Source organism: Cetorhinus maximus, chromosome 1 (genome assembly GCF_964194155.1).
Source record: "Cetorhinus maximus chromosome 1, sCetMax3.hap1.1, whole genome shotgun sequence".
Taxonomy (NCBI): domain Eukaryota; kingdom Metazoa; phylum Chordata; class Chondrichthyes; order Lamniformes; family Cetorhinidae; genus Cetorhinus; species Cetorhinus maximus.
This window is the reverse complement of record NC_135879.1, coordinates 171,929,543-172,506,258: the sequence shown is the minus strand read 5'-3', so window position 1 is coordinate 172,506,258 and position 576,716 is coordinate 171,929,543. Positions and strand designations below refer to the sequence as shown.

The following is a 576,716-nucleotide window of genomic DNA, read 5'->3' as shown; positions in this document are numbered from 1 at the left end:
GAATTGCTGGAAAGCTGGATATTTCCTTGGTGCATGCAGAAGGCCACACCTTCCACATGTTATGCTCGGTTTGGGTGTTCTAGTGAGTGTGTTAACAACTGGGGCTTTACTTAGGAACTGTAATCTCTCAACCTGCATGGATCACTTCGTACTTATGCCCAACTGTGAGTAGCTCTTTGAGGCTATATGTTTTGGGTTTGTCTAGCAGATCTTTCTGGAAATCTTCCATGGGAGTGGATGTGATTACCAACTGAACAATTTTGTCTGCTACCTCTCTCACAGTACGTACCCTTTTCCCTGCATCTGCTGATGAAGCGGTCTATGGATTCTGTAGGCAACTATCGAAATGACATGAACTCTAGTAGATGAATATGGAAGTTTTACCTGATTCTGAACTGGTCTTCAAATTTAGTCCATATCTTACGGGGATCTTTTAGCTCTTCTGTTAATCTTGATGCATTGAGCCTGTGTTAGACCTTCATTCGCAATTGCTAGGTGAATTTTTCTGGCTTGTTTGTCCTGTTCAGACACACCTTAGTCAACATACCATAGCTCTGTACACTGTTTAAATATTTTGAATTCAGATAATAGGTCAGCTGCATGCCAATTCAAACTGGGGAACTTTATGGATATTTTGCCAATATCCATTTGACCTTCCTCCTTGTTTTATTCGATTTATTCTTCAGCAAACCCCATTATAATCACAGCTTACACTTGCCTAATTTTTATGATGGCTTTGGTTGTTTTCTTTTGTTTGACTCTCCCTTGTTCACTACTGATCCAGCCCACACCCTGATCACTCACTTTTCCTGACTGAGCTAACTTGGTGCTGGTCCCCTCGACACGCTGACCCGCTCACTGAACTGAAAGGTTATGCACTGCAACCACACCATGAGGGATCCATCTGCTTACCAGCTCTTTATTTGAGCAATATCTCACTGTGTCTTCCAAACTTTTCTGTGTAGGCAGCATGCTGCAGTATCAACACAATCAGGTGCTGTGAACTCATTGCAGTCTGACCAAAACTTCAAGGATCATCTTATGCCATGTAGCATGATTTAAGGCTGTTCACCATGTCAAACATATGTGAAAAGCAAGAGGGTAGCCAGGAAAAGGGTAGGCCCACTCAGGGACAGAGGTGGGAATCTGTGTGTGGAGCCAGAAGAAATGGGAGAGATACTAAATGAATACTTCTCATCAGTATTCACCAAAGAGAAGGACTTAGCGGTTGATTTGTCTAGGGAAGAGTGTGTAGATAGCCTGGATCATGTTGAGATCAAAAAAGAGGAGGTGTTAGGCGTCCTGAAGAATATTAAGGTGGATAAGTCCCTGGGGCCAGATGGGATCTACCCCAGAGTACTGAGGGAGGCAAGGGAGGAGATTGCTGGGGCCTTGACAGAAATCTTTGTATCCTCACTGGCTACGGGTGAGGTCCCAGAGGACTGGAGAATGGCCAATGTTGTTCCATTGTTTAAGAAGGGTAGCAGGGATAATCCAGGAAATTGCAGGCCGGCGGGCCTTACGTCAGTGGTAGGGAAATTATTGGAGAAGATTCTTCGTGACAGGATTTACTACCATTTGGAAGCAAATGGGCGTATTAGTGAGAGGCAGCATGGTTTTGTGAAGGGGAGGTCGTGTCTCACCAACTTGATCGAGTTTTTCGAGGAAGTGACAAAGATGATCGACGATGGAAGGGCAGTGGATGTTATATACATGGATTTCAGTAAGGCCTTTGACAAGGTCCCTCATGGCAGACTGGTACAGAAGGTAAAGTCGCACGGGATCAGAGGTGAGCTGGCAAGATGGATACAGAATTGGCTTGGTCATAGAAGACAGAGGGTAGCAGTGGAAGGGTGCTTTTCTGAATGGAGAGCTGTGACTAGTGGAATTCTGCAGGGATCAGTGCTGGGACCTTTGCTGTTTGTAGTATACATAAGTGATTTGGAGGAAAATGTAACTGGGCTAATTAGTAAGTTTGCAGACGACACTAGGGTTGGAGGAGTTGCAGATAGTGAAGAGGATTGTCAAAGAATACAACGGGATATAGATTGGTTGGAGACTTGGGCGGAGAAATGGCAGATGGAGTTTAATCTGGACAAATGCGAGGTAATGCATTTTGGAAGGTCTAATACAGGCAGGAATTATACAGTAAATGGCAGAACCCTTAAGTGCATTGACGGGCAGAGGGATCTGGGTGTACAGGTCCACAGGTCACTGAAAGTGGCAACGCAGGTGGATAAGGTAGTCAGGATGGCATATGGCATGCTTGCCTTCATTGGCAGGGGTATTGAGTATAAAAGCTGGGAAGTCATGCTGCAGCTGTATAGAACCTTGGTTAGGCCACAATTGGAATATTGCATGCAATTCTGGTCACCACATTACCAGAAGGATATGGAGGCATTGGAGAGGGTGCAGAGGAGGTTTACCAGGATGCTGCCTGGTCTGGAGGTTATTAGCTATGAGGAGAGGTTGGAGAAACTCAGATTGTTCTCACTAGAGCGACGGAGATTGAGGGGCGATTTGATAGAAGTTTATAAAATTATGAGTGGCATGGACAGAGTAGATAGTCAGAAGCTTTTTCCCAGGGTGGAAGAGTCAATTACTAGGGGACATAGATTTAAGATGAGAGGAGAAAATTATAAGGAGATGTGCGGGGCAAGTTTTTTACGCAGAGGGTAGTGAGTGTCTGGAATTCGCTGCCAGAGGAGGTGGTGGAAGCAGGTACGATAGTGGTGTTTAAGAGGCAGCTTGACAAATACATGAATAGGATGGGAATAGAGGGATACGGACCCTGGAAGTGCAAAATGTTTTAGTGGACGGGCAATATGATCAGCGCAGGTTTGGAGGGCCGAAGGGCCTGTTCCTGTGCTGTACTTTTCTTTGTTCTTTGTTTATTGTTCTTATACCAGTACTTAATCTTGCTACCAGACTGTTGACCAGCACTGAACACCATGTTGTGTTTTTATGATGATATAAAGGCAGTAATCACTCATAAGGGATTGTGTGTACATTCACTTTTTTAAAGTAGGCACAGAGAACATATATAGATGTATAGAAAGCTTGAAGACATTATCAGCAGAGCTGTGTGTGCTGTGTTCTTCTCACAGGCCAAAATGAAACTGAGACTGGATCACACAACACATTTCCTTTCTAGTGAAGGCAAGCTGCCATCCCTTAAAGGCATATTACACCAGTTCCCCTTACATTACACCCAGAATCAAACAGCAGCCAATCCTCCTAATGTGACCCATTTGCGACCCAGGAAAGCAGTCATACTTTCCTTCTGCAAACATAAGTACGCTGGAACATTTGGCAGCACATCTGGCAAGATTCTCAAAGAGCTTGAAGCCGGGATGGAGGTGTGCATTGTTCTTCCTGCCTCCTCACCATCAGGATTTGTCTTTGCTGCATTCATGGAGTGAAAACTCAGCAGAGACAATTCTGCCCCCAAAAAAATCAATGCCTCCACTGGCACAATGTCAGAATTCTGCTCTAAGGCACTAAAATATCTAACTTACTATTGCTGCTCCCACTTTCTGATTGGAGGTAGAACCTATTGCTTTGCTGAAGGGTTTTCACATGCTTGAAAATCTGCCTTATGTATTAGTTTTCGGATCAGTGAACAGCTTATATTCAGAAGACTGGTGCTTTATAGGTGTGCCCAAATATGGAAACAAAACTCTGCATTATATACAAACATAGATCTGGCACTGAAGGTTAACTATCCCTAAAGGTGTACATATCATTATCATGAACTTTCCTATTGAGCTTTCAGTTTACCATGTGCCCTTAGCAAGTATCAAGAAGCAAGATAATACCTCAGACTATAGAGCTGAAGGAGGTCACGGACATGATGAGCAAACCATTTGTGAGGGTCCAAGCAGAGCTGCTTCAGAAATAATATGAATGTGCATCAATGGTTCGCTAATGAGATGCTGGTAACTGTGTATGACACACAGTTGTGAAATGATGATCAAACATGGATCTTCTTCATCTGTGAGACATTACTTACAGCCTGGAGCTTTCTCAATATAAGTGCAGGTTGCAGGTTCAGTGTGATAGTATTAAATGACCCATCTGCAAATCATGCTCTCAACTATTGAGGCTTTGCATCAGTGTCTTGCAAAAGATTATCCTATACTGTTAGTTCATTCCATCTTCATATCAGTAATGCATATTAAAGAGAGATGTGTGACTAACATCCCTTAGCGTGGCCTTCTTCTGTAGCCTGAAGAAACAAACTGTCCTAGTACCACACTAATGTGCGATCTGCAACCTTAAATCCAGGTATATTAGGGGACTAAAGGTAGGGTAGCACTTCCATACTGCGGAAAACTATACAGGTCAGAGAGCAAGAAGATCTTAAACACACCCTAGGTTATTGATTCGCTGTTTCCCATATTTGATGTTGGAGTTCTCTGGGGTAAGTGCTGATAATTCTAACCTACCTCCAAAAGTCAACTTTGACAGAACTATGAGCATTGAAATATTCTGAAGCAAATGTCCAAGCTGCTCATTTAAAGCTCTGAAAGAGATTTTTTTAATTCTTTCATGGGATGCAGGTGTCGCTGGCAAGGCCAGCATTTATTGCCCTTCCCAGTTGCCCTTGAGAAGGTGGTGGTGAGCTGCCTTCTCGAACCGCTGCAGTCCACATGGTGTAGGCACACCCACAGTGCTCTTGGGAAGGGAGTTCCAGGATTTTGACCCAGTGACAGTAAAGGAACGGTGATATATTTCCAAGCCAGGATGATGTTTGGTTTGGAAGGGAAATTGCAGGTGATAATGTTCCCATGTGCAGCTGCCCTTGTCCTTCTAGGTAGAGATTGCGGTTTGAAAGGTGCTGTTGCAGGAGCCTGATGAGTTACTGCTCTGTACCTCTTGTAGATGGTACACACTGCTGTCACTGTGCGTCAGTGGTGGAGGGAGTGAAAGTTTAAGTTGGTGGATGGGGTACCGATTAAGTAGGTCACTTTGTCCTGGATGGTGTTGAGCTTCTAGAATGTTGTTGGAGCCGTACTCATCCAGGCCAGTGGAGACAATTCCATCACACTCCTGACTTCTGCCTTGTAGATGGTGGACATGCATTGGGGAGTCAGGAGGTGAGTTACTCGCCACAGGATTCCCAGTGGAGTACCATGGTACTGCAGTTTCTGCTCAAAAAGGAAAACCTAATAATAAGCAGACTCTGATTCCTATACATAATGGCAAAATAAGCAATGGCTTATCTAGAATGAGGACACTTACTGTGCAGTTAACAATAAAATGCCTTTAGATTTTTAAGTGTCAGAAAGCTAACTTTAACCAAAAATCTGTTCAATATGACAACGAATGGATGTATAACTATACATTAAACTAAAATGGACTTTTTGAGTTACCAGATTTAGCTAACGTAAGTGGACATTTTATGATATTTATTCAAAGGTCAGTAAAATGTTTCCTTTACAGACATACACAAGCATGCCAAATCCTTATAATCTGCTTCCTGCTCAAGCCACAATGTCATTGAACAGATGTACTTATCTAATGACAGCAGAGACTCAGCCAGCTCCATGTGAATATGCAGTTTTTAAAAAAGGATGTAATTTCTGGAAAATGCTACCTAAGCTGTAAGAGTGGTTACAATTATATCCACAGTGTCATTGATCGAAAACTGTGCGGATCATTTCACTTCGGAAGGAAGTCCACCTTCATCATCATCAAAACAAGTTGAGCAGAAAAACTGCTTGTCCAAATGATGTTTACAGTGATGCTGTGATGCCTCTATTGAGTGATGCCTCACAGAACAACCTGAATTCTGACTCATATATTAAAAAATAGCTGTAAGATTTTAATCAGTTAGTTCCCATCCTTTAGTGAAGGTATGGTTTACAAAAATAACATAATCTCTGCATTATATACTCGAAATGTAAAAATGTATAAGATTTTATGTTGCGTACTTAAGTTGCGTGGATGCTACTGTTTTGTGTGCCTTCACGCTGCGCTATTTTAACATGTAAATTATGTATTATTTGTGGTTTCTGCCTCACTGCGATGCTGAAGTTGTCATTATTTTGTCTCCATTGCGAGAGAGAAATGGCTTTATGTCTGGAAGAGATTGTCTCATTTGAATTATTATTTCCTATTTTAAAAAAACAAGTTAAAGAAGTAGATTTATGCACAGGAATCTTCTCCCAATTCAGTGCTTTCTTGTTTGGGAGAGGTGGGGGGACGCGGATGCAACCAGATGGTGGATGATTAAAATAGACCAGGCTCCGAGTGTGATTATGTTGGTTAAAGGGATATCATGAATAGAATTAGATTTTTACATTCCACTATTGAAGTCAATGTAACTTAAAATCAGGTGGGGTGTAAAATGGACATCCGATCCAAAGTCACTCCAGTTGAGTTAGGTCAAAATTACCCTGCCTGAGGCCAAATAATCCCAGCCCAGAACCAGAGATTAAGCCCGGCTGCCTATGATGTACCCATGAGCCAGCCGGGGATGATCTCGTCAAATACATTTTTCATGAAGTTAGTGGTATTTTAAAGGTTGATAACGGTATAAAACTTTTCCAGTGCAGACCAACCATTGTGTTCTTCCACCTGAGAACTGCCAGCACAAATTAACATGCTGAGTGTCCAATTTATTTTGTACATACAAAGCTATATGAGTACCACCATGTATGACACAAATAAAGTGAATCACCAACAGTAACAGGCTCATGGGTTATAGTGGTGGTCACAATAGAATATTCAAGTGTACTCTTACTAAGCTGAGTTAATTTTGTTTAGTTTTGTTTCATACACTGATAAAGATTAATATATAAGCATGGCTGACAGAGAATACACGATATACACAAACTAATTTACTTTGGAACATATCCTCTTTAGTTTTAAAATTGTGTACCTTTATTGTAATTAAAGAGATTACATTATAATATTCAGCCACACTGCACTCTATAAATAATTATAGTTTAGCATTTGTAATTGCAATATGGAAGTTTTGACTATAAAGCTATACAGTTCTTATTACATAATTAAAAGGCTGAACTATCACAGAAATCAGAATAGGAAAATGTCTTGTCTTAGTACAGGTAAGTGAAATCAAGTGAAATCAAGTCTTATTATTTAAATCAGTAGAATATATATATCATCCAACAGATACCAAAAATGTGGCACTCATGAAATAAATGTAAACATGTACAATAAAGGTCAGATCAATGAATAGTATCAATAGATACCAAGAGCAATCCGAGTCAATCTGCAAATAAAAGTAGAAAATTCTAGAAATGCTCAGCAGGCCTGGCAACATCTGTAGAGAGAACAACAGCATTAACAAAAACAAAAGCTGCTGGAAAAACTCAGCAGGTCTGACAGCATCTGTGGAGAAGAAGACAGAGTCCGTATGACTCTTCATCAGAACAGTGTTAACATTTCAGGTTGATGACTTTTCATCAGAACTGGAAAAAATTAGAAATGTAAAAGGTTTGAACAAGTACAGAGGCAGTGAAAGGGGGAAGGGAGGAACAAACCAAAAGGGAAGGTCTGTGATAGGGTGGAAGGTAGAGGAGACTGAATGAATAAAGGGATGATGATGCAAGACAAAGGGAGATGGTAATGGGATAAGTTAAGAAGCAAAAGATGGACCGAGAGAAGGTGTAAATTGGAAAACCAGCAAAACAGAAAGATCACCAACAACTGTCAATGAAAATCAGCAAAATACTAAACAAAAGGGGGCACAGGTTATGCTCAGAAGTTGTTGAACTCACTGCTGAGACCAGAAGGCTATAAACTGGCTAATTGAAAGTTGAACTGTTGTTCCTCAAGCTTACATTGAACTTCATTAGAACAATGTAGGAGGCCAGAGTGGGATTAAAATAACAAAAGACTGGAAGCCAATGTCAGGAATGCAGACTGAATGGAGGTATTCCTCAATACAATCATTCAATCTGCATTTGGTCTCTTTAGTAGGGGACATTGCATCACGAGCAGCAAGCGCAGTACACTAAATTGAAAGAAGAGTAAGTAAATTGATGTTTCACCTGAAAGGAATGTTTGGGACCTCGAACGATGAGAAGCAAGTAGAAAAAAGGCCAGTTGTTGCATCTCCTGCGCTTGCACAATAAGGTGTCGTGCAAATTAGAGAAGGTGGGAGGTTCCTTCTGGAACGGAAAGGGTGATGGTGGTGATTGAGGAGTTGATCAGGGTGTCACAGAGGAAACAGTCCCTTTGGGACGCTGAAAGGGGAGGGCAGGATAAGATGTCCTTGGTGGTGGCATCACATGGAGGTGGGGGAAATTGGGGCAGTGGAAGCTTGTTAATACAGAGGAGAACTGCGACAAAATTCAGGAAGAGATGAATAAACTAGAGGAATAGGTGTGAAATCAATTTCAATTTGCCTACGTGTGAGGAAGTACACTTTGGTAGAAAAAATAAGGAGATTTAATACTGCATGGAAAATACGGGGTAATTTAAAATCCAAAACGTGTCTGGGCTAGTTTAACAGGAGGTGGAACCTTCCCCCAAGTGATCATTGCCACCAGATCACTGACCCTACCCCTTTCACCCACCGTGATCACTGACTATCTCCTACAATCGCTGACCCCAACCCCTCACAATCACCAACTATCCCCTCGAGATTGCCAACCCTCCCCCATGATCACTGAATCCCCACCTTGGATCCCAATCCGTATCCAATCACCCACCCCACCCCTGCATTATGATGATCTCCGACTCTCCAAAACATGATGAACCACCACCAGTGCCCACACCCACCACACAATAGTACTCCAGCAGCAGGATATCGGCCTACTCCTGGGCTGTGGTCTCTTCTGGAGCACTCCCTGCCCAACTGGGAGCCAACCTTGTGAATCAGTCTGGCTCCAGGTCGGGGAGCCTGTTAAAAAAATATACACACATGGTTTTCAGGATTTGCTTCAACCTGAACTCTTCTCCCCTACTTGCATATCCATCCCCAGTAATTATTGAGGAGGGATGGATCTGGGGGTGTATACACTCAGATTCCTAAAAGTAGTAGTCTATAAGTCCATTTAAAAAAAACCAAATCACTGGGGTTCATTTAAAATTGATAAGCAGAGAAGTTATATTTAACTTTTACAGAACGCTGGTTAAAAGCTCTGGTCTCCATATTATAAAAAGATGTAGATGCACTGGAGAAGGTGAAAAAAAGATTTACTCGAATGATACCAGAGCTGAAAGGTTATATTGGGAAGGATATTTGGAAAGGTTGAACAGGCTGGGTCTCTTTTTGCCAAAAAAGAGACAACCTGATGATCCGATGGAGGTCTTCAAAATGATGAAAGAGTTTGATTGGATAGATTTAGAGAATATGGGTTGCATTTTACACTGGGAGTGGCCTGTCTCCACTTCCCTGGCTCATGGTAGTGATGGTCATTGCTGGGACTACAGTGCGTTCCAAAGGGAACCGTGCTGTAATGCAGGTGGACAGTGAGGTAAGTCTGGGGTCTCACTGGGGCCAGGCTGGCAGTGGGGGAAGCAGGGGGGATGTGATGGGAGGCATCTTTTGCACCTTAGGAGGGCCCTCTGTTGGGTTCATCAAGGAGATAACCCCCCCCAGCCAGGCACCAAAGCTCAGCAGGTTTTACTGGGTGTGGGCCTCTCCCATTGTGGATAAATTCCCAGCGGCAGTGGCATGAAACCCTTAAGCGCCCATTAATTGGCCATTTAAGGGCCTCAATTGGCCCATAGGTGAATGGCCCACCCAATGCCTCCCCCGCTGCAGGTAAAATTGCAGTGTGGCCAGGTGGGTAGGGACGAGTAATGCCACCATTGGCACCCCTTTACAGCCTCCCCCACCCACCCTCTCACCCCCACCATTCGCCTGCCACCCAGCTACTGGGGGGGCCATAAAATTCTGGTCCATGTTTCCACTTGCAAGGGAAGACCAGAACTGGAGCTATAAATATAACATAGGCATTAGTAAATCTTATAGGGAATTCAGGAGAAACATCTTTACCCAGACAATGTTTAGAGTGTTGATTTGCTACCACAAGTAGCTGGGGCAACTAGCATTGATGCATATAAGGGAGCAAAGAATAGAATTGTATGTTATTGGATTGGATGAAGAAGAGTGGGACGAGGTTCATGTCAAGCATAAGCACTGGCATGAGCCTTTTGGGCCAAATGGTCTGCTTCTGTGTAGTAAATACAATGTAACACTATCCATTTACAATGCTGCAATTGCACATCTTGCTAAAAGAAATAACTTGAACCGCCACCATCACCACCTTCCCAAGGGCAACACATGCTGAACTTGCCAATGACACTCACATCCCATGAAAGAATGAAAAAAATGAAAACACCGTTCCCAACCTCAGTACATCCCAATGAGTTTTCCAACCAATTAATTATTTTTTGAAAAGCAGCCAGCTGATTTGTGCAGCATTCCCTCAGAATTGTACTGAAGTGAAAGAATAGGGATGCTGTTTCCCCTAGCTGGGGGCCTAGAACAAGGGGTCACAATCTCAGGGTACGGGGTAGGCCATTTAAGACTGAGATGAGGAGAAACTTTTTCACTCAGGGGGTCGTGAACCTGTGGAATTCTCTACCACAGAAGGCTGAGGAGGCCAAGTCATTGAATAAATTTAAGAAGAAAATAGATAGATTTCTAGACTCTAAAGGCATCAAGGGATATGGGGAGAGAGCGGGACTATGACATTGAGATAAAGGATCAGTCCTGATCATATTGAAAGGTTGACTAGGCTCGAAGGGCTGCATGACCTACTCCTGCTTCTATTGTCAATGTTTCTATGTTTCTAATAGATTATTTGTTCAAATCTCTGGAATGAAACCTTTGAAGTTGAAATCTCTGACAGAAGTGAGGATGCTACCACAGAGTCAAGGCTGGCACTGTTGCACACATCTCATAATTTAATTGAGAACTGTCTCTCATTGGTTTCTCACCTATTTCCCCTATGCCCTATTCTATCTTGTCTTATCTCGCTGAAAGACATACTCTGACCTATCCAACTGTCACTAGAAAATCTCCAGGAATCACTTCCTTTCCCATTCTTATATTGTTGCTTTTGGAGTCCCCCAAGGCATTGTATTGTTATAATGATAAAAAGGCATCTATCATTCGTAAGGGATTGGGTAAACATGCTGTTGGTTCATATATTTAGATGGAGCACATGAGAACAGATATACATTGATAGAAAGCTTGAAAACATCTGCAGCAGAGCTGTGCTTGTGTGCTCTGCTCAAAAGCAAAAATAATCTAAGACTGGATCCTTTCTAGTGATGTCATGCCGCTATCCCATAAAGGCATATTACAACACAAGGATCTACCCTTGGCCTCCATCATCTTTCACTCCTTAATACTGTCCCTTCGTAATGTCATCCACAGACATGAGTTCCATCTTAATGGAGTTGAAAAACTCCAGTCAGAGGTTCAATGGCAAATCTTCTACCTGCCTTCACTAACAGTAAGGGTCAAGTTGGGGAAATTCCTGGCTCCTCTGAGAAATTTCACCTTTTATTCCATCAAAAAGCCACACTGGAACCCATGTCAGCTGATAGCTGACATAAGTCCATTTGAGGCTACCTTTATGTATTGTTTTATGTTAGCTGCTTACCAGTTTGATTCCAGTTGTGGTACTGATTCCAAACATGATAATTTGACTTACATCTATTGTGCACCTCATTATAGAAAGGCCATTAAAGCCATACTAAATGTAGTGCAGCTTCACCAGATGACACCAAGATGCAAGGCTATAGATATGAGAAATTTTGGGAAAATTTCCACTGGAGCAGCGGAGGTCAAGAGGAGATTTAGTAGAGGTTTTTTTTAAATTATAGCTACCCAAGATGTGTCACAGAGGCATAATAAAAAATAAAGGATACCAAAGCCAAGGAATGAGAGATTAGGAGGTGTAACCAAAAGCCTGTTGAAGGAGTTTGAAAGGAAGAAGGGATATATGGAGGGGTTTGGGGTGACATTCCAGTCGGATCTAGATGCTTGAAGGTACACCCAGCAATGTAGGGGCAACCTTGCACAATAGATCAGAGTCAGAGTGACACAGATTGAGGGGGTCAGGAGGTTACAGAAATAGTGAAGGAAAAGGCCATAAAGTGAATTAAACATAGATATATGAATTTTAACTTTGACGCACTGGGTGGTCAGGGGCCAATGTAGGTCAGTAAGCTTGTATGGAGAGTGTATTTGTTGTATGTTTGGATCTGGCAGGCCTTTGGATGAATTGAAGTTTCCAGAAGGTTGGTGATGGGAGGCCAGCCAGGAAAGTGTTGAAATAGTCAATTTTGGAGGTGGCAATAGCTTGGGTGAACATTTCAGCAGCAGATGAGCTGAGGTTGGGGCAGAGATGGGAGAAGTTAAAGAGACGGAAGTAAGGGAATTTTGTAATGGAAAGGGTATATGGAGTTGGCAGCTGTGACTGGGGTTGAAAAGGAAGCTGAGATTATATTTAGTCCGGATCAACCTGAGACAGTGACTAGGGGGGAGATGGAATTAGTGGTGAGTGTGTGAGGCTACAAACCAATGGTTTTTCATCGTACCAATGTTTAAAGGAAGGAAATTATGGGTCCTCTAAGGCTGAATGTCAGACAAGTTGGCTGATAGCAAAGGGGCAGTGGTGGGTTTGAGGTGGGTGGAAGGAAGGTGGAGATGGATGTCATGAACATATATGATTTATGAAAGCAATACACTTCTCAGATGATCGACTTGAAATGTTAACTCTGTTTCTCCACAGATGTTGCGTGGCTTGCTGGGTAGTTTCAGCATTTGCTGTTTTTATTTTTATTAAATGCCAATGATTTTGAAGCTGTTATTTAAACTTCTCCCCAAGTCTTTCATTTAGCAGGAGTAAGGTTCTGTGTTTGTATTGCCCCTATGCTCCTCAATGAAGGACCATTCTTCACAACTGAAACTTTATGCCATTTTTCCAGGGTTTCCCTGGAACTTCTGCTGCTGTGAAAGCAAATGATTGGAAAAAATCTACAGAAATTCAAATTCTGAGTGTCACTCAATCGCAGCTAGATTTTGTTCTCACCCAAAATAATATAGGCTCATTTTCCAAACAGATTATTAGTTGGCAGTTAGGATCTAGCATCTGCTATGTCATCTCTAGCTCACAGCACAAAGGCCAGTTCAGGATTTGAAATGCTCCCAGCTGAGGTCAGCAAACTCAAATCTTCCTAACTGTATAGCCTAGTGCCTCCACAAGGTGTATTTCCCCACATAGCCTTCAGAGGAGCACATTTTTGAAATTATTTAAAAAAAGAAACTTATTTAAAGACATGGACAGAAATAAAATGAATGCAAAAAATCTATAATAAAGGTAAAAGATTATTTAAAAATATAGCAGTGTCATGACAGCAGACCATAGCCTGAAGTACTTACGGCCATATTCAGCTTTTAATTAAGACATTTTTTTTAAAAAGGATATACAAACAAAAGCTGGCTGAGACTGTAAAGTAACCACTTGTGGATTACACCTGACCAATGAGACCAGAGAACGGAATGTCACACCTAAAAAGGTGTCAAGCCTACTTCAGATAGAGACACTTCAAAGGAAAAGATACAATGCAAAAACTGAACTGTAATCTCCTGTGGTTGCAGAGATAATGAAGGCTGATTACCATTTTAGCAGCAACCATCTCCTGTGAGATATATCACAGACTGTGGACATGATGTGAGTTGAAAAGAAAGCAGATCTGGGTGAAAGACATGTTTGTTTTTTTCCTCCCAGGAATACATGAGAAAAGGGGTTAAAAACCAACTGCAACCCTGGTCTCGGTGTGCTAGTTTTGGTGTTCTAGGCCTGATGTGTGAGTGTGTGCTGTGAAGGTCACAGCTGAAGAACATCAACTAGGCATCCCTGCGCTTGCAGGTAAAATGTCCTCTCTCTCTGATTGTTGGAGACAAGTCGCAAGTCAGCAAAGCCACATTCAAAAAGGAAACAGGACAACTCCTTTCAGCTACCCTGCAGAACCAAGAATCTCCAAACCAGCTGCTCAACTGCCAAAGTCAACTCTATTGGAGTCATCCAACTTGACGAGTGAAACATTTCACCATCTACCCCTCACAGACAAACCAAAGACTGATTCGTATATCTTTTCAACTTTTATATTAGGACTCAATTTCTCATTTCTAATCTGTGTGTGTGTGTGTGTGTGTGTGTGTGTGTTTCTTGCATTTTTATTACTTTTCTTGCATTTAGTAATAATAAAATTGGGGAGGCAATGATGTAGTGGTATTGTCACTGGAATAATAATCCAGAGGCCCAGGGTAATGCTTTGGGGACCTGGGTTCGAATCCACCATGGCAGATGGTGGAATTTGAATTCAATAAAAATCTGGAATTAAAAGTCTAATGATGACCATGAAACCATTGTCAATTGTTGTAAAAACCCATCTGGTTCACTAATGTCCTTTAGGGAAGGAAATCTGTCGTCCTTACCTGGTCTGGCCTATACGTGACTTCAGACCACAGCAATGTGGTTGACTCTTACATGCCCAATGAAATAGCCTAGCAAGCCACTCTGTGGCTATAAGAGCAGGTCAGAGGCTAGGAAATCTGTGACGGGTAACTTAACTCCTGACTCCCCAAAGCCTGTCCAGCATCTACAAGGCATAAGTCAGGAGTCAGGAGACTTGCCTGGATGAGTGCAGCTCCAACACTGAAGAAGTTTGATGTCATCCAGGGCAAAACATCCCGCTTGATTGGCACTCCATCCACAAACATTCACTCCCTCCACCACTGATGCAAAGTTGCAGCAGTGTGTACCATCTACAAGATGCACTGCAGAAACTCACCAAGGCTCCTTATACAGTACCTTCCAAACCCACGACCGCTACTATGTAGAAGGACAAGGGCAGCAGATATTTGGGAACACCACCACTTGGAACTTCAAGCCACTCAACATCCTGACTTGGAAATATATCGCCATTCCTTCACTGTCGCTGGGTCAAAATCCTGGAACTCATTCCCTAATAGCACTGTGGGTGTACCTACACTACATGGACTGCAGCAGTCCAAGAAGGCAGCTCTCCACCACTTTCTCGAGGGCAACTAGAGATGGGCAATAAATGCCAACCTAGCCAGCGACACTCACATCCCATGAACGAATAAAACACAAGGTAAAACATATTCCTGAAAGGCTTTTACAAGTTTTAAATCCATTAAATCTTTTACAAGGGGAAGCAAAGTAAATTTGATATGTTGTTCTATATTTCTGGAAGCTGCAAAGCATGCATCAAGTGGCATCAATACATATAACACTGAATCCCATTCCAAGGAAGCCTGGTTACACAGTAATGCACTCTTCACTCTTTTATCAGTGGAAAGATAGCTGATACTAAATACATATGACGACCCAGCAACAGACAAACTGAGTAGTTCATTAATTTGTTGTTGTGAATCCTATATTAATAAAACTCTTCACAAAAAAATCAAAGCAGGATTAGCGCAATCTGTGCACAGTGTGCAGCACTTATCAGAAGAGAGAAAAATAACCAGACTGCTGCTATGAGACCACAGGCTGACTAGGGAATGCCAGTCCATTGGCTGGGCTGATGAGTTGTTTAGATCGACTGTTGCAGCACTCTAGTCACTTAACGGCATCCTGAAAACAGCTGGTTGCTTGGTCTCAAATATTTGCTCAGTATATGGAAATCTGGTATTACGCCATACTATCTCTCTAGAAACAGCTTATATAAACAGTTTCAGCAGAGCCCCTACCAGATGGCAATACCTCTGGAGTGCTTCTATTACACTTTCTTAGGGAAAAAATAACACATCAAAGTGATTTATGGGGTCTTTTCACTTCCTTCAAAGTTGCTGATGGATGTGTCATAAACCCTGCACATTTTGGTACCCAGGATTGCTGGGCTATTGGTTTAACTGTTAACCGAGGACAAAATCTATACACAGCAATTATGTATGAGTGGGTAATAAGGGCTGTGCTGGTGTAGCACCGGTTTTCAATCTGAGGAGGAAGTCCAGTTTACAGGGAGTATGTACTTTGAATATGCCACATTTAACACACATTAGCCAGTGCAAACACTATGAAAAGGGAGTTTCAAAGACAAATATTAAGGTCTAAAACTCTTAGCAAACATTGTTTATAAAATAGCTGATGGTAGCAGCAGACATATATAGATCATATGTAGTCTATAGAATTTCATTTGGTTATTTGTAGATGATTACTATTTGCATTCTTTCCTCTCCCTCTTGTTTTGTCAAAACAAAACTGTACCTGTAAGTTGCACATCTTAGGATGAGGATTTTGAAATTTAGAGTGAGTGTTGGATGCAGTATTATAAAGACAAGGATAGATTAATGAATAGTGAGCAAAGATGCATAACCCAAGGGGAATGGTGTTCAAATGGTGTCGCAAATGTGAGAAAAGGACCCAGATTTGACAAATACAACATATTAAGATTTATGCTGTAGCACTAAGCAAAATCTGTGCCTTAAAACACTGTATAAATACAAAATAGACAAATAATAAATTTCAATTGCCATAATTTGTATTCTCAATCTAACTGAAAGGTACTGACTACTGTTTGAGCACCATACTGGAAACCCGATCCTGGCTTCCAGTTCCCAGGTTTGGTGAATATTAGGCTAGGTACATTCCTCCTTTATCTGCAACCCATGCTGCTGTTTTTTTTTTTCATTTTTGTGCTGTGTCCAGCCCTCTAAGAACATAAGAACTAGGAGCAAGAGTAGGCAATTCAGCCCCTCGAGCCTGCCCCGCCATTCAATACGATCATGGCTGATCTCATTTCGGCCTCAACTCTAATTTCCCGCCCTCTCCCCATAACTTTCAACCCGTTACTAATTAAAAATCTGTCTATCTCCTCCTTAAATTTATTCAGCATCCCGGCATCCACTAAACCCTGAGGTAGTGAATTCCACAGATTCACAACACTTTGAGAAAAGTTATTCTTCCTCATCTCTGATTTAAATCTACCACCCCTTAGCCTAAAATTATGGCCTCTCATTCTAGAATGCCCCACAAGGGGAAATATCCGCTCCACATCTACTTTGTCTATCCCCTTTAGCATCTTATATACCTCAATTAGATCTCCTTTCATCCTTCTAAACTCTAGCGAGTATAGGCCTAAACTGCTCAATCTCTCCTCCTAAGACAAGCCCCGCTCAATCTAGTGAACCTGCCCGGAACTGCCTCCAGTGCAACTACATCCTTCCTCAAGTGAGGGGACCAAAACTGTGCACGGTACTCCAGGTGCGGTCTCACCAATGCCTTGTACAGTTGCAACAACACTTTCCTATTTTTATACTCTATTCCTTTAGCAATAAATGCTAAAATTCCATTTGCCTTCCTTATTACCTGCTGTACCTGCATACTGGCTTTCAGCGATTCATGCACGAGGACACCCAGATCCCTCGGCACTGAAGCATTCTGAAGTTTCTCTCCATTTAAATAATAAGCCGTTTTTTTATTCTTCCGATTTATATGATTGGTCATAGCTATATCTATCACTTTGTGTGTTGGGAGTATGAACATGTGCTTTCTTCTCTTCTAATTACATCTCTTCCAGTTAGTTTGCAAAAAATAATTTTGTCAAATTAAAGCATCAATTAAACCAATGCAAAGAAGTCTTATGAGAAGCTAATTAGGTGGTATAGTTGGATGCATGCTATTGCTGGGATGATTTTCTCTCCTGTCTAATAGCTACCATAAACCTAGCTGAAATGAAACAAACACAGAAAATGCTGGAAAAACTCAGCAGGTCTGACAGCATCTGTGGAAAGAGAAACAGAGTTAATGTTTCGAGTCCGTATGACAGCTCTGAAGGGTCATACGGACCTGAAACCTTAACCCTGTTTCTCTCTCCACAGATGCTGTCAGACCTGCTGAGTTTTTCAAAAATTTTCTGTGTTTGTTTCAGGTTTCCAACATCCGCAGTATTTTGCTTTAATCCTAGCGGAGATGAGTTTGGCATTCTCGATCCACGTTCTAATGGACAGAGGATTACAGCATTAAACTGCCCCATAAAAGGAATTGGCAATTTTACTCAGGGCAGCACAGCATCGCTCGGCTGGGAATAGGATAATGTTACATTGGTACAATGCGGATGCTGTTCTCAGAATGCAGAAAAGCCACCCGACTAGGGTGGTAAAGACAGAGGATTAATCTGCATCCAGACTATGCTACACTAATTTTGGACTTCTTGATTCGCTAACTGCCCTGTAACACTGACATGAAAAAAGGTACAAGCCAATTATAATACTTCTGGGTCTGAATTTTGCACACATTGTGTGCACACGATCGGTGGGCCCAGAAAAAGCAGCCGTGATTGCCACTTTCGCCCGGGTACGTCAAAACAATGCAATTTCATGCTGGCTGGCCAATTAAATACCAGGTAGCGTGAAATGCATCCCCACATTGAGGAAGGGTTGCTGATAGGGGCGGGAGCGTGGAGGACACCAGGTCCAATGGGGACCCGGTGGGGAGATTTAAAATGACTGAGGCAGCACCCTGAAGGCTGTCAGGAGTTCCAGAGGAGTCACAGAGAGCAGTCCAAATCTAAGCTGAAGATATGGCATCAGCACCCGCTCGACACACCAGCCGGGAGAGCAATGCAGGTGGGCAGTCTGCCCGCCGCCCCACTCCTCCTGTTTCTCGGATAAGTGCCTGCGCACTCTCGTGGAGACAGTAAGTGCCAGGCGGGACATCCTGCTAAAGTGGGATGGCAAGAGATGGCCACCCCACCAAATGAAGAAAGCCTGGGCAGAGGTGGCGCCGCACTTAGATTCAGTGCCATAAAAGGTTTAATGATCTTCTGCATTTGGGAAGGGTGAGTACCAATTTGGCATGGTATTGTGTAGGGAAGTCTTGAAGGATGGCTGTTCTTTGTGGCGCTCAGGGGTGTAAGATTCAGAGTGACAGAAGGCATATATACCTGTGCCTGCTCAGGTTGGGAGATTAGACCGGTAGCCCTGGGTGCATATAATAGTCAGGTGTGCAAATACCACAGGCACTTCAATCTGCTTCCGGGCGGTGGGGAGTGAGGGTGTTGGCAAGCCTGTTATAGTGTTGCAGGTAGAGGGTGGACTAATGAATGGACCTTTGTTCGTACAGGAGAAGGGGAGCCATAATGCTGCTGAGCATACAAGAACGGATGGACGGGTGGCGGGTTGGCCAACCTGCTCATCCTGAGCAAATGTGAGATAGACGCCCTAGAGCTCCAGTGTGAGTGTGCAACAAGGTCATCAGGTTGTGTAGAGGAAAGTATCTTGAGGAAGGTAAGAGTTCAGTGGACAGATACGGGCCAGGCGGAGACTGCAAACAATGTAGGGTCCACTCATCTCAAAAGATAACTTCTAATTAAGAGTCCCAGTGATCCAGCAATGATGATGGCACTATAATGCTGCTTTCCATAGCCTCCTCAGGCCAGCTAGCCTAGCATGCACATTCAATATGTGATGATTGCTACCACTGACATATTGTCTTCCTCCCTCAGATGCGCCATCCTCCAGCTGCACCTGAGACCCCAAGGACTCTCAACTGACACTGGCGGAGGAACCACACGCAGGTCCACCCTCATTATACCCTCTCTCGCTGCCAGGCACCAGCTCAGATACAAGCACATTGGTGGGCGGTAGTTCGTTGACTCAGATGGTTGTGCACTGTGGGGAGCTCACAGCACACTTGCATAAGGTGGAAGCAGAGAGATCCCAGGGCACCAGCTGTCAGAGGACTACTGGACACCAGGACGATGCTGAATCCGAGGCAAATGACGAGCCGCTGGAGTCGTCCATCAGGCGGCAGATGCTGGATGTCCACAGGGATGCATGGAAAAATCTGGTGGAGGTCCATGAGGGTTTGCGTGCTGTGGCTCTGTCATGGAGGAGTCCTTGAGGAGCTTGAGCACTGCGCTAACCCTGAGCACCGAGTGCACTGCCTCCTCCATTGAGAGAGTGTCGACTCCCATGGACAGGCAGCTCCCGGAACAGAATCAGGGGTTCCTGGGGTCGCGATTGGACCTGCAAGCCCACACACCGGCAGTGACCCCAGGAGCTCATTGCCAGTGTGAAAGATGGATGAAGTCCCTCTGCTAGTTTCCCATCCATCAGTGGTGGGCAGGGAGGTCCAGCTGTGTCTCACGCTGGCAGGCGAGCTGCCTGTCACCTCTGTGGGTTCCTCTCATGGTTCTCTGGATGAGGTCAGCAGGTTCTCCACCCTTCTGCCAGTGACTGTGGCATCTTTAATGGTCATGATGACTAGCCATGCCACTGGTTGCACCCTCTCATGCGGAGCTTCTCAGGCCCTGCCAGCCAGAGGATGACTGCCAAGGTCATCAGGGCTGAGGTGACAGCGGAGTCAGCAACCTACCTCCAATGCTGCTGCCAGCAAGGATTGGGGGGAAGCAAGAAGCAGCACTCGCAAGTGTAAGTTTAAGGCATCGTGAACACAGGATGGGGTTATCACAGGTGATGTTCTTTCATTTCATCAGTGTTACGTATATTGTTTTTTGTGATGGTAAACACAAAATTATATTATGTTATTTTTTTCTCAACTCTAGAAAAGATACAAGCCTAGATTTTGTTTCAATGCCCAGAGAGCCCTTCATGTTTTCCAGAGGTGCAGGGCTCATCAGTGCCTTATGACAGATGGCAGGGGAGACAAACTACATGACAGAGGTTGTGAAGTGACATTGGGGTCATGGGGTTGCCTCCCCAGAAATGTGTATGAAGGGGGCAGCACAATTCTCATCCTCCAGTGGGTCCCCCCTTGCCAGTGCCAGATTGTGCAGAGCCCAGCAGACAACGATGAGAAGTGGCACGCGCCCTGGAGGATATTGCAGTGCACCCCCTGATCGGTCCATGCAGCAGAACCTCTTCTTCAGCAGCCCAATGGTCCTCTTAATCACCGCCCTTATGGAGGCATGACTCCGATTGTACCTCTCTTCCGCCTCTGTCCTTGGGTGCGAGAGTGGTGTCTGAGCCACCTTTTCAAGGGATATCCTTATCATCCAGGAGCCAACCATTCATCCGAGCTGGAGCCACAAATAGCCTTGACACCTGGAGTGGCACAAGATGTATGCTTCATGGGGGCTGCCCTGACTTGCAGAATCTGGGTCTTGTGGTTGCATACTATCTGCACTTTCATAGAGTGGTAACCCTTTCTAATCTCGAAGGCACTGGCACCTTGACGGCCACATGAGTGCAACCTATGGAACCCTGGATGTGGGGGACCCAGCAATAACTGCGAAGCCTCTTACTCGCTCAGCCTGGCTGGCTTGGTCTGTCTGGTAATGAATGAATGTAAGGACCTGACTGAACAGCGCATCAGTGACGAGCCTGACACAACTGTGGACAGCTGATTGGAAAACTCCACACAGATCCCCCACTGACCTCTGGAAAGGTCCAGAAGCAAAAAAAAATTGAGGGCTACTGTGACCTTCATTCGCATTGGGTGCTTATCCACAAAGTTGGAGGCGATCTCCGAACCAATCATCTGGCATATTAATGTTATGGTGCGAACATACGAATTAGGAGCAGGAGTAGACCCTCAGTCCTCCCAGCATGCTCCGCCATTCAGTAAGATCATGGCTGATCTGAATGTAACCTCAACCCCACATTTCTACCTATCCCCGATAACCTTTCACCCCCTTGTTAATCAAGAATCTATCTAGCTTTGCCTTAAAAATATCTGAAGACTCTGCTTCCACTGCCTTTTGAGGAAGAGAGTTCCAAAGACTCACGGCCTTGGAGAGACCAGTGCTGTACACAATACTCCAGATGTGGTCTCATTAATGCCCTGTACAACTGAATCTCCCTACTTTTGTAATCAATTCCCCTCATAATAAATTATAACATTCTATTGGTTTTCCTAATAACCTGCTGTACCTGCATAGTAGCCTTTTGTGATCCATGCACTAGGACATCCAGATTCCTCTGAATCTCAGAGCTCTGCAATCTCTCACCATTTAGACAATGAGCTTATTTTTTAGTCTTCCTACCAAAATGAACAATTGCACATTTGCCCACACTATACTCCATTTCCCAGATCTTTGTCCATTCACTTAACCGATCTGTGTCACTTTGTAGCCTCCTTTCATCCTCTTCATAATTTACTTTCCTACCTATCTTTGTGTCATCAGCAAATTTAGTCACCATTCCTTTGGGCCCTTCATCCAAGTCATTTATATAAATCGTAAAATGTTGAGGTCCCAGCACTGATCCCTGTGGCAGACCACTGGTCACACCCTGCCAACCAGAAAAAGATCCATTTATGCCAACTCTCTGCTTCCTGTTAGCTAGCCAATCTTCTATCCATGCCAATATGTTGCCCCCTACACCATGAGCTTTTATTTTCTGCAATAACCTTTGATGTGGTACTTTATCAAATGCCTTTTGGAAATCTAAATACAGTACATCCACCGGTTCCCCTTTATCTGCAGCACATGTAACTCTTTCAAAGAACTCCAATAAATTGGTTAAACATGATTTCAAAACCATGTTGACTCTGCCTGATTACCGTGAATTTTTCTAAGTGCCCTGCTATAACATCTTTAATAATAGCTACTAACATTTTCCCTATGACAGATTTTAGGCTAACTGGCCTATATGGCAGAATATTCCCCCCGTCGGGGGGGAAGTGAGGGAGCGGGTGCCGGTGGCCGGACTTCCTATCGGTGCCCCAGGTCGGGGGGCGCCGCCATTTTACATGGGTGGGCCAATTAGGGCCCGCCCAGTGTGACATCTGCCAGGAAGCGCTATGTGCTCCCTGTGCGGGCGGGGGAGATTTCCCTCAGCCGGGACTGCGCTCTTTCGCGAAAGATGCACAGACCTTCCTGAAGCAAAGTGCTGCCTCAGGAAGATCAGCTCCGATTCAAAAGTTGACAGAAAGGTAATAAAAAAATTTCCCTGACATGTCCCCTCATGTGACATTGTCACATGAGTTGGGACATGTCCTTAACTTTTATTAAAACTTTTGATAAACATTTAAAAGCCCTCATGAAATCTCATCCCGCCCGTGGATGAGGTTTCATGCTTTCTCCGAGGTTCGCTTGGGCTCCCAGCCTGCCCACCAACCCTAAGGTTGGACGGGAAGGTCCATCAATCAAGTTAATTCGTTTTTTAATGGCCTTAATAGGCTGTTGGCAGTTCGGCAGGCGCGCAGCCGAACTGAAAGTCTAAATGATGTGGGGTGAAGTCGGGACGCACGCCTGACGCATCCCCGCATCATTTAATGCGTCGGCGAGCGGGACCCACCCCCGCTTGCCGACAGGAAAAACCTGCCTATAGTTTCCTGCCTTCTGTCGCCCTCCCTTTTTGAGTAAAGGAGTTATATTTGCTATTTCCCAATCTAATGGAATCTTCCCTGAATCTAGGGAATTTTGGAAAATTAAAACCAGTGCATCAATTATCTCACTAGCCACTTCTTTCAAGGCCTTAGGGTGAAGTCCATCCGGACCTGGGGATTTGTCAGCCCAGAGCCCCAACAACTTGCTCAATACCACTTCCCTGGTGATTGTAATTTTCCCGAGTTCCTCCCTCCCTTCCATTTTCTGTGATGTTACTTGTGTCCTCCATAGTGAAGACCGAAGCAAAATACCTGTTTAATTCATCCGCCATCTCCCTACTTTTCATTATCAATGGCGGAGCCTCCTGCTGCACTGGACCTCAGACATGTTGAGGTAGTTGGATCGCTGCCTGTACACTCTGGCGGCAGGTTAGTGCCATCTTCTGTGGTCCCTTCTGCCTTGCTCTCCCTGCTAGCCCTGCACCCCCTGTGCTTGCACCTCTCCTCCTATACATCTCTCCCTGCGATGCTGCCTGCGGACACTTGGCCTCCTCTCCCTTCTGCCCCTCTTTTCCTCCTCAGAGGAGGTGCTCCCTGCGGAGTACACAAGCCCCATCTGCTGAGAAGCAGATGGTACGGGCCTGTGCACTGAAGGCTGCACTCAGCAGGATTACTCCAAGAGAGCTGACAAAACAGACGAGTCCTCAAAACAAAGCTAACAGAGCAAAAAACTTCCAAAGAGACCACAGGAAAAGCTCTGAAATCTCAGCAAAGAAGCAGCAGCAAACTCCCACCTGAACTCCTAACTTCTCACACAGCCAATGCTCCACTCCCTTTCACCCCGCCCTTGGGAAAGGTGAAAAAGATGACTTGGCCGCCTGCCCATGTTGCCTGTGCGATGAATGCAAAATCGCACAGGCAACATAAAATTGACTTCAATTGCACTTTGAATTGCCTTAGGTGGCTGATTAATTGTCGATGGGCACACTTCCAAAACCCACGTGTGCCCGTCAACCGAAATATCGCGCGAGTCGCGATGACATCTGAAAGCGCACCCGACGTCTTCCCACGAGATTCTTCCAGGCTGTGCGCGCACCCGCTACTAGCATGTAAAATTCTGGCCCTGGACTTCATTTTTCAGTGCAATCTTTTTTATATTTGCAATGTTCTGGCAATACTGGAAATATTAAGAATGCAAGAAAACAATATTGTAAAGCATTATAGATTTGTTATAGGCATAAGAATAGTATTTCCAAATACCAAGAGATACTTCAATCATAATTTCCAGAATAAGATACTGATTAACCCATTTACTGATGCAGAAATGCCAGGGAGCATACATAGACAAACTGTACCTGTATCCCACGGTGCAGATAAGAAGGTAATTAAAGAGCTATTGTAGATGGAGTTGTATGTAGTGTGTGAAAAGCATAGAAGTAATAGTGAAAGGAACCTACTTATAAGCTCTCCTGGTAGAGGTCAATTGGCAATTTGGAGGTCAGTCGAGCTAATATAACTGCATTAGAGCTGGAGAACCTGCTTTTATTTTCTCTTCGGTCTTTACTTGGATAGCTATTTCTCCCTCTCTCAAGCTCTGCTAGATAGTAAAAGTGTGTATACTTTTACCGGTGGCAATAGTCTCTAACTGATATTTTGTTTTATTTTAGTTGATTAACTCAAGTCCTGCTTAATGGTATGCATCAGCAGCTTGCTAAAGCCTTGTTATGCAGCAAATTTTCCTGCCCTTTGCTCCCAGAGATGTCCCTTTTTTCTGGACGTAAAGGTCAACAATATATAATAGTGCATCCAAAAATGCATACAGTGCCCTAGTGATGGCCGAACCAATATTTTACATAAGTTAATCATTATTTCTTCACTCTTGTTTTTGGCTTTGTTTTATAGATTTATCTATCTGCACTCGCATTTTATGTATTTGAATCCCTAGGTGTTTCTGTTCAGTCACACCCTTTGGTGTATTTCCATTAAGCGCACACTCCCATTCCTAGTAACTTCTTCTCAAACAAATGCCCTTACATCTATTAGCATTAAATTGCATCTGCCATTTCTCTATGGGCAGGATTTTGGGTGGGCACGGCAAGCGGGCTTCTGGGAAATGCCCTGCTGCCTGCGATTAGTCCCCGACTGCGATTTCACACTGGTGGGCCAATTAACGGCAGGGAGCTGCCTCAGGGAGCTGAACAATTTTAAAATCAAAAAGAAAGGTTGTTAAAATCTGAACTAAATGTCCTGACATGGGACACAATAACATAAATCGAATAAAACTTATGCCCAAAAATGTATATGTTTTTTTTATTTAATTGTGGAAACCTCATCCTGCCCGTGGATGAGGTTTCCAAAAAAATCAAAAGGCCGCCTGGCTGATTCGCCCCCGCTGCCAACTGTAATATTGGACGGGCAGCGAAAAATAGCTTTTAATTAATGGATTAATGGCCTTAATGGCCGCTTAATTGTCAGCCGGCATGCTGCCGACAATTGGGCGCACCTGCCAGCCAAAATATTGCGCGAGTGTGTGATGATGCAGGACATCTTTGCGCACTATTTTACGCCTGACCAGGTCGGGCGCGCCGGCCTGTGGGACATAAAATCCTGCCCTATGTCTTCCTGAAGGGCCAAAAGATTTGCTAAGCCTCATGCTTTTATATCATCAGCAAGGCTTGAAATTGGCCCCCCTATACCCCAAGTCCAAATTGTCGACACAAAGCATGAACTAAAATGGGCCTGTGATGGACCATTTTGAACCTCTCTCCTGGCTGCATAACACCTATTCACTGAAACAAATTATCTAATCATTAGATCTTTTAGTGCTTCATTGGCTGTAGAGTGTTTTGGGATGCCCTGTGGTCATGAAAAGCACTTTGTAAATGTACGTCATCTTCCTGTTGCATTTTCTTTTACACCATGGCCTGAATTTAACATCTGTCGTGCAGTCAACACATTGCGAAATGGGGCGCAATAATGTCGGGAGGGATTTCCAACGTCATCATGTCACATTGCGATAATTTGGTTGGCAGGTGCCCGTGGAGGCCGGCAGAGAGCTCACTGGCAATCAGAGAGCCGATTAAGGTCATTTAAAGAGCCATACACCGCAAGTTTGAGTGGCCCGTGCACTTTTACACTCAGCGCATGGGCCAATTGGCCAGACAGCCTTCACATGTTTTTAATCATTCTACATCCAGGGCGGTATAGAAGGCCCAGAAGATTTTGGAATGGTGAGGAGTTAGGAGTTTTGAAGTGAGTTGGGAGTACGTGGGTTATAGTTTATTTTTGGATTTCACATCCGTATTCGGTCCTGCCAATCACGCTCGCCCAACAAGCCTAAAATTCAGGCGCTTATGTAAGAATTTTTAAAGTGAGGCACTTTGTTGAATGTTTTGAGAACATCCATGTGCAGTTCATATAGTCAGTGCCCTTTACCTATCAATTGGTGCCCTTTTAAAAAACTTCATTAATTTTTCTGATCATGAACTTGATTTTTACAAATCCATGCTAACCCTTGACTCTTGTCACACTACGTTGCTCAGTTTACTGGGCTAGAGATTGGACCTTGTTATACCCACTCTACAGTTGTAATCTGGGTGCATTGAGGCCTAATTTCAAGGATCAATGTCCTGCACGCTCAGGATTCTTGAAAAATGCACAACCCAAAACAGGGGGGCATTTCAGGTATCCTTCAAAACAGACATTAAGGCTTTGAAATTGTGCTCCATAATATCACTGGTGCCAAAACTATGGAAGGCCAACACTCCAAAAATATTGGCCAGAATGTTTCTAGCCACATCCAGCGTCGCCTCCACAGCACACCCTCACACCATCCAGTAAGATAGGAGGTCCAAAATTTGAATGAGCAGAACAGAAAGCTTCCTCTGAAAGCACAGCAGGTGCCACGAGCTGACCAGCATTATTTATATAAGGCCTGAGATCCAATTTTCAGCCTGTCTATTGGGCCTCCAGCATTAGGTGTGTATTGTTGATGCACCACTGGTTTCTTGTCTAAAACTGGGGATGGGAAAATTTCCACCCCACTGCATCCTACCCTGATTCTTTGTCTTAATACACTGATACAGGTTTTCTTGTGCCATTCTACTCTAGTTTATGTGTATCATGACACTTATGGGAGGAAAATCAGGTGGCCAACTTTTCCATAGCTCTTCACTGCCCTAAGCCACTGCTGGGACTTACTACTAGAAGTGGCATGAGGGCAAAGAGTTTCCACTTTGGGTGCAATCGGTGACTCGGATATGAATAGCGCTGAAATTTGCTCTGGCTTATGGAAGTGCATTTTTTGCTGAAATTTCTGCTCTTACTAATGTGTATATCGCTGAAACAGTGCAATAGTGCAACATGTTAGAATGTAATTTTAAAACAAATATATTTTGCATTTAAAAATATTCCTTCATATAATTTGAGAATGGTAACCTGGCGCAGCTTTATTAATACAGCTGGAAAAGGGTTAATCACAAAAATAAGTATTTTTAATCAGGGTGTCTCATCCACCACCTGTGAGTAGCTTAATTTTAAATGACTGAAAATAAGTTTTTTTTTAAAACTATACACAACCATTTACCAGTTACATTAGTGTACAGTAGTCAGTTTCTTAGTAAATGTCTATTGGTGTCCTTGCATTTAGGAAAACAATTTAATTTTAAGAGTCTCTTCAAATACCTTCAAACATACGCAATTAGCAGAAATGTACAACAATGATTCATTTGATTTGGTGGCTTAGCTAGTCTTGTGGGTGGGGCCCACTTCTAGCATATTGCATTTTAAACTACCATAAAAGATAATGGATTTGCATTGAAGGTAAATAAATTCCTAAATCTTTCACACTGTTACGACCAGTGCCTGGACGAGGTTCCCCCAATTTGTTATGATCCCGGACAAGGTCCCTCAAATTGTTATGCCCCCGGGTGAGGGGGGATGAACTGGCTCCCCTTCTTTATTCAACCCTCTCGGTCAGTTGCAACAAGGTTAATTTAAAAAGGATCCCTTCCCTCGTGGCTGCTTTTTCCCATTCTAAATATATTTATGTTTTAAAAGGAGCCAACCTAACCAGGCTTTTTAAAAATTTGTTCATGGGATGAGGGCATTGCTGGCTAGGCCAACATTTATCGTCCATCCCTAATTGCTCTTGTTCAGAGGGCATTTATGAGTCAATCACATTGCTGTGGGTCTGGAGTCACATGTAGGCCAGACTAGGTAAGGATGGCAGATTTCCTTCCCTAAAGGACGTTAGTGAACCAGATGGGTAACCAGATCGGTTTTAGAGCTAAAGGAAGAGGGAGTTACTAAACACAAGAAAAAATAATAAAAATGCAACACACATATACACAGATTAGAAATGAGAAGTGAGTCCAGAAATAAAAGTTAAAAAGACATATGAAACAGTCCGTGAGGAGTAGATGGTGAAACGGCGGTTCCCCCCGACGTCATCCCGCGTCATTTTATGCGTCGCCGAGTGGGCCCTGCCCCCTGCTCGCCGATGGCAAAATTCTGCCCCAGGCCTAGGACACCAAAACTAGCACACAGAGACCAGGGTTGCAGTTGGCTTTTAACCCCTTTTCTCGTGTATTCCTGGAAGGGGAAAAAACAAGCATGTCTTTCACCCACATCTGCTTTCTTTTCAACTCACATCATGTCCAAAGTCTGGGATATATCTCACAGGAGTTGGTTTCTGCTGTGATGGTAAACAACCTTCATTACCTTCCAACCACAGGAGGTTACAGTTCAGTTTTTGGATTGCATCTTTTCCTTTGAAGTGCCTCTGTCTGAAGTAGGCCCTGAAACCTTTTAAGGTGTGACATTCTGTTCTCTGGACTAGTTGGTCAAGTGTAATCCACATAGGAATTTTCCAGCAAGTGCCAACCTTACAGTTTTAGCCATTTTTTGCTTGTACGTCCTTTTTTAAAAAACACATGCCCTACTTTAAAAAGTTCAATATTCCCATAAGTAATTTGGGGTTTTTACCCACTGTCATGACAAAACTGGTTTGGCAGATTTTGGGTGAATTGCGCTGGAAAAACCAGCACAACTTAGTAGAAACTCCTGCTCGGGGTATATAATACTTTCTGTCCAGATACTAGTTGGCATATTATAATCATATGGAAAAAAAACTGGATGATTTCATCCACCCAATTGCTTTTATTCCTCCATCATGACCAGCCCTCCATTCAGAGTAGGTAATAGGGGTGGCCAAAGTGGCTGGGAGATTTGGACCTTGAGGTTGCAGGAACCTTTTTACATGTTGTACAGGCGTTCTTCTTCAAGATCCTATTATAATTGTGTCCCCTTCTAAAATGGTCAAATAAAGTCAGCATATACTGCACACCAGTGCAAGGGTCAGTTAAGTATAAATTACTAACAGAGTGAAAGTGGCCTTATTACAATAAATCACTTGCAATGTTTCTGAGTGATGTTGAGTTTCTATGTTTCCTTTGAGCACACAAAACAAATGGTTAAAAAAAAAAGAAAGCAAGAAGCATAAATATGTGTTGCTTAAATAGACATGTTTCACATGAAGTGATTTCTGTTCAAAAAAGGAGGAAAATTGATGAGCTGCCTTTTGAAAGAATACAGATTGCTAAATGGAAAAGCAAGAATATATTGTTAAAGTGGATACGCAGGTCATACTCCCAGGTGGATATGTAATAAAAACACTATGGTCTGACTTATACATCAGGTTTTACAGTAATTCCAAATGAAAGGAAAAATGCTGATTAGCTCTTACAAAAGTGAAACATTTTATTGCAACCCCTGCCTGCCCGCCCTCCCCCCTCCACAATGAATGAGACACACTATTGGATACACCTGTCAAAGGAAGACAAATGCATCTTTAATGTTTTCCATGGCAACATGAGCACTAGCCCTTGAGTGACAGATATATTTCTGTTAACAAGTATTATGCACAACCCTTTTTGTTGCATTTTTAAAATTTAAATATTTTTACAAAAGGCTAAGATTTAAAACAATTTTTTTTGAATAACTTGCTCACTACTTTCAAAAAGATTATTTTCCATTATGACAAATGCAGTACTATAAATTGCATTGAATAATTTAAAATATTTAAAGTAATTTTGATATTGCTTCCAAATTAAATGGAGCTTATATCTCAGAAACTAAGACTGCACTGTACTATATTACCTGTTACTAAAAATGCTAAGATATAGGCAACATCCTGGTTAAAATTCATTGTAAAATCTGCTTAGAAGTCAGTGAAAGTACAATCTGTCATCATCCACAACACACTGCATCATTTACATAAAGCTGCAAGTTTCTCTTTTACACACAAATCTTCTTAGCAGACAGTTAAACCTGACAGGCCAACCATTTTCAATTCAGAATATTGTTTCATGCTGCTTAAACAGAGCCCAGCATGTGGCCGTACCTCCAGAAATCATTTCATCAGTTAAAAAATGTGCACATCAGCCAATGGGTCACAGATTTAAAAGGCTGCTCACCAATTTTCCTTCTTCTTGAACAGAAATCATTTCATGTGAAACACGATTATTTTAAACTATATTTATTAATGCTTCTTGCTTTCTTTTCCCCCTTTTATTCTATGTGCTCATAGAAGTGACATGCCGATTCAGGAGAAACACAATCGCGAAGATCGACCTCTCCTCAGAAACATTGCAAATGTTCTGTAATGGGGCCACTTTCAATTTCTCAGTAATTTTGACTTAAACCATAAACTGATGAAAATTCTAAAAGCTTCCTGAATAAGAATGCCAGCAATTTTATTTAACTTTTCAAGCAAACAATATATTGCAGCAATGAATTTGATGCATGCATTTTGATATACATTTTAATTTGAACATGTGACAAACACATCAATACAAATGACTGTTTTAAACTTTAGCCTACATTTACAAAAAAATGGATTGGCTAAGATTAGATTAGATTAAACTGTTGAGGATTTTAAAAATGTTAATGCTCCATTTATGCTTTAGTGTAATCGCCTTTTACTCTTTAGAGTCATCTCTTCTACTTTAGTCTGCTGAAGCCAGTAATATTTGTTATTAAATTTACTGGCTGAACTTCCTGATGTATGTAAAAGCCAAGCATCCTTAATAAATGAACCAAAATATCAGTTCACTTACTCATGTTTACAGCATTTCTAATTATTTTATATACTATGAGTAAAAACAAATTCAGATACTGACAATTGTAATTATTAAGAAATTTTATACATTCTGAGGTTTCGAAAAGTTGTATGAAGCTGGACTTAGATCAGAGGAACATCATATTCTTAGGATTGGAAAAATATTATTCTGCCCTGCCCTTTGATTTCATCTCTCCACAGATGCATCAAATTAATGTCTCTTGATCTATGTGTAATTTTTTTTCAAAAGCCTCGCTGATAAATTACTCCACAACTCTTTTTGTAAAGTATTTTGCATGACTTCCAATCACTTGTCCAGCTTCCTTATATTTAACCATATCCCATGTCCCCAAGTTTTCAACATAGTAGAGAAATTTCACTCCTGTCACCTGCAGTCACCTGGTTTGTTCACCTCTGTAGCATGTCAAGGGCAAAAATATATTAAGATAAAAGCAAAAAACCGCAGATGCTGGAAATCCAAAACAAAAACAAAAATACCTGGAAAAACTCAGCAGGTCTGGCAGCATCTGTGGAGAGGAGCACAGTTAACATTTCGAATCCGCATGACTCTTCAACAGAACTAAGGTAAAATAGAAAAGGGGTGAAATATATGCTGGTTTAAGTGGGGGGGGTGGGACAAGAAGAGCTGGATAGAGGGCCAGTGATAGGTGGAGATAACCAAAAGATGTCACAGACAAAAGGACAAAGAGGTGTTGAAGGTGGTGATATTATCTAAAGGAATGTGCTAATTAAGGGTAGAAAGCAGGACAAGCAAGGTACAGATAGCCCTAGTGGGGGTGGCGTGGGGTGAAGGAATCGAAAAAGGCTAAAAGGTAGAGATAAAACAATGGATGGAAATACATTTAAAAATAATGGAAATAGGTGGGATAAGAAAAATCTATATAAATTATTGGAAAAAATAAAAAGGAGGGGGGAAATTGGAAAGGGGGTGGTGATGGAGGAGACAGTTCATGATCTAAAATTGTTGAACTCAATATTCAGTCCGGAAGGCTGTACCTGTAATCCTGGGTGAGTTTGAAACATGAGGGATGGAACTTCAGTTGAAATCCACATGGGGTAAGTCGGAGACGGAGACAGTCACTGAGGAAGGAAATATGGCTGTGAAAGCGGGTATTAGTAAACACCTTGTCAAACACCAGGAGAGAAATGGAAAGCAATGAAGGTGAACAAGGCAAAAGAGAGATATGAAAATCCTGACGGAGAGAAGAGAAGAACTTCTTCAAGTTAGGCATTCCTTGAAGAGAAGTGGCAGTCAATTAAACACTAAGATAAAAGCAAAAAACTGTGGATGCTGGAAATCCAAAACAAAAACAAAAATACCTGGAAAAACTCAGCAGGTCTGGCAGCATCTGTGGAGAGGAACACAGTTAACGTTTTGAGTCCGCATGATTCTTCAACAGAACTAAGGAAAAATAGAAAAGGGGTGAAATATATGCTGGTTTAAGAGGGGTGGGTGGGACAAGAAGGGCTGGATAGGGAGCCAGTGATAGGTGGAGATAACCAAAAGATGTCACAGACAAAAGGACAAAGAGGTGTTGAAGGTGGTGATATTATCTAAAGGAATGCGCTAATTAAGGGTAGAAAGCAGGACGAGCAAGGTACAGATAGCTCTAGTGGGGGTGGAACTTCCTCAGTGACTGTCTCCGTCTCCGACTTACCCCACGTGGATTTCAACTGAAGTTCCATCCCTCATGTTTCGAACCCACCCAGGATTACAGGTACAGCCTTCCGGACTGAATATTGAGTTCAACAATTTTAGATCATGAACTCTCTCCTCCATCCCCACCCCCTTTCTGATTTTCCCCTTCCTTTTTGTTTTTTCCAATAATTTATATAGATTTTTCTTTCCACACCTAGTTCCATTATTTTTAAATGTATTTCCATCCATTGTTTTATCTCTACCTTTTAGCCTTTTTCAATTCCTTCACCCCACCCCACCCCCACTAGGGCTATCTGTACCTTACTCGTCCTGCTTTCTACCCTTAATTAGCACATTCCTTTAGATAATATCACCACCTTCAACACCTCTTTGTCCTTTTGTCTGTGACATCTTTTGGTTATCTCCACCTATCACTGGCCCTCTATCCGGCTCTTCTTGTCCCACCACCCCACTCCCCTTAAACCAACATATATTTCACCCCTTTTCTATTTTTCCTTAGTTCTGTTGAAGAGTCATGCGGACTCAAAATGTTAACTGTGCTCCTCTCCACAGATGCTGCCAGACCTGCTGAGTTTTTCCAGGTATTTTTGTTTTTGTTTTGCAAAAATATATTTACAGATTCATACCATGGGTATACCTTTCAAATTCATAACCACACATTTGGAGATTTCTATCCAAAATTTCAAGATAATTTTTCATTTTAACGCACAGTCACTATCATTGCTTGCTGCTTTAAGCAAAGAAGTTTCTTCAAACTACGAATAGTATTTCAGGTAATTTCATCATGTTCTCTTAATTGAGAAATTACAGGCAATAACAGAAATTTTAAAAATGTTATCATTCAACTAGAATTTATAGCTATTTTCAGGGGCTCTGGTTGCAATGCGGAAGAATGCTATACCTTAGTTTTCTCAATTGTCAAATATACGGGCTACAAAGGTTGGTTGCGTACTGCCTATATTTTTATTGCTATTTTAGGTCCAAAATGGCATATGTGCTGTGGGCGTAAGTTTCTGGTACTGGTTGCACATGATGCCAATATTTAAAACTTCTTTCATAGGATGTGGGCATCGCTGGCTGGGCCAGCATTTATTGCCCATCCTTAGTTGCCCTTGAGAAGATGGTAGTGAGCGGCCTTCATGAGCCGCTGCAGTCCATGTGGTGTAGGTACACCCACAGTGCTGTTAGGAAGGGAGTTCCAGGATTTTGACCCAGTGACAGTGGAGGAACGGGCAATACAGTTCCAAGTCAGGATGGTGTGTGTCTTGGAGGGGAACTTGCAAGTCGTGGTGTTCCCATACATCTGCTGCCCTTGTCCCTCTTAGTGGTAGAAGCCGCAGGTTGGAAGGTGCTGTCAACGGAGCCTTGGTTAGTTGCTGCAGTGCATCTTGTAGATGGTACACAATGCTGCTACTGTGTGTCGGTGATGGAGGGAATGTATGTTGAAGGTGGTGGATGGGGTGTCAATCAAGTGTCAACCAAGACTGCATTGTCCTGGATAGTGTTGAGATTCTTGAGTGTTGTTGGAGTTGCACTCACCCAGGCAAGTGAAAAGGGCATTGCATGGGCACAGGGATCGTACACCAGTAGTATGCAGAGCAGGTAGATTGTGACATCAGTTATCATGCAACACTGATATGAAGCCAGTGGTGCAGGTTTCAACCTGAACCCTCCTGCTAACATCCTCTCTTAATCACTCACAGCTGAATACACACTCAATAGCAAAATGGACTCCCCCAAAGCGTTTTATATCAACTATTCTCAGGTGAGTTTTTTTTGTCCATTCATGGAATGTGGGCATCACTGGCCACATCCCAAATTGCCCTTGAGAACATATGGTGATCTGCCTTCGTAAACTGCTATAGTCAGTGTGGCTGGTGTTGGATCTAATGCCCTGGTTTGTTGGGACTAAAGGATTTGGGTGACCGAGTTGGTACCAAGACATGGAATATCAGTAGACCATCCTTAGAAGAAACACATTCTGTTTATTTACAGAAGGAACTCAGCAGCTACACTTGTGTGCTTACAACTCAAAACTCTATCTTTATTCTTTAGACTCTAACTCAAGTCTACCCTACAGAGATAGCCCATGCTACTCTGCTATTGGGTATCAAAGTCATGTGATCTTATATTACAACATTTGTCTTAAAACTAAACTACACATCACATGGCTATACCTACGGAGCTGTTAGGGAGAGAATTCCAAGATTTTGACCCAGCAACAGTGAATGGCAATATAGTTCCAAGTCAGGATGGTGTGTGGCTTGGAGGGGAACTTGCAAGTAAGGGTATTCACATGCATTTGCTGCCATTGTTCCTCTAGGTAACAGAGAGTATGGATTTGGAAGGTGCTGTCAAAAGAGCCTTGGTGAGTTGCTGCAATGCATCTTGAAGATGGTACTCACTTCTGCCACTGCGCATCGGTGGTGGATGGAGTGAATGTTTAAGCTGGTGAACGGGGTGGCAATTAAGCCGAATGCTTTGTCCTGGATAATGTTGAGTTTCATGAGTGTTCTTGGAGCTGCACTCATCCAGACAAGTGCTGACTATTCCATAATATTCCGGACTTGAGCCTTTTTGCTAGTGGACAGACTTTGGGGAGTCAGGAGGTGAGTTACTCCCCATAAAATTCTCAGCCTCTGGCCTGCTCTTGTAGGCATAGTATTTATGTGGCTGGTTCCCTGAGGTTGTAGTGAACTGGAGGTGTACTTCCAAGTTGGCAGGTGTCTGAAGAGCTGGATGGATGGCTCCAACAACGTGCCGCTGCGTTTGGCATTAACAGGCCATGATCACCCACAGAAGCTCAGTGGATCACTGTACCCCTACCCCTCCAGCCCATCAAATCAGGTGAGATCGGCAGCGACCGTTTGTAAGTGGGATTTTACTTGGAAGACAGCCATGGCCTGGTGCGATGTGAGGCCTGAGTGTGGGGAAGCCACAGGAAATGGGGGGTTGGATTGGCCTAGTGAGCCACACTTTGGAATCGGTAATGATGGGGGCCCTTCCATCAAGCGCTCCAACCCTGGAAGCTGCTTTCCCAGTGCCTGGGGTCCAGCTGGGGCCACCCTGAGGCCTCATGTGGCTGGGGGAGGCCTTGCTGATTAACCAGAGCCCACGATTTCCTGGCCTGGTTTTTAGTGCTGAGTGTGGGGCTAATTGTGGGTATCTAGTTTCAAGGTGAGGCTTCAGTATTTTATGTTGAGGGGATTTTGCTATGGTGAGGAATATTTTTCGAGAGATTTACTGTTGTAATGAGGGTATTTCGGGAGACTATTTGCTCTGGTGAGGGGATTATTTGGTAGGTTTTAGTGCTGTGATGTGCTTCACTTGGTGGATTTGGTGCCGTGGTGTACTAAGGGTCTTTTTTGGAGGATTTAGAGCTTTGTTGTGAGGTTTAATTGAGAGATTATTGAGGGATGTAGTACTGTGGTGAGATAGGGGGGGATATAGTGGTATGGTGAGGGGCCTGTTGGGGGATAACGACTGCTGTGGAGGGGGCCTTTTGGGGGATTTTAGTGCTGTGATGGGCCTTACTGGAGTGGTTTAATATTGATGCCTGGGTTTTACTGAGGAGCTTAAATTGCTGAGGTGGTGGGCCAGTGAAAGGGTTTAATCTGAAGTGAAGTGAACTCCATCAAGGGGGATTAGTGGGTAAACTGGGTTTCGCTGGCGAACACCAGGGATGGAGTGCTGGCTGCCGTGTGAGGGTCCAGCAAATGGCACACCTGAAGGAGAAGATCACACCTAGCCCTGGCAATCTGATCCATGCCGGCCAGTGCCTTTCAACATTAACAACAATAACATCAAGAGTTAATGGCTGAGTGAGTAAGCCCGACACAAAATCCGAAGTGGAGTTCCATTAGGTGATTGCTACTTCCCTCAAATTAGCACCTTCTCCTGCAGTGGACTTGGTCCCAGATGTATGGGCTTTCATCTTTCTTCTGGATACCAACCTACAATTTCAAAGGGGTTGGAGGGGGTGGTGTTGGTCATAGATGTTAGACAAGTCTGCTCTTCCATCAAACAAACAAAGAAAGGTAACCTTTCAACTTGGAAGCTGGAATGTCGGGACGATGTGCCCTGGCATGAACAATGACCCAAATTCCACAGCAAGTGTTCTCAAGGTGGTCTTGATTGACCATAAGCTACATAAGCTTGGTGTGTACATTGCCACTCTACAAGAAACCAGGTTAGCTGGCACAGGCTATATTCGCGAGGTTAATTAAACCTTCTACTTGCATGGAAAGGGTGCTGAAGACTACTGTGAGCATGGTGTAGGCTTCGCAGTGAATGATCTACCGATACAGTCAATTGAGTCACCAGTAGCAACCTCAGAGCACCTGATCTCCTTGTGACTGTCATCTGACGGAGGTGCAGTCAACATCATATGCCAGCTCTGTATGCCAGCATCTCAGACAAAGCATTTCTACAACTACCAGGTAATGTTCTGAGGAACATTCTAAATGACGAGAGGCCAATCACCCTGGGTGAATGTACGTGTTGGGGCAGGAAGTGATTCATGGGATTGGTTGCCATGGGATGGGAAAGGTCAATCATGATGGGCAACACCTCCTTGAGCTTTGTGCCCTGAATGATCTCTGCATCACCAACACCTTCATTCAGGGCAGGCATTGCCACAAAGTATCATGGTGTCACCCAAGGTCTGGGCATGGGCGCTAAATAGACTTGGCCATCACAAGATGACGCAATCTGCCTAGCGTTCTCCACAGTGGCAATTACCACACCACAGATTGTGACACCGACCACTCTCTTGTCAGCAACAGAGTGAAGGTACAGCCTCTGAAAGTTTCACAGTTCCACACAATGGCCCACCACACATCAACGCCCCTTGCACCAGCAATGATTCCAAATACCAGCACCTCACACTGTCACTAGAATGATTGCTGCCCACCAAAGGTTTAGCAGGAAGCGTTAGTACTGGTATTGATGAAGTTTGGAAGTCACTAATCTCAATCATCTATGAAAGAGCAGAAGCATCAAAAAGGTGGAACCTGCAACAAGGACTGGTTTGAGACCAACTCAGCTGAGATGGCATCTGCCATGGATGCAAAAATAATAATGCCTACATGATGCAAAACATAAATCCAACAGCTAAAACACTGCATAACCTGAACGTAGCCAAGAGAGCTGTGCAAAAGACAAAAAGTTACTGTGCAAATGAACACTCAATCAACTTATGTCAAGAAATGCAAACTGCCTGGGACAATGGAAAACTACGAGCTACATATGAAGGGATCAAGATGGCACTTAGTCATCCCATCACCAAAGTTGCCCCCCTGAAGCGCGCAGGTGGTGAAGTACTCACCGACAGAAGTAAATGGATGTGCCGCTGGGCTGAACCCTACTGTGATCTGTACTCCTGTGAGACAGACATCTCCCAATCCGCCATGATGCTCTCCCACAGCTTCCTGTCATGGATGAGTTAGATGAAGAAGCCTCATCACTTGAGCTCAAAAAGGCCATGGATTGCTTACCAAATAGAAGGACATCTGGCAAGTATGGAACCCCAGTTGAGCTGCTCAAACACAGAAAGTAGGCTCCATTTCATAGGAGATGCAAAAATCATCACACTATACAAAACCAAAGGCAACAGAGGAGACTGCAACAAATGCTGGGTCACATCACTCCTTAGTGTCACAGGAAAAGCCTTTGCTAGGATCACACTTAAAAGACTCCATCTACTTGCAGACCAAGTGTACCCGGAAGTACAGGGTGGTTTCCATGCTAGAAAATCTACTGTGGACATGATCTTCTTTAGAAAGAAGCTACAAGAGAAGTCTAAGGAAGATGGTATACCTCTTTACCTTACTTCTGTAGATCTCACTAAGGCATTCAACAGCATCAGCAGGGTAGGACTGTACCAGATTTTGTGGAAGATTGACTGTCCACCAAAGCTCCTCAGCTGATGTCTCCAGTTCTGACAGTTTCAGATTGAAGAATGGAGTGAAATAAGGCTGTGTCCTAGCCCCCAGTCTGTGTGGCATCTTCCTCTTCATGCTCCTGACCTTTGCCTTCCTTGCAGAAGTTTACTTGCACACTAGGTCAGATGGGAAGCTGTACAATCTCTTAAGACTGAAAGCAAAGAAAGAAACAAATTGCATCCTGATTAGGGAATATCTCCATGCTGATGATGTTACACTAGTCGACACATGGAAGCTCAGCTACAAAGACTCATGGACTGTCTCTCCCATGCCTGTAACTTGTTCTCCCTGACTACAAGAATCATGTGACACAGTGTTGCTTCTTCGCCCCGATCATGCTAAGTAACACATTATTGGAAGTGGTAAGCAAATTCTGCTACCTTAGGTCCATGGTGACATACAATCTGTCCCTTGATGCAGAATTTCATATACACATTGGGAAAGCAATTGCCATTTTTGGCTGACTCACTAAATTGTGCACGAAGCTGACTGTTAGGATTAAGCCAATAGTTTATAAAGCCTGTATTCATAGCACCTTGCTGTATGTATGTGAAATGTGGAGGACATACAGCTACCAAGAAAACAAGTTCAACAATTTCCATCTTCGCTGTCTGTGGTGCATTATGGGTATATCCTGGCAGGCCAAAATCACAAATATGGAAATTTAGTCAAAGGTAGAGCTCGCACGTTTGTTAGCAGTCATCAGGCAGAAGCAACTTCAGTGGATCGGGCATACCTGCAGGATAAAAGATGGTCACATACCCAAGGACCTTTTGTATGCTGAGGTAACCAGAGCCAGACGGCCAGTGGGACACCCAAAGATCTGCTTCAAGCATGCATGCAAGCATGGCATGAAGGCCCTAGGCTTCAATATTGCACCTGGGAGTCACTAGTTAATGATAGAGGAAAATGGCAACACCTCCTGTGGGCGGGCATGCGCCGCCATGATGACCAGGAGCTACAGCAACTTGGCAACAGGCGCCAATGCCGAAAACAACAACCCACAACTCTCATGGATTGGCCTCTTCAGCCATCAGCAAAGGTGCATCAAAGGAAGACACCCCGTCTGCAATGGGCTTGTTTACTTCAAATTTTACTATAACTCCTTCATGCCACACTTGGGCATTTTTTTTATTCATTCACAGAGTGTGAGCCTTGCTGGCTGGGCCAGCATTTATTGCCCAACCCTAATTGCCTTTGAGAAGGTGGTAGTGAGCTGCCTTCTTGAACCGCTGTAGTCCATGTGGTGTAGGTACACCCACAGTGCTGTTAGGGAGAGAGTTCCAGGAATTTGACCCAGCAACAGTGAAGGAAATGGCGATATATTTCCAAGTCAGGATGTTGAGCGGCTTGGAGGGGAACTTCCAGGTGGTGGTGTGCCTTGATGTCAAAAGCAGTAACTCTCACCTCACGTCTTGAACTGAGCTCTTTTGTTGGGGGTGGTGTGGAGGAAGGCCCAGCTGTGCGTGGGAGAGGTAGGTGTACCGGGGGGTGAGATTGGAGAAGGGGAGGATGAAGGTGTGGGGGGGGTGAGGTTGGGAGGTGGGGAGGACAGAGCACGGGGGGGTGGAAGGTGTAACGGGGAAGAATGTGACAAGTGGGGAAGTAGATATAAGGGGAGGAAGGTGCAAGGGAGGGAGCTCGGAGTAGGGGAAGGAGTTTGGAGGGCGGAAGGAGTTCAGAGAGGGGGAAGGAGTCCAGTGGGGAGGAAAGAGTAAGGGTGGAGGAGGGAATAAGGGAGGAGGTGATGTCCAGGTGAATGTACAAGGGAGGGGTCTGTGGAGTCAATGACTGCCTCGTGGGAAGTGAGATGAGGGTGGGCATGGCAGTACGGAATGGTGAGTATGAGAGGGGATGGAGTGAGGCGGGAGGGTAAGGTTGCGATGGTAGCAGTAGAAGGGTTCACAAGGGTGGTTGGTGGGGACTCGGAGGCAGACACAGACCCTGGGGGTGGGAAGGAGGAGGTTGGGGAGGCCAATGTGGATGGGTTGGGATTCTCAGGAAGGTATGAAATGTGCACATTCACCTGGACATCATGGAAAGAAAGGGTTCAGATCGGTAGGCGATGGTGGGGATATGGAAGTTGATGTCAGGAGAGTCAACAGTGATGAGGGAAAGGACATGGGCGACTGGGGAGGGGAAAAGATGGGGGAGCTTATGAGAAACTTGACTATGGCCATGTTTTTCAAATCAAAAGTGAGCAGAGCCTCATGTTGAACAGGCACAGGTGCTGCATGGGAGTGTGATCAGTGGGTGGGCGGAGATGCAGGTCAGCTCAGATGGACAACTGAAAGAGAACCCCAGCAGGCAGCATTGAGATGAGTGCGATGAAGGAAGGCTCCATGTATGTGGGAGAGCTCTTGCATGAAGCTCCAAAAGGCCCTGCCACACACACTTCTTCCTCCAAAATCACTTTGGCTGTGTGCAGCTGAACTACTAGTGGGGGCAGGGGTCAGGGATGCAGGGTGAGGACTTACGAAGCCTGTAAATAAAGCTATAAGACAACATTACACATTATTCAGTGAACGTGAATATATTTTCAGATTATGAAGTGATAAAATGTGTTCACTCATGCAACCACTTGTGATCAGAATTTCTTAACTTTTCTAGGCCTACCACTTCTTCTAGGTGCTGCCCTGACATCCGCAGCAGGGGTGGAGACAGCCTGTGCAACAGTTTGCCTGTTTCCTTTGATGACTTTGGTGTGGGTCCTCTGGAGAGCTGAGGCCTTGAGGGCCCTGGCTTGCTTTGGCTGTCCTCCTGAGGGCCAGCTGCTCCCTCCGCGGTGACAGAGGACGAGGTTGAATGTCACAGGCAAAAGGGGCTCAGAGGGAGAGAACAGCCTCAGATTCTTGAGTGGATGACCCAGGGGTGTCCAGCTGCTGTTCTTCCTCCCTTTGGGTGACCGAGGGCCCCGGCCTGACTCTTTGAGGGGAAGGAGCACCTGGAGGGACGTCGAGGTGCCCCATTTCTCTCTCGCATTGCCACTGCAGGAACTCAGCCATGGCTCCCGCGATGGAGTGCAGGTCTGCACACACATCTGTGTTCTTTTGGACCAGGGTCTCCATTTACCATCTTTCACTTGCAGATCTCCATACACACACACCTGGGCATCACTTCATCAGAGAGCAGGCAGATGCACTCCTCTGACTCATGTGCCACTCTGTTGTGGGCTTCCAACAGCTCTGTGTGATGTTTCCCCATCTTCTGCTCACTCTCCAGGATGAGTTGAAAGGCCAAATCCAGAGGCTTGTCATCTGACTTGGACCTCACTGATGCCTCTTTCACAGCAGTCCTCTCAGTGCTGGGGAGCTCAGCTGAACCTGCCTCCTCCTGCTGCAGACATATGTCCATGCGGCGACCACCAGACCGTGAACCTGAACCTGCTCTAGAGCTAGGTCCCACCGAGGTGCGTCTCTCTGTTGATGGAGTGTATGGGTAAGTGCTGTGATGGGTCTTCTAGGCTGCTAATTTCCAGCTCTTCAATGGAGGAGGCATCCTCTTTGCTGGAGGTGAGGATTGGATTGATCTGAGGGACTGGCTTGCTGAGGGCGTTAGCAGAGCTCCCTGTGAACCAAAGTTGGGTGAATTACTGCATGGCCGCAGAGTCGAAAGCAGGAGAGAGAGCACTCACATATGTGTTGAGAGAGGGATGGTGTGGTGCAGGATCCACACATGGGTGTTCGCCACCGACCTCACTGTCGTTACAGGGACGGTCCACATCCTCAACAGTCAGCGCAATGGCACGCTCTTCAAAGTTAGTGAGAGGCCTAATGTGCGCCACTCCACCCTCAGTCTGGGACCTCTCCCTGCTGTTGTGAGCCAGCTTCTCCTGAATGGAAACAGATGGACAGAGTGTGGGCAGGACACATGGCACTGTGTGAAATGTATGTGTGGTGAGCGGAGACATGGATGAGATAAGGATGTGAGCTCCAGAGGATATGAACCTGATGTGAGGGTGTGTGTGAGAGTTAGTGGTGTTGTCCCTTGAGGTGTGAGATCCCTGTGGATGTGTGATGGCTTTGGGAGTGTGTGAGTTGAGAGTGATGAGGTGGTTACCCTGGTGGAACGGAATGAATGAATTATTAATGATAGGATGATTAATTAATATATGGGACGATACAGTGTGAAAAGCCACCATTGCGAACAGCGGGTAAAATGTCCTTTTTCCCGCCTGCTACCGCACTTTGTGCAAATCTGGGATGATTCGGCCCATAGTGAGAGCCTTGATTCTGCCTGTAAGGATAATCAAACAAATTAAGATAATTCCTTAGACACAGAATCCAATCATTTGTTTTTAGTTTTTCAGCCCAACAAAACAATCAAGGTAGGGAAATTGACATGTCACTTATCAGCTTTAGGAAACGCTCCATCGACACTCACAAAAACAGTTTATATCTAGATAAGCCATGCCACTGATCTGTGGGCAGAATTGGATCCATTATGCAGTTTCATTGAATTTGTATTGTCTGGCAAGCTGTGTCTGGACAGAACTAGATCCAATAATTGCTATTGAGACTGAGCTCATCTGATTGCTTTGTGTCTGGGCAAATCTGCAATGATTGGTCAATTTGGATAGCACAACATCAGTTGTCTAGTGTTAGCATTTCAGTTCATTTTTTACAGCTTTGTCACCTTTTGTTCCCACTTCTAAAGATTTTTTTATGTTGGCATCCTTAAGTCTGTCTGCTCCTCTACTCATATTGAATATTTACCATTTTAATGTGTATTTTCTCTCATCATCCTTCCTCCCAAAATGTATCAACTTACATTTCTCTGCATTAAATTTCATCTTTTTTTATTATATATATTCTTTTATGGAATGTAGTCATCCCTGGCACGGCCATCATTTTGTTCCTATTCCTAATTGTCCTTGAACTGAGTGAGATGCCGGACCATTTCAGAGAGCGGTTAAGAGTCGACCACATTGCTGTGGGTCTGGAGTCACATGTAGGCCAAACCGGGTAAGGATGGCAGATTTCCTTCCCTAAAGGACATAGTGAACCAGGTAGTTTTTTTTAACAAAATAAACTGACAATAGTTGTCATGGTCACCATTATTGAGATTAGCTTTATATTCCAGCTGTATTAGTTGAATTTAAATTGCCCCATGGTGGGATTTGAACCCATGTTACCCAAAGAGTTAGTTTAGGCCCCTGGATTACTAATTTAGGTGGTGGCGGAATAGTGGTATCGCCGCTGGATTAATAATCTAGATACCCAGGGTGATACCCTGGGGATCTAGGTTTAAATCTCACCATGGTAGATGGTGAAATTTGAATTCAATCAAAAATTATCTGGAATTAAAAGTTTAATGATGACCATGAAACCATTGTCGATTGTTGTAAAAACCCATCTGGTTCACTAATGTCCTTTAGGGAAGGAAATCTGCCATCCTTACCTGGTATTGCCAACATGTGACTCCAGACCCACATAATGTGGTTGACTCTTAAATGTCCTAGCAAGCCACTCAGCTCCTGAGGGAAATTAGGGATGGGCAATAAATGCTGGCCTAGCCAGTGATACCCACATCCCATGAATGAATAAAAAAAGCACCACCATCTGCTGACCCTTTTTGGTGCTTCCAAAGAAGAATGAAAGCTGGATTGCAGGTATGCATAGGCAAATATGGAGAATCAAGGATTAATGTGGCTTGAAGTTCATATGGAACCAGGTCTATGCTCCAAAGTGCATGATGAAATAGTAGACGATCTAAACATAGTTTTCTAGGAATTGTACCAAAAGACTGGGTGGCAGTAAATGTCATACCGTTATTCTCCTTGTGAAAATGGAAAAGGGATGTGCAAGCTAAGTAGACCCATTATGTAATTATGTTGATAAGTGTTTAAAATACTGACATGATATTCCTCTGTCCACTAAAACAGCATTTTAGTGAAACTGATTTAGCATACAATTAACTTGTTTATTTTAAATTACTGTCCTCTGTCCATTACTTTGGGGATAACCTTCTGTTAAAGTCATGGACAGAAGTCATTCGAAATATTAAGTGTTTTAATATTGCAAATGGTAATTTTTAGGCTCACATCTATTGATTGTTACGCTGCACATTGGTAATTCAAATTTAATTTTTAAGACAAATCCTGTTATTTAAAAGAATGTAGTGTAAGTTATAGCATAATCAGTAAAATTTGAGTGACATATTTCCCTTTCTCCTTTCTTCAATATTTGAATGACTAAAGCTGAAAAGATCCCATTTCCATTTTGGTACATCTGATATAATATCTAATAACTGAAGTAATATGAACAGAAACTATTAAAATAAGAAAAGTAGATTTTAATTATTATTTGAACATGTTTTTAATGTTATATTTTGGTATTTGGGTTAGTTACTTATCATAATTCAACCCAAGTGGCCCCAGGTCACCTGGAGTAACAGATACAAAGTCAGCCATTCAACTCTGCCAGGAATAAAATTCATGTTGCAAAAGAACAATTTGAGAAAGTATGAAAGAAGAGTTGAAGCAAACAGCAACATGGAACATAAGTCTGAAAAATCACAGTATAAACACCACATATTACAAGTGTGCTCATTTGTATTCATTGTATCACTGTATCCATTGATGAATCACCCCTGCCCAAAGGGGTTTGGATATAACGTTTTGATAGCTAAAATGCTTTCTCAACCCAATTTTTTATTCATATAATATCAGGTGAACAATCTCCTATGAGCTTCTGCAGCTTTACAGTTTAAAAGAGATTTGGAAATACATTGAGAGTTCACAGCCTATTCATTCCTTCACCATATGCTTCAGCCATGTTATTTTTATTTTGGTCTTTGGTCTGTAACCATGCCGGCAAAGCCAAACAGATTTTGCTTCTGATATGGCAGTGAACAGCAGGAACCTCTATGACCTTAAAGCAACCACACATACTTTGATGGATAGACAATTGAGAAAGCAGGTCTCACTGTCTGTTTTTAGTCCTCTTTATCCATATGGTGCTAAGTTGGGTAACACTTAGATGGTCGACTGAGTACAACAGATCTCCAGTGTATTATCCAGCTGTGGATCCTATGGCTATCACTGCAACCCCATCTGAAAGCATCAGTTATAGATCTGCAGAAAGGCTAACAGCTTGAGAACAGTGCTCCACAGTGCAAACACAATTCTGAAACGATGCACTTACAAATATTAGTTAGTAAACTTTAATAAAAGTAAAAGCATTTTTCTGTCTTGTTTAATCTATATACCTCCGCTGGCATATAATACATAAAAGATAAAGGAATATTTAATACAGCCAAGTGCAAAAAGTCAAGATCTGACAGAAAAACGGGGAAACGTTAATTACCTATATTTGCTTTTATTTTATATTGATGGTGCTGCATCCTAAATGAGGGTTGTCATGTTGGCGAAAATAGAGGCAAAAATCACCTTGAAAGGAAACACTGCTATGTCAGTCAAAAAGAAACACTTAGTATAGTACAATATACCATTCCTGCGGAAATACATTTGTTTCCAGAGGTAAAGTTAAAGGTAAATACATTCTCAATTATTATACCCTTATTTTAAAAATCTTCACCAATACTATCAAAATTGTGATCTAGTACATGCTAAACAAGACACAAAGAAGTTTTTATTTCAAAAGTTATGTTATGCTATGTTATTTTTGTACATTCTGTAAATGTGCTCAATAATTCTATTAAATTAGTGTTGAGATTTTTATAAATATTAAGTGGGATTCACGAATTCACCAACTGTCAATTCAATCTCACCAGAAATACACTGTAGTCTTTTTAATATAGTTTAGGTTTGTTCTTTTAGTGAGAAATCAATGCAAGCAATCAATTGTCAGAAAATTTAATTTCATGAAGGGGAGGCAATGGCGTAGTGGTATTGTTGCTGGACTAGTAATCCAGAGACCCAGGGTAATGTTCTGGGTACCTGGCTTCAAATGGTGGAATTTCAATTCAATAAAATGGTGAAATTTGAATTCAATAAAAAGCCTGGAATTAAAAGTCTAATGAGGACCATGAAACCATTGTTGATTGTTGTAAAAACCCATCTAATTCACTAATGTCCCTTAGGGAAGGAAATCTGTCATCCTTACCTGATCTGGCCTACATGTGGCTCCAGATCTACAGCAATGTGGTTGACTCTTAAATACCTTCTGAAATGCCCTAGCAATCCACTCAGTTGTATTAAACTGCTGCAAAGCCTCCAAAAAAGGAATGAAGCCGGACAAACCACCCAGCATTGACCTAGGCAACGGAAACGACAACGACAAACTGAACCCTGTCAAGCCTGCAATGTCCTCCTTATTAACATCTGGGACTAGTGCCAAAATTGGGAGAGCTGTCTCACAGGCTAGTCAAGCAACAGCCTGACATAGACATCCTCACGGAATCATATCTTACAGGTAATGTTGCAGACTCCACCATCACTATACCTGGGTATGTCCTGTCCCACTGGCAGGACAGCCCCAGCAGAGGTGGTGGCACAGTGGGGAGGGATTTGCCCTGGGAATCCTCAACATTGACTCTGGACCCCATGAAGTCTTATGGCATCAGGTCAAACATGGGCAAGGCAACTCCCTGCTGATTACCATGTACTGCCCTCCCTCAGCTGATGAATCAGTGCTCCTCCATGTTGAAAACCACTTGGAGGAAGCACTGAGGGCGGCAAGGGCGCAGAATGTACTCTGGGTGGGGGACTTCAATGTCCATCACCAAGAGTGGCTCAGTAGCACCACTACTGACCGAGCTGAGTCCCAAATGACATAGCTGCTAGATTGGGTGTGCGCCAGGTGGTGAGGGAACCAACAAGAGGGAAAACCCAACTTGACCTCATCCTCACCAACCTGCCTGTCACAGATGCGCCTGTCCATGACAGTATCAGTAGGAGTGACCACCACACAGTCGTTGTGGAGGCGAAGTCCCGTATCCACATTGAGGATACCCTCCACCACCGTGCTAAATGGGATAGGTTTCGAACAGATCTAGCAACTCAAGACTGGGCATCCATGAGGCGCTGTGGGCCATCAGCAGCAGCAGAATTGTACTCGAACACAATATGTAATCTCAAGGCCTGGCATATCCCCCACTCTACCATTACTATCAAGAAAGGGGATCAACCCTGGTTCAATGAAGAATGCAGGAGGGCATGCCAGGAGCAATGCTAGGCGTACCTAAGAGTAAAGAGTCAACCTGGTGAAGCTATTTCACAGGACTACTTGCATGCCAAACAGCATAAGCAGCAAGTGATACACAGAGCTAAGCGATCCCACAACCAATAGATCAGATCTAAGCTCTGTAGTCCTGCCAATTCCAGTCATGAATGGTGGTGGACAATTAAACAACTCATTGGCGGAGGAGGCTCCACAAATATCCCCATCTTCAATGATGGGGGAGCAAAGTACCTCAGTGCAATAGATAAGGCTGAAGTATTTGCTACAGTCTTCAGCCAGAAGTGCAGGCAGTGGGTGATCTATCTTAGCTTCCTCCGGAGTTCCCCAGCATCACAGATGCCAGTCTTCAGCCAATTTGATTCACTCCACGTGACATCAAGAAATGGCTGAAGGCACTGGATACTGCAAAGGCTATGGGCCCTGACAATATTCCGGCAATAGCACTGAAGACTTGTGCTCCAGAACTTGCCGCACCCCTAGCCAAGCAGTTCCAGTACAGCGACAACACTGGCATCTACCCAGCTATGTGGAAAATTGCCCAGGTATGTCCTGTACAGAAAAAGCAGGGCAAATCCAACCCAACCAATTACCGCCCCATCAGTCTACTCTCCATCATCAGTAAAGTAATGGGAGGGGTCATCAATAGTGCTATCAAGCGGCACTTGCTTAGCAATAACCTGCTCACTGATGCCCAGTTTGGGTTCCACCAGGGCCACTCAGCTCCTGACCTCATTACAGCCTTGGTTCAAACATGGACAAAAGAGTTGAACTCCTGAAGTGAGGGAAGAGTTACTGCCCTTGAGATCAAGACTGCATTTGACCGAGTGTGGCATCAAGGAGCCCTAGCAAAACTGGAATCAATGGGAATCAGGGGGAAAACTCTCTGCTGGTTGGAGTCATACCTAGCACAAAGGAAGATTGAGAGTCAGTCATCTCAGTTCCAGGACATCACTGCAGGAGTTCCTTCAGGTAGTGTCCTCAGCCCAACCATCTTCAGCTGCTTCGTCAATAACCTTCCTTCCATCATAAGGTCAGAAATGGGGATGTTCGCTGATGATTGCACAATGTTCAGCATGATTCACAACTCCTCAGATACTGAAGCAGTCCAAATGCAGCAAAACCTGGACAATATCCAGGCTTGGCTGACAAGTAAGAAATAACATTCCCACCACACAAGTATCAGGCAATGACCTTCTCCAAAAAGAGAGAATCTAACCATCACCCCTTGATGTTCAATTGCATTACCATTACTGAATCCCTCACTATCAATATCCTGGGGGTTACCATTGACCAGAAGCTGAATTGGACTAGCCATATAAATATTGTGGCTACACAAGCAGGTCAAAGGCTAGGAATCCTGCTACGAGTAAATCACCTCCTGGCTCCCTGAAGATTATCGACCATATACAAGGCACAAATCAGTATTGTGATGGAATACTCCCCCCTTGCCTGGGTGAGTGCAGCCCCAACAACACTCAAGAAGCTTGACACCATCCAGGACAAAGCAACCCACTTGATTGGCACCACATCCACAAACATTCACTCCCAGCACCACTGATGCATATTAGCAGCAGTGTGTACCATCTACAAGATGCACTGTAGGAATTCATCAAGGCTCCTTAGACACCACTTTCCAAACCCACGGCCACTACCACCTAGGACAATGGCAGATAGATGGGAACACCACCACCTGGAAGGTCCCCTCGAAGTCACACAACATCCTGACTTAGAAATGTACCATCGCTCCTTCACTGTCGTTGAGTCAAAATCTGGAAGTCCCTTCCTAACAGCACTGTGGGTGTACCTACACCACATGGGCTGCAGCGGTGCAAGAAAGCAGCTGACCACCATCCTCTCAAGGGTAACTAGGGATGGGCAATAAATGCTGGCCTAGCCAGTGATGCCCACAACCCCTGAATGAATTTTTAAAAGTTCAATAATGCCAGGCAGAGACTAATTTCACATTGCATCATGAATAACAGCTCAAAACTAAAGTAAAATACTGCAGAAACTGGAAATCTGAAATGTAAAGAGAAAATGCTGGCAATACTCAGCAGGTCAAGCAAGATCTGTGAAGAGAAAAACAGAGTTAATATTCTGTATTTTCCTATGGGCTTTGGAACCCTGCACTGGGACTAAATCCAGTTACGGAGTTCGCACTTAATGGCAGCAAGACTGGCTCAGCAATCTCCTGAGAGGCAGCTCTTTGTTTTCCATGCTCGAGCTCTTCGTCTCATTAATGGTGGTAGGTGGGCTCTCAATGCTGCCAGTGTAATCAGAGGGCTGGCAGCTCTGGAATCTCAGCAGGCCTACTGGGGAGGTGGATGCCACTGATATGGATTGGGAACCAAGAGGCTGCCTCATCATGGAGGCCCCCATGCTGGACTCCAAGGCAGTAAAAAGACAAATGAGACCTAGCACAGCAGATCTATTGGAATGGAGGAGCAGACCAGACTGGGCCAAAATTGCAGTTTTTTATGCTCAAGGCCCTGCTAATGGAGCATGGAGCCTTTGGCTCCGATGGCTCCCCATCCTGCCACTGGGAGCCTGCTTCATTGAGCTGGCAGTCTCCAAATGCAGTTGGGGGAGGGACCACTCGATCTGCTGCAGGAAAAATGCCATCAAGGCCAATATATCACTCCAAATTGGGGTCTTAGCCAGAGTAATTGCTGCCCAGCTCTGTGAATGGACAGCCAATTCTATTCCTAGCCTGTCCCTAGTGATGGGAATGTTTCAGGGAGCCATCCCTTCTATCTTCCCAGCTGCCCCAAATCCATGTGAGCTGTCATGAGGCTCGGAAAATTCGGCCCTTTTGTTTCAGGTCGATGATCCTTTCGTAGATCCTCAGCATCCCCCCTTACGCCACACATTAGGCTCATGCAGAGAAAATCAATACTGATTTGTATCATGCAGGTGATTACTCAGCATCACAAAACATAAGTGGGCATTCAGAAAAGCATACAGTGCTGCACTGAAATATCAGGAGGCAATTGGGTGGACCAAAATCTCTTGAGCAGAAGCACATCCCAACCTCTATGGATTAATTCAGTTTGTAGAAAAATAAATGAAGCGTGGAGTCAATGGGATTCATTTTAGCCTATCTATGGGACGAGCAACTGACAGCATCGGGACAAATGTATGTTTGACTCCCCTCTCCCTTAACCCCATCTGATTTTACTGTCCATTCAATTTAATAGAGGGTAAAATCAGGCTGGATACAAAAAAAAATCGGCCGGTTTGATCCACTAGATTCCATTTTCAGTTAAAATTGCCCCCGATAACTTCCATTCCTCCTTCCATAATGGCAAAATAAGTACCAATGCATTATCTTTCTGTATATTGAATTAGTACATTATGCCTGTTTCATAAATATATCTGCATATTTTTTCATATAATTTGATTTATTTCTAATTTTATTTGCTATTGTATTTATTATACTTTAAACTGTAATCTGTAAAAATGCACGTGCATGCAAATCATGCAGAATCGTGTGGCATAGAAGGAGCCCATTCAAGCCCTCATGCCTGCGCTGACACTTTGAAAGTGCTATCCAATTAACATTAAACCCCTATTTTTTAACGAGAGCCCTGAAATGTTTTTCCCTTTTAAGTTTATATCCAAATCCCTTTTGAAAGTTACCATTAAATCTGCTTCCGCCACCTTTTCATAAAATGCATTCCAGATCATAATAACTTGCTAGTTAAAAAAAAGTATTTCCATATCCCTCCCAATCCTTTTTGCAAATTATTTTAAATTTCTGTGCTTTGGCTACAAACCCTCCTGTCAATAGAACCACTATCTGCGCTTCCAGGCACACACCTTGGCAAAATTATTATATTCATTTTCAAAAATTATTCATATAATGCTGTTCCTGAATTGCCATTTGATAGTTGACCATTTGTCATAATTAATTAAGCATTGATTTCATATGTACTCAGAAACATATGAATGTGTTTTCAATTGTGTTATGTATATAAATAGCTGTTATGGCTTTAGTTTGTAATTTTACAGGACTGCAGTAGCGGAGTGCATTACTGGACGAGAAATCCAACGGCCTGGATGATTAATCCACAAACACAGGGCTGGATTTTGTGCAAGAGTCCCGCTGCCGGAGTTGAAAGTGGGAGGTGAACTGCTTTGGCTGGCGAAGGGACCCAGGGAGTCAAATTCCTGGTGGTTGCCAATTAAGTGGCAACCGCCAGGGCTACCATCCTAATTAAGGATGGTGGCCTGCCCTGAAGAGTGCCGGCCCAATCAGAGGGCTGGCTGCTCAGCAGCAACACCATTAGCAGTGACCATTTCAGGGAGGGAGATGGTGCCTGAATGGCTGGGCGCTCTCAAGGGTGAGTATGTAGGGTTGGGGGACTCCAGGGCTAGGCAGGTAGGCCCTGGAGATCAGGAGCACAGTCAACGCCATTGCCGTGCGAGCAACCATTGCCACATGGTGGGCCCTCCTTGGGCCATAGAGTGCCCACAATGGAGGACCCCTCCCTCCAGAGCCAAATGAGGGGCTACCAGGTTTCACTGGGCAGCCTTCCCGTGTGGCAGTGGGCTCCTAATCTAGACAAAATGCCCACAGTGGCCTGTAATTGATCACATAAGCGGCTCAATACTGCTTCCGGTGGGCAGCAGAACTGCCAACTTTTCTGCCGCTGGCAAAATGCCATTTGAAGACATTGAGCACGCACCACCCCAAGCACCCCAACCAAACATGGCTGTTTGAGCATTTGATTTCAGCTCAATAAGTCTGCAAATAAAAATCAGTATCAGTAAAAGTGACTTTGAAGCTGTCATAATATCATAAAAACCCAACTGATTCACTAATGTCCTTTAGGGAAGGAAGTCTTCTGACTTCACCCATATAGCCTATACATGATACTAGTCCCATATCAACATGGTTGACTCTTACCTTAACTGCTCCCTAAAGATACTCCGATGTATCGAACTTCTGCAGCAATTACCTCACCATATGACATCAGCCATTCAAGAAGAAGGCATCACCAGCTTCTCATGGCAGCCAGTGTTGGACAATAAACAGGAGGTGAATTAAAAAGATGACCAATGATAAATTTAAAATATGCACTACAACACAGATGAGATTGGAGATTTCTAGTCTTTTGCAAGGTGATTCTAACCATACTCAATGACATTATGAATCCCTGATTACAGTTTTAACTCTCACTTGAGCAAGGGTCTGGTTAAAGCTCTCCAGCCAGGTGAAGACAGTAGCAAGAGGATCCTGAACCAGGAAAAGCCATTGATGGCATTTTATTTCTTTTCCTTATTGGGCCACGAGGGGCAGGCATGCTCCTTCAGATTCCTCCAGAGTAAAAGTAGGTGCCACTAAACTGGGCTCTTCTTGTTCTCTCCCATAAGACTGCAAAGACCCCAAATTGGTAAAGTCAGGTGGCTTTTGTGCTAATCTCACTGCCCACCTCATACATGTCTCAATTCCACTCCAAATTTCAGTCAGGGCTCTTGTCTTAGTGGGATGCTTATGTTAATACTATGGACAAAAATAAAGGTTAATCTTTGGTTTTATTAACATAACTCAAGTTCCTGATGTTCAAATTTATCAAATAATGAGGCAATGATGCTAAAACAACTCTATCTAAACCTCCAGACCCATAAAATCCAAATAGTTTAATGAGTGGGTTTGAAATATAGCAGTAGATAGAATGGAATTGTCTGAACTTTGATGATCAGATGATTGTTTTTCAGGCATCCCTGATGTAGATGATATTGTGGAAGAAGGATTGATCAGATCCTAAATATGATTCATACAGCTTACCAAACAAGCCTGTAATGGGAACCTTCGTTTAAGAGATATTTTTTGTTCTTGTAATGATTTACAGTGGCACATGGTACACTCATAAAACTTGCATTATAAGCACAATGCTTAGCCAACATTGCGGGCGATTCATCAGTGGATTAGCAATGCAAGCACTTTAAACAAGAGCAGCAGTCGATGAGCCAGCAACTTGCAGCAAAAAACAAAATCCTTTACAATAGGCATTGAACAATATTTCATAAATATGTAAGGATAAATTGTATGAGCATGAAATGCTGTTGTGGAGCCTTGCTTGACGAAAGCATGGATTGGGGAATTCAGCATGGAAGACAAAATGCCTGGTTCATGTTCCTCTTGATTTTTCCAAGGTCGAATCTTAATTATTACAAAATCAGGAGTGCCATGAATTGGATATGTTAGACTCCGCCGTTTCTTTTTTTAAAATTGGTTTATGGGATGTGGGCTTCACTGACTGGGCCAGTATTTATTGCCCATCCCTAGTTGCCCTTGAGAAAGTGGTGGTGAGCTGCCTTCTTGAATCGCTGCAGTCCATGTGGTGTAGGTACACCCACAGTGCTGTTAAGGAGGGAGTTCCTGGATTTTGACCCAGCGACAGTGAAGGAACGGTGATATATTTCCAAGTCAGGATGGTGAGTGACTTAGAGGGGAAGCTTCAGGTGGTGGAGTTCCTATCTATCTATCTGCTGCCCTTGTGCTTCTACGCGGTAGTGGTTGTGGGTTTGGAAGTTGCTGTCGAAAGAGTCTTGGTGAATTCCTGAACTGCATCTTGTAGATGGTGCACACTGCTGCCACTGTGCATCGGTGGTGGAGCGAGTGAATGTTTGTGGATGTGGTGTCTATCAAGTGGGCTGCTTTGTCCTGGATGGTGTCAAGCTTCTTGAGTGCTGTGGGAGCTGCACTCATCCAGGCAAGTGGAGATTGTTCCATCACATTCCCGACTTATGCCTTGTAGATGGTGGACAGGATTTGGGGAGTCAGGAGGTGAGTTAATCGTCACAGGATTCATAGTCTCTGACTTGCTCTTGTAGCCACAGTATTTATAAGGCTAGTCCAGTTCAGTTTTTGGTCAATGGTAACCCCCAGGATATCAATAGTGGGAGATTCAGTGATGGTAATGCCATTGAATGTCATGGGGCGATGGTTAGATTCTCTCTTGTTGGAGATGATCCATAACATCCATAACATGGCAGCATTTACTGATAGATGTATCCTGGAGGAATGGAAATGTACAGCTGATGCTAGTAGTGTAGAGGCGTCTGTGCTGGATTCACTGTAGATTTACCCAATTCCACCCGCACAATGAGCATGTGTTGCTGCTCCATGGTTGTCAATGTGGGCTGGAACTTTGAAAAAAGCAAGTTTGATATGACTTGCCGTTACCAATAGAGATGTCATTTGTCAGGACTATTTATGCCCAACTGTGTTTGTCGCCACTGCAAATGCAGAGGCTACATTCACCACATATGTAGTCACAGTGCCGGTGATGCCACTGCCAGTGATGCCACAGGTAGCTGCCTGCATCAAAGAACAATGTTTTGGATGCCTGCTGATCGCTGCCCCCCTCCCAACCTTTGCCAACTCGGCAGCACCTTCCAAACCTGCGACATCTACCACCCAGAAGGACAAGGCAGCAGATGTATCGGAATGCCACCACCTGCAAGTTCCCCTCCAAGCCATACACCATGCAGAAGATCGTGAAAGCAGCACAGCAGCACCTTCTCAAGGGCATTTAGGGATGGACAATAAATGCTGGTCTAGCCAGTGATGCCGACATCCCATCCTAAATAAAAAAAATAAACCTCTGCCAAATCTCCTCTCAACCTTCTCTTCTTTAATGAGAACAGCCCCACTTCACCAATTTATCTACGTAATTCAAGTCTCTCATCCCTGGAACCATTCCTGTAATATTTTCTGTACCCACGCAGGGTCTTTACATCCTTGCTATAAAGTATGTTGCTCAGAATTGGACACAATCTCCCTGTTGAGATGAACCATTGCTTTATTACATAAACTCACACTAACTTCCTTGCTTTTGTACTCAATGCCTCTATTTTTAAAGCCCAGGATTCTGTGTGCCTCACCAACCACTTTGTCAACCTGCCCTTCCACTTTCAACGATTTGATAGCATATATCACCTGGTCCCTATTCTCCTGCACCCCCTTTATTTCATGTTGTCTTTTTTTGTTGTTCCTATCAAAATTTATCACTTCACACTTCTCTGCATTAGATTTCATCTGTCACGTGGCTGCCCAATCCACCAGCCTCTCTATGTCCTCTTGAAGTCTATCGCCACTCCCACAGTTCACAATGCTTCCAAGATCTGTGTCATCTGTAAATTTTTAAAATTGTGCCCTGGACTCTCAAGTCTAGATCATTAATATGTGTCAAGCAAAGCAGTGGTCCTAATACTGATCCCAATCTGAGGGTAAGAAAACATTCACCACTTACATACAAACATTCTGATCATGGACAGTAAAAGGATTGTGATGCAGAGATAAAGTCAGGGTGTGTTTGTGGAGCGTCAAGCCTCATCCTGGCCTGTGAAGGATTCACGCTTATTATACATTTGCTTGCCATGAATACTTTAGTGTAAAATTTTTATAAATGTATCCTATCTTCAAGATGAAGTCAGAGGTGCACGAGAATCCCATCGTTCACATTTGTTTGAAGGTGGCATTCACCATTTGGCTTTGTGCAGTCATGTGTAAGGCCAGTGGTTTTCCTTGCTGGCACAATAAATGGGAGCAGGAGATTGGCACATTGCATGGAGTCTCGGGACCAACACAGGTGAGTGAGAGGTGAAGGGGATGTGCCGACAGGTGGGGTTGAATCGGGCATATGGAGGAGTGGGAGAGGGATCCAGGGGAGGGCAGAGGGTAGGCTCGGGGGCACAGAGGAGTGAACTGAGAAGGGCCCAGCATCCCGGGTGTGTTGGGGTGAGGGATGGTGAGAACAGGTCAGTCATGTTAGAAATGAAGTGTCTAAAGGGTGGTGTAATTGCTGTCCACACGTGTGTTCATCTCAGGGTTTTGGCTGGCAGAGTCCTTACAGGGCTATGCGTTCTCTATTACTAATAGTGCAACATGGCCACCCTACAACACAATGTAATGTGAAATATTTACAAGTGAAATTTAGTTTTGAAAAATATCCATGCCACCTTTGTGCTCTCAAGTCTTATGTTAATGGCAATGAAGTTGGACAGGAATGTTTTGGCCATGATGCAGACCTTCCCTGTTTGAACAGGAAGCTCTTTTATAGCCCATCCATAGCTGCAGCACTGTCAGTTGACGATGGGTTTCACCAATAAAAAAACATCTCCTGCCACCGTAACTTTAAATGTTAATTGTAATCACATGGGAAATGGAAAAAAGCATGAGAGTGGAAGTGGTGCACATCTCCAGTTACCCCATTGTGAATGGCATGCTGTTGACAAAATCCTTACCTTGTTTTCACTTTTATTTTGTCTGCCAGTCTCTTCTCATACTTTGTCTTCCCATGCTTTCTCTTTGCACTTATTTCTATTTTCACTTCCCTTCTGAGCTTTTTCTATTCAGCCTAGTTTTCACTTGGATTATCAACCTGACATCTGGCATATGTACACTTTTTTTCTGCTTCCTCTTACTCTCTATCTCTATATCGGTACAGAACTTATAGTTGTCTGTGATTCAAAGGAGCAGAAGACTACTGGTGTACATTCACTTCTTAGGCCGGGGAAGGGCTTGTTTATTCCAAGATGGTACACCTGCTCTTAAATATGCTGCAGATACCTTACAGAGAGCCAACAGCCTTTCTAGCCAGGAAATGCTGGGGGCATTAATGATCCTAATAGACGAGAAAACAAAAACTCATAAATATTGAAAATTTATTCAATCCGTGAGTTCAGAAGCTTCAGAATTGGACTACAGATGGAAAATGTGTTTAGCAAACACTTCCATGAAGATGATGCCTACTTTAAAAAATGGAACATTATAGGTTTTTCTAAAGGAGTTTATTCTTAAGCCCCTGGGCATATGAATTTGCCACGTATGAGAACACATTGTGCATTCAAGCATAAGGCACTCACACTTGTTCACACATTAAATTTTATGGATAGAAAATCATGCATAGCCTGTGTCTGAATTTGCTAAAATCCTTCTGCTTCCACAAACTTTGATGCCCAGTTGCTTGCTCAAAGGGCTAAATTATGATGTAAAGTTACATAAACTAGCCCTGTATTTCCTTGAATATAGAAGATAATGGCAAACTAACTGAGGTGTTTCAGGTAATTCAGCGATTTGATTGCATAGGTATGAATTATTTCTTCTGGCAGGAGAGCCCAGATCAAGGGGGAATAACCCTAAAATTAGAGCTATGCCATTCAGGGATGATGTCGGAAAGCAGGTCTTCACACAAAGGGCATGGAAATCTGGAACTCTGTCCCAAAAAATATTTGAGGCTGGGTAAATTGAAATGTAAAAACTGGGATTGATAGATTTTGTCTGGCAAGATTATTAAGGGCTATAGAATGGAGGTGGGTAGTTGGAGCTAAGAAACAGATCAGCCATGATCTAATGGATGGCAGGAGAGGTTTGAGGGGATGAATGATCTACTCCTCTTCCTGTGTTCCTAAATCTACCTTTGAAAGTTTCTGTAAAGCTTACACTATAGTCTCACCTCTCAGCCCTAAATTGACCAAATCTATCAAACCTCTGACTTTTTATCTTATCTGAAAGAAAATAAGAAAACCAGATGACAGAGTTTAAAGAATCCAATTTCCACCTCTATTACCAACCAGCATGTTATTACCTATGTAACTACAGTGCTTTCTTCTTAACACTGGAGATGACTGTGAGCAATCTAAACTCCCCTTCATGGCAGCAACCATTATCTGTCTGGTCCGATTTCTGTCCCCCTACTGCACCAAAATGCTTTTAAAAAGATGCGGGCAGCAGCATTTATGGAGTTGCTCACACCAACCACAGCAACACATAAACAAGAAAATAAAGTACTCTTAATTTAAAAGATGATTAAGCTGAAAAAAAGTTGCGAGGCTGCAGAAGTAAACATTGCAATTTTCCAGCTTCTAACCCCAGTTTTTGTGTATTGATTGATTAATCATTCTGCCAATGAACTAACAAATATTGACTTTACACAGTTGAGCATCATTTATCTAAAAGTCAGTAATCCGCATTGATTACTTAATGGAACATCAGACCTCCACAAATCTGACAGTTTTATGTCGCTCAGCAAAGTCAAAGTGGAATAGATATGCTGATCTCATTCACAGTATGCTGCTAGGGGAAAAATATAGAGGTGAAACAATATGTTAAATATCAGTATTACTTACAGCTAGTATGCCAAATATCACTTTTTATTTTATATTGATAAATTTGTGTAATGATAACAAACCTAATGACAGTCCAACAAATACATCTTTGAAGTCAAAGTCAGTACATTAAATTACCTGAAAGCTGTTATTCACAATATTATCCTATTCTCTTGCATTTAACTGAGGCCTAGAAGTATCGTGCTCACTGGTGAACCTCTGTTATTGCTTAGTTTGCAACACACAGCACAGTGCCATCAATCATGTTGGAGTGAATCATTGTGTTGCTTGTTTGCGATCAATTAGAAAAATCCCCACAGGTAGATCAGTTGTTTTCTGAGGAAGGATAGATGAGTTTTCTGAAAAGCGTCAGGACCCCGACATCAGAGTGAAAAGCGGGTCCCGTCATTGGTGGGCCGTGTCTGCTGCCGATGCACGTTGGGAATCTAATTTCAATACTTTAGCATCTCATTATAAACCCAGCTCGCCGGTACCGTCCCTCCATGTCAAATTTTGTGGCTTCAGAACAGTGTGCTTCATGACTGCCTTTAAAAGACGTGCACCTGGTGACCTGGAATAGGTGCCGCACATTTGCAGGGGGCACAGGCAAGCCGCTTTTTCCCAGCTGACTTTTAGTGCGTTGCCAGGGCAAGGGCTCCAGTGCGGGGTGGGTCAGACTGGGGTGGGGCGGGGGTGGAGGGTGCAGGGTAGGGGGCAAGGTAGCACAGGCTGAAGGATGTACTCAAGCACATGCCGAGGGCATGGGGGGAGGGGTGGAGTGAGGGAAGCAGCCACACACTTGGAAAAGGTTGTCAAAAGCGAACATTCTTCTGCAGCTGAGGCCATTCAGATTTCAGGATTTCAGGGCATTTTGAAAATGAGGTTCCGGTGCCTCGACAGGTCTAGTGGAGTACTGCAATACAGTGCCCAGAGGGTATCATGCATCATCATTGCTTGTTGCACACTCCACAACTTGGTGCTGCAACGGGGGGAGGAGCTGGCTGGGGAGGGTATGGAAGAGCTACATGTCTCCTCCAATGAGAGGACATCGAAGCAGATGACGATGATGAAAATGCCGGCCACGAGGCCATCGCACTGGCCAGATGAGGCAGGCGCGCTTGGGAGGCCCTCATAGCGGCAAGATTCATGGAGGATGATGACAAGATGCAGTGAGAACAGGCCTGACATCCTCACCTTGCATCTGTGAATGTTTGACTGCTAAGTGGCTGTCGGCAGCGCACATACCCTCAGTGCTCAGGCTCATGTCATGGAGACACAGTGGAGGCCCTAATAATCTCTAGATTCCAGGATGATGATGATGACATGCAGTGAGGACACTCCATAGATCTTCAATTGCCTTTGTGAATGTCTGACTCCTGTCTGGCCGGGGGCAGCTTGCATGCACTCTGTGATCAGGGTCATATGGAGATGCAGCCGTGAAACTTTAAATATATCTGATCCTTTATCTGCCTTCAGCACCTGTCTCCTTCAGGAGCAGTGTCACCGGTCAAAGATGCTGAAGATATGGGGGGGCCAGCCCCACCTCAAAGGTGCTGAGAGCTTACAGAAGAATAACGGAACTGTATGATGCCTGCCTACAACATTCTGGCAGCCACCACCAGCACCATCGAGGTGCAGGCTTCACTAATGGGTCCAGTGAGTGGGAAGCCGGAACATCACTTTGGTCTGAAGGTTACACACTGCACAGAGAAGAGGTCCTGGACTGAGACACCTGCCTTTATCTTGTGCAGGAACCAGAGTTTCACATCTGAGTGACACTAACACTGTTCATCAGAACAAGGAGCCATAGGCAGGGAGACATTCTTGGGAGTTTATTTATAATTGTGAACATTATGTACAAGTGATCAACACCATGCCCAGGCTGTGCATCTACACCTTCTTAACATTCCCTAACCCTGCTGCTATATCTTGGTGCTCCCCCGACATCCACAGCGGAGGTGGAGGCAGTCTGCTGACTGTTATGCCCTGTCTGTGATGATCCTAGCGGGCGTCCTCTGAAGGGCTGAAATCTGGAGGCTCTGTGGCAGTGGCACCCACCTTGGCGGGTGGAGCTGGAGCTGCTGGGGTCACAGGAGGAGGGGATTTGGATGGGCCAGAAACTCCCTAAATCACCTGGGTGGATGCGCACCTGCTGATCCTCTTCCCTATGGGTGCCCGAGGGCCCCCAGCTAACTCCTTGAGGAGAAGGGGAGGCTGGAATGAAATTAAGCTGTCCCGCACCACTCTTGCGTTGACGTTGTTGGGGGCCAACTATGGCATCAGCAGTGGAGTTCAGCCAGCACAGCAGTGCAGGATCGATGTCCTAGAACAAGGTTTCCACGGCGGCTGCCATCCTGCCAGATTTGACCTTGGCATGCTGGCATTATCACCACAGGCTGAAGGTGGACAGACTCCTCCATTGTGCCTTGTAATCTGAGGAGTGCAGCGGACATCCTTTCCTGATGTTCCCAAGCTTGCCTTTGCAGCTCCAGCAACTGAGGTATGATCGAGTCCAGAAGCTCCACATCTGACTTGGACTCAGCAGATTTCTAGCCTGCAGCAGTCCTCCGAGTGCTGGAAACCTGGGACGTCACTGCCACCACCTGACGTGGATGAGACAGTGCGATGTGCTCACCAAATTATGATCCCAAGGCTACTCTAGATCTAGGTCTGACTGAGGTTTGTGTCTCTGCGCTGGTGCAGGGTGTGATGGGTCTACAATTAGGGTGGCATCAGGTTCTTCATCTGAGGTGTCTTCAGGGCTCGAGTCGAGGACCTGACTCATTGTCTCCCTCGGCTGCTCGCCTGATGTGCCTGCAAAAGCAAGGAGAGATAATTAGTGCATGGCAGGGGGCAGGGGAACTCACTCACAGCATGGTTGTCTCATAGATGTTGCACTGTTGGATCGTCACTTGGTTGCCCAACACCAACCTCACCATCAGCATAGGAATGGCCCAGATCATCGTCAGTCAGCTGGGTGACTCTATTTTCAAAGTTGGTGAGGACCATGATTTCATGATCCATGATTCTACCAGTCTGCGACCTCTCCCTCTTGTTGTGTGCCAGCTTGTCTTGCATGAATACAGATGGAGAGAGTGTAAGCAGGATGCCTGCCAGGCCAGATGTGAAGGGTGCCTGGCATGAGTGGTGCCATGGATGAGATGAGGACATGATCCACAGGGTAGATGGTGTGTGTGAGAGATTGAATGGTAATGTCCCTTGAACTGGCAGTGAGTGAGGGCCCTGTGGATGTGTGATGAGTTTGTTACCGTGTGATGTCATGACTTGCTGGGGATAGTGCATTGTAATATCAAGTCCCACTGTTCCCTGAGCCACAACAAATGTGAAATGTTTGACTACACCACCAGATTGCCCCAATTCTACTTAACTGTTTAATTTAGGTTAACAGAACATGAGCACCAGGTTTGTAAACTTAAAAGTAAATAACTGTTTATTGAACAAATTGTCTTTAGCTAGAGGCAAAAGAAAGAAATATGAACTGCTAACTTCTAGGTCTATAACTTAAACTCTACCCCTTCTTAAACTCCAATGCACAAATACATACACACACACACACAACATGGACTTTAAGGGTGGGATAAAACAGTTCAATAGCACCAATCCGGAGTACAGGATTCAATGGGTTTATTTTGATTGATGTATTCCAAATTCCTTGCAGTTTCTTGTTAATGACATGAGGTGGTCTCCCAGCACTTTCAGTCTGTGGTTCACTGGTTGAAAAATTTGCTTTTCAATGTCTCTACTGGTGATTTTTTCCCTTTTCCACTTGACAGGGGTTTTCAGAGAAAACAGGTTACAAAGATGTGAGGAATAGCCAGCTAGCTACTATGGTCAAATTACTGGAATCTTACAAACACAGGAGAGAGAAGTTTTAGGTCTTCCCTCTTTGCAGGCTAGGAGCTATACTGCCTGCAATGTTACCACACAAACCCCTGGTCACCTGGTCAGGAGTCAATTAAATGCTGTTGTCAGGCAGCTCCCCTTAATCCAGGACTCCTTTCTGGCACCATCCTGTTCTTTTATGGCACACTCTGTTCCAGGATAGCAACATTGTAGATATTCCTCATCCTATTCCAATGAACATGTCACTCAACTGCAGCCATGGTAGTTTTTAAAGCCACAGTCCAATTTTAAAGCCACAGTGCAAGAAAAATAAAAATAGATTCTTTACAGTGAATTGAGTGATGATAAGAGTGACTTAACCCTGGCAGAACAGAGATCATTCATCCTCTTTCGGTGCTGGGTGGCTGCAGTCATTTGCAGGGCACTGGGGCGCTGACCACTGCCTCCCGTGCTGGATTAGTGACCTTGTTTGCTGGTCCTCGCCCAGAGCAAGGGTCAATGGCTTTGCGGTGGGCCTCCACTGTGTCCAGTAGATGCCTGAGGGGGGGCATCGCTAAAGTTTGGGGTAGCATGTTTTCTCCCTTTGACAGCCATGACATCCTAGCCACTTTCGATCCCTTAGAGTGCTAACTCTGTGCAGCTACACCCTTTAAATTTGGCGCCCGGATTATTGAAGGCCTGAAGTGACAGTGGGGCAGGTGAATCAGAGGCCACCCCACCAGCTATCTGGCATGTTTCCTGGGAATGAGTTATTAATGACGCCAGAGCGGCTGGGGGTAAAACAACTTTTTGCATGCCCGCTACCTCACAGTGCAAATCTGGGAGCATTCCGCCCATTACTACTGCGCCACCATCTACCCTGGCTGATGTTTCTACCAAAACGTGTTCAACTGAACTGTCACCTGGTCAGTGAAATCCTGTCAAGAAAACTCTCAGTTTACCAAATATATAATCAATGTGCATATTATGCAGTGTAAAATTATTTATTTTTGAATTAAATTAGCTGATCTCTATGGTGTTGCTTATGGTAGTTTGGGGTCTGCGCAATGGTTTGATGCCTGGCCTCTAAGGTGGAACTGCAAGAGTGATTTCATGGGCAGAATTTAACAAGTGGTGGGGTTTCCTACCCAGCCAGCGATAAAGTCGGCAGGAAAATCACCTCCACACCTGAAGGCTGCCTCGGAGCCAGTTAAGGGACTGGGAAGAAGTCCTGGCTCTGACAACTGCCAGCTATCATGTCGACATCTCTCTGATCCCAGCAGCACTAGTGGGTGTGGTGGCGGCTGCTAGGTCTGAATCCAGTCTCACAAAATTAATTGGCAGGAGCCCGATACAAGGTGAGTACTGAGGGCTTCTTGGCAGGGCCAAAACAGGAGGCCCTGAAGGGATGAGGCGATGGGTGGTGGGGGGAGAGGGTGCAAAGGCCAGAGGGGCACCTTAGGCCTATGTATGTTAACGTGCCAAGCTTCCCTCATTCTTGACCTCCTCCTGCTGGCCGAAAAATTGCTGTTGAGATGGCAAGTGGCACTTAACTAGCCATTTATTGGCCCCTCAAGGGCGTCAGTTGGGGTGAGGACAGACAGGCCACCCTAGCCCTCACCTGCTTCTGCATAAAATTGCACGTGGGTAGCTGACAGGAAAGTCACCTGCAGAATTGCACAGGCTCACTCCTCCTTCATACCCACCTGTGGAGGAACCATCAAATTCTGTCCCATGAGCTGGTATAGATCTTTTATTGTATTTTTAAAATTCTTTCATGGGATGTGAGCATCGTTGGTTAGGCCAGCATCTGATGCTCATCCTTAATTGTCCTTGATAAGGTGGTGGTGAGCTGCCTTCTTACTCATGGTGAGTCCTAGGTAATGTTCACGGCAGATGGTGAAATTTGAATCCAATAAAAATCTGGAATTGAAGTCTGATGATGACCATTCCTAAGATGTGGGAATCCGAGGAAGAGTGAATATCTTCACTGAAAGATGTTTGTAAGAGTTCTGGTTCAAAAGCATTCAAGTGATTTTTGATTGGTTCCTGAAAATAAATAGGGGCTGAAAGCTCATTGACCATCCATCCCAGCCAAAAGTATGCAATGTGCTTATGGTGACTTCTGGCTTTACTTGCTGTCAGCAAGCCTACCATGGCCAAGGATATGTGCAGTTTGTACAATGACATTGAGCGTCCCTGCCCTTGCCCTTGCCCTCGCCCCTTCTGATGCTTCTGGACAATATATGAGATGGAAAATGGTTCTGCCCCATGGCCCATGGAAACTCTAGCATTCGACTTGGTTCTGTCAAATTGGATCCTGGCTAAATGTCTGGTCTTTCCAGATGAAGTTACAGCAGGAGTGCACCAGAAGGACCAGGGTTGCGGGTGGTTGGTTTCATGATGTTCATCTTGCTTAATACAGGAAAGTAATACATATATTTGTTGCCTTTGTATATCACAGTTTTACAAATAACAAAATAGTTACATATTCATTGAGAATCCAACTGCTAACCTGGAGTCAAAAGCTACTCTGTCCCATCTATTTATGAATCAGGCTTTTGTCATAAAACTTCAGAAAAGATTAATCCAACTTGCATATTTTTTTCTTTATTAAATATTTAAATATCTCTGTAATGATCTGTACAGAGGATGAATTTCCACTCATATTCTCCCAGTGGTTTGCCATAATTCTGGCGGAGGAACCTCAGAAACACTGGGCAAAACTTTATTATTAATTGAGTCAATTGCTCCTTGCATTGATTGATTATTGCCTTTATTGTTCTATTCAGAACTCTAATCTATGTGTTCATCACTCTTTTAGGGTAATTTTCTAATTTCTCGCCAGGTGGGCAAAGGGCACTATTGGAAACATGAAGAGACTCAAAAGAATTAACTTGCATTTCTTTAGCACCTTTCACAATCTTCAGATACTCCAAATTCCTTCACAGTCAATGAAGTGCTTCTCTGGGCTTTTTTAAAGGAATCCTTGGACCTCCCTTGCCTCAACCTCCTTACACTGGCAATGTTTTGTAACTCTTCCAAATGTTGACCTTATGCCCGTGACCATTTCCTTGAGCACCTGCCACATTCCGCAATTCCCTGCTTCCTCATGCCACCCTTGATGGCTTTTACATCAGTATATTGAAAGATGTGCCTATGTAAAGGGGAGATAGTGGTGGTGGTGTAGTGGTATTGCCACTGGACTGGTATGCCAGAGACTCATGGTAATCCTCTGGGGACCCAGGTTTGAATCCCACCACAGCAGGTGGTGAATTTTGAATCCAATAAAAATCTGGAATTGAAGTTTGATGGTGACCTATCTGGTTCACTAATGCCCTTTAGGGAAGGAAATTATCTGGCCTACATGTGACTCCAGACCCACAGGAATGTGGTTGGCTCTTAAATGCCCTCTGCATATGGGCCTAGCCAGTGATGTTCTCATACCATAAATGAATTAAAAAAAGATGAATAGGCAGAGTGATAAACAGACCAATAGGTAGGTGGGTGTGTAAGTAGGTAGAGGTAGTCAGAGTTAGAACCCCAATTTTTGACCCTGATCAGACAAAAAAATACACACTTATCTCCCTCCAATTCAGTCCAATCTTACAATGGAGGATCCTGCAGAACTCAGTCACTGCAAGAAACCTTGGAGGGAGCAGCAGAGTGAATCTACACCCACTTTCTATAGCACTAGTTGTTGCATTCTGATAAGTAAAGAGTTTAAATATCTCAAAGTTTCTTTGAAAACCTACATTAAGTGTGTAAGAGGCTAGGGTGGGTAAAGGGGTAATGTAGGTAAGGTGAGGGGGTAGGGTGATAGGCAAGTAGGGTGGTGAGATAGATTAGTGGGAAGTGAGAGGTTGTAGGGGCCGGTCAGGGGGCAAGTTGGGGATTCGAGAGGGAGTCGGGTGGGTTGGGGGGAAAATGGGTAGTGAGGTCAGGTCAGGACAGGCCAGGGATTCAGTGGGGGATTTGGGGGAGTCAAGGGAGGAGTTTGGGGCACTCAATGTGAATGATTGGGGTGTCAGTTGTATAGTTACCCAGGAGTTAGACTAGGGTTTTTCTGTCTAATACTTCCTGGGTAACTATCCAGGTTAGTAAGTCAGAATGTCCGAAGTCTCCGACTCTAAGTTAGAGTTGGAATTTTTTTGGAATGTCCCGAGGAGCCGGGGAATTCCCATAGGAAGTTCAAACTTCCTGGGCAATTCCTAATGAGTCATTGAATTTGGACTTCTGAGGGATACAAACAAAATGTTTCTCAGCAGGTACATCTGTTCTCCGGATAAGATGTGGGCCACTACCTCCAAAGAGTAGCCCTAAAAATCTAAAGTTGGGCGTGTCACTGCATAGGCATGAGATGTGTCCATCAGAATCCTCTGCCAATGACCCCAGTGGCGTTTCAAAGCTGCCTGCATGTATTTCAGATTTGGCCAACCTGTACCCCAGCTCTAGTGCTCCACACCCCTTCAGCCCCAAATTAAATCTTTTCCATCACCAACATTGAGAAAACTTTGGTCGAATGATGGGAGTTAGCATATCTAGGCAGGCTGTGGATTTTCAAAACCGCTGTATTTTTTCTGTGTCAGAATGGTTTTTTGAAAAAGGGGAAGAGTTAATCACATTTCTGTGGCTCCTACATTCTCGCCTTGATAGGACCAGGAATTTACTTCTGCTTTTTGTTTATATGCCCTTGCCTCAAAAAACATAGCCGATAATATCAAACAGATTATTGTTGTTATTGATCGCAGTTAGGGAAAAGAACTGTCAGTCATTTGATTGACCAAACCAATTTTGTTGTCTTAAGTCTTGCCAAGAGCCAAGACACCAGAAGTTCCCAATAACAGGATGGTAAGAATAGTTAACCAGCAGCAAATATTATTTTCTGCTGCCTAAGAATGAACAAGGGAGATCTTAGTGCATTTTTCTAAATGAATCACTGCTGCCTCCTCAAGATCAATCAAACTTAATCATTCAATAATAACACTGTACTCCTGCTGGGGTAATTGCAGTTCTATGCACAAACCTTTCCTTTCTCAAGATGTCAGCATTCGTGATCCCACCACTGACGCTCCACCAGTGGCCTGCTGATGTCTCTCAGAGACCCAGCCAGCCCAGACTGCTGCCACCCATGCTAAGATAGTACGGTCGAAAGTCCGGCCTTCTAGGTCCATGCCCTAGGCTCTAGGGCATCCTACCAAGCCATCAGTAGTCTCCCCCAGTGAAAGTCAACAGCCTTTCACCAGTCATCCGGAAGCCAATAGAATAGCAATCCCTAGGAACTCATGGCCAGGCAAAGGCACCTCAAGACAGACAGTAAAGGATGCATATGAGTGACTAGTTCAGAATTGTGTGTATTATTGGAAGTGTTGATGGGCAAAGTTGTTATTCAATGATTTTTCTGTGGTATCTTTTATTACAGGATTTTGGCCAAGAGGATGCAGTGATGGTCCATAGCAGATGGGCTGAAAGGTCAGGAATTATGGAACAGCGCTGATGTGCCAATATTTTCAGAGAAACAGGAGTCTGATGCACATTCATGTATAGCCCTCTTCCTCCTCCTCTCCAGGTGCTCGCGTGGGCAGATTTTGTAGAATGCACTAGACCAGCACACAAATTTAGAGCCACTGTTCAGTGAATATTGGAGCATCCCCCGCACCTCCCCCCGCCAAAGTGGCCCAGGCAGTGGAACATTGTTTGGGAACACCAATTGTTTGTTTCACAACATTCTTTGTCGAAGTATGGCTCTTGTTATAGGAGCACTGTACATGTGTAGTCAGGTGACAGAAGCAATAATGAACGATGTGTACAGCAGGTAGCCCTTGACGCCCAGCAACCATTCTTTGGTGGGATCGAAGATGGCGGAAACAATGATGGGCATAGGATAAAAGTATCATGACTGCTGCCAGGATAGTAGGCATTTGCCCACATGATGCTCTGTGTATGGTTGCACACCAACTGCATGTTAAGGGAGTGGAAATCTTTGCAGTTTTGATATATCTCCGATTGACAGGTGGCACTTACAGAATGGTTATGGCTCCATGCATCACTGGGAATCATGCTACTATGGTAAAGCCATGTGCCTGCTCTCTCTACTTCTCTCTGGTTAGAGAAAGGACAATGAAGTGATTTTCATGACCACTAGCAGTGGTGTCCTCACTCTGTTCTGTGGCTGCAGACCCAGATGGAGGAGGATGTACAGTTCAGTAACCAGCTCCTAGGTGAATTGGAGCTCCTGGTCACACTGCTCACAGCTGAGGTGGAGGTTGAAGAAGTTCTCCTTGAATACCTCTGGTGAGAGACCCCTTCTTCTGCAGACAGCTTCCCACCTCACCTGCCTGTGCTCCATCTCCCTGTCATGCTGAAGCCCAAAAGGGACTATAGCCCAATGCCTGAAACAAGCTTTCTATTCAGAGGCCTCCAAACTCCATTGAATTCATTGAAAAAGTCCAGCAGCCTGACTCCAACAACTTGTGGCAGCTCCCTAAACAACAGAGTATACATCGTTCTTTCTTTTCGTTCATGGGATGTGGCACTGCTGGCTAGGCCAGCATTTATTGCCCATCCATAATTGTCCTTAAGAAGGTGGGGGCTTCTTGAACTGCTGCAGTCCACAGGGAGTTACTGGAATTTGACCCACCGACAGTGAAAGAATGGCACTATAGTTCTGTTGAAGGATGATGTGTGACTTTTGGAGAGGAACTTGCAAGTGGTGGTGTTCCCATGCATCTGCTGTCCTTGTCCTTCTAGATGGTAATGGCCATGGGTTTGGAAGGACCCTTGGTGAATTCCAGCACTGCATCTTGTAGATGGTGCACACTGCTATTACTGTGCGTCAGTGGTGGAGGGGGTGAATGTTTGTGGATGGGGTGCCAATCAAGCAGGCTGCTTTGTCCTGAATGGTTTCAAGCTTCTTGAGTGATGTTAGAGCTGCACTCATCCAGGCAAGTGGAGAGTATTCCATCTCATTCCTGATTTATGTCTTGTAGATGGTGGACAGGCTTTGAGGAGTAAGGAGGTGGGTTACTCTTTGCAGAATTCCCAGCATCTGGCCTGTTCTTGCAGCCACAGTATTTATATGGCTGGTCCAGTTCATTTTCTAGTCAATGGTAACCCACAGGATGTTGTTAATGGAGGTTCAGTGATGGTAATGCCATTGAATGTCAAGAGGAGAAGGTTAGATTCTCTCTTGTTGGAGATGGTCAGTGCCTAGCATTTGTGTGTCATGAATGCTACTTCCAACTATTCAGCCTAAGCCTGAATACTGTCCATATACACATGGACTGCTTCAGTATCTGAGGAGTTGTGAATGGTGCTGAACATTGTGCAATCACCAGTAAACATCCCCAATTATGATCTTATGATGGAAGGAAGATCTTTGATGAAGTGGCTAAGGATCGTTGGGCTTAGAGCACTACCCTTAGGAACTCCTGCAGTGGGACTGAGGTGATTGACCTCCAACAAGCACAAACATCCTACTCTGCGCTATGTATGGCTCCAACCAGTGGAGAGTTGTCCCCTGATTCCCATTTACTTCAGTTTTGATAGGGCTCCTTGGTGCCTTGGTCAAATGCAGCCTTGATCTCAAGAACAGCCACTCTCACCTCACCTCAGGAGTGCAGCTCTTTTATCCACGTTATGAGATCAGGAACTGAGAGGCCCTGGCGGAACAAAAACTGGGCGTCAGTAAGCAGGTTATTGCTGAGTAAATGCTGCTTAATAGCACCGTGACAACACTTTCCATTACTTCGCTGATAACCAACAGTAGACTGATGGGGTGGTCATTGGCCGGGTTGGATTTATCCAGCATATTGTGAACAGGAGATACCTTGGTAATTTTCCAGGTTGCCAGTGTTGTAGCTGTACTGGAACATGTTGGCTAAGGGCACAGTTAGTTCTGGAGAACAATTCTTCAGTACTATTGCCAAAATGTTGTCAGGGCCCATAGCCTTTGCAGTATCCACTGCCATCAGCCATTTCTTGATATCATGTGGAGTGAATCAAATTGGCTGAAGACTGACATCTGTGATGCTGGGGTCTCTGGAGGAGTTGAGATGTATCATCCATTCGGCACTTCTGACTGAAGATGCCTGGAAATGCTTCAGTCTTGTCTTTTGCACTAACTCTGCAGCAGCAAAAGAAAGTCAAAAACACCTCAGCTGAAAGTCCTAAGCCAATGTCTGTGAGTAGCACAAGTTGGGATTTTGGGTGGATCCTCATGCAGCTGAAAGCCCTGTAAGATCCATAATGGGAGTTTGTGTACCAAATCAGCTGATTGATGACTCAATATGTGCACTTTGCATGCTTCTGACGCATGCGCAGCAAGCCTACGCTATCACCCTCCCAAATATGATGATCTGCGCAGGGCACGTCAGGAGTTGGAAGCTGAGCCCTTGCCATTTATACTCCCCCAGGTTTCCATAGCACCCAAACCAGCAGCACTACAAAGCCCAGCTTTGCAGCCAATATATATCCCAATTTGAGGCATGGTCATGAAATGTTTAAATATTTTTTTTCTATTTGTCCAGGAAAGGATTTTAGTTTCAAAAACAAAAAACAGAAAATGCTGGAAAAACTCAGCAGATCGAGCAGCATCTGTGCAGAGGGAAACTGAGTTAACATTTCGATTTCGTATGACCCTTCTTCAGAGGTGAAAGGAAGTAGAAATATGATTAAATTTATACTGTTTAAAGGGGGTGGAGCAAGTGAAGCAGGATAGAAGGCCAGTGATAGGTGGGGACAAAGGAGAGATTGACAAAAGATGTCATGAACTAAAGGACAAAGGGAGTGTTAATGGTAGTGGTAAGAGCTAAAAAAAGGTGCTGATAGTGGCAAAGGTAAGAAAGCAGAATGGGATAAAAGCAGAACAAGGGTAAGCACTCTGGAAAGAACAACATGAACAAGTAACAGATGGCTGTTGTGGAGGTGGGGTGGGGGGGGAAGAACAGAAAATGAGATAGAAAGGGGGATGAAAAAGGGAATAAAACCATGGATAAATTAATAAAAATAAAAATAAGTGGTTAAAAAATAAAAATTAATGTAGAAAAAATGGGATTAAAAAAGGGGTGAGCATAGAGGAAAGAGTTCATGGTCTGAAGTTGTTGAACTCAGTGTTAAATCCGGAAGGCTGTAAAGTGCCTAGTCGGAAGATGAGGTGCTGTTCCTCCAGTTTGCGTTGGGTTTCACTGGAACATTGCAGCAGGCCAAGGACGGACATGTGGGCATAAGGGCAGGAAGGTGTGTTAAAATGGCAAGCGACAGGAAGGTCTGGGTCATGTTTGCGGACAGGACAGAGGTGTTCGGCAAAGTGGTCACCCAGTTTGCGTTTGGTCCTTCCAATTTAAGGGAGGCCACATTGGGAGCAGCAAATGCAGTAAACCAAATTGGATGAAGTGCAAGTGAAGCGCTGCTTCACTTGAAAGGAGTGTTTGGGCCCTTGGACGGTAAGGAGCGAGAAGGTAAAGGGGCAGGTGTTGCACCTTCTGCGATTGCATGGGAAGATGCTGTGGGAAGGCAATGAGGTGCTGGGGGTGATGGGGGAGTGGACCAGGGAGTCCAGGAGGGAACGGTCCCTACGGAATGCTGACAAGAGGGGTGAAGGGAAGATGTGTTTGGTGGTGGCATCATGGTGAAGTTGGCGGAAATGGCGGAGGATGATCCTTTGAATGCAGAGGCTGGCGGGGTGATAAGTGAGGACAAGGGAGACCCTATCATGGTTCTGGGAGGGAGGAGAAGGTGTGAGGGCAGAGCGCAGGAGATAGATCAGACACGGTTGAGCACTCTGTCAACCACAATGGGGGGGCGGGGGGAACCTCGGTTAAGGATGAAGGAAAACATAAGAAGACATTTTAGTTTATTGTTTTAGAATTATGATGTTGAGTTCAGTTCACAAAAAGTCCAGGGTCGGAGGTCTTGGTGAGGAGGGTGAAGGGGTGAAGTTGTTTGGGGGCTGGGTTCAAAAGGCAAGGAGGAAGGTTAAAGCGAAAGGTGACCTGGGTTGGGAGGGGGGGGTGAGGTGGTGCCTCCAATGGGCTCACGGGACCTGCAAAGGAGGTGCCCCCTCTTGCCCAACGCCAGCCTGCGTAGCCAAAGCTGTCAGGCTTCCCGTATAGCGTGGGCCACCCTCTACCGTGAGTAAAATACCATCAGGGACAGAATGAGGCCCTTAATTGATCATTAATTATCCACTTAAGTGCCTTAATAAGTCCAAGGGCAGGTGGGCCACCCAATGCCTCCCCTGCCTCCTGTAAAATTTCAGACAGGTCTGGCAGATGGGTAGGTGGCGTGAAGGCCACCGGTGGATTTTACATGCTCCTCGCCTTCAAACCCCTGCCCGCCCACACCCCCCCCCCACCCCCACCCCCTACCTCTCCAACGAGGGAGTGTAAAGTGCAGCCCAGTGTGTTTCATCAAAGGAAGAGCAGTTTCATATTTGATTGGCAGCTTAATGAGCCATACTCTGCACTGAGTATGGGAGGAGTCAGCTTTCATTTTTCCATTTCTGGAAAGAGGCAGTCTTGTTCAGATTGGATTGTAAAACATTCAGAGTGAGGTTCGAAGTCCTGGTGCCAATCAGTTTGGAGATTGCTGACATATAAAATGAATTGGAAACATCGTAAAGAGCAAAGCTGCCCATTCTCATCATTCTGATGCTGAGAAGGCTGATAGGAAATTAACTGAGTCTCACTGAAAACTGTGCTCTGTTCATTGACATTACATGCACTTGGTTAGTTCACAATTGGTTTTACCTCACTAGACTAGTTTTGCTCTAGCTTGTGAAAGGCAAGAGAATGCATGCAGCAAACATGCAAAATCACAGTACACAGTATACATAGCAAGGGGTGGAATTGATAGGGCCATTTCAAGTGCTCTATGCTTCATCTAGACATTGGACAGCAAAGAGGCTCCCAAGTTCATAGGGAACGCAATGGGTGGAATCTTGTTGAGGCACCAGGGGTCTTGCCTGCCGGCTGGAGAGCTGAGGGAAGACCTGTGCTGCCTCCTTTCGGGAAGGCCTACTGAACCACACGCTAATCAGGCAGTGGTGACGTCAGCAGCAGGCCTTCCCCTGGAATCAAGACCCTAGGGGGGAAGTCTCGCCTACTGAGCGCTATTGGCCAATCAGAGGCCGGCAGCTCTTTTGCTCAGCAGCACCACTGGGGAGGCAGTGGCTGCTGCCAGGGTCCCAGGATAATGGAGCAACCCAGGCCTTAGGTAAATAATGTTGTGGCTGGCGGTGGGGGTTTCGCGGGGGGAGGAGTGCAAGTTGGTTGGCAGCGAGAGCAGTGGGTGTAGCTCACTGCGGGCCCCCTTTCCCAATGCCAAGTCCCTCAATCAGGCACTGATTGCCTTTGACCGAGGAGGTGACAAACTGGCCGTACAGTTTTACCTGCCAAGCACTCCAAATGGTGAGAGGTCCATCTGCAGCTGGTTTAACGCCAGCAGCAGTGGGATGAGGCCCTTAAGTTGTCACTAACAGGTCACTTAAGGGGCTCCAATTGGCAGGAGGGTGTGAAGGTCGACCATATAGCTTCCTACATAGAAACTAATTCTGGTGGAGGTAGGAAGGCGGTGGGGTTCCATCCTGCCTAAATTTCCTGTCTCCGAGCTCGCCACCAACGAGAGCAGAGGATTCCAGCCAATGTCTGCTAACAGGAGTGACTACCAGCACTAAACCAAGTGGATATCTAGAACAGACCTAATGGACTGGATTTTCACCAAGTCAGGTTGATTAGGGAGCCCTTTTAAAATGGCAGCGTGGGTCCTGATTCCAAGATTCCCAACTGCATTCCTAGGCTGCTTCCCGTCAGAAGCCCACATCCGGCACTCCTGATCTGGCTGGTTCTGTTGCAGAGATAGGATTCTCCTACTCCTCTGCAATTTTCATGGGCAGAGATTTTCGCTCGGTGGGCAGGCGCGTGCCCCAGCCATCTCGAGCGTGAAATGACGCGCGTTGACATCGGCCGAGCATGATAGATCGGTCAGCAGCGCGCCCGCCGATAATTAAAAGGCCTGTTAAGTCCATTAAATAATCAATTAAGGTAAATTTTTCGCTGCCCGTCCAATCTAACAGTTGGCAGGAAACCTCATCCAAGGGTGGGATGATTCTCCAAAAACAAATAAAATAAAATAAGAGTTTTGCAATTGAATTAATTACATGTTTCATTACATTTTCATTTTTATTTTTTAATATATCACTTCATCTCCCCGAGGCAGCTCTGTGCCTTAGGGAGATTCTGCAGCGCTTGCTTGTGCGCATGTGTGAAGTTTACGCTCGGCCCACTCGCCCTCCTCCACTGCCCCCCCAACACAGACAGCGCTCAGCGCTGCTGCTCGTGTTTCACGCTGGGTGGGCCTTAATTAGCCAACCAGCATGAAATCTCAGTGCGGTGCCAATCGCAGGCGGCAGTCAGCTTCCCGACCACCCCCACTGAGCCCGAATTCTGCCCATGGAGTTGGGCCAGGTTTTTAAAGAATCACGGTTCATGGGCCCTTAGAGGAATAATTAACTTTAATGTGCTTACCTTTTTAAAAGGTAAAGTTCAAAAGTTCTCCTGATGCCCCCTACGCCAATTTACAAACCCCTCACCCACACCCTCAGGCCCCTCATGACCCCTGTGCCAGGCTCTGCCCTTCTATCCAGGCCCCTCTGGCCCCTCATGCCAAGCTCTGGCAGTCCTTCATCTCCTCTCCTTTTATCCTGATCCTGCCGTTCCCCATCTCCCCTCCTGAGCGTTACCATCCTTGTTCCTTTCTCCCCATCATCCCCATCCCCGTTCCTCTGCAACCTCATACCCTCCACCTTCAGAGTTTCCCTGCTTCACCTGCTTCCTGCGCTCCCCTCCCCCCCAACCATCATTTAACCCATACTGAGTTGGTCATGAAGGGCATCCACTGCCAGTGACCATGAAAGTGACTGCGGCGCTCAATTTCTATACTAGTGGCCCCTTTCAGGGCTCCACAGGTGATCTCTATGGGATATCACAAGCCTCCACCCACAAATGCATCCATGAGGTCACAGATGCCATCTTCGCAATTGCACACAACTTTGTACATTTCACCCAGGACCAAGAGGGCCAGGATGTAAGAGCAATTAGATTTGCCCAAATCTCAGGTTTCCCACAGGTGCAGGGTGCCATCGACTGCACTCACATGGCGCTCCATCACAAGCGGTCAACTATGTCAACCACAAGGGCTTCCACTCGCTGAATGTGCATCTGGTATGTGACCACCACAAATGCATCCTGCAGGCCTGTAAACAGTTTCCAGGGAGTGTCCATGACTCTGACATTCTCAGTTAGTCACAGATCCCTGACGCCTTCCACTGCCCACAGACATTGCAGGGTTGGCTTCTCAGGGACAAGGGCTACCCGCAGGAGACGTGCTGATGACACCCGAACGTACGGTGGCCTCAGACTGCAGCAGAGCGAAACTATAACAAGGATCATGCAACAACTCGCAACTTGGTGGAGCAAACCATCGGGATGCTGAAAATGAGGTTTCGGTGCCTGGGCTGGTCTGGTGGAGCCCTGCAATACTGTCCACAGAGGGTGTCACGCATCGTCGTTGTCTGCTGCGCCTGTTACAAGCTGATGCTGCAAAGGGGAGAGGAGCTGGCTAAGGAGCAGATGGAGGAGCTGCATGTCTCCTCTGATGAGGAGGACATTGACAAGGATGAGGGAGAGGAGGTCCTCCAAGGTGACGATGATGGCAATGAGGCCCTTCCACTGGATAGACAAGGCAGGCGCGCTCAGGAGGCCCTCATAGCTGCCTGATTTGTGGAGGATGATGACAACATGCAGTGAGGAGACACCATAGATCCTCACATTGCATCTATGGTCATTTGACTCCAGACTGGCTGATGGCAGCGCACATACCCTCTGTGATAATGCCCCTGTCATGGAGATACAGTGGAGTCCCTAATAGTCACTCAATTGCAGGAGGATGATGATGACATGCAGTGAGGACAATCCATAAATCTTCAAATAGCCCCTAGAATGTCTGACTTCTGTCTGTCTCGCTTGTGCTCTGTGATCAGGGTCATATCGTGGAGACACAGCCATGAAGCTTTAAATGCATCTGATCCTTTGTCCACCTTCAGCACCTGACCCCTTCAGGAGCACAGCATCACTGGTCACAGATGCTGAAGATATGGAGGGCCAGCCCCACCTTAAAGGTGATGACAGCATACAGAGAGAATGACGGAACTCTGTGACGCCTGCCCATGACATTCTGGCAGCAATGACAAGCACCATCGAGGTGCAGGCATCAGTAATATGTCCAGGGAGTGTGAGGCCGAACTATCACTTTGGTCTGAAGGCTGCACAGAGCACAGGGAAGAGGCCCTGGACTAAGATAAAATCAAAAATTGCTGGAAAAACTCAGCAGGTCTGACAGCATCTGTGGAGAGAAAGACAGAGTTAACGTTTCGAGTCCGTGTGACTCTTCCTCCGAACTAAAGAGAAGTAGAAGTGTGGTGAAATATATACTGATTAAGGCGGGGAGGGACAGGTGAAGCTGGATAGAAGGCCACTGATAGGTGGAGGCAAAGGAGAGATTGCAAAAGATGTCATAAACAAAAGGCCGAATAGCTGTTGATGGTGGTGATACTAAAGGAAGGCTAAATGCTAAAGGCTAAAGGAAGTGCTAATGGTGACATTAAGAGTAGAAAGCAGGATGAGCCAGTGACAGATGGCTCTAGTGAGGGTGGGGTGGGGGGAGGGGGCGGTGTGGGGAAAAAAGATCAAAAAAGGCTAAAAGGTGGGGATGAAACAATGAATGGAAATAAATTTTAAAAATAATAATAGAAATAGTGGGGAAAAAAATGTTTGTAAAAATTAAAAATAAATATTGCAAAAAGGGGATCAAAAAGGGGTGCGAATAGAGGAGCGAGTTCATGATCTGAAGTTGTTGAACTCAATATTCAGTCTGGAAGGCTGTAAAGTGCCTAATCGGAAGGTCAGGTGCTGTTCCTCCAGTTTGCGTTGGGCTTCGTTGGAACAATGCAGCAGGCCAAGGACAGACATGTGGGCATGAGAGCAGGGTGGTGTGTTAAAATGGCAAGCGACAGGGAGGTCTGGGTCATACTTGCGGACAGACCGAAAGGTGTTCTGCAAAGCGGTCACCCAGTCTGCGTTTGGTCTCTCCAATGAAGAGAAGACCGCATTGGGAGCAGCGAATGCAGTAGACTAAATTGAGGGAAGTGCAAGTGAAATGCTGCTTCACTTGAAAGGAGTGTTTGGGCCCTTGGACGGTGAGGAGGTGGGAAGTAAAGGGGCAGGTGTTGCACCTTCTGTGATTGTATGGGAAGGTGCCGTGGAAGGGGGGTGAGGTGTAGGGAGTGATAGAGGAGTGGACCAGGGTGTCCCGGAGGGAATGATCCCTACGGAATGCCGACGGGGAGTGAAGGGAAGATGTGTTTGGTGGTGGCATCATGCTGGAGTTGGCGGAAATGGCAGAAGATGATCCTTTGAATGTGGAAGCTGGTGGGGTGATAAGTGAGGACAAGGGGGACCCTATCATGGTTCTGGGAGGGAGAGGAAGGTGTGAAGCCGGAGGCGTGGGAGATGGGCAGGACACGGTTGAGGGCCCTGTCAACCATCGTGGGTGGAAAACCTTGGTTAAGGAAGAAGGAAGAAATGTCAGAAGCACTGCTTTGGAAAGTGGCATCATCAGAACAGATGCGACGGAGGCGAAGGAACTGAGAGAATGGGGTGGAGTCCTTACAACGCCCTGTCTGTGATGACCTTGATGGGCATCTTCTTGAGGACTGAGACCTGGAGGGTCTCGGCCTGCTTTCAGGGTTCTGCTGTGTGGGAGTGGCACTCTCCTCGGCCTGTGGCGCTGGAGCTGCTGAGGTCACAGGAAGAGGTGAGTCGGATGGGCCGGACACTTCCGGCATCACCTGGATGGATGTCCCCGGGGGGTACACCTGCTGATCCTCGTCCCTTGAGGTGCCAGAGGGCCCCTGGCTGACTTCTTGGGAAGGGGTAGCTGGAGTGAGATCAGGCTGCCCTGCACCCATCTCACGTACACACTGTTGGAGGCCAACAATGGCATCAGCGATGGAGTTAAGCCTGCGCAGCATTGCAAGAGTGACATCCTGGACGAAGGTCTCCATGGCAGCCGCCATCCTGCCAATATTGACCTCGGTGTGTTGCAATGCCGGCGCTATCACCTCAGCCTGAAGGTGGACGGACTCCTCCATCGTGCCGTGCAATCTGAGGAGTGCAGTGGACATCCCTTCCTGATGTTCCCGAGCTTGCCTTTGCAGCTCCAGCAACTGTGACATGACCGAATTCACAGGCTCATCACATGACTTGGACTCAGCAAATTTCTGGCCTCCAGTGGTCCTCTGAGTGCTGGGGAACTAGAAAGTCCCTACCGCCGCCTGCAATGTACTCATCAGATTGCGATCCCTAGGTACTCTAAAGCTTGTTCACACCAAGAGGTGTGCGCCTCTGCACTGGTGAAGGGTGTGGGTGAGTGCTGTGATGGGACTTCATGGAGGGTGCCTTCAGATTCCTCTTCAGACCTTCCCTCGGGACTTGATTGGAGGCCCTGGGTCATGGACTCTGTTGGTTGTTTGGCAGATGTGCCTCCGAAAGCAAGGGGAGATAATTGGCGCATGGCACTAACCTGTGAAAGAAAACACATCACTCACAGCATGGTTGTCTGATGGATGTTACACTGCTGGATCCTCATTTGGTAGCAATGCCGACCTAACCGTCAGTGCAGGACTGGTCCTCGCTGGTATGTGAGGAACTTGATGTCAGGTATTCCTCCACCATTAAACAACTTCTCCCTGTTGTTGTCCACCAGCTTGCCCTGCATGAATACAGATGGAGAGAGTATGAGCGGGATGCCTGCAAGGCCAGATAATAAGTATGCCTGGCATTTGTGGGTGGTGAGTGCTCTCTTGGACAGGATGAGGACAATGAAGGTGTGTGTGAGAGAGTGAATGATGATGTCCTTTGAACTGACAGTGAGTGAGGGCCCTGTGGGTGTGTGATGCATTTGTGAGGCGTGGGTTGAGAGTGATGAGAAGAGTGACTTACCCTGGCAGAATGGAAGAAATTATTCATCCTCTTTCTGCACTGGGTGGCTGTCCTCTTTGGCAGGGCATTGGCGCTGACCACTGCTGCCGCCGTTTCCCAAGATTGGGGATGCCGCTGCCCCTCCTATGGCCAGAGCGGGGGTAGAGAACATCACGGCAGGCCTCCAAAAGGCACTCAATGGACACGTCACTAAACCAGGGGCCTGTCGGGGCCATTCTGTCTTCCATGCGGCAGTCATGGGCTGGATGCACTGAGAGGTGTGCACACAGCTGCACTTTAAATATGGCGCCCAGCATGATGAAATGGCACGGCGATAGTGTGGCGGGAAAATGAGAGCCCGCCCACCCGCGCCATAGTTAAAGTGCAGTCGCACTTCAAAAAGACTGGAAATGGTATGTTTCCCAGGAAGTCATAAATAATGTGGTGGGTTTGGGACAATACGGTGTGAGAAGCTGCCATTGCGGCCAACAGGTAAAACGTCATTTTCCCCACCTGCCACCGCCCTTACTGCAAATCTGGAACGGTTCCGCCCATTTCTGTTTTGTGTGCAGTTCATCAACAAATGAATATGACGGTGCTTAAAACAGCGCAAGGCTCAGGAGCTTGTCTTAATTTGCTCCTGGGATATGGATAATATTGGAATGGCTGCATTTTTATGTCTATACTGGGTTTCCCAGAGAACACATTGCTGGGCATATGTGAACTGCTTAAACCTTGTGGTGATAATGCTTCCCAAATGGTGTTAGGAGAGAAATTCCAGGATTTGATGAGGCAACAGCGAAGTATCAGATGTGCACCCAACTTTTAAGCCATTCATTTGGCAAACAGATGAAGAGAGAACTCTTTGCCCCACCTTTCGTAATATGGCTTTTACAATGTTTACATTTTAAATGTTTTGTTTTCCTTCCTTAGTTGCTGACTTCCCATTGCAAATGGGAATTTGTCAGCAAATAACCCATACGTGTTCTGCATATCTGTCAGAACAGATATAAGGTGATATCACAGGCTTGTACAGAGTACATCTGACCTGAATTTATCTGGCCCACCTCCTGTGTGATGTAGTACTGATAGGTCCTTAGCACTGATGCAGATGGGGTTGGAAAATTCCACTGCCACAGGCACAGACCTTCCATTAACACTAGCAGCAGTGAGAAAAATATCTCACTTTGTTACAAGTAGACTAAAGAAGATTGAAAATCACAGCCAAGATATCTCAACACACAACTTGGTTGGAATCGATATCTTTATTTATACGTATGAAACTGCAACATAAGGAAATGGTTTAAATCCATTTCCATTTCATTTTTCACTAGGTGTTGTATTTCAGTGCTTATCTGGGAATTTCTATCACTTGCTATAAAAAAAGTAATGCTGTGACCTCCAGTAACTCAAAGCTTATTCTCTCGTTACCCCAAGCAACAAGGGCTGCCTTTGGTGCCCACAATCACCCAGTCTGCACACAAAAAAAATCCATCTGGAGCCTTCTAAAGCGCTTTCTTTAACTTAGCTAGGCTGCGGGCATCAAATATAATGGGGAGAAAAACCGATAGAGCACAATGCGAGACTCCTAGCCTATATTCATTTTCTTCTGGCTAAAAGAGCTTGATATATTCTGTTTTTCTCAATGGACATCATATAGATCTCAGTAAATTGAAAGAGACATGGAACATAATGCACCAACTAGATCTTGGACAGGAAGCAGTAAATGGATGCAGAATCCAAACCCCCTAGCTAAAACTGTCAAAACTAAGACTTGCACCAAAGACTAATGTTTTCATCCATTTTCCTTCCAGCAATGAGTAAAACTGCACAGGGGAAATATCTGCCTTCTATGTATGCCCACCCTATCGTGAAAGCCAGCCAGCTGTGATAAAAAACGTTTGCTTTTAAATGAATCATGGCAACACAATAACCAGGGAAACACATGGATTAAGTTCAAATCAATGACACGACCATGGCATACATCAATATGTTCCAAAGTGCAAAAATTGCTCACAGTCAAGGAAGATTCATTCAATAATGTGCGACGTGAGGTGACTACCGGGCATCATGCTGCGCTCGTGTGAAGGCCCCTGTTCAACCATCGTTCTTGCTACTTGAGTAGACTTCAGAATTTAGTAATACTGTCAACATTCATCACACTCTCAAAGTTAAAATGTAACTGTAATGTTTGTTAAAGGCTGCAGAATGCTTTTGGTTAACTTTCAACAGTCCAATCTTAAAACTATTGAAGTCACATATCTACTAGCTTCAACTCAATACACTGAAACCAGACTTTGAAATCAATGACAGTTTCCATATATAGATCTATAGAGAGAGCTTATATATATATATATGTATATGTATATATGTGCATTAGAAAACTTTGAAATATAATGTTCAAAATGCTTTGTGATTTACACCATTGTAATTTATAGTACATTTTTAAATTAAGCACAAAATTTTGTATAGCATCTATTTTATTAATATAATTTAGGTTAAAGGTTTAAGATCATGCTGAACAATGAAAATACTTACTTAACCTACTCTGTCGAGTCTGTGGATGCTGTGGATTCTCAGTGTACGGAATGGTTATAGAGCCAAATAAGCTTCCCATATTAATGTCCAAATTATTAAAATGCCAAAATCCAGAATTTAGATGCTTTACAGAAATTGGTTTTAATATGAAGAGCAATCAATAAAATACAATGAAGTCAGTAAAACACAGCAATATTTTTCAAATCATGTTCATAGAACCAATGAAATCAAATGTAAAAAAAAAAAATCCATGAAAACTCTGGTAACAAAAATATGGTAAGATAATTTAATACTGTACATTAAAAGAATGTCATGTATTGTCTCAAATGACAGGATGTGTTTTTAAACTTTTGGGGATTTCATTAATCTTTATAATCCGATGGAATGTTCTGGAAGTATTTAATAGTTCATGGTATTTGACGCTAACTGACTGAATACTGTATGTTTATCCACGAGCAAAGACAGTCAGGTTGATTAAAATGCCCTTGTGAGATGTGTTAACAGATGACAGGTGTCAGCTAATCTGACTCTTTAGCATCTTAGCAATAGAAAGATCTCTGCTAATGGTTGACTCTAAGGCAGTGATTTTTGAAATTTGCAGAGAAAAAGAAAAAAAAGATAGTCGTTCAAGAAATAGCTGTAATTGTGATCAACTAGGAATGATAGACTCAGAACTCTATCTGTATTCTAAAAGGGGACTGGACACAACATGTTGGCCAAAAGATATGTTTATTTCCTTTCATTTCCATAGTTGTCACTCCCACAGTTGCTTACAGAAGAAAATAAACTACACATACCTGTAAAGTGCTTTGAAGCATCATAAAGCTGTGAAAGACGCTATATAAATGCAAAACATTTATTTCATTATACCGTCAATTTTCTACCAGATGAATAATCGGAGTATGTGCCAGAAAATGATGTTACTCAATGACAACAGTTTCAGTGTGGCGTAGTGACTCGAAAGATTATTTTCAAAAGGGATTGTGGCCATTTTTATGGCTATCCCAATATTGTGATCCAAAGCATACACACTCATGAAGGATGGTCAGATCTGCTACATGCAATAGCTGCCTCAAGTAAAGCTATTTCAATGTTCAATCTTATGCCCTCTTCTTCCGTAATCAGCAAAATATGCATTGAATAAACAGTTATTTTGTGCTGGAGGTTTGCAACATATTTTTATGCCAATGTGCACTGTGAAGTGCTATGCCTACAAATGTTTTAGAGCTGATTGAGCACGCTTTAATTGTTGGTTGTATGTGGAAAACAATAGTTGGTCTTCAATCATTCTCATCTGATTCTTCAGGTTATTTTTCTTAGTCTGATGTGCAATGTCTTGAGCTTTTTTCATGATTGACACTTACTTTGATTGTTAGCTATTTGCATCTACAACATGCTTTGAGTGGGAATTTCATCAGAGCTTTACCAAATTTTACTAAAGCCAACCACATGTCCCAAATTATCATCTTTTTTGGAGGAAGAAAAGGGGGGCCAACAACAATGTAGAATGTTTTTGATTGCATGCTCATTCAAGTAGTATTGCAATGAACTGTTGATAAAAAAAAGGGCTGGATTTTCGCAGAGTCAGGCTGACTCCAGAGGCCTTTAAAATTGGTGGGTGGAACCCGAATGTGGAAGACCCACTTCCATTTCTTGCCAATACAATTTTTATTAGTAAGGGAAAGGGAGCGGGGCATAATTTTTATAGATGCTAACACACAAGTCTGCTGGGCCAATTGAAAATAGTGCTGAGTTTAAGAAGATCCCATTTTCACTGTTCCAAGTCCCTTATCCTACAATGTGAAAGTGACAAATTTATGGAGGAGACATTAATGCCCTTGTAGAAAAGGTCTATTTATGTGTTACGATCTGATGTTATGTAAATCCTTAGTCTTTTTTTTAAAAAACTAGGTGACAGTTATCAGTTAGAGTGAGAAAAAAAACATAGGTTGCTTGAGAGCATTGGTTGACAGGCTATCTGTTATAGTTTAGAGAAAAAAAATTACCATCTGCTCTGCAGTTTGTATAGAGTTCATTGTTGGCATTTTCCAAAGGCTATTCTTATAGCTGAGCCCATTATGAATGCTTGGTTGAGTTTCAAAAGGTCCAAAATCACTTATCTCAGCAAGGGGGATGTGTTCACATTTTGATTGACAATCTTAAGAAGCTATTAAAGGATTAGCTATCCTTGATGTAGTTACTTAATAGCAGTTTGCTTATTTTTACATCAGATTGATCACTTGAGGGATTTTAAAATTTTTGAACTGGTTTCATGATGAGAGTGTTTTCTCTGTATCAAGTTTGTATGCATGAGAGTTCTATTAGATTGTTAAAAGTTTAATTTATTTTCATCTCTACATAGCTCCTGAGGTCTGCCCAAAGTTCATGCAGAGCAAGTGGCATGGGGGTATGAGGAGGCATAGAGCAGGCATGGTGATGAGGTGACATGAAGCGGACATGGGGTATGTGGGGATGAGGAATGAGGGCTAGTGGGGCAAACAACTATTTATAAAACTGAGCCGAAGCCTCAGAAAACTGAGGCAGGCCTTCTAATAGCCCAATTCAGCTCTCTACTGCTTCTGTAGCCACCTCTGAACTGCCTGTGGAGGCGGCAGGACCAAATTGATCTTGGCCCCACCTCCCTGAAGCGAAAACTATGGGTGACGTGGTCCTCTACATCAAGGCAAGTCTGTTGTTTCAGGAAATTTCCTGACTCAAGCTATCTACCTCGGTGACGAAAATCTGGCCCTAAGTTTGAATTCTGCATTGGATAATGACTGTACAATGCAAGCCTACTTCTAATTAAGGAGGGCATTATTGCTGACAGTAAGGTAACGTTTAGATAAGATCATATGGTAGGATAATTACACTGGCACGTATCAGTAAAGTTGGAGAAATAGCCACACCCCCAGAGCTCTCTATTTCTCCAGTTATGACCTCTTGTGGAATCCCAATCCCTCCATACCTTTACCCCATTATTGGCAGTTATGCCTGATGTCAGCTAGGCTTTAAATTCTGAAATTCCCTCTCTAAACTGTTTCATCACTCTCTCCATTGTTAAGGGTCTCTTGAAAACCCAAATCTTTGACGAGGGTTTTGGTCAGCCCTCCTAATACCACCTTCTTTGCCTCAAGGTCCATTTTTGTCTGATTCCACTTCTGTAAAGTGTCTTGGAACATTTTTCTCTTTTAATGGTAGTATATGAATGCAAACTGGTGCTTATGAAGTTCGTATTTATTGAAAGTAATGAGTATTTTATATTGTCAGTACACATACTGGAATGAAAATGTTAGACTTGTCAATGAAAAATTTTTTTTTTTTTTTTGGTTTACCCTCTGAAAACTCCATGTCAGACATCTAACAATTCTAAGCTTGAAGGAAGCAGGATACAACTTTAACAAATTGGCCCAAGTTTTCATAAATCTGTACCTGAAGGAATAGTCAAACAAAGTACACACACATTTCACATCTCAGCTCCAATATTCATTTACTATATTTAAACACTTACCTGCGCATTTATACTGAAAATAGTTATATCATTAGAATTAAGACAGTAATTAAGAATTATTTTCTTTCAGTTATAATTGTTGGAAAATATACAAAATACAACCAAACTATCAATTCATACCAAAGCCAGATAAAGTTTTGCAAAATCTTATGTCTAAGCTGATGGACTACCTGTTGTGAATATAGAGTGTTTCTCACATATGATGAGTAAGTCTATCCCAAGTTGTTGAAAGTACTGTGGTATATCTTTTATCAACCCATTTCAGTGGCAAAGAATCGATTTTAACCAGCTCTTCATGGTGCTATTTGATCCCCATGCAGAGGCCTTCTGTGCAGTTCAATGCTCTCCATTTTTCTCCCAAGTGTTCCAGAAAGCTCAGAGATTCAAGTCTCTGGAGCCCAGCTCAACGGACAGCAATAATTACCTTAAAAAATAAAGTTATTAAAATATTGCTGATCAGAAAACGATCCCAGGTACAAAAGTTTCCAATGTAGCTATTCATTGTAACAGTGATCAAAACATTTTAGACCAGTCATCCAGAAAAAGAAAAGCAAAATGAAACCAATTGAACGATTCAAAAGGAAGTTTCTAAATGATTTTTCTTGCATCAAATCTGAATTGAGTAATTAAGAAAAAAAATCAAAATTTAATTATTTAAACATTTTTGAAGTTTTTTTTTGCAAAATCTTTTCTCTGGTATTTTTCTTTCCAAAACACTCAAATATCCATTTTTCCAAATATGGGTTGTAACATGTAAAAAGAATGAAAGTTACATGTTACAATAATATGCTTAAAATGCACTAGAATCTTTTCATGTATTTAAGTACTTTGATTTACAGATTAATTTTGAAATGAAAAACAATGGAGGAATTTTAACCTGTAGAAAGAGATGAGTTTGGTTTAGGTGGGAGGTTAAAAAGCTAGAAATCTGAAACAGCAGCCTAACCCATCTTGAAGCCGCCCGCTTCCAGTTATAATGAAGACAGAACGAGGGAGCAACCAAGCAATCTGCTTGCAGGAGAAAGTTTGGTCATGAAAATATTCTACTGAAACTGCACATCTTCTCTCTAACAGTGATTCTATTTTTAACCACAGTCAGCTGGGTTCCCAGGCTCAGGAAACCCGCAGGTAAAAGGAGGTGAGAACGGGGGGAATCTATACAGCACTGCTTGTGGGCCAGAAGAAGTAGAGTATTTGAAAGCAACAAAAGCTCCATCCCAAACAGCATACCCAAGCCCTGGCTTCATTTGCAGTTTTTAAAGAGGTGTATAATGGACAGTCGGTTATATACATCCAGTTTTCCCAGAAGCTGAAAGCTACCCCCATCACTGGGAGAGAGTTGGGACATCTTTATTTGATAACCAGTTCATAGTGTACCTCATATGTTTTGATGAGTACAAGATGTTGCCTGTTGTACAAGATGTGGACTGTTCCAAGCACTGACATGCCCTCAACTGATAAGTACATACATGCACCCATGAATATGTGCATGCACACATTAAAACTAGCAGTAAATGTTATGTTTGAAATTGCACACTTTGAAGTTTATTTTCTTATTATGTTCCAGCTCTTACCACACACTTCACTTGAAATTAGGTTTCTTGATTAATAGCTGATGAATGTGTTCTTGCAGGAAAGTTCTTGCCCTGCTGTTTTAACAGAGGCATTCATCTGTTTGTTTTAATACACTAGGGGGGTGAAATTAATAATTGGCAAAGAAATTTTGGGGTGCAGAATAAAACACAATGGGCACAAACTAATTGCATGCCCTAATAAATCTCATTTCAAGGCAATCATTCCCTGGATAGCAGAAAAAGTGGGCATTCAGTTTCTTGTATTCCTTGACTGATGTTTTAAGGGAAATCATAGATACATACCTTCATTTGCTCTCATATTTTTCTCATCTCCTTTCCAACAGAGAGGTGCTGAGGCTGTGTTCCGTGTGTCCCATTGATAGCCTATCTAAGACTGAGTCCTGACATACATCCAACACGTGACACTGTGGATTCACAATGTACCTGGCTTGTGACACAAACATCAGAATGCTCTGCCACTCCAACCACCTTATTAACATATCACACATTGCAAAATTATTTCAATAAATGTAAATAATATCCTTGGGCTGCTCAATAAATTATAAATTTTATATTATTAGAAGCAAGGAAATTGGCTTTTATATTTTTGACTTCTGGGCATAGGTTTTCAAACTCTGCTTTGTTCATGCATAGCAGGTAAAATTATTCTGCTGTAGATTTCATGTAATCAAATATAATGCTATAACTGGATGACTTTCGGCTGCAAAAATTAACTAACATTGCAGTGCAGCACTGCCATCTGGTGACAGAAAGATGTAGTGCCACCTCATCTCATCAAAGCAACAAGATTTTATGAAAGCCCTTGGCGGTTGACTGAGCAATAGAACATTTGTCATTAGTCAGATGCTCTGTCAAAAAGTGCATAAAAAAAACAAAGCGTTCTGCTACTATCAGCTTTACAACAGAACAACTTGGCAGCAAGGAATTAACTTGGCAAACAAACATTTTATGCCATGCCAATTAAACAAAAAATGATATTCGTAAGGAATTTGTACTTTTTTAACTGTACCATGCCTTCATTGTGCTTTGTGCATGTGTGTCTCTCTCGTTCTGTTTGAACGAGATGCTACCCATTTTCCTGTCAAGGTTGCCCTCAAAGAAAACTTTGTGGAAGATATTCTTTTGCAGTTCTTCACATTATCACAATTGACAAGAGAGAAATTGAAACAGGATGTAAGATGTTAATAGATGGTTCATTGTAAAATTTTGCACTATCCCATTCGCGCCATGGTAGAAAAAGTCAGTATAAAAGATTACGAGAATCAGACAGATCTGTATGTACAAAAAATCTGCCCCTCGCCAATAAGGAAGATGAAAGAAAGAGTCCCCATTAACATAGCACCGTTCATCACCTCAGGACATTTCAAAGGGCTTTGCACCTTATTAAGTGTAGTGATTGCTGTAATATATGGAACCACAGCAGCCAATTTGCACACAGCAAGTTCTCCAAAACAGCAATGAAATAAATAATCAATTAAACTTTGATATTTGATGAGGGATAACTGTCAGTCAGGACACAGGAAAACTCATCTGCCCTTCTTCAAATAATGCTTTGCAATTTGTTATGTTCACCTGAATTGAAGAAGTGCAGAGACCTCGCAGGATTGTAGGGCTGGAGGAGATTACAGAGAAAGAGCGGAACTGAATCCATGGAGGGATTTGGAAACAAGGGTGAGAGTTTTAAAATTGAGGTTTTATTCAACCAGGAGCCAGTGTAAGTCAATATGCACAGGGGTGGTGGGTGGACAGGATTTGGTGTGAGTAACAACACTGGAAGTAGAGTTTTGGATGAGTTTAATAAAAAAAAATGATTTTTAAAAAAGACTGACCTTTGAATGTTCACCTACAAATTTTTAATTTACTTTCAATTTTGATTATCTAGTCATGTGATTGTTCAGGAGTTAGTAATATTCAATCAGTGTCAATTCCCCATGTGTCCAAAAACTTTATTAGGACATTTTAGTCTATCATTCAGTAGGTACTCAAATTCTGTGCTAAGTTATCTAATTAGGACAATTGAGCAAGAAACTGCAGTTAAAAACTATGGGCTAAAACTTAGTTTGTATCATTATTTGGACATGGTGATCATGATTCACAACCTGCCCTCAATGGTGGGCCTGGCCAGCATGCAAATTTGGTGCTGCCATCTCATTTACTTAATTATAGCATAGGGTCACTGTGTTCAGCAGGGACCTGAGCAGCATGTGCTGATAACATATTGTGCAGCCAGCCTTTTGTTCTTAAAGGCAGTCTGTCCCCTTCAAAGGGAAGTTGCATTGAATTACAGGAGTCTGATGCTGAATTGTATTGCTGAAATTCTAAACAAGGGAAATGGAACACCACCAGTAGGAAGAGGGCTTCAGGGTCACTGTGCAGCACAGGAGGCGTTAGTGGTGGAGGTAGACAGGAAGAGAGGCACTGTGGTTTCAGTGGGGTAAGAGTGTGGCCTCAAGGACAACTCTCAGAAGGTGGCCAGGAAGGTAAATTACCAGTGTTGAGGGGACCTGGCAGTAATGCTACAAAATGTCTAATGACCTCATATGGATGGTCAAGGTCAGTGAATGCATCTTCACATGGCCTCTTCTAACGAGCACGCTACCAGTACTCTACTCTCATTGCTCAATGCACTCCCACAGCTCAATCATCAGCAGTAGCCCCTGGAACTCAGGACTCACACCAAACATTCAAATATCTACCTCAACCTCACACCCATCTCTCACTGCCTTTACATTTTTCCAGCTTTTCAGCTAAGGCAGGCACATCAGCCAAACACTATACAACATAATCACTGACACCTTGGCCTTTCTCATGCAGGAAAAGGTAGCTCTCAATCAAAGGGAGTGGAGCAGAACCTGAGCCCTACAAAGAAGATGGTTCTCCGCATCATGGGGCTGGCTGCAACAGAGCCTTTGGCATTACTGAGAACATTCAGGGTGCTGTCTATTGCTTCCTTATGGCCCTTCTCATATACTAGCTCTTCCCAGCTGACATGCTGAGCAGGCTGCAGGTGGTGTCAACATGGACCTTTTTCCTTCCAGCCCACTCACGCCCCTTCACCCCAATCCTGCCCTTCTGATTTTCTACTTTCAGTCACCCAAAAACTGCTGTCTGCCCAGCCATAGCACAACCATGAAGAGGAGGAGAAAGAGAAACAGAAACAGCACAGCACTGCTCAAGAGGCTCCATCACTTGATCTGACATTACTAACTACCAGCCCAGGTATTGGCACTGCAGCTACCTTAGTGGCTAGTATAGAGTTGGGATCAGTGCATCGTGAGTCAGAGCTAGGGTAATAGGTAATTTATGCCCTAGCTCACGAGGGCAAGACCATTTACGAGTTCTGCTACAGGGGCTCAGGTGAGGGCTTCAGTGGTCGGCATGCACGAGAATACTGATTGGTATGCATACCGAGATGCTGAGTGCTTTATCTGGCCTGCCAGATAGTCTCCAGTCACTGTCAACTCCAGCTCCAAGTTAAGGGCACTGCACAGAGATTGCTCTCTCTGCAGCGTCTGCACCATCGCCCTGTCCTGCTGAACACCCAGAGGAAGTACAGCTGCAACTCCCTCACGTGTGGCAGCCTTTGTGTGCACAGGTTGCCTACTCTGTTTCCTGGCCTGTCAGGATGAAGCAACACACCCTGCCAAATCCAGGAATTTACGACTACACCTTCATAAACACTCTATTGTACTTCCAGAGACTTTGCAATGGAAAAAAAAATTCTTCAAACTCACATTAGCTGTAAGTTGGTTGCCTGGTCCTTTATATAATACTAGTCAAGGGCCAACCTGCAGTTGAAAATTTGATCTTTTGTGAGTGGCTTGCACCTTTGTTGAATGGGCCTGCATGATCCAGATGTGGTATCTGGCATCACATCAGATGGTTAGGCTGAGTGACATCATGATAGCACACATTCAGTTGTTCATAGGAGATGCCTGCTCGGGCATTCTTCTCAAGATGATGTACCATGTGGGACCTATTGAAGCAGCTGGCAGTTCAACGTGCATCATGAGGTGAGTGATTAGCTTCCATAGCACCATCTCCAGAGGTACTACAGATTGTTACAATGGAGGAACCAGAAACCAAATTAACCTAATTTACCAAATTATCCCAAAGAAGAATTTAGCAACAAGATTTCACTTTTTCCAACTTTTACTTTAACGCAAACTTGAATAAATGTAAATTAAACATGAATAAATAGATAAACAATACTTTGTATAAAAAGATAAATTTCATTTTAAAAAGTTGAAACAACAAAGCTACACCCTATACTACAAGAATTCACATCACTCTCCACACAATGTGGCACTATGTAGCTATACAGTTCCACAATTTAAAAAAAAAATTCTTTCATTGGATGTGAACAGCACTGGCAAGGCCAACGTTTGTTGCACATCCCTAATTGCCCTTGAACTGAATGACTTATACAGCCATTTCCGAGGACAATTAAGAGTCAACCACATTGTTGTGGGTCTGGAGTAGGCCAGACCAGGTAACAACAGCAGATTTTGTTCCCTGAAGGATATCAGTGAACCAGATGGGTTTTAATAATAATAGTTTTGTGGTCCCCATTACTGAGACTAGTTTTCAATTCCAGAATTTATTAATTGAAGTTAAATTCCACCAGCTGCCATGGTAGGATTTGAATCTGTGCTCCCAGAGGAGTAGCCTGAGCCTCTGGATTATTAGTCGAATGATGTTACCACTACACCACCATCTCCCAGTCCCCCACCAACACCACAAATATGCTGTTTGTTATTCACACAAGGTAAGTTAGGAGTCCCATCCAACAATACCTTACAGCTCTGAGTTTCACGGGTATGATTATCAGCAGCAAAGCACAATTCTATGAATACTCCATCGCTTGGTTCACAACAGACGTGATGGTGTAGTTTTTCAGAGGTCCTTTTCAACTGACCAACCAATAACATCCCCATTCACGGTTTGGCCACTTCAGGAAAAACACCTAGCTGTGTTTCCAAGATATTCATACAGCTTTCCTGTTTTTAGACCTTTTTAACCAGCCTGCATAGCAACCTACAGGAGCGTGTGTCACCTTTCCTGCCAAACAGAAATCATTCTTCCTGAGGATGATTTGCTTCTTCTCATCACAAGAATTCTCTGTGTTACTTTTTTGGTCTCTGTCTGCTTTCTCTGTGTACCTGCATCTGTGTGCTGATTGCCTTCCAGGTCCTCTGCTTGGAGCTCTCCTTTGTGTCTGCAGCTCTCCATTCTGTCTGCCATCCATATGGATTATTTCTTTACTTCCTTCCTGTTGGTACTGCTTCCAGGTCAAGGGTCACCATGTCACATGGATCAGTATTAATATTCTCCAAGAAAATTACAATTAATCTCTTTAGAATTGATGTCGGTCCTTCATCATTTTCAAACATTTTTTTAAAAAAACAATGACAGATTCTGCAGCCCTTTTAAATAAATTACAAATTTTCCTTACTGTACTGCTTCCAGGTCAGAGATCATCACAAATTTTGTGCCTTGTGTTTGTGATTAACACGCTCTTTTAACAGTATTGACCAAGTATCAGTACTACAATCACTTTCCCTGCACACACAAGTCTGAGAAATGAGAAACAACCAACAGTAAGCACAGCAAATTACTCAAAGACAATATCCATCTGCGATCGATGGTCTGTGCTGACAGTGAACATATGCCCTTATCTGATACTTTCTAAAGTTAAATGTTGAAAAACAAAATAAATCAGTGCTTTGATCTATAACATCCTGCTAGGCACTATTTTAGTTACCATTACAAAACACAGGAAAGCTCAAGACAGTGATTTTAGAAAATAAGAGGCAACTAAGATTAAATGATCAAAGTAGCAAAATCTATCCATTGATGGTTTTAATAAATCAATTTCATTGCCTACTCTAAACCCATTTTATATTTCCTGACTACCTTGACTGTGAAACATGACAACTTGCCCTTTCACAAACCGGACTGGATTTTATTCCCATTACTGTGGAATTTGTGCAATTTTTGGGGTGACTGGAAGAGACAATTGGGACACAAATGCATATGGTAGGATTCTGCAAGGTTCATCGTGCCATCAGAAACGCCCACGTCACCATAGATTCCTCTTTCCAAAATGCAATACGTTCCAAACAGGAAAAGATTTCCTTTGGTGGATGTGCACTGGTTAGTAAACACCATAAATAAATAATACATGTAAATGCTTGCTATCTTGCAAGGTGCTATCTGTAGTTATCAAATTTTGAAGATGTCTACCATGCTATCACTTTTTACAGTTGAAAGGGGGATTCCTTGAAGATCAAGATGACCTGGTGTAACAATGGCTGATGATCCCAGTTCACCTTAGGTTCAAAGGCACTATAATGATGCCATCAAAATCATTGTAGAGCATATAACTAGTATACAGAAAACACACATCAGATGCTTTGATGGTCAGTCAGCTGAAATTGGTCAGTTGTTAATCCTTTGATATCAAGGCACCATTTAACCAAGTGTGGCATCAAGGAGCCCAAGCAAAACTACACTCAATGGGAATCAGGGGGAAAGCTCTCCGCCAGTTGGAGTCATACCTAGCACAAAGGATGATGGTTGCGATTGTTGGAGGTCAATCATCTTAGTTCCAGGACATCACAGCAGGAGTTCCTCAGGGTAGTGTCCAAGGCTCAACCATCTTCAGCTGCTTCATCAATGACCTTCCTTTCATCATAAGTTCAGAAGTGGGGATGTTCGCTGATGATTGCACAATGTTCAGCACCATTCGGGACTCCTCAGATACTGAAGCAGTCCACGTCCAAATGCAGCAAGACCTCGACAATATCTAGGCTTGGGCTGACAAGTAGCAAGTAACATTCACACCACACAAGTGTCAGGCAATGGCCATCTCCAACAAGAGAGAATCCAACCATCGACCCTTGACATTCAATGGCATTACCATCACTGAATCCCCCACTATCAACATCCTTACCATTGACCAGAAACTGAACTGGACCAGAGCAGGTCAGAGGCTAGGAATCTTGCAGTAAATAACTCACCTCCTGACCCCCTAAAGCCTGTCCACCATCTACAAGGCAAAAGTCAGGAGTGTGATGGAATACTCTCCGCTTGCCTGGGCGTGTGCGGATCCTACAACACTGAAGAAGCTGGACTCCATCCAGGACAAAGCAGCCTGCTTGAGTGGCACCCCTTCCACAAACATTCAGTCGCTCCACCACCGCTGCACAGTAGCGGCAGTGTGTATCATCTACAAGATGCACTCCAGGAATTCACCAAGGCTCCTTAGGCAGCACCTTCTAAACCCACAATCGCTACCATCAAGAAGGAAAGGGCAGCAGATAAATGGGAACACCACCACCTGGAAGTTCCCCTCCAAGTCACCACGCATCCTGACTTGGAAATATATCGCTGTTCCTTCACTGTCACTGGGTCAAAATCCTGGAGCTCCCTCCCTAACAGCCCTGTGGGTGTACCTACACCACACAGACTGCAGCAGTTCAAGGAGGTAGCTCTCCACCACCTTCTCAAGGGCAACTAGTGATTGACAATAAACGCTGGCCCAGCCAGTGATGCCCACACCCTGTAAATCAATAAAACAATTAGATGATACCATAGCTGGGACTGAACCAACTGAAAATGTTCTCTGCCTGAAAGTTACTGCTTGGGTAATGTTTGCGAGAGCTTGGCCAGGGTTTTACATCAGGTGTGCGGGGGTGAGCCCGACACGCCGCAACATAAAATGACGCGCAATGACATCGGGCGCGTGACTGGACATCATCGCACAGTCTCGCGAACATTACCATTAACATTTACTCTACATCTCCTCCCAAGTAAAATTTCAAAACTGTTAAGTTATTTTGTTAACCTTTGCAAACCTATTTACATTTCCACCATCTACCCCTAAAGCCATTACCTCACAGGTTGAGCCTGTCCGGTGCTTTGATAATTCTCCCTGATCTCGTCTTGAGTATTCTCGGTTGGAGGTGCTGGTCGGCACCTGGTTCCTGGACTTGGGCGTCATTCTTGGGAGCGTTTACAGTAGGGTCTGTCTTGTCAGCCTCATCATTAGTAATCCTGGAATTATTGTCTCCTTTAAGCTTTTGTGGGTATCAGAGCCTTTTAATTCGTTTGGAGAACTCCGAGTGGTGTTTTTACAAGGGATGATTGCAGTTGCTGGGTTTGGTCTATGACTGTACCTAGACCTGACGGTCTATTATCCAAACATTTCACCGAGATTCTAATGTGAGTAATGTTCTTGATCTATGCCAGCGATTATACCAGTTGGACTGCTCTCTTTGTGTGTTTGCTCGTGGCACCTTACTCGGTCATGGCTTTGTAAGGTGATGTTGGATCAGGCTTGATGTTGCAATGAAGGAAGTTGGGTCTTTAACCTTTGCACCATCAGCAGTTCAGCTGGTGAAAAGCCATTCCTTAATAGCATGGCCCTGTAATTGAGTAAAGCTAGCTCTAGGTCATTATTTTTTCATCAACATATTGATAGTTTTTACACCTCTCTTCGCTTCTCCATTCACCTGCAGATGATGTGGTGAACATGTGGAATCCATATTCTACTGCGAGTTGTCGGAAATGTTCATTCATAAATGTGGATTGTTGTCCGAGGCTACCTTATCTCGAATGCCATGGGTAGAGTAGGTGTGTTTCAAAGCTTTTAAGAACATGAGAAATTAGAGCAGGAGGAGACCACACAAGGGCCATCGAGCCTGCTCCACCTGTCAATTTGATCATGGCTGATCTTGGGCTTCAACTCCATTTTACGGCTTGCTCCCCATATCCCATTAATTCCCTGAGAGACCAAAAATCTGTCTATCCCAGCCTTAAATGTATTCAGTGATGTAGCATCCATAACCCTCTGGGGTAGGGAATTCCAAAGATTCACAAAACTCTGAGTGAAGAAATTTCTCTTCATAAGACCATAAGACCATAAGACATAGGAGCAGAAATTAGGCCATTCGGCCCATTGGGTCTGCTCCGCCATTCAATCATGGCTGATAAGTTTCTCAACCCCATTCTCCCACCTTCTCCCCGTAATCTTTGATCCCCTTACCAATCAAGAACCTATCTATCTCGGACTTAAATACACTCAATGACCTGGCCTCCACAACCTTCTGTGGCAGTGAATTCCATAGATTCACCACTCTCTGGCTAAAGAAGTTTCTCCTCATCTCTGTTCTAAAAGGTCTTCCCTTTACTCTGAGGCTGTGCCCTCGGGTCCTAGTCTCTCCTACTAATGGAAACATCTTCCCCACCTCCACTCTATCCAGGCCTTTCAGTATTCTATAAGTTTCAATTAGCTCCCCCATCATCCTTCTAAACTCCATCGAGTATAGACCCAGAGTCCTCAAATGTTCCTCATATGTTAAGACTTTCGTTCCTGGGATCATTCTCGTGAACCTCCTCTGGGCCCTCTCCAGGGCCAGCACATCCTTCCTGAGATACGGGGCCCAAAATTGCTCACAATATTCTAAATGTGGTCTGACCAGAGCCTTATAAAGCCTCAGCAGCACATCCATGCTTTTTTATTCTAGTCCTCTCGAAATAAATGCCAACATTGCATTTGCCTTCCTAACTGCCGACTCAACCTGCAAGTTAACCTTAAGAGAATCCTGGACTAGGACTCCCAAGTCCCTTTGCACTCCAGATTTCTGAATTCTCTGCCATATAGAAAATAGTCTATGCCTCTATTCTTCCTACCAAAGTGCATGACCTCACACTTCCCCACGATGTATTCCATCTGCCACTTCTTTGCCCATTCTCCTAACCTGTCCAAATCCTTCTGCAGCCTCCCCACCTCCTCAATACTACCTGTCCCTCCACCTATCTTTGTATCATCTGAAAAATTAGCCAGGTTGCCCTCAGTTCCTTCATCTAGATCATTAATGTAGAAAGTGAAACGTTGTGGTCCCAACACTGACCCCTGCGGAACTCCACTAGGCACCGGCTGCCATCCTGAGAAGGACCCCCTTATCCCCACTCTGTGCCTCCTGCCAGACAGCCAATCTTCTATCCATGCTAGTACCTTGCCTCTAACACCGTGGGCTCTTATCTTACTGAGCAGCCTCCTATGCGGCACCTTGTCAAAGTCCTTCTAGAAGTCCAAATAGATAACATCCATTGGCTCTCATTTGTCTAACCTACTCGTTACCTCCTCAAAGAATCCTAACAGATTTGTCAGGCATGACCTCTCCTTGATGAAACCATGCTGACTTTGCCCAATTTTGCCATGCACTTCCAAGTATTCTGAAATCTCATCCTTAATAATGGACTCTAAACTCTTACCAACGACTGAGGTCAGGCTAATCGGCCGGTAATTTCCCGTCTTTTGCCTCATTCCGTTCTTAACCAGGGGGGTTACATTAGCGATTTTCCAGTCCTCTGGAACCCTCTCTGACTCCAGTGATTCCTGAAAGATCACCACTAACGCCTCCACTATCTCCTTCAGAACTCTGGGGTGTAATCCATCTGGTCCAGGTGATTTATCCACCTTCAGACCTTTCAGTTTTCCTTGCACCTTCTCCTTGGTAATAGCCACAATACTGACCTCCGCCCCCCGACTCTCTTGAACTTTGGGGATGTTACTCGTGTCTTTCACTGTGAAGACTGACGCAAAGTACCTATTCAGTTCCTCCGCCATTTCTTTGTTCCCCATTACTATTTCTCCAGCGTCATTTTCCAGCAGCCCAATGTCCACTGTTGCCTCTCTCTTACCCTTTATATATCTAAAAAAACTCTTGCTATCTTCTTTTATATTACTGGCTAGTTTACCCTCATCTTCTCCTTCCTTATTTCTTTTTTAGTTGTCCTCTGTTGGTCTTTGTAGGCTTCCCAATCCCCTGGTTTCCCAGTGCTCTTCGCCGCATTGTATGCTTTCTCTTTAGCTTTTATGCTGTCCCTGACTTCCCTTGTCAGCCATGGTTGCCTCGTCCTCCCTTTAGTATGCTGCTTCTTCCTAGGGATGAATTTTTGCTGTGTCTCCCAAATTACTCCCAGAAACTCCTGCCATTGCTGTTCCACTGTCTTTCCTGCTAGGCTCATCTCCCAGTCACTTCTGGCCAGTTCCTCCCTCATGTCTCTGTGGTTGCCTTTATTCAACTGTAATACTGTTACATCTGATTCCAGCTTTTTCCTCTCAAATTGCAGGGTAAATTCTATCATATTATGGTCACTTCCTCCTAAGGGTTCCTTCACTTTAAGCTCCCTTATCAAATCTGCCTCATTACACATCACTAAATCTAGAATTGCCTGTTCCCTAGTGGGCTCCACCACAAGCTGCTCCAAAAAGCCATCTCATAGACATTCCACAAATTCCTTTTCTTGGGATCCACTACCAACCTGATTTTCCCAGTTTACCTGCATATTGAAATCCCCCATGATCACTGTAACCTTGCCTTTCTTACACACCTTTTCTATCTCCTGGTGTATCTTGTGCCCCACATCCTGACTACTGTTCGGGGGCCTGTACATAACTCCCATTATGGTTTTTTACCTTTGCGGTTCCTCAACTCTACCCACACAGATTCTACATTATCTGACCCAACGTCGTTTCTTGCTATCGATTTAATTTCATTTCTTACTAACAAAGCAACCCCAACCCCTCTGCCAACCTGCCTATCTTTTTGATAGGATGTATACCCTTGGATATTTACCTCCCAGTCTTGATCCCCTTGCAGCCATGTCTCCGTGATGCCCACCACATCATACCTGCCAATTTCAATCTGCACCACAAGCTCATTTACCTTATTTCGTATACTGCGTGCATTCAGATACAACACCTTCAGTCCTGTATTTCCCGTCCCCTTTCTCATTGTCATCCCTTTATCCGATGTGCTTGAAGTTAGATTCCTAGCCCTTTCCAAACACTCTGTCCTATTTTGTGTTCTGGAGAATTTAATAGCCTATCCTGGGCTCTCCTTTCTTTTCAGATTTTTCATAATTTTCCATGAAGTTGAATCCACCCCCCCACATGCTAACCTGCTGCTTTGTTTCCCATTAGTCATACATCTTAGAGTTTTACCCTTCCCTTCCCCCCCCACTTTCTAGTTTAAAGTCCTGTTGACCACACTATTTACCCTTTTCGCTAGAACTTTGGTCTCAGATCGGTTCAGGTGGAGACCGTCCCAACAGTACAGATCCCACCTGTTCCAATACTGATGCCAGTGCCCCACAAAATGGAACCCCTATTTCCCGCACCACTCCTTTAGCCACGTGTTTACTTCCCTTATTCTCGTGTCCTTATGCCAATTTGCACGTGGCTCGGGTAGTAATCCGGAGATTATAACCCTTGAGGACCTGTTCTTTAATTTAGTCCTAGTTCCTGATAATCCCCAAACAGGTCCTCTTTCCTAGCCTTACCTATGTTATTTGTCCCGACGTGGACCACAACAACTGGATCCTCCCCCTCCTTCTCCAATTTCCTTTCAAGCCGGTCAGAGATGTCCCTCACCCTGGCATCGGGCAGGCAACATACCATGCGGGACTCTCGATCTTGCTTACAAAGGATGCTATCAATTCCCCTAATTATAGAATCCCCTACAACTGCCACTTGTCTTTTTGCTCCCCCCTCTTGAATGACCTCCTGTGCCACGGTGCCATGGTCAGCTGGCTCATCCTCCCTACAACCCTGTTCCTCATCCACACAGGGAGCAAGTACCTCGTACCTGTTGGACAAGGTCAAGAGTTGAGGCTCCTCTGTTCCTGAACACAGGATCCCTCTACCTGCCTCACTTGCAGTCACACCCTGCTGACCCTGACCTCTGACCAAATTTGAGGTACTTAATCTACCGGGTGTGACCGCCTCCTGAAACAAAGCGTCCAGGTAACTCTCCCCCTCCTGGATGTGCTGCAGCATCCGGAGCTCGGACTCCAGCTCATCAATTCTGAGCCGGAGTTCCTCCAGCAATGAACAATTGCTGCAGATGTGGTCACTGCGGCTTGCAATGGGAACTTCCAGCTCCCACATCATACAGCTACAGCACATCACCTGCCCAGCCATCTCTACTTAGATAATTTATTTATTAATTAGCTTTGCAGTGTTTTTTTTTCCAAATTTGGTGCAGATTCCCTACCAACCAATCAGGTGACAGCTTTCCTGAGATGTCACTTTTTTCAGTTTTGGCTTCAGTTACTCTGTGCCCCGAGGTCACCACTCCGGTGCTCCTCCCTCCAAGTCTGCTCCCTGGAGACAAGGCCGTGAACCCCCGAGGTAAGCTAGCTTTATACTCACCGCTCCGGTGCTCCTCTCTCCAAGTCTGCTCCCTAGAGACAAGGCCGCGAACCCCCAAGGTAAGCTAGCTTTATACTCACCGCTCCGGTGCTACTCTCTCCGAGTCTGCTCCCTGGAGACAAGGCCACGAATCCCCAAGGTAAGCTAGATTTATACTCACCGCTCCGGTGCTCCTCCCTCTGAGTCTGCTCCCAGGATTTACTCACCAATCAGCTGCTTTTTCTTTAAAATCCACTTTCAGAAGAGTGTCCCTCGCAGGTCTGGTGCACTCCTGAAGGCACTGCCTCTTCCTCTCTCTCTTTTTTTTAGGTTTGAGGAGGAGGGAGGCATGGAAACACTACAGCAATATAATGTTTGGGCCTATTCCGTTCTTTGACAGTGGGTCCTCCTCGATTCCCTCCTGAGTCGCGGTGTCTGCGGTGACTTCTCCCAGAATGCTTCAGTCACTTCTCACTAGCACCCTCTGTTGGATGCTCTTCCTCTTGTTGAGTGCAAGAGTCCTTCTCCTCAATTCCCTCCTGAGTCACGGTGCCTGTGGCAACTTCTCCCAGAATGCTTCAGTGACTTCTCACCAGCGCCCTCAGTTCTAAATGATTGGTCTCTCATCCTGAGACTGTGCCCCCATGTTTTAGATTTCCCGACCAGCAGAAACAATCCCTCAGCTTCCACTCTACAAGTCCTTTCAGAATGTTGTAGGTTGCAATGAGATCATCTCTCATTCTTCCAAACTCCTGAGAATATAAGTCCAATTTACTTATCCTCTCATCATAGAACAACCCACTCATCCTAGGGACAAATGTAGCAAACCTTAGCTGTACTGCCTCCCATACAAGTATATTCTTTCTTAAATGTGGAGACCAAAACTGCACACAGTACTCCAGATATAGTCTCACCAAAACTCCGTACATCTGTAGCAAGACTTCTTTATCCTTGTACTCCAATCCCCAAGCAATAAAGACCAACATTCCATTTGCCTTCCTAAGTGCTTGCTGAACCTGCATGCTAACTTTCTGCATTCTTGCATAACCGAGGACACTTGCATGCCCAAGTCTTTTTGGACATCAACATTTACAAGTTTCTCACCTTTTAAAAAATATTCTGCTTTTTTTATTTACAGCTTCTGTGGCTGTGGTATGGTGTCTGCTGATTTCCAACCAATGAGAGTATTGTCAATGACTAGAAGGTAACTTTTTCCTCCGAAGTCAAACAGATCCATTCCTAGCTTTTACCAATGTTTGGGCAGAAATGTTAATGGTAGTAATGGTTCTGTGGTTCTTGGCTGTTGATGGAACAAGTATGGCATGTCAAAATAAATGCTTTGATAGGTTTCAAAATTCCCGCCCACCATACCGATTGCCGTGCCTGTGCTCAGCATTTGGTAATACCCGAATGACCACCATGAAGTTTTTGGAGAATGTCTTCTGGCATTGCTCTCAGGATTACTAGTCCGTCATTGAAGACTAAAAGGTCATCAGCAATCATCAGATGTTTTTGTTGTTTGCGGAATTGCCTTAACACCTGATTGTTTGGGACATATTCAGGCCAACCATCTTGGCATCATGTTCTGACCTGCAAGCATTCTGCGTCGTTCAGTTGGGTTTGTCTGATCAGCCAGAGTTTGTTTGCAGAAGCCGGTAGGGTACCTGTTACTTATGAAGAATATGCTTTCACCTCAAAAATGAGTATCAAGTGATGTTCTGTAGCCTGGTCGACTGTGGCTCTTGGCAATGTGTCCACAGTTCCCTGACTTTTCCCTGGCACATACTCAGTTGTAGAATCACAGTGCATGAGTCTTAGCCGAAAGCTTCGTATCCTTGGCAGCAACTTAGCAATTTCCTTGGAGTTCAGGAGACTGACCAAAGGTTCATGGTTCATCTCAATCCCAAATTGTAAGTCCATTAAGTAACCTGAAAACTTTTCACAGGCTCATGTCGCCGCTGGTGGTTCATTTTCAATCATTGTATAATAATTTTCTGTCCCTGCCAACGATCGAGAGGCATAGTAAACTGTTTTTTTTCTTGCCATCTTCCTGGATCAGTAACAGGATGGCTCCGAGGCCCATCTCTGATGCATGAGCTGCCACTATTGTCAGCAATTTGGGTTCATAATGAGCAAGCATGTCTGCAGAGATGAGCAGCTCTTTCATCTTGCCAAAGGCATTCTTCTGTTCAACTCCCCAATACCACTGCTGACCTTTTCACCACCTGATTTGGCAATGTTAGAAATGCAGGTCCCTTGTAGAGTAAACCAGAAGAAGCTTCAGAGTGAATTAAGAGCAGGTGATGCTCATTGAAGCCTGTACCTGAGAGCTAGACTTTTTCCCAGTCGGGGGTTTTGCCTCTGGACAGGGAAAGGATGCAGAAGGGAAGAGTGAAAACTGGTATTTGTACTGAACTATAGTTTAACAATAAAACAGTTGTGATTCACAGAAAGTTTTCTGCTGTCTGATTGGGTAAATAGATATCCACCTATTAAACATGATTGACCGTGCCTAAGAATCATTGTATGTCAGCAACACTCTTGAGCTGTGGAAACTAACTAATCCCCTTGGTCTTTTGAGTGTCTACTGTTATCTCCTTTTACCGTATAATGTGTCCTAAAAATCTGATGGTGATCTTCCCAAACTCAGACTTTCCATTCAGGGTGAGGCCTACTTGTTCAAGCTCTTTCAACACCCCCGCCAACTCTATGATCATGCTCTTCTTTGGTAGTTCAATGGATGACTAGATTGTCTATGTGACAAATAATGCTTTATTTGCCTTCGAGGGTGTTGGTCATATTGCATTGAAAGATTTCTGGCACAAAGGATATAACAAAGGGAAGTTGATTGAAACAAAAGTGACTGAAGGGTGTGATAAATGTTGTCAACAACCTTGATTCGGGTCAAGGGGAATTTGCCAAAAACTGCTATTGGCATCCAGCTTCATGAAAAGAACATTTTTGGATAACTTGGCCAGGTCTGTATATCTCTTTGAACGGCTTTATTTAGTTGTGTGAGGTCAACACAGAGCTTGATTTTGCCATTAGGCTTAGGGACTATCACTGGACCTGAGCACCATTTCATAGGCACTAGAACAGGAGAAATCGCTCCTGGCATGCCAGGAGAAAGCAGCATCCTGTCAATTTGCCCTTTGACTTTTCCGATTAATGGGTGTGGTATCCTCCTAAGGTTTGGCATCTGATAGTATAATGATGTGATACTCACTTTTGAACTTTTCCAGTCCCAGGAACAACCTAAGAAATTCATTCCCAAAAATGGCTCCGCTGCCATCTTGTGTTATCTCATCAGCCTTCAACGTGCTGCCCTGCTGAGCAGAGAAAGTTGCTGATCTTGTAGGATGTAAAGAGTTTCGTTAATTTCTTTGTTTTTTGTCTTTATATTTAAGGGTTGTAGTGATCTGGCCCTTCACTTTGAGATCTGTGGCTCCTGGCCCCTGTAGCCTTATTTTGATGACTGGATCTCAACATTATTATGTCAGTCCAATTTGTCTGACAAGACTGTGATGTCAGCCCTAGTGTCCAGTTTAAATTCTGTTCTATAACCTTTGACTTTAAGCTCTACAGACCAGAACAGCTGATAGGAATATTTTATTTCCCCCAAGAAATCCTCTTCCTGAATGTCTTTATTTGCAATTTGCCATACATTAGGATGATGAGAAGCTTGTTTCCACTCTCTTCCCTTCAATTGTATTTTAGATCTGCAGAATCATTTGAAATGTCTGATCTTGCCACAGAGGAAGCATTCAGCTTCCCCTGCTGGGCATTTTCCGTGGCGATGCTGTTTTTGCCGCTGAATCTGGAACATTTTAAAATAGGTGAAAGGATTATTCCCGCCTCTTTGGAGGTTTGGCAGGCTTTTTCGCAGGCTTTTAGGTGGCGGGCGGACTCTCGGCTTTGGGCCTACAAACTGGATCAACCTCTCCCTGAAGTACACCCCAATTCTGCTGTCATAGCTCCACCTGCCTTGCAAACTGTTTGACCTTCTCGAATGTAAAATCCTGTTTGGTCTGCAAAACATCCAACAGCACATCATCGAGCACGCCAACTACAATGCAGTCACAAATTAACTCATGTTTTAAAGCTTCATAGCTGCAGCTGTCAGCCAGTCAATACAAGTCATTAATAAATGAATTAATGGATTCACATTGCTTTTGGCTCTTTTAGTTAAATCTCGCCCGTTCAATGACCAAATTCTTCTTAGGATCTTAGGATTGAAGTAATTATAGAAGGCTCTCATAACTTTATTGTAGGATATCGAGGTCTCCTCGACTCCTTATCTCATCAGGATATCATCAGCTATGGGCCCAATTGTTTATAGAAGCATACTGATCTCATCTTTTTCTGCCTTTTCTTGTAAGCTAGAAACTGTAAGGCACCTTTCAAACTATCTCCTCCAGATCTCCCATCATTGTTCTTGCTGTGAACCCTTGATGTGTTGGCAGGGCTGTGGTGGGGTAGTAGCTGTTCAATGGCTGCTGACATCATTGTTCCCTACCAAGGTATGTTTCAGTTTTGTATTTCTTCATTGCAAAGTCAAGCTGTTCCAAGGTCTTCACTCATGTGCTACCAATCGGTGGCATCAGTTTCTTAAATGACAGCCTCCAGTTCTGCCATCATGTTTTGATGAGGTTTCCTTACTATGAGCGAATGGAGGTAGTCAGTATGTAGTTTTTCTTGAAACTATTCGTGTACACTATATACAAAGATTTAATGGTAAGTACATGGTCTATAGGCACAGACTATTCTGTGTCTTTCTCTCTTAGAGCCTCTTGGTCATCTGACCCTGATATCATGCTTACAGCATCATTAACATCATTATCTCATTAACATAGCTATTAACTCTTTACTCTACAGATTACACAAAGCTAATGAAGGCAATAGACTGCAAATCTGAACAGGATAAGCCATAGGATGATTTAAATAGAAAGAAGGGATAAAGAACTGTAGTTATGAGGATAGATTGGAAAGGTTGGGACTGTTTTCCTTGGAGAAAAGAAAGCTGAGAGGAGACTTGATAGAGATATTCAAGATCCTGAGGGGTATGGACAGGGTGAATAGTGAGAAATTATTCCCACTCAAGGGAGCATCAAGAACTAAAGGGAACAGATTCAAAATAAAAGGAGTAGAAGTGATGTGAGGAAATTATTTCTCGCCCAGAGGGTGGTTGGAACGAACTTCCTGAAAGGGTGGTGGAGGCATGTTCAATTAAGGTATTTAAAAGGGAATTGGATTGCTATCTGAAAAGAAAGCATGTGCAAGGTTATGTGGATAAGGCAGGGGAGTGTGATTAGGTAGAATGCTCTTCCAGCAATCCAGTGCAGACCCAATGGGCCAAATGGCCTCCTCCTGCATTGTAAAGATCCTGTGATTCTGTGAGAGTATAATCGGTGTGAAAAAGGTTAGAGGTCTGGGGCTTCTGATTGACAATAAATTGAAGCTACCGCAACAAGGGCAGTGACAAAAGTAAATCAGAATTTGGGATATATTAATAGGTCAATATTGAATGGAAATATAATTACGCAACTTCAAAAATCATTGCAATTTAGGCTGCACTTTGAATACTTTGTAGAGCTCTGGTCACTGCATTTAAAACAGGATATTCTAATGATTTAAAGAATACAGAAGGCAACCAAAATGTCTGGGGTGATAGTGGGATTGGATAATGATACATTACTATGTAAATTGGGCATGTTCTCACTGGAAAAGAGAATGCTGTGAGGTGATATGTTTGCTGTTTTTAGGATTCTGAAAAGGCCAGATAATGCAGACCATGAGAAAAGATGGAAACATGAAAGGATTTGAATTTCAAAGAGATGTGAAAACAATGGAACTTGAGATGAAAGAGAAAAAAGGTATTTTAGAATTACTGTGAAGAGCTTAGGTGGGCTGCACCTGTTTGAGCTGTTGGGCTGTGCGCTGTGGGATGTGAGATGTAGCAGCTGGAGCTATAGCTGGAGATGTGGTTGAGAGAGGATGTAGTTTGAATCAACCATCCAGTCAAGCCAGAATAGGCTTGGGCTGAAAAAAGTAGTTTTATCCTGATGTTTGGATTTTTGCAGTAGAGTGGAAGAAAGTTTCAGGTCATGTGGTATGCCTTTATTGAAGCTACAGCAATTTGCCCTGGGTAATATTACTGGATATTTTAAATTTAAACATCTGTAAGGGAGTATTGCCTGGAAGGTGTTTACTTGTGGGTCTGACCAAGTAGAGAGCCTTTGTGTGGGAATATTTTGAAAGACTAAGTTTAAATATGTAACTGTAATCTTGTGTGTTTAAGTTTTCTTTTATTCCTGTTAATAAAACTTTTAATTTTTAAAAGCCCAAAAGTGTTACTGGGCTTCTTACTGCTGAGATCAGTACGTCCCCTTCTCGTTTTCAGAATACAAAAGGGTATGGCCCATAAACCAAGTTTCCCTCTGGGATTTGGTTTGCGCAGCAATTACATAGGAACATAGAAAATAGAAGCAGGAGTAGGCCATTCGGCCCTTCGAGCCTGCTCCGCTATTCATTATGATCATAGCTAATCAGCCAACTCAACAGCCTGCTCCCATTTTCTCCCCATATCCTTTGATCCCTTTCACCCCAAGAGCTGTATCTAACTCCTTCTTGAAAACATACAATGTTTTGGCCTCAACTACTTTCTGTGGCAGCGAATTCCACAGGCTCACCACTTTCTGGGTGAAGAAATTTCTCCTCATCGCAGTCCTAAATGGTCTACCCTGTATCCTCAGACTGTGACCCCTGGTTCTGGACTCCCCCACCATCAGGAACATTCTTCCTGCATCTACCCTGTCTAGTCATGTTAGAATTGTATAGGTTTCTATGAGATCCCCCCTCATTCTTCTGAACTCCCGCAAATATAATCCTAACTGACTCAATCTCTCCTCATATGTCAGTCCTGCCATCCCAAAAATCAGTCTGGAAAACCTTTGCTGCATTCCCTCTATAGCAAGCCAATCCTTCCTCAGATAAGGAGACCAAAACTGCACACAGTATTCCAGGTGTGGTCTCACCTGTGTAATTGCAGCAATATATCCCTGTTCCTGTACTCGAATCCTCTGGCTATGAAGGCCAACACACCATTTTACCTTCTTTCCCACCTGCTGCACCTGCATGCTTACCTTCAGCGACTGGTATACGAGGACACCCAGGTCTCGTTGCACATTCCTTTCTCTCAATTTATAGCCATTCAGATAATAATCTGCCTTCCTATTTTTGCTACCCAAGTGGATAACCTCACATTTATCCACATTATACTGCTATGCATTTGCCCACTCAATCAGCTTGTCCTACTCACATTGAAGCATCTCTGCATCCCCCTCACAGCTCACCCTCCCACCCAGCTTTGTGTCATCTGCAAACCAGGAGATATTACATTTAGTTCCCTCATCTAAATCATTAATATGTACTGTGAATAGCTGGGATCCCAGCACTGATCCCTGCGGTACCTCACTAGTTACTGCCTGCCATTTGGAAAAAGACCCATTTATTCCTACTCTTTGTTTCCTGTCTGCCAACCAGTTTTCTATCCATCTCAATACACTACCCCCAATCCCATGTGCTTTCATTTTACACGCTAATCTCTTATGTGGAACTTTGTCGAAAGCCTTCTGAAAGTCCAAATAAACCACATGCACTGGCTCCCCCCTCATTAACTCAATTAGGTATATCCTCGAAAAATTCCAGTAGATTTGCCAAACATGATTTCCCTTTCTTAAATCCATGCTGACTCTATCTGACTCTGCTACTGTTTTCCAAGTGCTCAGCTATTAAATCTTTTATAATGGACTCTAGAATTTTCCCCACTACCGATGTCAGGCTAACTGGTCTATAATTCCCTGTTTTCTCTCTACCTCCCTTTTTAAATAGTGGGGTTACATTAGCTACCCTCCAATCTGTAGAAACTGTTCCAGTGTCAATAGAATCTTGGAAGATGACTACCAATGCATCCACTATTTCTAGGGCCACTTCCTTAAGTACTCTGGATGTAGAATATCAAGCCCTGGGTATTTATCAGCCTTCAATCCCATCAATTTCCCCAACACCATTTCCCTACTAGTACTGATTTCTTTCAGTTCCTCCCTCTCGCTAAACCCTGTGTTCCCCAACATTTCTGGTATGTTATTTGTGTCCTCCTTTGTGAAGACAGAACCAAAGTATGAATTTAGTTAGTCAGCCATTTCTTTATTCCCCATTATAAATTCCCCTGTTTCTGACTGTAAGGGACCTACACCAATCTTTTTCTCTTCACACGCCTATAGAAACCTTTACAGTCAGTTTTTATATTCCCCGCAAGCTTCCTCTCGTACTCTATTTTCCCCTTCTTAATCAATCCCTTGGCCCTCCTTTGCTGAATTCTAAACTGCTCCCAATCTTCAGGTCTTTTGTTTTTTCTGGCCAATTTTTATGCCTCTTCCTTGGATCTAATAGTATCTCTAATTTCTCTTGTAAGCTATGGTTTGGCCACCTTTCCTGCTTTACTTTTGCACCAGACAGGAATAAACAATTGCAGCAGTTCACCCATGCGCTCTTTGAGTGTTTGCCATTGCCTATCCACCGTCATCCCTCTAAGTAACGTTTCCTAATCCATCATAGCCAACTTGCACCTCATACCATCGTAGTTTCCTTTATTAAGATTCAGGACCCTAGTTTCAGAATCAACTACATCACTCTCCATCTTGATGAAGAATTTTATTATATTATGGTCGCTCATCCCCAAGGGGCCTCGCACAACTAGATTGCAAATTATTCCTTTCTCATTACAGCATACCTATTCCGGATGGCCTATTCTCTAGTTGGTTCCTCAATGTATTGGTCCAGAAACCCATCCCGTATATACTCCAGGAATTCCTCTTCTACGGTATTGTTACTAATTTGACTTGCCCAATCTATAAGCAGATTAAAGTCACCCATAATTACAGATGTTCCTTTATTACATGTATCTCTAATTTCCTGTTTAATGCCATTCCCAACATCACCACTATAGTTTGGGGGTCTATATATAACTCCCACTAACATTTTTTGCCCCTTAGTGTTTCTCAGCTCTACCCTTACAGATTCCACATCGTTGGAGCTAATATCTTTCCTTCACTTGCGTTAATTTCCTCTTTAAGCAATACAACTCCACCGCCTTTTCCTTTTTGTCTGTCCTTCCTAAATACTGAATACTCCTGGATGTTCAGTTGCCATACCTGGTCACCCTGCAGCCATGTCTCTGTAATCCTGACTATATCATACCTGTTTACATCTATTTGTGTGGTTAATTCATCCACTTTATTGTGAATGCTCCTTGCGTTAAGGTACAAAGCCTTAAGGCTTGTCTTTTTAACATTACTTGTCCCGTTCCCACTATTTTCCACTGAGGCCCTGTTTAAATCTTGCCCTTGATTTCTCTGCCTATCACTTTTCTTATTCCCCTTTCTGTCTTTTGTTCTTGTCCTTGATCCCCCCCTCCTATGACTCCTTGCATAGGTTCCCATTCCCCTTCCATTTTAGTTTAAACCCTCCGCAGACACTCTAGCAAATATTCCCCCTACGACATCAGTCCTGGTCCTGCCCAGGTGTAACCCATACAGTTTGTACTGGTCCCACCTCCCCCAGAACCGGTTCCAATGTCCAAGGAATATAAAACCCTCCCCCTCACACCATCTCTTCAGCCACGAATTCATCCGATATACCCTGCTATTTCTACTCTGACTATCATGTGGCACTGGTAGTAATCCTGAAATCACTACCTTTGAGGTCTTACTTTTCAACTTACTTCCTAACTCCCTATATTCTGCTTTTAGGACTTCATCCCTTTTTTTTACCTGTGTCGTTTGTACCAATGTGTACCACGACCACTGGCTGTTCACCCCTCCCCCCCCCCTCCTTCAGAATGTCTTGTAGTCACTCTGAGACATCCTTGATCCTAGCACCAGGGAGGCAATATACCATCCTGGAGTCTCATTTGCAGCCACAGAAATGCCTATCTATTCCCCTTACAATTGAATCCCCTATAACTTTTGCATTCCCACATTTTTACTCCTCCCCTGTGTAGCAGAGCCAACCGTGGTGCAATGAATTTGGCTGTTGCTGCTTTCCCCTGAGAGGCCATTCCCCTTACAGTATCCAAAGTGGTATATCTGTTTTGCAAGGGAATAACCACAGGAGATTCCTGCACTGCCTGCCTAGTCCTCTTGCTCTGCCTGGTGGTCACCCATTCCCTTCCTGCCTGTGGACTCTTATCTTTGGTGTGACCACCTCTCTATATATGCTATCCGCGATATTCTCCACCTCACAGATGCTCCACAGTGTCCCCAGCTGCTGCTCTAGCTCTGAAACCCGGGCTTCCAGGAGCTGCAGCTAGATACACTTCCTGCACACATGCTGGCCCCGGGCACTGGAAATGTTCCTGGCTTCCCACATAGAGCAGGAGGAGCACACCACGGCTTTGAGTTCTCCTGCCATGACTTACCCCTATAAATTAAATTAAATTAAACCTTTTGGAAGATACTTAATATCAAATGATATCAATTACTCTAGGGCACTTCTTCCCTGCTCCTCATTGTTACAGAATCTAGCCCTTACAAACAATGAACCACAAAATAAGAACTTAAAAACTCTAAGTGATAAAAGTAGTAAATACTTACCCGACCATACTCACGGTACTCAAAAGATCACCTCATTCCCTCCTCACCTAACTCCCTCAGTCACCAACTCCAGCTTAAGCACTCTACTGCAGCCCGAAGCAACACTCCAGTGCAGACAAAGTCAGCACAAGGCCGTCGCTCTTCTTTCTGAAAAAAGATAGAAAAGGAAATGAGCACCTCCTCCCTCCTCACCAAACTCCCTTAGTCGCCTCCATTCTCCCAGCTCCTTTTCAACCCCCAACTCCTCTCATGCTCCTTTTCAACTCCTGGCTCCTCTCGTGCTCCATTTCAACTCCTGGCTCTCCTTCAACACTCGGCTGTACCATCGGCTGTAGTCATTACAGGGCCCCAGTTTTAAAATGTTGCCTTCAAAGCCCTGGTCCAGGCAGTAAGCTGGTGGAGAAATATCCTCTTCCCTCACATCCCCATCTCAACACGTAGCAACTGTGGGTGCAAACTAATTTCTAGTTTTATTTCAGCTGATGAAAGAGGAAAGCTGAAGAGTCCCGCTGCAGTTTCTCTGCTTGTAGTATCGCTTTGACAGCTGTGCTAGTTGAAATCATCAACGCAAATTGCAAACTATTTTACAGGTTTGAGATATCAGAAAATCCAGGCAGCTGTGAGGATGTTTTCTTTGATCGTGGTGAAATGGAATTTGATTCCTGTATCCTTTCAGGCAGCATTGCAATTTAGAAACAGACATTGGCCACAAGCCTCCAGTTGCCTCTATTAAAAGCTTTAATATGCTGAAATATTTCTAAAGAAGGTGGAATGTATATATTATACGTACATGTGTATATAATGGACAGAAGTGGGTTAATTTCAACGAGTTGATTTCAATATTTATGTCACAAGTAAAAAGTAACTCTTTAAACGGTAAATGAAATATAACCTCTTATGGGAATCAGATAGACAGTTGGTAACATTTCTGTACTTTCATTAGCAAAATAATAACTTGTGAAAAATAGAATAGCTTCTTACATGAGCAGCTGTCTAACTGTTAGAGGCTGCTCTTTTTACTGGGAACTGTTACTCATACAACCTGTGTGCTTCTCCAGTTTACACAGCTGGATTCCTGTCTGGCCTGTATGTATATAAATAGTAGATAAAACTTCCCGATAACATGCTGAAACTATTATTTTGCATCACTGTGTTCTTGCCCTTTGTGGTTGATTCAGCTGATAGCTATCTTCAAAATGAACATCATTTTACACAATGACAGTTTCACATTTCAGGATTTTTGATTATTCTGCCTAGAAGCAAATTCAGATAATGCTATAAGTTAAGTTCACTTCACAGAGGCTAAATTCACAACACACATCTTCCAGGAATATGGATTAAATTCAGGTAAGCACCAGTCCAGGGTAGTGCTTCTTACATACCCCATCAGCTTGAGACAATGTAGTTCCATGACATCCCAGTAAATACTTGGCTGTGTATAGTGACACACAGTCAGATTGAAGATGATTGGGTAATTTCCCCATCAATCATGTTTGGCTATCACCCTGTGGTTTCAGCCATGGCTTCTGTTTGCTATAGTTCATAAAGATACCCTTCCAATAGCATCTGTTTCCTGTAAGTCCTGCTTCTCCCCTAACTCATTGACTCAAATGTGTCAATACACCCTCTAAATATTCACACACAAAATATATATTGCAATGAGTTGTCATGTAAGGCCATTGGCGATGATTGCCTGGAGTCCAAAGCTGGGTAAACAGTAGCATTTATAACTGGTAGTTGGACCGGCCAAAGCTTAGACATGGCTGAGGAGGATCAGGGACCAAGTCGCCTGTCCAGCAAAGATTTGAATTTTTATTACTTTATCAGCCAGCAGAAACCAGACAAAGGGCTGCCCAGATAGAACAGAAGACTATCCACTGGCCTCTCACCTGATCCGGCCGAAGGCAATATTAAATTGCAGTGCCAAGAACATCCATACAAAGAGGTAGGATCCTTGCTTAGCTAAGCAAGTCAAGTCCTGATTTTTTGCTGCTACACAACGGGGAACTACAGACCTGTTAGCCTAACATCAACCGTAGGGAAAACGCTAGAATCTGTAATAAACAATATGATAACAGGACACTTAGAAAACAATGGTGAGATTGGGCAAAGTTGACATGGATTTATGAAAGGGAAATCATGTTTAACAAATGTGTCGGAGTTTTTGAGCATGTCACCAGCAAAATAGATAAGCGGGAACTGGTATGTTTAGATTTTCAGAAACCTTTGGTAAGGTCACACACAAGAGGATAGTAAACAAAATTAGAGCACATGGGATTGGGGGGAATATACTGGCAAGGAATGAGAACTGGATAACAGACAGAAAACAGAGAGTAGGAATTAGTTTTCAGGTTGGCAGGCCGAGACTAGTGGGGAACCGCAAAGATCAATGAGCTGCCTCAGGGAGATTAATTTCAGTATGAATTATTGAAAAAATGTGAAATTAAAATTATTCAGACAGTGTCACATGAGCTGGGGCATGTTTATGAATTTTCATGAAAAATTTTATTGAATTAATAACACCTTCATGAAACCTTATCCCGTCCGAGGACGCGGTTCCATGAAAAATGCGAAGGCTGCCTGGGCTCTTCGCCTGCCCACCAACCTTAAGGTTGGACGGGCAGCCCTGCACAATTAGTTAATCAGATTATTAATGGCCTTAACAGGCCTTTGACAGTTCAGCGGATGCGCAGCTGACATTGGAGCGCGCCCGCCGAACGAAGGATCAGAATGAAGCGCGGTGACACATGTCCGATGTCACCATGCGTCATTTTATGCATCAGCATGCGGGGTCCACCCCTGCACACCGAACAGAAGATTCTGTCCTAAGTTCCTCTCCATCCCAGAGGAGATGCCCTTAACCCTGGCAGAGGTAGACACGAGCTAGAATTCATAGAGTGTATTTGGGACAGTTTCTTCAAACAATATGTTGCAAATCCAACCAGGGATCAGGTTATTTTGGATCTGGTAATGTGTAATGAGGCAAGTTTAATAAATGATCTCAGAGTAAAGGAAACAGTGACCATAATATGATAGAATTTAGCATCCAGTTTGAGAGTGAGAAACTTGGGTCGGAAACAACTGTGCTAAACTTCAGTAAGGGTTATAACAATGGAATGAGGGCAGAGTTGGCTGGAGTGGACTGGGAAAGCAATTTATCAGAAAAGATGGTTGCTAAATAATGGCAGACATTTAAGAAAATAGTTCATGACTCTCAACAAAGATTTATCCCAGTGAGGAAGAAGGATTCAAGGAAGGGTTAACCAACCATCTGTCATTGGGAAAATGCTGGAGTCTATTATAAAGGATGTAATAGCAGAACATTTATAAATGCACAACCTAATCAAACAGAGTCAGCATGACTTCATGAAGAGGAAATCATGCCTCACAAATTTTTTAGAATTCTTTGAGGAGGTAACAAGCAGGATAGATAAAGGGGAACCAGTAGATGTAATATATTTGGATTTCCAAAAGGCATTCAGTAAGGTACCACACATAAGGCTACTTAATAAGATAAGAGCCCATGGTGTTGGGGATAGTATATTAGCATGGGTTGAGGATTGGCTAACTAACAGAAGTCAGAGAGTTGGGATAAGGCGGGCATTTTCGGGATGGCAACCTGTAACTATTGGAGTGCCACAGGGATCAGTGTTGGGGCCTCAGTTATTTACAATATACATTAATGACTTAGATGAGGGAAGTGAATGTACTATTGCCAAATTTGCAGATGACACAAAAGTAGGTGGGAAGCCAAGTGGTGAGGATGACACAGGGAGTCTAAAGAGGGATATAGACAGGTTAAGTGAGTGGGCAAAAACTTGGCAGATGGAATATAATGTGGGTAAATGTGAGGTTATGCACTTTGGCAGGAATAATAGAGGAGCTGAATATTATTTAAATAGAGGAAGACTGCAGAAAGCTGCAGCACAGAGGGATTTGGGAGTCCTTGTGCATGAATTCCAAAAAGCTAACATACAAGTTCAGCAGGTAATAGGGAAGGCAAATGGAATGTTGGCCTTTATTTCAAAGCAAGTGGAGTACAAAAATAGGGAAGTTTTGCTAAAACTATACAAGGCATTAGTTAGACCACACGTAGAATACTGTGAACAGTTTTGGTCCCCTTGTCTAAGAAAAGATATACTGGCTTTGGAGGCAACCCAGAGAAGGTTCACTAGGTTGATCTCGGGATGGAGGGACTTTCTTATGAGGAGAGGTTAAGTAGGTTGGGCCTGTACTCATTTGAATTTAGAAAAATGAGAGGCGACCTTATTGAAACATATAAGGTTCTTAGGGGGCTTGACAGCATAGATGTGGAGAGGTTGTTTCCCCTTGTGGGAGAGCCTAGGACAGAGGGCATAATCTCAGAGTAAGGGGCACCCACTTAAAATAGAGATGAGGAGGAATTTCTTCTCTCTGAGGGTAGTCAATCTGTGGAATTCTTTACCGCAGAGGGCTGTAGAGGCTGGGTTGTTAAGTATATTCAAGGCTGAGATAAATTTTTAATCAGTAAGGGAATCAAGGGTTATGGAGAAAAGGCAGGACAGTGGAGTTGAAGATTATCAGATCAGTCATGATGTCTTTGAATGGCAGGACAAATTCGATGGGTCGAATGGCCTACTTCTGCTCCTACATCTTATGGTCTTATGGTCTTATACAGATGTGTCTTTCCCCCACCATTTCTCTGCTGCACCTTCCTTTCACGTGTCACCTTGTCCTGCAAGAGCAAGGGAAGAGCATCAGTGAGTGAGTTCCAAGGCGTTTGGGTGATGTGACAGTCACATGTAAATAGCTGGATGTATGTGAAAGCTGTGGGAGGTGGGTGTAAGGCTTCCAGCTGTGCTAAGTGTATCAGGGAGAGGTGGAGCATCTGAATGTTAGGCATGAGTACTGATGCTAAAACTTGCTGATGGGTGATTGATGGGGCTATCATGCAATGAGAGGTTGGTGGTGTGATGGGTAGGAGATGGCATTTGCGAGGTCATTTTACATTTTCCCAGCATTACATCCAGACCTTTATGATGAGACTCCTTGTATTGTCCTCCCTGGTCACCTACTCCATTCCTTTCTGCAATGTATGCTTTGAGGGTCTCCTGGCCCCCTGCATAAACATGACCTCATTCCTCCTTTCCATGTCTTAATACTGCATCAGAGAACCTGGGAGCCCTCTCTGTAACCTGTGGCCCTATTGCTACTCTTATTCCTTCACTGGAACATTTTTGCAAATAGTTTCACTAGTTGCTGTTGCCTGAATACACCTCCCCTTAAAGATGAAAGGTCAAGACCTGAAAATGTTAACTCTGTTTCGCTCTCCACAGATGCTTCCAGACCTGCAGAGTAATTGCAGCATATTCCTTTCCTAGTTTTGCTTTTGTGTTGTCCCCTTTAAGAGGCAGCACTTAAGAAGTGCAGGTTAGCTTCAGCTTCAATGCCACACACACACCTGGGACTCCTGCTGTGCGTGCAGCACATTTCGCACTGGGCTGCACACCACAATCATACTGATGAGCAGTGCATGCCATCTGCATCAACTCTAGTGGGCAATGGTTAACGGCACATCAGCTGAAAATCTGTATGATCTAATCTTAATCTGAGCGATTTTTGATTGGCTTGGACTGCTCAGGCATAAAAAACGACCAATTAGCACCTCCCATGCCATGCAGGTATATCAGATACATTCTTATACTATTCTAAGATCATATCTGACACAGAATTTAAAACATTAAATTGGTGTTTTTGAATTATATGTTATTGTCTAAAAGTTTGAATAAATTGAAAGTGAAATTGTTGCTGTCGTCACCAGCAACCAGGCTTTGTTTGTGCCAGAGAGACAGGATTAACTGTCATGTGGAAAGGCATGGAATGGTCAGCATGGATTTGTTAAAGGAAGGTCTTGCCTCACAAATTTGATTGAATTCTTTGAGGAAGTGACAAGAAGGGTTGATGAAGGTAGTGCAGTGGATGTTGTGTACATGGATTTTAGCAAGGCATTTGACAAGGTCCCACATGGCAGATTGGTCAGGAAAGTAAAAGCCCATGGGATTCAGGGTAATGTGACAAACTGGATAGAAGGTTGGCTTTGTAACAGGAAACAAAGGGTAATGGTCGATGGATGCCCTTGCGAATGGAAAGTTGTCTCAAGTGGTGTTCCACAGGGCTCGGTGTTGGGACCCTTGCTGTTTGTGTTATATATTAACGATTTGGACGTGAACGTGGGGGCACGATTGGGAAATTTGCAGATGACACAAAGATTGGCCGAGTAGTGGATAGTGTAGAGGATAGCCATAATCTCCAAAACGATATAGATGGGTTGGTGGAGTGGGCGGTAAAGTGGCAGATGGATTTTAACATAGAGAAGTGTGAAGTCATACATTTAGGGAGGTCAAACAGTTACAGAGATTACACAATAAATGGGAATATACTAAGAGGGGTAGATGAAGTGAGAGATCTTGGCGTACAAGTACACAGGTCCCTGAAGGCAGCAGTTCAAGTAGACAAGGTTGGAAAGAAGGCATATGGCATGCTCTCCTTCATTGGCAGAGGTATAGAATATAAAAGTAAGGATATAATGTTGGAATTGTATAAAACACTGGTGAGGCCACAACTGGAGTATTGTGTGCAGTTCTGGTCACTACATTACAGGAAGGACGTAATAGCTCTGGAGAGAGTGCAGAGGAGGTTTACAAGGATGTTGCCAGGGTTAGAAAAGTGTAGCTACAAGGAGAGATTGAATAGGTTGGGTTTATTTTTCTTTGAACAAAGAAGGCTGAGAGGTGACTTGATTGAGGTGTACAAAATTATGAGGGGAATAGATAGAGTGGACAGGGTAAAATTGTTTCCCTTGATGGAGGATTCTAGAACCAGGGGACATAGGTTCAAGATAAGTGGCAGAAGGTGTAGGGGGGACATGAGAAAGAACTTTTTTATGCAGAGGGTAGTGGGTGCTTGGAATTCGCTGCCCAAGTTGGTGGTAGAGGCAGAAACTTTAAACTCTTTTAAAAAGTACCTGGATCTGCACCTAAAGTGCTGTAAGCTGCAGGGCCATGGGCCGGGTGCAGGAAGGTGGGATTAGAAAGGGCACCTGGGTGTCCTCGGGCTGGCATGGACAAGATGGGCCAAATGGCCTCCTTCTGTGCTGTAACTTTTCTATGATTCTATGGTATGAAAGTCAGAACTGCAGTTGAAAAGTACAATTTTAAATGGATATTTTTCTAAACAGGAACCTTAATTCTTCAGTGAAGCTTTTCCTCCTCTTTCAATGAGCTGAGATAATCTAATCCATGGATTTGTCCATAATTGTTCTCAGTGGTGATTTGTGATTAATCAGAAGATGCAGTTTAATGTGATTAATCTGTCAAAACAGCTGAGTCATTTTAACCTTCCACTCAAATGACTTATGGTGGAGTCTGGCTACTGAAAGCCCATGGAAGTCACCCAAGTAAAGGGAGCAAGTTTGGAATATGATGCAAGACAGCGCCTAGAACTTGTACAGTTTGATTTGGAATTAAATGTATTGAGTAATTGAGCTACGAATCAGCCACTTCATATATTCATTAATACGCCAGATGTTGAACAGGATTGTATTTCCATTTGTAGTTGTGTTATTTTTCCAGTGGATGGCAGTGCACTGACATTCTTTGTGTATTATGTAATAAAAAGTTAATCTCAGTAAGAAACTACCTGATTGTCTAAAAACCCATCTGGTTCCCTATACCCTTTAGGGCAAGAAAATTCACCATCCTTAGCTGGCCTGGCCTACATGTGACTCCAGACCCACAGCAATTTGCTTGACTCTTAACTGTTCTCTGAAATGGCCAAGCAAACTATTCAGTTATATCAAACCACGACCGGAAAGTCAAATTAGTAAAAAAACAGGAAGGGCCACCCTGCATCAACCTCGGCACCAAAAACAATAAAAGTGCCTCCAGCCCAGTCGACCCTGCTAATTCCCTGTCACTAATATGTGGGGGCTTGTGTCAAAATTTGGAGAGCTGTCCCATGGACTAGTCAAGCAAGAGCCTGATATAATCATATTCACCGAATCATGCATTACAGCCAATCTCCCAGATTCTTCTATCCAGAAAGACAAACCCACCAGACGTGGCAGCAGCTCAGTAGTACACGGTCAGGAGAGAGTGGCCCCCAGGAGTCCGCAGAATTGACTCCAGCCCCCATGAAGTCTTGAGGCATCAGGTCAAACATGGGGAAGGAAACCTCCTACTGATTACCATGTGTAGACCTCTTCCATTTGAATCCTTCATGTTGAACAGCACTGAGGGTAACAAGGGCACAGAATGTACTCTCTGTGCAGGACTTCAATGACCATCAGCAAGTATGTTTCAGCAGCAGTACTACCGGCCGAGCTGGCTGAGCCCTTAAAGGACTTATCTGCCAGATTGGACCAGTGTTACAATTACGAGGTTTTATGAGGTTATTATATTACGGACTATAGTTTTAAATTTAGGGTAAATGAAGGGGCTCATGTGGCCTGTGACAGCTTACCTGACAGTAAGCTTGGGGGGTTGATTGTTAGAGATCAAAGGAAGGCTTAGATTGTTTTCCTAGGAAGAAGGTGCAAGGTATTGATGCTTGGAGACAATGTTAACAGTCTCTGAGTTTACAATGAGTAGCTTCTGAGTCTCACAAAGTCCCAGAAAGATGTTGAAAGTACCATGTTTAAACAATTGTGCTGTAAGCTATCCATTTATTTCTAAGATGGAAAGGAGTTGGAATCAAAGTTAGCTAATTACCATCCTACCTGGATGCCAGGTTAATGCATTTCATGTTGCCATGGGGAAGAGGGCAGAGGAAGCCATTTTTGAGACCATGTTACAGGCTTCCCTACAAATCAACCAATATCATAGACAGACAGCAGAGATTTGGTGTGGTCAGCAGAGGGAAAAGGCTGCTTGGCTTTGTGAGCTCCTATAATGGGATGCAGGAGGAGATGGTCTCTTTTTAAAGAGACGCATCCTGCAGCCTTCTTTGGATTCCAAGAGATTTGTTCTTGCATGGGCAGGGGGAAAAAGAATCATTGAAACAGGCTTTACTGCAGGTGGTAGATTTAAGAAACTCTACAAAACTGAGGAAAGCATCTGAAGATGGTCACTTATTACTTGGCAAAATGGTGATAGGGAACCCATATGAAGCTAGAAGCTACTGTGGACTCTTCGCAAGAGAACTATAATTCCTTGGAGAGTGTGATGGGTAATAAGTATAAAAGGGAAATGTTCCTCTCTGTAACATAAAGTATAAGATGTTTACAAAAAGAAAAGAGTGTTTAGTCAAGAGTGCTTTTAGTCATTTGTTACAGTAAAAGTTTTAAAACATGAAATATTGACATGTCATAAGGTCCCAGCATCAATTTGATTCAATCCATGTGATATCAAGAATGGCTTAAGGCTGGATACAACAAAGTCTGTGGGCCCCAGTAACATCTTGGCAGTTGTACTGGAGGCTTCTGCTCAAAACTAACCACACCTTTAACCAAGTCATTCCAGTACAGCTACAACACTGGCATCTACTCGACAATGTGGAAAATTGATCAGATTTGTCCTAGCCACAAAAAGAGAGCAAATCCAATCAGACCAGTTACAGCAATTATTCAATCTTTTCTCAATCATCAGCAAACTGATGGAAGGTGTCGTTGACAGTGGTATCAAGCATCACTTCCTCAGCAATAACTGCTCACTGATGCTCAGTTTGGGTCCTGTTAGGGTTACTCAGTCCCAGACCTCATTACAGCCTTTCTCCAAGCATGGACAGAAGAGCTGTATTCAAAAGGTGAGGTGAGGGTGATGCCTTGACATCAAGGAAGCATTTTCATTAAAAGCGGCATCAAGGAGCCCTGTCAAACAAAGATGTCAATGGGAACCAGAGAAAAAACTTCCCACTGGTGGAGTCACACCAAGTACAAAGGAAGATGGTTGTGGTTGCTGGAGGTCAATCATCTCAGCCACAGGACATCACTGCAGAAGTTCCTCAGGGTAGTGTCCCAAGTCCAACCACCTTCAGTTGCTTCATCAATGACCTTCCCCCTATTATAAGGTCAGAAGTGAGGATGCTTACTGATGATTACACAGCATTCAGTATAATTCACAATTCCTCAAATACTGAAGCAATCTATGCCACATGCAACAACACCTGGAGAACATTCAGGCTTGGGCGTGTGGTGCAAATGTTACTTTCTGCTTAAATGCCAAGCAATGACCAATGACAAGAGAGAATCTAACCATCTCCCCTTGACCCTCAATGGCAAGACCATTTCTGAATCCCCCACCATCAAAATCCTCCCAGTTATCATTGACTAGAAACTCAACTGGACTAGCCATACAAATACTGTACCAAAAGAACAGGTCAGAGACTATGAATTCTGAAGCAGATAACTCCCTCCTGACCGCTCCCCCCCCACCAACAAAGCCTGTCCACAACCTGCCAGACACAAGTCTCAAGCACAATGGAATACTCTCCATTTACCTGAGTAAATGAAGCTCCAGAAACACTCAAGATGTTCGACCCCACCCAGAATAAAGCAACCCACTTGATCAGCACTTCATCCACAACCTCAAACATTCACTTTATCCATCAGCGACGCACAGTGGTAGCAGTGTGTACCATCTACAAGATGCACTGCAGCAACTCAGGATTACTCCTTTGACAGCACCTTCCAACTCATTGACCTAGAATCCTACCACCTAGAAGGGTATGAGCAGCAGATGCAGGGGAACACCACTACCTGAAAGTTCCCCTCAAAGTCACATAACACCCTGACTTAGAAATATATTGCCATTCCTTCTCTGTCACTGGATCAAATCCTGAAATTTCCTTCCTAACAGCACAAATGGGTACAGCTTCATCACATAGACTGCAGCAGTTCGAGAAGGCACTCTCTGTTACCTAATGAATGGGCAACAAATGCTGCCTTGCCAGTGATGCTCACACCCCATGAATGAACTTATTAAAAGTATCACAGTTCTTGAAAATGAAATCTGAAAATATGACTTCCATAAGTGTTAGGTTGATTTATTTTACTTCCATTCAAAATTAAGTTTTCACAAGAATCCTTTTTGAATTCAAAGCATTCTTCAATAGGAAACATGAAATAAAATATCAAGATGCACATCACTTGCAAAGTCATTGCAGTAGTTTATAAAACAATATAAAATAGCAAAAATTCATCCCTAGGAAGAAGAAGCATACTAAAGGGAGGACGAGGCAACCATGGTTGACAAGGGAAGTCAGGGACAGCATCAAAGCTAAAGATAAAGCATACAATGCGGCGAAGAGCAGTGGAAACCAGGGGATTGGGAAGCCTACAAAGACCAACAGAGGACAACTAAAAAAGAAATAAGGAGGGAGAAGATTAAATATGAGGGTAAGCTAGCCAGTAATATAAAAGAAGATTGCAAGAGTTTTTTTAGATATATAAAGGGTAAGAGAGAGGCAAAAGTGGGCACTGGGCCGCTGGAAAAAAACGCTGGAGAAGTAGTAGTGGGGAACAAAGAAATGGCGGAGGAACTGAATAGGTACTTTTCGTCAGTCTTCACAGTGGAAGACACGAGTGACATCCCCAAAGTTCAAGAGAGTCGGGGGGCAGAGGTGAGTATGGTGGCCATTACCAAGGAGAAGTTGCTGGAAAACTGAAAGGTCTGAAGGTGGATTAATCACCTGAACCAGATGGATTACACCCCAGAATTCTGAAGGAGATAGCTGAAGAAATAGTGGAGGTGTTAGTGGTGATCTTTCAGGAATCACTGGAGTCAGGGAGGGTCCCAGAGGACTGGAAAATTGCTAATGTAACCCCCCTGTTTAAGAAGGGAGTGAGGCAAAAGACAGGCCGATTAGCCTGACCTCAGTCGTTGGTAAGATTTTAGAGTCCATTATTAAGGATGAGATTTCAGAATACTTGGAAGTGCATGGTAAAATTGGGCAAAGTCAGCATGGTTTCATCAAGGGGAGGTCATGCCTGACAAATCTGTTAGAATTCTTTGAGGAGGTAACGAGTAGGTTAGACAAAGGAGAGCCAATGGATGTTATCTACTTGGACTTCCGGAAGGCCTTTGACAAGGTGCCGCATAGGAGGCTGCTCAGTAAGATAAGAGCCCATGGTGTTATAGGCAAGGTACTAGCATGGATAGAAGATTGGCTGTCTGGCAGGAGGCAGAGAGTGGGGATAAGTGGGTCCTTCTCAGGATGGCGGCCGGTGACTAGTGGAGTTCCGCAGGGGTCAGTGTTGGGACCACAACTTTTCACTTTATACATTAATGATCTAGATGAAGGAGCAGAGGGCATCATGGCTAAGTTTGTAGATGATACAAAGATAGGTGGAGGGACAGGTAGTATTGAGGAGGTGGGGAGGCTGCAGAAGGATTTGGACAGGTTAGGAGAATGGGCAAAGAAGTGGCTGATGGAATACAACGTGGGAAAGTGTGAGGTCATGCACTTTGGTAGGAAGAATAGAGGCATAGGCTATTTTCTAAATGGGGAGAGAATTCAGAAATCTGGAGTGCAAAGGGACTTGGGAGTCCTAGTCCAGGATTCTCTTAAGGTTAACTTGCAGGTTGAGTCGGTAGTTAGGAAGGCAAATGCAATGTTGGCATTTATTTCAAGAGGACTAGAATATAAAAGCAGGGATTTGCTGCTGAGGCTTTATAAGGCTCTGGTCAGACCACATTTAGAATATTGAGAGCAATTTTGGGCCCCGTATCTCAGGAAGGATGTGCTGGCCCTGGAGAGGGTCCAGAGGAGGTTCACGAGAATGATCCCAGGAATGAAAGGCTTAACATATGAGGAACGTTTGAGGACTCTGGGTCTATACTCGATGGAGTTTAGAAGGATATGGGGGGATCTGATTGAAACTTATAGAATACTGAAAGGCCTGGATAGAGTGGACGTGGGGAAGATGTTTCCATTAGTAGGAGAGACTAGGACCTGAGGGCACAGCCTCAGAGTAAAGGGAAGACCTTTTAGAACAGAGATGAGGAGAAACTTCTTTAGCCACAGAGTGGTGAATCTATGGAATTCATTGCCACAGAAGGTTGTGGAGGCCAGGTCATTGAGTGTATTTAAGACCAAGATAGATAGGTTCTTGATTGGTAAGGGTATGAAAGATTACGGGGAGAAGGCGGGAGAATGGGGTTGAGAAACTTATCAGCCATGATTGAATGGTGGAGGAGACTCGATGGGCCGAATGGCCTAATTTCTGCTCCTATGTCTTATGGTCTTATAATACCAAATAAAAATATAATTACAGGACTGTAAACAAGTGATTTAAATACAACTCTTAAAACTTCCAGATATTGTGGAAAATCTGCTACCTTTGCAGCCTTACCATAATTCTAACCCAAGTCATTGCCGAGCACCAGTTTGTTCCATTTTATTTAGTTCAACACAGTACTGAGGGAATGCTGCATTATCACATGTGCCATCTTTCAGCTCAGATGATAAATCAAGATCCGTCTGCCCTCTTTTAAGTGGGTACAAAAGATCCCATGGCATGACTCAAAGTATAGATGAGTTCTCTCTTATGCCCTGGCCAATAGTTATCTTTCAACTAATATTACCAACATAGATTATCTGGTCATTATCTAACTGCCATCAGTGGGACTTTGAACAACTTAGCTAGTGCATTTCCAACATTACAGCCATTCAAAACTACTGCATTGTCTGTAAATTGTTTTGGGCCATCCTGAAGACCTGTAAAGCGCAATATAAATGAAAGTCCTCTCAATGATGGTTCATATTTGTACAGTTCAAAATGTATACATTTCTAATATTTTTTTGCCTTTATGCAAAACTGCTTGGCAAACTATTTTTGTAAAAGAACAGAAACCAGAAGAACACTGCATTGTTTTAGCATGCTAACAGTTCACAGGAGTGTATACACAAAGTATTTTGATGTGATTTCTGTCACTCTGTCAGGGACAGCTAAAATGGGACAGGTTTCTAAAGTATAGAAGAGGTGTTGACAATTATACAGGTATTAATTGCTGAAGTTTTTTGTGAAAGGTTGGAAAAGGAACATAAGGGCTAATTATTCCGCTTAAGATTAATGGAGACAAACTAGTGGCAATGATCACAAAATTTCCCACTATACATACTGGGCAATTGAGGCTTCCCAGTGGTATGGCAAACTCAGAAAAGTACCATTGTATTGTCGAAAGGTTGACGTGAGAGAGATATATTTTTTTATTCATTCGTGGGATGTGGGCTTCGTAGGCTGGGCCAGCATTTATTGCCCATCCCTAGTTGTCCTTGAGAAGATGGTGGTGAGCTGCCTTCTTGAGCTGCTGCAGTCCATATGGTGTAGGCACACCCACAGGGCTGTTAGGGAGGGAGTTCCAGGATTTTGACCCAGTCACAGTGAAGGAACGGTGATATATTTCCAAGTCTGGATGGTGAGTGACTTGGAGGGGAACTTCCAGGTGGTGGTGTTCCCATTTATCTGCTGCCCTTGTCCTTCTAGGTGGCAGTGGTCGTGGGTTTGGAAGGAACTGTCTAAGGAGCCTTGGTGAATTCCTGCAGTGCATCTTGTAGATGGTACACACTGCTGCTATTGTGCGTCAGTGGTGGATGGAGTGAATGTTTGTGGGTGTGGTGCCAATCAAGTGGGCTGCTTCATCCTGGACAGTGTCCAGCTTCTTCAGTAGTGTAGGAGCTGCACACATCCAGAAAAGTGGGGAGGATTCCATCACATCCCTGACTTGTGCCTTGTAGATGGTGAACAAGATTTGAGCAGTCAGGGGGTGAGTTACTCGTCACACAATTCCTAGCCTCTGACCTGCTCTTGTAGCCACAGTATTTATATGGCTGGTCCATGGTGATAATGCCAGTCTTCAGCCAATTCGATTCACTACACGGGATATCAAGAAACGGCTAAAGGCACTCGGTACTGCAAAGGCTTTGAGCCCTAACAATTTTGATAATGGGGGATTCAGTGATGGTAATGCCATTGAACATCAAGGGGCAATGGTTGGATTCTCTCTTGTTGGAGATAGTCATTGTCTGACACTGGTGTAGTGTGAATGTTACTTGCCACTTGTCAGCCCAAGCCTGGATATTGTCCAGGTTTTGCTGCATTTGGACACGGACTGCTTCAGTATCTGAGGAGTTGCAAATGGTGCTGAACATCGTGCAATCATCAGCAAACATCCCCACTTCTGACCTTATGTTGCGAGGAAGGTTATTGATGAAGCAGCTGAAGATGGTTGGGCCTAGGACACTTCCCTGAGGAACTCCTGCAGTGATGTCCTGGAACTGAGATGACTGACCTCCAAGAACCACAACCAACTTCCTTTGTACTAGGTATGACTCCAACCAGCAGAGACTTTTCCCCCTGACTCCCATTGGCTCCAGTTTTGGTAGGGCTTCTTGATGCCACACTTGGTCAAATGCTGCCTTGATGTCAAGGGCAGTCTCTCTCACCTCAGCTCAGGAGTTTAGCTCTTTTATCCATGTTTGAACCAAGGCTGTAATGAGGTCAAGAGCTGAGTGGCCCTGGTGGAACCCAAACCTGGTGTGAGCAGGTTATTGCTGAGCAAGTGCCACTTGATAGCACAGCTGATGACTCCTTCCATTACTTTACTGATGATGAAGAGTAGACTGAAGGGTGGTAATTGACTGGGTTGGATTTGTCCTGCTTTTTGTGTACAGGACATACCTGGGTAATTTTCCACATAGCCGGGTAGATGTCAGTGCTGTAGCTGTACTGGAACAGCTTGGCTAGGGGCACGGCAAGTTCTGGAGCACAAATCTTCAGTAGTATTGCCGGAACATTGTTAGGGCTCATAGCCTTTGCAGTACCCAGTGCCTTTAGCCGTTTCTTGATATCACGTGTAGTGAATCACATTGGCTGAAGACTGGCATCTGTGATGCTGGGGACCTCAGGAGGAGGCTGAGATGGATCATCCACTTGGCACTTCTGGCTGAAGATTATTACGAATGCTTCAGCCTTATCTTTTGCACTGCTGTGCTGGGTTCCTCCATCATTGGGGATGGGGATATTTTTGGAGCCTCCTCCTCCAGTGAGTTGTCTAATTGCCACCACCATTCACAACTGGATGTAGCAGGACTGCAGAGCTTAGATCTGATCTGTTGGTTGTGGGATTGCTTAGCTTTGTCTATCATTTGCTGCTTATGCTGTTTGGCATGCAAGTCATCCTGCTTTTTTTTTTATATAGCTTCACCAGGTTGACACCTCATTTTTAGGTATACCTGATGCTACTCTTGGCATGCCCTCCTGCACTTTTCCTTGAACCAGGGTTGATCCCCTGGCTTGATGGTAGTGGTAGCGTGCGTGATATGCCGGGCTATGAAGTTACAGATTGTGTTCGAGTACAATTCTGCTGCTGCTGATGGCCCACAGAGCTTCATGGATGCCCAATCTTGAGTTGTTAGATCTGTTCGAAATCTATCCCATTTAGCATGGTGGTAGTGCCACACAACACAATGCAGGGTATCCTTAATGTGAAGGCGGGACTTTGTCTCCACAATGACTGTGTGGTGGTCACTCCTACTGATACTGTCATGGACAGATGCATCTGTGACAGGCAGGTTGGTGAGGATGAGGTCAAGTATGTTTTTCCCTCTTGTTGGTTCTCTCACCACCTGCCGCAGACCCCAGTCTAGCAGCTATGTCATTTAGGACTCTGCCAGCTCGGTCAGTAGTAGTGCTACCAAGCCACTCTTGGTGATTGACATTGAAGTCCATTGAATATTTATACAAGGACTTTGGATGGAGCCAGCTTTGTAGGTTTGCATGTGCAGAAATTTCCCCCTGTCGGGGGGGTTGTGCGGGGGCATGCAGGGGTGGGCACGAACCCGATCAGCACCCCCGATCAGGGACATGTGCAAAAGAGATCAGGTTAAGGTTTTAAAATTTAAATAAAGGGAAAAAAAATTTTTTAAACATGTCCCCTCATGTGACATGGGCTGGGACATGTCAATGAATTTTTTCAAAAATTTTTATTTAATTAATAAATCCTTCATGAAACTTCATCCCGTCCATGGATGAGGTTTCATGAAAAATGTAAAGACCACCTGGGCTCTTTGCCGGCCCACCAACCTTAAGGTTGGGCAGACAGCTCAGCTAAGTACTTTAATCAGTTTTTAACAGGCCTTTGACAATTCAGCGGGCGTGCCGCCGACTCCGCTGCGCACCCGCTGAACTGAGGATCAGAATGATGCGCGGTGATGCCGGGATGCCCGCCCAATGTCACCGCGTGTCATTTTACGCATCGGTGAGTGGGCCTCGGCCCCTGCTCGTCGATGGGGAAATGCTGCACTCTGTTTTAAAAAATGTGATTTTGTTCTAATGTCAAATTTCCTTCCTAGTGTTGCCACTCTTTGAATTTCGCTTTTCCCTTTGAACTGATAGAATACTGGTTTCAAAAATAAGTTTTCCACAACACAATTCACTGTAAATACCAACCAATGAGGAAAACCAGTCTATTTCAAAGGAGGAGCTAATCTGGCACAGGACCAGTTACATGAAGTACATATATCTTAGCCCATATAAACCACCTGTTTGTACAAAGCGATATTTCATACCATATATGGTGATTCACGTATCTGCACCATTTCAAGTTTTACTGCAGGATGTAATGTTCTTAAACTAAATTAAATTTGATTCAACGGGTGCTGAATTGGGTCGCAAACAGTTGATTTTACTGTAATAAATATGATTATAGTAAATGTGAATGCTTTAGTTTATTGGCAACCAAGCAATCATAAGCTTATACCATTCTTATCAGAGTTGGTGTTAAGATGGTTACCATTATGATTGTTGAGTTGTTACTTTAACTGAAGCACTTGAACGAGCACAGTGAATTACTGTGCTGAAACATTATTTCTTACACGACTTACTAATCTAAAGTGATACAAAATCAGAAAATACAGATAATTTGAGGCAGGTTGGGCAGTATCTAAGATATAAAGAAAGATTAATATATGAGGTGAAACATTTCCTGAGAAATTTCAGCCAAATTTCAGAGAAATTTCAGTCAGAGTTGGCCTATATTCCTATCCTCAGCTCTGTGACTCACTTGCTAATTCTAATTCTAGCAGTTTTTGTTTTTATTTTTGATTGTCACCATTTTCATGTTTTTTTCTATTTTTAAGTTTCTGGTTTCCCTTTTACATTCACATTGCAAAATAGGCTCACTAAAAATCCTAATGTAATAACAATATATTTTTAACAATACATATAGATTTTAAGAATATAATATAAATGAGGCTGCTTTTTTTTCCTCAAAATCTTTTCCTTGATTTCTCTAACTTAGCTTTCCCTTTTATCTTTAAACAGCTGTTACCTTGTTACCTTGAGTTACCTTTGCTAAACTCCCTCCAAGTCAGAAGCCATATCAACTTTGAAACCAAGATGAGCTGCTTCTTCAAAAAGAGAAAAATGTTCTGTTTCTATGAGTAAAAAAGGTCACAAAACCTGTCTTGTGGCTTTTTAAAGTACCACAGCTTAAAATGTTTACATAGTTGGCACAATAATCACACAGTTGGCACAATCCAGATAGCCCTTAATTGGATTATAATGATTTTCAGAATTTTAACAAAAAGGAAATAGAAACCAACAACAGGGTGTGTCAGTAAATCCTCCCATCCCTATGTGGTGAATGTTAAGAGCCAAGGGCAATGATTTTGTGACTTGTATTCACAAAAAAAAATAGAGGACACTTTTCTGTAAAAGTGAGAATAAAAAAATGAACTTGCATTTATACCGCATATTTTAAGAGCTCACGACGTCCTTTGAAGCATCTTAGAGCCAATGAAATACTTTCGAAGGTCACTGTTGCCATGTAGGAAAATGCAGCAGCTAATTTGCACACAGCAAAGACCACAACCAGGAAAGAAATAATGATCAGATAAACTGTTTCACAAATGCACATGGGATACAGGGTAATTTGATAAGGTGGATTCAAAATTGGCTTAGTTGTAGGAGACAGAGGGTGATGACAGAAGGATTCTTTAGTGACTGGAAGCCAGTGTCCAGTGGCGTACCACAGGGATCTGTGCTGGGTCCCCTGTTATTCGTCATTTATATACACGACATAGATGACTATGTGGGGTTTAGGATAGTAAGTTTGCGGATGACACAAAGATTGGCCGGGTGGTTAACAGTGAGGTTGGGTGTCTTGGGCTACTGGAAGATATAGACGGGATGGTCAAATGGGCAGATAAGTGGCAGATGGAATTTAACCCTGAAAAGTGTGAGGTGATACACTTTGGAAGGAGTAATTTGACAAGGAAGTATTGAATTAATGGCATGACACTAGGATGTTCTGAGGAACAAAGGGACCTTGGCGTGTGTGTCCATAGATCTTTGAAGGCGGAGGGGCATGTTAGTGGGGTGGTGAAAAAGGCATGTGAGACACTTGCATTTATCATTCAAGGCATAGATTACAAAAGTAGGGAGGTCATGTTGGAGTTGTATAGAACCTTGGTGAGGCCACAGCTGGAGCACTGTGTGCAGTTCTAGTCACCACATTATAGGAAGGATGTGATTGCACTGGAGGGGCTGCAGAGGAGATTCACCAAGATGTTGCCTGGGATGAAACATTTAAGTTATGAAGAGAGACTTGGGTTGTTTTCGTTGGAGCAGAGAAGACTGAGGGGCGACCTGATCGAGGTGTAGAAGATTATGAGGGGCATGGACAGGGTGGATAGGGAGCAGCTTTCCCCTTAGTTGCAGGGTCAGTCATGAGGGGACATAAGTTCAAGGTGAGGGGCAGGAGGTTTAGGGGGGATGTGAGGAAAAACTTTTTTACCCAGAAGGTGGTGACAGTCTGGAATGCACTGCCTGGGAGGGCAGTGGAGGTGGGTTGCTTCACATCCTCTAAAAAGTACCTGGATGAGCACTTGGCACGTCATAACATTCAAGGCCATGGGCCAAGTGCTGGTAAATGGGATTAGGTAGGTTGGTCAGGCGTTTCTCACGTGTCAGTGCAGACTCGATGGATGAAGGGCCTCTTCTGCACTGTGTGATTCTGTGATTCTGTGATGTTGTTTAAGGGATAGCAGAATGAACTTTTCAGCTCTTCTTCTAAAGGTGCTCTCAGATCTTTTATATCTACCCAAGAGGGCTAATGGCACCTTGGTTTAACATTTCATCTGACAAATTGCATTGCAATTCTCCTAATGCTACTTAGAAGAGTTATGAATTCATGCTCTAGAAATTTGGATTTTCCCAGTCTATTCGCCTGTGCCTGAATGATTAGGCCCGAGGCAACTCTAATAAAAAGAATGTTAGATTGACCTGCTGCAATGTGAATGGATCCAGGAGTCAGGGCCAGAATCAGAGTCAGGGCTTAGGGTTGGAATCAGGATCAGAATCAAAGTCAGGAGTCAAGCAAGGAGCTGAGTTTGGAGTCAAAGATCAGAATTGGGATTGGAACACAGGAACTGATGAGATAAAGGGTAAGATCCTGGCGATGAAAGGTGGGCAGCTGGGAATGAAATTAGGAGACATGGGGTAAGGGATAGAAGACTGTGGGTGAAGGAAATAAGACTGTAGGTGAAGTATAGAAGGCAGGGGACCAGGTTCAGAAGCCAGGGAGTTGATTGAAGGTTGAATGGGTGGAAGGATAGGAGGCTGGGGGTTGGGGGGGGTGTGATTGGTGGGATTGGAAAAACAGAGGCAATCAGGGAGCCTTGTGACCAGCAGCCTATCAAGGTGCCATTAGCCCTCTTGGATAGATATAAAAGATCTGAGAACACCTTTTGAAGAATAGCTGTAAAGTTCATTCTGCTATCTTTTAACCAACATCAGTAAGACAGTTTATCTGATTTTTTTTGAAAAATATACTGTATTCATAAAATATCTGGAAGAACATTCCAAAACATTTCTCAGCAAGATCAAACATTTTGTCATTTATCTCAGATATATCAATCTGCAAATGTCTCATTTTAGATATTTTACTGTCACAATGAAATTGACCAATCAGAGCTACCTAATCATTTGGACTGAAGAGCTGAACTAATAAATTTGAAACTGCAATGTTGATTGGGCCAAAGTAAAAGAAAATATTACTGTAAAAAAAATCAGTTCTTTAATATATCCTCATTTAACTGGTATATGCAACATTTTTTCTCTTATTTTAATAGAGACATTAACCCAATTAACACCTCCGCTAAAATTACAGACAAAAGGTTCAGATATTAAACATTGCAAACAGATGTTGACGATACAGGTGCAAATTACTGCACATGCTCAGTGAATACACAATCCAGTACATTTATCCTTTTGGGTGGTCTCATTGGATAACACCCTCAGAGACAGAAAACTCACTCATCAATTGAAGCTGAGAGGCAGCCTAATGTTCCAATTGAAAAACCTGGTGAAGATCTCCATGGCTGTATCCAGGAAACTGTTCATCATTAGATGGTGAATCCTGGGAGCTTGGACTGATCCAAAATGAATTATTGTGGAATATCAGGTGGATTTCTAAACCTTGTTGTACGTTATCAATAAATTGTCAATTTACTTATTTAGTGAGTGTACAATTCCGCCCATTATGAACTTCTCTTTTTCATCTGCCCTTCCATTTTCTAAAATTGATGTAGGATTTCAACCTATGTATGGTAATTCCAAGTAATTATTTTCCCAGGGCTGTTTTCTCTTTGCTGAAAAATCCAAGTCTCCCAGTGAATGCGCAATTCCTTTCATCGGAAGGAAACAGAGGTTGTCAAAAACTATCACATAAATTGTTCACATGAGCCAAAGAGTCCCCTGTCTCCATTATATTCCTCAAACATGATTCTCGCCACGTACGTAATTGGACATCTGAAGAAAATATAGCATGTGACCCAAAGGCTACAAAGTATTTCTATATTTCCTCTTGCAGTAACAGGATGTGGTAGGCTCTGACCTGCTTCAAGGAATAAGTATCTGAATGCTGAGAGATGTGGATCTGTGATCATGCATAACACCAATACTGTAAAGAGCATCATTAGATATCATCCAGCTTGCAGACTCTTACAATAATGAAGTAATTTATGTAGAGTTAAATGCATATTGTTTTCTGGATATGTGCAATACCTTTGGAGTCCAAATGGAAGTATTGAGGGAAAATTAAGTCCAAAACAGGTTAATAGCCTGGCAAATGGCTGGGTTGTTTGGGAGCTGCAACAGAAAGCCAAGCTGATTTTTGACAGCCAGGTCTTATCAGTACTGTGCTGGCTGACTTCCCAACCAAAATGGTCAGGACGTTTGTGCAGACACATCATAGGTCGCCTGCTGGGTCTAAGTGAAGTGCAGGAATGAGTTCTGTGTCAGTCAGTGCTGGGATGTTTCGGGAGGGTGGGGAAGACTCTGGGGAAGAGAAGATGTACACTTTCCTTGTTGGGTCAAGGAGAGAATTTAGAACACTTAAAAAATTTATGTAAATGGACCTCTTCTCTAGGTGATCAGCTTCAAGCCTGTTTCAACTTTTTAAAAAATCATTCTTGGGGTGTGGGCATTGCTGGCTAAGCCAGCATTTATTGCCCATCCATAATTGCCCTTGAGAAAGTGGAGGTGAGTTGCTGGGAAAACCACAACCACTTTCCCCTCACACCAATCTTAAAATGTCAGTTGGATCCCAATGATGTTATTGGGCCCTTTATGTATATTTATAAAATGGTCCCATTGGTTTTGAACGGGTGGCCTTGCTGCCTGCAATATAAAATTATACTCGTTGGGACCAGGGCTGCAGGTCAGTGAGTCAGTTTTCCATTCCATTTTAACTGCCTCCACCAGCTTCTGCTGCAACAGGGCGAGTTAAAATTCTCCCAATTGTCTCTGACTAACAGCCTGAGAACCGAATGGTTTGCTTGTAATTTGCTGGTATTTTATGTTTAGGATGTAATATTAATGTTTGTGATCAAAGTATTCAATTATTCTTTAGGCAAGTATGTATAAAATATTGGCCTGAATTTTCAGCTCAGCTGGCAGGCACGATCGGCAGGCCTGGGAGAGGTCGGGAATCGGACCGCCCACCGTGATCGGCCCCTGGCTGCGATTTCACGTTGGTGGGATAATTAATGGCCAACCAGCATGAAACGCATGCTGAAAAGCTCAGTACTGCCAGAGTGGGTCGGGAAGAAGGCGGGCGATGATGTCAACGTGGGCAAGTGGTGACAGAACGCTCCCTGAAGGCAGAGAGCTGCCTCAAGGAGCTGAAGACCCAAAACCCAGGAAACAAAGTTTTTAAAATCAGGAAAAAAATGTCCAAGCACCACAATCAGGCACCTGAACATATAGGTTATAAAAATGCTGTCCACAGATTTCTATTTTTATTTTATTTAGGAATGGAGACCTCATCCAGCCCTTGGATGGGGTTTGATGAAAAATGTGAAGGCCGCCTGCCCAATTCGCCCGTCCGCCAACCGTAAAGTTGGGGGCTACGTAAAATGATAGACAATTGCGCCATTAATGGGCTTAATTGTCCTCTTAACTGTCGGCGGGCGTGCTTCTGATCTCTGCGCGCGCCCACCTACCAAAATATCACATGAGCATGGGATGACGTCTGGACGCTCGCCCGACATCATCTCACGTTATTTCACGCCTGATCAGGTCAGGCCTGTGCGCACCCGATCAGTGTAAAATTGAGCCCAATTGTAAAGTGTTCCTTCATAATCAGTCTCATTCACTTGGAAACTGAGTGTTATCAAGAAGTGAAGTATAACTGTGTAAAAGAAAAAGACTGAAAAATTAACAAATATATAATCCTCGTCAATCGTTATTTGACTCTTAATTTATTTGTAAGCATTTTTTGTGGGGAGGCAAGGGTGTAGTGGTATTGTTGCTGGGCTAGTAACCCAGAGACACAGGGTAATGCTCTGGGGACCTGGGTTTGAATCCTGCTGTGGCAGATGGTGGAATTTGAATTCAATAAAACAAATCTGGAATTAGAAGTCGAATGATGGCCACAAAATAATTACCGATTGTCATAAAATCTACCTGGTACACCAATGTCCTTTAGGGAAGGAAATCTGCCGTCCTTAGCTGGTCTGGTCTACATGTGATTCCAGACCCACAGCAGTGTGGTTGACTATCAAATGCCCTCGAACAAGCGCAATTAGGGATGGGCAATAAATGCTGGCCTAGCCAGTGACGCCCACATCCAATGAATAATAAAAAATGTTTTTTTAAACAATTCACACTGAACAGGAAATCTTTTGTAGACTTTGAAATTGTTTCAAAGTAAACAGCTCTAGTCCAAAACTAATCCGTCCCTTTGACCCATACTTTATGATAGTTTGTGTAATGTCCAAGGCAATGACAGGATTGCAGTTAGTATTTGCCAATGAGTTCTGATCGGATTTTTTTGTGATATTCAGGGTGAAGCTTGAACAAGGTTCCAATAATATTATGCAATGAATAGAATTTTCTGCTAAACTCTCTCAGTTCTTCAAATGTTTCATTTCCTTCTCTGTGTCCCTCTTTTGTTTTTGGAGTTGGTAAAATCAGGACACACACCAAAGTGAGGAAAAACCCATTCCAGCTTCGGATTAACAAACATTCTAATTTCAAGCATGCATCTACTAGGAAGCTCTATGCATTCTGTTGAAGAGTCATACGGACTTGAAACGTTAACTGTATTCCTCCCCGCAGATGCTGTCAGACCTGCTGAGTTTTTCCAGGTATTTTTATTTTTGTTTTGGATTTCCAGCATCCGCAGTTTTTTGCTTTTAGCTCTATGCATTTGTTTATTTAATAATCAAGGTGAATGCCCTAGTTTACCCAATCCATTGTTTACCTTTCTCTTGAAGTGCCTTTGTTCGGTTCCATTTCTTGTTAATCCAACAGGTTCGAAAAGTAATACTTTAGTTTTTTTTTATTTTGAATTAATTTTTATATATTTTTAAGGTGAAGATATAGTGGGAAAATTCATTCACATTCTGACGCCTGAAGTGGTGCTGCACAGGCTAGGTCGCTTCTCTGGTGCTTGTAAGACTATGGGTCCCTGCCTGCAAGCCGGGCACAGCTTCTATCATGATATCAATGAGAATGCACGCAGGCTGCACAGGCTGCTTGGCTGGGGAATAATCATACCTCTGTGTCTTGCCACTTGAAGTGGCGATAGGTGAACAATTTCTCCCCCTGAATGAATAAAATTTGTTGGGCCGGATTTTCAATGCGAGGTTGTGAACCCGACACCCGAATGAATTCCAGGCGCTGACCCTGGGCATGAACTGCTCTTGTGGCATTATAAATGTAAATTGGGCCAAGAAGTGGTCTTGGCGCCCAATTAGTGGCACCGAGTGCCTCCAGGAAGCTAAAGTTACCTGCAGAGTGCAAGTGGCAAAGGCAGGCAGCAGCCTTGCTAATTAAAGCAGGTAGCTACTTGAGGTGGAACATGGCGGAAAGAGACAATGAACAAGAAGGGTAGAAGCATCGCTCATGCCGGCACTTGTTGGGCCCACAGCACCAATTAAAAAACTAATGGAAAGTAATTTACCAGGGCTAGCCAGAAGGATATCACCTCAAACATAGAAACATACAAAAAAGGAGCAGAAGTAGGCCATTCAGTCCCCTCAAGCCTGCTTCGCCATTTAGTGAGATCATGGCTGATCTGTTTGTGTTTCGAGTTCCACATTCCCATCTACACCCCGATAACCTTTGCTTCAAGAGCTAATGCAGTCTCCAGTTAAAGGAAGAAGGAACTTACATTTGTATATCACCTTTCACAACCTGAGGTCACCCCAAAATGCTTTATTCTCAATGATGTCTTTTTGAAGTACTGTCACTATTATAAGAAATAAAGTAGACAATTTGCGCACAAGCTCCCACAAGCAGCAATGAGATAGATGACCAGATTATCTGTTTTAATGATGTTGGCTGAGAAATAAATATTAGTACCTACATTAGAACTGGAATACAAATGTGGAATAAGATATTAAGTTAAAGAAAACTGTACAATAAAGTAACCCAACAGTGCCCAATAGCAATTAATTGGGCCAAGTATGGATGAACTCTCCCTTCTGTCACCAAGTTAAACATAGGGGAGAATTTTCCCCGTTGGGGGGGGGCTGGGGGGGGGCGGGGGGGGTTGTGCGGGGGCAGGCACGGGCGGGCGCGGACTCGATCAGTGCCCCCAGTCGGGTCTGTGCAGCCATTTTACGTGGGCGGGCCAACTAAGGGGTGCCTCGGGGAGTTAAGTTTTAAGTTTGAAAAATTTTAATAAAGAAAAAAAATTTTAAGACATGTCCCCTCATGTGACAGTGTCACATGAGCTAGGACATGTCAATGAACTTTAATGAAAAACTTTATTTAATTTATAAACCATTCATGAAACCTCATCCTGTCCGTGGATGAGGTTCCATGAAAAATGCGGAGGCCACCTGGGCTCTTCGCCTGCCCACCAACCTTAAGGTTGGACAGGCAGCTTTCTCAATATGTTTAATTAGTTAATTAGTGGCCTTAACAAGCCTTTGACAGTTCGGCGGGTGCACAGCCAAGTCGGCTGCATGCCCGCCGAACTGAAAATCTAAATGACGCACGGTGACGTCGGGACACACGCCCGATGTCACCCCACGTCATTTTACGCCTCGGCAAGTGGGCCCCGCCCCGCTCGCCGAGCCGAAAATTCTCCACCATATACTGGTTAGCCATTTAAACCACCTAAACAAGTTTAACATCTCTTTCATGGTGATAGAAGAGACTACCAATCTCATCCATTTCTATAAAGACCAAGCAACTTTGCAACTTTACCATTATTTGCATAAACAGTGTCTGAGGCGCATGATAAATGCTCCTGGGCTAGATTTTCCAAATTCTGACGTTGGTGTAAAAGTGGTGCTGCAGATTGGCCATCCAATATAGAAGCTATGTATTTTTTATTTTCATTCCTATCAAGAGAAACTGGTCAGAATCTTCAGTTTTACAATTGGATGGCAAGTTGAAATCCAGGTTCTTATTTCCAGGAATTAAGGTTAGATTATCGATGGGATTTTCTCCTAAAATATTAATGGCTTATTTACATGCTTTGTTTAGCAATTCATATGAACAGAATGTGTGGGTAGGTTGGTGGCCATCATACTTCTGAAGCTTCTGAAGAAACGAATGAATGAAGGGATTTCCCTCCTCCTTTCAGATAGCTCACTCAGCAGAGATATTCCCTCAAAGGTAGAAGACTAAGGGGTGGTATAATTGAGGTAATAAAATGATTTGACAGGGTAAATAGAGAAAAAACTATTTTGTCTGGTGGGGGAGTCCAGGACAAGAGGGAATAACCTTCAAATTAGATAGGCTATTCAGGGATGATGTCAGGGACCACCCGTTCACACAAAGGTTAGTAGAAATATTGAACTCTCTCCCCCCAAAAATTCTGTTGAGGCTAGGGCAATCGAAAATTTCAAAATTGAGATTGTTAGATTTTGATGGGAAAGGGTATTAAGCGATGTGAACCAAGATGAACAAATAGAGTTCCAATACAGATCAGCCATGATCGAATTGAAATGCAAACCAAGGTGAACAAGGTAAAGTGCTGGAAAACCCATCAGGTCTCTGGAGAGAGAAACAGAGCTAACATTTCGAGTCCAATGTGACCCTTCTTTGGAACTTGGTTGCGTCCGAAGAAGAGTCATATTGGACGTGAAACATTAACTCTGTTTCTCTCTCCACAGATGCTGCCAGATCTGCTGAGTTTTTCCAGTACTTGCTGTTTTTACTTCAGATCTCCAGCATCAGAAGTATTTTGCTTTTATGATCTATTTGAATGTTGGAACAGGCTCAAGGGACTAAATTGCCTACTCCTGATCGCGTGTAAGTCAATGAAGGGTGATTTTCAAGCCTCTAGGCCCTTCTTTAAGGCTAATAAACCTAGTGGTAGCTTCACATTACCAGGTGCTAGGGCCATCCTGCTGAAGGCCCACTAACAGGAAAGAAGTATAGGCTCATATGTCATGCTATCAATCGGTCACCTTTCTTGACTCAAACTAGAAGACTTCTAATTACCCTCCAGCAAGTTTAACCTCTTTGCCTTAACAAAAGCCTTCCCTGCTTCCCTTGGCTGCTCACATACAGACCGGGATTTTACCTGCCCATTAGAAAGGCACCAGGAGGGAAGCCTAATGCGTTTACGCCATGAGAGGATATTGCCAGCGGTGGAAACGCCAGCAGTTCAGCCACCCGCTGAGAGAGTTGGTCGGCCAATTTACATAATTAAAAAGCCAACTGGCACCATTTTCCCAGGCCAGCAGCATTTTGCTGGTGATGGCACAGCTTAGGCCCCCGCACGGAAATACATTTTTCTACTTACCTGCGAAGGCGTCTCAATGTGGAGGTGCCCTCTTTTACCCCTTGCATCCTCAGCAGCGGCCACCCCTATCAGCGGCACTGCCAAAACGGCAAAGCTGCTGTCCCTCTGACTGGGCCAGCTGCCCTAAGTGGAAAGGCCGTTCCTTCAACAGCCTCTTAATCAGCCACTGCTTGGAAAATTGCCGCCATGGTCAATCTGCCCTCCTGCATGGGGTTCCCAATGTCAGGACTTACCTCCTGCCAGCAAATCCCGGCTGAGGTCTTTGTTTTGCTCTTCCTTGGCCTGACGCTAACCTGGGGCTTTTTTCTTGACCCTGGGGTTTGACCAAAAATGTTGTAAATCAAATATATTGCTAGGTCTCTTTCCTTTATAGTAGCTCCCTGAAAAGCTCAACAGGAAAGGACATTCCACCCCTCTATGGCATAAATGTTTCTTGAAAGCCCCTGGGATAAGATAATAACTTCACCCAATTGTTCCTGTTATCCTGACCAACAGTATCAATGTTAGACTTCAATACATATTCTCCAAGGGCCTGGAATTTCTGGCTTTTCTTTTCAAAATTTTCTGTCTAAATTTAATTTGCTTTAAAACTCAATGTTTTGAAGCAACATATTCCCAAATCTTTCCATACAAAAGCAGTCATAAAATCATTCTGAAACATGTCAAATGGTTGGTTCACAGTTGGAGAGTACGATGTGCCTGCCACATTATAGGAAAAACATTAACAAAGTCATACAAGATTAAACAAGGGATAAGATATTTTAGCTATAAGGAGACACCTGGGAAACTGGTAGATACTGTGCTGTATTTTCTCACCTTAAGTTTTTTTTCTGGATGCTGGGACCATTTTCTCGTTGCTGACCTGATCACTGCAGCAGCCTGACTGCATCCAGGGAGCATCAATTAAGAGGGCGCCCCTGAGGTCATAGTCCAATTAGGGGAGGTGGGCTGGTTGAGGGGCTGGCAGGAGAGCAATTCTGCGCATGCGATTGCAAGGGCGACTGGCAGCCTTCACTGTGCCTGCAGTGAGACTGCTGCTGAGGTGGCTGGGGTAGAAGGATGGACGAAATAGAGCTTCAAAATGACTGGAGGAAACGGCAGCCATTTCTTCACCACCAGCACTAAACGTGGCATCAGTCTCCAGGAGATAACCATGCAATAATTGAAAGCCACTGCCTGTGGGTGACCTCAGGTTTGCTGACTTGCACTTTTAATGTGCAGATTCCATATGGCTTTCCTCCTGTGAGCTGATGAACTGCAGAAACTGCCGGGGTTCCGTGCACCACTATTAAAATTGCATTGCCCTCAGAAAATGCCTGATAATTGCTTCATTGATATGCCCTCAATTAGCTTCCTGCTGCTACCAGGTGGGCTGCTGTCAGTGCACCAAAGACACTTCCGGGAAAAGCAGTTGGAGGCAGGAACATGCCGACATTTCTGTCCTATGTCATTTATTTTCTAACTTTCCTTGCCACCTCATCTCCTAATCCGCCTCCAAGGACCTGGTAAAAATCCAGCCCATTGTCTGAACACCCATCCAATGGAAACCGCATGGATGTTTGGTTCAGTTTGCTCAGATCACTTACCCATCCTGAAGCCCCCCGGTACTGACCTGCCAGGTGGCAAGGATACTCCCGCAAAGATTGCAGGGGAAATTTTAGCCCATGTGTGTCATGTTGTGGTTATGTCATTGGCACAGACTGCACTTTCTACAAGAAAACCTGAGTGGGACGAGACAGTCAATTTCCATGAGTCAGTTTCCAGCAGTGGGCCAGAAGAAGCTGAAAAAATAAGCTTTAATGTCTTTGTTTTTCTTTTCTTTACAGATTTGGCTGAACAAGGTCCCTCGATGCACTTCCAGCTTCTAATGATTTCTTGTAGTATTGAAAAATCTTTACAGTCACCCACTATTTCCTCCAGGCAAAATCTTGAGCCAAGAGACCCAGATCTCAGGGACACAATTTCCAATGATTCAAGAATATTAATCTCACTTGCAGGTAATGGAGATGGTTTTCACATATACTGTTGAGATCATGAATTGGAAAAGTCCACTACTCCCATCTGAAACACGTTGCAGAATAGAAATTTATTGCACAGTGGCCCATCATACCCATGCTGGCAAAAAAAGAGTTATCTAACTGATTCGCACTTTTCAGCTCTTGGTCCCTAGCTGTGTGGGTTGAGACACTTCAAGTGCTTATCGAAGCACCTTGTGAATGAGATAAGGGTTTCCGCCTCTGTCACCCTTTCAAGCAGTGAGTTCCCAACATCCAACACCTTCTGGGTAAATAATTTCTAATCAACTTCCTTCTAATCTATCAATTAATTTAAATTCACGCTCCCTGTTTATTGATCGCTCTGCTAAAGAAAATAGACACTTCCTATCCACTCTACCTAAGCCCCTCACTCTTTTACACACCTCAATTAAATATCTGCTTTGTCTCCTCTGTTCCAAAGGAATAACATTGGCTGATCCAATATTTCCTCATTGTTAAAATTTTCCAGTCGTGGCAACATCCCCTCAGTACCCTTTCTAGTGCAATCACATCCTTCCTGTAATGTGGTGACTAGAACTACATACAGCGCTGTAGCTGTGGCCTAGCAAGTGTTTTATGCCGTTTAAGCAGAGAGTCCCAGCTCCTGAAAATTACAGAACACCATTGAGCCTTTGGTAGCTCAAGAGTTGTCATGCAACTCTTCAAAGCGTCAGCTGACTTTCAGTTGGCAGCCACCAATATTTCTGAATTCTCACTAATTTTGACTCAGACTATGGATTCAAAGAGCTTTCCCACAACCTATGGTGGGTGTTTTTATTTATGAGTCATTAGGTTATGAGTAACATTGACAAGACAGTATTTAATGCCCATCCCTCATTGCCCAAAGCAATTGGGTTTTGAAGACGTTCCAAAAATTTCCATTGTCATTTCCTGCTCCTGGACACTCATTGACAGACTCTTATTGAATTTGAATTCACGACCTCTGAGTTCTTGTTCAATATCATGACCACTGTATCATCATGACTATACTCAGTTTAAGTGATCTATACAGAAAAGAATAAGAAATAGAAGCAGGAATAAGACATTTGGCCCTTTGAGCCTGCACTGTCATTCAACTTGATCATGGCAATCATAGTTACCAGGTTCATTTTTCTCACTTTTCTTGATCAAGAAGCTACATTAGCTACTTTCTAGTGCCACAGCACAATTTACATATCTAAGGACGATTCAAAAATTGTGGCCAGACCCTCAGCTATCTCCTCTCATTACTTTCAATATCTTGTTCTGCTAACCATCAGGATGCCCTACTCAACCTGAGTTGGGTTTAAGAAACATTCATCTAGCTACCATTCAGTTATCTTCTCCAATTGTTCCAAACCTTTCATTTTTACACCTACATTTGCACTTCCACTGTTATCTGTAAAATTATTTATTGAATATCACTCCCATATTTTCAACCTCTAATACAGTCCCTCACTGTGCCCGCATCACTGCAAGCAAACACACACACACCCGCCCAACCCCCCATCACCATGCTATTTCCTGAATGGCTATAGCTGCTCGTTAATTATTCTGTACCTTCTTATAGACTTCCAACCCGCTTACTATTTCCTTTAACAATATGCAAGGCATTCACTGTCACAGTCCTTGTAGAGACAAAGTCCTGTTTTCACATTGAGGTTACACTCCATCTTGCTGTGTGACACTGCCACTGTACTGACTGGGATAGAATTTGATTATATCTCGCAACACAAAATTGGGCATCCAAGAGGCGCTGTGGGTCATCAACAGTAGCAGAATTGTATACAACCACAATCTGTAACCTCATGGCCCAACATATCCCCCACTGTATCATTACCATTAACCAGGGGATCAACCCTGGTTCAATGAAGAGTGCAGGAGGGCATGCCAGGAGCAGCACCAGGCATACCTAAAAATGAGATGTTAATCTGGTGAAGCTACAATACAGGACTACTTGCGTGCCAAACAGCGAAAGCAGCAGGTGATAGACAGAGGCAAGTGATCTAATAACTAAAGGATCAGATCTAAGCTCTGCAGTCCTGCCGCATCCAGTCGTGAATGGTGGTGGACAATTAAACAACTCACTGGAAGAGGAGGCTCCACAAATATCTGCATCCTCAATGATGGAGGAGCCCACAGCAGTGCAAAAGATAAGGCCGAAGCATTTGCTACAATCTTCAACCAAAGGGTGATCCATCTTGGCCTCCTCCTGAGGTGCCCAGCATCACAGATGCCAGTCTTCAGCCAATTCAATTCACACCACGTGATATCAAGAAACAACTGAAGGCACTGGATACTGCAAAGGCTATGGGCCCTGACAACATTCCAGCAATAGTGCTGAGGACGTGTGCTCTAGAACTAGCTGCACCCTTAGCAAAACTGTTCACATACAGTTACAACACTGGCATCTACCCAGCTTTGTGGAAAATTGCCCAGGTATGTCCTGTACACAATAAACCGGACAAATCCAAACCGGCCAATTACCACCGCTTCAGTCTACTATCAATCATCAACAAAGTGATGGAAGGGGTCATCGACAGTGCTATCAAGTGGCACTTACTCAGAAATAACCTGCTTACTGATGCTCAGTTTGGTTTCTGCCAGGCGACTCAGCTCCTGACCTCATTAGAGCATTTGTCCAAAGGTGAACAAAAGACCTGAACTCCAGAGGTAAGGTGAGAGTGACTGCGTTTGACATCAAAGCTGAAATTGACCGATTGTGGCACCAAGGAGCCCAAGCAAAACTGGAGTCAATGGAAATCAAGGAGAAAACTCTCCACTGGTTGGAGTCATACCTAGCACAAAGGAAGATGGTTGTGGGAGGTCAATCATCTCAGTCCCAGGACAACACTGCAGGAGCTCCTCAGGATAGCGCCCTCAACCCAACCTTCTTCAGCTGCTTCATGAATGGCCTTCCCTCCACAATAAGGTCAGAAGTGGGGATGTTCGCTGATGATTGCACAAAGTTCAGCACCATTCGCGACTCCTCAGATACTGAAGCAGTCTGTGGCCATGTGCAGTAATCCTGGATAACATCCAGGCTTGGGCTGATAAGTGGCAAGCGACATGCACACCACAAAAATCCCAGGCAATGACCATCTGCAATAAGAGAGAATCCAACCATCTCCCCTTGACATTCAATGGCATTACCATCGCTGAATCCCCCAATATCAATATCCTGGGGGGTTACCATTGACCAGAAACTGAACAGGACTAGCCATATAAATACTGTGGCTACGAGAGCAGGTCAGGAGCTCGGAATTCTGTGACGAGTAACTCACCTCCTGACTCCCCAAAGCCTGTCCGCCATCTACAAGGCATCAGTCAGGAGTGTGATGGAATACTCTCCACTTGCCTGGATGAGTGCAGCTCCCACAACACTCAAGAAGCTTGACACCATCCAGGACAAAGCAGCCTCTTGATTGCCACCACATCCACAAACATTCACTCCCTCCACCACCGACGCACAGTAGCAGCAGTGTGTACCTTCTACAAGATGCACTGCAGAAACTCACCAAGGCTCCTTAGGCAGCACCTTCCAAACCCATGGCCTTTATCACCTAGAAGGGCAAGGGCAGCAGATACATGGGAACACCACCACCTTCAAGTTCCCCTCCAAGCCACACACCATCCTGACTTGGAAATATATCGCCGTTCCTTCACTGTCACTGGATCAAAATCCTGGAACTCCCTCCCTAACAGCACTGTGGGTGCACCTACACCACATGGACTACAGCAGTTCAAGGCAGCAGCTCACCACCACCTTCTCAAGGGCAATTAGGGATTGGCAATATAAATGCTGGCCTAGCCAATGATGCCCACATCCTGTGAAAGAGTAAAAAAAACAGCCCATGGGGAGCTATGGATCAGAAAAACCCAGGAGCAGTTGATATCTCTGTGCTGCTGGGGCATTGGGTTCAGAAAAGCCTTGGAGCAGTCGTCAGCATAGTGAAGTTGAAGAGAAGCTGCCTGCTCTGTAAAGTTAGGAGTTGAAGCAATGAGAAATGATAAGCAGTGGTTATCTGCTCAACAAGATGGCTGGATTCCTGCAGATGGTTAGATTCTGGGGTGCAGTCTGGCCAACTCAGAGAGACGCAGTTTCAGATCAAGTGATTGAAGCAGTTGCGAGGTGAGCAGTAGTTGGGACAGTCTGAGCGGGAATCCAGTTGCCTGCCAACTCATTTCAGGCAGAAGAAGCAAGAGGGCTCCCAGGCTGAGTTGGACATGCTGTTGAGAAGCAGTATTCTTGAAGGACAGGAGCTGAAATCCCTCGTGACGAAGACAAGAGCTTTAAAGAATTTTTGTGACTCAGTGATCCCCGACATCTGGGTGGATTGATGAGAAATTCATGCAATCTTTCTTGGTTGTGTCTGCCATTTAATGTGTCATTGGTGGCATGTTCAATCACAGTTTGTCTGTTCATTCATGTTTACCTTATGTTAATTCTGGATGTTCAAGTATAAGATAGATATTACTGACTGTTTGCTTTGTTGGCTTTTGTCTTGTAAGATTTCTTCTGTGGCTTAAAACTGTGGAAGCTTGTGGCTCTATTCTTTTGGTAAATAACTGAGAATTCAAATTTTGTCTACTTTACAACAAAACTTACTGGCCCCTAACCAGATCATAACAATAGAAACAGACATGATGCGCTTAATATTCAGATGGTATGTGACTAAAGCAAGTAATAATATGTGTTAGTGTTTAATTTTTTAATAGTTCACAGTTTTTTTTTATACAGCAACTGGCATTCCCCATTTGAAATAGAAAATCAATTAGTTGTTTGGCAGTACAGAATTTGAGTGTTGCTGAGAAAAGACATTTTGTCAAAGCTTTTCATCTTGCACTCATCAGGATAATTTCAAGAATACCAAATTCAGGTAAGTAACAACTTTATACTGTATGAGAAGAGAGTGTAAGGTGGTTGACAAGCGGACTCTGATCGGTAGAGGTGTTGCCATGGAGAATGCACCAGTTAATGACGGCTGACAGAGATTGGCAGTTAATTGTCAGTGACCATTAACTGGTGCATTCTCCATGGCTACGCCTCTACCAATCAGAGTCCGCTTGTCAACCACCTTACACTCTCTTCTCATACAGTATAAAGTTGTTGCTTCCCCTGACATTGGTATTCTTGTGATTGTCCTGATGAGTGCAAGACAAAAAGCTTTGAAAAAATGTATTTTCTGAGCCATACACAAGGAAACAAATTGTTAGATTGGCTCCTAGGAAACTAAGGTTTCGACTGGAACTATAGCGCAGAATTTTCTGGTCATCAGGCAGTGGGAGGGCCTGGGAGCAGCCAGGAAATGGGCCACCACTCGCAATAACCCCCTGACTGTGATTTCACGGCTGACTGGCCAAGTAATGGCCAGCCAGTGTGAAAGGCGCGCTGAATAGCTCAATGCTGCTGTGGTGGGGGGGGGTGAAAAAGGGCAAGTGCAGATATCAACATGGGTGCAGGGGATTGTGCAATGAAAGCTCCCTGAAGGTAGAGAGCTGCCTCAGGGAGCTGAAGAACTTGAAAAGCAAAAATAAAGATTATGAAGTTTTGAAAAAAATGTCTCCACATAGGACTCTCTCACCTGAACTTATAAATAATAAAAATTCTGTCAAAACATCTTTTTAAATTAATATTGGAAACCCCATCCCGACCGTGGAAGAGGTTTCCTCTACAATCCAAAGGCCACCTGGCCGGTTCACCCGCCCACCAACCATGAGGTTGGACAGACAGTGAAAAATCGCTTTTATTTGATATATTAGTGTCCTTAATAGGCCTCTTAATTGTCAGCGAGTGTGCTGTCGACTTTCACGCACGCCCGCTGACCGAAATATCGCGTGAGTGCGCGATGACATCGGGATGCTCGCCCAACATTATCGCACGCTATTTTACGCTCAGTGAAAAATCCTGCCCATGGTTGCTGGCCCTGTTACATAACTCCTGATGAAGCAGAATATGGGTGGGAATATAGTAGCATGGAACAAACCCTTGGAGTCCTCAAACAACAATTATGATCTTGATGATCTGCTCTAGAGACAGTATGAAGAAACATTGTAGTTTTCTATATTCTGCACAACACAGCAATGAGCAAAACCGGAATGTAATTTGATGACGATCAACCACATATACCACATATACCACAGGACAATGACAATGATGATAACAAGCCAGTTGCGGGAGTGCTTTCCGGAATATTCTTATATATTAGGGTCTAACCGAACAGTTTTTATTTTATTCATTCTCAGGATATGAACGTCAGTGGCAAGATCAGCATTTATTACGCATCCTTTCAATATACATGTCTCTTTTTTTAACCCTTAATCATCTGCAGAATACTACATATAGGAACATAAGAAAAAAAAAACAATGCACCAACTGGCTAAGGGCAACATTTTTGGATAGATTAACTTTCTCTTCCCTGGAGGATGAAGTCCCACTGATCAAGCACTGATGTTAGAATTATGCCACTGTTGGGGTTTGAGCTTTGAAGTAACCCACTGATTATAGACTGGTGCACTTCTGCAAGATATCTAGATCCCTCATTGATAGTTCTTTTATTATTGTCTTTGATTGCAATGTAGCTGATTTGACTGCCTTTTAAAAGTTATCTTATACATTCAAAATAGAAAAATTGGCCATAATTCAATTTGTAAATTATATATAATTATGTTAAGTTGTTATATGATGTGATAAATCAGCACAGGTTTGCTTGACCAATTATCGTAAAACTGAGTGAGATCAACACACTCTGCCAACCGTTTGTTCATCCTCTAGGATCGGTGAGCTGCTTTCATCTGTCACAGGTTGTATACTTTTCCTATCTCTGCATTATTTCTAAACTGTTGCTTCTTAACAAACATAATAAACTACCTTAAAATTGTTTATGAAAATTGCTTGTGGTTCCCAAACCAAAATCTTACAGATTGGTGTCAGAAGTGGGATCCACAGTAGTTGAGGTGTCATTGGCTTGACATCTGAGAAGCAAAAGTCTTAGATTGTAGTTGAACATGCATGGAGTAGTTATTAAGTAAAACCAAGCATCACAATGGCATCAGCATACACTAGGGAACAACTGATAGAGAGTCTAACAGAGAAAACAGGAGTGCCTGCAGCAAGAGAGATCCTGAGAGCTGTAGAAGAATACAATTGAGTTTATGAGCATATTCTTGATAGGTTTTCTAAAGAGGTTCAGAATGACAAGATTAAGTTAAATAAAGTCCAGAATAAGTTAGCCTACAGTGTACATGTGTGTGCCTTACAGCTGAATAAAAAGGAGTTGAGAGAATGGATAGATAAGCTGTAAAAGGAAAGTGATGACTGGCAGGAGAGCATTGTTTTCCTAACCAGTTACACTGGCACTGATAGGAGCTATATGAAAACAATGGTAGTGTGAGGCCAGTAGACTGCACTGTTGATAATAGGAGGCAGTCAGCAATTAATTTCTCCATGACCACCATCCAAGATCCTTAGCCAACCCCATGAAGCTGTACTCTTTCATAGCATGCCACACACTTGAAACACTATCAAGTCATTGTTAATGCAGGGTGTTCTTTGTAAATATAAAGTTACTCGGTGAAAGTAACTTTAAGTATTAATTAAAATGTACTCTGCAGCTGTGCAAAGGCTCTACAATTTGTTTCCCAAAATGTAAAGATAAAACTGAATTCTTGAAGAAGTTTGGCAGAAATCCAATTTGAACTTTTCAAAATATTTGCACCAGAGTTAAAGAAGAACTGCTAAAACTCAAGTTAAAAGGTACATTTTACTGACTGTTTCTTTCAAATTTGGTTATGTAATGAAATTCAGGATTTGAAAATTGTTTTAAAGGAGTAAAAGGATAAACAAAAAAGAGATATGGGAAAGTTCCTTTTCTACAGTTAGTCTGTATGGTTGTAGTGTTGTCTTTTTAAGAAGCTGGTGTCCCTCTTCAACTCTTTTGGTCTTAAAATCCTGGTTGTACCAAAAAGAACCTTGGATGAGAAATGTCTTACAAGATGCTAAAAGATTTCAAAACAATTGAAACTTAATCTACATTTGAGCAAAGTTGATGGAGAAGGTAGTTTTTTTTTAAAAAGCTGAGTTTCAAATGGAATTTGGTTCTTTTTATTGGGAAGTTTAAAAAAATACATAAAGTGATGGAATTGTGCGCATTTGAGAATGTTTTGCTCCACCCCTTGGAAAAAACACATAGGGAAGTTAACCCTTTCTGCTGGCAGCTGTTTTTTTGGTAAATTCGCCACACTGCTTGCGTATTGTAAAATAAACATTACTAAATTTCGAGTTTCTAAATTTACAAATATGAATGGCCATTATGAATATATTGGGCTCCTAACGAAAGCCAAGCCACAATGGGTTTTGTTTTTGTGCATTTTTAAACAGGTTTCCAGGGCAACATGAGTAACATGGGGTACCACAGAAAGGGACCCAGGAGTCTTGCAAATTCAAGAATTTAATCTACATTCATCAAATTTGGACTAAAGGTTTTGCCTTTCAAAGACTTGACTTTAACCATTCAGGCCACTTGTTACCATGTTATCTTTCGATAAAAAGTGTTTGCGCATGGGAGATGTGAAAAATGCCTCCAAATTAATTGCAAGTGCTTCTCTCTCTGATATAAAAGCACCATTTAAAACCAACAAACCTGAGTATATTGGGCAGAATTTTACAGCAGCGGGATTTTATGTTCCCACTGAAGTCAATGGGGTTTGTAATGGCTCGTCGCATTTTACAGCCCCATCCCCGCCGGAACAGGGCAGTACAATTCCACCCATTATTTCTGAAATTGGAATTCATAAAATAAATTGATATGAAGTGCTATTTCAAGCATGGAAAGGGGAATTTAACCTAGAGTTTAAGGGGTTTATCAAAGTTTCAAAAAAATAACTAACGGAAAAACAGCCTAGATGTATCTGTGTTTCAAAACAAAAGAAAGTTTGTATATAGAAGAAATAAATTGAACACAAAAACCTATCAGCCCAAAAACACTACTATTTGAATTCTGGATAATTTTAAAATAAAAATAGTCAGGCACAATCTAATGGGTTACCTCTGAGAAAATAAAAGGTTTAAGAGAAAGAACAAAAAAGCAAAATGTGTTGTTAGAATCATGTTGAAATGTTTAATTTCTGTTTCAAAGATATGATGAAAACATTTGATTGGACTGTAATGTTTCTCCAGGGCTCATGAATGAGATAAGATTGAAACTATTGTATGTGTAAAATGATATGAAAAAGAGATTGAGTGTAGGAGATGGACTTAGGAAAAAGACACTACCAAATTGGAATTGGAATAGCTCACCTTGGGTGTAGTTCACTGGAACTATCAATTTGGTATTGGCATACATTCTAGTGAATGGAAATTGTAGATGGGACTAATAAGTTGACAGCTTTCTCTTGGAGATATTTGTATCCTTGTCTATGAACTTTTTAAGAGAACTGAATTTGATAGTCTGACCACCACCTGAGACATTGGGACCATGCAGGGGAGGATAAGCAAAGTTCTAGAGACCGAGACCTCATTTGATTTCTTGAAAAGATTACCACAAAGTCAGGAAGGCTTATTGGACACAGCATGTCTGTTGCAACCTTCACAACTTCGCTGGGAAGAAAATAAATTGAATGACGAAGCTGACTGGCAGGTTACAAAGGCACAATCCCTATGGGCCTGCAAAAGCTTTGACAAATGCAAATCGAGGATTTGTGGGAAATGGCAGAACAATTACTACCAAGCTTGATGGCTGAAAGAGAGCTTTTCAGTCAGAGTTTTGGGTAAAAAAAAAAATCACTGAAGACTACATCCAACAGACACGAAATGTGTGAAGATGACTTATGAGTGAGAAATTCGTGAAAATAATTTAAGAAGAAATTAGGACTGTGGTGTGAATGTGCAGAAGTGATTTGTTACATATGAAGTAACTAACATGCAGGAGTACATAATGAAGCTGCACTGAAGAATGGGTCCCTTGGCCATTTGGGGGAAATGGCAGCATAGTGGTAATGGCATGGGGCTTGTAATCCAGAGGCCCAGGCTAATTCCCTGGGGACATCAGTTGAAATCCTACCATGGCAGCCATGGAATTTAAATTCAATTAATAAGTCTGGAATTGAAAGCTAGGCTCAGTAGAGGTGACCATGAAACTATCATTAATTTTTGTAAAAACCCATCTTTTTGGAAGGAAATCTGCCATCCTTATCTGGTCTGGCCTATACATGACCCCAGACCCACAGCAATGTGGCTGACACTTATCTGTCCTCTGAAATGGCCTAGCAATCCATTCAGCTCAAGGGTGATTTGGGCTGGCCTTGTGTTACGAAAGTTTCATGTTTATGGTTTGTTGTAAAGTAAGTTTATGGGTGTGAGTGTAGATTGTTCTGTGTGATTTATTTACTTTTGGAGTTGGGCAGACTGCAAGCTTGAAATTATCAAAAGAAGCTAGGTGTAGAAATGTACTTGAAATGCTAATGAGTAAACATGGATGCTCTCTTAGCATGTAAAGTGTGAAGAGAATTTGCACTTTTAAATAAGTGAAGGGATTGTTTGGATTTCAAAGGGATGTTAGTCCGTTGACAACTAGCCAGATAAGCAAGGCTAAGCAGTGTGTTCATCTTTACCAAAGTTTACTGACAATATTGGCAACATGAAAGTTTTTATATTATGGGAAAGGTGCGGTTCCAAAGACGTATGGAACAATGGAATTTACATATTAAAGGAGAGTGAAACATATATGAAAAAGAATGAAAGGCTATATTGGGGGCCATGTAAGGTCTAATAGGAGTATCCAAAACAGCCTTGAAGAAGCTTCCAGTCATTTATGCATAAATCTGTTGTGTTTAGTAACTAAAGTTGAGGAAAGCCATTTGGAATTCCACTGTCAAGTGAGTACTGTGTTAACTTGCTGGGATTTTTAAAAAATCCAAAATCTATTTTGAGTGTTGCCTTAAAGGGGGTGTGAAATTGGGAGTCGGGTTAATTAGGAATTTTAGGTAGTAGGTAATTGTAGTCTTATGTATGTGCTTGAAATCTTTTCTTCTGTTAAATTAAAATATTTATTAAGTTTTAAAATCTCTAAAGGTCTTAGTGGACTCATTACTTATGAATTCAGTGCACACATCTTGTTGTAATTAAAAAAAATTGCAAAACTGTTGTGATAGTGTGGCCAAGTTTCCCCTGTGGATTTAGTCCACCTGGCACACATCATCAGCCATCTCGTAACAAAATTGGGTGCTATTTGACATTCCTTGAATGGTTTGGAGTTGATGAGCCTTAAGGCCACGAGTACAAGAAGCATATTGAAACCAGGAATTTGAGAGAGGGATTTTAAAGTGGTGCGACTGGAAAAAATGAGAGAGCGCAAGAGCGCGAGAGAATGAAGCTGGACGTTAAAAAGGGGATTGCAGATAAGGAAGGTTCTGATGTTGAAACAACCACATCCGGTATAAAGCCCAGTGGGGAGATGTTTAAATGTGTGCAAGCTTCAAGCTTGTTGAAGCTTCTTAAGTTTAAAAAAAAAGTGATGTAGACACGTTCTTCATTTAGATTGAGAAGATAGCTAAGCAGATGGAATAGCTACAAGAAATCTAGACATGGCTTTTTTACAGTCTAGGTTAGTAGGTAGAGCTCATGACGTGTATGCATCGCTGTCAGGGGAAGTATCAGTGTATTATGATGCAGTAAAAAAAGGCACACGCACAGTCCATCTGTCTTCATGCTGAGGTGACAGCACCGGCAACACACTGAGGTCAACACTGGCAGGATGGAAACCACTATGCAGACCTTGGTCCAGGACGTCACTCCTGTGTGGGCTTAACTCCATCGCTGATGCCATAGTTGGCCTCCAACAGTGTTTACGCGCGAGGGGTGCTGGGCAGCTCAATTTCACTCCAGCTATCCCTTCTGCTCATAAAGTCAGCCAGGGGCCCTCGGGCACCCATAGGGAGGAGGATCAGCAGGTGCACGCTCTGGGGCCATCCACCCAGGTGACTCTGGGAATGACCGGCCCATCTGACTCCCCACTTCCTGTGACCTCCACAGATCCAGCTTCATATTCCAAGGAGGGTGCCACTGCCACACAGCAGGAGCCTGAAAGCAGGCTGGGGCACCCCAAGCCTCGGACCTCCCGCCAAAGGCATCACAGACAGCACAGTAAGTCAGTCAGCAGGCTGCCTTCACCTCTGCTCTAAATGTCCTGTGAGCACCAAGACGTAGCGGCAGGGTTAGGAATGTTCAGTAAAAGTAGTTGCACAGCCTGGGCACAGGTATTGATCACTTTTACATACCGTTCACTATTGTCAATAAACTCCTAAGAATGTCTCCCTGCCTGTGGCTCCTTGTTGTGATGAGCAGTGTTCTTGTCACTCAGATGTGAAACCTTTCTGCACAAGATAAAAGGCAGGTGTCTCAGTCCAGGGCCTCTTCCCTGTGCTCCATGAGGCCTTCAGACCACAGTGATGGTCCAGCCTCACACTCCCTGGAAACATTACTGATGCCTGCACCTCGGTAGTGCTGGCCATTGCTACCAGAATGTAGTGGGCAGGTGCCACAGAGTTCTCTCATTCTCTGTGTTCTCAGCACCTTAAAAAGGTGGAGCTGGCCCCCATCACAACAGCATCTGCAACCAGTGATGCTGTGCACCAGCTCCTGAAGGGCTGAGGTACTGAAGGCGGACACAGCGCCAGATGATCTGAAGTTTCATGGCTGCGTCTCTGAGATGGCCCTGATCATGGAGTGCAAGTGAGCTGCCCTCGGCCAGACAGGCGTCAGACATTCTCAGAAGCTATGTGAAGATCTATGGAGTGTCCTCACTGCATGTTGCCATCATCCTCCTGCGATTGAGTGACTATTAGGGTTAATAACGGTGTCGGCTCCAAACCCTCAATAAGGGCCTCCACTGCATCTCCATGACAGGAGCATTCTCACAGTCAAACGTTCACATCTGCGATGTGAGGATCTACAGGGACACCTCATCTGGCAGCTCTGAGGGCCTCCCAAGTGCACCTGCCTCATCTAACCAGTGAGAGAGCCTCATCCCCGTTGTAGTCATCTCCACCGAGGACCCCCTCGCCCCCATCCATGTCCTCCTCATCGGAGGAGAAGTGCAACTCCTCCATCTCCTCCTCAGCCAGCTCCTCTCCCTGTTGCAGCGCTAGATTGTACAGGGTGCAGCAGACGATGACAATGCATGACACCCTCTGCAGACTGTATTGCAGGGCTCCCCCAGACCGGTCCAGGCACTGAAACCGCATCTTCAGCATTACGATGGTCTGCTCCACCAAGATTCCAGCTGCTGCACGAGTCTCATTATAGCGTCGCTCTGCTGCAGTCTGAGGCCGCCGCATGGGTGTCATCAGCCACAGCCTCTGTGTGTAGCCTTTGTCCCCAAGGAGCCAACCCTGCTGCCTCTGTGGACCCTGGAAGACTGCAGGGATCTGCGAGTGACTCAGGATGTAGGCGTTGTTCACACTCCCTGGAAACCGTGCACAGACCTGCAGGATGTGCTTCATGTGGTCGCACACCAGCGAGTTCAGTGAATGGAAGCTCTTGCAGTTGATTGAAGTCCACCGAGTGCAGCGATGGATACCTGAGCGCCACATGAGTGCAGTCAATCGCACCCTGCACCTGTGGGTATCCTGAGATCAGGGCGTATCCAATGGCCCTTGCACCCTGGCTGTCCCGGTCCCGGGCGAAATGCACAAAGTTGTGTGCCATGCAGAAGATGGCATCCGTGACCTCATGGATGCATTTGTGGGTGATGGGTTGTGAAATCCCAGAGGTCACCTGTGGAAACCTGAAAGAATCCACTGGCATAGAAATTGAACGACATGGTCACTTTCACAGTCACTGGCAGTGGATGCCCTCCATGTCCCCTTGGGGCGAAGTCCTGCAGTAAGCGGCAGATGTGAGCCACCAGGTCCCTAGACATGCGCAGTCGTCAGCGACACTGGTTCTCAGTCATCTACAGGGATGGCAGGCGATGTTTATAGACCCTGGGTGTTACTAGGTGCCAATCAGCCACAGCTCAGTCGCTCCTGGGCAGCAGGTGTGGGAGCCCCTGCTGCCCATTCTTCATCTGGTTGCTGCTCCTGCCTTTGCACAGCCAGGAACCTCTGTCTCTCTCTCCTCCATCTTCAATGGTCTCTGTAGGTCATCAGGCAGACAGCTAGATCACCAGCATCCATCATCCTGATGTGGTCCTCCTGCAGCATGAAAGAGAGCCGTGGTTATCATGGGTGTACTTAGCACCTTTTCTGGCACTGTGTGACTGCCCTTTAACGCTTCCCGGAGAGTCACCCCTCGGATGGCCAGAGATGAGTGCGTTGTGTGGCTGCCCTGTCAATCTGCGACATGGGGGACACTGGTTCAAACCAGGGTGCTGAGATTGCAAGGGGCTGTGAGCACCTCCAGCAGTGACTGCTACATGACCAGCGTTGGCGAGGAGATTGTACAACTTGTGCAGTCCAACTGCTCCGCGGTCAAATAAAGTGGTGGCGGACTCAAAGTCTGTGCCGTGGGGGGGGGGAGTAAGGAAAGGCACAGAGCGCTTGGTGGCTCTTTGGTGCCTCCGTGTTGCTTGCTTGGGTGGGCAGGTTAGGAGCCTGACCCCAATCATATCAATGTGGCTGCACCCGATCTGTCTTAGTTGCAGAGGCACGATCAGTTTATACAGGTGTCCCTAATGTGTGGCCACTTCCCTCGCTTACCCTGCCCCACACCTCAATTGCCTGTGTGTCGGATGCAATGCCAGGGCAGCACTTGGCCCACCCCATCACAGCAGTCGCCTCCAAGACTAGCCAGCACTTGCCCCCAGACAACCCCCACCCCTCAGCAGTCGCCTTCAGGGCCAGGCATCAATTTCCCCCCGTTCCCCAAGCGCCCCTGAGGCCTGTGAACAATGGGTGAGCTGTGGTGAATGTTGCAGCTCACTCACGTCAGTTCCCCCAAAGTAAAGGCCGCCAAGTGCACATCGGCGTGCTTTCTCGCCCATGTGGATGGACAATACGGCGGGGTTCCAAGAGCCTGGCCTTTTGATTATATGCTAATGTATTACAATTAGCTCCCCACCGACCCTTGGCGGGAAATGCGGCCCACCGTCGGCGGGCTGAGTGGAAGACCGCGACCTGCCTTCACGTCGTCACGAAGTGGGTCCTGCCATATTTTCTACACATGCCACCCATCATGCCTGCTGCCAGCAGACTCGGAAAATTATGCCCAATGTGTTGGAAATTATAGGGAAAACCTGTTACAGTGATTGGAAAGGAGAAAAGTTCTGGAAGTAAGAGTACTATGAGTTTTGAGGTCCAGGCACAGGAAGAAACAATAGATTGTGTAGAGGTGAAGCAGGAAGAATCAGCGATAGGTAAAGAAGTGGGAATGTGTTCACAATTTACCTAAGGGAGTTCTGGAGAGCAGGTTGCAGAAATGTTTAAAGGTTTTGTACGCTCCATGTACAGGGTGGAGCAGGTAAAGATGTTAACATTTTAAGAGACACAGGGGTAGTCAATCCTTAATGTTATGGGATAGTGATATTTGTTTTTCAGAGGGAGTATTGCATGAAAAGGTGATAATAAGTGGGGTTGATGGAGATGCTAAACCTATTCCATTGCAGAAGGGAAGTTTAAAAAGTAAGTGGAAATCAGGTGAGGTGATTGTTGGAAAAATGGAAAAAAATGCACATTTATTTTAGCTAATGATATAGCTGGGGGGTAACAGATGTGGGTGATGCCTACAGTAGTCAAGCAGCTTGTGGACCTGCATTCAAAGGAGAAAGAGCATTCTGGATTATTTCCAGATTGGGATCACAAACTCACAGGTTGAAACAGGAAGAGGAGGGGAAAGGTGCTGAAGTTCAATTAGCTGATACTATCTTTAATAAGATTGTTCAGGGAGAGAGAATGGAGGAGAAAAAAGCTGAAGTGTTTAGCTCAAAGGAATTGGTAGAGTTACAAAGATCCACGAATAAAGCAGTTATGTCAGACAGCTTACTCAGAAACAGAGGCTGAATATATTCCAGAATCTTATTACTTTAAAGGTAATGTGTTAATGAGGAAGTGGAGGAGTATCAGGTTTCAGCAGATGAAAAATAGATGGAAGTGCATCAGATAGTTAGACCATCTGGATACAGAAGAAATGAGTTTCTGGGAGTGGCTCATGAAATACCAATTGGAGGGCATTTAGGGATTAGGAAAACTCAGGTGAAAATACAAAAACATTTCTATTGGCCTGGATTGCATAAAGATGTAGTCAAATTCTGTAGAACATGTCATATATGTCAGATGACAGGGAAACCACAAGCAGTGAATAAACCAGCACTTTTAATTTAAATTCAAGCATTTGAGGAATCATTAATAGGGTCCCTATTGATTGTGTAGGACCCCTTTCTAAGATAGAAGTGGAAATCAGTACTTGCTGCCAATCATGAACGTGTCTACAAAGTTTCCGGAAGCGGTACCTTTGTAAAATATTACTGCAAAAGAGAATTGTAGAAGAGTTGACTAAATTTTCTTCAAGATATGTTTGCCAAAATAAATATAATTGGATCAGGGTTCAAACTTCATGTCACAGCTGTTTAAGGAAGTAATGAACAGTTTGAGGATAAAACAGTTTACCATCCTGAATCACAAGGTGCTTTGGAAAGATGGCATCAAACTTTAAAAACAATGATGAGAGCTTATAGTCAAGGCTATCCAGAGGATTGGGATGGGGGAATGTTAGTTTGTTTACAACTAGCCAGATAAGCAAGGCTAAGCAGTGTGTTTATTTTTACCAAAGGTTACTGACAATATTAGCAATGTGAAAATTTTTACATTGTGGGTAAGGTAAAGTTCCAAAGAATAATTGAATTTACATATTAAAGAGATTGAAACATATATAAAGGAGAATTAAAGGCTATGTTGGAACCATGTAAGATCTAACAAGAGTGTGTGAAGCAGCCTTGAAGAAGTCTCCAGTCATTTGTGCATATATCTGTTGTGTTGGAGAAAGTAATTTGTAATTCCACTGTCAAGTGGGTACTGTGTTAACTTGCTGGGATTTTTAAAAACAAATCTAAAATCTATTTTGGAGTGTTGCCTTAATTAGGAATTTTAGGTTTTGTTATAGTAGTAAGTAATTGTAGTCTTATATATGTGCTTGAAATCTTTTCTTTTGTTAATAAATATTTTAATTTAATTTTATAATCACTAAAGGTCTTGGAGGACTCGTTACTTCTGATTTATTTGCACTCATCTTTCTTGTGATAAATACAAATTGCAAAACTGTTGCGATGGCATGGCCAAGTTTCCCTTGTGGATTTGGTTGATCTGGCATACATCGTCTGCCACATGATAACACCTTGGCAGTGATGCCCACATCACATGAAAGAATAAATGGAAAAAAAACATACTCAGCTACCTGACAAACAGCATGACATGGAATAGTTAATATGACTTGAAGGGGAATGTGATGACTGTCACTTTAAGACCAGTTCAACTGAGTAGAGGTCATGTGAATTGTTCTAGCACAGTGGAATAAATTCTAGGGATGCGTTCCCTAGGAAAAGATTGCCGTATGAGGGGCTGGCTGGATACAAGCATCCATGGAAGCTCTTGTGTAAATAAAGATCATTTTGTTTGACTAAGAAATCTTCCAAAGTGTGTTTCTACAGGGAAAAAAATATTTTTAAATGATCAAGGGTTGGGACATTTGAAGGCTAATGCAAAATAATACTTAATGAGAATTATCCACAAGATGGATATAGGAGAAGACAGAGCTGGAGAATCTTTTAAATACATGCATAATCTGTTGTTGTAATTGTCTGTACATATTGCATGTATGTAATGGCCTAGAAATTAACAACACTCCTGCAAAAGAATAAGAAATTAGGGAAATGAGGTTATGCCTTAGAAATAACTAAGCAACATCATTGATTGAGGTGGTCTAGAGGTGGGGAGTGCCAATCCAAGTCGATCATAATCAGATAGTCCCAGGAGCTTCAGTGTGTTATCTATGATAGCTACCAAATGTAATCAAGAAATTAGGGAAAATAACTTGTACTTTAGAAATAAGTAGGTTAACTAAAAAATAGTTGTGACAAGTCAAAAAGGGTATTTCCTTCTCAAAAGTGGGAGTTGTAAGAAATGGTGTATTTAAGAATATTGTAGAATTAGCAGGCATTGTATTGTAAACCCTTAGCAAAGGTTGTATGTTTTCTGTTTATGTCTCTCTTCAGAAAAAAAATATTAGCAGCATCCAGGGACTGAGGCAAAACAAAGATGTGCACATTCCATGGCTGATAGCAAGGAGTCTTTTGGTGCCTTCTGTACCATTTTATCGATGAGTGTCTGGTAAAGACTATCAAATGACACTCAGCATGAGGCAAACTAAAAAGTGACCACAAGCTAAATGATGGACAGTGGGGAGATGACCACCCTGACAGTTTTAAAGATTTATCATGGGACGTGGGCATTGCTGACTAAGCCAGCATTTATTACCCATCCCTAATTGCCCTCGAGAAGGTGATGGCGAGCTGTCTTCTTGAACTGCTGCAGTCCTTGTGCTGTAGGTACACCCACAGTGCTGTTCGGGAGGGAGTTCCAGGATTTTGACCCAGCGACAGTGAAGGAACAGCAATATATTTCCAAGTCAGGATGGTGAGTGGCTTGGAGGGGAACTTCCAGGTGGTGGTGTTCGCATCTACCTGCTGCCCTTGTCCTTCTCGATGGTTGCAGTCGTGGGTTTGAAAGGTGCTGTTTAAGAAGCCTTTGTGAGTTTCTGCAGTGTATCTTGTAGATGGTACACACTGCTGCCACTGTTTGTTGGTGGAGGAGAGAGTAAATATTTGTGGATGGTGTGCCAATCAAGCAGGCTGCGTTGCCCTGGATGGAGTCAAGCTTCTTGAGTGTTGTAGGAGCTGCACTCATCCAGGCAAGTGGAGAGTATTCCATCACACTCCTGACTTGTACCTTGTAGAGAGTGGACAGGTTTTGAGGGGGTCAGGAGGCGAGTTATGCACCACAGGATTCCTAGCCTCTGACCTGCTTTTAAAGACACAGTATTTATATGGTTAGTCAAATTCAGTTTCTGGTCAATGGTAATCCCCAGGGTGTTGGTAGTGTGGGATTCAGTGACGGTAATGCGATTGAATGAAACGGGGCGATGGTTAGATTCTCTCTTGTTGGAGATGGTCATTAGCTAGGACATGGATGACACAAATGGTCCTTGCTAACTGTCAGCCAAAGCCTGGATCTTTTCCAGGGGCAGGATTTTCCCAGTCAGCAGGGGGGCGGGGTCCGCTCGCCGTTGCGTAAAATGACGCACGGTGACGTCAGGCGGCACTCCCGACGTCACTGCGGGCGGGGCTCAGCAAAATCAGCTGTGCGCCTGCCGACCTGTCAATGGCCAATTGAGGACATAGACAGAGTCATTAAACTAATTAATTGACTGGGAAAATCAGGTTGGTAGTGGATCCCAAGAAAAGGAATTTGTGGAATGTCTACAAGATGGCTTTTTGGAGCAGCTTGTGGTGGAGCCCACTAGGGAACACGCAATTCTAGATTTATTGATGTGTAATGAGGCAGATTTGATAAGGGAGCTTAAGGTGAAGGAACCCTTAGGAGGAAATGACCATAATATGATAGAATTAACCCTGCAGTATGAGAGGAAAAAGCTGGAATCAGATGTAATGGTATTACAGTTGAATAAAGGCAGCTACAGAGGCATGAGGGAGGAACTGGCCAGAATTGACAGGGAGATGAGCCTAGCAGGAAAGACAGTGGAACAGCAATGGCAGGAGTTTCTGGGAGTAATCTGGGAGACACAGCAAAAATTCATCCCTAGGAAGGAACAGCATACTAAAGGGAGGATGAGGCAACCATGGCTGACAAGGGAAGTCAGGGACAGCATAAAAGCTAAAGAGAAAGCATACAATGCAGCAAAGAGCAGTGGGAAACCAGGGGATTGGGAAGCCTACAAAGACCAACAAAGGACAATTAAAAAAGAAATAACGAGGGAGAAGATTAAATATGAGAGTAAACTAGCCAGTAATATAAAAGAAGATTGCAAGAGTTTTTTTTAGATATATAAAGGGTAAGAGAGGCAAAAGTGGACATTAGGTCACTGGAAAATGACGCTGGAGAAGTAATAGTGGGGAACAAAGAAATGGCAGAGGAACTGAATAGGTACTTTACGTCAGTCTTCACGGTGGAAGACACGAGTAACATCCCCAAAGTTCAAGAGAGTCGGGGGGTCAGAGGTGAGTATGGCAGCCATTACCAAGGAGAAGGTGCTAGGAAAACTGAAAGGTCTTAAGGTGGATAAATCACCTGGACCAGATGGATTACACCCCAGAGTTCTGAAGGAGATAGCTGAAGAAATGGTGGAGGCATTAGTGGTGATCTTTCAGGAATCACTGGAGTCAGGGAGGGCCCCAGAGGACTGGAAAATCACTAATGTAACCCCCCTGTTTAAGAAGGGAGTGAGGCAAAAGACGGGAAATTACAGGCCGATTAGCCTGACCTCGGTCGTTGGTAAGATTTTAGAGTCCATCATTAAGGATAAAATTTCAGAATACTTGGAAGTGCATGGTAAAATAGGGCAAAGTCAGCATGGTTTCATCAAGGGGAGGTCATGCCTGACAAATCTGTTAGAATTCTTTGAGGAGGTAACGAGTAGGTTAGACAGAGGAGAGCCAATGGATGTTATCTACTTAGACTTCCAGAAGGCCTTTGACAAGGTGCCGCACAGGAGGCTGCTCAGTAAGATAAGAGCCCATGGTGTTAGAGGCAAGGTACTAGCATGGATAGAAGATTGGCTGTCTGGCAGGAGGCAAAGAGTGGGGATAAGGGGGTCCTTCTCAGGATGACAGCCAGTGACTAGTGGAGTTCTGCAGGGGTCAGTGTTGGGACCACAACTTTTCACTTTATACATTAGTGATCTAGATGAAGGAACTGAGGGCCTTCTGGCTAAGTTTGCAGATGATACAAAGATAGGTGGAGGGACAGGTAGTATTAGGGAGGCGGGGAGGCTACAGAAGTATTTGGACAGGTTAGGAGAATGGGCAAAGAAGTGGCAGATGGAATACAACATGGGGAAGTGTGAGGTCATGCACTTTGGTAGGAAGAATAGAGGCATAGACTATTTTCTAAATGGGGAGAGAAGTCAGAAATCTGGAGTGCAAAGTGATTTGGGAGTCCTAGTCCAAGATTCTCTCAAGGTTAACTTGCAGGTTGAGTCGGTAGTTAGGAAGGCAAATGCAATGTTGGCATTTATTTCGAGAGGACTAGAATATAAAAGCAGGGATGTGCTGCTGAGGCTTTATAAGGCTCTGGTCAGACCACATTTAGAATATTGAGAGCAATTTTGGGCCCCGTATCTCAGGAAGTATGTGCTGGCCCTGGAGAGGGTCCAGAAGAGGTTCACAAGAACGATCCCAGGAATGAAAGGCTTAACATATGAGGAACGTTTGAGGACTCTGGGTCTATACTCGATGAAGTTTAGAAGGATGAGGGGGTGGATCTGATTGAAACTTACAGAATACTGAAAGGCCTGGATAGAGTGGAGGTGGGGAAGATGTTTCCATTAGTAGAAGAGACTAGGACCCGAGGGCACAGCCTCAGAGTAAAGAGAAGACCTTTTAGAACAGAGATGAGGAGAAACCTCTTTAGGCAGAGAGTGGTGAATCTATGGAATTCATTGCCACAGAAGGCTGTGGAGGCCAGGACATCGAGCATATTTAAGAGCGAGATAGATAGGTTCTTGATTGGTAAGGGGATCAAAGGTTACGGGGACAAGGTGGGAGAATGGGGTTGAGAAACTTATCAGCTATGATTGAATGGCAGAGCAGACTTGATGGGCCGAATGGCCTAATTTCTGCTCCTATGTCTTATGGTCTTATGGACCTGCCCGTCCAGCCTTAAGGTTGGCGGGCAAGCCAGGAGCTGTGGCGGGAATTAGAAGAAGCATGAAACCTCATCCACAGGCGGGGATGAGGTTTCATATAGGTTTTTAAAAATTTAATTAAAGTTTTTTCAAAAATCATGGACATGTCCCATCTCATGTGACAGTGTCACATGAGGGGATGTGTCAGGGAATTTTTTTTTTCTATTTTTAATATTCTTGACAGAGAAGGCAATCTGCCTGAGGCAGCACTTAGCCTCAGGGAGAGTGCGCTCTTTCGTGCGCATATGCGAAAGAACGCACTCAGGTTTAGGGGCTCCCCTCCTGCCCGCACATGGAGTGCATAGTGCTTCTGCATGGACGTCACGCAGGGCGGGCCTTAATTGGGCCACCTTCGTAAAATGGCGGTGCGCCCCTGATTTGGGGCGCCAATCGGAGGCGTGCACCCGCACTTCAACTTCGCCCCCGACAGGGGGACAATCCTGCCCCAGGTCTTGCTGCATTTGGACATGGACTACTTCAGTATCTCAGGAGTTGCAAATGGTACTGAACATTGTGCAATCCTCAGTGAACCCTCAGTGAACATCCCCACTTCTGACCTTATGATGGAAGAAAGGTCATTGATGAAGCAGGTGAAGATGGTTGGGCCGAGGACACAACCCTGAGGAACTCCTGCAGTGATATCCTGGAGCTGAGATGGTTGACCTCCAACAACCACAACCATCTTCCTTTGTGCTAGGTATGACTCCAACCAGCGGAGAGTTTTCTCCGATTCCCATTGGTTCCAGTTTTGCTAGGGTTCCTTGATGCCACACTCTGTTAAATGCTGCCTTGGTGTCAAGGGCAGTCACTCTCACCTCACCTCTGGAGCTCAGTTCTTTAGTCCATGTTTGAACCAAGACTAATGAGGTCAGGAGCTGAGTGGAACCCAAATGGAGCATCAGTGAGTAGGTTATTGCTAAGCAGCTGCTGCTTGATAGCACTGTTGATGTTGGGTACTCTTTTTTAATTCGTTCACAGCATGCGGGCATCGCTAGCTAGGCCAGCATTTATTGCCACTTCCTAACTGCCCTTGTTCAGAGGGTATTTAAGAGTCAACCACATTGCTGTGGGTCTGGAGTCACATGTAGGCCAGACCAGGTAAGGATGGCAGTTTTCCTTCCCTAAAGGGAATTAGTTGAACAGATGGGTTTTTAATGACAAATCGACAATGCTGTCATGGTCATCATCAGACTTCTAATTCCAGATTTTTATTGAATGCAAATTTCACCAGCTGCCATGGTAGGATTGAAACCTGGGTCCCCAGAGCATTACCCTGGGTTTCTGGGATACTAGTCCAGTGACAATACCACTATCCCACCACCTCCCCTCTCCTGTATTCATTGGCTAGAAAGGTTCAAACAAGTGATTGTCATAGGGTAAACTAATATAATTTATTAATGGATATTAATGAGGGGCAGGGGAAAGTATTCATCAGGTGGTTGTTCTTATCAGGCAGCCGCCTTGTTCGGATGAAAGATGGACCAGGAAAGATGGAGAGAGGCTCAGGGAAGATTCCACGAACACCTCAGCTACAGAACAGAATGCTGCCATCACATGCTACTGGGATCAACAGACTCTGTGCCAACTGTCCGTTTGTCCTCTGGGATCAGTGAACCACTTTAACCTGTCATGGTTGTAGACTTTTCCTGTCTGTTTAGCTAATGTATCATATGTAAACTGTTGCTTCTAAATAAACATAATAAAATACTTAATGACCTGTGAATACTAGACTGCTTATCTTAGTTATCTGTGGCTCCCAAATCCAAATTCTTACAAACAAACGCCTAAAAATGAAAATATACAAAGGTAATCAATTCAAGAAGAATAATAGACCACAATCATATTTAAGAGCTCTTCATGATTCCTATTTTTTAAAAAAAGCAGAGGATTCGGTGTAGAAAAATACTTAATTTTCGCTGAATTGTCTGCTTATTAAGGGCCCAAAGCATTGCCCTCAAAACAGCAGGAAGTTTTTGGCAGAACAGTGGCTGGAATGGTGATATATTTCCAAGTCAAGATGCTTTGTAGCTTGGAGGGGAACTTGCAGGTGGTGGTGTTCCCATACATCTCCTGCCCTTGTCTTTCTAGAAATTAAAGTTTGCAGGTTTTGGAAGGTGCTGTCGAAGGAGGCTTAGTGAGTTGCTGCAGTGCATCTTGTAGATGGTACACACTGCTGTCACTGTGTTGGTGATGGAGGGAGTGGATGTTGAAGGTGCTGGATGGTGTGCCAATCAAGTGGATTGCTTTGTCCTGGATGGTGTTGAGCTTCCTAAGTGTTGGAACTGCACTGATCCAGGCAAGTGGGGAGTATTCCATCAAACTCCTGACTTGTGCCTTGTAAATGGTGGACAGGCTTTGGGGAGTCAGGAGGTGAGTTACTCTGCACAATTCCTAGCCTCTGACCTGCTCTTGTAGCCACAGTATTTATATGGCTGATCTAGTTCAGTTGCTGGTCAATGGTAGCCCTCAAAATTTGGATAGTGGGGGATTCAGTGATGGTAATGCCATCAAATGTCATGGGACGATGGTCAGATTCTCTTGTTGGAGACGGTCATTGCCTGGAACTTGTGTGGCACGAATGTTACTTGCCACTTATCAGCCAAGTCTGAATGTTACCCAGGTCTTGCTGCATTTGGGCACGGACTTCTTCAGTATCTGAGGAGTCACGAATGATGCTGAACATTGCACAATCATCAGCGAACATCCCCACTTCTGACTTTATGATGAAAGGAAGGTCATTAGCAAAGCAGCTGAAGATGGTTGGGCCTAGGACACTACCCTGAGGAACCCTGCAGTGATGTCTTGAGACTGAATAATTAAACATACTTGTATTCGGTGTTCTAGCTTCACCCGATTGGCACCTCAGTTTTAGGTATACCTGGAATTCTGCCCTGCATTCCTTATTGAACTAGGCTTGGTCCCTTGGTTTTAAGGTAGTGGTAGGGTGCGGGATATGCTGGGCCATGAAGTTATAGATTATGGTTGATACAGTTCTGTTGCTGTTGATGGCCTACAGCACCTCATGGCTGCCCAGTCTTGGATCTGTTCTGAGTCTATCACATTTAGCACAATGGTAGTGCCACACAATATGATGGGGCATGTTAATGGTATTATTAAGCATAAAGATATACAGGTGTAGGGCATTGATTGATTGAATGTCTTGAGCACATAAAAAGAGACACCTCTGGGACACTGGGTGTTTGTTAGGGAGAAGGCAGACATATGTAATGTTGCATTCTGAAATAAAACTAGTCTTAAGCAAAGGATTGGTATCTGGTTCCCTACTTCACCATCTGGCTTCAGAATGAATTAATAGAGGGTATTCTCAGTGTCAAGATAGAACTTGTTGTGAAAACGACTGATTGTTACTCTTACTGATACTGTCATGGATGGATGAATCTGTGACAGGTAGATTAATGACGACGAGGCTCAGTAAATTTTTTTCCCCTCATGTTGGTTTTCTTATCATCTGCTGCAGGCCCAGTCTGGCAAACACATTCTTCAGGACTTGGCCATCTCAGTCAGTAGTGCTGCTACCAAGAAATGTAATGTAACGCAGCATAATAAAATGTAATGTAATGATATACATTGAAGTTTCCCACCCAGAGTGCATTCTGTACTCTTGCTACTCTCACTGCTTCCTCCAAGTGATGTTCAAAATGGAGGAATACTAATTCATCAACTGAGGGAGGCTGGTAGATGGTAATCAGCATGTCAATGTCAGATCTAATGCCATGAAATTTCAAGGCGCCCAGAGTCAATTTTGAGGACACCACTATCACTAGTCAGTCTGTCCTGTCAGTGGGACAGAACATACCCAAGGTTGATGGAGGAATCTGGGACATTGGATGTAAGGTATGATTGGGGGGTATGACTTTTGCTTGACTAGTCTTTGGGGAAGTTCCCAGAGGTTATTGTACAAGGCCACTTGGACGGAGTGTGCTTTTGTTGTATCCTGTCCGAGGTCAATGAAGGGTAGTCCATCCTGTTTAATTCTTTGACTTCTCCATAGTGGTTTGCTATAACTGTGGCTTACCAGGTGATATCAGAGAGCAATTAAGAGTCAACCATACTGGGGCATGAGGCAGCATGTGGAGTGCTTACTGAGAGGGAGCCAATAGGCAAGGAGCAGAAGCATTTTAAATCGAGCCCCACTTTCATGTCCCCTTTAACCATCTTCCCGCTCATGGCTCACCCTCACTTTGCTGTTAGTAATGAGCTGAACAGTGCTTTCCTGGTGGGGCAATGAGCAATAAAGACTAGGGTTCCATCAATCCTATTTAAGGCAGCGTTTGTATTGTACAAGCCATTGATGATAACATGCAATTGTGGTCTGTCATGTTTGATGCGCTGTGCAGGTGATCACTCTTTCCATGATTGAAGATATCATGACATAGGCTGCAACATTAGGCTACTCGTGCTTGAGACAGATTCCTCCAGTCTGTCAGCATGCACAATGCAGCTGGAACACATACCAGCACATTGCTGCTTCTCCAGAGTGTCCTCTTTGTCAACAGCCCCTCCCTAAGATTTAGCATCAGCTGAACAGAGTTTGAAGAGTTGGGCACCCTCCAACATGGACTCTCCATTGCTGCCCTTGTCTCCAGCATTTGCTCTTGTCACATGTGATGTGAGAAACAGCAGGAAAAAGCTTATGATCTTTCTTACCAATCTCATCAAAGTGTGTGCGTCTGACCTGCATGAGTCCTGCAATGATTCATTCAAAGGGGGTGATCTCCTTTGATGAGTCAGCAACATCCTCAGGGTCCACCTCTCATGGGCTGTTTGAAGGCCCTGTGGAAGATTAAAGACATGAATTAGAAGTTTCTAGGTAAGAATATTTTATACACATTTCACTCGCTGCAGACATCAAGTCAACATGACCGAGTGTCATATATCACTTGACTGTCTGGATATTTAATTCCATCCCCAGGTAGCTGTGATCACCATGCCCGATGGCTGACCTGGTCTACAGCACCTCCTCTCCTGCAGATGTCGGTGACAAGGTTGCTTGAGGACCACCTCCAGTTCTCTGCCTTTCCTTATGCTCTTTGCTCTCTTTTCATGCAAGGAGTGAAATGAAAAACCTATGAGCGAGAGTAATAGAATTTGTTGAATGGATGGACCGACAACATTTGTTGAGGGTGACTATGAGGGAAAGGCCAGGCATGACATTAAGATGCCAGGGAGTGTCAGTGGCGGATGGACAGATGAGAATGTGAGAAAGTGCATAGACAGAAAGATGGGTGCAACTGCAAGGTACGTTAATGTGAAGAGTGATGCACTGAAGTAGGCTTGAGAAAGCAGAGGGGGGACTGTTGGGTTGATACACACATCAGAATGCAATTGAATGTGCCACTGTACTCACCTTTGCCAGGTTAGATCATGGCTTTTGGCACCAAATCCAGGAGCACAATACCACAGTTCTGCTGCTCACCTCTTGAACAACCTCTAAGCACACTTTGTGTAGGTCTTTTCCTGCCATGGGTGGGGAACAGTGTCTCCCTCTGGGCCCAAACAGATCACAGCATTATGTCCAGGAAGACATCAGTGAAGCAAAGCATTGACTTAGCATGTTGGGACTCCATTATGACACTTTTTGTTCCTCCGCCTCTACAATTCATTAGAAGTCATCTTTGTGGCCCCTTTAAATAGTGCAGTTGCAATGGGCTCATGTGTTGTCATTATGCCTGCTCATGCTAATTGGTCAGGAAACCTAGAAGGCTGACACAAATGCAGTTTGAAAGCCTCTGACATACTTACTTCCAGATTCCCCACATGTTACTGGACCTCCACCCACCACCACTGCCAGCACATCCACATGTTCATATCTCCCCCAACTGTAATTCATGCCACACTTCTCAAGTGATATTACATCTAGAGCAGGAGCAGCTCAGATGAATTCCAAGCCTTAGTCTCGTGTCATAAAACTGGAAATTCCTGAAAGGAATCCAAGTTCAGCACTCCTCCCTACCATGAAGCATATTCCAAGATTTAGTTCAAAGCAAATTTCAGCAGGAAATTGCACTCAAACAGTTGACAGAAGCAGAGATAAATGCAATAAAGAAAACAAAATGTTTTGAATGTTTTACTAAAGATATTGAAGAGGATAAAAAATATACCATTAGCAATTACATTAACATTGCAATCTGAGTCTCAAACTCACAGACGGATATGTGAACATACACGTAGGGCCATTCATCCCCTCAAGCCTGCTCCGCCATTCAATAAGATCATGGCTGATCTGTTTGCGTTTTGAGTTCCACATTCCCATCTACCCCCACTAACCTTAGATTCCCTTACCTAACAAGAATCTATCTACTTCTGCATTAAAAATATTCAGTGACCCTGCTTCCTGAGGCAGAGAGTTCCAAAGTCACATAACCCTCCGAGAGAGAAAAAATTCTCATCTTTGTCCTACAGGGGGAACACCTAATTTTAAAACAGTTCCCCTTAGTTCTGGGCTCCCCCACCAGAGGAAACATCCTTTCCACGTCCACCTTGTCAAGACCAATCAGAATCTTATATACTTCAATTAAGTCACCCCTCACTCTTCTAAACTCCAGTGGAAACAAACCCAGTCTGTCTAATCTTTCCTCATAAGACAACCCTCTCATTCCAAGAATCAATCTAGTAAACCTCCTCTGAACCACCTCCAACATATTTACATCCTTCCTTAAATAGAGACCAAAACTGCACACAGCATTCGAGATGTGGTCTCACCAATGCCCTGTATAACTGAAGCGTAACATCCTTACTTTTATTTTCCAATCCTCTCATAATAAAGGATAGAATTCCAGTAGCCTTCTTTATTACTTGCTGTACCTGCATACTAACTTTTGTGAATCATGCACTAGAACACCTAGATCCTCCTGCATCTGAATTCTGCAGCCATTCTCCACTTAAGTAATACTCTGCTTTTTTATTCTTCCTGCCAAAGTGAACAACTTCACAATTTCCCATGTTATACTCCATCTGTCAGATTTTTGCCCACTCACCTATATCTGTCTGCAAACTCCTTATGTCTTCTTCACAACACACTTTCCAACCTATCTTTGTCTCATCTGCAAATATAGCTACCATGCCTTTGCTCCCCTCAAAGTCATTGATGTAAATTGTAAGTTGAGGCCTCAGCACAAACCCCTGCAGGACTCCATGTCACACCCTGCCAATCAGACAAAGACCTATTTATGCATGCTGTCTGTTTTCTGCCAGCCAATCTTCTATCCAGGCTAATAGGTTACCCCCTTACGCAATGAACTTTTCTTTTCCACAATAACCTTTGATGCGGCACCTTATCAAATGCTTTCTGGAAAACCAAGTACAATACGCCAACAGGCTCCCCTCAATCCACTGCAAATGTTACCCCTTCAAAGAACTCTAAGAAATTGGTTAAACATGATTTTTCTTTCATAAAACCATACTGACTCTTCTCAAATTACCATGAGCTCCTCTAAGTGGCCAGGTATAACCTCTTTAACAATCGACTCTTAAACACCTTCCCACAACAGACATCAAGCTAACTGGCCTATAGTTTCCTATTTTCTACCTCCCTCCCTTCTTGAATAGAGGGGTCATATTTGCTACTTTCTAGTATCTAGGGAATTTTGGAAAATTATCAATGCATCTACTACCTCATTAGCCACCTCTTTTAAGACCCTAGGATGTAATCCATCAGGACCCAAAGACTTGTCAGCCCACATCTCCATCAGTTTGCTCAGTGCTGCTTCCCTAGTGATTATAATTTCACCAAGTTCCTCTCACTCCTCCACCTCCCGATTTATAGCTTTAACTGGAATTTTTTTTGTATCCTCCTCTCCTCCCACTGCAAGCTCTTCTCCAGCCCTCAGCAGATGTCCCAAACCCTGGCACTGTGCAGGCAACACAGTTCTGTGCACTCTCTGGTACAGAGAACAGTGTTGATCCCCCTTACTATACTGTCCCCTCCTACAACTACATCCCTTTTTGCTTTAGAGTTCACAAGAATGATCCCAGGAATGAAAGGCTTAACATATGAGGTAAGTTTTGAGGACTCTGGGTCTATACTCGATGGAGTTTAGAAGGATGAGGGGGGATCTGATTGAAACTTACAGAATACTGAAAGGCCTGGATAGAGTGGACATGGGGAAGATGTTTCCATTAGTAGGAGAGACTAGGACCCGAGGGCACTGCCTCAGTAATGGGAAGACCTTTTAGAACAGAGATGAGGAGAAACTTCTTTAGCCAGAGAGTGGTAAATCTATGGAATTCATTGCTACAGAAGGCTGTGGAGGCCAGGTCATTGAGTGTATTTAAGACTGAGATAGATAGGTTCTTGATTGGTAAGGGGATCAAAGATTACGGGGAGAAGGTGGGAGAATGGGGTTGAGAAACTTATCAGCCATGATTGAATGGTGGAGCAGACTCGATGGGCCGAATGGCCTAATTTCTGCTCCTATGTCTTATGTTTTTATGCTCCCCCCACTTGAATGGCTTCCTGTATAACGGCACAAAGGTCTGTTTGCTCAACCACCCTGCAGCCCCCACTCTCATCCAAACAAGCTAAGAGAGAGAACCTCAAACCTGTTGGACAATTGCAGAGGCTCACACTCCTGTCCTCTTCCTCTCCTTACCTACCTCACTCACAGCCATACCCTCCTGTCTCAAACCACTGACCAAATCAGAAGACCATATTCTAAGTGGTGTGATTGCTTCCTGGTATAAAGCATTCAGGTAATTTCCCCCTCCCTGATGTGTTGCAGACTCTGCAGCTCAGCCTCCAGCTCAATGACTCTGAACCAAAGTTCCTCAAGCCGCAAACACTTACTGCAGACATATTTGCCCTGGATCAATGTTATCCAGGAGCTCCCATATGCTGCAGCCTTGATACATCACATGTCCTGCTATCCTTAATATGTTTTAAATAATTACTTAATTATATTAATCACTTATTTACATTATTTTTTATGTATTTTATTAACTTTACCACCAATTTGTGTACTATTTTAAACCTTAGGTGTAGAATAGAAACTTATCCACTTACCAGATACTCCTTTCCTTGTAGTCATGCAAGAACTAATTCCTACAAGGTAAGAAAGGTAGAAAAAAGGAAACAAACACCTCCTTCTCTAATAAAAACAAAAAGCTAAAAGCTACTGCGGATGCTGGAAATCCAAAACAAAAACAGAATTACCTGGAAAAACTCAGCAGGTCTGGCAGCATCGGTGGAGAAGAAATCAGTTAACGTTTCGAGTCTTCACGACCCTTCGGCAGAACTGAGTATAGTTAGGAGAGAGGTGAAATATAAGCTGGTCTAAGGTGGGGGGGCGGGGGGAGAGAGAGAAGTTGAGGGTGTGGTGATTGTGGAGATAAGCAAGCAATGATAGGAGCAGATAATCAAAAGATGTCACAGACAAAAGGATCAAAGAGGTGTTGAAGGTGGTGATATTGTCTAAGAAAAGTGCTAATTAAGAATGGAAGACAGGATACTCAAGGTACAGCTCTAGTGGGGGTGGGGTGGAAAGACTAACAAAGTTTTACTTTTAGATTTAAAAATAATGGAAATAGGTAAGAAAAGAAGAATCTGTATAAATTATTGAAAAAAAAGGGAGGGGGGAGAAACGGGGTGGGGATGGGGGGAGGGGGAGTTTAAGATCTAAAGTTGTTGAATTCAATATTCAGCCCGGAAGGCTGTAAAGTGCCTAGTCAGAAGATGAGGTGCTGTTCCTCCAGTTTGCGTTGGGCTTCACTGGAACAATGCAGCAAGCCAAGGACAGACATGTGGGCAAGAGAACAGGGTGGAGTGTTAAAATGACAAGCGACAGGGAGGTTTGTCCTTCTCTAAACTCTTCCACATTCCATTTGCCAAGGTTGCACTAAGGAACCCTGAATTTATTGCAAACTGGACTGCAGCTACAATAAGCAGATTCAACCAGTTAGCTAATTAACTACTCAGTTCCTCCAGCTGAGAGTGAGCTTACCCTGTCTAAACTGCAAGAAAGAAATAACTTAGTCTGCTTTCCCAGTACTTTCCAGTTACTGCTAATTACCAGCTAGATTAGATTTTAAGAGCAAAATTTAAGAGCAAAATTAACACATGAAACTCCCCTCTCACCCAGCTCCAAGTCTTCACTCAGTTGCCTAAACTGCACAGTTTATGTTTCATGTAAAAATAATAGTCACATATAGTTAGAGATCATGGTTGTTCATGTCTCTGAGAGGATGAAGTACTCAAACTAGAAACTCATCTAGGTCTCCACTCCAGCTTCTTCCGGCTGATGTTATCACTTTATAAATATTTAATCTAGCACGAGCAGGAACTAGCTATGGACATTTTGATCAGGAAGCCACAGTTTCTGCTGATAATAAAACTGAGTGCAGAAAGTTGAATTATAGGGATAATCAAGGTCTCAGCTTTGACTCCTGGCCTGCGTGCTGAGCTAAATGGTCTCCAATGAGCACAATGAGAACTAAATTGAGTTTAAATGTGATGCTCCTGTAGATGAACAATTTGGCAATAATCACACAGGGATTATTTGCACAACTGGGCGGGGCATCAAAGAATGATATGCACCTGGGAAGCACACACAAGACAGAGGTAGCAATCTTAGGCGGGAAGAAGAAAATATTTGATAAAGAAATTTGTAAAGAAAATAAAAAGTGAAAAGGACATGTTCACAGTTGGGGGACCAGCAGTGGTTTGGGGAATCTGTTTGTCAGAGAAGCAGGTTTTGCTATGGCTCTTTAATTCATCTATAGCATTAGCATCCCTCTTCCAGGTTTCCCGACCAATCACAGAGTGCAGACGTGATGACGATTCACATCTGTCGATGGAAAGATTTCTAGTTAAATTTCCCGACTGGGGTCAGAGTGGTTGAATTCCACGTTGCTTTCCTGAGACTTCTGAAACCACATGAATGGAAAGGAGAAATGGGAAGTCTGTCCCCTGTGTCTCTGACTTTTCCCTGGAGGTCTTGATGCAGGATCTGAAGTGAGATCATGTTTCCCATACATAGGAAGAAGAGGTCAGCCTCTCAGACCAAGCAGGCATGCTTTGAATTGGCCAAGGAAGAGAGCAGTGTCCCTCCAACTTGGACACCGTGCCTTTGAGATTCAAGGATCTCATGAGAGCAGGAAAGGGGAGTGGAAAGCACATTCTGGTGCCAAGCTCCACACTCTAACTTTCCCAGCATTCTCCTGCACAGCACTGCTCAGAACAACATATCTTGTGACTCCATTCATTCCTCTATCTCCAGGCACTTCTTCTCAAGCCCAACTGAAAAAGCCAATGCACACATGCATACACATACTCACCTTCATCTTAATGACATATCAAACCTATACCTCACAGTGACCCTCCACAATTAATGTCATTCCCTCCTCTCCACACAGTCCACACTCATAACTTTGCTTTGTCTCCTTACAAGAGGATAGAGCACAGATAACCAGGGAGAGGTACAGAACCAGGTGATGGTCCTCCGGTGATATCCACCTTGATGTCACTGGCAATACTTGCTCATCTGGTCGCTTGTGAAGGAAGTCTTGTTTGAGGAGGCTGCAGATATCAACAATGATCTGCCCTGAAAGCCAGAGCCTCATGTGGGACTGTTGTTCTAAGCCAAGGAAGCTGATCCTCTGCCTTTATTATCTCTCTTGTGCTGGAGATCTGTGTTCATTCCCTCTGTCCTATGGAGTGACATGAAGAAGAGTTATAAGGACTCAAAACATTAACTCTGTTTTTCTCTCCACAGATGCTGTTAGACCTGCTGAGTTTTTCCAGCATTTTCTGTTTTTGTTTCAGATTTCCAGCATCCACAGTATTTTGCTTTTGTCTTAGTGTTTCATACTGTTCTGGTATAACCTCCCTGCTCTTATATCTAGGCCTTGGCCCAAGGAAAGTATCCTGTATGCCATCTTGTCTACCCCATCTACCTGTCCTTCAGAGATCTGTAGGAATATACTCCAAGATCTCTCTGTTCTTCTGCACTTCTCTGAATCCTACCATTTATTGTGTATTCCTTTGCCTTGTTTGTCCTCCCCAAATCACACTTCGCCAAATTGATTTCCATTTGCCAAATCTGCCTACCTGACCAGTCCATTGATATCTTCCTGCAGGCTACAGCTATCCTCCTTACTACAAACACACAGCCAATTTCTATATGATCTGAATTTTTTAAAATCATGCCCTCGACATTGATATAGACCACAACAGGATGGGATCCAGTAGTGAGCCCTGCAGAGCCCCACTGGAAACAGCCATCCAGTCACAATAACACGCAGGTACCATTATCCTTTGCTTCTGAAACTAAGCCAGGTATCAGAAATGCCTTCCAATATGTTTGAAATCACTTGTTAACTATTCCCATTAGCTGATTGTACAAGGACGAGGGAACACCGATATAAGATTTTGCAAGAGATACGGGGGCAATGTAAGGAAGAACTTTTTTATGCAGCGAGTGGTAATGAAGTGGAACTCACTGCCTATGAGGATGGTGGAAGCAGAAACAGCCAATGAATTTGAAAGGAAATCGAGTGGGCACTAGAAACTTGGAGAGCTACAGGGATCAAGCAGAGTAATGGGACTGACTGCATTGCTCTGCAGGGAACCGTCATAGACACAATAGGCTGAATGACCCCCTTCTGTGCTGTAAATGACCCTGACTCTGTGACCTGTGAAGCAGTGCTGCAGGCTCTCAGTCTAAGCGCTGTGAGCACAAGCCTTTCACATAGGCAGGCCAGCATCTATGCAGTTTCACAGTTTAAAGGCTTTGAAACCTGTTGGTTTCATTAATCAATGACTCCTTGCCGTGCCTTCGACTTGTTGACCCACACATCTTGTGAAACCCATTCACTGCTTGTTAAATCCAGAATTCTGGGTTTAATATTCAATTAATTGATTAAGTATTTAAATCACTGACCCAACAGCTCCACGATTGTTTCTGGCTTGCCTCCAAATGTGCCTCGGTGGAAGCCAAAAGTGTACCGTATCATGTCAGGTTTCCTATCTGCTGGTATTTTTCAGGGCTTTATTCCCCAGCCCACGTGTGAACCTATTCCCTTTGGCAGTTAAAATTCTGCCCATTAAGTGCATAATGGTAACTGTCACGCTCTTCAAGCATGAGGATATTGGACATTTCGGACTGTAAAATCATACTTTGTAGAAGTGGCCACAAACCCTCAGAAGATGGCTGCAACTTAAATGTGACTATGGACATTTTAACTGTGGACAACATTCAATTCCGTGGCCAATATTTAGTTAAACATGGACCTGAATAAGGGTACTTTGCAGCCACCTGAGAAGTTTAAACATCTCATTGTTTACAGATGAACCAGCATTTGAGAAATATGGGATCTCTAGGCTGTTGGCCTCATAGTGCCATGTTGAACAAAGGAGAATATTTGAGCTCAGGTTGGGACAGAGATAAGAGTGAACGACCATTGTCAACTCCTGTTGTATCATGGTGGCCTGGATCCCAGAAGTGTTCATCTCTGCAGTCATATGATGGAGACTAATTGTCAGGGACTGCAGTATAATAAATCTCAACAAAGCAAATCTGTGGGTGTGTGAGAAGCATTTGAAGCACCAGGAAACATCTGAAACAGCTAAACCATCACAGCTGAAAGTCTTCTGAAGCAGCCAAAGTACTGTACTTGTTCCTGATTCCAACTCCTCCTGAGAAGCAAACTCATGGCTATTTGTCTACAAAAGGCTTTGCAGCTTCATGAGAATCCTTTGTTTCTAAAAGACCTTCACTCCAACTAAAATATCGACTCAACCAAAGAGACAACAGGCCTGCATCAACATAGAGACAGAGTTATGACTTCAATTTTTTTATAATTATGGCTTTAACGTCATCTGTATCTAATTTTTGCATGTCTGATAGTGTGTGAGGTGAGCAATTGAGGTGTTGCGTTCAAACACATGGGGCAAGTGTGTGATAATAAATAACTCTTATTTTTTAAAATCACCAAAAAGCCTGCTGCTGGAATTTATTTTAAATTAGGAAAAATCACTGAGGACAACAAAAAGCACACGTCTTACACACAAAGATCCTGATTACGGATTGGAAGGGACCACACAAATCCTGTCCATAACTATAACATAGACCAGGCAGCTATCACTCAGCTGGGATCCTAGATTCCTGGGTTTGAGGCTCCCGTCACGTTGGGGTTATAGAGGTGGATATGAATTGCAGATCGTATCAATCCTACTTTAATTGTATATTTTAGCATGGTGGATGGTGGACTGACCATGGATATTTTCTGTATGGGCTTCCAGAAGGCATGCAATAAGACTTCACACAAGAGATTATTAGCAAAAATGAAACTGCACAGATTTGGAGGCAATCTTGTGACTGGTAGTTGTTTGGCACATAGAAAAACAATCGAGATAAAGGAACATCCTCTGACTAACATGTGACAAGTGATGTTCCCCAGGACTGTGTGCTGGGACCTCTGCTTTCCTTCCTATATATTAATCACTTGGATGAAGAAATAGAGAGTTGTACATCCACGTTTACTGAATTAGGAAGCAAAGTATATTTTTGATGGGAGTAGGGGAATATGAGACAGGCTAAGTGAGTGGGCAAAACTATGCCAGATAGATTTCAACATGGGGAAGTACAAGGTCATCCACTTTGGAACTGGAAAGACAAATTTGAATAATTTCCTAATGGAAAAAGAGTAGGAGCTGTGGAGGAGTAAGGGGGTTTGGATGTTCATGTACACAAATCATTCAAAGCTAGTACAAAGTGACGAATGGAATGTTGACCATTATATCATGGGCATTGGAATTCAAAAGTAAGGAAGTTGTTATGATCTCCCTAGAGTCTGATAGCTTTCTAAATGAGATGAATTTCCTAAATGACCAACAGAAATAACCGAAGGATGAGATTTCACATTTTAAGGCATCTACTATAACAAATAAACTAAAATCGTAATTGATTAAACCTTACTTAACAGGCAACTAATACATCAAACTAAAGGAAAGGTACTGTTGCATTAACTAACTCACACAATTTAGATACGCCTTGCAATCCCTTTCGTCATGCACTGCACTTCTGGCAGATGTGTAACATTACAAGAAGAAGTCCAAAGTTACTTCTGGCTCTCCGGCTAGTTGAGGGGTAATCTAATTGAGATGCTTAAAATGATAAGTGATTTAAGGGGGCAGATACAGAGAAACTCTGGTGAGGGAATCCAGGACAATAGGGTATAATTTTAAAATCAGAGTTGGGCCTGTTGTCAGGAAGCATTTCTTAACACAAAAGGTAAAGTATAATGACTTTGATGAATCAATTGAAATTGTCAAGACCACGGCCAATAATTGTTGTTAGATATGGGTCTCAATGAAAATGGAGAAAAGGTGAGTCAAAGGAGATGAGGGCCAGGTCAGCCATGGTCCAATTGAAATGGAGGACAGGCTTGAGAGACTGAATGGCCTCCTCCTGTCTGTATGTTCCCTAATCAGAACTTTCCTCCAGTAATTTAAAGAAATTCTATCAATTAATGAGAAATTGGAAACATGATAATTACTGCTACTCATCTCAGATTTCAGTGAAACATTGAAAGGAATATTTAGGGTCAGCGCAAAGTATTGTGGGGGTATCAAATGGTGCAGTTAGTCCATGCCTTGTCCTTAAATCAGTGGGATTTAATAAGATATTTCATGCCATGCATGATCTAGAAATTGCATACTCCTAACCTGTGACTTTCCTTCCATATATTTTAATGTATAAGTGGAAAATCTCCCTTTAGGGCTGGCATTTTCCGGCCCCGTCATGGCGAGACCCGCCGCAGGAGATTCGGCAGCCCAGCCAAAAATCCATCCAGATGATCCCGGCGGCGGGCAGGGCCGGAAAATCCGACCCCAAGTTTTAAGTCCAGGCTAACCAATGAATGAAAACCTTCTCATTCTGCTGGTTGGAAGGGTTTGATTTAAAATGGCTTTGGAAACAGAGCCAAGACACAAAGCTATTCAGAATGTGGCACTAATTAACACTGAAGTTTGCAATACCTTACTCAAAAAATGCTTATAATAATTGGAAAACAAAATTGAGAAGTTTTCCCTCATGCAGTAGATGATGCTGTTGTTGGACTTGAACAAAATGAATGATATGGTGCTTAACAGACCTGTTGACACTAGACCTCAAACATAAATCCTGTGTTTCTGACTGGGAGGAAGTGCAGAAAAGATTTACCATGATGTCACCAAAATTGAAGGGATGTGACTTTCTGGAAAGGTTGTGTAGGCCAGATCTCCATTCTCTGGGAAAGAGACAACTAATAGGGAACATTTATTTATGTGGGGGTTCTTGTTCTGGGCTCAATTACAAGTGGAAACTGTTTTTCTCATATCCAACCTATTGCACCCATTCATAATTTAAGATAACTAGTACCAAATGAAATCAAATAAAGATTTTAGGACAAATGTCTTTACAAAAAGAGCAGTGAAAATGTGGAACTTGCTGTCACATGGAGTAGTTGATAGCATTTCAGGGTTCAAATTACAGGGGGCAGTGAGCAAATTCACCCTTGAAATCCTCAAAACGCCCATGGAAAATCAAGGACACGGGCAACAAATGAGGGAAAAGTTGCACCCGTACATGAGAGTGACAGAATCTGTGAGGAGCTGCTGCTCCAATCGCAGGCTGTTTCGCTTCATATGCTTGCTACTGATAGGCTCAACTTCATCTCACTGGTGAGTCTATCGGACAGAAATAGCCTGCGATTGGATTTAAACAGCACCTTCCATTACCCCTAAACATCGCTAAGTGTATCGCATGCAATACATTCTTTTCTGCAGTGTCATCACTACGTATTCTTTTTATTTGTTCATAGGATGGGGATGTTGCTGGCGAGGCCATTTATTGCCCATCCCTAATTGCCCTTGAGAACTGAGTGACTTGCTAGTCCATTTCAGAGTCTGTAGGCCAGACCAGGTAAGGACAGCAGATTTCCTTCCCTAAAGGACATGGGATGGGGGTGTCGCTGACTTATTAGTGAACCAGATGGGTTTTTACAACAATCGACAATGGTTTCATGGTCATCATTAGACTTTCAATTCCAGTTTTTTGACTGAATTCAAATTTCACCATCTTCCATGGTGGGATTTGAACCAGGACTCCCTAAGCATTACCCTAGGTCTCTGGATTGCTAGTCCAGTGACAATACCACTATGCCACTGCCAAGTTAAATGCTTGCCTGCGATTGGAGGAGCATCAGGAAAGCGAATGGCAGCGCATGAGCATGAACACGGAGTGGCAGTGGTGAGAGAGACTGCAGGGGTCTGCAAGGGCGGGGGAGAGACTATGGAGGTCAGAAAGGGAAAGAGAGAGAGACGTTGGGGGCCAGCAAGGGAGAGAGAGAGACTTTGGGGGCCAGCAAGGGAGAAAGCGAGACTGCAAGGGTTAGCGAGGGAGAGAGAGAAAGAGAGAGACTGCAAGAGCCTGTGAAGGAGACAGAGAGAGAGAGAGAGATTGTGGGGATCACCAAGGGGGAAAGAGAGAGAGATTTCAAGGGTCAGTGAGGGAAAGAGAGAGAGAGAGAGAGAGAGACTGTGGGGGCCATTGACTGAGAGAGAGAGACTGTGGGGATCAGCGAGGGAGAGGGAGAGACTGTGGGGATCAGCGAGGGAGCGAGAGAGAGAGAGAGAGAGACTGTGGGGTCAGAGAGAGAGAGAGACTGCAGGGGCCAATGAGGTTGAGAGAGAGAGACTGTGGGGGTCAGAGAGAGAGAGAGGGAGAGACTGTAGGGACCAGCGAGGGAGACAGAGAGAGACTGTGAAGATCATCAAGGGAGAGAGAGAAAGAGACTGTGGGGTCAGTGAGCGAGCGAGAGAGACCATGCTGGTCAGTGAGGGAGAGAGGGAGACTGCGGGGTCAGTGAGGAAGAGAGAGACTGTGGGGGTCAGCGAGGGAGAGAGAGAGATCTAGCAAGGGAATAAGAGAGACTGTGGGAGCCAAGGAGGGAAAAGGGCTGCAGGGGTCAGCAAGAAAGGATGTGGTAATTTGATGTGTAATATATCTTTAAGGAGAGTGTTACAATGGAAGATTGCATGATCTTAGTATCCAATAGCAGAATAGCATGGGCTACCTCTGTAGTTAATAGTTAGTAGTGAGAATAGTGTAGAGATAGAGCTTGAAGTGTAAGCACATGTTTAGTTGCTGCTGAGTACCTTTGTAAATAAACACAGAGTTTCTACCTATGCTACTCAACTCGATTATCAGTACCAAATTGGCCATTCCTTACAATAAGTGTGTGAACAGGATCCAACAAAGTGGTGACTAGGATCCAATAGAGAGAGACTGTGAGGATTGGTGAGGGAGCGAGAGCGACTGTGGGAGCCAGTGAAGGAGAGAGATAGAGACAGAGGGAGAGAGGCATGGTAGGGGCCAGTAAGGGTGAGGGAGAAAGAGAGAGATTGTGGGGGTCACCGAGGGTGACCCAGTGAAGGACAGTAAGAAAGAAAGAAAGACTCCGTGGGCCAGTGAGAGAGAGACTGCAGGGGCCAATGAGGGAGGCAGAGAGAGAGAGACACCATGGACCAATGAGGGAGAGAGAGAGAGAGACTCTGTGGACCAGTAAGGGAGAGAGAGACTTTAGGGGTCAGAGAGGGCAAGCGAGAGAGAGAGACTGTGGGGGTCAGCAAGGGAGAGAGAGAGAGACTGTGGGGATCATTGGGGCAGAGAGAGAGAGACTGCATGGGCCAGTGAGGGAGAAAAACAGAGAGAGAGGCTGTGGGGGCCAAAAAGGAAGAAAGAGTCTTAGAGTCATAGAGGTCTACATCACAGAAAAAGGCCCTTCGGCCCATCAAGTCTGCGCCGGTCAAACAAGTATCTAACTATTCTAATCCCATTTTCCAGCACTAGGCCCATGGCCATGTATGCCATGGCACCGCAAGTGCACATCCAAATACTTCTTAAATGTTATGAGGGTTTCTGCCTCTACCACCCTTTCAGGCAGTGAGTTCCAGATTCCCACCACCCTCTGGGTGAAAGATTTCTTTCTAACATCCCCTCTAAACCTCCTGCCCCTTACCTTAAATCCATGCTCCCTGGTTATTGATCCCTCCACCAAGGAGAAAAGTTCCTTCCTGTCTACCCTACCTATGCCCCTTATAATTTTATACACCTCAATCATGTCCCCCCTCAATTTCCTCTGCTCAGGGAAAATAATCCCAATCTATCCAATCTCTCCTCATAACTAAAACACTCTAGCACAGGCAACATCCTGGTAAATCTCCTCTGCACTCTCTCTAGTGCAATCAAATCCTACCTATAATGCAGATTCCAGAACTTCACGCAATACTCTAGCTGTGTCCTAACTAGCGTTTTATCCAATTCCAGCATAACCTCTCTGCTCTTATATTCTATGCCTCAGCTAATAAAGGCAAGTATCCCATATGCCTTCTTAACCACCTTTTCTACCTGTCCCACTATCTTAAAGGACCGGTGGACATGCACACCAAGGTCCCTCTGATCCTCGGTACTTCCCAGGTTCCTACCATTCATGGTGTATTCCCGTGCCTTCAATCAAATTGGTCAGACATGACCTCCCCTTAACAAAAGCATGCTGACTGTCCTGGGTTAATCCCTGCCTCTCCAAGTGTAGATTAATTCTGCCCCTCAGAATTGATTCCAATAGTTTCCCCACCACTGAGGTTAGACTGACTGGCCTGTAGTTCCGCTCAAGCTCTGAAACTTGGAGCTCAAGTAGCTGCAGCTGGTGGCACTTCCTGTACACGTGGTCAGTCAGAGCGCAAGGAGCGACTAGGACTTCCCACATGTTGCAGGCAGTACATCACTTGGGACTGAGCTGCCCTACCATGCCTCTAGTTGAAAAAAAACCCTTACTCTAAGTTAAATACAGTAAAAATAAACATTAAATTATTTATGTACTTTAAATAAAAATGAGAGCTCTTACCTTTCCTTAGCTTAATCTATTTTAAACTGGAGAAAAACACTTACCCACTACTCACCAATCAGCTCTCACCTTTGTGCTGATGTCACTTTTTGAAGCTTCCCCGCACTCGCGCTGGTTCTGATCTCTCCGCCACTCTCTCGCTGTCTTGTGATGTCACTCTCGTTATTTTCAACAAGAACTGACTACAGGCCACTCTTCCCAGACTGTTTCAGCATGATACTGACTGCAGGACACTCTTCCCAGACTCTGCAGGACACTCCTCCCAGGTGGACATAAAATATTGCATGGCAACATTCTGAAGAACAGTGGATGAGTTATCCCCTGTGTGCTGGCCAATATTTATCTCTCAGTCAGCATCAGAAAAGCATTTAATCTGGTGTTATTTTGGGAACTTGCTGTGTGAAAATTGGCTGCCAAGTTTCCTACATTACCACAGTGACTGCATTTCAAAAGTACTTCATTAGCTATAAAACATTTTGGGATACTTGAGGACATGACAGGCACTATATGAATGTAAATCTTTGTTTTATGATGTATAAAGAAGTATCACTGGCTAAGAATGATGTACTTGGGACTGTACAAATGTCCTTGTGGGATTTCTAATTATCTGAGAGATTTCATAACCCCAATAAGATTTGGCATTTAAAATGGGATTTTCCTGAGTACTAGATCACTTGGGCAAAAGGAATATCAGAGAGTCAGGTAGACTGGATCGTACGCCTCTAATGGAACTTACCCAATTTCCCTTACATTTAAATAAATGGAGGAAAATCAGGCAGGTCCTTTTAGAGATGTACACTCTGACCTACCCAGTTTTCCAATATCTGCTTTGTCTGATGACACAATACAGCTAGGCACAGAGTTATGAGAATCTGCCATTTAGTTACACAGAATCTTTTCAACAGTTATTTCTTTATACTACAACCTTCTCATGGTTTTCTTGCAACAAACTGTATGTTCCAGCAGTGACCAGAAAGGTTCCTGAGAGTCATGATTACATGGCAAATTTCCAAGAATGATAAAACATTTAGCACATTTGGTTAGGATGGATATGTTTAAGCAAAAGCCCACTATACGTTGTGACGATATGTTTAAAGAATGAGGAAACCCAACCACAGGACTCTGTAATGTAATTATGTTATGCTGAGTCAAGTCCACAAGTGCTTTAAATGTTGTTCCACATTCAGATCAGTGTGTGATTTCACTTAAACAGCAGTAAACTAGACGATAAACTTAAAAGTCTTATGTCAAGACATAGGACATAGGAAGTTATTTGTCGCTCATCAAAATGCCAAACATCTAGATTCAGAAATTTGATTGTCCAATGTCTGGTCACAATCGGTAACTGAACAATAAAAGATATCCCTTCAGACATGATTCATGACTCACATTAGGAACCCAGGCACAGCTGCAGAACAGACAATAGCAAGAGCCATGCTGCCACAAGAAACTTCATCAAGCGGACAGCTAGTTATCAAACAATGCTTCCACTGCCTGATCATTTGGGAGGAGTTTTGCAACACAGCCTTCAGCTGGCATCCAGAGCGTGTGCCATATGCTGCATCACTTTGCCAACACAACACAGCAGTTCTTACCACCTACTGGACAGCCAAAAGTGGAACAGGAAGAAAAGCAACGTGAAGAGGACAAAGCACAAATCAGCATTGACCACTAATACCCTGCGGGTCAGGGCTCTTCGAAGGCAGCTCAACAGAGAGTGCTTGACCTGAACCAATCCTCCTGTCCACAATGCATCATCAACCCTACAATCCTATTTCCACTATTTTTACTACTGCTATCCAATTTTTTTAGCCCAGTTTTATGGATCCTGCCCTCACTTCACTACCACATATGCCACATGCAGAATAAAAGCAGATTTAGCCAATGTCTCTGTTCCATTTTGTATTAAATTTAAAAGGAATAATTAAAACCACACTTGTGCAATCCATAATGCCTTCTTGTGTGGTCATTTGCCTATCATAGAGCTCCTACAAAGCTCTAGCTTGGGAAATGGAAAGCTACTGAGCTTCCATTGAGGATACTTCAGATGACCATGACAAGCAACCAGGAGCAGCAGTTACCATTGTAGGTCTACTACACGGGCTGTGATATCTCAATGTGAGCTGGAGCAGGCTGGTTTGGCTGTCTGTGTAGCACTAACAAGGGCACTGGCAGAGTGATTTACGATGATGTAGGCACACTATCATCCTGAGAGAGGCCGTGAGCCAAGGCCTCACTCCTGAGGCTGTGCTTCAACATTCCGACAATTTGGTGCAAAGATAGAGTGTAGGAGTAATGTGATGCTTGGAAGCCACTGTCAATACTGGCAACCAAAGCCAGAATGGCAGTCACTAAAGTTCCTACAGCAAAGTGTCCATGTTGAACAGAATGATCTCCATGCTTTGCGCAAAGTTTTGACACAATTTGGAGCTGAACTCTCCATTGTCTGAGCTCATCATGGTGGACATAATTGTTCTGTTTATGAATCTACCATCTTGGAGAGAATGATTTCCTTGTTCTTCACAAAGCCCTGATAAACATTGAAGTTAGACTCTTCCATTGTAAGCTTGCTGGCAGGCTGCTCAGTGTAAATAGCATTTCCTGGTGTATACCCGTCAGCTTTTGTTGGTAGCTTAGACCCTCAAAGTTACCATTTGAGTGCTTTACAGCAGAGCTTACTATGTTATTGACTCCTCAGGTGATGTCCTATTCCCCATGTTCCCAACTCTAGGTTCTGCACAATTGAAGGTCCTTTCTCAAGCCTAGCCTCTAAAGTATACATTGTACCGGTCTCTGAACTGGTGCTTGCTCATGTCAGATCAAGTGTCACTGAATCTCCAGGAAGGCTGCTACCTCTTCCTGAAGTGACAGAGACTTGCCCACATTTTGAGTGCCTGAAATGAAAGCGAGGAGATGCCTGGTGAATGCAGCTACAGTTTGTCATGCAGGATTTGTAGGGTGAGATAGAACTAAGAAGGGTAAATTTGTTCAAGGTGTCAAGATACCCTGTGCTACAACTCCTTCACAATTGCTACTCAACACAGCAATGGCAGTGCCATGTTGAACAACATATTTTCTTCTATAAGGGAAAGAATGAGCAAGTGGATTCAGCATCCTCCATCTGAGGTCCCTGTTGCAAGTTATGCATGATGTTCTCCTGGACATTGTATATTAGTGACGTCCTTGTTAGGTGTTTAGATAACGTACCTATGAAGGTAGAATAGTTCCTATGCCACTTATGAAGTGTTGGGAAATATAGTTTGCAATAATAGTGAGAGTAAGAAGTTTATAATATGAGAAAGAAGTGGAATGAAGTGTTGTGGAGTTATTGTAGGGGAGTACAGGGATGAGGGGGTATTGTAAGCAATGATTCTGGAGGTGGCAGACATCTAAGGAGGAGTAAGAGGTCATGATTTTTACATTAACAACTGTCCTGGTTTTATTGTTTTCTTTTCTCTGTAGTACAAAGGTGTTCAAGGAGGTAAGTTTGGACATTAATGTGCTCAGAAACCTCTTCCCTCTGTTGCCTGGAGAGCTTTCTGCCTCCCAGGAGGGAAACATGATATTCCTCCCTCAGTCCACTGCCTGGACCGGGGCCTCCAATGCTGTATCGGGTAAGGTGGGTGCCTGATCCTAGGGTTTAAGTGGTCATTTCCTTCTTCAGTCACCATCCTTTCTGTCTGCAACCATAGTGCATCTCTCCTTCAAGTAGCATCAGTGAACTCCAATTTTGTATCCCTCACCAACCACAAAAGGGAAGTGGCTAATGAATAGCACGAGTAGCACTGGCTGCACATGATAATCAGCCCTTAGTGCTAACTGCACGATACAGAGACCACATGAAGGGATGCATGCAATAGGGCCAATCTTCCTACCTGTTTTCTGACTCAATCAAATTTCTAGGACCTAGAGTATTCATCACACTTACTAAATCTCAATTGGACAAAGAAGACCCAATTGACTTAAATATCTCAGTGGTCAAAAGTAGTAAGTCATAACAGACCACTTGTTAACTGAGTAATGTTGATTTGCCCAAATAAAATAGGACAGATATAAAAGCTATCAGTGTACAGCAAAAAGTAACTAAAAAGTTATCAATGAGCAGCCTTATCATTTTGATTTTACTGCAACCTAAGGCCATAATACTAAAAATAACTTTTCAAACAGAATACATTGATAAAAATAATGGAATTGATAACAAAATCATTAAGCTTACATACAAAACAGCCTTGTTTGCCTTTATAAACTGTGAAACAATAGGCAGAATCTTGTACCCATCCTGTGGCAAGTTTGTTGGTGGGGGTGCATTTAATCAGGTGAGGGTGATGGGTGGAAATTCACCTCCTGACTCCTCAAAGCCTGTCCATCTTGTACAAGGTGCAAGTCAATAGTGTGGTTGTGGTAAAGTGGACTATCATGTACCTTTAAGAGAATGCAAGTGGACTAACCATGTGATCATACTGATCAATCACTATACAGCACAGGCTAATGGTTAACTGTAAGTCTAGAAGTGGAAGTGGTTGTGGGAGCACACAAGGATTTAGTGCTCTGCCTTCTGGGCAATAAACAATCACAGTTTGTTCTTATGTCAGTCTCTCTCCATTATTGATAGCGAGCATCAACTAACAAGTGTATATGAAGACATGCAATTCGAGTTTACTCAACTAGTGAACTCATAGACTCAAGACATAAAACTGGCGGTGAGGCTGAAAATAGCATCCTGAATGGGAATCCACAAGACGAGTGAGCAAAACAGTAGAAAGAGTACCTGTACTTATGTTGTAAAATCAAGAAAGCCGCGGCAGTCAAGAAAGCCGTGGTAAGCCAAACACCTGAATTCGGCATTAACTGGGAAGCCAATGGATGCGCAGTCCCCTTGCAGTCGTTCACGATGCCGCAGTTCTGGCATGTCGATCCATTTGACCCCTTTTCAGATGACTGGTCTCAGTATGTCGAACACCTAGCGTTCTTTTTTACCGCTAACGACATTGCGGGGGTGAAAAGATGCGGCAGCAAAACATATGGGCTGCACATTGGCCCGTGCATTTGCTCCCCCATGTGGACTAAAGAATCTGCAGTCTCACATCATCTAACACCCCAACTCCAAGACTTTCGACGAGTTGATAAAAATTGTACAAAGCCACCTGAGACCAAAGCCCTCAGTTACTATGCAGCTCTTCAAGTTTAATTCAAGGAATAGGCTTCCAGGGAAGACAATAGCTGACTATGTGGCTGTTTTAAAGGCATTAACTGAGCATTACGAATCCAGAATGTCCATTAGTGGATATGTTGAAAGACCGACTGATAGGCAGGATTGGAGATGATACTATTCAAAGGCATTTGCTAGTGGAAGCTAACCTAGGCTTCAATAAGGCATTAGAATTAGGCACAGCCATGGAGAGTGCTATTAGAAATTCGGAAGCTATAAGAGATACGCAAAATGGTGCCCTCCATTGTCAGGGCAGGACAGTCTGGCAAAAAAGGGCATGAAAACATCGGACTCCACAGAAAGGCGGGAATCGCCCCCTATGTACAGATCAGCAAAAAAAAGCAGCACTACAGTGAAAACCCACAAAATGAATGAAAGAAATGCATCTAGGCATCCAATGGGCGATCGACCATTCAAACAAGTCAAATGCTTTTTCCACCACTGCTATGATCACATAAGGCGGCATTGCAGAGATAGGCTGAGACAACATTTTAAAGGCAAAGGGAGGAATCGTGAAATATGTCTCATGGAAGAACCAGAAGAAATAGAATCAGGCATCCATTCATTATATAACCTGAAAGTGGGTAGAACCGAGCCAATCCAAGTAGTCATTTCAATGGACAACCTGTTGAGATGGAAGTTGATGCTGGGGCGTCAATGTCTGTCATTGGAGAACATACATTCAGATACTTGAATAAAGGAACCCATCTTTTAAGATTGGAAGTTTCAGACACTGTACTGAGAACATACATCAATGAAGAAATAAGACTGAAAGGTTTATGTCAAGTCTCGATGATGTATGGAGATCAATTTGAAAGGTTGCCCTAAATAGTGGTAGCTGGAGAGGGCCCCAGCTTAATAGGCCACACTGGTTCAAAAATATTAAATTGAAATGGGCTGAAATTGTTCAAATTACAATGAAAGGCTTACAGGATTTGTTGCAAAAGTTTGCTTCCATTTTCAGTGACGAGTTAGGAAGGATTTGGGGGCTACAGGCCAGAATCCATGTAGACCCAAACGCAACCCCCAGATTTATAAGAGCCAGACCAGTCCCTTATGTTCTACGGGTCAATGTTGAAACTGAACTGGACAGACTGGAAAAAGTGGGCATCCTACAACCAGTGCAATTTTCTGAGTGACACCCATCGTACCTCTACTGAAGCCAGACCAAAGCGTGCGTTTATGTGGTGGCTATAAACTAACTGTTAGTAAAATGGCCAAGCTCGATAGACACCCGATACCCAAGATTGAGGAATTGTATTCGAAGTCGGTTGGGGGCACCACATATTCAAAATTAGACATGAGCCATGCCTACCAGCAGGTAGAGTTGGAAAAGGACTTTAGGCAATTCATCACCATTAATACACACCAACAATTGAATCAATACACACATCTACCCTTTGGGGTCTCCTCGGCATGTGCTATTTTCTAAAGAACGTTGGAAAACTTGCTCCAAGGATTGCCCCATGTTATTGTTCACTTGGCATATTGGTCACGGGACTGATTGACAATGAACACTTAGAAAATCTCCATGGTCGGCAACCCCATATTATAACTGACCACAAGCCCCTACTGGGATTATTTAGAGAAGATAAAGTGAAACCCCCATCGCATCGGCTCACATCCAGAGATGGGCACTAAGATTAGTCGTCTACGACTATACTTTTGTTCACTGTTCAGGTAGTCAAACAGCACATGCCGATGCACTAAGCCGCCTTCCCCTGCCAGCTAATACCAGGGAGGCTCCAGTTCTCCAGGAACTGGTCTTAGTGCTAAATTTTCTGGATTTCTCCCCTATTCAGACCAAACAAATCTGTGAGTGGACAAGACAGGACCCACTATTGTCTAATATCCAGGAGCAGGTCTTGAATGGTTGGTCAGGTGGATCTAAGTCCAAGGAGATGAAGCCCTGTTCCAGTCGCAAATATGAACTCTCCTGCCAGGATGGTATATTACTTTGGGGAGCAAGGATTATCGTGCTCCTGAGAGGGTGAAGGCCTTTATTAGCCAAACTACATAGTGCTCACCCAAGCATTAACAGCATGAAGATGTTCGCATGCAGCTATTCGTGGTGGCCAGGCATGGACTTGGATATCGAAACAGTGGTCAAAAGCTGTCCTCAAAGCCATCAGGTGCAAAAGCTGCCCCCCCACCCCCCACCCCCTTAGCTCCATTGCACCCATGGGAATGGCCAGGGCGGCTATGGGTGCACCTCCATGTCAATTACGTGGGACCCTTCTTGGGCACAATATTCCTTTTACTGATCGACTCCCACTCCAAATGAATGTATGTCTATAAAGTCCAGTCGCCCTCGTCAGCTGCCACCATAGACTGTTTGTTGCAGAGTTTTGCAGCGCATGGGATGCCGGAGGTCCTCGTGTCCGACAACGGGATGGCTTTTACCAGTGGGAGTTCCACGGGTTCACGACGCTTTAAGGCATTACCCATATCAAAACCTCAGCCTACCACCCAGCATTGAATGGCATGGCTAAGCGGACAATCCAACCTTAAAAACCGGGATGATAAAGATGGAAGGAGATTCCATCAGCATGAGATTATCCCAGTTCTTGTTCGCGTACCGGACAACGCCGCACACAATGACCAGCGTTGCCCCTGCAGAACTAATAATGAAGTGACATCTCCACACCCGCCTGACTCTTATCTGACCGAATTTAGAGGGGAGGGTGGAGAAAACCCAAGAGGCGCAGAAGATCAGGCACAATAGGCATGGTTGCGAAAGAACTTTCACGGTGGGAGATGCGGTCCTCGCGAAGAACTTTGGAGATGGGCCCAATTGGCTGTTAGGGGAGATGATTGCAATAACTGGACCCCTCTCCTATAATGTATCAGTAAACAGCCGAATAATTAGATGACACATGGATCATCTCCACAAAAGAACACCAGTCCCACAATAAGAAATGCAGTCTTCATCTACGCTTGAGTCTGTTCCGCATGTAGAGTACAGTCACACAATTTGGAATTACCGATGGGGCCTGTGGGCCCTGAGGGGGTCGGGGAGACAAACCTGCCATTTTTCACTGAGGAACCTAGCCCTCTGGAAAGGAGGTCTTGGAAAAACCAGCCAACGTTGTTGAACTGCGACATTCAACACATCCGAGAAAGCCTCTGAGAGACTTCATTTGTAAATGTTATTACTGCAAATTAGTTCACATGTTGTTAAGTTTGTCAATCGTATTTTTAATTAAAGGGGGAGGGATGTGGTAAAGTGGAGTACCATATACATTTAAGAGAATGCAAGTGGACTAACCATGTGACAGAACTGACCAATCACTGTACAGCGCGGGCTACTGGTTAACTGTAAGTCTAGAGCTGGAGGTGGTTGTGGGAGAACGCAAGGGTTTAGTACTCTGCCCTCTGTTGCAATAAACAATCACAGTTTGTTCTTATGTCATTCTCTATCTTTTATTGATAGCGAGCAACAACTAACAAGTGTATATGAGACAAAAACAGAATTACCTGCAAAAACTCAGCAGGTCTGGCAGCATCGGTGGAGAAGAAAAGAGTCGACGTTTCGGGTCTACACGACCCTTCAACAGAACTGAAGTATAGTTAGGAGAGGGGTGAAATATAAGCTGGTCTAAGGTGGGGGGCGAGGGGAAAGAAGTTGAGGGTGGGGTGGTTGTAGGGACAAGCAAGCAGTGATAGGAGCAGATAATCAAAAGATGTCACAGACAAAAGGATCAAAGAGGTGTTGAAGGTGGTGATATTATCTAAGAAAAGTGCTAATTAAGAATGGATGGCAGGACACTCAAGGTACAGCTCTAGTGGGGGTGGGGTGCAAAGATTGACAAGGTATTAGTTGTAGATTTAAAAATAATGGAAATAGGTGGGAAAAGAAAAATCTATATAAATTATTGAAAACAAAAAAAAAACAAAAGGGAGGGAACGGGGTGGGGAAGGGGGGAGGGGGAGTTTAAGATCTAAAGTTGTTGAATTCAATATTCAGCCCGGAAGGCTGTAAAGTGCCTAGTCGGAAGATGAGGTGCTGTTCCTCCAGTTTGCGCTGGGCTTCACTAGAACAATGCAGCAAGCCAAGGACAGACATGTGGGCAAGAGAGCAGGGTGGAGTGTTAAAATGGCAAGCGACAGGGAGGTTTGGGTCTTTCTTGTGGACAGACCGCAGGTGTTCTGCAAAGCGGTTGCCCAGTTTGCGTTTGGTCTCTCCAATGTAGAGGAGACCGCATTGGGAGCAACGAATGCAGTAGACTAAGTTAGGGGAAATGCAAGTGAAATGCTGCTTCACTTGAAAGGAGTGTTTGGGCCCTTGGACGGTGAGGAGAGAGGAAGTGAAGGGGCAGGTGTTGCATCTTCTGCGTGGGCATGGGGAGGTGCCATAGGTGGGGGTTGAGGAGTAGGGGGTGATGGAGGAGTGGACCAGGGTGTCACGGAGGGAACGATCCCTACGGAATGCCGCCAGGGGGGGTGAAGGGAAGATGTGTTTGGTGGTGGCATCATGCTGGAGTTGGCGGAAATGGCGGAGGATGATCCTTTGAATGCGGAGGCTGGTGGGGTGATAAGTGAGGACAAGGGGGACCCTATCATGTTTCTGGGAGGGAGGAGAAGGCATGAGGGTGGATGCGCGGGAGATGGGCCGGACACGGTTGAGGGCCCTGTCAACGACCGTGGGTGGAAAACCTCGGTTAAGGAAGAAGGAGGACATGTCAGAGGAACTGTTTTTGAAGGTAGCGTCATCAGAACAGATGCGACGGAGGCGAAGGAACTGAGAGAATGGGATGGAGTCCTTACAGGAAGCGGGGTGTGAGGAGCTGTAGTCGAGGTAACTGTGGGAGTCGGTAGGCTTGTAATGGATATTGGTGGACAGTCTATTAACAGAAATTGAGACAGAGAGGTCAAGGAAGGGAAGAGAAGTGTCAGAGACGGACCATGTGAAAATGATGGAGGGGTGAAGATTGGAAGCAAAATTAATAAATTTTTCCAGGTCCCGACGAGAGCATGAAGCAGCACTGAAGTAATCATCGATGTACCGGAGAAAGAGTTGTGGGAGGGGACCGGAGTAGGACTGGAACAAGGAATGTTCCACATACCCCATAAAGAGACAGGCATAGCTGGGGCCCATGGGGGTACCCATAGCCACACCTTTTATTTGGAGGAAGTGAGAGGAGTTAAAGGAGAAATTGTTCAGTGTGAGAACAAGTTCAGCCAGATGGAGGAGAGTAGTGGTGGATGGGGATTGTTCGGGCCTCTGTTCAAGGAAGAAGCTAAGGGCCCTCAGACCATCCTTGTGGGGGATGGAGGTGTAGAGGGATTGGACATCCATGGTGAAGAGGAAGCGGTTGGGGCCAGGGAACTGGAAATTGTTGATGTGATGTAAGGTGTCAGAGGAATCACGGATGTAGGTGGGAAGGGACTGGACAAGGGGAGAGAGAAGGGAGTCAAGATAACGAGAAATGAGTTCCGTGGGGCAGGAACAGGCTGACACGATCGGTCTGCCAGGACAGTTCCGTTTGTAGATTTTGGGTAGGAGGTAGAAGCGGGCCGTCCGAGGTTGGGCGACTATCAGGTTGGAAGCTGTGGGAGGAAGATCTCCAGAGGAGATGAGGTTAGTGACAGTCCTGGAAACAATGGCTTGACGTTCCGTGGTGGGGTCATGGTCCAGGGAGAGGAAGGAGGAAGTGTCTGCGAATTGACATCCAATTTGAGTTTACTCAACTGGTGAACTTATAGACTCAAGACATAAAAGTGATGCTCTTCACTTCCCTGGATGTTTGCAGCTTCAACAATACTGAAGAAGCTTGACAACATCCAGGACAAAGCAGCCGCATGATTGACATTCAATCTAACTCTTTAAACATTCACTCCCTCCATCTCCAACACATAATGGCAGCAATGTGTACTATCTAAAAGAAGCATTGTAGCAACTCACCAAGGCTCCTTTGACAACACCTTCCATACCTCTGATCTCTATCATCTACAAGGACAAACAGACACATGGGAACACATCACTTGCAAGTTCCCCTCCAAGCCTCAGATCATCATGCTGCGAAGCTATATCGCCATTCCTTCACTATCGCGGATCAAAATCCTCAAACTCCCTTTCTTGCAGACCTGTGCATGTAAATATGCCAGATGAACTGCAGTGGTTCAAGAAGATGGCTCACCACCGCCTTCTCAAGGGCAATTAGGAATGGGCCCAACCATCATCAGCTGCTTCATCTTTGACCTTCCTTCTGTCATAAGGTCAGAAGTGGGGATGTTCGCTGATGATTGCACAATTTTCAACACCATTCGCAACTCCTGAGACACTGAAGCAGTCCATGTCCACGTGCAGCAAGACCTGGACAATATCCAGGCTTTGGCTGACAAATGGCAAGTAACATTCGTGCCACATAAGTACCAGGCATTGACCATCTCCCACAAGAGAGAACCTAACATCGCCCCTTGACATTCAACAGTATTACCATTGTTGAATCCCCTACTAACAATATAAATACTGTGGCTACAAAGCAGGTCAGAGGATAGGAATCCTGTGACGAGTAACTAATCTCCTGACTCCCCAAAGTCTGTCCACCATCTACAAGGCACAAGTTAGGGGTGTGATGGAATACTACCCACTTGCCTGGATGAGTGCTGCTCCCAGAACACTCAAAAAGCTTGACACCATCCAGGACAAAGCGGCCCACTTGATTGGCACCACACCCACAAATATTCACTCCCTTCACCACCTACGCACAGTAGCAGCAGTGTGTACCATCTAAAAGACAAACTGCAGGTATCCACCAAGGTTCCTTCAACAGCACCTTCCAAGCCCATGGCCACTACCATCTAGAAGGACAAGGGCAGCAGATGCATGGGAACACCACCACCTGGAAGTTCCCCTCCAAGTCACTAACCATCCTGACTTGGAAATATATCGCCATTCCTTCACTGTCGCTGGGTCAAAATCCTGGAAGTCTCTTCCTATCAGCACTGTGGGTGTACCTACACAACCTCGACTGCGGCGTAAATGAATAAAAAATAATTCTGGTCTTATCTGCAATGCTCACATCCCATGCAAAAATAAAGAAAGGTCACAAACTTCTGGATTCACGTCCCACTTCAGGACTTGAGCACAAAATCAAGGCTGACACCCCAGTGCAACATGGAGCAGTTGGGGGGTAATGGTGGAGGGAAGGGACCTTCATTTTTTTGCTGCACTATGACCCATGGAGAGGCCCCTTCCTGCAGTTACAGGCCACCTCTGGATGGTTCACAACTCCACTCGCTGGGACTTGCCTACCTGGCCACAACACATTAAAGGTATTCTTACCTGACCTTCAAGGGTGCCTCAATATGGAGGCACCCGCTCCTCTCTGTAGCCTCTCCAGTGGCCATCTCTATTGGTGGCACTGCCAAAACTATTGAGCTTCTAACCCTCTGACTGGGTTGGCAGCTTGGAGAGATAGGCCGTTGTCTTTAACTGAACAGCAGCTCCGACAGTGGACTCCTAATTGGCAGCCATTGGTAATATTGCCCCTAGGGTCCCACTGTCCATCCATGAGGGTACAGGACTAGTATTCATTCTTAGCAGCAGGACTTTCTGGACTCATGTAAAATTCCAGCCTGATGTGCATGAATGATGGTTAAATGAGTTGAAACTTAAATTTTGAGACCCAGGAAAGGAATATACTCTTGCAAGCTCACCATTTGGGCCCAATAGTTTACATTGACTTCTGCCATTTTATACCAAACTTACCTGAACATATTCTAATAAGATGAGGAGAATTCATGGGTATAATATGACTTTGGAAACATGAGGTCAACATCGGGCACATTTTCAGGTCTAACATTTGGGTTGCACCCAAGGAAACATCCAGATCATTTATTTGAAACTAAAAAAGCTCCTAACATTTCTGATCTGTGATTAGCCAAATGAACTGTTAGCATTTCGCGATTAATTTCAGCCATTACTGCACTGAAAATATTTGTTACTTAGCCTTCCAAGTTGTTGGACAGGAGAAATAAAGACCCAGTGTTCAGGTGGAATTAAGTTAAATAACGTAAATAAAGCATGCTGTGGCCTTCATTTAGTTTCAAATTTTGAGGCATTCATTCTATCCTTATTTTTCTATGATATTTTGATTTAATAACAAAACTCATGTATGAGCCGATAGTTCTTTTAAACTGCATGGTAATACCCAGGAGAGCTTCAACTTCCGCATTAGTGATGAGTGTACTTACAGTGTGGAAGTACATAGGCATTTTGCACTATAAATGTGGATGTAGAAATTTATAATGGAAAATAGTTGATATAAAAGTGTGACAAAAATGTGCTAACAGGTCTTGTTGACAGGAACTGTACATAAGATGTTTAATATCTTGTTTAACTAGTACTGTTTGGCAGAAATTGTGTATGACCTCCAAGCCCATGATCCTGTCATGGCGCTTGGGCCATGTATTACAAAGGGCAGCATATTCTCCAACTCAACATGAATAATTCCACAGGAGGTCCTGCAGGGTTTGTTTACAATGTAAAAAATGTTGTTATTCGTGAAGAAAACTGAAGCACATGAGCAACTTGATAGCAGGATATTCTTTCTTTCATGCACCTCACCAAAGTGGCAGGAGAGGTAGCCCATTTTATTAATAGTTAGTTAGCACCTCCTGCACCTACATGAAACAACCCATTGTAAGGGGTGCCCTCTTTTCTCCCTCAGAGACCCTTCCCACACTCAAGTTCGTGACACCAGATTCACACTTGTATGGCTTGGACAGAATGACCAGAGACAAAGTTTCTTCTGATAATTCACAATCGCTTTATTGAACTACCCACAGCCCTCAGAGAAGGGCTGCACTCAGCAATCACCAGATACAGTTACAATTACAGTTACATTACCCGGAACCCTGTCCCACCAGAGGCTAAACCCCACTTTGTTCCTAACTTAATACCTAAATCTTTATATCCTAACTTAATACTTACAATCATCCCTCGGTTGGTCTTCCAATGGTACTGTAGGTCCCTCGGTAGAGTCAACCAGACTCTACCAACTTCCTTGACCGCCTGCAAAAACCAGTGGTGTCCTACAATTTCTGTCCCCAATTAGACCATTTCTGCTGCTGGTCTGGCCAACTCGTTTCAATGTCCTGTAGTTAGCACTTAGTTTATTTTGCGCATAGTCCAGACAAATATGATCAGCTCATGCTGGTTGAAACAATCGTCCTTCCGTGGAAAATCTGCCTCAGGTGAATATGAATCTCACATTGTTTAAACAGTTCTCCTGCCATTTTGAAGCAATACAGCACCTGGCTCCAAGGTCGATGAAAGTTTGAATATTAATGGCCGGTTCCTTGTGCCATTGTATCAAGTAACGTCAGTCTCTTAATTGTGTTAGTCAATGGCAGGTAATGGCATTTCCAATTGCTCCATGATAGCATGGTATCTGAATCCTGAAATCCTGAATCATGATACCATTGTCCCATGATAGCAATTGGTCAATGTCCAAGCCCCTTTGATGAGCCACTGTCTTTTGCTGCATGTCTGAATTAACCCCTTGCTGCACAGCCCTGTGCTGTTGACTGCAGTTCGGTTTCTGTATTATGGTAAAAAAAAATGAGGTCAAAACATGTCCGTGGGCTTGGGTTTTATACTCCATCAATTTCCCAGTTGGAGGGGATTACGATCCTCCACCATTTCTTCTGCTTTTACCTGTTCAAAGTACAATACTTGACTGTTTTGGGAATATTATCTTGCCTTACATCCAGCAGATCATGGTTCTCCATAACAGATATTTATATACACAAGAAGGAGAAATATATTTGGCTGGGGGAATTATGATTTACAGAAAAGCCAGTGCTTGGGAACACAGAAGGACATTATCCTATACAGTTGAACAGCTGTACACGCAGTCATTTCCCACTAGCCTCATCTCAGCAGTGGATCGCTAGACTTTTGCAGCAATGGTAAAAATAGTTATTTTTAAAACTAACATACCTCATGCTGCAGCATATATTTAGTTTTGCCACAAATCTTAAAGAATCCTTCCCTTTGTCTCCTCAAATAACACCCAATCCACAAGTCCTGACTTAAAGTTAGCTTTTCCCGTATTCACTTTATAGTGGTATTATGAAATGATCCATAAATAAACAAGGCCAGCATTTAGTGCTTTAAACATCCTATCTTCAGAACTGAAACAAGTTGTGGTCCTTATTCACCTATTTTAGTCTGCCAACAGCAGGGAAAGTCCTCACTTGGGGAGACTGGCAATATGAAATGCAAAACAAACAACAATAACTTTATGTAGCACCTCAAATGTAGGAAAAAAATCCTCAAGACACAAGGGAACAAAATGAGTGCCAATCCAAAGATATTATGAAGGTAGCAAAAAGATTGTGCAAATAGGTAAGCTTTAAGCAAGGCCTTAAAAGAGGAGAGGGAGGTGGAGAGGCAAAGGCACCAAAAGCCAAAGTTGGATATATGGAATGCTCTGTGGGAGGGGGAGTTGTGGTTGTAGAGTTGCAGTAGGTTATGATTTTAACAAGAGGATTTAAAATCCTCTATTAATTATGCTGAGGAGAATGTATGTTCAGCTGCATGAGGGACCTCCCACTATCCATTGTCGCCAGCTGTTGCTATCCCTCGATTCAAGGATGACATCTACTCAGGGTCACGAGTTTATGCCATGGGTCTTCATGTGGCTGAACAGGCTGATTCTTGACCCACAGGTCTTTGGTCATCCCACAATGTAGTGGGATCTGGAGTGTAGGATTTGCTTCCTTTTCTTTCCTTCTCTGCTGCCACTCTGCCTCATCATTAAGGTATTTGGCCTCAAAGCATGATGCAGCTTGATAGGCAAGTTGTTATCATTTTGAACGACTGGTAGTAAGCTGCTCCCGGTCATTAACGTCAATGCTGCTTCCCTTCAAGGAGACCTTCAGAGCATGTTTGAAGCATTTTCTTTGTCTCTCCTTGTCCTTGAACGCTGGCCATTTGAGAATTAGGGAAACAGGGCCTGGTGGGGGACACGCTTTTTGGCCATCTGGACATGGTGTCCAGTCCATCGAAGTTGATTTTACAAAGAGGTTTGCCTAAATGCTTGAGGACCTGGCTTCAAGAAGGACACTAGCATTTGTTCAACGGTCTTCTCCTTGAATCTGGAGGACACAGTGGGGGCATTGCTTATGGAATTTCTCTAGCATTCTTATGTGTCACTGATACACAATCCAGGTCTCATTGCAATGTGAGAATGTGACGACACCAACTGCTCTCTGCAACAGAGCCTTGTTGACTTCTGAATGTCTTTGTTGTCAAACATTTGCTGCAGTAGTTGGTAGAAGGCTGAGCTGGCACAACTGATCTGGTGTTGGGCCTTCGCAGCAAAGGTGGTCTTTTGGGATTTTCAAGGGAATGATGCTGGATCTCGGCAAGGAGGCCAAAGGAGTAGGGACGCCTGTCAGGATTAACTCTGCTTCAGTAATGGAGGGTATGATTGCAGTCCCCCTTGGGCTGTAGCATGATTTCAAAATGGAGAACAGGCAGCAGAGAGGGAAGCAGTGTGCCAAGGGAGGAGGAGCAGAAAGCAGAGGAGAGGAGGAGGCAGAAGAGGAGGAGGAAGAAGAGAAAGGGAGGAGGCATTCAGAATCCCTTCACTCCAGGCAAGCTGTCCATGAGTGGATACTCAGACCATTGATCCCCTAGGATGTCATCTCCACATCATAGTTGCTCCACAAATCCCCACATTTCAATTGTCTACATACTATCACAGTTTCCTCTTAACCAAAATCCTGAATGAAAGGGTGGGATTGTCCATGCCCACTGGTGTCGGGTGTGTTCAGCGGTGTGAGTGGCAATATGGAGAGAAGACCAAAAATCAGTTTCACAACATCGAAAAGCCAATTTGCGATCTTCTGCTCCGCCCGCCGATGGTGGGCCGCATTTCCTGCCGTCGGGCGTTGGGAAATTTATTTAAATACATCTGCGCATCATTATAAACCTAGCCTGCCAGGATTGTCCCCATCCCCACTGGATTGCCTGATGTGTTTCACCACAGTATATAAAAGGCATGCAGTTGGCGAGCTGCACTCGGAGGTGAGTACATAGTAATGTTGCGGAGCACTTGCCCGGGTCACCTTTTGGACTTCAAGGTTGAGGCGCATGGTGGGTGGGGGGGGTTGGCCAAGGGCTGTCCTGCGGTTGAGGTGCATTGGGAAGGGAGCAAGGGCTGCCCTGCAGATGAATGTAGTGCACGTACAGGGTGGAGGGAGTGGACAAGGGAAGCGGCCATGCATTAAGGAAACCTCGTATAAAGTGACTATTCCTCTGCAGCTGAGACAGTTCAGGCACAGCCACATTGGTATGATTGGAGTCTAGCTTCTCTGCCCACTCAAGAAACACAGAGGCACCAAAGTGCCACCAGAGCTTTTCACCCCTCGGGCACAGACTGCAAGTTAATAAGCGTTTTGGTGGGCTGCAGAACAGTTGGACATGTTGTACAATCTCCCTGCTAAAGTTGGCCGTGGAGCAATTGTCATGAAACTGTAATACTTTTCATAATATTATTGTGGGTTTATGGTTGCCTGTGTGGCTAATTTAATTAAATCAGAGTCAGATAGACTGCAAGGTTGAAATTACCAAAAGAAGTTAGGTGCAAACCTAAAGGTGTAAAAAGGCATTTGAAATGCTAATGAGTTAAGATGGGTGAGGGCAGCATGTTGAGTGTGAAGGAAATTTGCATTTTAAGATAAGTGGAAAGTTGTTTGGGTTTCAAAGGGATGGTAGAATGTTTACAACAAACAAGATAAATGGGGGAAGGTTATTATGTTAATTTTTCCCAAAAGGAAAGAGGCCATATTGACGCCATTAAAGATTTTTATATAATGGGAAAAGTAAATTGCCAAAGATCAGTAGAACAATGGAATTTACAGATTAAAGAGTGAAAAAAAGTATATAAGGAAGGATGGAAGGCTATGTAGGGATGTGGCCTTGTGAGATCGAAAGGTACACTGTGTGAAGCAGTCCTTGGGAAAAAGCCTCCAGCCACTGTAGGAGAAGTCTACTGTGTCCAGTAACTAAAGTTGTGTTACAAGCCCTTGGAATTCCACTATCAAGTGGGTGCTGTGGGAACCTTGCTGGGTTGATTTTATAATTTCAAATCTATTTTGATGTTGCCTCAAAGTGGGTGTGTAGTTGGGGGGCCTGTTTAATTAAGAATCTTGGGAACTGTTAAAACTAAATAACCGTGTAACTGTAATGTTGTGTGTGTTCATTGTTTTTATTTTCTTTTGTTAATAAATGTTTTAACTTAATTTTAAAATCTCTAAAGGTGTTAGTGGACTCCATTCTTCTGAATTCAGTGCATAAGCCTCCTCAAAATAAATATAAAGTGCAAAACCGTTGTGATAGTGTGGCCAAGTTTCCCTTGTGGATTGGTCCACCTGGCATATATCACCTACCACATCATAACACAGTCACTGGTGGAGACAGTCACAGACCCTTGCCTCCCCCAAGGTCCAATCCTAAACAGTGCGGTTTAGGATATTGCCTGTGCCTGACCTGGGAGCACAGCATGCAGTCAACTGGGCAAAGCTGCCGCCAATTGGTCAGGTGGAGTGGGGCAAAGGTGGGTGGGGCTTTGGGCATCGGTGCAGCGCATTAATCTCTGCCCACCTAATTGGTGGCCAACACTCTCCGGGATGCGTTAAAGGGTCTTCAGACTTAACCAAGGCAGGTTTTTAGTGCACTCATGCTGACCCACAGATTGCACTCTATCATCCTGCAGAAGAAGTACATTAGGATCATGGAGTCTGGTGACCTAGCTGTATGCCTCGTGGTTTATAGAGAGTGAAAACGACAGAGAAGAGAACGACTGAGGCGCCTGGCTGTGCAGAAGGAGGAGCAGCAACTTTGGAAGTAGGGGCAGCTGGGGCTCCTGCACACACCGCCAAAGAGCCACAGTGAGCCGTCGCTGGTCGGCGCCTAGCTAGACCCAGGGTCTATAGACACCGCCTTTCATTCCTGTGGATAACCACGAACCATTGTCGCTGAAGACTGTGCATGTCTAGGGAACTGGTCAGTCACATCTGCAAGCTACTGAAGGATTTGGTGCCACGGGGACATGGAGGGCACCCACTGCCAGTGGCTGTGAAGGTGACCGCAGTGCTCAATTTCTACATCAATGGCTCCTTTCAGGGCTCCACAAGCAACCTCTATGGGAAATCACAAGCCTTCACCCACAAGTGCATCCATGAGGTCACAGATGTCATCTTTGCAAGGGCACACAACTTTGTGCATTTCGCCCAGGACCAGGACACTCAGGATGCAAGAGCAATTGGATTTACCCAGATTTCGGGTTTCCCACAGGTGCAGGGTGCAATCGACTGCACTTACGGGGTACTCAGACCTCCAACGCAACAAGCGGTCAACTATGTCAACTGTAACGGATTCGATTCGCTGAATGTGTAGCTGGTATGCAACCACCAAAAACGCATCCTGCAGGTCTGCACATAGTTTCCAGGGAGTGTCCATGGCTCCTATACCCTCTGCGAGAATGCTCCTGTCATGGTGACACAATGGAGGCCCTAATAGTCGCAAGATTGCAGGAGGATGATGACAGCATGTAGTGAGGACACTCCATAGATCTTCACATAGCCTCTGAGAATGTCTGACTCCTGTTTGGCCAAGGGCAGCTCGCTTGCACTCCGTGATCAGGGTCATATCATAGAGATGCAGCCATGAAACTTTAAAAACATCGGATCCTTTGTCCACCTTCAGCACCTGACCCCCCCAGGAGCACAGCGTCACTGGTCACGGATACTGGAGAGATGGGGGCCAGCTCCACCTTAAAGATGCTGAAAGCACACAGAGAGAATGACGGTACCCTGTGATGCCTGCCCATGACATTCTGTCAACAATGAAAAGTACTGTTGAGGTGCAGGCATCAGTAATATGTCCAGGGAGCATGGGGCCAGGCCATCACTTTGGTCTGAAGGCTGCACAAAGCACAAGGAAGAGGCTATGGACTGAGACATCTGTTTTCAACTCATGCAGAAAGTTTTCACATCTGAGTGACATGAACACTGCTCATCAGGACAAGGGACCATAGGCAGGGAGACATTCTTGGGAGTTTGATGACAATAGTGAACAGTACGTACAAGTGATTAACTTCTGTGCCCAGGCTGTGCAATTACAGCTTCTTAACTTTCCTAACCCTGCTGCTATGCCTTGGTGTCCCTGGACATCCACAGCGGAGATGGAGGCAACCTGCTGATTGCTATGTGCTGTCTGTTGTGACCTTGGCGGGCATCCTCTGGACCTGGAGGGCCTACTTTCAGGGTCCTGCTGTACGTCAGTGGCACCCTCCTCAGCTGGTGGAGCTGGAGCTGCTGAGGTCAAAGGAAAAGGGGATTCAGACGGGCCGTACACTACCGGATTGGTGGCCCCAGGGGGTACACCTGCTGACCCTCCTCCCTCTGGGTGCCCAAGGACCCCTGATTGATACCTTGAGGTGAAAGGATAGCTGGAGTGAGATCGAGCTGCCTGGCACCCCTTTCACTAACACATTCTGGAGGCCAACTATGACATCAGCGATGGAGTTGAGCCTGTGCAGCAGCACAGGAGTGACGTCCTGGACCAAGGTCCCAATGGCGGCTGCCATCCTACCAGTGTTGACCTCAGCACATTAGCATGTTGGCGCTATCAACGTAGCCTGAAGGCGGATGGACTCCTCCACCGTGCCTTGCAATCTGAGGAGTGCAGCAGCCATCCCTTCCTGATGTTTCCGAGCTCGTCTTTGCAGCTCCAGCAACTGAGGTGTGACTGAGTCCAGAAGCTCATCATCTGACTTGGACTCAGTAAATTTCTGGCCTCCAGCAGTCCTTTGATTTCCAGGCACCGCGGAAGTCCCTGCCTTCACCTGCTGCGGATCAGTCAGTGTGATGTGCTCACCAGATTGTGATCCCAAGGCTACCTAAAGCTAGGTCCCACCGAGGTGTGTGTCTTTGCACTGGTGGAGAGTGTGGGTGAGCACTGTGACAGCAATTCAAGGAAGGTGTTTCTAGGTTCCTCTTCAGAGGTTCCTGCGGGGTTTGATTGAAAGCCCTGGGTCGTGGACTCCGTTGTCTGTTTCCCAGATGTGGATGCAAAAGCAAGGAGAGATAATTAGTACATGGCAGCAGCATGTGAAAGAGGACACATCACTCACGGCATGATTGTCTGATGGATGTTGCACTGCTGGATCCTCACTTGGTAGAGCACCGCCGACCTTACCGTCAGCATCAGAACAGCCCAGATCCTCGCCGGCCAGCTGGATGGCTCTGTTTTCAAAGTCCAGTGAGGACTTTGATTTCAGGCATTCCTCCACTGGTCTGTGATCTCTCCCGGTTGTTGTGTGCCAGCTTGTCCTGCATAAGTAGAGATGGAGAAAGTGTAAGCAGGATCCCTGCCAGGCTAGGTAATAAATATGCCTGGTATGTGTGGGTGGTGAGTCCCATGGACGGGATGAGGAAAGTGAAGGTGTGCATGAGAGAGTGAATGGTGATGTCCCTTGAACTGGCAGTGAGTGAGGGCCCTGTGGATGTGTGATGGGTTTGTGAGTGTGTGAGTTGAGAATGACAAGAGGAGTGACTTACCCTGGCGGAATGGGGGAGATCATTCATCCTCTTGCAGCACTGGGTGGCTGCCCACTTTTGCAGGGGTTGGCGCTGACCACCACTGCCATCACCTCTCAAGCCGGATTATTGAGATTTCTGCCCATCCTGCAGCCAGAGCGGGGATAAAGGATAACACGCCAAGCCTCCATGGCATCCAAAAGGCGCTTGAGGGGTGCATTATTGAGCTTGGGGGCTACAGGCCTTTTGCTTTTCAGGGCCATGTCTTCTGTGCAGCAGTTGTTGGCTGGAAGCACTGAAAGGTGTACATATGGCTGGACTTTAAATATGGTGCCCAGTGTGATGAAGCGGTAAAGTGTCGGCGTGGCTGGTGAATGAGAGACCACCTGCCATGGAAACGGCATGTTTGCTGGGAATGCATAATTAATGCAACGGGTTTGGGATGTGAAAAGCCGCCATTTTGGCTGGCGGGTGAAATGGTGTTTTACCCGTCCGCTACTGCACTTAGTGCAAATCTGGGACGATTCCGCCCAAAGAGTCCAACAAAAAATAAATTCCATAACAACTTTATTCAACAACTTATCCACTAATACACAAAAATCTATTCACCCTTGTGTACTCCCTTAGTTCTGGCCTTGTTTTTTCTTATTCATTCATGGGATGTGGGCTTCACTGGCTGGGCCAGCATTTATTGCCCATCCCTAGTTGCCCTTGAGAAGGTGGTGGTGAGCTGCCTTCTTGAACCGCTGCAGTCCATGTTGTGTAGGTACACTTACAGTGCTGTTAGGAAGGGAGTTCCAGGATTTTGACCCAGCGACAGTGAAGGAACAGCGACATATTTCCAAGTGGCTCCCTTTGTTTTCCTGAGGGCTCCTATGCAGTTCTACCACAGTGACTATGGCATGGCTGGTAGAAGGCTGCCGACTTTCACTAGGGATACTGTAGATGACCATGGAGGTTGATCTTGAGCAGCCCTGGGCTTTGAGGGCCCAGCTTCATACTGTGCCACCATGGCATTGGTGGCAATGGTATGGGCTACTTGTTGGCTGAAATGCAACAGCAACAGCACCGGCAGAGTGTCAGTGGTGAGAGATCCAAATGCTGTCATCCTAGAGTTGAGAGCAGGTTCATGCTCCACAGAGGCCACTGCCATTCCACTGGGGCAGTACGTCAGGAATCCTCATAATCTGTTGGTGGGCAGATTGCTGGATTCTATGAGCGTCTGCAAGCCCCTGTCAACACTGGTATCCACAGCCATGATGACAGCAGTATGAGCCTGTATGGCACCAAGCTGGGCTTCTATGGTAACAAGCAGAAAACGTATGACCTCTGTCTGCACCTAGATATTGGGGTGGCTCCTATCTGTGCTGCAACGGAAGCTGAAACATCAGACACTACATCACAGCTGGATCCACGGTTGGCCACCACCTCCATGCTGGAAAGGATGGACTCTAAGCTCTGCACGACTTTCCACGTCAATTTGGATTTGGACTCATTCATGCTCTTTGTCAGTAATAGGAGTCACTGTGGCAGACCTGCCAATGCATCAAGTATCTCCATTTACACAAACATCAGCATTCTCCTGTAGGCTGCCCCAGCAAAGCCCTTATCTAAGTTTCCTGTCGCAGATGTTGTCTGTGCCCTCACCCTCCGGTGAGCTGGTACACAAACTATCCTTTACCCCTGGCCTGGCTGCAGCAGAGTGAGTCCAATGACTCACCACATGCAGATTTTGACTCTACACTATCCTTTAAAGTTTTTGTAGTGCCAGTATCTGAGCTGGTGGCTCTGACTGTCAAATCAATTGGTGCCATCTCTTCATCAGAGGCCTGGTATTGTTCATGCCCTTCCTCATGAGACTGCAGTAGTTGGCCACATGGCAAATTTTCATTATCTTGAAGCTAAAATGGAGAAAGGGAGGGTTTGTGTGAGGGAGGAGAGCTTGGGGTGGAAGGCAAGAGGTCCATGGTTACACCATCTGCAGCTTGCACTTCATGTCAGATAGCAGAAAGAGAACACATTAGAACTTGGAAGGGTCATAAGGCAGGAATATGCCATTACCCTGCATGTTATTGGTGACAATGGACGCAATGGGCTCTGTAACAGCTAGCCCACGATGCGGAGTACCTTTCCGCTAAAGGACTCGAGAATGTAGGTATGCCTACTTCCTTTTGCTCTGCTCTGCTCCACTCCCTCCTATTTGGACCACCTTGTCCATCAAGAGAGAGGAAAGAATGTCAATGAGTGTGTTGCAATGTGTTTGGGTAATGTGCCTGCCATAGCTGAATAGCTGGAAGTATGTGGAAGTAGCAAGAGATGCGAACATATGAACATATGAAATAGGAGCAGAAGTAGGCCGTTCGGCCCCTTGAGCCTGCTCTGCCATTCAATAAGAGCATGGCTACTCTGTTTGTGTTTCGAGTTCCACATTCCAATCTACCCCCGATAACTTTTGATTCCCTTGCCTAACAACAATCTATCTACCTCTGCCTTAAAAATATTCAATGTCCCCGCCTCCACCACTTCCTGAGGCAGAGAGTTGCAAAGTCGCACAACCCTCTGAGAGAAAAAAATTCTCTTCATCTCCGTCCTAAAAGGGTGCCCCTAGTTCTGGACTCACCCATGACAGGAAACATCCTTTCCATGTCCACTCTATCAAGACCATTCAGGATCTTATACATTTCAATCAAGTCACCCCTCACTCTTCTAAACTCCAGAAGAAACAAGCCCAGCCTGTCAAACCTATCCTCTGAAGACAACCCAGGTATCAATATAGTAAACCTCCCCTGAACTGCCTCCCAATGCATTTACATTGTTCCTTAAATAAGGAGACCAAAACTGCACACAGTATTTGAGATGCGATCTCACCAATGTCCTGTATAACTGAAGCATTACATCCTTACTTTTATGGTCAATTCCTCTCATAATAAAGCATTCCATTAGCCTTCTTGATTACGGCATACTAACCTTTTGTGACTCATGCACAAGAACACCTAGATCCCTCTGCAATTCAGAATTCTGCATTCCTTCTCTGTTTAAGTAATACTCTGCTTTTTTTATTCTTCCTGCCAAAGTGAACAACTTCACATTTTCCCAGTGGGTGTGAGGCTGGCAGCATAGGTAAGTGTATGAGGATGAGATGGAGCATCTAAATGTAAGGCATGAGTCCCGGTTGCTGCTAAGTGATGGGTTGAGTAGTGAAAAAGGTTGGTGCTGCGGTGGAAAGGAGGTGTGCTTTGAAAATGCATTCACTGACTTTGACCAATTTGGCCACTAGTCATTGAACTTCTAGTAGCCCTGCAGTCAGGTGTAAGGGGCCAACTCTAGGAATTGACTTCCCTAGTCACCTGCTCCCATTCCTTCTCGGGGTTTGCTTAAAGGATCTCCTGGCCACCATCTCTCCTCCTTTCCACCTTCTGTTCAAGTGCCTCCAGCACCATATCCAAAAACCTGGGATCCATCTCTTCTCTGTAGCTCTATTTTCTGTGTTGTTGCTCCTCTCCATAGACATCCTGCAACAATTTTTGTTCAATGAGTGCAGTTTACCTTTAAGAGGGGGAAGCTACCATTAAGCTGTGCAGGCTACTACATGTGCTACAATACCTCCTTCCATCGATTAAGATCAATGATGAGACCCTGGAAAATGTGGACCATTTTTCATATCTTGGGAGCCTGCTCCTGATGAAGGCAGGCATAGGTGATGAAATTCATCATCAGCTCCAATGTGCCAGCTCAGCCTTTGGCCGACTGAGCATAAGAGTATTTGAGGACCAGGATCTCAAACCAGAGACTAAGGTCATGGTTTACCAGGTAGCAGTGATCTCCATGATCATATGTGGTTCGGAGAATTAGACAGCCTGCAGCAGGCACTTCAAAGCACTGGAGAAGTATTGTCAGCAGTGTCTTTGCAACATCCTCCAATTCCTGTGGCAAGAAGGGCAATCCAACGGCAGTGTCCTCTCTCAAGCCAATATGCTCAGCATCAAGATGCTAATCACTCAAAACCAACCCTGCTGGGTGGGGCAAGTCATTTGTTTGTCCGACACCAGAATTCTAAAGAAACTGTTCTGCTCAGAACTGGGTCATGGCAGGATACTCCAGGAGGACAATGAAAGTGCTTTAGCGGTGGCCTTACCATCTCTGTCTCATCTCCACATGTTCTTTAAACCTAAGGAGTGTCACCAAGAAATCAAACATCCCCACCAACTCATTGGAGTCCTGGCTTGTGGCCAAGCAAAATGGAGAAGTTTATTTGGGAAGGCACCGAGCACATTGAGGGACTTCATGAAGAATATAAAGAACCAAAGTCGAGGCATTGGAGAGACAGAACAATCTCACAACCACTCATCTGCCTGACCCTTCAAGCACCACTTGCCCTGCATGTCGTAGAGTCTGCAGATCACACATTGGACTTATCAGGCATCTCAGAACCCATTGAAATGGAGAAGAAGCAAGTCATTCTTGATCCCAAGGGACTGCCTAAGAAGAAGGGCTCACACATGTTGCTGTCTACACTTTTCAGTGTGCAGAGTCTGGCACATATGGGGTTAATGTGGGACTGAGTACAGTACTGTCCACACAGTGGTGTAAGAAGGCACATGCCCCAGACCCAGGGTCAGTGTGATGTTGAGCAGAGACGTGTATAAACCTAAGCATGGAGACAGATCCTAGATTGCACCCGTTACTGTACATGTGTAAATAGTTCTAGTAGTTAATAAAAACTTACATTTAACCTATAGAAGACTGGAGAGACTTCTTTAAGACATACCAATCTGTAACCAACACCACACAACATGGTGGCAGCAATGGGGTAAAAACCCAGCACCTCATTAAAATGCAGAGGCAAACAGAAATGCTGGAAGACCGAGAAAAATTCAACAAAGCACTTAACCTGAAAAAAGCTCCTATAGATGCAGAGGCACAGAGGAAAAATTGCTGGAAAACACTCCAGAGAAAGGCCTGGAGGTGGAGGGCAGGGAATTGAAATTCCTTACTGCAGCAGAAGACTCTATTGAATCTCCTTTGGAAGTCCAGCTTCAGAGTGCAGGGTTGGCAGTACCTGCAAGGGTGAGCTAAATCTTTTAAAATTCCAGGCTGCAGCGTGTCCTGAGAACACCTTTAAGTAATTCAGTGTTAGAAGTGCCATTTGAAAGAAACCCATTGGTAAACCCTGATCCCCGAGTCGGAGCCTGAAAATGTGGCACCCAAGCTTGTTCAAAAGAAAAAAGTAGAACAAATTAATTAAATACTTTGGGAATGTCCGACCACCTAACTCAGTAAAAAAAAAACAAGCACAAGCTCCATTTCAACCAGCCCGACAGTTTACAAAGTAAACAGCTGAACAAAAGAAGTCAGCAGGCAGCCGATCCAGGTAGCAATTAACTTTTTCAAGAAGAGCACCATCGCCATTGTGCAGAGCCTGCCAAAACCAGCAAGCATAGGAAATCCCTTTTCTCCAAGTGAACGGTGATGCCATTGTCATGTCTATAAGGCAAGAAAGAGATCATAAACTGTTCAAATCAAGGCTTACTTTCAGCTTATTTAGAAATGGACTTTGCTGGACCACAAACATGGCTGCTACATGCCACATGATTTTTACGTTGGCTACAGTTCTGGAGACTTCCAACAGTAATTACAGGACAAAGCTCATTCCTCATCCCAGTGGAGTCATACACCTGTCATTCTGTGGACTCATTACAATCAATGAAATGATGGAGCAGCAGGCAATCTGTTTCCCCAGCCTGGACTTATAACAAATAGAGAGCCATCAAAACTTGTTGCACCAGAATCACAGAATCACACAGTGCAGAAGAGGCCCTTCGGCCCATCGAGTCTGCAACGACATGTGAGAAACACCTGACCTACCAACCTAATCCCATTTACCAGCACTTGGCCCATAGCTTTGAATGTTATGACGTGCCAAGTGCTCATCCAGGTACTTTTTAAAGGATATGAGGCAACCCACCTCCACCACCCTCCCAGGCAGCACATTCACCACTGTCACCACCCTCTGAGTAAAAAAGTTTTTCCTCACATCCCCCCTAAACCTCCTGCCCCTCACCTTGAACTTGTGTCCCCTCGCAACTGACCCTTCAACTAAGGGGAACAGCTGCTCCCTAACCACTCTGTCCTTGCCCCTCATAATTTTGTACACCTCGATCAGATCGCCCCTCAGTCTTCTCTGCTCCAACAAAAACAACCCAAATCTATCCAACCTCTCTTCATAACTTAAATGTTTCATCCCAGGCAACATCCTGGTGAATCTCCTCTGCACCCCCTCCAGTGCAATCACATCCTTCCTATAATGTAGAGTCATTGATGAATCCACAACCAGCTTTGATTAACTATTAACAGCCTTTGATGAATATTTTAATCTTCAAGTTGAGGATCATGCAGAGATTAAAAAGAGGTGTAGAAATCCCTCAACAAAGCAACAAAAGGATAAAATAAACCACATGGGGATACCAGAAAGGTAGAGAGCTTTCCAGAAGCCCAAAGGTAGACCTTTTTGGAGACCCTGATATCTTTCCAGAGCTCCACCAGCAGCTGTGAGTGAATAAAAAGGACAAAGCCTTGCAAGAAAAAGAAGAAGTAAAATTGGAAAATGTTCAAATCAAAGCTGAACTAGAAGATCTGAAGCACAAGATTCATGCTGAGTATCTACCTTTGAAAACACACAATAAACTGAATTGTTCAATGAACCATACTGTTCAAGACCTGAACAAACAAGTTTTTGAGAGGTCACAAAGGTACCAGAAGGAAATACTGAACCTTAATTCCACGGTTAGCAAATCAAAGCAGGAGATGGGAGAACTCAACCAGATGTACAGCCAAGCAGAACAGCAGGCAAGAAAGGTACTCAAAGAAGTTGCAGCCTTGAAAGACTCTTTGAATAACCAATGTGTGCCCCTAGAAAAGCATGAGGAGTTAAAAAAGAAGTTGAATGCTATTTCAGAAAAAAGCTGCTCTGGAGTTATCATAGTGACAAAGCAGTACACTGAAATGCAAAGTGAGAATACAAGAGCTGAACAAGAAAATAAACAATTGAAAGAACAGCTAATTGTCCTTCAAGATCAAATTCGAAAACAGTACGTAACCCTTCAGCATCGTAATGGAATAAAGACTACCTTGAGCAGCAGAATAGCAGAACAGCAGGACAAACTCAATGAGATTCTGTTAAATTCCAAGAAACCTCAAGACAGAGCAATTCAGCCTTGTAACAAAAAAGAAAGCCTGTTGAAGGACCTTCACATGCTACAGGGATCCCTCGGGTCAGAGCTCGTTCCTCTGGAAAATTACAAAGTGAAACAAAATGAACTTAATGTCACTCTGACTGAACTGAAGAACCAGTTGGCAGGGAAGACTCAGGAATGTGCTATATTCTGGGAGGAAGCCAAAAGGTACAAGAAAGAGACTGCAGTGCCGAAGAAACCAGTTGCACATTTGGAAGGAAACTTGGAAAAATATTACATTTCCAAAGAGATATACAAAGAGACAAAAATCAGGAGCATGGAATGACAAGCAAAGGTAGAAGTTATCACTAAAGAGCATGAGGTGTCTCAAAAACAATTGGCAGAATGCAATTACAGAATGTGAGCTTGACGGAGGAATTATACTCTGCCAAGGAACACTGAACTTTCACGCATGAAAGATGAGTTTGTTAAGGAAAGCAAAAATTAATGAGAACACTGCAGTGTTGCTCACAGGAAGGAAAACACTTGAAAGAGGGCTTTAAATACTTAAATAATGAACTCATAAAAACAAATTCAACAAAGATAGACCTTCAATTAAAACTTGATGAACTTCAAGCACCATATTTCTTTAGTAAACATCGTGAAAAATGTCTAGAACAGGAGAAGGAATTTCTGAAAAAAACAGAGCAGTTGTTTGAATGCAGAAATAATGACCAAAACCAATGAAATTGTTGAACTCCAATCCAACCTGAACATCATGATGGATGAGATGCGTAGTATGGAAGAGAAAATCCAGACTTTGAAAGCAGAACTGAACTGAAAGAGTCTAAACAGCTGTCAGTGACCAGGCAAAAAAGCATTCTGGAAAGAATTGAATGCCCAGGTGCAGTTGTCAAACTTATGTAAGAGTTCTGCAGATAACTCTGAGGCAAAGACAAATAAACGTACCAGAGTAGTGGCAGAGCAAGGTTGTCCAACCTCATTACAGTTCCTGGAAAACCCTGAATGGTCAGACCAGCTAACCACCCAGGAGGTAACTACAATGCCCCCAGTGGAAGAGGTGAAAAAGAGTGATCAACCTGAGAAGCCTGTACCCCTGGCTTCAATGACAGTGCAGCAGATCAGCACTGTAACCACTGTGCATACATTGCAACTCCCAGCCAGCATGCCAAAGCCACAAGAGATGCTGGAACCTGGTAGCAGCCACCCATGGCTGACAACAAAAAGCTGAGGTGAGCATATTCTCATCACAGGAACACTATTTCTGAGCCACAGGGAGCATCAAACTGACCCACAAAACGATGGAAAAAGTGAAAGAAGTGACAAGGAGAAGAACACAATATTTGTCCATCCCACAAGGAATGAGTTAGAGTAGCAGAAACCACTGATCAATGCAAGAGCCCAGGTTCAACATGAAAGAACGGAAGAAAAGAATCTAAGTATGTCCAGATGCCAGCTCCACCACCAGATCAACAGGAAGAACCAATAGTGACAGAGACCACCACTCCCCCAAACGAACTGCAGCTGAGATATGGAAGAGTTATAAGGGTTACAAATTCACGGGCTTGAATAAGGGGCGGATGAGGTAGTGATAATGTGGTAATAGTGATAATGCAGTAACAACAATGTAAATGTATGGGATTGATAACAATGTAAGACAGGAAGTATAACTCCAAATATATTGGATAAAGACTTGGGGGGAGATGTAGTATAAGGGTCTGGCACACATAGGCTTAATGTGAGACTGAGTACAGTACTGTGCACACAGTGATGTAAGAAGGCACATGCCCCAGACCCAGGGTCAGTGTGGTGTTGAGCAGAGATGTGTATAAACCTAAGCATGGAGACAGCTCCTAGCTTATATCTGTTACTATGTAAATAGTTCTTGTAGTAAACAAAGAAGTATAGTTAACCTACAGATGACTACAAAGACTCCTTTAAGACAAATCGATTTGTAACCAACATGCTCCTAACAGTCAGTATTGTGTGTCACAATTGGATGCACACTTAGATGAGGAGGCAGCATGAAGTTTGCATGTTGTTTGCCTCAACAGGATCTGGCATGGCGTAATGGCGCATCATGATCCTTGTGCCCAAAAATATGAGTAAACAAATTTTTCCCCCATATATACAAAATTCATGGACAGATTGCAGCATCAAAACCGTTGGCTAGCACTTCCCCCAGCCCAGAAGAGCACTTAGAAATTCAACATGAATACTGTTGACACCAGCTTCCATTAACTAGATAATGCAGTACCAAGTGCAGACTCCACTGTCTCTCAATCACTGGTTCATTAAAACCAAGGCAACATACCTCAAATAAAGGAAAGCTAAAATGAAAATAGAAAATGCTGGAAATACAAAGTGAAGAACACCAAACTCGTTAGTCATCTCTCCCAATTGATGGGACACTTCAACCAACAGAAAAATAACTTAGTGTCATTTCTGACTAATTTTGGAGTCCCTGCAAATGAAATCAATTCGATTATTTTACTTCACCCGCTAATAATTCCCTCCAGCCCGCTATGCATTCCCTGCACCATAGCAGCTCTGATTTGCTTCAGGGTAGTTTTAGTAACCATCTGCCAATTTTCCTTCCATCCTTGGGTCATTATCTTCCTAGAACTCAGACTTCATGAAGCTCAGCATGCTCTATGAATGGCCCATTAGTCCTCAGACATGTCTAAACATTAGCAATTAAAAAATGTGGTTATTTTGCCCACCAGCAAAGTGGCCTTTCATCTCTTAGCACGACACGTGGAAAATGCTTACCCTCTCTGAGGTTTGTAGCTGCTTATCTATCGCTATCTCTGGTGCTCCTTAAAAAGCTTTCTTTTCTCTTGTTAATTTTTGCCATCTGGGATGAGTTCTGAAAAAAAACTCTTGTTTCTTGTAATGCAGATAAAAAAGAAGGCGCTTGCTCTTTCTCCCAATAAGGTTAATAAGATTCATTCCTTTATTAATACTAAGTGAGTCCACGTTCCGATACCTTTTCACAATTTTCATAATAGCACTTAAGGTGGCAAAAAATAAACTATGTGGAACCATCGACTGTTTGAGGACATCCTCTTTGTGGTTTTCTTTGTATATTTCTCTAGTTTTCTGAAATGTTTAATTCACTATGATGAACTCTTTCAAGTGAGCTCTGTGATCCTCGTATGATTCAGTCGCCCCCAGTTACAGCGAGGTCTGAGACCCGTGCGTTGATTTTAATCTTGCGCTTGATGTAAACATACGAGTGAAATTTAATGCGCCCCTGCCCTGCAGCCGCAGGCAATTTCTAATACATCCAAAAGGCTGGTCATCAATCTAAATGCAGAATGTGTGGAGTCGAGTTTTATCCTCTGTCATTTCCAGCAAACAGGAAATGCCTGGAGATTTCCTCATAGTCCCTGTGCTAGCTGCCACAGAACTTTCAGAATTTGCCACTCGAACAAGTTGGATTCAGACAGATCCCAGCAACTTCTCCCTTCTCCCCCTCTCAGGTCAAAAAAATAGTTACCGTGTTCTTGGAGCTACATTAAAAAAAACAACCATGTCTTGGAAGCTGCAATGCACAGCCCTAACCCTGGTCCAAGGTAAGAAAATACGTCTTTGAATTTAGTAGTTACAAGAGATTCTACAGTTTGTCGACTCTGGAGCCTTTTTAAGATTTAATTTTACTGTACATAGACAGTTAAAGCTTATCTGTAAACCAGTTTATAATTTTGTGAGGATGATTGTTGATTGCTACCTTTAATGGCACAAAACCGTTTTTCCAAGTTTGATTTTTTTCATTACCATGTGAAACGTGTAAAAAGGGGAGAATCGATGATACGATCAAATGTTTCAGGTTTATTAGTCCCATATCGTGCGAAAAAGATGCTGCTTTTTGCATCTTTATTCCTTGCTGCCCAGCGGTACTATAATTGTTCAATGAGGCTTCCGGCCAACTAATTATACTTCTTAGCATGTTAAGTGTAGCTCTAGTATCCACTTAAGGAGCGTTATTAATGCATTTCAACTTATTATTTGGAAAACTCTGGAAAGGAATATATCTTCCAGAGCGCAGTGACTGATGGATTCAAATGTAAAAGGCTAAATCAATTATAATCTTCATACGTCAGCTTTTTCAATAAAAGTCTCAGGTTTAGAATTCTTTTAAAATCTCTATTGCTCTTCCTTGTTGTCAAAAGTTGAAAATAGCTTTACAATCCCTTCCGCACATTATAGCGAGAAGTGGATGAAAGTTGTGTTGTTTAATCATTCCCATGTGCAAGAAGCACAACCTTCTCAGGACCAGTTTCCAGTGGTTCGGGTGTTGTCTTATGAATGGTGATGGAATCAGACTACCAACAATGGCAATAATCCAAGTGTGAGCTGGGTTAATTATCAAGCGAGTGAGACCAAGTAATACAGAAGCTCTGAAGGCATACTTGAGACATTTTTCCTGCATGTGCAAGAAACTCTGTTCAGTAGTTGCATTAGACCGTCCTGTTTTTGACCACAAGTATACTGTAACGTGTAACCATACAATAAGTTTAAAGCTTTAAGTATGCTATATGTAATTACCTCGGTGGACATTATAAGTTAAGTATGGCATCAAGTTATGCAGACCAGGATTGTCCTCAGTACAGCCTTTGTTTTATACCCTGTTTGGTGATTTGATTTGAGGCACTGGTAGGTTTTTGACGTTGGTTGCAGTATTACTGAGCTAGATAAGGAAAAATCTAACCAAGTTCTTACTCCTGCTCAATATGTAATGACCCTTGCTGGAATGTGTGCTGTGTGGATGTGCAATGGATACAGACTTGGTTTTGGGGCTGTTGGTCTTTATTAATAGCTGACATTAAGGGGAAATTATTGGGGGAGGGGGTTAAAGCGTTATAAGTCAGAAACCCAACTCCAACCCGCCCACTTCCAATTATCGCAGTCGTACAATGATAGGCAGCTGACCAACCCACTCCAAGGAGGTGGGTTGGCACTTTAAATGTTATAATGAGATGGTGAGATTCATTCTTGTTCAAGTCTTTGAATTTAACTGTAGATGGCTGGATTTCCCCAGCCTCCGATCACTCCCCTCCCCAGGTTTCTGATGCCTTCCTGCCAGGCTTTTAAACCCCCTGAACCACTGTCCCCCGACCCCCCCCCGCCCCCCACTAAAACCACCACACGGACCTGCAACATCAATCCCACCACCTCAGGCTGCTGGATTCATTGCCATAGACTGCCCCTTCCTCCTTCCTTGGGATCTACTGCACTGCCTGCCGAGGTGTGGAACTACCTTGATCTGTTGCTTTGGGCTGCTCCCCACCTGACTGGAAATCAAGCCCGTCAATTCGTTGCATTCTGCGTGGAGAATCTGTTGGTGACATCGCATTCATACTATAGAGTTAAAACTCTCCAGACTGAGAACACCCTCTGAATCTCCATTCCCATGCTCTACTGACTCCAGTGCCACACCTACATGGTTGACTCTTAACTGTCCTTGGAGGTGGCTAGCAATCACTTAGTTGTGTCAACAACAATAACCAGACTTTCCAACGATGCCAAAATCCCAACTTGGAGAAGTAAATCCTATCCCAAACCAAGCCCCTCTCACCTATGGCTCCTGTCTCTGCTAACCAACATCGAAGCCCCAACATCTTAACTTTAAAATTCTCCTCCTTAGCTTTAAATTCCTTCATGGCCATTCTCCTTCCTATGTTTGTAATCTCCTCCAGCGCTCCTCACTGCTATCTTGTCATACTCTCCATTCCTCTGAATCTAGCCTGCATGCCCACCATGGAATCTTTTACATCCAACTATGAGGCCCTTGGTTTAATGTTTCATTAGAAAGATGGCATCTCAGACAGAGCAACCCTCCCTCATTCCTGCACTGGAAATAAGTCCATAGGTTGTGCCTAAATTCATCGACTGGAGTTTGAATACACTCTGCCTCAGAGGCAAGAAAAGGGGACTCTGCTATAGAAAAGTGGAACTCCAGTTATTGGCCTCTGCCATGCAAACACGGGTGCACAGTATTGTTGGAGTAGATTTTCTGAAACCTGACCAGCTGCAAGTTGCCTGGGCCAATGTTTGCGTGGGTTGGAAAATCAAAGGTGCATATCCCATCATTTTCAATGCATGCTTGTAGTGAACTATGTACCATGCACAGAGGGGGCTTAGAAACTGCACCCACTGTGTACACATTTTGCCAGCATGTTTTGTTGCAGTAATAAAGGATAGTATCCCAAATTATGAATGCAAAAAACTGGCCAAATTACCACGTCAATTCTTGCCAATGTCAGTTTTACACAAGATTCATTTTACATCTGCTTTCAACATGTGTAAGTTTTATAAACATCTTTTCAAGCGGGTGTATGTTGGTATTTAAAAAATGACCAAGGAGCTAATTCCCCTGCTGAAAGATTCAATATTTATTCAATGTGTATACTAACAAGCAGGCATTGTGGTTTTAGCTTTTTCCTGCTACTTTAGCATTTTGTTATTTTTGGGCAGATATTCTCTGTGCACTTTGTCAAGTAAAATTATGACCCTGTTAATAATGAACACATAGTCTGACATCGATTGCATGCAGGGGAAACCATCCCCATGGTAACTTATTTTACTCCCATTTTATCTTAGTTTCTACCATACCTTTTGATCAAAAAACAAAGAATGGCCTGCACTGGACATTCCTTTACTCTTCCCATTAATGCTGTGCAATGCACAATAATAAAAAGTGGGTTTCTTTGAGCAGGGCAGGTTCTGCCAATTTCCTGAATAAGGCCTCACCTACATTTTACTGCAGACATTCTCAACAGTGCTCCCACAAAATACTCTTTATTTCCACTCATTTAAAGCAGTGTCATATTGCAACTCTGGAATCTGTGATTTGCAAACACCTACTCGAATGACTCCCCTCTTGCAATGTTGCATTACATGGACCCTGTAATTTGTACATTTAAACCTGAACTGTCCCAATTTTGAATACAATGCCTGTGATTTCAGTCAAACATTGACTTTATCACTATGCTTAGTTCTTAACTCAGCTATTTATAAAATGAACATACAATTGCAATCTTGAATTTGGAAGATTGAATTTCTTCCTGATTCTTCTAGACTTCCTGAAATACAGTTAAATGGCCAACACCAGACTAGCTGAAATTGGAACATTGACTATCACATCCTGCATTCTTCTCCACTACTTTTCTCCCATGGTCCACCTCCATGGCATTGCACTCTCATGGCACTAGTCCCACATGTCCAATGTTCTCATTACATCTCTTGCAATAGATTTTCCTCAGTTGCTCCAATGTGCCCCAAAGTTCATAATTTGAGTGTATGTATTGTGCAGAACCTTATTACTGTTTATTTGAATGTGAATAGATAAAAGGATGTATAAATCTTGGTAAAGTTAGCTCTTTGCTTGTTTTATTAGTGCTAAATAACCTACATTCTATTTGCCTGATCCACTTCCTCCTTAATGTTGCCAGTCTAGCTCTAACACTTGTGAAGTTCCATAAGAAGTGATGCAGCCATATAAGTTTTCCTGGTATCTCTGAGAGAGACTTTTTTTTTATTCTTTCATGAGATGAGGGCATCCCTGGCAAAGCCAGCACTCCATCTGGTGCAGTTTCACCTACAGTGCTGTGAGGAACGGAGTTCCAGGATTTTGATTCAACAACAGTAAAGGAATGGTGACTTTTAAAATATTTGTTCTTGGGATGTGGGCAACGCTGACTAGACCAGCATTTATTGCCAATCCCTAATTGCCTTGTTCAGAGTGCATTTTAAAAGCCTACCACATTGCTGTGGATCTGGAGTCACATTTAGACCAGACCAGGCAAGGATGGCAGATTTCCTTCCCTAAAGGGCATTAGTGAACCAGATGAGTTTTTATGACAATCAGCAATGGTTTCATGGTCATCATTAGACTTTCAATTCCAGATTTTTTATTGAATTCCAATTTTACCATCTGCCGTGGTGGGATTCAAACCCTGGTGCCCAGAGTATTACCCTGGGTTTCTGGAATACCAGTCCAGTGACAATACCACAACGCCACCGCCTCCCCCATAATATAATACAGGATGGTGTATGACTTGGAGGCAAACTTGCAGGTGGTGGTGTCCCATTTGTCAGCTTCTCTTGCCCTCCTATGTGGTAGAGGTCGCAGGTTTGAAAAGTGCTGTTGAAGGAGCCTTGGTGAATTGCTGCAGTGCATCTTTTATGTGGTACACGCTGCTGTCATTGTGCATCAGTGGTGAAGGGAATGAATGCTTAAGGTGACGGATAGGGTGCTGATCAAGCAGGTTGCTTTGTCCTGGATGTTGTTGAGCTTCTTCAGTGTAGTTAGAGCCTCAGTCATTCTGGCAAATGGAGATTACTTCATCACACTCCTGACTTATACCTTGGACAGATCATGGACAGGCTTTGGGGAGGCAGGAGGTGAGTTACTTGCTGCAAAATTCCCAGACCCTGGCCTCCTCTTGTAGCCACAGTATTATATGGCCTGTCCAGTTCAGTTTCTGGTCAATGATAACTCCCAGGATGTTGATAGAAAGGGATTCAGTGATGGTAATGCAATTGAATGTCAAAGGGGAGATGGTTAGATTCTCTCCTTTTCAGGGGCCACAAATGATAAAACTGGAGCACATTTCTTTATCTGTATAGATATTGTCTTCCCCTTTACGTTTTTCTTCCTCTCTGCTAGTATTCTTTTAGAAAAATAGTCTACATAAGTTAGCCATGGCTCAGTTGGTAGCTCTTCCATCCCTCCCCCTTTAATTGGTTCAAGGTCCTTTCTCTCAAAATCAAACATCTACATATCAACATCAGAGCTATATCAAAAAGGGCAAGTTGCTGGATTTACAAAAATAATCTCATGCTTAATTTGGGGGTGACGATGTAATAGTAATCTTACTGGACTAGTAATCCAGAGGCGCAGGCCAATGTACTGCGGACAAAAACAAAAAATGCTGGAAAAACTCAGCAGGTCTGACAACATCTGTGGAGAGAAAGACAGAGTTAACGTTTCGAGTCCATGTGACCCTTCTTCAGAGCTAAAGGGAAGTAGAAATGTGCTGAAGTATATACTGTTGAAGGTGGGCAGAACAGGTGAAGCTGGATAGACAGTGAGTAGGGGGGCAAGTAAAGGGGCAGGAGTTGCACCTTCTGCGATTACATGGGAAGGTGCCATGGGAGGGGGTTGAGATGCTGGGGGTGATGGAGGAGTAGACCAGGGTGTCCTGGAGGGAACGGTCCCTATGGAATGCTGACAGGGGGGTGAAGGGAAGATGTGTTTGGTGGTCATGCTGGAGTTGGCAGAAATGGCGGAGGATGATCCTTTGAATGCGGAGGCTGGTGGGGTGAAAAGCAGAAATTCAGCTATATTAGGTTTATGTGGAGGTGTACTTCAGAGAGCAAGGATAAATTCTGGCACCTGTTAAAAGTCAATAAACGTGTGGTGGGAAGGTGTTACAATGTACTGGGGACATGGGTTCAAATCTCATGGTGGAAGTTGGTGAAATTTAAATTTAATTAATAAATTTGGAATTAACCTAAGGCAGAATCTTGCCCTTGCCAGGCAGGCTCGGCGGAGCCAGGCGGGGGCAGCGACGAAGCCGCCCACGATCGGGGCTGGAGCGTGATTTCTTGCTGACGGCCAATTAAGGCCCGCCCAGCATGAAACGCGAGCAGCAGCGCTCAGCACTGCCTGCGTGAGCAGGGGAGGAGGGCGAGCGGGGAATTTTGCGCATGCACGCGAGTGAGCGCTTGAAAATCTCCCTGAAGCAGAGTTGCCTCAGGTAGATGAAGAGTTTTAAAAATTAGAAATAAAGATTTTTAAAATGTTATAAAACATGTCCCCTCATGTGACTCTGTCACATGAATAGGGATCATGTTATAAATGAAATTTTAAAAATTTTATTTAATTTTTATTTGATGTTGGAAACTTCATTCCGCACATGGATGAGGTTTCCAAAATAATGCAAAGGCTGCTTGGCCTTTTCGCCTGTCCGCCAACCCGACATCATCGCATGTCATTTCATGCTCGAGCGGGTTGGGAGGGCGTGCGCCCGCCGAGGTAAAAATTCTGCCCCTAGGGTTGGATTTTATGCCTCACTGCTGGGCATGTTTCCAATGGTGGGGGGAACATAAAATACGAGGGGCAGCAAGCCCACCAACTTCTGGACCAACACCTGAGCTATCCCCCATAATACGGGGTGTAAGTGTCATGAAAATATAATAATTTCCATAATATTTTTGTGATTTATTGTCAAAGTAGGTTAATAGTGGGGTTTGGATTAGTTTCTCTGTGTGTAGGTGTGTTGGGGATATTTAACTGAATTAGAGGCAGCTAGTCTGGAGCTTTTGAGTTATCAAAAGGGAAGCTAGGTTTGAAGTGCTAAATATGTAAACCTGATTGAAGTTTTAAAATGTGAGGTGTGAGAAACATTTGTATTTTTAGATAAACCAGAGTAGTGAACTTCAAAGAGATGGTAAGGCGTTAAACATAGCCACAAAAGACTAAGCCAAACAGTGTGGCTATTTTTCCCAAAGGTAACCGATAATATGGGTACTATGGAAGATTTATATTATGGAAAAAGTAATGTTGCAAAGACAGATTGGAACAATGGAATTTACATTAAAAAGGGAGAAACCCGTATAAAGGAGTTGGGTTATGTGTAAGGAGAAGGCAATCTAAGATCTATCACAAGTATGAAAAGTCTCCAGCCTCTAGGTATCAAGTTGCTGTCTATAGGAACCAAAGCTAGGAAAACTCACTGTGAATGTCACTGTCCAGGGTATTGTGTGCTTTGCCTGGGACTGTTGAAAGCTATTTTGTTTTTATTGTTGCCTTAATGGAGGTGTAACTGGGAGTCACATTAATTAGAGGAGCTAGGAGTTATCATAGTAGTAATTTGCATGTGTGTTCTTAAAATATTTTCTTCTATTAATAAATGTTTATTTTATTTTGGAAAAAAAAGACTTGGTGGACTTATTACTCCTGAATAGATGGCACACATCTCGGAATAGAATACAAATTGCAAAAGCAGTTGTGACAGCTGTTTCAAGTTTCCCTCTGAGATTTGAGCAGCTCAGCATTTACCATCTGCTGTGTCATAACAGTGGGCGGATGCCAAAAATTGACAGCTTACCTTCCCGCCATATGGAAATAAAGAATTAAGTTTTAATTGAACTTACTTATAAGCCAATTGACCCCAAAATTATGCCACCCACGCCATAACACGGCTGGCATGAGCAGATAGGTGGAAGTGGGCAACTCGTTATTTCAAAAAAATACTATCTTCAGGGTGGGGGTCCCTTTGGGCATCAGGGGCACACTCTGCCGCCTTCCTTCCTTCAAACCCATCCACAGTGCAAAACACACACCCACCAGCCCCTTGCCCTCCACCACTCCCAAGGTGCCCGATCCCTCCCCGCCCAATACCCATGCCTTACCTGAGTCTTGGATCCATTGGGCCTTCATCCTGGGCCTGATTGCAGCCCCCGCAGCACCCACTACCAAGCTCGGTTGCTGTCAGGACTGCAAGAGGGTGCGAGATGCGACTTTTTCCCAGTGAGGAGTGGAAGTCCCACAAATTCCTTGTTGTGCCACCGGCGGGTCGATTTTTTGTAGGTTCCTGACTGGCTTTTTAGTTGGGGGGTGGGCAGTGGTGAGAAGGACACCACCCCCCACCAATTCCCCTTCCTGTAAAATCCAGGCCCTAGTCCCAGTAATGGTAACCTTGAAACTATTAGACTATCACAAAAACCCATCAGGTTCACTAATGTCCTTCAAGAAAGGAAATCTGCCCTCCTTACCTGGCCTGGCCTACATGTAACTCCAGACCCACAACAATGTGGTTGATTCTTAACTTCTCTCTGGAATGGTATATAGTATTCAAAACAAAATGGATGGACTGAAGGCAATAATTTGTACAGAGGAAGCAGGTAAAATAGAGATGCCTAAAACATGTTTATATGGAGGACAGAGTTAGCAAATAGGTATTGCAGGATATAACATTTAGAAAAGCAAGCAAAGAACTAGAAGTGGAGTAGTTGTATTAGTGAAAGATAAAAATGACGGTAGAAAAAAAGTAACTGGCAGTAAGATAGATATAGATTCCATATGGATTGAGTTGAAAGATAACAAGGGATCCATCATCCTAATACCATAGACTTACCATGTAGCGGAAAAGAATGGGAAGAGAAATACACAGGAAAATCCACAAGGTGAACAGCAGATATAGAATAATAATAATGGGAGTTTTCAATTACACTCAAATTAGCAGGAAGGCCTATCAAAAGGAGAAAAGGGAATTGAGATTTTACAGTGTAAACAGGATTCCTTTCTCACTCAGTTACTAAGAAGTCAAACAAGAAAAGAACCACTATTGGGTCTTACAATGAGCAAAGAGCCAGAATAGATACTAGTGAAAGTAGGGGAGTATTTAGTGTCAGTGGTCAGAACATACCATGGTTAAAAATTCAGAATAAGAATGACAAAGACTAAGATGATAGATTGGAAAAGAAAATTAGGAGGAAATGAGGGTGGAGAAAATCTTGGAAAACATAGAGAAAGGAATACAGTAAGAAATCATTAAAAGCATCATCAATATAGGCCTAAATTTTCCAGTGGGCAGAGCGGGAGCGGGTGCAGACCCGATCGTCGCCCTCGGTTGGGTCTGCTCCATCATTTTACATGGGTGGGCCAATTAAGGCCCGCCCAGCGTATTTCCCGAATCCCGAGGATAGCGGGAGTTGGCGGGCGGCTGCTTGCGTGGACAGACCACCGGGTCCAATGGCGACCCGGCAGCCTGTTTTAATGAAGGTCTGGCAGCCTTCTCTAGGCTGCTCACAATGGCAAATGCAAGCCCACGGCAGAGGTCTTCTGGTGAGCAGGCCAGTCCGGAGGGTAGGCCAGTGGGGCATGCCAGGCCGGAGGGTAGGGCAGGGGGCCAGTGTGCTCCTCGTGTCTCGGATGACTCCCTCGCTGCCTTCCTCGAGGAAGTGGCAGCATGGCTGGAGGTGCTGGTTCCCCAGGATGGGAGGAGGAGGCCCCCCAACATGACGAAACGTGCCTGGGAGGAGGTGGCGGAGGTGGTGAGCTCCCGCGATGTGGTGCGGCGCACCTGGATCCAGTGTACCAAGCACTTCAATGACTTGTTGCGCTCTGGCAGGGTGAGTACCATGTTGGCACTGGGCATTTAACCCAGCAGGTCGGCTTACCTCCCTGCTGCTCCCCCGTCCCCACAATTCCTAGTGTCGTGACTGCATTGAATCATTGACGGCATTTGTCCTTCGCTGGGTGGGCCAGCAGATATTGCCCATGCTGAGGTCAGCCTGACAGGGTGATGAGACGTGTATTGCTCCCGCAGCATGTGTTACACTGAGTCCCACATGACTGGTTTGGAGGCAACCTGGAGGAGCTGCACTTAGGTGCTGTGTTTGAACTGCAGGACATGTCCAAGTCAGGGTGATGACATGCTGGGAGGGGAGCTTCAAGGTGGCGTGGCAACGAACCATCTGCAGCCCTCTGTGCTCCATGTCCTTGTGTCTCCTTGCTATGGAAGGATATATTGTATGGTGCCTAATGTGATGTAGGCAGCATGTGTCCGAGGGAGGGGTATGGGGGTGTGTAACAGGCCTTGCACCTTTGTGTGAGAGTTCGGCAGCAGCGGGGTGAGGAGACACTGGAGCCCTGATATGTCCCACTCTGGTTGGAGTGGGCCGTGCGCGAAGAGAGTCCATGTACAATTTCCATTAATCAATACTCTTCTCTCATTTTCAGGAGAAGAATGCTCATAACACGGCAGACTGTGCGAGGACTGGCGGTGGCCAGGTGCAGATCGCCATTCTTAGCCGGTTTGAGCAGGAGGCCCTGGATCTGGAGAGGCGCCATGCGCCCAGGTCCACCGGTGTCGGTGAGGCTGGGGTGCCATAGCCAGGTATTTATGCCCAACAGTGAAGTCAGCATTGTTCTCCCAACAGCCATAGCACTGCTGAATGTTAAATGATTTAATTGTGCAAAATGGCTTGACCATTGGTTTTGGAAGGATGAGCGAATAATGATCCAGGGGACAGGGATGGACTTTGACATTGTCTCCGCGTTAACTGATCCAATGTCCTTGTTCTTCCTTTCAGCATCAGCGGAGCAGGGCCGGGAGGAGGTGCAGCAGAGGCCTCCTCTCACACCTGAGGGCCCTGAAGTCTCACCAGCGTCACACTATTCCAGGCATTGGAAGCGCAACTTGAGAAAACCGATGGTTCTCTCCACCACAGCCCTTGTGGAGGCGTGGCTCCTATTGTACCACTGCTCAGCTTCTATTCTTGGATGGTGGAGAGGCGTTACGAGCCACCTTCACAGGGGATAGCCCTTGTCACCCAGCAGCCATCCGTCAAGCCGGGCTGGAACACTGAAGAGCCCTGGCACCTGGGAGTGTCTGAGGATGTAGGCGTTGTGAGAGCTGCCTGGCACAGACTTGTAGAATCAGCATCCTGTGATCACACACTATCTGCATGTTCATGGAGTGGAAGCCCTTCCTGTTGACAAAGGCACCCGGCTTGATGGCCACATGTGGTAGAGTGGGGGATATGCCGGGCCATGATGTTACAGATTGTGTTCGAGTATAATTCTACTGCTGCTAATGGCCCACAGCCCTGGTTTTGATTTGTTAGATCTGTTCGAAATCTATCCCATTTAGCATGATGTTAGTGCCACACAACGTGACGGAGGGTGTCCTCAATGTAAAGGTGGGACTTCGTCTCCACAAGGACTGTGCGGTGGTCACTCCTACCAACACTGCCATGGACAGATGCATCTGTGACAATTTGTTGAGGATGAGGTCAAATATGCTTTTCCCTCTTGTTGGTCCCCTCACCATCTGCTGCAGACCCAGCCTAGCAGCTATGTCTTTTGGGACTTGGACAGCTCAGTCAGTAATGATGCTAATTAGCCACTTTTGGTGATGGACATTGAAGGCCCCCACCCAGAGTACATTCTGAGCCCTTGTCATCCTCAGTGCTTCCTCCAAAGTGTACTGATTCATCAGCTGAGGGAGGACGGTACAAGGTAATCAGCAGGAGGTTTCCTTGCCCATGTTTGACCTGATGCCATGAGACTTCATGGGGTCTGGAGTCGATATTGAGGACTCCCAGGGCAACTACCTCCTGACTTATACCACTGTGCTGCCGCCTCTGCTGGGTCTGTCCTGCCAGTGGGACAGAACATACCCAGGGATGGTGATGGTGGTGTCTGGGACATTATCTGCAAGATATGACCTTTTCCAAGTTCTTGTCCTTCTTTTGCTTAGAAGGTCTGCTTGGGAGGTCCTCCTGTTCCACTCCCCAGGATTTTTGGGGTTTTCTTTTTTTGCTTGGGACTTGCTATCTGTCCCTTTTGCTCTGGTCTCTCTCTGGCAGCTACTTTCAACCAACCTTAGCTTGGGACCAGCTATCTGTCCCTTCTAGGTGGCCTCTGTTTCCCAGAAGGGAAAAAACAGTTTGGACCAGTACTTTTATTCCCCAGTTTTACTGCTGTTGCATTTTAAGTTATACAAGACCAGTTCAGACCTGTATTCTTTTATCCCAGTTCTTACTGTTTTTTTTACCTTCTGAGTTGGCAGCTGTCTTCAAAACCAGCTAAACTCCAACAGCTCCCAAAACAAACTTTTTATGTCTTGAGCCTATGAGTTCACTGGTCAATTAACCTCGAATTACACTTGTTAATTGTGGCTCCGTTCATAGCACCCTCGCCTTTGAATCAGAGGGTTGTGGGTTCATGTCCCACTCCCGGAAACCAAGAACTGTGATTGTACTTGAAAAGAGTTGCAATCTGTGACTGTTGATAACTCGAAAGAGTATCAGTAATGGAGAGAGACCAACATAATAACAAACTGTGATTGTTAATTGTAACATGAGGCAGAGCACAAAATCTTTGCGTGCTCCCACAACCACCCTCAGCTCTAGACTTACAGTTAACCAGTAGCCCGCGCTGTACAGTGATTGGTCAGTAGTGTCACATGGTTAGTCCACTTGCATTCTCTTAAATGTACATGGTACTCCACTTTACCGCATCCCTCCCCCTTTACTTAAAAAATATAGTTGACAAACTTACTAACATCTGAATTATTTACACTAATGACTATTTACAAATCAAGTTTCTCAGGAGGCTTTCTCATTTGTGTTGAGTGTTGCAAATCAACAACCTCAGCTGGTTTTTTCAAGATCTCCTTTTCAGAGGGCTGTTGTCCACTCGGTTCCTCAGTGGAAAATGGCAGGTTTATCTCCCCGACCCCCACAGGTCCCACAGGCTCCATTAGTGCTTCGAAATCGTGTGGCTTATCATCAACATGTGGAACAGATTCAAGTATAGATGAAGACTGCAATTCTTGTGGGACCAGCGTTCTTTTGCAGAGATGATCCATGTATCATCTAATTATTCATCTGTTTACCAATACATTATAGGAGAGGGGTCTGGTTACTGCACTCACCTCCCCTAACAGCCAATTGGGCCCATCTCCAAAGTTCTTTGCGAGGACGGCATCTCCCACCGTGAAAGTTCTTTCACGACCATGACCATCATTCCTGGTCTTCTGCACCTCATGGCTTTTCTCTACCCTCCCCTCTAAATTTGATCAGATAAGGGTCAGGCAGGTATGGAGACGTCTCATCATTAGTAGTTCTGCAGGGTTATTGCTGGTTGTCGTGTATGGCGTGGTCCGGTATGCGAACAAGAACCGGGGCAATCTCATGCCGATGGAATCCCCTTCCATCTTTTTCATCCCAGATTTAAAGGTTTGGACTGCCTGCTCAGCCATTTGATGCTGGGGGGTAGGGTGAGGTTTTGATATGGGTACTGCCGTTAATGTTCGTGAACATGTGGAACTCCCCGCTGTTAAAAGCGGTCCTGCTGTCGGACACGAGGACCTCTGGCAACCCATGCACTGCAAAACTCCGCTGCAAACAGCTTGTGCTGGCAGCCAACATGGGCGACCAGACTTTACAGACATCCATCCATTTGGAGAGGGAGTCAATCAGTAAAAGGAACATTGTGCCCAAGAACGGTCCCACGTAATCGACGTGGAAGCACACCCATGGCCATTCCCATGGGTGCAATGGAGATAAGTGGGGGAACTTTTGTACCTGCTGGCTTTTAACCAGGATTTCGATATCCAAATCCATGCCTGGCCACCACAAGTAGCTGCGTGCGAACATCTTCATTCTGCCAATGCTTGGGTGAGTGCTATGTAGCTAGGTTAATAACGGCCTTGGTCCCCAGAGTAATATGCCACCCTGGCAGGAAAATTCATATTTACGATCAGAATAGGGCTTCATCTTCTCGGATTTAGATCCACCTGACCAGTCATTCAAGACATGCTCCTGGTTGTTAGACAATAGTGGGTCCTGGCTTGTCCACTCACAGATTTGTCTGGTTTGAACAGGGGAGGAATTTAGAAAATTTAGCACAAAGGCCAGTTCATGGGGAATCGGAGCCTCCATGGTATTAACTGGCAGGGGAAGGCAGCTTAGTGCATCGGCATGTGCAATTTGACTACCCAAACAGTGAACAAAAGTATAGTTGTAGGCAACTAATATTAGTGCCCGTCTCTGGATGTGAGCCGATGTGATAGGGGTATCACTTTATCTTCTCTAAATAATCCCAGTAGGGACTTGTGGTCAGCTATAATATGGAAATGGCGACCGTGGAGAAATTGGTGAAACATCCGGACGCTGAACACAATAGATAAGCCCTCCTTTTCAACCTGGGAATATCATCGCTCTGTGACACTGAATGTGCAAGACGTTTAACCAATGGATCATTCGAAACCACCCGCCATCCGATGTAAAAGAACAGTCCCTCTTCCATAAGGGGACGCATCACATGTTAAAATTAATTCCTTCTTGGGGTAAAAGTAGACCAACAAGGTCGATGATCTTAACAATCGCTTCACTTTCAGGAAGGCATCCTGGTGCAGGGCTTACCAACTCCATTTCTGGTTCTTCTTAAGCAGGCCGTACAGTGGGGCCAGCACAGTCGAGAGGTTTGGAACGAATTGGCCGAAGTAGTTTACCGTGCCTAAGAAGGCCTTAAGCTCTGTGGTATTTCTCAGGGCAGGCACCTTGCGAATGGCCTGGACCTTTTCTTCCATTGGATGCAGGCCCTGTGTGTCAACATTGTGGCTCAAGTAAACTAGCTCCTTGGCTTGGAACAGACACTTCTCTCATTTTAAACGTACCCCGACTTGTGCGAAACGTTTGAGCACATCTCCTAGATTTGCTAAGCGTTCATCGTCGGTCAGTCCTGTGACCAATACGTCATCCAAGAAAACGATAACATGGGGAAATCCTTGGAGCAAGTTCTCCATTGTTCTTTGGAAAATAACACATGCTGAGGAGACCCCAAAGGGTAGATGTATGTATTGTTACAATCCTCGGTGTGTATTCATGGTGATGAATTCCCTGGAGTCCTTTTCCAACTCTACCCACTGGTGGGCATGGCTCATGTCCAATTTTGAATCTGTGGTGCACCCTGCCAACTTCGAATACAATTCCTCAATCTAGGGTACCATGTGCCACTTTATTGACAGATAGCTTACAGTCATCGCATAACCGCACGCTTTGTCTGCCTTCAATACAGGTACAATGGGTGCCGCCCACTCAGAAAATTGCACTGGTTGTAGGATGCCAAATTTTTCCAGTCTGTCCACTTCGGTTTCAACCTTGTTCCATAGAACATAAGGGACTCATCAGGCTGTTATAAATCTGGGGGTTGAATTTGGGTCTACATGGATTCTGGCCTGTAGCCCCCGAATCCTCCCTAACTCGTTGTTGAAAACGGGAGCATACTTTTGCAACAATTCCTGTCAGCCTTTCATTGTAATTTGAAAAATTTTGGCCCATTTCAATTTAATCTTATCGAGCCAGTTGCGGCCAATTAAGCTGGGATCCTCTGCAGCTACCACAATCAAGAGCAACATTTCAGATTGATCTCCATACATCATCGAAGCTTTACATAACCCTTTCCGTCTTATTTCTTCACCGGTGTATGTTCTCAGTTTAGTGTCCGAAGCTTCTAATCTTAAAGGATGGGTTCCTTTATTCAAGTATCTGAATGTATGTTCTCCAGTGATGCACATCAATGCTCCAGTATCAACTTCCATCTTAACAGGTTGCCCATTGACTATAATGACTACTTGGATCGGCTCAATTCTACCCACTTTCAGGTTATATAATTCTATTTCTTCTGGTTCTTCCATGAGACATATTTCATGATTCCTCCCTTTGCCCTTAAAATGCTGTCTCAGCCTATCTCTGCAATGCCGCCTTATGTGACCATAGCAAAGGCGGAAAAAGCATTTGACTTGTTTGAATAACAGCACTCTCCATTGCTGTGGTTAATTCTAATGCCATATTGAAGTCTAGATTAGCTTCCGCTAGCCTTTGAACAGTATCATCTCCAATCCTGCATATCAGTCGGTCTCTCAAGATATCACTAATGGGCTTTCTGAATTCACAATGCTCAGCTAATGGCTTTAAAACAGCCACGTAGTCAGCTATTGTCTCCCCTGAAAGCCTATTCTTTGAATTGAACTTGAAGCACTGCATAATAACTGAGGGCTTTGGTCTCAGGTGGTTTTGTATAATTTTTATTAACTCAGGTAGGGGATGCTAGGTGGCTTGACGCTGCGGATCAGCCCGTACGTTTTGCTCTTGCATATGGACAAAAGAATCGCCCTCTTCTTTTCCTCCCCTGTGATGTCATTAGCAGTAAAAAAAGAATGCTAGGCGTTCAGCATACTGAGACCAGTCATTTGAAATGGAGTCAAATGGAATGATACTGCGGCATCAAATGATGCCCGAACTGCAGCATTGTGAACGACTGCAAGGGGACTGCGCTTCCAATGGGCTTCCCAGTTAATGATGAATTCAGGTGTTTGGCTTACCGCGGCTCTCTTGATTGCCATTCATTGATTCGTGTTTTGCCTTCCGCAGAGCTGCCTTCTCTCTAGGGTCTCTTATCACTTTCTGTCCATAGCCAGTTTTCTTCCGTGTACCTCTTTAAATATATTGCTGCTTTAAAAGCAGTCACCATTTTTTTTTCAACTCCATCTTGCAACTGTCAGCTTTTCTGTGCTGTGTTCTACGTTCTTTTCGGGTTTTGGCAGGATCCCCGCAATCGTGATTCTGCAGGGTTTGTTTCTTTTCTCTTTTTTTAAAATTTAAAACTGCAGCACTGCTTTCTGTTCTGATTGCCATCTATTTTATAACTTAAGTACAGGTTCTTCTTCTAATGGCCAGAATTTTCCCATTGGCAGGGTTGGGCCCTGCACACCCACGTGTAAAGTTACGTGCAATGATGTTGCCGGGCGTCCCAACGTCACCGTGCACCATCACGATATTTAGGTGGGCAGGTGCGCAATGTTTTTGGATGTGCGCCCACCATTAATTAATCATGTAGTTAAGGCCCTTGAGGCAGCAACTGTCTGAAATTTTTTGGGGCCCATGCAATCTTCAGGACGTTGCGCTGGAGCAACGGCCAGGCGTGTTGGAGACATTTGTATAAACCTCATCCACAGGCGGGATAAGAGGGGTGAGTGGGGTTGCGAATGGTATCTATTAGGTTTTAATTGTGAAAGTTAGTGCTACTTGACTGTGTGAGCAGGATTACTTCAAAACTCTTCCAGCTGTTTGGACAGGAGTAACAGCCTTCAGGTCAGGACTCTACAGTAAAGATCATTTTTGGGGCCTGTGGGTTTCAGGAAGCCTTCCCTTAGCCTAGGAATGGGAGTTGTGCTATCTAGTGGAGGCACCTCCTCTGAGGAGGAAGGGTGGGCCAGAAGGGGGAGGAGGCCAGGAGTCCACATTCAGCCTCCAGGGGAGCCACCTTTGGGAGGAGAGGCTCAGGCACAAGGGGCACAGGGCCAACAGGTAGTTCAAGGCAGAAGGGGCCACAGAAGACGCCACGATCCTGTTACCAGGGTATACAGGTGGCGAAGCAGCTACCTCAATATGTCTGAGGTGCAGTGCCGAAGGAGGCTCCGTCTCTCAAGGGAGACAGTCACCTCCTTTTGTCAGATGATAGGCCCTGAGATCTACGCCAACTGTGTGGGTGGACACCCCATGCCAGTGGCGCTAAAGGTCACAGCTGCCCCCAACTTCTATGTCTCCGGATCTTTCCAGGGGTCGGTGGGTGATCTTTGCGGTGTCTCCCAATCAGCTGTCCACACTTGTGTCAAGCAGGCGACAGACGGTCTGCTCAGGCATGCATTGACTTTCATCCATTACCGCTGGGATGAGGCCAGCCAGACACAGTGAGCTAGAGGCTTCGCAGTGATTGCTGGCTTCCCCTGCGTCCAGGGTGCAATAGGCTGTACACATGTGGCCATCAAGGTGCCAGCAGGTGAGCCAGGTGCCTTCGTCAACAGGGAGGGCTTCCACTCCATGAATGTGCAGATCACAGGATGCTGATTCTACAAGTCTGTGCAAGGTACCCAGCTTCCATGATGCCTACATCCTCAGACACTCCCAGATGCCGAGGCTCTTCAGTGCTCTGGCCCGGCTGGATGGATGACTGCTGGGTGACAAGGGCTAACCCCTCAGAAGGTGGCTCATGACGCCTCTCCGCCATCCAAGAACAGAGGCTGAGCAGCGGTACAATAGGAGCCACGCCTCCACAAGGACTGTGGTGGAGAGAACCATCGGTCTTCTCAAGATTCGCTTCTGATGCCTGGAGCATTCAGGGGATGCACTCCAATACCCCCCAGGTCATGTGTCGCTGACAGTGGTTGCATGCTGTGCTCTCCACAATCTGGCACTGGAAAGAGGCGATGCAGTGGATGAAGAAGATGTAGACGCGATTGCTCCAGATGCACATGATGAATCCAGCAGTGAGTCCAAGGATGAGCATGCACAGGTGAACGCTGAGGGGGTAAACACTGACCCGGGCATACTTCAGGGAGGCAGGGACACCCTGGAGGCTTTAATCCAAAGAACCTTCAGCTAGCACACCACAGATAGACCTTCAATACACGCCAGGGCTGCAGGCTCCATTCTCGATACCTGAATGCTAAATCTGCCTGGATAGGAACATTAACTAAGGCCCTTGTCAATAAAGCTCAATGTCAAACAACTCACTCATAACAGCATGGGATTCCATCCACCTGCAGAAGTAAGGAATCACCCTGAGCTGACACATGACGTGGGGGGTATTGGAGTGCATCCCCTGAACGCTCCAGGCATCGGAAGCACATCTTGAGAAGACCGATGGTTACATCTCAAAATTTAATGAGATTACAAAATTAACTTCAGAAACCAGAAAAAAAGGTGTTGCACATCACACCAAGTCTTAAATGAACTAATAGTGGGGCAACATAAAAGCACCAGTGAGAAACCCGTGGTGTGACTAATGTGCCTTAAATTTACGCTTATGGGTGCTACGCCTAGGTGCTGTCCCCTCGCTGGCACTGGCATCTGAGACAGCCTGCTCACTCTGCTGTCCTGTTGGCCTCGATGACCTTGGCGGCCATCCTCTGGCCCGTGGAGCCTCTGATGGCCCCGCCTGGGAGGGAGCGGCCAGTTCCACAGCTGGCTTCTCCCCGGTCGTCGCAGCTTCATCGGATGCCATAGTCACTGGCAGAGGGGTGGAGGAGCTGCTGCCCTCATCCAGAGTGCTCTGAAAGGAGCCCGTAGAAACGCCAGGCAGTTGCTGCAATAACGTGAGGTTGCTTTGGAACTCCCTGCTCACCGTAGATGGTTGGGCACTAAGCTAGGATACTTGGTGCCCAAACCATCTCCTGCACTGGCGCTGACCATCTGAGGTCAATGCCGCTGTGAGGACTTGCAGGTCCAAGCACATCCCCAGGAGGCTCTGATTGTTCTCCTGGAGGAGCCTCTCCACGAGAGTCGCCACTCTCTCGATGGAGGAAGCATGGCTTTCGTCCATGAGTCTCATTGCATCAGTGATGCTCCACGTGGACTCCTCCAGCACAGGCACCATGCCACGCATTGCCTCATGTGTCTCCGCCAGATCCTCTTGCATTCCCTGCTGCACTTCCAGCATTTACTGCCTCACGGACAACTCCAGAGGCACATCATCAGCCACCAACTGAGCATGTTCCTGGTCCCCAGCAATCCTCCAACTGCCGGAGCCCTGGGTGCTCTCTGATCTGCCTGCACCTCAAGCGAGTATGAAGTGCCCTCACCACTGTGCCCCGGGACACTAGCCAAAGATCTAATTCCCACCGAGATGCTAGTATCTGCACTGATGCCTGCCTGGCAGAGATGGTGTGACGCTGGTGAGCCGATATGTTCTGTGCCCTCAGGTGTGAGAGGTGGCCCCTCTGCCTCCTCCTCCCAGCCCTTCTCCGGTGATGCTGAAAGGAAGAACAAGGACATTTGATTAGTTAAAGTGGAGACAATTTCAATTTGCATGCCTGTCCCCCAGATCATTACGCGCTCATCCTTCCATTATCAATGGTAAACCCATGTTGCAAACTTCAATCACCGAGCATTCAGCATTGCCATGGCTGCTGGGACACACATGGTGACCTCAGTGCTCGGCAAACATACCTCCCCGTGGCACCCCAGCCTCACCGCCACCAGTGGACCTGGGCACATGGTGCCTCTCCACATCCATGGCCTACTGTTCAAATGGAGCCAAGGTGGCCAACTGGGCCTGGCCTCCGCCAGTCCGCATCCGCTTGGCGGAATTGTGTGCAGTCTTCTCTTGAAAGGGAGAGAAGAACATTGATTAGTCCAGCCTGTACCTGAATTCCCATTGCATCCCTGCCACCCCAACCAGAGTGGGACATTGCAGGGCTCCAGTGCTTCATCACCCCACAGCTGCCGCACACTCACACAAAGAAGCCAGGGCTGACCCCCACTTGCCCAAATGCTGTCTCCATCACATTTGGCACCACAAGGTGTGACCTTGCAAAGCAAGGAGGCACAAGCATGTGGAATGCAAAGGTCAGCAGATGGATTGGTGCCCTGACACCTGGAAGCTCCCCTCCCAGCATGTTAGCACCCTGACTTTGACATGCTTCCCAGTTCCAGCACTCTGCCTAGGTGCAGATCCTTGAGTCCCTCCCCCCACCGTCAGTGTCACACATGCTGTGGGTGCAGAACTCATTTCAGCTCAACCCTCTCAGGGTCAACTAGGCATGGGCAATATCTGCTGGCCCACCCAGCGAGGGATACATGCCGTGAAGGATCCAATGCTGTAACTGAGTTGCTGGGGGGAGGTGGGGTTGGGAGGAAAGGGTGACAGCTGCATTACGTGACCTCAGCCAACATGGTACTGACCCTTCCCAAGTGCAGATGGTCATTGAATCTTTTTCAGCACTGGACCCATGTACGTCACACCACATCATGGGAGCTCAAACTCTCGGCTTCCACCTCCCATCCCTCGGAAGCAGAACCTCCAGGATGGCAGCCAGGCACTCATCCGAGAACACTGCCCCGCTGCCCTACCCTCCTGTCTGGCCTGCCCCGCTGCCCCACCCTCCAGCCTGGCCTGCTCCGCTGACCTACACTCCGGACTTGCCTGCTCAACAGAAGCCCTCTGGTGAGCCCTTCTACCAGCCATTATGAGTAGCCTTGCAAAGGCTGCCAGGCCTTCATTTAAACAGGCTGCCAGGTCGCCATTGGACCCGCCGGTCAGTGCGCTTCCGCCGCTGCCTGTCCATTCCCGCTACCCTTGGGAGTCGAGAAATATGCTGGGCAGACCTTAATTGGCCTGCCCATATGAAATGGTGGTACGGACCCGATCGTGGGTGTCAATTGGGTCTGAGCTCGCCTGTAACTACGCCTACTCCCATTCGGCCCGCCCGGCATGGGGAAAATTCTCCCCAGTGTTTTGCTTGAATCTATGAGTTCACTAGTTTAGTTTACTCAAATTGCACACCTTCATATACACTTGTTAGTTTTTGCTCGCGATCAATAATGGAGAGAGACTAACATGAGACCAAACTGTGATTGTTTATTGCAACAGAAGGCAGAGCACTAAACCCTTGTGTGCTCTCACAACCACCTCCAGCTCTAGATTTTCAGTTAACCAGTAGCCCGTGCTGTACAGTGATTTGTCAGTACTGCCACGTGGTTAGTCCACTTGCATTCTTTTAAAGGTACATGGTATCCCACTTTATCACAAAACTCTGTTTTTCTTCTTCTGTGTGTGTATGTGGATGGGACCTGCCTCTCTGGACCTCTGTTGCTCGGCAACAGACCAATTCTTCTACTCTTGTGTTTGCTTAACTTCTTAAGTTGTAAAACTCTTATTAAAAATGCAAGCACCTTTTTAAAGTGAAACTAAAACTCAATTTGATCTTTCTTAACACACAGACACAGAAATACAAATCAGACTTAAACTTTAAAGCTAAAACACATTCCTAACATCCACAAATAACAATATAACTTACTTAAACTGTCTCTATTTCCTATACTTAAACAATACTTAAAGAAGCAATAGAGACTGAAAATATATTTTAAAAATAAGCATGGATTCCAAAAGGTGAAATCATGCTTAACTAACTTGTTGATAGAATTATTTGAAGAAATAACAAAGTGTAAACACGGGTAACGTAGTAGATGTCATATACTTTTATTTTCTAAAGGCCTTTGATAAGGTACCAGATAGTTGGTTCATGACAAAGGTACAACATGTGGATTCAAAGGGAAAAATCTGATTGGCTAAAAATAGAAAGCAAGAAACATACGCAAAGGATCGTTATTCAAATTGGGAGAAGATAAAAAACAGAGTTCCACAAGCATCAGTACTGGGTCCACTGTTGTTCATAATTTGCATTAATAATTTGGATTTAGGAGCAGTTGGGCCAAATGGCCTGTTACTATGTTGTATATTCTGTGTAACTAAAATGGCGTGGGTATGTACTCAAAATGTACAAAATCCTTTGACTCTTAGATTTTGGACAGATTCTGGGCACATCAGAGGAGTGGTGAGATGATCCAGACCCAAAAGGCAATGCACTCCGCAGAAAGATCTATTTGTTTGAAGTTCTTGTACTTGAGCTGCCTATGAGATTACCATTTTAAAATTCTTAACATGAACCATACCTTCAGCAAACTATTTCCGCATTAAGGAGTCAATAAGGACAATATTAGTCAGCTTATATATCAATATAAATGTATTAAATATACCCAAGAAAGAAAGACTTACATTTATATAGTGTCTTGCACAGCCTCAGAATATTCAAAAGCACTTTACAACCAATTAGTAGTCACAATTGAGGTGTAGGAAATGATGCACTGTTGTTTCAAAGATACATTGTGTTGTAGTTGTGTTGGTAATTTTATCTGAACTGCTAAAGATTAATACAGAACAGAATCTGAAGCATTGCATATGAGGGTAATCTGCAAGCTAAGTTAAACCACAACATTTCACAAGACTCCTAATATCCAGAGAGGAGAGCTAAAGTCATTAATAAACAATGTAGCATCAGAGCACAAGGCTTTAAATAGAATAGTGGTTGAAATAGAATCTCTTTGTATAAAATTGAGGAATAGCAAGGAATAAACCACATTACTGAGTATACAGACCATTGAACAGTGAATACCCAGGAGCTTGGGGAGCCTTTAGTTCCCCACTGTTTTCTCCATGGCAATTCCTTGGGCTGTAACATTCTATCATATCAGTTAGAGATATTGCCTTCAAAAAATGCAAATTCGAGAAAACAGAAGAAAATCACACAGAACAATCATGTACCACAACATTTTGAATTCCTCTTTTCCCAAAGATATTATAAAAGTATTCTTTTTACAAATTCTGACAGGTAGGATAACCTGTGGGGGGTACTAAATTCTTCATAAAAGTTCCCAATTTGCATTCCCAGCGTGTGGAAATCTACACTGAAAGCAGAAGTCTATAGAAGTTACAAAAACTATTCTATCAATGCATTAACTTAAAGCTGAAGCATTTCTTTAGGTTAAAACATGGCAGCATGGCAAGGGAAAATAGGTTAAAATTTTGAAAGGGAATTTTGGGAATGATGTGACATGTTCCTCACAATAAGTAACGAACAAATTGAATGGACTTGCAAATAGGCAAGGGACATAAAAACTTTGGAGCTGTTTAAGAAACAGTCACTGTGATTAGGTGGCTGTGGATTTTCTCTGGTGATTTCAAGTAGGTGCTTTCCAATTTGACCAGAGGACTCTAACTGGTCTACAACAGTCACCAAATTGTGTTCTAATTATCTTTATGCTCTGTTTCAATGCTTACATGCAATTGCTTACTTTCCATTTCATGCGAAATGAAAGACTCGAATCTTGTTTCTTAATGAGATGAATTTAATTCCATTGGTGAGGAGGTAGGGCTTCATGAACTCAGTTATGTTTTGGTAATTCCAGTAACTGTATTGGAAACTCTCGGGGTGGTGAGCATTTATCTGAGGTCCTTACTTACATAGAGACACAGGATAGCATAGCTGTTTTTGCATAATATTTTCCATTTTCGTGCATGGGCACGTGGCTAGAAACCTATATTTAGCATTCTTCGGCGCAGATATAGTGATTTTTTTCACTATGCCATCATTAGGTCGTAACAGTGCTCCTGCCCAAGTACTTAATGTTCATTAATACTCTCAATAAGGATAAAGATTCCTAAAATATGGACTATCATCCAGGGAATATGCTGCTGCTATTTCAATTGCAACATTGCCTAAAAATGCTTTAGTTTACAATACAAAAACAAAAAGTGCTGGAAAAACTCAGCAGGTCTGACAGCATCTGTGGAGAGAAAGGCAGAGTTAACGTTTTGAGTCTGTATGACTCTTCTTCAGAACTAAAGAGAAGCAAAAATGTGGTGAAATATAGACTTTTTAAGGGGGGTGGAACAGGTGAAGCTGGATAGAAGGCCACTGATAGGTGGAGGCAAAGGAGAGATCGCAAAAGGTCAAAGGGGTGTTGATGGTGGTGATACTGGCTAAAGGAGGTGTTAATGGTGACATTAAGAGTAGAAAGCAGGATGAGCAAGTGACAGATGACCCTGGTATGGGTGGGGTAGAGGGAGGGGACGATGTGAGAAAAAAGATCGAAATAGGCTGAAAGGTGGGGATAAAACAATGAAAAGATTGAAATAAATTGAAAAAAAAATAAAAATAGGTGGGAAAAAATGTATACATATAAATTTTAAAATAAATATTTGGCAAAAGGGGATCAAAAAGGGGTGCGTATGGAGGAGAGAGTTCATGATCTGAAGTTGTTGAACTCAGTGTTAAGTCCAGAAGGTTGTAAAGGCTTAATCGGAAGATGAGGTGCTGTTCCTCCAGTTTGCGTTGAGCTTCGCTGGAACATTGCAGCAGGCCAAGGACAGACATGTGGTCATGAGAGCAGGGTGTTGTGTTGAAATGGCAAGTGACAGGAAGGTCTGGGTCATGCTTGCGGACAGACCAAAGATGTTCTTTCTGACCTTATCTTCCCATTAGGCACTTTACAGCCTTCCGGACTTAACATTGAGTTCAACAACATTAGAGCATGAATTCTCCCCCCTATCCTCACCCCTTTTTAATCCCCTTTTTTCAAATAATTATTTTTTTTAATTTTTACATATATATTTTTTCCTACCTATTTTTATTTATTACTATTATTATTTTAAATGTATTTCCATTTTTTCATTGTTTTAACCCCACTTTTAGCCTATTTCGACCTATTCTCCTACACTGTCCCTTCCCCCCACCCCACCCCCACTAGGGCTCATCCTGCTTTCTACTCTTAATGTCACCATTAGAACCTCCTTTAGCCAGTATCACCACCATCAACACCCCTTCAACCTTTTGTCTATGACATCTTTTGCGATCTCTCCTTTGCCTCCGCCTATCACTGGCCTTCTATCCAGCTTCACCTGTCCCACCCCCCTTAAACAGTATATATTTCACCACATTTTTACTTCTCTTTAGTTCTGAAGAAGAGTCATACGGACTCAAAACGTTAACTCTGTCTTTCTCTCCACAGGTGCTGTCGGACCTGCTGAGTTTTTGCAGCACTTTTTGTTTTTGTTTCAGGCTTCCAGCATCCGCAGTATTTTGTCTTTATCTTTGGTTTACAATGCTGGTTTCAGTTCTCAACTTTTGCATATTTTAAATTTCGATGAGCTTATATATGTGTTGCTATAATTGATTTGATTTGGATTGATTTAAATTGATTTGATCTAATGAAGAAAGAGAAAGAAAGAACTTGAATTTATCTACTGCCTCTCATGCTCTTGCAATGCATGCCCATGAATTACATTTGAAGAGCAATCATTCTAGCTGTGTAGGCAAATACAGCAACAAATTTACACACACTAGTCCTGAAAACATAAAGTGAGATAAGTGACCATTTATATTAGCTGATGGATGAATATTGACCACATACCTACTTTTAATATTGCATGGACATCTTGCACAGATAGATGGATGTTCTATTTAATTCTCATCCAATAGACAGCTCACCCAACAATACAGCACTCCTTCAGTATTGCACTGAACTGTCAGTCTAGACTATGGCACCAGAAATCAACTACCTCTTGTGCATATCTGAGTGCTATCAGAAGGGTAGGAGTAGATTTTGAGTGAGGTCAAAATATGCTAGAATTGTGACCCATTTGGGGCTGAATTTTACGGGGAGGGGGATTAGGTGTACTGCTCTTTCCCCAGAGGAAATGTCGATCCCAAGCTGACCAATGTTAAACAAGGCCATAACGTACTCCGGGCAGCCTTAAGTATGTGAGAGTGGGGCTTCTGCACTTCAGATTGGCTGGCTGCTCTAACAATCCCAGCAGTGCCTGAACTTAATAGTGGGCACTTCTAAGGCTGCAACTAGGCCCCAGAATGAAGACAACATGGATACTGGAGTTGGTGGTATTGGATGGGGAGGTATTGGGTAACCTAGGGAGGGACATGAGGAGGTGCGTTTTGGTGGCCAGGTATGAAATGACAAAGGGGCTAACATCTTGGTTGGCAGGGTGCCATTGATGTGCCCAGGACACCCCTTGAAGGGCATACCCTACCTTCCTTCCCAGCTTTTAAGGAGTTTGATTAAAAAAACGGCCTACCCATTCCCATCTGCCTGCCCACACCAACTGTATAATGCTGTGGGCAGCATAATGTTTAGGTCAATTGGCTTGTTAACAAGCTCAGTTGCCCATTATTTATTTTTTTAAATGGCATGCGGGCTGGCAGTGGGTGGTTGAATTAAACCCTTGGTGTTTTCTAGTCAACAAGCATGAAAACAGCAGCTGATCACTGAGTGTGAACTTGGGAATTTGGTGAGTAAAGGGAATTTGGTGCAGTGAGGGAAGTGATGCTGCTCACTTATGTAGCTTCTTTAACTTTGAGTTTAAAGGAGTGTGGCAAGCAGTGGATCTGTTTAAAACAGCTAGGGGGCTCAGTCTGTGAACTGACCACATTCTGAGAAAAATTCAAAGTCTGATGTCACAGGAAAACAGGTAAGTGATTAGTTTGTGAGTATTTTGCTCATTTATCTTTCAAAACTCAGGTAATTTATGGGTAATTGTAATGTTTTATTAATTGTAGTAAGGTTTACTAGCAGTAGTAAAGCTTATTAGGAGCAGTAGGGTCTAAGTTTCCAGTCTCCAGGTTTATAATAAATAGTCTGCAAGTAAATTTAAGGTGTGTCAGAGCAGCTCGGCTGCATGGAATGCCCACCTCATGTGGAAAGGTATGGATGCTTCCTGTGGCCTAGATGACCACATGCATAGGAAGTGTGGCCAGATGCAGAAGCTTGAGTTCTGGGTTTCAGAACATGAAGCTGAAGTCACTGTGGTGCATCCGTGAGGCTGAGAAATACATGGTTAGCATGTTTAGGGAGGTGGTCACACCAAATGTTGAGAGTAAAGGCAGAGAGGGAATGCGTGATTGACAGACAGCCTAGGAGGACAAAGCAGGTAGTGCAAGAATCTCCTGAGTACATCTTGCTCATTAACCGTTTTTCCATTTTGGACACTGGTAAGGACAATGGTTCCTCAGGGCTGTGCCGGCAGAGACAAGCCCATGGTACCATGGGTGCCTCAGTTATACAGGAGTGGAGGATGAAGAGTGGAAGAACAATAGTGATAGGGGATTTGATAGTTAGGGGAACAGACAGGCTGTAGATATGACTCCTAGATGGTATGTTTCTTTGCTCATGCCAGGGTCAAGGATGTCGCTGAGTGGCTGCAGAACATTGCTATGGGGCAGGGTGAACAGCCAGCCCACATCAGTACCAATAACATAGGTAGAAAGAGAGATGTGGGGCAAAATATTGCCGTCGGTGTGCGGGGACGGGCCTGACAATCCGACACGTAAAATGACACACGACGACATCGGGCGTGCGCCCCGATGTCATCACGCGTCATTTTGATATTTCATTCAGTGGGTGCATGACGGAGGCAGCTGCGCGCCCGCTGAACTGCCAATGGCCTATTAAGGCCATTAAAAAAGCAATTAAAGTTGTTAACAATGCTGCCGTCCAACCTTAATGTTGGCAGTCAGGTGTAGAGCCCAAGCAGCCTTCAAGTTTTTCAGGAAACCTCATCCAAGGGCGGTATGAGGTTCCCTGAAGCTTGTATAAAATAAATAAATACATTTTCTTGACTTCACTAACATGTCCCAGCTCCTGTGACACTGTCACATGAGGGGACATGTTTAAATAATTTTTAGCTTTATTATTTAAAAACTTTTATTCTCTACTTAATCTCCTTGAGGCAGCTCCGTGCCTCAGGGGGATTGCTGCGCTCTTTCTCGCGCATGCACGAAAGAACGCAGGCCCCGACTTTCTCTCCTTCCCCCGCCCGCACAGGTAGCACTGAGCAATACGGAATGGCTTAATTGGCCCACCCATGTAAAATGGCAGCGTGCAGCCGATCGCGGGTGGTTATCGGCTCACGCCCGCCCCTGCCCGCTCCCGCCCAACCCATCCAACATAGGTAAGATTCAGCCCGTGGTCTTGAAAGCGGATATTAGAGAGCTAGGAAAGAGATTAAAAAACAGGACTTCAAAGGCAGTAATCTCAGGATTACGCCTAGTGCCACGTGCTAGTGAGTACTGAAATAGGGAGATAGAGCAAATGAACATGTGCTGGAGAGATGGTGTGAGGAGAAGGAGCTTTAGATTTCTGAGGTACTGGGGCCAGTTCTGAAGCAGGTGGGACCTGTACAAAATGGGAAGGTTATACCTTGCAGGACTGGGACCAATATACTCACCAGGAGATTTTCTGGTGCTGTTTCAAAGGGTTTAAACTACCTCGGTAGGGGGATGGGAACCTGAGAGGGAATTCAGTTAGGAGAGAAACAAAACTGGTAACGATAGGAAGGAAAATAGTAAGCAAAATTGGAAGGCAACAGAAACAAAGGACAACATCAAATAGGGTCAAAATACAGAAGACTTTTAAAAAGGCAAAATTAAAGGCACTCGAAGTGCACGCAGCATTTGCAACAAGGTAGATGAATTGATGGCACACATAGAAATAAACAGATATGATCTAATGCCATAATGGAGACATGGCTGCAGGATGACCAACGCTGGGAACTGAATGTTCAAGGGTATTCAACACTTAGGAAGGATATGCAAAAAGGAAAAGGAGGAGGGGTAGCGCTGTAAATCAGTACCTTAATAGGACTGGATCTTAGATTGGAAGATCAAGATGTATAATCAGTTTGGGTGGAGCAAAGAAACAATAGGGAGCAGCAAACATTGGTGTGAAGTATTTATAGGCCACCAAAAAGTATTGGTAATGTAAGGCATGATATAAATTAGGAAATTAGAGGTGCATGTAACAAGGGTAAAACAGTTATCATGGGTGACTTCAATCTACATTTAGGAAATAATTTTCCCATTGGCGAGTGGGGGCGGGGCCCACTCACCAACACGTAAAATGAAGCGCGGTGATGACAGGCAGGCATCACCACGCGTCGTTTAGGTTTTCAGTTCAGCGGCCCGCCAAACTGTCAAAGGCCTACTAAGGCCATTTAAAACCTAATTAATTCAATTTAATGAGCTGCCCGTCCAACTTTAAGGTTGGTGGGCAGGCAAAGTGCCCAGGCGGCCTTCGCATTTTTCATGAAACCTCATCCACGGGCGGGATGAGGTTTCATTAACTGTTTTAAAATCTAATAAAAATGTATACATTTATTCTTTGACATGTCCCAGCTCATGTGATAGTGTCACATGAGGGGACATGTTTTATAAGTGTTAAAAACCTTTATTTAAAGCTTAGCACTGAAATAAGTCTCCCTGAGGAACCTCCATGCCTCGGGGAGATCTCTGCACTCTTTTGTGCACATGTGCGAAAAAGCACAGGGAACCTCTCGGCATCCCCCCCGCCCACACAGGGAGCGCTCAGCGCTTCCGGGCGAGCGTCACGCTGGGCGGGCCTTAGTTGACCCGCCCACATAAAGTGGTAGCGCATCCCCGATCAGGGGCGCCAAACGGGTTTGCATTTGCCCCCGCCCGCCCCCGCCCGCCCCCGCACAACACCCCCAATGGGGGGAAATTTGAAACCATAGACTTGGTAAACCTAATTAGCTCTCATGCTGTGGAGAACAAATTCCTGGAATGTATACAAGATGGTTTCTAGGACAGTTTGTTGAGGAGCCAATTAGGAAATAAGTTACTTTAGATCTAGCATTATGCAATGGGAAAGGGCTAATCAATAATCTCATTGCAAAGGAGCCTCTTGATGTTAAACAGGCCATGGCTAGCAGTTAAAGAATTAATACATGGCTTACATTCCTTTGAGGCACAAATACCCAACAGGATCCAACTGTGGCGAACAAGAGAAGTTGTATTAGAGCAAAGTAAGAGGTGCATAAAATTGCCAAAAAAAAGGAGTAAGCCTGAGGATCGGGAGCATTTTAGAATTCAGCAAATCAGGACCAAAAAACTGATAAAGAAAAAGAAAATAGAATATCGGAGTAAATTAATGGGAAACATAAAAACGGACTGTAAAAGCTTCTTTCAGTATGTAAAATGGATAAGATTAGTGAAGACAAAAGTGGGCCCATTGCAGGCAGAGACAGAAGAGGTGGTGGTGTAGAGGTATTGTCATTGACTGGTAATCTAGAGACCCAGAATAAAATTCTGCAATTAAAAGATTGTCGTTTGGCGTAAAAACCCACCTGGTTCACTAATGCCCTTTAGGGAAGGTAAGTCTGGAGCCACATTTAGGCCAGACTAGGTAAAGACAGCAGATTGCTTTTAAATGCCCTCTGAACAAGGACAATTAGGGGTGGGTAATAAATGCTGGCCTAGCCAGTGACACCCACATCCTGTGAATGAATAAAAAAAGATTATAATGGGGAATAAGGAAATGGCAAAGAAACTAAACAAATACTTTGTCTGTCTTCACAAAGAAAGATTAAAAAAGCTCTCCCAGAAATACTAGTGAACAAAGAGACTAGCAGGAATGAGGAACTGAAAGAAATAATTATTAGTAAAAAAAATGTACTAGAGAAATTAATGGGACTGAAAGTTGATAAATCTCTGGATCTGATGATTTGTGCCCCAGAATGTTGAAAGAGGTGTCTGTAGAAATGACGGATGCATTGATGGTCATCTTCCAAAATTCTATAAATTCTGGAATGATTACTGCAGATTGGAAGATAGCAAATTTGATCCCACTATTTAAGCAAGGAGATAGGGGGAAAATGAAGGAATACAGATAACCAGCCTGACATCACTGCTGGAGTGTATTAAAAAGGATGTGATAACTGAAAACTTAGGATGGAATCTTCCCAGATTTGCACAAAGTGTGGTAGCGGGCAGGAAAAAGGACATTTTACCTGCCAGCCACAATGGCGAGATTTAGCACCGTATTGCCCCCATTCCTAGTGCGTCCCCCCTCATTAATAATGCATTTCTGGGAAACATACTGGATCGCTGATGGAGCAACCTCTGATTCATCTGCCCCGCCGTCACCGCCAGTAATCCGGACATCATATTTAAAGGGAGCCCCTGCACCGAGCTTGCGCTTTCTAAGGGATCGGAAGCTGCTGCAAAGTCATGGCTGCCAAAGGGAGGAAACATGCTGCCCCCCCAAATTTAACGACACCTCCTTTGGGTGCCTACTGAACGCAGTGGAGGCCCGCCATAAAGTCCTCTACCCCCACGCTGGGTGAAGACCAGCAAGCAAGGTCACCAATCCAGCTTGGGAGGTGGTGGCAGCGGTGGTCAGCACCAATGCCTTGCAAAAAAGGAGAGGCACCTAGTGCCGAAAGAGAATGAATGATCTCTCCCATTCCGCCAGGGTAAGTCACTCTTCTCATCACTCTCAACTCACACACTCCCAAACCCATCACAAATCCACAGGGATCTCACTCACTGCCAGTTCAAGGGACATCACCATTCACTCTCTCACTCACACCTTCAACTTCCTGTCCATGGCACCACCCATCACCCACACATGCCAGGCATACTTCTCATCTGGCCTGGCAGGCTTTCTGCTTATACTCTTTCCATCTCTATTCCACAGGACAAGCTGGCAGACAACAGAAGGGAGAGGTCACAGACTGGTGGAGGAATGCCTGACATTAAGGTCCTCATGGACTTTGAAAATAGAGTCATCCAGTTGGCCCATGTCTATCTAGACCATTCCTGTGCTGACGGTGAGGTTGGCAGTGGACAACCAAGTGAAGATTCAGTAGTGCAACATCCATCAGACTGCCATGCTGTGAGTGAGTTCCCCTGTTCCACAGTCCCCTGCCATACATTAATTATCTCTCCTTGCTTTCGCAGGCACATCTGGCAAGCAGCTGAGGGGATCCATGAGCCAGACCCTTGACTCAAGCCCCGAAGACACCTCGGAAGAAAAATCTGATAACACCTTAATTGTAGACCCATCACAGTGCTCATCCACACCGTGCACCAGCACAGAAACACACACCTCAGTAGGACCTAGTTCTAGAGAAGCTTCGGGGTCACATCGCACTGTCTGATCCACAGCAGGCAGCAGCAGGGACTTCCCAGGTTTTTAAAAATTAACTGATGGGATGAGGGCGTTGCTGGCTAGGCCAGAATTTATTTTCCATCCCTAGTTGCCTTTGAGAAGGCGGTGGTGAGCTGTCTTCTTGAACCGCTGCAGTCCATATAGTGTAGGTACACCCACAGTGCTGTTAGGGAGGGAGTCCCAGGACTTTGACGCGGCGACAGTGAAGGAATAGCGATATATTTCCAAGGCAGGGTGATGAGTGGTTTGGAGGGGAACTTCCAGGTGATGGTGTTCCCATGCATCTGCTGCTGTTGTCCTTCCAGATAGCAGCAGTCGTGGGTTTGGAAGGTGCTGCCTAAGAAGCCTTGGTGAGTTTCTACAGTGCATCTTGTAGAAGGTACACACTGTTGCCACTGTTTGTCAGTGTTAGAGGGGGTGAATGTTTATAGATGGGGTGCCAATCAAGCAGGCTGTTTTGTCCAGGATGATGTCAAGCTTCTTGTTGTTGGAGCTGCACTCATCCAGGCAAGTGGGGAGTATTCCATCACACTCCTGACTTGTGCCTTGTAGATGGTGGACAGGCTTTGGGGAGTCAGGAGGTGAGTTACTCGCCACAGGATTCCTAGCCTCTGATTTGCTCTCGTAGCCACAGTATTTATATGGCTAGTCCAGTTCAGTTTCTGATCAATGGTAACCCCCAGGATGTTGATAGCAACTGCACTTCAAAGTAATTTATTGTATGAGCACTTTCAGACATTTTATGAGAGAGATATTAAGGCATTATATGTAATATATATTATATATATGCCCTTTTCAAACAAAAATCTTGATGGAAACATAATTTTGCATTAGTGCAAGATGAGTAGACACCCTGAAAATATATAATTTCCACTTCACAAATTAGCTTAGGCTATTTTAAATCCTACCTTAGGTTATGCACTCCACCATTTGTACAGTCAGAATTCCTCTGTCGCAGGACCCAGAGTTTCATGTTAAGGGTGGTCTCCTGTTAATACAGGAGGCTTCCTCTGTTGCCTATAGAGGACCCAACCAAGCTTACAGTGGCCAAAACATATTTGTTGGCAAGCATGATACACAGTTAGTGAATGTGTGAGTCTAAATATAACATCCTTTGATCTAATGGAGGACATTCACACTTTGAAAGCCAACTGTATGAATATTTAGAGACTACTTCCACAAATTGTCCTTGTTTGGTGGCATTCGACAGCAGAAGATTATTACAATAGAGTCAGGAGAATAATATTTACTCAGCAGAAACCAGAAAACCTTGAATTAAAAGATAGCACTGCATTGTGCATTCTTTAAGTCTTTAGGCGTTATAATATAATTTTATTTCCTCACAATGCTACATTTTGAAAAGAGATTTCAGGGAACCTATCTTGGATGCCGTAAGTCTTTGAATTTGAGTATAAAAAAAAACAACTGGAGCTATAATGGGGCAGTACTTATTTGTTAGCTGCTGCATTGGTGCCAGTAGTTCTCTTGCTACAATGGGAACATTCCATTACAGCAGCTTTCCTGGTACCTTTGTGAATATGCTGATTCAGAAATTCCAATCAGTTTCAAGTCTGCATCATGTCCATGTATAAAAATCGAACACATGATTAAATAGCAAATAAGAGCATGAACGCCTCTTAAATTAACCTGTTAAATTTTCTAGCACAATATCTAAGTTAACTGCATGAATTGACGAGGTTCGTTATCACACAGGTGTGTATACATGTCAACATTTTGCATATATCTATAATGTATTAACATTTTTTGCATTGGTCACATGTTCTATTAAATTCTATTATATAAACACTTCCTATAAAAGCTCCAATGTCCACATGGCCCCGTCACATTTCCCTAAAATGCCAGAGGTGTAATTATAATAGGAGTTCTAACATTAATGTGCATACCTACCAGTCACAGCTCCCTTTCACACTATGTGTTACATGATATTGAGCCATCATTTATGTAGTAATGCATCTAATGTCTCAGAAAGAATTTCCATGTTTTTTTATTGTCCTTGATCAAAGTGTTTTAATATGTGGGGTTAGTGTGTATTTCCATCCCCTCAGAGTGGTTGTCCCAATTTAAATATTTTCAGCAGCAAGCTATTGTGAATTGTAAAAAAAAAAGATTGTTTATCTTCACACACTTGTCCCAGAGGTTCCAAAACAACATTTCGCACACACAGGCACACACACAAAGATGAGATAGAGATGAAGACGAAAACAATATTATCTTCAGCTGCTTCATCAATGACTTTCCTTCTATCATAAGGTCAAAAATGGGGATCTTCGCTGATGGTTGTACAATGTTCAGCACCATTCACAAGTCCTCAGAAGCATTCCATGTCCAAATGCAGCAAGATCTGGATAATATCCAGGCTTGGGCTGACAAGAGGCAAGTGACATTCGCGCAACACAAGTGCCAGGCAATGACCATCTCCAACAAAAGAGAATATAACTATCACCCCTTGACATTCAATGGCATTACCATCGCTGAATCCCCCACTATCAACATCCTGGAGGTTACCATTGACCAGAAACTGAACTGGACTAGTCATGTAAATACTGTTGCTTCAAGAGCAAGTCAGAGGCTAGGAATCCTGCATCAAGTAACTCACCTCCTGACTCCCCAAAGCCTGTCCACAAGCTACAAGGCACAAGTGAATTGAGTGTGATGGAATACTCTCCACCTGCTTGGATAAGTGCAGCTCCAGCAACACTCAAGCAACTTGACACCATCCAGGACAAAGCAGCCCACTTGATTGACACCCCTTCCACAAACATTCACTCCCTCCACCACCAGCGCCCAGTGGCAGCAATGTGTATCAATGTGTATCAAGATGCACTGCAGGAATTCATCAAGGCTCCTTAGGCAGCACCTGCCAAACCCATGACTACTACCATCCAGGAGGACAAGAGTAGCAGATAGCTGGGAACACCACCACCTGGAAGTTCCCCTCCAAGCCACTCCCCATCTTGACTTGGAAAGATATCACTGCTTCTTCACTGTTGCTGGGTCAAAATCCTAGAACTCCCTTCCATAGAACCATAGAACCATAGAACACTACAGCACAGAAAAACAGGCCATACGGCCCTTCTAGTCTGTGCCGAAATATTATTCCGCTATTGACCTGCACCTAGTCCATAACCCTCCAGACCTCTCCCATCCATGTATCTATCTAATTTATTCTCAAAACTTAAGAGTGAGCCCGCATTTACCACGTCAGATGGTAGCTCGTTCCACACTCTCACCACTCTATGAGTGAAGAAGTTCCCCCTAATGTTCCCCCTAAACCTTTCCCCTTTCACCCTAAAGCCATGTCCTCTAGTGTTTATTTATCCTAATCTAAGTGGAAAGAGCCTACTCGCATTTACTCTGTCTATACCCCTCAAAATTTTGTAAACTTCTATCATATCTCCCCTCATTCTTCTACGGTCCGAGGAATAAAGTCCTAACCTGTTTAATCTTTCCCTGTAACTCAATTCCTTAAGACCCAGCAACATCCTAGTAAATCTTCTCTGCACTCTCTCAATCTTACTGATATCCTTCCTGTAGTTAGGCGACCAGAACTGTACACAATACTCCAAAGTTGGCCTCACCAATGTCTTATACAACCTCACCACAACATCCCAACTCCTATACTCAATACTTTGATTTATGAAGGCCAGAATGCCAAAAGCTTTCTTTACAAAGCTTTCCTAACAGCACTTTGGGTGTACCTACACCACATAGACTGCAGCAGTTCAGGGGCAATTAGGGATGGGCAATAATTGCTGGCCTAGACAGTGATGCCCACATCCCATCAATGAATTAAAAAAATTCCAAGTTGCAATGAATTCAGCCTCTTTCGTAGCAGGCCTGCAGTTTCTCAAAGTGAATTGATACCGGAAGACAAATGGCATGTTGGCCTTTATTGCAAGGGGATTGGAGTACAAAAATAAAGAAGTCCTGTTATAATTGTACAAGGTATTGGTGAGTCCACATCTGGAGTATTGCGTGCAGTTTTGGTCTCCACATTTAAGAAAGGATAGTTGCAATGAAGGCTGTACAGTGAAGGTTCACTAAATTGGTCCCAGGGATGTGGGGATTGTCCCATGATGAGAGGCTGAGTAAATGGGGCTTATATTCTCTGGCGTTTAGAAGAATGAGAGGCGATCTCATTGAAACCTGCAAGATTCTGAAAGGGCTTGATAGGGTAGATGCTGAGAGATTGTTTCCACTGGTCGGTGAGCCTAACATAAGGAGGAGGCACAGCCTCAGGACAAGGGACCGATCATTTAGGACTGAGATAAGGAGTAATTACTTCACTCAAAGGGTTGTGAATCTATTGAATTTTCTATCCCTAAGGGCTGTGGATGCTTCAGCGTTGAATAGATTTTGGTCTCGCAGGGAGTTACGTAATAAGGAGAACGGGCAGGAAAGTGGAGTTGAAACTCAAAATCAGCCATGATCGTATTGAATGGCAGAGCAGGCTTGATGGGTTGTGTGGTCTGCTCCTGTGCCTATTTCTTGTGTTCTTAGTTGGAGTGGAGGTCTTGAAAAGTAGAGGAATCTTAGTAAGCAGCGATGTAGATGAATTTGAGGCTGATTCTCAGGTGATCTTGAAGTAGGAACAGGTTGAGGGGAAGATTCCTTCTCCCTCTTTGAAGGGATAGCTGTTTTATCTTAGCTGTGTTGCCTTGCAGCTGGTCCGATGGCTTTCCAGATGATGTTTCTAATATTTCTGGTCTGAATAGCTTCTGCTGTGATTTTATAAAAAGAGCAGGTAACAAACATTGCCGCCTTTAATCGTGTGTGCAATTACAAGTCCTAACTCCTTCTTCCAAATGAAAGGAGTGGGTTGTTTTTTTTCACCTCCTGTGTTTTAGCCTCCCACAAATTGAGAACTTTTGAGACAGCTAAGGTCACCTTAATTGACTGACCCATTCAATTCAAATTACCCTTTGATTGCCTTTAATTTTTTTAATTCTTTCATGGGATGTGGGCTTCACTGGCTAGGCCAGCATTTATTGCCCATTCCTAATTGCCTTTGAGAAGATGGTGGTGAGCTGCCTTCTTGAATTGCTGCAGTCCATGTGGTGTAGGTACGCCCACAGTGCTGTTAGGGAGGGAGTTCCAGGATTTTCACCCAGCGACAGTGATGTCAAGGGCAGTCACTCTCACCTCAGTTCAGCTCTTTAGTCCATGTTTGGATTAAGGCTGTATTGAGGTCAGGAGCTGAGTGGCTCAGGTAGGACCCAAACTGAGCATCAGCCGTTTGATAGCACTGTTGATGACCTCTTCCATTACTTTGCTGATGATGATCAAGAGCAGACTGATGGGGCAGTAATTGACCAGGTTGGATTTGTCTTGCTATTTGCGGAAAGGATGTACCTGGGCCATTTTCCATATTGCCGAGTAGATGCCAGTGTTGTAGCGGTACTGGAACAGCTTGGCTAAGGGCGCAGTTAGTTCTGGGGCACAAGTCTTCAGTACTATTGCTGGAATGTTTTTTAGACTTCATAGCAGTTTGATACAACTGAGTTGGACTCTTTCAGAGGGCATTTAAGAGTCAACTACATTGCTAAGGGTCTGGAGTCACATGTAGGCCAGACCAGGTAATATCCAGTGAAGGCAATATCCAGTGCCTTCAGTTATTTCTTGACATCACATGGAATGTATCGAATTGGCTGAAGACTGGCATCTGTGAAGCTGGGACCTCAGGAGGAGATCAAGTTGGATCATCCACTCAGCACTTGCTGAAGATTGTTGCAAATTCTTCAGCCCTGTCTTTTGCATTGATATGCCATGCTCCCTCGTCATTAAGGATGGGGATATTTGTAGAACCTGCTCCTCCAGTTAGCTGTTTGATTGTCTGTCACCATTCGTGACTGGATGTGACAGGACTGCAGAGATTAGATCTGATTCGTTGGTTGCAGGATCGCTCAGCTTTGTCTATCGCACACTGCTTTCATTGCTTTGCGTGCAAGTAGTCCTGTGTTGTAGCTTCACCAGGTTGACACCCATTTTTAGGTATGTCTGGTACTGCTCCTGGCATGCTCTCCTGCATTCTTCATTGAATCAGGATTGATGCCTCGGTTTAATGGTAATGGTAGAGTAGGGGATATGCCAGGTTACAGATTGTGGTTGTATACCATTTTGCTGCTGCTGATGGCCCACAGCCCCTCATGGGCTATCCCAGTTAGCACTATGGTAGTGCTACACTGCACAATAGAAGGAATCCTCATTGTGAAGATGGGACTTCATCTCCACAAGGACTGTGCGGTGGTCACCACTACCATGGACAGATGCATATGCGATAGGTAGATTGGTGAGGATGAGGTCAGGTAGCTTTTTCCTTCTTGTTGATTCCTTAATGAATGAAATTTGATGGCTCTATGTACCAGGACGATGAGTGGCCTAACATGTGATTGTCCTTGTCTTGTTTATAGTTTATCCTTAACAAAAGGACTTGTGAATTTCACAAGTGGTTCGGATTGTTCATATTTTAACAAGCTTTTTGCTTGAGTTTCAGTTCTGTCTGGAGACGATAATGCTAAAATCACATGATATGCTGTTAAATGTTAAAAACATTTGTTAAAAACTTGGGTTCATTTCAAGAGAAGACGGTTTTAAAATTTGTGATATCTTCATGCCTGTACTGGGCATGGTGCTAATCCTAAATTAGATTTGCTCTTGCTTGTTTAATCATGATGGCACTTTGTGCTGCAACTTGTTGAGAGTGCGAGCTGATAATGGCACAATGAGAGAAACTGGGACATGAGTGAACAGGACAAAGTGACTTCCTATCTCCTTAACCAATCACATCAAAAGATTGTGAAATACACAGCACAAGGACTGAGAATGAAGTGAAAATTAAAGTGGGTTAATTCAATGTTAAATCAGATAAAGAGAGAGAAAAAAATAACATTTTAAATTTCAGGTTTGAAAGCCTGCAGTATTAGTGCATGAATAATAGTGAATGCTATTAGCCTCACTATTATTTTGACAGAAAAATATGAGCCATTACCTTTCTTCAATGATTTCTGATTTTAAAAAATTGACTAAGAGTGGCACCCAATAGCCCTTGGTATGGCCCTATAGATGTGGGGACTGAATGCTAAGCCAGTTGTGCATCAGATACATATCATCCATTTAATCTGATGTCAATTGCGGTGACTGTCATCTCACCTCTAGCGTTCATGTTTCAACCAAGGTTGTAATGAGGTCTGGAGCTGGGTGGTCCTGGCAGAACCAGGACTGACATTGGTGAGAAAATTATAGGTGAGTAAGTGCTGCTTGATAGCACTGTTGCCAACACCTTTCATCACTTAGTTGGTGATTGGGAGCATTAAGACTTGGCCAACTCACTCAGTGGTGGTACTACAAAACTACTTTTGCTGATGGTGAGTTAAAAAAAATTGTGACATTACAGGAAGGCTGTGAGCAAATTGACTGCTGAGTATTGTAGTTTTGTTTCTCTTTCTCCAAAGTTAGGGAGTTAGTATAAGGAGCTGGGAAATAAAACATTACACTTTTTGGATAAGTACAACATTTCAGTTAACCTCCCAATGTCAGCAGAAGAGAAGTGAGTAGCTGGTATTCTTTATTTTTAAGTGAACGTTTATTATCTAATAGATAGGGAATGGCAGCAGCGGTCTAACCTCTGGAGTGCACATCATGTTCTATGTGGGAACTCTAGGATGCTTACCATGCCCTGGATAACCATATGTGTAGAAAGTGTCAACAGTTGCATCAGCTCGAGCTCTGGATTTCAGAACTTGAGTAGCAGCTGGTGTCATTGCAGCACATTTGCAAGGTTGAGAACTTCATGGAATAGAATGAGTATAGATGTGGTCACCCTACAGTTTAAGAGTATGCAGGGAGAGAGGGGATGAGTGACCACATGCAGTCAAAATAGGGAGATAGTGCAGGGGTCCGCTGAGTGTATCTCACTCTCCCACCAGTAGTCGGTTCTGAATACTGATAAAAGTGACGGTTTATCTGGGGAGTGCAGCCACAGGTCAAGTCTATGGCACTATGAATGGCTCAGCTGTACAGTGGGGTGGGGGTTGGGGGTCCTGGTGGTGGGGAGGACATGAGGAAGACTGTAAAAGTAAGAGTGATAGTAAGAGGAGCAGACAGGCATTTCTGCAGTCGCAGACATGAACCCAGGATGCTATGCTGCCATAATATAAAAGCAAAAAACTGCGGATGCTGGAAATCCAAAACAAAAACAAAAATACCTGGAAAATACCTTCTGTTGAAGGGTCATTCGGACTCGAAACATTAACTGTGCTCCTCTCCACAGATGCTGCCAGACCTGCTGAGTTTTTCCAGGTATTTTTGTTTATGCTATGCTGCCACCCTGGTGCCACAGTCAAGGATGTCACTGAACAGCTGCAGAGCACTCTGAGGGGGGCAGATGAACAGTCTGAGGACATGGTCTATGTTGGTATCAACGACATAAGTAAAAAGAGGGATGTGGTCCTGCAGTCAGAATTTAGGGAGTTACGTAGGAAATTAGCAAGTAGGACTTCAGAAGTAATAATCTCCAGATTACTCCAGGTACCATGCACAAGTGAGTATTGAAATAGGAGAATAAAGCAGATGGACGTGTGGCTGGACATATGGTGCAGGAGAGAGGTCTTTTGCTTCATGGAACTTTGAGATCAGCTGGGGGAGTTGAGTTCTGTACAGGCCAGACAGGTGCATCTAATCAGAGCTGGGATTGATCTCCTTGCAAGACGATTTGCTCGTGCTATTGGAGAGGGTTTAAACTAACTTGGCAGGAATGTGGGAATGAGGAGGCAATACTAGAGAGGCATACCAAGGTGCAAAGGATATTGGGAGAGACAGATAACACTGGAGTAAGAAATAGTGAAGTGTTAGGCAGGTTCAGAGTACGACGGAAAGTAATAAAGTCTCAGTTAGGGATAATGTGTATATATTTGAATGTGTGGGGTATGGTAAATAAGATTGGTGAGTTGCAGATGCAGATATCCAGGTGGAAATAAAATGTCGTGGCAATAACAGAGATCTGGCTCAAAGAAGGGCAGGACTGGATGTTAAATATTCTTGGATGCAAGATGTTCAGGAAAGATAGGAAAGGAGGAAAGGAAAGCAGTATTGATTAAGGAGAACATTGCAGGAGAGAGAGGATGTCCCAGAGGAGTCAAGGACAGGATCTATTTGGCAAGGGCTAAGGAACAATAAAAAGGTGCAATTGCATTGCATGTAGTCTGTAGGCCACCAACTAGTGGGAAAGATGTAGAGGAACAAACCTGCAAGGAAATTACAGAGAGGTGCAGGAATTTAGAGCAGTTATAATGGGGAAATTTTACTATATATTTGGAAAATTATAGTGTCACGAGCAGAGAAGGACAAGAGTTCATAGAGCGCTATCAGGAGAATTTTCTAAAGCAGAAAGTTTCCAGTCCAATGGGAAAGGAGGTTTTATAGACCTGGTTCATGCAAATGAGGTGGGCCAAGTGGATCAAGTGTCAGGAGGAGAACATTTAGGAAACAGTGATCATTGCATCATAAGGTTTAGGTTGCTTATGAAAAAGGACAAAGAACAAACGACAGAGTAATAATAATTAATTGGTGGAAAGCCAACTTCAATTGGTAAGAACTGATCTGAACCAGGTAAATTGAAATCAAAGATTGGCAGGTAAATCTGTAACTAAACAATTGGCTGCCATTAAAGAAGGGATAGTTCAAGTACAGTCAAGATATATTCCCAAGAAAAGGAAACGTAGGACAAAGAACGCCAGGGCTCCCTGGATGAAAGAGATAGACATTAAGATGAAGTATAAAAAATGTGCTTATGACAGATATCAGGTGGATAATACAATTGAGAACCAGGCTGAATATAGAAGATTCAGGAGGGAATCGAAAGGCAAGTAAGAGAAGCAAAGAGAGAGTATGAGAAGATACTGGTGGCTAACATCAAAGGGAATCCAAAAGTCTTTTATAGGTATATAAATTGTAAAAGGATGGTTAAAGTAGGAGTGGAGTCGATTAGGGACCAAAAGGAGGATTTACGTATGGAGGTGGGAACGTGGTTGATGTTCTAAATGAGTACTTTGCATCTGTCTTTACCAAGGAAGAAGATGCTGCACAGGTCATGGTGAAAGAAGAGGTAGTTCAGAGGCTTGAAGGGTTTGAAATTGTTAAGGGGGAGGTATTGGATAGGTTGCCCGTACTAAAATTGATAAGGCACCAGGACCGGACGAGATGCATCCAAGAATACTGAGGGAAGTGAGAGGGAAAATTGTGGCCATAATTTTCCAATCTTCCTTAGGCTCATGGGTGGTACCAGAGGACTGGAGGTTTGTAGATGTTATATCCTTGTTCAAAAAAAGGAGTAAAGATAAGCCCAGAAATTACTGGCCAATCAGTTCAACCTCAGTGGTGGGGAAGCTTTCAGAAGTGATAACTTGGGACAAAATTAATAGTCACTTGGGTAAATGGTGGGTTAGTTAAAGAAAGCCAGCATGGAATGTTTTTTAAGGGAAAATGGTGTTTAGCTAACTTGCTTGAATTTTTTGATGAGGTAACAGAGAAGGTTGACGAGACTAATGCTGTTGATATGCATCACATGGACTACCAAAATGCATTTGATAAAGTGCCACAACAGACGTGAAAGCAAACTTACACCACATGGAATAAAATGGACAGTAGCAACATGGATATGAAATTGGCCGAGTGACAGGAAACAGAGAGTAGTGATGAACTGTTGTTTTTTGGATTGAAGGAAGGTTTGTATTGGAGTTCCCCAGATCTTCCTGATATATTAATAACATAGACCTTGGTGTACAAGGCACAGTTTAAAAAGTTGCGGATGATATGAAATTTGAAACTACTTTGAACTGTGAAGACAATAGTGTACAACTTCAAAAAGATGTAGATGGGTTGGTGGAATGGGCAGACAAGCAGCAGATGAAATTTAATGCAAAGAAGTGTGAAGTGATTCATTTTGGTCAGAAAAATGTAGAGAGGAATCTGGGTGTATTTGTGCACAAGCCATTGAAAGTAGCAGGACAGAAACACGGTTAATAAAGCATAGAAACATATAAAATAGGAACAGGAGTAGGTCATTTGGCCCTCCATCTCAATGTTGTATTTGATCGCTCTCCCCATACCCCTTGATGCCTTTAGAGTCCAGAAATCTATCTATTTTCTTCTTAAATATATTCAGTGACTTGGCCTCCACAGTCTTCTGTGGTAGAGAATTCCATAGGTTCACCACCCTCTGAGTGAAGACGTTTCTCCTCATTTTGGTCCTAAATGGTCTACCCCATATCCTGAAATTGTAACCCCTTGTTCTAGGCCCCCCAGCCAGAGGAAATATCATCATTACATCCAGTCACTCCATCCCTGTCAGAATTTTATATGTTTCATTGAGACCTCCTCTCATTCTTCTAAACTCTAGTGAATACTGGCCTAGTCGGCCTAATCTCTCCTCATACAACAATCCTGCCATACCAGGAATCATTCTGGTAAACTTGCACTACACTCCCTCTATGGCAAGTATATATTTTCTTAGGTAAGGAGACCAAAACTGCACACAATGCTCCAGGTGTGGTCTCACCAAGGCCCTGTACATCTGCAGTACGCATACAGGGCACAGTGCTTTATAAATAGGGTCATAGCATACTAAAGCAATTAAGATATGTTAAACTGTATAAAACACTGATTCAGCCTTAACTGGAGGGTTGCATACCATTCTGAGCACCACACTTTAGGAAGTAAAGATTCAGAAAAGATTCACAAGAATGGCTCCAAGGGATGAGGAACTTCAGTTATGTAGATACATTGGAGAAGCTGGTGCTGTTCTTCTTGGGGAAGATAAGTTTAAATGAGATTTGATAGTGTTCAAAATCATAAGGGACCTGGACAGAGTAAATAGGGAGAAACTCTTTCCATTGGTGGAAGGAAATAGAACCAGAGGACACTCGTTTAAGATAATTGGTAAAGGAAGCAATGGTGACATGATGCAAAGCTTTTTCATGCAGTGAGTGGTTAGAATCTGGAATGCACTGCCTGAGAGTGTGGTAGAGGCATGGTTAATTGAGGCTTTCAAAAGGGAATTGAATCATTACCCAAAAAGGGAAGGTAGGCAGGGCTACAGGGAAAAGGATTGGGTGTGGATCTAGGTGAACTAGATTACATTCTGTGCCATTGCTACCTAGTGCTACTTCCAAGTGATGTTTGATAAGGGCTGATTTGGTGGCTGAAGGAGTGTGGTAGGTGGTTGATGGTAATTAGCAGGAAAATGTTTAGCACTTCCTGGAGTTCTCATTGAAGTATTGAGGCTTGAGTGGTCATGCAAATCCTCCATTTAATTGAAAATCTTCCAAGTACAGTTGTCACAACAGACTATAGTCTATACAGAAATTTGTTGATGCAATATTAGATTTGTTGATGCAACGTTTGGGCAAATGTAAGTCTACTGTCTGGAATGTACAAAATATATGTTAAAGACAGTTTGCAGCCAGCACAGGTACTTTTGCAAGATCATTAAATTTCATTCTGCCTTTGAAAGTGATCTTGGGTCACTGTTATGACAATGTGAGGAAGCGTAAAAAATAACTCCTCTAGTTTTCCACTCCAGGTCTGACCGTAACAAGGTTTTGTTGTGAATGTAACAAGGATGTGCTTTGCCAATATTGCAGAATCACGCTATGTACACTTTCAGGTTATAAAGAATTAGTCAGACAGGTTTTCTGAGTTTGAAACAAAGGATAAGATAAGTTTATTGGCCCTACTTCCCAAATTAAAAAAAAAACTAGGTAAATTGCAACCGCCATTTATACATTACACACATTCACTGGGCCCAGCCACACGAGTACAGATGGTAGAACAAAAGGATAGGCTTGGAGATTTTATTACAGTTTGTGAGGAAAATAAACAATCAATGAAATATATGGTTAATTGTTCTTTGGCTGGTCTAAATAAGGTGATTCCACATTGTGGCCATTTTGTTCAGTTGCCTTCCTTGCTGTAGTTGTACAGAGCAGATTTCCACATTTTATCCCCAGAAGATCTCAGTTTTCAGTAGATTTCTCTTCTTAGGATGGTTACTTTTCAAATCCATGTACAATACTTCTGAGAGAAAGAGAGAGAGAGAAGGAGAGGGACAACTCTCTGCAGCCTTTCAGTATAGCCTTCCAATCTATTCTCTCTGGCTTGGTAAACTGTTCTTAAAAGTTATGCTGGCTGTATATTCTAGAGGAATTCAATTACCATGTCTTCTGTAGTCATTATTTTGTAGAATAGGGAATTACATTTGATTTTGATGTCTCATCTCAGAAACCTTTGAAGAGCAATAGTGTAAAAGCCAACAGGAGATGGGGTTTTTCATGCTCCCCAGGGGGGGTTGAGAGTCTGTTCCTTTTCATCCCACTTAGGTGGAATGCAAGTTTGTATATTGTAGCTGGCTGGCAGTCCCTCCATTGTCTTAATGGGATTACAGTTTTTATTAAGAATCCTACCAGAAAAAGAGGCATTAAGTATTGTATTTTTTTTTAAAAAGGCACACCTTCATAACAGTCACTTTTATCCACATGGTTCTGGCTGAGTATTGGCAGTTTTATTTCCCACCGATTCCCACTATTCCATTCTCTCTTCCCCATGTTGAATTTCTATCAGAATTATACATTTACATCATTCTGACCAATTTTGGGCTTGTTTCCTGATTCCTTTTTGATCCATAATTTGAATGTGTTGCACGCTGATACAGATTTAAGGATTGTCTAGCTTTAGATAAAGCACCTCCCATCAGCACCAGAGCTATCCTCACCTCCCCATGATTTTTCTGAACATGTATTATTTTAATTTGTTTACCTTGGAATTTAAGACAGTATAGGTTTCAGACTGAATTAATCACCCAGGTGGTGGTTCCATCCACTGGCTGGAAGGCTGGTGACAGCTCCACTGGGCCTATTTCCAGGAACTTCAAAAGAATGAAATGCCTATCATACAGTCTACCGCTTCCTCTTAAGGTTCCTGTGCCTTTGCCTCAACCTTCCCTGCCTCTGACTTAATTATGAGACTTGGGGAGGCGAAAGGCTTTTCACTGTGAACCTTCCCACCTGATTATATGGACCCCCTCCACCTGATTCCCAACCTGCTTCGTGGTTGGGGTGGCATTACATTTTGCCCATCAATTTAGGGGAGCTGGTGGGATTCCCACTCTACTGCAATTATGGTGGCAGATCACAGGACTCAGAATTTCAGGGCTAGGGATGGAATGAAATATTGAACTGGATGTCACTCTGAATGGCGAATGAACAGGGCAAGCCATTCATTCGGCCTGTACTAGCATGGCAGGATGCTGTTAACCAATATCCGAAATGTACAGCAGCCTTTAGAGAATATCTGGGGCCTGAACAAACAGGATAAACAAATGTGTATTTCCATAACCAATCAGGTGGAGGAATCGATAATAAACTGTGCTAAGTCTGAACCAGGAAGTATAATTTTCAGTGTCAGAGTGGTTATTTGGTGGTAATTACAACTAACTGCAGTGTTAAAAGGGTCCTTACACTGGAATGGACAAGCAGGACATTTTCTGGAGAGTATTGGCCATATCTGAGGTTAACACGTCAACTTCATGCCTTACAAAGTATTTAAATTATGGGTCAGACAGAGAGGTGTGGTTACTTTTAGAGGAACTGGGCAGCTCAAACAGCAATTTTGAGATTTAGGCATTTAACTATGTATGTGTAGTTGTTGACTCATTTTGCACATAAATCTCCACGAGTGCTTAGACTCAGCATCATTGTACAGAAAACCCAGCCAGACCTCAATCCAGTAAGGAGGATAGACATTTTACATTCTTAAAAAAGTTATTTTAAATAGTTACAGGCCTATTTTTCTCTCCTCATTGAGAATTTAGAAGAACGATTGTTCATGGAACATGTTTATTTATGCAGCTATCATATCAATTTCTACATTAGCTGCATTGGGTAAGAGAAACAATGAAGAGGCTGAATTTCGGAGAGTGATCTCATAGTGCTGTTCTGGGATGGGCATATTTGAAATTCTAGTGTCAGTTTCATTTGCATATTGTTGATGGAGCCTGTACCAATTTGAACAGAACTGCATCTCAGTGTCTCAATGAATTAATATTATGGTTCAGCTGCAGTGTAAGAGAGTCAATTGTACATCCGCAGATCACTTTAATAGTCCAGTTCCATAATTTGTCATTTAAATTTTAAATGTCCTAATGCCCTTAGCAACACTGGATGATAGGGGTACACTTGGATACATTATCGCCAATCTTACCAGTGTGGGAATTACATCAATTATCCTTCCGTTATTTGTATGTGCCCAGCCACATGCAGCGAAAATTTTAGAGGATATAAAAGGATCACAACATATTCACCTCCATCTACTCCCAGTACAGTTTTCTTTAACTTTGGAAAAGATGTGGAAATGAGGAGACTAATTGTTTGAGAGCTCTCAGCTTTCAGCTGGCAACAGGTCAATTAAGGCTTTATGTGGCCCCTGGAAAGGCCCCAGATAAAGATAATTGACCCTGAAAGGAGTGAATTTTGGTACATTACAGCGCCTATAAGTTTCTAAGCAGATGAAGATTGAAAAGCTGCCAAAGTTCTTCAGTTTGTGAAGGCACTCCAGGGCCCTAAAGTGGCGTGGCTCTGGACCATTGTGCTTTCCAATGACAGAGTAGGGTGGCTGCCACCGATGCACACCAACTAGTGTATACAGCCTGGCCCATCCACTAAAATGTTCCAGTCCCAAAGATTTGGAAAGAAGCCTGTATCCTTCCAGTCAGGCTGCCACACCTACACCAGTGATCCAGGCCCATCAGGATTTTGGTCTCTATTCTGCATTTAATTTTGCTGTGCTGCTGTGTGTTTAGCTTAAGTGTAAATAATATCTAAGAATGTATACTTTACCTGGATTTATTTTATTGCTTACTCTTCCTACAGGTATATTGCAACTAGTCGGTTCATTCAATGTTGATGTTAAAAAACCCATGATATTTACTGGCTCACAAGAAGATATGTTTGGATATACTGTTAAGCAATTTGAAAATGAAGAAGGGAAATGGTAAGCAGTGTTTGCTTTTTAACAACTTTAGAACCTATTCTGCTTTAAAAGGAAATACTGTGATTCTGGCATTGTATGAAGTAGCAAATAGCACCACTTGAAGTGGTGCTGCACAAGTATACTGACCTCTCCGGATATCACAGTCACCTTCACATAGTCATCTCATTCACATAATTTTCTGGTGCTTCAAGTGCATCATGACGCTTCAGGAGTCGCTGAACAAGACATTAGCAGCCAGTGAAGGTCTTCATGCCCAATTTAGGGAATGGATGCGCAAGTAATTTCAATGCATCAGGCACTGACCATCGTATTACCAGTCCAGGATATTTTACAATGCCAATCTGTTACATATGTTATGAATTATTCGAAACACATATTTTTCATGTTGTCCCAGACAAACATTGATTGATGGTTTGAACTTTTGTACTACTACGGAAGAGAATATTTGATGACATGCAAACTCTTTCTTCCTCTCTGCAGTGTCAGATATTTTGTTTTAATCCTGCCTAGTTGAAAAGAAAACATCTGTGAGATGCTGTAGATTTTTAATTAATAAGTCCTGTTGTTTCCTTTCTGATCCACAGGAAATCAAACAAGGCTTAAATGTTAATTAATGCATCCTTAAAATGCATAGCAAACTTGGCATGTTAAGAAAAAAAAACATATGTAACAAATAATTATTTACCTCCCCTGTATCCTATGCTGCAATTACTACATAACCCAGTGAGCAGTCTGCATGTTTAATTTGATTATTTGCCCTTTCATCAGAGCTTAGAGCTTTTGGTGCTAACTAACAACCAGTATCTATAAAGCACTCCACACATGGAAAGCACTTTATAAAAAGGTAGTCTCCAAATATGAGAGAAAGGCAGTTGGAGGGTCAGGCTGGGGGGAGGTGGGGGGGTGATGGAGGGGAGGAGAGAAGCATGCGGGAAGATATAAGGCATTAAATAAAAAGAGCCAGAGGCAGTGGGCTGGATTTAATGATAAAATTGTGGTAAGGCTATCAGCACTCACCATTATTACTGGGTAAATTGGACAGCATCATCTGGCACCCTCAAATGCACAGTTAAATGTGCAAATCAGTTGCTGGCAGAGAGAGCCTGTTCCTCCACAGGGTACACTGTTGCAGTCCACACTGATAGACCCGGCACTGAAATGAATTCAACAGCTTGAACATCTGGCAACTGCCCTTTAGTAATGCATTAAAAATGTCTGAAAAAGTTAAGGATGGTGTATTCAGGTGTAAGGGTGTTTTTAATGGTGTGTTAAGTGATAATTATTGCTGAACAACTTCGCTAACTCTGGTAATTTAAATTGACAAATGTGGCACCTCATTTCATCGGAAGAAAACGAGTGTTGGAGATTTAAAAATAAACAAATAAATGTTTTTGTACTTTTTCTGTCTGTCTCTTAACTTTCTCCCTTAATTCCATCTGAATTTCCCAAACCTTGTTTCACATTCTGTACTTCATTTAAACCTATTTATGCATCCTGCTTTATATTTCCTGGTTTAGATTCTGTGGGCAGTGTTTAAAGGAGGTGACAGGGGCCTCACCTGCCAGTTGAAGAGCTGGTGAGAGCCCATGTTACCTGTTTTAGGGAAGGTCCACAGTATTAAGTACCACTCAGGCACTTAATTGAACAGAGACGGGCCCCTATGGTGGAAGTCGCACTCATCGATCTGCTGGTCAATCAGAGGCAGGCAGCTCTATTGAATGGCAACACCATGGATGAGGCAGTGGTTGCTGCCAATATGACATTAAACCAGAGGCCTAGTATCATCGTTGAATCCCAGGCCACAGATGGGTGATGGTGGGGGGGAGGGGGGGATGCGGGTTCAGGATCATGGGGTGTGGTCACGGGAAGGAGTTGGTAGCAAGGGTGGGGGTGGCTCTCAGTGGGCCTCCCTTCCCAATGCCAAGACCCTTGATCAAGCACTGAGTGCCTTTGAACAAAGGACCCCCCTACGGCCCCGCTCCCCCATTCCCCACGGGAATCTACAAGCAACCCTGCACAGATTTTCATGTTGTGTTTTCTGCTTGATAGCCCCCCCCCACCACCACCACCACCCCCACCTCCCTGCTGCTGGGTTACTACCAATGGGGGCGGGATGAGGCCCTTAAGTGGGTATTAATTTCTCACTTAAGGGCCTCAATTAGTGGCAGGATGGGAAGGCTGTTCACAGACCTTCCTGCCACAGACTTAATCAGAATGGAGGCGGAAAGATGGAGGGGTCCACACCCACCACCCTCTCGGCCCCATCACCAAACTCACCACAGGGGAGGGCATTAAATTCTACCCTTCTACCCTGTGTGTCTCAGTGAGATTTCTTCGGCTTTGAAGAGCTTTGTTTTTTTTAACCTATTCCCAGATATCACAATTCCACTGGAAGGGGCACCATATTGGAATAGAGACCATATTCGGGCAAATCTACATTCTAATCACTGCAAAAACTGTGGACAGCAGTCACTGAGGTGAACACTAAGTGCTGTTCTTTCATTGCTGACTTCATAATTTTGACAACTGGTTTGATGAAGATTTTAATAGCAGGGAGGGAGTTGGTTAAGGTAGATGGAATTTGTGAGAAGGTTCAAGGGACAAGAACACAACTGTTGAGTGTTCACTAATGATGTAATGGAAGAAATGCAGAACACGTCATATTCCTGCACAGAGGAAGTCGAGAACAAGGTGCTAAGCCATGCTGTAGTTCATTAAGTGGGTCATTCAGCTGACAATTGAAATCCCATATGTCCGCACTGGAGCCCTTATTATCCATATCACTTCCTGCGTTGTGTTTCAGGATGCACTGGAAGTATAAAGTAGATCTGCAATGTAAAACTGTAAGATTTGTTTTAATTAGGTAATGTAGAACCAGGGCTCATAATGCAAGACCACCACAATATTTACTTTTTGAGCAAAAGAAATAGTGTACACCAATGCACCTCCCAAGTTGTCCTTATTCTGATGGTGGTTCCTTTGATTCTAAACATTTACATATACCATTATTGATTACTTAATTTATTGCCACATTTTATACCAAAGGAGGATAGCAAATTAATTTGTGATAGCTCAAAACTTCCAAAGGCTTAAAACAGTCCCTAGATCCTCTGTGAATTTGTTTTCATTTCTTTGGACATTAGCTGAGTTTGCACACTCAAAACTTTCTTCGGTGGAGACAATGTGAATAATTATCCATGCAAAGAAGGCATTTTGCCAGGAGAGTGTCTTCCATTTGTTCTTTGTAACTTTCCAATGTCCTTGCTGAGCTTTGATAATGATACAGTGAAACACAATGCAAAGTAAATTACTATATGTGTGTTTATATCTATGTTCTGGAAAGCTCAGTTGGGTGCATTTTCATCTTTAGCACCTAGGAATAAAGCATCATCACCTGTACATAACAGAGCTTTAACTAAATGGAAGAAAGATTATGGGTGTGATATTCTCTCTACCTGATTCTCTTCTCTATGCTGCAATTCTTCACACTGAATGCTAAAAATGAAATCTGTTCCTTGATCATAGCACAGATTAAAAAATAACCCCTACACATTGCTGTTTCCTGATCATATTGTAGTACAGTTATGCTTCCGGTCACACCAGCACCCATGTTCTATGGTACAGTAGCTTGTTTATGGTCCCCTTTTGAAAACTGTAGAGATAGAGATCAGTCCATCGTTGGGAATTATGCCATTTATTAGACCGGATCCCCTTCTTGTAAATAAGTGTCCTTCTGTTCTCAAATGCCAACAGAGTTCAGATCCATTATGATGATGTTATGTGTGCGAAGCCTGCAATCAGAGGCAGTCAGAACAGAATAGCTGCTACTTTAGTCTGAAAGTGAACAGCTTGTTGCACGGAAACAGCAAATTGCCTTCATAATATTTTCTGAAAATTATTTGTTATTAGTTTCTACTGGGGAAAAAAACTCTGTTCATATTTTAGCACCAACAGTAACAGGCTTAGGCCAGAATTTTTCTGTTGGCGAGTGGGCTCAGCGAGAGCAGGCGGGGGCGGTCGCAGAGCCATCGCCGCCTGGGATTGGCTCCGCACCACTATTTTACGCGGGCGGGCCAATTAAGGACTGCCCAGTGTAATACGCGAGCTGTAGCGCTCAGCGCTACCTGTGCAGGAGGGGGGAGGAGGGAGAGTCGGGGCCAGCACTCTTTCGCACATGGCACGGAGTGGCCTCAGGGAGATTGAAGCGGTTTTCAAATAAATAAATAAATGGCTCAAAAATTTATTTAAACATGTCCCCTCATGTGACTGTGTCATAAATTTCATTAAAAAAATTTATTTAATTAATAAACGCTTTAGAAAACCTCATCCCACTCGCAGATGAGGTTTCCTAAAAAACGTGAAGGCCGCTTGGCCTTTTCGCCTGCCCGCCAACCTTAAGGTTGGACGGGGAGCATCAACAATGACCTTAATAACTTCCTTAATTGCCTTAATAAGCCATTTACATATTGGCGGGCGCCCGCCGACACAGCGCGATGACTTCGGGACACACGCTCGACGTCATCGCACACCATTTTACACGTCGGTGTGTTGGGCCTGCCCCCCACACGCCGACTGAAAGATCCTGCCCTTAGTCATGTTTTACACATTCAGATGTTATATTACTATGACTAAGAAGAAAAGCCGATCATATTTTTTGTTTCCATTATCATCACCATCCTACTAGGAGTTGTAAAGATTCCTAGAAAGTGTGCTTTAATATCCCAGAGGTGATTCAGTATGAATGAATTATTCCTATACACTTAAAAGCATAATACGTGCGATTTTGCAAGTGCAAAACTTTTTGGCTACAGGGTCCGGTCACACGGAGAACAGAAAATAGTGAGTTCTAAAACCAGCCTATTCTGTGTTTATGTAATACAGCACACAAGTTTCTGTGCTTGTTTCTCCAGGAGCTTTGTTTTCTCTCTCGTACACAATACACACATGCTTCACTTACATCATGTATCTGATACAAATTACTGCACAATGAAACAGCTAATGAAATTCCAGAGGTTATGTAGAACTTGTGCAGTGAGCTTAACTCATCTATTTAAAATAGCTGTTAAGGGCAGCCACAGCCTGATCTGTGGGGATGGGTTGAATGGCCTCCAGTGCTATAATAATTCTGTGCTTCTGTGATCCTGTGACGTTGTTTTTAAAAAGCACAGTTGTTCCCTCATTTGTGTCAATCTCAAGAAAAACAAATGATCTGTTCCCTTTAAAATCTAGAATACTTGAATTGTATCTCAACAGGGCCAGAGTAAACTAATCACTTACACCTTAAACTATATCAATTTGCTTACCCTTTCCTGCAATGCCTCCAATATCTGGATAACCTTACTGTAGAACATCAAGTGGGATTGTACATAGGTGTGACTATAGCTGGGCCTTGTAAAGACTCATTATCAACTCATTGGATTTATGCCGTAAAATTCTGGGTATACATCTCAAGATTTGAAAAATGTTCTTGCTGTTGATGTATATTATGTAGTTAATGTCAGTCAGCAGTCCACCAAAAACAGTAGAACTGACTCTGATAGCGTACAATCATCAAACTGTATATATTTATTTATTTCCCTTCCTAGTCTCATTATCTTGTATTTTTCACATTTAGTTTCACGTTTCACTCACTAGCTCACTATCGCAAGATATCTAGTGCTTGTTTCTTTTTTCTCTTTTGTTTGAATCACTACCCAATTTTGTGACATCTGCAACCATAGGCGACTTTACTTTATCTTCAGCCTTAAAACTTCAACAATATAAGCAGCAATGATCCAGCACTGATCCTTCTGATATCGTAGTGATGGGCCCTTGAAATAATACAGCTCATTCACAAACACCTTGGGCAGAATTTTTACATTGGTGGGCGGGCGCACGCCTGGCCCGATCAGATGCGAAATAGCGCAAGATGACTTCAGGCGACCGTCCTGACGCCATTCCACACTCGCGTGATATTTCAGTTGGCAGGCATGCGTAAAAGTCAGAAGTGCGCCCAGCGACAATTAAGAGGCCAATTAAGGTATTTAAAGTTGAAATTGCCTTTAATTTTACGTTGCCTGTCCAGCCTTACAGTTGGCAGACGGGTGAATCAGCCAGGTGGCCTTTGCATTTTTCTTCAAACCTCATCCACAGGCAGGATGATGTTTCCGTGATGAAATAAAATGTAAATAAATTTCTGTGCACAGCATGTTCAGTAGCTAAATTTTCAAGTGATTTATAATGATGCCTGGACAGTTTCTTTCAGCTTCTGAAACCTTTATTTTTGATTTTTCAGGTCTTCAGCTCCCTGAGGTAGCCCTCTGCCTTCAGGGAGCTTTCATTCAGCGCTCGCCCGCGCCCGCACTGATGTCAGTGCCCGCCTTCTCCCGCCCCCACCCCGGCACGCTGAGCATTTCAGCGGCGCTTCATGCTGGCTGGCCATTAATTGGCCAGCGAGAATGAAATCACGGCCGGGGGCCAATCACGGTCAGCAGTCCGCTCCCCTGCCGATCGCGCCTTCCTGCCGACCTAAAAATCCTGCCCCACTTCTTTTCAATCTATCTTTAATTCACCACAGAAGCTTACCTCTCATTCAATGACCTTTCCAACATATGGGCTAATTACGAGTAGCATCATGTCAATTGTCTTTTTTTAAACTTTCATAGGATGTGGGCATTGCTGACACAGTCAGCATTTGCTGCTCATCCCTAATTGCCCTTGAGAAGGTGGTGGGGAGCCGCATTCTTGAACTGCTACAGCACCCTCAGCACTGTTAGGAAGGGAATTCCAGGGTTTGACCCAGCGACAGTGAAGGAATGGTGAAATAGTTTCAAGTCAAGATGGTGTGTGGCTTGAAGGGGAACTTGCAGGTGGTGGTGTTTCCCTGCATCTGCTGCCCTTGTCATTCAAGGCGGTAGAGGTCGTGGGTTTGGAAGGTGCTGTTGAAGGAATGTTGATGCATTGCTGCTGTGCATCTTGTATGTGGTACACACTGCTGCCACTGTGCATTGGTGGTGGAGGGAGTGAATGTTTAAGGTAGTATATGGGATACTGATCAAGCAGGCTGCTATATACTTGATAGTGTTGAGCTTCTTGTATGTTGTTGGAGTCACACTCATCCAGGCAAGTTTAATGTATTCAGTCACACTCCTGACTTTTGCCTTGGTGGACAGACTTTGAGGAGAAAGAAGTTACTAGCCGCCTCTGACCTGCTCTGGTAGCCACAGTACTTTTATGACTGGTCCAATTCAGTGCCTGGTCAATGGTAACCCCCAGGATGTTGATAGAGGGGTATTCATCAACGGGAAAGCCATTGAATGTCAAGTGGAGATGGTTAGATTCTTGCTTGTTGGAGATGGTCACTGTCTGGGACTTGAGCGCAATTGTTAGTTGCCACTTGTAAGTCCAAACAGAAATTTTGTCTTGTTGCAAATGGGCATGGGCTGCTTCAGTGTCTGAGGAGTCGCGAATGGTGCGGAAGATTGTGTAATCATCAGCGAATATCCCCATTTCTGACCTTATGATGGAAGGAAGTTCATTGATGAAGCAGCTGAAGATGGTTGGGCCTTGGAGTTCCCTGAGGAACTCCTGCAGTGATGTCCGGGAGCTGAGATGAATGGCCTCAAACAATCACAACCATCTTCCTTTGTGCTAGATATCACTCCAACCAGTGTAGAGTTTCCCCCCCCCGATTCTCATTGATTTCAATTTTCCTGGGGTTTCGTGATGCCACACTCGGTCAAATGCTGCCTTGAGGTTAAAGGCAGTCATCCTCTCTTCACCTCTTGAATTCAGCTCTTTTGTCCATGTTTGAATCAAGGCTGTAATGAGGTCAGGAGCTGAGCATCAGTGAACATGTTATTGCTGTGTAAGTACCGCTTGATAGAACTGTTGACAACATCTTTTATCACTGCAGATGATCAAGAGTGACTGAGGTGGGGTTATTGGCTGGGTTAGATTTGTACTACTCTTTTGTGGATAGGACATACCTGGACAATTTTCGATATTGGCAGGTAGATGCCAGTGTTGCAGCTGTACTGGAACAGCTTGGCTAGTGACGCGGCAAGTTCTGGAGCACAAGTCTACAGTACTACTGCCTGAATGTTGTCAGGGCCTTTCTGAAATCAAAATGTATCATATCCAAAGAACTTCCATAGTCAACAAGGTCTGTCTTTGAATTGAGCCAAGGCTCCCTGTAAACCCCTGCTGTCTACTTCTCATCCAATATGCATGAGAAATACTGAGAGAGCCATAAACTTGTGAGAGGACATTGCACAGAACAGCAGTGAACCTGGGACAGGCAGGTGGGTGGGCGTGCGCCCGGCCCGATCAGACGCGAAATCACGCAAAGTGACATCGGGTGAGCATCCCAACATCGTCACACGCTCACACGACATTTCAGTCGGCACTTTATGTATCCAGAATTCAACTATCCAACTGGTAAATGGTATTTTTGTGTGATTTTGCTTCTGCAACTTCTTCAATATATGACATTTGCATCATTGTTGCATTCCTGTCCTCTGGGAACAGTGCCCTTGAGTGCCAAACAAAATAGCAGTCATTGCACCTACTTTGCCAGGCACCAAATAGGGTGTTTGGGCACTGTCACACTTTAATGCAGATTCTCACCTCTACGTTTATTCAACCAGCTGCTGTTTATGCTTTTCAATGTTTTTGCCCCATTCAACCTTTAGAAAGGCTAAAAGAATCTTTTCATAGCACTGTGTAAAGGCTGTTACAAGTTTACACCTATCTCTAGCCATTTATCTTTAAGTGCAAAATGCAGCCATTTGCTATCTACTTGGTAAATCATCAGCACCAAATCTAATATGTACCTGGAACTTTACGTTAATAATTAATTGGTGCAAAGCTCCAGAGTACAGCCTAGTGAGAAGTCAACAGTAGTTTTCTCTTGGGGTTCCACCATTTTGGTGCAGGGACCAGAAAATATAACTTATTTTTAATAATTCACTTACGTGATGTGAGCAACACTGGCTGGGCCAGCATTTACTGCCCATCCCTAACTGCCCTTGAGAAGGCCATGGTTAGCTGCCTTCCTGAACTGCCGCAGTCCATGTGGACTAATTTGTAATTTATTGGTCCCACAACACTCAAGAAGATTGACACCATCCTGGACAAAGCAGCCCGCTTGATTGGCACCCCATCCACAAACATTCACTCCCTCCACCACCGACGCACTGTAACAGCAGTGTGTAGCATCTACAAGACGCACTGAAGGAATTCACCAAGACTCCTTCGACAGCACCTTCCAAACCCACGACCACCACCATCTAGAAAGACAAGGGCAGCAGATAGGTGGGGACACCACCACCTGAAAGTTCCCCTCCAAGTCACTCACCATCCTGACTTGGAAATATATCACTGATCTTTCACTATTGCTGGGTCAAAATCCTGGAGCTCCCTTCCTAACAGCACTGTGGGTGTACCTACACCACATGGACTGCAGCAGTTCAAGAAGGTAGCTCACCACCGCCTTCTCAAGGGCAACTAGGGATTGACAATAAATTCTGGCCCAGCCAGAGAAGCCTATATCCCATGAATGAATAATGAAAAAAGTATTTCTGATTGGAAATAAGTACACCTATGCATGATGTGAAATCACCTTGTTTGTTTCTTTTTCCTTTGCATTCAGGCTTCTTATTGGCTCTCCCTGGGATGGACAACTCAAAAACAGAACTGGTGATGTCTATAAATGTCCAGTGTTCAAGAACAGTAACCAAAAATGTGTGAAGCTGAACTTAGCTGGTAAATTGAAATATATTTTCCCTCAGTAAATCATTGTGACAATATTCATATTCACAAAGTATTTGGGCTCAATCCTCATCTTTTATTCCATGTTATTGTATAATCTTATAAAAAGTGGTATGTGTAAGCTTGCAAAATCAAAGCAGGTAACCAATGATGTTATCAGGCCCCCGATTGGCTTATATCCATTGCTTACTGGCTTTGGGCAGGTGGCTTAGTTGGCTGTCCAGAAGCTTCCATTAAAAGAAAAAGTGTTGATTTCCTGGTGGGTAAGTAATCTGGGGCATTTCCACGTCCCACCCATCCAGTTTCCACTGGCCGGTTAGGGTTAAAATTGCCCCACCTCATCATCGAATCTAAATGATTTTTAATCTCCCTAAGCATTCGTTAAAATGCGCAAGGTATAGCCAGTGATATTAGCCCATAATAATAAGCTGCCCGTATTGGATAAAAGGATCAAACAAAAATGTTTTGAAGAGAAGGAAAAGTGGTTGAACAAAAAACGTGAAGAAATAGAAAAGGCAAAAACACAGACTCGAGAACAATGCATAAGGACACAAGGGAAATCACAGGAAAAGTTGGGTACACATCTGGTAGATACATCAAAGGGAAACAAGGAGAAGTTATCATAGAAAGGGATCAAGTACTTGCAAGGTGGACTAAATATATACAAGACTTATTGGAGGATATGTAGACAAGAAGAAAAGCCCACAGTTAAGAAAAACATGGATGGTCCAAAGATCATGAAAGATTAAGTAAAAACATCAATAAATAAGATGGTAAACAATAAAGAAAGGGCCAAATGAAATAGTCGCAGAATACATTAAAATTTTAGAAGACTTTGGAATAGAAAAACTCTTATTTCTCGTCTTTAATGAAGTTTGCGACAGAGGAGAAATCCCAAAAGATTTAAGTAAATCAATATTTAGAGCACTTCCTACAAAGCCTGGGGCAATTGAATGTGAACTCCATGGCACTATTAGTCTGACGAATCACATTACTAAGGTCCTTTTTCGAATACTGATGAATAGGGCCAGGAGCAAGATAAAGACAGAAATTCCTGCTTTTCAATGTGGTTTTGTAGAAATTAGAGGAACAAGAAATGTTATCTTTATGGTATGCATGCTATCAGAAACAGCCATGGAGAAGAAAAAATATATATTCATATGGCTTATTGATTATGGTAAGGCATTTGATAAGGTGAAACATGAAGAACTAATGAGCATGTTAGAGTCTCTTTACCTTGACGGCAAAGAACTTAGAATGATAAGAAATCTTTATTGGGAACAAAGTGCAGCCATAAAAGTTGAGACCAATTTAAGCGAGTTGCGAAGATTAAAAGAGGGGGTCAGACAGGCGTGTGTTTAGTCCTCAGATTTATTCAATTTGTATAGTGAAAATATTCTTAGACAGGTTGAAGACCTTCCTGGATTATTAGTTGGAGGCTCCAATCTTAATCACATAAAATACACCAATGACACTGCTCTTATTGCTGACTCTGAAGAGAAACTGCAAAATCTCGTAGTATCCAAAAAGAAAATCATACCAGAATGTATTTGGGGAGAGGCTTTGGTGTAAAGGTGTTGTCACTAGTTAATCCAGAAACCTAGGGTAATACTCTGGGGACCTGGGTTCAAACCCTACCATGGCAGATGGTGGAATTAAGTGTCTAATGAAACCATTGTCATAAAAACCCATCTGCTTCACTAATGTCCTTTAGGGAAGGAAATCTGCTGTCCTTACCTGGTCTAGCTTGTGTGTGACTCCAGACCCACAGCAATGTGGTTGACTCTGAAATGCACTAGCAAGCCATTCAGTTCCCAAGAGCAATTAAGGATGAGTAATAAATGCTGGCCTAGCCAGCAACACCCTCGTCCCATGAACTAATCAAAAAAATATGTGAGATCACAGTGAAGAATGAAAAGGTCACACAGGTAGACAAATTTTGTTACCTAGGAAGTATGTAAGCATTGGACAGAAAGTGCAACCAAGAAATAAGGCGAAGGATTGGAATGGCCAAACATGCATTTCAAAGATGAAAAATATTATGACCAACCCAAAATTAGCCATGAAAACAAAGCTGAGAATGCTGAAATTTTGTCAAACGGAAGCAAGTATTGAACAATCAGTTGAAGCACTGAAGAGAAAATTGAAGCTACAGAGTTGTGGTTTTTGAAGCAAATAATGTCTGGACAAGGCACATTACCAATGAAGAGGGGCTAGTAAAACCTGAGACCAAAAGAAGCCTGCTGACCAAGATCAGGAAGAGACAGTTGGAATTTCTTGGGCCCGTAATAAGAACTTATGATTTAGAAAGTCTGATGCTGATGGGAAAGATCAATGGTAAGAGAGATTGAGGTAGAGAAAGAATGACCTTTTTGAAGAGCTTGGCAAAATGTGTACCGCCAACGAAGATGATCCACACCTCCAGAGCAGGATTAACATGGAAGTCCATGTTGCTAATGCCCTCTTAGGGCATGGTACCCGAAGATATAGAGAAATCCAGTCTCTGCAGGCTAGTTATTTGTTGCAATGGAAAGGAATAAAACACTTCTCCATGGTGCACAGCTCCAGTTGTAAATCAACTTCCTGCTACAGTGTTGTTGCTGGAACTAATTAATTATTTTCTTCTTGGTCTGCAGCATCATTGAGATCTTAGTGCTGAAGCCTTTGCTTCTGTTCTGAATCACTTAAGAGTTAGGAAAATCCTGAGAAGTCTCATAGATTTTGCTTTATTTAAGGGGACATAAGGAAACTTTTAATTTAAAAAATAAATTAAATTGTCAAGTCTCCAGAAAAAGATCGGAATGGTTGAAAGATAATATAACATCAAGGACCTGAATTCACTCACCTTTACATCCCTGGCTGATTCTCCTACTGCTGCAAGTACGTTTCTCCCTCACATGGTAATCACCCTCTTGGTGACAGAAATCCTGTAAAAATTTGCCCTACATGGAAAATGATCTCTAGCCAAGGAAAATGGGCTGGGCTCATAGTAACATTGGGTTGGCAAACAGATCCACCCCCACATCCCCTGCGCCATCACGGTGAAGAGAAGAGCCTTTGCAGAGAAATATGGCTGTAGCAATGACTATCACCCCTTTGAGCCACAGGGCATCTTTGCAATGCAGGAAGAAATTTAACAATCTTACCAGAGCAGCTAAAGTTAGTTAACTGCTCCCCTGCCTCTTACCTGAAACCTCTTCATATACCACTTAATCATTCATTAAGCTCACTTTATTTTGTGATTTTATTCATTCATGTGATGTGGGCATTGCCGACAAGGCCAGCAATTCTTGCTCATCCCAATTGCCTTCAGAAGTTAGTGGTGAGTTGCCTTCTTGAACCACTGCAGTCCATATGATGTAGGTATATCCACAGCGCTGTTCAGGAGGGAGTTCCAGAATTTTGACCCTGCAACAGTGAAGGAACGGCAATATATTTCCAAGACAGATGGAGTGTGACTTGCAGACGCTGATGTTCTCATGTGCCAGTTTCCCTCGTTCTCCTGGAGAAGAGTTTGCAGATTTGGAAGGCGCTATCTAAGAAGCCTTGGGGAGTTGTTGCATGCATCATCTTGCAGATGGTATATGCTGCAGCCAAGGGTGCATCCTTGGTGGAGGGGGTGAAAGTTTAAAATGGTGTATAGGCTGCTTTGCCCTGGCTGGTGCTGAGATTCTTGAGTGTTGTTGGAGTTGCAGTCATTCAAGCAAGTAGAGAATATTCCATCTCATCCCCATTTGCCTTGTAGATGATAGACAGGCTTTGGAGAGTTAGCAGTTGAAGTACTTGCTGCAGAATTCCCAACCTCTGGCTCACTCTTGTAGCAACAGCATTTATGGCTAGAATTTTACTGCTTGGACAGATGGCCCAACTTCAGGAGGAAACGCATGGCACTGGCATGCATGGGTGACTGGCAGGACATCCCACTGCATTTTATGGGCGGCAGCCAATTAAGTGGCTGCCACCATGGCTGCCATCCTATCAATAACAGCAGTCCATCCTTCAAGAGCTGCCAGTGCAATCAGGGGGCCAAAAGCTTAGCAACCTCAGTTTGCAATAGGAGACAGAGATCCTTCTAAGTTTACTACTGAATTGTCGCCTCCTTAGTGAAATCTCATTTGAGACATTATCGAGGGAGCAATGTGGTCTGTAGACTCTGACGGTTGGGCACTCCCTAGTTGATCTTTGGCGTAGTTTTTACTGGGACAGCAGCTTTTGTCTTCAATTTGCCTTTGTTTGCATATATGCATCCCCTAGTCTGCAGCCACTATTAGCAGAATTTAGCATGTACTTTAGTATGGATGTAATGCTTGTGAATTTGGTTTACTCTTCAAAATCTGTCATTCTACACCAGAACTACACACTTTTGCATATGTACACAGAGGGAATGAGAGGGAGAGAGCGTGAGTTCAGGATACTTTCAAAACCTGTGGTTAATATTTTAAAAACAACAGACAAAAAGACTGGTCACTTGGACCAGGTACTGGAGTGTGGATGACAATTGTGGAGCTGTTCTCCAATATTATGCATACTAATTCTGCATCGGAGAACATGAGAGAAAATGGGGGATGATGGTGGTGTGTGACTTCCTAGACTTCCTTCAGTTTTACTTCTGGTTTGATCGTGTCTTCTGTTAGTTCCCTTGTGTACTAGAGAGCCTATTAAAGGGGCCTATAGTACATAACCAGACTACAAAACTTCTGATAGAGATTAATAAGATTGTAAAATGCTCTTCAGGCATTTCATGCTCATACCATGTCCATTGTTACTTTTTACAGAGTTTTTAACAGTTCCCAATATCACTGAAGTAAAAGAAAATATGACCCTCGGAATGTCATTGGTATCCAATCCTAAAGCAGGCTTTCTGGTAAGAAATTTAACTTCAGTGTTAAATTTATTTAAGATACCACCAAATAAGAAATTTGTTTAATTCTATCAATGCATAAATAAATAAGGAAAAGTTCAGTTTTCTCTTCTTTCTGTTAAATACAAGAGGTGAACGCTATACCCAACTTATCAAAAGGTCCTGGAAACAAGGTGAAAATTGTTGATGAAAGTGTTGCTGAAATAAGAGGCATATCTAAGCTTTTCATCTTGCACTCATCAGAATACTCACAAGAATACCAATATGAGGGGGAAAACAACAATTTATACTGTATGTGAAGAGAGTGTTGATTGGTTAGCAAGTGGAGTTGCCATGGAGAATGCACCACTGATGGTGACTGATGGCTAACTCAACTGAAATTTAAACCAGGCAGCTTGACCCTGATTGGTCAAGGCATTGCCCTGAGGAATGAGTCAGCGTACTGCTGTCACTTATTTTGTTTAGCTGAAACAGGTGCAATGTGTGTACATGTTCTTTCTGTCTGCAAAGAACAGGGCCCTGTGCATTAATATATGTAGCTTCCAGTACATGCAAATGTGCCACACTGCGAGCCTGACTGACAATCTTAAATTGGTTGTCAGTGTAATTCTTAGCACACTGAGGATTATTTAGCAAATGTTGTCCAATCATAGAATCACATCTAATGTTGGACACTGTGTTTAGAGTTTTGCAAGCATGGGCTGGTTGGAATCGGTCTGTACCCTGCCTGTTGCAAAAAACAGCTGGGACATACTTTTTGAGGCACATTGAGGATTATTTAGCCACTATTCATTTTGACTGTTGCTCCAGATCCAAGTCAATCAGGTCTGTAACCATTTTTTTCTCCCCTTTTTTTTACTTCTTTTCTCTTTACCCATTCTGTTTTCTTACATCCTTTCAATGCTCCTCTCTTGAGTACTCTGTTCTCCCAAACCTTGAACCCAACCCTTCAGTACACCTTGACCTTCCTATTCCCCTGCTGGCATGCCAGCCTGACTCCCTCTTAGATAAGCCTATACCTACTCTCTGTACCTGTCTTGAAATCCTCTGAAGGGTCCATCCAGGCACTCATTCCTACTTCCTTATAAAGCAGCTCCAACAGTCCCATCTTAGTCTCTCAACAACCTTCCCACCCAGCACTCCCACTGGGGAATAACATTGCCAATCTCTTCCTCATCCATTCATCCCTCTTAGTGCTAACTCTGACAGCGGATCAGCTATCATCATCCCTCTCCACATTTCCTTCTACAATGTTTTTGAACAGGGCCTTTGCCACCCATGAGTTCATTATAAGTGATTGACTGAGTTAATATTGTGGCTTGATGGAAACTTGCCTGTGGGGTGATGAAACATTCCCCCAAAATGAAGCCTCCCCATCTGGCTGTGCCTTCAACCACTTGTCCCACCCAGAACATCACAGAGGCGATGTGGGTCTAATCACCAAATCACAACTTGGTCTTTCCCCTTACTCCTCTGGCACTTACTCCTTCTTTGAGCACCTCACGTTCTTCAACCTCTCATTTAGAATTCTTGTTCTCCACCATCCACCCAAGTAACTTAAAACACGTTCTCACTCCTTTCCTCCCTTAGCCTCTGCATGGATCAACTTTTCATCCTTGGTGATTTCAATTGATCATGCTCTCTCCATTACCTCACTGCTCTCCTATCCTACCTTAATTTTTACCTTCATGTAAACGCACCAACCCATAATTTTTTTAAATTTATCCACGGGATGTGGGCTTCACTGGCTGGGCGACCATTTATTGCCCATCCCTAGTTGCCCTTGAGAAGGTAGTGGTGAGCTGCCTTCTTGAACCGCTGCAATCCATATGGTGTATGTACACCCACAGTGCTGTTAGGAAGGGAGCCCCAGGAATTTGAGCCACGTACAGTGAAGGAACGGCAATATATTTCCAAGTCAGGATGCTGAGTGACTTGGAGGGGAACTTCCAGGTGGTGGTGCTCCTATCTATCTGCTGCCCTTGTCTTTCTAGATGATAGTGGTAGTAGGTTTGGAAGGTGCTGTCAAAGGAGCATTGATGAATTCCTGCAAATCATCTTGTAGATGGTACACACTGCTGCTATTGTGCGTTGGTGGTGGAGAGAGTGAATGTTTGTGGATGCGGTGCCAATCAAGTGGGCTGCTTTGTCCTGGACGGTGTCAAGCTTCTGGAGTCAGGAGATGAGTTGCTCGTCGCATGATTCCTAGCCTCTGACCTGTCCTTGTAGCCACAGTATTTATATGGCTAGTCTAGTTCAGTTTCTAGTCAATGGAAACCCCCCAGGATGTTGATAGTGGGAGATTCAGTGATAGTAATGCCTTTGAACATCAAGGGATGATGATTGGATTCTCTCTTGTTGGAGATGGGCATTGCCTGGCACTTGTGTGGCGCGAATGTTACTTGCCACTTGTCAGCCTAAGCCTGGATGTTGTCCAGATCTTGCTGCATTTGGACATGGACTGCTTCAGTATCTGAGGAGTCACGAATGGTGCTGAGCATCGTGCAATCATCAGTGAACATCCCCACTTCTGACCTTCTGACCTTATGATGGAAGGAAGGTCATTGATGAAGCAGCTGAAGATGGTTGGCCGAGGACACTACCCTGAGGAACTCCTGCAGTGATGTCCTGGAGCTGAGATGACTGACCTCCAACAACCACAACCATCTTCCTTTGTGCTAGGTATGACTCCAACCAGCGGAGGTTTCCTCTTGATTCCCATTGTCTCCAGTTTTGCTAGGGCTCCTTGATGCCACATTCTGTCAAATGCTGCCTTGATGTCAAGGGCAGTCACTCTCACCTCACCTCAGGAGTTCAGCTCTTTTGTCCATGTTTGAACCAAGGCTGTAATGAGGTCTGGAGCTGAGTGGCCCTGGTGGAACCCAGACTGGGCATCAGTGAGCAGGTTACTGCTAAGCAAGTGCCGCTTGATAGCACTGTTGATGACCCCTTCCATCACTTTACTGATGATGGAGAGTAGACTAATGGGGCGGTAATTGACCGGTTTGGATTTGTCCTGCTTTTTGTGTACAGGACATACCTCGGCAATTTTCCACATTGCCGGGTTGATGCCAGTGTTGTAGCTGTACTGGAACTGCTTGACTAGGGGCGTGGCAAGTTCTGGAGCACAAGTCTTCAGTACTATTGACGGAATATTGTCAGGGCCCATAGCTTCAGCAGTACCCAGTGCCTTCAGCCATTTCCTGATATCACGCGGAATTAATCGAATTGGCTGAAGACTGGCATCTGTGATGCTGGGGACCTCCGGAGGAGGCCAAGATAGATCAACCACTTGGCACTTCTGGCTGATGATTGTAGCAAATGCATCAGCCTTATCTTTTCCACTGATGTGCTGGGCTCCTCCATCATTGAGGATGGGGATATTTGTGGAGCCTCCTCCAGTAAGCTGTTTACTTGTCCACCACCATTCACAACTGAATGTGACAGGACTGTGGAGCTTAGATCTGATCTGTTGGTTATGGGATTGCTTAGCTCTGTCTATCACTTGCTGCCTATGCTGTTTGGCACGCAGGTAGCCCTATGTTATAGCTTCACCAGGTTGACACCTCATTTTTAGGTATGCCTGGTGCTCTCCTGGCATGCCCTCCTGCACTCTTCATTAAACCAGGATTGCTCTCCTTGCTTGATGATAACGGTAGAGTGGGGGATATGCCAGATCATGAGGTTACAGATTGTGGTTGTATACAATTCTGTTGCTGTTGATAGCCCTCAGCGCCTCATGGATACTCAGTCTTGAGTTGCTAGATCTGTTCAAAATCTATCTCATTTAGCACGGTGGTAGTGCCACACAACACGATGGAGGGTATCCTCAACGTGAAGATGGGACTTCATCTCCGCAATGACTGTGAGGTGGTCACTCCTACTAATACTGTCATGGACAGATGCATCTGCGGCTGGCCCCCCCCCCAGTACTTCCTCCAAGTGATGTTCAACTTGGAGAGCACTGATTCATCAGCTGAGGGAGGGCGGTATGTGATAATCAGCAGGAGGTTTCCTTACCCATGTTTGGTCTGATGCCATGAGACTTCATGGGGTCTGGAGTTGATGTTGAGGATTCCTAGGGCAACTCCCTCCTGACTGTATGCTACTGTGCCACCACCTCTATTCGGCCTGTCCTACCAGTGGGACAGGACATACCCAGGGATGGTGATGGTGGTGCCTGGGACATTATCTGTAAGGTATGATTCCATGAGGATGACTACGTCAGGCTGTTGCTTGACTAGTCTGTGAGACAGCTCTCCAAATTTTGGCACTAGCCCCCAGATGTTAGTAAGGAGGACTTTGAGGGTCAGCAGGGCTGAGATTGCCATTGTCGTTTCAGGTCCCTAGGTTGATAACAGTCCGGTTTCATTCCTTTTTTGTGACTTTGTAGTGGTTTGTAATAACTGAGTGGTTTACTAGGCCATTTCAGAGGGCATTCTTAAGAGTCAGCCATCTTGCTGTGGGTCTGGAGTCACGTGTAGGCTATGGGCCTAGTGCTGTAAAATGGAATTAGAATAGTTAGGTACTTGTTTGACTGGCGCAGACTTGATAGGCCAAAGGGCCTTTTTCTGTGCTGTAGACCTCTATGGCTTCAGTGGTCAACAGATTTCCTTCCCTGAAGGACATTAGTGATCCAGATGGTATTTTACAATAATCGACAATGGCTTCATGGTCATCATCAGACTTCTAATTCCAGATTTTTATTGAATTCAAATTCCACTGTCTGCCGTGGCGGGATTTGAACCCAGGTCTCCAGAGCATTACCCTGGGTCCCTGGATTACCAGTCCAGCGACAATACTACTACATCATCGCCTCCCCCGTATTCTCTGAAGAATCACAGGCAATGATCTCTCTTCCCACTTCCATAAGGATCTGTCCTTGACCTCCACCTATTTCTCATCTGCATGCTGTTCCTTAGTGACATCACACAAAAACACAGGGCCAACTTTATGGCCCCCAACAGGGCATGTTTTTGGCAAGGGTGGGTCAGGTAAAATATGATGGGTGCCCACTAGGCTACCTGACCTTGGGACCACTGAAGCCATAGAGTCATAGAGTCATAGAGGTCACAGCACAGAAAAAGGCCCTTTGGCCCGTCGAGCCTGCGCTGGTCAAACAAGTACCCTAACTATTCTAATCCCATTTTCCAGCACTAGGCCCATAGCCTTGTATGCCATGGCATTGCAAGTGCACATCCAAATACTTAAGTGTTATGAAGGTTTCTGCCTCTACCACCCTTTCAGGCAGTGAGTTCCAAATTCCCACCACCCTCTGGGTGAAAAAATTCTTCCTCACATCCCCTCTAAACCTCCTTCCCCTTACCTTAAATCTATGCCCCCTGGTTATTGATCCCTCCACCAAGGGGAAAAGTTCCTTCCTGTCTACCCTATCTATGCCCCTCATAATTTTATACACTTCAATCATGTCCCCCCTCAATCTCCTCTACTCCAGCCTTTCCAATCTCTCATAACTAAAACTCTCCAGCCCAGGCAACATCCTGGTAAATCTCCTCTACACTCTCTCTAGTGCAATCACATCCTTCCTATAATGCGGATTCCAGAACTGCACACAATAATCTAGCCATGGCCTAACCAGCATTTTAGACATTTCCAGCATTATCTCCCTGTTCTTATATTCTATGCCTCGGCTAATAAAGGCAAGTATCCCATATGCCTTCTTGGCCACCTTATTTACCTGTCCCACAATTTAAGAGACCGGTGGACATGCACACCAAGATCCCTCTGATCCTCAGGACTTCCCAGGGTCCTACCATTCATCGTGTATTCCCGTGCCTTGTTTGTTCTGCCCAAGTGCATCACCTCACACTTATCCGGATTAAATTCCATTTGTTGCTGATCAGCCCATCTGACCAGACCGTCTATATCCTCCTGTAATCTAAGGCTATCCTCCTCACTATTTACCATCCCATCAATTTTCATGTCATCCATGAACTTACTGATCAACCCTCCTACATTCAAGTCTAAATTGTTTATATATACCACAAACAGCAAGGGACCCTATGGAACCCCACTGGGCACAGGCACAAAAACACCCCTCGACCATCACCCTCTGCTTCCTGCCACTTCGCCAATTCTGGATCCAATTTGCCAAAATGCCTTGGATCCCATGGGCTCTTACCTTCGTTATCAGTCTCCCATTTGGGACCTTAACAAAAGCCTTGCTGAAGTCCAAGTGGACTACGTCAAATGCATTGTCCTCATCTACACACCTGGTCACCTTTTCGAAAAATTCAATCAAATTGGTCAGACATGACCTCCCCTTAACAAAACCATGCTGACTGCCCTTGATTAATCCCTGCCTCTCCAAGTGTAGATTAATACTGTCCCTCAGAATTGCTTCCAATAGTTTCCCACCACTGAGGTTAGACTGACTGGCCTGTAGTTCCCTGGTTTTTCCCTTCCTCTCTCCTTGAATAACGGTACCACATTGGCTATCCTCCAGTCCTCGGGCACCTCTCCTGTGACCAGAGAAGTATTGAAAATTATTGTCAGCGCCCCTGCTATCTCCTCCCTTGCCTCACTCAACCGCCTGAGATACATTTCACCCAGGCCTGGAGATTTATCTACTTTTAAGCCTGCCAGACCACTTAGAACCTCCTCCCTGTCTATGTTAATTTCTTTAATTATGTCACAGTCCTTCTGCCTGATTTCCATACCCACGTCATCCCTTTCACTAGTGAACACCTATACTAAGTATTCATTTAACCATTAACCATATTCCATTAACTGCCCAATTAAGTGGCAATTAAGCGTCTCATTCTGCCTCCACTGCCACAATTCACTGGGCAGGCAAAGGTGGGAAGCACGCTTTTTCCCCATCTGAGGTGAAAAAATGGGAAGGAAGGGGGAAACCTTCTTTGGGGGATGCTTTGTGCACATCTGTGGCAGGCCCCCACCCCGCTCCCCCCCACCCCTCCGGCCTCCATAACCTGATCTCCCTCCCATCCTTTCTTACGGTGCACGAAGCCTGGACTCATTTCACTCCGGGACACATGCTGCCTTCTTCGTGGGACTGCTTGCCGTCCCAGCAATGACCACTGCTTATTTCTGGCATTGCCAGGACTGCAAGAGCTGCTGGTCAATCAATTTGGCTGGCAGCTCTTGAGGGCAGGATTTCCACTGAGGGGCAGAAGTCCCACACTTAGCCTGTCCAAGCCACCTGCAGCGTAATATCGCTGCTGGGTAGCCATTTTAAAAGTTGGCTTTCTTTAGTGGGGGGCCCGGCGGGTGTGAGGAATATGCCACCTTATAAAATTCAGCCAACAGCATCAGTTTTCAAATTACACTTTCTCTACCTCACTGTCTCTAAAGTGCCCGATTCCTTGACCAATATCCAGCCCTGCATGAGCAGAGATTTCCTCCAACTAAATATTGGGAGGGAAAAAGCCATTTTTTCCCTTTCCTGCCATTAACTCCGTCCCTCACCCTGGCAACTGTCTGAGGTTAAACCTGAGTGTTCGCAACTTTGGTGCCATATCTGATCCTGAGATGTGCTTCCAACCACATAACTGCACCATTGCTAAGACTGCCTATTTCCACCTTCAATACACTGCATAAATCTGCCCTTGCCTCAGCCCATCTGCTGCTGAAATCCTCATTCATTCCTTTGTTACCTCTAGACTTAACTATTTCTGCACATTCCTTATTGGCCTCCCAGATTTTACTCTCCGAAAACATAAGGTCATCCAAAACTCTGCTACCCACATCCTAACTCGCACCAAATCCCATTCACCCATCATCCCTGTGCTCGTTGACCTGCATTGATTCTAGGTTAAGTAACACCTTGATTTTAAAATTCTCATCCTTGTTTTCAAATCCATCCATGGCTTCAGCCCCTCTCTATCATTCAAATCTTCTCCATCCCACAATCATCCATGATATCTGTGCTCCTCTAAATTTGGCCTCTCGAACACCCCTGATTTTAATCATTCCATCATTGATGCTTTCAGCTGCCAAAGCTTCAAGCTCTGGTTACTCTCCCTATACATCCCTGCATCTCTACCTCACTTTATTCCTCTGAGACTCTCTTAAAGTCCACCTCTACGAACAAGCTTTGGCCACCTGGCCTAGTATTGCATCATGTGGCTTGGTGTCAAATTTTACTTTATAATACTCCTGTGAAGTGTCTTGAAATGTTTAATATATAATATATAAATGCAAGTTGTTGTTGTTGAGTCATCATCACCATATATTCATTCTTTCTTTCAGACATGCGGGCCACTTTATTCTTATAAGTGTGGAGGCCTATATTATGCAGCTGGTGCCTGTTTGAATGTAAGCTCCACTTTCCAAGTTGTGAACACCATAGCGCCTACAGTGAAAGGTACGTAGTCAAGGAACTTGATTCTGTATGCTTTAAAAAGCTATGAAGTAGATATACAGATATTCATAAAGTGAACATACATGGCATCAATATTCAACAGAACTTCCAATTTAGGGTAAAAGACCTCCGCATTCAGAAACAAAGCCAACCCAGGGGTCATTTGACTATTTTTCACTAAACATTTTCCATAAAGGGCCTTGCTGAAAAACAAGCAAGCAACGACATTGAAAGAATATTTGCTTAGAATACAAAGCACTTACAGATGATGCTGCCAGGATTGGTAATAGCTACCATAAAATTCCATATATGTATATGTGCTTTTTCAAAAATATTGACCCTTTGACTTGGCCTTTTGATAGTTCTTAAATTGAGAAATGATGATAATACTAGTAAAATTGAAAACATGCCAAGTAGCATCAATCTAGGATATTCATATTGACTGATTAATACAATGCTACACATTATACTCTCTCTCAAGAAAATTGTTTTAATTGAATAACCTGACAAAGACCCCTCACTGACCCAGAAGTAAACTCATGCTCAGATCCAAATAAAAATAGAAAATGCTGGAAATACTCAGCAGGTCAGGCAGCATCTGTGGAGAGAGAAACAGAGTTAGCCTTTCAGGTCGGTGACCTTTCATCACAACTTGGCAAAGTTAGAAATGTAATAGGATTTAAGCACATGTAATGGGGAAGGATAGCAAAAGAACAAAATGTTAGGGCAGAAGATAGGAGACATTAAATGCAGTGCCAAGGGGAGTAGTAATGAGAGAAGTAAAGAAAAAAAATGTGATGAGACACTAACTCTGTTTCTGTCTCCGAAGAAGCTCGCTGATCTGCTGAGTATTTCCAGCATTTTCTATTTTTATTTCAGATTTCCAGCGTCTGTAGTATTTTGTTTTTGTATCAGGCTCAGACCCATTCAGTGCATCAATTTCTCATATACTTCATCGCAAACTACAAGTATTTCCTTGACTAAGTTTTTAATGTTTAATTTCTAACAAACGGCAGCTCAAAGAAGGATTTTCGTCATGAACATAAGGAATTCATTTTAACATAAATTTCATTTTTTCTGTCAGTTTCTTTCAAGCAGTGGGTATCTCTTGTTACAGTGGATTTACCTGGCATCAGCTTGGTAAAACTACTTTCCTAATGACATTAATAGAGTACTAAGTGTTAAGAATCTAATAGAATTCCTGCCATGTGCCAATTTATCATTATTACTTTGCCACTGCTGATATTTGCTGAAATCATATTTAACGCGTGGATTTGGCTGTGACTTCAATGGAGCAAAACTTCCCTGCATGTTTACAGAATATTTGGGGTGGAGCTAAAAAAACTAAATTCAAAATATAATTCCGCCCTGCGTCTAATCTTAATGACGATAGCGCACCTGGCTCATTTACACTTGCTAGAAGCAACATACATTCATACACAGGGACCGGCTCTCTGCAAACATAAGGAACATGTTCAAGCTTTGCTCCTTTTTTGAATTATCAGGGAGCTTGGGGAGCCTATAATTCTGCATTGCTTTCCGCAACACCTCAACCAGAATTGACTTGCCAAATAATCAGCACCCTTTTCTCCTGTAGTATAAATTATTGTGATCCCTTGAAATTTGGCATTCTTGTATTCGCCTTAATGAGCACAAGGTGAAAAGCTTTGGCAACATGTCTCTCTTTTCAGCATATTCAAGTTCTGTACTGCAAAGTGACTGTTTATCAAGTTTAAATCCTTCAAGTGTCTGAACTACCTCCTCTTTCACCACTACCTGCGCAGCATATTCTTTCTTAGTGGTATTACTGAGCCATTCTTGGTGATGGCCATTCAAGTCAATCCATTCAGAGTACATTCTGTGCCTTTGCTCCCTTCTGTCTTTCTTCCATGTAGCATTCAACATGGAGGAGTACTGATTCATCAGCTCAGGGAGAGCAGTAGGTGGGCATCACCAGGGGTTTTCTTTGCTTATGTTTGACCCAAATGTCAAGAGATTTCATGAATTCCAGAGCAAATGTTGAGGACTCCCAGGGCCACTTCCTCCCAGCATTATACCATTGTGCCACCACCTCTGGTGGGTCTGTCCTGCTGGTGTGACATGGCATAGCCAGTGATGGTAATGGAGGAATCTAGGGCATAGGCTGATAGGTATGATTTTGTGAATAAGTATGTCAGACGATTGCTTGACTACATTGTAAAATGTATACATTTTCCATTATTTTTATATTAAGGAAACCAGCATAAATATGCATTATTCTGAAGTATTTTATAGGTCTCTTTGATATATTTATGGTGCACATGATGTGCTACTCAGCCTACAAACTAGCAAGCCCTTTGCCGAATCCCAGACCTAGATTTTTGCAATGACAGAAAGACTCATCAACATTGCAAAAATGGTGGACGTGGCCCCCGAACATGCACCTACCATTTTCGCGGCTGCGGGGGGAATGAGCCCAGGTCAGGAGTTGCGCATCTGCATTTTGTGGAGCATCTAGCCATATAAATCAACAGCTGCTTCCATTTATTCCTAATTTTTGTGACTCAGGTGTGGGAAACACAACATGCGCTGGTTAGGCATGGTAGGAACAGTTCTGAGCTTTGTAGAACACCTTGGAGAGCTGAGGCACCCTTTTGGAGAGGTAGGGCACTCCTTTGGACATTGTCCCATGGACACCTTTGGGGGAGTTCGGGTGCTGCTTGGGAGAGGTAAGGTGCCCCTTGAGGTTGTTAAAAGTAGGCGTGAATATGTGTCTGTCAAGCTCATTTGAACTGTCAAAAGTGTCAAAATAAACTGTTAAAGGGAACTATTAAAAGAATCAAAATGCAAAGGCAACTGTCAAGCTGTCAAGGCATTTTAGACCTCTGCCCGTTAACTCTTTGAAAAAAATGTCTGGAAGATTTAAAAAGAAATTATTGTTAGCTATTTCACTTTGTCATAAAGAAAAATAAACCTGAGGGTTACCATTACTGGATTAGTGCCACATAACTGATTTCACAACCTTTCATTTTCACAGGAGGGTACCTTCCATTTCACAGTTTTATTGACAGTTCCAAATGGTATTGGCTCTTTTAAGTGGGACCATGAATTACAACATATGTTTTTATAAGGGATTAAACAGTTGAACACAATATTTGTTTTTATAAGGGATTAAGCAGTTGAACACAATATTTATTTTTATAAGGGATTAAGCACTTGAACAGAATGTTTGTTTTTATAAGGGATTAAGCACTTGAACAGAATGTTTGTTTTTATAAGGGATTAAGCACTTGAACAGAATGTTTGTTTTTATTAAGGATTAAGCAGTTGAATGAATTGTTTGTTTTATAAAGATGTAGTTGAATGAATGTAAATATAATAGTTTTAAAAAACAAAAGTCTGCAATATGTACTTAGGACTTTATTTAATTTAAAATCAGCATGGGTCCTGAGGTTTGCCCCTGGTGGATACTGGGTGAGTTGGCATGATAGGTGTATGGCCAAGGGGTATTGGAAGTTTAATCGTATAAAGGATGAAAACACTGTAAGGAATTTTTCCTCAGAATAATTTGATTAGGCACTCATTGGCTGGAATTTAATGCTGCCTTCCTCAACCCCTGCAGCTGGCTTGGAAGTGGTGAGAGGGGTGAATAATTGAGCGGGAAGGCATGGGGCAGAGAGCCCATGAACTCCTCAAGTCCCCTTGTTCAATTGAGACAGGGAAGGCTGAGGTCAGTTTTGTTTGTCATTAACTTTCGTGTAGAGGAAATAGATTAGCTCCACAGCCTCACCGCGGCTGCTTGACCGAGGTGCATGGCGCCTCTCGAACTCCAAGGCCTCCTGCTCATAGTGGGAGAGAATGAGGAGGTGTGGGAGTCCTCCGCCAGTCCGCAACCTCTCAATATTGTTATGGGATGTCTTCTCCTGAAAGGACAGAGGACCATTGGAGAGTCCACTCTCTACCTGCAGCGCCATTGCATCTTGGGCAACCCCAGCTGAGGAGCACCTTGCAGGGCAGATCCGAGTCATGGCCCTCAAGGTGCAAGGCACTCAGTCAAAGCAGCCAGGGCTCATCCCCTCGGCCAGCTCTGGCGTGATTGACAGTTGGCACTCACACTCTAACACCCCTGAGCTCCACGGGGGGGGAAGGCCAGCCCAAAACAATTCAACACACTGCCCCATGCCAACATGGTACTCACCCTTCCAGAGTGCAGTAGGTCATTGAAGCGCTTCCGGCACTGCGCCTAGATATGCTGCACCACATCGTGGCTGCTCACCCGGGCTGCCACTTCCTCCCATACCCTCCTGGTGAGGGGCGATAGCCTCTTCCTCCCACCTCTGGAGATAAAGGTGTCCCTCCTGGCAGCCACCTCCTCCAAGAGGGCATCGAGGCACTCGTTGGAAAAATGGGTGTCCGAGTGCCCCCTCAAACCTGCCCTCCCACCTGGCATTTGCTGACATTCTGGACTCCATCCTTGCAGCGGTAGACAGACGTCATTCCCTGGCAGGCTTTCTGGGGCTGCCTGGGCCGTTTTTAAACAGGCCGCCAGGCCACCATTGGACCCAAAGGCTGACAGGCCCCAGCCCCCGCTCGACTGCTCGGCCCTTCCCGGCCAGTGACGAGCCGCGTTTCATACTGGCCGGCCCTGAGTTGGCCCGCCAGCATGAAATTGTGGTCCGGCCCTGATTGTGGGTGGTGGGCGGCTTCTCGACCGCCCCCGCTGAGCTCACCCAATGAGGGCAAAATTCTGCGCCAGCAATACTTTTACAGATACATGCACATTCAGAAAGATAAAACAATTTACAATATCTAGCTTATATTCTAATATTCAGGGTAAGTATGATGTACATATGAATTAGCAGGCGAACTGTCGTCAGGCACACCACACTCCAAAGTAAATGACAAATACAACCAAAGCAGATTCCATGGATTTCTCAACAACCATCCCAAGCGTTTGTCACATTGTGAGCCAACCAGTCTCACTGAAACTTTGTCTTTCTCACGAGGGTTTCCAATCTCAACATTTGAAGAACTCACCTTGGAATTCGCTCCAAATGTCGCTCCTACTAGGACAGCTGCAACAATAGCCCACCTCGCAGGGTTTCAACCTTGCCTTCCAAGATTTTTTTCCACTGGAGCTCCACATACACTCAAACTTCACCTTCCAAGCACAATTTCAGATCCTTAGCCATTCCCAAGCAGAACACTACTGCTCCCCAAAAGCACGCAGTAAGGAGTCACCAACCTTCAGCTGCCTCCTCGGATCTTCAGGGCTTCTCTCAAGCCTGTTTTTCTTCAAGTCTGCTCCTCGCAGCTTTCTCTTTAACTCAGAGTCTATTGCTCTGCTCCTTTCTTTTAACTTGACTTCTAGGAGCTCTTTCTGGTCCCTGTCTTTATCCCTGTCTCAGACTTTCTGCTGGGACCTCTCCCTGTCCTCCTCCCATGTCCTGCTCCCTGGGACACACTCAACACAATGGTGCTCCATTATCAGATCACCTGACCTACTTTTCATACCGTTCTATTTCTTTTTCTCTGTGCAGGTGTGCAAGGCCGGTTTCTGGCCCAAGAAATGTAAAATACATTAACTGTGCATGTGCAGCCATTTCCTGGCCAGCACAAGCACAGAAGGCCCAAGGCTCACTGGGAACTGGAGCTCCTGACCACCAAAGGTAAGTATTTGAGTTTCATTGAAGAGATTTAATGAGGGCAATGCTGTTGATGTGGTGTATTTCCAAAAGGCATTTGATAAAGTGCCACACAACAGGCTTGTGAGCAAATTGTAGCTCATGGAATAAAAGGGACAGTAGCAACATGGATATGACATTGGCTGAGATTTGGAATCAAAAGTAGTGGTGAATGGTTGTTTAATAGACTGGAGGAATATTTATAGTGGAATTCCTCAGGGCTTAGTGTTAGGACCCCTGCTCTTCCGGATATATATTACTGACCTAGTCCTTGTTGTACAGAGTACAATTTCAAAATTTGCAGATGATACAAAACTTTGAAATATTGTGAACTGTAAGCAGGATAATGTAGAACTTAAAAAGGACACAGAGAACTTGGTGGAATGGGTGGAGAGGTGACTGATGAGGAATTTAATGCAGAGACAAGTGAAGTGATTCATTTTGGTTGGAAGACCATAGAGAGACAATATAAAAATAAAGGTACAATTCTAAAAGGGGTTCAGGAGCAGAGGAACCTGGGTGTATATGTGCATAAACCATTGAAGGTGGCAGGACAGGTTGAGAGCACTATTAATAAAGCATACGGCTTTATTATCATCCTGCACTTTATTAATAAGGGTATAGAGTAAAAAGGAAGGAAGCTATGTTAAACCTGGAACAAACACTGGTTCAGCCTCAACTGGATTATTGTGTCCATTTCTGGGCACCACGCTTTAGGAAGGATGTGAAGGAGAGCATGTAGAAAAGATTCACGAGAATGGTTCCAAGGATGAGGAACTTCAGTTATGTACATAGATTGGAGAAGTTGGGACTGTTTTGCTTGGAGAAGAGAACGTTCAATGAAGATTTGATAGTGGTATTGCATTCTGTACAGATCCTATTGAACTGAAAAATAATTTGTCACTGTATTTTCAATACAAACAGAGGGCAGTCTGGCTTGAACACTAGCCAATTTAGTGCCTCTGTGCTCAGTGTTGCAAATGATTCACAGCCATGCCATATCTCTCTGATGATTTAGAGAGAGAGAATCTGGATTGCTTTGAATTCTGTTGAGTCAAGGAGCACAAGATGGATAGTCTTTGCAGTTTACTGAGCAATACATAATATTTTCTTCTCCCTTGAGAGAAAATGTTACATACTTCGCTCATGAACTTTGTGTGAACCTGAGTTCAACATGCCAATGGGCTGTGATTGTTAACATTGTCAATGCTGCCAAAGTGGCAGCTGAGCAAAACTCTTGACATCACACAAGACCACTTTCAATGTCTGTATTTCTGAATTTAGTTGAAAAGATTTTTTGTTCACATGCTTATAATATTGCTATAGAAAGTGACCAGAAATATCCATGTTCCCCCAAAGCCCCTGAATTTTCAATGTTTCTTTAACATTTAAACCTAGATGCATGAGTATAAACATTTGTCAGAAATGACTCATATTGCTGTTTAAATGCAATCAAAAGCTTTGTCCTCAGTAATGCTATATTTATACACTTTACAAATACTTCTTCACATGACCATTTCATCTCCTTTAATGTTGGATTATAACTTCTTTAAATTTCAAAACAAAACAAAATTTTAAGTCGTAATACCTATTTTACAACTAAAATATTGTTTCAATACTAAAATGAGAGACGTAGGCTGGGATTTTGAGTGCCCGCTGGCGTCGGGTATGTTTGGTGGCATGAGCAGATAATTTGGTGCGATGGGTTTCACTACAGTGTGAAACCATTTTGTGATTGTCTTCTCAGCCCCCCGATGCCGGGCTGCATTCCCCACCATCGGATGTCGGGAACCTTGTTGTATTACATCAGCAATAATGCAATCACTCCCCACCCCCGCCGCCCCCGATGGATCGTCTGTCTATGTCGGTGGGAAAACACGCCAACGTGTTTCACAACAGCACATAAGCGACGTACACTTGATGGGCTGCACTTTGATTGAGACTTCAAGGCTTGTTTGCCTACCTTGCTTCAGTCAGCATTCACAGTCATCAGCGCCAGGCTTCGCAGACAGCACCACATCACTTTTAGGGGCACTCAATGCAGGTCTCTACCTACCAGATGAGCCATATGTGGCTTTTCAATGGCTGCAGGGTTAGGGCTTGCTTGGCAAAGGGGGAGAAGTGGCCTCAGGCAAGGGAAGAGGCTGCAGCACTTAAAAACATAAGAACATAAGAAACAGGCGTAGACCATTCAGCCCTTCAGGCCTGCTTCCCCATTCAATAAGATAATTGTTGATCTCATTGTGTTTTGATTTCCACATTCCCATCTAACCCCGATAACTTTGATTCCCTTGCCTAACAAGAATTTATCTACCTCAGCCTTAAAAATATTCAATGAAGGAGGAGGGCTGTACTGGGGAAGGAGGGTAATCCAGGGTGTGGGGGGGAGTACATGTTGATCTGTGCAAGTGGCCTCAAGATGGTGAGGGCTGAGGAGGCAGTCTCCAGAGGAGATGAGGCCAGATGGAGATGTGAGATAATGTGTGTGAGAATGGGTGGTGATGTCCCTTGAACTGGCAGTGAGTGAAATGCCAATGAATGTGTGATGGGCTTGAGTGTGTGAGTTTAGAGTGCCGAGATGGTTGTCATACCCTGGCTGCATGGATGAGATCATTCATTCTAAATCTGCATTGGATGGCCAATCTCTTCTGTGCAACATTGACACTGATCACCACTGCCGTCGCCTACTGAGCCGTAGTGATAGTGTTGCTGCCCCTCCTGCTGCAGAGACAGTGTAGAGGGCATCACAGGGGCCTCCACTGGGCCCAAAGGGCGCTCGAGGGCTGCAGTCTTCTTGCCTTTCGGGGCCATGTCTTCTTTGCTGCAGTCCTGGGCTGGAAGCACTGAGTGCGGCTGTACTTTAAATGTGGTGCCTGGCGTGGTGAAGCGGCAAGGTGCCAGCATGGCAGGTGAATCGGGGCCTGCCTGTCATGGAAACGGCGTGTTTCCCGGGAATGCAGAAATAATATGGCAGATTTGATACAGTGGGTGATACAGTGTGAAAACCTGCCATTGCGGCTGGCGGGTAAAACATCACTTTACCTGCCCGCTACTGCACTTGGTGCAAATCTGGGAAGCTATCACATACGCTGCTATGTTTCCTGATTGACACTATTCCCATTGGAGAACCTTAGGTGCTCCTTTGAAGCATTATCAGTCTTTAGTGTAGAAGATGCAAAAAGCATCCCAAGAATAGTTGAAAATCTGAAGGGAAACGGGAGGGAGGGATTTAAAACAATCACAATCACTAGGCAAAAGGTACTGGGAAAACTATTGGGACTAAAGGTTGACAAGTCCCCTGAACCAGAAGGCTTGCACACTAGGGTCTTAAAAGAAGTGACTGTAGAGATAGTGGATGCATTTTTTGTAATCTTCTAGAATTCCTCGGATTCTGGGAAGGTCCCAGCGGATTGGAAAATCATGAATGTAACATCTCTATTTAAGAAAGGGGGGGAACAGAAAGCAGGAAACTATAGACCATTTGAAAAATATCATAGGAAAAATGCTTGAATCCATTATGAAGGAGGTAATGGCAGGATATTTAGAAAATCATAACGCAATGAACATGGTTTTATGAAAGGGAAATCATGTTGACTTATTTATTACGGTTCTCTGAGGATCTAACTAACAAGGTGGATAATGGGTAATTGGTAGATATGGTGTATTTGGATTTCCAAAAGGCATTTGATAAGGTGCCACATAAAAGATTACTATCCAAGATAAGAGCTCATGGTGTTGGCGGTAGCATGTCAGTATGGATAGAGGATTGGTTAGCTAACAGGAAGCAGAGAATCAGGCAAAATGGGTGATTTTCAGGTTTGCAAATCATAACTAACTGAGTGCCACAGTGATCAGTTCTGGGCCCTCTACTCTTTGGAATCTATATTGATGACTTGGATGAAGGGATCGAGTGTATGATAGCTAAATTTGCTGATGACACAAAGATAAGTAGAAAATCAAGTTGTGGAGAGGACACAAAGAGTCGGCAAAGGAATATAGACAGGTTAAGCGAGTGGGGAAAAGATTTGCAGATTGAGGATAATGTGGGAAAATATGAGATTGCCGACTTTGGCAGGAAGAATAGAAATGCATAATATTATATAAATTGAGAGACTGCTGAAATCTGTGGTACCAAGGGATCTGCATATCCTGGTACATTATCACAAAAAGCTAGCATGCAGGTACATTAACTGATTGGAGAGAGTATAGATTCCCGGGATGAAAAACTGTAGCTATGAGGATAGATTGGGGAGTTTGGGACTGTTTTCCTTGGAGAAAAGAAGGTTGAGAGGAGACTTGATAGAGGTATTCAGGACCCTGAGGGGTATGGACAGGGTAAATAGTGAGAAATTGTTCCCACTCAAGAGAACATCAAGAACTAGGGGGCACAGATTCAAAATAATTGGCAAAAGGAGTAAATGTGATGTGAGGAAAAAATTTTTCACCCAGAGGGTGGTTGGAATCTGGAACAAACTTTCTGAAAGGGTGCTGGAAGCTGGTTTAATCGAGGTATTCAAAAGGGAATTGGATTGTTATCTGAAAAGAGAGAATGTGTAAGGTTACGGGGGTAAGGCCGGGGAATGGGGTTAGATGGAATGCTCTTTCAGAGAGCCAGTGCAGACTCGATGGGCCAAATGGCCTCCTTCTGCACAGTAAAGATACTGTGATACTGTGATTGGGGAGGCAAATGCAACGTTGATCTTTTTTCAAGGGGAATGGAGTATAAAAGTAGGGGAATGTTGCTACAACTCTACATGACCATCGTGAGACAGCACCTGTAATACTGTGTAGAGTTCTGGTCTCCTTACTTAAGGAGGGGTGTAATGGTTTGGAAGCAGTTCAGAGAAGGTTCACTAGGCTGATTCCTGGGATGAAGTGTTGTCTTATGAGGAAAGGTTGAACGAGCTAGGCCTCTACTCATTCGAGTTTAGAAGAATGAGAAGTGATCTTGTTCAAACACACAGGATTCTGAGGGGACTTGACAGGGTGGATGGTGGGAAGATGTTCCCCCTTGTTGGGAGGTCTAGTACTAGCAGGCACAGTTCAGGGACATAGGACTTAGAAGCAGGAGTAGGCCATTCGATAAGACCATGGTTGATCTGGTTATGGTCTCAACTCCACCTTCCAGTTTGCCTCGCATAACCCTTAACTCCCTTGCCTGTCAAAAATCTATCTACCTAAGCCACGCATAAATTCAATGACCTAGCCTCCACTGCCTTCTGGGGAAGAGAATTCCACAGATTTATGACCCTCTGAGAGAAAAAAATTATCTTCAGCTTTGTTTTGAAAGAGAGACCTCTTATTCTTAAATTGTGTCCCATCTAGTCTTCCCTACAAGAGGAAACACCCTCCAGTCTCCACCCTGTCAAATCCCCTCAGGAGCTGATGTGTTTCTGGTCCAATGAATACTTCTTAGGCTGTCCTTCGGGGTTGAGGATGACTTGCTTCCACAGTAAAAATGAGTTCTCAGATGACTGAAGAGTCCAATGCACAACCTACAGTCTCTGTCATAGGTGGGGCAAATGGTGGTAGTGGGAACGGGTGGGTGGGGTTCCCAGGTTGCCATGCACTCCTTTTGCTGTCAACGCTTGGCTTCAGCTAGTCCTTGGCGATGAGACTCGAGGTGTTCAGCTCCTTCCCAGATGCTTTCCCTCCACTTCGGGCGGTCTTGGGCCAGGGACTCCCAGATGTCTGTGGGGATGTTGTACTTTTTCGAGGAGTCCTTGAAGCATGTCCTCTGCCATCCTGGGGCTTGCTTGCCATTTCAAAGCTCTGAGTAGAGCGCTTGTTTGAGGAGCCTCATGTCAGGCATGTGGACGATATGGCCTGCCCAGCAGAGCTAATCAAGTGTGGTCAGTGCTTCAATGCTGGTTATGTTGGCCTGAGTGAGAACACTGACATTGGTGCACCTATCCTGCTAATAGATTTGCAGGATCTTGCGGAGGCAGTACTTCTCCAGAATTTTGAGGTGCCTGCTGTATATAGCCCATGTCTCTGAGCCATTTAGGAGGATGGGTATCACTACTGCTCTGTTGATCGTGAGCTTGGTGTCGGGTTTGAGGTCCTGGTCTTCAAACACTCTCTTACTTAGGTAACCGAAGGCTGAGCTGGCACACTGAAGGTGGTGTTGAACCTCGTCGTTGATGTCTGCCCTTGTTAATAATAGGCTTCCAAGGTATGGAAAGTGGTCCACATTTTCCAAGGCCTTGTTGAGGATTTTGACAACCGGGGGCAGTGCGGTGCGGAGGGGGATGGTTGGGAGAGGACCTTTGTCTTATGAATGTTTGGTATAAGGCCCATGCTCTCATACACCTCAGTGAAGATATTGATGATGGCTTGGAGCTTGGCCTCCGAGTGTGCGCAGACGCAAGCACCATCAACATACTGTATTTCAATAACAGAGGATGAGATGACCTCGGATCTGGCCTGCAGGTGGCGGAGGTTGAACAGGATCCCACTTGTTCTGTGGTTTGGCTCCACTCCAGCGGGGAGCTTTCTGAGGGTGAGATGGAGCATTGGGGCAAGGAAGATCGAGAAGAGCATTGGTGCGATGACACAGCCTTGCTTGACCCCAGTCTGAATGTGGATTCCATCTGTGGTGGATCCATTGGTCAAGATCACAGCTTGCATGTCATCATGGAGCAGGTGGACGATGGTGACAAACTTTTGGAACAGCTGAAACAGAGCAGGATACTCCATAATCCTTTGCGGTTGACAGTGTTAAAGGCTTTTGTGAAGTCAAGGAAGGCCATGTACAAGGGTTGGTGTTGTTCCCTGCATTTCTCTTGCAGTTGCCCACGCGGTGATCATCTCCGTTGTGCACCTTAGTGGGCAGAATCCGCACTGCAACTCTGGGAGGAGCTGTTCAGCCATAATAGATACAAGCCCAGCCTGTTCAACCTTTGTTCATAAGATAAGCCCTTCATCCAAGGAATGAATCAAGTGAACCTTCTCTGAACTTCTCCTAATACACTTATATACTTTTTCAAATAAGGAGATCAAAACCGTACACAGTAGTCCAGATGTAATATCACCAAGGCTCAGTACAGCTGCAGTAAACTTCTCTACTTCTATACTCCAATCCCCTTGCAATAAACGCCAACATTCCATTTGCCTTCCTAATCACTTGCTGTACCTGCATACTAACTTCTTGTGATTTGTGACACCCAGATCCCTCTGTACCACCGGGTTCTGCAACTTCTCTTCATTTAAATAATATACTGCTTTTCTATTCTTCCCGCCAAAGTGGATAACCTACATTAAACTCCACCTGCCAAATGTTTGCCCATGCACTTAACCTATTTAAATCCCTTTGTAGCAGCTCTTCCTCCTCTTGACAACTCACTTTGCTACCTATCTTGCTGTCATCAGCAAATTTAGCTACCGTACATTTGGTCCCTTTATCCAAGCCATTGATATAAATTGTAAAGAGTTGAGGTCCAGCAATGATCCCTGTGGCACTCCACTATTTACACCTTGGTAACCTGTAAAAGACCAATTTATCCTTACTCTCTGCTTCATGTTAGCTAACCAATCTTTTACCCATGCAAATATGTTCCCCCTACACCACGTGGTCTTAACCTTTGATGTGGCACCTTATCAAATGCCTTTTGGAAAACCAAGTACATCGCATCCACAGGTTCCTCTTTGTCCACATTACTTGTTACTTCCTCAAAGAACTCTAATAAGTTAGTTAAACATAATTTCCCTTTCACAACACCATGCTAACTCCGCCTGATTATATTATGATTTCCTAAATATCCTGCTATAACCTCCTTAATGATGGATTCTAGCAATTTCCCTATGACAATGTTAGGCTAACTGGCCCATAATTTCCTGCTTTCTGTCTCCTTCCTTTCTTGAATGAAGGTGCTACATTAGTGTTTTTCCAATTCCCAGGACTTTTCTAGAATCCAAGGAATTTTGGAAGATTATAAACAATGTATCTACTATACCTGCAGCCACTTCTTTTAAGACCCGAGGATGCAGGCCACCTGGTCCTAGTGACTTGTCAGACTTTAGGTCTAATAGTTTTTCTTGCACCTTTTCTCTGGTGATTTGATTTTTTTAAGTTCCTCCCTCCCTTTCACCTCATGATTTTCAGTATCTTTGGGAGTCTTCTACAGTGAAAACTGTCATGATAAGAGCTGATTGTGGTAGTGAACTCCAGTATTAGATGCTATACGGTACTCTGCACTAGATGGGGGGTCACCTGGCCTGGGAGTTGAAGATCAAATAGCACAACTTGGAACCTGTCTTGAAAGAATTCAGTTACTGCATTTTTATGTTTGGAAGATGTGTTAACAATAAAGTTAGCTCAGCCACAATGTTGATGGCCTGTGTGCAGCATTGAAACAAAAAAACAAGACATGGTGTCAGAAGTAAACTAAATGCAACAATGGAGGTTCTGAAACCACCGACAGAGCTCAGTTTGGAGAGAAATCTCACCTCACCAAAAACTGGAGGAGGTTCCCGCAGCGATTCGAGCTATATCCCACAGCAACAGGCAGTGATAAAATAGACCCTCAGGCACAGTCTTCCATCCTTCTTCACGTAGCAGGGGAAGAAGCCCTCGAAGTCTATAACACATTCATGTTTGAAAGTGATGAGAAATGAAATGATTTGAAAGAAATAATGGAAAAATTCAAAGCCTACTGCAGTCCTAAGAAAAACATCACAAATGAAAGAAATCGATTTTTTACGTGCACACAAGACAGTGACAACATTAGTTAGTACATAACTGAGCTGAGAAAACAAGCTAAATTGTGTGAATTTGGAGAGCTTGAAGAATCATTATCCAAGACAGAATAATTTGTGGAATGACAAATGACCTTCTGAGAAAACGGCTTTAGAGAGATGTTGATCTCACGCTGCAGAAAGCAATAAATATCTACAGAGTGACAGAGACAACAAAAAGCCACATTAAACAGATGACAGAAGATGATATGCCTCACACGGTCAAGCAGTTAGATGCAGTTAAGCCGAAACAACGCCAGGAAAGAACAAATAGGCAGTCTGAACGTAAAAAGAATAAAAGTGTTTCTAAAACATTTCAATGCAGCCGATGCGGAACAGGCCACGTAATTGTCTAGACTCCAGAAAGCAGTGTAAGAACTGTGACAAAGTAAATTACTTCGCTAAGATGTGTATACATAAGAACATAAGAAATAGGAACAGCAGTAGACCATTCGGCCCCTCGAGCCTGCTCTGCCATTCGATAAGATCATGGCTGATCTTCTTGTGTTTCAATTTCCACGTTCCCATCTAACGCTGATGACCTTTGATTCCCTTGCCTAACAAGAATCTATCTACCTCTGTTTTTAAAATATTCAATGACCCCCCCCACCTCCACCACCTTCTAAGGCAGAGAATTCCGAAGTCGCACAACCCCCTGGGAGAAAAGAATTCGCCTTATCTCTGCCCTAAGAGGGCGACCCCTAATTTTAAAACAGAGCCCCCTAGTTCTGGACTCACCCACAAGAATAAACATTCTTTCGCCATTCAGGATCTTTTGTACTTCAAACAAATGACCCCTCACTCTTATAAACTCCAGTGGATACAAGCCCACAGTCTGTCCAACCTTTCCTCATAAAACAACCCACTCATTCCAGGTATCAATCTAGTAAGCCTTCTTTGAACCGCCTCCAATGCATTTACATCCTTCCTTAAATAAGGAGACCAAAACTGCACATAGCGTTTGAGGTGCAGTCTCACCAATTCCCTGTATAACTGAAACATAACACCCTTACTTTCATGTTCAATCCCTTTTGTAATAAAGGATAGCATTCCATTTGCCTTCTTAATTACTTGTTGTACCTGCATACTAATGTTTTGTGACTCATGTACTAGAACACCTAAATCCCTCTGCACCTCAGAATTATGCAGCCGTTTAACATTTTAATACTCTGCTTTTTTGTTTTTCCTGCCAAAGTGAACAACTTCACATTTTCCCACATTAAACTCCATTTTCCAGATTTTTTCCCACTCAATCAATCTATCTATATCCATCTGCGACCTCCTCATGTCCTCTTCACAACATACTTTCCTACCTATCTTTGTGTCATCTGCAAATTTAGCTACCATGTCTTCACTCCCCTCATCTAAGTCAGTGATGTAAATCGTAAAAGGTTGAGGCCACAGTACACATCCATGTGGGATGCTACTCGTCACATCCTGCCAATCAGAAAAAGACCCATTTATGCATACTCTCTGCTTTCTGCCAGCCAGCCAATCTTCTATTCATGCTAATAGGTTACCCACTACACCATGTGCTTTAATAATCTTTGATGTCGCACCTTATCAAATGCCTTCTGGAAATCGAAGTACAGTACATCTGTACAGGCTCCCCTTAATCTACTGCACATGTTACTCCTTCAAAAAACTACAATAAATTGGTTAAACATGATTTTCCATTCACAAAACCATGCTGACTCTTCCCTATTGCCTTGAGCTCTTCTGAGTGCCCAGTTATAACCTCCTTAATGATCGATTCTAATAACTTCCCCACAACAGATGTCAAGCTAACTGGCCTATAGTTTCCTGTTTTCTGCCTCCCTCCCTTCTTGAAAAGGAAGGTTATATTTGCTACTTTCCAATCTGATGGAACCTTTCCAGAATCTAGCAAATTTTGGAAAATTAACACCAGTACATTGACTACCGCTTTAGCCACCTCTTTTTAACACCCTAGGATGTAGTCCATCAGGACCCGGAGACTTGCTAGCCCACAGCTCCATCAATTTGCTCAGTATTGTTTCCCTAGTATGTCAATTTCACCAAGTTCCTTTCTCCCGTTCACTTCCTGATTTGCGGCTATTACTGGAATGATTTTTGTATCCTCTATAGTGAACGCAAAAGCAAAAATATTTGTTCATTTCTTCCGCCATTTTCTTATTATCCACTATTAACTCCCCACTGTCACTCTCTAGAGGACCAACACTCAGTTTACTTACTCTTTTCCTTTTTAAGTACCTGTAGAAACTCTTGCTATCCATTTTTACATTTCTAGCTTGCTTTCTCACATACTCTAATTTCTTTCTCCTGATTAACCTTTCAGTCATTCTCTGCCATTCTTTATATCCTGACCAATCATCTGTCCTGCCACTCATCTTTGCGAAGTTGTATGCTTTTTCCTTAAGTTTAATTACTTTCTTAACATCTCTAGTTAACCACGGATGGTGGGTCCTCCCTTGGAATTTTTCTTTCAAGTAGGAATGTACTTATTCTCAATACTCTGAAATATCCCCTTAAATGCCTGCCACTGCTTCGCTATTGACCTATCCTCTAGCCTAGTTTCCCAGTTCACTTCAGCTAGCTCAGCTTTCATCCCCACATAGCTGCCCTTATTTAAGTTTGAGATACTAGTCTTAGAACCGCTCTTCTCCCTTTCAAACTGGATATAAAATTCGATCATATTGTGGTCGCTACTACCTAGGGGTGCCTTTACTTTGAGGTCATTAATTAATCCTGTCACATTACACAATACCAAGTCTAATATAACCTGCTCTCTGGTTGGTTCCAGAACATGCTGCTCTAAAAAACTATCTCGAAAGCTTTCTAAGAACTCTTCATCCAGGCTACTACTGCCAATCTGATTTTTCCAGTGTATGTGTAGATTAAAATCACCCATGATTATTGCCATCCCTTTATTACAAGAACATAATATTTCCTCTTGAATACTTTGTACACTGTGACTACTGTTAGGGAGCCTGTAGAACAAAGAACAAAGAACAAAGAAAAGTACAGCACAGTAACAGGCCCTTCGGCCCTCCAAGCCTGCGCCGATCATATTGCCCGTCAACTAAAACATTTTGCACTTCCGGGATCCATATCCCTCTATTCCCATCCTATTCATGTATTTGTCAAGCTGCCTCTTAAACACCACTATCGTACCTGCTTCCACCACCTCCTCTGGCAGCGAATTCCAGACACTCACTACCCTCTGCGTAAAAAACTTGCCCTGCACATCTCCTCTATAGTTTTCTCCTCTCACCTTAAATCTATGTCCCCTAGTAATTGACTCTTCCACCCTGGGAAAAAGCTTCTGACTATCTACTCTGTCCATACCACTCATAATTTTGTAAACTTCTATCAAGTCGCCCCTCAATCTCCGTTGCTCTAGTGGTAACAATCCGAGTTTCTCCAACCTCTCCTCATAGCTAATAGCCTCCAGACCAGGCAGCATCCTGGTAAACCTCCTCTGCACCCTCTCCAACACCTCCATATCCTTCTGGTAATGTGGTGACCAGAATTCCACGCAATATTCCAAATGTGGCCTAACCAAGGTTCTATATAGCTGCAGCATGACTTCCCAGCTTTTATACTCAATACCCCTGCCAATGAAGGCAAGCATGCCATATGCCTTCCTGACTACCTTATCCACCTGCGTTCCCACTTTCAGTGACCTGTGGACCTGTGCACCCAGATCCTTCTGCCTGTTGATGCACTTAAGAGTTCTGCCATTTACTGTATAATTCCTGCCTGTATTAGACCTTCCAAAATGCATTACCTCGCATTTGTCCGGATTAAACTCCATCTGCCATTTCTCCGCCCAAGCCTCCAACCGATCTATATCCCGTTGTATCCTTTGACAATCCTCTTCACTATCTGCAACTCCTCCAACCTTAGTGTCGTCTGCAAACTTACTAATTAGCCCAGTTACATTTTCCTCCAAATCATTTATGTATACTACAAACAGCAAAGGTCCCAGCACTGATCCCTGCGGAACTCCACTAGTCACAGTTCTCCATTCAGAAAAGCACCCTTCCACTGCTACCCTCTGTCTTCTATGACCAAGCCAATTCTGTATCCATCTTGCCAGCTCACCTCTGATCCCGTGCGACTTTACCTTCTGTACCAGTCTGCCATGAGGGACCTTGTCAAAGGCCTTACTGAAATCCATGTATATAACATCCACTGCCCTTCCATCGTCGATCATCTTTGTCACTTCCTCGAAAAACTCGATCAAGTTAGTGAGACACGACCTCCCCTTCACAAAACCATGCTGCCTCTCACTAATATGCCCATTTGCTTCCAAATGGTAGTAAATCCTGTCACGAAGAAACTTCTCCAATAATTTCCCTACCACTGACGTAAGGCTCACCGGCCTGTAATTCCCTGGATTATCCCTGCTACCCTTCTTAAACAATGGAACAACATTGGCCATTCTCCAGTCCTCTGGGACCTCACCCATAGCCAGTGAGGATACAAAGATTTATGTCAAGGCACCAGCAATCTCCTCCCTTGCCTCCCTCAGTACTCTGAGGTGGATCCCATCTGGCCCTGAGGACTTATCCACCTTAATATTCTTCAAGACGCCTAACACCTCCTCTTTTTTGATCTCAACATAATCCAGGCTATCTACACACTCTTCCCTAGACAAATCGACCGCTGAGTCCTCTTTGGTGAATACTGATGAGAAGTATTGATTTAGTACCTCTCCCATTTCTTCTGGCTCCACACACAGATTCCCACCTCTGTCCCTGAGTGGGCCTACCCTTTCCCTGGCTATCCTCTTGCTTTTTACATATGAACACTCCCACTAATTACTTTTTTCCCCTACTATTCCTCTTCGCCACCCAAACCAATTCTATGTCCTGATTTCCTGAACAAAGGTCATCTCTAACTATTGCACTAATGCCCTCTTTGATTAACAGTGCTACCCCTCCACCTTTACCTAGCTTCCTATTCTTCTTGAATGTCATGTACCCTTCAATATTAAGGACCCAATCATTGTCATCCTGCAGCAACATCTCTGCAATTGCTATCAGATCATATTTATTTACTTCAATATGGGCCATCAATTCATTTACTTTGTTATGAATGCTACGTGCATTCACATAGTGAACCTTCAGTTTTGTCTTTTTGTTACCTTTGTAACATTTAGTCTTGATTGTTGATGTACTCTTACATCTGTCCCATCTCTGTCCCTCCCTGCCATTCTCTGACCCTCATTTCTCATATTATTATTTTGCTCTCCTATCTTGACTCTACACTTTGAATTACGACCTATACCCAAGCTTGATCCCTCACCCCTCTTGTTTAGTTTAAAGCCCTCTCTACTTCCCTAGTTATGCAATTTGCGAGGACACTTGTCCCAGTATGATTCAGGCGTAGACCTTCCCAACAGTACAGCCCCCACTTTCCCCAGTACTGATGCCAATGCCCCACAAACCGGAACCCACTTCTCCCACACCAATCTTTGAGCCATGCATTCATGTCTCTAATCTTATTTGCCCTATGCCAATTTGCACGTGGCTCAGGTAATAATCCAGAGATTATTACCTTTGAGGATCTGCTTCTTAATTTGGTACCTAGCTCCTCATACTGACTTTCCAGAACCTCTTTCCTAGTTCTACCTATGTCATTGGTAACTAAATGGACCACGACAGCTGGATCCTCCCCCTCCCACTGAAAGTTCCTCCCCAACCCTGAGTAGATGTCCCGAACCCTGGCACCGGGCAGGCAATACAGCCGTCTGGGCTCTTGCTCTGTGGGCACCTTAAACCTGTTTAACAATTGCAAAGCCTAAGGCTCCTCCCCTACTACCCGCGCGGTCCCATTACCTGCCTCACTGACAGTCACATCTTCCTGCCCCTCACTGCTGACCAAAACAGATGAACCTCTTCTCAGAAGTGTGACTGTCTTCTGGAACAAAATACCCAGGTATTTCCCCCTCACCTCCCTTACGTTGCGCTGTGTCTGCATTTCAGCTTCCAGATCAATAACCCTGATCCAGGATTCCTCAAGCTGCTTACACTTCCTGCAGACATGTTTGTCATGGATCGCCTTGACATCCCAAAGCTTCCACATCTCACAGCTGCAACATAACACCTGTCCCGCCATTCTAACTGTTATTTAGTTAATTTACTTTAATTACTTTCTTCTTATGTATGTTACAATTTATTGTGTTTATGGAATGCTAGTACCACTGACAACTAAAGGTTATATGCTTCTTAATTACAAGGTATGTGTTTTAGATGTCTGTTTGAATTACTTTATTTTGATTGCTTTTTAAAATTTTTATTATTTGATTTTAATTTTAAAGTTTTCAAATTTTGGTTTATCATTTTAAAATTTTAGTCCTTTTTATTTATAGATCTACCTTAACTCATCTGTCCCAAGCTGCTTTTTCACACACTGTCCCTTAGACTGAGCACTTACCAGCCTATCAACTTAGCAGGTCTGACAGCATCTGCAGAGAGGAATACAGTTAACGTTTCGAGTCCATATGACTCTTCATCAGAACTAAGGAAAATTAGAAATGAGGTGAAATATAAGCTGGTTGAGGGGGGGTGGGGCAGGTAGAGCTGGATAGAGGGCCAGTGATAGGCGGAGGCGAAGAAGAGATTGCCAAAGATGTCATAGACAAAAGGACAAAGTGGTGTTGACGGTGGTGATATTCACTAAGGAATGTGCTTAGCTAATTCCTCAGCTAATATCACCACTGTCAACACCCCTTTGTCCTTTTGTCTATGACATCTTTGGCAACCTCTTCTTCGCCTCCGCCTATCACTGGCCCTCTATCCAGCTCTACCTGTCCCACCCCACTCAACCAGCTTATATTTCACCTCATTTCTAATTTTCCTTAGTTCTGATGAAGAGTAATACGGACTCGAAATGTTAACTGTATTCCTCTCCACAGATGCTGTCAGACCTGCTGTGTTTTTCCAGCTATTTTTGTTTTTGTTTCAGATTTCCAGCATCTGCAGTATTTTGCTTTTAGCCTATCAACTTACCAGCTTCCTGTGACGTCACAGTTGCTTTTTACTTTTTCCCAGACTGCAACCTCACAGCAGCTGAAACAGTGAAACAGTGTGCTGCTCAGCTCCCGACTGTCTCCTGCAGGTCTGCTCTGACTGCCAGCAAGAAGGTCCCCAAACTGAACTCCCCACCGCTCTCCGCAACCTTTTAAGTTGAAGTCCCCACCGCCCCTAGCGCCCTTTTCAAACTGAAGCTCCCGCCACACTTCGCACCCTTTTCAAACTGAAGTCCCCACTGCTCTCTACACCCTTTTCAAACTGAAGTCTCTCCTGCTCTCTGCGCCCTTTCCAAACTGAAGTCCCCATCGCTCTCCATGCCCTTTTCAAGCTGAAATCTCTCCCGCTCTCCGCACCCTTTTCAAACTGAAGTCCCCACTGCTCTTCACGCCCTTTTCAAACTGAAATCTGTGCCACTCTCCGCACGCCTTTCAAACTGAAGTCTCTCCCGCTCTCCGCGCCCTTTTCAAACTGAAGTCTCTCCCGCTCTCCACATCCTTTTCAAACTGAAGTCTCTCCCGCTCTCCGCACCCTTTTCAAACTGAAGTCTCTCCCGCTCTCCGCACCCTTTTCAAACTGAAGTTTCTCCCACTCTCCGCATCCTTTTCAAACTGAAGTCTCTCCCACTCTCCGCACCCCTCTCAAACTGAAGTCTCTCCCGCTCTCCGCACCCCTCTCAAACTGAAGTCTCTCCCACTCTCCGCACCCCTCTCAAACTGAAGTCTCTCCCGCTCTCCGCACCCCTCTCAAACTGAAGTCTCTCCCACTCTCCGCACCCCTCTCAAACTGAAGTCTCTCCCACTCTCCGCACCCCTCTCAAACTGAAGTCTCTCCCGCTCTCTGCGCCCTTTTCAAACTGAAGCCTCTCCCATCTCCGCATCCTTTTCAAACTGAAGCCTCTCCCATCTCCGCATCCTTTTCAAACTGAAGTCTCTCCCATCTCCGCGTCCTTTTCAAACTGAAGTCTCTCCCATCTCCGCGTCCTTTTCAAACTGAAGTCTCTCCCGCTCTCCACATCCTTTATAGCAATGTTCAGATGAAGCCTGTCCCAATGGTACAGCTCCTACTTTCCCCAGTAGTGGTGCCAGTTCCCATGATTCAAAACTCATTTCTCCCACACCAGGCTTTGAGCCACGCATTCATTTCTCTAATCTTATTTACCCTACGCCAATTTGCTCGTGACTCAGGTAATAACCCAGAGATTATTATCGTTGAGGTTCTACATTTAATTTAGTTCCTAGCTGCTCATACTCCCTCAGCAGAACTCCTTTCCTAGTCCTATCTATGTCATTGATACCCACGTGCATCATGACAAGTGAATCTTCCCCCTCCCACTGCGAATTCCTCTCCAGCCTAGAGCAGATGTCCCAAACTCTGGCATCGGACAGGCAACACAGCCTTCTGGACTCACACTCTCGGCTTGCAGAGAACTGTGTCTATCCCTTAGTCTAAAAATAAAATGGAAATGTGGAAGATTTTTTTTCTCTCAGAGAGTTATTAAACTTTGGAATTCTCTTCCACAGAGAGCAATGGAGGGTGAGATATTGAATATATTCAAGGTTGAGTAGAATAGATTTCTGATCTATAAGGGAGTCAAGAGTTATGGAGGCAGGTAGGAAAATGGAGTTAACGGCACCATCAGATCAACCATGGCCTTATTGAATGGCACAGCAGGCTCGAGGAACCAATGGCCTACTCCTGCTCACATTTCTTATGATCTTATGATTTCCTCTGTATGCTTTCTTATCACACACATTAACCAAGATAATTTAAATGGATTACTATCTGCGATTTAAAAAAAGACATCAAGCATGTTTGCACTGGCCTCAAGTATCAGTAACGTTGCTAGTCAGAAAATGTAACCCACAATTCGCATTCAAAAAAATGAAAAACAATAAACACTAGATCAAATTTAACTACAAGTAGGAGGCAGGCATGAGGCAAGTACTGCAATAACAGATTCCTCTTAGCATGAGGCTGAAGCATTTTAAGGGCTGCATTTCCATATTCCCAGGTGAACTGTGAGTGTTGTCTCAGCAATTATAGGCAACTCATTGGTTGGAAGGGGGTGAGATAGTGGTGGATGAAAGAGCAGGTGGCAATTCTAGCAGATCCAATGTTGAACTGAGCCAGCATTTTATTATTGGGGCCATGAGGAGTGAGGGAAGGCACTCACAGGAGTGGGGGAGGTATCAGACAGAAGTGTGCTCATTATTCCCATGATTATGTGCAATTGGTGATCCAGGCACAAGTTCTCACATATCCACTCAAACTCACTTCATAACATCAAACATAAAATCTGTCATAAACCAGTGCAACCGGACATTTTGAAATGTAATTTTCTTTTGAAATATTTGTTTCAAAAATATTCCTTGATATATTTAAGAATGCAGCTTGATTTATGCAGCTGAATATATATTTATCGAAAAGAAAAATGAGCATTTTTAATCAGTCCATCCACAACTTGTGAGTAGCCTGATTTTAAATGACTTAGAAGCATGGGCTAGTTATATTTGGGTACAGTAGTCACTTTCTTAATAAAGTAAAAAAAAATTCAAAAGTTTTGAAAACACTCCTATGAGCCTCTCCCTGCAAACATGCATAATTACCAGGAACTCCTAATAGTGATTCATTCATCCTGGAGACATGCAGTTTGTGGGCAGAATTTGCTTCTAACCCAAACGAACGCAAAAGATTATAGAAAGTCAAATTGTGCTGAGCATAATCTGCACTTAAAATTCCATAATCTTTTGCGCTGGTTATGCTGATTTCAGGTGAATTGCACCAAAAAAATTCAACACAACCCCGTAGAGCTTTGGATTCTGTACTAAGCCCTAGGGTAAGAAAATTCTTGTCAAGACATAACCATATTGGCAAAAAGGACAATCACTAGTTTAGAATTTAAACTAACAAGGCTTATCGGACAATAAAGATTGATACGTAACATTTTATTGGCGGAGACATGGCACAATACGTAAATTCAACTTGTGCCAATCTGTCCTTCTTTCCTGTGCATCCTGGGACTTCTGGGGTCTTTTCTGCTTGAACTTGGTCTCTTGACTCATGATGTTCTTCAAGATTTTAGCTTAGCCAACTTAACTCTAACATACATACAAATCCCTTTGCAGCTTTAAGACTTCAACTCTAGTGGACCCTTTACAACCCACAACTTCCCAGACTAACTTAACTGTTGAAGCTTCCAGTCCACCTTAACTGCTTGAAGCTACACACTTCACAGCTGAACGTTCTCTCTCTCTCTTTCTCACTCTCTCTCTCTCTCTCTCTCTCTCTCGCTCTCTCTCGTGGAAATAGTTTGATTCTCCCAAGGTATACTTTAGCTAACTGAATGATTTCTTGGCAGCTAAATGGATATATATTTTCTATTCACTCTTCCTTAAGGCAATTACTTTACCCCTGGCAATCCTGCCTATACTGAATCCACTGATCTCTAATACTTTGCTCTTACGGCAATCCATCAGCCCTGTGACAGTTACTTCCGTCATTAACTAAGCCTAATACTGGGTTCTTATGGCAGCCTCTCAGCCCTGTGACAAATACTAGTTAACTGGCACTGTGCTACAGAAATGCTAACTTCCTAGCAAGTGCCCTACTCTTAACTCTCTCTCCCAACAAATGCCCCCCAGCAAGTGTCCTGTGACAAATGCTAACCTTTAGCAAGTGCAAAGACCTCAGCGATGCACCCCAATTTTACACCCTCTTTTCAGGTGGCTTTGTAACATCTAACCCAAGTATGTGCACCTTAATCAACACAACTAACAATTTCTAACCAAATATTTGCAACTCTTGACGAATGGGAAGAGCGCCCCTAGCTTCCCCATGATGATCTAACCTTAATCTGTTTCTCTTAACCAGAGCTCCTTGGAACATTTAGTTCTCTGACTATTCTACTAGCCAATCAGTTTTGCAGCCTTGGCTTCCTTCTATCTGCTAAACTATAACTTGTATCTTTTGATCAGAGGTGCTGGAACAACTAGTCTTCAGGCCACCTTCCTGGCCAATCGACATTGTCGCATCGGATTCTAGACTCAGTGGAGCCTAAATGTGCACATGGCCCTAGCTATAACTCCAGTTCACTCCACATATTTTTTTTGAAGCTGCATCACAGTATTTGCACTTAAGAGATGCCAATTTTCAGACTTTCTCAACAACATACCACAAAATTCATGAATCATCCCAATGATACATACAAATTAAGATTTATCATCACTGAGGTTATAGACAGTACAATTTGATAATTTAACAAAATAAAGATAATTGCAGAAAAGATTCATGAGAATGGTTCCAGGGATGAGAAACTTCAATTATAACGATAGATTAGAGAAGTGATTCTGATTCTGTGATTCTGTGAAGTTAGGGCTGTTTTCCTTAGAGAGAGAAGGCTGAGAGGAAATTTGATGGAGGTATTCAAAATCATGAGGGGTCTGGACAGAGTAGATAGGAAGAAACTATTCCCATCCGTGAAAAGATCGAGAATGAGGGGTTACAGATTTAATGTAATTGGCAAAAGAAGCAAAAGCGATATGAGAAAGAACTTTTTTGCACAGTGCATGGTTGGGGTCTGGAATGCGTTGCTTGAGAATGTGGTAGAGGCAGGTTCAATTGACGCATTCAAAATGGAATTGGACTGTTATTTGAAAAGGAAGGATAGGCAAGGTTATGGGGAAAAGGCAGGAGAATGGCACTAGCTGAACTGTTCATTCGGCGAGCTGGAGACACAATTGGCCAAAAGGCCTTCTTCTGCAGTGTAACAATTCTGTGATTCTGGACTGCAGCAGTTCAAGAAGGCACCACCACCTTCTCAAAGGCAATTAGGGATGGACATTAAATGCTGCCCTAGCCAGCGAATGAATGAAATCCCATAAATGAATAAAAAAATTCTGTGATTAAGCCTTATTAATTACATAAATATGCCAACGAGTTTAACAACCCAGTGGATGCTCCAGGCCAATGGATTACTGGGGTCCACACAGGGTGATTCACTTGGCAAGAGTGAGCAGCAACAGTTGTAAGTGGAAAGGACAAGAAAATGTCTTCCTGGGGGCAAGCTCACTTCTTAACTCTCCTGAGCATGACAAACATGTTGTCTTTAGGAGCCCAGCCTTTAAAAGAAAGATGGTCCCCGGGCACCAGCAATTGCTGAATGCCTGTCAGGGAGTTTTGACAAGTCCACAAGCAACTTGCCTGAGATGCTGACTCATGGAATGGAAACTGCAGTTATCCATATCGTGTGTGCTCACTTCAATAGATGCTGCTGCTGGGTCCTTCATGAAGGATGTAACAGTGGCTGTCAGGTAATTTTATTTTAAAAAATTGTGCAGACAGCATATAAGGAGTTGTAGCTACTTATGTAAAATTATAAATCTTTTTAAAGTTTTTTTCTACATTCTCTTTATGTGGATGGTAAGGCCAGAACTTATTGCCCATCCTGCGTTGCCTTGTGAAGGTGTAGGTGGACTGCTTTCTTGAAATGCTGTAGTCAGTGTGGTGAAGGTGCTCCCATGATTCTGTCAAGTAGCAAGTCCCAGGACTTTGACAATAATATGTTCATATCAGGATGGCGTGTGACTTGTAGGGGAACTCAGAGGTGAAGGTTTTCCCATGAACCAACTGCTCTGCTCTTAAATAGTGGATTTAGTGGGTTTGAAATGTTAGGGAAGGAACCAGTTAAAGAAGTTCAATTGCTAATTATTAGGTTATTTAACTAAGTACCATTTGGTTGTATAAACAGCTGAGACTGGTGCTGGCTGTGGGGAGTTTTGTGACAAGCAACAAAACTTTGAAGGAAAATAAAAATAAAAATACCTGGAAAAACTCAGCAGGTCTGGCAGTATCTGCGGAGAGGAACACAGTGAATGTTTCGAGTCCATATGACTCTTCAACAGAACTAAGTAAAAATAGAAGAGAGGTGAAATATAAGCTGGTTTAAGGTGGGGCGGGGGGGGGGGGTGGGTGGGACAAGTAGAGCTGGATAGAGGGCCAGTGATAGGTGGAGATAACCAAAAGATGTCATAGACAAAAGGACAAAGAGGTGTTGAAAGTGGTGATATTATCTAAGGAATGTGCTAATTAAGGGTAGAAAGCAGGACAAGCAAGGTACAGATAGCCCTAGTGGGGGTGGGGTGAAGGAATCAAAATAGACTAAAAGGTAGAGATAAAACAATGGATGGAAATACATTTAAAAATAATGGAAATAGGTGGGAAAAGAAAAATCTATATAAATTATTGGAAAAAAAAGGGGGGGATCGGAAAGGTGGTGGGGATGGAGGAGAGAGTTCATGATCTAAAATTGTTGAACTCAATATTCAGTCTGGAAGGCTGTAAAGTGCCTAGTCGGAAGATGAGGTGCTGTTCCTCCAGTTTGCGTTGAGCTTCACTGGAGTAATGCAGCAGACCAAGGACAGACATGTGGGCATAAGAGCAGGGTGGAGTGTTGAAATGACAGGGAGGTCTGGGTCATGCTTGCGGACAGACTGAAGGTGTTAAAACTCTGAAGGAGTCGGTCTTGGCTTTCATTTCTAAACAACTATTGGAACTTAAATGTGGCAGCAGTGAATGGTTGCTGATTGTAAGTAACAGTTGGGAAACTAAACTTTCTTTGGACAAAAGACTGTATTTGGAGTTAACTTGAAGAGCAGAGTGGTTTGGAGTCACTCAAAAGGAGAATGGTTGAATCAAAATGTAGAGTTTTGGGGTACCAACCAATGTTTTCTGAGAGTGAACCCTTTGAGCAATGGAAGAATGAAGTAATTATGTGGGCACAGGTTACATCCTTGCCAAAGAAAAAAGAGGGAATGGCCTTGGCACTTTTGTTAACATACAAAAGCAAAATAAGATACAAAGTATTTTTGGAGTTGGAGCCTGAGCATTTAGGTACAGATGAAAGTTTGGAAACATCATTAGATTTTATGCATAAGATCTATCAAAAACATGATTTATTAAGTGCTTACAAAGCATGGTCTGATTTTGACAAATTTAGAAATTTGGAAGAAAGTCCCATAGAAGATTACATAATGAAATTCAGTAGACTATATGTAAGATTGCAAAAGTCCCATCTAGAAATTCCCTAATCGGTGCTGGCATTCAGGTTACTAGACTGTGCCAAAATATTGAATATGGACAGGCTTCTAGTTCTAAAGGGAGCCAAGTTTGCAGAAAGACACACACTCCTAGAACAGATGTCAGAAGCTCCTTGGAAAACATTTCTTTACTTCAGCATTCATGGCGCAAATGGGCCATTTGGCGGTAAGACAGAAAATGGAGGATACAATGTTAACGGGATGGTGAGATCATTTAGAAACAGGACACAGGCGTCAGTACGAAAGGAGATTTGTAACTGGAAACAATGGGCACAGAAATACCTTGGACAATTATGAAAGGAGAAAAGAATCAGGGATTTATGACAAAAGAACGAACCCCAAAAATGCCCATGTGTGGTCAATCGGTGTTTTAGATGCAATTCAAAATAGCATTATGCAATGAACTGTCCTAAATGATATAATGTGTTTGAAATTAAACATGAGACAGAAGACTCAGAAGAAGAAGATGGAGATATTGACCAAAGAGAGGGCATTATATTAATTACAAGAAATTTCAGCCCTGTGATGAATATCTTGTTGGCAGAGTCCTTCAACTGTGTGGCGCTAGATAGTGGACGCATGTCTACAGTCTGTGGAAAAGACTGGTTAAAATGCTACCTGGATTCCTTAAATGACAAGGACCGGAATAAGGTTAAAGAATTTAAGAGTTCCACCAGTTTTAGATTTGGAGATGATAATATCCTAAAATCTTTAAAAAGGGTAGTGATTCCCTTAGATGTCACCTCTAAGATAGCTGGAGTCAATTATCTTATTAGCACAGATGTAGTGTCTAGTGAAATACCACTTCTGTTGAGCAGACCATCGATGAAGAAAGCGCAAATGAAGCTGGACGTGGAAAATTACAAGGCCATCATATTTCGAAAGCCTGTGGATTTACAGTTTATGCAATCTGGACACTACTGTCTTTCTTTAATGCAGCCTAACTTTTCTACTAAGGAGATTAAAAAAGTGTTATTGGCGTCAATGGATAAGAATTTGGAAGACAAAAAGCAAATTGTGTTAAAATTGCATCGGCAGTTTATCCAGCCTTCTTCGCAAAAATTAAAAATTTTGCTAAGGGATGGAGAGTGCACTAAACTTATAGAGGAGATAAGTGATAGATGTGATATATATAAGAAATACAGAAGGACACTGTCGCAGCCGATAGTGAGTCTACCTTTAGTGAGGAATTTCAATGAAGTTGTGATGATGGATTTAAAGGTGTGGGATAAAGGAAAGAACATCTTTATTTTACATTTCGTAGATTTGGCAACAAAGTTTAGCCAGCTGACAATCATGTACAGAAAAGAAAAGAAAATAATTGTGGAACAGGTAATGGAGAAATGGATAGGGACTGATTTGGGACCACCAGCGTAATTCCTCACTGATGATGAGGGGGAATTTGCTAACTATGAGTTCCAGGAATATGTCTAAAAATATGAATATAATAGTTATAAATACCACAGCTCAAAGCCCCTTTAGTAACAGAGTGTGTGAAAGGAATCATGCGGTTATAGGTGAGATGCTTCGTAAAATATCGGCGGATAGACCAAGCTGTAAATTAACATCAGCTCTAGCAAAGCTATCCATACCAAGAATTCACTGCAGATGGCTGGGGTCTATAGCCCATATCAATTAGTTTTTGGTAGAAGTCCAAAAATTCCTTCAGTCCTGAATGATCAAGCCCCCAGCTTGGGAGGGAACCATGATTAGCTCTACCTTTTTCTGAGCATTTAAATGCACTACACATGGGTAAAAGAGCATTCCTTAAAGCCAAAGTTTCAGAAAGAATTTGGCGAGCTCTAATGTACATCCATCAGAAACTGTTTTCAATCAGGGAGACATGGTATACTATAAAAGAGAAGAACTTAATGAGGAGAAAGATTATAGGTAAAGATGGTAAAACAGTCATTTTATAACATGGGAACCAGGCTATTTGGTTACACTCATTAAGGTTAGTTGGCGCGGACTACAAATTTGTGGGCTCGGAAAGTGTTGTAGGCAGGGACGAGGAACCATGTACTTCTCATACCCATATGTTGCATGATTGTGAGGACGAGGTAGCTGAAGTTGACAGGGTATCTGAAGATGGAGACAGTAATTCGGACAAAGAAGATGAGGCAATTTGTCCCAGAAGGCAACTGCCAAAAGCTGGCACTAAAGTTACGTACTTGCCAGAAGGGATCAGTCAATGGCAGGATGCGACGATTGGAGGTAGAGCAGGGAAGGCCACTAGAAAATATAAAAACTGGTTAAATGTACAAGATAATGGACAGAAGGTTAGGCCTATGGATTGGAAACATGAAGTACAAAAGTGGAAGGCACGGAAACGCAGTATCAGTTCAGACAATGGGTCTGGGAGTGAACATGCCCCTAGGAAGAGATTTCGAACTGTTGAATGAACATCTGTAAAGGGGAGAGGGAGATCAAACAGTAACAGTCTGGAGCATTATAGAGGGCAGGATAGAGGGCATAGCTTAACAAGGTCAAGAAATATGGCACAGACTGGCAATGCTACAAGGAGTAGAAGCCCATGTGATCAATAAGTCTTAGTAGCTTCAAACAAATTAGACAATAATAAATTAATAAAGGATGCCAAACAGCAGGAACTACATAGATGGAAAGAATTTGGGGTATACACAGAGGTGCCAGATAGGGGACAACCAGCTCTGCCTCATAGTTGGATATACATGGAAAAGGTGCTTCCTGATGGGACTTATAAAACTAAGACCAGGCGAGTGGCACGAGAGTTTGAAGAAAAATTGGATGACTGGGATATAAGAGTAGATTTACCTACGGCAGGGAAAGTTTTATGCTGAAGATCTTTTAAACTCTATTAGCTACAAATGCTTGGGAATTTAAGCCCATTTATATTAAAGCTGCTTTTTTGCAAGGACACCGACTTCAAAGGGAAGTTTTTCTCCATCCACCAAGAGAAATGTTGAACGCAGAAGGGACTCTCTGGAAGCTAAATAAATATGTATACAGTTTAAATGATGCCTCCAGAGTTTTTTATTTCTCAGTGAGGCCAGTTTTGTTAAAGTTGGGTTGTCTTCAGTTGGAAGCAGATCTGGTAATGTTTTATTGGCACCATGGAGGGAAACTTGCAGACATCTTTATAATGCATATAGATGATTTTTTGTGAGGTGGTAGTAGCAAATTTGAAACAGTTGTCATTAATGGGCTCAGAACGGAGTTTAAAATTGGAAGTCAGGCTTTTGGTGTGTTTAAGTACATTGGATTAGAAATCAGGCAGAGCGGAACACATGTCCGTTTACATCAGCAATCCTATTTAGAGAACGTCAATCCCATTGCAATTAGTCGTGATAGGGCCTCCCTTTTTGATTCCCACTTTTTTATCCCATTTTCTATCTTTTTCTCCCCATCACCACTGCCTCCCCCCACAAGGGCCATCTGTTACTTGTTCCATGTTGTTCTTTAACAGAGTGCTTACCCTTGTTCTGCCATTATCACTTTCTGCTTTCTTACCTTTATGCCACTATCAGCATCTATTTTAGCCCTTACCACTACCATTAACACTCCCTTTGACAAAGATGTCATGAACAAAAGGACAATACTCCCTTTGTCCCCACCTATCGCTGGCCTTCCACCCAGCTCCGCCTGCTCCACCCCTCTTAAACAGTATAAATTTCATCACATTTTTACTTCTCTTTAGCTCTGAAGAAGGGTCATACGGACTTGAAACATCAACTCTGTTTCTCTCTCCACAGATGCTGTCAGACCTGCTGAGTTTTTCCATCATTTTTTGTTTTTGCTTCAAATTTCCAGCATTCGCAGTATCTTGCTTTCATCAAATAAGGCCAAATGTCAGTTTTGACGTTTTGGAATTAAGCACTAAAATGAACAATCCCAAGGTTGAAGAAATCATTTGGACAAACAAACCATTGACAAAATTAAAAATGGAGCATTATGTTTTGAAACTTGCACCTTTGGGTGATGTTAGAAAAATGAAACTGATTGCATTCAGTGATGTGTCTTATGCAAATCTATGTGATGGATTTTCGAGTGCAGGAGGACTTATAATATTTTTCATGGGAGGGAAAGGCAAATGCTGCCCTTTGGCATGGGAAACTCAAAAGATATGAAGCGTCGTAAAAAGTACGTTAGCAGCGGAGACTCTCGCCCTTGCTGAGGCGATAGATATGGCATTCTTTATGTCAAAGATACTGGCAGAAGCTTTAAATGGAAAAGGGTATTCGGGCATGGCACCTATCAAATGACTTAGACAATAAGTCACTTTGGGAAATGTTCACTCTACGAAGTTCGTTAAGGAGAAGAGATTGCGAATTGATATTGCAAGCTTAAAACAGATCCTCGAAAATAAGGGGATTGCCAAGATCAAATGGATTGATAGCAGCTACCAATTATCTGATTGCTTCACTAAAAGAGGAGTGAGTTCCAATAAGTTACTAGAGATCCTCAAAGAGAGATGTCTTTTTCTTTAAGAAAAAATATCACTTTTGTGTGGACATATATACATGTGTTTTTTTAAGGAGGGGAATAAGGTCAATTCATTGAATGAAAAGAAATATATTGAGATTTGTTATGTTTTGTGATTATATGAACTTAAGGATTACTTTATTTTTAAGAAGAGGGGAATCTGTTAGGGAAGGAAACAGTTAAAAAAGTTCAATTGCTAATTGTTAGTTTGTTTAGCTAACTACCAATTTGGTTGGCTTTATAAGAGCTAAAAAGGATAATAGCTGAGACTAGTGCTGAGAGTTTTAGGGCCAGCAATAAAACTGTCTGAAGGATTCCGTATTGGTTTCAGTCTTTATTTCTAAACAACGATTGGAAATTAACATGGAAGGTACTGCTGAAGAAAGCTTGTGAAATTGTCATTATAGAAATTTGGTAGGACCGATTGCATAGCTGTCAAAATGCAGCCCAGATTTTCAGTTTGATTTAATATTGATTATTTCACAGGATTCAAATGAGTGTAAGTCATAGTGATAAGGCAATGTTTTACAATCATTAAATAGGATGTATAGTACAGGTGCTGAATCTATTAGCACACTACATTATTGTCTAATTGTTAGTAAAATCTACAGAATATATTAAAAATTCAATTAGGTTTTTGAAATATTGCATACTGATCTGTTTCCAAATAATCATCACTATAACCAGTCACCTTTCATAATTTACCCCATAGTAACGTTTGGTAATGCCATACTTTGATAGGCTGTATTGGCACTCTAACACAATGAGTGGGATTTTCTGGTGCCACCTGACATGCCAGGGCCAGAAAATCCCAGTGAATGACTGGCTCTTAACCGCCACAAAAAATTTCTGACCTACCAGGTTGACGAGGACCAGTGCAGTAGAAAGTGAATGCTCCTTCTCGAAAGTAAAGGGGAAAAGTCAAGTTGCTTGAGCATCACAAAGAATCACAGTGCAGGAGGCCCTTTGGCCCATCGAGTCTGCACCGACACATGAGAAACACTTGACCTATCTACCTAATCCCATTTACCAGCACTTGGCCCATAGCTTTGAATGTTATGACGTGCCAAGTGCTCATCCAGGTACTTTTTAAAGGATGTGAGGCAACCCACCTCCACCACCCTCCCAGGCAGTGCATTCCAGACCGTCAACACCCTCTGGGTAAAAAGGTTTTTCCTCACATCCCCCCTAAACCTCCTGCCCCTCACCTTGAACTTATGTCCCCTTGTGACTGACCCAACTAAGGGGAACAGCTGCTCCATATCCACCGTGTCCATGCCCCTCATAGCCTTGTACACCTCGATCAGGTTGCCCCTCAGTCTTCTCTGCTCCAACGAAAACCAGCCAAATCTATCCAACCTCTCTTCATAACCTAAACGTTTCATCCCAGGCAACATCCTGGTGAATCTCCTCTGCACCCCCTCCGGTGCAACCACATCCTTCCTATAATTTGGTGACCAGAACTGCACACAGTACTCCAGCTGTGGCCTCACTAAGGTTCTATACAACTCCAACATGACCTCTCTACTTTTATAATCTATGCCTCGATTGATAAAGACAAGTGTCCCATATGACTTTTTCACCACCCTACTAACATGCCCCTCCGCCTTCAGAGATCTATGGACACACACGCCAAGGTCCCTTTGTTCCTCAGAACATCCTAGTGTCATGCCGTTCATTGAATACTTCCTTGTCAAATTACTCCTTCCAAAGTGTATCACCTCACACTGGGAAAGAAACGAAAACTGGTAGATAAAGAGGTCTATAATTATGTAGAATCCTGATTATTAAATTGCTGTATGTGATGCATTATGCTAAATTATTTTGTTTGAACAAAGTAATATGGAGATAATTTTGCTAGTCTATGCTTTCTCTGGAAAGCCTCACCTGTCGGCAACACATATTCAAAATTCAGGTATGTGCTATCCATAAATAATACTTCTGATGTGGGTTGCTGGTTTGTGAGACACCACTCTGGGAGTAAAGACTTGTGAAGCTATCCTGTTTTGTGCTTTTGTGGTTGTTACTGGGCATCACATTGGTTCCCACTCTTTTTCCATATTCAAGTTGTGCTTATAATTTCTGAATTGCCTGCATTTTGATATTGTACTGCTGTTTTAAACCTTTGTTGACTGTTAGTTTCGATTTTTAAAAAATATTGCTTCCTGTAAATTGCAGCTTGCAAGTCACGACTTGATATTGTGATCGTCCTTGATGGTTCGAACAGCATTTACCCTTGGAGCAGTGTTAACAATTTCCTTATAAAACTACTGGAAAAAATTGAAATTGGACCTCAGCAAACTCAGGTCAGTCAAATACTTGCTTTATTTAAATAATCTTATTGGTTTAAATACCTTCTGCACTGAGTGCTCTAAAAGATGATTTACACAAAAACTTGATGGGACTCTGCAGGAAGTGATCCCAAAAGGGATTTATTCACTGAAACAAGCAAACTGGCTGAGGGTAGAGGGATGGCTTCTGAATGTACACTCTAAGGGATGCACCCTAAAAAGAAAATCTGACTCGTTCTATGGCCACAATGGGCTGTGGGTGGACTAAATTAGCTAACAGTGAGACTTCTGCCCCTCACTGGGGAGGAAGTCCCACTTTTGGGAGCTGCTGGCTAATCAGCCCCAGCAGTCCCGGTTGCGGCAGGAGTTCAGTAGTGGGCACTGCTGGGACCAGTCCCAATTAAGGCCCAGTGGATCCCGGAGTGAGGTAAGTTTGGAGTATTGTGGGGAGGGTTTGGTTAACTTGGTGGGGAGGAGGGTTTGGAGAGCAGGCGTTTAGGAAGGAAGGGGGTGTTATGAAACAGCAGTTGGTGAATGCCGAGTTGTTTAAATCCCAGAGGGAAACTGTCAACTGTAATAACCTATATTTTCAATCAGTGTGTTTGAGATGCAGCTCTGAATTCAGAAATAAAACCAGGTTTCTTATATAATACTAAATTAAACATTTATTAATTTAACAAGAAATTAAACACACACCTATGTCTACAAATTGCTATCATAATAACTTTTAAGCTAATTCCCAAATTAATCACTCTCAGGTAAATCTTCACCAAGGCAACAATAACCCAAAGACTTTAAACAGACACCAGGCAAAGCATATTTGACCTTATAAATTCAAACTGAGGTCACTTGCAATTTGGTTGCTTTGCAGACACAATTGTAGTGTTTATAGGCTGCTTTGATCTTACATGCCTCTGCCTCAGACACAAACTCCTCTCTGTTTATACCTAGCTATCTCTTTGAATGTAAATTTTCCATTATATTACTAGGTTTTTAATTATGCCTCTCTCAAACAATAATCCTTTCATTCCACCAATTTTATTAGTAATACAAACACATTGCTTGGTGTCTCCTAGCTAGATGCAAGAGTTTACCCATTCTTTTGAATGGTTTATTCAACAAATGCAAATGTACACTTTACCTTCTATCCTTACATTTATCTAATTAATATCTCGAACTATTACACAACGAGGCCAGCTGGCTTTAATCGAATTAAGCCATAAACAGGCACACACATATAGACACAGACCCTACTACAAATCCAATTTAAAAATAATTTCCAATAACATAATACACATTAATATCTCCATGACAGGGGTGCTACTATATTTGGGGAGTCTGTGAACCCAACCTTTGAAAATGGCCACCCGCTGTTCTGATTTTCGTGGCTGGGGGGAAGGAGGGGTGATGGGCCCGATTATAAATCGGGCCTGTCACCCTGAGCTGAGTGCAGAGGCTGCCAGTTTCAGAGGCAGGCTGGCTGGAAGACCTTCCTCTGGCACTTGTTTGAATGACAATTTGTCAAAGAACTGTCAAAGCTAATAGCTCTGTCAAATAAGAGCTTTAACAGTTGGAATGAATTTATGCACTTTTTACACACAATCATGTTTACTTTTAACAATCCCAAAGAGTGACTTACCAATCCCAAAGGATGCCGTACTTATCAAAAAATATCCTGGGACCATGTTCAAAGAGGTACCTTACCTCTCCAAAGGGGTACCCTGGCTATCCAAATGAATCCACCCAGTTCAGACGTCTCATCTAGTCTAATCTGCACACCCTGGGTTTCACACTCTGGGCCTATCAAAATCCAATTCAGTAGTGGCAGCTGCTGATTTAAATAGTCAGATGCCTCCGTAAACCACACATTCACAAACACCAGCCTGACTCCTGTCCCGCCCCTGGGAAAATAGGAAGTGCTGTGTTCAGGGACGGGACTTATGATTTCCAGGCTTGTAAGCCAATTTTGCCACAACAAAGGCTTGTAGTCGTGGTGAAGATCTGGGTCATAACCTGGAATTTCTTCTTTATTCTTTCGTTGGAGGTAAGCGTCGCTAGCATTTGTTGCTTATCCCTCACTGCCCTTGAAAAGGTGGTGGTGAGCTGTCTTCTTGAACTGATGTAGCCCATCCATTGTGGGTACCAGCTGTTAGGAGGGTGGTTCCAGGATATATACCCAGCAACAGTAAAGAAATGGTGATTTTAGGGCAGAATCTACCCCTCCCACCATAGGCAGGAATTGTGGCAGGCAGAGGCGGATGATATGGCAGGAGTTCAAAAATTGGTTTCTCAACATTGGGAAATCAGGTCAGAATCGTCTTCTCCCGGCTTTCATGGCGGGTGAACTTTCCTGCTGAAAAATGTCGGGAACCCATTTTGCATCTCATGAATGTTCGTTACCAGGCCAATAGACCAGAATCTTGTGGCCCCATCAAATCTTCCTCCCCACCAGTGGGAATTTATGCCGTTCAGTTATCCGACTAAACAAACATGGGATCCACCCAGTGAGGAAAACTTAGAGGATGTACTGATCAGTTGATGCTGCCTGTGTCATTGGTGAGGACTGCAGGAGATGGTGTGCAAGGGGCAGGACGGAGTTGAGGGCTTGAAGTAAGGGGGGGAATGTTGAAGGCTCATAGAGAGGAGTGGGTGTGAGCAGGGAAGGATGGGTATGAGTGGGAAGTGGGGGTGTGAGCAGGGAAGGGGGTAGTGTTTTATTTGGAGGGGTCAAAAGCAAAGTTCTGAGAGAAGAACTGAGAGTATTGATGGAACAAAGGGGCGTTGACAGTGAGAAGGGTAGTGGAATGTGGGAGGGTGGGAAGATCAGGGTGTGGGTATGTGCTAGGTTGGGAGGGTCAGGGTATGGTCAGGAGAGGGCCTCCTGCTGCCATCCCTTGGAAAAAGGACTTTCCTCAATGGCCTGGTGGAGATTCTCCTGGGAGGCTTGCTGAATTGTGGGGCCAAAGGTTGTTTTCCTCTACTGCACATCATTTTGCAAGGGTTCTGGCATCGTTAATGAAGGGCTGTCCAGGTGCCTTTTAAATATAGCGCCCAGACATAACGGTGGGGCATCCCCACCACAAGACTTGATGTAAACCGTGTGCATGCATAAATAATGAGGCAGGAAGCACATGATTGCACGTACTCGCCCACCCTGTTCACCAGCAGAAGTAACTCTGACTTCCTGCTCCCAAACTTAGGCCTGGAGCGGAAGTTTTGTGCCCAAATTTCCAAATTGGCTTGGAGGAGGTCTTGCGTGTGGTGGTGTGTCCATGGGCGTACATTTATGGTCCCCTGGCGAGTTTGCAGTCGGAGGAACCTGTAAAATTCCCCAGGTGGCCTTCACCGCCCTCCCACCTGCCACCGACCTGCACACAATTTTACGTGGTGTGGGCGAGGTTTAGGGGGCCCACCTGCCCTCACCCCACATGAGGCCCTTAATTGGCCAATTATTGGCCACAAAAGGGCTGCTTCCCACTCGCCCTCAGTTTTTCAGGAGGAGTTCAGGAGCAGGGGGGATGCCCAGTAGGCCACCCTCCTTGGGGCCTCCCTCAGGGGTCCCCTTTCCACACTGGGCCCCATGCCCCCCCAGGGTCTGCCCCCTGTAGATGCTCCCTCCCCAACTGGTCTCTCCATTGAGACCCCCAACTGCCCCTATCTCAACCTCCTTGGGCCTTACCCCCCCGCCGCCCCCCCTCCTTGCCTTGAACCCCCTCCCTTCCCACACTTGCCTGGCCCTGGACTCCGGCCGGGACTTAGAACCTGAGGACTGCTTGTAGTCCAGACCTGGCCATTGCTGCTACTGGGGCTACAGACTACCGAATTCCCAATTCAATTGGCCAGTAGCTCTCTGAAACTGGAATTCTTCCTGTGTGTTGGGGTGGAAGTCCCGTCTCCAACCAATTAATGCCCCTTGAGAGTGTTAAATGGTCATAAGGTTGTTGTGATTAGCGGGCATGTGTTCCCGCCAATGCTTCAGGTGGTGGGATCAAAATTCTGTCCTTGTTCTTCTAGGTGGTAGAAGTTTAGAAGAGGCTGCTAATGAGCCTTGACAAACTACCCCAATATATCTTGTAGATGCCACAGTGAGGAAGTGCTGGGGGGAGTGAATGTCCATTTCGGGTGTTACATGTCATTGTCTGCTGTGTCCTTTACAACCTGGTGCTGCAATGGGGAGAAGAGCTGGCTGAGGAGAAGATGTAGGAGCTGGAGGTCTCCTCCAATGAGGAGGATGTCGATGGTGATGAGGTCCTCAAAGATGACTATGGTGGTAATGAGGCCCTTGCACTGGCCAAATGAGGCAGACACGCTCGGGAGGTCCTTGTAGCTGCTAGATTTGTGGAGTTTGATGACAACATGCAGTGAGGAGACACCATACGATCCTCACATTGCATCAATGAATGTTTGACTCCAGTCTGGCTTATGGCAGTGCACATACCCTCTGTGATAAGGCTCCTGTCATAGAGACACAGTGGAGGCCCTAATAGTCGCTTGATTGCAGGAGGATGTTGATAAAATGCAGTGAGGACACTCCATAGGTCTTCACATATCCTCAAGAATGTTTGACTCCTGTCCAGCTGAGGGCACCTTGTTTATGCTCTGTGATCAGGGTCGTATCATGGAGATGCAGCCATGAAACTTTAGAAGCACCTGATCCTTTGTCCACCTTCAGCACCTGTCACCTTCAGGAGCACAACGTCACTGGTCAAGGATGCTGAAGAGATGGGGCGCCGACCCCAACTTAAAGGTGCTGAGAGCACATAGAGAGAATGACGAAACTCTGACGCCTGCACACAACATTCTGACAGCAATAACCAGCACCATCGAGGTGCAGGCATCAGTAATGTGCCCAGGGACTGTGAGGCCGAACCATCATTTTGGTCTGAAGGCTGCACAAAGCATAGGGAAGAGGCCCTGGACTGAGACACCTGTCTTTTATCTTGTACAGAAAGATTTTACATCTGAGTAAGATGAACTCTGCTCCTCAGAACAAGGAGCCATAGGCAGGGAGATATTGTTGAGAGTTTATATACAATAGTGAACATTATGTACAAGTGATTAACACCCGTGCCCAGGCTGTGCAATACATCTTCCTAGCTTCCTAACCCTGCAACTACGTCTTGGTGCTCCCCGTCATCCACAGCAGAGGCGTTGGCAGCCTGCTGACTGCTACACCATGTCTGTGATGACCTTGACAAGCGTCCTCTGGAGAGCCAAGGCCTGGAGGGCCCTGGCCTGCTTTCGGGGTCCTGCTGTATGGCAGTGGCACCCTCCTTGAGCGGTGGAGCTGGAGCTGGTGGGGTCACAGGAAGAGGGGATTTTGATGGGCCAGACAGGCCCGAAGTCACCTGGATTGTTGGCCTCGGGGGGTATACATGTTGATCCTCCTCCCTATGGGTGCCAAGAGCCCCTGGCTGACTCTTGCAGAGAAGAGGAAGCTGGAGTGAGGTCGAGCTGACCTGAACCCCTCTCGTGTACACACTGTTGGAGGCCAACTATGGCATCTGCAATGGAGATAAGCCCACGCAGCAGTGCAGGAGCGAGGTCCTGGACCAAGGTCTCCATGGCAGCCACCATTTTAACTGTGTTGATCTCAGTGCATTGACATGCTGGCGCTATCACCTCAGCCTGAAGGTGGACGGACTCCTCCATTGTGCCTTGCAATCTGAGGAGTGCAGCGGACATCCCTTCCTGATGTTCCCGAGCTTGCCTTTGCAGATTCAGCAACTGTGACATAACTGAGTCCAGAGGCTTGTCATCTGACTCGGACTCAGCAAATTTCCAGCCTCCAGCAGTCCACCAAGTGCCAGATTCCTGGGAATCCTTGCTGCTGCCTGCTGTGGATCACAAAGTGTGATGTGCTCACCAGATTGTGATTCCGAGGCTACTCTAAAGCTAGGTCCCACTGAAGTGTCTGTCTCTGTGCTTGTCGAGGGTGACAGGACTCAAGGATGGTGCCTTCAGATTGCAGAGATTTCTTCAGGGCTTGGTTGCAGGCCTTGGGTCATGAATTCTGTCAGCTGTTTCCCAGATGTGCCTGAGAAAGCAAGGAGAGATAATCAGTGCTTGGCAAGTGTGTGAGAGAGTGAATGTTGATGTCCCTTGAATTGGCAGTCAGTGAGGGCCCTGTGGATGTGTGATGGATTTCTGAGTGTGCGAGTTGAATGATGAGAAGAGTGACTTACCCTGGTGGGATGGAGGAGATCATTCATCCTCTTTCTGCACTGGGTTGCTGTCCTCTTTTTGCAATGTATTGGCGCTGACCACCGCTGCCACCACCTCTGAACCTGGATTAGTGATGTTATCCTTCCTGCGGCCAGAGTGGGGGTAGAGGACATCATGGCAGGCCTACGCAGCACCCAAATGGCGCTCAAGGGATGCGTCGCTAAACCAGGGGGCTGCAGTCTTTTTGTCTTTCGGGGCCATCCTGTCTTCCATGAAGCAGTCGTGGGGTGGAAGCACTGAGGTGTGTGCGTGGCTTCACTTTCAATATGGCGCCCAGCATCATGAAGTGGTGAGGTGATGGCGAAGCGGGCAAATGAGAGCCTGCCTGCCATCGAAATGGAGCTTTTCCTGGGAATATATAATTAATGCCGTAGGTTTGGGATGAAACAATGTGAAAAGCTGCCATTGCGGCCAGGTTGGTGAAAATCTGGGACAGTTCCACCCAGAGAGATTTTGTGCTGTAACCTCAGAGCTCCCCAGCGTCAGATTGGGGGGTACCCCAAATATTCACTGGGGAATCCCCATCTGAGGTTCCAAGGTAAGGGTTTGCATGGCAATTGCCCAGAATCACAAACTTCTGATGGGCAATTTCCCTGAATAGGAACCATCTAAAGTTTGTGATTGATGGTTCCAACTGTGTTACACAAATAGTTACTCAGATAAAGTTAGAAGAATTAAAAAATTTTTCTAACGGAACTATTGTGAAGACTCAGACCAACCCCTCCAATGGGACGCCGACTAACCAACCCCTCCCCATGGGATTCCCACCCTCTGTGGGCCAGCAACCCCCAACCTCCTGAAATCTGACCCCACCAATCTCTGATCCACAGCCTCTGATTTCGCCTCCCCACCCCCCATCAACCCCCAAACTTATCCACTTACCTAGTCTGTCAAGGACCTTTACATTCCATGGACCTTTAACTTACCTGGTTTGACAGAGCTGTGCTTCGATACTTTCTTGGGACAAGCTGCACTGCATGGATCTTACCCGGCCTGAGTCAGAAAGTCGGGCGAGACAGGCTCGGAAAAAGTTCACAGTTAATCAGGCGTGGAGTGGTGTGTCACTGATTGCTACTCCAAGGAGGTTACTGCCCTTTACTTCCCAGCTTCTGGTTTTTCCCCTATTGTAATATGGAGTGTCACCATTGACCATGATGTGTAGTTGGCCCTGTTTGTATACCATATGATTAGCAAACAGTGATAGCAGGACTTGTATTTCCATGTCAGCTGTTAAAATAACAGTTTACAATTTACAAAGCATTTTCAGTATTCTAAGGAATGAACTTGCATTTAATTACCACTGTTCATGACCTCAGGACATGCCAAAGCTTTACAGAAATGAAGTAGTTTTTTGAAGCGCAGTCTGAAATGCGGCAACTAATTTTCTCACAGTAAGGTTCCACAAACGGAAGTGAGATATGATCTAGTGATGTTGGTTGAGGGATAAATATTAGCGAGAACACCAGGGAGAAATCTCCTGCCATCTGTGAATGGATATTTTACATCCACTTGCACATATGAACATATGAAATAGAAGCAGAAGTAGGCCATTTGTCCCCTCAAGCCTGTTCCACCATTCAATAATATCATGGCTGATCTATTTATGTTTCAGGTTCTACATTCCCATCTACCCCTAATAACCTTTGATTCCCTTGCCTTTGAAGAATCTATCTACCTCTGCCTTAAAAATATTCAGTGACCCCACTTGCACTGCCTACTGCAGCAGACAGTTCCAAAGTTGCGCAATCCTCAGAGAAAAAAATTCTTCTCATCTCTGTCCTAAAAGGGCAACCCCTAATTTTAAAACAGTGCCCCTAGTTCTGGACTCATCCACAAGAAGAAACGTTGTTTCCACATCCACCTTGTCAAGAAGATTCAGGATTTTATATTCTTCAATCAAGTGTTATGACAGAGCTGATGGTAAAAGCTGAGTTATTCAAATCCCGAAGGGAAACTTGAAACAACTGCCACAACTTGTTTTACAATTTGTAGAAATTTTGAGATGCGTGCCTTGAATTCAGTAGTAATAAGACCACCAAGCTGCCTAGGTTTTACAAAACTAGATTAAACATTTATTAATAAGAGAAATATTTTAAATACATACATAGATCTAAAAATTACTACTCTGATAACTTCTAAATTCCCTTAATCAATCTAACTCCCAGTTACATTTTTAGGCAGCTGTAAGATTTAAAATCTTTTAAATGACCCAGGCAAAGAAACATGATACCGTAAACATGTCAAATTCAAAGATAGTTTTCTTAACTTCAGTCCTTTGAAAATAACATTTTGAGGCATAGTTGCTGAAGGCTTTTCATACTTGTAATATCTTAAAATGCCTTACACACAGCATTCATTCCTTTATACATATTTTCCCCTTTGAATGCAAATACCCATTGCTTCACTAGGCCTTTGGACTTTATCTTTCTGATAATAAAAACCCCTCATACCACTAAGTTTTACCAGTAATCTTTGGGGAAAAATAAACACTGTTTCTAAACTTCACCTGGCTAGGTGGCACATTTCACTCCCTCTTTTGAAAACAATCTAGCCTGGTTTATTTAAAAATGCAAATGCTCCCTTGACACCTATGTTTCTAAACTTCCCCATGTTTACCTAATTAACATTTCAAACCTAACTTCTCTTCTTACATCAAAGCACCCAGGCTAACTGCCTCTAATTCAATTAAGTCTCTCTCTCACACACACACACACACACACACACACACACACACATATATATATATATATATATATATATAGACACATCCCACTATTACTCTATTTTACAATAAATTCCAATAATATTATGAGAATTATATCTTCCAGACACAAGTCACCCCTCACTCTTCTAAACTCCAGTGTAAACAAGACCAACCTGTCCAACATATTCTCATAAGGCAACCTACCCATTCCAGGTATCAACCTAGTAAGCCTCCTCTGAACATTTATATCCTTCCTTAAATAAGGAGATCAAACTACACACAGTATTCAAGATGCGGTCTCACCAATGCCCTATATAACTGAAGCGTAACCTCCTTACTTTTATGTTCAATTCCTCTTGTAATAAAGGATAGCATTCTATTAGCCGCCTTCATTACATGCTGTACCTGCATACTAACTTTTTGTCCCTCATGCATGAGAACTTCTAAATCTCTCTGCACCTCTGAATTCTGCAGTCATTCTCCAATCAAGTAATACTCTGCTTTTTTTAATTCCTCCTACCAAAGTGAACAACTTCACATTTTCCCACATTATACTCCATCTGCCAGATTTTTGCCCACTCACTCAAATTATCTATATCTGTCTGCAAACTCCTTATGTCTTCACAATGTACTTTCGTACCTATCTTCGTGTTGTCTTGAGAGGGCAGATGGGCTCCCAGTTTAATATCTCATTTGAATGAAGGGACTTCTGACAGTTCAGAATCCAGTCAGTATTGTAAGGGAGTGTCTGCTTGAATGATGTGCTCAAATCTCTGGTGTGGGACTTGAACCCACAATCTTCGGAATCACAGATACCACTAAGCCATTGTTGACACACAACTTATAAATGCCACTGGTAATAAATTCAAATGTTATAGTTCATCCATTACTGGAATGATATTGCACACTACTAGCCATAGCTGTTTACTCCAAGCAGTAACCCTAACAGATTTATTCTTACCCTCAACAATTGAGAATGCAATCTAAGCTTAGTGTCTACATGCTACCAGCAACAACAGAAAATGAATGAAGAGGGAATTGGCAAGCAACACGATGTCACAGCCTAGTCGTCTGCTGTCTGGCTTGAAATTTAGTAAACCACTTTATTGTTTATGCAGTGTGTAACGTAGCCAAGCTTGAAGAGAAGACTCCGTTGAGCATGCTGCAGACATGCTCCCATTAAATAGTATTTGTTTCTCATAATAATAGAAAGCATTCATTTTCTTCAGCATGCCTGAATCACCAGCTGGGGTTGTGATGTATATTTAGTTGTGTGCTGTGTCCTTTGCATAGGTGGTGGGTCACGATTTCTCAATTCCCTGCTATTCCATAAAAGGGAAGAAAAGTCTTGATGAAGCCAGTTGGACTGATTTTCTGGCTACACAAAACAAGTAGATAGTCTGAAACTACAGAACACAAATGTCAAAGTTATGCAACAACAGTGCTATCAAAATGAATATCGTAAAGTAGTATGTGCATTAGGATAATGGACTAATAGTTCCTTTGAAAAAAATAGTCAAATTGTGGAAATGTTTTCAAACCCATATTTTTCACATGTTACAGCCATCTTGTTTAAATTTAACAAAATTTACTTGCCCAGTGTAAGCTAATTTCAATGACCTATTAAATCTCCTGTTTTCAACCAAGGCTCTTGCTTGTCTGATAATTCATCAAATTTAGATGATAAGGCAAAGTTACTGTCACAGATATCATCCAAGATTTGTTTAATGTAACAACCCTCAGACAGACAAAACAGCATTCCTCCAGTCCCAGTCAGATCCCACACAGCCTTTTGCTGGAGAAATAAGCCTGCTGTACTCCTCCAAGATTATGCTTGATGAATAAGTGAATTAAACGCAGTCTACAGCCCTTCTCTTGTCTAAAACTTTGATGTTTGAAAGTCAGTTGAGGCATTTCAGGCTTGCAGCCCAGGAAAAGTTATTAGCTGTTACGGATGGCAGTTTGCTGATCTAAAGTGTGCCAAATGTGCAACTGCTGTATGTAACTGGGATTGGTTTTATCACACAACTGCTATTTGACCTGCCTATCATGTTAGACGCAGCCTGTTTTTTAAGCTTCTGTTTTTTCTTCCATTCTTGTCACTTTTGGCGTAAGAAGACTACAGCCAACCTCCAGGAGAGTGCCAAGCAATTCCAAAACTAAGTTTCCACGCCCAGTCAACTGTTGCCTGTACTTTTATAAATTATATTTTGTGCAATAGCTGTATGTCTCCGTGACATTTGATGAATGCATTTCTTTATTATTTTAGGTTCTGTTTGAGGCTGGACCTTTCTTTTTGTGATATGTCGCTGCATAAAAGTCCTGGAACTCCCTTCCTAACAGCATTGTGGGTGTAAACCACATGGACGGTTCAGGAAGGCTGTTTCATCTTGAGTTCGGGATCCAGATGGGGTTTCTTTAGGGTTTGCCTGTTACCCTAAAAATGCAATGATAGGCTGAAATTCATAAAAGACATTCTTGTTTATTTACAGATCTATGTACATCTCAGGTTGCACTTCTGTTTCCCACCAAATCTCATCTCTTAGTCATGAGACATAACATCATTGTTACATCAGTAGCTACATCAGTATAAGGTGCTCCAGATGTTAACCCTTTGCATCTCCCCTAAGTCTTTATCCCAACTATAGGCATACTCCTACATCTCCCTCAAAACCTCAGACATCACAGGGGTGTGGTGCCTTGATCAATCTCCATGATGGTCCTGACTTTGTTTCGAGGTTGAGGATGAACTGCACTCTCTCGTTATTCGATAGGAGCATCTTCCACCTAGGTGGTTGTAGAATTTCTACTTGTTTCTGGTTCCTTGTCTCCACCTGGATCTAAATAGTACGTCCAAGGTTCCATTGGTTTAATTCCCAATGATATCAAGGCTCTTCAGTTCCAATATTTCCCTGGTCCATCTCAATTCTGTAAGATCTCAGTTATAGCGTTCTTACTATTACAATGCCTTCTTTCTGTTGATCTCACTCACATATTCTGTCCCTGGGCTGTAGCACTTTCAAGTCTCATGCTCTGTGGCTGAAGTTGAGATTACAAGCTCGACTGTCTCTTTGTTGCTCCTCACGCTTCTTAACTTTCTCATAATTATTTGAGGTAATATTAGATTGTAGTGCTTGTTGTAGAGTTGGAAGTTGTGTTCGCAACCATCTTCCCATCAGTAACTCTGACTGCAAGAACCCACCTTCTTGCGGTGAGGTTCTGTAGTTAAGAAGAGCTAAGTTAATATCTTCATTTTCACCAATACCCTGATTTTTCAAACTCCTCTTTCTGCTTCTCCATTCAACTGAGGATGTTAAGATGAACAAGTTGCATGCATGAAATGATATTCCTGCGCAAAATTGGAAAACAGATCATTGTAAAACTGGGGATCGTTGTCTGATACCACAACATCTGGTGTCATTTTTGATGAAGATTCTTCTTCGTGATGTAATGACTGCCTCGCCATTAATGATGTAATGCAGTCTACTCACTTCAAACCATCTGGAGTAGTATTCAATGACGGTGATGAAAACTTTGCCAAAAACTCAAATCCATTCCCAGGCCTTCCCATGGCTTCGTAGAAAAGGTAGATCATGCAAGTGCTTCGCTCTGCTGCTGTCTATGCACTGCACATGTAAAGCAATGTGTGATTAAATCTTCAGTGGAGTGACTGATGCCTGGCCATCACACTGACTGCTGGGCTGTTGCTCAGCATTTCGCTATTCCCAAGTGACCTTGATGGATTTTCTGAAGAATGTCGAGTCTACGTATTTAAGGGATGACTAGTATGTCATTTAAAAACTAAGAAATCATTGATTGTGAGATGTTTTCCCTATTCAAAGTATTGGTGATGTACTGGGTTATTAGGAGTAGGTTCCTGTCAACCATTCTGACAATACTCTTTTATTTTGATGCACTTGTCATCCTGCTGTTGTGTTTAATTAATTTCTTGTAATCTCTTCTCAGTGGCTGGTAATTATTTAGTAATGAGTGAAGTATATGCTTACACTTCTTCAATAAAATTCAAATTTTCCAGCTCCGCTTCTTTAATTGCTGTTATCTGATACTTCCTTTGAATGTACCCAATAAATGAATCATGTCTCATGAGTCTCAGCCCAAAATGTTGACTTCTAGATGGCGTTTTTGCAAGTTCCTGTAGGTTAAGAAGACTAGCCAAAGCATTTATGGTCAGTTTCAATTTTAAACTTTAATCCCATCACATAATCAGAACTTCTCACAGGCCCATGTGGCTTCCAGTGCTTCTATTTCAATGGTTGCACACCTCTTCTCTGTGTCCGTGAGTGAACTGGTTTTCTTTGCCCATTTTTAAAAAATTTGAAATAACACTACACTCAAGCCTGAAGATGATGCGTCCACTGCTACAATTGTTGGCAACTCTGGATCATAGTGCGCTAGAATTTCTGGTGATATTAAGAAATTTTTGATCTTGTCAAAAGCATTTTGCTGGTCCACGTTCCAGCTTCAATGTTGACCTTGCCTCAACAACTGTTGTAACGGCTCATTGATTTCCATCCAGTTTGGTGGGAATGTGCCTACTTGGTTGACCATGCCAAGGGATCTTTGTAATTCTGTGATGTTTTCAGGCTGTGGGAACTCGCTAATGACCTTGATCTTCTGTGGGTCCATCTTAATTCCCAAAGCTTGCACAATATGGCCTAAGAATTTTATCACAGGCTTTGCATGTTCAGATTTGTCATTTAGTGTCAAGCCTGCTTCCTGTAGGACTTTGAAGACTGCTCTTACTCGATAGTCATGTTCTTCCTTTGATGAACCATGTATGAGAATGTCATTGATATGGCATATTATTCATTCCAAGGTCTGACACATCGTTCTTTGGAATATCTTGGGTGCAGAAGCAATTCCAAATGGTAACCTATTAAAACAATAATGACAAAGTGGGGTGATAAAAGTAGTTAACAGCCTGGATTCTTTGTCCTGAGGCAACTGCCAAATGCTGCTGTTAGCATCTAGTTTTGTGAAAAGGGTATTTTTTTGCTAATTTAGTGAGACTTTCATCCACTGATACCATTAGGTCAATCTCGCTCTCTACTGACTTGTTTAATTCAGTCAAGTCCACACAGATTCTAATTAAACCCATTAGACTTTGGTACTGTCACCATTCCAGAACACCACTTTGTCTGAATGGTCACTGGCGAGATGATGCCTTGTTGTAACATGTGTTCAATCTCACTCTTGACTTTTTCTAAGAGTGGGTGAGGGAGCTTCCTCGCTGTGAAGAGACATATAGGCTCAGCATCTGCCCTTACAGTTACGTGATATTCTGTTTTCAGCTTTCCTAAGCCTAAACATAGGGATGGAAATTCATTCCTGAATAGTTTACTGGATTGCTCGTCATTAATTTCATCAACCTTGTAAATCAGCCTCAACTGCAAGCATGCTTTTTTGCACAATAATGATGATTCCTGGTTCTATATAATGTGCAGGGGTTCCACAATTTATTTATCCTTGTATCTTAATCTTACCAAGTGTTGGCCTATTACTTTTAGTGTAGTCCCTCCTGGACTTTGCCCTGGATGGTGGATGGCTGTAATGTGTTTTTTTTTAAGCACTTTTACTTCTTCAGATAATACTGAAACACCTACACCAGTATCTAGCCTGAATTCTGTGGGGTGACCATCAACATCTAATTTAATGCTCCAATAATGATCTTCTGTTTTGTTAACTTCGCCTAAGAAGGTTATTTTTTTTTTTTCTGTGGCTCTTCCATTTCTTGGACTTTACTTGGTGGTGTTGTTGTTATTTCTTTCTTCCCATGAGCTATAGGAGCTTTGGATCTGCAGGCTATTTTAAAATGTCCTAACTTACCACAGTTGTCACTCAGCTCCTCCTGCTGGGCATTCTTCCTGCTTGTGCAGGGTTTTCCCACCACACTGAAAGCATCTCGAGGTGGCAGTTAGTGTGCTTTTTCCAGATTTCAAGGGCTTTTGCTTCACTGCTCTTTCTCTTTTCTGTCCAACATATTGAATGGCTTCATTCATTTTTCCCCAAGTACATCAGTTTTCCCACAAACAGCCACTCTGTTTTGCTTCCTAAGGTTGGCCTGTTGCACTATTTGTACTGCCTTTGTGAGAATTAAGTGTTCCCTCATTTGCAGGAGATCTGATAGGGTTTCATCCAAGACCCCACCACTATATGAACGCATATTAACTAATCTCTGAGGATCCCATGGTCGCAGTTTTCCACGCGTCTATACAGATCATTTATAAATGAGTCTATGGATTTGCCCAGTTTTTAGTCCTCTTATTAAATTTCGCTTACTCAATGATCAAATGTTTTTGAATACCGAAGAACAAATCGAATGTCCAGAGGACTTCCTCATATGAGCTTGAAGCCTCAGCAATGCCTGTGTTGCAATAACACTGTTTGGTATGGCCCCTACTGTGTAAAGTACTGACCTGGTCCTACTGTTCTTTTTTATGAAAACCTGAAGCTGTTCTGTATCTGGAAAAACTCTTCCAATTTTCCCAATGTTGAGCCTGTTGCAAGCCTTCTGCTCTTTGGAATGGTTCTGGGAGTGGCAATGTCGACTCCATGCTTATCCTAAGCCCTGGATCTGCTTCTGCTTCAGATGTTTGGCTGTTTGACTGTTATCTGTCCTTACTGCTGTCTGGACTCTGAGTCTGTGTGTCTGCTTGCATTCACAGCACCCATGATCTCCATTCTCAGGTGAGTCTTCAACCTTTCTTCCTGTCCTTTTCCAATGATTCAGAGGCCTTTCAGACCTACAAACTTGAGGTTCTCTGGGTCTTTACATTCTGCCTGCTTCCACCATGTTTTGGATGGTGCACCACTGACAGAAACCACCACTGGCATTGTGTTTCATTTTGGGTTCGGGGTCTAGATGGGGTTTCTTTGGGGTTTGCCTGTTACCCTAAGAATGCTACCATAGACCGTTATTCTTGTTTATTTACAGATCTATGTACATCTCAGTATTTTACGAGCTTGTACTTCTGATTCCCACATGTCTCTTAGTCATGTGACATTGCATCACAGTTATATCAGTAGTTACATCAAAATCAGGTACTCCTTATGTTAACACTTTATTCTACAAAGGTGGCTCACCACGATCTTCTCAAGGGAAATTAGGAATAGGCAATAAATGCTGGCCTCGCCAGCAGCACCCACACCCTGTGAAAAAAAATTTATTATATGTTCAATTTTTCTGCTTCACATCATGAAAGGAGCCTGGCGTGCTACCCTCTGATCATTCCTCCCACCTTATAGGATAAGTGCCTGTACAAGAACTTTGTCTCAGTGCCATGGCTGAGACTGGTAACTGATAAAAGAAATATACACTTTTCCCACTGCGTTTTTAAAAAATCATTGCTGGGATATGGATATTGCGAGCAAGGCTGGTGTTTATTGACTTTCCCTGGTTTAGCTGAGAAAGTAGTAGTATAGCTCATTGTTTTGCTAGGCCATTTCGGAGAGAAGTTAAAAGCCAGCCATATTAATTTGGTAAAAGCAAAAAACTGCGGATGCTGGAAATCCAAAACAAAAATAAAAATACCTGGAAAAACTCAGCAGGTCCGGCAGCATCTGCGGAGAGGAACACAGTTAACGTTTCGAGTCCGTTTGACTCTTCAACAGCTGGAGTCATGTGTAGGCCAGACCAGGACGTCAGGTATCCTCAAAAGAAGATTTGTGAAACTTTTTTAAGACAATCCAACAGTTTCATAGTCACTGTTAATAAATTAAATCCGTATTCTACCCTGGTGAGATTTGTCAGGATTATTAGCCCAGCCTCTGGACTACTAGCCAAGTAACCTAAAAGAAACACTATTGTACCTGTTTGCTGCTAGCAGCTATGTAAAATTACCATCGTGCCCACTGATTACAGAAAGAACATAACACATTTGCCCTGAGGTGTAAATACCTGGAAAGATCATGATTTGATCCGATTTGGTGCTGAATTGGCTGATTTCAGGCAGGGTGACAGTACCGATTCAGTCCATTGGCTCGGGGATGGAGAAGATCAACCAGAAGTCTTTCTCCTAATTCTGGCTGGAAAGTGTGTGTGTACATTGCAGGTTAGGACAAGATAGAACATTGCTGTGATATCCTTTCACTATCAAATAAGCCGCTGGCATTCACTTTCTAGGTTCCAACATAAAGGATGATCATTTCAAAGAAATACCAGAGATCTGTGAGCAACACACACCAGCGAAAAGTCAGCCAGTCAGTATCATCAGGAGAAAGTGAGAAAACTGAGTAAAGTAAAATATCACCATTGCCCATTGTCTGGGCATGTTCCTGTTTACAGTTAGTTTTCTATAGCTAGGGAAAAAAGTCGGGAAATTAGGTGGCAGCACATTTCTTTGGTGACACCAGCTGTAGCTGCGTTGAACTTACTGGGACAGGTCACCGTCCCTGCCACAATGGCAGAGGAACTGCAGGTGGGGATGGGGCTTTCACTGTCCCCCTGACTACACTGCTGACCCTGACTGATTACTTACTGCCAGAGCAATTTAAGTGAGTTGCAGTGGTGATCCTGCTGCCATCAAATTATCCACTTTGATTGTAGGAGGGGATTATCTGTAGCACTTGCTGCAGCAGTGCTGGCAGAGCTTTGGAAGCAAAGTGACCAAAGTTATTTTCCTTCCCTCAATCTCTTGCTTCAACTAATGCAATCAATTACTCTGCACGCTGATCCCACTGCCCGATTGTTGCTAAGGTGAAATCCATGGCAAGTGCATCATATGGTGCGTTCCAGTCATTTGTGTCTAATTGCAACTCACCTCTTGCATATTTGGGGAGCTGCATTGTACACCCAACAGAAATTATGAAAGTAGCATCAGGTGATGCAGACTCAAGCTCTCATTTCACTGCCCAACATTTTCCTTCCCTACCCAACCAGATTAGCTAACCAACATAACTACAGAGGACATGTACTCCTATAATTTTATATCACTGTGTAAGTCAGAAACATGGGCTTTGCTGTGTTTCTTACTCTAAATATTATTTCCAACATTTGTAAGTTTTTTTTCACGGAATGCATTGGCTCTTGTAGAACTCATTGAATGTAAAAAAAGTCAGAGTGGACTCTTGCTTGGTGCTATCTTTAGCATTATTACAGTACATGCTCTGTAAGTGGACAGAAAAGAACATCTGTAGCAGGAGCCTGTGATTTGCAAGTTACAGTCTCTGCTTCATATAAATGCATTTTTTGTACATCTGGTCTTGATCAGCTGCTGCTCCTTATACAGGAAACCGAACAAGACAGTTTGTTCCAAGAGGAAACTGCTACAACAAACTCCTGGATTAGTTATTGCACTGACGGTGGGATGGCAGCCTTCCATCGTTTTCCACTGCTTTTGTTTTATTTATCTCTGTGTCCTCCTGAAATCCAATCATTTTCTGCTTGTCTCCATGATGCAAACACTTGGCAGGAATATAGTATTTGTAAAGATATTACAGCATATGTCCTCCAAGACCAAAAGCCTAACGTCACATGTAAGGACCTGCGTGTGTATTAAAACAGATCAGTCAGACTGAACTATTAAAGGAGCTTTGTTCCTTCATTTAAGAAATTATTATTTTTTATTTGAAAAGCAATTGATGCTATGATGTTAATTATGTTAAATCAGATTGTAACTTAATGAAGTGTGCTCATTTGGCTCTCCTCTTACTCCAACCCAAAAGAAGTTTGCCAATTTTTTTTGAAGGCAGCACCGTCTTTTCAACATTCAGGAGTATGCTTCAAGTTTTCTGAATGTTTTCAAGTAGATATTTCAGCAACCACACTGTAGTACCATTCTGTAACATTTTGGCTTTTCACTTGCAATGAAGTCTAGGGGCAGAATTTTACAATCCCCTGCTGGTGACTTTGTAGGGCAGGGAGGCTCCACAACATTACTGGGGTGGCCTTCTGGCCACCTACCCGCCCACTCCCAACCTGTATGAAATTTTATGGGGGCAGGGAAAGACCTAGGGTTCACCCCTTCACCCACACCCCAATTGAGCTCCTTACGTGGCCGCTAACTGGCCATTTAAGGGCCACTCCCTGTCCAGCCACAATTTTGAGGCCTATGGGAAGAGTTTAAAGTTGGGGAGGGGAAACCCGACAGGTTAACCTCCTCGGGCCTCAGGCGGGTAAGGGGTGAGCACCTCCCTCACAGGCCCCCTTTTCTGATTGGGGATCCCCAATCAGGTCCGCGCAATCTCCCCTCCCCCCCAGCTACTCCCTCCCACCATGACCTTCCAACCTGACACCCACCCATCTCTTTGTAGCCTAGCCAATTTCTCTACACCCTCCACCATTACATTTACAGCATTTTCTTCATTTATGAAGATATTTGTGATGCTAATTTAGTGTCTCAGCATGCCCTTTAGCCCCACAAAAACATTTCCTTTTTGGTCCTTAATCAACCGCCCTTCCTTTGACTATTCTTTTACTCTTCATGTAAATGAGATACTTTAGTGTCCCTTTTATATTGCCTGCTAATCTTTTCCCATACACTCTCTTCTTATTTCTTTTTTGCAGTTTGCTCAGCACTGTTTGTATTTTATTGCTGAGAAAAGAGACATGCAATCAAAGCTTTTTGTCTTGCACTTATCAGGATAGCTCAAGAATTTTCCAACAGCAACAGGGAACAACAATTTATATTGCATGAGAAGAGAGTGCTGATTGGTTTGCAAGTGGACCCTGGTGGAGGCATTGCCATGGAGAATGCAGCATGGGACTCTCTTCTCATGCAGTATAAATTGTTGTTCCCCATTCCTATTGGAAAATTCTTGAGCTATCCTGATAAGTGCAAGATGAAAAGCTTTGATCGCATATCTCTTTTTTTTCAGCAAAACTCAAGTTATGTACTACCGAATGGCTGTATTTTGTTTAATTCTCAACTCTATTATGTACCTTACTTTTATCTTAAATCCCCTTGTCCTGTTTAATTTTAATTACAATGTGTTCACTCATCTAGTAAGCTCCAGAATTGGATGCCCTTCTTTTCCACCTTGTGGAAATGTATCTAGTCTGTACCTAAAACAATCTACCCTTTAAAGGCCTCCCAATGTTAAATTACTGTTTTACCTGGTAATTTTTGTTTTCAATCATCTGGACCAGATCCACTTCTACCATTGAAATTTAGCTCTATACCACTTGAGTATCTTCAATCTTGATTGTTCCTTATCCTTTCTCATTTGCAGCTCTAAACCTCATCACCGTTTCCCAAATGGTCTCCCACTGGAACATGCCCCACTTTGATATGTGGACTTCAGCATTACAATTAACGTTCCACTCCTAAACTAAACAAATGGATTCTGTCTCTGAAACCTCATGCACAACATCCCTTTCCACAGATGAAACCATGTCTTGGATCAATATTGTCACCCCGCCACTCCATTTTTTCCTTCTCTATTTCTCCTCGATATTATGTATATAGATAATAGTTCCAAAGTCCATGGAGTGGCTGCACCCAGTATAGGTTTTGAGATATAAAGGACCTTCACTGCTGGTTTTGACAAAGACTGCAGGGTCATGAGCAGGATCCTGCTTTGCATGGCAATGGTGGATACTTAGGGGACAAATCTAGGGTGCCAATCCATTGAAGAGACTATAAAGTCTCAGAAGAGCACACTGCTGGGGGGCCCTGATGTCCGTCCTTACTCTGGAAAACATTTGTCAGCTGCACTGAGTGGCCCTCTCTATCTTGGCCTGGTCCCCAGGCAGGCACTATTTCTACCATTGAACAGCCTGATCTACCAGGTCTCGTTGCAGCTACAACCCACTGATTTTTTTCCCCCTCCAATTGAGAGGCAGGGGTGTGGAAACACCAGTACTCAGAGCTGTCTTCTCCAGTTCCACCCCCTCTTCTAACACTGTCCTTGTAAGTGGCATTTGGAGCCTACATCCTTTGCAAGATTGAGCACAAATTCTCCTGAAACACCAGAACCTGACTTTGCCGTGTTTTAGCCCAAATTATAGTCCTTCTGGAAGACACCAGTCCCAGTTACAACAGAACAGCAGAACAGTAAAAGATTCCAGGGATCTATTACATAAGAAATAGTTTCATATTACCTTGCATAAGACCTATGTCTTGTAAAGATGTTTACGTGCAGTGAGCCTCAAATCATGCCTTAGAACCGTACAACAGCCCTTGGAATTGACTATGCCGGGTTAGTACTCTACAGAATCATTGACTCATAATTGCTCTCTACTGTATGTTCATTGCCACATTAAATGCTGCAAAATTGCCAGTAGGATGACAAAGTGCCCCAAAATTATTTTGCTGACATAAGAAAAGGATTGCACTATTTCCTACTCATTCTCTGGATTTATAAGAAATGAAAGATCAATGCTTGTGGTTTCACTGGAGTAATGTTCTTTTTCTCACAAATGACTCAGGTTGGAATTATGCAATATGGTCATAAAGTCACACATGAAGTCAGTCTCAACCAGTACAACACAACAGAAGATCTTGTGGAAGCTGCTAAAAAGATAAAGCAGGGTGGTGGAAACGAGACAAAGACAGCCCTTGGAATTGACTATGCCAGGTTAGTACTCTAAATACAGAATCATTGGCTCGTAATTGCTCTCTACTGTGTACAATTGTAAATGAAGTGGAGTGATGCCTCAGTTTAAGCATGGCTGTATTTTTCAGAGGGAGTGTATTTCTATACAAATGTTTTTTTGGAATGAGGTTCCCGTTTCTCTGGTTCAGTCTGGTGCACCACATGTAATCAAAAGTTTAAGGTGACCAGAGGTTACTGTGTGCTACATATAGACAGGAATTTTCTGTCCCCATTGGCAACGGGTATCATGGCGGGCGTGAGTGGACAATAAGGCGAGAAGACGATGTTGTGAAACTGGTTTGCGATTGTGTGCTCCACCCGTCAATGGTGCGCTGTGTTTCCTGCCACTGCATGTCAGGAACGTCATTTTAATACATCTGCATGTAATTATTAGGCCTGCTCACTGGAATCATCCCCCATGTCAAATTTACTGCCAACATTGGCGGGAAAACACACCGGTGCAGAACACGTCTGGCCAAGTGTGATGTGCAGAAGTTGAGACTTACCATTATTAGGGCCTTGCTCACATTGCAGACATGTGAGGAGCAGAAGATGCTGGAGCCCTACAGCTACCAGACCCTGGAGGAACATGTGCATAGCATACTAGGCAGATTCCCATGGACATGGCTCCACCATGAAGCAGCTCACGGAAGGTGGGAGTTCTCAATTGATGTCTGGGGTCTGCTTTGGGACATCAGGGTCTTGGCCATGGGCTGCTATGGAAGATTGCCAAGCTGGGAGAGGAATGTCCAGCTGTGAGTGGGAGAGGAAGGTGTACTGGGGCGGGGAAGGGAGGGGTGAGGGAGTGTGGGGCGAGGAGGGTGTAACGGAGGAGAATGCGGCAACAGGGGGAGGAAGGTGTTAGGGAAAGAATTCGGTGGCTGGAGGGATATGGAGTAAGGGTGGAGGAAGGAGTAAGTGGGGGGAGTGAAGTTCAGGTGAATGTGCAAGGGAAGAGTCTGTGGAGTCAGTGACTGCGTCCTGGGGAGCAAACTGAGTGCGCGTGGTAGGGGGGAATGGTGAGTATGAGAGGACAGAATGAGGTGGTAGGGTGGGAGGGTGTGGGCATGATGGTAGCAGTAGAATGGACGATGAGGGTGGTTCGTGGGGCAGATATGTACCCTGGGGGTGGGAAGGAGAAGGTTGGGAGGTCAATGTGAATTTGGGGTGGGATTGTCAGCAAGATAGGGAATATGCACGTTCACCTGGACATCCTGGAAAGAAAAGGGCTCTGGTTGGCAGGCGACAGTGGGGAGGTGGAAGGTGATGTTGGGGAGTCAACAGTGATGGGGGAAAGGACGTGGGTGACTGGGGCAGGGGGGAAAGGATGAGGGAGCTGAAAACAATCATTACAACAACCATGCTTCTGAAATCGAAAGTGACCGGAGCCTCGTGTTGGACAGGCACAGGTGCATGGGAGTGTGATCAGTGGGTGGGTGGCGATGTAGATCAGCTCAGATGGACAACTGAAACAGAACCCTGGCAGACAGAAGTGAAGATGATTAGGACATTGAGATGAGTGTGATGGAGGAAGGCTCCGCATGCATGGGAGAGTGCTTGCATGAGGCTCCGAAAGCTCTGCCACGCACACACTTCTCCCTCCAGAATCACTCGTGGTCTGGCTGCGTGCAGCTGAACTGCTAGTGGGGCGGCCAGGGATGGTAGGGATGCAGGGGGAAGACTTGTGAAGCCTGTAAATGAAGCTGAAAGGCACCATTACTCATTCAGTGAAAGTGAATATATTTTCAGATTATAAAGTGACAGTGTGATCACCCGTGCAGCCACTTGTGATCAGAAATCCTTAACGTTTTTAGGCCTATCACTTCTTCTAGGTGCCACCCTTGCATCTGCAGGAGGGGTGGAGACAGACTGTGCAATAGTTGGCCCTCTTGCTTCTGACTTCAGCATTGGCCCTCTGGAGCTCCAAGGCCTTGGGGCCTCAGCTTGCTTTGGTTGTCCTCCTGAGGGCCAGCTGCTCCCTCTGCAGTGACAGAGGATGTGGTTGAGGGGCTCACAGGCAAAGGGGACTTGGAGGAAGAGGACTGCCTCTGTGATTCCTGAATGGATGACCCAGGAGTGGCCAGCTGCCACTCCTCCCCCCTTCAGGTGCCTGAGGGCCCCAGCCTGACTCCTTGAGGGGAAGGAGCACCTGGAGGGATGTCAAGGTGCCCCATTACCCTCCCGCATTGTCACTGCAGGAACTCACCCATGGCTACCACGATGGAGTGCAGGTCTGTGCACATCTCCATGTTCTGCTGGACCAGGGTCTCCATTGCATCCGCCATCCTCTGCGTGGAGACCTCCACACACGCACATGTGAGCACCACTTCATCAGAGAGCAGGCGGATACTCTCCTTCGACTCACGTGCCACTCGGTTGAGGGCTTTCAACAGCTCTGTGTGATGCTCCCCCACCTTCTGCTGACTCTCCACGATGAATTGGAAGGCCAAATCCAGAGTCTCATCATCAGACTCAGACCTCACAGATGCCTCTTCCCCAGCAGTCCTCCGAGTGCCAGGGAGCTTGGCTGAACCTGCCTCCTCCTGCTGCAGACATGTGTCCATCTGGTGACCACCAGATTGTGAACCCGAGCCTGCTCTAGATCTAGCTCCAACCGGGGTGTGTGTCTCTGCACCGGTGCAGGGTAGGGTAAGTGCTGTGATGGATCTCCCGTCTGCTTATTTCCAGCTCTTCAGTGGAGGAGGTGTCCTCTTGGCTGGAGGCAAGGACCTGGATGGAGCTGAGGAACTGGCTGGCTGAGGGTGTCAGTCACTTGGCAGAGCTCCCTGTGAAGCAAAATTGAGATGATTAGTGCATGGCAGGACAGAGAGCACTCACAGTTGCATTGAGAGAGGGATGATGTGGTGCAGGATCCTCACGTAGGTGTTCACTGCCGACCTCACCGTCACCACAAGCACAGTCCATGCCCTTACCAGTCAGCACTATGGCATGCTCCTCAAAGTGAGTGAGATGTCTAATGTGGGTCCAATCCCAGTCTGGGACCTCTCCCTGCTTATGTGAGCAGGTTTCTCCTGCACGAAAACAGATGGGGAGAGTGTGAGCAGGACACATGGCACTGCGTGGAATGTTTTTGGTGAGCGGAGCCATGGATTGGTTGAGGACATGAGCTCGAGAGGATATGAGCTTGATGGAGATGTGAGGGTGTTGTCCCTTGAGGTGTGAGATCCCTGTAGATGTGTGATGGGTTTGTGAGTGTATGAGTTGAGAGTGATAACAGGCTGATTTACCCTGTTTCTGCACTGGATAGCCGTCCTCTTTTGTAGAGTGTTGGCGCTGACCACTGCTGCCGCCATCTCCCATGCTGCATTGGTGACCTTGTTTGCTGTCCTTTGCCCAGAGTGGGGGTAAAGGACTTCACAGCGTCCAGTAGGTGCTCAAGTAAGGCGTTGTTAAATTTGTGGGCAGCATATTTCCTAGTTTTGGCAGCTAACAGTTCACAGCAGCTTCCTATCCCTTGACGAGTGCTAGCTCTGTGCACAGGTGGTCTTTAAATATGACACCAGGTTTACTGATGGCCTGAGGTGACGGCAGGATGGGCAAATCAGAGTCTGCCCCACCAGCAATCTGGCGTGTTTCCCGGGAATTAATTATTAATGAAGCGGGACATGCTAGGAATGGGATGACACAGCGTGAAAAGCCGCCATTGCAGCTGGTGACTAAAATGTCCTTTTTTCCCACCCGCTACCACACTTATTTCAAATCTGAAACGATTCTGCCGATTGAGTAACTTAAATGACAGCATGGATTTTTCCTTCAATGAGCATTAACATGTTATTGTACTTAGTAAACTTGTCCACTGGCTGTGTTTTTTGTTAAGCCAGTAACAAGTGGATTGGAGTATTCAAAAGATTCTGCCCGTGTTTAATTTCGAGATGTGTTGTGGAAATGCTTCAAAATGAAGCTGATCCAGAACCATGGTAAGAAACAATGAGATCAATGTATTATTTGTGACCATTCTCCTTCCTAATATCCACATGCACGGTTGTGGTGCTTTGGTGTTGATGGGCTTGCATCTTAAGAAGTGTGGCTATTTGATTGCCTTGCAAATATTGATATGATATTTCAACACTCATTTTCAAAGAAATAAAATTGAAGGTTCCAAATTACGGGTAAGCAAAATTAATTACAGAAAACCAGGAAACCTAAAGGGAAATCTAGGTGTTTGTATAAGAGAAGACTCTAATGTTGGTGATCATAATAAACAGGTGCAGGAGTAGGCCATTTAGTCCATCGAACCTGCTGTGCCATTTAATAAGATCCTGATTGTACCCTTAACTCCACTTTCCTGCCAGTCCCCTATAACTAATGACTCCCTCATCAATCAAAAACATGTCCAACTCAGTCTTGAATATATTCAATGATCCAGCCTCTCGTGAGAAGGGAATTCCAAAGACCTTCAAAGAGAAGAAATTCCTCCTCCTCTCCCTCTTAAATGGGAGATCCTTTATTCGAAATGTGCCTCCTAGATCTAGATACCTTCGCGAGAGGAAACATCCCTCCCAGAATCTACCTTGTCAAGCCACCTCAGAATCTTATGTTTCAATAAGGTCAACATTCATTCTTCTAAACTCTAATGAGTATAGGCCAAACCTGTTCAAACTTTCCTCTTAAGACATTCCCTTCATCCCAGGAATCAACCTAGTGAAGCTTCCAATGCAAGTATATTCCTCCTTAAATAAGGAGACCAAAACTGTACACAGTATTCCAGGTGCGGTCTCACCAATGCCTGTAGCAACACTTCCCTACTTTTATATTCTATTCCCCTTGCAATAAATGACAACATTCCATTTGCTTTCTTAATTGCTCGCTATACCTACGTACCAACATTTTAGATACCTCTTTACCACAGAGTTCTGCAACTTCTCTGCATTTAAATAATATACTTTTCCATTTCTCCTGCCAAAATGGACACATTCACATTTTCTCACATAATACTCTATCTGCCAATTTTTTTCCCACTCACTTAACCTACCTGTATCTCTTTGTAGACTCCTTATGTCCTCTTCACAACTTACTTTTCTCCCTATCTTTATGTCATCAACAAATTTAGCAACCATACACTGGGTCCCTTTATCCAGGTCCCTGATATAGATTGTAAGTAGTTAAGGCACCAGCACTGATCCTGTGGCACTCCAATTGTTTCATCTTGCCAACCCGTAAATGACCCATTTACCCCTACTCTGTTAGCTAATCAATCCTCTATCCATGCTAATATATTATCCCCTACACCATGAGCTTCTACTTTGTGTAGTAACCTTTGATGTGGCACCTTGTCAAATGTCTTCTGGAAATACAAGTACATCGCATCTACATATCCAAAAACAGCAAGACCTGGACAATATCCAGGCTTGGGCTGACAAGCAGCAAGTAACATTTGTGCCACACAAATGCAGGCAATGATCATCTCCAACAAGAGAGAATCTAGCCATCACCCTTTGACATTCAATGACATTATCTTCGCTGAATTCCCCACTATCAATATCCTGGGTGTTACCATTGACCAGGAACTTAACTGGACGAGCATTTAAATACTGTGGCTAAAAGAGCAGGTCAGAGGCTAGGAATCTTACGCAAGTAACTCACCCCCTGACTCCCCAAAGCCTGCCCACTATCTACATGGCACAAGTCAGGAGTGTGATGGAATACTCTCCACGCCTGGGTGTGTGCCGCTCCCACAACACTCAAGCAGCTTGACACCATCCAGGGCAAAGCTGTCGCTTGATTGGCACCCCTTCCACAAACCTTCACTCCCTCCTCCACCGATGAGCAGTGGCAGCAGTGTGTACCATCTACAAGATGCACAGCAGGAACTCACCAAGCCTCCTTAGACAGCACATTCCAAACCCATGACCACTAGCATCTAGAAGGACAAGGGCAGCAGACACATGGGGACACCACAACCTGGAAGTTCCCCTCCAAGTCACTCACCATCCTGACTTGGAAATACATCACCGTTCCTTCACTGTTGTTGGGTCAAAATCCTGGAACTCCCTAACAGCACTGTGGGTGTACCTACACCATGTGGACTCCAGCAGTTCAAGAAGGCAGCTCACCACCTCCTCAAGGGCAATTAGGGATGGGCAATAAATGCTGGCCTAGCCAGCAACACCCACATTCCATGAATGAAAAAAAAATAATACAGGTTCCCCTTTATCCATGTTGCTGTTACTTCCTCAATGGGCTCTAATAAAATAGTCAAATGCAATTTCCACAATGTCGTATCTGCCTGATTGCATTGAGATTTTATAGGTATCCTGCTAGAACCTCCTTTCATAATAGATTCCAGCATTTTCCTTATTGCAGATGTTAGACTAACTGGCCAATGTTTCCTGCTTTCTGTCTCCCTCCTTTCTTGAATAGAGGAATTACATTCGCTATTTTCCAATCTGATGGGACCTTTCCAGAATCTAAGGAATTTTAGAAAATTAAAACTAATGCATCTACTATCTCAGCAGCTATTTCTTTTAAGACCCTAGGATGAAGTTCATTAGGGCCTGGAAACTTGTCAGCTTTTAGTTCTAAGAATTTTCTCAGTACCCTTTCATTGATGACGGTAGTTGTTTTAAATTACTGGTCTCGGTGCTCAATGGGCTCCAAGTGTTCCTGCAAAGCCTGTTGCAGGAGCCTGGAAGACAGATTGATGATTATTCAGCAACTTCACGCACCTTGTGGGCTTGCTGCAGACTGCTATGTTTTGGTATTGACTGGGCAGCCTGAGCCAACAGGCTATGTAGGACCAACCTGGGCATTGGGTCAGAGTCCAGCAGACTTGCAGGCATATTATCATCCTAAGAAAGGACAACGTGAGCCTCTCCCATGGAAAGCCACTGTATCTGCTTCTCTACACTGCCCCTGCACTGTGAGAACAGATTGTGCAGCGATGCTCCTCCTTTCCATAATCTCCATAAACTGTGCATGCTGTCCTTCGTGGATTGAAAGGCTGAGAAGATATTATACCCCAGTAGCACAATGGCAACAGTCTGAACTCTCAGCAAAGCTGTCAGAGCTATCACCAGATGTTCCATCATTGTGGGCCCCTCTGCAGCATGCATAGAGTTGACTGCACTGCATGGTCTCTACTTTTACTTTATTGGAAGACCCCACACAAGCTAGACCTCGATTTCTCCATGCTTTGTGCAAGCTCTCTGGCAGGTTGCCCAGTGCACTTAAAAGTCCTGGGGGAGAATTTTCGTCCCCTCCCCATCGGGAGGGTTGCGCAGGGGCGGGCAGGCGCGAGCGCAAACCTGATTGGCACCCCCAATCGGGGCCACGCCGCCATTTTACATTGGCGGGCAATTAAGGCCCTCCCAGTGTGATGCACACCTGGAAGCGCTGAGCACTCCCTGTGCGGGCGGGGGAGATTCCCTGAGAGGTTCCCTGCGCTCTTTTGCACACGCATGTGAAAGAGTGCAGAGATCTCCCTGAGACACGGAGGTGCCTCAGGGAGATTATTTTCAGTGCTAAAGTTTGAAATGAAGGCTTGTAACACTTTTAAAACATGTCTCTTCATGTGACACTATCACATGAGCTGGGACATGTCAAAGAATAAAAGTATAAATTGTTATTACATTTTAAAACACTTCATGAAACCTCATCCCGCCCATGGATGAAGTTTCATGAAAAATGCGAAGGCCGCCTGGGCTCTTTGCCTGCCCGCCAACCTTAAGCATTCTTAACAACTTTAATGACTTTCTTAAGGGCCTTAATAGGCCTTTGACAGTTCGGCGGATGTGCAGCTGACGCGGCTGCGCGCCCGTCGAACTGACAATCTAAATGACGCGCAGTGACATTGGGACGTCTGCCCGACGTCACCGTGTGTCATTTTACGCGTCGGTGAGCGGGCCCTGCCCCCGCTCGCCGGCGGGAAATGTCTTCCCCTGGTCTACAAGGATCAGTCTTTGAATATAGTTTGCAGCCGTGAGATCTTCATCTGTGTCATCTGCAGAAGAGGTAGGATGTGAGTTCTCCTTCCTCTAGCTGCTTCCTGGACACTCGCATTCCTCCACTCATATTACTTTTGAGAGGAAAGTTGGTCATTCATGGAATACTTGTGTTGTCTATTTGCAGTACTTCACGTTTTAGCTGTATTGTATATAATTTAGTAAAATAAAATCTCATGAATATCCATCAAATAGTTACTTCAGTATACCAGGCCAAACAGGAATTAGGAACTTTACTGAGCCAAAATCTAAGACTTTTCCCTCATCTACGTATGTATTCCGACACATGTGATATAATCCCCCTTACCTATAAATGCCAAGTGTTATACTGTCTAATTTGAAGGATTGCTATCTTTAGCTGCTTTTAGGTTGCATGTAGCCAAAGTGCACCTTCCCTTTAAGAAGTGCAGGCTGCCTTTAAATAGCATCAGAAGCCCTGGCAGTTCGCCTCATTGAGGCCTTCAATTTCCAATCAGCCACAGGACTACAACACTGGCAGCCAACACGTATTATTATAGAGAGGGCTCCCAACCAATTTAACAGTCATATCCCCACCCATGCAATTAGGCACTGCTGGAGTCTGTGAAAAGTGTGAAAATTTTAATAAGCCTGTCGTTAAAGTATCTTACAGTTGAATGCTAATTCTAGAGAAAGTTAACAACCGGAAACATATCCTGGTCAGGAGGAGCAAGTGATATGCAGCCACTGAAGTAATCGAACAAGCAGCCCTTTTAAGGAGTGGACTCCACAGGCCTGCTGTGCTGTTGCTTTCAATGAACAAGAGGTCGCCACACAAGCAATTTGTCTTAGCTGTGCTATTATCTGGGCTGCATCTACTCTGTTTTGACTCTGATTTGTTAAAGTGCCACTTCTGCACCTTTCTTTTCTCTGTTTTCCAGCCTTTGATTTTAACTTAAGTCCAGAATAGTTGAGTGAAGCCAATTTCAGTGTTGCCAAAATACATACATAACTTATTCTGTACTAGGAAATGTTTTGCTGTTGCTGCTATTCATAGCTACTCCTACCAGGAGATCTGCTGTCATGGTATGCCACAGTCGTCTGAAATGTGCCATCCTGACACATCCACTGTAGCTCACCTGAAATAAGTGTATGTAGCAAAAAAAGGATTAAATTGCTCTTAGGCCTTGTGCATCTTTTACATCAGGGATTCTCAACCTTTTTTTTAATTCATTCATGTGAGCTTCACCGACTGGGCCAGCATTTATTGCCTACCCCTAGTTGCCCTTGAGAAGGTGGCAGTGAGCTGCCTCCTTGAACCACTGCAATCCATGTAGTGTAGGTACAATCACAGTGCTGTTAGGAAGGGAGTTCCAGGACTTTGACCCAGCAACAGTGAAGGAATGGTGATATATTTCTAAGTTGGATGGTGAGTGACTTGGAGGGTAACTTCCAGGTGGTGGTGTTCCTATTTATCTGCCGCCCTTGTCCTTCTAGGTGGTACTGGTCGTGGGTTTGAAAGATGCTGTCTAAGGAGCCTTGGTGAATTACTGCAGTGCATCTTGTAGATGGTACACACTGCTGCTACTGTGTGTCGGTGGTGGAAGGAGTGAATGTTTGTGGATGTGGTGCCAATCAAACGGCATGCTTTGTCCTGGATGGTATCAAACTTCTTAAGTGTTGTGGGAATTGCACCCATCCTGGCACGTGGGGAGTATTCCATCACACTCCTGACTTGTGCCTTGTAGATGGTGGGCAAGCTTTGGGGAGTCAGGAGGAGAGTTACTCGTTGCAGGATTCCTAGCCTCTGATCTGCTCTTGTAGCCACAGTATTTATTTGGCTAATCCAGTTCAGTTTCTGGTCAATGGTAACACCCAGGAAGTTGATAGTGGGGGATTCAGTGATGGTAATGCCATTGAACATCAAGGGGCGATGGTTAGATTCTGTTTTGTTGGAGATGGTCATTGCCTGGCACTTGTGTGGCACGAATGTTACTTGCCACTTGTCAGCCCAAGTCTGCATATTGTCCTGGTCTTGCTGCATTTGGACATGGACTGCTTTACTACGCAAGATTGTTGAATGCTAAATCTCAATCAATTTGTAAGGAAAATATTACCTGAATTTCCAGGATTGTCAGTTTACGTTAAATGGTATCATTTTTTTCTCCTCTTTTAACATGTACACAGAGGAAAATAAGGCTCAAATTTAAAGTTCATGTCTAAAGTTTAAAAAATGCCCAAGTCCACCATCCAAAGATATTAATCACATGCAAGGCAGCCTTATCATACCCAGAGTACGGAAGTACAGAAGTGCAGTACTCCTACTCACCAGTCATCAGAGCTGAAATCAGACACAAAGATGCACTAGATCAGTGAATGAGGCAGCCTGCACCCCCATTCAGCAAGTTCTGGACAATATCCAGACTTGGACTGATAAGTGGCAAGTAACTTTCAGGCCATATAAGTGCCAGGCAATGACTATTTTCAACAAAAAAGAACATAATCACTTCCCCTTGAAATTCAGTGGTATTACCATTGTCAAACTTTTGTCAAATAACATCCAGAAAGATACCACTGAGTAAAACCTGAGCTGGACTAGCCACAAAAATACCATAGCTATAAGCGTCGGTCAGAGGTTGGGCATTCTGGGCATTCTCCATGTACTTTAAATTTTGTACCAACTAATAGAAAAGTGGAGTCATTTTTTTACTAGCATGTTCTACAGGGAGCAATGAATTTATATTTTAAAGCTTGCATTTAGAAAGAAAATGAAGGTATCTATTATTTTACGTATTAAAGAGAGCAATGTAATGCATTTTCGCTGTTATCCCATTTACTCATCAGCCACCTATCTTAGACGAATATACGAATTAGAAGCAGGAGTAGGCTGCTCGACCCCTTGAGCCTGCTCCGCCATTCAATAAGATCATGGCTGACCTGAATGTAACTGCAACCCCACCTTCCTGCCTACCCCCCGATACCCTTGTTAATCAAGCATCTATCTAGCTCTGATGTAAATCATCAGTTCTTGGCTCAGAGGTTGATTAATAACGCTGGATTATCAGTGTCAGAAAGACTCCGTGGACTTTTTAAAATGTCGGTGAGACCCGAATGTTATTTCCACCGTTATTTCCAATAAGTCCAATTTTTGCAGCTGGAGGGGAGGTGCTAGTGTTGAGTTCAAATGGACCCCAATTTGGCTGGTCCAGGGGCCTTAACCCAGAGGGAGTCATAACTGGATGGAATAGATGTAAATGTTCTTGAAGGGCAGAAATGCCTGTTTAACTGTCATGATCAGACATTTTTTAAACTCTCCTCTCTTAAAAAATAAAAACAAAAACAGGTTTAAGCTGTCATTGAGAGTTTTAAAAATCCACTGTTCAATTCCTTTGATTGACAGGTTGTCTGGTGTAGGTTAGAAAATAGTTACCATCTGTTCATGCAGTTTCAATAAAGGTCTTCTTGACATTTTCCAAGGGTTATTTGTCATTGTGAATGCTTGGCTGAGTTTCAAGATCTACAATTATTTCAGCAGGGTGTTTTGAGTTTAGAATTTGATTGGCAAGTTTAAAGAGGCTATTAAAGGATTAACTGTTTTTTGATGTGGGGTTTGACTAGAAGTGTTTGTTTTTATAAGAGGGTAACTGCTTGAGGTTTAAAAGCTTTGACTGGGTTTCTTAAATGGGAGCTTTTTTCAAGTGTGTAGGAGTGAGAGCATATTAGGTAGCTAGAAATTTATCCACATGGCTCCTGAGATCTACCCATGTTGAATGCTGGGTTAGTGCTATGGAGGTGGAATGGGAGTAAGAGGGGGCATGAGCTCATATGGAAATGTTATGGGGGTATGAGGGAGCATTCAGTTGGTGGAGGCATGAGTTGACATGTAGGTTGACAAAGAAGTGGGTGGGAATGAGGGGGTGTGAGGGGTGAAAGCTAGAGGGCCTCTAGACAACTCAGACAAAGTTTCAGAGAACTGAGGCGGACCTTCTGATCTTCCCACATTGGTACTCCCCCTGTGGCCACCTACACTCTGCTTCCAGGATCGGTGGGCCTGACTTGATCCCGCCCCGCCTTCCCTGGGTGAAAATTGGTTCTAATGGAGCACTTTAAACTGAGGCAGGCCTGCCTAGTTGGGAAATTTCCCAACTGGAGCTACCTACCTCAGTAGTGAGAATCTGACCGTAACACTGAAAAGAGTGGACATTCAGCCTGCCTTTGAAGAGAGGGGAATTATTGCACATGATGTGTTCAAATAGGATGTAAGGGCTCACTGCTATGGATCATGAGTATCTCGATCATTGACTTAGATGTTGGGCAGAGTAAAGCTACATTTTAGATCATAAGTGTGAGGATAACTAAAAGCAATGGCTGATGCTGCTGAATCTGAGCAAATATGCTGAAGGTTAGTGCTCACGATAACTATGGCAGCATTGCTTCAAGTTTGCATTTTTGCTGCGATGTTTGCAGCAAGCCACACTTCAGCCGCGAAAAAGCAGTGCGTAACTCTCAAAATACTGGTTTGAGTATTTCTGAAAAGAGGCATGCTGTCGAAGCTCTTTGTCTTGCGCCCATCAGAATCTCACAGTGCAGAAGAGGCCCTTCGGCCCATCGAGTCTACACCAACACGTGGGAAACACCGGACCTACCTACCTAATCCCATTTACCAGCACTTGGCCCATAGCCTTGAATATTATCACATGCCAAGCGCTCATCCAGGTACTTTTTAAAGGATGTGAGGCAACCCGCCTCCATCACCCTCCCAGCATTGCATTCCAGACCATCACCACCCTCTAGGTAAAAAAGTTTTTCCTCACATCGCCCCTTAAAGCTCCTGCCCCTCACCTTGAACTTGTGTCCCCTCGTGACTGACCCTTCAACTAAGGGGAACAGCTGTTCCATATCCAACCTGTCCATGCTCCTCACAATCTTGTACACCTTGATCAGGTCACCACTCAGTCTTCTCTGCTCCAACAAAAACAACCCAAGTCTATCCAACCTTTCTTCATAACTTAAATGTTTCATCCCAGGCAACATCCTGGTGAATCTCCTCTGCACCCCCTCCAGTGCAATCACATCTTCCCAATAATGTGGTGACCAGAACTGCACACAATACTCCAGCTGTGGCCTCACCAAGGTTCTATACAATTCCAACATGACCTCCCTGCTTTTGTAATCCATGCCTCGATTGATAAAGGCAAGTGTCCCATATGCCTTTTTCACCACCCCACTAACATGCCCCTCTGCCTTCAGAGATCTATGGACACACACGCAAGGACCCCTTTGTTCCTCAGAACTTCCTAGTGTCATGCCGTTCATTGAATACTTCCTTGTCAAATTACTCCTTCCAAAGATTATCACCTCATACTTTTCAGGGTTAAACTCCATCTGCCACTTATCTGCCCATTTGGCCATCCTGTGAATGGCACCACATCCACAACCAATGAAACAGGCTGCTTTGTCCTAGAAGGAGTCATGTTCCTTGCGTGTTTGGGAGCTTCACTCATCCAGGCAAGTGGGGAGTATTCCATCACACTCCTGACTTGTGCCTTGTAGATGATGAACAGGCTTTGGCAGTGAGGAGGTGGGTTACTCGTTAAATGATTCCTAGCCTCTGACCTGCTGTTGTAGCCATAGTATTTATATGGCTAGTCCAGTTCAGTTTCTAGTTAATGGTAACCCCCAGGATGTTGATAGTGGGGATTCAGTGATGGTAATGCCATTGCACATCAAGGGGCGATGGTTAGATTCTCTCTTGTTGGAGATAGTCATTGCCTGACACTTGTGTGATGTGAATGTTACTTGCCACTTGTTGGCCCAAGCCTGGATTTGGACGTTGACTGCTTCAGTATCTGAGGAGTTGCGAATGGTGCTGAACATTGTACAATCATCCCCACTTCTGATCTTATGATGGAAGGAAGGTCATTGATGAAGCAGCTGAAGATGGTTGGGCCTAGGACACTACCATTAGGAACTCCTGCGGTGATGTTCTGGAGCTGAGATGACTGACCTCTAATAACCACAACCACCTTCCTTTGCGCTCGGTATAACTCCAGCCAGCGGAGAGTTTTCCCCCTGATTCCCATTGACTCCAGTTTTGCTAGGGCTCCTTGATGCCACATTCTGTCAAATGTGGCCTTGATGTCAAGGGCGGTCACTCTCAGCTCACCTCAAGAGTTCAGCTCTTTTGTCCATGTTTGAACCAAGGCTATTATGAGGTTAGGAGCTGAGTGGCCCTGGTGGAACCCAAACTGGGCATCAGTGAGCAAGTTATTTCTAAACCAGTGCTGCTTGATAGCACTGTTGATGACCCCTTCCATTACTTTACTGATGATGGAGAGTAGACGGATGGGGTGGTAATTGGCCAGGTTGGATTTGTCCTGCTTTTGTGTACAAGACATACCTGGGCAATTTTCCACATAGCCAGGTAAATGCCAGTGTTGTTGCTGTACTGGAACCGCATGGCTAGGGGTGCGGCAAGTTCTGGAGCACAAGTCTTCAGTACTGTTACCGGAATATTGTCAGGGCCCATAGCCTTTGCAGCATCTAGTGCTTTCAGTCATTTCGTGATGACATGTGGAGTGAACCAAATTGGCTGAAGACTGACATCTGCGATGCTGGGGACCTCCGGAGGAGGCCAAGATGGATCATCCACTTGGCACTTCTGGCTGAAGATTGTAGCAAATGCTTAAGCCTTATCTTTTGCATTGATGTGCTGGGCTCCTCCATCATTGAGGATGGGGATATTTGTGGAGCCTCCTCCTCCAGCAAGTTGTTTAAATGTCCACCACCATTCACAACTGATTGTGGCAGGATTGCAGAGCTTAGATCTAATCTGTTGGTTGTGGGATTGCTTAGCTCCGTCTGTCATTTGCTGCTTATGTTGTTTGGCATGCAAGTAGTCCTGTGTTATAGCTTCACCAGGTTGACACCTCCATTTTTAGGTATGCCTGTGCTGCTCCTGGCATACCTTCCTGCACTCTTCATTGGACTAGGGTTGCCCAGTCTTGAGGTGCTAGATCTGTTCGAAATCTATCCCATTTAGCAAAGTGGTAGTGCCACACAACACGATGGAGGGTATCCTCAACATGAAGGAATTCGTCGCCACAATCACTAAGCGATGGTTACTCCCACCTTTGCTGTCATGAATAGATGCATCTGCAGCAGGCAGGTTGGTGAGGATGAGGTCAAGCATGTTTTTCTCTCTTGTTGGTTCCCTCACCAGCTGCTGCAGACCCAGACTAGCAGCTATGTCATTCAGGACTCGGCCAGCTCGGTCAGTAGTGGTGCAAGCGAGCCACTCTTGGTGATGGACATTGAAGTCCCCCACCCAGAGTCCGTTCTGCATCCTTCTGCAAAGTGGTGTTTAACATGGAGGAGTACTGATTCATCAGCTAAGGGAGGGTGGTACGTGGAAGTCAGCAGGAGGTTTCCTTGCCCATGTTTGACCTGATGCCATGAGACTTCGTGGGGTCCAGAGTCGATGTTGAGGACTTCCCAGGGCAACTTCCTCTGAACTGTATACCACTGTGCCACCACCTCTGCTGAGTCTGTCCTGCTGGTGGGACAGGACATACCCAGGGATGGTGATGGTGGTGTCTGGGACATTATCTGTAAGGTATGATTCCGTGAGGATGACTATGTCAGGCTGTTGCTTGACTGTGAGACAGCTCTCCCAATTTTGGCACTAGCCCCCCCATGTTACTAAGGAGGACTAATTCTTGCATATTGTACACCACTTGGAGGAAGCACTGAGGGTGGCAAGAGTGCAAAATGTATTCTGGGTGGGGGACTTCAATGTCCATCACCGAGTGGTTCGGTAGCACCACTACTAACCAAGACAGCCGAGTCCTAAATGACATAGCTGGAATGGACTGCCTGAAAGGGTGGTGGAAGCAGGGTCAAGAATAACTTACAGAAGGAAATTGGTGAAGTGCTTTAGGTGAGGGGGAAAAAAAATACAGGGCTATAAGAAAAGAACAAGGGAATTGGACTAATTCAATAGCTCTACCAAAGAACTGGCATAGACATGATTGTCGAAATGGCCTCTTTCCATACCGTATCGTTCTAGGATTCTGTTATTCTATTACCATCACCTGGCCACCTGTCGTCTGACTCGTGGCTTTGAAAGCCATCCTCCAAAAATTCATTTTTAACCATGCCTCTACGGTTCCCTATTTGAGCCTCAACGTTCGAAGACTCTTTCCCAATGCTTGGTGCCCATTTTTCTCCTTATTCTAAAATCCCCTGAGAAGGGAGGAGAATTGCATAAATATAAGGTATTGTTACAATTTCTGATGGCTTATTAAAATTGGTAAAACTGGTAATATATCAGTTTGTCTTGTCTTTAGCTTGTGAAATAGTTTTGCCAAGAACAGCATTAAAAACAGCCAATGTATTAAAGCCAATAAATTTCAGTTAAGCCATTTAAGTTCATAGAAGGACAACCTATTGTATTCCTTTTATGAATAAATTGGCAATCCATCTAAGGGAGTAATGTATTCAGTCTATTTTGGGATAGTGGATGAAAAACTCTTCAAACTGGAACATGGAAAGGTCAAGTGGCAGGCCTGGTTTAAATAATTGCAAATTGTCAGTAAGAACAGTACTGAATTAGAATTAAAATATTCCATATTTCCATTGTGTTATTTACTTTTTCTTCTAATCTTCTCAAACAGGGATAAGTGCTTTGTTGTATACACATTCAAAGAGTGTGACATGTAACAGTTAGAGCAATTCTTGTCCATTATCTCAGTAACAATTTTTAGCCTGTTTAATTGATGAAGTATGCTACATATAACAACATTTAGAAATCACAGTTAATGTTAAGGTCACTAGAAGTAAACCTATGCAATTGAGCATTGTTGGTCTATTATTTTTTTAAATATTAAAAGCTAATTACTTAAGGGTTCTCAGTTTAGGATTCATATCTTACCCCTTTCATTTTTTATGGAAACTACAACATTGCAATAAATAAAATTAAATATATTCTGCCATAAAAGTGAGTAAATGCCCTTCTACCATATTAGTGCATGTAGTATTATTTCCAGATGCATCTTATAACCTAATTTCCTATGTTCCAGAGTGTAGCCACTTTGTATTCTCAAGTATAATGTTTCAAACATGCTACTTTTATACCTCAGCTATTGCTTCAGCGATTATGTTGCTTTTCCTGATATTTTTTCAGCCCTGATCTCCAGAGCTCATGAATGTACAAAAAGTTTCATGTTCTCAGCATGAAAAGCAGCTGGAATTGACAAACTTATTCCATAGGGTACTCACAACCAACCTAAAGTACCTCTCAAATGGCCTGACCTTTCAAAACATCTTCAGTTGCACTTGAGAAAAATATAGTTAAAGGCCATTTACAAAGCAGTGTCTAGGCAATAGTTCATTTTCACACACACTTTCCGTACTTGCAAATGCTATAGCTTGAATGCTGGTTTAGTTGCATGTACTGGGAACTGTAGCGCATTTTCAGCACCCCTGCAAATGGCACATAGACCGAGTCACATAGGGCTGCAACACTACAGCCCCTGTTCTTTAATTGGCAGTATTTGAACACAGATCAGCACTGGGATCAACAGGGTGCTGAATTTACCCTTGTGATAGCAATGGCCTTTTTAAACAAAAAAAAATATGCAAAGGAAGTGTTCTGGTCTTATAATGGGACATATTCTTACCAACCAACATGTTTTAAAATAATAAAAGATTTGTTAAACAAGGAAATGAGAATGCAAAGGGCCTTTGGATTTGGCATTAATATCACTGCTCAAATAATAACTCTGGCATCACATTGTTTAATTGTTTAAATATTGTGTTTCAACACAAATGAAAATGGCAGTGGCCTCAACTTTGTTTCTAGTCAGCATTAATAAATTATTGTAATTAGGAGGGTGGCCATTCATCTGGATTTGTACTAGGCAGTCTGGCTTTCAGTACATCAGGCCCCATTCCTGTACTGGATGCCCTTAGGTCCGGTATTTTGAGGCTTGCGCCGCTCGCAGTGCCACGGCCGAGCCTGTGGGGAAGGTCCATAAAATACATGATATCAAAATCAACCAATTAGAGGCTGGGCAGTTCCACAAGACCACCCTACCAGTGTTCTTAGTTAAAAAACCGGTCATGAAATAATTTCCAGAGTAGCGAGTGCCAACAAACAAATATCCTAGTGTTATTGTCATCATATCCACACAATGACACCAACTAACGTTCACCAATTCAAAATGCCTAGGAGAAAGATATTGTGCAATCTAGAATGGTCAAAAGAATGTGATTTCTTAGCAAAGAAATGCATTCTGTACTTTGTGCTGATGTGATATTGGTGCCAGCCATCAAGGAAAGAAGATGTGAATCAGCACATTTTGCTGGGAAGGCTCAAATTTAACACTTGAAGTGCAGGTACATCATCATTGAGCTTGTTTTTCTTAAATCCCCTGCATTGTCTCAGAACAAAGTAACTGCTGCTGAAATATGAAAAGTCACCAAGGCATGAGGCACCACCAGTCTTATGGGGTGTATCGACTGCAGCGTAGAAATTGATAAAGAAATCTACAGTGACTCCTCTGTGGTGAGAGATCTGACATGTGGGGAAACAAAGGCAAGAACATTGTAGCACAATATTCTGTACAGAAGCACTTGGATTATATTAAAGCATTTTTTTTCATTTTGCAATTGGTGTCTCAAACAAAGATGCAACAAAGTGTTTCCCCTTAGTTTTGAGATACTTCAAATTTGAGAAGTGGGTTTAGCATTCACCTTTGGATTAGCCTGATCTTATCCAATGGCAGAGCGAGCTCGAGGGACTGAATGGCCTAACCCTTCCCCAATTCTTATGTTTCTTATATTCTTATTTATCTTGTGATACCCAGGAAATCTCAGAAGCAATCACAACAGAAATAATATCTAAACTTGGTACCTTCCATCTTGGCCCAGGGAGACTTTATGTATTCAGCTGTCAATGCAAGTGTTAATTACAGAAAGCACAACAATGTTTACCAAAAACTAAAGGTTGCTCAAAAGGATGTTGTTGAGGCAAACTGTTTGGCTCATGTTTTACACAACACAATAAGGTACGCTGTCAGAAACCTTGATGTTGATGCAGAAAACATCATTTTCAAGGTCTATGCTCATTTTACCATTTCTGTGAGCAGAACACAGCAATTAAGGAAATTCAGTGCCTTGGGTGAAGTGGAGGAGTGCAATCTATTGAGGCACGTTGTAACCGGGTGGCTCCCCCTCCTGCCAGCTGTTGACAGATTCCTGAATGCTGGAAATCTGTGACAAGCTGCTTCATCAAAGTGTAGGCGAGGCAGGGTGCCCCAAAATACTATGGAGATGCTCTGGAGGCAAGGAGGTTGCCAATGAAATGGCTGAACTTTCTCTTTCTCTGCAATGTTATAAAACTATTCACTCTTTGAGCCTTAAAGGCCAAATTGTTTAGTAGCCTCTCAGAGTATGAGTTGATGAGTGACATGAATAGGAACCTGGAGAGAAGGATTTGGGGCAAGTTTTTTTTTCAGTTTGCAGTGAATGGCAGACTGAAGCAATTAGCACCAGATGTGGCAGGAAAACATGAGGGAGATGTTTTAAGCCTTCTTTGTACAAAAGAGTCAAGAGTACTTAAGTGATGGATATGGCTTGTCTGAAAACAGCTTTCACAACAGAACATCTAAATTAGCCGTTGCAAATGCTGTGTCCTTTGAAGGGTTTTGTGGTGGTGTTCAAGCATGCACTCTGACATGGATGGGCTGTTTGATGAATTCAGCATTCTGGGAAGCATTATATCCTCCCCTGACATGCAGCATTGCCAGACCAGTGAGCAGAGATACCTGAAATTTTTCAGTAAAGTGCAGGGAAACAATTCATGAACATGAAGAAAATCAGCTCCTGTATATTCTCCATACCATGCAGCAATGCATGTGTTTTCTCCATGCGACGACCATTTGGAGAAACAGGAGGAACAGGCTGGAAGTGGACAGTGCAAAAGCAGAGCTCCAGACCTATTTCTCAGAAGAATGCAAAGATATGTTCTGAGTACCTGGGGAACAAAAACTTCTGAATGCAGCCAGGGATGGACAAAAGTATAAACATTAGTCATTCCCATGGTGGGAATATTATCTTTAAATGTTTGTTATTTTTATTAGTTATTATACTTTGCATATTATTTATCAGTAGTTATTTGCAAATTATTAATCAACTTAAATAAAGTGATTAATACAATTGCAGTGCACTGTGCTTATTTTAATTCATTACATTGGCAGGCCTTAAGCTCGTAGCCACTGTTGTGTGTGTGCATGTGCGAAGGTTGGCAGGTCACGGAGGAGTGGGTTCTGTCAACAGTGTTCCCGGCATCCATCAGTGGCCACCCTAGTAATCAGTAAATCTGTTCATTGGGTGTATCGTCTGCTTTGCCCAGTAAAAAGCAGATTAAGATACTCAAAAGTCTGCCTGCCATTGTTTAAGTCAGAGGTGTACCTGGTTATTGTATAAATGCATTAAAATGAACCTTATCCAAAACAAAGGCTGGAAAAAATGGGTGGAAACTTCTGTTGATCGATTATTTTCAGGCTTCTGGACCATTTCTGGTTCCCAACCCCACAGAGGCCTGCAATGCAGACTCTGGTGCAATCTCCTGGGAGGTGGCCTCCTAATTGGCCACCTCTGCATCAGCTGTCCAATTAAGGATGACAGGCAAGCTCCTGGCGCTCCTGGTCTAACCAGAGGGTCTGCATATGTGTACGGCTGAAAGCCTCACTGCAAGACATGGAGCTTCTGAGGCAGTTGGAGGGCAGTAACACATGAACGAAATGCCAAAAATAAAGAGACCCAGAGCACAGTAGGGACATCAGAGAGAGACCCAGCAAGAGGCTAAAAGAACGCGAGAGGTAATGAGAGGGAGAGATTCAGTGAGACGCTAAGAGTGCCAGAGATGGCAAAAGGGAAAGACTTAGCAAGAGGCTTAAATAGTTTGAGAGACAGTGAGAGGGAGAGATTCAGCGAGAAACTTTAAAGAGCTGTCCAGTCCAGTCTACTCCAGTTTGTGGACTGACTGTATTCAGAGAAAAATAAAAAGAGTCACATCACAGGGAAGCAGTTAAGTGATTGGCTAGTGAGTATTTTGTTCAGTTATGTTTTAAAACTTGTGTAATTTGTTAACAGTTGTAAGGTTTTATTAGTGTTAGTAAATTGTACTAATGGTAATGAAGGTTAGTGGGAGTAGTAGGGCTTATTAGTTATAAATTAAGAAAAATAAATTAATTAACACACAATAAAGAAGACAAGGCAGGTGATAAGTTGCAACTGCAGATTGTGGGAGTTCCTGCACGCCAGTGTGATCCACGTCTGCAGCAAGTGCCTGAGTCTTGAGGAGCTTCGGATTAGAGTCATGAAGCTGGAGGCCGAGCTGCAGACAGTGTGATGCATCAGGGAGGGGGGAAAGTTACCTGGACACTTTGCACCAGGAGACATCACACCCCTCAGGATAAGGTCTTCTAATTTGATCAATGGTCAGGGACAGGAGGTTATTACTGCATGTGAAGCAGGTAAGGGAATCAGGATGATAGGATTGGAGGAGCCTCAGCCTTCATAATTGTCCAACAGGTTGGAGGTTCTTGCAACCTGTATGGATGAAAGCAATGGCTGCAGGGTGGATGAGCAAACAGACCATGGAAGCATGATACAGGAATCAATTCAAGCAACGGAACATAATAGGAACATAGTGGTAATAGGGGACAGTACAGTCAGGGAGATTAACACACTCCTTTGCAGCCGAGAGCAAGAGTCCAGATGGCTGTGTTGCCTGCCTGGTGCCAGGGCTCGGGACATCTGCTCTTGGCTGGAGAGGAACTAGTAATGGAGTGGGAACGCTGGTCATGGTCCACATAGGTACCAATGGCCTAGGTAGGACCAAGAAAGAGGTTCTGCTGAGGGAGTATGAGCAGCTAGGGGCTAAATTGAAAAGCAGAACTTCAGAGATAATCTCTGGATTATTACCTGAGCCACAAGCAAATTGGCATGGGGCAAATAAGATTAGAGAGTTAAATGCGTGGCTCAAAGATTGGTGTAGGAGAGTTTTGATTCATGGGGCACTGGCATTAGTACTGGTGAAAGTACGAGTTATACCACTGAGACAGTCTTCACAAGAACGGTGCTGGGACCAGTTTTCTGGTGAGTTATATAACTAGGTCAGTAGAGAGGATGTTAAACTAAATAGTAGGGGTGAGGGATCAAGTTTGGTAAGATGTGATGAATTAATTAGAGAAGACAAGATAAGAGAGCAAGGTAGCAATAAGGAAAATGATCAGAACATGGCAGGATCAGACAGAATGTATAAACCTCAAAGAGCACCAGCAGATCAGGCTAGAGGTTGCAAAAATAGTAAAAAGACAGAGTGGAAGGCTCTGTGCCTGCATAACAAAATGGATGAATTGACAGCACAACTAGAAACAAGTATGTGTGATTTGATAGCCATTACAGAGACATGACTGCAAGATGACAAAGGCTGGGAGCTGCATATTCAAGGGTATATGGCATTTAAAAAGGATAGGAAGCTAGGAAAATGTGGAGGGGTAGCTCTGATAATTAAGAATAACATTGGTACAATTGGTATCTTAGTTCTGGAGATCAAAGTGTAGAATCAGTTTGGGTAGAGATGAGGAATAGTAAAGGTAAGAAGCCACTTGTGGGAGTGGTTTATAGGCCCCCTAACAGTAACCACGCAGTATGCAGAGAAGAATAAAGGGAGCTTGTGAGAAAGGTACAGTGATAATCATGGGTGATTTCAATCTCTATATAGATTGGATGAATCAGATTGGCAAAGGTAGATTGGATGATGAGTTCATAGAGTGTTTTTGGGACAGATTCTCAGAGCAGCATGTTCTGAAGCCAACCAGAGAGCAGGCTACGCTAGATCTGGTAATGTGCAATGAGGCAGGGTTAATTAATGACATCATAGTGAAGGTGCCCCCAGGGAGCAGTGGTCATAATATGATTTGAATTTCACATTCAGTTTGAGAAAGAGTGATTATAATTGTTTTAAGTTCCTCCCTCCCTTTCACCTCTTGATTCACACTTATTCCTGGGATGTTATTTGTGTCCTCTACAGTGAAGACAGATGCAAAATATCTGTTAATTCATCTGCCATTTCCTTATTTTCCATTATGAATTCACCAGGCTCACTCTCTAGAGATAAAAACAAAAAACTACTGCGGATGCTGGAAATCCAAAACAAAAACAGAATTACCTGGAAAAACTCAGCAGGTCTGGCAGCATCGGCGGAGAAGAAAAGAGTTGACGTTTCGAGTCCTCATGACCCTTCAACAGAACTGTTGAACTTCAACTTCAACAGTTCTGTTGAAGGGTCATGAGGACTCGAAACGTCAACTCTTTTCTTCTCCGCCGATGCTGCCAGACCTGCTGAGTTTTTCCAGGTAATTCTGTTTCAGTTTTTTCACTCTCTAGAGGTCTAATGTTCACTTTACTTACTCTTTTCCTTTCTACAGGAGAAAGTCTTACCATCTGTTTTTGTATTTTGAGCCAGCTTTTTCTCGTACTCTAATTTCTCCCCCCAAATTGTGTTTTTTAGTGATTCTTTGCTGTTTTTCATATTCTGTCCAATCTTCTGATTTGCCTCTCATCTTTGAAGAATTGTATGTTTATTTTTTAAATTTCCAAATGGCTAGGGCAGATAACTTCTGTAAGTATTTGAAAAAAGAAAAGAGCAGCTTCTTAGAAGAATACTATTTTCCTGCTCTGTAAAGGCATGTCATATTATGAATTTTCAGTTAATACTTTTAAAATTGGACACAAACAAGTTGTTAAGATGGCTGCTGCAAGTTATGTGACTTTGGCATTTAGACTTCAGACAGCATCAGATCTCCAGTGAATACTGGGAAGAATAGGAAGCTAGGTAAAGGTGTAGGGGTAGCACTGTTAATCAAGATTGGCATTTGTGCAATAGTTAGAGATGACTTTGGTTCAAGAGATCAGGGTGTAGAATTGGTTTGGGATGAGGAATAGTAAGGGAAAGAAGTCACCAGTGGGAGTTGTCTACAGGCCGTCTAACAATAACCACAATGTAGGACAAAGTATACAAGAAGAAATATTGGGTGCTTATTATAAAGGGACAGCAATAATCATGGGTGATTACAAGCTACATATAAACTGGAAAAATCAGATTGGCAGGAGTAGCCTGGATAAGGAATTACTGGAATGCTTCTGTGAGAGTTTCTTAGAGCAGCACATTCTGGAACCAGCCAGAGAGCAGGTTACATTAGACTTGGTATTTTGTAATGTGACAGGATTAATTAATGACCGCAGAGTGAAGGCACCCCTAGATAGCAGTGACCACAATATGATTGAATTTTACATCCAGTTTGAAAAGAAGAAGAGTGAGTCTAAGACTAGTATCTTAAACTCAAATAAGGCTAATATGTGGGGATGAAAGCTGAGCTAGCTGAAGTGAACTGGGATACTAGGCTTGAGGATAGATCAATAGAGAAGCAGTGGCAGACATTTAAGGGGATATATCAGAATAGTCAGAATAAGTATATTCCTACTATAAAGAAAAACTCTAAAGGATGGACCCAACCATCCATGGTTAATGAAAGAAGTTAGGGAAAGCATCAAACTGCACAACGATGAGTGGCAGGTCAGCTGATTGGCCAGAATATAAAGAATGGTAAAGATAATATAAAAGATTAATCAGGAGAAAGAAATTAGAGTATGTGAGGTAGCTAGCTAGAGATATAAAAATGGGTAGCAAGAGTTTCTAGAAGTATTTAAAACGGAAAAGAGTAAGTAAACTGAGTGTTGGTCCTCTAGGGAGTGAGAGTGGGGGGTAATATTAAATAATAAGGAAATGGCACATGGAATGAACAAATATTTTGCTTCTGTCTTCACTATAGAGGATACAAAAAACATTTAGTTTTGCTGTAAATCAGGAGTTGGAAGGGAGAGAGAACTTGGGGAAGGATTTTCCCCTCTTTGGGGCAGGCGTGGCAGGCGAGCCTGGGAGAGGCTGGACAACAGACCTCCACTCGCAATTGGGCCCCAACGCGATTTCATGCTGGCTGGCCAATGAATGGCTAGCCAGTGTGATACACGCACTGATCGCCTCAGTGCTGTTGTGGCAGGGGCAGGAGGAGTGCGAGTGCTGAAGTGTGCACATGCGCATGGGCTGCCTCAGGGAGCTGAAGGTTTCTAACATTAAAAATAAAGATTTGAAAAATAAGGAAAACATGTCCCCTCATGTGACTCTGTCACATGAGCAGGGACATGTTAAAAATTAGTTTTACAAATTTTTATTTTATTTTTAATTAACATCAGAAACCTTATCCCGCCTGTGAATGAGGTTTTCTCAAAAATCCAAAGGCCACTTGACCTATTTGTCGCCCATCAACCACAGGGAAAATTTCACTTCAGTTGATTTATTAATGAGCTTAGCAGCCCTCTTAATTGTCGGTGAATGCACTGCCAACTCTTGTCGGCACTCGCCAACTGAAATATCGTGCGAGTGCGTGATGACGTTGGGACACTCGCTCGACATCATCGTGCACTATTTTATGCCCATGCGTATTAGATGCACGCCCGCACACTGAGCTGAAAATCCTGCCCTTGGTGAAATTGCAATCACTAGGAAAGCAGTACCAAGCAAACTGATGAAGCTACAAGCTGACAAGTCTCTGGTCCGGATGGAGTTCATCCTAGGGTCTTAAAAGAGATGGCTAATTAGCTAGTAGATGCATTGGTATTAATTTTCCAAAATTCCCCAGGCACTGGAAAAGTTCCATCAGACTGAAATGTAGCAAATATAACCCCTCTATTCAAGAAGGGAGGAAGGCAGAAAGTAGGAAACTATAGGCAGTTAGCTCAACATCTGTCGTGGGGAAGGTGTTAGAAACGATTAAGGAGGATATAGCTGGGCACTTAGAAAAACTCAAGGTAATCGGGAAGAGTCAGCATGGTTTTGTGAAGGGATAATCATGTTTAACCAATTTATTAGAGTTCTTTGAAGGAGTAACATGTGCGGTAGATAGAGGGGAGCCTTTAGACGTATTGTACTTGATTTGATAAGGTGCCTCATCAAAGGTTATTGCAGAAAATAAAAGCTGATGATGTAGGGGTAACATATTAGCATGGATAGAAGATTAGCTGGCTGGCAGAAAGCAGAGAGTATGCATAAACGGGTCTTTGCCTGATTGGCAGGATGTGAGAGTGGAGTCCCGCAGGTGTCTGTGCTGGGGCCTCAACTTTTTACAATTTACATCAGTGACTTAGATGAGGAGAGTGAAGGCATGGTAGCTGAATTTGCAGATGACACAAAGATAGGTAGAGAAGTATGTTGTGAAGAAGATATGAGGAGTTTGCAGATGGATATAGATGGGTTTGTAGAATGGACAAAAACCAAGCAGTACGATGTGGGAAAATGTGAAGTTGTTCGCTTTGGCAAGAAGAATAAAAAAGCAGAGTATTACTTGAATGGAGAGTGACTGCAGAATTCAGAGGTGCAGAGGGATCTAGGTATTCTAGTACATGAGTCACAAAGAGTTAGTATGCAGGTACAGCAAGTAATCAAGAAGGCTAATGTAATGCTATCCTTTATTACGAGAGGAATTGAACATAAAGGTAAGGATGTTATGCTTCAGTTATACAGGGCACTGTATCTCAAATGTTGTGTGCAGTTTTGGTCCCTTTATTTAAGGATGAATATAAATCATATTCATGAGGTGGTTCAGAGGAGATTTACTAGATTGATACCTGGAATGAATGTTGAATGAATAAGTTCTGTTGAAGGGTCATGTGGACTCGAAACGTCGACTCTTTTCTTCTCCACCGATGCTGCCAGAACTGCTGAGTTTTTCCAGGTAATTCTGTTTTTGTGTTGTCTTAGGTTGGACAAGCTGGGTTTGTTTCCGCTGGAGTTTAGAAGAGTGAGGGGTGACTTGATTGAAGTATATAAGATCCTGAAAGGTCTTAACTGGTTGGATGTGGAAAGGATGTTACCCTTTGCGGGTGAGTCCAGGGGACACTGTTTTAAAATTAGGGGTTTCCCTCTTAGGAGAGAGATGAGGAAAAAAATTTTTCTGAGGGTTGTGTGACTTTGGAACTTTCCATCTCAGAAGGCAGTGGAGGTGGGATCATTGAATTTTTTAAAGCAGAGGTAGATAGATTGATGCTAGGTGAGGGAATCAAAGGTTATCGAGGGTTAATTAGAATTAAGAATTTGAAACGAACAGATCAGCCATGATCTTATTGAATGGTGGAGTAGGCTCGAGGGGCCGAATGGCCCACTTCTGCTCCTATTTCTTATGTTCCTATGTACCTAATTAAATATGGACATAAGTGAAGGTACCTCACAGCTATCTGTGGGATTCACACATCTCATTGCTTATGGATGGGCTAACACCTAAAGTCTATAGAATTTCCAAACTGCCTGTCTCCATGTTCCATACTGGACAAGAAAGGAAGATCAAAACTCAATGGAATCTATCAGCTTCCAATTCTATCACAATGCTCTGCCCCATTTAATCAGACTGGGTGGGCCTCAGAAGTGGTCACTGGGGTACTGCTTTGGGCTGCATTGGAGTGTGTAAGTTGTAGTTTGGTGAGAGAGGACTTTTAAGGGTTAATTTTTATCTAAGGTCTAACCTTTCTTTAATTTAGCAACTAAATAAAAGTTGCTCTTTGGGTTGGGAGAAGGTTAGTTTTAGTACAGCTTTAAAACACTAGTTATATAAGCTCTGCTTGCAGCTGCAGCTAGTTAATTAGTTAACTGGCTTAAACAGGTTTTCAGAAGCTAGATTCAGACAACATAAAAGCAAGCCACCTATAGTGCCACTTTTGTCTGCACTGGAGTGCTGCTTTGGGCTGTATTAGAGTGCTTGAGTTGGAGTTTGGTGAGAGTGGTAGTTCAGTGAAGAGAGAAGGAGGGATCCTTTCATTTTCTTCCTTTTCTCACTAAGTAGGGCAGCAGCCTTGCTATGTAGGACCTGGTGAGTATTTCTTCAGTCCTTAATATTCTCTACGCTGCTGGAAGTAAAAGTAAAGGGAGCAATTTAAGGCTTAGTCATGGCAGGGTAGCTTGGCCAAATGGAATGCTCCTCCTCTGTGATATGGGAAGTCAGGGACACTTCCAGGTCCAGGGCAACCACGTGTGCAGGAAGTGCCTCCAGCTGCAGCTACTCGAAGTCTGTGCTTTGGAGCTGGAGCTACAGCTGGAGTCACTGTGGAACTCCTGCAAGGATGAGATTTTCATAGATAGCATGTACAGTGAGGTTGGCATGCAGCAGGTAAAGAGTGCACAGGCAGAAAAGGAAATGTGTGACCACCAGACAGTAAAAGCACTAGGCAGGTAGTGCAGGAGTCCCCTGGGTCCATCTCCCTCTCTAGCAGATTTTCTGTTTTGGATACTGGTGGGGGAGATGGATCTCGCTGCATTCCACTGAGAAACCAAGTCCGTAGCATGGCAAGTGGCTCAGCTGCACTGGGCAAGAGAATAAAAGAGTGGGAGAGAAATAGTGATAGGGAATTCTATTGTAAGTGGGACAGATAGGTGTTTCTGTGGCCGCAGGTGTGACATCAGGATGGTATGTTGCCTCACTGATGCCAGGGTCAAGGATATCATTGAGCGGCTGCAGAACAATCTGAAGGGGGAGGATGAACAGCCAGAGGTTGTGGTCCATATCACTACCAACAACATAGCTAAAACGAGGGGTGAGGTTCTGAAAGCAGAATATAGGGAGCTAGGTAATAAATTAAAAAGCAGGATCTCAAAGGTAGTAATCTCAGGATTACTCCCAGTGCCAAGTGCTAGTGAGATCAGGAATAGGAGAATAGGCCAGATGAATGCATGGCTGGAGAGATGGTGTAGGAGGGAGGAATTTAGATTCCTGAGGCACTGGGACTGATTCTAGGGAAGCTCAGACCTGTACAAACTCGACGGGTTGCACCCCAGCAGGACCGGGACCAATACCCTTGCAGGGGTATTCGCTAGTACTCTGGGGGAGGATTTAAACTAAACTGGCAGGGGGATGAGAACCTGAGCGGGGAGACACGAGAGGGAAACAAAAATAGGAATGAAAGTCAGAAAAATAAAAACCAAAAGAAGAAGGCAGAGGAAAGAAGTGCTAGCAGCAAATAGGGCCATAGTACAAAAAATGATGTGTGAATATGTTAAGAAGACAAGTCTAAAGGCATTGTACTTGAATGCATGGAGCATTTGCAATAAGGTAGATGAATTAACAGTGCAAATAGATGTAAATGGGTATGGTATGATTGCAATTATGGAGACATGGCTGCAGGGTGACCAAGGCTGGGATCTGAATATCCAAGGGTACTCGATATTTAGGATGGACAGGCAAAAAGAAAAAGGAGGTGGCGTGGCATTGTTAGTTAAGGATAAGATCAGTGCGATAGTGAGAGAGGATATTGGCTACACAAATCTAGATGTAGAATCAATCTAGTTGAAGCTAAGAAGCAACAAGGGGTAGAAAACATTAGTGGGCGTTTACTATAGGCCTCCAAACAGTAATGATAAGGAAGCGGATGGCATTAAACAGGAAATTAGATGCATGTAAAAAGGGTGACTTTAATCTCCACATAGACTGGGCAAACCAAATTACCAATAATACTGTGGCAGATGAATTCCAGGAATGTGTATGAGATGGTGTTTTAGACCAGTATGTCAAGGAACCGACTAGGCACAAGCTTTCCTAGATTGAGTATTGTGCAATGAGAAGGGGTTAATTTAATAATCTTGTTGTGGGGCTCCTTTAGGGAACAGTGACCGTAACATGAAGAATTCTTCATTCAGATGGAAAGTGAACTAGTCCAATCTGAAACTAGGATCCTAAATCTAAGCAAAGGAAACTACATAGGTATGAGGTGTGAGTTGGTTAAAATAGATCGGGGAACTTCATTTAAAAGGCATGACGGTGGATAGGAAATGGCTAATATTTAAGGGACAAAGGTATACATTGCAACAGTTATACACTTTTTTTTTGGCACAAAAACACAACAGGAAATGCAGCCCAACCATGGATAACAGAAGAAATTAAGGACAGTATTAGGTCAAAAGAGGAGTCATAAAAGTTGCTAAAAAAAGTAGCAAGACTGAGGATTGGGAGCAGTTTAGAATTCAACAAAGGAGGACCATGATATTGATTAAGAGGGGAAAAATAGAGTATGAGAATAAACTTGCAAGGAATATAAAAGTGGACTGTAAAAGCTTCTATAAGTATGTAAAAATAAAAACATTAGTGAAGACAAATGTAGGTCCCTTACAATCCAAAATGGGAGAATTTATAATAGAGAATAAGGAAATGGCAGAGCAATTAAACAATAACTTTAGTCCTGTCTTCACAGAGGAAGACACAAATAACTTCACAGAAATACTAGGAACAAGGGTTTAGTGAGAATGAGGAATTGAAGGAAATTAGTATTACAAAGACAATAGTGCTGGAGAACTTAATGGGACTGAAAGTCGATTAATCCCCAGGGCCTGATAATCTACATCTCAGGATACTAAAGGAGGTGGCGATGGAAATCGTGAATGCATTGGTTGTCATTTTCCAAAATTCTGTAGACTCTGAAACAGTTCTGACAGATTGGAGAGTGGCAAATGTAACCCCGCTATTTTCAAAAAGGAGGGATGGAGGGAGAAAACAGCAAGTTACAGACCAATTAGCCTAACATCAGTAGTGGGGAAAATACTAGAATCTATTATAAAGGATATGATAACATGACACTTAGAAATTATCAATGGTATTAGACAAAGTCAACATGGATTTATGAAAGGGAAATCATGTTTGACAAACCTATTGTAGTTTTTTGAGGACGTAACCAGTAGAATAGATAAGGGAGAACCAGTGGATGTGGTATATTTGGATTTTCAGAAAGCTTTTGATCAGGTTGCACATAAGATGTTAGTGTGTAAAATTAAAGCATATGGGATTGGGGGGTAATATATTGGCATGGATTGAGAATTGGTTAGCAGACAGGAAACAGAGTAGGAATAAATGGGTCTTTTTTGGAATGGCAGGCAGTGACTAGAGGGTTACAACAGGGACCAGTGCTTTGGCTCCAGCTATTCACAATATATATCAATGATTTGGATGAGGGAACCAAATGTAATATTTCCAAGTTTGCTGATGACACAAAACTTGATGGGAATGTGAGCAAAGAGGAGGTTGTTAAGAAGCTTCAAGGTAATTTTAAACAGGTTGAGTGACTAGGCAAATACATGGCAAATGCAGTATAACATGGATAAGTGAGAAGTTATCCACTTCAGTAGGAAAAACAGAATAGCAGAATATTATTTAAATGGTGATAGATCGGGAAATGTTGATGTACAAAGGGACCTGGTTGTCCTTGTACATCAATCACTGAAAGCAAGCACGCAGGTACAGCAAGCAATTAAAAGGCAGATGGTTTGTTTGCCTTCATTGCGAGAGGACTTGAGTACAGGAGCAAGGATGTCTTACGGCAGCTGTACAGGGCCTCGGTGAGACCACACCTGGAGTATTGTTCACAGTTTTAGTCTCCTTACCTTTAAAAAGGGCATACTTGCCATAGAGGGAGTGCAGTGAAGCATCACCAGACTGATTCCTGGGATGGCAGGATTGTCATATGAGGAGAGATTGGGCCGACTAGGCCTGTATTTACTGGAGTTTAGAAGAATGAGAGGCAATCCCATTGAAACATATAAAATTCTGACAGGGATGGACAGAGTGGATTCAGGGATGATGGTTCTCTGGCTGGGGGTTCTAGAACAAGAGGTCACAATCTCAGGATACGGGGTAAGCCATTCAGAGCTGAGATGAGGAGAAACTTCTTCACTCAGAGGGTGGTGAACCTGTGGAATTCTCTACCACAGAAGGCTGTGGAGGTCAAGTCACTGCATGTATTTATGAAGGAAATAGATAGATTTCTGGACTCTCAAGGCGTCAAGGAGTATGGGGAGACAGCAGGAGCATGGTGTTGAGATAGAAGATCAGCAATGATCATATTGAATGGCAGAGCAGGCTCAAAGAGCCAAATGACCTATTCCTGCTCCTATTTGCTATGTTTCTATGTCATGTGATCAAAGCTTCTTTCAGGGATGGTGCCCTTATTAATCCAAGACCCAGTAGATCCATGAGTACCATCAGTCATCAGCCAGCCTGAGAACCAGACTCAGAAACTAGCTGAAGTATTTAATTGGAATGTACACACAAAGCTAAGAAAAGACACCTCTTTCCAGACAAAACACACTGATTACGGGCAGTAAGAGAGCACATACATTCTGTCCATGATGCAACTCACCTTGTTGTTTAGTGCCACAGTTGCAAACTATTTATTTTTTCTACTACTAGGAAAGCCTGCTAAGCTTAATAACAACAGTGCAAAAATATGTTGTGCTAGTTATTTGCTTTCTTAAAATTGTTAACTTTATTTGGCAATTAAAGCCCAAGTGAAGTGAAGTGTAGTGTTCTTCTGCTGCTTTTCAAAGACAAGGGAAGGTGGGAGATGCTGCATTTGGCATCATGACAGCATTTGATCAAGCAGTGCTCGTAAAATTAAGTGACTCAATGAGAATCCACTGGTTGGAGGCAGACCTAGCACAAAAGAAGATGGTTGTGGTTGGTGAGGCCAATCAGCTTAGCCCCAGCAAGTCATCACTGCAGGAGTTCCGCAGGATAGTGTCCGAGGCCCAACCATCTTCTGTTGCTTCATCAGTGACCTTCCCTATAATATAATGTTAGACGTGGGGATGTTCACTGATGATTGCACAGTGTTCAGTAGCATTTGCAACTCCTCAGATACTGATACAGTTCATATCCATGTGCATCAAGACTTTGACAACATTCAGAATTAGACTGATAAGTGGCAAGTAAATTTAGGAAATAAAGTAAATTTACTGCCACACTAGTGCCAGGCAATGACCATCTCCAACAAGACGGAATCTAACCATTTCCCCTTAACATTCAATGGCATTACCATTGCTGAATCCCCATCATCAACATCCGTGGGGTTACCATTGACCATAAATTTAAATAGGCCAGCCACACAAACACTGTGGTGACTAAAGCTGGTCAGATGCTGAGAATTCTGTGGTGAGTGACTCAGCACCTACTGCTCAAACGCTTCTACAATCTACAAAGCACAAGTCGGAAATATTCTGCACTCACCTGAATGAGTGAAGCTCTAACAACACTAAAGAAGCTTGGCACCATCTAAGACAAAGCAGCCTGCTTGATTGGCTCCTCATCAACCACCTTAGACATTCACTCTCTCCATCACTGGTGCACAGTGGCTGCATTGTGTATCATACAAAAGATCAATTGCAGCAACTTGACAGCACCTTCCAAACCCATGAGCTCTATCACCTAGAAGAACAAGGACAGCAAGCATGTGGAAACACCACTTGCAAGTTCCCCTCCAAGTTCCACACCATCAAGGCTTGGGGCAATATTGCTGGTCCTTCACTGTCACTGGATCAAAATCCTGCAACTCCCTTCTAACAGCACTGTGGATATACCTACACCATATGGACAGCAGTGGTTCAAAAAGGCAGCTCACTGCCACCTTCTCAGGTAGAATTAGGAATAGGCAAAAAATGCTGGGTTGCCAGTTATGTCCTCACCACCACCCCCACCCCCACCCCCCTGAATAAATAACAAAAATTGAGATCACAAGATAAAAGCAGTGCTGAAATAAACTGCACAGTGTCCTCTAATCATTGTTTTTGCCCCAAGGAAACTAAAAGTTGACCACATAGTATGGTGCTGATGCCACACGTAGTATGAATCAGTTTGGAGCAGTGGATTCCATTTCCTGAAGGATGTTTGTGACCTTTTAATTACAATCCAACAGCTTCAATGGGGCTTTTACTGGAATCAGCCCTCAAATTACCATATTTATTGAATTCAGTTTCACAGTAGGACAAGGTTGGTATTTGAATTCATTACCTCAGGTTACAAGTCTTTTACAATAGCCAATAGGCTGCCATATACTTTTTAAAAACATATTCTGATGAATAAGGAGACAAATAGAACCCGCCTGCAGAAATGGAAACCAAAGAGACTTACATTCTGAAGTACTTCTCTGAATTAATTCTAACAAATATATCATCCTAAAAAGACAGATTAAGACAAACAATTGGTGCTTTATTTCCCCTTAGACCTGACATGATCATTGCAAGTTATCAGTGGTGAGATTTCTAAGGAAATGACTGAAGTGGTTACAGTTTCCTGTTAAGCACTAATTGGATGCAGCTCAGAGTAAATAATCTAACCGTGGGGGAAGAATAATTTTCCTTAGCTACTGTGTGATGTGGTGCTGAGGATAAATGTGATGGCCTCCGTTGCTGGCATGTTCCAAATACAAGCTCCATATGCCAGAGATAGAAATCAAGCTATGTGAGGCATTAACAATTTCCTGCAAGGGAAGCTATGAGAACACAAGGCAAGCACATTTTTAGATTTGCAGCATTTGTAAGGAATTTAACCGTGTGGGCATCACAATGGCTCAGGGACCAAGGGAGAGGACACACAAGTTCTTGAAAGTGGTACGAGAGATCCTGGTGGAGGTGGGATGTCCTGTACTTTTAGTGGGGAAAGAGTTCACCTCGCCCTCTTATCCCTGCAGCAGCTGTCTGCTATTCCTCTCTAGGTTAAGGAGGCTCCTAACAAGATGCGCAGGATCGAGCAGTCCCTGTTTTCTGGTGACTCCTATAAGGTGTGCTTTCAGCTGGAGTAGTACAGCACTTACCAACACACATACAAACATACGTAAAAGGAGCAGAAGTAGGCCATTCAGCCCCCTAGCCTGCTCTGCCATTCAATAAAATCATGGCTGATCTGTTTGTGTTTTGAATTTAGGTGAAATAACTCTCAAATTTACTCTTTAGGTGAAAGTCGCAGAGAATTTCAGGAAAAAGATTGATAAGAGTGTTGGTGAAATCCTGACAAAATGCCCCAGAAAGTCTCTTGATGTGTCCCCTTTACATCTCTAGCAATAATGAACAGTTAAATTTGAACATCTCTTTAAGTAGTGCATAAAATCCTTAGCAACAATTTGTTTACTCCTAGTCACTCAGGTTAGATGAAGTAATTAATTGAAGTGCCAGCCACAAAATGCCATGCAGCCTCTTTAATGAATGCTCATAGGCAATTTAGCTGTCAATGAGACCCTTAAGAATCCTTGGAGCAGTTGTTCCTAGCATGGGCTTCAGCTCATTTACCAAAATAGCATCTGCTGCCGGACAGGATTAAACCAGCATTGCAGATCCAGACCATATAATGGCCAGTTTGGAGGTGCTTTCGTGTCTACAGTATGCAATCAAATCATTCCTTCCATCATAAGGTCAGAAGTGGGGATGTTCGCTGACGATTGCACAATGTTCAGCACCATTCGCGACCTCTCAGATACTGAAGCAGTCCATGTCCAAATGCAGCAAGACCTGGATCTTTAGGGGAGATGGTAACGTAGTGGTAATGTGGCTGGACTAGCAATCCAGAGACACAGCTAATGCTCTGGGGGTATGGGTTTGAATCCCACCATGGCAGTTGGCAGAATTTGAATTCAATTAATAAATCTGGAATTTAAAGCAGGTCTTGGTGATGGTGACCATGAAACTATCATTGACTGTCGCAAAAACCCATCTGGTTCACTAATGCCCTTTAGGGAAGGAAATCTGCTGACCTTACCTGGTTTAGCCTACATGCAACTCTAGACACTATACAACAGCACTGTGGGTGTACTGACACCACATGGATTGCAGCAGTTCAAGAAGCCGCAAGTCAAGAATGTGATTGGATACTCTCCACTTGCCTGGATGAGTGCAGATCCAACAACACTTGGGAAGCTTGACACCATCCAGGAGAAAGCTGGCCACTTAATTGGCACCCCATCCACAAACAGTCACTCCTTCCACAAATGACGAACAGTGGCAGCAGTGTGTACCATCTACAAAATGTGCTGCAGAAACTCACCAAGGCTCCTTAGGAAGCAGGTTCCAAACGGACAACCACTACCAGCTAGAAGAGCAAGGGCAGCAGATGCATGGAAACACCACCACCTTGGAGTTCCCCTCCAAGTCACACATCATCTTGACTTGGAAATATATTGCCGTTCCTTCACTGCCACTGGGTCAATTTTTTAAAATATTTATTCACAGGATGTGGGCTTTGCTGGCTGGGCCAGGATTTATTGCCCATCCCTAATTGCCCTTGAGAAGGTGGTGGTGAGTTGCCTTCTTGAACCACTGCAGTCCATGGTACTCCCTCCCTAACAGCACTGTGCATGTACCCACACTACATGGACTACGGCGGTTCAAGAAGACAGCTCAACACCACCTTCTCAAGGGCAGTTAGGGATGGGCAATAAATGCTGGCCTAACCAGCGACGCCCACATCCTGTAAATGAATTTTTAAAAACTCCTTTAGAATACAAGCTAGGAAGTCACTGTGATCTCTGTCATTGGCACACTGTGGAATGGGAGGTTATAATCACAGATGGTCTTGCAATTGTCAAACACCAGGTGGATCTTCAGCTTCAGAATTATCTAAGTGGCCTATAATTAAAATTGTTTTGGCTTGTCACCTCATACGCATGAATAATAACAATAAACTCTGTCTATTTCAGGAAAAATGAATTTACAGCAGCCAGAGGGATGCGAATAGGAGTTTCGAAGGTGATGGTAGTGGTAACTGATGGCGAATCACATGACAGCTACAATCTGCCAGATGTAATCGAAGCATGTGATAAGGAAAAAATTAGGAGGTTTGCTATTGCAGTAAGTACCTCATATATTCATTCAACTTTTTGGGCAGAATTTTACATTCCAGGATCGGACACACAGCCGACCCAAACGAGTGTGAAATCGTGCAAGGTTACATCAGGCAGGCGTCACAACATAATGAAGTCATTGACTGATATTACAGCTGGTGGGAGTGCGCAGAAGTCTGAAGCGTGTCTGCTGACAATTAATCTAGCAATTAAGCCATTTTACTACCCAATTGTTTGCTATTTAATGTTGCCTGTGTGATTTAGTGGTCAGCGCACGGGCAACATGAGCAGGTGGCCATCCCGTTTTTATTGGTTTCTTCATCCAGGATGGAAAAGTCGTCCAGAGCCTTGGCAATGTGTATAGTTAGGAGTTTAGGTGAGAGCTTGATGTTGGTTGTTATGGCATAGCTGATGGTAAATGCTGAGTTGTTCAAACCCTAAAGGGAAACTTGAAACAACTGCTACAACTTGTTTTACAATTTGTATAAATTCCGAGATGCATGCCTTGAATTCGGTAGTAATAAGACCACCAAGTCTTATAGGTTTTTACAAAGCTGGATTAAACATTTATTAATAAGAGAAATGATTTTAATCACATGCATATGCCTACAAATTACTACTATAATAACATCTAAATCCCCTAATTAATCTGACTCTCAGTTACACTTTCGTAAAGGCAACAGTAAGACACACAGATTTTAAAAGACCCAGGCATTTGACACACAATACCCTGAACCAGCTGAATTCAAAGTGAGTTTTCTTAACTTCAGCTCTTTGAAGAAAGCAGCTTGAGGCATAGATGCTGAAGGCTTTTCATACTTGTTACATCTTAAAAATGCCTACCCTTATAGACAGCCTTTGTTCCTTTATACATATTTTCCCCATTGAATGCAAATTCCCATTGTTTCACAATGGGGAGAATTTTCTCCCCGTTGGGGGGGGTTGGGCAGGAGCGGGCGCAGGCGGACGCACAACCGATCACCGCCCACAATCGGCTGCGCACTGCCATTTTATGAGGGTGGGCCAATTAAGACCCGCCCAGCATGACACGCACCTGGAAGCACTGAACGCACCCTGTGTGGGCAGGGGAAGTAGGCTGAGTCGGGGCCTGTGCTCTTTTGTGCACATGCGAAAGAGTGTAGAAATCTCCCTGAGGCACAAAGCTGCCTCAGGCAGATCAGTTTGATATTTAAAAATTTAAATAATGGGGAAATTTTTTTTTTAAACATGTCCCCTCATGTGACAGTGTCACATGAGCTGGGACATGTCTATGAAATTTTTAAGCTTAAAAACCTTCATGAAACCTCATCCCGCCCGTGGATGAGGTTTCATGAGAAATGCGAAGGCCGCCTGGGCTCTTTGCCTGCCCAGCAACCTTAAGGTTGGACGGGCAGCTCAGTTAATTATTTCAATTGCTGTTTAAATGTCCTTAATAGGGCTTTGACAGTTCGGCAGGCACACAGATGACTCTGGTACACGCCCGCCGAACTCAAGATCTGAATGACGTGTGGTGATGTCGGGATGCATGCCCAATATCGCCGCGCATCATTTTACGCATCAGCGAGCGGGTCCTACACCCGCTTGCTGACCCGAAGCTCCTGGCCTATGTCTTTGGACTTTAACTTTCTGATCATAATCTTTCATAGCACTAAGTTTTATCAGTAATCTTTGGGAAAAATAAACACACTGTTTCTAAATATCACCTGCCTAGGTGACACATTTTACCCCTCCTTTGAAAGTAATCTAGTCTGGTTTATTTCAAAATTCAAATATCCTTTTACACCTTACATTCTAAACTTCCCCCCTGTTTACCACGTTTACATCAAAGCCTTCAGACCAGTTGCCTTTAATCCAATTAACACACACACATATACACACACACATATATACACACACACACACACACACATACCATCCTGACATGGTTGATTCCTAATAGTTCATAGCATTTTCATTGGTTTTTTTTGGAGGATTCTGTCTTTCTAGCTTTTCTCAGAATTGTTTTGTTTACAAACTTTGTTGGAGGTTTTCTGCCAAGTGCCCCCTTCAGTGCACGAGACAGTGCCATCCACAGTTCTGCAAATGGAAATTGTATACTTAACTGGTGGGACCTCCCTTGACAAGGATGAGAGGGCCAGATGGAAGAGGAGGCCTGGTGTCCGCAGGCAGTATCCCAGAGAGCGACCTGTGGGAAGAGAGCCACAGCCACAGGGGGTGCCGGGCCAGGAGGAAGTGCAAGGTGGAAGAGCCTACAGCAGATGGCACTATCCTGCATCTAGAGTCTACAGGTAGTACTTCAGCTACCTCAACATGTCTGAGGTGCAATGCCAAAGGAGCCTCTGCCTCTCTAGGGAAACTGTAACCTCCATATGTCAGATGATTGGGCTGGAGATTTCCTCCAACTGTGTAGAGCGCCACCCTATGCCAATGGCTCTAAAGGTCACAGTAACCCTCAACTTGTTCACATCCGCATCTTTCCAGGGGCCAGTGTGGGATCTATGTGGTGTGTCCCAATCTGTTGTCCACAGTTGTGTCAAGCTGGTCGCTGATGCTCTCTTCAGACGGGTCATGACCTTCACTCATTTCTGGACTGACAAAGCCAGCCAGACAGAGCGAGCCAGAGGCTTCACAGCAATTGCTGGCTTCCCCTGCATCCAGGGGGAAGCCATAGACTGCACACATTTGGCCATCAAGGCGGCATCAGGTGAGTCAGGTGCCTTCGAGAACAGAAAGGGGTTTCACTCCATGAATATTCAGATAGTTTGCGATCACAGAGCACAGATTCTGCAAGGCTGTGCAAGATTCCCTGGAACTCCCATGATGCCAACATCGTGCGACACTCCCAGGTGCCAAGGCTGTTCGTGGCTCTAGCTCGGATGGATGGTTGGCTCCTGGGTGACAAAGGCTCTCCCTTGTAAAGGTGGCTCATGATGCCACTCTGACACCCAAGGTCAGAGGCGGAAGAGAGGTACAACAGGAGCCATACCTGCACAAGCCGCTGAAGATGAGGTTCAGATGCCTGGACCAATCACAAGAAGCTCTGAAATGCCCTCCAAAGCACATGTCACTTATAGTCATTGTCTGCTGCACTCTGCACAATCTGGCACTGGCAAGGGGGGACCCACTGGAGGATGAAGACAGTGAGGCAGCTCCACAGGCCACCGAGGATTACTCTCGAGAAGGATCTGATGAGGAGCCAGGGTGGCACAGGGTGAGGATGCGGAGGCTGACGGAGGAACCTTCAGGGAGACAGGGACATCAGGGAGGCCTTGATTCTTCAACCATTCTGCTGGGTATCCAAAGCATGGCTTGAAACTTAGGCCAAGGGCGCACCTCCTTAGAAAACATTCCTGATGAGGCCATCCTATGACCCCAGCATTGATTCATAGCCTTTGAAATAAAGTTTGGAGCCCCTCCTGCCTATCACAAGCCAATGTCATGCCCTGCACCAATGAAAAACATAAAGTACACTCAGACCATGAAAAGAAAATAAATATTTATGTCTTGATAATGTTGATACAAAATGAACATAAATTTATCTCTTGTTGATGTAGCCATAAAATGAACATCCAACACTGCTCAAATAAAGCAATGTCACCTGTGGAAAAACCCCTCTTGTGCTCATGGTGCTTTAAACTTACATTTGCAAGTGCTATGTCTAGGTGCCCCCTCACCTCGCTGACAGCGTATTGGAGACAGCCTGCTGCCCTTTTGGCCCTGTTGACCTTGGTGGTCCTCCTCTGACCAGTGGAGCCTGTGCAGGCACCGCCTGGGAGGGAGCGTCCAGTGCCATGGCTGGGCAGTCCTCAGTCATTGAAGCCTCGTCAGATGCCATGGTCATTGGCAGAGGGGTGTAGGAGCTGCTGCCATCGTTCAGAGTGCTCTGACAGGAGCTTGAAGAAATGACAAGCAGCTCATCCACCAGCATGAGTTTGGTTTGAACCTCCCTGCTGACCATTGATGGACAGGCACCTAGCAGAGAGACTAGGTGCCTCATCCATCTCTCACACTAGCAGTGACCTCCTGAAGTCACGGCTAGTGTGAGGGCTTGCAGGTCTGAATCCCAGGGGCCCCTGATTCTGTTCATGGAGCTGCATTTCCAAGAGAGTTGCCACTGTCTCAATTGTGGAGGCTGTGCACTCGGAGCTCTGGGTCAACGCAGTGCTCATGCTCCGCATTGACTCCTCCATGACAGAGACGATGGCACGCAAATCCTCAGGGATCTCTGCCAGATCTTCCTTCGCATTCCACTGGGCATCGAGCATCTGCTGTCTGATAGACAACTCCAGAGGCTCGATATCTGCCTCATACTTAGCATATTCTTGGTTTCCAGCAGTCCTCCAAATTCTGGCACCCGGGGCACTCTCTGCCTCCACCAGCTCCTCATGTGAGTGTGATGTGACTTCCCCACAGCGCACAACCATCTGAGCTGATGAACTACAGCCCACCCATTGGTGTGTATGCTGGTGCCTTGTTCCGAGAGAGGATGTGACATGGTGGATCTGGCTGGGGGTCCTCCTCAGTTGTTAAAGGGTGGGGGGGGGGGTGCTCCTTGGGGTCTCGGCAGCCTCTTCAGGATGGCTCAGCTGAGAAAGGAAGAAAATATGTCAGGACATTCAACCACCGCATAGTCAACGTGCTGATAGACAGGCTGCTGACACCATGGACAATTGCCTCATGGAGGCATTGTGATTGGACGATGAGTTGCGACTCTTCCTTAGAAATTCTCATTTGAGATGAGACGACATACGTTAATTGCAGTCTCCACCAGTCTGGCACCTGTCCACTGGGCTCTTACTTTCCTCCGAGACCCCTGTCTCTCCATGACCTGTGGACTTTGCTCGATGATGGCACTCGAGCTCTAGGGCACCTATCTCATACTTGGTCATTAGGAGGAGGTTGGCCACCCCATCAACCGTTTGCGTTCTTCTTTTATTCATTCACGGGATATGGGCTTCACTGACTGGGCCAGCATTTATTGCCCATCCCTAGTTGCCCTTGAGAAGGTGGTGGTGAGCTGCCTTCTTGAACCGCTGCAGCCTATGTAATGTAGGTACACTTACAGTGCTATTAGGAAGGGAGTTCCAGGATTTTGACCCAGACACCGTGAAGGAACGGCGATATATTTCTAAGTCAGGATGGTGAGTGACTTGGGGGGGAACTTCCAGGTGGTGGTGTTCCCATGTGTCAGCTGCCCTTGTCCTTCAAGATTGTGAGTTTGGAAGGTGCTGTCTAAGGCGCCTTGATGAATTCCTGCAGTGCATCTTGTAGATGGCACACACTGCTGCTACTGTGTGTCGGTGGTGGAGGGAGTGAATGTTTGTGGAAGGGATGCCAATCATGCTGGCTGTTTTGTCCTGGATGGTGTAAAGCTTCTTGAGTGTTGTTGGGGCTGCACTCATCCAGGCAAGTGGGGAATATTCCTTGTAGATGGTGGACAGGCTTTGGGGAGTCAGGAGGTGAGTTACTCGCACCAGGATTCCTAGCCTTTGACCTGCTCTTGTAGCCACAGTATTTATATGGCTAGTGTAGTTCCGTTTCAGTTTCTGGTCAATCATAACCCCCAGGATGTTGATCGTGCGAGATTCAGTGATGGTAATGCCATTGAACATCAAGAGGCGATGGTTGGATTCTCTCTTGTTGGAGATGGTCATTGCCTGACACTTGTGAGGCGTGAATGTTACTTGCCACTTGTCAGCCCAAGCCTGGATATCGTCCAGGTCTTGCTGCATTTGGACATGGACTGCTTCAGTATCTGAAGAGTCGCGAATGGTGCTGAACATTGTGCAATCATCGGCGAACATCCCCACTTCTGACCTTATGATGGAAGGAAGGTCATTGATGAAGCAGCTGAAGATAGTTGGGCCTAGGGCACTACCCTGAGGAACTCCTGCAGTGATGTCCTGGAGCTGAGATGATTGACCTCCAACAACCACAACCATCTTCCTTTGTGTTAGGTATGACTCCAACCAGCCGAGCATTTTCCCTCTGATTCCCATTGACTCCAGTTTTGTTAGGTCTCCTTGATGCCACACCCAGTCAAATGCTGCCTTGATGTCAAGGGCAGTCACTCTCACCTCACCTCTGGAGTTCAGCTCTTTTATACATGTTTGAACCAAGGCTGTAATGTGGTCAGAAGCTGAGTGGCCCTGGCAGCCACTAAACTGAGCGTCAACGAGCAGGTTATTGCTAAGCAAGTGCCACTTGGTAGCACTGTCGATGACCCCTTCCATTATTTTACTGACAATGGAGGGTAGACTGATGGGGTGGTAATTTGCTGGGTTGGATTTGTCCTGATTTTTGTGTACAGGGCATCCCTGGGCAAATTTCCATGTTGCCGGGTCACTCAGCAGCATTATGGCTTCTCTCTTGAATGGGCAGAAGAAAATTCACTATTCCAACCTCCTCTTGCGACACCATTCTGGCCTGGCCCACACCCCCGAGACCCAGTTTGAAGTGCACGTCAGATTAGCACACAACATCCTTCGATGCACCCAAGGCAAGCAGGCAGATCTGCCAGCCTTGGCTGGAGCAGGTTTCAGTGCCATTTGGCACACAGACTCTCATACCCCTGTGCACCATGATGAACAGCCACACCTTAGCACATCCATACACTGTTCCATGCCAACTCAGTATTCAGCCTTGTGGAGAGAAGAAGATCGTTAAACCTTTTGCGGCACTGTATCCAGGTGCGGCGCACCATGTCATGCCCGCAGACCTGGGCTGCTACCTCTGTCCATGCCTTCCTGGTGAGGCCACCTCTTACCATCCCATGGCATTAGGACTCCACTCCTGACACTTACTTCCTCGACCAGAATGCGTAGGCACTCATCAGAGAACCCGGGGCAGAGTTCCCATTTGCGTTGCCCTCCTGCCTGGCGTGCCCAGCTGGTGCAAATGCCATTACTATATCCCAAGCTTTAATTTTTTGGCAGCACAACTCCTGATGTGTCCCATGACAGCCTTAAGGGAGCTGCCTCCGCCTATTTTAAATCCCTTGCCGGGTCCGCATCGGACCCATCGCCTGACACGCTCCCGGCTTCTCCAAACAAATGCCGCTTTTCACCCCGGGGGGCCCTTGATCGGCCGCCCAGATTGAAATCACATTTCTTCCCCAGTGTCAGTCAGGAGCGGGATTCACAACCACTTCTGGGCCCATCAAGGAAAATTCAGCACATAGAAATGTTATAGGCTGGTTTCCTGATTGGACACTCCTGATAAGAAGTAGCTCTCATAGTGAGCTTGGGTTCGGAAATAACAGCCCTTTGTTCCCTGATTTCCCATCCAGTCATTTAAATAGATGAAGAATGAAGGGCTACAGGACTGTCGTCTGCCAACTCTCTCTCTCTGAGCATTGCATCTTAAAGGAAGGCCCAGGCTTTTTCTTAATTTGTGTAATAAATTTCATACTTCTAAAATGGCCATATTTATGAAGCAAAATTCAATGCTTGTGCATTTAATTTCCTGCATTCTATTTGCTGCATATTTACAGAACCTTTTGCCTGCGCTTTCTCCATGCAGTCCCTTTATTTTAAGCAGGTAATTGATATCTCTGTTAAAATAGAGCAGAGAGAAATGTTATAACAATATATTAATCATGTGTACAATAATAATCTGAGAGCTTAATGGTTGGCACTGTTTCAGGAATAGTTTCTGACAGTAATAATCATGATGACTGTAAATAATGTTTATTACCTTGCCTTTGAGCATCTCACCTCATTCCACTCTCTTGCCTATTCTTTAAGATTCTTATTCTCCACTACCCAACTACCCAGCCCAGCCTTAAATATCCTCATTCCTTTCCCCCTTCAGACTCTGTATTTCTCATCCTCAATATTTTCAATCTGCATCTCAAGTTGTCTGCCATTTCTTCTCTGATTTCTTTACTCTCTTGTCTTCCTTTCACCTCTTCCATTTTGAGTGCTTTCCAAGTCTTCAAGCTAACTTAAAATAGCTACATATACACCAGTTATTGCAAAGTAAACTCTTTGGGAGGTTAGATAATTCAAAGCTACAGAACAACACATCCAAAAACATGTTGAGTGCTTACTATAGTCAATCATGGAAATATATGTTTTATTCTTAAATTATTTCCCTTGGTTTTACCCTCCAATGCTGCTCTATCTATTGCTAGCACCATACTCTATGGTTTCAGAATGATGATTACTGTATATTTTCCTTATCGAGACTAAGAGCTGTTTCACACAGCAATTTAATTAAGAACATTAAAAAATATGCCCAGTTAAAACTGACTCTGAATGAAAGATGACATTAGAAATAAACCTTGTTCCCTCCCATTATGAACCTACTGCGATTCACTAAAAGCACTGAGCAATGTATAATATTATCTTTAATCGTTAGACTAGTATTTTCCAATAGCAGAGAACAATTCTTTGAGAGATCAAAGATCACCTTAATACTTCACAATATTATAGGAAGCATTAATTAATGGTCCAAATATCCACAATAAAGTAAAGCAGCACCACAGTTAGTCAAATCAAATGAAAAAAGTATGTTTCAACAATCTGATAGCAAATTAGATCCTAATACTTCTGAACACCAGATAATGTTTGGTGCAGAGTTGGTCAATGTTTGAAAATATAAAAGACTGCAGCACAAATATAGGGAAGGATTCCTAATTCAGGGTTGGACATGAACATTTGGCAGTATTTGGTGTAGATTAATGGAGGCCAGCTTTCCTTTTTTGGACTTCACTCATTTCCATTGACTGAATGATGTCATGCTGGTTAGTTCAATTTTTACCACAGTTCCTTCACCCAGCATCTGCTGAAATAGTGAGAGGGATTGTATGGACATTCCATAGGTTTTTCCTAGCATTCCATGATGCCATGGCCAATATACTTACTAGCTAGATTTAAAGTTTATATGTATCAATTCTCGTCCTGTTCTCATCAAAAATACTGGTGCAATACTGGTGTTCCTGACAATTAAGTAATTACATCATATGAGCAATGGCAGTGTTGAACTGCATTTCAATCACTATGTTAGATTTTATTAATTGTAATCAATTCCTGCATCATATTTTAGGTGCTTGGCAGTTACAACAGAGGAAATCAGAGTGCTGACAAATTTCTAAAAGAAATAGAGTCTATCGCAAGCCTCCCTAAAGATAAACATTTTTTCAATGTATCAGATGAAAAAGCGCTGGTGACAATAGCAGGAGCCCTTGGAGAGCAAATCTTTGCTTTGGAAGGTAGGACATGCTGTTTTTCTTCTGGAGTTAGCATTGTTTCAGCATGACAAATCAATGTCTCCACAGGTTTCAAGTGTTGTTCAAAGCCAGAGTCTGATATAGCTTGCTCCAAATTGTAGAGGAGGAATGATGATTTAACAGGAGCCCAACATCAGCCATCCATCAAGTCACGTTCATTGGCTTTTCAGATTGTTGTTATAAATACAAAAAACTTGATACTACTACACTGTTGTCAATCCTGCTAGATTGGCTTGGAATCTCCAGGATTTAACAACTAATTCCCAGGATACTATGGAAAGCAATCCAAGAGAAAAATAATATGGGCAATAAAAAATTCTGTTTCTATTTTAATTTTTCATTAGTTATAAAAAAGCAGAATTTGAAAAAGGGCTACAGGTCTGTACAACATTAGCTTTTTTCAAAGTCCTTATCAGGGGACGAGGGGAAGTTATCAGGGGCTTGGAGTAACACATTGACCCGAATTTTGTAGTGAGCTGCGAAGTGACAATACTCACCTCCAATCTCAAAGAAAGCTGCCCACAAAGATTTAGAAAGCTCTGTGGCATGGATTTCACCTTTCCTTATGTTAATTTCATTGTGGCAACACCTATGGTGAACCTTTGGCATCCAGCAACAGTGATGCCATGAAGCAGGCTAAGCAGCCAATAATATTGAAGAATTCTCATAGACAGCAAGCCAGGAAGCACCAGCAGGTGCTATCATTCATATTTCATTCATATCATATTTTAACACAATGTGAAATAAAGATTACCAAGTGACATGCAAAAGACCTCGAGGGTCGAGGTCCTGCCTTCCAAGAGCTGCCACCAATCAATTAAATGGCAATGCCACTGGGAAGATGGTGGCTGCTGGTATGACACCCATCCTAAGCCTAGGATCATCATTGCATCCCAGGCCAGAGGTGAGTGATACTGGGAAGGCAGTCTGCTTGTCATGTTCCCTGGTGATTCCCCTGCCCTCCACTGGGTTAATATTAGCAGCGATGGGATAAGGCCCATTAATTGGCCACTTAAGGGCCTCAATTGGTGGCGGGGCAGGAAGGCCGCCCACAGGCCTTTCCACCACAGATTTAATTAGGATGAAGGCTGGAAGGTGAAAGGGATCCCACACATCACCATCCCACCTGATTAAATGTTCCCACCACAAAACTTGCACCAGGGAAGGGCACAAGATTCTGCCCATAGCAGGCATAGACCATGTTCTGCAACTTATTCTTTTTCAGCTGTTTTTCTTGTTTCAAATCCTTTCCTTACTAAAACCACAAAATTTACTTTTTTCACCCCGTCCCACCAGACCCCATTCCCACTACTTCATCAACCCATCCATTGACTTACCATGGAAAATATCACACAAGAACCAATGGTATATATAAACAAGCTATACATTTGGTACATGTATGTTATACTTCTGACATCATACTTCAAAGGTATAGACAAAAGCAGAAAATGAAAGCCACTGATTTCTTCCTGTTATTTCTGACATACTAACACTGGCTTCTCCTTAAGGGCAGGAATAATAGAACTAACAAGCAGCCAACCCATCTACAGAAACTTAACTTAACCATTAAAGTGACCTCAAACCATGCCTACTTACACCACTTCCCCGCAGGGAATCTCTGAGCAGTGGCCTTAAAAGTGACAGACTGGGTTACCCACAGCTCCACCATAGTGGCTAAATGGCACAACTGTGCTCCAGACCCATGTTACTCTGGGCAACATATGGGATCAGCTAACAAAATATAGATAGGAAGATGACTTGTTTTAATAAGTTGTAAAGTTACTCCCCTCCCTTCCTTGGCTTTTCTCTCATATGCACGTTTTCTTTAGGTTTCTGTGAGACAAGTGAGTTTTGTTTACTAATGATCACTTCTCATTTATCAGCAACTGGTGATCAACAAGCTGCCTCTTTTGAGATGGAAATGTCACAAGTCGGGTTCAGTACACATTATACAGAGGTAAGATATGGAGAATCTCCTCCACATTGATTTTGTTCTATTCTTGGCTTAAGCATATGAGATAATTTTTAATTTTAATGAACACACTGCAACAACCAACCATTTCATTCCTGGGTACAACAGACCACATTGCTGCATTGAGCAGAGCAACTCATAACAGGAGTAATTGGTACCATGTTACTGAGGTTTTTCAGACATTTAAAAATTGGGAATGTTTGTTGCCTGTCATGCTAAAGAAGTGAGGAATCATGTGTTGAAGAAGTTTTGTTGTTAGGAACTTTTTCATGCTGTTGCAGTGAGGGTTAAAGATGGGCTGTTTCATCTGGATGTCATAGATTCATTCCTTGGGATAACAATCCAACAAAGTTCAAGTGCATACTATGTTTAACCACAGTATTGCTCAATATATTGTGCTCCACTCACTCCTGGACGGGAAGCTCTCACACCAAGAGTTCAAGAGAGAGCTTGTCACAATGTTCTATCCATTGAAAATTGTGTGGAGCACATGCTGGGTTAAGCCTTATGTACTCCAAATGGGCAAAGATCCTCACCAAGACTGAAAATTTGCAAAAGTAGCTCTTGTTTGTTCATTTGTTGTATTGTCATGTTAGTAATACCAGACATTGAAGTAAACTTGCTGGATTTACCAAGTCAATGGTCAGGATGACCCAGTAAGAAAATACTGTTACCCGGATGCCAGTGTTAGCAAATCCAGCTTTGAAGTTGCCACCATGAGACGTATACATCTAAAGTTAGTAGCACTCGTACAGCAATATAACAGCAGCTTAAAACCAGCTTGCCTCCTCCAAGCCTGTGTGTTTGATTCTAGTGCCAGAGGTCAACTGTATTTAAACATAAATCAGTAGAAATTAATAGGCAAAAACAAAATGGTGTTAAATAGAATGGCAACTCACTGCAATACTGTGCCTCACCACCAGCAAAGTACCCATCGGCATGGAGATAATTTTTGAAACTGATGAAAAACTGTTCAACCTACATTGCCTTCAATTCAAAGCCAATATCACTCCAACTTCAGTCATTGAGCCAGTTTGCATATGATGCTTGTGTGCATGCTCACTCAGAAACTGAGCTCCAGCTCATTTTCAACTCCTCCTCCAAAGCCTATGAGAAGATGAGCCTTTCATTACACACCCCGAAAACTAAGGTCCTCTTCCAACTAGCTCCCTCAGCAAAACACCTTCCCTTGTCAATTAGGATTGACAAAGAGATTCTGGAAAATATGGAGCATTTTTCATATCTTGGGAGCCTCCTCTAAACACAGGAAGACATAGACAACAAAATTCATCATGCCCTCCAATGTTCAACCTTCGGCCAGCTGAGGAAAATTGTATTTGAGGTCCAGGATCTCAAACCCAAGACAAAGGTTATGTTTCACCAGGCAACAGTGATCCCTGCACTCCCATACGCTTGGGAGACTTGGCCAATCTATATCAGGCACCTCAAAGTACTGGAGAGGTGCCAGCAGTGATGCCTTTGCAAGATCCTCCAAATCCAGTATCAGGAAAAGTGGTCCAACAGCAGCACTCTCTCCCAAGCCAACTTGCCCAGCTTCGAGGTGTTAATCACACAAAACCGGATCGGCTGGGCAGAATATGTCGTCCCTTTGCCCAGCACCAGACTCCAAAAGCAACTGTTCTACTCGGAATTTGGTCAAACGTCCCCGCTGCCTCATGAGAGTCCCTGGTTTGTGACTGAACAAAACGGAAAAGGTTCAATTGGGAAGACACCAAACACATCAAAAGACTTCAGGCGACATTTTCCAAGCTCGCTGGCAGCAGGCGTGATCGGTGGTGTGCGCGGAAAATATGGCATGACCTGCTTCACAACGGCGTGAAGACAGGTTGCAATCATCTGCTAAGCCCGCCGATGGCGGGCCACATTTCCTGCCATCAGCCAGCGGGGAGCTAATTGTAATACATTGGCATATAATTAAAAGACCATCCTGCCAGGCTCTTGGAACCCCGCCGTATTATCCGTCCACGTCAGCGGGAAAGCATGCCAACATGTTTCACAACAGCACGCAGGCGACGTGCACTTGGCAGCCTTCACTTTGGGGGGAACTGAGGTGAGTGAGTAGTAGCATTCTCCACAGCATGCCTGTTGTTTACAGGTTTTAGGGGCACTGGGCAGGGGCACTGGGGCAGGGGCAACTGATGTCTGGCCCCGGAGGCAACTGCTGGGCATGGTGTCTGGGATCAAGTGCTAACCAGCCTCGGAGGTGACTGCTGAGGGGGGACAGTTTCCAGTGCATCCCTGGCACTGCATCCTGTGCACAGGCAATCTGGGGGTGGGGGGGTGGTGCAGGGTAAGCGAGGGAAGTGGCCACGCATTAGGGACACCTGTATAAACTGACCATGCCTCTGCAACTGAGACAGATCAGGCACAGCCACAGTGATATGATTGGGGTCGGCCTCCTAGCTTGCCCACTCATACAAGCAACGTGGAGGCACCAAAGGGCCCCCCCCCACCACCACCCACCCCCGGCACAGACTTTGAGTCGGCCATCACTTTATTGGACCGCGGAGCAGTTGGATTACACAAGTTGTACAATTTCCTCGCCAACGCTGGCCATGTAGCAGTCACTGCTGGAGGTGCTCACAGCCCCTTGCAATCTCAGCATCCTGGTTTGGGCCAGTGTTCCCCACGTCGCAGGCTGACAGGGCAGCCAGGCAGCGCACTCATCTCTGGCCATCCGAGAGGTGACCAGCACTCTCCGGGAAGCATTAAGGGGCGGTCACACAGGACCAGGAAAGGTGCTAAGTACACCCATGATAACCACGTCTCTCTCTCTCTCTCTCTTTCATGCTGCAGGAGGACCATGTCAGGATCGTGGATCTTGGTGACCTAGCTGTATGTCTGATGGCCTACAGAGACCGTAGAAGATAGAGGAGAGAGCAATGGAGGCTCCTGGCTGCGCAAAGGCAAGGGCAGCAACCTCATGAAGAATGGGCAGCAGGGGCTCCTGCACACGCTGCCCAGGAGTGACAGCGAGCCATGGCTGGTTGGCACCTAGTGACACCCAGGGTCTATAGATGCCGCCTGCCATTCCTGTAGATGACTGAGAACTAGTGTTGCTGATGACTGCACATGTCTAGGGACCTGGTGGCTCACATCTGCCACTTATTGCAGGACTTGGCGCCAAGGGGACATAAAGGGCATCCACTGCCAGTGACTGTGAAAGTGACCGTGGTGCTCAATTTCTATGCCAGTGGCTCCTTTCAGGGATCCACAGGTGACCCCTGTGGGATTTCACAATCTACCACCCACAAATGCATCCACGAGGTCACGGATGCCATCTTCTCCATGGCATACAACTTTGTGCATTTCGTCCATTACTGGGACAGCCAGGATGCAGGAGACATTGGATTCGCCCTGATTTCGGGATTCCCGCAGGTGCACGGCGTGATTGACTGCACTCGTGGCGCTCAGGTCTCCGTCGCTACACTCGGTTGGCTTCATCAACTGCAAGGGCTTCCACTCACTGAACGTGCAGCTGGTGTGCGACCATACGAAGCACATCCTGCAGGTGTGCACATGTCTTCCAGGGATTGTACATGATGCCTGCATCCTGAGTCACTTGCAGATCCCTGCAGTCTTCCAGGGTGCACAGAGGCTGCAGGGTTAGCTCCTTGGGGACAAGGGCTACCTGCAGAGGCCGTGGCTGATGACACCGTGCGGTGGCCTTAGGCTGCAGCAGAGCGACGCTATAATGGGACACATGCAGCAGCTCGCAACTTGGTGGAGCAGACCATCGGGATGCTGAAGATGTGATTCCAGTGCCTGGGCCGGTCTGGTGGAGCCCTGCTATACAGACCACAGAGGGTGTCACACATCGTCATCATCTGCTGCGCCCTTTACAACCTGGCGCTGCAATGGGGAGATGAGCTGGCTGATGAGGAGATGGAGGAGCTGCAAGTCTCCTCTGATGAGGAGGACTCCAGGGATGAGGGTGAGGGGGTCCTCAGTGGTGACGACAATGGAATGAGGCTCTCGCACTGGCTAGACAAGGCAGGTGCACTCGGATGGCTGTTGTAGTTGCCAGATTTGTGGAGGATGATGGTGACATCCAGTGAGGTGTCCCCGTAGATTCTCAAATCACAGTCGTGAACGTTTGACTCCAGTCTGGCTTCTTGCAGCACCAATACCCTCTGAGAATGCTCCTGGCATGGAGGTGCAGTGGAAGCCCAAATAGTTGATTGATCAAAGGAGGATGATGACAACATGCAGTGAGGACACTCCGTAGATCTTCACATAGCCTCTGAGTATGTCTGACTCCTGTCTGGCCAAGGGCAGCTCACTTGCGCTCCACGATCAGGGCCATCTCAGAGACGCAGCCATAAAACTTTAGATGCATCTGATGCTGTGTCTGCCTTCAGCACCTCAGCCCTTCAGGAGCTGGTGCACATCATTGCTGGTCACAGATGCTGTTGTGATGGGGGCCAGCCCAACCTTTAAGGTGCTGAGAGAACACAGAGAGAATGAGAGAACTCTGTGGTGTCTGCCCACTACATTCTGGCAGCAATGAGCAACACCGCCGAGGTGCAGGCATCAGTAATGTGAGGCTGGACCATCACTATGGTCTGAAGGCCGCACAGGGAAGAGGCCCTGGACTGAGACACCTGCCTTTTATCTTGTGCAGAAAGGTTTCATATCTGAGTGACAAGAACACTGCTCATCAGAACAAGGAGCCACAGGCAGGGAGACATTCTTAGGAGTTTATTGACAATAGTGAACAGTACGTACAAGCGATCAACACCCGTGGCCAGGCTGTGAAATTACTTTTACCTAAATTCCCTAACCCTGCCGCTACGTCTTGGTGCTCCCCAGACATCCGTACAGGAGGCAGCCTGCTGACAGTGACGCCCTGTCTGTGATGGCATTGGTGGGTATCCTCTGCAGCGCTGAGACTTGGAGGGACCCAACCTGGTTTCAGGGTCCTGATGTGTGGCAGTGGCACCCTCCTCGGCTTGTGAAGCTGGAGCTGCTGGGGTCACAGGAAGAGGGGATTTGGATGGGCTGGTCACTGCCAGAGTCACCTGGATGGATGACCCCGGAGTATGCACCTGCTGATCCCCCTCCCTATGACTGCCCGAGGGCCCCTGACTGACTCCGTAAGCAGAAGAGGTAGCTGGAGTAAGATCGAGCTGCCCCGCACCCCTCCCGCGTACACACTGTTGGAGGCCAACTATGGTATCAGCGATGGAGTTGAGCCCGCGCAGCAGTGCAGGAGCGAAGTCTTGGACCAAGGTCCATGGCGGCTGTCATCCTGCCAATGTCGACCTCAGTGCATTGCAATGCCGGCGCTATCGTCTCAGACTGAAGGTTGTCGGACTCCTCCATTGTGCCTTGCAATCTGAGGAGTGCAGCGGACATCCCTTCCTGATGTTCCTTTGCAGCTCCAGCAACTGTGACTAAGTCTGACTCAGACTCAGCAACGTTCTGGCCTCCAGCAGTTCTCCGAGTGCTGGGGACCTGAGAAGACCCTGCCTCCGCCTGCTATGGATCAGGCAGTGCAATGTGCTCAGCAGGTTTTGATCCCGTGGCTACTCTAAAGCTAGGTCCCACCGAGGTGTGTGTCTCTGTGCTGGTGGAAGGTGTGAGTAAGTGCTGTGATGGGACTTCAAGGAGGTTCCTTCAGATTCCTCTTCAGAGGTTTCTTTGGAGATTGCTTGGAGGTCCTGGGTCACGGACTCTGTCGGCTGTTTGGCAGATGTGCCTGAGAAAGCAAGGGGAGATAATTAATGCATGGCAGTGGCCTGTGAATGAGGACACATCACTCACAGCATGGTTGTCTGATGGATGTTGCACTGCTGGGCCCTCACTTGGTAGAGCAGTGCTGACCTCACCATTAGCACAGGACCGGTCCCGGTTATCGCCGGCCAGCTGGATGGCTCTGTTTTCAAATTCTGTCAGAACTTTGATCTCCGGCATCCCTCCACCTGTCTGTGACCTTTCCCTCCTGTTGTGAGCCAGTTTGTCCTGCATGGATAGAGATGGGGAGTGTGTATCAGGATGCCTGCCAGGCCAGATGATAAGTATGTCTGGCCTGTGTGGGTGGCGAGTGGTCCCATGGATGGGATGAGAACAATGACGGTGTGTGTGAAAGAGCGAATGAGAGCCGCCCACCATGGAAACAGCGTGTTTCCCGGGAATGCATAAATCATGAGGTGGGCTCAGGAAGATACAGAGTGAAAACCCGCCACTTTCATCAATGGGTAGGATTCCATTTTACCTGCCCACTACCGCACTTAGTGCAGTCCTGGGAAAATTCCATCCTTCGTCAGGAAAACGCAGAGGCAAAGTTGAGGCGTTGGAGAGAACGCACAAACCTCCAAACTCATCTAAACAATTCCACAGCCTACAGATCAGATCTAAGCTCTGCAGTCCTCCCACATCCAGTCATGAATGTTGGTGGGCAATTAAACAGCTCACTAGAGGAGGAGGTTCCACAAATAACCCCATTCTCAATGATGGGGACACCCAGCACATCAGCGCATAAAGATAAGGCTGATGCACTTGCTACAATCTTCAGCCAAAAGTGCCAAGTGGATGACCAATCTCGGCCTCCTCTGGAGGCCCCCAAATCACAGATGCCAATCTTCAGCCAATTCAATTCGCTCCATGTGATAGCAAGAAATGGCTGAAGGCACTAGATACTGCAAAGACTATGGGGCCTGACAATTTTCCGGCAATAGTACTGAAGACTTGTGCTCCAGAACTTGCCGCACCCCTAGCCAAGTTGTTCCAGTACATCTACAACACTGGCATCTACTCAGCTATGTGGAAAATTGCCTGTACACGAAAAGCAGGACAAGACCTACCCGGATAATTACTGCCCCACCAGTCTACTCTCCATCAGTAAAGTGACGGAATTGGTCAACAACAGTGCTATCAAGTGGCACTTGCTTAGCAATAAACTGCTCACTGATGCTCAGTTTGGATTCTGCCAGGGTCACTCAGCTCCTGACCTCATTACAGCCTTGGATCAAATATGGACAAAAGAGCTGAACTCCAGAGGTGAGGTGAGAGTGACTGCCCTTGACATCAAGGCAGCATTTGACTGAGTGTGACATCAAGGAGCCCCAGCAAAACTGAAGTCAATGGGAATCAGGGGGAAAACTCTCCACTGGCTGGAGTCATAACTAACACAAGGGAAGATGGTTGTGTTTGATGGAGGTCAATTGCCTTAGTTCCAGGACATCATTGCAGGAGTTCTTCAGGGTAGTGTCTGAAGCCCAACCATCTTCAGCTGCTTCATCAATGACCTTCCTTTCATCATAAGGTCAGAAGTGGGGATGTTCTCTGATGATTGCAGAATATTCAGCACCATTAGTGACAGACACTGAAGCAGTCCGTGCCCAAATGCAGCAAGACCTGGACAATACCCAGGCTTGGGCTGACAAGTGGCAAGTAATATTTGTGCCCCACAAGTGTCAGGCAATAACCATCTGCAACATGAGAGAATCCAACCATTGCCCCTTGACATTCAATGGCATTACCATCACTGAATCCCCCACTATCAACATCCTGGGCATTACCATTGACCAGAAACTGAACAGGACCAGCCAGATAAATACTGTGGCTACAAGAGCAGGTCAGAAGCTAGAAATCCTGTGGTGAGTAACTCACCTCCTGTCTCCCCAAAGCCTGTCCACCATCGACAAGGCACAAGTCAGGTGTGTGGTGGAATACTTTCCACTTGCCTGGATGAGTGCAGCTCCAACAATACTCAAGAAGTTTGACACTGTCCAGGACAAAGCAGCCCACTTGATTGGCACCACATCCACAAACATTCACTCCCTCCACCACCAACGCACAGTGGCAGCAGTGTGTACCATCTACAAGATGCATTGCAGAAACTCACCAGGCCTCCTTAGAAAGCACCTTCCAAACCCACGACTTCTACCATCTAGGACAAGGGCAGCAGATAGATGGGAACACCACACCTGGAAGTTCCCCTCCAAACCACTCACCATCCTGACTTGGAAATATATCACCGTTCCTTCACTGTCGCTGGGTCCAAATCCTGGAACTCCCTCCCTAACAATACTGTGGGTGTACCTACATCACCTGGACAGCAGGGGTTCAAGAAGACAGCTCACCACCACCTTCTCAAGGGCAATTAAGAAAGGGCAATAAATGCTGGCCCAGCCAGCGGCGCCCACATCCCATGAATGAATTTTTTTTAAGAATCTACCTGACCCTTCAAGTACCATCTGCCCCACATGTGGCAGACTCTGCAGATCGCATAATAGACTGGCCAGCCATCTGAGAGCCCATTGAATCAGAGTGGTAGCAAGTCCCAAGGAATTGCTAAAGAAGAAGAAGGATTCCATTAAACAGTGCCAGGATATCAATCGGGAAACTCCCTCTTCAATTATTATTTATTACTGTTATCCCTTTCCAAATGTTAACCCAGCTAGCATGGTATTTTAAACTGGTTATTTAGGAATGTTTTCCCAGTATGAAATTGTATCACCGTATTTTTATGTATTTTCCTGATTCTAAACATTAGGACAACATCATGCTAGGAGCAGTTGGAGCCTATGATTGGAATGGAACCGTCCTTTTGCTAAATAACAATGTTGCAGTCATTCCAGACAATAAGACATTTTTAGACAAATCGAAAGAAAGTAATGAACCTCTTGCTGGATATTTAGGTAAGAAAATCAATGAGCTGTGGTTTCAGATAGTGGTGCTGTGTTACAGATCACTCAGGGACTCCAAGTTGCTATGGCAACATGAACTTTCACATTCACATTGAAGTCTGGAACTATAGACAGTAATGGTAGAGTGGCCTCAGCTGCATGATTTCAACATTCTAAATTAAGAATATTAGTTGGTATGAATGTGACTTTCTGACCTAGGTTATTTACAAAAATCAAAGTTTATCATCATTGGGAAATGTTAGTCGGTGTGAGGCGAATATTTGACTTACTGGTAGCATCCCCGCCTCTTCAGTCAGAAGTTGGAGGGTTGAAATCCCACTCCAGATAGTCCTGGTGAGTGGGGAACTGAGCTCTGGCTCTGAATTCTGTGTTAGCATTCGTGTGGACATCCACTTGTCTGGGTGTGCTGCCTCCTACCCACTCTCCTCCTAATTTAGTGTCCCCAGCTGTGAGTTTGGAGGTGAGGAGGGGTCATTTGATCAGGAGAGGAGGGTATATGGTGGGGAACCTGCCACCTTTCAGCCTCCATTGATCAAGTCAGTGGCAAGAAGGCTCGTGGACGACCTTTCCACCGGACAATAATTGAGGCCCTTAAATGAGCAATTAATGCTCACATAAGGGTCTCATCCTGCTGCCGTTGGTATTCAGCAAGCAGCAGGTGGGGGAGTCAGCAAGTGGGGAGCTGAAAAGGTAAGCCCTGTCATGAATGCTTGCAGGCACCTGGGCTGGGATGGGGTGGGACGGGGTGGGTGGGGATGGTGGGATGAGGGGGGGTGGGGGTGGTGGCTGGAGTGGTTCTCTCGTTCAAAAGTGTTCAGTGCCTGATCGAGGAACCTGGTCTCAGGAAGGGCTACCCTTTCATCTGAACCCCTCCTCCCCACTATCCAGCGACCCACCCCATGATCCCCATGCTGTTCTGACTCAACTGTGGCCTGGGTCCTTCGTCAATTCCTGGTCTCAGGTGGGTGCATTACTGGTAATTGCTACTACTCCCAGTGGCGCTGATGGGCAATGGAGAGCTGCTAGCCTCTGATTGGCTGGCAGCTCTCTGGAAGCAGGGTTTCTGCCCCAGGGTCCAAAAAGGTCTGACACTGACCAGTTAAGTGCCTGATGAGTGCTTGGTTCTTCCTCAATGAAGGCGGCATGTGGCTCCCAACGGTTCTCGGAATAGCAGATGAGACCTCATCACCAACATTAAATCCCACCCACTATGTGAGTTGTAGGAACCTGTAAAACTCTCCTATCAGCTGATGTACAGATGGAAGGAGCTTCCACATCCCGACCTGTCAGATTGTTAATTAGTCTGCAAATGTTTCTGCTACTTCACACTATTCTCCAAGTGAAGGATGTGAAGACAACTGGCAAACTGTTGCAAATTTGAATTTATCATGGACCCTTTAGACTAGCATTAGAATCTGGGGATTAATTTCACTCCAAGATTTTTTTTAGGGAACCTTAATTTTGGAGGGATGGGCCGACTGAGCTGATCCTCATTATAACAATTCAAACTTCCCATCCCCACCAATGTTTTTCTGGGCTTAGCTGAAATTCCATGCAGTAAATGGGTGCAATCTCAGTAAAATAAACCCAGATTAAAAGATCTAATTCATTAGTCCCCACCATTTATCATAAAGGGGTATCACAGCAATTAAAAATTCTAGACTTGAGGATACCAATAGAGGTATAGTAATTCCACTGCAGGTATATTTGAATAAAAACAGTTTCAGTTTATTTCCACTTCTATTTTAGCATCTTACAAAACAAATGATAGTTATTTGGGGCTCATGCTATAAACCTAATAAACCAGGCAGAGTTTGCACACTGGACTGATGCACTTTTCATAGCATTGAAGTATTTATGAAAAATTGACTCTCTGCTTGAATTTTCATTTACAACCTATTGATTTCCACTATTTAGGCTACTCCCTGAGCTCTGTCTCAGTTGTTGGAGATGTGTGGTACGTTGCTGGGCAACCTCGGTACAATCATACTGGACAAGTTATTATTTATACTTCAAAGGGACAGAAAACGAATATTTTACAGACTCTGAAAGGAGAACAGGTATTTCCCTAACATCGCTGCATCACCAGTATGCTCAGCTCTATCCCTTTACAAGTTGTGATAGCATTTCTGCATCATGTTAAACATGAGTTTAGCTTTTTTATGACTATATAAGGTATTATTTAATCAAATTTTATGGAGCAGCATAAGAAAAGATGTAAGAGGGTTCCAAGTGCTCTGTTAATTATATAAATTTAAAACTTGTTTCCCAATTCCTAGTTCAGAGCTGGAGATCATCTAACATTATATATGACCTTAAAGTAAAATGTCACACTGATTTTGCCTAGAGAATGCATGAGAAATCAGAGCCTTTAGTACATTATTGACATGATAATCAGGAAAAGCTGAATCATTCAGAGATACAGGAAGTGGGGCACTTTTACAGGTGTTTCCAATTAAATATGGATTATAGCTATGGTAATGTTGTCTGGAAACATTGAGTACAGTTTTGTTAGCTGGATTCCAGTTTTATTAAATTGGCTTCTTCAAACCTCTATGCTTCTTCACCTAAATTTTGGAAAAGAAATTGTTGGGGTGTAGGCAATGATGTCTGTGCTTATTCCCCATTCCTCATTGTCCTGAGGAGACGGTGGTGGCCCTCTCCTTCAACCACTATAATCTTTGTACTCATGGTACTCCATTGATATTAGGTTGGGAATTCCAGGATATGAAGGAACAGCTAAATGTGTCCAAATCAGGATGGTCTGTGATTCGGAGGGAAACTTGTAACCAATGGTATTCCCACGCTGGCTTTGTGTGATAGTAGAATGTTACGCACATCTCACAAGAAATAACTCTAATAGCTGCTCCTATATTATGGGTTTTTCTGTTGTGGTATCTATTGCTTACACACGTATAGTAGCAATAAATCTATAACATTATCATACGTTAAGTTTTCTCTTCTTATTGCTTGCATTAAAGGTCTGGTAAGGAAGTGACTAAGGTTGGGCCGCTAATCTACCAGCCCACCCTCAGTTTCATCCATTTTAGTTGTACATCACTGTTCCAAAGATGCAGCTCTTTCTGCCACATCAAGTTATGGTCAGGAATCAGATTGTTTACCAACTTGATATTGTATTCAATCCTGAGCTGAGTTCCCATATCCTATTAGCTACAAGGACCATCTACCTCTACCCCCATTATATCACCACCCTCCACATTTACCTCAGCCTTTCTGCTGATGAAGCCCTCAACTATGTCTTTGTCACCTCCAACCTCCCAGTTTCCACTCTATTTATGGGCATATTTATTGCCCATCCCTTGTGAACATCAACTCATCTCTTAAGCCATTCTACTGCCCATATCCTATCAATCACCAAGTTCCACATACCCATCACCCCTGATCTATATTAGGCCTCAACCCTTAGTGCCTCAAATTTAAAGTTCTCGTTCTTGTGTTTAGGTATCTCCACAGCATCACCCGTTATATCTCTGTAACCTCCACTGGCCATACAATGCCCCTACCCCTAGAACTCTGTTTCTTATACATCTTCCATCACTTTATCCCATTGTGCCTGAAGCTGCCTTGGCTCATGCTCTAGAATTCTCTCTCTAAACCCTCTGCCTCTACATCACCCTCTGCTTCTTTAAGACAATAATTAAAGCAAACATCTTTGAGAAATCTTTTGGTCACTCTTCTTAATATCTCCATCATTGACTTAGCATCCATCTTTTTCTCACGCCTTTATGAAATACCTTGGGATGTTTTCCTATGTTAAAGGTAAAATATGAATACAAGCTATCGTTGTTGTTGTTGTTGTTGTTGCTTGGTTTCTTCCTCTGGTTTTCCATTCAGTATTATAATTAAATCAGCTATAGTTTTGCTACATAAAGGCCCCAAAGCCACTGCAGTATAATGATTGAATAAACTAAATGTCAGTTGTATTTCTGCATGGTGAGGGAAACAATCATTTTTTTCTGCTTTTTCTTTTTTCAGATTGGTTCATACTTTGGCAGCACTGTGTGTGCTGTTGACATCGATAAAGATTCACTAACTGATGTTCTTCTGGTTGGAGCTCCTATGTACATGGGAATTGAGAAAGAAGAACAAGGAAGAGTTTACGTATACAATTTAAAAGAGGTGATAAATTTAAACAATATACATCTGAGTTGTCAAGTAAGCACAGTTACAAGCGTGTCATAAAATCACACCAAGCACCTACTATCCAGTAATTTTACCTTGAAACTGTAAAATAATGCAATTTTATTTTGTTAAGAACGATCTAAAAATTCACGTTATATATCACTTTCAGTCATACTATCATGTGAGCACAGGGCCTCTAGTCAGGCTGAGAGCTGACCAATCACAGTAGCAGGTAAGGTCGTTCAGGGCTCTTCAGGCAGATACCTGGATCCAGGAGGTCGGTGTTAAGTCCTCGCTTTGAGGAAACTTCCAGGTTACCCGACAGTGCAAAAGATAACGCTGAAACATTTGCCACAATCTTCAGCCAGAAGTGCAAAGTGATTGATCCATCTCGGCCTTCACCGAAGTCCCCAGCATCACAGATGCCAGTCTTCAGCCAATTCGATTCACTCCACGTGATATCAAGAAATGGCTGAAGACACTGGATACGGCAAAGGCTATGGGTCCTGACAATATTCCGGCAATAGTGCTGAAGACTTGTGTTCCAGAACTTGTGGCACCCCTAGCCAAGCAGCTCCAGTACAGCTACAACACTGGCATCTACCAGGCAGTGTGGAAAATTGCCCAAGTACGTCCTGCACACAAAAAGCAGGACAAATCCAACCTGGCCAATTACCGCCCCATCAGTCTACTCTTGATCATCAATAAAGTAATGGAAGGGATCATCAACTGCGCTAACAAGCGGCACTTGCTTAGCAATAACCTGCTCACTGACACCCAGTTTGGGTTCCGCCAAGGCCACTCAGCTCCTGACCTCATTACAGCCTTGGTTCAAACATCGACAAAAGAGCTGAACTCCCAAGGTGAGGTGAGAGTGACTGTCCTTGACATCAAGGCAGCATTTGACCAAATGTGGCATCAAGGAGCCCTAGCAAAACTGGAGTCAATGGGAATCAGGGCGAAATCTCTCCACTGGTTGGAGTCATACCTAGCACAAAGGAAGATGGTTGGCATTGTTGGAGGTCAGTCATCTTAGCTCCAGGACATCACTGCAGGAGTTCCTCAGGACAGTGTCTTCGGCCCAACCATCTTCAGTCACTTCATCAAGGACCTTCCTTCCATCATAAGGTTAGAAATGGGGATGTTCGCTGATGACTACACAATGTTCAGCACCATTTGCGACTCCTCAGACACTGAAGCAGTCCATGTCCAAATGCAGAAAGACCTGGACAATATCCAGACTTGGGCTGACAAGTGACAAGTAACATTCACGCCACACAAGTGTCAGGCAATGACCATCTCCAATAAGAGAGAATCCAACCATCATCCCTTGATGTTTAATGGCATTACCATCACTGAATCAGTCACTATCAACATCCTGGCGGTTATGATTGGCCAGAAACTGAAACTGAACTAGACTAGCCATATAAATACTGTGGCTACAAGAGCAGATCAGAGGCTGGGAATCCTGTGACGAGTAACTCACCCCCTGACTCCCCAGTGTCTGTCCACCATCTACAAGGCACAAGTCAGGAGTGTGATGGAATACTCCCCACTTGCCTGGATCCATCCAGGACAAAGCAGCCCGCTTGATTGGCACCACATCCACAAACATTCACTCTCTCCATCACCAACGCACAGTAGCAGCAGTGTGTACCAGCTATAAGATGTGCTGCAGGAATTCACCACGACCCTTAGACAGCACCTTCCAAACCCATGACCACTACCATCCAGAAGGACCAGGGCAGCAGACAGATGGGAACACCAGCACCTTCAAGTTCCCCTCCAAGTCACTCACCATCCTGACTTGGAAATATATCACTGCTCCTTCACTGACACTGGCTCAAAATCCTGGAACTCCCTTCCTAACAGCACTGTGGGTGTACCTACACCACATGGACTGCAGTGGTTCAAGAAGGCAGCTCGCCACCACCTTCTCAAGGGCAACTAGGGATGGGCAATAAATGCTGGCCCAGCCAGCGAAGCCCACATCCCGTGAATGAATATTTTAAAAATCCGACCAGTAGCTATTACATTTGAAAAGCTGCATATTAAATTTCTAAATTTCCTCTTTTCACCTTTCAACCTCAGTTCAAATGAGGAATAAAAGAGTTGGAGGCAGTTAGCATGTTTTTCTGGCTTTGACCACCCTGCCCACTAGCCCCTCCTCCCATCAACCCAGGTCTACCCTTTTTTTTAGGTTAAAACTTTGCCTTGTATGCTTTTGACTATTTTTCATTTAAAATTAATCAAAATCCAGGGTAACCTTATTTTTAATATTTTTGGTGGAATGTGGTCAGCATTGGGAAGACCATATTTATTATCCATCCCTTGCTGCTGTGAGAAGCTGTTGGTTGGCCGTCATCTTTTGTCCATGAATCCTTCTGGCAATATTGTTGATTAGGAAATTTCAGGATTTTGCTCTGTCTCGATGAAGGGATGGCAATGCATGCACGTGCCAGGATGGTGTGTTCATGGAGGTGATAGTATTTCCCATGACATTGCTTTCCTTTCAGGGTAGAGACTCTGGGGCTGAGAGATACTCGAGAAACAAGCCTAATGGACATTAACCGCAATAGCAGGGCTCATTGCTAATCTGTGAAGATCTGAATTTATTCTGAGCAAGGAAGTGAATTGGGCTTTATAATTATTTTTCAAAGATAAGCTGCAGGTCCCACATGATCAAGACATCTCTTATCTGTTCAGTTAACTTATCACCCCTGTGCTCATTGACTTATATTGTATCTCAGTTAAGCAAATCCTTGAGTTTAAAATTCTCATCCTTGTTTTCAAATCCCCCATGTCTTCACCCCTCCCTATCTCTGTAATTTCTTTCAGCTCAACAACCCTCCAAGATATCGTGATTTTAATCACGCCATCATTGGTGGCCGTGCCTTCAGCTACATAGGTCCAAAGCTACAGAATTCCCTCCCTACACCTCTTTGCCTCTCTACCTCACTTTCTTCCATCAAGCTATTCCGTAAATCCTACCTCTTTGACCAAGCTTTTTGTCATCTGACCTATTATCTCCTTATGTGGCTTGGAGTTATATTGTGTCCTAAATTTATGATCCCAGGTTGAGAGCGCAGAGTTGGGACAACTCCCAGCACCACAAACTCAACCCGGGAAAAAGTGCCAGGGAAGTTCAGATTTTCGGTCTGGGGGCAGGGTGTGGGCAAAAATGGGAGTCATGGCAGGCAACCCCAGAAAGAGTTTGGAGGCTGCCGGGTGCGGTGGCTGTCTAGATGCAAGGCAGCCCTTGGTGCTCCAACACATTGCCAAAGCTATGAAAAATTGAATAAAACAAAAAACAGCCCTCCCACCTCACAAGCCCTCACCCCTACACTCTCCCCATGCCCCATCCATGCCAACCCATACCACCTCATGCCTGTCCAACCACCCCATGGCCCCTCATACCCTACATGCCAACCTATGTACTCCACCCAACCCCATGGCCCTCTATATCCCCTATGCCAACTCATGCCAACCCATGCCCCCCACCCACCACCCACTGTGCTTACACCTCCATGCCAACTCACCCAGTATCCCAATAACCACTAAAATAAAAGCAAAATACTGTGGATGCTGGAAATCTGAAATAAAAACAGGAAGTGCTGAAAAAAGTCAGCCAGACTAGCAGCATCTGTGGAGAGAGAAATTGAGTTAACATTTCAAATCCCATATGACTCTTCTTCAGAACATAACCCAGTTCTGAAGAAGAGTCATAATGAGTCTAAAATAGAAACTTTGTTTCTTTCTCCCCAGATACAGCTGGACCGGCTGAGTTTTTCCAGCACTTCCTGTTTTTATTTCACCCAGTGTCCATCATGGACAGATCTCAGGAGCCATGCTTGAGATTAAATAAAGTTATTAAGTGTCTATTGATGAATTCGCTATTTCAAAAATGGATTACTCTCATTGATAAAAACCCATTCACCACATTTTACTTCCTTCAAACCCTTACAAAACCAAGTGTTTATATTCATAGTCCCATTTCAAAGAGTTTATAACCTCTAGGCGCTGTTAATCAAGCTGTCAGCTGACAGGCACCCCACTGTGATAATGAAAGGTTGTGAACTCAGTCATGCAGCACTAATGCAGTAATGATAGTGATAATGATTTTGAACAACTCTTGATTTGTGTCTAGAATCTTTTTAAAAATGTAGAGCTGACACCAAGGGCTGAATTTTTCCATGGAGGCTGAAATCTCACCGCTAGGAGCAAAAGTGGGAGCCAATTCTGCTTTGGGAGGTGGTGGAACCCAGGGCAGCATCTTGCTAGTAGTGACCAATTAACAGGCTGCCACCAAGGCTACCATCCAACTAAGGATAGCGGCCCGTCCATAAGACCTGCCAACCCAATTAGACAGCCGGTATCTGAGCAGCCTCAGCAGTGCCACTGCAAGTAGTGCCCATTGTTGAGGCTACAGCTCCAGGATGAGGAGGCCCTCAAAGATGTGTATGTATCTTTGGGGAAGCTGGGGCCAGGCAGGCAGGTCCCCGTGATTGTAAGAGTTGGGAGGATGGGTGTGGCTGGGGGGGGAGGAGGGGCATGTGTCGTGACCCATGTTGGCTAGTTAGGCAAGGGGGCAACTGTTGCCACTGGGTGGCTCCTCTGTGGGCCATGGAGTGCCACCTCCATCCCGGGAACCCACTGGAAGACCATCAGAGTTTGCCTGGTTGTCTCCCTACACAGCATTCTGCTCTGCTGATGCTAGCAAAATAATCACAAGTACGAAAGTGGTCCTTAATTGGCCAATGCCAATGAGGCGCCTGCAACTGGTAGTATGCCATGACGGCAGGAGGACATTGCATTCCTTCCCTTGTGCCACCCCTCCTGCCTAATGGGCTGGGAAAATTCATCACCAAGGTATGATTTTTAATCGAGAAGCATTTTTCCTCTTCTTTCCCTTTCACTATGGAGGCATTAGGGACGACACTTATAATAAATTTTCAATATCAGCAGAGGAAGTACAAAATCTTCAGCCATCATCCCACTCACCCCGACTCCTATCCTCCTCCATAAAACTTGGCCTTGGTAAACTGTAATGAGCATTTGTTACAGACTCAGACACAACTCCGCAAGTTAAAGTAGTGTTATAGCCCACATCTCATTCTTCATTTCTTTCTTTGTATTTTTAGAATAAGTTTCAATATCACATGATCCTTGAACCACAGAAGCAGCAGTGTGGTTGCCATTCTGACTCAGGCCTTCATACGGGCAAATTCAATGAGGTAAGAAAGAAGAGTATTGTGTTCTGTTAAAAACGTCCCACACCCAAATGATACATGAAAAACATCAAACCTAATGTTGGTTCTGGTGATTTTGGCAGTGTTCCTGGTGATTGCCTTAAAATAGATGTTAAGCCTCTTAGGCATTCAACCAACTCGGGAGATGATGGACTGCACCCGGGGTGTATGCTATATGTATGTTCCTACATTTCTCCTGGATTGGGCATCATCTGCTGTGGCTGTGGAGGCCAGCTTGTGAGTGGCACAGGGGAATAGTGTTGGCCCATGATCAAATGATGATTTTCCCTTCTGCCAGAACTGGTCACTGCTTTAAATTGGTTTTAGGCCTCTCGCGTATGTAAATAAGGGATCTAATTTTAGGTCCCCTTGCCAATATTGAGGTGCCACGAGCAACTCAGAGTCTGCTCAGCATTATTCGGTGGTTGCAGTGGCCTAATCAGCAGCAACAGCTTGGGCTGGTAAGCAACAAATAACATTTGCATCACACCAGTGCTAGGCAATAACCATCTCCAACAAGAGAGCATCTTACCATCTCCCCTTGACATTCAATGGCATTAAGGGGGAGGTGGTGGCTTAGTGGTATTGTCACTGGACTGATATTCCAGAGACCCAAGGTAATCTGGGGATTCAATAAAAATCTGGAATTAAAAGTCTGATGATGACCACGAAACTATTGCCAATTGTTGTAAAAACCTGTCTGGTTCACTAATGTCCTTCAGGGAAGGAAATCTGTCATCCTTACCTGGCCTGGCCTACATGTGACTCCAGACCCACAGCAATGTGTTTGACTCTTAAATGGTCTCTGAACAGGGGCAATTAGGGATGGGCAATAAATGCTTGCCTCGCCAGTGATGCCCACATCTCATGAAAGAATAGAAAAACAAGCAGGAGTTATGTTAATTTTCTTAAGTTCAAAATCGTTCCTGTGGAGGCAGGGGGAGCAGGGATGCTCTTCTGACTCTAAAGCAGTTGTGATTGAAACCCTCATTTTGTTGCGGCTGCAAAGATCCTCTCTGTTGTAAGGGTTTGTTCAGTGTCTCACTAAAAGGTCTGGAGGCTTGTGTGTTTGAATATTAAGTGTTTATTAACAATGCATAACTATATACATCTCCACCTTACTAGGTTTTGTCCTCATGTACGCTTCTGGTGGACTACTACTGTACTCACCCAGAAGGGAAAAAAAACGTAAAAACTAGGAAATAAGAATACTGGTCTGAACTGGTCTTGTACACTTTAAAATTAAACACCAGTAAAACTGGTAAATAAGAGCACTGGTCTGAATTGTTTTTTCCCTTCTGGGCAGGCCACTATCATGTGGGTGGTACTGTTTCTCTGGTCCCACATAAACCCTTGTTGTGCTGAACACCCTTAGACAACACCCCTCCCAAGTCTTTATGCAAATATATTTACATTGTAATCATGCTAACCCTTCTCCCCACTCAAGTCTCTGACTTTATAAATTCAGATGGCCTGAAGGCTTAACCTCCAGATCTCATTCTGATCACATTTGGAGGAGTGGTAGGCTCAGCTGATTTGGGAAGGCTTTGTTGATTTAGAGTTGAAATCATAGTATTCTGTGTTTCCGGCACTTGGGTGCCTCCATCTGATTCACTTTTTGTGCTCCTTATTAAAGATGCGTTTCTCTTTAGAGACATCCCAACGTCATTGTTCACACAACGTGGGCTTGTCCTTTCCTTCCAGAGAGAATGTTTGCTCCGTTCATTCGCAGTAGGAACACAGGTTTTCTTTTTCCAGGGGTTCTGCCATGTTTTTCCTGGACATTGACATTTCAAAACTGGAACCTTTATTTCCACTTGTTTCACAATTTTAGCCAAATGTTTGTTTACTCTTTTAACTTTCAGTTCTTTTTCAAGCCTACTGATCTTTTCATTCAGTTCAGTATCTACTCTGGTGAGCCCAGTTATCTTTGTTTCAGACTTATCTGCGGAGCTCTTATACAAGCTTAACAACTTCATCTGGGCTTTCAGCCCTTTTAGGAATCTTTCTTCCATGGTCAATGACTGCTCCTTAGACTCTTTCAATTCACTAATTAGATCCCCAATGTACTTCTTAGAATTCTCTTTCTCTGCTTCTAACGTCTGGATTTGCCCTTCCACACTGCGCATCTCATATTTTATGTTCTTCAGATTGGATTGAAGTTCAAGAATTTTCTTTGCTTTTTTCACACTGAAGTTCCAATATTCCATCAGTGTTGGTTGTTAATTCTGAATTCAACCAACTGTTCCTATTCATAAGAACATAAGAAATAGCAGCAGGAGTAGGCCATTCAGCCCTTCGGGCCTCTGCCATTCAATGAGATCATGCTGACCTTCTACTTCAACACCATTTTCCTGCGCTATCCCTGTATCTTGATGTTTTTAATATGTAGAAATCTATCGATTTCAGACGTGACCGTACTCAATGACTGAGTCTCCACAGCTCTCTGGGGCAGAGAATTCCAAAGATTCACCACCCCCAAAGTGAAGAAATTCCTCCTCATCTCAGGCCTAAATGGCCTGCTCCTTATTCAGAGACTCTGTCCCCTGGTTCTTAACCACCCAGGCAAGGGAAACATTCTTCCTGAACCTACACTGTTGAGCCCTCAATGAATTTATATGTTGTGAATGAGACAACCTCTCATTCTTCTAAACGCCAGAGAATTTAATCTTTCCTCATGGAATAATCCCTCCATCCCAGGAATTAATTTAGTGAACCTTTATTACACTCCCTCTATGGCAAACATATCTTTCCTTAGGTAAAAAGACCAAAACTGCATACAACACTCCAGGTGTGGTCTCACCAAAGCTCTATATAATTGCAGTAAGACATCCTTAGTATTGCTGAAAAAAGAGACATGTCTAAACTTTTCTGAACAAAAATAGAAATACCTGGAAAAACTCAGCATGATGCCACCACCAAACACATCTTCCCTTCACCCCACCCCGGCGGCATTCCGTAGGGATCATTCCCTCCGTGACACCCTGGTCCACTCCTCCATCACCCCCTTCTCCTCAACCCCCACCTACGGCACCTCCCCATGCAAACGCAAAATATGCAACACCTGCCCCTTCACTTCCTCTCTCCTCACCGTCCAAGGGCCCAAACACTCCTTTCAAATGAAGCAGCATTTCACTTGCATTTCCCCCAACTTAGTTTACTGCATTCGTTGCTCCCAATGCGGTTTCCTCTACGTTGGAGAGACCAAACGCAGACTGGGTGACCGCTTTGCAGAACACCTTCGGTCTGTCCGCAAGCATTACCCAGACCTCCCTGTCGCTTGCCATTTTAACACTCCACCCTGCTCTCTTGCCCACATGTCTGTCCTTGGCTTGCTGCATTGTTCCAGTGAAGCTCAACTCAAACTGGAGGAACAGCACCTCATCTTCCAACTAGGCACTTTACAGCCTTCCGGACTGAATATTGAGTTCAACAACTTTAGATCTTAAACTCCCTCCTCCATCCCTACCCCCTTTCCGTTTCTTCCCCATCCCTTCTGTTTTTTCCAATAATTTATATAGATTTTTCTTTTCCCACCTATTTCCATTATTTTTAAATGTATTCCACCCATCGGTTATTTCACCCCACTCCCACTAGAGCTACCTTGCTTGTCCTGCTCTCCACTCTTAATTAGCATTCTTTTAGATAATATCGCCACCTTCAACACCTCTTTGTTCTTTTGTCTGTGACATCTTTTGGTTATCCCTTCCTATCACTGCTTGCTTGTCCCAACAACCCACCCCCCCCTTCTTCCCCCCCCCCATCCCCCCCACCCCCCCCACCCCCCTTAAACCAGCTTATATTTCACCCCTTTCCCATTTCTACTTAGTTCTGTTAAAGGGTCATGAGGACTCGAAACGTCAACTTTGCTCTTCTCCGCCGATGCTGCCAGACCTGCTGAGTTTTTCCAGGTATTTCTATTTTTGTTTTGGATTTCCAGCATCCGCAGTTTTTTGTTTTTATCTCTAAACTTTTCATCTTGTACTCATCAGGACATTTCGTAAGAATACCAATATAAAGGGAAAACAACAATTTATAGTGTATGTGAAGACAGTGTTGATTGGTTGGCTCTGATTGGTAGAGGCATTGCCATGGAGAATACACAAGCTAACTGTCAAGCATTGTTTGAAACTTAAACCAGCCAGCTTGACCCTAATCGGTTAAGGCATTGTCCTGAGGAATGAGTCAGCAAATGGCTGTCACGTATTTTGTTTAGCTGAAACATGTAAAACATGAAACTCAAAATGTGTGTACGTGTTCTTACTGTCTGCAAAAGAACTGGGCCATGTGTATTAATATGTGTAGCTTCCACTACACACACATGCGCCACACTATGAGCTCGACTGACAACCTTAAATTGGTTATCAGCATAATTCTGAGCACACTGAGGATTATTTAGCAAGTGTTGTCCAATTGCAGAATCACACCTAATGTTGAACACTGTGTTTTGAGTTTTGCAAGCACGGGCTGGTGGGGTACAGTCTGTACCTTGCCTGTTGCGAACAGCGAAAGGGACATGCTGTTTGATACGATCCACCAGTGTTTGGGATGTACGACCCACATACCTAGCATCACACTGGCACTGAAATTCATATACCACATTATCATTTGTGTGATAGGCAGAACGTCTTTTTGGCTGATGGCAGCATCCTGTTAGTGGCAAAAACCACTCATGTTGCTACTGCACAGTAGCAGTGTGAAATAGCTAGCTTCACCTGTTGCTCAAATTTTTGAGATACCTTGCCCTTCCAGGTTACTCTTCCAGCACTCTCTTCATATGCAGTATAAATTGTTGCTTTCCCCTTATATTGCTGAGTCTTCCTTGCCAATTGGTTCTTCAGTTCGTTTAGAGTGACAAATTAATTGTTCTTCTCTTTGTAATATTCCAGAGGAATAAACTTTGACCTGAAGAATCCTTGCAGCATGTGAAGGTCCTTCAATAGGTTTTCCTTTTCTTTGCAAAGCTCAATTGCTTCATCTTGTGTTTTCTTGTAATTTAACAGAGTTCCGTTGGCTTTGTTCTACTGTTCTTCCATTCAGCTGTTTAAGACAGTCTTCATTCCTTCATGCTGCTGAAGAGTTATGTACTGCTTTTGCATTTGATCTTGATGGACAATCAACTGTTCTTTCAACTGTTTATTTTCTTGTTGACCTTTTGCCAACTCACACTGCACTTCAGTGCATTGCTTTGTCTCTACTGATGGTTCCAATGCCATTTCTTCTGAGGTAGCTTTCGACATATTTTTTAACTCCTTGTGTTTTTCAGGAGGCACATAATGATTCTTTAAAGAATGTTTCAGGGCAGCGACTTTGAGTACCTTTTCTGCCTGCTATTGTGCCTAGCTGTACTTCTGTTTGAATTCTTCCAACTCAGCTTTGATTCAAAGAGTTTCCTCTGGAATAGCTTCATTTTCTTTTTGCAGGTTTTGTTTCTTTTGGGCTGCATCAGATAGCTTTCCTTCATTCACAGCTATATGCTCGCTCTGCACTACCACTTGCTGTTGCAGTTTAAGTAATGTGTCAGCATTTTCAAAAAGTTCTATTTTAAGCCTTTCAGTTGTTTCTCAGCCTCTTCTTTGCTCTGCACTAAAATCTTCAGCTCATGCATGTCTTTGCGCTGACATTGTTTGTGACCATCTTGTGTTTTTTTTTATTCCTTCATGAGATGTGGGCTCCGCTGGCTGGGCCAGCATTTATTGCCCATCCATAGTTGCCTTGGGTATTGTCTCCCTCGCCCTTGGGCCTCCTTGCCCTTAAGGTGCTTTATTGGGGCTGTTTGCTACCTTCATTTAAGGCCTGCATTCTCCACAACGTACAGTTCAAAATACTTTTCAAAGGCTCTTAATACCTCACCAAATGTAGCTGAAGGTTCATCTACACCTTATCTTATGATTACTTCATCAGCAAATACCCTAGACAAATGTAAAAACACATTAACTTGGACTTCCTCTGATTTCCTAATTAATCCTGTTGTACTTGGTAATTTAAAAATCTCCTTCTCCATAACACCCAATTTTACATCTGGTTTGGCCCTTGTATCAGCCCAAACTGATCTGGTAATTTTAATTTACTGTCCATGGCTGTTTTCCATATCAGGGGGGTAGGGCTTGAATTTTTTTTTCTACAAGCTGGCACCGCGGCAGCCTTTCTTATGTCTTCTCCCCACGCTTGGCGAGTGCCTGTGGGTTCCCACTGCGATGGTGGTCCTGACCTCTTTGGAGTTTATTTTCTGCAGCAATTTATTAAATCAACAATTTGGGGCCTTCCCTGCGATTTCAAAAGATTTTCAGGTGTATTATAATTAATTCCCAGCTTTGGCTGAGGTTTTTAAACCTTCTGCTTCTTTTTTATCTTTGAAATGAACTCGGCCGCCATGTGGTATGGCGCCTATTCTGAACCCGGGCTAGCTGCGGTGATTTCAAAAATGGGCTGCTCTGACTTTTTTTTTAAAGCACTGAAGACTTTTGAAACTAGTCCTGGCTTAGCATGGATTTTTTGTTCACTCCTGTAGGTCCTTTGACTCTGCAAATGATGAATACTCACAATGGACCTTCACGAGATTCCCGGAGTCCTTAGCTGCACATTGGAGTTTTTCTTCTGTCCTTCAGCCTCTTTTTTTTTTCTTTTTGGAATTTTGCTCAGCCTTTTGTGATCTGGCTAGGTCCTATGACTCTGCTTTCAACTAGGTCTGGCAATGGGGCTTTTTAGGCGATCTCCAGCTGTGTCCTCGGTTTAGGGGTACTTCTCACAGTCAGATTGCAGCTTCTTTACTTTTTCATGCTTTAAGATTCTGGAGTACTCCTCCAGCTTCTTTGAGGTTATGGGTTCATTCCTTTGCTGCCACCATGTTGTAAGGATTTATTCAGTGTCTCACTAAGAGGTCTGGAGGTTTGTGTGGTTAACAGTAAGGATGGAACTTTATGACCCCGTCGTATGGGGGCGGGGCCATAAAATGCGGCAAGCCGTTCAAAAGTCCATTGACTTTGGTGAGACTTTAAATTCCTGCCAGCGTAAAATTCTGCTGAAAGTATTTATTAACAACTCATAACTATATACATCTCCAAGGTACAGACTTTACTAGGTGCTGCCCTCTTGCAGGCTTCTGCTAGACTACTACTATACCCAGTCCGCTATCATGTAACTCTGTACATCATAATGTAGGTGGTATTGTTTCACCAGCCCCACATTAACCTTTGCTATGCCAAATACCCTATACTACACTCTCAGGCCTTACTTCAGGCTGATGAGGCAAGCAGCTCAGCATTCATCATTTTTGAATGGGTGGGCTGCCTGTGGAGACACGACAGACAATGCAAGCTGGCCCAAATAATGTAACTCGGGCCCAAGGCCCAATTTCAGGCCAGCTTTGGGTTTCCTGGTTGGGGGTTTGCCCTCTGTGTTTGCTACACCCATTTCGGGTTCAGTGGGACAAACGTAACTTCCACTTTCCAGTTTATGGTTAAACCGATGTGAACACGTGATGCATACTTTATTCACCCATGAATGCTCATAGATCTACCTGCATGCTAAAGTTTGTGTTAATTCTGTGACCCTATGCTCCCTATGAACAAGTTGTACTCAGAGGGCGTGTGGGTTGGAGATGGGGTGGCAACAATGCAGCCTTAATTTTCCAACTCTCACTGCCTGTGAAAACTATTTGTGACTGGGAGTATGGGATTGCACATTCACTCCTTTCATAAATACATAAATACTGAATTAAAATTATTTCAAACACTTGTTGTCCACAAATAATTTTTAAGCTTCGCAAAAAATAACAGCCCATAACTTCTGAGCACCTGGGTGTCATGCCTGGGGGAGGAGGGTTACCCCAAAGATGCACAGGGAGACCACCACCGGCCCAGAAATTCCCAGGTAAGGATTGCACATTAATTGCCCAGGAAGTTCAAACTTCCGTTGACAATTGCCCTGCAATGTGAACCATCCACAACTACAATATAAGTTGCAAACTTTGGATAGTTCCAACTGTCTTAAAGTAATAGTTATCCTGAAAAAGTTAGAAGAATTAAAACCACTCGTAACTATAGTACTGACCCCCCCACCACCTTGACACCCCCCCCCCCTCCGGGTTCCCCCACACGCCTAACACCCCATGGGAATCCTGAATACCCCCACCACCCAACTAACACCACCCCTGACCATGCAGCAGACTGCCTGACTGCCCTACCCTACACAAAGAGAAAAATCACTAACATAACTTGATAAATTTACTATGATGGGTTACAAGAACAAATGGTATTATGGTAGACTATGGAATATCACAGGCAAGTTTGGGCCTGCTTGGTCTACTGGCTAAACTGGAGTAAAATGGAAATGAATATAAATGGTTGCAACTAATCACAGCAGCCTCCAGTTTTCCATTGGATGTTTTTGTACTGTTCTTCAGTAGTAACTCATCGTACATTCATAATTTTTTGATATTTTAATGCTGTTAAATTCTGTAATTACATTTTTCAATTATCTAATGTTCTGAATAGACTGATCTAAAAGAACTGCATATAGTTCTGTATAAAATGCAAATTAACTTATTTTTATTAAAATACATGGACTGACAACAATTCTAAAGGTATCCAATGCAATACCGTGTTATCCCCACTCAATAGCAAAAAAACCAAACAAAACTGAAACAATAAACCTCCCAATTATTTATAACCACTTCAACACACCTGTTGCATCATACTGACTCACAGTTTAACGCATTAGTCCACTTTTAACCCTCACATCTGCTAAGTCAATACAAAGCGGTGAATAATTGCTTTAGAAATGTCTTCTTTGATAAGCAAGTTGTTTGTCCGACCACCCCGCAACTACTTCCTACCCACGACTACCACCAAATTACCTCCTGACTGCACCCCCTCACCCTGACTACCGACCCAGCTTCATCTACCCCCCACAAGAGTCCCCCGATTGCTTCCCGCCCCCGACTAACCACTTCCCTTTGACTACTCCCCCAACTATGCACTCCATGGGACTCAGGGGACCACCTTCTACACCCCCAACTACACTCCAATTACCCACTTCCCCCATCGACTACTCTCTTTGACTAACCCCCTTCCCGACTACCCCCCACAGAACCCAGCACTACCTGACTGCCCCCAACTAGCCCCCCATTCCCCCAACTGCCCTCCCCACCACCTGACTATCCCCCCCAACCACCCCCACCTTCCAACTACCCTCGACTACCCCATCTTCCTGACTACACCCTTGACTACACCCACACGATTCCCTTCCACCCAACTACACCTCAACTAGCTCCCCACCCCCCCGACCAACCCCTCAGACTAAACCCTCCCCCAGCTACCCCCCAACTACCCTCCTCCCCTGACTACCCCTCTCAACTATCCGCCTCCCTTGACTAACCTCAACTATAACCCCTCCCCCAACTAACCCCTTGACTACCCCCTCCCCAGAACATCCTTCAACTACCCATCCTCCCCCCGACTACCATCCCCATCCTTGACCATCCCCTGACTACCCCTCTCCTGGCTACCCCTCCCCCGACTACCCCTCCAACCCTGAAAATGACCAACACCCCCCTGACCACCTGACTCCCCCAACAGACCACCCAAACTCCCCACTGACCAGCCCCCATTTAGCAACACCCCCCCTATTGACCACCCTCCTGATCTCCTGAACCCCCATATGACATCTGACCCCCATCTGACCACCCCATGCCCCCCGACAATCTGATTCACCGCTCACCCCCCATCCTACCCACTTATATATTTTTTACTCATTCACGGGATGTTGGGGGGTGGGGGGCTTCACTGGCTGGACCAGCATTTATTGCTCATCCCTAGTTACCCTTGAGAAGGTGGTGGTGAGCTGCCTTCTTGAAACGCTACAGTCTATGTGGTGTAGGTACACCCACAGTGCTGTTAGGAAGGGAGTTCCAGGATTTTGACCCAGCAACAGTGAAGGAACAGCGATATATTTCCAAGTCAGGATGATGAGTGACTTGGAGGGGAACTTGCAGGTGGTGGTGGTGTTCCCATATATTTGCTGCCCTTGTCCTTCTAGATGGTAGTGGTCGTGGGTTTGGAAGGTGTTGTCGAAGGAGCCTTGGTGAATTCCTGCAGTGCATCTTGTGGATGTTACACTTACCTATACACTTACCTTCTCCCTGGCTTCTCAAAGTGACTGGACTTTTAAACCTAACTGCTTTACGGCAGCTAGTGCTGTAAAAAAAAGGGGTGGGGACTCCTCACCTCCAGCTCAGCTGCCTGTGACAGGAGGCCGCTGCACTAAACTGTTCTCAACCGGCCTGAGTCAGCAGGTCAGGCGAGAAAGGAGCGCCTTCATTTCCAGTTAACTAGCAGAGTTACAATCTGACTCTGATTGCCATTCCACAAAAGATTCATATCATTAACAGGAATCAAAGGATACCACAAAACTAATCAGCAACAGAATGGCTCAGACTCAGATGCCAGTCTGCAGCCAATTAGATTCACTCCACATGATATCAAGAAATAACTGAAGGCACTGAATACTGCAAAGGCTACGGACCCTGACAACATTCTGGCAATAGTAACAAAGCCTTCTGCTCCAGAACTTGCCGCACCCCTAACCAAGCTTGTTCCAGTACAGCTACAACACTGGCATTTACCCAGCTAAATGGAAAATTTCCCAGGGATGTCCTGTACACAAAAAGCAGGACAAATCTAACCCAGCCAATTACCGCCCCATCAGTCTACTCTCGATCATCAGTAAAGCAATGGAAGGGGTCATCAACAGTGCTATCAAGCGACACTTGCTTAGCAATAACCTGCTCACTGATGCCCAGTTTGGGTCATTCCAGGGTCATTCAGCTCCTGACCTCATTATAGCCTTGGTTTAAACATGGACAAAAGAGCTGAACTCCCAAGGTGAGGTGAGAGTGACTACCCTTCACACCAAGGCCATATTTGACCGAGTGTGGTATCAAGGAGCCCTAGCAAAACTGGAGTCAATGGGAATCAAGGGGAAAATTGTCTGTTGGCTGGAGTCATACCTAGCACAAAGGAAAATGGTTGTGGTTGTTGGAGGTCAGTCATCTCAGCTCCAGGACATCACTGCAGGAGTTCCTCAGGGTAGTGTCCTCGGCCCAACCATCTTCAGCTGCTTCATTAATGACCTTCCTTCCATCATAAGGTCAGAAGTGGGGATGTTCACTGATGATTGCACAATGTTCAGCACCATTCATGACTCCTCAGACACTGAAGCTGTCCATGTCCAAATGCAGCAAGACCTGGACAATATCCAGGCTTAGACTGACAAGTAGCAAGTAACATTCGCGCCACACAAGTGTCAGGCAATGACCACCTCCAACAAGAGAGAATCTAACTATCACCCCTTGACGTTCAGTGGTATTACCATCACTGAATCACTATCAACACCCTGGGGGTTATGATTGACCAGAAACTGAACTGGACTAGCCATATAAATACTGTGGCTACAAGAACAGGTCAGAGGGTAATAATCCTGCGATGAATAACTCACCTTCTGACTCCCGAAAGCCTGTCCACCATCTACAAGGCACAAGTCAGGAGTGTGATGGAATATACTCCACTTGCCTGGATGAGTGCAGCTCCTACAATATTCAAGAAGCTTGATACTGTCCAGGACAAAGCAGCCCGCTTGATTGGCACCTCATTCACAAACATTTAATCCCTCCACCACTGATGCACAATAGCAACAGTGTGTACCATCTACAGGATGCACTGCGGAAATTCATCAAGACTCCTTAGACAGCACCTTCCAAACCCACGACCGCTGCCATCTAGAAGGACAAGGGCAGCACACACATGGGAACACCACCACCTGGAAGGTCCCCTCCAAGTAACTCACCATCCTGACTTGGAAATATATCGCCTTTCCTTCACTGTCGCTGGGTCAAAATCCTGGAACTCCCTTCCTAACAACACTGTGGTTGTACCTACACCAAATGGACTGCAGCGGTTCAAGAAGGCAGCTCGCTACCACCTTCTCTAGGGATGGGCAATAAATGCTGACGCAGCCTGCAAATCCCACATCCCGTGACTGAACAAAAAGAAAGGCTCTTCCACACTGACAAGATTGTTGACATACACTGTAAATCCTGTTGTCATGTGCGACTATCCCCGTCTTGCCAACTTGCTCCAAATTTTGCAGATTTTCTAATTTGCATATGTTGCATCAAGTGAGGCCTCATTCACCATGTGGAACCCTCATGAGAGTTTCAATGATTGGAAGTCAACTTCTGAACGAGTTTTAATTTGTAATTATTTTAAAGTGTAATGTTGCATTTTGAACCTGGAGTTTTTTACAGTTTCCCTCTTGTGTGTGTTCTACAAATTCAGGCCATTTGAAGTTCCTACTTTATAACTTATTGATAGTTTATAAATAAATGAAATAATTATTGACTTTTATTTACATTGATGACAAATCCTAAAATCAGTTAACTAAGCTAAAGTTGAATATTGAACTTACTGAGAAGCTCTGAGTTTGAATAGGATGAAAGGTCACAAATCTTTGAGAATATGTTACATAATGAGATATTAACTTTCCTCTGAATAAATAAGCTTGAAAAGATTTTGATGTGTATTTACATCAATTTACTCATCACTGAAATAGAAGCAACACTGGAGTTATTAGAAAAATATGTTTGTTGAGTCAGTGACTTTGGTGAGGAAAAACAGAGAAGGAATTATTTAAATTCTGAAAATGACCTAATCTGGATATGTGGCATAGCAATATTAAAGTTGCAAATCCCAGGATATTCAAACATTTTAATTGTTTAAACCTTGAAAATGTAATATATTTTAACAACTTTGTGTTTAAAGGTGATTTTGAAGCAATAAAATACACTGTTGCCAGGTCACTGAGACTATTACTTTTCAGCTTAAATGTCAGTGATGTGAAAACCATTGGAGTACAGAAAAATAGTGTTGTTTTATTCTTTCATGGGATATGGGTGTCGCTGGCAATGCCAGAATTTGTTGTCCATCCCTAATTGCCCTTGAGAAGGTGGTGGTGAGCCCTCTTCTTGAACCGCTGGGGCCAGTTGGTGGATGGGATACTGATCAAGTGGGCTGCTTTGTCCTGAATGGTGTCAAACTTCTTGAGCATTGTTGGAGCTGCACTCATCCAGGCAAATGGAGATTATTCCATCACACTCCTGACTTCTGCCTAGTGAACAGGCTTTGGGGAATCATGAGGTGAGCTACTCTCCATAGAATTCCCAGCCTCTGTCTTGCCCTTGCAGCCACACATTTATATGGCGAGTTAAATTTATGGCCATTGGTGAACACCAGGAAGTTGGTGGTTGAGGATTCAAGGATGGTAATGCCATTGAATGTTAAGGAATGATGGTTGGATTCTCTCTTGTTGGAGATGGTCATTGCCTGGCACTTTGTGGTGCAAATGTTACTTGCCACTTGTCAATGAATGTTGTCCAGGTCTTGCCGGATACAGGCATGAACTGCTTCAGTATCTGAGAAGTCCCACATGGTACTGAACATTGTGCAATCATCAGTGAACATCCACACTTCTGAACATTTGATGGTGGGCTCATGGTTAGGCCTAGGACACTACCCTGAGGAATTCCTGTAACCATGTCCTGGAACTGAGATGATTGACCTCCAACAACCACAACCATCTTCCTTTATGCTAGGCATGACTCCAACCAATGGAGAGTTTTCCCTGATTCCCGTTGACTACAATTTTGCTAACACTCCTTGATGCCACATTTGGTCAAATGTTGCCTTAGTGTCACCTACACCGCTTGAGTTCAGCCCTTTTGTCCATGTTTGGACCAAGGCTGTAATGATGTCTTAAGATGAGTGGCCCTGGCAGATTGTAATGAGTTGGGGCTATCCTAGTTACTTCTAAACTGTTTCTAACAGAAGTAATTGCAGAGCTGCAAAAACATCCCAGTCACTTCCTGCAGAATTGCTTCTTTCATTTGTGCCATTCAAGGGTCCCTCTGATTGTAAATGCACCATTCTCAGATTGAGAAAGCGTACACAACAGCCTTTTTATTAGCAAATTCAAATGGATTGTGAAATACAATTGAATAAAATGAAACTGGCTTGGGATACAGAAAAACAGACTGCTAATTAAATTGTGCTAGACAAGAATCAAAGGGTACCACATAAATAATCAGGCATGCTTCAACAAATTCCACTCTACATGAAGTTGAGCAAGACAATTTGAACCAAGCAAATTTTCAACTTCATTGTTAGTAACGTTGAAAGTGACTTGCAGGCTTAAAATTACATTTAACGGAACCTACTGGACTCAACCAATCAGATTTACTTATGAGAGGAACTGAGGTACCAAATTGGAGATGGATTCAATTTGTCTGTAAAAATAATTCTACTTTTGAGATAAGGAGGATTTTTTTTTATGTTGAGACAGAACTGATAGTTTAAAATGTGACTTCTGGGATATAAATATCTGTCTAGAAAGCTTCCTTTGGAAATCCCTTCTTGATAAACAGCTATTTCACTTGAGGCAAAACCCCCAGGTTGGGCCTCTTTCCCAAGTGAGCCAAGGTTAAATAGATAGAACAGGAACATTGAACAAATCCTGGCTCTGAGATTTAAGTTGGAAGTCACATACTTGAGGAGTTAGTTCATCTCCAAAATAACTCTATTTAAAAGCAACAAACTGCACCACTGGCAATGGCCACATGGTATTTATTGTTCTCTCCTCCATTTTCTTCTGTTGCCTGATCTCTTTCTGCTCTGTTTGTCTCCTTTTCTACTATGATATTCTCCCATTTATATTCTACCTTTCTTTCTTGAAAGTCTGCCTGATTGAAATTTGTGGGTGGTTTCTCTTGTTTTTTCCTATTGAAGGCGAAGCAATGTCAGCATTTACAACGATATGTGTAAGGTCTCCTAGGGTGCATATTTATAATGAAACATTTTTAAACAGAGGAAAAAAATGAAGGGTGGAATCTTCACCCCTTTAAAAAATATTCAGGCATCGGGACCATTTTTGGATCCCAACCCCAGATGGCTCAGAGGTGTGGCAACAGGGGGAGTCTTCTGGGAGGCGGCCAATGAAGAGGCTGCCTTTGTCTTTGTTATCTAATTAAGGACAGCGGGAGGGCGTTCCCGAGCTGGAATTGCAGGACATTGTGGGCAGTCCAGTGGAGGCCTGCAGTGCAAATTGTGTTATGAACAATGTATAATTTTAACGTATATATGTTTATATGTGTTGAGAAAGGTAAAAATTGTTTCAGTTTCAGTGAGGTTTTGTTTATGAACCATGGTGCCTGGGAATCTGAATAGACTTGTGACTAAAAGTTTTCAGGTCGTTAGAGTTTATTTGCTTATATACATTTTAACCCCAGAAGACAAAGAGATGGGTTAAATGTTCAATGATTCTGGAATAAAACAAGAAGTGGAAAAGTTTTACTGTTGCCAAGTGACAGTGATCCAGTAACACAGGCACAGAAAAAACAGGAGTTGAGAGGGAGTGTTCGGTCTGTGTCAAGGAGTGAAGACATGGGGCTGAATTTTACGAGTCGGCAAGCGGGGATGGGGCCCGCTCGCCAACGCATAAAATGATGCGCGTTGATGTCGGGTGGAACTCCCGGCGTCACTGCGCCTGATTTAAATTTTCAGGAAGGAGGGAGCACAGCAAAATCAGCTGCGTACCCGCCGACCCATCAATGGCCAATTGAGGCCATTGACAGGATCAGTTAAGCAATTAAGGGACCTGCCCATCCAACCTTAAGGCTGGCGGGCAGGCCAGGAGCCCCGGTGGCAAATAGAGAAAACATGAAACCTCATCCACCGGTGGGATGAGGTTTCATGTAGGCTTTAAAAAATTTTAGTAAAGATTGTGTAAAAATTATGGACATGCCCCAATTCATGTGACATTGTCAAATGAGGGGACATGTAAGGGAAATTTCATTTTTCTACTTTTATCTTTTTTACATGTAGAGCTGATCTCCCTGCGGCTGCATTTAGCCTCAGGGAGATGAGTGCGCTCTTTCATGCGCATGCGCGAAAGAGCGCACTCTTGATTTTAGGAATCCCCCCCCCCCCACCTGCACAGGGAGCGCATAGCGCTTCCCTGCGGACGTCACGCTGGGCAGGCCTTAATTGGCCCACCTACGTAAAATGGTGCCGATCGGAAGCGCGCCTGTGCACGCCCGCCCATCTACATCCCCCCCGATGAGGGGAAAATACAGCTCATGGGGTGGAAATTTATATCAGCGGGATTTTACGCCCCGTCAACGTCAATGCGGTTTAGCATGGCTCACCGCACTTTACGGTCCCGTTCCTGCCACGAACATGCCGTAAAATTCCGGCCATAGATTTTAAGCTCTCTGCGCAAAAAAAACTTCAAGGCTACTGGGGCAGTAGTTAACTGAATAATCAGTTATAAGACTCAGTAATGCGATCAGTTTAGCAGAGGTGCTACTGGAAGACTGAATTTAGGGAACTCATTTTGTTTGCCCTGCAGTTTATTATGACACAGCCGATGTAAAGGCTGAGTTGTTCAAATCCCAGAGGGAAACTTGAAACAACTGTCATAACCCATTTTTGCAATATGTAATTTTGAGATGCAGACTTTGAATTCAGCAGGAATAAGACCACCGAGTCCATAAGACCATAAGACATGGGAGCAGAAATTAGGCCAATCGGCCCATCGAGTCTGCTCCGCCATTCAATCATGGCTGATAAGTTTCTCAACCCCATTCTCCCGCCTTCTCCCCGTAACCTTTGATCCCCTTACCAATCAAGAACCTATCTATCTCGGTCCTAAATACACTCAATGACCTGGCCTCCACAGCCTTCTGTGGCAATGAATTCCATAGATTCACCACTCTCTGGCTAAAGAAGTTTCTCCTCATCTCTGTTCTAAAAGGTCTTCCCTTTACTCTGAGGCTGTGCCCTCGGGTCCTAGTCTCTCCTACTAATGGAAACATCTTCCCCACATCCACTCTATCCAGGCCTTTCAGTATTCTGTAAGTTTCAATCAGATCCCCCCTCATCCTTCTAAACTCCATCGAGGATAGACCCAGAGTCCTTCAAACGTTACTCATATGTTAAGCCTTTCATTCCTGGGATCATTCTCGTGAACCTCCTCTGGACCCTCTCCAGGACCAGCACATCCTTCCTGAGATACGGGACCCATAATTGCTCTCAATATTCTAAATGTGGTCTGACCAGAGCCTTATAAAGCCTCAGCAGCACATCCCTGCTTTTATATTCTAGTCCTCTCGAATTAAATGCCAACATTGCATTTGCCTTCCTAACTATTGACTCAACCTGCAAGTTAAGCTTAAGAGAATCCTGGACTGGGACTCCCAAGTCCCTTTGCATTCCAGATTTCTGAATTCTCTCCCCATTTAGAAAATAGTCCATGCCTCTATTCTTCCTACCAAAGTGCATGACCTCACACTTCTCCACATTGTATTCCATCTGCCACTTCTTTGCCCATTCTCCTAACCTGTCCAAATCCTTCTGCAGCCTCCCCGCCTCCTCAATACTACCTGTCCCTCCACCTATCTTTGTATCATCTGCAAACTTAGCCAGAATGCCCTCTGTTCCTTCATCTAGATCATTAATGCATAAAGTGAAAAGTTGTGGTCCCAACACTGACCCCTGCGGAACTCCACTAGTCACCGGCTGCCATCCTGAGAAGGACCCCCTTATCCCCACTCTCTGCCTCCTGTCAGACAGCCAATCTTCTATCCATGCTAATACCTTGCCTCTAACACCATGGGCTCTTATCTTACTGAGCAGCCTCCTGTGCAGCACCTTGTCAAGAGCCTTCTGGAAGTCCAAGTAGATAATATCCATTGGCTCTCCTATGTTTAACCTATTCATTACCTCCTCGAAGAATTCTAACAGATTTGTCAGGCATGATCTCCCCTTGAAGAAACCATGCTGACTTTGCCCGATTTTACCATGCACTTCCAAGTATTCTGAAATCTCATCCTTAATAATGGACTCTAAAATCTTACCAACGACCGAGGTCAGGCTAATCGGCCTGTAATTTCCCATCTTTTGCCTCACTCCCTTCATAAACAGGGGGGTTACATTAGCCATTTTCCAGTCCTCTGGGATCCTCCCTGACTCCAGTGATTCCTGAAAGATCACCACTAACGCCTCCACTATCTCTTCAGCTATCTCCTTCAGAACTCTGGGATGTAATCCATCTGGTCCAGGTGATTTATCCACCTTCAGACCTTTCAGTTTTCCTAGCACCTTCTCCTTGGTAACGGCCACCATACTCACCTCTGCCCCCCCGACTCTCTTGAACTTTGGGGATGTCACTCGTGTCTTCCACTGTGAAGACTGACGCAAAGTACCTATTCAGTTCCTCCGCCATTTCTTTGTTCCCCACTACTACTTCTCCAGCGTCATTTTCCAGCGGCCCAATGTCCACTTTTGCCTCTCTCTTACCTTTTATATATCTAAAAAAACTAAAAAAAAACTTGTCTTGTGTTTTTATATAAAACTAAATTAAACATTTATTAATTTAACAATAAATTAAACACATACAAATGGCAACAAACTACCACTCTAATAACTTTTTAACAAATCCCTAAATTAAGCACCCCAGGTAAGTCTCCACTAAGGCAACAGTAACCATAGACTTTAAATAGACACCACATTTGACCTTATGAATTCCAAATGAGGTTCATTTACAAGTTGGTTGGAGGCATATAGGCTGGTTAAGTCTTAAATGCCTCTACTTTGCACACACAAACTCCTTTCTTTACATACCTAGGCCAGGATTTTCCTGGTGGGGGATAATGACCCCATGGTGACCTCGGGCGGAACTCCCGATTTCACCGCGCCCCATTTAAATTTTCAGGTAGGTGGGGGCGCAGCAAAATCAGCTGCGCACCAGCCGACCTGTCAATGGCCAATTGAGGCCATTGACAGAGTCATTTAAGTAATTAATGGACCTGCCCGTCCAACCTTAAGGTTGGCGGGCAGGCCAGGAGCCCTGGCGGACATTGGAAAAAGCATGAAACCTCATCCACGGGTGGGATGAGGTTTCATGTAGGTTTTAAAAATTTTAATTAAAGTGTTTTTAAAAGTGATGGACATGTCTCAACTCATGTGACACTTTAAAAATGACAGTGTCACATGAGGGGACATGTGAGGGAATTTTTTTTTTCTATTTTTAATATTTTTTAATGTACAACCGATCTTCTTGAGGCAGCGCCTAGCCTCAGGGAGATGAGTGCACTCTTTCGTCCACATGCGCGAAAGAGTACACTCTCAGATGAGGGATTCCCCCTCCCCCACCTGCACAGGGAGCGCATAGCGCTTCCTGGAGGATGTCACGCTGGGCAGGCCTTAATTGGCCCACCCATGTAAAATGTTGGTGCGCCCCCGCTCTTCAACTCCCCCCCTCCCCCGACGGGGGAAAAATTCTGCTCCTATCTTTCCCTTTGGATTTAAATTTTCCATTGTATCACTAGCGCTTTTGAACTTCCACTCCTCTAACAATAAAACCCCTTTCATTGGACCAATTTTATTAGTAAGCTGAAAAAATAAACACATTATTTGACTTCTTCTAGCTAGGTGCAAGATTTTACCCACAGTCTTGAATGGTTTATTCAACAAATGCAAATGAACACTTTACCTTACTGTTCTCCTTACTGTTCACCCAATTAACATCTCCAAACGACAATATATTAAAGCACCAGACTAGCTGGCTTTAACCCGATTAAGACACACACAGACATACACCTACACACACACCCCCACTAGAATTGTATTTTAAAAAATAATTTCCAGTAACATTATGCACATCAATATCTCTTCATGACAAGTTGAAGAAACAGTGGGAAGAATTTTGAATTCAATGTGCTGGTGCGCGCCCAACGCGCTGGAATGTAAAATGATGCGTGATGATGTCGGGCGAGCATCCCGACGTCACTGCATACTGTCGCGATATTTTGCTAGTTGGGTGCGTGATGAAGACGGAAGCACGACCGCCATTAACTAATGGGCCAGTTAAGGCCCTTGAGGCACCAATTGCCTGTGATTTTACGCAGTCTGTGCGATTTTTCAGGGCATCACACGGGCGCAGCGGGCAGAGGGGTAGGCCACAGTTTCAAAAACCTCATCCACGGGCAGGATAAGAGGGGTGAGTGGGCTCGCTAATGCGAGTTGTTAGTACTTTAGATTATAAGTTTCTGCTGTTTGCTTGTGTGAACAGGACAACTTCATTTCGCGTCAGAGCTGCTTTGACAGAAATAACAGGCTTCAGTTCAGGACTCAGAGGAGTCACACCACTTGGGGCCTTCCGGATATCAGACAACCTTCCCTTACCCTGGGAATAGGGATTGTGGTCTCCGCTGGAGGCACTTCCTCTGAGGAGGAAGAGAGGGCCAGAAGGGGGAGGAGACCAGGTGTGCATATTCAGCCTCCAGGGGAGCCACCTGTGGGAGGACAGGCGCAGGCACAAGGGGCGCAGGGCCAACAGGAAGTGCAAGGCAGAAGGGGCTGCAGAAGACGCCACTATCCTGCTGCCAGGGTTTACAGGCGGTGAGGCAGCTGCCTCAATATGTCTGAGGTGCATTACCGAAGGAGGCTTCATCTCTCAAGGGAGACAGTGACCTCCATCTGTCAGATGATAGGCCCTGAGATCAGCTCCAAGAGTGTGGGTGGACACCCCATGCCAGTGGCGTTGAAGGTCACGGCTGCCCTCAACTTCTATGCCTCCGGCTCGTTCCGGGGGTCGTTGGGTGATCTTTGTGGAGTCTCCCAATCAGCTGTCCACAGTTGTGTCAAGCTGGTGACAGACGATCTGTTCAGACGTGCATTGACTTTCATTCACTACTGCTCGGATGAGGTCAGCCAGTCTGAGTGAGCCAGAGGCTTTGCAGCGATTGCTGGCTTCCCCCATATCCAGGGTGCAATCGACTGCACACACATGGCCATTAAGGTGCCAGCGGGTGCCTTCAACAGCAGGAAGGGATTCCATTCCATGAACGTGCAGATAGTGTGTGACCATAGGATGCAGATTCTACAAGTCTGTGCAAGGTACCCAGGCAGCTCCCATGACGCCTACATCCTCAGACACTCCCAGGTGCCAAGGCTCTTCAGTGCTCCAGCCCGGCTTGACGGTTGGCTGCTGGGTGACAAGGGCTATCTCCTCAAAAGGTGGCTCATGACGCCTCTCCGCCATCCAAGAACTGAGGCCGAGCAGCAGTACAATACGAGCCACACCTCCAGAAGGGCTGTGTTAGAGAGAGCCATCGGTCTTTTCAAGGTGCGATTCCAATGCCTGCACCGCTCAGGGGGCGCACTACAATATCCCCCAGATTGTGTGTCACTGATAGTGGTTGCATGCTGCGCTCTCCACAATCTGGCGTTGGAAAGGGGGGGACGCAGTGGAGGAAGAAGATGTTGACGCAGCTGCTCTGGCAGCAGACGATGAGTCCAGTAGTGAGTCCGAGGACGAGCACACAGGAGAACGCTGGGGGGATAGATGCCGACCTGGGATGCACGAATACTCGGGAGGCTTTGATCCAATGCTCCTTCAGCTAGTCTACCAGAGATGAACCACCACCACATGCCAGGGCCGCCGGCTGAATATTCGATACCTGACAGGAACATTTTCTTGGCCAACAACATGCACTATGTGCCATTTCAATAAAGCTCAATGACAAGCAAGTCACTGATAACATCCCTGCACCCTGTGCCTGCAGAACTAATGAAGCACCCAGAGCCTTGTTGAACACAAATACATTTAATGCTGTGGTGCCTGGCATACATAATACAAATTAAATTGAAAGGTGTTATCCATCACACCTAATAATAATTAATGTAAAATTGGGGGAAAAAAAAATCACCAGTGATAAGCCCGTGATGTGATTAAGGTGCTTTATGTTTACGTTTGCAGGTGCCACGTCTAGGTGCTCCCCTCCTCGCTGGCATTGGCATTGGAGACAACTTGTTCACTCTGCTGTCCTTGATAACCTTGGCGGGTGCCCTCAGGCCCATGGAGCCTGTGCTGGCCCCCCCGGGAGGGAGCGGCCAGTGCCACGGCTGGCATCTCCCCAGTCACCGCAGCCTCATCAGATGCCACTGGCAGAGGGGCGGAGGAGCTGCTGCACTCATCCGGAGCACCCTGAGAGGAACCTGCAGGCACGACAAGCAGCACCTGTGCCAACGTCAGGTCGCTTTGGACCTCCCTGTTCACCATTGATGGATGGGCACCTAGCTGGGATACTGGGTGCCCAATCCATCTCCTACACTGACAGTGACTACGTAAGGTCATTACTGGTGTGAGGGCTTGCAGGTCCGACCACATCCCCAGGAAGCCCTGATTCAGCTCCTGGAGCAGCCTCTCCATGAGACTCGCCACTCTCTCCATGGAGGAGACCGTGCACTCAGCCATGAGGGTCAATGCATTGTTCATGCTCTGCGTGCACTCCTCCACAACGGAGACCATGGCAAGCATTCCCTCATGTATCTCTGCCAGATCATCTCACAGACCCTGCTGGACTTCCAGCATCTGCTGCCTCAGGAACGCCTCCAGAGCCACATCATCAGCTGCCGACTGAGCATGTTCCTGGTCCCCAGCAGTCCTCCAACTGCCGGCGCCCTGGGCACTCTCTGTCTCCACTCAAGCGAGTGTAAAGTGCCCTCACTGCTGTGCACTGAGATACTATCTGTCGCCAATCTAATGCCTACTGAGGTGCTGGTATCTGCGCTGGTGCCTGCCTGCCTGAGAGGGTGTGACGCAGGAGCGTTTCTATAATCGCTGTCCTCTGGGGTGAGAGGCGAGCCTTCAGGCTCCTGATCCCGATGGGCTTCTGGTGAGCCTGAAAGGAAGAACAAGGACATGTCATTAGTTGAAGTCATTACACAGTTACTGTGCATGTCTGGCACCCGGATCAGGGTGCCCTCGACTTTCCATTATCGATGGGGATTCCATGTTCAAGGCTCACATCAGTATAGAGGCAACAATGGAATGGTTGCTATTACAGACATCCTGACCTCAGTGCACTGCATTCTTACCTCCCTGTGGCACCCTCAACCTCACTGCAGCCGGTTGATCTAGGCGCATGTCACCTCTGCAGCTCCAGGGCCTCCTGCTCATATCTACTCAGGATTAGAAGGTGGGGCGCCCCTCTGCCAGTCCTCAACCTCTCTGCATTGTTATGGGATGTCTTCTCCTGAGAGGAGAGAGGAGCATTGATTAGTCCACCCTGTACCTGCATTGCCATTGCAGCCTGGCCAACGCCCACCTGAGGAACACCTCGCAGGGCTCAGCCGATTCGTGACCCTGGAGCCGCAAGACACTCATTCCAAGCAGCCACGGCTAAACCCCTTGCCCTGATGCTGCCTCATCGACATTGGCCACTCACACTGTAAGAACTCTGAGGCCCGGGGCAGGGGGCAGGTGGAGGGGAGGGAGATGCACGCCACTGTTATGCTGTGCTAAGTGACCTATGCCAACACAGTACTCACCCTTCCTGATCGCAGGAGATCATTGAACCACTTACGGCACTGCACCAATGTGCGCCTCACCACATCATGGGAGCTCACCCTGGATGCAACCTCCTCCCAGGCATTTTTGGTGAGGTGGGGGGGGCCTCCTCCTCCCGTCTCTTGGGACAAGTATCTCCCATCATGCTGTCACCTCCCCCAGGAAGGCAGCGAGACACTCGTCGGAAAACCGCAGGGCCACCTGCCCCGCCGACCTGCCCTCCCTCCTGCCGTGTTCAGCACTGAAGTGCTCCATGATGAGGTGCCTCTGATTCACTGGCAGCCTTCGAATGGCTACTGTGGCCGCTTTTGAATCGGCCGCCAAGTCGCCATTAGACCCCGTGCCTCAGGGAGATTAAGTAGATAATAAAAGTTTTTAAGTAATAAAGTAAAAAATTATTTAAACATGTCCCCTCATATGACAGTGTCACATGAGCTGGGACATGTTTGTAAAGTCACGAAACTTTACTTATTTTATACAAGTTTCAGGAAACCTCATCCCTGCCCATGGATGAGATTTCCTGAAAAATGCGAAGGCCGCTTGGGCTCTTCACCTGCCCACCAGCCTTAAGGTTGGATGGGCAGCATTGTCAATAACTTTAATTGCTTTTTTAATGGCCTTAATAGGCCATTGACAGTTCGGCAGGCATGCAGCTGCCTCTGGCTCGCGTCCACCAAGCGAAATATCGAAATGATGTGCACTGACATCAGGATGTACACCTGACGTCATCGTGCGTCATTTTATGTGTCAGCGTGTCGGGCCCGCCCCCGCTTGTCGACGGCAATATTCTGCCCGAAGTGTCTTGATTGAAAACCGCCTCTACCAGGTGGGCATGCACCGTCACAGGGAACACAGGTCCGGGAAGTTTTCCTGGAGGTGGGAACACTATGGGGAGCCAACCCAATTTGTGGCATTCCAAATTTCCATGCCTGCCCCACCCTCCCATCCTACTTCCCACCTCCAAAGCCACCTCTGCTGGGCTGGTAAGATGCCATCTGGTTTATATTCTTTACGCCATGCTCCTATACTAACTTCACATTGCAGCTGTGTTGTCTGAACAGAGAGAGTAGCTTAGAAGGTTCTTGAAGTGTCAATACACCGTAACCTCTCTAGTTCAAAATACTTGAGATCAAGTCATTTTTGGGTTGCGGAATTTTCTGGATTATAGAATGACATTAAAATTCCAAACCACAAGTGTATAACCTGAAAAATGCTGTCGTTATAAATATTTTCCTGAGCAACAAAGCATTATAAAGCTGTAATAATGATTTTACTTCCCCAAATATTGTACCTTCCCTGTTTCTGCTTCCAAGGTACTAAAGTGATGCTTTGAGTTGCTTGGGCCTGCTCAAAAATCTTCAGTTGGTGTTCCTGAACTATAGGACTAGAGAGGTTACAGCGTAACAAGAATCTGAGCATTACAACATGGTGCCTGGTGCACACTGGCCTTGCTAATTTCCTGAAGCTGTAGATTGAGTGTACAAATTCCTGCAATCCAAGAGGAGAGTAATTGAAATATACATTTGTGTGGTCTGTGCATATACACCCAACCCCAGCCTGGTATTTGACCATGGTCTCCCTTTTGTAGGTACTTGAAATTGACATACAAAAATGTGAGCACAGTCAACAAAATATGGCTGCAGTCTCAGGCTTACAGATATTTTCTCACTTGTGAGTGATCAGGTATTTCTTATCCATTTAATGAATGGTATTTGACTGTTAGCCAATATGCATCCACCAGTACAGTCTTCCTAGGTGCAAGGGTTTGAATGGTGGCTGTTATCCCAGATATCTGCCAGTAATCGTCCTACAATTTTACTGGGCTTTCTGGATTTTCATTCAAAAATGAAAATGGCCGGACAAGTGTCTCATAAAAATGATTTAATATTTATTGTGCATATCTATCAACATCATTTAAATTATGTTATGCTTTTAATAGGTTACAGCTGAAGACCAGGAATGCACACACTTCATGAAAGAACCATGTGGTTCTCGCTTTGGAACAGCCATAACTGCAGTTTCAGATCTCAACCTGGATAACTACAATGATGTTGTAATTGGAGCACCTTTAGAAGACAACCACCGGGGTGCAGTCTACCTCTTCCATGGATCTGGCACAACCATTAACGAAGCATATTCACAGGTTTGATGTTGATAAAACTTGAAAATACATTATTTATTCTCTGGATTATATACATAAAACAGTATTTTCATGAGTATTACAAAAGCACCACATCATGACAAAAACAAACTGACATTCAGAATTTAGACAAAGGCAGCAATGTATTTAGGTAAAGTAGGCCAATTTTAGTTAATCTTTTTTTAAACTGTTTGCATGACTTCTGCAGTTTGGTGGTGGGAATGTCTTTAGCTCTTCGAACTAGGTGGCAAGTAATTTTTAAGGAGTGCAGTTCACTCAGTGGGATGCAAAATGGTGCATGGGTAATGTGTAACCCAAAGCGTAACCTAACCAAGAGGCCTGAGGCCAGCCTAAAATTGGGCTTTGGCCTCATAATGTGTCATGTGTGAGCTGTTGGTTTCAGTTGTACCTCTACAGGTAGCTTGGGTATTTTGAAAAGAACAAATCTTTGGGCCACTTCCAGTGAGGCAAGCTGACCAAATTTAAGTCCTGGAAGGGCCGCTTGCAGTGGGCTACCAGACCTGTTGTTGGGGAGATAGGGGTCACATCAGTGGCTGGCTGACCCTGGAGTGAGGTGGAACGTTCAAGTTCCTCCTGGCCCACAGGCAAACGTTTGTAAAAATTGATACCAACTCTTGCTGAAGAATCCTGATCAGGGCTGGCCTTACGCCTGCCATGCTCATCACTGAGTAATTTCATAGAAGTGACTGAAATTGGTGTTCAACTCCTCATTTGCTTAAGTAAGGGACCTCAGAGACACCTTCAAATGGCTCAACTCCATTCTGAGTTTCAGGTGCCTTTGGGCCACAGAACGTTGGCCCCTGAAATTGGATCTCATTGTGCAAGATGGATACAACAAGGTCCAATATCTATTTCAAGTATTGTTTGTAATCCTCTGCAAGTATTTAAGATTTCTCAGCGCTTTCTCAAATAAAACTCCAAACTGAATTATAAAATTGCATATGGAAAGTAGCTGTGTTTTTTTTTGGATAGCAGACGATTAAATATAATTCCAGTTGAATCAAACTTAATTCCTGAGCCCACAGAAATGTTAGTTTTAGGCACAAGGAGTAAAATGTAAAAATTGAAACAGTTTGCAACATAGAACTGAGTAATTGTGATAGTGTCAGCCTCTCTTCCTGCTGAATAAGCAGGATCTCCAAATTGAGCAACACATTAAATCTAATTCCTTCTGAAAATCATACACTCATTTATTGTGATAGAAAGTGTAATGGACAGCAGAGAGAGGCAAACCTGAACTCCTTTATTTTCTCTGAAGAAGAGTCATATGGACTTGCAACGTTAACTCTGTTCCTCTCTCCACAGATGCTACCAGACCTGCTGGGTTTTTCCAACATTTTTTGCTTTTATTCCAGATTTCCAGCATCCACAGTATTTGGCTTTTATCCTTTATTTTCTCGCCTTCTGTCCATAAGCAGAGATGTTTTAATTTTTGAAATAGGCTGTGGCATGTTTCCCCAGCCCTCTGTTGACTTACAGCGAACACTATTTAGGGTTAAATCAGAAGCATAGTTTATTCACACATTCAAGCCCAAGGAATAGTTGCAACTTCATATACACACACGTGTCATTGTCGGTCAGCCTGGAGTCCTGCTGTAGTATTTGCAGGCTGAAGGTTAAAAAGCGGACTGAGTTGTGAGTCTAGAAATGTAATATTAAAACTTTCCAAAGACCAGAAACTTAGGTCATGTGTTGGTGCCCATTAATGAGTCAACAGCAGGCTAACGAGCAGCACCTATGCCTCTGGTGAAAACCCATTGTTCACAGTCCATTGTTCACCTTGTGAGACAGAGAGTGGCCATTAGAGCCTCTGCAGGAATAACAACTTTTGATGGTTCGCCTTTTGTCATAGGACCAGGCTGGGGAGACCGATCTTTGGCTGGTCCCTGGTTTCATTGATTGCAAAGTGTCCTCACAATGAGAGGTGTGAGAGCCCACAAGAATAAGGGTTGAGCTTTTGCCTTGTAACTGCTGTTGGAAAGTTCCAGAAATTGTAGCCACCTTGTGAATCATGTGACCCTATATAAATAAAGTGCAGGTTTGGTTGGAGCAGAGTAACTTATTGTTCCTTTTCCTCTGTCTGCTGCTGAATTCTTCATCCATACCTTTGTTTGTATTCTAATGTATTCCTGGCTAGCTATTTATGTTCTACCCTCCATAAACTTGAGGTCATCCAAAATTCTGCAGCCTGTGTCCTGACTCACAACAAAACACATTCACCTGTCATCCCAGTGCTCGTTGGCCCACATTAGTTCCCAGTGATTTTAAACATTCTTGTTTTCAAATTTCTCTATGGCCTTATACCTCCCAGCTCTGTAATCCCCTCCAGCCCCCTAACCTTCCAAGATATCTGCACTTTTCAAATTCTAGCCTCCTAAACATCCCCAATCTTAATTGCTTCACCATTGGTAGCAATGCCTTTGGCTGCCTCAGTCCTCCATTCTGGAATTCCCTCCCTAACGTCTCCACCTCTCTTTACCTCACTTTCATCCTGAAAGCTACCTTTTGGACAGGCTTTTGGTCATCTGCCTTAATATGGATGCTTGATGTCAAATTTTGTCTTATAATGCCCCTGTAAAGCACCTTGGGAGGTTTTATTGGCCAGAATTTTTGGCTCGGCGAGTTGGGGTGGGACCCGCTTGGCCAAGCGTAAAATGACGCGCTGTGATGTGGGGCGTGTGTCCCGATGTCTCCGCGTGCGTCATTTAGATTTTCAGTTCGGCGGGCACGCAGCCAACTCGGCTGTGCGCCCGCTGAACTGTCAAAAGCCTGTTAAGGCCATTTAAATATCAATTAAAGTTATTAACTGAGCTGCCCGTCCAACCTCAAGGTTGGTGGGCAGGCGAAGAGCCCAGGCGGTCTTTGCTTTTTTCATGGAACCGCGTCCTCGGACAGGATGAGGTTTCACGAAGGATTTATAAATTAAATAATTTTTTTCATTAATGTTCCTTGACATGTCCCAGCTCTCTTTTCTTTCTTTAAACTTTTAAACCTTAAACTAGTCTCCCTGAGGCACCTCTGTGCCTCAGGGAGATTTCTGTGCTCTTTCACACACATGCACAAAAGAGCACAGGCCCCGACTCAGAGAACCCCCTTCTCCTGCCCGCACAGGGAGCGCACAGTGCTTCCGGACACACGTGACGCTGGGCAGGCCTTAATTGGCCCTCCCACATAAAATGGCGGTGTGGACCCGATCAGGGGCACCAATTGGGTTCGCGTCCGCTCCCGCCCGCCCCCGCACATCCCCCCCGAAGGGGGGAAAATGCTCCCCATTGAGTTAAATGTGCTATATAAATGCAAGTTCTTATTGAATGTAATATCTGATCACCATCAGTGAATATTAGTATTCAGAGTCCAACATTATTCTATTTTAAAGGAAAATATGTACTAAATTTCTAAAGAAAAATGCTTCTTTTTGAAATAGATTAGCAAAAGCTGTTAAATTTATTTAAATTTTTCTTAGTAATTAAACTGAACTATCAACATCCTTTCCTCTTATCTCTCATTTCCTTGATCTGCCTCCTCCCATTTTCTCCCAGCTTTTCCTCCTATGCTGAAGGTACTGTCTTGCCTGACACCCATCAACCTCCGATAACAATTCTTTGTCTGTGGGCTTGGCAAGTTCATGTCAACAATTCATTCATCCATGTAGAGTATCACAATCAAACTCAATCCTGTCCTCCATCAACATTGAGATATATTGGTTAGCAACTGTAGTGTGAATGCTGCCTGATACTGAGGTTAATTGTGGTACACCTAATACCATGATCAACCAACTCAGCGGAGACCAGAGCCCCTAGTCTGTATGGCTCAATTACAAACCAAACAGGATATATATAACTGGGATTATATTCAGCACTTTTGACTATAGACCTTACAATTGGCCTATCCTTAAAAATATGATAGAGAAAACTTTTAGATTTATACTAATGTATTAAAATTTACCAAAGAAGAGTGGCTGCCTTCATATAATTAAAAGGACATTTTCATTTTACAGATGATCTTACTTGTCATGCCTGGCAATCCCAAAAGAGATTTACTTTAGTTTCAATAAAAAGCACCTTTGAAAACTTTGTAATTGAGCATCACTGTTTTGATATAGCGGCTCCACATACAGGGGTAAGGCAATTGATAGTCACAGTTGACAAGCATTTTCCAGTTTTAGCATTAACGGGCCCGTCATTTAAATATTTTATTGAAGCAGCATGTCTCAAATATTATCTATATTCCACATTTAACACTTGTCAAACCCAACTGCTGAAGGAAAGTGAGAGGAGCTGGATAGAACAGGTAACTGCCTTTTCCACGCTGCTTATGGGTCAGGAGGAGAGGGAGTGCTTTCTCCCAGCCTTGAGTTTACCTACTTCTCTCTGCACGATCGGAACCACTTCCCACAAATGGACACCTGTGAAATTGGACTCTCCCCATCACCCGATGACCAAACCCTGATCTCCAAATCAACTCCCTCTAATGTTCAATTCCACACCCCACCCTGCCTCCACCCACCCACCAAAACCTCCAATGTCCAACCTCTAGTGTGCAGCTTCCCACCCCCCACCCCCAACACATTCTCTCCCCCCACACCTTAACCTCAGGCAACCACCAATTCCAACCTCCAATGTCCAACTCCCTCCCAACCTCCAATGTCCAGCTCTCCTCTACCTTGCCCTGACTTCCAATGTCTAATTCCTCCCCCCCCAACCCCCAATGTCCAACTCTCCCCTTGACCGCCAATTTCCAACTCTCCTTGACCTTCCCCCTTTTTTTCAATGTCCAACAGCCCACCCTCTGATATCCAACTCCCCCTACCCACCCCTGACCTGCAATCTCCAACTCTCTCCTTCACCCAACCTTGATGTCTACCTCACCACAAACTCCAATATCAATCACTTCACCCAAGTCACCCATCCTAAAAGTCCATTAAATCCAGCAGGGCCTCTGGGAAGCCCGTAATTCCCCTGGTCACAAACTCTACCTGTCCCAGTCCTTTTTGTATTATTGGGGATATCAATATATCTATGCTATGGAATAAAAATCAGGAGGGATAAAAAAAAAAATGATTGACTTGCAGTCATTCATTTTACATTCATTAACAAAGCTGAGATCTACCTGAACCACTCCCACCAATGGTTGTCCAAACCAAATGAAATTGGTGTGTCTGCTCACCCTTGTCTCCTGGACCAAAATGAAAATCACATCAACAAGTTTTATTTCCTCTTTTCAAAGATGAAATTGATGCATTGCCAAAAGAAATGAGGTCCAATATTAATTTATACTTGACTGCCAAGATGAAAGCGTTAAACTATTTGGTTCGTGCACAAGAAGAAATTCAATATTATTCTGTAGCCTTTGTTATTTTTAGTTGTTTGAATTGCAGTTAAAGAATGTTTATGTGATTCAGGAATTAGGAAGTAACATTGAAAGGTTTTAATCAAAAACATGACATGTGCATCCCTTTTAAATTTTACAGGGAAACCAGAAATTGTACCTAACATCAAGTAAGGTGTTTTTTTTTAAAGTTGAAATTGTAAGTATAAATTTAACTAATCAAGTGTCTTTCTTAATAGCGCATCTCGGCATCTGCACCAGATGTTGATTTCAGTTATTTTGGCCAGTCGATCGATGGTCAAATGGATTTGAATGACGATGGACTGATAGATATTACAGTTGGAGCACTAGGTGGTGCTGCCCTCTTCTGGTTTGTATCAGTTTTACATTACAATAATTCACCACATTTCATCTATTAACATGCTTCATTCGTGGAGCCTGTCTTCTGTATGATTTGCAAATTCACGGAATCCCATTATTACAAAATCTATTGAAAATATTTCTGCCATGGAGTCTTCCCCCATCAAATCTCCTCAGAGTATAAACACCGTAATTTGAAAAGCACAAAGAACTTCTGTCAATGTTACGAAATGACTTCCTGAGGTAACTTGGCAGTAAAATGAGCCATAAATTTCTGTCATCCAGAAAGGATTGGCTCAAAGCTTAAATCTAAAATGCCTATGGCAGTTATTTTTATAGGCTGTGAGTTTGACTAGCAATCTCAAAATGTGTTGTAATTAAGTGCATAAAATTGCTACTGTAAGTACTTGAAAATACTACATGATTTTTATGACTGTTTATAAAATCTTTTTCCAGGTCCCGCGATATAGCTCAAGTGATGATTAGCAAACTGAAATTTCAACCCGAAAAGATCAATATCCAGAATAAGAACTGTGTAATTGATGAGAAGCCAACAGTGTGTATTACAGCAGAGATGTGTTTCAATATTAAGCTGAAGTCTGCTAAAGAACCATCACAACCAGTTGGTATGTTAACAGGGATTGTAGCATTGCTTTGCGTGAAGCTAAAGGCAATTAAGTATTTTACTTTGAACAAATGAAGTTCCTCTAAACATCCAAAAAATGGGTGTAACGTACATAACGCTTGGCCTGGATTTCAGTTAGCATGAAGTGACAGCACTTGCTGTCGACTTCAAAGAAAGTTGCCCACAAAAATCTAGTCATCTCTAAGGCAGCAAATTCCTTTACCCTGGCATCTGTTTGAATCAGATACAAAGTCAAGGTCCCAACAACAGTGATGCCATTAAACAGGTTAAGCAGCCAATCATACTGAAGTATTCTCACAGATAGCAAACAAGGGATTAAAATGCACCGATTGAGCTGAATTTAATTGCAGTGCCAGTGGCCATGGCGAAAGCCAGGGGCAACCCTGCCTTGGTGGTTTCTGGGAGTCCCAAGCTAATTCTTTGCCCATAAGGCAATTAACACCTGGCATTGGGGCAACCATCCTTCTAAGGGGGAGATGTCACCTCCAAGAGTTGTCAGGCAATCAGAGGGCAGGCAGCTCTTCATTCCTAGCACTGCCTGCCATAGGTAATGATGGGCACTGCTGGAACTGCAACCAGGTAGGAGCAGAAGATGGAGCAGGCCCCAGAATGGGAGTGAATTGGGTGGGGCTCACCAGTGCCAGTCAGACAGGCCCAAGCAAGTGGGGGAGTTCATTGTTGAGAGCAGGAGGATGTTTCAGTGGGGTGGCCCTTGACAATGGGAAGACCCTCTGTGGGCCACAGGGTGCTCGATCAGGAGAAACCACCCCACCCCCTTGACAAACCCCCCACCCCACAAATCTGCAGTGAGGCTGCCAGCTTTTACTGGACTGTCTCCTCAAGTGGCAGAGTGTCATAACTGTAGCTTTAAGAAATGTAGTGACTGTAGCTTTAAGACTTATTGTACTGTGTAGTATAACATGACAGTGTGAACAAATTAGCCTGAAGCGCAAGGAACCTCAGGGGCGGGGTTTGTGTCTAGCTGTGGTTCTAGATGGAAGCATGTAACTGCTGCTGAAGTCCTGTAAATAAAATTCACTGTTTCTTATGCGAAGCCTGACTGGAAAATCAAGTCTATAACAACTGGCTATGAGGATAAATTGGTTCCGGTGCCTTTCCTTGCCCAGTGAATGTGAGTATAAGAACATAAGAACATAAGAAATAGGAGCAGGAGTAGGCCATTCGGCCCCTCAAGCCTGCCCCACCATTCAATAAGATCATGGCTGATCTGTCCCAGGCAGAATCTTGTTTCAAACAGAAGAAAGGGAGAATATACTCTGGCATGTCCCCTCATGTGACACTGTCACATGAGTTGGGACATGTCCATCACTTTCACCTGGTGGTATGCCATTTTTTGGCAGGATCAACCCCTTCGACTCATCCACAGAGGATTGGAGTCAATATATAGAATGCCTCAGTTTCTTTTTCCAAGCAAATGATATAATGGTGGAGGAAAAAAGGAAAGCAATTCTCCTAAGTGTCTGTGGGAGTAAGACCTATAAGTTAATCCGTAGTTTGACGGCCCTGAACACTCCCAATTTGAAGACCTTCAGCGACTTGGTAGACCTCGTAAAGGGTCATTTTCAACCCAAACCCTCTGTAATCATACAGAGGTTCAGATTTAATTTGAGATTAAGAGCCCCGGGGAGACCATAGCAACATAGCTTGCGAAGTTGAAATGAATAACTGGATATTGTGACTTTGGGGAGACCCTAACCGATATGTTAAGGGATCATTTGGTTTGCGGTGTGTATGATGATGCCATTCAATGACGGTTGTTAGCTGAAGTAAATATCGATTTTAAAAAATCATTAGAAATAGCGCTTGCGATAGAAAGCGCCAAGCGGGATTCGCAGACCTTACAGGGTGTGCAAATGGCGCCGTTTTCCTGTTGGGGCGCAAACAGACCACCAGGCGAAAACCAAGGACCCAGCCGCGAAGCGGGAGACAATTCCTGCCCCCAAAAGTTTAAAAAATATACAGGAGACAGATCAGTAGCAAATCTGAAAATGAATTGTTACCGATGTGGAAGCAACCATATCACTGAAACTTGCTGTTTTAAAGAGGTAGAGTACCATTATTGTCATAAAAGAGGGCACATACTGAAGCATTGTAAAGCAAAATTGAGACAGAGTCCCTAGCAGCAAACTGAACTGATCAAAGTACATAATGTGGAAGAACCAGAAACCGCTAATTCTGATGTTTATTCTCTATTTAATGTGAAAGTAGGGAATCCAGAGCCAATCACTGTGACTCTGCAAGTCAATGGAAAACCTTTGGGGCAGAATTTTACCCCTGTTGAAGGGGGAAGTTTAGGAGCGGGTGTGTGGAGGCCCGCCTCCGATTGGTGCTCCCAATCGGGGACGCGCCGCCATTTTACGTGGGCGGGCCAATTAAGGATGTGCTCCCTGTGCGAGCGGGGGGGGATTCCCTGAGCCGAGAGTGCACTCTTTCGTGGAAGAGCGCACTCATCTCTCTGAGGCTAAGTGCTGCCTCAGGGAGATCGGCTCCTGTCGGAAAAAATTTTAAAAGCAGAAGAAATAAATTTCCTTGACATGTCCCCTCATGTGACACTGTCACATGAGTTGGGACATGTCCATCACTTTCAGTGACAATTTTTTTTAAATTGAAAAAGCCTACATGAAACCTCGTCCTGCCTGTGGATGAGGTTTCATGCTTTTTCTGAAGCCCGCCAGGGCTCTTGGCCTGCCCACCAACCTTAAGGTTGGACGGGCAGGTCCATTAATCACTTTAACTACTTTATCAATGGCCTCAATTGGCCATTGACAGGTCGGCGAGTGCAGAGCTGATTCTGCTGAGCCCCCGCCTACCTGAAAATTTAAATGGGGCACGGTGACATCGGGAGTTCCGCCTGATGTTATCCCATGTCATTTTACGCGTCAGCGAGTGGGCCCCCTCACCCCCCCCCACCCCACCCCCCCCACCCCCCCCTCGCCGCCTGGGAAATCCTGGCTTTGATTATAAAACTATAGGTGACTGTTTAAAAAATAAAGGGTCGCCCATTTAAAACAGAGATGAGGCAAACTTTTTTTCACTCAGAGGGTCGTGAGCCTTTGGAACTCCCTACCTGAAAATGTGGTGGAAGCAGAGTTTTTGAATATTTTGAAGGCAGAGGGTAGATTCTTGGTAAGCAAGGGGTTGATAGGTTATCGGGGGTTGGTGGGACACAGATTTCAGGTTACTATTAGATCAGCCATGATCTTATTAAATGGTGGAGCAGGCTCGAGGGGCTGAATGGCCTATTCCTGCTCCTTGTTTATATATTCATATGATACCAGTGTATCAACCAATTTAGTGGGGGAGCACACATTCAAATATTTAAACAAGGGTACTCAACAATTGAATATGGAGCAGACTTCAGCCAAATTGAAAATGTATGATGGTAAAGTCATACAAGTGAAAGGTACTACCACTGTACCTGTGCACAAACTGAAGAACCAGTTGGCAGGGAAGACTCAACAACATTCAAGATTCCAAAAGGAAGTCAAAAGATACAAGAAGGAGACAGAAGAGCTGAAGAATGAGCTGAGTCAAACATAAGAGGCATTAGAAGGAAAAGTCGTGGAACTTTTCAAAATGCAAGTGGGTGATGAAGCCATGGGTAGCTTAACCCCTGAACTGAACCGATTTGAGATTTTGCCCGAGAGAAGTTTCGCTGACTGTGAAGTCAAAAAGAGACTACACTCTGTGGTAGACAAAAGAAGAGAAGATGGAAGATGGTTCAGAAAAGACAATGAACGACCCCCCTCACTACTACAGGTTCAGGAACTTCAGAATTACTTATGAAGCACCGCCTTCATACAAGATTAAGCCTGGTACTTCCCAATTTAGAGGGAAGGGAAGAGAACAGTCAAGGGAATCAAAAAGTGACTCATGATTTGCATAGTAGAGAGCGAGAATTTACTGTTGGTGAAACAGTATTTGTACGAAACTGTGGTGGCGGATAGAGTTGATTACCTGGTGTAATACTTTCTGTGATCGGACCGTTATCATATCATGTAGAAATGGAGGGCCAGATCACCCGCCTAGACGAGGGCCATTTGAGAAGTAAGGAGATACCCCAACAACCCGATGTTCCACCTGTAACCATTGTAGAACCTGTGGTCCCCGTTGTGATCGATCAACCGAGGATAGACATACCAGATGCCTCTGTTGGAGTGGATAACACTGAATTGCCTGTGCCTAAGGTGGTACCTGGTGTTGCTGCAGTTCCAGATAACATGGATCCTGTAAGAGATTCAAAAGTCATGGAGCTATAATGTTCCACCAAGATCAGGAAACCACCTGAGAGACTGAACTTATAATTTCATAACCCGTATATAAATTTGTAATGTCATGAATGTAGTTGTTCTTGTAAATACAAATTGCAAAAAAAAAATTAAAGGGGAAGGAATGTAGTAACTGTAGCTTTCAGGAATGTAGTGACTGTAGCTTTAAGACTTATTGTACTGTGTAGTATCACGTGACAGTGTGAACGAATTAGCCCAAGTTGTGGGGAACCTTAGGGATGGAGTTTGCATCTAGTTGTGGATCTTGATGAAAGCATGTAACTGCTGCTGAAGCCCTATAAATAAAGTTCGCTGTTTTTTATGAGAAACCTGTCTGGAAAATCAAGTACATAACACAGAGGATCCCCTGTCTTCAGCAGAATGTCAGCAATAGCAGAAAGATGCTGCTAATTAACCCCGACTTTAGGGTCTCAATTGGCCTCGGGGTGGGAAGGCTGTCCTCGACTTTCCCCACCGCTGACTGAATTGCACACATCGGGAAAGCCTTCCCTCCTGATTCCAGGGTCCCCCAAATTACAACCCGCTCCCATGGGCCAGATTAAATTCTACCATTATCTTTCACTTCTAGTTACATTTTACAGAGAGCTAACTAAAGTTTGGGACATACACATGGGATTAAGGTGGAAGCTGAAGTGTCATAAACAAACCTTAAAAATTTTTTAAAATGTGACTTGAAATATCTACCAAAGTGGAGAAATTTGACATCCCACAAGTATAAAATTATTGTCCCAGTTCCAGAAAGGTTTCTCAACCATAATTAAGATCTTAATAGGCTGTTAAGACCTAGTTATGCCTCATTCAAGGTATGGGCAATAAATGCTGGCCTAGTCAGTGAAGCCGACATCCCGTGAATGAATAAATGAAGAAAAGGCCGACAAATCCTCTAAACTCAGCAGCACCACAGGGAAGTGTGGCTGCTGCCAGTACTATACCCACCTGAGGCCCCGGATCAAGGAGGGATTGAGGCACAAGTGAGTGATGTTTTGAAGAGGGTGACATGGCTGGGTCACAGTGGAGGTGGTGCGGCGGGGAGGAGGAACAAGTGTCAGCAGCAAGGGCAAGGGGCGCTTTCAGCTGGTGCCCCCCCGCCCCAATGCTGGGCACTGAGTACTTTTGAACGAGAGACCCCCATTCCTGGGAGCCCGCAAGCAAACACCCAGGGTTTGCTTCTTGTACTCCCCATATGTCGAGCCCCCTGCCCGCCGCTGGGTTAATACCATTAATTGCCCACTCAAGGGCTTCAATTAGCAGCTGGGCGGGAAGGCATCCTTGGGCCTTGCCACCACAGAGTTAATTGGGCTGGAGGTGGGAAGGTTGACCCCACCCACCACCCTGTTGCCAGATTGAATGACCTCCATCACCAAACTCACCACAGGGGAGGCACAAGATTCTTTCAACATTTGGTTTTGGTCACAGAGACTCTGTAAGGAAAACCTTTACACCGACACTCTGAATAATTTGGTTCTACTTTGGGCAAAATCAGAAAACTAGATGTAAATTATGGCCAAAATTGGATCCAATTTGAAAAGTTTTTTTCTCACATTTTCACAAACTAATTTGCATATTGGCAAATACAAAATCTGCCATGAACAAATGCAATGGAGCAGTGCTTTAGAACATTATTTTAAATCTGCTTTAAAAATTCTTTGATTATATTTATGAGTGGCGTTGGTTCATTAATACAACTGAAAATAGGTTAATAAGCATGAGTGAATAAGCATTTTAATCAATTCACTACTGTTATGGCACAGTCAATGGTAAATGCTGAGTCATTCAAATCCCAGGGGGAAATTTGAGACAGCTGCCACAACTATTTTTGCAATTTGTAAGCTTTGAGATGCAGGCTTTGAATTCGGTAGTAATAAGACCACCGAGCCTTATAGATTTTCACAAAATCTGATTAAACATTTATTAATAAGAGAAATGATTTTAAGCACATACATATGTCTATAAATTACTACTATAATAACTTATAAATCCCCTAATTAATCTGATTCCCAGATACACTTTTGTTAAGGCAACAGCAAGACACACAAATTTTAAAAGACCCAGCAAAGATGACATACAATCCCCTGAACCAGTCGAATTCAAAGTGAGTTTCCTTAATTTAGGTTCTTTGTAGAAAGCAGCTTGAGGTATAGATGCTGAAGGCTTTTCACACTTGTTAGATCCTAAAATGCCTAAAATATTCACTCCCTTATACATATTTTCCTCTTTGAATGCAAATTCCCATTGTTTCACTACGTCTTTGGACTTTACATTTCTGACAATAAAATTCTCTCACAGCACTAAGTTTTACCAGTAATCTTTGGGAAAATTTTCTGAACTTCACCTGTCTAGGTGACACATCTCACCCCTCCTTTGAAAATAATCTAGTCTGGTTTATTTTAAAATGCAAATGTTCCCTTAACACCTATGTTTACCTACTTAACATTCCAAACCTAGCTCATCTACCACATCAAAGCCTTCAGACTAACTGCCTTTAATCCAATTAAGTCTTTCTCTCTCTCACACACACACACACAGATACCACTATTTTACAATAAATTCTAATAACATTATGAGAATTATTATATCTTCCTGACAACTACTTGTGAGAGCTCTGAAGAAGAGCCGTACGGACTCGAAATGTTAACTCCATTTTTCTTTCTCTACAGGTGCTGCCAGACCGGCTGAGTTTCTCCAGTATTTTCTGTTTTTGACATTATAGTTTTCCAAAAGAACAAACACTAATGCCCATTAAAACCCAAACTCTCAGGATGAATGTAGATCAAAGCAGTATTGTACCAATTCTTAAACTGGGACCAGTGGTTCATGCTTGCTTTGTTTTGTCTGCCTATTATCACAATGATTATTCCAGTGTGTGCATGTTCACCTGGCATTGAAACTTCAATCTCTTTAAACCATGAATTGGACATTGTGCTTAAATGAAATTGAGGTTTCATATTGAAGCATTAAGTATGTGAGAGCAGTTACTGTAGCCATGTTTCAAAATAATTCATGCCCCTGGCAAAAATACAGAGTTCCTTTTTTGAGAAGGATCTGTGACTAACACATATTTGACAATTACATTACTTAGATAAAGTCATTTACCAATAAAGCTGATGTTAATGAGATGGTTAACAAGTTCTACTGTTCTAACCCTGTGTCATTCAAATTAATGGTATATTTATAGTTTGATTAATATTTTATCCATTTATCATTTATCAACAAATTGTGAAATCTAATTAATAAATTTGTTGATGAGGGATGTGTCCACTCAAAATGTCTGCTAACTCTGAAAAGCATTGAAATAACTTGCTCAAGCAATTGCCAGGCTTCAGGTGCCAAATTGGTGACTGGTGGTTGAGAAATTCCAGGATTTTCATCTCTTGTTGACAAATGTTGACATGTCAATAGATTATGTATAAACAGTCTGGATTATCCTGGACAGATAAATTATCAACTCTCTGTAAATAACCCATGGGTTTACAAACTCATTCAAGCTTTCTGCTCACGGAAGGAGGAGCTTTCATCCACTCACTTTAACGTCACCCTTAAATCTATTGGTAGCACTGTTGAACATGTTTGTCTATTTATTGTTAATGAGCTCCATTAAACTGGCTAAGTTAACTTCAGACAGGCAGCGAACCTGAAAAACTCCTATCTCCCTTGGTTCAAAGATTGCATAAAATATTAGCTCATGCATCATGACACTGAAAGCAATTACAGTATCCATGCTAGCCCAATATTTGAATTAATTATTAACATTAAAAACATAGTTTGTTTTCAACCTGTCATCCACTCATCTGTGATGTGATAACTTCTCAAATTTATGTTAACTGGCAAGTGAATAGAAAATGAGCATGCAGTAGAGACTTTGCATCAACTATGCACCAGATTTCAGGATCCAACTGTAAATATAATCAATATTACTTTCCATTATAGTTCTTGAATACAACATAACAATAGACTCTGCACGGCGTATTTCCAGAGGGCTCTTTAATGGAACATATGAGAGAAATATCCAAGGAAATATCACCGTGACCTCCTCTAGCTGCACCAAACACATCTTCTTCATGTTGGCAAGTAAATCATACGTTGCTTTTATGGACCTGGCAAACACTTTCTCAATGACTCAACAGGTGACTACCCTGAGTTCAATACTGAGCCAGAATCACCAGCAAGATCTCAGATTCAGGTTCAATGCCCTTTGTTGCAATGAATTAATAGATTTTAAGTGAGGTAGGGTTGGGCTATTATCACTGGCCTTAATGTTTCAGGGCAGACATGACTGAAAATAATGGAAATACTTGACAGATTTGACAGTATCTATGGAAAGAGAAACAGAGTTAGTGGGCTGGATTTTACTGGTTCCATGGAAACCGGGTTGGAGGTGGGGATCCAGAAAAATAGGGTGGCACTGCTTTGGGGATGGCTCTCTGACTCATTCCCATGGGCAGCTAATTTGTACAATTAGGGACTTGCAGCCTCGTAATGACATTTAAATGGACATCCCACCTCCTGGGAGCAGTTAGGTCACCCATCCCCTGCCTCCATTAAACCCAGAGGTTGGAGCTGGGTTAGGGTCAAATTTGAGATTTCTAAAACTTTTACACCTCACTCAACGCAAATCCACTTACTTTTAGGGGTTAAAACTACCCTCAATGTTTTAATTCACTGACCTTTCATCAGAACTGTCCTTTGTCAGACATTAATTTATGTCCTTTATGTGTCTATGGTTCTGGTTACGATTGCCTTTTTGCACACAACCGTTCTGTTTAATTGTTTCTTATTTGTGACAGATCAATGTATATGACTGCTGCTGGTGTATCCCTACACTGTGACTCCTCTGATCTGCCCATCCTCAAATGTGACTGTTATTTGTCTCTGGCTACTTTTCAGGATGCTCCAGATTTTTTAAACCCTGTGGAAGTTCTGGTGGAGTTTGCACTGTCAAATCCAGAGGAGGGACCAGTTCTAGATGACAACTTACCAAAAGAAAAGAGAGTTTTGGTAATTTAATATTCTACAATTTGTAAAATCTACATGTTATTTGTTTTAAATTGCAAGAATTTATTATTCAAAAATATTTTATTAACAAATTGTGAGCCCTGATATTCCATCTGCAGTACCTAGGAAGAATCAATCCATAGAAACTATATGAAAGAAAATGGATCACATGGCCACCTTGTTTATGCTGCCCTAGGGTTTCCAAGCCTCTTCCCTGTGTTGGAATGTAAATGAGGTGAGAAGAATCATTCTTAGCCCTACCATATAAACTCACTCCCAGGATGATCATGAAGCATCCACTTCCAGTGGGCTTTGATGGGCCTTGGATTGCAAGGGCAGAGGGAGCTGGGCAACAAGGTGAAGCGAACCAAAAAACTTTCCAAGGAATCAGCATTGTGGACTTTGTGACATTGTGGCCTTGTTGCTGCTGTTTTCATGATGCCAGCTGACAGGCTTAAGGCCATGACCCTCATTCCACTTCCTGTCCTGTCTCTGTCAAGGTGACACTGCAAAGGAGGAGGGGTTGTTGAAACGCACTAAATTCAGGTGCATTCCAACCTCGGGTAGGGTGCACTTGCAATGCACTCTATGGACGGAAATTTCCATGCCCACTGACATCAGGCGTGTTTGGCAGCGTGAGTGGACAATATAGCGAGAAGGCCAAAAATCGTCCATGTTTCCCGCCATTGGACATCAGGAACCTCATTGTAATATATCTGCATATTATTATAAGCTCAGTCCACCGGAATCATCCCCCCACACTGGAACTTTCGAGCCGATGACGTGTTTCACATCTGTGCATAAGCGATGTGCACCTGGCGAGCTGCACTTCACTTGGGACTTCGAGGTTTGTTTGCCTACCTTTTTCAGGCAGCACTCATGGTCATCATCATCAGGCTTCGCAGATAGCAGCACATCACTTTTGGGGGAGCTCTGGGGCCAGTCTCTACCTACCAGACCAGCCATAAGGCAGGGTTGGCTTGTCAATGGCTGCAGGGCTAGGGCTTGCTTGGGGAAGGGGGAGAAGTGGCGTCAAGCAAGGGAAGAAGCTGAAGGGCGAGGGCTGTACTGGGGAAGGAGGGTATCCCAGGGTGTGTGTGGGGGCACATGTTGATCTGTGCAAGTGGCCTCAAGATGGCGAGGGCTAATGAGGCAGCCTTCAGAGGAGATCAGGCCAGATGGACATGTGAAGGTGTATGTGTGTGAGAATGGTTGGTGATGTCCCTTGAGCTGACAGTGAGTGAGATGTCAGTGAATCTGTGATGGGCTTGAATGTGTGAGTTTAGAGTGATGAAAGGGTTGCCTTACCCTGGCTACACAGATGAGATCATTCATCCTCTATCTGCATTGGATGGCCAACCTCTTGTGTGCAGCATTGGCACTGATCACCACTGCCATCGCCTACCAAGCTAGAGTGGTAACGTTGCTGCCCCTCCTGTGGCTTGGGTGGGGGTAGAGAACTTCATGGTGGGCCTCCACGGTGTCCAAAAGGCACTTGAGGGGTACGTCACTTAATTGGAGGCTGCAGTCTTCTTGCCTTTCAGGGCCATGTCTTCTTTGCAGCTGTCCTGGGCTGGAAGCATTGAGTGGTGTGTGCGTGGCTGTGCTTTAAATGTGGTTTCCGGTGTGATGCAGCGGCAAGGTGACGGCATGGCAGGCAAATCGGAGCCCACCCACCATCGAAACAGCTTGTTTACCAGGAATGCATGTTTAATGAGGCAGGATTGGGACAATGCAGCATGAAAAGCCGCCATTGCGGCCGACTGGTAAAAACGTTCTTTATCCTGCCTGTTACCATATTTAGTGCAAATCTGGGACGATTCCGCCCTATGTGTCCTGCAACCAGGGAAGAAAGGGACATTGATTCGAATATAATGTTATTTTATATTTGAAAGTAAGTGACTAAATTTGACACAGAATGTTGTCTGAGTTCAAAGGAGAGTCTTAGGCCCAGATTCGAGTGGAGCCGGTACGACTCTAGGGCCATTTAAAAATGGCGGTCAGGACCCGATTCTAGGATTCCTGCCCCTATTCCCAGTGCCTCCAATTTTTGCTGGCGTGGGATTAGGGTTCGGGTAGTGAGCCTGCGCCCTGCACACTTGACTTGCCGGCTCTACTGCAGAGCAGGCATCTGCCAGCACACTCTATATTTCTTGGAGCCAGGCCAGCTCCTGGATGACTTGCTTTATTTATTCATTCACAGAATGTGGGTGTTGCTAGCTGGGCCAGCATTTATTACCCATTCCTAATTACCCTTGAGAAGGTGGGGGTGAGCTGTCTTTTTGAAACACTGCAGTCCATGTGTTGTAGGAACATCCATAGTGCTGTTAGGGAGGGAGTTCCAGGAATTTGAGCAAGCGACAGTGAAGGAACCTCAATATAGTTCCAAGTCAGGATGGTGAGTGGCTTTGAGGGGGACTTGAAGTTGGTGGTGTTCCCATGTGTCTGCTGCCCTTGTCCTTCTAGATGATAGAGGTCACGGGCTTAGAAGCTGCTGTTGAAGGAGCCTTGGTGAGATGCTGCAGTGCATTTGTAGATGTTACACACTGCTGCCACTGTGCACCAGTGGTGGAAGATTTGAATGTTTAAGGCAGTAGATGGGATGCCAATCAAGCCGGCTGCTTTGTCCTGAATTGTGTCAAGCTTTTTGAGTGCTGTTGGAGCTTCACTCCTGCAGACAATTGGAGACTATTCCATCACCCTTCTGACTTGTGCCTTGTAGATGGTGGACAGGCTTTGGGGAGTCAGGAGGTGAGTTGCCCTCTGCAGAATTCCCAACCCCTGACCTGTTCTTGTAGCCACAGCATTTATATGGCTGATCCAACTCAGCTTCTGGTCAATAGTAACCCCGAGGATGTTGATAGTGGGGGATTCAGCGATGGTGATACCATTGAATGTCAAGGGGAGATGGTTAAATTTTTTCTAGTTGAAGATAGTCATTTGTGTGGAGCAAATATGACTTGCCACCTATCAGACCGAGCATGAATAGTGTCCAGATCTTGCTGCATATGGACATTTTTTTTATTCATTCATGGGATGTTGGCATCACTGACTAGACCTGCATTAATTGCTCATCTCTCGTTGCCCTTGAGAAGGTGGTAGTGAGCTGCCTTCTTGAACCACTGCAGTCCATGTGGTGTAGGTACATGCACAGTACTGTTAGGAAGAGAGTTCCAGGATTTTCTATTGAGGCGGATTCGGCAAGTTGGAAAATTTCCTGACTCAAGCTGCCTGTCTCCGTAGGAAAAATTTGCCCCTTACTGTGATTGGAGCTGAGTATGTTACATGTAAATTAAAGCCAGCATAGTTATTTAGTCAAATTGTCGCTTGGTAGCACAGAACTTGAATATAGCTGAAGAAATTGACATGTTGTCAAAGCTTTTCACCTTCCATTTATCAAGACAGAATCGCAAGAATATTAAATCTCAAAGGGAACAACAATTTATTCTGCATGAGGACAGGGTGCTGATTGGTTGGCAAGTAGACTCTGATTGGTAAGAGGTGTTGCCATGGAGAATGCACCAGGGAGCAGTTAACTGCCAAGTTTTTGTTTAAATTCAAACCAGGCAAGTCAACTCTGATTGGTCAAGGCATTGCCATGGGGAATGAACCAGAGAATGGATGCCCCAAAGATTTTGTTTAATTGAAAAAGAAGCAATGCGTGGACATATTCTTTCTGTTTACAAATGAATATAAGTAGCTTCTAGCATGCATAAGTGAGCCACACTGCAAGCTTGACTGATAATCTTAAATTGGTTGTAAATCTGAGCAAAGTCAGGGCTGTTTGGTAAGTGTTTTCTAATCGTGGAATCAGATCTAATGTTGGACAGTATGTTTTGAGTTTTGAAAGCACGGGCTGGTTGAGTACACTCAGTACTTTGCCTGTTGTGAATAGCCAAAGAGATATGTTGTTTGATATGACCTTTGGGACTTAAAGCCTACATACCTGACTTCACACCAGCACTGAAATTCATATACCACATTACTCATTTGTGTAGTAGGCAGAACATAATTTTGGCTTGATGGCAGCACCTGTTAGTGAAAAATACTACTCATGTTGCTACTGCATAGTAGCACCACAAAATGGCTAGCTTCAACTGTTGCCAAAACTTTTGAGACACCTTACCATTCCAGGGTAAATCTAAGGTTGACTGGGCACTTTTCCAGACTGAAAGTAATGGCCTTAGGCCCATTCATTCGTACAGCAAACAATGATATGATCAGAGTAGCCATTATCCTACGAGATAGCTTTGATGCACCCTATTTCAGCATGAAGCTTGTATGGTGAGAAAATGGCCAAGGCCCTATTTACGAGGTTGCCAATAAAAGAACTCTTATAGTGCATGGAACTGTAGGAATCCCAACACATTTATTGCCCAGTGAGGGTGGGTTTCAATAGACAGTAGTAGAGAACCCATTGGCAGGTTAACTGTTCTCTGGTGTATTCTCCATGGAAGCACCTCTACCAGTCACAGTCCACTTGCCAATCAATCAGCACCCTCTTCTTATGCAGTATAAATTGTTGCTCTCTTTGAGATTTGGTATTCTTGCGAATCTATCCTGAAGAGTGCAAGCTGAAAAGCTTCAAAAGCATGTCTCTGTTTTCAGCAACACTTAATTAAATTGCATGTTATACTTTCCTTTCTAATTTAAATCTTGCCCATATCTCTCCTTACAGTCTCTCAGAAAGGTTGGGCTAAATTTCCAAGGTCACTATACAAACTGATGGAATGGATTACTTACCTATTATGGAATCTGTCCAAATCCGATTGAAGTAAATGGAATGAAAATCAGATGATTTCTGTAGTGGCGAGTAACTTGACCCAACAGATTACTGTCCCTGCATTGAAGACAGAGGTTTACCTCTTTGTGTTTAGAGTTTTACCATCAACAGTTGTTCTGCAGTGGTACTGAATCAGCAGTAATGGGCATCATTAACAGTGTGAATAATGATATCACTGATGATTTTCAAATTAAATAGAATTATTCATATACTAGAATTTTTAAATTCATTTTATGGGATGTGGGCTTCATTGGCTAAGCCAGCATTTATTGCCCACCCCTAGTTGCCCTTGGGAAGGTGGTGATGAGCTGCCTTCTTGAGCTGCTGCAGTCCCTGTGGTGTAGGTACACCCACAGTGCTGTTAGGGAGGGAGTTCCAGGATTTTGACCCAACAACAGTGAAGGAATGGCGATATATTTCCAAGTCAGGATTGTTAGTGGCTTGGAGGTGAACTTCCAGGTGGTGGTGTTTCCATTTATCTGCTGCCCTTGTCCTTCTAGATGGGAGTGGTCGTTGGTTTGGAAGGTGCTGCCTAAGGATGTTTGATGAGTTCGTGCAGTGCATCTTGTAGATGGTACACACTGCTATCACTATCTGTCGGTGGCGGAGGGAGTGAATGTTTGTGCATGGGGTGCCAATCAAACAGGCTGCTTTGTCCTGGATGGTGTCAGCTTCTTGAATGTTATTGGAGCTGCACTCATCCAGGCAAGTGAAGAATATAGATGTACATGCGTCTGTCAAGGACAGGTTTTATGTATTTATTGTTGTCTGTGATCAGTGTATTTATGTAGGATTAATGTGTTTTCTTACCCTCAGAATAATTTGTCCCAATTTCAATGATTCCAGCAGCAAGTTTTTATGAATTTAAAAACAAAGAAGATTATTTATTATCACACACCTGACCTGGAGGTTTATAATGCAATGTCTCACACACACACTTTCACTCACAAAGATTAGATACAGATGAAGGAAAAAAACACAATTACAATTTGTAATTATTTTGGTCTCTTTCACAGCAGGCCCGTAGCTTCTGAAATAAATTGATGCTCTAGCTCGAGTGTTGGCCTTGTAAAAGCAGAGGATTCTCAGTAAGCTGTGAGCCTCCTTATGGTTAAATTTACAGGAGGTCAGCTCTCAGGTGAACTTAAAATTGGAACAGGTTGTAGGGGAATTTCACAAGTGGTTGTGATTACCCATATTTTAATTAAGTATTTGCTTGAGCTTCAGTTAATACTGCCAAAGTCACATGATAGGCTGCCAGCCATCCTAATAGCTTTAAAATTTGTAATATCTTCATGCCTGTACTGGGCATGACAACCCAGTATTGGATTATTAGCACTGATATTCAAATTGTGATATTAATATTTCTGTCACAGGCATGATGGGCCAAATGGTCTCAACCTATGCTGTATTGTTCTATGATTTTATGTTGTATGAAATTAAACAGTGGGATTGCAGGACAAGTACTTAACAACGGTTCCATGACCAGAATTTTACCTCATCGGGCAGACGCGCGCCTGACCTGAACGAGCGTAAAATGCTGCGTGATGACGTCAGGCGAGAGTCCTGATGCCATCGCGCATTCGCACAGTATTTCAATCAGCAGTTGTACACGAGTGCGGGCAGCACGCCCACCAACAATTAGAAGGCCTATCAAGGCCATTAAAGTTATAATTGAATTAAGTTTTTCATTGTCCGTCCAACCTTACGGCTGGTGGGCAGGCGAAAAGGCCAGGTGGCCTTTCCATTTTTTAGGAAACCTCATCCACAGGCAGGATGAGGTTTCCAACAGCGCTAAGCGCTGCAGCATGTGTTTCACACTGGTTGAGCCTTAATTGGCCTGCCAGCATGAAATCGCAGTCGAGGCCTGATCGCGGGCGGCGGTCAGCCCCCCAACCACTCCCACCCACCCCCGTCAAGCCCGCCCGACAACGGCAAAATTCTGCCCAATATCCCTGCCTGTAATGATAAAGTACGCTGATCCCTGCTAGCTGATCAAGCCTATTACTGATGTCAATAGATTACCTTTTCAGGAACTAGCAGTCACAAAACATAAAGATAAATGTTCTACTTGTGAACTCCCTTACCTGTCAGGAGCACATATCAAAAAGTTACATCTGCTCAAGCCAAACTTTCCATGCATCGATTCTTAAAGAACTTGTGTTTCTGTAACAACTCTCACAACCTCAGGATGTCCTAAAGCTCCACAAAACCAGCTCCTATTCAAATGTAACCGCTATTATTCCATAGGCAAGCATGGCCATGCATTTGTGAGTGGCAAGATCCCACAAGTAACAACTTGTTTGTGTTTTGGTGATGCTGTTTGAGGATAAAAGTTTGTCAGGAGGCAGGGAGATCTCCCCCACTGCTCTTCAAATATGGCAATGGGATTTTTAACATCCACTTGAAACAGGTAGGCAGGTTTTGTTTTAACATCCATCCTGAAAGACAGCACCTTTGAAAATGTAGCACTCCTACAGTATTGCACTGATTGCAGTATTGCTGAAGTCTTGGAGTGGAGCTTAAACCAACAAACTTACTTCAGTGGAACAGCTGACAGCAACCCATTGTAAATGTTCATTTAAGTCCATTAGTTTTACTGCATGTAAAATCATTAATTGGATGTGTGATTTTTTTTGGCAAACAGCCATCAGGCAAGATGCTTCCCTAAAAGCATTCAAACAAAATTCTGAACTGTAGTCTCATCAAGCTGAATGAGGAGATTAGGGGCAATATTTCTCTGATCGCTTAGAAAATATTAAAAAAGGGTTTCCATGGAATAACTAAAATCAAAGTACTTCATATAGAAATGACAGCTCTCCTGCTCCATAGTAATATTATTTTCAAAACAGTTTTGGACAATAAGTTTATCAGCATTGTAGTGCGGTGTATTACAATCCTAGCCCCTTTTGGAACTATTCTAGATCAGAAGTACCTCCCAATTAACCTCTCTCAATCTCAGGTAGAGAATGCCAGATCGCAAAGATGTGTAACTGGGTCTGCAGAATTGGTCACTCTCTCCCTGAAGGAAAAGAGCCAGCCGAGGGCTACGTGGCCTATTCCTGCTCCTAATGTGTATGTTCGAGATTATTTTTTTTCCATTCGTTCACGGGATGTGGGCTTCACTGGCTGGGCCAGCATTTATTACCCATCCCTAGTTGTCCTTATTACCTTTCCCTGGATAGCCTTATTAATAATACAGCCAGATGTTATAAGGGTCCGGATGAAAATTCCTCAGTTATGTACTGCCCCGCTGAAGGGAGTACGGAGTTGGGTTCTTCGAGTTATTGATACAAAAAAGACAATATAAATTTTAAAACATGTAAAAGTTTATTCAAGAACTGAACATGCCATTCAATGCTTAGGCAAAAAACATAAATCGTAACACCAAATAGATTTACAAAAAGGAGAAATGGTAAAGCATTATTTTGAATACAGAATCCAAGGTTAAGCTTTAATTGTTACAGAGATAATATTTTAAGAAGGATATCCATTAAATATTAAAGTAAAGTTACCTTAATCCCAAGTGAGTGAGATTTGTTCAGCTCATGAAATGAAACTAATCTATCTGATTTGTTCTTAGATACTTACAGGAAATTTAGAGACAGTATAATTAATTTCTTACTTAGGTGTAGTATAAAGGGTTAATAGATGGGATATGCTAATTTATGACGTGGGTAATGGTGTACCACTGACAGTCAGTCATGTGTTAGGCTGTCAAGAGAGAGGTTGGAATCATGCCCAGGAGCAACATGCCTACTCTGTAACCTGTTAAAATGTAGTACTAATAAACAAGTGTTAAGCAGTTACCAGTGTAAGGAGTAAGAGTAAATAAATAGGGCTATAATGCACTATTTATAATGCCATAATTAGGCTGTCCACTGACCAAGAACCATGCCAAGAGTCTGAGATAGAAGGACCATCTCCGAACACTAGAGAGATGTTTCTTTAATCATTATGAGGCCGCCTCTATTAATCTTCTATATTTGGTGAAAAGACCGCCCGCCCATTATAATTGTTCAATTCCATGAATTCGTGGCCTAACCTATCCCAGGAAAATGAGGGCTGCTTAACAGTTGTGCTGGTCAAATTTTCCCTTAGTCAGCTGCTGGCTTCATGTGAGATAATATGAATTGGACCCTAAAGCTTTTATATCAGATTGTGGTTTTAGTTATCGGATTGTGGTTTTAATTATCAATGACTTCATTGTACGTCTTATTTACCCTTATTTCTTCACAGTAAAGCTGAAAAAAAGTTACAGTGAAATATTAACACCTAATATTCTCAAGCATAAATACTGGGTAGTATTTCCTGTCACTTTAATTTGGCAGTTAAACTTGGTCGTTTACATCCTTGTGACATAGACTGAAGGCATTTTGTAATCACAGCTATCCCTACATTACAAAGGTGGCTGCACTAAGAAGTATTTTATTGACCGTAAAGAACTTTGGGGCATCCTGAGGTCAAGCAAGGTGCTATATAAATGCACATCTTTCTCTCATTTAAGGTGCTGCCATGTGAGTTAACATTTTTGATTTGTTTATAACTTTATGTAATTGCACCATAGCTTTTATTGTCCTTTGTGTAGCCAAAACATATACTGCTAAATTAAACACTCTTAAAATGTCAAAAGGTAACCTAGCAGAAAGCTTTTATTCTGCATCTTGGGTATCAGGCATGCAACTATCATTGCTACATGGAGTTTCAGCAACATTGGAATTTGGGAACTCCCATTGTTGAGAGTTCCACCCCATTCTATGCCATTGGCCTCATAAGGATAGGGAGAAATTAGACCCTTATGAAGCCAACAGAATCTCTGGCCTAAAATTGGAACAGAGCTTACAGCAGTCCTTGGTAAATTCCAAACCATTTTTTCAAGGGATGTGAGCTTCACTGGCAAGGCCATAATTTGTTCCCATCCCTGATTGCCCTTGAGAAGGTGGTGGTGAGCTGCCATCGTGAACCGCTGCAGTCCATGTGGTGTGGGTACACCCACAGTGCTGTTAGGAAGGGAGTTCCAGGATTTTGATCCAGCGACGTGAAGAAACAGTGATATATTTCCAAGTCAGGATGGTGAGTGACTTGGAGGGGAACTTGCAGGTGGTGGTGTTCCCATCTATCTGCTGCCCTTGTCCTTCTAGATGGTAGAGATCGCAGGTTTGAAAGGTGCTGTCTAAGGAGCCTTGGTGAGTTGCTGAAGTACATTCCTGAATGTGCCAAAAAGGCTGACTTTTGGCCTCTTTGTTTTTGGGAGAAAGCCACTGGTCTGCAATATGTTGTTTCTACTTAATTTCAAATCAAAAGTATTAACATTTTTGGACCAAAATAGGCTCATTGTAGCAACCTGTAAACATAGTCGGCAAGGGGCTGGAGAACAAAGACTTGACCCAGGGTGGGAGAATACTGGGAAGGGTGCACACACACACACCTGGGTGTTGGGGTGCGCGGCAGGGGGTTTCCAGTGCTTCCCTGGTGCTGCATCCTGCGCACAGGCAATTGAGGTGGTGGGTAGGGTAAGCGAGAGATGTGGTCATACATTAGGGACACCTGTAGAAACTGACCATGCCTCTGCAACTGAGACAGGGTGGTATAGTAGTATTGTCATTGGACTGGTAATCCAGAGACCCAGGGGACCTGGGTTTGAATCTCACCATGGCAGATGGTGGAATTTGAATTCAATAAAAACCTGGAATTAAAAGTCTAATGAAAAATCTGATGACCATGAAACCATTGCCAATTGTCACAAAAACCCATCCGGTTCACTAATGTCCTGCTATCCTTACCTGGCCTGGCCTAAATGCCCTCTGAGGGCAATTAGGGATGGGCAATAAGTGCTGGCTTAGCCACTGACGCCCACATCCCAGGAACAAATAAATAAAATGACCAGGCGCAGCCACAGGGATATGATTGGGGTCAGGCTCCTAGCCTGCCCGCCCATGCAAGCAATGCAGAGGCACCAAAGGGCCACCAAGTACTCCATACCTTACCGCACCCCCCACCCCGCTGGCACAGACTTCAAGTCCGCCAGCTTTTTATTGGACCGCGGAGTATTTGGACTGCACACATTGCACGATCTTCTCACCAACGCTGGCCATGTGGCAGTCACTGCTGGAGGTGCTCATGTTCCTTGCAATCTCAGCATCCCGGTCTGGACCAGTATCCCCCATGTCGCAGGTTGACAGGGCAGCCATGCAGCGCACTCATCTCTGGCCATCCGAGGAGTGACCAGTACTCTCCAGGAAGCATTAAGGGGCAGTCACACAGGGTCAGGAAAGTTGCTAAGTGTACCCATGATAACCACGTCTCTCTCTTTCATGCTGCAGGAGGACCACGTCAGGATCATGGATCCTGGTGACCTAGCTGTTTGCCTGATGGCCTACAGCGACCATAAAAGACAGAGGAGAGAGTGACAGAGGCTCCTGGCTGTGCAAAGGCAGGAGCAGCAACCTCATGAAGAAGGGGCAGCAGAGGCTTCTGCACATGCTGCTCAGGAGTGACAACGAGCCGTGGCTGGTTGGCGCCTAACGACACTCAGGGTCTATAGATGCCACCTGCCATTCCTGCAGATGACTGAGAACCTGTGTCACCAACGACTGCCCATGTCTAGGGACCTGGTGGCTCACATCTGCCACTTACTGCAGGACTTGGCGCCAAGGGGACATGGAAAGCATCCACTGCCAATGGCTGTGAAAGTGACCACATCGCTCAATTTCTATGCCAGTGGCTCCTTTCAGGGTTCCACAGGTGACCTCTGTGGGATTTCACAATCCGCCACCCACAAATGCATCCATGAGGTCACGGATGCCATCTTCTCCATGGCACACAACTTTGTGCATTTCGCCCTGGACTGGGACAGCCAGGGTGCAAGGGCCATTGGATTCACCCTGATCTTGGGATTCCCACAGGCACAGGGAGCGATTAACTGCACTCATGTGGCGCTCAGGTCTCCATCGCTACACTCAGTAGACTTCATCAACCGCAAGGGCTTCCACTCACTGAACGTGCAGCTGGTATGCGACCACCAGAAACGCATCCTGCAGGTGTGCGCACGGTTTCCAGATCGCTCACAGATCCCTGCAGTCTTCCAGGGTTGTTAGAGGCTGCAGGGATGGCTCCTTGGGGACAAGGGCTATCCACAGAGGCCATGACTGATGACACCCGTGCGGTGGCCTCAGACTGCAGCAGAGTGACGTTATAATGAGGCTCATGCAGCAGCTCGCAACTTGGTGGAGCAGACCATCGGGATGCTGAAGATGCGGTTCCGGTGCCTGGAGCGGTCTGGTGGAGCCCTGCCATACAGTCTGCAGAGGGTCATCGTCTGCTGCACCCTTTACAACCTGGCGCTGCAACGGGGAGAGGTGCTGGCTGAGGAGGAGGTGGAGGAGTTGCACTTCTCCTCCAATGAGGAGGACGTCTTTGGGGATGAGGGTGGGGGGGGGGGTCCTCTATGGTGACGATGACGGGGATGAGGCTCTCGCACTGGCTAGATGAGGCAGGCACACTTGGGAGACCCACATAGCTGCCAGATTTGTGGAGGATGATGACGACATGCAGTGAGGTGTCCCCGTAGATCCTCACTTCGCAGTTATGAACGTTTAACTCCAGTCTGGCTTATGGAGACGCAGTGGACGCCCTAATAGTCACTCAGTCACAGGACGATGATGACAACATGCAGTGAGGTCACTCCGTAGATCTTCACATAGCCTCTGAGAATGTCTGATTTCTGTCTGGCCGAGGGCAGCTCGCTTGCGCTCCATGATCAGGGCTATCTCAGAGACGCAGCCATGAAACTTCAGACACATCTGATGCTGTGTCTGCCTCAGCCCTTCAGGAGCTGGTGCACAGCAACACTGGTCGTAGGTGCTGGTGTGATGGGGGCCAGCCCCACCTTAAAGGTGCTGAGAGCACACAGAGAGATTGAGAGAACTCTGTGGCACCTGCCCACTACATTCTGGCAGCAATGAGCAGCACCACCGAGGTGCAGGCATCAGTAATGTTTTAAGGGAGTGTGAGGCTGGACCATCACTGTAGTCTGAAGGCTGCACAGAGCACAGGGAAGAGCCCCTGGACTGAGACACATCTGAGTGACAAGAACATTGCTCATCAGAACAAGGAGCCACAGGCAGAGAGGCATTTTAAGGTGTTAATTGAAAATAGTGAACAATGTGTACAAGTGATCAACACCTGTGCCCAGGCAACTACTTTTACCTAACTTTCCTAACCCTGCCGCTACGTCTTGGTGCTCCACGGACATCTACAGCAGAGGTGGAGGCAGCCTGCTGACTGTGGCGCCCTGTCTGTGATGATTTTGGCGGGTGCCCTCTAGAGAGCCGAGACCTGAAGGGCCCCGGCCTGCTTTCACGGTCCCGCTGTGTAGCAGTGGTACCCTCCTCGACATGTGAAGCTGGAGCAGAGGAGATCAGAGGAAGAGGGAAGTCAGATGGGCCAGTCACTCCCAGAGTCACCTGGGTGGATGGCCCCGGAGCGTGCACCTGCTGATCCTCCTCCCTATGGGTGCCCGAGGGCCCCTGGCTAACTCCGTGAGCAGAAGGGGTAGCTGGAGTGAGATCGAGCTGCCCAGCACCCCTCTCACGTACACACTGTTGGAGGCCAACTATGGCATCAGCGATGGAGTTAAGCCCACGCAGCAGTGCAGGAATGACATCCTGGACCAAGGTCTCCATGGAGGCTAACACCCTGCCAGTGTTGACCTCGGTGCGTTGCAATGCCGGCGCTATCACCTCAGCCTGAAGGGGGAACAGACTCCTTCATGGTGCCTTGCAATCTGAGGAGTGCAGCGGACATCCCTTCCTGTTGTTCCCTGGCTTGCCTTTGCAGCTCCAGCAACTGTGACATGACCAAGTCCAGAGGCTCGTCATTTGACTTGGACTCAGCAAAGTTCTGGCCTCCAGCAGTCCTCTGAGTTCCAGGGGCCTGGGAAGTCCATACCTCTGCCTGATGTGGATCAGACAGTGCAATGTGCTCACCAGGTTGTGATCCCGAGGCTACTCTATAGCTAGGTCCCACTGCGGTGTGTCTCTGCGCGGGTGGAGAGTGTGGGCAAGCACTGTGACGGGACTTCAGGGTGGGTGCCAGTCTTTTTTCATTTGCTGGCCATGTCTCCTGGGCAGCGGTGGTGAGCTGGTGGCGATGAGCTCTTTGCTGGCGGCTGCCTTTTAAAGATGGCGGCCGGCATGATGAAACAGTGGGGTGATGGTGGGCAGCCGAATGAGAGCCCGCATACATGGAAACGGCGTGTTTCACGGGAGTGAATAAATAATGAGGTGGGCTCGGGATGATAGGGCGTGAAAACCTGCCATTTTCATGGTGGATAGGGCTCCATTTTACCCGTTCGCTACCGCACTTCGTGCAATTCTGGGAACATTCCGCCCAGTGGGAGACACCTGCACAGTCACACCGGGAGGGTGGAAGCTGGTCTGGTAATAAATCCTGAGGTCCACCATCTTCCAGCCTGTAGGTATGTCGCACTAGAAAATGAAAGTACGAAGGCTGGGGAGGGTTTAGGACGTCTGGGAAGAGCGGATCATTACACTGGGGTCCAATTAAAGGGGCATCCATCTGAAATCTGTAATTCCAAACGAAGAGGAATGCACAGCTGGGAAATGTTAGGAATATTTTAGTAACTATAGAGGCAATCTGGAGCCTTAAACCTTACAGAGCACTCATGCGACTTTAATCCCAATTAGTTCCAATCATCGATCTGCTTGCAATATCCCCTCGTCCCAATCATGCTCATTCCCCAGTGTGAAGTGGGTGCTTGGACAAACCACAGACACCTATTTGAAACAGCGCCTCCAAAGCTTGCAGCTGGCAGGTTCAGGGATGAGAACGTCTCAGCCCCCTCCCTGCCGCCCAAAGTTAACTCATCCCCTCACTGAACATTAGCCCTCAAGTGTTTACTAAAGGAGGTACTGATAGAATGCACTGAATGAGGAACCTAGTGTATGGAATAAATGGAGGACATCCAAGCACCTGGCCAAAGCAATCTCACAGCAATGTGTCCAGTGAAGTGGTTGGGGAAAGCACACTGTGGTATTGCATGCGCTCAGTGCGCTGTCCAGGATTGTAGTAGCAAAAGTATGCCTGTACTCTAACAAAGCCCTTGAACCCGCAGTGACTCAGTGCTCAGTGACAGAAAGAGGACCTTTGGAGGCTGATGCTCACTTTTTTTTTTTGCAATGGCCTTACAAAGAGGAAACCTTCAGGAAGATGGAGAGTGCAGTTAATGTTGCCTGCATCATTGCATACTGACAGGAGGAAAGGCGGAACAGATTTCCATGGCTGCACCAGGCTCACCAAAGGGAGGAGCATCACCCTGATGAGCAAGGAGAAGTAGTGCCCCGCTAGACCCAGAGGATGAGGCTCACAGAAATGCTGCATGTAGGTGACCCTCAAGACCGAGGGTGTACAGACCATGTGTGTCTTTTCTCCAGATGAGTAAGAATAAGTGACGTCAACGCCTCTACATGTCACATCTGCCACATTCTCCATGAGTCAACACTTCTTGGCCTTAACTTCTACGCTAGTGGCTCATTTGAGGGCTCCACTGGGGACCTCTGCGGGATCTCTCAGATGTCCAATCAGAAGTGCATGCAGGAGGTAATGGACTCTCTTTTTGCCAAGGCCCACAACTACATGCACTTCGCTAAAGATCAAGCTAGCCAGGCAGCCAGAGTAGAGATTCCCACAGGTGCAGGGTGCCATTAGCTGCACTCCTGTGGCTATTTGAGCTCCCTGGCAACAGGCAGTGCAATACCTCAACACGAAAGGGTTCCACTCGCTCAACGTGCAAATAGTCTGCAACCACAAGAAAAAAATCATACAGGTTTGCGCCAGATACCCCGGGAGCTGCCGCAACTGCTACTTCTACAGTAGATCGCAGATCCAGGACATCTTCAAGGGACCACACAAGATCCAAGGTTGGCTGCTCAGTGACAAAGGATACCTGCAAAGGACACGACTGATGAAGCCCATGTAGTGACCACAAACTCCATCTGAGGGAAGGCACAATGATGCTCATTCCACCACATGAACATTGATGGAGCAAACCATTGCCATCTTGAAGATGCGATTCCGATGCTTTGAACTGGCAGAGCACTCCAGTACAGTCCCCAGAGGGTCTTGTGGATCATCGTGGCTTGCTGCAAGCTACACAACCTGGCCCTGCAAATGGAGGAGGACCCGGCAGATGCTGAGATGGACGAGAATGTCCTAATTCTTTGAAGGATGATGATTCCTTAGGAGCAAGTGTCCTCGCTGAGATGAGGTTCTAACTGCAGAAGGGCATTCCGGCAGCACGCAACAGAAAATATTGCTTCTTCAAGCATCTCTCCAGCATCCCAGTCACTATGGCAGCCTACAAGAGACAGGAGTTGCACTGCAGTCCTCAGTGTATTTGTGGCAGTGTGCCTTATGTCTGACAAAGCACCTCAAGGAGATCCATATAGAGATAATGCTTAACAGTTCTATTGACAGCAACACATCACCATGTGGATGTTGCATCTCTGAGCTCGGCGAGTGTTTATGTGAGGGGACGCGATGTGGAATATATGGAGCAGTGCTGCATCTCTTTTTTGACAATAGCCTTGTGGGTGCAATGCAGAAATCTCCAAGGTGGAAAGTACTTAAAGCTGTAGCTTTGAGTGCCAGGACAAAAATGGGCCTGCGAGGGACAAAGCATCGGCACATTGAGGAGGAAGGCGTGCACAACTAGTGGTGAGCTTAGCAGATGTACACTTGTAGAGTTGACAACGTGCAAGGCAAACAGGAGCCCACATAAGCACCGAGTATGGGCTTTTAGGTTGCAAAGCCTCACGGATGACAGAGAGTACATGGAGTTCAAGAAAAAATTACCCTTCTCCATGTGCATCTACATTGCTCCTTCTACACTACACCTTCACCTTTCCACAGACAAGACAGGGGACTACATGAGCCTCCATCTTACACAGCCAAGAATGAACATCATTTGAACCTGCAAAGCATGTCAACGAAATGATTTGCACAAACACATTTTACATTGAGGGTGACTCCTCACTGATGTCAGCGATGAACTGAGAAGGGACACATGCTGTAATGAGATGGTTGCACATAACATCAACCAGAGGCAAATGATGCAAAATTTGTGAGAAGTGGGGGAAGCAACATGGTGTGACATGTGATTAACCACAACACAAATCAGCGTACAGAGGAGGCATACATAAGAGGAAATGGGAATAGATGCAATTCTATTTACATTAGTGGAAAGCACATACATATGGTGAACACCCATGCCACTGTTGTGCTCCTAATATTTCTTGATCTTCCTAACCCTATCACTACATCTTGGGTGCATCCCTGTCATCCACAGCTGAAGTGGAGGCAGCATGCTCTGTTGTCTGTGTTGACTTTGGTAACCGTCCTCTGGAGGCCCAAGACTTGGAGGGTCCCAGCCTGCTTTGGGTCTCCTGCTGTGGGGCAGGTGTACCCTCCTTGGCCTGTGGAGCTTGAGGTGATGGGGTCACATGCAGAGGGGATTGGGGTCATCTAAACACTTCCAGAGTCACCTGGATTGTCCTCAGGGTGTCCAGCTGCTGGCTGTCATCCCTATGGGTCCCTGAGGGCCCGTGGCTGACTCCCTGAGGAGAAAGGGCAGCTGGAGTGATATCTAGGTGCCCTGGCCCCCTCTCATGTAGCCACTGATAGTTTCCATCAAAACCTGTAACAATGGAGTACAGCTCCTGGCGCAGTGCAAGACCTAAGTCCTGGACCAAGGTCTCCATGGTAGCCGCCATTCTACCAGTGTTGACCTCAGTGCATTGGCATGTTAGCACTATTATTTCAGACTGAATGTGGATGGACTCCTCCATCACACGTTGCAATCTGTGGAATGCATCTGACAACCCTGCCTGATATTCCAGTGACTGTCGCTGCAGCTCCAACATCTGCATTAAGACCAAATCCACAGGCTCATCATCTGACTTGGACTCAGCAAAATCCTGGCCTGCAGCAGTCTTCCGAGTGCCAGTGAGCTTTGGATGTCTCTGCCTCCACCTGACGTGGACCAGAATCTGTGCTGTGCCCATCACATTGTGACCCCAAGCCTGCTCTAGATCTAGGTCCCACCAAGGTGTGTGTCTCTGTGAAGGTGTGGGTGAGCGCTGCGATGGGTCTTCCATTGTCATGTCCTCAAGATCCTCATCCAAGGAATTGAGGGAGCTAGAGAGAAGAGGCTGCCTCTCAGTGTCCCTGTGTCATCTGGCGGATAACTAGTGCATGGCAGCAAAGTACAAAACATTACATTACACCCACAGTCTCAGGGATCAGATGGTACAGGGTCCTCACTTGGGTGTGTGCCACTGGTCTCACTGTCACCTCAGGAATGGTACCGGTCCTCACTGGCCAGTGTACTGCTCACGCCTCATACTGGGTAGGGGCCCTGATCTCTGGTATGCCCCCACTCTCACCCCCGGTACGGGACCTCCCCTTTTATTATGGGTGAGCTTGGCCTGCATAAAAATAGATGGAGAGAATGTGAGCAGGAAGCATGCCAAGACGGATGAAAAGGATGCCAGCCTTGTGTGTGCACTGAGTGGAGGCATGCACTGTCTGAGGATGTGGGCTGCACAGGATGTCAGCCCAGATGGAGATGTCAGTGTGAGTGTAGGAGAGTGAGTGGTGATGTCCCTTGTGCTGGTTGTGTGTGAGTTCCCTGTGGAGTGTCATCCTGTGAATGCCTGAGGGGCTTGTGAGAATGTAAGGTGAGTGATGAAGAGGTTGACTTACCCTGGCTGTGCAGATGAGATCATTCACCCATTTGCGGCACTGAATCCCTGTTCTCCTCCAGGCAGAGTTGGCGCTCACTGCCAAAGCCACCTCCTCCCAGACCGGGTTAGTGACATTGATGGACCCCTTCCAGCCATCACAAGAATTGAGAAGGTCATGGTGGTCCTCAACGGAGTCCAGAAGATTACCCAGCGATGCATCACTAAACTTGGGGGCTACATGACTCTTTGCTTCAGGGGCCATCTCTCGCCTGGAGCAGTCCTGTGTTGTAGACATTGTGAAAGATGTGCGTGGGTACCCTTTAACTAGAGCGAAGTTTTGCTGAGAACACGGCAGGGCGAGTGAATCAAATCCTGCCTGATTGTGATACGGTGTGTTTCCTGCTAATGCATATTTAATAAGGTGAGATGCGGACAATCGGGCACGAAAACCCGCCATTGCAGCCAGCGAGGAGAACATCGCTTTTCCCACCCACCACTGCACTTAGTCCATGGAGGGGAAAATCCCGCACTGGGAATCAACTCTGAGAGATAGGATAAACTGCCACTTAGAAAGGCACGCAGTAATCAAGGACAGTCAGCATGGACTTGCTTAGAGAAGATCTTGTCTGATGAACTTGATGGATTTTTGAGGAGGTAACAGGGAGGATTGATGAGGGTGGCGTTGATGTTAGGTCCAGATGGACTTCACCCTAAGGTCTTGAAAGAAGTGGCTAGTGAGATAGTTGATGTGTTGGTTTTAATTTTCCAAAATTCCCTAGATTCAGGAAAAGTTCCAGTCACGAGGGGACACAAGTTCAAGGTGAGGGGCAGGAGGTTTAGGGGGGATGTGAGGAAAAACTTTTTTACCCAGAGGGTGACGGTCTAGAATGCGCTGCCGGGGAGGGTGATGGAGGCGGGTTGCCTCACATCCTTTAAAAAATACCTGGATGAGTACTCAGCACGTCATAACATTCAAAGCTATGGGCCAAGTGCTGGTAAATGGGATTAGGTTGGTAGGTCAGGTGTTTCTCACATGTTGGTGCAGACTCAATGGGCCGAAGGGCCTCTTCTGCACTGTGTGATTCTGTGATTCTGCAATTAGATCGCAAAATAGCAAATGTAACTCCTTTATTCAAAAAAGCAGGGAGACAGAAAGCAGGAACCTATAGGCCTATTAGCTTAACATTTTCTCTATGACAGATGTTAGAAGCTATTATTAAAGATGTTACAGCAGGGCACTTAGAAAAATGCAAGGCAATCAGGAACAGTTAACATGGTTTTGTTACAGGGAAGTCATGTTTAACCAATTTATTGGAGTTCTTTGAAGGAGTCACATGTGCTGTGGATAAAGGGGAACCAGTGGATGTACTGTACTTAGATTTCCAGAAAGCATTTGATAAAGTGCCACATCCAAGATTATTGCAGAAAATAAAAGCTCATGGTGTAGGGGGTAACATATTGGCATGGATAGAAAATTGGCTAGCTAAGAGGTAGCAGAGTATTGGCATAAATGGGTCTTTTTCTGGTTGGCAGGATGTGATGAGTGGTATGCCATAGGGATCAGTGCTGGGGCCTCAACATTTTACAATTTATATAAATGACTTTGATGAAGGGACCGAAGGAATGGTAGCTATATTTGCTGATGACACAAAGATAGGTAGGAAAGTAAATTGTGAAGAGGACGTAAGGAGGCTACAAAGTGACATAGATAGGTTAAGTGAGTGGGCAAAGATCTGGCAAATGGAGTATAATGTCGCAAATGTGAAATTGTTCGTTTTGGCAGGAAGAATAAAAAAGAAGCTTATTATCTAAATGGTGAGAGATTGCAGAGCTCTGAGATTCAGAGGGACCTTGGTGTCCTGATGCATGAATCACAAAAGGTTAGTATGCAGGAACAGCAGGTTATTAGGACAGCTAATAGAATGTTATAATATATTGTGAGGGGAATTGATTACAAAAGTAGGGAGGTTATGCTTCATTTGTACAGGGCATTGGTGAGACCACATCTGGAGTATCGTGTACAGTGCTGGTCTCCTTATTTAAAGAAAGATGTAAATGCGTTAGAAGCTGTTCAGAGAAGGTTTACGAGACTAATACTAGGAATGGGCGGGTTGTCTTATGAGGAAAGGCTGGTCAGGTTAGGCTTGTATACACTGGAATTTAGAAGAGTAAGAGGCAACTTAACTGAAACCTTTAAGATCCTGCGGGGTCTTGACAGGGTGGATGTGGAGAGGGTGTTTCCTCTTGTGGGAGAATCTAGAACTAGGTGTCACTGTTTAAAAATAAGGGTCGCTCATTTAAGACAGAAATGAGGAGAATTTTTTTCTCTCAAGAGTCTTTGGAACTCTTTTCCTCAAAAGGCGGTGGAAGCAGAGTCTTTGAATATTTTTAAGGCAGAGCTAGTTAGATTCTTGAATAACAAGGTGGTGAAAGGTTATCGGGGGCAGGCAGGAATGTGGGGTTGAGGTTACATTCAGATCAACCATCATTTTATTGAATAGCGGAGCAGACTTGAGGGGTTGAATGGCCTACTCCTGCTCCTAATCCGTATGTTCATATGTGGTCTATATGGATTTTAGCAAGGCTTTTGACAAGGTCCCACATGGCAGAATTTTAAAAAAAATAAAAGCCCATGGGATCACAGGATCCAGGGGAATATAACAAGCTGGCTACAAAATTAGCTCAGTAGCAAGAAACATAGGGTAATGGTTGATGGAAGGTTGATTCCAGTGGGGTTCCACAAGGCTCAGTGCTAGGTCCCCTGCTTCTTGTGGCATATATTAATGGCTTGGAGTTAAATGTAGGGGGCATGATCAAGATGTTTGCAGATGACACAAAATTTGGCCGATAGTGGGGAGGGAAGCTCTGGACTGCAGGAAATTATCAATGGGCTGGTCGGGTGGGCAGCACAGTAGCAAATGGAATTCAACCCGGAAAATGTGAGGTGATGAATTTGGGGAGGTCAAACAAGGCAAATGATTACACAATAAATAGGAGGATACTGAGATTCAGAGAAAGTGTAGGATCTTTGAGTGAATATCCACAGATCCCTGAAGGTAGCAGGAAAGGTCGATAAGGTGATTCAGAAGGCATTTGGAATTTGTTCCTTTATTAGCCGAGGTATAGAATATAAAAGTAGGGTGGTTATACTGGAGCTGTGTAAAACATTAGTTAGGCCACAACATGAGTACTGTGTGCAGTTCTGGTCACCTCATTACAGAAAGGATGTAATTGCATTAGAGAGGGTACAGAAGAGATTTACGAGAATGTTGCCAGGATTGGAAAATTGCAGCTATGAGGTAAGATTGGATAGGCTGGGATTTCTCTCCTTGGAATCAAGGAGGCTGTGGCAAGATTTGATTGAGATGTACAAAGTTGTGATGGGCCTCAATACAATGGATGGGAAGGGTGTGACTGCAGGGGAAGCAGGTATGGGGACCCAGGGGGTAGTGTTGGAGGATCCTCGGCCTCTGCAACTGTCCAACGGCTATGAGGTTCTTGCAAGCTGTGTGGACGAGAGCAGGGACTGTAGGGAGTATAAGGGAACTGACCACAGCACCGTGGCACAGGGAGCAATTCAAGTTGGGGGAGGAAATGGGAACGTAGTAGTAGTAGTAGTGGTAGGGGACAGTATAATTAGGGGGATAGATACTGTTCTCTGCAGCCATGAGTGTGAGTCACGAAGGCTGTGTTGCCTACCCGGTGCCAGAGTTAAGGACATCTCCTCAGGCGGAGAGGAACTCGGAGGGGAAGGGAAGGGATCCAGCTGTCAACGTCCAATTTGGTACCAACAACATTGATAGGACTAGAAAGGAGGTTCTGCTGAAAGAATTTGAACAGTTAGGAGTTAACTTAAAAAGCAAAACCTCCAAGGTAATAATCTTGGGATTACTACCTGAGCCACGGGCAAACTGGCATGGGTTAAATAAAGTCAAGGAGTTAAATACGTAGCTCAAAGATTGGTGTGGGAGGAATGGGTTTCAGTTCATGGGGCACTGGCACCAGTACTGGGGTAGAAGGGAGCTGTTCCGCTGAGTTGGGCTTCACTTGAACCATGCTGAGACCAGTATCCTGGTGAACCGAATAACTAGGGCTGCATAAAGGGTTTTAAATAAATAGGGGGAGGGGGAGGGGGGGACGGTGGTGGGGGGGGTGGGTGGAGTTGGGGGGATGGTCTGGAGAGGGGATATGTAGGCTAACAAAGCAAAAGGACGTGGCAGCCTTGCAGAGCAGCTATTTAGGTGATGATACCCAGAGTGTGACAGGAAGGGACAGAGTGTACAAACATAAAAAAAACAGCAAGTGAGGTCAAAGGGGGAAAAATGGTAAAAAGGCAAAATTAATGACTCTTTACTTAAATGCTCATAGTATTCAGAGCAAAATAAATGAATTAACGGCACAAATTTTGGTTAATGGATATGATCTTATAGCCAATACGGAGATGCGGTTACAAGGAGATCAAAGCTGGAGACTAAATATTCAGGGGTAAGTGACTTTTCAAAAGGACAGACAGGAAGGAAAGGGTGATGGGGTAGCTTTGTTAGTACAAGATGGAATAAATCTGATAGCAAGAAATGAACTTGGATCGAAAGATGTAGAATCCATATGGGTGGAGGTAAGCAATAACAAGGTGAAGACAACACTGGTAGGAGTAGTCCATAGGCCACTTAACAGTAGTTATACTGTAGGACAGAGAATAAATCAGTGATAATGAGCTCATGTAAAAAGAGCCAGTACATTAATCATTGGTGACTTTAATCTTCATGTAGATTAGGAAAATAAAATTGGCAGAGGTAGCCACAAGCAAGAATTCATAGAGTGTATTCAAGACAGTTTCCTAGAATATGTTGTGGATCCAACCAGGGATCAGGCTATTTTGAATCTGGTAATGTGTAATGAGGCAGGTTTAATAAAGGATCTCAGAGTAAAAGATCCCCAAGGAAACAGCAGCCATAACATGGTAGAATTTAGCATTCAGTTCGAGAGTGAGAAACTTGGGTTGGAAACAACTGTGCTAAACTTACAAAGCTAAATTACAAAGGAATGAGGGCAGAGTTGGCTGGAGTGGACGGGGGAAGGAGTTTAGCAGAAAAGACGGTTGATGAACAATGGCAGACGTTTAAGAAAATAGTTCATGACTCACAAAAAAGATATATCCCAGTGAGAAAGAATGATTCTGGGAAGGGATAAACCAACCATAGTTAACCAAGGAAGTTAAGGATAGTATCAAATTGAAAGAAAAAACATACAATGTGGCAAAGATTAGTGGTAAGCCAGAGGATTGGGAGTTTTAAAATAAAGAGGGAGAAAATAAACTTTGAGGGTAAACCAGCAAGTAATATAAAAATGGACAGTAAGAGCTTCTTTAAATATATAAAAAGGAAGAGAGGGGCCAAAGTGAGGCTGGGGAAATAATAATGGGGAGCCAGGAAATAGCCAAGGAGTTGAATAAATACTTTGCATTAGTCTTCACAGTAGAAGGCACTTCATTCCAAAAATACTAAATAATCAAGAGGCAAAGGAGCAGAGGAAATAAATACAATAACTATCACTGGAGAAAAGGTACTATGGAAACTAATGGGGCTAAAGACCGATAAGTCCCCTGGACCTGATGGGTTGCATCCTAAGGTATTAAAGGAAGTAGCTACACAAATAGTGAGTGCACTGGTTGTAGTCCTCCAAGAATCATTAGATTTGGAAAAGTCCCAGAAGTTTGGAGAACTGCCAATGTAATGCCATTATTCAAAAAGGGAGGCAGACAAAAAATAGATAACTATAGGCCAGTTGGTTTAAGATCTGTCATTGGAAAAATGTTAGGGTCTATTATAAAGGATGTAATAACAGAGCATTTAGAAATGTGTAATATAAGCAGAGCCAGCATGGCTTCATGAGGGGAAATCATGCCTGACAAATTTATTAGTATTCTTTGAGGAGATAACAAGCAGGATAGATAAAGGAGAACCAGTAGATGTAATATATTTGGATTTCCAAAAGGCGTTCGATAAGGCGTACTGCACATAAGGCTACTTAATAAGATAAGAGCCCATGGTGTTGCGAGTAGTATATTAGCATGGATAGAGGATTGGCTAACTAATAGAAGACAAAGAGTTGGGATAAGGGGAACATTTTCAGGGTGGCAACCTGTAACTAGTGGAGTGCCACAGGGATCAGTGCTGGGGCCACAATTATTTACAATAATATTAATGACTTGAATGAGGGAAGTGAATGTATAATCGCCAAGCTTGTGGATGACACAAAAATTGGTGGGAAGGTAAGTGGTGAGGATGACACAAAGAGCCTACGGAGGGATATAGACTGGTTAAGTGAGTGGGCAAAAACTTGACAAATGGAAGATAATGTGGGAAAATGTGAGGTTATGCATTTTGGCAGGAAGAATAGAGGAGCTGAATACTATTTAAATGGAGAAAGACTGCAGAAATCTACAGCACATAGGGATTTGGGAGTCCTTGTGCATGAATCCCAAAAAGCTAACATACAAGCCCAGCAGGTAATAGGGTAGGCAACTGGAATGTTGGCCTTTATTTCAAAGGGAATGGAGTATAAAAATAGGGAAGTCTTGCTCAAGCTATGCAAGACACTAGTTAGACCACACCTAGAATACTGTGAACAGTTTTGGTCCCCTTCTCTAAGAAAAGATATACTGGTATTGGAGGCAGTCCAGAAAAGGTTCACTAGGTTGATTGTGGGGATGGAGGGATTTTCTTATGAGGAGTGGTTGAGTAGGTTGGGCCAGTACTCACTGGAGTTTAGAAGAATGAGAGGCCACCTCATTGAAACATATTAGATTCTTAGGGGGCTTGACAGGGTAGATGCTGAAAGGTCGTTCCCCATTGTGGTAGAGTCTAGAGTAAGGGGTCGCCCATTTAAAACAGAGATGAGAAGGAATTTCTTCTCTCAAAGGGTAGTCAATCTATGGTATTCTTTATTGCAGAGAGCTGTAGAGGCTGGATCATTAAGTATATTCAAGGCTGAGATAGACAGATTTTTAATCAGTAAGGGAATCAAAGGTTATGGGGAAAAGGCAGGAAAGTGGAGTTGAGGATTATCAGATCAGCCATGATCTTATTGAATGGCGGAGCAGACTCGATGAGCCGAATGCCCTACTTCTGGTCCTACATCTTATGGTCTTATTATGGTCATATTGCCTATTTCCCTTAGCAGAGAGGACAGTTATTAGGGCACTTAGATTTAAAGTGATTGGTAAAAGGGTTAGAGGGGAGATGAGGAAAAATGTTTTAACCAAGAGGGTTGTGGGTGTCTGGAACACCCTGCCTAAAAGGCTAATAGGGGCAGAAACCCTCAATTCATTTAAACTGTGCCTGGATGTGCACCTGAAGTCCTGTAGCCTCCAGAGCTATGGACCAAGTGCTGGAAAATGGGAATTAGGCTGGGTGGTTTGTTTTTCAGCTGGCACAATCACGATGGACAGAGTGGCATCTTCTGTGCCGTAAATTTTTCTATGTTTTCTAAATACCTGAAAAGGAGGAATGTGCAGGGATGTGGGGAGAGGGCATGGGTGTGGCAGAATGTGAATTGCTTCTTAGGAGAGCCAGCATGGACACAACGGGCTGAATGGCGTTCTGTGTTTTAACGATTCTCTGATCCTATTCTATGATTAGGAGTGCTAAATAAGGGGTATCTGTACTTCTATGCTTCTTTGGCATGTATGTGTCTGGTCATCATTGTCCTATGTTGCTACAGGCTTTGGGTTGCGATAGAGTCCATACTTTCAGTGTGTGATGAGACATTGCATTGTGGTAACTGGTTCCACGTCCAGTATGTTTACATGTATATTTAGAGCACTGCTTTGCTGTTGTGGCATGTATACCCCAATGAACTGAAAAACCTGCAGCCGTTTTTCAGCTTTAACTGGTCGAAGCAACTTCTCACACCTCAGAACAAGGGTATTTTCCTCACTAAACAAATTTCTAATCAGTGTGGCTTATTCCTTTAATATATTCTCTAACACTGTTATAAACATGCTCCATCAGGTATCTTTCACAAAGGATTGTGGAGAAGATGAGAAGTGCATCAATGACCTGATGCTTAGTGCCCAGGCAGACTTGAAGGGTCACAGGTAATAAGGGTTAAAATATAAAATAGTTACACAAATTGGCATTTGGCATTTATGGCATGTATTGGCATTTCATGCTTATTTTTATTACTTTTGATCTCCTCTGTGCTTTTGATGAGGCAATGAAAATAATGCTTTTATTTCTTAGATGCCATAGTTTCTTTGTTTCTCACAAGTCCAAACAAGGGTCCAGATATACATCACAACAGAGAGGCTCTCTGTCAATGGTGGACAAGCCCAGAAATCTTAAGTCTCGCCCCCAAACACGGCACTTCCTATTTTCGCAGGGGCAGGATTGGAGTCGGGCTGGGGTTCATGCATGTGTGGTTTTCTGGGGACAGCTGGCAACTTAAATCATCAGCAGCCTCCACTGAAATGGGATTTTGGTAGGCCAGGAGTATGCAGATTAGACTAGGTAAGAGCTGGGCTGAACTTGGTGTATTTGTTTGGATAGCCAAGGTATCCCTTTGGAGAATTAAGGTATCCCTTTGGTTGTAGTCCCGGGACACCTTTGGAAGAGGCAGGGCACCCTTTGAGATAGGTGGGGCACTTTCTGGGGTAGGTAAGGCACCTTTTGGGATTGTTAAAAGTAAACATGATTGTGTGTAAAAAAAAGTGCTTAAACTCATTGGAACTGTCAAAGCTGTCAAAGAACTATCAAAACTTTCAAAGAACTATGAATCTGTAAAACAATTCTCAAAACTGTCAAAGAACTGTAAGCTGTCAAGGAGCTATCAAAACTCATTGGAACTGTCAAAACTGGTGGGTGGGTGGACATGGGTTTGCATGAATTGGCACTAAGCTGGCACAGGGGATGTAAAGGGCCATGATGATGTAGGGGACATAGGGTATGAGCTGCCATGGGGGCTGGCTGGAGGGGCATGGATTAGCATAGGAGGCATGAGGGGCTATGGGGGTTGGTTAGACGGGCATGGATTAGCATAGGTGTTGTGAGGAGACATGGGGGTGGATAGAGAGGGATGAGTTCGCATTTTCTTTTATTCATTCATGGGATGTGGATGTCGATGGCTAGGCCAGCATTTATTGCCCATCCCTAATTGCCATGAGAAGATAGTGGTGAGCTGCCTTCTTGAACCGCTGCATTCCATGTGGTGTAGGTACACACACTGTGCTGTTAGGAAGAGAGTTCCAGGATTTTGATCCAGCGACAGTGAAGCAATGGCAATATAGTTCCAAGTCAGGATGGTGAGTGGCTTAGAGGGAAACTTCCAAGTGGTGGTGTTCCTATCTATCTGCTGCCCTTGTACTTCTAGATGGTAGCAGTTGTGGGTTTGGAAGTTGCTGCCTAAGGAGCCTTGGAGAGTTCCTTCAGTGCATCTTGTAGATGGCATGAAAGGGTTATGAAAGGCCAAAGGGAAGGTGGGTGACATGAGGTGGCATAGAGTGAGGGGCATAAGGGCTGTTTTTGTTTAATCTTCTTTTATTAAATTCAACAAAGTGCCAGAGTACAGAAGCAGGCCATTGCTGCAAGTGGCAGTTTACGTACGCGTTCCAGTGGTGACAGGCCTGACTTCTAATCCAGCCCACTCTCCCCCCGCAATGAAAATCAGAACTCAGGTCACCATTTTTAAAGGCCAGGTTCACAGAGTTGGGAATTCTTGTGACTCTGTGCACCTGACCCGGGAGCGTAAATTTGGGCCAATAACTCCTTCCATTTTGCCTTTGATTGATTCACTCTTAATTCTTCTTCACATATTCACATCGTTAGCCTCTATCTCCTACTCTTAAAAGCAACTTCTGTATCTCCCCCATTGCAAAAGCGGCTTTCACAAAGTTCTCTGGTGTTAAACTTTTCACTTCAACTGAACAATTCTTAACCTTCCAGAAGGCTCAAATCGTTTCAGGGCATGAATACTTCTCCCTTTATTTGGAGAGGCTCTTTTTACTCTAATGGACAAGATATCAATAACGATTTGCCAATTGATAGACAATTTCTCTTGCATATCGACCCCCTAATTTCCCCATCACTGTCAAAACAATTTTATGTCTCAATTGAGCCACACATCTACAGTCATTAACCCCTCAATTTTAGTTTATTGTTACTCCTAAGCTCCAAATATGCTGTCTAACCTAAACTTCATCAGCTACAATCACTGACTTGATATGAAGACTAATTGTTCAGTCTTTTACTGTTGCACTTATTTCCCAAGATGATGCAATTATGGCACTTCTTACCTCCTTTGGTCTTTCCATACTCCTACAATCAGCAGGCCTATAAAATTCAAACTTAGCATCATCTAATTATTTCTGTAGGACCTTGCTCCCGTGACAATATTCTTCTGTGGTTACTTATTTAAGCTAAACAGTGTGAGTATAAGCAAATTTCTCACATTAATCTGAAGGGGCTTGACAGGGTAGATGCTGAGAGGATGTTTTCCCTCATAGGTGAATCTAGAATGAGGGGCCTCAGTTTCAAAATAAGGGGTCTCCCATTTAAAATGGAGATGAGGAGGAATTTCTTCTCTCAGAGAGACATTAGGTTTGGAATTTAGTACCCCAGCAAGCAATGGAGACTGGGTCATTAAATATGTTCAAGGCTGAGTTAGACAGATTTTTGATCTTCAAGGGAGCCAAGCATTATGGAAGGACAGGCAAGAAAGTGTATTTAAGGCCACAATCAGATGAGTCATGGCCTTATTGAATGGCAAAGCAGGTTCGAGGGGCCGAATGGCCGACGTCCACTCCTATTTCTTATCTTCTTGTGTTATGTTCTAATACTCACAATGACATTTGGCATTGCATAGCTGAGCTGAAGCTAATAAACCCACTATTCTTTTAAAGGGCAATGCTGTCCTGTACTACAAACATTTCCTCTCTGTTTCAGTTTCTCGATGAATAATAGTATTGCTTCATCTTGGAAATGACAAATATTGATCTTAAATTACAGCATGGATCCACACATCGTCCAATCTGATCAGAAAAAATTCAGCCTGGCGATTAAACTAAGAAATGAAAAGGAAAATGCCTACAACTCAAGGATAGCTGTGACCTTTTCTAAAAATATCTATTTTACCGGAGTTGAGGTAAGGGAACACAAGTCTTACTAATGAGTTTTGTGCCTATACTTGTGTATATAGAGGTTCTAGATGCTTCCTTTGATCCATGCAGACCAATTAGATCCAAGACCTGTAGGAAAAAAAGTCTTATCTGCCAGGTTTGTTTTACTGCAATAAGTTCTCTGACTACAGACAGAAACAACAGTAGGGGGATGTTGGAATGTTGGCTGCATGATTCCACTTCAAATATTACTTATATGGCAGAACACTGTGTCGCATTTATCTATATACCTGAGTGATGGTGAGTCAGGAGGCGGTAAAAGAATATGGGTAGAGTGGCATTGACCTTCAGCCTAGTGAAGGCATCACTCTGCTTTCAATCCAAAGAAAGCAGAAAGCTCTGCATTTATGTAATGCTTTTTATAACCTCTAGATGTCCCAAAGCACTTTTACAGCCAACGAAGCACTTTCTAAAGTTTAGTCACTCTTGTAATGTAGTAATTTTGGAGGTGGTCACCTTAAAGCACTCAAAGGTTTATTGTTGTAAGGCCCTCCTCTTGTACCAGTGTGCTTCTTTAGATGCCTTATCCTGCAAGCAAGAGGTAATATGGATCATGAGCAAATACAGTGACACCCAAATGGCTATCCTGCACCCATTCATAGTCATGGGTGAATAAACATGTCTGATGTACCTAGCTTTTGAGTGAAGGGTCTTTTTAATTGGGACACTTATAAGATGTAATTGCACCAAGACCTTTTCAGTGACTTGGTGCAACTTGAACTTGTGAAATACTGTAGCATGGGCATGCAAGGCAAGCATTAGAAGAACTATAAGGTAGGCAAATGCTTTTCCTAGGGGAAAGGAAACAGTTTGTGATAATTTATAAAATAAAAACAGTAAGTGCTGGAAACCCTCAGCAGGTCTGGCAGCATCGGTGGAGAGAGAAACAGGTAATGTTTTGAGTCGAATATGACTTTTTTCCAGTTCTGAAGAGGTGTATTCAACTTGAAGCATCAACTCTGTTTCTCTCTCCACAAATGCTGCCAGAGCTGCTGAGGATTTCCAGCACTTTGTTTTTTAATTTCAGATTTCCACAGTATTTTGCTTTTATTTTATGATAAGTACACTTAACCCATCTACTTGATGTAAGACACTAGTAGATTACCTTACCTTGGCTGCTTTATTGAGGCCAATAAACTCCTTCCTAATTTAATAGTGCCCCTGCATGGATAATGTAGGTAACATAATCTGATGCATTATGTCACTATGTAGCAGGCATTGTTGATGCCTTTTCTGTATACAGGGTACTGCTGAGTGCCAAATAGGGCAATTCTCCTTTTCCCCACTTCATGTCCCATTTCATGTAACAACGGCTTAGCTGATGTAATTGGAAGCCTGGGTGCTCCTCCAGGAGACTGCTCGATAATAGCGATGTAGAGAAGTGATCTAAATTTGTTTGTCTGCCAAAATGGAATATTTCCATGAATGACTACTTCAGTGCTGGGAATCCTTCTCCCGAATCTGTGAGCTTCTTTTGATTAGTGGATTGGACGTAGCAGGAATTGGCTGGAGCAATCATAAGGGTCTGTCATACACTACTTACAAAAATAAAAAATCTACTCCTAAGAAACCTAAAAGGGGTAGATTGGTCTGGAGAGTTTTTGTTATATGATTCATGCTGTAAGGTGTTTCAAGCTGCTTTAGCTATATTACATTGCAGTGGCACTCCAACAATCCATTTCCCTTTCAACTCAGCCATCGCATTTTGGAGTGCTTGCAATGATGGTGACAGTAAAGGGCACAATTTCAAATATGCCTTAAGTTTAAAGTATTGAACCTGTAATGTCCTGGGCCAGGATTTTCTGTTGCGGGGATTGGGGGGGTGGGGGGGAAGCAGGAGCCCGCCCAGCATATTTGCCGACTCCTGTAGATAGCGGGAGTGTGCGGGCTGCAGCGGGCGTCAACAGACCGCCGGATCCAATGGTGACCCAGCAGCCTGTTTAAAAGAAGGCCTGGCAGCCTCCTGTAGGCTGCTCACAATGGCCAATTCTAGGCCTCACCGCAGGGGTTCAGGTGTCCAGGCCAGGCTGAAGGGTAGGCCAGAGGAGCAGGGCAGGCTGCAGGGGGGTGGGCCAAAGCGCCCCTCATTTTTCTGATGACTGCCTTGTTGGTCCCCCAGGATGGGAGGAGGAGGCCCCCCCACATGACCAAACGCTCCTGGGAGGAGGTGGTGAACTCCCTTGACGTGGTGCGGCGAACCTGGATCCAGTGTCACAAGCGCTTCAATGACTTGTGCTCTGGCACGGTGAGGGTGGCACTGGGCATTTAACCCAGCAGGTAGTCTTACCCTCTGAGGCTCCCTCCTACCCCAAGCCTCACTGTCGTGACTGCATTGAATCATTTAGGGCATTTTTCCTTGGCTGGGTGGCCAAGCAGATAGTGCCCATGCTGATATCAGCCTGAGTGGGTCATGAGGAGATGAGTTCGCTCCCGCACCATGTGTTGATCTGAGTCCCACATGACTAGTTTGGCAGCAACCTGGAGGAGCTGCACCTAGGTGCATACTCAGAACTCCAGGACATGTCCTATTCATGGTGATGAGATGGTGGAAGGGGAGCCTCAAGGTGTCGTGGCAAAGAACCATCTGCTGCCCTCGACGCTGCACATGGTTGCACCTCCTTGCTATGGGAGGAAATACCATGTGGTTCGTAATGTGATGTAGGCAGCATGTGTCCAAGGGGGCGGTAGGGGGGGCGGGGCAGGGAGCAGGCCTAGCGTCTTTGTCTGAGTGTTCAGCAGCAGCGGGGTGAGAAGGCACTGGAGGCCTGATATGTCCCACTCTGGTTGGGGTGTGCCATGCGCGAGCAGAGCCCATGTGCAATTTGCCCTAATTAATGCTCTTCTCTCTTTTTCAAGAGAAGAATGCTCATGAAGCGTCCGAGCATGTGAGGACTGGAGGCATCCAGGCACAGCTCTCCATATTAAGCCGTTTCGAACAGGGGGGCTTTGAGCTGGAGAGGCACCATGCACCCAGGTCTACTGGTGTCAGTGAGGCTAGGGTGGCACAGCCAGGTATTTAAGGCCAATACTGAGGTCCGCATTGTCCTCCCAACAGCCATAGCACTGAAGAATGTTAAATTAGTTATTGTTGCAACATTGCTGGGTCATAGAGTCATAGAGGACTACAGCACAGAAAAAGGCCCTTCAGCCCATCGAGTCTGCACCAGTCAAACAAGTACCTAACTATTCTAATCCCATTTTCCAGCACTAGGTCCATAGCCTTGTATGCCATGGCATCGCAAGTGCACATCCAAATACTTCTTAAATGTTATGAGGGTTTCTGCCTCTACCACCCTTTCAGGCAATGAGTTCTAGATTCCCATCACCCTCTGGGTGAAAAAATTCTTCCTCACATCCCCTCTAAACCTCCTGCCCCTGAAATCTATGCCCCCTGGTTATCGATCCCTCCACCAAGGGAAAAAGTTCCTTCCTGTCTACCCTACCTATGCCCCTCATAATTTTATGCACCTCAATTATACCCCCTCAACCTCCTCTGCTCCAGGGAAAATAACCCCAGTCTATCCAATCTCTCCTCATAACTAAAACTCTCCAGCCCAAGCAATATCCTGGTAAATCTCCTCTGCACCCTTTCTAGTGCAGTCACATCCTTCCTATAATGCGGATTCCAGAACTGCATGCATTACTCTAGCTGTGGCCTAACCAGCGTTTTATACAGTTCCAGCATAACCTCCCTGCTCTTATATTCTATGCCTCAGCTAATAAAGGCAAGTATCCCATATGCTTTCTTAACCATCTTATCCACCTATCCTGCTATCTTAAGGGACCTGTGGACATGCACACCAAGGTCCCTCTGATCCTCGTTACTTCCCAGGGTCCTACCATTCATAGTGTATTCCCATGCCTTGTTTGTTCTGCCCAAGTGCATCACCTCACACGTACCCACATTAAATTCCATTTGCCACTGATCAGCCCACCTGACCAGCCCGTCTATACCCTCCTGTAGTCTAAGGGTATTCTCTTCACTATTTACCACCCCAACAATTTTCGTGTCAATTGGTTCTGGAAGGTTAAGCGCATAATGAGCCGGGGGGACAGGGATGAAGTTTGTCAGTGTGTGCACGCTAACTGATCCATTGCCCTTGTTCTTTCTTTCAGCACCATCAGAGCAGGGCCAGGAGGAGGAGCACCGGATGCCACCTCTGACTCCTGAGGGGCCTGAAATCTCCAGCGTCACAGCATCTCTGCCAGGCAGGCGCCAGCGCAGATACTAGCGCCTCGGTGGGAATTGGAACATCGGCTAGTGTCCTGGGGCACAGAAGTGAGGACACTTCACAATCACTGGAGGAGCTGGCAGAGACAGAGAGTGCCCATGGTGCCAGCAGGGGACCAGGCACATGCTCAGTCATTGCCTGATGATGTGCCTCTGGAGTCGTCTACGACGCAGCAGCTGCAGGAAATGTGTGAGCACCTGAGGGAGACACATGAGGCTATGCTTGGCTTGGTGTCCGTGGTGGAGGAGTCTACGCAGACAATCGCTGAAGCTATGAACCACATGTCCGAGTGTCATGCGTCCGCCATGGAGTGGTGACTCTCCTGTTGAGCCTCCTCCAGGAGACCCGTCAAGGCTTTCTGGGGATGCGCTCTGACCAGCAAGCCTTCAAATCGGCAATGAGTTCAGCTGATCACTGCCAGTGTGGGAGATGGTGTGGGCATCAAGCTTCCCAGTTCATTGCCCATCCATCCACGGTGAGCAGGGAGGTCTGAGGTGACCTCACATTGGCGCAGCAGCTGCCTGTCGTCTCTGCGGGCTCCTCATCACAGCACTCCGGATGAGGGCACCACCTCCTCCGCCCCTCTCCCAGATACCGTATCATCCAGTGAGGCTGCGATGACTGGGGAGATGCCAGCTGTGGAACTGGCAGCTCCCTCCCAGGCGGGGCCAGCACAGGCTCCATGGGCCAAAGGATGACTGCCAAGATCATCGAGGCCAACAGGACAGCAGAGTCAGCAGGCTGGCTCAGATGCCACTCCGAGCAATGGGGCAGCACCAAGACGTAGCACCCGGAAACGAAAGCTTAAGGCACATTAAGCACAACATGGGTTTTTCACTGGTGCTTTTGTGTTGGCCCGAGATGAGGGCCTTGTGATAACCTGGCAGATTTTGCACTTAGGTGTTGAGTATCGAGACACCAGGCAAGGCTGTCCCTGGTGATCCATCTGTGTTGTGCTAGCTGAAGTTTTGTTGGATTAAAGCAACTTGGGTGTCCCGGCCTGCTTGAAGTTGTCCCGGGTCAGCGTCTAGCCCCTCAGCATTTCCCTGTGCGTGCTCATCCTCAGAATCATTGCTGGACTCATCGTGTGCAGCCGCACACACTGTATCATGCCTTCATTGCCTACTGCGTCGCCCCTTTCCAACGCAAGATTGCAGAGAGCGCAGATTGCACCACTATCAGCAATACATGATCTGGGGGCTACTGGAGTGCGCCCCCTGAGCAGTCCAGGCATCGGAAACGCGTCTTGAGAAGACCGATGACTCTCTCCACCACAGCCCTTGTAGTGCCGTGGCTCCTATTGTCGCAATGATAGGCCTCTGTTCTTGGTTGATGGAGAGGCGTCATGAGCCACCTTCTGAGGGGATAGCCCTTGTCGCCCAGCAGCCACCCTTCCAGCCGGGCTGGAGCACTGAAGAGTCCCGGTACCTGAGAGTGTCTGAGGATGTAGGTATCATGGGAGCTGCCTGGGTACCTTGCACAGTCTTGTAGAATCAGCATCCTGTGATCACACACTATCTGCACGTTCATGGAGTGGAAGCCCTTCCTGTTGATGAAGGCACCGGGCTCACCTGCTGGCACCTTGATGGCCACATGTGTACAGTCTATTGCACCCTGGACACGGGGGAAGCCAGCAATGGCCGCGAAGCCTCTGGCTCGCTGTGTCTGACTTGCCTGGTCCCAACGGAAGTGGATGAAGGTCAATGCCCATCTGAACAGAGTGTCTGTGACCTGCTTGACACAAGTGTCCACAGCTGATTGGGAGACACCGCAAAGATCACCCACCGAGCCCTGCAAGGAGCCAGAGGCAGAGAAGTTGAGGGCAGCTGTGACCTTCAGAGCCACTGGCATGGGGTGTCCACCCACACAGTTAGGCGAGATCTCAGGCACAATCATCTGACAGATATAGTTGATTTTCTCATTTGACAGTCGGAGCCTCCTTCGGCACTGCACCTCAGACATATTGAGGTAGCTGCTTCGCCACCTATCTACTCTGGCAGCAAGATAGTGGCGTCTTCTGCAGCCCCTTCTACCTTGGACTACCTCTTGGCCCTGCGCCCCTTTTGCCTGCGCCTCTCCTCCCCTTGGAGGCTGAATGTGCACTCCTGGCCTCCTCCTCCTTCTAGCCCTGCCTTCCTCCTCAGAGGAGCTGCCTCCAGTGGACAGATCAGCTCCCATATCCAAGCTAAGGGAAGGCTTCCTGAAAGCTAGAAGCCCACAAATGATTCCTCACTGCAGAGTGCTGACCTGAAGGTTAAGAGTCCAGGAAAAGCTGCTGGGATGCATTCTGAAGTACTGCAGCTCACACAGGCAAGTTTAAAATACTTTCTCCAATAAATACTTCACAAAGCAGATTCATGACCCCACTGAGCCCTCTTATCCCGCCCGTGGATGAGGTCAATAGAAAAGTCTCTTACCCGCCTGCCTGTTGCGCTTGTGCGCTGACCCGAAGATTGCACGGGCGCCGAAAAATCGCCATTGATTGAAGACTAAAGAGCCTTAACTGGTCCCTTATTTAATGGCGGGCGCGCATTGGACTTCAGCAAAATATCGCAATGGCGCACGGTGACATCGGGACACTCGCCCGACATCACCGCGCGTCATTTTACGTGCGGAATTGCGGGGCCCGTGTCAAACAGAAAATTCTGCCCCTGATGTTCAGATCCATATTGACAGTAAACTGAGTTGACCCTATTATCATTCCACAATTGCAAAAATCTAAATGGCAGATTAGTTTTCAGTTACACATGGGTGATCATAAATGAAATAGTGATGAATAATTTGTAGAACATGTCCTGATATAATTGGATGATAAATTTTTAATTCAATTTTTTCAAATAGCTACTGAAAGAATATGCTGAAATAATCAATTTCATGGCCAATAATGATTTTTATTTATTTGTCCTAAGCATCAGACCACCTTGGATTAAAATTGTTTGTAAGTGTGTTTTTACATCTCACTTGGTTTGTCTGAGAGATATACCCAGCAGTGGCATGGTAGTAACCCAAAGGAAGGAAAAGATGCCAAGTATTTGCTGATGCTACTTCATTTACAACAAACAGTCAATTTGTTGCACCACTTCCATGTGACTATAGCAATTGTTTTCAGGGTTTTGTCACTGCTGAAAGGCAGGTGCTTTCATTCCAACACATATTCCAGTGCACAACATGAGAGACGAGGCAGAACCCCAGGAATAAGTGGCCAAGCAACCTTCCTCACTGAGGAATAATCCATAACACAGAGAATCAGTTAAGTGAGGGACGAAAGCAAAACAGAGGGAGAAACAGATGGGCAAATATGCGATCAAAAATCAATAATTATCACCTCATAATAAGTAACACCATTGCTCTGTTAAAACAATGAACTAACATGCTTTTTTTTGTTCTTGAAGCAAAATGATGATTGCATGCCCTCAGGATCAAACAATGTGGTGTGTAAAGTAGGATACCCCTTTCTTACACCTGGAGCAGAGGTAGGAACTGTTCGGTTTTTATATCTAGGATGGTAGTGTATTACTTTCAAAAACAGGACAATAATTTAAGTTCAAAACAAAAACAAAATTACCTGGAAAAACTCAGCAGGTCTGGCAGCATCAGCGGAGAAGAAAAGAGTTGACGTTTCGAGTCCTCATGACCCTTCAGCAGAACTGAGCGAAGTTAGGAAAGGGGTGAAATTTAAGCTGGTTTAAGGTCGGTGGCGGGGTGGGTGGGGGGGGTGGTGGGGGGGGAGAGAAGTTGGGGGGGGTGTGGTTGTAGGGAAAAGCGAGCAGTGATACAGATGATCAAAAGATGTTACAGACAAAGGAACAGGGAGGTGTTAAAGGTGGTGATATTATCTAAGAGAATGTGCTAATTAAGAATGGATGGCAGGACACTCAAAGTACAGCTCTAGTGGGCGTGGGGTGGAAAGACTGACAGGGTATTATAGTTATAGATTTAAAAATAATGGAAATAGGTGGGAGAAGAAAAATCTATATAAATTATTGGAAAAAACAAAAGGGAGGGGGAAGAAACGGAAATGGGGGTGGGGATGGGGGAGGGAGTTTAAGATCTAAAGTTGTTACATTCAATATTCAGCCCGGAAGGCTGCAAAGTGCCTAGTCGGAAGATGAGGTGCTGTTCCTCCAGTTTGCGTTGGGCATCACAGGAACAGTGCAGCAAGCCAAGGACAGACATGTGGGCAAGAGAGCAGGGTGGAGTGTTAAAATGGCAAGCGACAGGGATTTAAGTTATTATTCTCATCAGTTTTAATGAATCACTAGCACTTTTTGAAAGTTTCCTGTTAACAAGCGCCTAGTTTATTGGTGGTTCAGCAGTTTTCCTGCATTTTACTAAATTCTTTGATGTTAATTTCATGTTTTACCACAAATTGTGGATTGAAATGTCTATGGATTTGTTTTGGTTAAAAATATAGAAAGTTGGAAAGTGCTCATGCTGTCTTTCTGTGAACGAATCTATAGTGTCAGGTTTAGAGGCTATATTTTGAAATAATGTAGTTTATGCATAGGACAATGTCAGTCCTCCTTGTGTCCACTTTATACGCAGAGTGTGTTCTTTATCATCAATAGCATGTTCTGATCTGCAACTTTTCTGGAGCATCACTCCAAGGAGCTGGGTTGGCACTTTAAATACGATCAAAAAGCCCTCCCGACCTTTCCCATGAGGCTTCCAAACTTCTCCATCCCCCAGGCCTCCAATCCCACCCCTTTCTCCAGGCCTCCAATCCTGCCATCCCCAGGCCTTCAACCTACCTCCACAGCCCAACCCTCTGATATCCTTCCCGTGGTACCAATCATCTTCTCAGGCCCCTGATCCCTCACCAACCTGCACCCTCCATACCCCTCCCCCCGCAACAGAGTCCTCAGACCTCCAGCCCCATGTCTCCGATCCTCACCTCACCCATTCCATCAAGGTCTCCTACCCCTTCCATGGCCTAGGACCCCCCAACCCGCAGACATCTGAACATTGCCTCCCTCCTCCACCCAGGTCTCCAATTCCCACCCCTTCCAGTCACCAGACCTTTTCTCAAGCCTCTAAATTTCCCCTTTGCCCCCACACCAGGGCCCCAGCATTGACATCCCACTTCCCGATATTGCCCTCCCAAGCCAAGATTCACCACACCCCACCACCCTGATCAACAACAAAAACAAAAATACCTGGAAAAACTCAACAGGTCTGGCAGCATCTGCGGAGAGGAGCACAGTTACCGCAGATGCTGCCAGACCTGCTGAGTTTTTCCATGTATTTTTGTTTTTGTTTTGGATTTCCAGCATCCGCACTTTTTTTGCTTTTACCCTGATCAACTATCCCTCTCCTTCCAGGGTCGACTTCTGAATTCCCCACCCCTTAAAAAATCCTCCAGCTCTTGACAGGTCAGGCAAGTTAAAATCCAGCCATAATGGGGAAGAACGGAAGCAAAAAGCATAAACTGGTTTAATCAAATTAATACATGTTTCTGAAGAGAAGATTTTGAGAGGTGATAGTTTTGATTGCGATCAAGCAAAAATGCACAGGCTGATTGGAATTAATGGTCATTGCATGTCTCCTTTTTTAGTATATTATCTTTCTGCTTTATTTCTTTTCTCTGTCACATTCTCAGGTTTCTTTTAAGATGAAGTTTGAATTCAATACCTCTCATCTCCTTGGTGATGTTTTCTTACACTTGAAGGCAACAAGGTACAAGAAGAACACACAATAATTTTGAAGAGACTGGGTTCAATTTAATGTTGCTTTATTGCAAAAATGATTATGCGGAACTGAGGATACAGATTCCATGTTAAAATCTATTGCATAAGTAATGTTAATTTAGAAAACTATGCATACTGAAATGCAAACTCAGGGGGTCCTAAAGAGCCAAGATTGTATTTTAATGAAAACTAAAACTTATTTAAAAAATTATAGATCCAGATAGTTCTACTAGAATGCCACATTTTAAATATAAGATGCAGCAGATTGAAATGATTACAGGTTGAGTTGATTTTAAGCTGAAATTACAGAAGATGAGATTCTGTGAATTATAAATTCTATTTCTAACATTTCAGTGACAGCAGTGAACAAAATGAAACTTTAAGTGACAATGAAGTCACCATCTCAATTCCGGTGTTGTATGAAGCTGGGCTGCTCTTTTCAAGGTACCATTTACTTATGGTTTGAGAGAACTAAACTGTAGTTACCCCTCTATCTGCTGAGACTTCATCAGTGTAAGGTGCACACGGAAGCAATAACAAAATGATGGGCAGAACTTTCCGGCCACGTCGCGGCAGGGGCAGAGCCAAGCCCGGAAAATGCAGCAAGCCATTCAAACTTCGGCAGGACTGGAAGATCCATCTGGTGGGAAGGGCGAGAAAATTCTAGCTGACATATCATAAACAACTATCCCAAATTTGTCACATGGTGACAGCCTGTTGGGTGAACACTGCTCCATACTAATGTTAGCAATACAGTGGTGTCCTACATCGGTAGGACATCAACTAGGCATGACATTTGGTGTTCGATTCTTGTGTTGTATGTTGTTAGACAATTAAAACTTGTTTTAGTTAACCTTCCTGAAATTTAACATATAAAGCTATATATGTTTACATATAAATATGTAAGAAAGAAAATTATGTTTACACAGAATAAATGACAAACATGTCAAATGTAGGTTCGACAGCACCTTACAAACCTGCAACCTTTACCACTTAGAAGGACAAAGGCTGTAAATGCATGGTAACACCACCTGCAAGTTCCCCTCCAAGTTACATACCATCCTGACTTGAGAACTATTTCGCCATTCCTTCTTTCATTGGGTCAAAATCCTGGAATTCCCTTCCGAACAGCACTGTGAGTGTTCCGACAACAGATGGACTGCAGCAGTTCAAGAAGGCAGCTCACCACTATCTTCTCAAGGTCAGCTAGGGATGGGCAATAACTACTGGCCTATCAGGAACACCCAAATCTCATGAACAAATAAGTAAAAATTAGCTGGTAGTGCATTGAATTGATAGATTATGAATGATTGATAGAATATGAATAATATCTATATTGTCACGATTGACAATGCCTGGAGGGATTATGCTTGAAGCACGTATCCATAACTTTGACCATCTCTAACAGCATTGTAATCCCAAAATTGGCCTTGGTGATGCTAGAATTGTTGAGACAGTAACACATCTTACCAAGAAGACACAGTAAACGTGCCAGTCTCACCAGTGTACAATAATATATATACTGTTTTGCATTTATTTTAGTCAGACCACTGACGGAAAGACAAACACAAAGATAGACATCTGCTTCCTGTCACTCAAGTGCATTTATTTTTCCTTGTCATAGGACTATAAAGGTTGACCATTTTAAAATAGCAGCCAATGATACAGTTCCTGATGTTATTAAAAGCTTGGAGGAAATTGGTGATGCAGCAGACATCACTTATATGGTAAGCAAAAGCAACATTTTCATTGAACAGCAAGTAAAGTACTAACCAGTGATGAAATTGAACACCCATTTGTTATCAAGTTGTTACTAATTGTTTACCAGTTCAAAATTCCGTGCTTGTCCTGCCATCTCTTCAGCTGTATGTAGAGTAATATATTGAACACTAAATATCAAAAGAGAATATGATAATTTTATGCCAATTATTTTGCAGGAAATTGTGGGTCTGAATTTCACGCTTGGCATGTGCACCAACTCGGCGGGAGCGAGAGCGGCTATAGAATCCGCTCCCGGCCGCGGTCACATTGCAAACACGATTTCACGCTGGATGGCCAATTACGGTCCGCCCAGCATGAACTCATCTTCTGAATGGTTGGGCGGGGGCCTGTCGGGCGGCGGGTCCAATGGCGACCCGGGAGCCACTTAAAACCGGCAGAGGCAGTTCCCTGAAGGCTGTGAGGGGAGAATCTTTGGAGTCTGTCCAGGAAACCATTTTGTTCAAACAATGGCCTCACCAGCAGCTGGAGGTGTCAGGCAGGAGGACAAGTCAGGTGAGCACTCGCCCCACCCCGTTTCTCTGACGAATGCCTCGCGATCCTTGTGGAGGAGGTCGGCGTTAGGTGCGACACTCTAGTAACCAGGGATGTCAGTAGGAGGCCGCCTGACCAAAAAGCCTTGGAGGAGGTGGCAGGCGAGGCCAGCGGCCACGACGTTGTGCAGCGCACATGGGTGCTGCTGCGCTCAGCACGGGTGAATACCGATTTCACAGTGATGAGTGTGGAGAATTGTTGAGGCCTGGCCATTCCCCTGTGGAGTTCAGGGGTGTTAGAGTCTGAGTGCCAACTGTCACTGACGCTGGAGTCGGCCAAGGGGCTGAGCCTTGGCTGCTTGGCCTGAGTGCCTTGCGGGCCACACTGCTCTGAAAGGTGTCCCGGGGTTGGGGAGGGCGGCGGGGTGGTTAGCCAGGCTGTACCTACAGGTAGAGATTGGACAAATCATTGCTCCTCTGTCATTTCAGGAGATGAGAATCCATACCACCAGCAAAAGAACTAAGACAGGTGGAGGCCCCCCAAACCTCCTCATTCTGATGAGGTACGAGATAGATGCCTTGGAGCTGGAGAGCCGCCTCCCACCTTGTTCAGCTGGTCGTGGAGAGGCAGGGGGTCTCTGATGAAGTTAGGAGTGCAGTGCACAGAGGTGAAAGTGTCAGATTGTGCAAACATTCTTGTGTAATCTCATCGTTAATGGGAGCCTCAAACCTGGAGACCCCATTGATCATTGAAAGGCAAAGGCACCATGATGCAGATCTCCATTGTCTCACTAGGGTGCCTGGCATGCACAGTGACAGTGTGATGATTTTAATTAATGACATGTCCTTGTTCTCCCCTGGAATATCCAGCTCGCCCACGAACACAGGACCCCAAAGAGCCACCCCTGATGCCAGAGGGCCACCTGGCTTTAGATGCACCTGCGTCACACCCAGCTCTCTGAACCAGGCACTGGTGCAGATACCAGAACTTCGGTGGTCACTAGATTATCAGCTAGAATGTCAGTGCATAGCGGTGAGGGCACTTCACACTCGCTTGAGGAGCAGACGGAGGCAGAGAGTGCCCAATGCGCCAGCAGTCGGAGGACTGCTGGAGACCAGGACGATGCTGAATCGAAGGCAGATGATGAACCTTTGGAGTTGTCCATTAGACAGCAGATACTGGATGTCCAGCGGAATGTGCGGAAATATCTGGCGGAGATCCATGAGGATATGTGTGCCGTGGTCTTCGTTGTGGTGAAGTCCATACGGAGCCTGGGCACTGTATTGACCCTCATCGCCGAGCACACTGCCTCCTCCATTGAGAGAATGGTGACTCTCACGGAGAGGCAACTCCAGGGACAGATTCAGGGGTACCTGGAGCTGCTTTCGGACCTACAAGCCCTCACACAGGCAATGGCCTCAGGAGATCAGTGCCAGTGTGGGAGATGGATGAGGTACCTAGTATCCCAGCTTGGTGCCCATACATCAATGGTGAGCAGGGAGGTCCAGAGCGACCTCACGTTGGTGCACCAGCTGCCTGTCATCTCTGTGGGCTTCTCTCAGGGAGCTCTGGGTGATGGCAGCAGCTCCTCCGCCCCTCCACCAGTGACCGTGGAATCCAATGAGGCTGCAGCCACTGGGGAAATGCCAGCTGTGGAACTGGCCACTCCCTCCCAGGTGGGGCCAGCATGGGCTCCACTGACCAGAGGACGATCACCAAGGTCATCAAGACCAACAGGACAGCAGAGTCAGCAGGCTGCCTCCAATGCTTGGGGAGCACCAAGACGCAGCACCCATAAACATAAGTTTAAGGCATCGTGAGCACAAGAGGGACAGTTCACGGGTGATCTTTTGTTCTGCCATGTTTTGTTAATATGTTCACTGGTCCATGAACACCAGATATATTTCTGTTCATTTGATGTGAGTGCCAGCGTGATATAAATTTTGCTTTTGTCTTAATGGCCTGAGTATGCTTCACTTGTTTTGTAGGTGCAGGGCACACCAGTATCTAATGCTGGATGTGAGTGGCTATAAACCTTATTGCACAGGCACTGAGTGGACTTTGGGTTCAAATGAAAGGATCATTTTAGACATCCTGGATGGAGGTGGCACCCCTGCCATGAGGTGGAAGCAGATCTTTGGCAGCCTAGCTGAAGGAGCGCTGGATCAAGGCGTCCCTGGTGTCCCTGCCTCGCTGAAGGACCCTTCATGTCCTCACCGTGCTCCTCTTCTGACCCACCACTGGATTCATCATCTGGTACCTGTGGAGGTGCCTCAAGATCCTCTTCCTTGCCAAAGCAAGATCATGGCGAGCACAGCATATGACCATTATCAATTACACCCGCTATAGGGGAATATTGTAGTGCTCCCCCTGAACGGTCCAGCCATCGTAAGTGCATCTTCAGAAAACCTATGGTCCTCTCTATCACTGCCCTTGTGGAGGCATGACTCCTAATGTAACGCTGCTCTGCCTCTGTTCTTGGGTGGCAGACAGGTATCATAAGCCACCTTTTCAACAATAGCCCTTGTTAGCCAGCAGCCATCTATCCAGTTGAGCTGGAGCAGTGAACAGCCTTGGCACCTGGGAGCGTCTGAGGATGTACGCATCATGGAAGCTGCCAGGTTACCTTGCACAGACTTGCAGAATCTGCAACTTGTGGTCACAAACTATGCGTACATTCATGGAGTGGAATCCCTTCCTGTTGACAGAGGCACCCGGCAGACCTGCTGGTACCTTAATGGTCACGTGTGCCAATTGCACCCTGGATGCGGGGGAACCAGCAATCGCTGCCAGCTGTCTGGCTCACTCAGCCTGGCTGGCCTCGTCTGTACGAAAGTGAATAAATGTCAGTTCCCGCCTGAAGAGAGCTTCTGTCACCAGCTTGACACAGCTATGGAGAGCTGATTGGGAAACTCCGCACAGATCCCCCACTGACCCCTGGAAAGAGCCAGAGGCATAAAAGTTGAGGGCCACTGTGACCTTCAGAGGCTCTGGCATGGGATGTCCACCCACAGAATTGGAGGTGATCTCAGGCCTAATGCAAATGGAGGTCACTGTCTTCCTTAAGAGGCGGAGCCTCCTTCACAACTCACAAGAGCAATGCTGCTGACCCTTTTTATCCAACCTTGGATGAGGTTTTGTTAAAAGTGGGCTGCCCACCTGCCCATTTTGCCCATGCGATGAGTGCGAAATCAACGCAGGCAACATAAAATGGGAACAGTTGCCTTTTTAATAGCCTTAAGTGACCCTTTAATTGTTGGCAGACACGACACTGACACCCACGTGCACCGCTGACCTGAAGATTGCTCGCATGCAGGGTGATGTCGGGACCCTTGCCCAGTGTCACCTTGTGCTATTTCACATCTGTATGAGTCAGGCACACGCCCGTCCACGAGATGTAAAATTCTGCCTGTGAAAACCCACTATAAAGAAATTAACTGTCAAATTCAGGAAGTTTTTTGTATGGATGGGGGGATAACTGATGCTAAAAGATTCCATACATGACCACTATTAATTTTTAAATGATTTGCATGATATTGCTCTAATTCCTGGTTCCCTGTAAAGACTGACTCTGATCTTTGAGTCCTCTTCTCTGGCACAATAAGGCTATTAGGTGTCCATAGCTCACATGCTGGAAGATAATGGAAAACAATATTTTGTACACTTTGGTTTATCTATTCATTTGTGGGGAGCATTCCCCGCATTTTCAGCCATCCTCAGATTTCTAGGTCATTGATGCCATACTACAGTACTGCAAAGTTCCACAGCCACCATTCACCCTCCAGTATCTTCCAATTATTTGTCTATCACTTTAAGTGCTGGGAAAATTCTATCCTCAAAATTGCTGATGTACATGTACTTCCAGAGGGCTTCAATAGATCATTTGACTTTTTCTAAGGCAGAGCCCTTCTGGATACCACAAGTTTTTGTGTGCAAGAGGGGGCAAAGTAGAAGAAAATGGGACAGGAAGTCTTCCTGCTGAATCTCTGCCCTTAATGAGAACTAGACAGATTTTGTTCTGTTCTCCCTTGGTGAAACACTGAGTCTGCTGTGTCCCCATTCTTCCATACGTAAGGGACAGCAGAAAATCAAGTTATTTTCATGATACTGTACTAGCTTGCTCTCATAAACATTGGCAGTGATAATCGGTAATCCTGAAAACAGACATGGGGTACCTTTGCCGGTTGCTTCTGATGCAGCCTGCTAATTTTTATTATTTGTAGCATGCAGGCAGCAACAGGGACACTGTTGAGTGGCTGAACAGGGAGTGCAAAATCGTGAGAGGTTGGCATGGGTTCAAGCCAGCATGCACTAATTAAAGGGGTGGTACCTTGTGCCTGGAACAGCTGGAATTCATTCTGCAACTCATCTGATTCTGACCTGGAAAAGACAGTCTGGACTGGTAAGGCTGTCAGCAGGAAGGGTGCTGACAGAGTTGTAATGGTGGGAGGACAAATGCTGTCACCCTAAGAGAGGACAGCAATTTTATGCTCCATGGAGCTATTGCCACTACACCAGGATGGTACCTTAATAATCTTAGTAATGTTTTGGAGGACAAATATCTTAACTGCTGTGACACCCTACAAATCTCTTTAAACACTGGCATCAATTACCATTGATGGCAGCTTTCTAACCTTGTAGGATTTCAGTCTGAACTTTCACTGCAGCACTCAGACTTTGCGTGGTTTATGCTTGTGCTGCATTAGAAACTCACATATCGGACGACAGGTGCCACATCATGGTTGGATCCTCAAGTGCGCTCATAGAGTTGGCCACCACTTCCACACTGGAAAGGATGTGTTCTATGCTCCATGAAAATTCATGTGCCAAGTTGGTGCCAGCATCCTCCATGATCCTTGACATTAACTGCAGGCTTTCAACTGGAGCAACCAACACAACAATCATTTCATTATATACCCATCAGCCGCCTTTTGTAGGATATTCCATCGAAATGTTCACCTGAGCCCTCTCAGCAGAACCAGTGTACAATCTTGCACAGCAGATCCAATATTGCCCTTGTCCTCTGGCCTAGTTGCAGACTCAGGGCTGGTGTGTCCCCACGTGTGGATCCCACCTCTAGGGTATCCTTTAAGTTAGCTGCACTGTCACTATTTGAGCTGGTGGCTGCGAGTGTAAGAGTGAGTGATGGCATTTCTTCTTTATCATTGTTTTCCTGTTCTCCCATCTCTGACCATTCCACCGATGCCTGGCCAGGTTGCAGTTCTTGAGTATCTGAAAGGAGAAAGCCACAAGGGGCGATGAACAGTAAGAGGTGCATGCTAACACCATTTACAGCTTGTCAATCATAAGTGATTTGGGATGTGGGGAAAGTGGAATATGAGAAGGAACCTAGATATGAACATAATGTCATCATTAATGTTTTCAGCCCTGCTGCTGACCATAGCCTTAGTCATGGCTGCTCCAATGATGGGGAGCACTGTCTCCTTCATGGGTATGAAGGCATGCAGCCATTCCTGTCTCACACTGATTAGGTGCTACTGCCTCTGATTATGTGCCATCTTGTCCTGTAAGAGAGAGGGCAGTGAGGTTAGTTCGGCAGTTGATGGGACTTGGCATTTGAAGATATATTCACTAACCTTGATCATTGGAAGAGATCATTGAACTTTGTGCGGCCACTGCATCCAGTCCTCAGGAATAGACTGCTGACACAGTTATCTTCCTAGTGCCTTCACATAGTTGGTCTGGAGGGTCTCCTTCTGTGGATAAATGACATCTCTTCGCCATTGCCTGCACCAAGGCCACCAAGTGCTGCATTGGAAAGTCTGGGAACCTGCTTTTTGCATTGCTGTGCCATTCCTGGGCTGAATTTTCGGGCCCCACCAAAGTTCGGAATGCAGGTGGATGGTGAGCCAGCTTTCTAATCCTGGTTCCATCATTGGTCATTTTGGCTGAAGTGGGATTGGGACCAGGAAAGGCAGCCTGTCCCGACAAGGCAGGCAGGTAATTAGGCTCATTAGGAGTCTTGGTAAAGGTATATAATTTACCAGTCAGCCTCCTATTTCCAAACGCAGCGGGGGCGGGGTGCAGGTCAACTCCCTGGAGATGGGCACACAGTGGCAAGCCGGGCTATCAGTGCTTCTGGGCCTCATCCTGCAGGCGTTGGTATTCAACCAGCAGTGGGCAGGGCAGTCCCGTGTGGGGAGCCTGAAAAGCAAACCCTGTCAAGTTTGCTTGTGGACTCTGGGGTATGGAGGGCCGGTGGGGAGGTACCATGGGAACTCAGTGCCTATTCAAGCGACCCAGCATCAGGGAGGGGGGCCCACTAAGACTGTGCCCTTTCTTCTGACCTCCCCCCACCCCTGTTACTCCCATCCTGCTTTCACTCACACATGGCCTGGCTCCTTCACTGATCCTGGGCCTCTGCCAAGTGCTGCCTGCAATGGAAAGCTGTCCGCTTCTGATTGGCTGACAGCTCTCAGGAGGTAGCCCACCACAAATAATAATTGTCCCATCAAAATGAATGGGATCAGGATGATATGGTCCTGATAGCCACAAGTGCTATTTATCTCAATTCCAGAAGCTTCAACAATGAGGGGAATTAAGGATAGAATTTCAATCTAACTACATCACAAAACTGACATTTGGAATGGAATGTAGAAATTTGAATAGATCATGTCATCTGGGAGTGAACAGTGAGCATTGTTTTAAAATTAGGGGCCGTCTTTTTGGGACAAAGATGAGGAGCAATTTTTCCCATCAGAGGGTTGTGCGGCTTTGCAACTCTCTGCCTCAGAAGGCGGTGGAGGCGGGGTCATAGCATATTTTTAAGGCGGAGGTAGATAGATTCTTGTCAGGAAATAGAATCAAAGGTTATCAGGGGTAGATGGGATTGTGGAATTGGAATCACAAACAGATCAGCCGTGATCTTATTGAATGACAGTGCCCGCTTGCAGGGCCGAAGGGCCTACTACTGCTCCTATTTCGTATGTTCATATGTCCGTATTTTGCTAATGCCAATTTTGGTGAGAATTGAATGTGTACAAATTGGGATCTTCTTTTACCTACACTGGCTTTTCACTGAAACTAGCAACAGAAAGAATTTGTGCAATGTCTTGACTAGTGATATTATAGCACCGATCATTTCTGCCTGAGGCAGTGCAATATGTTGTCACCACTAACTAAAACAATCCTGATAGGATCAAATGTTCCTAAAATGTTCCCTGTTGTTTTACTCACAGATCCGCAATGATGGAGCTTTTCCAATTTCACATCTTAGAATGACTATTACATTTCCATACATATCTCCTGCAAACAATACCCTGCTATATTTGACTGGAATGACGTTTTCTTCTGTAAGTTACCATTTTCTAGTTTGATGGTTGATTTGCTTTTTCAGTGAGTACAGTGAATATGGTGGATAAGGCGCCTGAATGTTATTGATTTTCACCTTCAAATTTAAAATGATATTTGATTGGACAGTCATCAAAGAACATGAGGGATTATTTGGTAATCTGTGTTCCCAGCATGGAGCCTCACTTAGTAGAAGCATAGATCAGAGAAACTGTATAAAATTCCTGGAGCTTATATCTGATCTGTATCACAGTATTATGACTTATCTCTGCATCCCCATCTGCAGATTCCGGATTCTCTTTTCTGTCTGTCCTCTTGACACTTGGATTTTTTTGTCATCATTTAAAAACTGCCATAAAAGTTATGTTAACAGCTGCCGTCAGTAAAATGCAAAAACAATAATAAAGACAAAATGGATTGGTAAAAGTGGTGATAAACAAATAACCTCACCAACGAGGTGATAAAGCAGTGAAGTGAATTTCAACATTGCCATCTGAAGAAATTGGAGCCAAAATTCCGATGCCTAGGCAACCCAGCATAATGTGCCACCCCTGACCCTCAGGGCGACTGGGATTCCCATTGGAAGGGTAACCAATTCAAAGAGGGGAACTGTAGGTCCCCTAGAAACAGCTTCTTTATGCCCAACAGTTGCCTTTAAATAGGAGCTAAATAAAACCCGCAACTATCAAAAGTCTTTTAGGGTCCAGGCCAAGTCCATACACGAGTTGGGCCTCCTTCTGTTGATTGACAGGCTGATACACTTCACCAATGCTCCCCCCTGGCTAAAAATGACAAAACCCCCTGCCTGGGAACGTGGTGGGGGGCGGGGGACATTCTTGCCCCTAAGACACACACCTTCCTAAACCACTGGAATACATTGGAAGGGCAGTGGAATTTTGCCTGTTATTGCTATTGTGTAAAGGAATTAAATTAACGGACATTACTAATAATACTTGAATATGGTACACTCAAAATTGGCACCAATGAGGCCTTCTACATTTCAAAAACTATAAAGAGGAGATCATTTATAACTTCCCTTATTTTTGGAGAAAAAAACAGCACCTAAAAATCGTAGAGAGTCCAAGCAGTAATTAGATTTCCATGACTAAAAAATAGTGGTGCACAGGCAATTTTTCTCCCTCCATTAACAGAAGCTCCTAGTTTCAGGTTTCTGTATCTTCGCATTCAAATCTTTGGCCTCTCAATAGGCTCTGACCCTTTAGTCTGACTACAGTTTTAGCGTCTGATTTCTACCTTTGGTCTTCCTGTAATCCTGTGTCTGCAGGCAATTTAGCCAACCTGCCTCGCCCCTGCCTCTGCATTTTAAAGTGTACTCTAACCTATGTATCAGGTTTAACTGCCTCCAGGGCATTTGCAACACTTTGGCCCTAAGCCTTATCTTTTTTTTCTCATCTTGTTTATCTGATGCTAATTTTTAGGCAATAACACCAGATCAGAGTTTTTCACCTTGCATATATTCCTAATCAATACATTGATCATTTGATGATGTTGCTTGTCTTATGGTTAAATAAGCGACAAATTATTCTACACACTTCTATGACTGATAAAAGCTAATAAAATATTTTTCAAAATAGCATTGATACACAATAGTTATTAACTCAAAAATGGCCCAAACATGTGAAGTAATAAGTCATTAATTAAAATAGTCAATGGGGCATGGACTTATCATGGCCAGAATTTTTAGTTCGGCGAATGGGCATGTGTTCGACCCGCCCGAGCATGAAAAGACGCATGATGACGTCAGCCAAGCGCGCCAACGTCAACATGCAGTCGTGCGATAATTCAGCTGGCGGGCACACGCCAGCGCGCCCGCCAACAATTTAAAGGCCTGTTAAGGCCATTAAGTTATCAATTTATGTTAATTTTTCGCTGCCCATTCAACCTAACGGTTGGCGAGCAGGCGAAAAGGCCAAGCGTGTGGGATGAGTCTTCCAAAAGCAAATACAAGTAAAATAAAAACTCTGGCCAGGATTTTCCCCTCGGTGATTTGGGGGCGGTGCCTGCTCGCCGAGGAGAAAATGACACGGGATGACGTCGGGAGGAATCCCCGACATCATCCCGGGCCATTTAAATTTTTAGGAAGGCGGGCGGACAGCGAAATCAGCTGTCCACCCGCCGACCTGTCAATGGCCAATTGAGGCCATTGACAGGCTAGTTAAAGTAATTAAAGACCTGCCTGTTCAACCATAAGGCTGGCGGGCAGGCCAGGAGCCCCAGCAGGCTCCAGGTTATTGATGAAACTTCATCCACTAGCGGGATGAAGTTTCATGTCCATATTGTAAAAAATTAATAAAGTGTATGTGTTCTTTATTAACATGTCCCATCTCATGTGACATTGTGACATGAGGGGGACATGTTAATAATTTTTTAATGTTTCAATTTTTAATGTTTTTGACACTGTCAGTATTCTCCCTGAGACAGCACATTGTCTTAGGAAGCACTGCGCTCTTTCGTGCGCATGTGCAAAAGAGAGCACTTTGACAGCTGGGGATTCCCTCCGCCCCCTCGCACAGGAAGCGCATAGCGCTTCCCGTCAGGGATGCCGCTGGGCGGGCCTTAATTGGCCCGCCCACTTAAAATGGCGGCGGGCCCCGTTTCAGTGGCGGGGGTCGGCTGCCCGCCCGCCATCCAAGGGCAAAGTTCTGCCCTCTATTTTTTTAATTAAAAACATGTCCCTGCTCTTGTGACAGAATGTTTCATTACATTTTTCTGCTTTTTATTTTTTTTTAAATACCTAGGCCTGCTTGCCCTCCCCCCCCCACCGCCCGCACAGGCAGTGCTCAACGGTGCACTGTCGATCGCAGTCGGCTTCCCGAATGCCTCCACCCGCCCCTGTCAATCCCGCACGCCAAGTGCAAAATTCTGCCCCACAATTTAAATTGCACATATTCCCAAGATTTCAACACTTATGACGATTTACTCCATGTGAAAGCAGTTTGTATAAGTGGAAGATTAAAACATTTCTGAAGGGCTGAATACTTTTTCTAGCATTCTGAAGCTGAATCCAACTTTAAAGGAAAAAATAATTTATCATAGAACAGTTACAGATATTCCAAACATGAAAATAAAGGAATTGTGCAAATTGCAATACAAATCTACAGATCTACAGTGACAAGTTCCTTCTGCTGGAAATGTAGCCACAGAGAGGTCATCAGCTGTTGCGTCACGTACACCACTGTTGAAACCCTGACTCATGTTTATGTTATCTCAAGTGTCAAGTTAGCTGATAACTTTCTCACTGGTCTCTCTGCTCAAACCTGCAAAATCTCCAGTGCATCTAAAATATGCCTGCTGCTTACCTATCCATTTCCCTATCTTTTCACACTTTACTGTATCTTGTATATTCTTCTTGCCACTTTGCTTGTCCTCCAAGTTTGGTATCATCTACAAACTTTATATCCAAACCTTCATGTCTCAGTCCAGATCACCCAATCCCTGAGCACCTTACTATCCAACCCTAATCAGTTTGAATAACGCACTGTTACCACAATCATTTAATGTCACTTCTTTGTGCCCAGGCAAAGAATGATTAGGCCTTGACTTCAATCTATCCCACCGAGTGTGGAAATCATGTGACACAGCTGTGTACTTACAGCAGAACTAAAAGAAAGAACAGACTTTTCATGTCTCAAATGTCTCAAAGTGCTTCAAAGTCAATGGATTGCTTTTGATATCTAATCAGTGTTAGTTTATAGAAAATACAACAATCGATTTGCCCACAACAAAGTCCCACAAATAGCAATGTGACAAATAACAATTTAACCTAAGAAATAGTTCCATGAGCTTTTATGTCCACCTGAAGAGGCCACAGTTCAATATCTCATTTTAAAAATGTCACTTCTTACAATGCCACACCCTCTGAAACACTGCACTGCTGTGTTAGATAAGGTGATATGTTCAAGATCCTTTTGGCCCCAATACTATAAGCTAGCTCCAGGATGCATGCAGCATAGTTTAAGAGCTGTGATGTTGACTAAATTTCCCACTTCTCTCCACTGACCTTGCTGCTATGTGACTTCCCCCACCATGACACTGCTCCAGTTTCCCTAGTCGAGGTCATTAAGCATAATAATTGGGCTGCTGGCAGTCAAGCAAAGTCAGGGTGGGGCTGTAGTGGGATGGCTACTGCAGCACGAAGAGAAACAGGAGGACAGAGCGAAGAGGCAAATTTCTGACCAAAGGTTTTATCCAAGATCAAGGCACCAGTCCATCAGCGGGTAATAATGTGGTGAGTCAAAATGCCCTATTTTTCTATCAGGTGGACTATTCTGTGACTGACCCAGCAACCACTGGGTGAGAAAACTGTGCTGATGTAACAGTAGGAAGGGAATAGCTTGATGGTAGGACAGAAATGGAGGTGAGTGGGATGAGGTGGAAGTAAGCCATGCCACCCAGGCTTGTCCCCTTTTCCATCAGTATCCCACCTGGAGGATAGTCCAGCTGAGTGTGTCTGAGTGATGAACTTACTCCATTCAAACAGTGTAGTAGTTCTATTTCTGACACCATCTGTTGTGTTCATGATTGAGATTATATGATACATTTTTGTTGTGTATTTATATTCAGTGGGTAATATATTGAGGCCTCCCATATAAAAGCAAAATACAGCAGATATTGGAAATTAGAAATAAAAACAGAAAACACTAGAAATACTCAGCAAGTCAGGCAGCATCTGAGGAGAGGAATTCTTTCCACAGATGCTGCCTGACCTACTGTGTATTTCCAGCATTTTCTGTTTTTATTTAAGGCCTCCCATGCTCAGTTTGCTTAAAACTGCCCAAGAAAGAAGACATTCAGGTCCATCTGAATGAATTGGATTCAAACCCATATCCTCCTAGAAAAAGGATAATGTTCCAAGCCACTCCGCCACCCAGTCCCACAATCTTAGCTTGCTAGCCTGTTATCCCTCTGCCATTTTTTTGTTCGTCGGATTTGGGCATCACCAACAAGGCCAGCATTTATTGCCCACCTCAATTTCTCTTGAGGAGGTGGCAGTGAGCCACCTTCTTAAACCTCTGCAGTTTCTGTGGTGTAAATACAGTCACAATGCTGTTAGGGAGGGAGTTCCATGATCTTGGCCCGGCAACAGTAAAGGAGCTGTGACATAAAACCTTAGAAAATTTACCGTGCAGAAAGAGGCCATTCAGCCCACTGTGTCTGTGCTGGCCAAAAAGAGAAAAAAGCAACGAGATGTTCAGCACCTGGTCCACAGCACTTTCCAACACCTGCTCCATAGCCTTGCAGGTTACAGCAGCTCAGATGCAGACCAGGTACCTTTTAAATGAGTTGAGCATTTCAGCCTCAACCACCAATTCAGGCAGTGAATTCCAGATGCCCACCACCCTCTGGGTGAAAATGTTTTTCCTTGTGTCCTCTCTAATCCTTTTACTAATCACCTTAAATCTATGCCCCCCTGGTAATTGATCCCTCAGCTAAGAGAAACAAATCTTTCCTGTCTACCCTATCTTGGCCCCTCATAATTTTGTACATCTCAATTAGGTCACCCGCTGGCCTCCTCTATTCTAAGGAAAACAATCCTAACCTATCAATCTCTCCTCATAGCTGGAATTTTCAAGCCCTAGAAACTTTCTTGTAAATCTCCTCTTCACTCTCTCCAGAGCAATTATGTCCTTCCTGTAATGTGACCAGAACTTTGCACAAAATTCCAGCTGTTGCCTAACCGGCGACATAGTTCCAAGTCAGGATGGTGTGTGGCTTGGAGGGGAAGTTGCATGTGTTGGTGTTCCAGTCTGCTTGGCCTTCCAGGTGGTAGAGATTTGGAAGGTGCCGCTGAAGAGGCCTTGGCAAGTTGTTGCAGTGCATCTCGTACATGGTACATACTGTAGCCATGGTACACTGGTGGTGGGGGGAGTGAATGTTTATGGTGGTGGGTGTGATGCCGATCAAGCTGGATGCTTTTTCCTGGATATTGTTGAGCTTTTTGAGTGTTGTTGGAGCTGCACTCATCCAGTCAATTGGAGAGTATTCCATCACACACCAGACTTGTGCTATGTAGATTGTGGACAGCCTTTGGGAAGTCAGGAGATGAGTCACTCACTGCAGAATTCCCAGCCTCTGACCTTCTGTTTAAGCCACGATACTTATGGGGCTTGTTCAGTTAAGTTTCTGTATTTATTTTAATGGACAGTAAAATTACAGGCCGACAATGGCACAGCAGAAAACTAGCCATTGACTCTATCCTTTAATACACTAATTGTGATTTCACTACATTCTGAAACTTTTGCACTGTGCATTACAATTTTAGCCATATACTAATTGTTTTATGCGTAATTCCGTTTTCACTAAGGTTGCTTTATTATTGCCTCCCATGGGGTTTTTAGTCAGTTCCAATTGTACCTGTATTAAGCTGAGTTCATTTGTGTATGTTGCCTTTGGTTTTTCTAAACTTATTTCAATTTATTTCCTTTCCACCTGGCAGAATAATACAGTCAACTGCCATGACTCACAATTCATGGATCCCCTGAAGATACGAACTAAAAGCCCTCACAAACCATCCCCAGAGGAGGAGCATCTTATAAACACTATTGGGGTAATTACCGTCATGTCAGATTTTGGTGTATATACAGATGATAGAACAGGGTACAGCAGTGCATTATGTATAGTACTAGATTAACAGCACAGAGGTTGTGAGTTCAAATACTACCATGCAATAGAACCATAGAGCCATAGAAAGGATATAGTGCAGAAAGAGGCCATTCAGCCCATCGTGTCTGCACCGGCTAAAGAAGAGAACAGAAAGAAACTAGCTGCTCATTTTAATCCCACCTTCCAGCACCTGGTCCGTAGCCTTGCAGGTTACAGCACCTCAGGTGCAGATCTAAGTACTTTTTAAATGAGTTGAGCATTTCAGCCTCAACCACCAATTTAGCAGTGATTTCCAGATGTCCACCACACTCTGGGTGAAAAAGTTTTCCCTCATGTCCCCTCTAATCCTTCTACCAATCACCTTAAATCTATGCTCCCTGGTAATTGACCTCTCCACTAGGGGAAACAGGTCATTCATGTTTACCATATCTAGGCTCCTCATAATTTTGTACACCTCAATCAAGTCACCCCTCAGCCTCCTCTGTTCTAAGGAAAACAACATAAGCCTACCCAATCTTTCCTCACAGCTGCAATTTCCAAGCCTGGTAACACTCTTGTAAATCTTGCAAGTTATAAAATTTAATTAAAAAGTCTTGTAATTTGTGAGCTGGTAACTGGAAAAAAAAGACCATGATATAGCTTTTAAGAAATCAGTCCACTGATATCATTTAGGGAAGGTAACCTGATGTCCCTATATGATTATATGCTCACAATACATGTTTTTCATTCTTGGGCTCTGTGCATTGTTGGTGAAGCCAGAATTTATTCTCCATCCTTACTTACCCCTGATACGTTGATGATAGACCTTCAGCTTGAATCGCTGCAGTGCATTAGTGAAGATGCTCTGACAATACTGTTAAGTAGATTAACTCTGTCCCCCTTTACTAGGGCATCAGCCCAGTTCTATAAATGAGTGTTAGGCACCCTAGCCCTCATCCTTCAACCTCCACCTATCCTGCAACCATACACCATGCCCCCTCTATACCCCCTCATATCTCCCATGCCTCCTCAATACCCCCATGCCCCCACCATACCCCGTTATGTCTCTAATTCCCCCATGCAACCTCATACCTACTTATCCAATGTCTACTATGGACAGAAATCATGAGACTATAATAACAATGGAAATCTTTGAAATACTCATGAAATAAACAATCATCCATTCAAACTCCTCTTAGGAGCTCATAAAATTGTCCATGAAACAGAGAGCCATCAAAACTCCCTTTAAAAACTCACTACATTTAAGCGCTCATAAATCTGTCAAAATGAACAAACAACCATTCAAAAACCTCTCCAAATCACTTTAACCCTTTTAACTGCTCATAAAACTGTCAATAAATCAAATCTCACTGTCCTCTTCACAGCTGTGTAAACAACTCCTCTTGAACTAAATATATTAGTGGTGCTTGGAGCTCAGCCAAGCATTCATAATGAGATTCCATTGCAAAATGATATACACAAACTCTCCATGGTTCAATACAATGGAACCTTTGAAGATGCCTGAACAGCAGGCCAGCTGTTCATTTTTTCAAAGACTCAGCAAACAAACCCATCAAATAAGTTAGGCATCTGTTCAGTTATTTCAATGGCTTAACAGCTGTCTGGACTTTACACCAATGTAAAAATCAAAGCCCAGGGCCCAGAAAACACATTAAAATCTTAATCTCAATACTGTTGAATGTAGAAATGCACTTCATCCATGAGATAAAGTACTTTAGTGAATCTGAACATTTTCACAATGCTTGTCAATTTAATGGTCACTTACTTTTTAACAACTAAGCCTTATCACTAATTAGTGTATTAAAATGTATTTAATGTCTCATACATCATAACATTATGAATTGTGAAATAGCCAACACCTTTTGAACTTACCTGTTAAATGGTTCCCGACTCCAGAGTAGGCTTTCCCCATGGTTCACAACTCCTCTGAGGTGCTGTGAACTATATCTCCTAACAGAACAGGCCTGGCTCCATGGAAGTAGAGGGGCTGCCTAAAATACCCATCCCCATATAGAGTAGGCAAGGGTGGGATTGATGCATTCAGGCTCGTGACCCACATCCTTAACCCAGGGCCATAAAAATCTCACACGCTTGGAATGATGGAGGGAATCCCAGAATCAGGTCCCTCCTGTCATTTTTAAATCCCACCCTCCACTCCCTCATCCTCCCCACCGCTGTTCCAATACAGATAAAGGCATGAAAATCTAGCCCTTGATGTCAATTGAGGTAGCCTAGCAAGCAATTCAGTTGCAAAAATAATTGCCACCACCTACTCAGGGCAAATATAGGTTGATAATGCCAACAATGGCCACATGCTGAGAATAAAAAAATACAGAATGGGAGCATTGACATAATTTTAATTAAGAGTAACTTCACAATTAGAAACAGGAAATTGTATTTTTACATGTTTCTAGTTCCAATAGGTAACGATACCAAAAAATGGTTATTCATTGACATTTATGAATCCATTTCCTAACAGATATGTGAAAATAATGCAGGATGTGCCTCCTTCTTCTGCACTATAGATCCATCAAGTCTGGTCCAATTTAATATGTCATTAAGAATATGGAAACCTTCTTTTGTTAAAGTAAGTAAAATGGATTTAATGGTCACAAAGTTTGCATAAACAAAAGTATAATTCATACTTCTGTCAATATTACTGTTGTGATCTTTATTTTATACAAGTTGGGCAACACATCCTATATTCAGCAAATAAAGGGATAAAAAATAAAGTTATTAAACAATAAGATAAAGAAAATGTTTTGATGAAGTAACAAGCTGAGATTTTGCCCTACGGGCATAAGGACTGAATGAGATGGGTATTAAAGCTGAAAACCAGACCACAAAATTATTTCTATGAAATAACTTATTTGAAGAATTTCTTAAATCCCAACAGGTTTAATTCAATAGTTCACTTAACTGCCTTCTTTCACAGAATTATTTTAATTAACAATTTCAATCCAACAAACATGAAACACAAATACCTAAATTCGCAAAAAAATTATTATATTCAAAAATATTATTTGTTAAAAAAAATTATTTTCACACTGAATTTACTTTCATTTGCTTTGCTTGGCTTGATTCTAGTTTAATTAGATTTACATTTTTACTATGTGATTTCTACTAATCATTCTCTACATCCTCGGTGTCACTCAAAGGCCAGAATTTTACGTCCCACAGGTGTGTGCCCGCCCAATCCGAACAGGCATAAAATTGCGCAAGATGGCGTTGGGCGAGTGTCCCAACTCGTCGCGCACTCCCGCGATATTTCACTCAATGGGCATGCGCAAAAGTTGGAAGAGTGCCCCCGACCAATTAAGCAGGCAATTAAGCTTATTAACGGCACACTTGTAAGCAATTTTTTGTGGCCCGTCCAACATTACGGTTGGCCAAGAGGCCCATCGGCCAGGCGGGCTTTACATTTTTGATGAGACCTCATCCAAGCGCAGGATGAAATCTCCATTAGGATATAAAATAAAAAGATATATCTGGGGACTGTTTTTTATGAGGTTTGCTTTCAGGTGCTTGATTGTGCTGCAAGGACATTTTGTGCAGCATTCTTTTGCTTTATTTTATTATTTGGAGGTCTGCAGCTCCCTTCAGTGGGGGTCAACTCCCCTACAACACGCTTCTTGGTCCAAGGTATCACCCCATTAAGTTTGGCTGGACCTTGGTGGAGTTTGCCAACAAGCTTCAGTGGAAGTGCTCACTAGCACCCGTGGCGATGTCGGCACCCATCCTCTTCCCACCCCACCGGTAGTGCTGAGCCTTTCTCAGCCATTAATTGGTCAGCCAGCGTGAAATCGCAGTCGGGGGCCAATCGCAGTCAGGGTACCATTTCCCATTCACTCCCAGGCCCACCGAACGTGCGCACCCAACGAGCGCAAAATTCAGGCCAAGTCTTCAGGATCAAAATCCACATCTGTTTGTGAATACTCTGAATATTCCATCAAAGGCAACATCTGCAGTATCACTCTGTACATTTTCAATGTCATAGTCTGCATGTTAAGTATCTGTTGAAACATTAAATATTTCATCATAGACCACATTGGAAGGTCCTTCTCGAGCCAAAATAAAGAGATTTCTTGGTAATCTGACTCAACTGTTTTTTTTTCTGATGTCTTTCAAGAAATGTTTTGATTTTGTTGACATTCCTGTAAGAAGAACAAGCAGTGAGTTATATAAGGGTGGCAATCATACTTTACAATTTGTGTAACACATTGAAGGTGGCTCTTTTTTGCACCACACTATTCATATACCTCTGACCCACTGCCAATATCATATTCTGCTTCTGACACATAATTATGATGAGGTCTTACATGAGAGTTTCCTTTGAATCTTGGGCTCTTACTTGCAGCATTTGTTCTTCTTGCATTCTAACAGTCTCTGTCAACTTCTTGCCTTCTTGCTCTAGCATCTTCATCGTCCCTATCTCTAATTGCTACCTGTCGGATCCTATCAACTTTTTTGCCTTTTTACTTTGGCCTCTTCATCTTCCCTGGCTCTGCATTCTGTCTGTCACTTTCTTTTGCCAAGTAATAACATATAGTATCTCAGAACATAACTTACATGAAACAAATAAACTATGGGGAAATAACAAATGAAATATGTAAGGAAGTTGGGGATTTATGACATAAATGTGTCACGTTCTTTCTTGAAATGTATGATGAGAGTTGTTTGAAACATGCATAAGTAACGGTGTCAGCAGGGACACAGGGTCATGGGATTCCCCTGCTGGGAGCCAATGTTTCCCCCCCAACCCCACCCACCTTCAGTGGGGGTCAACTCCCCTACAACACGCTTCTTGGTCCAAGGTATCATCCCATTAAGTTTGGCTGGACCTTGGTGGAGTTTGCCAACAAACAGATATACAGACATATTGCTTTTATAAACATAAACTTCATTCACTTTTCAGTTTCTCTCATTGCAGCCTCTTAAGGTTAAATTTTCTCCTTTAGCAGGAAGTTCAAGTTTTGCATGTTACATTCTCTCCTTGACAGGCTAATGAGAGACTTTTTACTTCAGGACAGGTCTGTTCATCCCTAGTTAAGCTCTTTTTCCCTATTTAAGCTTCAAGATGAAGCATTCTGTTCTTGGAAATTCTCTTTTGTAACAATCAGAATCAAATCAAATCCAAAACACAAGATAACTGAAACTCAGGAAATTTAAATTAATTTGCCTAATAGCTGAATTTGGCCCAGTTTAATTGCTTTGTTTTTAAATAACATAGTGAGCTAAGCTTCCGGTCCCACATCCACTCCATCATGAAAACTGCCTAATCCCACCTCTGTAACATTTCTCACCTCTACCCCTGTCTTAACTCAAAATGCTGTCATACCCACCATCCATACCTATGTCACCTCTAGATTTGAATATTCCAATACTCTGCTGGTCGGCCTCCCATCCTCTGCCTCCCATAAACCAGCTCATCCCACGTTCTGAAGAAAGATCACAACTTGAAACATTGGCCGCATTCTCTGAAGGGGGTAAGTCCTGACATTGGGACCGTAGGTAGGTCCTGAGCCTGCATGGGCGAGCAGCAGGACTGCAGCGGCAATCTTCCTTGTGTTAACCTTTTTGCCACGGGATGGACCTTCTACTTAAGGATGGGAGGCTGGCTCTCCATGATGTCAGCTCAATCAGAGGACTGGCTACGGCAACACCACCACAACAAAACAAAACAACCAAACTGTAAATGGAATATATTTGACTATTCTGAGGCATAACCAATTTCTTTTTGTTATTGCAGGCATATTTTAATTCAATAGGCTTAATCATAACTGCTACTCTCACAATTGAAGAATCACCGCTAGTCATACTGAACAAAGCAATGGAAAGAACGACAGTGAGTAGTTACCTTCCTATTTAATTATCATTACCTCTTGCCTCTCAGGATTGGGGTTTTGACACCAGTTGGCTCTCACTAAAGGCCCACTTGCCTATCATAACCTCAGAAAAAGAGCCATAAAAGTTCCACAGAAATGAAATAAACAGTGTGTATGGCATTTCCCCTAGGCTTTTACAGCTTTTCCACTGAAGTTATATTGGATAAGTAGGCAAATCTCTATAGAAATCCCCCTCAGTCAGCTAAGATGGAGTTTGAGGATTCATTCAGTGTGGAAGTTGTGGGAAGAAGGAAAGGAGAATACCTTGAAGAGGAACTCAAGGTCGGACTTGGGGGCAGTAGATAATCAGTGTTAAAAGAGAGCAGAAATTCACAGAACAGAGTTGGGTGCTCAACAGAGAAGAATTAGGGAATATCAGAGCATAATTTGCTGTAATTTACTGATAAAAGCCATGCTGCCATTGTGGTCAATTATTCAGAAGTGGAAAGTATAACCAGGTAGGATTAGAGTAAGAAACATTGTTTCTACCATGAGTCAGGTTTAATTCAAAGCCAGGATCTAGGAATCATCCACAATAAGGGTCTGGATGACTTGGGCCTTATGCATGAGTAAACAAATGTTCTAGAGGGAACTGTGGAGAGGGGCAGTGATTGCTCCATTGCCTGTATCCAAGGGGTAGTGGTAGGTGGCATGAGGGGAATCAGAAGGAGGTAAGGACACTGGGTGTGAAGGTTGGTGAAAGATGAGCATGGAGCACTTGGAGTTACTGTTCTTAGCCAGGCAGTGATGGGTTTCACAATGAGGTCTTCGTAGAATGCAAAAAGAAGCACAAAAGGTAGTTGTGGGCTTGTTCCAAGGGAATTGAAGCCTGGAATATGGCATGAGAATATACAAGATAAAGAGCAGTAATAGGCTGTGGCCAAGTGACAAGAAAGGTAAAGTAATCTGGAATATAAAGCTAGTCTCAGTAATGATGACCATGAAACTATCATTGATTGTCGTAAAAACCCATTTAGTTCACTCATGACCTTTAGGGAAGGAAATCAGACATCCTTACCTGGTCTGGCCTACATGTGATTCCAGACCCACAACAATGTGGTTGACTCTTAACTGTCCCCTGAAATGGCTGTACAAGCCACTCAGTTCAAGGGCAATTAGGGATGGGCAACAATTGTTGGCCTTGTCAGCGAAACCCATAACCATGAAAGAATAAAGAATGAAAAATGCAACTGCAAATAGGAATGATGGAATTCAAGCTGTTAGTGCTGCACATGGAGCTGATGGTTTCCACAAGCTGAAATGAAAAGAAAATAGTCTTATCCTTGATATCCCATCTTATCAGAAAACTGAACTCATCAACACTGTGGGAGGATATTCTTTGTGGGGCAGATGAAAAATATTGTGGAAATGGCATGCCAGGACATCATAAGGGGAATTGTACACTCATTGCAATATTACATAATAAGCTACTGTAGTTCTCCATTAGCATACTGCGCTACTCTTAAAAATAGCAAGGAGAATTCAGTCACTTAATCGCTGGCTTGAAGTTGGGGCAGGAGTCATGTGAGCATTTTAAAGGAAGAGTGAACCATTCTGACCTTGACAGTGTGTGGCCCACGAGATTTGGCCTCATTAATCTCTGGCCTAATTCTGACAGGACATGGCAGCTATCCAGCAGGCAGGAATGGGATGTTGAACAGTGATCTTCAGTACTCCCACTAACCTATAATGAGTACCTACATAATAACTGCTGGAAAGTATTAGTGTCACAGATTCAGGCACATGTCACTCCCACACCGGCATCTTTTGCTCTTGTCATCATTTGCTTCCATTTTGAGCAAATGCTCATGTTCCCGAATTAACAGCTCTCCGTACAAATTCTCCTACCCCTGTCCACATTCGACCTCACCATTGCTAGTGACTCCTTTTACTCCCATGTTGCCAATCAAGGCTATCTCTGACTATTGAACCAGGCATTTTCTACTTCTGAGCCCAGCCTGCCAGGGATAATTCTGCTGCAAAGCCAGGAGAATGCATCAAAGTTATACAAAATGGTGAGCTACTAGAAAACTGTCTGAATTCAAAATCTTGTTGGCTGAAATCCTGCCCTGCTGATTATATATCAAAATTCTTCTCTAGTGGAAAATCTAGACCTTATTTGACTTTTACTGAGCACAAGATCTCTAATTTGATTGTGACGTTTAGATTTTCTCTTTAGAACTAAGTGAATTCAGGAGAAACATGGACAAAAAAAATCAATTGTGTCATAAAGCACAACAAATTCTATAGCCAAGAGCACAAAGTCAAAGCTGAGAAAGGTGAAGTTGACTGAAGGTTTCAATTCACCACATGGAATGTAAACAGTGGACAGAAGCAATGGAAGGAAATTCAGGAGATAGCTGGGTAATATTTCTATGGAAAAAATGATTAAGGGGAAAAAATAGAATATGGGATGATAATTTTGGAACTGGCCAATTGATTCTTGTTGGATTTTAAAATCCTAACACCCTTCAATCTCATTTTAATTGAAATGATAAGAAAATATGTAGAACTAAATATTTAGGTTATTCATGATGTTCAGAACTCTTATACTTAGCTTAATTTGCCTAAATGCTAATGAAATGCTTACAACTTGCAGGTGACTTTAACTGTGTCAAAAGAGTCCCATGGAGGTGTTCCAATCTGGGTGATTATACTGAGTGTTCTCGCTGGCTTGCTGCTTCTAGCACTTGTAATATTTGCACTGTGGAAGGTAAGTGAATCTAGTATGTTACTCAAATGATATTGCAACACCCCCGCCCATCCCCCCACCATCCACCCACCATCCACCACCCCATTCCCCTTTACAGCAAAAGGCAGGGACTAGCCTTTGAGTTCACAAATGTCCTTTAGGGAAGGAAATCTGCTGCCCTTACCTGGTCCCGTCTACATGTAACTCCAGACTCACAACAATGTGGTTGACTCTTAGCTCTCCTCTGAACTAATGTGGCACACCCACTCAATTCAAGGACAACTAGAGATAGGCAACAATGCCCACATCCCGTGAAAGAATTTTTAAAAACATTGCTTCTATCTTGGTTTGTGGTTTGGTTTCCGCTTTCAGTAGTATTTGGATCTCTTTTCGGGTAACTTGGACCCTGATTTGAATTGGGAAGGTTTCTCACTACTTACGAGTGACTCAAGTTGAACTCCAATAGGTTTCTTCAAAGGCTCCTTTCTTAATGCTATAGTGCATTCTAAGCTTCTAGGCAAGTACATCTCTCTTTTGTACAGACTATTCCACCTTCTTTTCATAGTCCCTTGTGCATGGCTGCTGATATCACTGTTACATCATGATACACATCACTACCACATTATCATAAATATTAACCTATTATTCTGTACACATGTCCTGCTTATCATTCCTTCCAGGGACCATCCGATTACAGACAAACTGCATGCAACCACTGGATCAAAATAGTCTAGCATTTAAAAATATAAAAATTGAAAATATAAAAATAGCAGGAGTAAAGACATTGTGAGCAAAATAAATACTGATACTTGTTTTCAGTTTGCACTTGGGTTTTATTGTCTAGCGAGGGCTGTTTATGTACAGGTTGTGAATGTGCTCCAAATGTTCTTGGCCTTAAGTGTTTTATACTCAGCTCTGCCAACAGCCCTCTGTGCCCTGACCTTCCAGTTTAAATCCATCTTCCCACTAACTTATCATGCTAACAGATCATGACCTGATTTAGAGTTTATCTACCAGTAGCTTTTGCCAAACACTCAAGGCCTTGAAATTCAGAGACCAAAAAGTGACCAAGAAATGTACATGCAAATAGGACTGAGCTACAAAGGAGTTGAGGGCTAAATTGAGTGAGCTGGAGGGATGCATGTGGCTACAGTTTGAATACCCCCTGAGCCAGAACAACAACTAAAAATAATTTAAACTGAAACCTAGTGAAGCTCAGAAGTGGAAAAGCTGCTAGACATTTTAGCAAATCTTTTGGTGAAAAGATAAAAATAGATGCTAAATGGGTACTGTGCTAACAAGGCAGACTTGTTTCAAAATCTGGTTTCAGCATGAAATTCTGGTCCTAATTACTGCTTGTCATAATTTGAATTTGCCAGGACATGCTAAAGCAGAGAAACCTGCAGGTTAAGCACTCAAGCACTGGTTAAAAGCAATTTTCATGGAGAGCTTTATATCTTCATTTCCACTGAAGGTGTGGAGTGACACACAGCAGCACATTGAAAGATGGGTCAGGGACCAAGTGAAAGAGTGCACAGGTTCTTGGAGGTCCTGGTGAGTAAGGTCTAAAGGAGGGTGGATGTCTTGTACCCAACAGAGAGGCAGGGATGGGGGGGTGGAAGGAAAAAAGAAAGACTTGCATTTATATAGTTCCTCTCATAATGTCCCAAAGCGCTTTGCAGCCAATTAAGTATTTTTTAAGTGTAATCACTGTTTTACTGTAGGACAGGCAGGCTTTTGAAGCTGGAGGGCCAGTAGGAGATCCTCCAGCACTAAAAGGACTGTAGTCTGCATTGCAGGTAAGGGAAAGAGAAGGTGCTTCCATCCTGATGTGCTTTTTCAGCACTTTTAAAAGCTTTGAATTCAAAAATGTCCACAGCTGCTTGGCCATGATTGTGGAGGGGAAACATCTCCACAGGCCATCCTGCGGCCATTTCTACAGCCAGGTAGGTGGGGTGGAGGAGGCCTCAGAGTCTGCCTTGAGTGCTGCTCCTTGGCTTCCCATCAGGAGGCTTCCTCCAGGAAGCTGCCATGCTACTGACACCCCAGGTGTCCCGCAGGCCAACTGATAATTATCATTATATTTAATTTTATGTGATATTTATAATATATTTATATAAATATAATCAAATATCAGAATATAATATATACATAAATTGTGATCACAGTTGAGCACAATTCTGCATTCACCTTATGTCCACAAATGTACACTTCCAGCAGTAGTCACTGGAAAAGAGACAGAAACAGTGATCCTTCCCTCATCATGAAGCATTAAGGCCAATTACAATGTTCCAATTTTCACCCTGGCTAATAGTAGCTAATCAGCACAAATCAAAGATCAGACTCGGAATCATGTATGGCTCAGTTACTTAGTAGGAAAAATGTAATAATAGTTATGCTTATCGTTATAATTATATAAATTATAAATATGCAGTATTTAATACTCACACCAAAGAGCAGTTGACTGGTAGATTGTAAAAAGCATGGGGGCTATCACACAACCTTGATTGACGTCAGTTTGGGAAGCCACTGGGGAGAATTTTCTCCCCGTCGGCCGGTCGGGAGCGGGCGCAGAGTCGATCGCTGCCAATGATCAGCTCTGCGCTGCCATTTTACGTGTGCGAGCCAATTAAGGTCCACCCAGTGTGACATGCGGCTCCTGAGGAAGCGGGCGGCAGCAGGACTGCAATGACCACCAGGTCCAATGGCGACCCAACGGGCTATTTAAAGAGCTCCTGCAGCCTTGCAAAGGCTGTCAACCATGGCTAGCAGAAGGGCTCCCCAGAGCGCTGCTGGTGAGCAGGCCAGACAGGAGGGCAGGTCAGCGGGGCACTGTGCCCCTTGCTTCTCGGGCAAGTGCCTTGCTGCCCTCCTGGAGGAGGTGGCAGCACAGCGTAAGATCCTTGTTCCCAGGGATGGGAGGAGGAGGCCCCCCCCACATGACCAAATGTGCCTGGGAGGAGGTGGCAGAGATTGTGAGTTTGCACGATGTAGTTCAGTGCCTCAAGCGTTTCAATGACCTCTTGTGCTCGGGAAGGGTGAGCACCATGTTGGCATTGGTCACTTAACGCAGCAGGTAGGCTTCCCCCCTGCCCCATCCCCCGGTTCCCCCACCAGCACCCCCAACGTTGAATGTAGTTGCTGCATTCAATCATTCACAGCATGTGGCCTTCGCTGGGTGGGCCAGCACTTATTGCCCATGCCTAGTTCTCCCTGAGAGGGTTGTGCTGAGCAGGGTTCTGCACCCGCTGCATGCAGATTGACACCCAGAGTACTGTTTTGGGGCGACCTCAAGGATCTGCACCTAGGCAGAGTGCTGGAACTCCGAAACATGTCAAAGTCAGGCTGCTGACATAATGGGAAGGGAGCTTCCAGGTGGCGGGGCACCCATCCATCTGCTGCCCTTGGCATTCCACGTGCTTGTGCAACCTTGCTTTGGAAGGTTATAACATGTGGTGGCAAATGTGATGGAGACAGCATATGGGCCGGGGGAGGCAGCCCTGGCTGCTTGGTGTGAGTGTGCAGCAGCTGCAGGGTTATGATGCACTGGAGCCCTGCAATAGCTCAGGTAGGGGTGGCAGGGATGCGATGGCAATGCAAATACAGGCTGGACTCATCAATGCTCCTCTCTCCTTTTCAGGAGAAGACTGCACATAATAACACAGAGTGGATGCGGACTGGCGGAGGCCAGGCACAGTTGGCCATTATAACCAGATACGAGCAGGAGGCGATGATGCTGGAGAGGCGCCATGCACCCAGGTCCACCAGTGGTGGTGAGGCTGGGGTGCCAGGAGGATGTAAGAGTACCGTGCACTGAGGTCACCATGTCTGCCCCTGCAACCATTCCATTGTTGAATGTTTAGTGATTTAAGCTTCCAACATGGGTTTCCCATTGATTATGAAAGGAGGAGTGCATACTGATTCGTGGGCCAGGCATGTACATTGACATTACCTCGACTTCAACTAATCAAATGGTCCTTGTTCTTCCTCTCAGCATCACTGGAGCAGGGCCGGGAAGAGGAGGCAGAGGGTCTGCCACTAACACCTGAGGGCCCAGAAGAATTGCAAGCACCAGTGTCACACCATCTCTGCCAGGCAGGCACCAGCGCAGATACTAGCACCTTGGTGAGGATTAGATCGACGGCTGGTGTCCCGGGGCAGAGCGGTGATGGCACTTCATTTGAGGTGCAGGCACAGGCAGAGAGTGCCCAGGGCGCCAGCAGTCGGAGGACTCCAGGGGACCAGGAACATGCTCAGTCGGTGGCTGATGATGTGTCTCTGGAGTTGTCCCTGAGGCAGCAGATGCTGGAAGTGCAGCAGGGTCTGCGGGAGGATCTGGTGGAGATGCATGAGGGAATGCGTGGCATGCTCTCCATGATGGAGGAGTCCATGCAGAGCATCAGCAATGCAATGACCCTCATGGCCGAGCGCAGTGCTTCCTCCATGGAGAGAGTGGCGACTCTCATAGAGAGGCTCCTCCAGGAGAACAATCAGGAATTCCTGGGGGTGCGCTCGGACCGGCACGCCCCCTCACAGTGGCATTGACCTCAGCTGGTCAGTGTCAGTGTGGGAGATGGATTGGGCACCAAGTATCCCATCCATCAGTGGTGAGCAGGGAGGTCCAAAGCAACCACACATCAGTGCGCGAGCTGCCTGCCGTCTCTGCGGGCTCCTCTCAGGGCACTCCGGATGAAGGTAGTATCTCCTCCGCCCCTCTGCCAGTGACCATGGGATCCGATGAGGCTGCGATGACTGGGGAGATGCCAGCCGTGGAACTGGCTGCTCCCTCCCAGGCGGGGCCATCAAAGGCTCCATGGGCCAGAGGGCACCCGCCAAGGTCATCGAGGCCAACAGGACAGCAGAGTGAGCAGGCTGTCTGGAATGCCAGTGCCAGCGAGGGGGGGAATCACCTAGACATAGCACCCGCAAACGTAAACTTAAGGCACCTTAGGCACACCACAGTCTTCTCACTGGTGGTTTTATGTTGTCCCGCTTTTAGTTGATTATAATTTGGTGTACAGCTCAACACCTTTGAATTAAGTCTCTTTTCTGTTTTATTTGTTACATTCATGAAATGCTTCATTTTTTAACAAGGCTCAGGGTGATTCCTTACTTCTGCAGGTGTACGGGAACCCATGATGTTATGAGTGACTTGTTTGTCATTGAGCTTTATTGACAAGGCACATAGTTAATGTTCCTAACCAGGTAGATGTTGCTCTCAGGTATCGAGCATGGAGCCTGCAGCCCTGGCGTGTGTTGGAGGCCCATCTGTGGTGGGCTAGGTGAAGGTTCATTGGATTAAAGCCTCCCAGATGTCCCTGCCTCCCTGGAGGTTGCCCGGGTCAGTGTCTATCTCCTCAGCGTTCTCCTGCGCGTGCTCATCCTCGGACTCACTGCTGGAATCATCGTGTGCAGCTGGAGCATCTGCGTCTACACCTTCTCCCTCCACTGTGTTCCCCCACCCTTTCCAGCGCCAGATTGTGGAGAGTGCAGCATGCAACCACTATCAGTGACACAGGATCTATGGGGGTACTGGAGTGCGCCCCTTGAATGGTCCAGGCATCAGAAGTGCATCTTGAGAAGACCAATGGTTCTCTCCACCTCAGCCCTTGTGGTGCCGTGGCTCCTATTGTAGCCCGCTGCTCAGCTTCTGTTCTTGGATGGCGACGAGGCATCATGAGCCATCTTCTGAGGGGATAGCCCTTGTCATCCAGCAGCCATCCATCCAACCAGGCTGGAGCACTGAAGAGCCCCGGCACCTGGGAGTGTCTCAGGATGTAGGCGTCATGGGAGCTGCCTGGGTACCTTGCACAGACTTGTAGAATCTGCATCCTGTGATCACACACTATCTGCACGTTCATGGAGTGGAAGCCCTTCCTGTTGACGAAGGCACCGGGCTCACCTGCTGACGCCTTGATGACCACATGTGTACAGTCTATTGCACCCTGGACGCAGGCGAAGCCAGCAATGGCCGCGAAGCCTCTGGCTCGCTCGGTCTGGCTGGCCTCGACCCAGCGGTAGTGGATGAAAGTCAATGCACGCCTGAACAGAGCGTCTGTCACCTGCTTGACACAAGTGTGGACAGCTGACTGGGAGACTCCGCAAAGATCGCCCACCAACCCCTCGAAAGAGCCGGAGACATAGAAGTTGAGGGCAGCCGTGACCTTCAATGTCACAGTTGGCGCAGACCTCAGGGCCTATCATCTGACAGATGGAGGTCACTGTCTCCCTTGAGAGATGGAGCCTCCTTCGGCACTGCACTTCAGACATATTAAGGTAGCTGCTTCACCCCCTGTAAACCCTGGCAGCAGGATAGTGACGTCTTCTGCAGCCCTTTCCACCTTGCACTTCCTGTTGGCCCTCCGCACCTTGTACCTGCACCTCTCCTCCCAAAGGTGGCTCCCCTGGAGGCCGAATGTGGTCTCCTGGCCTCCTCCCCCTTCTGGCCCTCCCTTCCTCCTCACAGGAGGTGCCTCCAGTGGATAGCACAACTCCCATTCCCAGGGTAAAGGAAGGCTTCCTGAAACCAGCAAGGCCCTAAGAATGATGTTTACTCCAGAGTCCTGACCTGAAGCCTGTTATTCCTGTCCAAGCAGTTGTGAAGAGATTTGAAGTATTCCTGCTCCCACAGGCAAGTAGCAGTAATTGTAAGCATTAAATGTCCACCAAAGACCACTCGCAATCCCACTGACCCCTCTTTTCCCGCCCGTGGATGAGGTTTTAAAAATGTAGCCTGCCCATTGCGCCCGTGCGACGACCTGAAAACCACACGGGCCCCGAAAAATCGCTGTCTATTAATGGCTCAAGGACCTTAACTGACCCGTTAATTAATGGTGGGCGCACATCGGAGATCATCGCACGCCAGCCCACCGAAATATCGCGATGGCGCATGGTGACGGCAGGATGTACGCCCAACATCACCGTGTGTCATTTTATGCGTTGAGGGGGTCCCGCCCCCACACACCAACGAGAAAATCCTGCCCACTGTTTCAGATCTCCCACTAAGACAGTTGCATTGTATCATCATGAAGTTGTTTCAGGATTGTGATGAATTTTCTTGGACATCCAAATCTCTAGAGCACAACCCACGCCGCCTCGCGATTTACTGAGTGAAATGCTTTGGTCAGATTGATGAATGCAATGAAGAGATCCTGGTGGTGTTCTCAATATTTTTCCTTGGATTTGTCTGACAACAAAAACCATGTCAGAGGTTCCTCTGGAAGGTCTAAAGCCACACTGTCTCTGGGAGGATTTCATAGGAAGTGGATGATTCAGGAGAATGCATGTTAGGAATTTCCCTGCTGTGGACAAGAGGGAAATACCTTGATAGTTTCCAAACCATGTTTTATTTCCCTTATGGAAAATAGTTACAATTTTCACATTCCTGAATTTGGGGGTGGGAGGATTGGGGTGTCATATTTTATAATGATATAAAGGCACCTATCACTCATAAGGATTGGGTAAACACATTGTGGATTTATTTCTTTAGATTATAGGCACATGAGAACATATACATGGATAGAAAGCTTGAAGCCATTAGAGCTGTGCTGTGTTCTGCTCACCAAAGTGAATAAGGCTGGATCACGTGACACACTTCCCCTCTAGTGATGGCATACTTTCCCCCTTTCCAAAGAAGTATAACTATTTACAATGCATGTTCATGTATAGTTACCACTACAGGAGCATATAGTGCTGTTGAATCTTTGAGCCTCTAAAGCGTAGAGCTAATCTGCTGGTACGCCCACATCTTGAAATGGTAACCTTGCCTGGAGGTGCCTTTAATTACTCACAGTGATATGTAGGGTTGTCATTCTTGGACGTTGTTCCTGGTTTCATTTGGGATTTTGTCCTTGATGTGACAGGACTGCATAGTGGTTGAGGAGATGGAATGGATTTGTTTGTCGGCGGTTATGCCTCACTGTTGCGCTTTTGTGTCTAATGACTTCATAAGACCTTAGCTCTGGATAAATCCTTGTCACCTCAGCTAGTTGCCATGTACCTTCTGTGGGATCCTGGATGCAAACTTGTTGTCCCAACTGTAAACTTGGCAATTCTGTATTCATATTTTTATCATGCTCATTGGTCATCATCTCCTGCAGTTTTAAAAGTTGCCCTCCAGTTTCTGAGAGAGTAGAATGGGTAAGAGTAGGTAAATTGGTAAACATTGGTCTGTGAAACATGCGGCAGAATTTTCCGGTTAGCGAGTGGGGGCGGGGCCTGCTCACCGACACGTAAAATGATGCGCGGTGACATTGGGCGTGCGTCCCGACATCACCGCACATCATTCAGGTCTTGAGTTTGGCGGGAGCGCACTGGAGTCGAACTGTCAAAGGCCTATTAAGGCCATTTAAACACCAATTAAACTAATTAATGGAGCTGCCCGTCCAACCTTAAGGCTGGTGGGCAGGTGAAGAGCCCAGGTGGCCTTTGCATTTATCATGAAACCTCATCCACCGGCTGAATGAGGTTTCATGAAGGCTTTTAAAGTTTAATAGAAGTTTTTAATAAAATTCATTGACATGTCCCAGCTCATGTGACACAGTCACATGAGGGGACATGTTAATTTTTTTTTTTAATTACACTTTTCCAAAATCAAACTAATCCCCCTGAGGCAGCTCCGTGCCTTAGGGAGATTTCTGCGCTCTTTTGCGCGCATGCACGGAAGAGTGCAGGCCCCGGCTGAGCCTACTCCCCCCACCTGCACAGGGAGCACACAGCACTTCCAGGTGCACATCACACTGGGCGGGCCTTAATTGGCCCGCCCATGTAAAATGGTGGCATGCGGCCAACCGCGGGCAGCGATCAGCAACACACCCTACCCGCACCCGCTCCCGTCCAACCCTCCTGATGGGGAGAAAATTCTCCTCATGAGTTCTGCTGGCGATGGGATAGTTGCACTTAAAAGGCATTGCTCTCAGATGTTTTGTTGCAATGTGTAGGTCTTGCTTGGTCTGTCCACATTTGAGAATTATGGATTTCACCATGCGAATCCTTCGTTCAGCTAGGCCGTTGGACCTAGGGTAATTAGGAGAAGAAGTAGCGTGATCAATATTCCACTTCTCACATATAACCTGAGATGGCTTATCAATAAATTGTGGACCATTATTTGTAATGATCTCTCTAGGCACACCAAATAAACTGAAAATAGCAGTTAGAGTGTGTGCAACAGTTGTGGTTGACATATTGTGCAATTGTTGAATAATATGGTACTTGGTAAAGTAGTCGAGGATAATGATGAAGTCAGTGCCATGGACATGAAAGAGATCAGATGCAATTTTGGAGCAAGGATGGGTAGAAATATCATATGGAAAGAGTGGTTCTTTGTGCTGACTTGGCGTATGCTCATGACATGCCACACACTTCTTGATGACGACTTCAATGTCATTATTCATACCCGGCCAATAGACTGTTTGCCTTGTGAGTCTTCCTGTCCAATCTACACCCATCTGTGAGTGATGAAGTTGTTGAAGAATATCAGGTAGCCAAGATTCTGGTATGACCTGCCTGCCTTTAAAAATGACTCCCCGGGAGGTACCTAGCTCATTCTGATAAGCCAAAATGGTCTCACATGTTCATGGGCATGCTAAGTCAATCAGGCCATCCTTCAATTATGGTTTTCCACTGTTTCTGTAGCGTAGAATTCTTCATCATTTCTTCTTGTAGCTGCTGGCACTTGCGTGGCGCAAAATGTGTCAAATCAATTCACTTGAAATCAGTTCATTGAACATCTTCAAGTTCAAAGTCAATGAAGTCAACTTGTAGATTCAAGGATATATCTTCTTTTTTCACTGGGTGCACTGGTCACTAAATCATCTCCATTGGCTTGTGGTCAGTCTGTATCACAAATCTTTTGTTGAATATGTAGGTACAAAAATGCATCATTCCAAAAACAAAAGCTAAAGATTCCCGTTTGATGTTGGAATCATTGGATTGCTTTACAGACAGAGCCTTTCAAGCAAATGCAATTGTTTTGCCTTTTTGTAGTGTGTATGCTCCCAGACCATTCTGTGAGGCATCTATCTCCAAGGTAGTTGTCTCCCGAGGATTGTAAAATTGAATTTTGATGCTTCTGATAATGACCGTTTCAGTGCTTTGAAGAGGCATAGGTGGTCTTCGTGCCACAGGAGAGGCACATCCTTTCTCAATAGTTCCCTTAGCGATGAAGATTTTTGAGCGAAATTGGGAATGTATGGAGATAAGATATTAAAGATATCTTTGAGGGGAGTTGACATGTCTTTAACATCCTCTATTTTACTTGGATTGGGACATGTGCCAGTATTAGAATAAATAGAACCAAAGAAATTGATCTGCTATATGTTGCTGGCACGTTTCAGATTGTTGAACACCAATCCTACACTACAAACCACTTGTATCAAAAGGTACAGATTATGATCATGTTCTTGCTTTGTTCTACCCACAGCAGCAATGTCATAGTATATACATATGCATCCTGGCACTCATGTGGTAGATCAATTGATGGACTTGCATTCTCCTGCTAGTGTAATGTTGCTGAAACTTCCAATTTTGTTGAAACATTATGGATATTTGGATGTCAGGTCATGAACTGAGGTGCTAGGAGTAATTTCTGAGGTTGATCTTGCACAGGGAATAAGTGAAAGTTGCACAGTAGTAGGTTTCACCCTGGCCTTCCATTTCTGTGGGTGTATGTCTTTTAGATTTTGTAGAGGTAGGATGTCGACCCTTGCTGCTTTGTCAATCTTGGCCAATAGCGAATAGTTGCCAACTTCCTTAAGAGAGATAATTTGAATCTGGGCAAACACTTCGGATGGTGTGATGTTATCTATACTTTCCACGAGATTGACAATGTGGAACATGTGTTCACCGCTCATCATCTCGTCATGCACATCATCATCATTTTCAAGCTTGTTAATCACCATATGTATATGGCCAGGATTTTCTGGTCGTCAGGTGGGCTCAGTGGGCAGGCCCGAGAGCGATCGGGAAGCCGACCATCACCTGCAATCGGCCCCCAACTGCAATTTCACGTTGGCTGGCCAATTAATGGCCAGCCAGCATGAATCGCACGCTGCAGCGCTCAGCACTGCCAGGGTGGGGAAGGAAGTGGAAGAGCGCAGAAGTTCATGCATGCCTGTGGGTGTGTGTAGTAAAACCTCCCTGAGGTTAGAAATGTGTCTGAAAATTTTTTATTTTTTTTTATAGTCACTGATCGAAACCTCATCCTGCACGTGGATGAGGTTTCGCAAAAACTCCGAAGGCCACCTGGCCAATTCACCTGCCCACAAATCGTAAGGTTGGTTGGGCAGGGAAAAATTTCTTTTAATTTGTTCATTAAGGGCCTTAATAGGCTGCTTAATTGTCGGCGGGTGTGCTGCCGACTCCCGCACGTGCCCGCTGACCGAAATATCGCACATTGTTTTATGCTTATTCAGGACCGGCACACTCCTGCCCAACAAGTGCAATATTCTGCCCTATGTTTCTGATGGGATACCAGACAATTATTCTTACTTCTTGAAGGTCCCTGTTCTGTATGATCTGTTTTGATCAGGGCAATGCCCTTTGTAGCTGCATCAGCCTTTGCTCTAGTGCACTGCTGCTGCCAATGGCCTTTTCTGCCTCATACCTTGCAGAGTTGATGAAAAGCTGGGCATTTCCTTAGTGCATGCAAAAGTCAACAACTTCTTTGTTAGGTTTGTGTATGCTAGTGAGTGCATCAACAAGTGGGGTTGTGCTTAGCACCTGGAAGCTTCGTTAACCTGCAAGGATCACTTCATAATCATGTCCAACCTTGAATGGCTCTTCGATGCTAAATGTTTTGGACCTGTTTAGCAGATCGTTCTGGAATTCTTCCATGGGAGTGGATGCGATCACCAACTCAACAATTCTATCTGCTAGCTCTGTGTTTGAAAAATCACATTATATACCCTTTCCTCTGCATCTGCTGATGAAGTGGTCTATGGGTTCTGTAGGCTGTTGTTGAAATGACATGAACTCTAGTCGATGAATATGGAAGTTTAACCTGATTCTGAATAGGTTATCCAATGTAGTCCATGTCTTTTGGGGACCCTGGAGCTCTCCTGCTGTTAATCCTGCCTGTGTAGACCTTCATTCCCAGTTGCTAGATGAATCTTTATGGCTTGCTTGTCTGATTCAGACACTCCTGAATCGAGAAACCATAGCTCTGTACACTGTTTAACTGACTCAGCCTGTCCTCATAAGACAATCGTTCCATCCCCGTGATCAATCTAGTTCTCTGAACTGCCTCTAATGCCAGTATATCTTTCCTTGGATAAGGGGATCTTCACAGTATTCTTGGTGTAGTCTAACTAGTGCCTTGTATAGTTTTAGCAAGACTTCCCTATTTTTATACTCCATTCCCTTTGAAATAAAGGCCACATTCCATTTGCCTTACCTATTACCTGCTGAACTTGTGTGCTAGCTGTTTGGGATTCAAGCACAAGGACCCAGATTTCCAGCAACCACAATATTTTGCTTTCATGACCCCCAAATCCCTCTGTGTTGCAGCTTGCTTCAGCCTTTTATTATATTAAATAATATTCAGCTCTTCTATACTTCCTGCCAAAGTGCATAAACTCAAACTTTCCCACATTATATTCCATCTGCCATGTTTTTGCCCACTCACTTAACCTGTCTATATCCCTCTGTAGACTCTTTGTGTCATCCTCGCCACTTGCCTTCCCACCTATTTTTGTGTCATCCGCAAACTTGGCAAATGTACATTCACTTCCCTCATCCAAGTCATTAATATTATTGTAAATAATTGAGGCTCCAGCACTGATCCCTGGGGCACTCCATTAGTTACAGGTTGCCATCCTGAAAATGCCCCCCCAGTATCCCAACTCTCTGTCTTCTATTAGTTAGCCAGTCCTCGATCCATGCTAATAAACTACCCACAACACCATGGGCTCTTACCTTATTAAGTAGCCTTATGTGTGGTACCCTATCAAATGCCTTTTGGAAACACAAATATATTACATCTACTGGTTCCCCTTTATCTATCTGGCTTGTTTCCTCTTTAAAGAATTCAAATAAATTTGTCAGGCATGATTTCCCCTTCATGAAGCCATGCTGACTCTGCTTGATTATATTATGCATTTCTAAATGCTCTGCTATTACATCCTTTATAATAGACTCCAACATTTTCCCAATGACAGATGTTAAGCTAACTGGCCTATAGTTACCTGTTTTTTGTCTCCCTCCCTTTTTGAGTAAGGGTGTTACATTGGCAGTTTTCCAATCCTCTGGGACTTCTCCAGAATCTAAGGACTCTTGGAAGATTACTACCAGTGAACCCACTATTTCTGCAGCTATTTCCTTTAATATCCTCGGATGCAAGCCATCAGGTCCAGGTGACTTATCGGTCTTTAGCCCCATTAGTTTCCCTAGTACGTTTTTTCTAGTGATAGTTATTGTATTTATTTCCTCCCCCACCTTTTGCCTCATGATTATTTAATATTTTTGGAATGCTATTAGTATCTTCTGCTGACTAATGCAAAGTATTTATTCAACTCCTTTGCCATTTCCTGGTTCCCCATTATTATTTCCCCAACCTCATTCTCAAAGGGGCCTATATTGACTTTGGCCCCTCTCTTCCTTTTTGTATATTTAAAGAAGCCCTTACTGTCCATTTTATTACTTGCTAGTTTACCGTCAATGTTTATTTTCTCCCTCTTTCTTTTTTTGCTCATCTTATGTTGGCTTTTAAAAGTTTCCCAATCCTCTAGCTTACCACTAATCTTTGCCACCTTGTTTGTTTTTTTCTTTCACTTTGATTCAATCCTTAACTTTCTTGGTTAACCATGGTTGGTTTATTCCCCTTCCTACAATCCTTCTTCCTCACTGGGATATATCTTTGTTGTGAGTCATGAACTATTTTGTTAAACGTCTGCCAATGTTCATCAACCATCTTTTCTGCTAAACTCCTCTCCCTGTCCACTACAGCCAACTCTGCCCTCATTCCTTTGTAATTACCCTTATTTAAGTTTAGCACAGATATTTCCAAACTAAGTTTCTCACTCTCAAACTAAATGCTAAATTCTACCATGTTATGGTCACTGTTTCCTCAGGGAGCTTTTACTCTGAGATCATTTATTAAACCTGCCTCATTACACATTACCAGATCCAGAATAGCCTGATCCCTAGTTGGTTCCACAATATATTATTCTAGGAAACTGTCTCAAATACACTTTATGAATTCTTGCTCATGGCTGCCTCTGCCAATTTGATTTTCCCAACCTACATGGAGATTACTCCCTTTTTTACTTGGCCTCATTATTTCCTGATGTATTCTTTGTCCGACAGCATAGCTACTGTTAGGGGGCCTACAGTCTACTCCCACCAGTGTCTTCTTCCCCTTGTTATTTCTTACCTTCACCCATATGGATTCTAGATCTTCCGATCCAAGATCATTTCTTGCTATCGTACTTATTCCATCTCGTACTAACAAAGCTACATCACCGCCCTTTCCTTCCTGCCTGTCCTTTCGAAAAGTCACATACCCCTGAATATTTAGTTCCCAGCTTTAATCTCCTTGTAGCCATGTCTCCATAATGGCTAGAAGATCATACCCATTAATCTCTATTTGTGCCATTAATTCATTTACTTTGTTCCGATTACTACGTAGTGAAGAGCCATTAATTTTGCCTTTTTACCATTATTTCGCCCTTTGACCCTATTTTCTGTTTTTTTTTATGTTTGTAAACTCTGTCCCTTCCTGTCACACTCTGGGTATCATTACCCAAGTAGCTGCCCTGCAATGCCACCATATCATTTTGCATTGTAAGCCTACTTATCCCCTCTCATAGCAATATAGAAAATAGGAGCAGGAGTAGACCATTAGGCCCTTTAAGCCTGCTCCGCCTTTCATTATGATTATGGCTGATCATCCAACTCAATAGCCTGTTCCCGCTTTCTCCCCATACCCTTTGATTCCTTTCACCCCAAGAGCTATATCTAACTCCTTCCTGAAAACTTACAATGTTTTGGTCTCAACTACTTTCTGTGTAGTGAATTCCACAGGTTCACCACTCACTGGGTGAAGAAATTTCTCCTCATCTCAGTCCTAAATGGTCTACCTCGTATCCTCAGTCTGTGACCCCTGGTTCTGGACTCCCCCACCATCAGGAACATCCTTCCTGCATCTACCCTGTCTAGTCCTGTTAGAATTTTACAGGTTTCTATGAGATCCCCCCTCATTCTTCTGAACACCAGCGAATATAATCCTAACCGACTCAATCTCTTCTCATATGTCAGTCCCGCCATCCCAGGAATCAGTCTGGTAAACCTTCGCTGCACTCCCTCTATCACAAGAACATCTTTCCTCAAGTAAGGAGACCAAAACTGCACACAATATTCCAGGTGTGGTCTCACCAAGGCCCTGTATAATTGCAGCAAGACATCCCTGCTCCTTTACTTGAATCCTCTCGCTATGAAGGCCAACACAACACTTGCCTTCTTTATCGCTGCTGCACCTGCATGCTTACCTTCAGCGACTGGTGTACGAGGACACCCAGGTCTCATTGCACATTCCCCTCTCTCAACTTATAGCTATTCAGATAATAATCTGCCTTCCTGTTTTTGCTACCAAAGTGGATAACCTCACATTTATCCACATTATACTGCATCTGCCATGCATTTGCCCACTCATTCAGCTTGTCCAAATCACACTGAAGTATCTCTGCATCCTCCTTATAGCTCACCCTCCCACCCAGCTTTGTGTCATCTGCAAATTTGGAGATATTACATTTATTTCCCTCATCTAGATCATTAATATGTATTGTTAATAACTGGGGTCCCAGCACTGATCCCTGTGGTACCCCAATCGTCACTGCCTGCCATTCGGAAAAAGACCCGTTTATTCCTACTCTTTGTTTCCTGTCTGCCAACCAGTTTTCTATCCATCTCAATACACTACCCCCAATCCCATGCACTTTAATTTTACATGCCAATCTCTTATGTGGGACTTTGTCGAAAGCCTTGTGAAAGTCCAAATAAACCACATCCACTGGCTCCCCCTCATCAACTCTACTCGTGACATTCTCGAAAAATTCCAGTAGATTTGTCAAACATGATTTCCCTTTCGTATATCCATGCTGACCCTGTCTGATTCTGCCACTGTGTTCCAAGTGCTCAGCTATTAAATCTTTTATAATGGACTCTCGAATTTTCCCCACCACTGACGTCAGGCTGACTGGTCTATAATTCCCTGTTTTCTCTTTACCTCCCTTTTTAAATAGTGGGGTTACATTAGCTACCCTCCAATCTGTAGGAACTGTTCCAGAGTCTATAGGATCTCAGAAGATGACCACCAATGCATCCACTATTTCTAGGGCCACTTCCTTAAGTACTCTGGGATGTAGATTGTCAGGCCCTGGGGATTTATCAGCCTTCAATCCCATCAATTTCCCCAACACTATTTCCCTACTAATACTGATTTCTTTCAATTTCTCCCTCTCACTAAACCCTGTGTTCCCTAACATTCCTGGTAAGTTATTTGTGTCCTCGATCCGCCTTGCGGATGCTCCACAGTGTCCCCAGCCAGCATTCTAGCTCCAAAACCCAGGCTTCCAGGAGCTGCAGCTGGAGACGCTTTCCACACACATGCTGGCCCCAGGCACTGGAAATGTTCCCGGCTTCCCACATAGAGCAGGAGGAGCACACCATGGCTTTGAACTCTCCTGCCGTGACTTACCCCTTTAAATTAAATTGAACCTTTTGGAAGATACTTAACATCAAATAATATCAATTACTCTAGGGCCATTCTTCCCTACTCCTCATTGTTGCAGAATATAGCCCTTACAAACAACGAACCATAAAATAAGACCTTAAAAGCTATAAGTGATAAAAGTAGTAAATACTTACGCAACCGTACTCACGGTACTCATTCCCTCCTCGCCGAACTCCCTCAGTCACCAACCTCCAACTGAAGCACTCTACTGTGGCCCAAAGCAGTATTCCAGAACCCTCCCCCCTCTATTTAGTTTAAAGCCCTCTCTGCAGCCCTAGTTATTTGATTCGTCAGGACACTGGTCCCAGCACGGTTCAAGTGAAGTCTGTCCCACCTGAACAGCTCCCTTCTACCCCAGTGCCCCATGAACTGAAACCCATTCCCCCCACACCAGTCTTTAAGTCACGCATTTAACTCCTTGACTTTATTTACCCTATGCCAGTTTGTCCGTGGCTCAGGTAGTAATCCCAAGATTATTGCCTTGGAGGTTCTGCTTTTTAATTTTCCTCCTAACTGTTCAAATTCTTTCAGCAGAACCTCCTTTCTAGTCCTACCAATGTCGTTGGTCCAACGTGGATGACAACAACTGAATCCCTCCCCTCCCACTCCAAGTTCCTCTCCAGCCCTGAGGAAATGTCCTTAACTCTGAGGCTGGCAACACAGCCTTCGGGACTCATGCTCACAGAGAACAGTATCTATCCCCCTAATTACACTGTCCCTTTCTACTGCTACGCTACTATTTCCTCCTCCCACTTGAATGACTCCCTGTACCATGGTGCCATGGTCAGTTCGCTCATCCTCTCTGCAGTCCCTGCTCTCGTCCACACAGCTTGCAAGAACCTCGTAGCTGTTGGACAATTTAAGTGTCTGAGGCTCCTTGAACACTATCCCCTGGGACCCTATATCTGCCTCACCTGCAGTCACACCCTCCTGTCCCTGATCACAGACAAAATTTGAATTATCTAACTTATGGGGTGTGACCACGTCCTGGAGCAAAATGTCCTGGTAACTTTCCCCCTCCCTGATGTGGCGCAATGTCTGCAGCTCGGACTCCAGCTCTTTACCTCGGATCCGAACGCTTACTACAGACGTGTTTACTCCAGATCACCTTGGTGTCCAGCAGCAACACATTGCCTGTCCTTCCATCGCTATCTTATTCTATTTAATTTATTAATTAATTACTCTAGTAGCCCTGATTTTTACACTTTATTGAAATTAATTATTTACACCAGTATCGATCTTACACTGAACAAGCTATTTTTAAGAAAGAGAAAATAAAGACTAGAGATCTAAATACTAACTATAGACCTTAATTTTAATCTAAAGACTAGAAATACTCACCAATCCAACCCACCAATCAGCTGCTCTGCGCACTCTTTTTAATTGAAGTTTCCTCAGTCTGTTTTAAATAAAGGTCCCACACTCACCCACTCTCTGTTTTAAATGAAGGTCCCACACTCACCCACTCTGTTTTAAATAAAGTCCACACACAGTCACCAGCTCCTCTGCAGCTCGTTTCCTCCCCCCCGTGTCCGAGCTGTGGGGCGGGAGACAGAAGGACAGGCCTCAGGCTTCACTGAGGGAGACCGAGGAGGGAAAACAAACGCAATTCTCACCTCACTGCCTGGGCGCTGATAAGGTGCGGCGGTGTCCAGATACTCCTCGGACAGATTCCTTCAAGCATTACCTACTCGGCCAGACTTTCTTCAAGATTCATTGTGCAGTGCAGAGGCATTGGTTATGTTATTGGTTCTGCTCACAGGCCAAACTGAAACTGAGGCTGAATCACATGATATGCTTACCCTCTAGTTACAGCATGCTGCTGTGCCTTAAAGGCTTTTACAATCTCGATAGTTTCTACAGCATGATTTATCTCCCTTCTTTAAGATAGTTACCATTGTCACATTTCTGAAGTCGGGGTGGTGGGGGGTTGTGATGGTGGCGTGGATTGGTGTGGGGGGGAGTTCTTGTACCTCCCAAATCTTCAGGATGATAGAGCCTTGATGTGTGCACCTGTCCACCAGCTTTGAAGGCCTCAGCTGGAATCCCATCAGGGCCGCAAGCTTAGTTTTTGTTTTGTTGCCCATCTCTAACTGTCCTCGAACTGAGTGGCTTGCTAGGCCATTTTAGAGAGCAGTTAAGAGTCAACCACATTGCTGTGGGTCTGGAGTCACATGCAGGCCAGACCAGATAAGGATGGCAGATTTCCTTCCCTAAAAGGCATTAGTGAATCAGGTGGGTTTTTATGACAATCGATGATAGTTTCATGGTCATCATTACCTGGGCTAGCTTTATAATTCCAGATTTATTAATTCAATTTAAAATCCACCAGCTGCCATTGTGGAATTTGAACCCTATTTGAGCAATAGCCTGGGCCTATGGATTACTAGTCCTGTGAATTGCCACTCCATCACCATCTCCCCCATGTTTTTCATCTATTTGATTGCTTGTTGCAGCTTTTTAAAATTCATTCATGGGGAGTGGGCTTCACTGGCTGGGCCAGCATTTATTGCCCATCCCTAGTTGCCTTTGAGAAGGTGGTGGTGAGCTGCCTTCTTCAACCGCTGCAGTACATGTGGTGTAGGTACACCCACAGTGCTGTTAGGAGTACCAGGATTTTGACCCAATGACGGTAAAGGAACAGCGATATATTTCCGAGTCAGGATGGTGAGTGACTTGGAGGGGAGCTTCCAGGCGATGGTGTTCCCATGTGTCTGCTGCCCTTGTCCTTCTCAACGGTAGTGGTCATGGGTTTGGAAGGTGATGTCTAAGGAGCCTTGGTGAATTCCTGTAATGCATCTTCTGATGGTTCGATACCAGTGGTGGTTCACCCATGGATTCTTCCACAGGATACTGGGTTCTAAGTATGCAGAGAAGTCCGTGTTTAAAGTTAAGAATTGAAATGTACCAACAGAATCACAGAATTGTTACGTTGTAGAAGGAAGCCATTTGGCCCATCAGGTCTGCACCGGCTCTCTGAGCACTTTAACTTAGTGCCAATCTCCTGCCTTTTCCCCATATTGCCACAGCAATTTTACCCTTGCCACAGCAGCATTGATTATTGAGACAGACTAAAAAAAATGCAGCAGAGGAAGGTTAGATTAGCAATTATTTTAAATTAGCTTAATCATCAGAAAAGGTTATTTTTTAAAATTGCAACATAAGTTACACATAGCCGTCTGAAATCTTTCAAATATAATTGATCTGATATGATATGCTGCACAATATCACAGCAGTGGACTATGGTCTATTTTGCTTCTAGCTCTACACAATTGCATTCACACAATATGTTACCCTGTGTTTGGGCATTGTTCACACAGTGGGCTGAAATTACTCATTTAAAATTGAGCTGGGACAAGACTTTTAATATTTAAAAAAAATACTTTGGGCAACATTTTCCCCCCCATTGTGGGGGGGGGGGGGGGGGGATGTGCGGGAACGGGCATGGGCGGGCGGCCGGGTTTCCAATCGGCACCCCCAGACAGGGGCACACCACCATTTTATGTAGCCGGGCCAATTAAGACCTGCCCAGTGTGACGTCTGCCAGGAAGCGCTGTGCACTCCCTCTGCGGGCAGAGGGGGTTTCCCTGAGCTGGGAGTATTGCCTCAACGAGATTTGCTCAAATCTGAAAAACACTTTAAACAATAGAAAATGTTTTGCAGCCATGTCCCCTCACGTGACACTGTCACGAGTTGGGACAAGTCCATAACTTTTATTTTAAAACATTCTGAAATTTTAAAATCCCTCATGAAACCTCATCCCGCCCGTGGATGAGGTTTCATGTTTTTTCAGAAGCCCACCAGGACTCCCGGCCTGCCCGCCAACCTTCAGGTTGGACGGGCAGGTCCATTAATGATTTCAATTAGTTTTTTAGTGGCCTTAATAGGCCATTGACAGGTCAGCAGACGCGCAGCCAAGTCAGCTGTGCGCCTGCCGACCTGAAAATGTAAATGACGTGGGGTGACATCAGGGCTTCCGCCCGACGTCACCCCGTGTCATTTTATGCATCGGAGAGTGGGCCCCACCCCCGCTCACTGACCAGAACATGCAGCCCTTTATTAATGTTAGTTGTAAAAATACATTCCATAAAATGCATTACAGTTCAGTTTATTTCAATATGCTACATGGCACTCTGTGTGTCTCACGACACTAATAAATACATGTTATATTTACAATTTACATTTCATGTTAAATGTTCCCTGGTAAATAAAACTGAATTCCAGCCCCTTGGTGTAGAATGCAGGAGTACATTAGTCTGTGCCCTTTCCTCATTATGCCCTTGCGATGGCTGCCACAAGCTTTAATGCATCTCTCAGCAAGCAGTCCTGGATCTTGGAATGTGCCAGACTGATAACCGCAGATTTTGTTTCCCCAAAAAATATACTTTATTTATAAAATTTATAAATGTACATTTAGTAACAGTTCAAATTCATTTGACATAAAGTGCAATACAGTTCAATTTATTTAAATGTAAATATAGACAAGGTTGTGAGGTCCATGGCCACATCCCCACCCCATCAAATTCCCTCTGTCACTGCTCTGGCTGTCCATATCCTGCCCATCATACTTAAATGTTGGTAGTGTGGCACAGTCTAGCAAGCTGCTACATTTCTCTGAGGTGATTAGCACCTCAGTTTCCACTACTCCAGAAATCTCCAAGGGAAAGATGGCGATATTCCTTGGGATGACAGTAATGAGAACCTAAGGAGGGAAAGCCCTTGTAGTGGGCAGCTCTCCCTCCATAACAACCCCAATCACTGCCCTTATTCGGCAGGTCCTTACACCTATTCCTTTTTAGGGCTGTTCTGGACACTTTAAATCCCTTGCTGCTTTTTCAATTGCTTTACTAGCAGCGTCACTGAAAGTAATAATGTATGTGTTTCATTGTGGAAAAAGCAGAGGCTGCATTCATTTGCATATGTCAACATAACTTTATTTTGAATTGTCCACCTCAAGGCCCAGGCTCTGTAATTAAAAATAAGACTCTTCAAAATATTGGTGATGCCTTATGCAAGTGTAACCCAACATTCGGCAATTCTGAAAATTTCTACTATTAAATTCTAATAAAAATATTGTAAAGTAGTGATTGTTTTCATAATGATTGCAAACTTTGTTTTACTTGCAGGCTGGATTTTTCAGAAGGCCTTTAAAAGAAAAGATGTGAAAGTTCACAAAATGATATTAAAAGCACAGTATAAGACAAAGGCTTCGTAAGTCGCGACATTGCAACTGCATCACAGGAGAAATAATAAAAGTTGTAAAATTATGTTCATGATGAAAGTATTTTACAGTTGCATGAGGAAAATATGCTATCCAAAATCTCATTTGTTAATACTGTGTATATATTTAACATTTTTTATAAATTACTAAAAACATTTTTATACTTTTTAAACTATTTGTTTGAAATTCTTATATATTCCTATGCACCATTCAAACTGATTATTTTAAGTACTGCACAGCTTTACCTATCCTCCTTGAACTAGTTACATTAATTGTAACAGATAATGATCATGCCCATTTTGCTGATCTTTATAAAGATAATGTGTACTATTTCCAGTGAATGTAGATTTTTCTTGATATTGTCAGATTTAAAGGTCCTGCTCAGTTGCCAGATTGTGACTACATACATTGATACCTGCTTTTGAATTTGTAGATTTAAAACCATTGTCATACAATTTACAATATTTACAGGCAACCATAAGCATATATTTCTTCTGAAGTGTTTTTTTAACGGCAACTGAATGTGACCTGACAGATGGTAGGAGATGTACATATTTCAAATTTGCCAACTAGATTACTTCTAGTGCAAATAGGTAATCAGACATGTGATTAAAATAATAATTGTATATAATAAGAACAATGTGCATTAATACTGAAGATCAGAAGACAAGAAAGGACAGAAATTTTGAGGTACTGATTGTTCCATGTGGTGGGTAAAATGGCTTCTGCCTGAATCCTTTCCTCAAAATGGAATGACATCAGATGTCATGACTAAGAGATTACATGACTATGGCAAGCCACAATCGACAACATGCACCATGCACAAAGGCAAAGGCATTTTTCCAAATATCCCCCTTTTCATAAAAAGGGAAAAACACTTATTGCAAATTATCCACTTACACCTATAAAGAAAGTCATCACCCATGAGGGGAAAACTGTTCATTCTAGTCTGTCTCACTTTCATCTGTCTCTCACATGCATTGCACACATAATATTTAAAGTGTTCAGGCTGTTGTTGGTTGCTTGTTTGGTGCTAGCAGGTTGCTGGTGTGACATTGCCACTCTGGAGAATGTTGTTGCCATGACAAGTGTTGCTGCTGATCTGTTGCATTTGTTGGGGAGCAGTTGGCCTCTGGGACTGATGGCCATTCTTTTCTTTGTCTGGTTGGCGAAATCAACTCTTCCTCATCAGCTGCCTGCTGTGAAGGAGCAGCTTGCCTGGTTGCATGTGTGTGGCTGTGGTTGCGATATATCTTGTTCAATTTCACCATGTACAATTGAGGTGACAACTGCTTTACACAGGTTCCAAGTTGATTGACTTTTATTCAATGTGTTGGTTGCACTCTGACTGGCTCTCCAATTCTCAACTCTGGCAATGATTTGATGGCTTTATTAAAGTAAAATTTGGCTTTCTGTCATTGCACTTTGATGAGTCACTCACTCCTGTTACTGCTTCTGGCTTCAGTAATTTTTAGCTATTGGAAGAGTAGTCCAGGTATGATGTAACCTTAGGAGCTAGGCTGGACTACCTTCTATGCTTTGTCCATGTGAAACCACTGCAAATCTCTTCTGGTACATGGAGAGTTACAGTCCAAGCTTTTGACTTGCTTCAGCTGAGATGAGAGGATTTTGTTTAATGTCAAGCGGAACTGTAGATCTTCTTTCTTCCCGTTGAATTGGGCTCTCAGCTTGGTTTGTTCTCTTGGGGTGAGCATCGTTCCATCATAGAGCCTGAACTTTACCTTCAATGGCTTCATTTTCAGGTCACCATCTTGAACTACTTCACACAGGTCTGCGAAGCTCATGGTGTTGCACTTGGCACCAGTGTCTATCTGACACTTGACCTTGACTTGATGCTCTCCTTTTGCAGTCATCATTCCCATAGTCACAAACCATATTTTACCTTGAGATTTGACAGTGCCAGCCTGTTCTAGGGTGTAGAGTAATTCGTCAGAATCATTGTTGGCGTAGAGTGATTTGTCCTAATCATCATTCAACATCTCTCCAGCAACCATCTTTAATAGGCTTGCTTTTCTTCTTTCCAGCAAAATACTTAATGTAAGGTGATTCAACTTCTTGCAGTTAAAGTACTGCTTTTCCCACACTGGACATGATTCCTTTGCTTTTGTGCGGTGTCCTTCACAGTAATTACATCCAGTAGTCTTGTCTTAATCGGTCTGCCGCCCATTTGTAAATAGTTCTTCGTTTTCTCCATTGTCTTGTGCTTGGAAGGCCTGCACTGCCTCACAGCAGAGTGCAAAGCCTCATCAGTTCTCCCAACAATACTCATCAGCTGATGATTAATCAATTCAGAGCTTCTGCACTTGTCAACAGCTTTCTTGGAGAGTAAGCTTCTCTCCTCAGCAGACGTGTTCTCACAACGGAATCTCTTGTTCCTAAGATGATCCTATCTCTGATCAGATCGTCTTTCAGTTGCTTTTATTTTTACACCTCCCTTCTTCTCCATAGGAGCCTGTATTGGAATATTCAAAGCCATTATAGGAACATAGGAAACAGGAGCAGGCATAAGCCATTTGGCCCCTCGAGCCTGCTCTACCATTCAACTAGCTCATGGCTCACCTTCTACCTCAACGTCATTTTCCTGCACTATCCCTATATCGCTTGATGCCTTTACTTTCTAGAAATCTATCGCTATCTGTCTTGAGCATATCCAATGACTGAGCATCCGCAGCCATCTGGGGTAGAGAATTCCAAAGATTTATCACCCTCTAAGTGAAGAAATTCCTCATCTCAGTCCTAAATGGCCTACATCTTATTCCGAGACTGTGTCCCATGATTCCAGGCACCTCCAACCAGGGGAAACACCCTTCCTGCATCTACCCTGTCGAGCCCTATCAGAATTTTGTATGCTTCAATGAGATCGCCTCTCATTGCTCTAAACTCTAGAGAATACAGGCCCAGTCTCCTCAATCACTCCTCATACGACAATCCTGCCATCCAGGAATCAGCCTGGTGAACTTCATTGCACTCCCTCTATGGCAAGTATATCCTTCCTTAGTAAGGAGACCAAAACTGTATGCAATACTCCAGGTGCAGTCTCACCAAGGCTTTGTACAATTGTACAAGACTTCTTTACTCCTGCACTCAAATTCCCTTGCCTTAAAGGCCAACATACCATTTGCCTTCCTAATTGCGAGTTTTATCTGCATGGTAGCTTTCAGTGACTCATGAACAAGGACACCCAGATCCCTTTGGACATCGACACTCCTTAATCTCTCACCATTTAAATGACTCACCCAGCAGTCACAGTCCTGCATAAAGTTGCAGACTGAGGGTTTAGTTATTCTCTACTATTTCTTACAGCTGCTGGCTCTCTTGCAGCTAACAAAATCCACTCAATTTCAGCAGCACACCCCTAACACCATGTCCTATGTGGTGGGTAAAATGGCTTCTGTCTGAATCCTTTCCTCACAAAAGAATAACATCAGAGAGCATGTGACTTAGAGACCACATGACTATGGTAAGCCACTGTACACAAGTACACAGTGCACAGAGACATTTCTTCAAACACTGATATAGAAGAAATAAGGAGGCAAATTTGCAAGCACAGAAAGATAGAGATCAATGAAGAGTGAAAATGATGGACTGGAGGAGGGAAATTTATCATTCAGAAATATAGCAGGCCATATCATCATGGCAAACCACCAAAAAAGGCCAGATAAGTTTCCAACCCCCTGAACAAGCCATCATTGGAAGTTTAGGGAGGAAACTTTTGGGACCTGACATAAGGTCAGTCTAGATAACTCAAGCATACCTTACTGTCCACCAGCAGACATAGACTTCCCCTTGGCATCCAAGCTGGGATAGAGAACTGTGATTTGACCAAAATGTATTTTAAATTTTTGAAGTGGCCTTGTTTTCTTCAACGTGGGTTTGGTGGGGTGCAAGGAAAACATGGCAACCCCTATCCTGGGTTAGATATCCTCTACTTAATTACTGACCTCATCATTGAGGAGTTGTGTAGTGGAGCAGAGAGCATGTTAGGGAAGGATGATAAAATGTGTTCCTAGCCCACCAAAGGCATTTAAATGTCAGGAGGTCATGCCCTCGCCTACAAACACGTGCAGTTGAGTCTAGCGTATAGATTTCAGACAGGAAAAGCATGAGGGCATCGCTTTAACCTGATTGCAATCCATACATTAGACTAAAACAGATATGATAGTTGGGGGGGCAAATAAAGCAAGAGAGAACGTGTGATAGCAAGTAATGTAATGAAGGAAAAATATGAGGTTTTTTTTTTAGAGTTTGAGATATTAAGTAAATAAGTACTTCAGCCAATGGATATGGATGGACAACTTAACAGAAAATTGGATTTTAATTCATGTCTTCTACTAAAAGAGCAGTTTGCAATTTAAGGAATCCAAGGTTTGCACAAGAATAATTTTGCCAGCCTCGGAAGTGGCAGCCTTTCTTTCTAATCAGCTATTATCAGTTGTGAGGTTCTTGTAGGGGGTTCTAAAAATGTTGTGCGTTGCAGAAACATTTTTAGTTCTTTGCAAGTGAAAAGAATAACAAATAATCAAATGGATTTCTATTAATTCGTACCAGATATAGATGTTACCTATGCGAGCTGGAAAATTAAATTCAAGCAACTTCAGAGAGGGCTTTTGCATTGGATCTTGTGGCTATTCAAAAGCCATAACAGAACAACACTCTCTACGGGGATCTTGGCCTTGTGAACACAGCAAGCAATGGTATGCAACCAACTAGATTAAAAAGATCTTACTGATACCTCAACCCACCCCCAGCCTGCCCACTTCTGGGTTTAACAGAGGCTGAGCAAGCTGCAAAAAGCCAAACCACACCTAAGGTGCAGGAGGACAAAGCAAGTGTCTTTGTAGTGCTGCTTTTGGAAGGACCAGGAATACTATCCCTTGGCCCCACAAGTTCCTCCCTCCTCCAACCGCATCCTCCATGCAAAACTCCCAGGATGGGCAATCGACCACCCTTTCCCATATATAGGATCGATCCACCAATCAGGCTGGCCTCCAGGTAAAGAATCTTTCAAAGCCAAAGGATACATGCCACTGAATTAAGAAATTGCATAACCCAATTTTCAATGTTTGCTGTCTGACGTTTTTCACCCCCTCACCTCATCTACGTGACCCACCAATATCCAAGCTACTGAGTTTAAACCAGGAAGCCTGAGTTTGAATGTTTAAGTCATTTAGGTAAATGCTGAGTCTCCCAGTGAGACACTGGGCAGAATTTTGCCCTCGGATGGTGTGCGGGCCCCACCGGCTTCGCGGTGGGCGGACAGCCGACCCCCGCCAACGAAACGGGGCCCGCCACCATTTTGAGCGGGCAGGCCAATTAAGGCCCGCCCAGCAGCCTGCCCGACAAGAAGTGCTATGCGCTTCCTGTTCCGGGGGGGAGGGAATCCCCAGCTGTCAAAGTACGCTCTTTCGCGCATGCGCGCGAAAGAGCGCACTGCTCCTTGAGGCAAAGTCCTGTCTCAGGGAGATTCATGACAGGTAACTAAAGTCTAAAAATAGATAAATATTGAACTTATTAACATGTCCCCCTCATGTGACAATGTCACACGAGATGGGACATGTTAATAATAAACACATAAAATTTATTAAATGTTTAAAAAAACGACATGAAACTTCATCCCGCCAGTGGATGAAGTTTCATGAATAACCAGAAGCCCGCTGGGGCTCCTGGCCTGCCCACCAGTCTTAAGCTTGGATGGGTAGGTCTTTAATTATCTTAATGAGCCTGTAAATGTCCTCAATTGGCCGTTGACAAGTCGGCAGGCGGACAGCTGATTTCGCTGTCCGCTCGTCTTCCTAAAAATTTAAAGGGACCGGGATGGCATCGGGAATTCCTCCCGACGTCATCCCGCGTCATTTTCCCGTCGGCGAGCAGGCCATTCCCCCAAATTGCCGAGGGGAAAATCCTGCCCACTATTACAGCGCAGCTTGTGGAGGAACAGAGTACGTAGTAGGTCCTACAAGAGAGGTGGCAGTACTGGACTTAATTTTAGGAAATGAAGCTAGGCAAGTGGTAAAGGTATCAGTGGGGGTACATTTTGCAGATAGTGATCATAACTTCGATAGATTCAAGTTGTTATAGAAAAGGACAAGGATGGGCCAGAAATCAGAGTTCTAAATTGGGGGAAGGCCAATTTTAATAAGATCAGATATGATTTGGCCAGAGTGGACTGGGAGCAGCTACTTTTAAATCTGCGTCAGAGCAGTGGGACTCATTCAAGAAGGAAATAGGGAGAGTACAGGACCAACAAATCCATGGAACCCTGTATGTCGAGGGATATACAGGATTGGATAAAGTGAAAAAGGGAGGCTTATGGCAGATATCAAGGGCTCAAAACAGCAGAAGTCCTAGAGGAGTATAGAACAGGGGGAACTTAAAAATGAAATTAGGAGAGCAAAAAGGGGGCATGAAAAAACATTGGCAGGTAAAATAAAGGAAAATCCAAAGTTATTTTACAAGTATATTAAGAGTAAGAGGAAAGAGTAGGGCCCATTAAGGACCATAGTGATAATTTGTGTGTGATGATGTAGGTAGGCTTCTCAATGAATACTTTGTGTTGGTGTTCACAAGTGAGAGGGATGACGTGGGTATGGAAATCAGTCAGAAGGACTGTGATACAACTAAAGAAATTAGCATAGAAAGGGAGGAGGTTCTAAGTGGTCTGGCAAGCTTAAAAGTAGATAAATCTCCAGGCCCAGATGAAATGTATCCCAGGCTGTTGAGTGAGGCAAGGGAGGAGATAGCAGGGGGACTGGCAATAATTTTCAATACCTCTCTGGCCACAGGAGAAGTGCCAGAGGACTGGAGGACAGCCAATGTGGTACCGTATTCAAGAAGGGAGGAAGGGATAAACCAGGGAACTACAGGCCAGTCAGTCTAACCTCAGTGGTGGGAAATCTATTGGAAGCAATTCCGAGGGGCAGAATTAATCTGTACTTGTAACCCCCGTGTTTAAGAAGGGAGTGAGGCAAAAGACGGGAAATTACAGGCCAATTAGCCTGACCTCGGTCGTTGGTAAGATTTTAGAGTCCATTATTAAGGATGAGATTTCAGAATACTTGGAAGTGCATGGTAAAATAGGGCAAAGTCAGCATGGTTTCATCAAGGGGAGGTCATGCTTGACAAATCTATTAGAATTCTTTGAGCAGGTAACGAGCAGGTTAGACAAAGGAGAGCCAATGGATGTTATCTACTTGGACTTCCAGAAGGCCTTTGACAAGGTGCCACACAGGAGGCTGCTCAGTAAGATAAGAGCCCATTGTGTTAGAGGCAAGGTACTAACATGGATAGAAGTTTGGCTGTCTGGCAGGAGGCAGAGAGTGGGGATAAGGGGGTCTTTCTCAAGATGGCAGCCAGTGACTAGTGGAGTTCCGCAGGGGTCAGTGTTGTGACCACAACTTTTAACTTGATACATTAATGATCTAGATGAAGGAACTGAGGGCATTCTGGCTAAATTTGCAGATGATACAAAGATAGGTGGAGGGACAGATAGTATTGAGGAGACGGGGAGGCTGCAGAAGGATTTAGACAGGTTAGGAGATTGGGCAAAGAAGTGGCAGATGGAATACAACGTGCAAGTGTGAGGTCATGTTCTTTGGTAGGAAGAATAGAGGCATGGACTATTTTCTAAATGGGGAGAGAATTCAGAAATCTGGAGTGCAAAGGGACTTGGGAGTCCTAGTCCAGGATTCTCTTAAGGTTAACTTGCAGGTTGAGTTGGTAGTTAGGAAGGCAAATGCAATGTTGGCATTTATTTCGAGAGGATTAGAATATAAAAGCAGGGATGTGCTGCTGAGGCTTTATAAGGCTCTGGTCAGACCACATTTAGAATATTGTGAGCAATTTTGGGCTCCGTATCTCAGGAAGGATGTGCTGGTCCTGGAGAGGGTCCAGAGGAGGTTCACGAGAACGATCCCAGGAATGAAAGGCTTAACATATGAGGAACGTTTGAGGACTCTGGGTTTATACTCAATGGAATTTAGACGGATAAGGGGGGATCTGATTGAAACTTACAGAATACTGAAAGGCCTGGATAGAGTGGACGTGGGGAAGATGTTTCCATTAGTAGGAGAGACTAGGACCCGAGGGCACAGCCTCAGAATAAAGGGTAGACCTTTTAGAACAGAGATGAGGAGAAACTCCTTTAGCCAGAGAGTGGTGAATCTATGGAATTCATTGCCCCAGAAGGCTGTGAAGGCCAGGTCATTGAGTGTATTTAAGACTGAGATAGATAGATTCTTGATTGGTAAGGAGATCAAAGGTTACAGGGAGAAGGCGGGAGAATGGGGTTGAGAAACTTATCAGCCATGATTGAATGGCGGAGCAGACTCGATGGGCCAAATGGCCTAATTTCTGCTCCTATGTCTTATGGGCTTATGGTCTTATGGATTAATCAAGGACAGTCAACATGGTTTTGTTAAGGGGAGATCATGTCTGACCAATTTGATTGAATTTTTCGAAGAGGTGACCAAGTGTGTAGATGAGAGCAATGCATTTGACACAGTCTACTTGGACTTCAGCAAGGCTTTTGATAAGATCCCGCATGGAAGACTGATAAGCCCATGGGATCCAAGGCAATTTGGCAAATTGAATCCAGAATTGGCTGAGTGGCAGGAAGCAGAGGGTGATGGTCAAGGGGTGTTTTTGTGACTAGATGCCTGTGTCCAGTGGGGTTCCACAGGGATTGGTATTGGGTCCCTTGCTGCTTGTGGTATATATAAATGATTTAGACTTGAATGTAGGAGGGTTGATCAGTAAGTTCACGGATGACACAAAAATTGTTGGGGAGGTAAATAGTGAGGAGGGTAGCCTTAGATTACAGGAGGATATAAGTGGGCTGGTCAGATGGGCTGATCAGTGGCAAATGGAATTTAATCTGGTAAAGTATGAGGTGATGCACTTGGGCAGGACAAACAAGGCATGGGAAGACATGATGAATGGTAGGACCCTGGGAAGTATTGAGGATCAGAGGGACCTTGGTGAGCATGTCCACCGGTCCCTTAAGGTGGTTAAGAAGGCATGTGGGATACCTGCCTTTATCAGCCGAGGCATAGAATATAAGAGCAGGGAGGTTATGCTGGAACTGTATAAAATGCTGGTTAGGCCACAGCTAGAGTATTGCGTGCAGTTCTGGAATCCACATTATAGGAAGGATGTGATTGCACTAGAGAGAGCGCAGAGGAGATTTACTAGGATATTACCTGGGCTGGAGAGTTTTAGTTATGAGGAGAGATTGGATAGACTGGGGTTATTTTCCCTGGACCAGAGGAGATTGAGGGCGAACAAGATTCTTAAATTTATTCTTAAAACTTAAGAGTGAGCCCGCATTTACCACGTCAGATGGTAGCTCGTTCCACACTCTCATAGAACCATAGAACACTACAGCACAGAAAACAGGCCATTCGGCCCTTCTAGTCTGTGCCGAAATATTATTCCGCTAGTCCCATTGACCTGCACCTAAGTATATAAAATGATGAGGGGCATAGATAGGGTAAACAGGAAGGAACTTTTCCCCTTGGTAGAGGGATCAATAACCAGGGGCCATAGATTTAAGGTAAGGGGCAGGAGGTTTAGAGGGGAAGTGAGGAAGAATTTTTTCACCTAGAGGGTGGTGGGAATCTGGAGCTCACTGCCTGAAAGGGTGGGAGTGGCAGAAACCCTCATAACATTTCAGAGGTATTTGAATGTGCACTTGTGATGCCATGGCACACAAGGCCATGGGCCTACTGCTGGAAAATGGGATTAGAATAATTAGGTACTTGTTTGACCAGCACAGAGTCGATGGGCAGAAGGACCTATTTCTGTGTTGTAGATCTCTATGACTCTATGGCCAGGATTTCCCGGTCGGCGAGCAGGTGGCGGGGCCCACTCGCCGACAAGTAGGATGACGTTAGGTGGAACTCCCGACGTCACCCCGCCTCATTTCAATTTTCAGGTCGGCAGGGGCTCAGCCGAATCAGCTGTGCGCCCGCCAACCTGTCAATGGCGAGATGAGGTTTCATATAGGTTTTTAAAAATTTAATAAATATGTAACTAAAAGTGATGGCCATGTCAGGGAATTTTTTTTTCTGTTTTCAAAATTTTTCCTGTGGAGCCGATCTCCCCGAGGCAGCACTTAGCCTTAGGGAGATGAGTGCGCTCTTTCATGCATATGCGCTAAAGAGCGCACTCTCGGCTCAGGGAATCCCTCCTCCCCTCCTCCCCCGCCTGCACAGGGACCGCATAGCGCTTCCTTGCGGACGTCACGCTGGGCGGGTCTTAATTGGCCCACCCATGTAAAATGGCAGCGCATCCCCAATCGGGGGCACCGATTGGAGGCACGCCCCCACGCACCTGCTCCTGAACTTCCCCCTCAAAGGGGGTAAAATTCTGCCCTATGATTAACTCAACAACTTCACATTTAACTGCCCACATGCCTCACTATTATTCCTACCATAACATCCAGGCCTGTAAAGCAAATATATCATTCCACACATGAGTGTCCCTTCAGTCATCTTTCTTTTACAAACAAAATATTATGAAGTCAATTTTCCTGACCCTTGCCGACAAAGGAATGCCCCCTTCCCTGGTTAAAACTGTTACAAAAGAAGGGAGGACTCAAATTGTTGTCAACATTCCTTTAATGCTTTGTAGGGCTTTCCTGAGGGAAGACCAGCAGGACAGGCCAAAGATTTGCTCAAAGAGATAAATATTTAAGCAGCATCTTAAAGGCAAGTGTGAGGTGCAGCTGCAAAGAAGTGGAGGCAGCAAAAGCAGTTCCTCACCCCATTTACCAATCTCTTGCAGGAGATTTATATCAGCAGCCAGAAGGTCCTAATTTGAGGCCAAAGAAGCAGCTGCATGCCTACTGTCTAACCACTATAGCACTGAGACAGGAAACCAGACCATTGCCTCTTTCAAAAGAACATGCTTTAGATTACTTGATAGATTACTTAGATTACTTGATAGCTGACAGAAACAGTCGATGGTCTTCCAGAGCAAGTCAGGCCTACAAGTTGATCACTGAAAGTTAGTTGGGCTTGCACTTGTAACTATTCACCCTGATAGATATTGCAGTGAAAATTAGCAAAATTATTGATAGACTAGTGACTTATGACTTGCTTTTCAACTTTGTGCTTTAGAAATTTTGTCCCACAAAATTGTTTGGGATTAATTTTGACTTTCGACATGCTGATTTTGGCTCAGCCATAAACACCCCCTGTTATTTACATTTCTATAGAAGTCAGTTCATGATAGGTGATTGAATCAATATCATATGTTATACACCATTGTCCAAAGTTAAAGTTACTCCCTTTATTTTTCCTTTTCACTTGTTGTATTCAGATTGTTAAAGTCATGGAAATAATATTTCTATCTGAACCTTAATGTGAAATTTTTGTTATAGTTTTGTTTAGTCTGGCAAGCTCAAATCCAAACACTACCAGAAATGAATCCTCCTTACGCCACTGATCTCATTCAGACTTCACTTATGGGCAGAAATTTTTGCTCGGCAAGCAGACGCACTCCCAACCGGCTCGAGTGTGAAATGACGCGCGTTGATACCTGTCGAGCCTGCCAACGTCAACGCACAGCCGCGCGATAGTTCGGTCGGCGGGCGCGCGCCAGAGCCAGCAGTGCACCCACCAACAATTAAAATGACGGTTAAGGCCATTAAGTAATCAATTAAGTTAATTTTTTTGCTGCCCATTCAGCCTGGCTGGCGGGCAGGCGAAAAAGCCAAGCGGCCATTGCATTTTTTTGGAAGCCTCATCCACAGGCGGGATGGGGTTTCCAAAAGCAAATAAAAATCAAATAAAAACTTTAATTTTCCATTTAATAACATGTCCCTGCTCATGTGACAGAGTCCCATGAGGGAACAAGTTTCATTACATTTTTATATTCTTTATTATTTTTTCATATCTTTTCATCTCTCTGATGCAGCTCTGTACCTCAGGGAGATTATGAAGCGCTCACTCGTGCGCATGCGCCAAGTTTGCACTTGGCCCGCTCACCTTCCTCCCCCGCCCCGCACAGGCAGCGTGAAACCGCCCTCTGGTGCCGATCGTGGGCGGCGGTGGGCTTCCCGACCGCCCCTGCCGAGTCCACCCGCCAAGGGCAAAATTCTGCCCAGACAGTTTTATGGAATGCTGTAAACCCTACAGTGCAGACCGATGCTTATTGCTACCTCTGCATTTGTCATCCTGTTCACACCATAACTTATTGGTAGACTCTGAAGCTTTAAGTATAAAGTGCAAAATGTGACATCTTTTGCAAAATGTTTCAAAGCAATTGACGTGGCATTTGTAATTGGGTTTATAATTGCATAACACAGAGCACACAGAGGAATTTTCCAGCACCCAACCCCCCACCCCCTGCTTGAACTTCGGCACAGCAGTATGCAACATACCAAGGGAAGGGGAACAAAGGGCCCCTGTGTATCGTCATTGTCATTGTTAGCTTTAAATCAAGTACCCCATCTATCTATAATGAAGAATCAGCACATAAAATGATTGCCTTGTGCACAAGAGCTTGTAGAGTCCTGGACCATATATTTATGAATATGATCTTTCTCTGAATCAATATTTCTGTAAAATGACATTCATCAACATCACTCGTACCATAGTACAGTATGTTGACTGAATATACTTATACCAAATGTATATAAATGTTTCACTTTATAAGGAATGTTTAACTTTGAGGACAAGCAGCACTGTTAGATTCTGAAACTAAGAGCAAGGTTTTCCGGCCCCACCCACTGCCAGGATCATCCATTCCCACCGAATGTCAATGGACTTTGGGCTGGTCCCACCACGGCTGCGGCCGGAAAATCCCGTCCCAAGGTAGGAATTTACTTGCAGCTGCACTGGGATTGCCTGTTTATCTGTGTAAACAGGCTTTATACTTTTTGTATAGTTACAGCAATGGAACAGGAACAGCTCTGAGGAAAATGCTAGGCTGCATGCATTGTTTTTATTTTCAAAGTGAAGTAATTCCTGTCAATAAATTGATCTGAAAATGTTTGCATGAATATGGAATGGGAAAACCTTTTTTGTACTAGTGCTGATCTTTTTTAGTGAAATCATTAACAGGAGGTATTTGGTCCTGGATGTTAATATACTTTGTAGATAATCTTTACGAGACAAGCTGGTGCTAAAATGTCATCACTGCTGCTAGAATGTCATAACTGCACCAGCATTTTAAACAATTACATAAATATAATGTCACATTGGATGAGAGGCCTATTGGCCCTGAAGTCCTGTTGGTCCTGAAGTCATTTGAGTTACCAGATTTAGTGGTTATGCAATGATCACTCTCCAGCGTTGATGTTGCTAGTTTGTGGAGTGAGGTGAAAGAAAATATATTAGCTCAAGGCAGGTGAGCACAAGCAGCTCTTCAGATGTATCGCTTCAGTCCACTGGCCCCATACCCACAAAATTCCAGGTGTTACTCTGCCTGGGTGTTGGGGTTGAGGGGTTTTAGAACAACCACGCCCCAACCCAACAACCTCCCACCTGCTGCCCCTTGAATAAGGAGTCTGATTTAGTGAATCATTTCAGAAATTTGAGGATCTAAGTTACCTGCCTGACCTGGATCATAGCAGTGGGACCCATATGCACCCTACATGAAGTCAGGACATTTCACCTCACTGAGAATACTGGCCACAGCCACAACAGTGTCCCACTGGAGCATGTGGAGCAGAAATTCTTAACTGATGGACATTCCCCAAGGCTAACTCTTCATTTGTCTTGTAAGGGAAGAAACAAATTCTACCATTACAAGTCACTCAGGGCCTCATCGTTTCCTGGGATTTCTACCAGTCTATCCACAATAACGAGGGCAAAATTTCAGCCCTGATAATTTCCATAGGACACGTCCACAATATCTTTTGGGCAGCTGGATTGTATGACCATTAAAGACTAAGCTTACTGAGGTTTAAATTTGTCTTCTGCTGCACACAAATCAACAGTTATGAAAAATGGAATAGTGTAAATAAACATTTAATTTCTTAACACTGTACTCTGGTGAAAATGAGAAGCAAGCACTGTGTTATTTTGGACACTGCCCAAATGAGTTAATGTCACTTTGAGAAGCGAAGCTGAACAGAGATAGAGATGATCTTACATTCTTGACTTTTCATGTACTAATAGAAGCACTGAACTCACCAATTTTTTGCTTTACCATTATATGCTGTAAACTAAGCAAATGCATAAATATACAAAATAAATTGTTTTGTAACTTTCTACATTCTTCTGTGTTTTTATCTGGTAATGAAGCCCCCTAAGCATTAACAGTTTGTGCAAACAATTGTTGGAAAAGATAAACCACAAACAATGTGGATAAATGTTTTATAAAGTTATTATTTATATTATACTTAAATATTTCAGGAGGTTTGCAATAGTCCAAAGCAGGGGATTGTCATAGGAGGAAGCATTTTATTGCAAACCTATTCTTTGGCGAGGCTCTCTGGTTTCAGAAGTCTCTGCTATTGAATTCACAGGCTCTTTCTGTTGTGTATCCAGGTTGAATATACTAAGCTAAATTTATCCTGAGCTAAAATTGTGGCATTATATAATGTGGAATAAGAGTTTTACAATATTTAGTTAGAACTGTGATATCGTCAACGCAAATATTTTCAATTTCATCTAAAAAAAAATGTAGAGCCTTCAATAGCATTCTAAGACATTCTAGTGCTGAAACAATTAGTAAAGTAGCCATTAATCAAAGTGAGCGTTATTAATAATAATCCAAGTATATTGAATATTATATATTCATAAAGTAATAATTTACAATGACCCCGACTTCATTAGCAGAAAGCCGACAGAATAGATAAAAGAGAAAATACTGGAAATAATCAGCAGGTAAGACAGTATCTATGGACAGAGAAACAGTCTGAATTTTTATTTGCCTGACTCCCTGTCACCGGAGGGATTGTTAAGATGTAGGGAACCCAGAAGTTGGGACTCCTCCATACAATGTGGAGCTTTAACTCCATGATGAGCTTGTGATATGACTGATTGGTTTGCCATCCAGAAGTCAGCCTGATTGACAGGTTTGGCTTTCAGTCAGTTGGAGGCTGGTGGACAAGTTAGGTCTGCACTTGGGCTAGGCAGTGTGATTTCAGTGGGGGATGGTTGATGGGGGTTGAGTCGGCGGGAGGTGGTGAGTGGGGTCAATTGGAGGGGAAAGGGGTTGATCAGTGTCAGAAGGGGATTCGATTGAGGCCTGGAAGGAGGCAGATCCCCAGGAGGGGTTACAATTGAGGGTGAGGAGAGGGGTCAATCAGTGGGTGGGGATAGGTGACCCAGAGTGGTTGCCAATCACAGACTCCTGGGAAGGTTGGAGCTTGAAGGCTACGGTGGGGGGAGGTTAGGCAGATGATCAGAGGCGTGGCGAACAGATTGAAGGCCTGAGAATGGGATCTGTAACCTGGGAAGAGGATCAAAGGCTTAGAAAGAGGCTAAGAGGGCTGGAAAGAGGATGGGAGGCTTGGGGAAGAGAGTAGGAGGCTTGGGGAAGAGGGTGGGAGGCCTGGACAAAAGGATGGGAAGCCTTGGGGAGAGGATGGAAGGCCTGGGGAAGAAGATAGCAGGTATGAGGAAGAGGATGGGAGGCCTGGGGGAGAGGATGGAAGGCCTTGGGAAGAAGGAGGGAGGCCTTTAGAAGAGGATGGAAGGCCTGGAAAAGAGGGTGGGAGGCCTGGGGGAGAGGATGGAAGGCCTGGGAAAGAGGGTGGGAGGCCTGGGGGAGAGGATGGAAGGTCTGGGGAAGAAGATAGGAGGTACGGGGAAGAGGATGGGAGGCTTGGAGGAGAGGATGGAAGGCCTGGGGAAGATGATAGGAGGTATGGGGAAGAGGATGGGAGGCCTGGGGAAGAAGGAGGGAGGCCTTTGGAAGAGGATGGAAGGCCTGGGAAAGAGGGTGGGAGGCCTAAGGGAGAGGATGAAAGGCCTGGGAAAGAGGGTGGGAGGCCTGGCGGAGAGGATGGAAGGCCTGAGGAAGAAATAGGAGGTATGGGGAAGAGGATGGGAGGCCTGGGGAAGAGGATGGGAGGCCTGGGAAAGAGGGTGAGAGGCTTGGGGAAGGTGGAAGTTGGGAAGTCAGAGGCTTTGAGGGGAAATTTGGGAGAGTTGGTGCCTATACATGGGGCTTGCCCAAGCAAGCACATCCAACTGGATCCAGCAGGTAGATGTAAAAGTGCTCATGGCCTGGATCCAACTGTCCTCATTTCCAATTACTATTGATTTTGCTTCCTCCAACCTTTCAGGCAGCACACTTCAGATCATGAAAACTCCCTGTGAAAAAAAAAAATCTTCTCACCTTCCTCCAAGCAGAGATCAATACCCCTGCACATTGTGTTGTATCAGCTGGTCAGAAAATTACTGAGACTGCTTGTATTTGATGTTCACTTCATTCAACACTGGTAAAAATTTGCAAGCTTCCCTCTGCTATGTCACTTACTCAAGGCCTGAGCAGAAGCTCCATACTCTTTCAATTTGATGTGCAGCTGTGGAATGTGATGTAACAAAAAAATTAACCACCGGTTAGCGACCTCAAGACGGTTAAATGAATTAATAATGATATAAGGAATACCACCACAATGATATTAGAACATTAATGGGTAAACTGGGAATCATTTCACAAGGTTGCATTTTAATTTCAGGAGTTTCCAGGCTGTCTGCCTGTGTGAACAGGACCCTGAATAAAATCTGTCGAAGCAAAGGGTGGAATTTTATGTGGAGGCTGTGGCCCTGTCCTCCACCAGATTAAAAGTCAGGGTTGAGGCGGCCTCCACGTGGCCGGGAAGGCCCTCCCCCCACCCTCCCGAGCTGATTTGATGACCATTTGGCTGTAATTGGCTCCATTTGGGAGGAGGTTACACCTCTGGCGAGCTACTGGCCATTCAAGTGGTTGGCAGCTTTCCAGGCTCAGCAGCGCCATCTGTAAGGTTGGCCAATGGTAGGACTGCAGTCAGTCGCCAACGATGGATGATCTTTGAAGGGAGTGAGGGTGTTTTGCTGGGGCCAGGCTGATGGACGGCAGCAAGAGGGTTGAGGGGCACATGGTGGGGGAAACACGTGAGGGCAGGTAATACAATGGAGGGGCCTCTGTTGGCCACATAAGGGCTTCAGTTGTTCCAAGGGTGGGCTGGCTGCCCGATGCTTCCCCCAGCACTGGTAAGGTGCTAGCAGAGGTACATAGATGACTGACATGGCATCACCACCATGCCACTCCAGCACTGGAGGGCTGTTTGTGGCAGCAGTAAAGAGTTTCAGTTGGAGTTTGGTGACTGGGGGAGTTCAGTGAGAAGAGAGGAAGTGCTCCTTTCTTTTTCTACCTTTGTTGAGAAAGAAGAGCGGCAGCCTTGGTAAGTAGGAACTGGTGAGTAAATTAGAAAAGTATAATATTTTTTAAGTTCCTACACTTGGATTTAACTGCAAAGCGCTAGGAATAAGGGAAATTTATAGTCAATATAATAAAGTAATATAAATAATCCAAAATGGAATAAAGTTAACGTAAGGGAAGTAGAGTGAAGACATGGCAGGAAGTTCAGTCGAGTGGAATGCGTGTCCTGTAACATGTGTGAAGTCATGGACATTACCGGTGTCCTAGATGACCACATGTGCAGGAAGTGCTGTCAGCTGCAGAAGCTTGGGCTCCGGGTTTCAGAGCTCGAGCGGCGGCTGGAGTCACTGTGGCGCATCCGCGAGGCTGAGAGCTACGTGGATAGTACGTTCAGAGAGCTGGTCACACCACAGCTTAAGGGCCTGGGGACAGAGAGGGAATGGGTGACCACCTGGTAGTCCAAGAGATGTAGGCAGGTAATGCAAGAATCCCCTGGGGTTCTGCTCACAAATCGGTTTTCCATTTTGGAAGCTGGTGAGGGCACTGGTTCCTCAGAGGAGTGCAGTCAGAGCCAGGTTTGTGGCACCATGAGGTGTCTCAACTGTACAGGAGAGGAGAAAGAAGAAAGGAAGAGCTATAGTGATAGGGGATTCATTGGTTAGAGGAACAGAGAGGCATTTCTGTGGCCGTAGACGTGACTCCAGGATGGTATGTTGCCTCCCTGGTGCCAGGGTCAAGGATGTCACAGAGCGGCTGCAGAACATTTTTCTTGGGGCGGGTGAACAGCCAGAGGTCGTGGTCCACATTGGTACCAATGACTTAGGTAAGAAGGGGGATGTGGTCCTGCAATCAGAACTTAGGGAGCTAGGTAGAAAATTAGCAAGTAGGACCTCAAATGTAATAATCTCCGGATTCCTCCCAGTGCCATGTGCCAGTGAGTACTGAAATAGGAGGGTAAGGTATATGAATACGTGGCTGGAAAGATGGTGCAGGAGGGAGGACTTTAGATTCCTGGCACACTGGGGCTCTGGGGGAGATGGCACCTGTACAAGCCAGACAGGCTGCACCTGAACAGAGCTGGGACTGAGTTCCTTGCAGGGCGTTTTGCTAGTGCTGTTGGGAGGGCTTTAAACTAACTCGGCAGGGGTGTGAACACCAAGAGAAAACATTAGAGAGGAATACCAGGGTGCAAAAAATACTGGGAGGGACAGATAGCACTAGTATAGAGAATAGTAAGTTAATAGGTAAAGTCGGGGTAAGGGAGAAAGTAACAAAATCTAAATCAGGGTGACTATGCATGTATGTGAATGTACGGAGTATAGTAAATAAGATTGGAGAGTTACAGGCGCAGATTGCCAACCGGAAATATGATGTTATGGCGATAACAGAGACCTGGCTCAAGGAAGGGCAGAACTAGGGGTTAAATATTCCCGGGTACAAGGTATTCAGAAGAGATAAGAAAGGAAGGAAAGGAGGAGAGGTGGCTGTATTGGTTAAGGAGAGCATTGCAGTGCTGGAGAAAGAGGATGTTCCAGAGGGTTCAAGGACAGAATCAATTTGGCTAGAGCTAAGGAACAAAGGGGGTACAATTACATTGCTCAGTGTATAGACTGCCAAATAGTAAGAAGGACGTAGAAGAACAAATCTGCAGGGAAATTACAGAGAGATGCAGGCATTATAGAGTAGTTATAATGGGGGACTCTAATTACACAAATGTAGACTGGGACAGTGGTAGTGTAAAGGGCGAAGAGGGGGAAAAGTTCCTAGGTTGTGTTCAGGAAAATTTTCTACAGCAGTATGTGTCCAATCCAACGAAGAAAGATACACAGTTGGACCTTGAATGGTTCTTGGAAATGAGGGAGGCCAAGTAGATCGAGTATCAGTGGGGGAACATTGAGGAGACAGTGATCATTGTATTGTGTGTTTTAGGATGATGATAGAAAAGGACGATAGGCAATCCAAAGTAAGAATAATTAACTGGACGAGAGCCGAGTTCGATGGGGCAAGACCGGAGCTGGGCCAGATAGACTAGAACAAAAGATTGGCAGGACAAACTGTAGCTGAACAATGGGCTACCTTCAAAAAGAATTGGTTCAGGCACAGTCAAAGTATATTTCATTGAAAGAGAAAGGTGGGACAAACAAATCCAGAGGTCCCTGGATGAAAAAGGAGATTGAAATTAAGATAAAGAAGAAAAAGTGCGCTTATGACAGGTGTCAGGTAGAAAATACAATTGAGAACCAAGCTGAATACAGAAGGTTCAGAGGAGAGATGAAGAAGCAAAAATATAGAAGCAAAGAGGGATTATAGAAAAGACTGGCAGCTAACATAAAGGGGAATCCCTAAGTCTCCTATAGGCATATAAACAGTAAAAGGGTGGTAAAAGGAAGAGTAGGGCCAATTAGGGGCCTAAAAGGAAATTTACACATGGACGAAGGGACCGTGACTGAGGTATTAAATGAATACTTTGCATCCATCTTTGCCAAGGAGGTAGATACCACCCAGGCCATGGTGACAGATGAGGAAACTCTGTCACTAGAAGGGTTTAAAATTGATAAGGAGAAAGTGTTGAATAGACTGTCAGTATTTAAAGTTGACAAGACACCGGGACCGGATGAGATGAATCCAAGGATATTGAAGAAAGTGAGAGTTGAAATTGCAGGGGTACTGGCCATAATCTTTCAGTCTTCCCTAGATTCAGAGGTGGTGCCAGAAAACTGGAGAATTGCGAACATTGCGCCTTTGTTCAAAAAAGGTTGTAAGGATAAGCCCAGCAATTATAGACCAGTCAGTTTAACTTCAGTGATGGGCAAGATTCTAGAAACAATTATTCAGGATAGAATTAGTAGTCACATGGAAAAATATGGGTTGTTAAGGAAGAGCCAGCATGGATATCTAAAGGGGAAATCATGTTTAACTAACTTGCTAGAGTTTTTTCAAGAGGTAACAGATAAGGGCGACGAGGGTAATGCTGTTGATGTGGTGTACATGGACTTTGAAAAGGCATTTGATACAGTGCCACACAACCGACTTGTGAGAAAAGTTATTGCTCATGGAATAAAAGGGACAGTAGCAACGTGGATACAAAATTGGCTGAAAAATAGGAAGCAGAGAGTATTGGTCAATGGATATTTTTCGGGCTGGAGGAAGGTTTGTAGTGGAGTTCCCCAGTGGTCGCTATTGCGACCCTTGCTTTTCCTGATATATATTAATGATCTAGATCTTGGTGTGCAGGGGAGAATTTCAAAGTTTGCAGATGATCTGAAGCTTGGGAGTGTTGTGAACTGTGAGGAGGATGGTGTGGAACTTCAAGAGGGCATAGAAAAGTTGGTGGAGTGGGCAGATAGGTAGCAGATGAAGTTCAATGTGTAGAAGTGTGAGGTGATGCATTTTGGTAGGAAGAACATGGACAGACGATATTAAATAAAGGGAGAAATATGAAAGGGGGTGCAGGAGCAGAATGATGGGTGTATTTGTGCATAGATCATTAAAGGTGGCAGGACAGGTGGAGAGAGCAGTTAATAAAGCATATAGTATCCTGATATTTATTAATAGGGGTATAGAGTACAAGAGCTGAGAGGTTATGCTGAATTTTTATAAGACACTCATTAGACCTTAGCTGGAATATTGTGTACAGTGTTGGGCGCCACATTATAGGAAGGATGTGAGCACATTGGAGAGAGTGCAGAAGAGGTTTACAAGAATGGTTCCATGGATGAGAAACTTCAGCTATGAGGGTATATTGGAGAGGTTGGGATTGTTCTCCTTGGAGAGAAGAAGGCTGAGAGGAGATTTGATAGAGATGTTCAAAATCATGAGGGGGCTGGACAGAGTAGATAGGGAGAAGCTGTTCCCACTCGTAAAAGGATCAAGAACGAGAGGTTACAGATTTAAAGCAATTTGCAAAAGAAGCAAGTGTGATGTGAGAAAAAGCTTTTTCACACAACGAGCAGTTCAGTTCTGGAATGCACTGCCTGGAAGTATGGTGGAGGCAGGTTCATTCGAGGCATTCAAGAGGACGTTGTTTCTATTCAAATAATCAGCTAACCGGCAAGGGTTCGGGAAAAATGCAGGGCAATGGCACTAGGTCATAATGCTGATTTGGAGAGCAGGTGCAGACAAGATAGACCGAATGGCCCCCTTCTGTGCCACTAAGATTCTGCGATTCTGTGTGAATCGGCTGCCCTCTCAGCTGAGGTGGCAGTCAACTGAACTTAATTTGTCAGTGGTGGAGCGACTCCCCCATTCCATTTAGAAGCTACCAGCTTCGTGGAGGAAGCTGCCCAGCAGCAGTCTGAGGGGACCATCCGAGCTGGTGCCACCATTGCACAAAAGGATTACAAGAAAAGGCATTGCAGGCAGGGAAGGCTACCTCCAAGGCCCCAATGAGCCATCCTGGACCCTCTGAACTTTTTTATTTTTAACTTACCTCTCCAAGGGTGCCTACATGTTGAGGTACCCCCTCAATTACCGAGCTGCCTCATCAACACCCATTTCTGCCAGTGGGGCTACTGAGGTTTCAGAGCTGGAGAAGAATTAGGAGGCTAATTGCTGAGTTGGTCCCGCTGCCAGCAAGTTTGGCCTCAGGACCTCTATTTCACCCTGATGTTGGGGTACCAAAGCCTGCAGTAAAATCCTTCGACAGCACCTTCCAATCCTGCAACCTCTACCACCTGGGAGGGCAAGGACGGCAGATACCTGGGAACATCATCACCTGCAAGTTAGCCTCAAAGCCACACACCATCCTGACATGGAACTGACTTACTGTTCCTTCACTGTTGCTGGGTCAAAATCCTGGAACTCCCTTCCTAACAGCACTGTGGGTGTACCTACACCACAGGGACTGCAACGGTTCAAGAAGGTAGCTCACCACCACCTTCTCAAGGGCAATTACAGATGGGAAATAAATGCTGGCCTAGCCAGCGATGCCCATATCCCATAAATGAATAAAAAAATTCACCTGCTTTACACTATCACATAAAGTCAAGATCTAATCATAAGAGTAATACTCATATCAGAATCAGAGTCCAAACACAGGTGAATGTCATTAAAGTCCCTGAATAGCACACTGCACATGGCTAAGGATTTCTCACACTACTCACATTAGGATTCCAATTTTTCCATTCATTTTAATAATAGGAAAATTGAAATTTGGTGAGCGGAGAAACCAGACAATACCTTAACACATTGAATCATCCAAAACCTTCTTTTGTAAAGACAAGATCTGCAGCCAATGGAAATCTGAAACAAAAACAGGACAAGGTCAGGCAGCATTTGCGGAGAAAACATAATTGTTAACCTTTCAGGCATAGACCTTTCATCAGAACTTGTCTATTCACCCATAATTGGTAGCCATCCATACATTCAAAAGGGAATTGGATAAATACTTGAAGACAGAAAAATTATGGGGCTATTCTTTTTTTATTCTTTCGCGGGATGTGGACTTCACCTGCTAGGCCAGCATTTATTACCCATCCCTAATTGCCCTTGAGAAGGTGGAGGCAAGATGCCTTCTTGAACTACTGCAGTCCATGTGGTGTAGGTACACCCACAGTGCTGTTAGGGAGGGAGTTCCAGAACTTTGACCCAGTGACAGTGCAGGAAGGAATGGCGATATATTTCCAAGTCATGATGGTGAGTGACTTGGAGGGGAACTTCTAGGTGGTGGTGTTCCCATCTGCTGCCCTTGTCCTTCTAGGTGGTAGATGTCATAGGTTTGGAAGGTGCTCTCGAAGGAGCCTTGGGGAGTTTCTGCAGTGCATGATATAAGTAGTAGATACTGCTGACACTGTGCATCGGTGCTAGAGGTATAGGTTGTTGGAAGTGGTTGTTGGGGTGCCAGTCAAGCAGGCTACTATGTCCTGGATGGTGTCAAGCTTCTTGAGTGTTGTTGGAGCTGCACTCATCCAGGCAAGTGGAGAGTATTCCATCACACTCCTGACTCATGCCTTGTAGATGGTGAACAGACTTTGGGGAGTCAGGAGGTGAGTTACTCGCCGCAGGATTCCTAGCCTCTGACCTGCTCTTGTAGCCACAGTATTTATAAGGCTGGCCCAGTTCAGCTTCTGGCCAATAGTAACCTCCAGGATGTTGATAGTGGGGGATTCAGTGATGGTAATGACACTGAATGTCAAGGGGAGATGGTTAGATTTTCTTTTGTTCGAGATGGTCATTGTCTGGCACTTGTGTAGCGCAAATGTTGCTTGACACTTATCTGCCTAAGCCTGAATGTCATCCAGCTTTTGTTGCATAGGGCATGGACTGCTAAAGGGAAAGGGAAGGTGAATGGGAATAATTTTTATTTTTTACTTATTTTGTCATGGGATGTGAGCCTCACTGGCAAGGCCAGCATTTGTTGCCCATCCCTCATTGCCCTTGTACTGAGTGGCTTACTGGGCTATTTCAGAGGGCAGTTAAGATTCAATCACATGTCTGTGGGTCTGGAGTCACATGTAGGCCAGACCAGGTAAAAATGACAGGACTACTTGCATGCCAAACAACATAGCAAGTGATAGACACAGCTAAGCAATTCCACAGCCAATGGATCAGACCTAAGCTCTGTAGCCCTGCCACATCCAGTCATGAATGGTGGTGGACAAGCAACAATGTCACCAGCATCGCAGATGCCGGTCTTCAGCCAATTCAATTCACTCCACTTGATATCAAGAAACGGCTGAAGGCACTAGATACTGCAAAGGCAATGGGGCCTGACAATATTCCGGCTATAGCATATATATCTGTGCTCCAGAACTTGCTGTGCCCCTAGCCAAGCTGTTCCAGTTAGGCTACAACACTAGCATCTACCCAGCAATGTGGAAAATTGCCCAAGTATGCCCTGTACATAAAAAACAAGACAAATCCAACCCAGCCAATTACCACTCCATAATTCTACTCTCGATCATCAGTAAAGTGATGACAGGGGTCATCAACTATGCTATCAAGCAGCTCTTGCTTAGCAATAACCTGCTCACTGACGCTAAGTTTCGGTTCTGCGAGTGTCACTCAGCTTCTGCCCTCATGACAGCCTTGATTCAAACATGGCCAAAAGAGCTGAATTCTTGAGTTGAGATGAGAGTGTCTGCCCTTGACATCAAGGCAGCATTGGACCAATTGTGGCATCAAGGAGCCCTAGCAAAACTGGAGTCACTGGGACAAAAACAAAAATTGCTGGAAAAACTCAACAGGTCTGTCAGACCTGCTGAGTTTTTCCAGCAATTTTTGTTTTTGTTTCGGATTTCCAGCATCTGCAGTATTTTGCTTTTATCTTGGATTCACTGGAACTCAAGGGAATAACTCTCCGCTGGTTGGAGTCATACCTAGTACAAAGGAAGATGGTTGTGGTTGTTGGATGTCAATCATTTCAGTGCTAGGACATCACTGCAGGAGTTCCACAGGGTAGTGTCCTATGCCCAACCATCTTCAGCTGCTTCATCAATGACCTTCCTTCCATCATAAGGTCAAGCATGGGGATATTCGCTGATGATTGCATAATGTTCAGCACCATTCACAGCTCCTCAGTTTCTGAAGCTGTCCATGTCCAAGCGAAGCAAGACCTGGACAATATCCAGGCTTGGACTGATAGGTGGCAAGTAACATCCATGCCACACAAGTGCCAGGCAATGACATCACCAACAAGAGAGAGTTGAAGTACGCCCCTTGACATTCAATGGCATTACCATTGCTGAATCCCCCATTATCAACATCCTTGTGTTATCATTGACCAGAAACTGAACTGGACTAGCCATATAAATGCTGTGGCTACAAGAGCACGTCAAAGGCTAGAAATCCTGCGATGAGTAACTCACCTCCTGACTCCCCAAAGCCTGTCTGCCTTCTACAAGGCACGAGTTAGGAGTGTGATAGAATACTCTCTACTTGCCTGTACTTGCTTGACACCACCCAGGTCAAAGCAGCCCGCTTGATTGGCACCCCTTGCACAAACTTTCACTCCCTCTACCACTGACGCACAGTAGCAGTAGTGTGTACCATCTACAAGATGCACTCCAGCAATTCACCAAGCCTCCTTAGGCAGCATCTTTCAAATCCATGACCTCTACCATCTAGAAGGAGAGGGCAGCAGATAGATGGGAACACCACAACCTGGAAGTTCAGCTTCAAGCCACTCACCATCCTGACTTGGAAATGTATCACTGTTCCTTCCTTCACTGTCACTGGGTTAAAATCCTGGAACTCCCTTTCTAACAGCACTGTGGGTATACCTACACTACACAGACTGCAGCGGTTTAAGAAGGCAGCTCACCACCTGCTCAAGGACCATTAGGGATGGGCAATAAATGCTGGCCTAGCTAGCGAAGCCCACATCCCAGAAATACATTTTTTTTAAATCCTTCCTGAAAAAGGGTACAATGAACCAAATGGGTTTCTATGAATATCAATAACAGTTTCATGGTTACTATTACTGAGACTAGCTTTTAATTCCAGATTTTTATTAATTGAAGTTAAGCTCTACCAGCATCAACCTAGGCCTCCAGATGATCAGTTTAGTGATTTTTACCACTACACCATTGGATGGTGCTTTCGAAGAGCAAGATGGACTGAATGGCTTCCTTCTGAATTGTACAATTCTTTCATTCTCTTTCACATAGGCAGGTGGCATTTTCAATTCAATAAAAGCCGCAAATGCTGGAAAAACTCAGCAGGTCTGGCAGCATCTGTAGAGAGAGAAGTAGTGTTAATGTTTCACTTTTTCATTACCCACTGAATTTTTCATGCAGCTGGAAAGTCTCCATTGACCTTTAAAAATGGCAAGCGGGACCCAGATACAGAGGTTCCATCCCCATTTCCGACAGATCCAATTTTTCCCAGTAGGGGAAAGGGGCAGGGTTTGGTTAACACAGGAGGAAAACCTGAACTCAGCAGAACCAGTTGAGCTTTGTGCTGAGTTCAAACTGACCCTATTTTGTCTGTTGCAATGGACTTAACCTGCTGTGTGGGTTTCATTAATTGATAGAGTAGAAGTAATTGCTCTTCAAAGGCAGATAGGGTCTGTGTAACTCATGATCTGAAGTTTTTTAAATGCGCTGTTCTTCAAACTTTAAAAGGAATGCAGCTGTCAGTGAAAGTTAAAAACAAAATCCTTTGCTGGACTGCTTTAATTGACAGGCCACCTGGTGCAGGTTAGAAAAATAAATTAGCATCTGTTCATGCAGTTTCAATAGAGTTCTTTGTTGACATTTCCTAAAGGCTATTATTATCATTATGAATGTTTGGCTGAGTTTCAGAAGCTACAATTACCTCAGCAGGGGGTTCTGAATTCACAGTTTGATTGACACATGTAAGCTGCATGAAGTGGAGTGCTTGCGAGACTCAGAGCTTAAATCCAGGAATTTGGTTAAGTGAGGGAATTTGATGCATTGAGGGAGGAGGTGCTGTTCTAGCCTTTACATAAGATTATTGTCCAAGAAAGGGAACCAGAGATAGTGAGAGCTCAGAGCTGAAACCCAGAGGCATTCATTAAATGTGCAGTTAGATAATTTTACCCCTCTAAACTAGGGAATAGTTTAATCTGATACTGGGGAGATCCATACATATGAAATAGAATGCTGAAGTAGGCCATTCAGCCCATCAAGCCTGCCCTGCCATTCAATAAGATCATGACTGATTTGCTTGTGTTTTGAATCCCACAATCCCATCTATCCCTGTGGTCTAACCCTGATAACCTTGGATTCCCTTGCCTAACAAGAAACTATCTATCTCCGCCTTAAAAATATTCAATGACCCCACCTCCACCGCCTTCTGAGGCAGAGAGTTCCAAAGTCACGCAACCCTCTGAGAAAAATGATTTCTCCTCATCTCTGTCCTAAAAGGGTGAACCCTAATGTTAAAACAGTGAGCCCTAGTTGTAGACTCACCCACAATTGAGTACAAGAGTAAGGAGGTCATGTTGAACTAGTTAGGCCTGATCTGGAGTACTGCGTCCAGTTCTGGGCGCCGTATTTGAGGAAGGATGTGAAGGCATTGGAGAGAGTACAGAGGAGATTCAAAACAATGATTCCTGGGATGAGGAACTTTAGCTATGAGGATAGATTGGAGAGGTTGGGACTGTCTTCCTTGGCGAAGAGAAGGCTGAGAGGAGACTTGATAGAGGTATTCAAGACCCTGAGGGGTATAGACACAGTAAATAGTGAGAATCAGTTCCCACTCAAGAGAACATCAAGAACTGGAGGGGACAAATGCAAAATAATTGGCAAAAATAGTAAATGTGATATGAGAAAAAAAAATTTCCACCCAGAGTGTGGTTGGAGTCTGGAACAAACTTCCTGAAAGGGTGGTGGAGGCAGGTTCAACCGAGGTATTCAAAAGGGAATTGGATTACTACCTGAAAAGAGAGAATGTGCAAGGTTATGGGGAAAAGGCAGCGGAGTGGGACAGGTGGAATACTCTTTCAGAGAGCCAGTGCAGACTCGATGGGCTGAATGGCCTCCTTCTGCACTGTTAAGACACTGTGAAGAGGAAACATCCTTTCCACATCTACCTTGTCAATGCCATTCAGGACCTTATATACTTCAATCAAGTCACCCTTCACTCTTCTAAATTCTCGTGGAAACAAGCCCAGTCTGTCTAACCTTTCCTCATAAGACAACCCGCTCATTCCAGGTGTCAATCTAGTGAACCTCCTCTGAACCACTTCCAACACATTTACATCCTTTCTTAAATAAGGTGACCAAAACTGCACATAGTATTTGAGATGTGGTCTCAACAATGCCCTGTATCACTGAAGCATGACATCTTTACTTTTATGATCAATTCCTCTAGTGATAAAGGATAGCATTCCGTTAGCCTTAATTACATGCTGTACCTGCATCCTAACTTTTTGTGACTCATGCACTAGAACACCTACATCCCCCTGCATCTCAGAATTCTGCAGACATTCTCCATTTAAGTAATAAGCTGCTTTTTTACTCTTTCTGCCAAAGTGAACAACTTCACATTTTCCCACATTATTCTCCATCTGCCAGATTATAACTGCAAAAGATGTGGCAGGTCAGATGATTGGTCAGAACATAGAGAATGGCAGAGAATTACTAAAAGGTTAATCAGGAGAGAGAAATTAGAGTGTGAGAGGAAGCTAGCTAGAAGTGTAAAAATGGATAGCAAGATTTTCTATAGGTTTTTAAAAGGGAAAAGAGTAAGGAAAGTGAGTGTATGTCCTCTAGAGAGTGACAATGGGAAGTTAATAGTAGATAATAAGGAAATGACGGATGAAATGGATAAATATTTTGTTTCTGTCTTCACTATAGAGGATACAAAAAACATTCCAGTGATAGCTGTAAATCAAGAGGTAGAAAGAAGAGAGGAACTTGGTGATATTACAATCACTGGGGAAGCGGTACTGAGCAAACTAATGGAGCTGTGGGCTGACCAATCTCTGGGTCCTAATGGACTTCATCCTAGAGTCTTAAAAGAGCTGGCTAATGAGGTAGCAGATGCGTTGGTGTTAATTTTCCAAAATTCGCTAGATTCTGGAAAGGTTCCCTCAGACTGAAAAGTAGCAAATATAACCCTTCTATTCAAGAAGGGATGGAGGCAGAAAACAGGAAACTATAGGCCAGTTAACTTGACATAGGTCATGGGGAAGGCGTTAGAACTGAGGTGTTGATTATTAATATTGATGAACATTAAGGTGTTGATTTTTCCCAAAGATTACTGGTAAAACATAGTACTATGAGAATTTTTTATTAACAGGAAAGTGAAGTCCAAAGACATTGTGAAACAATGGGAATTTGCATTCAAAGGGAAAAATATGTATAAAGGAGTGAAGGCTATGTGTAAGGGGAGGCATTTTAAGATCTAATGAATATGAAAAACCTTCAGCATCTATGCCTCAAGCTGCTGTCTTCAAAGAACTGAAGTTAAGAAAACTCACTTTGAATTCGGCTGGTTCAGGTTACTGGGTGTTACTTTGTCTGGGCCTTTTAAACTCAAGGTAACTGGGAAGAGTCAGCATGGTTTTGTGAAAGGGAAATCATGTTTAACCAATTTATTAGAGTTCTTTGAAGGAATAACATGTGTGGTGGATAGAGGGGAGCCTGTAGACGTACTGTACTTAGATTTCCAGAAGGCATTTGTTAAGGTGCCACATCAAAGGTTATTGTGGAAAATAAAAGCTAATGGTATAAGGGGTAAGATTGGCTGGCTGGCAGAAAACAGAGAATATGCATAAATGTGCCTTTGTCTGATTGGCAGGATGTGAACAGTGGAGTCCTGCAGGGGCCTGTGCTGCAGCCTCTACGTTTTACAATTTATATAAATGACTTAGACAAGGGGACCGAAGGCATGGTAGCTAAATTTGCAGATGATACAGCAACCTTCAGCATCCATGCCACAAGCTGCTGTCTTCAAAGAGCTGAAGTTAAGAAAACTCACTTTGAATTCGACTGGTTCAGGGTATTGGGTGTTAGCTTGCCTGGGTCTTTTGAAATTTATGTGTCTTACTGTTAAGTGTAACTGGGAGTTGGATTGATTAGAGGATTTAGAAGTTATCATAACAGTAATTTGTAGATCTACGTATGTACTTAAAAATCATTTTCTTTTGTTAATAAATGTTTAATCTAGTTTGGTATAAACCCAGAAGAATTGGTGGTCTTATTACTACTGAATTCGAGGCACGCATTTCAAAATTTATACAAATTGCAAAATAAGTTGTGGCAGTTTCAAGATTACTTTGGGATTTGAACAACTCAGCATTTACCATTGACTGTGCCATGCTGGGTGCTCGTCCAGGATATACTTCAGATTCCTTGATTGGGGTTTGAGGTTGGTGAATATTAAGGTTATGAGTATGAGAAGCACTTCGAATTCAGGAGTTGGAGTGAGGTTTTTTTTAAGTGGTGAGACTGCAAGATGGCTTTGGCAGTTGCTCAGACTTGTCTGGGAGTTGAAGTTACAACTTTGGCTTGTTTACAAAAGGTAACTAAAATTAAGTTAATGGAATTGACAGATAAATTACAATTGGGGTTATCTGCAGGGGCTAAGAAAGCAGATATAAGTGAAAGTATATCACAGAATTTAAAGTTGGAAGTGATACCTGACACTAGTGAGTCACAGCTGGAGGTAGTGAGACTTCAGTTAGAAATGAAGAGACTTGAATTTGAATAATCAAAGGAACTGAGAAAGCTTAAATTGGAGGCAAATGAAAAAGAAAAAGAATTGCAAATGAAAAAAACTGGATCTAGAGGCAGCAGAAAAAGAAAGGGAAAAAGAGAGATTCTTTCAAAAAGAAATGGAAAAGAGAGGCTTTTAGCAGGTACAAGGGGAGCAAATCAGCGGAGGCATTAGTGGAGTACTGAAAGTGTAGGGTGGAGCTTAAGAAAGCAATTAGGAGAGCAAAGAGGGGAGATGAGAAAGCTCTGGCTGGTAAAAGTAATAAAATATCTTGGGATTTTCCCAAGTATATCAATGGGAAGAGGATAACCAGGGAAAGAGTAGGGCCCATGAGGGACCAAGGGGGCAATCTATGGGTGGAGCCAGAGGACATCGGTAGAGTGTTGAACGAATACTTCACATCCGTCTTCACCCAAGAGAATGAGGATGAAGGTATGGAACTCAGGAAGGGGAAATGCGAGGTTCTTGAGCAAATTGATATAGGGAGTGACAAGGTATTGGAGGTGTTGACAGGCTTAAAAGTGGACAAATCTCCAGGTCTGGATGATTTGTGTCCCAGACTGCTGAGTAGGGCAAGGGAGGAGATCGCAGGGGCTCTGACCCAAATTTATAATTCCTCTCTGGCCTCGGGGGAGGTGCCAGAAAACTGGAGAACAGTTAATGTGGTTCCGCTATTTAAGAAGGGTTGTAGAGAAAAGCCAGGGAACTACAGTCCAGTGAGTCTCACGTCAGTGGAAGGGAAACTATTGGGGAAAATTCTGAAGGAGAGAATTTATCTCCACTTGGAGAGGCAAGGTTTGATCAGGGATAGTCAGCATGGCTTTGTCAGAGGGAGGTCATGCCTAACAAATTTGATTGAATTTTTTGAGGAGGTGACTAGGTGTGTAGATGAGGTTAGTGCATCTGATGTAGTCTATATGGATTTCAGTAAAGCCTTTGACAAGGTCCCACATGGGAGACTTATAAAGAAGGCAAATACAAATGGGATACAGGGTAATTTGATAAGGTGGATTCAAAATTGGCTTAGTTGTAGGAGACAGAGGGTGATGACAGAAGGCTGCTTTAGTGACTGGAAGTCAGTGTCCAGTGTGCCGGGTCCCCTATTATTCGTCATTTATATAAATGGCATAGATGACTATGTAGGGGGTAGGATTAGTAAGTTTGCGAATGACACAAAGATTGGCCAGGTGGTTAACAGTGAGGTTGAGTGTCTTGGGCTATAGAAAGATATAGACGGGATGGTCAAATGGGCAGATAAGTGGCAGATGGAATTTAACCCTGAAAAGTGTGAGGTGATACACTTTGGAAGGGGTAATTTGACAATTTCTTGTTTTGTGTTTTTCAATAAATGGCATGACACTAGGAAGTTCTGAGGAACAAAGGGACCTTGGCGTGTGTGTCCATAGATCTCTGAAAGCGGAGGGGCATGTTAGTGGGGTGGTGAAAAAGGCATATGGGACACTTGCCTTTATCAATCGAGGCGTAGATTACAAAAGTTGGGAGGTCATGTTGGAGTTGTATAGAACCTTGGTGAGGCCACAATTGGAGTACTGTGTGCAGTTCTGGTCGCCACATTATAGGAAGGATGTGATTGCACTGGAGGGGATGCAGAGGAGATTCACGAGGATGTTGCCTGGGATGAAATATTTAAGTTATGAAGAGAGGTTGGATAGACTAGGGTTGCTTTTCTTGGAGCAGAGAAGACTGAGGGGCAACCTAATCGAGGTGTACAGGACTATGAGGGGCATGGATAGGGTGGATAGGGAGCAGCTGTTTCCCTTAGTTGAAGGGTCAGTCACGAGGGGTCATAAGTTCAAGGTGAGGGGCAGGAGGTTTAGGGGGGATGTGAGGAAAACCTTTTTACCCAGAGGGTGGTGATGGTCTGGAATACACTGCCTGGGAGGATGGTGGAGGTGGGCTGCCTCACATCCTTTAAAAAGTACTTGGATGAGCACTTGGCACATCATAACATTCAAGGCTATGGGCCAAGTGCTGAAAAATGGGATTAGGTAGGTAGGTCAGGTGTTTCTCACTTGTTGGTGCAGACTCGATGGGCCGAAGGGCCTCTTCTGCACTCTGTGATTCCGTGAAATGCAAAAGCGTGATCTCCAGAAGGAAAAGTTAGCAATGGAAGAGTGAATTAAGGAAAGAGACAGAGAATATTGGCTTAAAAAACTGGACTTTAAAGAAGAGGGATCAGATTCTGAGGGAAGTTCTGATGAGGAAGAAACCTTTAACCTAAAACCCAGTGGGGAGATGTTTAAATTTGTACAAGTTCATCCAATGTTTGAGGAAAGAGTTGTGGAAGCATTCTTTATTTCATTTGAGAAGCTAGCTAAACAAATGAAATGGCCACAGGAAAACTGGACATTGTTGTTACAATCCAGGTTGATGGGTAGAGCACATGACTTTTGTGTTTCACTGTCAGAAGAAAAGTTGGTGAACTATGGTGTGGTAAAATAGGCTATTTTGAGTACACGTGAGTTGGTTCCTGAAACGTACAGACAGAAATTTAGGAATATGAGAAACAGCCTGAGCAAACTTATATTAAGTTTGAATGAGTAGATCAAAATAATTTTGACCAGTGGATACGGACATTAAAGATAGAAACAACATATGCAGCTCTTAGAGAAGTAACTCTTTTGGAAGAATTTAAAGATTCAATTCGTTCGGTAGTGAGAACGCAAGTGGAGGAACAGAGGGTTCAAACAGTAAGACAAGCAGTAGGGATAGCTGATGATAATGAGTTAATTGATAGAGCTAAACCTTTTCTTCGTCAGCCTTTTAAAACAGATAAGGATAGAAAGTGGGAAGGTGAAAGGAAGGTGCGTAGTCAGGGAAGAGAAGGAGTAGATAGAAATTCCCAGGAAGTGTTTTCTCAGAATAAAAAGGAAGGTGCTGAAGGTAGAAGTGGCATTCATAAATTGAGGGGTTTTCATTGTAATAAAGTTGGGCATACAAAATCTGTGTGCTGAAAATTGCAGGGAAAATCTGTTGGAATTATTGGGGTGCAGAAAAGTTCTGGCAGCAAAATTTCTGTGGGCTCTGAGGTTCAGGCATAGGAAAAAAACTGTGGTTTGTGTACAGGTGAAACAGGGAGAATCAGTGACAGGTAAAGAATTGGGAATATGTTCACAATTTACCCAAGAGAATTCGGAGGAGCAGGTTGCAGAAATGTTTAAAAATTTTGTGTGGAAGGGAAAGTCTTTCCATGTGTACAGGGCGGAGAGGTAAAGATGTTAAAATTTTAAGAGACACAGGGGCTAGTCAATCCTTAATATTGTGGGATAGTGACATTTGTTGTTCAGAGGATGTATTGCAGGAACAGGTGATAATAAGTGGGGTTCATAGAGATGGTAAACCTATTCCATTGTGGAAGGTAAATTTAAAGAGTAAATGGAAAACAGGTGAGGTGATTGTTGGAGTAGTGGAAAAAATTGCCCACTGCAGGGGTTCAATTTATTCTGGGTAGTGATGTGGCTGGATCACAAATATGGGTGATTTCTATGGTAGTTGAGTAGCCTGTAGAAGTATTTTCAACAGAAATGTTGCAGAGAGAGCATCCTGGATTGTTTTCAGATTTTGTGATTATGAGATCACAGGCTCACAGGTTGAAACAAGAAGGACAGGAAGTTCAAAGGCAGGGAGAAGGTGTGGAAATCCACTTAGCTAAGTGTTAACTTAGTGTTTGATAAAGTTGTTCAGGAAGAAAGAACAGAAGACAATTCAGTTGAAGTGTTTAACTCAAGGAAGTTAGTGGAGTTACAAAAAAAGGATTTGTAAATATAACATTTATATCAGACAACTTACTCATAAACAGGTAAAATGCATTCCAAAATGTTATTACCTTAAGGGTAATGTTTTAATGAGAAAACAGAGGCCTCATCATGTTTCAGCAAACGAAAGCTGGAGGGAGGTGCATCAGATTGTACTACCATTTGAATTTAGAAATGAGATTCTGAGGATAGCTCATGAAATTCCAATGGAATTAGAAGGACACTGGCAAAGAGACAAAAACACTTTTTTGGCCTGGATTGTATAGGGATGTTGTCAGATTCTGTCGAACATGTCACACATCTTAGGTGATAGGGAAACCACAAGCAGTGATTAAGCCAGCACCATTATTTCCAATTCCAGCATTTGAAGAACCTTTTACTCGGGTCATGATTGATTGTGTAGGACTCCTCCCTAGACAAAAAGTGGAAATCTGTACTTACTGACAATAAAGGATGTGTCTACCAAGCTTCCTGAAATAGTACCTTTGAGAAACATTGCAACAAAGAAAATTGTGGAAGATTAACTAAATGTTTTACAAGGTATGGTTTACCTAAAGAAATACAATCAGATCAGGGTTCAAATTTCATGTCACAGCTGTTTAAGGAAATAATGAACAGTTTGAGAATAAACCAGTTGAAGTCAACAGCTTATCATCCAGAGTCACAAGTGGCTTTGGAAAGATGCCATCAAACTCTAAAAACTATAATGAGAGCCTATAGTCAGAATGATCCACATGATTGGGATAAAGGAATTCCATTCTTGTTATTTGCTATTAGGGACACTCCGAATGGTTCCAGTCTTTTGGAACTAGGTTATGGTCATGAGGTGAGAAGACCACTGAAACTGGTGGGTCAACATTCAGAAACTACTCTCCTGGATTATGTATCAAATTTCAGAGAGAGATTGGACATAGCATGTAGTTGGCTATGGAACATTTAAAGATATCACAACAAGTGATGAAAGTAAAAGCAGGAAAGCTACAGCTCGCAGTTTTGTTGCAGGGGAGAAAGTGCTAGTTCTGTTACCAGTACTGGGTGGCTCCTTAATGGCAAGGTTTAGTGGGCCTTACAGGATTGAAAATAAGTTGAGTGAAGTGAATTATTTAATAAATGCTCCAGCTAGAAGAAAGAAACAGAGGTTGTGTCATGTAAATATGCTTAAAAAGTACTTTGACAGGGAAGAGGATCAAATGGAGATGTTAGTGGTGATAGATAATGAGAAAGAAGTAAAAATTCAGGATTCTGAAATTGATTTTCCTCTAATAAAATTGAATAATGAGGGGGTACTTGAAAATTTAAATGCAATATTCAGTTACCTTCCAAATAAGTGTCAAAGTGATTTGGAAAAGCTGTTGCAGTCACACAAAGATATTTGTGGAAATAAGTTGGGAAGGACAAATTTAGCTACAGAAGATGTGTCTGCAGAAGTTTCATCTTCAATAAGACAACAACCTGATAGATTAAATTGCCAAAGTAATCACAAGAACAGAAAGAAATCAAATTCATGCTTCAAAATGATATCATTGAGACTAGTTAAAGTAACTAGAGTTCATCTATTATGCTGGTACTGAAACCAAATGGAACACAAAGACTGTGTGTGGACTATTGAAAGGTGAATGTGGTGACATTCATATCCTATACCATGGTTGGAAGATTGTATTGAGATACTGGGACAATCAAAATTGATCATGAGGATTGACTTGCTAAAAGGATATTGGCAAGTACCATTATCGGAAAGAGCAAAGGAGATTTCGGCTTTTGTGATGCCAGATGAACTATATCATTTTAAAGTCATGCCGTTTAGTATGAAAACTGCACCTGCAACATTTCAAAGACTGACAAACAAAGTAATTGCAGGTCTAAGCAATTGTGCTGTTTGTATTGACGACTCGATAGTTTTAAATCAGACATGGGAGTAGCATTTACAACATCTGGAAGAATTATTTGCTCGATTACAAGAAGCTAATTTGGTGATGAACTTGGCTAAAATTGAATTTGCAAAAGTGCAAGTTATGTATCTAGGCCGTTCCATTGGACGTGGTAAGGTGGCTTTGAGAGATGTGAAAGTCAAGGCTACCGTGGATTTCCCAGTGCCTACAACAAAATGAGAAGCTTTGAGATTTCTGGGTTTTATCAGAAATTTGTCCCAAATTTTAGCAGTGTGGTTGCTCCACTAACTGAGCTATTTTAAAAAAAAGAAGTTTCAATGGACACAGGAGTGTCAGAAGGCATTTGACAGTTTGAAAACTGTATTAATTATGACACCAGTTTTGGCAGTACCCAATTATGCCAAGCAATTTAAATTGGCTGTTGAGGCAAATGATATAGGCATTGGGGCCGGACTGTTACAAGAAGATGAAAAAGGAATTGAAAAACCAATAAGGTGTTTTTCATGGAAGTTGAATATACAAGAAGATATCCAATGATCAAAAAGGGAACTTTGAGTTTGGTGTTAGCATTGCAGCATTTTGAGAATTATATTGCAAACAATTTGTTAGAAACAATTGTTTATACAGACCACAATCCTTTAAAGTTTCTGGACAAATTTTGAGACAGATGGAATTTATTACAGCAACCATTTAATCAACAGATAATACATGTAGTGGGATGAGAAAATCTGATTTCAGATGCATTATCATACAAGCATAAAGGGAAAATTGGACATTTTAAAAGCTGGACACTGAACTGAAATGATTTCTGTTGATACAAAGCATTTGTATATATTAATGCAAGCATCTAGATTTAACTATTCCATTGCATTCCACTCCAGGTCATACTCCCATCTTCCATGCTCCATAAAATCCTCATCCAAAACTCTGCTGGCCATGTCCTAACTCATACCAAGTCCAGTTCTTCTCTCACCCATCTGCTCGCTGACCTATATTGGTTCCCAATTAACCAACATCTCAATTTTTAAAATTCTCATCCTTGTTTTCAAGTCGCTCCATGGCCCACCCCTCCCTATATCTGTAACCTCCTCCAACACTCCCAGATATCCACGCTCCTCCAATTCCAACCTCTTGAGCATCCCCAATTTCAGTCATTCCACCATTGGGGACTGTGCCTTGAGTTGCCAAGCCTTAAGTTCTGAATTCCCACCCTAGATCTCTCTGCCTCTCCACCACTATTTCCTCCTTTCAGGCATTCCTTAAAACCTACCTCTGCCCAAGATGTTAGTTATCTGTCCTAAAATATTCCTAAGTCACATGGTGTCAAATTTTGTTTGATAACTTTTGTATAAAGTGCATTGTGATGACTTACAACATTAAAGGCCCTATATAAATGTGAGCTTTTGTTGTTGCTGTTGTCTCCGTGTCTATGAATAACTAATTGGAGCCTGGGACTATGCTGGTCTGTTATGGTTCAGACCAGCATGAATCATGAGCTAGTAGAGGCTCACAATTCTGCTACTAAACCTAATACCTGAACTTCCAGGAACATGTTGCACTTCTTCCAGGCCTACCCTAATAAGTCTTGCTTCCAACAGTTGCACATGTAATCAAATGAATCATTTTATCTCCTGGTAGATCACAGAGCTGCCTCAGATTTTCCAAATTTCTCTCAGCTACTAATGCCTTTTTTAACAAGTAGGGGCAATACAAATTCAGACAGTTTGCACCAGTCATCAGAATCAATGGTGCTTCACATACATTGCATGGCTTATATCTCCTCAAAGAACCTGCTCTGTTCTTTAGTTCACAGAAGTGTAAACTTCTAACAAGTCCTTAAATTATCTTTAAATGTAATGTTACAATTGGATAGGATATGTTCTTCTCCTTCAAATGTAGTCATTAAAAGCTACAGGTTTCCCAATTTTTATTTCCGTTGACTAAATGGAAGCAAAGCTTGGAAGATGTGACACAGGCTCCCAATCACTATTACCATTTTCACACTGCTGCACAAAGTTAGAATGACACCCCTGCCCCCATCCCCAACTTGTGTGATTAGTCATGAATATCTGACATTAAACCAAAATGTTTGAGCCCATGGTGGGCCTGTCAACTCAATATTTCTCACTGTTGGGTGAATTCCAGCAGCCCTAGCTCAAGAATAAACTGGGCAGAAGCAAAACAGGAACCTACACATTAAGAAAGATCCTACATTAAGAAAGGATGCCTTTCAATTGCTGTGAATGTCTGCTGTATTTTCCAAGTGGGTGAAACTGAGACAAAACTAAAGTGGTTTGAGATAAGTGAAGTGACGCATGACTCCTAAACCCAGGTGTGATTACATTGCTTAGTGCAGTCTATACACCACCAAGTGTGGGAAAGATGTAGAGGAACAACTTTGTAAGTAAATCACAGGGGGCTTTAAGGATTATAGAGTTATTATAATGGGAAGCTTTTGATTATCTGAATGTTCACTGTGATAGTAGTGGTGTAAAGGGTAGATTGGAGCAAGAGTTCCTAGAGTGTATTCAAGAGGAATTTCCACAGCAATATATTTCCAGTCCAATGAGAAAGTTGCATTGCTGGACCTGGTTCTTGAGAATGAGTTGGACAAAAGTGGATCAAATGTCAGCAGGGGAACATTTAGGGGACAATGATCAGTGTATCATAA

At 44.2% G+C, this 576,716-nt stretch overlaps 1 protein-coding gene across 1 annotated transcript; it reads left to right on the top strand.

Moving 5' to 3' along the window:
• The first annotated feature begins 216,048 nt into the window (after nucleotides 1-216,048).
• itga1 (integrin, alpha 1) lies at nucleotides 216,049-538,555 on the top strand. The gene is made up of 32 exons (XM_078550022.1): nucleotides 216,049-216,254; nucleotides 264,522-264,642; nucleotides 274,274-274,386; nucleotides 279,168-279,256; nucleotides 287,486-287,600; nucleotides 322,752-322,879; nucleotides 344,182-344,330; nucleotides 380,891-381,041; nucleotides 390,083-390,248; nucleotides 392,150-392,223; nucleotides 400,760-400,904; nucleotides 402,831-402,973; nucleotides 404,910-405,053; nucleotides 410,198-410,290; nucleotides 435,708-435,911; nucleotides 441,497-441,627; nucleotides 442,074-442,243; nucleotides 450,501-450,637; nucleotides 451,458-451,568; nucleotides 478,124-478,209; nucleotides 481,115-481,251; nucleotides 488,426-488,454; nucleotides 488,909-488,989; nucleotides 491,116-491,192; nucleotides 491,558-491,647; nucleotides 492,828-492,930; nucleotides 500,656-500,769; nucleotides 507,225-507,335; nucleotides 509,871-509,978; nucleotides 513,141-513,236; nucleotides 515,876-515,989; nucleotides 537,821-538,555. Exons 1-32 carry the CDS (start codon nucleotides 216,212-216,214, stop codon nucleotides 537,857-537,859), a joined length of 3,612 nt encoding a protein of 1,203 aa, XP_078406148.1. The 5' UTR covers nucleotides 216,049-216,211; the 3' UTR covers nucleotides 537,860-538,555.
• The last annotated feature ends 38,161 nt before the right edge of the window (nucleotides 538,556-576,716 follow it).

Excerpts from the sequence above, each read along its gene's own strand:
- itga1 (XM_078550022.1), top strand. The coding sequence starts at position 216,212 with ATGTCTTGGAAGCTGCAATGCACAGCCCTAACCCTGGTCCAAG. Across the intron at positions 392,224-400,759 it reads TCAGTACACATTATACAGAG|GACAACATCATGCTAGGAGC; the intron begins GTAAGATATGGA and ends TCTAAACATTAG. Across the intron at positions 405,054-410,197 it reads ACGTATACAATTTAAAAGAG|AATAAGTTTCAATATCACAT; the intron begins GTGATAAATTTA and ends TTGTATTTTTAG.